This window comes from Sturnira hondurensis, unplaced genomic scaffold, assembly GCF_014824575.4.
Source record: "Sturnira hondurensis isolate 20B ecotype Veracruz unplaced genomic scaffold, ASM1482457v3 Scaffold0008948, whole genome shotgun sequence".
NCBI classification, from domain to species: Eukaryota; Metazoa; Chordata; class Mammalia; order Chiroptera; family Phyllostomidae; genus Sturnira; species Sturnira hondurensis.
Window position 1 is genome coordinate 4,132,203 of NW_028081579.1, and position 576,716 is coordinate 4,708,918.

Sequence of the window (576,716 nt, forward strand, 5' to 3'; positions counted from 1 at the left end):
AGGAGAGCCTGAAAAAAAAAGAGAATGGGCACCTTGACATTTTAACTGCTTTGTTTTTAATAAAAATTTTCTTCTTTGAAGTGAATAGAAAGCAGGTATGGGCAACAAGCCAGCACATGCTTATTCACCACCTAACAGCAGCCCGTGTCCAAACATGTTGCAGTGCAGCCTCTAAAATGTCCTCGTTAGATTTCTCCACCAGGCTGTACACCCTGCTTCTACCAATTAAAGCATGTTTAGTGGCCAAAACAGCAACACATACATGGGCACAGGGAAAGTGTGCATCCCAACCTTGGTGCCAGGTCCCGGCCCTCAGAATTTAGGAATAAAATTTGCCTCCAGAGCCATCGCTAGGTAAACGTACGTACAGGGATGGGACGACTTATCAGAATTGCTGTTTCTCCCTCAACAGCACACTGACTGCGGGGAGCTTGCAATAAAATTGACAGCAATTCTCTCTTTTATTTTATAGAGAATCTGTTGCCTGTAATCACTGTGGACGAAAATTTGTTATAATTTCACTTCTTAATCAATTGGACTTCCAAAGAGCAGAGAGAGCACTAAACCAAAGAGACACTTCTAGGTCCTTAGCCTGTCTACAACAGTTAATGCCGTGGCTCTCGCCCTGCTCCTTGAAAATCTATTTGGGATTTCCAGTGGCTTTTTTACTGGTTCTGGTTTTTCTCTTCCCCTTCCCAGGCTCCCACTGTGGCCCTTGAACCATTCCTCTCAAATTCCTCCACGGTTTCCCCCTGCCCTTTTCTTGCCCTATACTCTTCTCTCCAGGAGGAGGCAGCATCTTTTAGTGAAATCAAATGCACTTGGGTGCAAATTGCACTTGGGTGCATCCTCCACTTGTGGGGCTGTGGGCTTCCGTCTTCCCTCAAAACTTCCCTCACTGGGTCCATGTGAGAATGAAATGAGACCAGATCCCTATGCACTGGGCAGAAAGCCTCACTCATCAAGAGGTACGCAATGAGTTTATGTCCTTCTTTCTCTTCTTCCCCAGGCAAATGTTCCCACTTCTGAAGCTATAAAATACTCTGTGGAAAATTCTTCAGTACATGAGTGGTCCTCGTATGTAGATGATGGCTAAATCTATGTGCTCTGCTCCTATCTCCATCAGCCTGCTGACGTTAGCGCCCCCAAACCTAAACTCATCCGAAGCTAACCATTATCAAGTCACCTACCCCACTGTGGAGAGTTGCACTGAATCTCCCTAAAAAGTCCTGTGTTGAAGTCCTAACCCACAGTACCTCAGACAGTGATGCTATTTAGAAATAGGGTCATCGCATATACAATTAAGTAAAATGAGATTATACTGGAGTAGAGTGGGCCCCTAATCCAACCTGACTGGTGTTTTATGAAAAGGGGAAACTTGGACACAGACATGCACATGGGACAATGTCACATGAAGAGTGGAGTTATGCCACCACAAGCCAATGAACTTCCAAAAGCCAGGCGACAGGCCTCTTCTAGGCCTAGGGCTGCAGAAGGAAACAACTGTGTGACACCTTGATCGTGGACTTCTAGCCTCCAGAATTCTGAGATATGAGTATCTGTTGGTTAAGCTGCCCAGGTTACAATGTTATATCAATCCTGGAAAACTGCTACACCCAGCCCGAGCCTCCCCCTGCCTGCCCCAACACAGCCCTGCTCCTGACTTCCCCAGTTTAGTGATGAACCACAAGGTCATTTTCTCAGCCTCCTGTGTTGGGTCACATCTGACTCATCCTTTTCCTTTGACCATCACATCCATCTGGTACCACATCCTTTCGACTCTATTCTCTACTGACTTACACAGGCAGAGCCTGCCCCATCCTCTTTCATCCGGCAACAACATCATTGGTTTTCTGACCTCACTGTACTGTTGAATGAATCTTCTGCTCTGCCACCAGACCCACTTTTCAAAATCCCCAATCGCTGACCTTTAATGATCCTTAGAATTTGACATCAATCTACCTTTGGTTCCGTCTTACAATGTTCTTTTTCTAACCTAACCTCCCACCTGCTGGCCACTCATAAAACATCACCTCACATCTCCACACACTCTGGGCATCTCCGCCTTCCACCACACCTCCATGCCTATGTGCCTTTGCTGGTGTTTAAAAAAATGTTTTAATGTTTATTGATTTTAGAGAGAGGGGAAGGGAAAGAGAGAAACATGAATATGAGAGAGATACATCAAATGGTTGCCTGCAACCAGGGATTAAATCTGCAAACTAGGTATGTGCCCTGACTGGGAATCGAACCCCCCAACTTTTATTGTATGGCACAATCCTCCAACTAACTAAGCCACCCATCAGGGCTTTGCTGGCACTTTTCATCTGCTTAGAATGTCCTGCATCTTTCTCCTTGAAAAGTCAAATATTACCTAATTTATCAAGGACAGGAACAAGGTAAAAAGAGAAGGCTGAATATGAGTATGAACCAATCAGCAAGCAACAGTATGAAGGAAAAGATGGTTGAAAGGTTTTCATTTTGATTACAAGTGTCAGTAATTGTCTTTTAAACACCTAAATCTCTATGTCAAAGAGATTGTCTTTGTAGTAATGCTCTATAAATCAGCCAATTATGATATATATAGTATGTCTTAGTATGTACTTGGATGACTCCATCATCTTTGAATCACTGAGTATAAGATATCTCTGCTCGTCTGAAAGCAAAACTAGGTGGAAAAATTCCATCATGGCTAGAATTTAACAAGTGCCTGGAGTGAAATGTGCCTCCAAGTAGCGTGGCAACACCCCATTTGCCTAATTACATCACAGCCAAAGTTATACTCTCATCTAACAAAATGTCATTAACATAAAAAATATAAAATCCCTCCTGAAAATTTTCCATGTTTCATACCACAGGAGATAATCCATTTTTAGGATTCACCCTCAAGTTTACAATTTCCCCCAAACATTGCCGATTATAAGGTTTTTAGCACGTTCTTCTTTAGGAACATCTTTACAAAGTTGTATTTCCAAGGCCTCTCACTCCTACCATCAACCCCTCATCCCTCTCTCGAACTTTGAACCAATACAAAAGTTGTTAAGCCTGGACCAGAGATTTTCAACCAGTATACTGCAAGAATTTTTGAAAAATGCAATACTGACTATTTAGTCAGGGGCATTGGCCTCCTTTCCCTTAGATTGTAAAGTAAAAAAATGACAACAGCCAACACAACAATAGACACCTGGCGTGAATGAATCAAAATTATACCTATTTTGGGGGGGTCAGATGGGCAAAAACTATAGTACATGTTTTGGGGTGCCAAAGAATTTTAGTAATTAGTTTATGTGTGCCATGAGATTAAAAAAATTTTTGAAAATCACTGATTTAGACTATTCCACCAGCCTAAGTCCCCAAAAATGCTGTGGAACCCAGCTGGACTTCTTCCTAACACTTTGGCCAACTCCATGGCATGGATTCATGTTATCTCTGGGGAACTTGAGGAAAGAAAGAAAATAATAATAATATATATATATATACACACATATATTTTTATATATGTAAGATATATCTTACAAATATAAAGAAAAAAGATTTGTAACTCATGTTCCACAAGCAGCTTGACTGGAGTATTGGAGGTTCAACCCTAAACCCTCCAAATTGAAAAGCAGCCACACCCCCACTACCGAAGAGGAAACCGCTGATACTGTCTTACTCCTCGCTAACCCCCTTCCCCGACATGCCCTGTGTGTGGCCTGCGCCCCAGCCACTTCTGTGCCCTTCTGATTCCCTTTCGTGATTCAATACCAGTAATTCCCTTTTGCCACTCTGGCAAGAGGAGGGATGAGGACTTAAGAAAAACTATTTTCAAAAGTGATTTTTCCAAGTGGCACAAAGTGGCAAAAGTTGACTATAATAATTATGGTAATGAACATAATAAAGAGCATTATTGCACCGTTGACCTTTGAGGCTCTAGGAGAAACTTTCTGCTTACAAACAGGAACTTAACGAACAGTGATTTTTTAAAACCACGTGTCCCTCTTCCACTGTCATCCCTGGACCCCATGCCAACTGTTCATTTTCCTCTTATTTGTTAAAATTCAACTCGGAGTAGTGTTATAAGCTCAAATTTGTTACAAAACAAAGCAAACATTCTCTTATTTGCAAAATTAAAAGCACTTCATGGGAAAAGGGTTCACCAGTTTCACACCCCACCCCCGCCCCGCCCCGCCCCTCATAATGCCGAGAGGGCTTACGGGGCTGTGCGTGCTCTTCCTTCTCGCCTTACACTTCTGCTCACACAGTCATGAAGTTAGGAGGAAAGCTTTCTCATTAAATAAATTTTACTAGTTTCATTTTTAACTCAGTTCAGATGTTTTTACTTTTTTATAAACTATGCTTCCACTGGTTATTTTTCTAATTAGCCTTTTAACTTTTTTTCTGAGTTTTGAATACAGCTTCTCTCACAATGTAAACAGCCACTGTTGGCCAAATCGTACATTCCTGAACATTTGCATGCAGGCCTCCACAGAGCCACCAAGAGAAGCAGACCTCAAGTGTGTGTGCACCTCAAAATGAGGTCGTCTGGAGCACTTTCTACCTTCATCTAACACACACACACACACACACACACACACACACACTTTCGCAGCCCTTACTGGCATGTTTAGATGTCTCAAAGCTTTTCAAAAAATTTGGCTGAGACTTCAAATGGTACTAGATTTCACACCCAACACTTAATTGCTAGTGTTCAAGACAGAAATCCAAATATAAAAATTTTTAGTTGCTAGGATATGAGCACATGCTTATATCAGGCCTCTGATTACCTCAATAGGTGTCTGTTAATGCATTAAGCCATTTTCACTTTTCTCCATTTCTCTTCCTACCTGCTGATGGCTGAAAATTAAATACAAGTACTTTATTTAAAAAGACAACTATGCTATCATGCTTGAAGCACTCAGAGATAGTTTATTCCTTTTCAATCTTTCATTCAAATTTACTTTCTCCAATATAGTGTGACGTGGTTCTCTATCTCTCTCTGCCCCAGACACCTAAATTGCAAGAATACATTTTAAGAGGGCATTTGACAGGACTGAACTTTGCTTTCATACCACACCCTACATCAAATTCCTACTAGATAAGTGTATGACTTGTTCCACATTTTGTTATGTCTTCAGTTTTAAATGCGATAATTTCCTCATTTAAAACCCCAAGTAGCCTGTGAAAGATGTAGAAACATTCAGTGTCTGATTATTCATTGCAACGCATAAGACTGTATGCTCAAACCTTACTAAAATTTTACCTTCCTATAAAAAATGTTTTCTTTCTATGAAAATAAATAAAATGGACCCATCTGACTGTAATGTGATAATGTTATGTTCAAAAAGGAGACAAATGGAAAAGGATAAAAAGAATCTAAACCAAGAGTTAAAAATAAGCTCATCGAAAAAATAATGTGGTATATGTTATTACCTCCATTTTACATGAGCACACAAAAACTCAAAGCTAAGATCAGCTAAATAGTTTTCAGGGCCCTGTGAAGATTAAAATGCAGAGCCCCTTACTTAAAAATTATTCATAATTTCAAAGCAGTGGCAGCAGGGCCTTAAACCAAGGGCAAGACCCTTGGCAGCTGCATGGGTCACGCACACATGAAGACGGTCCTCCTCAGAGCCGTTAAATAACTTGCATAAGATGAAGCATTCACGAGGAGCTGGAATTAGAACCCTGGCAGGTTGACTTCAGAATTTAGCATTCTCACTCTTAGACACAACAATAAACACCATTTATTGAGTGTCTTCTCTAATCCGTACAATAGTCTGGGTAGCCATTATTATCCCCATGTGCAGATGAGAAAACTGAGACTTAGAAAGGTCAAGTAACTTAAACCCTGAAGTGAACCATTGCTATTCTTATTTTTAGTTTTTGGCTATTGAGCATCCATTACTCCTTCCTAATAGCACATCAATACCCTTGGGAAGAGTTACCTTTCACAGAACATAAGCACCCTGAGAGCAAGCATGGTTTCTTGTGCTAGAACATATCCCCAGTGCCTAGAACAGCGGGAGAAAACAGGTCCTGAATGTTTGCCAGCCAAGACGAACGCACTGTGTTCCCCGAGCCTTACACGCTCAGATCCCTCAGATCCTTCCTCCCACCACCAGCACGCGCCCTGAGGTAGCGCTGTCCCGGAGCTTTGGCTGTTCAGTAGGGTGCCAAAAACACAGACGAATTAGAGCCTGACGACTTCAGTGGCCCTGGCCTGACCCGAAGTACAGCAGACCATGCTTTGCGCAGATTCTGTCTTGATCCTAAGCCTCACTCTAGCCCTCTCATCATGTGTGTGAGCTATTACTCACTATACGTATGTCTCGGTCAGGGGTCTGCAAGGCCACCCTCAATTTGGAAGATTTGCCAGAACTCACAGAATTCAAAAAGTCTGCTACACTCATGTTTGTGGTTTATTACTGCAAAAGGATGCAGATTAAAAATACAGGGTGGAGCCCGGAAGAAACAGGAGCAAGCTTCCCAGTAGTCCTTTCCCAGTGGAGTTGCAAGGGCAGTGCCTCATTGTCTCACAGCGACGTGTGAGAACACAGGTGGAGCGCTGCCAACCAGAGAAGCTCACCAGGGGGAGTCCGGATGTCCAGGGTTGTTATGGGGGTCAGTCTCATAGGCATACAGCACCTGTGTGGTGGATCTTAGCCCTCAGAGGTCAAATAACACAGTGTGCCCCTGGGGCCACAGGTGAACAAAAGTGGTGCTCACTATAAGTCACATTGTTGGCATTAACTACCTGGCCAAACTGATACAGCATGGCCCACGCCCCAGAAATACAAAAACCCTCTTCTCGGGCAGAGTCTATCCCGAGGACTCAGAGGCTCTCTCCCAGGAGCAGGTCAAGAGCAGTCCTTCTGAAAACAGGCCTTTCTTTGGAGGGGCTCAGCAGCGTGGGCTAACTTTTTACTGCACAATATCTGATAAATCTCTTTCCTTAAATTAAGTAGACTTGATTTCTGTTGCTTGCACTCAATAAACATACGCAATCCCACAGCTAGTAACCGTGGAACCAGCATGTAAGTTTAGGTCTGCCTAATTCCAAAATCTATGCCACTGAAAATGGTTGCTACAGGGCATCCTTTGGGATAGAAGTTTATTAACTAGAGCCCCAATGGTCTATTAAAGTCAAGGCACCACTCAGCAGTCTCACATCTTGGAATTCACCCCAAGGAAATCGTGAGTGAATGCACAAAGATGGATTTACAAACACATTCATTACAGCATTATTTTTATGGTACAAAACCAGAAACAACCGACACATCCAATTAATAGGCGATTGATTAAATCAAACGTCAGCAAGGTTTTTCTGCAAAGGGCCACACAGTAACTGCTTCCAGCTTCTCAGGCTATCCAGTCTCTGTGGCCCCTACTCCGCTCAGCCACAGCAGGGCTAGGGCAGCCACAGCAGATCGTAAACAAGTGTCTGGCTGTGTCCCAGTGAAGCATGGCCGACGCGAGAAGGGGCAAGACTGAGCCTGCAGGCCATAGTTTGCTAGCCCCTGTGTTAATCATAACACTACTATACACGTCAATATTATTCAGTCATTTTTAAGTAAGTAAATTTATATGTACAGATATGAAAGATACCTATGACGCACAACTTTGGGGCAAAAGATTTGTGAATACACAGGAAAAATGTTGAAGTGATATACGTAGGCTGTCTATAGTTGTCTCTGGAAGGCTGGAATTATGTGGGACTTCCACTTGCTAGATCATGTAATTCTGTATTGTTCGAAAGTTTTTTGCTATAAACATGTACGCTATGTATAACCAGCTAGAAAAAAATCCATTTCAGAATAAAAGCTTGAGAATCCAGCTGGAACACCTACTCAGTCTCATACGAAATTATTCAGCCTCTATTAAAAAACCTTGAATACAGGATGACTTCTGTGTTTAGTGGTTCAGGGCATTTCTCCCAGCATAAGCATGAAGATGTCCTGGCTCCTAGAGTTTCTTCCAAGAGATGCTCTAGAGAACACTTCCAACCATCTGGTTGAACTGATAGAGCACGGCCCAAGGCCTCAGGGATGTAAATAGACTCTTAAGGCCAGTGTTCTTTTTCTCTTCCCATCACAATAAATATCCCACCAACAGTCTTTTCTCAAAAGGAATAGATTTTTAACCACCCCCAAAATGCATGAGCCCTGACAGGGAAGGTGTTGTTGTGTGAGTTGGAGGGATGGTTTTTATTTACAGCTCTGTCATACTCCAAATGCCTGGAATTCCAGTTAAGTTTCTAAAGTATTACCCAAACGCCTGAAATCAGCCTGTTCAAATTAACAAACCAGCAACAACACCAAGGCACTCAGGGTCCTTAGAAGCTAAAAATATAATACTTTCTTGACTGAATTTGTATGTTGCATAACTGTAATTCACACACCACAATACACAAAATATCCAATGCTAACCGAGGTGCATAATCTTACCAGTTTCTCATTCACCATCTTTTTTTAATAACTGCTAACTTCACTGGTTGTTTACAGAAAAGAACAAAAGACAAGAACCTGAGGCTTTTGCACAGACTGTGTTCATGTCTGAGGCTCACCAGTAGGTGTCTTTCTCGAGGAAACACCAGCCCCTGTTCTCTAGAGGCTGGGTTTTCTTTCTCAACCAGTGTCGTGTAATTTCAGACTAATAACCCATGATCTAGAATTACTTGCAGTAGCAATTCTATCTGGAGGTAGTATTTAAGTATTTTTAAAAGGCTGTTGCTTAGCTCAGTGGATTGAGCACAGGCCTGCGAACCAGAGGATCGCGGTTCGATTCCCAGTCAGGGCACATGCCTGGGTTGCAGGCCAGTTCCTTGCAGGCCAACTCCCAGCAGGGGACGCATGAAAGGCAACCATACATTGATGTTTCTCTCCCTCTCTCCTTCCCCTCCAAATATAAATAAATAAATAAAATCTTTAAAAAAATAAAAATAAAGGACCGTTGCTAACTTTTTCATGTGTAAAAAAGATGACAACATAGTACCCTCATTTTTGTTTTTAATTCTCACCCCAGGATATGTTAACTGATTTTAGAGAGAGAGAAAGGGGGAGAAAAAGAGAGAGAGAAAAACGTCACTGTGAGAGAGAAACATTGATCCATTGCCTCCCATATGTGCCCCAACCAGGGATTGAACCTACAACCTACTGATATACAGGATGACGCTGCAACCAACTGAGCAACTAGTCCAGGGCCCCATGGGAGTTTTTTATTTGTTTTTTTTTTTTAGATTTTATTTATTTATTTTTAGAGAGAGAGGAAGGGAGGGAGAAAGAGAGGGAAAGAAACATTGGTGTGCAAGAGAAACATGGATTGGTGGCTTCTCACACGCTCCCAACCAGGGACCTGGTCTGCAATGAAGCCTGTGCCCCAAACGGGGAATTGAACTGACAACCTTCTGGTTTGCAGGATGATGCCCAACCCACTGAGCCACGCCAGTCAGAGCAGGGCCTCATGTTTTTAACATAAGAAAACTAATTTGTAGGCAGGTTGCTCAGAGCCAATCAAAGGAAGCCGCCCTTCCTGTTAATTGGATAATTAATGACATTTTTAAAACTAGCACTGATCCAAGTACCTTTTATGCTCAGTGGCAGATTGATTATCAGCGAAGCAGTTCTCCGCTATCTTTATTCTGTGTTTGGATGAGAAGGAAGGCCTTGGGAGAGGGACAAAAGGATTAGCTTTGTTTACTCCCCACTCCACCCTTTCACATCCAGCCTCCTTTGTGAGTCGGCTGTGATTTGAGTCTTAGAAGAGATGAATCTTGATAAATATCTTTAATAGAATTAAAAACCTATTCTGAGCATCAAAACCAGAATTTTGATCAAGTCCTTACATCCGTGGTGTCTTAGGGGAAATAACTCTTTGCCTACTTGCCTGTAAATACTTATCTACCAAGCTTCCTTGCTGTCCCCTTGTCCTCCCACCCCCGCCTCCATCACTCATATGTCTATGACTAAAAAACGAAACCATTGGGCTGGTTATCACTACAGTATCATTTATGTGTGTTCTTCAAGCAGCCTGCAACACAGCCAGAAGATAATGGACACCTCATTTATTCAAGCTCTGAATGATCATATTTAATTCCCTGTGACAGCTGTCTTCCCCACATTAGCATTGCAAATGAGTCCGGTTTTGTAATGGCCTGCTATTGAACATGATTCAATTATGTGTGGTCTGTATGGAGGCAGGATATGGTCCTAGTATCTATAGCAATATTTCTGCAAGCTGCTGCTCTTTACACGGCTCACATTTAAGCTGGCTGTTTACCACAATGCTTTCCTTGAACTGTACTGAACTAACTATACTTTCGAATAAAATAAAGAGGGATGAATGTAATTTGAAAAATCGGTTACTGGGCATATAGATATCAATCACATGCCTCCTCCCCTTTATATTTGTAATCAACCTGGAAGCACTTTGAAAAAATTGCCAATTGTCCCATTTTAAAACCCAGATAATAAAATCATTATGGCCAATTAAATGATTAGGCAATGCTAGACACATGGGGTTCAATGCCCGGTTTTGCATGTCAGGAAAACACTATTAGGCATAAGGCAATACGCCTGAATTTAGAGTCATTTTCATGTAATGGAGGTGAGAAACTCATGCACAGAAGTAAGGCAGCTTCTTCACAGACTGAAGGGAGATTCCAAGGTGCTAATCTTAGTGTGGGGTAAAATGTATGCCCCTCTCTTCAAAAATATACAGCCTACAGCTTACTAACTGGCTCCTGCCTCCGGAAGATCCTCTGCAGATGTAGCCCCGACCAGGGTTTCCATGAGGCTCTCCAGTTTGGGCAGCTGTGGAGCCGGCACGTCGTGGGAAGACAGAAAAGGGGAGCTGGGTAGGAGAGAGGAGCTACCCACCCAGATTTCCCAAGACATCATCTCAGATCCTATGTCACAGTGAGCTTGGGGCCACTGGGCTGACTGCCTGCCTCATGTGACTCATGGTCCCCCAAGGGACCAAAATCTCTCTGGGCAGCTTTTTATATCTGATGTTAGAAGGAACCCAGGTGGTGCAACATACTTAGATGGGACTCCTGGCTTTCCTCATGGCCAAGAGGGGTAGTAACCTGCCAGCTGGAGTGAAGTCAGTCTGCAGGGAGGGTGAGTTCTGATCTGGTGCCCAGGTCACGTGGGAGCTTAGAAGGCAGAGCTGCTGGGGAAGCCTGACATTTGGAAAGTTACATTCACTTCAGGAAGGGGTTAATAAACATACTTGACTCCACCTAAGAAATGCCCTTCAACACAGCTTTTCCCAATAAAAATGTTGGCATTCTGTCTGGTTCCCAGGTCTGTCTCTTATTTGGCTGAGAGCTTGGGAAAGAGGGGCTGGTTACCCGCTGAGCCCAACCCCTGACCCTTGGCAGGGAAACCCCCTGCTGTTTGACATTAACTCAACATGCAGCAGGCTTTCTCAGACCTTAATGTGCATGCATATCCCCCGGAGCTCTTGTAAAGTTGCAGATTCTGATCTATCAGGGCTGGGATGGGGCCTCGGATCTCACATTTCTAACAAGCACCCAGGTAATGCCAGTGCTGCCGGTTCATGGTCCATACTTGCAGAAGCAAGAATTTCTAATGCGGTCTCCAGGCAGAAACCCAGGTCTCATGACAGCCCCAGGTACCATAAGAAAGGGAAGCAGCGTACCCTACATCCTCTGCTTTCTCCTGTTAAAGCAGGGGTCTTCATATTTTAGTGTGAGTTGGAATTGTCTGAAAACTTAAAAACTCAAATTATTGGCACTCACTCCCAGGAATTTTTGCCTCATAGGTGTGCGGTGGAGCTCAGGGATCTGCATTTCTAAGGAGCATTTGGTCATGTGATATGCATCTGAACAAGCTATTCTCACGCAGGGGGTCCTGGAATCACACTGTGATACGGCTAAGGAGTCACAGGAGGACTCTTCTCCAGAGCGTCTCAGTGCCACCTTGCTTTTGTTTTTGCATGGCCTCCGACATGTTGCAAAGCACTTTCATATCAATTATCAGATTTGATCTAATAGGTCTGCCCCTAGTCTACAAATGAAGAAAAAGACACAGCATATTTGAAACATGTCAAAGGCCACATGGCTACTTAGTAGGGTTGGCCAGCTAAACACAGGGTCTTGCCCATGTGTCCCATGAGCCCCCTTGGTCTTTAGCAAACCAGGACTGATAATGGACATGCTGTTAATTAGTCACAGCACTAAAAGGGAAGAAACCTGGGTTCTGTTTAATTCAGTGTGGTAAACCTTCTAAACATTACATGCAATAGTTAAGTAATAGACACTGGCTGCCTGATTTGGGCCCAATTGAGATATATTGGAAGGGCTTTGGGTGATTCCCAAAGTCCCAGGGAGGACTAGAAGAGCAAGATCAGAAAATGAGCAGAAACAAGGAAGACCAGGCACCAGGACCAGTGCTACACACACTTGAACCCAGAACTCACCAGTGACCCAGTATCAAGCAGTCAGTGCCCCAGCTGTCTTTGTTGCCTCTGTGAAGTAGTTGTTGCTGTCACTATTCATGTTGACATACAGGAATCCCGCTTTTCCTGCTTCTCTATTATTCTCTCCCAATCAAAGTGCAGGGTACATTCACCTGATTGGCCATGTCCCAGTCACAGTCTGTATCATACCTGCATGGAAAGCTGATCCACCATTTTCAGAAACTCAGAAAATCTCTATAACCTTGGAAAGGGTTTAAGACACAGGAGGCCAGAAAGCAAAAACAAAAACGGTATGCCAGTGCCCTTTTACCCTTGTATTGGAAAGTCAACCTACTAAAGAAAAGAGGACTACAATGCTCAAGTAGTACCTTTATAAGTACACCCTAGACTTCCGGCCAAGATGGAGGCATAGGTAGACACACTGTGCCTCCGCGCACAACCAAAGGAAGGACAACAACAATTTCAAAACAAAAACAACCAGAACTGACAGAAAATCGAACTATATGGAAGTCTGACAACCAAGGAGTTAAAGAGGACACATTCATCCAGCTGGTAGGAGGGGTGGAGTCGGGCAGCCAGGGCAGAGAGATCTCACAGCAAAGCAGTGGCTGGCGGACCCAGTGAGGTGGCAGATAGTGGAGCGGGGGCAGGTGCACAAGGCAGCTGGTGGGCTGGGTGGTCCCCCATGCATGTGCAGATAAACCAGGTGAAACTGGGGAATGAGACAGACCACCCAACCCAGGGTCCCAGCACAGGGAAATAAAGCCTCAAACCACTGATTGAAATTACCTGTGGGGGTTGAGGTGCCGGGAGAAACTCCCAGCCTCACAGGAGAGTTCACTGGAGAGACCCACAGGGTCCTAGAAAATACACAAACCCACCCACCTGGGGAATCAGCACCAGAAGGGCCCAATTTGCTTGTGGAAAGTGAGGGAAGTGACTGAAATCTGGCAGAGAGCAGAGCAAGCGCCATTTTTCCCTCTTGGACCCATGCTCCGCATACTGTGTCACAATGCAGTGACATGGGTTGCCCTGCTGAAGTGAACACCTAAGGCTTCATCCCTCACTATGTAACGGGCACATTAAGACAAATAAATGGCCCAAATGAAAGAACAGATCAAAGCTCTAGAACAAATACAACTAAGCGACAATGAGATAGCCAACCTATCAGATGCACAGTTCAAAACACTGGTAATCAGGATGCTCACAGAATTGATTGAATATGGTTGCAAATTAGATTTAAAAATGAAGGTTACACTAAATGAAATAAAGAAAAATGTACAGGGGATCAATAGTGATGGGAAGGAAACTGGGACTAAAATCAATGGTGTGGACCAGAAGGAGTAAAGAAATATCTGTTAAGAAAAGAATGAAGAAACAAGAATTCAAAAAAATGAAGAGAGCTTTAGGAACCTCCAGGACATCTTTAAACATTCCGACACCTGAATCATAGGGGTACCAGGAAGAGAAGAAGAAGAGCAGCAAGTGGAAAAGTTATTTGACCAAATAGTAAAGGAGAACTTCCCCAGTCTGGCAAAGAAAATAGACTTCCAGGAAGTCCAGGAAGCTCTGAGAGTACCAAAGAAGTTGGACCCAAGAAGGAACACACCAAGGCACATCATAATTACATTACCCAGGATTAAAATGAAGGAGAGAATCCTGGAAGCAGTAAGAGATAAGGGGACAGTCACCTACAAAGGAGTTCCCATCAGACTGTCAGTGGATTTCTCAAAAGAGGCCTTGCAGGCAAGAAGGAGCTGGAAAGAAGTATTCCAAGTCATGAAAGGCTAGTACCTACATCTAAGATTGCTCTCTCCAGCAAAGCTTTCATTTAGAATGGAAGGGCAGATAAAGTGCTTCCCAGATAAGGTCAAGTTCAAGGAGTTCATCATCACCAAGCCCTTATTATATGAAATATTAAAGGGACTTATCTAAGAAAAAAAGATAAAAAACATGTACAGTAAAATGACAACAAACTCACGATTATTAACCACACCTAAAACAAAAACAAAAACAAACTAAGCAAACAGCTAGAACAGGAACAGAACCAAAGAAATGGGCATCACATGGAGGGTTGGCAACAGAGAAGTGGGAGAGGGAGAGGAGGAAAAGGTGCAGAGAATAAATAACATAAATGGTAGGTAGAAAATAGACAGGGGGAGGGTAAGAATAGTATGGGAAATGTAGAAGCCAAATAACTTATATGTACAACCCATGGAATGTGGGTGGGAGAGGGTGTGCAGGGTGGAGGGGAGTGAAGGGGGGGAAATGGGACAATTGTAATGGCATAATCAATAAAATATATTTTTTTAAAAACACACCCTAAAAATAAAATGTCCATATTGCCCTATAGCTATAGAACCTAGAAAGTGAGAGATATTAATAACATTTACCAACAGTAAAGTCATTTTTAGAGTAACATAAATACACATAGAATATAATCAATTGTATGCAGAAGTGTATACCTGAACTCCTCCTAGAAAAATCACCCATTTTAAGTCTTTGAATTAGACACTGCTAAAAGAGCTCTCAGAATAGTTTGCCCAAACTGTTATTTATATTCTCCAAAGGTATTAGACTAACATGTAGCCATAAAGGGGCTTTTCCTTTCCTACCTGCCAGGGAAGCTCATTAGGAGGACAATGATGCTGGTATCTTAATTAAAAAAAAAAACAGATATCATTTTAACACACGAACAATTACAGAGATGAAAGCATCATAAAGCAAAAAGTCGATGAGGATATGAGCTGCTTCTCTTTAACCACAGAGCACAGGCAAACGAGTAAACGGTGCACAGCCCCTGAAATTTTACAAGCCTGTGGTCCGTAGTTTACTGTATGCTATATTCACTAACGGTGGAACTTATCCTAAATCACCAAGTCTGTCATAATAGATGTAACAGCTTTTCTGCAGATTATGAGACTGACGCTCTGCCTACTGCGCTAAGAGGACCGACTTGTAACAGCTTTTTCTGATGCCTCATGGGCTTGAAGGATTCTTTGAAAAAGGCCTCCATATTCTATCCTGATTCCTCACTATTCCCTTTATTGATTTTCTGCAGCTGCTTTTCTTAAGCATCTGAAGTAAATTATTCTCGTTGTTTGCTCCAGACATCTGCTGGTAAATCTACTCTAACTTGTGCAATTTCCTAAAGCTGTGCTACAATCCTTAGGAGAATCTTTGACTTCCTTTTTCTCTCCCTTTTGTGGTTGTGCTCTCAGGATTCTAACTGCACACTGTTTTGTTGGCTCCAGTGACAACCCTGGTCTCACGGGAGCCAATCCACCCTGTACTCTCATCTCAGAGTTTCCCACATCCCAGAATGACATCACCCAGTTCTGATGTGGTACACAAACTAGTCTCCCCTTCCTTGCAAGGAAAGGGTGAGCTGCTCCAGAACCAATCCAAAGTCTTCCTGCCGTGTCCTTTCCCACAGGTGTGATACCCACGTCTCGGTGATAGGCACACTCTCCAGTCTGGCTAATGTTCCTGTGCCTCTGTCCCATTGCTTCTCCCTGTCCCACTGCATTAAGCTGTTAAACAATTTAGAGACTAAAGATGAACAGCATCATTTCTTTACTTGAGTGTCACTTATAAAAAGCACCCTGCTTTGTCCCTTACACTGGTGAACAGAAAACACAATGGCATAATGGGAATTTGTTGAGTAAATACGGAGAAATCATCAGAGATAGTTCTAGAAGTCTGTGTCATACGTGTAACTACTCCCCTGGTCAATTCAAAGGCAGTTGATTTTATGCCACCCCACTCCACTCTAGCTTACACTCCCCCCGCAGCTTGCTGTAGCAAACCTGGGCATCTTTACCTCATCCCTCTTTCCTCTCACTCTTTTACCCTCTGTTGGGAGACCTGAACTCAATAAATGGCATGCTCTCTGGCTTGCAATTCTCTGTGACTACGTCTCGTCTGCCCTGGAAGTGCCCATGCCTAGAGTCTTTTCCAGACTCATCTCCAGCCTTTGCACTTCTGTTACTTCATCTCCCTCCTCCAGGTTCTCTGCTCTCCCTCTCACATCCCTCTCCCCACGCTGAGAGGTGAGCAGTGGGGCTGAACCTCTTCTTCCCACACAATAACACACAGAAGCTATCTTAGCAACCAGGCCTGACATTAGCACATAGTCTCACTTCAGAACCTTCCACTGAGGCCAAAGGAGCCCCTGACAGGAGCCACTATACCATGCCTGTGAGTCTCTGGAGACCCCAAACCACTTCAGACTACTCCAAACCAATCTTCCCGGCACTTCGCAGGATGCTGGTTCCACTTCAGCAAAGTACCCTGCTGAAAGACGTAACTAGTATAGTTAATGAGAGTGCTGGACACACTGGCACTGAGGAAATTAGCCAGAATTTAATTCTGCCCATTAAATTGCTTTGAGGTAGATGGCTCACCACAAGCTTCCCTTGGGACACACTTTAAATCATGGGGGTGTTTTCAAAAATCAGACAGTATCGGCTCCTAGGCTGTAATAAGATGTCTTTGCCATAATAATCTGTTATTACATATGTGAATCTGTTTAGCGCTTGGCATCTCTTCTGTAACAGTTTAACATACCCTAAAACATGCTCATTTGTAATGGGTGTAAGATGAGCCAGAGACACGCAGTGGCAATGTGCTGGGTGTTCTTTTCTTCCTCGGGCGTCCAACACTCTTGTTTCCTGAACACCACATCATTCCAATACCTGCTAACGCAGCAAATGTAATTTGTTTGACTTCAAACAAGTACACGTTCTACAGGTTAACCAATTGTTCTTTGCATTCATTGCTTGGACATTCCCTTTACTTTTAATCATTTTTCCTGATTAAGTGAATTTTATTCAAACCTTTCATATATAGTGCTGAGAGTATAACAATCGGGAATAAGTTAAATGTACAACATTACGTATTTTTTTTTTACTTGAAGAAAGGAAGTAGTTTAATTATTTCAGGCTTCCGATTCTGCATCATTATCGGCCCCCCGGAAATCAACACGATGCCCCTCAGCACTTCATCAGGAGGCCTCAGTCCCGAGTCTCCCCCTGGGGAGCATCATGTCCTTTACTGCCAAGAACCCTCTCTCCCTGTCCACTCACACATGGGAAGCATCTCCATCCAGAAAAACAGTAAATGCAAGAAGAAAAAAAATGAAATGAAATCTCAGCACACCTTTCCATTTTTTATACATCGACATACATGCAAATGCACCTCTGCGTATTTGTATGTGCATCTATTACTCTTTTGTTTCATAAGTTTGGGAATTATGCCACACATATTCTAATTTGTTTTTCCATATCCATTTAACCATATCTATGGATGCTTTTTCCATGAATGCTTACTTTTTGATATGTTTGCTTACAACTAGAAAATAAATTTAAATGTTCACAAACAAAACAAATGTACTACTTAGGCAGAAATACACAGAAAACCTAAAGCAATAAATTATTCTATGAACTAAGCTTTCATTTGCTTCTTATTTCAGTTTAATAAATGATTAGATCATCAAGTTCACATTTTCTGTTAAAAAGAAACAACATTCACAACAAGGTAATTTTCCCAGAGGATCCAGTTATTCAGTTCTTGGAGTTAAGATAAACACCAAGAACTTAAATAAATTATTTAATGTATTCATGTCAAAAAAACATTATGTGACCAGACACCCAGTAATTCATGTATTATATTATTATGTTTCTATAAGTCTTTCCTTGTATGAAACTTGTGAAAGTGTTAACTTAATGCTTCTAAAATCATCCCTGCCTATATACAACTAAATATAAAAATTATTCAAAATGGTTACATGTAGCAAGCACAAAGCAAAACCTTTTTACCCTGTGGATTTGGAGTCAGAAGTTACAGAGAAATTAAGAATTATGTGTCCTCGTTCAGTTTTTCTTTTCAACTGGGTGAACAATTCATTACTGGAAGAGAAACTCCCAAATCCATTCAAACATGGGTGAAAAAATCCATTGTCTCTATTTAAAAAAACGCTTTTCTTTAAACAGCTGCCAGAGAGAAGCCACCAGCTGCCCTGATGGTTTGGCCAGCAAAGCCGACTAACGTGGAAATGATTATAAAATGGCAACATCCAGGGGCAGTGGCATCCCCAACCAGACTGCAGAGTAGGTGGCAAGCAACTTGAGTCCCCCGAGGCAAGTCCCCATTTGTCCAGGCCATCTGCACATAATACATAGGATATCTGGCAGCCAACTTTGGTTGTGGCATCCTTCAAACAAATATTCCACATGGCATTCTGAACAGAGGCTGGGATGAGAGGCCCAAGCGGCTGTTGTATTACATGCACTCTTAGTCTCTCCAAGCAACCAGGTGAGCATGCGGTCTCGAGCTCCAGGTCCCGGGTGCAGCTCCTGCCAGTGGACAAGAAAATAATACTGAGATTTTATTGCTTCAAATGTTACATGGTAGTTCAGATATTGAAGCCATCGTCCAGACTTTACTGTGAGGAAATTGTCTACCAAGTTGTATCTAACACAGAAGATTCCTCTCCAGAACCATGACTTCCTACCAGACCAGAGGGACTCCCGAATTTGACCACCTTGTGCCCAGAAACAAAGCAGAATACTCACAGCAGGAGAGACTTTCGGAGTGGACACAGACCTCCGCCACCCGGATCACCATCTCTCCACTCATGATTCACACAAGATCTCCTCAACCAGCACAGGAAACTGCCCCACCCCGCTCAGCACAAGGCCTGAGCTCACTGGGGCCTGGTCACACACACATCACAAACTGACCACATCCACGCACACTTGTCCATCCTTCCCTCCTATCTCAGAGAAGCAAACACCCCTCTGCTCACAAGCCATGCTTTTATTCCGCCTCTTGCCTCCTTCAAGATCTCATCGATCATTTTCTTTACCCTCAGTTACTTATATTTCAGTGACTCCTAACCCACATCCCACAGATACATTTGGGCTCCTAACTCCCACACCACAGTTTCTAGCAACCAGCTGGTTTCCTTTCCTTTACTGCCAAGTTTCTTGAAAGAGGACCCTATATTAGCCCCCGATCCTTAACCCTGCTCACACCTCCCTTTATCAAAATCTATTTACTCCATTATCCCAGTGTAATTCTATTTCCTGTGAAGGCCCTGATGATTTGCTTTCTAAATCTATATTTTCTTGTCCTTAAAACCAGGATGACAGTACCACATTCCTTAGGGTGCATTCCAAAGGCTAAGCCATTGCAACAAAGGGACCTCGAATTATGGTGGCTTATTTCTTTTTCATATAACAGCTGTTTTATATGGAATAGAGGACTGGTTATTCCTGGAATGAGAGGACTGCTTATCAGGAAAGCCACACCCACTGTGGTCACTTAGAGAAGCAGGATTTTTTCATTGCTGGTTCATCGGGTTTTAATGTGTGTGTCACTCAGCAGGAATTCTTGCTAACAGTGAAAATTCAGGTTTAGGCGTCTGGACTAGGACCTGAGTTTCTGCATTTCTAACAAGCCCCCTGATGACGCCAGGCTGCCAGGCTGTGAACCACACTCTGATGGAAAGACTATGGGGCATTGTCCATGCCTGTTTAATGAAATATGGGTCCCCGTCACCTGTCTTCCAGATCACAGAAAGGAAAGAGGACATGGAAAAAAGCACACGCCAAGTTTCTTAAGAAACAGACTCAAAAGTGGCCCTCATCTGCTCACACTCCACTGGCAAGCAGTAGTCCTAGGGCCATAGCTGGACACAAACAGGAGTGGGGACCTAGGCATTTGTTTTATTAATTACAGTTTTTTCTAAGGGGACTGAGAACAGAAAGTAGATACATTTGAGTACGGTGTCCTCTACAAAACCAAGACAATTGTTGGAACGTAGGTTGCCATTCTGCCTACACTGGACTTAAAGGGCAGAGGATGGTGAGATCTCATTTCAATGGGAGCTACAAGCAGTTGGTTGAGAAGTAGAACCATGAAGGTGCTGGCATGAATCACTGTAGTATGAACCTAGGAGGGCAAGTACGCCTCTAACAGAAGTACAGAGTGACAGTCTAGGGCACTCAAGATTCAGATATAGCTATAAGAGTACCTAGCCTTTGCCAAGTCTATTTTGACTCTGATGGAGGTCCATATATTCCTGTGTAATTCGGGGCATTGTTCAAGGTGAAGGACCCCTGTAAGACTTGGTCCCATGTTACCTGAGCTGAGGGCAACCATATTATGACACATATGCAAGTTTTTTATTGTTTTTAATCCTCACCCAAGGATATGTTTTTCATTGGTTTTATAGAGAGAGGAAGGGAAAGGGGAGAAAGAGAGAGAGAAACATCAATGTGAGAGCAAAACATCAGTTGGGTGGCTCCTGTATGCACCCCAACAGGGGATCAAAACCACAACCTATGTGCTCTGATCAGGGATCATACCCACAACCTTTTGGTATATCAGATGACACTCCAACCAACTGAGCCACCCAGCCAGGGCATATGTATGTAACTTTTATCTGTACTGTGGCAGAGACTCTGGAACAAGACCTTCTGAGTTTAAATTCCAGTTTTGCTACCTTCTGTATAACCTGGGACAAATTACTCTCTCTGTGTTTGTTTCTTCATTTTTAAGGTAGCACTTAAATGTAAGTGGATAAATATAAGAGGATAAATATAGCACTTACCTCATGGAGTATTTTTTTAAAGATTTTATTTATTTGTCTTTAGAGGGGAAGGGAAGGAGAGACGGAGAGAAATATCAATGTATGTATGGTTGCCTCTCGTGAGTCCCCTGCTGGGAACTGGCCCACAACCCAGGCATGTGCCCTGACTGGGAATCGAACCACGATCATGTGGTTCCCAGGCCCATGCTCAGTTCACTGAGCTATGTCAGCCAGGCCTCATGGAGTATTTTGAAGATTAAATGAGGTGATGTATTTAAAGAGTTTTACAGTGCCTGATACATAGTAAGTCTTTAAATGTTATGGTAAATATATGCATGTGTATATATTTGAAGAGAGAGAGAGAAAATTTATATATATATACACACACAAATAAATCTTCACAACATTTTATTTCCTGAAAATGCTAACCTCATGGGACCCAATCCAAAGTTCATTCTGGTTTCTTTATTCTTCTCCTAAGCCCCACTTCTTCAGTGAATCATTCTTGTTGACAAATTCACCCAGACCAAAAGAACAAGGAGGCTCAGGTACTATGGATGATCCTGGCAACTTGACACACTCGTACGATGGATGTAGAAGAAATCCACGTCAAAGTAGAGTTGGGCGTAGGGCACAAGGGCAACTTCTCGTGAACTGTTCTTATACCCAACCCCAAAAGAGTAGAGAGAAGTGGTCTGATCATCCCTGAAAATGTTAAGGGCTCAGAACCATGCCTAAGAGTTCATGATGTGTTTAAATCATGTTACTCTCCCTCTGCCCTGTACTTGCCCTCACTGAAAATATTTTATAAAATTGGGTTAAAATATCAAGGGCAATTTTGAAGTAACAAAGGAAAGAATTATTGAATGATTCAAATAAACATATAAGGTAGAGCTTGATAGGACCTAGTGCTACTCTCTTTAGTGGCTAAACAGAGTAACAAGAAAATGTAACAGGCCCCTGCTGTGGAGGCAATGGAGAAAATAGGGCTAATTGTTGTTGGGAGTATCCTAGGTCTTTCTTTGGCTTCTGTTAAAACCTTTTCTTTATTCCTCTGCAGCTACTTTCTTAAACCAATACCATCCTCACGAGTGTGCTGCCACCCCATCCTGTTGCCTATGCCAATCAAATCAACTGGACGTGCCCCGCAGAAAGCTCTGTGTAGCAGTTACAGCAAATACCCAACCCCCCGTGGAACTTTCTCCATTAGGAATGGAGGTTCTGAAACAGGGTTTGATGGGATCATTCCATCCAATCACTTCATTTTACAGATTATTTCCTTCACCTAGACAACAGATATTTCTAAGTTTCTATGTACCAGGCACTGGAGAGGTGAGAAACAAAGCCTAGAGCATCTAAAGTCACACAGTCTGAAAGCCTGGGCCAGGGCACCAAGTCTTCTGACCCTCCACCAAAGCATGGCCCATCGCACTCTGCTTCTCCTAGGGTGCCCCTTACTCTGAGAAAACAAGTGAATATCTGCCATAGCATTTATCTCCAGGCAGGCAAATTCCTCTTGAAAAGAACACCGCAAGCAAGTTGACAAAGAAGGTCCCCTTTCCTCAGGGCCCCACAGGCAGGCATCCACCAGGCTGACAGAAGCAAAGTCATACTTCTCGAGCACTGTCTATGATCCAGGGCCTATTCTTTACCTACATTTCCCCATTTAATTCTCACAACTACCCTCTCAGACAGGTTTTCTGGTTACAGATAATAAACCAAACTTAGAGAGGATGGAAGGAGGGGAAGAAGGGTGGAAGGAAGGAAGGAAGGAAGGAAGGAAGGAAGGAAGGGCACTTCCTTCCCAGTGAGTGCCCAAGCCATGTCCAGGATCATGGCTTCTCTTTTAAAAATCGGTTTAAATTTCACCTCCCAGCCTCTTCCTTGATCCTACAGAGGCCAAGTGACTTCTGAGTGAGCCCTCTTATCACTCTAGTAGAGAGGTTCTGCAGCAAAACTCCTAGTTGGCAGGGTGAAAATACATATATCCAAAAACTGGAATTGATACAAGCCAGATTAGCAAAGATTAAGGTGCTAATAATTGAATATGGGCCAGGAATTCTTTGAAGATAAAAACAGATTGGAGAATTTCCAAAGATTCTTCAGATACCAGAGAGAGTTATCCAAACCACCCTCCTCTATCTTGCACATTACTGCCTCAGGTGTCAGGAAGTTGTGCGCTGGCTATGATAATGGTCTACCATCCCTGCATCCCACTCGCTAATTAGTCACTATGCCTCTTCCTCACACACTGGCCATAGCCTCCATGAAGGCTAGGGCTGCATTTGCCCCATGCATTCCGTCTTCTGCCGCCATGCTTGGCATATGGTTCGCACTCACAAACATTTGCTGAATTCATGAACTACTTCACACAATGATTCACATGTAGCTGTGTTAAAAAAAACTTAACCTCAAAATGCAGAGACTTCTAGCCCTAATTTCCATTTCTTAAATGCTGAGATTTCCTAATTAAGTCATGAAAAATACAAACCCAACTCACATAGTGAGTAAGTGATACAGGATTCTTCCCTCTATTTCTATTTTAGATGGTTTTCATGGGACCTATATTTTTTAGAACGTTATGAATGTGTTTGGTGCATAAAGATTTTTTTCTTAGTTTAGTGAAATAGAGAAGGCTTCTATCTCTCCATCTCCAGGCAAAGCATCCTATGACCATCGGTTTTAAATTCTAAATTATACATTCATATATGAACATGACCCTTAAAGGCATACGACAATAAAATACAATAAAAATTTCCCAAATTACATATCTCAAAAGGACTAAATAAAATCAAAATATAATTACTAACATTGATACACTTCACAAATTTCCGTTGTAATATTTTGCAATAACCTGTTTTCAAATTTAATTATTTTCTTATCAGAAAACATTAAGTCATTTCTAAACAAGTAAATCCTGTGCTTAAACTGTTTTGTATGCTAGGCCACTGACCGTGTGTGGGAGGACTTACTCCGGCCCTGGCTCACCTCCAGTCCATACCCCACCAAGACTGACTATATCTAGTTCTACAAAAGTTCCACGATCACTCTCTCTCTCCTCTGAGCTTTCGTGTGTGCTGGCCTCTGCCCCTGGCCTTCCTCTACCTCTTTACTCTCTTTGCCTGGGTAATTCTTACTTACCTTTCAGATCTTCACTGAGGTATCACCTCTTCCAGAAAGCCTTTTCTGAGCACCACTACCTCCTTCAACATGAACTTGGGAGCCTCCTCTGTGCCTCTCCTAATACCTAGATAATCCCTCTGTGCTGTCACAGTCTCAACAAAGTAATTGCTTGTTACCTATACGTATTCCTAGATAGTAGCTATTCAGTAGGCAATATTGAATGAATGCATGCCAAAACTGTGGATGCCTGCTAAAAGACATGAGGTAGATGACAGAGTGGTTCTTTCCCTCTAAGAGTTTGTATCTTTTATTCTTGATCATAAGACTGAATAAGAAAATATCTGACATCATGGCCTCTCCCAGAAACAACTGGTTTCTAGGAAACTAAGGCCAAATCATTGCCTCCCTTTGAAGCCCCTTAACAGTCCCTTACACAACTATATATAATAAAGATAGGAAGGTTCTAGAAGGATTTGCTTTATCCTCGCACTAACTGTGGTACTCTATTGCTTTTAAAAGCTTATTTTTTAAAAGTTTATTTTTCAAAAGTTTCCACTGGAGCGCTGGCTGGTGTGGCTCAGTAGATTGAATGCCAGCCTATGAACCAAATGGTCTCTGGTTCAATTCCTAGTCAGGGCACATGCCTGGGTTATGGGCCATGTCCCCAGTGGGGATGTACAAAAGGCAACCACACAGTGATGTTTGTCTTCCTTGCTTTCTCTCTCCCTTTCACTCTCTCTAAAAAGAAATAAAATGTATTTTTTTTTAATTTCCATTTTCCATTGTTATGTGAGAATTATGGATGTTTAATCATATACAGACCTGTCACGTGACTAAACAAAACTATAGAAAGGTTATATTTAAATTTCACATTGTCTTAAATGTTTACTTTTGGTGGGGCTATTTTAATACCTGCACATGACAATCAATAAATGTTTAATAATGACATTAAGGATCCCAATGATAGTAGTGATAGAAATAAATAACATGAAGGATGGCACGCCACCAAGGCTCCAGGTTGTCCTCTGAAGGCTCTGAATATGTTTTATGCAAGGCTCGTTTTATAGCTGGACAGCATCATGAAAGAAAACCAATTCTGAAAGATGTCGTTGACATTTGTGACCCCGTGGAAATTATTTCAATCTGTGGGCAATTTGTTTTCAGTCTTTGTGTACAGCATGGAAAATTCAGCCGGCTCTCCATCACACGCCACCCATCTTGGCAACCACTCTCTTTTCTGAGCTCATCAAGATACAAGATAATCTAAACAAAATCACTACACTGACATTTTCTTCAAATACCATAATAATTGCTAAATTGGACTCACCCGCAACAAAAGGAAATTTTATTTTCTGGTGATCATATACATCTTCTTATACATGGAAAAAACCACACTATCATTCTCCACCAGGCTGCCTCTGCCAACAACTGTGACCGATTGGGACTCACAGAAAGCCCCCGCCTCATATGAGCATGACAAGAGTCAAATTAGGTGGGCTGGGAGCATAACGAGGAATTCCGGAGAAGGAATCATCTCAAACCCAGCATTCTGGCAGAGCCTTCTTCATGCCAGTGTGCATGCTGCCTCGTTAAAGGATGTGTAAAGGTCAGAGGTTAATCAACCTCAATTTGGCATGCATGTCGAGTAGTGTTTAGTCATCATTTCATATTTCCAAATGAGAAGAGGCAAGAAACACTTCACACAGTGGGGCATTTTCAAATGATGACTTTTAACTCTTTAAAGACAGAATTTCTCATTTAACTTTGGGTTGCTTGTTTTTACCCTTAAAAGACATCAATACATAAATATTTCTTTTGATACTTTTATTGAGGTATAATTGACATTAAATGAACTGCACATATGAAAGTGTCCAATGTGCTAAGTTTTAGCATAGGTATACACAAGTAACCATCACCCATGAACATAGCCATCATTTCAAACATTTCCTCCTGCACCGTTATAATAAACTTTCCTTCCTACTCCTGCCACACCTTGGTCTCAGGCAACCACTGATCTGCTTGTTATCACTACAAATCAGTTTGCATATCCTGCATTGGTGGTATAGTGGTGAGCACAGCTGCCTTCCAGTTTGCATACCCTAGAACTTAACATGAATGGACTGAATGGACCCATATAGTATGTACTCTTTTTTAGCCTGGCTTCTTTAACACATAATTATTTTCAGGTTTATCCATGTTGTTCACATGACAATTGTTAATTTCTGTTTATTGCTAAATAGTATTGCATTGGTTTTAATATACAACAGTTCATCCATTCACATGTTGATATACCTTTAAATTGTCCATTCTTAAGGTTATTATGAATAAAGCTGTTGTGAACATTAGTGTACAAGTCTTTGTATAGATATATGCTTTTATTTTTTCTTGAGTAAATACCTAGGAGTGGAATACTTACATCTTAGGGTAGGCGTTTAACTGTTTTCCAAAGTGTTTGCATCGCTTTACCTTCCCACCAGCACTGTATGAGAGTTCCGAGTGCTCCGTATCCTCCCCAGCACTTGGTATGGTCCATCCCTTTCATGTTAGCCATTCTAATTCGTGTGTAGGAGTGTTCCACTGTGGCTTTTATTTATCAGATATGTGGTTTGCAAATATCTTCCCCCAGTCCTTTCATTCTATTCACAGTGTCTTTTGAAGAGTTCTTAATTTTGATGAGGACTAACTTATCAACTTTTATTTTTGTATCTAAGCCATTTATCTAGCCCAAGTTCACAAAGGCTTTCACCTGTTTGCTCCTATACATTTTGTAGGTTATATTTTATACTTAAGGGGATGATCCATTTTGAGTTCACATTTGTATATGGTATGAAGCATGGATGGAAATTTAGTTTTGTGTAGGCAAGTACCCAGTTGTTCAAGCACCATTTGTTGAAAAGGATATCCTTTTTCCACTGCATTACCTTTGTATCTTTGTTTTTAAAAAAGTCAACTGATAATTCTACTCATTTTTCCCATAAAACAAACTAATTAAAAAAACTAACATAAAAAACTGATTTTTATGTAGATTTACTGATTTTTTTACTAAGTACCTACATATAGTAAGTACATATAGTATAGTACTTATAGTAAAAACTAAGTACCTACATATAGTAAAGAAAGCCAACAAGAAGCAAGTCAGTTCTACAGAACTGCCCAGGAACTGGAGATACTTCTAAAACAGAATATAGGGTTAAGCCAAAATAGGAGAAATGAATCTCTCATGAGACTTTCTCCATATGGGTCTCTCTGCATAAACTAATTTGGGCTTTTTTATAGCAGGATTTTTGAGTTACAAGAGCAAAAGTCCTTAAACAGAAAAAGCCAAAAAGAAGAGCCAGTATCTTTTTTTTATGATCTAGACTCTAAAGTAATATAGCATTACTTCTACCATACCCTATACTTTGGATTAGTTACAAGTTCTTACCAGATTAAAGCAGGGTAGGAAGACAACATAAATCCTCCTCTCAACAAGTAGAACATCATTGTACTTGAGATGATGAGATGAGACATACTGATTGGTGAAGCCCCATCTTTGAAAAATAAGTCTGCCACAACTATTACTGCTTTTGCTTTATTTTATAGCTAAGGAAACAGAGACCTAGAGAAGTCTGCATAGTCCAAATCGTACAATCAATGGCAGAACAAGCTTAGAAACTGGGTATCTGAACTCCTAGTCCATCTTCTTTCCTACTAACTCACGTTGTCTCTAATTCTTATAAAATTCACACTGGTGACATTATAAAGTTAAGGGATTGAGAGCATTTAATATAGGTAGAGTCTGACCTGACTCCAGGATAAGGTTTTCTTGATGCAGAAAGTTCAGGCCATAAAGAAATTTCTATTAGACACTACAGCAATGAAAGTTATGGAAGTCTTAATAATTCCCAGACCAAAAAGCTAATGAAGTCAATAGAGGAAACTTCAACTTAGTCTTCCTTATTGCTGAGTGTTAATAACATTATAAAATCTAGGAATATGTTTTTTGTAGATTCATTCTTTTCTCAGAAAAAGGGAGTAGTACAAATAATTATAGTACAATTTAAATCTTTAACCATAGGAATCGGTTATAATTCCTCAACATGCTAAATTCCAACAGTACTACTCATTTTTATATGTTTTACTCTTCTAATATATACATTAATATTAGTGGATCATTTAGAGGTTAGTTATTATAATGAATTAAAGTACCATCTTAAAACAGATATAAATCATCAGCAACATAAAAGAATAATTTTTAAAAGGAGACTAGGAATTATGCTAGAGTAGTCTGTATAGGACCAAGCCTAAAGCCAGGAATAACTCAAAAATCTCAACAAGCTACCAAAACAAACCCCCAGAAAACTCCTTTTCTAAGGTACTATGGAGCAACCAAGGCTACAAGAGCTTAAAGACTATCCTTGAGAGAAGGAAATGCATTGGAGGGACCATGACACCATCTATTGCCTTTTCCTTCAAGGCATTTGCCAGTTCCTAAAGCACTCAGGAACAAAAGGTCAAGTAGAAAACAGTGGCTGAGACACAGAAAGATAAATATTGGAATTTAGGATAGCCAGGGTAGAAATAGAAAGGTGAAAACTGGAATTTACAACAGCCAGGAATTAGGAGAACCAGGATGCAGGAGAAAAGGGAATCACAAAGAAGTGAGTTGGATATTCTTGGTCATTTTTCCCCTTGAGCTATTTGACAATTCCTAAATCATAAAAGGTGAGAAGCAGGGAAACCAAGCAGAAAGCAATAGCCAAGAGGCTAAATCTAAGCCAAGCTGTTGACTGTCTTTTGGTGTTAGAGAGATAAGAACTGAAGTTCAAGGTCTACTAAAGAATAATCAGAACTATAATCTGATGAACACCCCAGGCTTTCAGTTCAGAAGTCCTCTCCCCAAAGGCTGTAACTTTGCAGTAAAACAAAAGAGAAACAGATTAGCTGTCACTAAGACTTCATGCAGTCTTGACTCATCTTCCTCCCTGATTGGATTAAGATGACTTTACCATGAAAAAAAAAAAAAACTAACTTCTACCTGGAATAGGATACATCCTTCAGAACCTTTACAATTTTTCTTATACAGAGTGTATATTAAATTATTTTTTTTAATTTAAACATGTCAGGATATAAAAATAAATGACCAAAACCCAAGAAGAAGAAAAAACAGAAAATAAACAATAGACCAAAAGGTGACCCAGATATTGGAGCTATCAGACATACACTTTAAAATAATTTGGTTAATATTTAAAATAAGCTATGTGACAAGATGGAGATTCTTATTAAGCAAATATAATCTTTAAAATATAATATCTGAAAATAAAAACTCAATAAACAGAATTAAAGGGATATTAGATACAAAAGAAGAAGAAATTAGGACACTGAAAGATGAATCAATAGAAAATATCAAGACTAGAACACAAAAAACTATTTTAAAAATTAAAAAAAAAAGCACAAGATGTTTTATAGAACATAGTAAAATATTTATAGAACATGGCTAGTATCTGCACAACTGAAGTCTCAGAGAAAAGGTGAAAAACAACATCACTCTAGAAGCTAGATGAGAATTTTTACAAATGGACAAAAGATCTCAGTCCATGCATTAAAGAAACTCTCTCAACACAAGCAGGATAAATATGAAAACAACACTTAAATGCATCATGAAAAATTGTTTAAAGCTAAAGTCAAAGAGAATATCTTAACAGCAGCCAGAGAAGGAAAACAACATTACCTTTAAAGAAGAAACAATAAGACAATTAACTGACCTGTCAACAGAAAAAAAAAAGAGAGAATAAAATAATATGATTAAAGTGCAGGCAGAAAATAATTTCCAATTTTGTATTACATACCCAGAAAAATATTCTTCAAATATGAAAGAAAAATAAAAATATGTTCAGGCCAATAAAAACCCTGGTAACTTATTGCCAAAATAACCACACTAAAATAAATACTCAAGTAAGTCCTTCAGGCAAAAGATACCAGTACAATGATACCAGACGTAAGCACAGAAATACAGGACAGAACAAAGAGCAAGGAAAGGTTAATATGTGGTGAAATTCAAATGCTTATTGTTTTTATAAAATAGTAATACTGGTGTAGGTGTAAAGTATAAGTAGAACTAAAATAAAGGATAACAATATCACAAAAATCAAAAGGGTTCAATAAGATGAAGGATTCCATAGACTTTGTATTTTGGGAAAGTGGTAAAAGCCCCAACTTATAGTAGATCTATTTAGTCAAGGATACATGTCACAATCTCAAGGGTAACATTAAAAGAGTAGCAAAAGAGGGCAAAAGTAATGAGAACATAGATGGGAGAAGTAAAATAATATAAAAATATTCATTTTTAAAAGCCAAAAAAAGGAGAAAAATGTAACAGAACATGGAACAAAGACACAATAAAAGATAAAACAATGTCTATATAACCTAAATATATCAGTAATTACACAAAATACATGAGTATACAATAAGGATTGAATGTTTGTGTCCCTTCAAAATTCATATTTTGGAATCCTAATGTCCTAGGAGACAGTGTTGGGGGAGGGAGTTTGGCTCACTGAGAAGTGCTTAGATCATGAGGGTGGAGCTCTCATGACTGGAACTAGTGCCTAATGAGAGAGGCTCCACAGAGAACTCTAGCCCTCCCAACCATGTGAGGACACAGTGAGGAGGTGCTGGCTATGAACCAAGATGAGAGCCCTCCCTTGAAGGCGACCATGCTGTTGCCTTGAGCTTGGACTTTCAGATTCCAAAACTGAGAAAAATACATTTCTGCTGTGTGTAAACTACCTAGTCTGTGTCATTTTTTTACAGAAACCAAAGCGGTCTAAGATATGCATTTATTCAGTCCAGCCCTCAAGGAAGTTTCAGATATTACAAATTTTTGCAATTACAACAACACAACAATAAAAGTTCGTACACATACATGTGTGAGAGTTTCTCTAGGGTGTTATGTAAAAGCAAGTCACTAAAGGCCATATATCTTCCATTCGATCAACCCTCACCAAATTGCTCCCATCATCTGACAGCCCCTCTTTCGCCACATTCTTGCTAATGTTTGGTCCCACCAAACTGGTAAAAAGTTGCCAATCTGATGAGCACGAAGTAGTGTTACTGTTTTAATTTGTATTTACCTTATCACTGGTGAAGTTCAATTTCTTTTATATACTATTAGCATTTCTTTTTCTATGGTTTGTTTTTTTATATCATTTGCCCTTTTCTTATGAAGTTTTTATTTTTCTTATTGACTTGCCCCTTCATTTATTCCATATATTGGTTATCAGCTTAGGTTAGTGGGTACATAATGATGCTCTTCATCCAGACAAGAAATAGAGAGATTTAGGCATGCTTTTCAGTAACACTCAATGAATTCAGTGTCAAATACTGTATTGCAAGTATCTACTCAAAATGGCTAATTTTTAACTTTATGATGCCTTTTGCATAGAAATTTCAATGTGGTTAATATATACATTTTCTTATTTGACTATACTCTTAATGTAAGAAATTCTTTCTAAACCCAGGAGTTAAAGATATCCTCAAATTTTAAAGTTTTTGTTTTCTCTTTATGTCTTTAATTCTTTTCAGAAATTTAACTTTGTGTGTCGTATGAAGTAAATACTCAATATTCTTTCCTTATAGATAGCCAACTGTCCCAGTATGATTTATAAAAAGATCTATGCTTTCCTTATTTATTATGCTGCTACCCCTGTTACATACCAATATTGTTAAAGAACAGACCAGGGGGTGGGAGGGGGGTGGCGATGTGAATGATATACTGTTACCGAATGGACCCACCCTTGTGCTCCCGGGGTCCTCCCTACCCACCCTGGTACTAGGTTTCCCCTTGCCTGCCACCAAGGAAAGACATCTCTCAATGCCAGAGATTGGTGAAAAGGAAAGGGATTATTTATTTAAGAAGTTATACAAACTTAGAGTAATGACTTAACATCTTCATTAAAAATACTAAAGTCCTTTAGAATATCCACAAACTCACAGTCCTTCCTTCTCCCCTTTGCCTAGTCTGGGGTACCGTGTCTCATGAAAAGAGGTATAAGTCCATAGTTCAGGCAGCCCCTGAGTTCCTGCACCATCAGCTGTGTCGCCACTGCAGTCTACAGTTAATACAAACCAATGTGGATCCTTCTCATGGCCCACCAGCAAGAATCCTTTCATCCTTTTTCTTCCAGGCAAAGTCTCTCCTGCTTCCTAAGCTACAGGCAAGAAGGGAGCACCCTAAAGCTGCACAGTCCCAACTTTCATCAAAGCCAAGTGGTCCCAAAAAGCCCCAGCATGGATGCCATGCCTGGGTTTAAATCCCAGAGCCAATCTTCCTCTGCAGCACCATTTCTGACTCTTCCCACAATCTGCTACATCTGACAGCATTCCCGTGTTCTTCCAGCTTCACTGGGCTGCCATAGTAAGTTCAGGCAGGCATGGCCTCATGGCATGAAGCCAATCATCTCCAAGCTTTTATGCAGGTGCTGTACGCAGATGGAGTTGCCTTCCAGTTACCTCATGGATTGAAGTCACTTCCATGCCCAGCCCCCTTAAAGCATGGCCACAGCTATTTACATATCTATGAAACCAGTTAAAGGTTATAGATATGTTAAATGACCATTCTAGAGATTATCTGCAACTTGCTATTCAAAACAACTCTCAATAGCCCTGATTCATGCATCCCATCACCCAGCTCAGACTTGTGGGGGTGAGGACATCTTATATATATATTTTTTTCTAATATTTCCTGGATACCCTGAGTTCTGGACCCCATTACAAATCCCCATTTGGCACCCCCACCCCACTCTTGGCTGAACCTTGTTACAATATTCCACATGCATGTGTGATCTAATTGTCTATCCTTGTGCCAATATCACACTGTTTTAATCATTTCACATTAAATCTTGTTATCCAATAGGGTTACCCTCCCTCAATTTATTCTCTGAATTATTTTATCTCTTCTTGACACTTTATTATTCCAGGTGAATTTTAGTTTCAACTTGTCAAGTTTAAAGATTAAAAAAAAACTTGGTATTTTTATTAGAATAAATTGATTATAGGGATTCATTGGAAGAGAATGGAGAAATTACATCACTACTGAGTCTTCATTCATAAGCTTGTTACATGTCTTCATTTATTTAATTCTATTTCCCATTAGTAAATTTTTATAATTAACTCCTATAAAGCCTTACACGTCTTCTGTCAAATATATTCTCAGTATCTTGAAGTTTTCATTGCTATTACAAATAACATTGTTTCTTACAGTTTCTATTTTTATGTATATTAAACTTGTATACAATACAAGTTTATGATGAAATCTCTTGTGAGTCCTAATAATTTATCTGAGAATCCTCTTTTATATTTAAGAGAGTACTTAACAAAGAGCAAAGGAATTTCCAAATCAAATACCTGAATGCATTATTTTCTGAGTCAAGGAACTGAATACAAAGCTTTTAAGTGGAAAACAGAAAAATCTATCTTTTCTCCATAGCTTTTTAATAAATAAAGACTATATCATGATTTTTCCCCGACTATGAGGCCTGGTCTAAATAACGGCACTTATTTTCAACAGTGGTCTTGGAGGAGGGGTCGCTCTTTGTGCTACTATAGTGAGAAAAAAAAAGAGTCTGAAGACAGAGGCAGGATCCAGGTCATAAATAACTTGTGGGCCAGGCTGAGGAGTTGTATTTTATCCTGAAAGCAATTCATTTAAATCAGATTTGCATTTTGGATTTCTATTTTAAAAAGAGTTTAAGCTCACAGACTAAGCATCTGTTCCAGAGGCAGGGACACCAGTTGAGAATGCATTGCAGGAACTCCCTAGATTACAAGCTTCATGAGAGCAGGGCCTGTTGGTTTTGCTCACCACCAGACCTCTAGGAACTTAGAACAGTGCTTGGCATATGACACATGCTCAATAAATACTTGTTGAATTAATTAATGGATTAATCCTAGGAGAAAGAATTAGAGTGAAACCTAAAACAGGTTGTGGAGGTGAGGAGAAGACAAAAATCATAAATATTTAACAGGGGGGCAATTGTATATGGGTAGTGAGGGAAAGGGAAGAATTTAGAATGACTCCTCCTTTACTGGCTTGGGTGACTGGATAAATAGAGATATCTGAAAACCAAAGAGGAAATAAAGAAATACAAGCATGTTTTTAGGGATATATAATGAGTTCAGTTTCAGACATACAGACTTTGAAGTCCCTCCAAAAGTTGGATTTCTGGAATTTTAGCTGTTCAAAAAGAACACAGCACTGAGAGACTGCCAACATTATAGAGTCAGTCAGTGAGTAGCACTGGAAAAGTTTGGAGTTCAGGTCTTTCTCTCCCCTGTGAGATGTTGCATCCGTCTGAAGGTTCCCTATGGTCTCAGTAAAAAACTTAGAAGGACTTCAGCAGATCTGAAGTTGCCTCTGAAATAAGATTTGGTCCCACCATCAGGAACTTAAGTGACCCATCTCCATTTGCAAATGAGGTGACCTTTCATTCAGGAAAGAACATAAGAAGAACACATCTCCTTTCATAAAATAGATGGTCACCTCTACCATCTGTTCATCTGCAATCCAAAGCATATCACTGACCTTTAACAGTATATGCACATTTCTGGCAGAAAAGGTCACCTGGAATTGTCAAAGGCCCTTAATAGGCTCATAGCCTGAGATTTGTTCTCTGGCCACTCCTCTGAGAATTCTGCAGCCTATTCTAGTATAAATGTAGAGCACCACATTAGTCCCTTCACTGACTACCATTTCAGTGTTCCCCTCAGACTTTAAAAAGGCCTAATATAACAAAGAGACACATGAATAAAGACCTACTACATTTCTGGAGATGTCCTCTATATTGTTCAAAGTCCCTTAAGCATATTGTTATGATATGTTGCTCTGTTTTTTATTTCTATTAGTATTTCTATTGTAAATGTAATATATGCTTATTGTAAAAAAAATTTTCAAGCAATATAAAAGTTCCCACTTTCCTTTCTTCCTGCCCATAAAATTCTAATGCCCAGAAGTAGTCAACAAGTCAAGATTTTTTTCCATTGCAGTACCCAGAGTCCCAGTGAATGGATCTGGGTGTGAACTTCCTGTCTCTAATTCTATGAGCATGCTAGAGTTATTCTCTGAAGTTTTCTCAGTGGGTGGAGAACAGGGCTTCAGGTGACTTGTGATCATATACGTGCATCCGTATCACCTGATGGGGAAAGGAATATTTTTTCTCTCTTAGAAAAATCCCAGGGACAAGCTCTAACTGGCTTACTTTATGCCAAAGAAGTACTATGGTTTGCAGTGCCCAGAAAGTCATGGCAGAAATAGAGGAGAAGCAGTTCCCTTCAGGGAGAGGGACGTTGTCATTAATAGAAGGGGAAAGTGTGTGCTAAGCAGCAAAGTGTTCACGACTTTATATTGCCATCAATAGTTACCTGTGTATCTTCCAGATATTTTCTCTGTATTTACAAGCATACAAAACTATTCTTTTTATGTTTAACACAAATAAGAACATAACTATGACAAGTTTCTTTTGGGAGTTTACCAAGGAAAAAATGTTCTTTTACTAAGACTTATACACTTTCTTTTAATCAGATAATGAGAAATTTCTAGTCAACTATTTTTTTTTCGTAACTGTCAGGAAGCTAAGACCTAGTTTAATGTTCAGTTACCATAACTATATTAAATCTCATGGCTAGACTATTTACTTTCTTCTTCTGTCTACCTCTTTACATTTCTGATTCCTAGGTTATCTAGCTTTATTATACCAATGTCTTCATGTTAACAACTTAAAACTCTTCATGAAAGAAGACAAGATTTTTACAAGTTCTTGTAATACCTAGTATTTTTATACTTTACTATTTTCCTTTATGAAAGTAATGAGTGCTTACTCTACAAAATTCACAAAATAAGTGGAAAAGTAAGGAGAAAAATTGTCCATATTCCCATCTTTGGGAATTCCCAAAATTCCCATATTCCCACCAACCATTATCAACATTTTAGTGTGTTGCTTAGTTTCAGGAGTAGGAGAAACAACTGAGTCATACAATGAGCTCAGCTGGATAGATTCTTTACTAAAATCCCCAAAGCCTTTGAATTACAGGGAGATCCAAGGAGAAGAGAACCCTTAACGAGAAAAGAGGAGGTCTCTGAAATTTGACAGTGGTTATCTAGAATTTATTCTTTCCCAAATGTCATCTACCCACACCTAAATTAAGGTAGAGCTAAAACACAAAATGCTACCTTTTTGTTAAGGTTCCACGATTGTATTTACTCATAAATTCAGTGGGAAAATTATTGCATCTAAAACATAAAGTCCTTAGGGACGGCTGGGGTGGGAAAAGTGGTGGTGGGGAAATGGAGACAACTACTTGAGCAACAATAAAAATAAACAAACAAACAAATAAATAAATAAATAAAGTCTTATTTTCTATGTATCATAGCCAAGTAGTATTTTTGAAACACATAATAATTTGTAACTTTTAGATCCCCAATTATGTAAAGTTACCAAGATGATTAGCAAAAGAAAAGTCCTAGAAAAGAAAAAGGAAATTCCTAGAAAATTTTTGAAAATTATGTGTATACCCATCCCCTACAAACAGAGGCTAGATTTCAACTCTGAAAGAAAATTTAAGAATCAATCATATCAAATGTTTTAAGCCCTGTACTAGTCAGCTTGGGCTGCCATAACGAAATGCCATAGACTGAATGACTTAAACAACAGAAAGTCATTTGTAGAACTTGGCCAGGAGTCCGAGATCAGGGTCCTCACGAGGTTTGTTTTTGGTGAGACCTCTCTTCTTTCCTCGCTTGTAGTTGGGTGCCTTCCTGCTGCGTGATCACATGGATTTTCCTCGGTGTATGGGCACACAAAGAAAGGAAAAGCTCTGGTCTGTCTTTTCTTCGTGTAAGGACACTAATCCAATAGGATCAGGGTTATACCATTGAAACAGGGTGCAGAGCTAGAGGTCCCCAAAACAGAGATGTTCCCCCATAGCCCATGGTTGGGGGAAGGGGAGAAGTGGATATGGCTTAAGATACTGTTCATAACAAAGGCAAGGTGATAGCCCTGTCTTTCCTGAAGGGAAGCTGTGCTGCCAGCCAGGGATGAGGTCTATGTAATTTTTCAGGACATATGGTACCAAGTATGAAGTCACATAAAAAGCTCTGGGTCAGCATTTAAAAATTAGGGTGGCCAGCCATGAGTGGGCAGCCATGAAAGAGGGAGCTATGCAGTTTGAAAGGATTTAGAAGCCCCTACCCCCAACCCACCACCCATCCTCCATAACGTCTAGTGTGAAAGGAGGTGCCACACAGTTTAGTTTAAAAGCTGGAGGAAGAAAAAGGAGACCCATTGGGAAACCTGCCTGGAGAACACTGGCGTAGCTGATGGAGCTGGGAATTTCAGGGACCTGTCTGACCAAGCACAGATCTGTGAGAGATGCCTGGGACACTGAACTGTGACCGGGAATGCTGAGCTTCAGACTTGTGCTTTTCTGAAAGACAGTACTTCTGACTGGTGCATTCTGAAACTGGCCTGGTTTGGCAAAGGGGGCAGGACTATGTGTTTTTGGGTGTTTTGAAAGGAGTGGGACTTAACAGTAGAAATCTGCCATTATTCTGAATCTGTATAACATTTAAATAAATTCCTGTCTTTTTTCACCAAACTCTTGCACTGGGAGTCAAGCTTCTTGGTGAGAGGAAATAGGACCCCACAGCTCTTCCAGAAAAGCACAGGCCGAGGTTCTGTAACACTGTTATGACCTCATCTACTTTAATTACTTCCATAAAAGCCCAATCTCTAAATACAACCATATTCTGGATTGGAGTTTCAACATATGAAGTTGGGGGGAAGGGGAACACAATTTGTCTGTGGTGATCCCTTTGCTCTGATAGTCACATCTCTAGCAATAGTAATTTCATTTAGCTCTTAATATATTAAAAGTAAGCACTACAAAGGGATGAGTTCTTTACCTCTTCTCTGAATAACAGTTCAGCAATAACTTCACACAAAACAAATGCTTCTTAAAAACTAAACATGATATAAAGATAAATGTGGAAAGATAAACATATATAGAGGTGTATGTATGTGTAGAGAGAGAGAGAAGGGGAGAGATTCAAAGTTCATTCATTTCTGTTTCATCTGAAACCTTTAGCTATCACCTTAAGATCTGGGTCCTAAAATACCCAGTATCACAAAATATGGCTAAGTGGTCAGGTAAATAGCCAGCCACAGTGAAGCCAGTAGGAACTAGAACTCAATGACCAAAGTGCTGTACATGAAATAACTGAATTCAGAATGGCGATGCACACTGAAATTAAAGTACTTTGTTTTGTCCTATCTTTTCTGTAAAGTTATGTTTAAATATGAAACCATAAGACTATTTGGGGTCAGAATTTAAAATATTAAATATTATTTTAAATATTAAGTATTATTTTTCAGTATGTCTGAGGTAACATATTTGTCTTTGAGTTATTTCATCTGAAGTAAAAAAAAAATACACAAATCAAATATTTTGGTCTTTCCCTGGTCTTCTTGCCATGGGCTGACTCTATTTGGGAAGCATGTATTTTCCCCCATGACATCTGGAGTATAATATAGAGAGTCATTCTTTTGTGAACTGGGCCTTTTCCCAAGATTTTTATTTTGCATTTAACAAAATAATGGCAAATTTCAGGTATTAGAAGGACAGAAACAACCCCTTCTATTCTGTTGTCCTTAGAACACCATCTTTTATTCACAGCTTCTCTTGTGGTGCTGGGAGGCAGATTCTGTCGCTATAGCAACGCCCTGCATATCCTTGGGGATAGCTTACAGTTTTACTCTCTTTTTTTTTGAACAACAAAGAGCCATTGATACTACATGTTGCCAAAGGTTACAAAAGTTGAATTCTAAAATGAAAATATTTCTTCTATAGAAGTGGCACACCATATGCGTCCCACAAATTCAAAGAGATATGTAAGGATATGACCTTTGTTCGAACACTCATAAATCTAGCATAATACTGTTTGGCTTCAATGGATTATTCACAACAGAAGTAGTTGAAGTGTATGCCTTGTTTTTCTAAGACCACTGTGGGAAAGAGAGGTTTTATTCCCAGTATCTGTAAATATGCAGGAAAAGGAAACAAACAAACAACAACAAAAATTCACCTACATTCTGTGTTACTTCATAAGTCCCTCCCCACCCCACTCCACCAAAATGAACTGCTGTATCAAAATCCAATTACTATTTGACAGTAAATTGATCCTCAAAAGAGTGGTTGTGACTGAATCCTAGTTCCTCAGAATAGACATGAAATATATGAGAGTCTCAAGAGCTCTGAAATCTGTATTTCTAGGTTCATTTTAACTGGATTCTCTTCATCTGCTGGAAAATATATTCCTTAGCTGGCTGTTTTGTAAAACCAGTAAAAAATTCTTTTCAAATATTCTTTTTAAGATGTTATCTCATCTCCACACAAATCTGAAGGGATATACTGAGAACCACAAGAGAGAAGTTAAAGGCTTCACAGAATCAACTCCTGAAATGACCATGAGAGCTGATAGAGGGTAAGGAAATGTGAATCTGGAGTTTCTCAATAACAGGAGCGAGAGCTACAAGCTAAAAATGTAGATAAAATATAAGGACTGATCCGAATCTCCTCTACTCACTACAGCCTCTGCAAATTCACTTGGGCTAGGAGATCCTCTTAGCAGCCTGAGTTAACCCCATAATTTAAGGTCTTTCATTCATTTGTTCACCAGTATTTACTAGGTACACATTATGCTCCAAGCCACTTTTCAAATGCTTACTAATCGCATGATTGTACTCTTGAAGAGTCAGTCTCTAATTCAATAAAATCTTTACTGGTACAGCTTCTATAGCTATATTATGGAGAACTATATTAAAAATAACAGATTTGCAAGGTAATCACAGCGAATAATTACAACCACAGAAAGGGTGCTTTTTAATTACATCTCTCACTAAAAGAAGCCTGGTTTCCTTGAACAAATAACTAATTCCAGAAATGATTGAGATAAGGGAAACCCAAGGTAGCCTGGGACATTGAAACTGAGGGTCTTTATGACTTTGATTAAAATTTTGCTTTAAACCCTAGCTCTAGAAATTCATTCTTTCCCCCCCTTCCCCTCTGTCTGTCTCTCATACACACACACACACACACACACACACACACACACAATCAGCAACCATGAGGCAGCAGAAGACAGTATCCTGAACCTGAATTGATTAATGGTCACAGGTATGGACCTCCATCAAGCTAAAGGTAATATCTTAACCTAAGTTACGTTTCAGCTCCTGAGCCTTAAGTTGAAATGAACCCCTGGCTACTTTCTCAGGAAACCAGACAGACACAGCAACAGACCTCAAAACTGTCTTAAAGACCTAAAGAAATTATTCATTTCCCTTACCTCACCTCTGACCAATAAGCTCCCGGCATGATGCTCAGCCCCTAACTCATGGTGTCTTATGATTTTGCCCCCTCACTTGTAACCTACACACCATCAGGAGTTTGAGCTTTTGAACATTAGCTTCCGATTTTCCTGAGTGGTGGCATTCATCATAAAATAGCCAATCTTTCTTCACTGTAATTCTCCATGTTTAGTGTTTGGCTCTTTATGTTTCATGACAACATCTTGCTGTTCAGGAAAGCAAGGAAATACTTAAATACTATTAGAGTCATGTCAAAAGAATACTGAAGCTGATTTGAATGAGCTCCCACTGGCCACATCCTGGATAATTTGAGCATCAAAATAATGACAGAAATAGGTTATAATGTATTAAACAAGAAATAAATGCATGAATCCACACTAAAGCTCAAAAGAAGGAAGAGAGGGAAGAAGAAGAAGGATGAGGAGAGAAAGGGAAAATAAAAAAAGGAAAGCTCTACTTTACAAAAGAATACCAACTGTTACAAATTACACTGTCCCACCCAGGGACTACCAGTCAAGATGGCAGCATAGGTGAACACAGCTCACCTCCTCACACACTCACACCAAAATTACAACTAAAATATAGAATGACCATCAATCAGAACCATTAGAAATCAAGTTGAATAGAAGTCTGACAACAACTGAATTAAAGAAACCACACCTGTCCAGACTAGGAGGAGGAGTGGAGATGTGGAATGGGCTGGTTCCACATATACATGTGGTACATAAAAACTTGGGAGGAATATGTTGGGAGCAAGGAGTCCCAGTCCCACACCAGGCCCCCCAGCTCAGAGTCCCAGTGACAGGAAGATAAGTCCTCATAAGTTCTGGCTACAAAACCAGCAGGGATTGAGTTGGTGGAAGAAACTTCTGGAGTCCCAAGCAGTTCCTCGTGAAGAACCCACACACAGACTCACCTACCCCGACCAACTCCTCCTGAGCTCCAGCAGCAAGGCAGCAGCTGGAAGGCACCAGTGGCATCATGGGAGGCACTGAAGTGTCTGGTATCAATGTAAGAGCTGGGGGACAGAATTTTCCCAGACAGAAAGGCAGGCAGAGCCACAGAGCTGCAGATGGGTGCCATATCTAAGACTCCATCCACCTGGCTAACACTCTTTGCCCCATGTTGGAGATCTCTTGAGGCTCCATCCCATCCAGCTTACAGCTGTTAACAGTAGCTTATACATACAAATGACTGGTCTTGGCTAAAATTTCACAACTTCTTAAATCCTTTCAAATAAACAACAGCTGTCCTCACTGAGCCCCCAGCCTCTGTACCTCTTGCCAAGTGGCCCCAGGCTCGGCAATAGCAGCAGCCAACCTAGATTCATAGCTTGGCTTTCCCTGGGGATTTCTAAGCCAAGCACAAACAGCAACCATCTCAGATTGCTCTATAGCTCAGGCAGGGTGGGCCCAGGCAAAACACAAGTGGGGGCTGACCTTGGTCTGCACCACCTGGGAAACCCCAGGGCCTGCATACCCAGTTGACAGCTACAGACCACACAAGAGCACCTCCACCCTGCCCTTGCACAGTTGATCCTCAACAGAGGGCAGAGGTTTGTGGTCAATGGTCATAGCCAGTCCTTGCTGCTGACTGGCCTGGGTAAATCCCTCCCATTGACCTGCCAACAGCAACCAAGGCTCAACTACAAGAGGGGGGTGTACTCAGCCCACACAAAAGGCACACCTTGAATACCCAGTTTGGGCGATAGGGGAAGTTGTGCCACTGGACCCTACAGGACACCTACTACAGTAGGCCACACTACCAAGACAGGGAGTCAAAGCAGCTCTACCTAATACATAGAAACAAACACAGGGAGGCTGCCAAAATGAAGATACAAAGAAACATGGTCCAACTGAAAGAACAGATTAAAACTCCAAGAAGGCCCTGGCTGGCGTGGCTCAGTGGATTGAGCGCGGGCCTGTGAACCAGACGATCACGGTTCGGTTCCCGGTCCAGGCACATGCCTGGGTTGCAGGCTGGTTCCTTGCAGGCTAACTACCAGCAGGGGATGCACAAAAGGCAACCATACATTGATGTTTCTCTCCCTCTTTCCTTCCCCTCTAAAGATAAATAAATAAATAAAATCTTTAAAAAAAAAAAAAACTCCAAGAAGAAAACTAAACTAAAGGGAGATAAGCAATCTATCACATGCAGAGTTCAAAACACTGGTTATAAGGATGGTCAAGGAACTTAGTGAGAACCTCAACAGCATAAAAAAGATCCAGACAGAAATGAAGGATACATTAATTGAAATAAAAACAACTTACCGGGAGAACAACAGTAGAGTGAATAAAGCCAAGAATCAAATTAATGATTTGGAACAGAAAGAAGCAAAAAAATAACCAATCAGAACCACAAGGAGAAAAAAGAATTAAAAAATAAAAACGAGGGTAGTATAAATAGCCTCTGGGACAACTTTAAGATGTCCAAAATTTGCATCATAGGGGTATCCAAAGGCAAAGAGAAAGAGTAAAAACTTGAAAATCTGTTTAAAAAATAATGACAGAAACTTTCGCTAACTTGGTGAAGGAAATAGACATGCAAGTCCAGGAAGCACAGAAAGTCCCAAACAAGGTGGATGCAAAGAGGCCCACTGTAAGACACATCATAATCAAAATGCCAAAGGTAAAGATAAAGAGACAATTTTAAAAGCAGCAAGAGAAAAGCAGATAACTAGTTACCTACAGGGACGTTTCCTTAAGACTCTAAGCTGATTTCTTAAAAGAAACTTTGTAGGCTAGAAGGAATTGGCAAGAAATCTTCAAAATCATGAAACTTTTCTGTGATTTGGAAGTTTTTAAGATATACAGTTTTAAAAATAAAAAACATAAATATATTAAAATGTGAAACATTTTATGACGTGCCACTATTCTAAGTGTTACTGACCAAGCACCTACCAGGACCAAATGGTGTAACATAATGGTTAGAGAGCATGGATGTCAGTTCCCAACAGACCTATGTTCAAAGCCTGTTTCTCAGACCTTAGACAAATAATAATATACCCAAGCTTTAGTTTTCTGCAGTGAAATGAGAATAATATCTAATTGATAAGCAGTGGAGGAGATTAAATGAGGTATATAAGCTGTCTGGCACACAGGAGAAAGCTATCATTATTGTGTGGCAGTATATAGGTAGGAATTGGAAGCTATTTAGTCATCACTACACATCACACATTCTCTGGTGAATACTCACCACTAAACTATGATATCACTTACTGACAATGAGTGACCTCATTTTATATTAATAGTGACCATTTTTGTGCTGTGTTTTCAATCAAATTAAAAGTCCCTTAAAGACAAAAATCCTGCCTTAACCATAATTTCTACATTTCACAAAGAAACTTGTAAAATGTAGTACATGATAATATTTCTTTTTTAAAAAATGGATTTTATTGATTATGCTATTGAAACAGGGTGCAGCCCATAGAGGGGCCCCAAATAGGGATTTGGAATGGGGTCAAGAACTCAAGGTGTCCGGGCAATATTAGAAAGATATATAGGATGTCCTGACTCCTTCCCCCTGACAGGTGTGAGTTGGGGGAAGGGACACATGGAGCAGAAACATGCAGAGCCATTTTGTACAGCAACAGCTTTGCAGCTAACCTCTGGCATGGTCATTTAACCTATCTATAACCTTTAACTGGTTGCATAGATATGTTAAATAGCTGTGGCCATTCCTTGAGCCAGGGGGATGGAAGTGACTTCAACCCTAGCAGTAACTGGGGGGCAGGTCCCCTGGTTATAGCGCCTGTGTGAGAGCTTGGAATAGATTGGCTCCATGACATAGGGACACATCTGCCCAGACTCACTATGGCAGCCCAGTAAACTTGGAATAATACAGGAATGCTGGCAGGTGTCACTGATTGTGGGAGGAGTTAGAAATGGGGGCACAGAAGGCTGGAGCGGGGATTTAAACCCAGACTCAGCAGTCACGTGAGGAGAGAACTATGCCATTTTGCCAGAGTGAGGACCCCCACAGCTTTGGTAGAAGAGGACCACTAGGCTTTGGGGCGCTCCTTTTGGCCATGTGGCCTAAGAAGCAGGAGAGACTTTGCCTGGAAGAAGTGTGCAAGGACTTTTGTTGGTGGGACATGAGAAGGTGCCACGTGACTTTGTAGTAACTGAAGATCCTAGCAGCAACACAGCTAATGGTGCCAGGAGCCTGGATCACAGACCTCTACTTTTCCTGAGATACAGTACCCCAGTTTAGGGCAGAGGGAGAAGGAAGGACTGTGTGCATCTGTGGGTATCCTAAAGGACTTTGATATTTTAATGAAGACATTAGGTAACTACTTTAAGTCTGCATAGCTTTCAATAAACATTGAAACATTTCCTTTTCTTTTCCCAAATCTCTGGAATTGAAAGACGTCTTTCCTCTAGTGGTGGACAAGTGAACCTAGTGGGGGTCCTTTTGGTAATAGTATATCATACCCTCCTTGGCCCTGTTCTGTAACACTATTACAGTTGTCCCATTTTCCCTGCTTCGCTCTCCTCCACCCTGCACACCCCCTCCCACCCACATTCCCTCCCTTTAGTTCGTGTCCATGTGTCATAAGTTCTTTAGCTTCTACATTTCCCACACTACTCTTGCCTTCCCCCTATTTATTTTCTACCTACTGTCTATGCTACTTATTCTCTGTATCCTTTTCCCTTCTCTCCTCCTCCCAGTTCCCTGTTGCTGACCCTCCATGTGATCTCTGTTTCTGTGGTTCTGTTCCTGTTCTAGTTGTTTGCTTAGTGTGCTTTTGTTTTTGTTTTTAGGGGTGGTTGTTAATAATTGTCAGTTTGCTGTCATTTTACTGTACATGTTTTTATCTTATTTTTCCTAGATAAGTCCCTTTAGCATTTTATATAATAAGGGCTTGGTGATGATGAACTCCTTTAATTTGACCTTATCTGAGAAGCACTTTATCTGCCCTTCTATTCTAAATGAAAGCTTTGCTAGATAGAGCAATCTTGGATGTAGATTCCTGACTTTTATGACTTAGAATACTTCTTTCCAGCCCTTTCTTGCCTGTAAGGTCTCTTTGGACAAATCAGCTGACAGTCTGATGGGAACACCTGTGTAGGTGACTGTTTCCTTATCTCTTGCTGCTTCTAGGATTGTCTCCTTCATTTTAATCTTCGGTAATGCAATTATGATGTGCCTTGGTGTGTTCCTTCTTGGGTCCAACTTCTTTGGGACTCTCTGAGCTTCCTGGACTTCCTGGAAGTCTATTTCCTTTGCCAGACTGAGGAAGTTCTCCTTTGTTATTTCTTCAAATAACTTTTCCACTTGTTGCTCTTCCTCTTCCTTTTGTGGTACTCCTATAATTAAGATGTTGGAACATTTAAAGATGTCCTAGAGGATCCTAAGCCTGTCCTCATTTTGTTGAATTCTTGTTTCTTCCTTCTTTTCTGTTTAGATGTTTCTTTCTTCCTTCTGGTCCACTCCATTGATTCGAGTCCCAGTTTCCTTCCCATCACTGTTGATTCCCTGTACATTTTCCTTTATTTCACTTAGTGTAGCCTTCATTTTTTCACCTAATTTGCAACCAAATTCAACCAATTCTGTGAGCATCTTGATCACCAGTGCTTTGAACTGTGCATTTGATAGATTGGCTACCTCTTCGTCACTGAGTTGTATTTTTTCTGGAGCTTTGATCTGTTCTTTCATTTGGGCCATTTTTTTTTTGCCTTGACAGAGCTGTTACATAGTGAGAGGCGGAGCCTTAGGTGTTCACCAGGGCAAGTCAACCCAGTCACTGTGTTCTGATGCTATATGTGGGGCAGGGGTCCAGGGAAGAACAATGGCACTTGCTCCTCTCTCTGCTGGATTTCAGTCACTTCCCCTGCTTCCCACAAGCAAACTGGGCCCTTCTGGTGCTTGTTCCTGAATGTGTGGGCTTGTATATGTTCTAGGACCCTGTGGGTCTCTCCACCAAACTCTCCTGTGAGGCTGGGAGTTTCTCCCAGCACTTCAACACCCACAGGTGTTTTCAATCAGTGTTTTGAGGCCTTATTTCCCAGCACTGGGACCCTGGGTTGGGTGGTCTGTCTTGCTCCCCAGTTTTGCCTGGTTTATCTGTGCATGAATGTGGGACCATCTGGTTCTGCAAGCCACATTGCACACTAAGCCCCTCCACAACCCGCCAGCTCACTGGTTCTGCCCGCTGCCACCTTGCACACCCAAGTCCTCCAGCCACTGCTTTTTCTGCCACGGTCCCTCTCTGCCTGGCCACCTGATTCTGCCCCCCCTACTGGTCTGGATGAATATGTCTACTTTAACTCTTTGGTTGTTGGACTTCCATACAGTTCAATTTTCTGTCAGTACTGGTTGGTTTTTTTTGTTTGTTTGTTTCTAAATTTTTGTCCTTATTTTGGTTGTGTGAGGAGGCACAGTGTATCTACCTATGCCTCCATCTTGGCCGGAAGTCGATATTATTTCACCTGTATGCTATGCTACATCAGTGTTCCTCAACACCAGCATCACATTGGAGCACCTGGGGAGTTTTTTTTTTAATTCCTCACCCAAGGATACGTTTTATTGATATTAGAGGGGGGGGGGGCGAGAGAAAGAGAAACATTGATGTGAAAGAGAAACATCGGTTGCTTGCCTCCTGTAGGTGCCCCAACTGCGGATCAAACCAGAAAACCTAGGTATTTGTCCTGACCAGTAATCAAACCCACAAAATTCTGGTGTACACGATGACACTCCAACCAACTAAGCAACCCAGCCTAGGGCACAAGAGAAAATAAAGACCCCCCAAAATGTTTAAATTTAAGCATTTCTATATTAGGTTTGGTGAGTGTAGAAAGTCATAGAAAATTGATGGGACAAAGGGTATGAGCTAAGTATAGTAAATTGGGGGAAAATTAGCAAAGCTTGTTTGTTCAGATTCTTCTCTGTGTCCCTTTGTCATTAGAGATAAGGATTCTCCGTTCCTCCAGGTATGATGAGGGCACTTCTCACGAGGGTTTTATGATGTACTTCAGGAAAAAAATCAAAAAGTCCTTTCTGTACCGGCCATTTCTCAAATTCCTTCAGTTTAAAATATCCAATATGCCAAGGTGCCATATTTTTCTGTAGCATATCCTGAATCCCATTAGTTGTTAACACAAATTGTGACAGATTTGGGCTTCATGTTATCAAAACATATCATTGCATCTAATGCATCTTTTTCTTCAGTTGGTGAAAACTGTAAAGATACCTTTTCCTAAACCAGAATTTTGGGTAAGGTTTCACAGCAGAATAAGTATCCAAACAGCAGAGACATAAATGTAATACTGCATTACATTTGATAATGCGGCATCATTATTTGCTAATTTGGACTTTCACAATTTAGAAAATATTTTTATTTGTGTCCCAAAGAAACCAAATCAGAAAGTAGACTACCTGAATGATACAGGAAATGGAGACAAGTGGGAATAGAAATCAGCATAAGACTATGAGATTTAAGAGCATTTTAGCTAGCTGCCAATGTTAAAGAATGAGTTCCTGATAAAAATGCGTTCAGACCTTGGTCAAAATGCCGAACAAGAGAAAGGGCACTCAGTGTGTAGTATAATATAACTAATGAGGCTCCTGTTTCTTCATAGGACCCAGGCCTATACTGCTAACGGCAAAGGGCACCAGATGTTAGACCTCAGTTCAGTGATACTGTATATTAAATTCAGCTGGGAAAAATTCAGAGCCAAGGAGCTCCAATACAAGCAAAAGTTTATGTAGACAGTCACAGCAGTGGAAAAAACAAGTTACAAAGGCGAAAGAAGGACCCCTGGAGCTTAGGAGAAAGAAATGTGAAGGAAATGCACCTGGTGAGAGGAGAGCGGGAAATGCAGGTTGTGCTTGAGAGAAAGAGAGAGAGAGAGAGACGTCTCTTCAGGGTCATGGTCCCCACTGATAGGTCAGCCCAGAGTAGGTTATCATTAGTCATCACAACAGGTCTTGATGTCAGTCATGGTGTCACCCTGCTTTTCATGGTCTCCCTGCTTTTCTGGGCCTGGAGCTGACACACAACTGAGGCCTGGATGTTATCTCTTGCTTGACCAACACGTTGTCTCTATGATCAAAAGATTCAAGGCTTTGTTCCTAAGATTATTTAATGCAAGTCAGAACCTCATTGTCCTGAGGGTTTAATGCTTAAGGGAGTGGCCATGCAAGGGCTTGTGGCCTTTGGGTAAGAAAACATGGAAGAACAATGCACTAAAAAGTTGGAAACTAGAGGAGAAAAAGCAATGTTGATTGAAGCAGGCTTGATTGAAGCAAAAGGAGGGAAAACTCAGCGATTACCTACCGTAGGGAAGGAAAGATCTTTTTCCCTACGTTCTCACACTCTGACCATGGTGGCATGTGAAATAAACTGACAAAAGGCAAAATAACAGGAGAAGAGGCACGCAAACTTTATTGGTGTTAATATTTTACATGCATGGAGCCATCACAGAAAAGTGAAAAAATGAAAGAAGCAGTTAGGTTGGGGGAGGATATGTATCATTGTGACAAAGAGTTATAAATTGTGAAGATGTGAAAAGACAAAGAAAAGGGGGTTGAGACTCCCCCAAATGGTAAACTGTAGGAAGGTGACTGGGTAGTAAGGTTTGTTACGCAGACTAAACTCAGCACTGTCTTTGTCTTCTGATACAGGAGAAGGGGAACACCTTTACAAAAGGAAATGTATGACACCTTTACAGGGGGAAACATGTCCTGCTTTTAAGCAGAAAGGGGGAGAGCAAAGAATTTTCTCTGTCTTTTTCAACTTCCTTCAGCTCACAATAATCTTTATGCCAAAGTGTCATATTATGGGGGTGGCATATTCTGGGCCCCTTCACTAGGAAAACAACTGAGGGCTCAAGTTGGAAGTTTCCAGAGGCAAGTTCTGAATAACACAGAGAAATTAAACTGCTTTACCTACGCATTTTGAAGTAACTTAAGGGAGAAATATTAGAGGTGGACTAGACAGGATACTCCAAAAGGAAGTTAAAGATTTCTTATTATACTGGTGGGAAAAAAGAGAACTGATTTTAGAAACACTTAAAAAGACAAAGCTAGACTGTTTCAAAGGTTTGTTTTCCAGGGGTCAAGTTTTTATGTTGTTCTTATCATTTATCTGAGCATTAAAAAGTTGGGGAAACATTTAATGGACGTGGTACCAGACCTTGAATGCCAGGTTCTTGAGTCTTGATGTCGTAGAAATGAGCACTGAACCCAGTGCAAGATCAAGCAGATAGAGCTTATTGAAAATAGCCTGTGCACAAGGAGGTCGACCAGAAAAGAGAAGCCGAGCTCCCTGAGAGGTCCTTGTGATGGCTTACAGAGGGGCCTAAGGGTGGGTGTGTAATAGGGTGCAGCCAGGGAGACCCCAAATACAGATTCGTAATGGGGTCCAGAACTCAGGGTGTCCAGGAAATATTAAAACATATATATATGATGTCCTCTTTGCCACAAGTCTGAACTAGGGGAAGGGACACATGGAGCAGGGCCATTGAGAGCTGTTTTATACAGCAACAATTTTGCAGCTAACCTCAGGGCACGGTCATTTAACGTATCTATAACTTTTAACTGGTCTCATGATTAGGTTAAATAGCTGTGGCCATGCTTTAAGCCGGGGAGATGGGAGTGATTTCCACCCATGGTGGAACTGGGAGGCAGTTCCCCCTGGTTACAGCACCCGCATGAGAGCTTGGAGTAAGAAGGAACCACATGGCTTTGGGGCTCCCTCTGCCATTCAGCTTAGGGAGCTGGGAAACAAGATGTAGCAATAATGCAGAACTCTCTCTTAGCAGTTTGGAGGAATGCGGGGGAGATGCTGCGGGAAGGATAGGGGTAAAAGGACTCTTGCTGATGGACCATGGGAAGGTGCCACGCCGGTTTGGATTAACTGGAGATCTCGGCGGTGACACAGCTAATGGTTCTGGAAACGGAGGGAGGCCTGCCAGCAGTGCACAGAATACTGGGGAGAACCAGGGGCTACCTGAGTGATGGACTTCGATTTCTTTTCCTGAGAAACAGTACCCCCAGACTGGGCCAAGGGGGGAAGGAAGAACTGTGCGGGTTTGTGGGTGTTTTAAGGGACTTTGGGATCTTAATGAAGACATGAAGTCATTACTCTAAATCTCTAAAACCTTTGAATAAATAATTCCTTCCTATTTCACTAATCTCTGACATTCAGAGACGGCATTCCCCGGCAGCATGCAAAGCAAACCTAGTACAGGGGGACCCTGGGAGAAGGGGGGTCCATTCAGTAATAGTGTATCATTCCCCACCTCCACAGGTCTGTTCTGTAACAGGTGTGGGTCATGGAGATAAGGACCAAGTCAGTCATCCCGTGACTGTCGTCTGACAGCAACTGATCCTGGGGTGATCACACATTGTTTTTCTATGGCCAGTGGACCACTCAAAGGGTCCATAAAATAATGCTTGCACAAATATTCTAGCTGCCATTTAATTGACAAGACAACGGTTTTATAGAGCATGATGTTTAAAGAGGATGCTATCACCATACAATCTTTCCCTTAAGGAGGCAGTGAGGTTAATTTCAACTACAGAATTGTATTGAAAGCAAAGGTCACAGTCACATCTAAGGTCTAAGATGGAGTCCCTTCAATCAGAGGCTTCAGGATGGAGCCTCTAGATGTTACACTCTGAAGTATCATAACAAAGATATCTATGTAGTTGTGTACATCACTTTACATTTAGTAAATTCAGCATGAGGTGAAAACATCTCCTAAATTTAAGGATGCTAGCTAGCCCTTAGCAAAGTGAAGCTTATTTCTACTCCAATGAAATTTTCCCACAATAAGAGATAATGTTACTTTTAAGTCTCGGTATCAGTTGGGTCTTTGCCTGGCCTCCATCACACTATGGACACAACAGGCTACATGGACCCTCAAGTCCTCCCCCTCATGAGATTCTGCTTCGGCGTAAATGAATACAACTCTTGTTAAGATGTGACTCTTCCTTTTTCTTCAGTCACTCTTTTTTAAGTTGAATACATTCCTCATAAAATAGGTGCATTATTTATGATAGGATAAAAAATATACTTTTTTCTCTGCTCCTTTTAGAGGAGAACAGGACTTCAGAATGTATTGCTATCTCAAGAAATAAAATTTTTAATTCTTTTAATAAATAAATTTGGTTCGGGGTGAATCGTTCATATAGTTACCAAAGTGCCACTGTGAAGAATTGCAGAACACTTTTCAATTTCATGTGCATCTGAGTACATCAAATGTCTCTAGACATTTGCACATATTTCAGTGTAAGAGACCAGTGTCTCTCCCTCAATAACTTACATAGCAAGAAGCAACTCTACAGACTTATAGAAATTAAGCATGCTGTTATTGACCATATTGATAGATATATTCAAAATGACTGTGGTTTTCTTCCTTTATCTTTTTGCAAAATTTTGAAGACCTGCATTTTTTATCCTATATCTTAGAGTAAAAAGGTTTTGAAATTACACTAACGTATTGAAGTTATAATCCTAAACATGTAACACTTCCGGTTCCCAAAGCACATTTTTTTGGCCCTTTAAGAGCTTGAAAATAGCCCGCAGCACCAGTGGTTTGGGGAATATTGCCCACGATCACCTTTCACTTTTAAGCATGCTTTTTCCAGCTCAATTTTGTGACCCTTTCTTTTCACTCTAGTTATTTGGGGCCTTTTCTAAGTACTACCAAATAAGAAATGATCACAAAGACAAGTGGAAGGAAAAAACATTTTTAAAATAACTTCACATACCACCTGCAATTCTGGTAAATGCCTCACTCTCAGAGTGTGCAGGCATTTTTAAGATTTCTGTCAAATCAGTTGCACTGCCCCCGCATAGGGATCCAGGTTCCCTTTTCAGCTCAGTAATCAAATAGATTGACTGGTCGATGTCTGCCTTTGTCCACTTTGACCTACATGTTCCTGTGAGGGACATCTTTGTCTCACTTTTCTTTGGTCACTGAGTTCATGTACCTCAATAGGCTAAGTCTCTCAGTCCATTAACAAGAATTCTCAGCTCAGCCCTAGGCCACCCAGAAACCCCGATGCATGTTCTCACTGAATGGCTTCACTGGTGGCCCATTCAAATGTGCTAATGTCAGAAAAATAGGCTGAATGGGGCACCAATGTACACCATTGCCGAGGCAAAGTGACTGGGTTTCCAACAAAGCCTCCCCGGGGCGGTGTTAAGCGGAGTTATCGGTGGTGCAGAGGCTGAGCCAGGACCAGTGCTCCAATCATGCCATCAACAGGTGGCACAGATGCAAGCACTTCCATACGAAATCACACTGCAAAGTTCACTGACAATGCCTTCCTCTCTCCAGCTTCCAACCTCCAGATAGATGTGCAGAGATGCCTCCTTCTCTTTCTGGTTCTGGCTCAGGCTCAAAGAAGACATTTTGGGTAGGAGAGGAAATGGGTATCGTTTGTTTTTCATTGTTCTGAGGTTCACCTCTCCAGTAGAGAAACTTTCTCAAAGCCCTTTCATTTTACTGTAGATGTACAGAGCAGATAAAGCATTGTTTAATAGCCCCAAAGCATTAAAAGGGCATTTAGCTCAGCAAGGGAATATTTTGACTGTGCAAAGCAGATGTCGCATTATGCCTCTGTGAGCTAATTCTCTTAAGAGAACATCTTGAACTGCAGCTAAATTATGCAGATACGATGACCAACCGACTCTGTAGCCTCCTCCATCCCCCAATAGAAATCAAGGCAAATGAAAGGGAAAGGAAAATAATCAAGCAGCTCCCAATTTTTCCTTCTAAATAGATGTGCCTTAGAAGAAACATAAGAGAAACCAACAAGACATAATTTTTATAATTACTTCTAAAATTTACTTTAAGGCTCCTGGGTTTCTGAATTATTCACAAATATACAGTATTCCGATGCATTAACTTGGAATAATACTCCAAAATTATAGTTCCACTATCTGTCACTCAAACTGAACATCATGATGAGCCAGTACTGCTGCCTCCCTGATTCCTAATTCTTAAGTCCTGGCCCACCCTGCAGAGCTAGGTCACGTTCAAGACAACCTCAGCCTTCCAGGGGCACCCAGCCTCTGCTTGGTCACTCACTGCAAGTGGACACAGCCAACACATACAAAAACCACTTCAGTCAGTTCCTCAGCTCCCCCAAACCATTTCCACTCCCCAATCAAAAGTAACACACACAAAAATGGGTAGCATATCCCACTCCCTCAGCTATTTTTAAAGATAGTAATTTTGTTGGGGGACAAAGTACAAAGCACCAGGTCCATACATACACCCAAAATGGAACTAAACCCATATGGGAATAATTTTAAAATATTCCAGGTGCTAAACTGGGGGAGCTCCAAACTACAGAACAAGCCCCAAGAAGTTGTTTTGATCTAGTTTGGAGAGGGGTAGGTTTTGTGGAGGAAATCCTCTGGGGCCCATATTGTGTATCTGGTCCCAACACAGGGGCCTTCCCGGGACTTTGCATCTGGTTGCCAAGCAACAGCAGCAAGAGAGCTGTCCTAGATGAGCCTTCTTTTAGAACTTCTTCTCCAAAGTGACTCCCACACAATCCTGTTACACATACGAAGGGTTTACAGTGATAATATTTAAGGACAGTCATTTTGGGACCTCAAAGGGAAGGCAACAAGTCTCCCAGAACCTCCAACTAGCCTAAAAACTGTCTTTTCTTTTTCCTTTGCAGCCACATAAAAGGTTTCCCCCATTGTCCCTCATCTTCCAACTCTAGTTAAATTTGTCCTACGTTTTTCTCAGGCCAGATAAATTACAAAGAAAATAAAGAAGAGCCCTGGCTGGTGTGGCTCAGTAGATCGAGCACCAGCCTGCAAACCAGAGGGTCACCGGTTCTATTCCCATTCAGGGCACATGCCTGGGTTGCAGGCCAGGTCCCCAGTAAGGGGCATGTGAGAAGCAAACACACATTGATGTTTCTCTCTCCTTCTTTCTCTCTCTTTTCCCCTCTCTCTAAAATCAGATAAATTTTTTTTAAAAATTTTAAAGTAAAGAAGATTTTGCAAATTATTGTAATTTTAATGTAATGTGGAACATATTTCTTTTCTCTAATCATCTTATACTTTCTATCCAAGTTTAATAAATATTAACATTCGCTTATTGTGTCAAGTTTTTTAATCCAAGATAAAACATCCCAGATAAGGTGGAAGCGCATCTTGTTCATTTCCCGGACCCATTTCTTCTCTTTCCCTGAAGGCAGGTACTCTGATGAATTTAGTGGTAAACCTTCCAGTTTAAGTTTTAATACTTTCACTAAAAAATTGTTCTGAGTTTTTAAACTTTTGTAAGTGATGTATCACACGTATGTAACTTGCTCTTTTTACTTAATATTGGTTTTGAGGTCGAATCATGTTGAAGCCGTGCCCAGGACTGCTCTAAGTACTGAGAATATGACAGAATGGAACAAACTCCTTTACTCATGGAGTTTTTATTTTGGTTCCTTAATTTGTATCATGGACATGGATTATTTAAATTCTCAGAAAAAGAGTTATTTTTTTAAAAAGTAAAATTAGTCCTCAGTCTTCTATTCCTCAGAAGTAGAATTTTGCCCTCAATTCCCTAAGAAAAAATATTTGCATAACATGGTAGTAAGAGAGATAACTGGCTAGGTTTAATTTAAAAAAAACAAAATTCCAATTTGTCAATCAAAAAAAATTCCTGCTTTCTTTTTCCATAATTTCCCTCCTTCTTAAGCCTATTTCATCCAAAACTGCCCAGGGGTGGCCAACTTTTCAGTGTCTCTGGGCCACACCAGAAGAAGAAGAGTTGTCTTGGGCCACACTAATGAACACCAATGCAAACACTAATGAAAACTGATGGGCAAAGAAAAGGTTTTCATTAAATTTATGATTTTGTGTTGGGCCACAGTTGTACCTATCCTGGGCCGCGTGCAGCCAGCCCATGGTCCGAGGGTGAACACCCCTGACTGAAACTTTTTTTAAAATCTATGGCTTTTTGTTGGGACTGATGCCTATAGAGCCCACATTCCTGTAACTGGGTTAGCATTTGAGGGTATTTAGATATTGGTCCAGGAGACTGAAACCATGTGATGCCATAGTTACTCATTTTGGTTCCCATGGTGTATTGCCAGATAGAGAAGGTTATAGTCCTTTTTAAAAAATGACAAACATAACTGAAAATTGGATTGGGTTTGTACCTGGCCACCTGGCTTACATTATTTCTCTCACCTTTATTCCCTCTAAGCAGATCAGCTTAAGTCAGAATCTTCAAAAAAAAAAAAAGAAGTCAGAACCATAAACATCATTTTTAATAAGAGGCCTCTGGATTTTACTTTCTTCACTGCCTCTAAAGAGGCCCCACAGAATGCCCAGCCAATCCCCAGCTGTCCCTCTGTTTACACTTCATTACCCCCCTCCCTGTTGCCCCCTTCTCTGCCCCCCCTCCTCCAGCCCCTGAAACTTTGCTTTTGGAGGCATTCTTGACTTCAGAGAAGTTAGACCATGTCACGGATGTCTCTTCTGTCTCCAAGGCAGGCTAATGGAGATAATGGGCCCGTGGGAGAGAGGAAGCCAAAGAAAGAGAGGGATTCCTTGGAATGCTTAAGGGATTACTGACAAAGCTCACCAGACAAATGAAAAAATGGAAAGCAGCTGAGGTCAGTCTACTAGATCCTTTATGCTGGGGTGGGGGTGGGGGGTGGGGGGTCTTGTTGTTGTTACTGTTTGAGAAGGGGGAAGTAATGTTTTAAATTAGCTTTAGGTCACTTATCAAAAACTTTAAATAAATTTTTCAGATAATTGAGACTATACCCAGAAAAAATTGTTAGCATTTTACTGGATGTAGTCTTAATTAACAGCCTTAATTATCTGAAACATTTAAAGTCTTCAATGAGTAGTCTTAATTAATAAAATGGAACAATAAATGAACATTAGTTAAGTGAGGAAAATTCAGTATCCGTCATTTCCTCAGTTAGAAAATCAAGCATTTAAATGCTGCTGTGGGAAAGAATTTAGCAGGAATCCTTTTTTTTAAGGCATGCATCATTTAATTTTTAATATTATTATTGTTGTTATTATTATTGATATTGGTATTATTAATTCTTGCCCAAGGATATTTTTTATTGATTTTAGGGAGACAGGAAGGGGGAGAGAGAGAAAGAAACATCAGTGTGAAAGAGAAGCATTGATCATTTGCCTCCCGCATACACCCTGACTAGGGATTGAACCTACAACCTAGGTATGTGCCTTGAGTGGAAAGCAAACCAGCAAACTTTTGGTATATGGGATGACACTCCAACCACCTGAGCAACCTGGTCAGGACAGTAATCCTTTTTTATTACCAAACTATATTTTTCTCTGGAGAAAGACAAAGGACAAAGTTATTCTTCCAATCTCCCTAACTCCAGTAAAGGACTCTTTACAAGCATCATTCCATGTTGCTTTCAGGCCCTTAAATTCTGGCCTTTTCTGTGCATGTGTTAGACACCAAATGAAGGTATTTTAGCATGGAAATATACCATCAACCCTCCTCAAAGCAAAATCTGTCTCCATTAACATTTAGGCTGAAAGACAAATTGTTCTTGTTGGATCCCCACTTCCAAAATTCACTCAAATCTACCACCTCCTTTCCAAAGAAATGACTCAACTGAGAGTTTTCTACATAGAAACATCCCAAATAGGAATTATTCATCACACTGAGTGTAATTCTTCCTCTATGGCTACAATGGTAGTAAGATGTTGGTGATACTGGTTAAGGCTGCATTATCATCTCTCACATAAAAAGCCTAGTTCATAAAACAGAGGAATCAGACACTCATCCAAAAGTAAAAAAATAACATTGACCATGTTTGAGGCATTCATTACAGCAATATATATAACAAACATTTGCCTATGTATTTTGTTTTTGTTATTACAAACAAGTGTTCTTTATATGGAAAAAATGCATTATATTTGTTACCTTTCTTCTTTGTGACCCTAGTACAAAATTAGTCTTGGCATGATGTTGACTCTACTCCTAAGAGGCAAATCCCTGGAAGAATAATCTTACTTCAAGAATCCTACACTCAGCGGCTAGATCAAGAGAATTAGCATGGAAAGATGCAAAGAATATATTTCAGTTTAACAGAGCTAATTCCAGATACACACGCTGGAGGGTCTAGCACACGGAGCAGACTCAGTCTACAGAAGATCTGCTGCTTCATGGGACAACTCCTGTCCCTCCTGCCTGTTAGGCTTCTGAACAAGCATCAGCCTCATTTTCTATTCCTACAAATGGCATTACACTGTAGAATCACATTTTTGTGAGACAGACACAGAACGTGACTTTTAAAAGTAAGTGTCAGATGAAGCAATTTATTGTGCACAGATTTTAATCGTCTTTTTCAAAAAAGAAAATTCAATTTTGCCAAGATCCCTAGCTAACCTACTACCTACTGACATGCTGCACATCTTTCTGTCTACATCTCCAGGGCTTGCCATCAGCGGCAGACGCCATCTGCCTTTGAAGTTCTAGTGTTTTTGTACTTCAAAGAGGTACCAAGACAAGGGAGGAAGAGATTGGGTCTATTCCCCAACTCACAAAATGTTAGACATACTTTATGAGCCTACAGGGCTTTCTGTTTCATCCTCAAAATCTTCCTCACCCAAGGATTAAAACTAGCCAGGACACAGTAGATGGTATTCATTATATAGTCTATTAATTAAAGACTTTGTACATAAAGTAATTAGCAATTAAGTCTATGCCAACTGGTTAGTCCACACTTCCCTTACTAATGTAGCAAAGTAAATAGCAGGGCCCTCAACAAAATTATTTCAAATCTACTCTCACCTCCTGTTCTTGTAACATTCTCAAAAGACTGCTTATCCTCATGAAACTCCCCCCTGTTCCCTTGATTTCCATTGGCAAGGGTCGTGGGTTCCTGGGTTAAATGTATGTAATAAATCGACATTTTCAAAATAAGATTTATATATTTAAAAGATCAATAGCTGTGAGTTCACTGCTTAGTATAAATTTGCTATAAAAATGCCCAATAAAGTTTTCAATCTTTTAATAGCTCAGAAACTAAACAGTGACTGGCACACAAACCTAAAAGAAAGCCAGCGATGGGTGCAGAGAGCCCATCAGACATTAAGTAAATACTTTGCTTCTGTTTTCTAGTCCCTTTTTTGTTTGGTTACCATGGCAACCTGTTTTTGTGGGGGTCACTTGAAATGTATAAGAATTTGCTGCAATTAGATGCTTATATCCTATTGGTCAGTATGATAGAGAGTAGTAAAACTAAAAAGAAATAAAAGAGAAGGAAGGGCATTGGTGAATTTGGACAAAGCCAACATGCACTGTGGGACCCGAAGAAAAATTCTGTAAGCCTAATTATCTTTCACAGCTATTTTCAAAGCTGCTCTTAATAAAAATGCCCATATCCTCTAGCCTGTGATTTCTCACCTTGTTGACCTTCCAAACGATTTTTTAGCTGTAACACATGTATTGTACTTGATTTGACTTGTTATTCTCTAGTTGTTTTACAGATATGTCTTATCCCTTTAAGAGATTGCAGGAGTCCTTCAAAGGAGGGACCACATCTTCTAATTTTGAGGCCATGGGGTAAAATGCAGAAAACCACAGAAGCGGAATTAGACGTGAAGGATTGTGATCTAGTTCTGAACCAAATCAGTTGTACAGCATTTAGCCAAATCCCTTCAACTTCACTGAGCCGCAGTTTCCATTTTATGAGATTCATGCCCTTAAAGGATATTATAGTAGATTATTTATACTGTCCATGGCATTATTTATACCTACACTACATTCTTACTACTTATTTCCCAAATTAAGGCTAATTGATTTAATACATTAAAATCAGCTTAGGCAGCCATAAATATACAGAAAATTAGCATAACTGCCTCTGCTATAGACTCCCAGATTACAAATTTTAAATCCATGGTTGGGCAGGGTGAAGGTGGCCTACTGCTGGGATAAAGATAAGAAGCAAATTAGACAGTAGTTACACTCACAAAGAAAAATAACAGCATCAGTACTTGCTCCAAGACTTGCTTAGCCTGACTCCTGAAAAGCAAAGCAGCCTTACTATTGTGTCTCACCCAGACCCAGAGACTATGGATTACAGAGAAATTGTTTACTTTAAATAGCCTCACCCCTTTTTCTGAAACAATATATATTGAAGATTAGACTAGTCGGACTTCTAATTTCAGCTTTATTGTTTACAATACACAGATTACCTAAATTCTGCTCCACTCACCTTGATCACTCCAGATGCTGAAGCCCAAGTCCAGCCAGCTCAAGCAGTTCAAGGAGGTTATCCATTAAGGCTTTATTTCAACACCTCCAGTGGCAAGAGAATCACCATGGCCCAAAAGCCATTCATCCTGTATTCAAGCAGCACTAATCGTTAGATAATTCTTTCTTATATTAAAACCAAAACCTTCTTCCCAGTTACTCTATACATTGCGCCCAGGCTAGAACTGCTTTCATGACATCATTTGGAATTCGTTTTCTCTGAGTACACGTCAATTTTCCAACTCTTTCTTCAAGGGGGACCCACAGCTAAACACAATCCCCTATGCTGGCTGACCAATAGAGTATACAGTAAGACTATCATCTCCATCATTAATTCAACAAGCATGATTATGTGCCCATTTGGGGCTATATGCTAGATACAAAGATAAATTAGGAATGTCTTTGATTTGGGGGTACTAGGACCTACAGGAGGAGCCAAGAATATCAGCAAATACATTCAACAAACAGGCTGAGGGCTAAGGTTGAGAACACGTATTTTTCAGTGTTCCCTGGGAAGGGAAAAGGGCCAGGAGAAGTTTCACAGAGTAGGTGTTACTGGGTAGTCCATAAAAAGAGCATTCTGGGAAGAAGCAACAGCATAATAAAATCTCTGACACATTACTCAACATGATAAATTCAGGGAGTTCCAATACATTTTCTCTAACTGAAATGCACCATATGAGGGTGACAAGACAAGAGCTTAGGTTGGAGAAGCAGGCAAGAGCTCCCAGTGGAGGACGCATGTGCCGGGCTAAAGCATCTGAACTTTGCCCTGTAGTCTAGCGGTCTCCAAACTGGAATGCACATACCACAGGCGGCACACAAGATGATCGACCCACTGAGGTGAAATATGAGAACTTCTATTTTATTTGATTTTTACCCCAAGAATTATGAAAATATTAAGCTTTACTAATATTTCATTTGAACTGACACTGGCACCCTCAATAGGTTTGCATGTCAAACTGTCAAATGTCATACACAGCAAGCAAAGCACCCTGAATTAAAAATGGGAATTCCACAATGTGGAGGGCTGGACAGTTGACCCTCCTCTTTGTCATTCATTTTATTTTTATTTAACAAGTTGCATTTTATGGTGCCTAGTTAATGAGACAGATTGCTATTATCTACTCATAAGTAAATTAATTCTTATAAAATAAACAATTATCTTTGAGGAAAGATCTCTTCAAAGACACTTTAAACTAGAGATAACACTAATAGGGTGAGCACAGTGAGAGCTAAGACAAAGGCTGAGCTGAGCATTCTACTCCTTTCATACTCCCTCTTTGTCAGGCAAAAATAGTGACAATACATTCTAGTCTGTTAAAAAATATATATCAATACACATCAATGATATATATTTAATGAATGATTATATATCAATTACATCTATTATATGATTATATATATTTCAATGATCTATAATATGATTAAGATATGGGTTTACTTACATCTAGAATATGAAAACCTGACAAAATTTTACTGAACTTATTAAAGGTTAATAAAGCCTTCTTTTGAGGGATTTTCCTTAAAAATAGTAAATTTTGTTTAAAATGCTTGTCCTTTCTGTCTTAGGACACATGGTCAAAAGCACTGGAAAGGCCAGTATGGTGACTTCAGCAGATAATGCAGTGACTGGGTTTCCGTACCTTCCTCACGTACTGTCCTGCACCTCAGCACCGCAGCTTGCTGCCAAACTTGTATCCCTACACCTGAAGTTTCTAGATCCCCAAATAGGTATGTCAGAAGTACTTGGTGACTGATGTCTAGCTAATGACAGTCTAGAAAAGGAGGTAATTTACTGTGCCTGGAGGAGAACAACTCGGAAAAATTCTTCACTGGCTCTGGGGCCACCAGGGGAAGTGAGTCCCAGGTGCCCACAGCAGGAACCTGCTTGATAACACCCCCTGTGTTGGATCAGTCCTTCCTTCCTTTCCTCACTTCTGCCATGCCTTATTTTGCCAAACAGCTGGATAAAATTGTTACTTGTTTCTAATGCGTTTTTGTTCTTGACATTTTTTAGACTGTGTCAATAATGAAATACATGAAAATCAACTTTTTAATTGTCTTTCATAGCTTTTACTTAGTAGCAACAATCCCCGATAGATTTTATATCTTGTTGAAAGCAGTCACATCCATGGACTGCATATAGTCCTCAAAAGACACCCTGGCCTTTTGTAATTAGCCATAGTGTGTCTCAGTTGGTTGGAACATCGTCCTGTAACCAAAAGGTTTCTGGTTTTATTCCCCGTCAGGGCACATACCTAGGTTACAGATTCCATCCCTGTTCCAGGCACCTATGAAAAAATGCTTCTCTCTTGTGTCAATGTTTTTCTCTCTCCCTTCCTCTCTCTCTAAAAACAATGAAAAAAATGTTCTTAAGTGAGGATAATTTTTTAAGTGATAGTGTTTTAAAAAACTGATCAGCTTCTTCAGCATATCTGTTTCAGATTTACCATCTTTACCCACTGTATTTGAAGTTCTTTAATTCTATACACCCCCTGGAACTAGTAGGGAAGAGCACCAGACCAAGCTGCCTGCTTGAAAGCTTCTGACACACCCCGCTAACTTTACCACAGCCCTCTTGTCATCCCAAAGTTTTACATCTAATAAGACAGGAGACTTGGCAACAAGTGCAGGTTCTTAGCTTTCTTTTACTCACACTGTGCAAAGCTTTCTTCTCTTTGCCTCTTGGCTGCTTTGTACACTTCCTTCCGGCCACATCCATAGAGATAGGTGTCGTAATACTCTTTACTATCTGTAGCTCACTTCCTGTGGTGCCTTCCACGTTGGCAGGGCCATACTAGCCCCAAGCTTTCTACACTCCAGGCAGGTTGGCCTTTCCCTTGTAACACTTAATGTGATTATACCAGCAGAGGGCATGATACAAGTTGGTAGGTGGTAGGCTGGAGACTGCTTCAAATATTGCCACATCTGCCTTCAATGTCATATACCCCTTGATGAAGCTTTTGTTTTCTAGGTAGCTGCTGAGCACCTGGAAGCCACTGGGGTTTTTTCAGGTCTCCACAACCCAGGTTATCGCCTGATCCCAGCAACTGAATAGCAGCGGAAGAAAAGAGGAACACAGGTGGGGGGCCTAAGTGCTATGAGAAAAAGGCCATAAAAGGCTCCAAAATTCCTTATATAGAGGCAGAGTTTCCCTCCTTCGTACCTGGCTGAAGGCTAAAGGTCAAGTATGTTAATCTTCTCATTCACAATTTAAAAATTGAGGACTTAATAAAGTGGCCCCAAAATTATCTGCAGGCCATTCTTTTTATTTGGAAATCGAAAAAACAACTTTCGTGAACCAATAAAGTAAAATGAAATGGAGAATATATATTCTCATTAATTTTGATATTTTTCAAAATCATAAAGTTAAAAAACTACTGCATATAAATACAAACTTGACTGAAAAGGGGGGAAAAGAAGAGGTCATTGCCTACATCATTATAATCAACTTTGGGTGCAAAAATGGTGAGCTCAGGTGCACATTTCATGAATGGTATTAAATTTTATAAAAACAAAGACTTTAAAATGTACCCTACATCCTTATGGTATTCTTTTTTTAAATATTTTATTTATTTATCTTTAGAGGGGAAGGAAAGGAGAGAAAGAGAAAAATATCAATGTATGGTTGCCTCTTATGAGTCCCCTGCCGGGAACTGGTCTGCAACCCAGGCATGTGCCCTGACTGGAATTCGAACCGCGATCATCTGGTTCACAGGCCCGTGCTCAATCCACTGAGCTACGCCAGCCAGGGCCTCTGACTGAGGTAAAAAATCATACAAATCCGAGGTATTACACAGAAATTTGTTATGACAAAAAACTTTAAAAGAACTTTTATATTTAAAAATGAGTTACATATTTTTCTTTTACAAGGACAAATGCCCAAAATTTGCTTACCATTTTTATGAGAATAAATTGTCGTTAGCATACTATGTGTTTTTAAAAATTTTATGGTATTTTTTTCATTACCATTTAGTCCCCTTATACTCGCACCCTCCACCTTTACCACACTGTTGTCCATGTCCATGACTCCATTTTAGTTTTGCTCAGTTCTTCTATCCCCGACCTTTCCCATTTTGCTGTCATCCTGCTCTCTGAGTTCATCTCTGTTTGGCTTATTTGTTCAGTTTGTTTATTAGATTCCACATATGAATGAAATGATATGGTATTTGTCTTTCTCTGACTGGCTTATTTCACTTAGCCTCATACTTTCCAGGTCCATCCACACTTTTGCAAAGAGTAAAACTTTCTTCTATGTTATGGCCAAGTAGTATTCTATGGTGTAAATGTCCCATAGTTGTTTTATCCACTCATCTACTGATTGATACTTGGACTGCTTGCATATCTTGGTGATTGTAAATAACACTGCAATGAACGTAGGGGTGTGTACGTTCTTTTCAATTAGTGTTTTGGGTTCCTTCAGATATATTCCCAGAAGTGGGATCACTAGGTCAAAAGGCAGATCCATTTTTAATTCTTTGAGGTAACTCCATACTGCTTTCCACAGTGGCTGCACCAATGTACATTCCCATCAATAGTGCAGAAGAGTTCCCCTTTCTCCACACCCTGGCCAACACTTGCTGTGTGTTGGTTTATTGATGATGGCCATTCTGACAGGTTTGAGATGATATCTCACTGTGGTTTTAACTTGCATTTCTCTGATGATCAGTGCATTGAGCAACTTTTCATATGTCTATTGTCCATCTTTACATCCTCTTTGGAGAAGTGTCTGTTCAGGTCCTTTGCCCACTTTGTAATTGGGTTGTAATTGGGTTATTTGCAGTTTTTTGATTTGTTTTGGTGTTGAGTTTGTAAGTACTTTGTAAATTTTGTATATTAACCCTTTATCAGATGTATCAACAAATATGTTCTCCCATTCTGTTGGTTTTCTTTTTATTTTATGGTGATTCCCTTTGCTGTGCAAAACCTTTTTGGTTTGATGTAGTCCCATTTGTTTATTTTTTCTTTTGTGTCCCTCATGTGGGGAGATATGTCCAATAAAATTTTGCTACAAGCAATGTCTGAGATTTTGCTGCCTATGCTTTCTTCTAAGATTTTTATGGTATTGGGTCTAACATTTAAATCTTTAACCAATTTTGAATTTATTCTTCTGTGCAGTGTAAGAAAGTGATCTAGTTTCATTTTTCTGCACATATCTGTTCAGTTTTCCCAGCATTTACTGAATAAACTATCTTTAGCCTATTGTATGTCCTTGCTTTCTCTGTCAAATGTTAATTGACTATAAAGGTGTGGGGTTATTTCTGGCCTCTTGATTCTGTTCCATTGATTTTTATGACTGTTTTTATTCCAATATCACACCATTTTGATGGCTTTATAGTATAGTTTGATATTAGGTAGCATGATTCCTCCAACTTTGTTATTCTTCTTTCTTAGGATCTCTGTTGCTATGTGGGGACTTTTGTGGTTCCATATAAATTTTTGAAATATTTATTCTAGTTCTGTGTAATATGTTATTAGAATCTTGAGAGAAATTGCATTGAGTCTATAGATTGCTTTGGGTAGTATGGACATTTTAATGATGTTATGTCTTCCTATCCATGAACATGGTATGTGCTTCCACTTATTTGTATCTTCTTCAATTACCTTCTTCAATATCTTATAATTTCTAAGTACAGGTCTTTTACATCCTTGGTTAGGCTTATTCCTAAGTATTTTATTCTTCTTGAAGCAATATGAATGAAGTTGTTTTCTTAATTTCCCTTTCTGTTAGTTTGTAATTGTCATATAAAATGCAACTGATTTCCAGACATTAATGTTGTATCCTTTACTCTGCTGAAATCATTTATAATTCATAGTAGTTTCTTGGTGGAATCTTGGGGGTTCTCGTTGTACAGTATCATGATGTCTGCAAATAAAGACAATTTTACTCTTTCCTTTCTAATTTAGATGTTTTAATTCTTCTTCTTGTCTTATTGCTGTGGCTAGGATTTCCAGTACTATGTTGAATAAGAGAGGTGAAAGCAGACATCCCATCTTGTTCCCAATTTTAAGGGGAATGCTTGTAATTTCTGCCCTTTGAGTATGATGCTGGCAGTGTGTTTGTCATATATGGCCTCTATTATGTTTCGGTATGTTTCCTCTGTTCCCACTTTGCTGAGCATCTTTATCATACATGGGTGCTGGATTTTATCAAATGCTTTTTTTGCATCTATTTATATGATCATATGGTTTTTATCCTTCATTTTTTTATCTAGTGAGTTACATTTATTGATTTGGGAGTCTGGTACCAAGTTTTCATTCCCAGAGTAAATCCCACTTGATTATGGTGTATGATCTTTTTGATGCATTGCTCTATTTGGTTTGCTAATTAGTGTTTTGTTGAGGATTTTAGCATCAGTGTTCATCAGGAATATTGCCCTATATTTTTATTTATTTGTAGTGTCTTTATCTGCTTTTGGTATTAGGCAAATGCTGGCCTCATAGAATGAGTTTGAGAACCTTTCCTCCTCTTGAATTTTATGAAATAGTTTGAGAAGGAGAGGTGTTATTCTTCTTGGAACGTTTAGTAAAATTCCAAGAAGACAAAAGTGATCTGGTCTACCACTTTTGTTTGTTTGGACTTTTTAAATTACTGCTTCAATTTACTACGTGTAATCTGTCTATTTAGATTCTCTGGTTCTTTTTTATTTAGCTTTGGAATATCATACATTTTTAGGAATTTATTTCATCCAGGTTGTCCTGTTTGTTGTCATATAGTTGTTCATAATATTTTCTTACATCCTTTGTATTACTTTGGTGTCAGTTGTCTTTTCTCCTCTTTCATTTCTGATTTTATTTATATGGGTCTTCTTTCCTTTTTTCTTGATAAGTTTAGTTAAAGGTTTGTCAATCTTGTTTATCTTTTCAAAGAACCAGCTCTTGGATTTATTAATATTTTCAATCATTTTTTTAGATTACATTTCATTTATTTCTGCTCCGATCTTTATTATTTCCTTGCTTGTATTCAGTTTGGACTTTGTTGTTGTTGTTGTTTCAATTTCCTTTGACTCTAAAGTTAGATTGTTTATTTGCACTTTTTCTTGTTTTTTGTTTTTTGTTGCTGGTTTGTTGTTTTTGTTTGTTTGTTTTGAGATAGGTCTGTAATGCTATGAATTTCCCTCTTAGGACTGCTTTCCCAGTATCCCACAGATTTTGGATTGTTGTGTCCTCATTTTCATTTGTTTCAAGATACTTTTGATTTCTTCCTTCATCTCATTGTTGACTCATTCATTGCTTAGAAACATATTATTTAACTTCCATGTTTTTTAATGTTTTTCTGTGTTCTTCTTGTGATTGATTTCTAGTTTCAGACCATTGTGGTCAAAGAAGATGCTTCATATGATTTCAATCTTCTTAAATTTATTGAGGCTTGTTTTGTGTCTTAATATGTAACCTATCCTGGAAAATGTTCTATGTGCACTTGAAAAGTATGTATATTCTGCTTCTCTTGGTAAGATGCTCTGAAGATATCAATTAAATCCATTTGCTCTAGTGTGTCATTTTAGGCTGTTGCCTCTTTGTTAGTTTTCTGTCTGAAAGATCTATCCATTAAAGCCAACAGGTTGTGAAAATCTCTAACTATGATTGTGTCTCTGCCAATCTCTCCTTTTATGTCCATCAAGATTTGCTTCACATATTTAGGAACTCCTATGTTGGGTGCATAAATGTTTACTAGGGTTATATCCTCTTGTTGGATTACTTCCATTATCATTATGTAGTGTCCTACTTTGTCTCTTACAATAGCCTTGGTTTTAAAGTCTGTTTTGTTGGATATAAGTATTGCTACCACAGCATTTTTCTTTCCATTTGCATGAAACACCTTTTCCATACCTTTACTTATAGTTTGTGTGTATCTTTCAATATGAGGTGGATCTCTTAGAGGCAACATATGTATGTGTCTTGTTTATTTATCCATTCAGCTACCCTATGTCTTTTAGTTGGAGCATTTAAGGCATTTACATGTAAGGTGATGATTGATAGATACATATTTAGCACCATTTTATTGTTAGACACTTCTCCCTATTTTTCTCTATATCTTCTACTCTTTCTTGAAGCAAGCCCTTTAACATTTGTTGAAGTACTGGTTTAGTGTAACAAACTCCTTTAGCTTTTTCTTATCTGGAAAACACCTTTCTCTCCTTCAATTTTAAATGATAGCCTTGCTGGGTGAAGTAGCCATTTTGTAGGTCCTTGCTTTTCATCACCTTGAATATTTCACACCACTCCCTTCTGGCCCAAAATGTTTTGGCTGGGAAATCAGACGACAGTCTAATTATTCCTCCCTTATATGTAACTACCTGCTCTTGCAACTTTTAGGATTCTCTCCTTGTCTCTAAGTCTTGTCATTTTAATTATGTTGTGTCTTGATATAGACCTCTTTGGGTCCAACTGTTACCCAGAAGATTAAAAAAAAATTGATTTAACACCAAAGTCCCAGCAAATTTTTTATGGATACTGACAAACAGATATAAAATTTTTATGGAAAGGCAAAAGAGACAGAGACTAGCCTACACATTATTGAAAGAGAGAACAATGTAGGGAACTGATGATTCCCAACTTTATGACACACTATAAAGCTACAGTAATGAAGACAGTGTGTATTGGCAAGAATACACAACTAGGTCAATGAACAGAATAGAGAACCCAGAATGAGATCCCCATAAATATAGTCAACAGACCTTTGACAAAGGAGCAAAGGCAACAGTGAAGTAAAGATAGTCTTTTCAACAAGTGGGGCCAGAACTGGACATCTACATGCAAAAACATTAACCTAGTCACACACCTTTCACAAAAATTAGTTCAAAACAGATTATAGACCTAAATGTAAAACACAAAGCTATGAAATTCCTAGTAAAAAGATATAAAATTTTTTAACATATAAGGTCAAGTACATTCTCCATGAAAAAATTCTTCTCAGCAAAAAACAATATCAAGAGAATTAGAAGACAAGCCACAGACTGGAGAAAATCACTATAAAAGACATCATGTGTTAAAGGAATGTTATCCAAAATATACAAGAAATTTTATTTTTTAAATATATTTTATTGATTATGCTGTAACAGTTGTCCCATTTTTCCCTGCTTTATTCCTCTCTGCTCTGAACCCCCCACCCCCTCCCTCCTTAGTTAATGGACATGGGTCATACATATAAGTTCTTTGGCTTCTCCATTTCCCCTACTATTCTTGACCTCCCCTTGTCTATTTTGTACCTACCATTTATGCTCCTTATTCCCTGTACCTTTTCCCCTACTCTCCCCCCTCCCCCTCCCCTCTGATAATACTCCATGTGATCTCCATCTCTGTGATTCTGTTCCTGAACAACTTGTTTCTTAAATTTTTGTTTTTAGGTCCAGTTGTTGATATTTATCACTTTGTTGTTATTTTACTGTTCGTATTTTTTATCATCTTCTTTTTCTTAGGTAATCCCTTTAACATTTCATGTAATAAGGGCTTGGTGATAATGAACTCCTTTAACTTGACCTTATCTAGGAAGTACTTTATCCATTCTAAATGATAGCTTTGCTGGATAGAGTAATCTTGGATGTTGATTCTTGCCTTTCATGACTTTGAATACTTCTTTCCAGCCCCTTCTTGCTTGCAAGGTTTCTTTTGAGAAATCAGCTGACAGCCTAATGGGAACTCCTTTGTAGGTAACTGTCTCCATTTTTCTTGCTGTTTTTAAGATTCTCTTCTTATCTTTAATCTTCGGTAACGTAATTATGCTGTGCTTTGTTGTGTGCTCCCTTGGGTCCAACTTCTTTGGGACTCTCTGAGCTTCCTAGACTTCCTAAAAGTCTATTTTCTTTGCCAGATTAGGGAAGTTCTCCTTCATTATGTTTTCCAATAAGTTTTCAATTTCTTGCTCCTCCTGATCTCCTTCTGACACCCCTATGATTCCAATGTTGGAATGTTTTAAGTTGTCCCAGAGGTTCCATAGCCTCTCCTTATTTTTTTGAATTCTTATTTCTTCATTCTGTTCTGGTTGAATGTTTGTTTCTTCCTTCTGCTCCAAATCATTGATTTGTGTCCTGGTTTCTTTCCCTTCACTGTTGGTTCCCTGTATATTTCTCTTCATTTCACTCTTCATAACCTTCACTTTTTCTTCTATTTTGTGACCATACTCAACCATTTCTGCAAGCACCCTGATTACCAGTGTTTTGAACTATGCATCTGATAGGTTGGCTATCTCTTCCTTGCTTAGTGCTATTTTTTGAGCTTTGATCTTTTCTTTCCTTAGGGCCATATTTCTTTGTCTTCACAAACCTGTTATGTTGTAAGAGGTGGAGACTTAGGTACTCACCAGGGTGGGGCAACCCTCTTTGCTGCACTGTGGCACTGTATGCTAAGGAGGGGTCCAAGAGCAAACAATGTTAGTTGCTCAACCCTGTGCCAGCTTACAGTCACTTCCCTGCTACCCACAAGCAAATTGGGTCCTTCCTTTGCTGATTCCAAGTTGGGTGTGTTTGTGCATGTTCTAGGACACTGTGGGTCTCTCCAGTGAACTCTCCTGTGAGGCCGGGGGTTTCTTTCACTGCCACAATCCCCACAGGCTTTTACCACCAGAGGTTTTGAGGCCTTATTTCCCTGGGTTGGAACCCTGGGTTGCGCAGTCTGCGTCGCTCCCCAGGTGTTCTTCCCAGTTAACCACACACAAACGTGGGACCACCTGCTTTGCCCACCCCAGTCCTCCAGTCCACCTTGCCATAAATTCTCTCTGCCCAAGCTGTCTGTCTCCACCTCTCCTACCAGTCTGGGTGAATGTTTCTTCTTTAACGCTTTGGTTATTGAACTTTCATATAGTTCAATTTTCTGGCTTATTAGTTTAGGTTATTTTTTTTTTGTTTTTAAATTTGTCATTGTACTTCTTCTGGTTGTATGAGGAGGCAAAGTGTATATCTACCTACACCTCCATCTTGGCCAGTCCAAAATATACAAAGAATTTTAAAGACTTAACAACAAGAAAACAACTTGATTTAAAAACAGGCAAAAGATCTGAATACACACCTCACCAGAGAAGACAGGTACACGGCAAATAAGCATTCGAAAAGGTGCTCCATGCGATGTACCTGAAGAGCCGCACTTGGGTGACTCAGAAGGCTGTACCACTCTGCCTCACAAGACGCCTACTACATAAGACTATCTACCAAGATTAAGAGATGTAGAAGCAGGACTTAATATATAGAAACAAACACAGGGAAGTATCCAAAATGACAAGACAAAGAAATATGCCCCCCAACCCCCACCAAAAAAAGAACAAAATGGACAGGAAAAAAGAAAAACAGAAGTCCAGAAAAAGATAAACTGAACAAAATGGATACAATCTACGAGGTACAAAGTTCAAAACATCTATAAAGATACTCAATAAACTTAGGAGAAGAATAGATCACTTCAGGGAGAACTTCATTGAAAAGATAAAAAACAAAAAAATGAAGATAACCATAAAAACAGATGAGTCAGAAATGAAGAATACAGCCCTGACTGCTATGGCTCAGTGGGTTGGGCATCATCCTGCAAACTGAAAGGTCATCAGTTCAATTCCCAGACAAGGCACATGCCTGGGTTGTGGGCCAAGTCCCCAGTTGGGTGTGTGCAAGAGGCAACCAATCGATATTTCTCTCACACACTGTGTGATGCTTCTCACCCTCTCTCCATCTCTCCCTTCCCCTCTCTCTAAAAATAAATAAATATAATTTTTTAAAATGAAAAATACACTAGAAGGAATCAACAGTAGATTAAATAAAAGACAGGATGGAGTCATGGGAAATCTTTATAGCTTCCCCTCAGTTTTGTTGTAAACCTAAAACTTCTCTTAAAATTGTGTTTAATAAACAAGAAACTTAATCTCTCTGTTCAGAATAAAGGTGAAAGCTTAACAACGAGTGAGAAAGCAACTGCTTTTCAAAAGAAGCATGTATGGACAGAGCATGTGTGAAAGGGTAGTCCTCACATCTACACCCTTAAAAACAGAAATATGAAATTTTCTAACTTGTTCTAAGATTTTGTATATAAAGTTTCAGAGGAGTGTTTTTTGTTAAAAAATGTTGAAATGTAACACTTTTGAATCAGTTCACAAGAACAATTAATTGAATTATAGAAGATGGAAATTCTTTTCCAAATTTCAGAAAAAAAAAGATTTGAGGCTTTCCAGTCAAGAGGTTGATATAGGCAGACATGGCTCACCTCTTCACACAACCACATCAAAAATACAACTAAAATATAGAACAACCATAACTCAGAACCATCAGAAATTGAGTTGAATGAAAGTCTGACAACTATGGAATTAAAGAAACTACATCTATCCAGACTAGTAGGAGGGGTGCAGACGTGAAAAGGGAGGGTCCTACAACCACATCTGGTGGATAAAAATTGGGGAGGGATATCTCAGGAGTGAGAAGTTCCAGCCCCACACTAGACCCCTAGCTCAGGGTTCCAGTGCTAGGAAGATAAGTCCCCATATCTTCTGGCTCCAAAAACCAGAGGGGATTGAGTAGATGGAAGAAATGCCTGGAGCCCCAAGCAGTTTCTCTTAAAGAACACACACACAGACTTACCTACTCAGACTCATTCCCTCTGAGCTCCAGCAGTGGGGTAGCAGCTTGAAAAGCACCAGTGGCATACAGGGAGGAACTGAAGTGTCTGGCATCAAGGTGAGCAGAGGCCATTGTCCCTTTTATAAACCCTCCCAACAAAGAGCCACTAAGCTGGTGTCATATCTGGGACTCCGTCAACCTGGCTAACACTGTTTGACCCATCTTGGAGATCTCCAGACACTCCGACTCACCCAACTTACAGACCCACCCAAGCTGCTTTTCCATATGAATGACTGGTCTTGGCTCATGCTTCACAACTTCCTAAATCCTATCAAACAAGCAACAGCTAAGCTCCAGGCCCAGCACTAGCAATAGCCAGCTTAGATTCACAGCTTGGCTTTGCCTGGGAATCTCCAGCCCAGCACAAGTAGCAGTCATCTCAGATTGCTTTATAGCCCAAATGGGATACCACAGACAAAACACAGGTGAGGGCTGATGTTAGCCTGCAACACCCAGGAAACCCCAGATCCAGCACCTGGTGGACAACTACAGACCACATCAGAGCACCACCAGTCCCTGCCCCTGCACAGCTGACCCTTCCTGGAGGGAGAAAGTGGGTAGTCAGTGGCCACAGTGAATCCTTGCAGTTGACTGGCCCAGGTAAATCCTGCCAACAGCAACCAAGCTTCAACTATAAAAGGAAGGTGTACTCAGCCCAATGAAGGGCACACCTCAAGTACCCAGGTTGTGTGATAAGGGAGGCCATGCCAGTGGACCCTACAGGACACCTACTACATTAGGCCACATACCAAGATGGAGTCAAAGCAGCCTTACCTAATACATAGAGACAAACATAGAGAGACTGCTAAAACAAGGGGACCAAAAAAACCCCAAAAAACCATGGCCCAAATGAAGGAACAGATCAAAACTTCAGAAAAAGACCTAAACAAAAGGGAGATAAGCAATGCAGGGAGATTCTACACAGGCAGAATTCAAACACTGGTTATAAGAAAGCTCAAGGAATTTAGTGAGGACCTTAGCAGCATAAAAAAGATCCAGACAGAAATGAAGGATACACTAATAGAAATAAAGTACAATTGCAGGGAAATAACAGTAGAGTGGATAAAGACAAGAATCTAATAAATGACTTGGAGCCTAAGGAAGCAAAAAACAACCAATCAGAACAACAAGAAGAAAAAAATGAGGATAGTGTAAGCAGCCTCTGGGACAACTTCAAAAGGTCCAGAACATTTGCATCATAGGGTGCCAATAAGAGAAGAGAAAGAGCGAGAAATCGGAAATCTGTTTGAAAAAATAATGAAAGTAAACTTCCCTGATTTGGTGAAGGAAATAGACATGCAAGTTCAGGAAGCACAGAGTTCCAAACAAGATAGATGCAATGAGTTCCACCCCAAAACATATCATAATTAAAATGCCAAAGGTCAAGATAAAGAGACAATCTTAAAAGCAGCAAGAGAAAAGCAGATAGTTAACTACATGGAGTTCCCATAAGACTGTCAGCTGATTTCTCAAAAGAAACTTTGCAGGCTAGAAGGGAATAGTAAGAAATATTCAGAGCCATGGGAAGCAAGGACCTACATCCAAGATTACTCTATCCAGCAAAGCTATCATTTAGAATCAAAGGGCAGATAAAGAGCTTCCCAGACAAGAAAAAGCTAAAGGAATTCATCATCACTGAACTGTCATTACATGAAATATTAAAGGGACTTTTTTAAGAAAAAGAGAAGATCAAAACTACGAACAATAATATGGCAAAAATACATATTTATCAGCAATAGTATTTAAAAATGAACTAAGCAAATAAGAACAGAGACAGAATCATAGATACAGAGAGAGTTTTGATGGTTGCCAGATGGGAGGGGGATGGGGAAGAATGGGTGAAGGGGTGAAGGGGTAGTCACAGAATAAACATGGAGATGTAAAGTACAGTGTAGGAAATGAAGTAATAAAAAACCATATGCATGACCCATGGACATGAACAGTAGCCAGGGGATTGCATGAGGTAGTGGGAAGTGCTGGGTGGAGGAGGGCAAAGGGGGAAAAATAGACACAACTGTTATAGCATAGTCAATAAAATAAAGTTTACAAAAACAGAAAAAAAATTGAATAACTAATACATGAGACTGAAAAATAAAAATTGTTCTAGTTATAGACAATGATGAACTTCTTCTATTTGCTTATGAGGATCCTATTTTTAGACACTGTAGCACTCAAAACCAAGAATCAAAGTAAACTGAACTTTGAATCACATATTAAAAAAATGTTAAGTCAATATTTTAAAAATAATAAAGCATATTTAAACAATTGCAAAAATAGGTTTGTTATTCGTATTCTCTGAATGAATAATACTTTGAATGAATTTTTATTATAGTTCATCCTTTTGAAATTTGTTTTGTGTATGTTTCATCACGTACAAAATAAATATTTATTTGTAGATATATTTTTATATACTTATAGAGATAGGCATGCCCCAAATATTCCTATGGATAGGGCACACAGTGGGAAGACTGAAAGAAAACCTATTGAAGTGTTTAGAGCCAGGAAATAACATAATCGGATTTGTGTTTTCAAATGCATGCTCTAGAAATAACGTAGATGCCACTCAAGGTTGAAGAAAGACAAGTTAGGAAACTAACTATTTAACAGTGAAGTAGTGATATTTAGTCCTAAATCAACACAATAGCAATGGATAGAGAGATGAGAAGTGACAAACATGATTGGAACTCAGAAAAACAATGTTGTATGAGGGTCAGAGAAAGACCCAAAATAAAAATGACTTGGCTCTCTAGCCTGGAGCAGAACTTCATCGCTAATGGTGTCCTCACCAAGTCAGGCCCTTCCAGATGGTAAATACCAGGAGGCCAGCAGATTTAGGAGAAAATAAACTAATACACTTGCTGAATCTGAGATGTTTGTGAGAGATAAGTATTGATGTTGGAATGCTGGGCTTACAAATACAGACTTGAGAAGGGTCATTTAATATAATTATAGTTTATTAATGCAGCCTAAAAATACTTTTCTTTATTTTGCAGGAAGGGGGTTAGTTACATCATCTTTTTAATTTATACTGAATTTAAAATGAACTAAACTCTTAAATCTTGTTCACATGTGATATTGCTAAGGCATTTCTCTTTATACTGTGTGTTTGCCATTTGGTTTTTAGACCTAGGAACGACTTTTCCCTTTTGTTTATCCCACTTTATCTTGCTCAAGTCAGCCCATCAACCAGTTTATCCAGCTCTCCTTGGGTGGTCATCACTCTCAAATACATCGGTCCTATCTCCCACCTTGATCTCATCATTTCCTAGCTTCAGTTAATTAAAAATTTTGTGCTATTTCTTTTTGTCCCTCCTGACTCTCAGATACCCATTACTGAATTGATAACAGGGTTCATGGCATCCTATTATCATCAGTATCTGCATGGCCACTATGTTATTTTATTTTTACTTTTGTAATTGTAGTTCTCCCTTAGACTACATTTCCAACTTCTTTTCTTCTTGTGGTTTCCCCCACCATATTGGAACTGCACTGAAAATTCTTTAAAACAGAATTGAGAGTTTTACAATGTTAACTTTCTCGCCTATGTAAATAGCTTACCTCTCCATTTATTCAGACTCATTCATTTACTTAATGAATATTTCTTCCTTGTTTACAATGTTTCAAGCTCTAAAAGCTTTGACAGTATTAGACAAGTTTCTTTAGGTCTTTTAAAAGAATTTTAATATTTTTCTATAAGTATCTTCTATTTTTGTTTGGTGGCTTTCTATATACTTCAAGTTTTGTTGCTATGATAAAAGGTATAATATTTTCCATTATATTTTCACTTGGTTAATGCAAATATAGAAGAATTCTGTTGTTTTATTTGTTCATTTGTTTGCCATTGTAACCTGTATTCTTTCATTTGTTGTAATAATCTGTTGCTTGTTTTAAGTATTCTGTCTCTTCTCTTCCAGTCCTTACATTTTTTGTATGTCTTTCTTGCCTTACTGCATTGGCCCGAGACAATTACTTCTGCAAGAATTTCTGAACTACCCCCTCAATAATTTACTCTACAATGATAATGACTACCAATCTACAGTTTTCAAACTAGCTTTTCTTCTTCTTCTCTTTCTGTTCCTCTTCCTTCTTTTTCTTCTTCTTCTTTGGAGAAAATAAGGTCTATTTTGTCTTCCAGAATCTCCCATTCTTCCCAATATCATCTTTTAAATTCTCAGTCAAAACACCATCAGGATTTTCTCAATTAGACTGTGAGCACATTTCTCGTGGCCATTCCCTTTGCTAAATGTCATGTTTCAAGTTGTCTTATAGAGAGATTCAGGTTAAGTCCTTCATGATATTGAGCAACAGTGATCAATGAAATTTTATGTGAAACTCAAGATTTTAGCTAATACCAGTTTTAAATGTAGGTGAACTATATTTATTTAGTTTCTAGTACAGATGTATTTCTATCACACTATCATCTTCAGAGTTGGCCCCTCAAATAATGAAGAGTGGGAAAGAATGGAGTGTGTCACAAAGGCTACGGAGGTAATAGCGGGTGTTAATGAGACCCCAAATAATATAAAAAATAAAGAACTCTGAAATTCAAGTTTATTTAGTATGTATGATTACTTAGGAATAAAATCAGGACTTGGTGCCTGACTTGTACCTGCTGTTTAAGGAAGAGATAACTTGACATTAATGCATAATCATTTTGTTACTTGTCAGAAGCACTAAATTCTTATTCAATTGAAAACATTTTCAGAACAAACCAATCAGTCATTTCATGGACATTTACACACTTATTTATGAATCAATTATTGTTAATTACTTCTTTTTTTAGTGGTTTCTTTTTTTTAATTTATTTCATTATTGTTCAAGTACAGTTTTCTGTCTTATACTCCCAACCCAGCTCCTCCCAAGAGTTCCCCATGTTAATTATTTCTATGTGCATCTTTTCATTATGCTAATTCTGTGTATCATTACACTCTTTGTTTTGCTTGACTGTAGTTTAGAGTCTAGTTAGATAGTTATATTGACACTAAAAAATTATTTGGCACATGTTTGGAGTGGACTATAACTGAGAATCAAATTTAAGTGACTCCTTGCAAAGCTAGGAAAATTCTTGCAACACTAGCCACGTAAAAATATATTTACTCAGGCCCTGGCTGGCGTAGCTCAGTGGATTGAGCGTGGGCTTGCGAACCAGAGGATCGCGGTTCGATTCCCAGTCAGGGCACATGCCTGGGTTGCAGGCCGGTTCCCTGCAAGCCAACTCCCAGCAGGGGACGCACGAAAGGCAACCATACATTGATGTTTCTTTCCCTCTCTCCTTCCCCTCTAAAGATAAATGAATAAATAAAAAATCTAAAAAAAAAATATATATATATATTTACTCAGCTAATTACATGTTAATATTTATTTTTTGGATAAAAAGTTACTAAAATATGTACTTATATCAATTTAATACTTACATATTTTACAATTATCTATATTTCTAAAAATGCACATTTATATAAATATAGATGTGTGTACACTTATCTGTATATATAAAATGTACATTTATAAATATATATTTTATATCTCTATACACTTGAACAGAGTTCAAGGTAACAATTACAGAAAAGCTGCCAAATTAATAGGGATCAGTGAACTAGCAAGTTTATTTCTCTCTCTATTTTTTACCAAAGAGAAGATTGAGAGGAAAAGTGACAAAAAAATGGAAAAGGGGAGAGACAAATCATTCACGACATTTAACATGTATTCCTTAAGATCACACTTTGTTATTTCAACTTATCATATTTTATTCTCTTCTCCTTCCCAAGTGTTATTCACTTAATGTCCTCAACTGCCACTTTCATACTCTCTCAAAAATAATAATAATTACATCAAGAACATAGCAATTGATACTGTCATTTACTGTTTTCATCCTGAGAGGTATAAACTATTAGTCAGTTTAAGTTATTTTTCTCTGGATGAGATTTAATTAATGAAAATGGGCAAAGGATCTGAACAGACACTTCTCCAAAGGCGACATACAGATGGACAAAAGGTACGTGAAAAGATGTTCAACATCACTAATCATCAGAGAAATGCAAATTAAAACCACAATGAGATATCATCTCACACCTGTCAGAATGGCCGTCATCAATAAATCAACAGGGGTTGGTGACAATGGGGTAGAGAAAGGGGAACCTCAGTTCACTGTTGGTAGGAATGCACGTTGGTGCCAGCCACTGTGGAAAGCAATATGGAGATACCTCAAAAAATTAAAAATGGATCTGCCTTTTGACCCAGTGATCTGCCTTTCAGATATATTCCCACTTCTGGGATATATTCCCAGAAGTGGGAATGTATCTGAAAGAACCCAAATCACTAGTTCAAAAGAACATGAGCACCCCTATTTTCATTGCAACGTTATTTACAATCACCAAGATACAGAAGCAGCCTGTATGCAGTGTGCACCAATAGGTGAGTAGAGAAAAAAAAGCTATGGGACATTTATACCACAGAATAGTATTTGACCATAAAATAGAAGTTTTACCCTTTGCAAAAAAAAGTATGGAGGGACCTGGAAGGGCTAAGTGAAATAAGCCAGTCAGAGAAAGACAAATACCATATGATTTCACTCATATGTGGAATCTAATGAACAAACTGGACTAATAAGCAAAACAGAGACAGACTCCTAGTTAGAGAGCAGGATGACAGCTAAGGGGAAGACAGGAGATTAGAGGATGGAAGGGTTGAGCAAAAAGGGAAAAGGACTCATGGACATGGACAACAGCGTGGTGATTGCTGGGTGGAGGCGGGTATAAGGGGACTAAATGGCGATGGGAAAAATACAATAAAAAAGAGAAGAATGGACATTTAAAAAGGAAGAGAGCAATAGACATATAGTGATAAGGGCAGTGCTGGTTAAAAGTATTAAAAGCAGAAATATTTACAATTTATTCTTCTTCAGCTTTTTCTAGAGCAGCAAATCCAAACAGTGCTATGCCTTCTGTTGCTTTCTTTCACTTTACAGATGCTGAAAACTTTCATTTCAAGTTTCTATCTCCTAGAAGTGGGGCGAAAAAAAAAGCTGGTTATTATTTCTAAACCCATTGAAATTGCATTTTGTGGCATCAAAATGGATTTTTTTAAAGCAGGATGTTGGATTGACAGTATAGCAGCTGCACTGCAACAAACGAAAGCAAAAATTAATAAGAGACCTTAGTAAAAGAAAGACTATTGGTTTTGCACACCCCGAGCAAATTGGCTGGATTTAGAAGAGCACACTTTGATCTTTTCCAGACTAATTACTGCTCTGTGGTTTGACTGTTTTGTGCATTATTTGCCCTTCATACAAAACCGAAACTACTATGGTACACAGCTGTAATACAAATGAAAATTTGACATTCAGTAAACAAAGCATAGCAAGGGTCATTCTTTCAGCACAATAAATGCATAATACAATTTTAGAATGCCTTTTGTATACAAAAAAAAATGACACAATCCAAGGCAGTTTTGAACTCAGAGTACACAGTCAAGGCTGTTCATAAAGGACGGAGAAATTGCTCCCAGCTCTGATCTATAAATATAGATTGAAAACAGTTTATTTCAACATTGTGGAAATGCTGAGGAATTTACATATTTACAGAAATAAATGTGTCCATTTTTAGAAGATGGTTTTTCATTTGTCTTTAAGGTTAATTGGGAGCAGATTTCTTAAGCAGCTGTTTACAGTAGCCATAATGGTGTTTATTCACCAATATGATTTGGATTTGCTTCTTGGAAAGAATTCAGATTTTTCATTTGTGGACTTGATATTCAAGTATTTAATGCTATATTTACTTTTCAGAAAATACAATGAATTCAATAATAATATTTTCAACAAATACCAGTTACATCATTTAAGTTTTTATTACTTACAGATCACCATAATTATTAAAGCATAAATCTCTTCCTGTATAAAAAAATATGTATATATATTTAGGTTATAAATAAGTTTTCCTTCTAAAGGGCATCCTTTAAATAGTTTGTATTCAAACATGGTTTTGACAATCTCTCAAGCAAACTGTACAACAAGTGATCATCATAAGAATAAAAAATGGACCACATATATTAAAAAGCTTTTATGTGATAATACTTGAACCAGTTTGTATGTAAACCAATTTAACCATTAGAGCTATACAAACTTTACCTGGTTTTTGAAAACACACATTTATGCAACTTCAAATATACCTGCATTTAAAAGTCAAAGGATTTATAATAACTTCACTATTTAATGTGGAAATATTTCAAATAGAGAGTAAATATTTGATTAAATAAGTGATCTATCAAAAGCATTTCTAGCTAGTTTGGGCAGAAAACATTATTATGCTTTATTTCTATCTCAAACTTTTGGGGGGGAAAGTGGCTTAGAGGACATAATGATATAGTTCATTTAATTAACCATTCTCTAAAAGAAAATACATATATATATTTATACAGGATTGATTGGTTGATTAACTGATTGATAGCCAACTATCACCACCAAGAAATACACCATGGATGTTAAAAATTGGAAATATTGAACTCTTTTATTCAACCATTTAAGAATACTGCACATTAGATGTTGAGCAAGTTTACTCTCAGTCATTATTTTTTAATAACTATATGAATTATATAAATTTTGTGACCTTCAGTGCCTCTTCATTTTGCTTTCAAAACAGCTGGATATATTATCCGTCTACACACAAAGCTGTTTTCTAAATGCCTGTTTCTGTCTGGCTCACTTAGCTTTACCTCACAGAACTGCTCTCCAGGGGATTGATGGTGATGGCATGGATGACGGGAAGAAGAATAGTTACCTATTCACAGAGAGAGACTTGAGAGTTCAGCACAATAGATTTTCACAATATGTTTAGGAGTGGCCCAGTGCCACGTAGGAAGGTGGATAAATACTTAGAGATAGAACCATAGACATCAGCCAAGTGGATTGAAGAATAACAGAGAATCTATAATGCTTTCTACTTCAGCAGCAACCTCTGCAAATTAATCAGCCTGCAAAACACCAAGAATGGAGAAAGAAGATATTGATTCCTGGTGAAGCCACCTATATTTTATTTTCCCATTAAAAATAATCGCAGAATGCTGTTTGAAAAATGTAAAGACCTTTTCCCCATGAAATATAAAACAGACAAGTTCCTTTTTGTTAATACTTCTAAGATTATCTTTGAATGACTGCATACATCACTTTTGTTTTAATTTTATGGAGAAAATTACTAAATAAACCCTGAAAGCATTATTTACCATGCATTCTTTTCCTCAAGGGTGTTAAAAGTCTTGGAATTACAGACAACCCCATTTAGTGTGCTTTCTTTCCTATGACCATTAGTCATTTACTATTCCTTACCCTTTACTTTTGTCTTTGGTCGTGGCTACACATCTGAAAACTATCTCCAAAGGAAAAAGAAATTTAAAAAATACCTTTACTTTTCCCTTTGCAAATTCCTTGTTAAACATCCAAACTCACCCTTTCCAACTTACCTTATTCAGAAATTAAAAAGAAATACCTTCATTGAGGTAGAAATTTTTACAACAAAAATTATAATTCTGAAAAGAGAAATTAGATTTTATTCAGCAGTAGAAGCTGTTTTCCATCATGTTTTCTTAATTATCTCATAAAATAATAATGAATTATTTCAGGTGCTATACAATTGATTAGTTGTAGCCTTGTGTTTGAAAGACTTTTTGAATCCCCCTAAACAATTAATGTTTCAGGTTTGTGCTTTGGGGGTTATTATAGTCATAAGTTCTGTTTTAAATTAAACACCTAATGAAAAAGAAGCCATTCATATATAGCTATGCACATAAATCAGAATGGAATAGTCGGGGCTCCATATATGTCCCCCTTTCCCACGAGTCTCTTGGAACATTTTTTTACCCCCAGGAAAAACCCGAAATTTGTCAAGTGACTCAACTGCAAAGCAGAAATCATTGCTGAATATGCGAATTGGCCACCACTACTGCCAGCATATTTCAGTGTGAAAGAATGGTAGCAATTGCTGTCTTCCTCTAGAAATACCCCCTAAAACAGAGTGTTCTCCTAGATCATTCTGAGGCTATTACCAATGTTACTCTGGTTCCTTCACACAAGAACCTAACTTTATCCAGTTCAAAAGAGAAAAGATTCTTAACCTTTGCATAAAATCTGAGTGCTTTCAGGAAATCTCATTTTTAAAAAGTTTCCCTGGTTGGTGTGGCTCAGTGGATTGAGTGTCAGCGTGTGAGCTGAAAGGTCGCTGGTTTGATTCCCATTCAGGCCACGTGCCTGGATTGCAAACCAGGTCCTCAGTTGGGGGCATATGAGAAGCAACCAATTGATGTATCTCTCACACACTGATGTGTCTCTCCTCTCTTTCCCCTCTCTCGGGTGATAAATAAATCAAATCATTTTTTTAAAAAGCACTCAGTACATAAGGGGGTTTCTAACTGCTCCGAAAATGATTTTTCATCTTATGGTTGGAGGTTACAAGGTACTTTTAAAAATGGATTTAACAGAGGCTTCCAGCCAAGATGAAAGGATAGGTAGACACACTGTGCCTCCTCACACAACCAAAAGAAGGACAACAACAAATTAAAAAAAAAACAGAACCGATAGAAAATTGAACTGTATGGAAGTCTGACAACCAAGGAGTTAAAGAGAAATATTCATCCAGACCAGGAGGAGCAGGGGAGACGAGCAGCAGGGCAGAGAGGACTCGCAGCAAGGCTGCGGCTAGCGGACCCAGTGAGGCAGAGGATTGTAGACTGGGCAGTCCCACATCCACATGCAGATAAACCAGAAGGAACAACTGGGGAGCGAGTCAGACCACACAGAGTTTCAGTACAGGTAAATAAAGCCTCAAACCTCTGATTGAAAACACCAGTGGGGGTTGTGGCAGCAGCAGGAGAAACTCCCAGCCTCACAGGAGAGCTCATTAGAGAGACCCACAAAGTCCTGGAATGTACACAAAACCACCCACCTGGGAATCAGCACCAGAGGGCCCAATTTGCTTGTGGGTAGCAGGGGAAGTAACTGAAATTCGGCATAGAGCAGAGTAAGTGGCATTGTTCCCTCTCAGACCCCTCCCCTACAGACAGCATCACAACACAGTAACATGGGTTGCCTCGCCCTGGTAAACACATAAGGCTCCGCCCCTTACTACACAACACGTGTGCCAAGACCAAAAAATGTCCCGAATGAAAGAACAGATCAAAGCTACAGAAGAAATACAACTAAGCAACGAAGAGATAGCCAACCTCTCAGAAGCAGAGTTCAAAACACTGTAATCAGGATTCTCACTGAATTGGTTGAGTATGCTTGCAAATTAGATGAAAAAATGAAGGCTATGCTAAGTGAAATAAAGGAAAATGCACAGGGAACTAATAGTGATGGGAAGGAAACTGGGACTCAAATCAATTGTGTGGACCAGAAGGAAGAAAGAAACATCCAATCAGAAAAGAATGAAGAAACAAGAATTCAAAAAAATGAGGAGAGGCTTAGAAACCTCCAGGACATCTTTAAACACTTTAACATCCAAATCATAGGGGTGCCAGAAGGAGAACAGGAGGAGCAAGAAACTGAAAACTTATTTGAACAAGTAATGGAGGAGAACTTCCCCAATCTGGTGAAGGAAATAGACTTCCAGGAAGTCCAGGAAGCTCAGAGAGTCTCAAGGAAGTTGGACCCAAGGAGAAACACACCAAGGAACTTCATAATTACATTACCCAAGATTAAAGATAATCTTGAAAGAAGCGAGAGAAAGGGACACAGTTACCTACAGAGGAGTTCCCATCAGACTATCAGCTGATTTCTCAAAAGAAATCTTGCAGGCAAGAAGGGGCTGGAAAGAAGTATTCCAAGTCATGAAAGGCAAGGACCTACATACAAGATGACTCTATTCAGCAAAGCTTTCATTTAGGATGGAAGGGCAGATAAAGTGCTCCCCAGATAAGGTCAAGTTAAAGACATTCATTATCACCAAGCCCTTATTATATGAAATGTTACAGGGACTTATCTAAAAAAAAGAAGATAAAACAAACCCTAACCAAAAACAACAGCAACAAAAAAACCCCTAACCCTAAAACAAAAACAAAAACAAACTAAGCAAACATCTAGAACAGGAACAGCATCACTGAAATGGAGATCACACGGAGAGTTATCATTCAGGGAGTGGGAGGAAGACAGAGGGGGATAAGGTGCAGAGAATAAATAGCATAGACAGTAGGTAGAAAATAGATGGGGCGGGGTGGTTCAGAATAGTATAGGAAATGGAAAAGCCAATGAACTTATATGTATGACCCATGTACATGAACTAAAGGGGAGGCATGTGGGTGGGAGGGGGTGTGCAGAAAGAAGGGGAATAAGGGAGGGAATGGGACAACTGTAATGGCATAATCAATAAAATATATTAAAAGAAAAAAGGAAAAAATAAAAATGGATTTAACACTTGCTAATCACTAAGAAAATTAAAGGCATAAATGACCAAGACAGGATATCAGGGCCACTATCAAAGGTTTCACACCGGTATCATTCCAATACTTGCTTTTCATTTCTGTGCATTCAAATGCTTACAAACAAAATTCAAAATTTTCAAGATTCATCAAGGGCAGGAGCAGAAGATAACTCCTTCCAAGCATTTCCTCATCAAGCTAGGCTTGGTTATAGAGCTGATTACCTTCCTGCCTTAGGGACGTTATTTCACATTTTTCTTTGCCATTTATAAAGTGAGGATCACAATTAGCTTTGTGGGAGAAAGCCTGACAAACATGAATAAACAAAATTGTCTTTAAATAGTTTGAAGCCATGTAAAATTAAAGCAATAATAATAATAATAATAGTACTAGTACCTTTAATACACTATGATCTTACATCAAAGCAAAGGGAATGTAATCTGCAGCTTTTTAATCTGAACAAATCAAGTAGCAATTGTGCTTATTAAATACTTGCATGTGGTTCTGTGATAAAAATTGTACTGTTTGTTATCCAGGAGCTAATTATCTCAAATGAGAGACTGGAGGTAAAAAAAGTGCTTTGTAAAGTGCAAAGTGCAAAGTGCTGCACTTGCAGTAACGATAGTAATAGGTACTAAGTGATAACCCTGTACAAGGCAGTATGTTCTACAAGGGCTTATCTAACCCTCGCAGAAACCTCGGGAAATAGATGCTACTACCACCATTTACAGGGTTAGATGCTAACCCTGAGACAGAGGCACTGAGATACTCGCTTGTTCCACACAGCAAGGAGGAGACACCAGGAAGAAGAGAAAGTCTGTCTGACTTCCGAGGGATTGTCATGGCAATGATGTTGACCTTTTTCCCATATTAGAATTTAGTGGTTTTTGTCATGACTGACAATTTATACTTCTGAAAATGCACACGTTGTTATGAATTAGAAAGTTGAAACATGGCATGTTTTGTTCAAGAAGTTTTTTTTTTCTAAATTGCTCTTCTTGTGCAGCACAACACCTCAGGTATAAACTGAACTAACAAGGGAAATGGGGGCGGACTCTTCGATGACAGCTAGTGAGGCAGGGGCAGGTTAGGGGAGGAGGGACTGAACAAAAAGAAAAAGGACCCATGGGTATGGACAACAGGGTGGTGATTGCTGGAGGGAGGGGGTATAAGGGGACTAAATGGTAATGGAAAAAATACAATAAAGACAAAATCAAAAGAAAAGAGAGAGAGAAAGGGAGTGGGGAGAGAAATGTAAATTGTGGTGAATAAGTATTTAGAACTCATTTTTTTCTTGTAAAATATTTTAAAAGTTAAAAGTACCCTTAAATGGTTGTGCCATGTTTTCATCTGTTTAACTTTCACAAGGAATTAAAATACTTTATTTCACCATCTATTATGACTTTTGTGTTACAGTTTTTCTCAAGAAGAAATTGCTTAAGTTATTATTTTGTTATTTGCATGAGTGCAATAAGTGGTACATATACAATTACTAATCATTACTTCATAACAGATTTTTAAACATTTGGTACTGACCTTTATGGCATCAGAGAATATCAGTGACAGTGGCATTATGATCAAATGCCATTATACATGTAAATAGCCCTGGCTGGCGTAGCTCAGTGGATTGAGCGCGGGCCTGCGAACCAGACGATCGCGGTTCGATTCCCAGTCAGGGCACATGCCTGGGTTGCAGACCAGTTCCTTGCAGGCTAACTACCAGCAGGGGATGCACAAAAGGCAACCATACATTGCATTGATGTTTCCCTCTCTCCTTCCCCTCTAAAAAATAAATAAATAAATAAAATCTTTTTAAAAAATGCCATTATACATGTAAATAAATACAAAATCACCTGTTGTACCTATGATTTTTTAATATTTCAGATATTTTTAATTTCTTCAAATTCACTGTTTATCGGGAGTGACTAAAATAAAAATATAATTGAGTCCCATCATCATAATAGAAATTGCTTTAAGAGAAAACTGATCGGCCCTGGTTGGCATGGCTCAGTGGTTGAGTACCAGCCTGCAAATCATAGGATGGCCGGTTTGAGAGTATGTCAACTGTTTCCCAAGCTGGTGACCACATACTCCACAGGTGATCATGGCATCTGTGTGTTTGCCTCTTTGTCCTTATTCCTCTCTCTGCAACTTCTAGCAACTAGGTCTCTCCTGGTGCTGCTCAAACCCTGCTTGGCCAGGGAGGGAGGGAGCAGTTGACCCAGCTCTCTCCCAAGGACTCTGTGGCAGGCCCACCGCTTCCAAAAAATCTGTGGTAGACCCAGCACCAGCGTCGGGTGCCAGGCACCAAGCCTGGGGCTACAGCTGCCCAGGTCCCCGCACTGGTCCCTGGGACCTTATTGTCCTGCAGCCATCTCCTTACCTTTTGGTTTTTCAGTGTCTGCTACAATTTTTGGTCTCTTATTTTCATATATTCTGGGGTACTGTTGGCTGTTTGCTCTGTTCCTCCATAGATCAGCCAGGTTTTTCTCCCGTGTGTAGGGGGAAGTAGAATCTGTTCCCTCCTACTCCATCGCCATCTTCCAAATCCTGTATGAACTTCATCGTACGAGACAAGAACAAAAGCACTGCCTGTACCTCTGAGAACACTGGCCCATGCACCCTCGTAAAAAGCGTTGCTTCCCGCATCATGAGCAATCTTCCTCCAGCTGTCAAGCAGGCCTGTGACATGATATCCGTTCCTTTGCACCCTGACTGCATCACCATGCCACAGTGAATAATGTCAAATGGATAGGAAGTCAACCCAGCCACCACCTTGACTGACTGTGCAATCATCCAGCTGATGAAGATGGGCACATTCTTGGGATCTGGAAGCATTCTCTGTGCAGTGTCATAGATACCAAAGTAGTCACACGATGAAACCCTCCAGAGACACATGAAAGCCTTGGCGCAGGCCCTTGTCCCCATCAGATTTGTAGATTATAACCAGGCAGTCATGGGGGGCTTTGAATTCCCTTTCAGCTCCAGCTTTGCCTACATCAGCTACTAGACTGGTACAAGCAAACTCAAGAGGATACACAGAACACCATGGGGAGGCCCCAGCAGTACCACCTAATGCCAGATTCCCAGCACAGTGGCAGCAAAACTGGGTTCCTTTGTCCACACGACCCAGGAAGATCTGCTTGTACTTATCTTTGAAGTCAAAGTTGAGATCCTGGGTGGGGAAGGATCTGATACATTGGCCAGGTTACTACCCAGAAGGTCAGGACTCCCTGCTCCTTGGGGATAAGAAACAGGCAGTCTGCATGGCCCTTGATCTCATATCCACAGTGACTTGCTTATTGGCATCGGTGAAGGACAAAGATTAAATTATTGTTTTTAATTCAAATGGTTAAGTATATATGTTATTATTTCATGTTACTTACAAGTAGAGTACAAAATTTAAGGCACGTGATAAATATTATTATTACATCATTTCTATGTAAAAAGAAAATATTATTAGCCTCCTAGTTTTATTTTTAATAAAACATTTAACATTAATAAATTAATTTCTTAATAACCAACATCAATTTATTTAAAATATTAATTTATATGATAAATATTGGGTTATAAATTTTGTTGTTAATAATATGTTGCTATTGGTAAGATTAAATAAATATTAATGATAAATATTGATTCATTAAATATGTAATGAATATTTTAGTTTTTACTTCTATAATAAAATCTTTAATGTGCAGTCTAATGTGTAACTGTTCTTTATTCAACAGCTAAAAATAATGAAAAGCATAACTTTCTTATATATACTATCTATGGTAACAAAAACACACATTAGGAATATGATTCTACCTGGAGGAACTTGAAAATAAGGGTTTGGGGTATGTATACATTTATTAGCAAACATTTAGTAAGTGCCTTCCATGTTCTAGGCACTGGGCCCAGTGTGCATGACAATGTGATAAAAGAGGACACAGTACTTGCCCTCCAAATGATCCTTTAGATCTTTTAGACTATGAAGTCTAAAAGAAGACCTATATATATATTCAATCACATAAATTTTAATGGAGTTTTCACAGTCTGTGGGAGACTGGTGACTGCCTAAGGTTTAGGATCCTGGAAGCCAACTCCAGGCAGGGTCCTGCTCCAAGGGGATGGGCCATGTCCCTGCCTTGGCCCAGGGTCCAGAGCCCAGCCCTGGGCCAGTGAAGGGCTGGAGTATGGGACCCTCCCTGCACTTACTGGTACCTCTGGCTGGACCACCTGATCTTTGCATCAAAGTACCAAAAGTGCCAGGCTCCTATTCCCAGCATGTTGAAGGCCTGGAGTCCAGTGCTGAGGATGGAACATCTCCATCACTGACCACTAGGCTCCTGGTGAGAAGTACTGTGGGATGAGTGTCTATCTTCATGGTTGTGTTACAGATGGGGAAACTGAGACCTGGTACTGGGTTTGTAAGGGGCAACCCAGCCAGATGGCCAAGAATGAGGTTGAGACTAGGACTAGGCCCAAGACTCTGCCTGGGCCCTTGGAGTAAGGGGTCAGCTGGAACTCTGTCCTACCCTGTCTTGTATCTGGTCCTGGGGCAGGACAGCGACTCAGCCTGGGGGCATTAGGGGGCCCAGTAACCTTTACTTCAGGTAGGAGAGGTATATGTCCTGGCCAAATGTCAGGCCGGCGATGTGGGTGACTCGGCCTAGGGGTGCAGGGTTACAAACAGGAAGTTCCTCAGCTGAGAGGAGGGCCACAGGCACTAGTCCGCCTTGTAGAATTCCCAGAACGTGTCCCGCAGCTCCTGGCAGTTCTTGCCCAGGATCTGGCCCTCTAGCAGCCAGTAACCAAAAGTACCAGGCTCCTATTCCCAGCCTGGAAGAGGATCTCAGCTGGCTGATCCACCAGTCACCCACATCGCCGGCCTGACTTTCCTGAGGATGTTTGGGAGGCCACTGAGGCCAGATGCGAAGAGCAGGTGGACCAGCCAGAGGTACCAGTAGTGCAGGGAGGGTCTCATGCTGCAGCACGCCACAAACATGCTCACTGAGGGCCACGGGTGCCAGTTCTAGCCCAATCGGGTTCAGATCCCCTAGGACTGGCGTGCGCCATCCAGAGCCGGGAAGACAACACCGCAGCGCAGGGGATGGCTGCCACCCACAGGCCAAACAGATGGTGTCAGCTGCGGGACATAGCGCCTGTGGGGACCTCGATAAAGAAGAAAAATATTTAAGAGATAATTGCAATAAAACCAGAAGGTGGGACAGTGGCCCTAGTGTCTTAACTGTCTCCTTCCCCTGGTGTAGTCCTGCACTCGAGGTCCAAGGGGCTCCCGTGTGTGCAGACCCGCACTGTTCTGCTCCTCCCTTGAGTCCTGGACTCTTGAGTTTCCATGTCTGGGTGGGACAAGGGTGTAAATATTTATAATTTTCTATAGCTAGTGTAGGACATGAAGAAGAGCAAATGCAGTTTTTTTATGGTGACACAGATGTACAGTTTATTTTGATAGCAGAAATCACAGTCTCAGGATTGTCGAGCGGGGCACATTCCACTAAAGTGATTTTATAGCAAGAGAGAGAGAGAGGGGGAGATGCTATAAAGTAATAATGATACTAGCTAATCCTCTTTGAGTCCTTACAGTGTGCCAGCATCTTACATATTTACTCAAGTAATCCTCACAGCAATCTATGAGATAGACACTAAAGAGATAAAAGGTACTTTTAAGATCTGTTGGAACACAAAGAAGGAAACACTCCACTATCTACAGAGGTCAGACATTTGAGCTGCCAAGTCCTATAGTACATATACCTCGATAAGAGGCAGCGATGTATCTGACAATATTAATGTAAGTTATGCCACAGGAAGCCCAACCCCCCAAATTTTGATGGGTTATAACAACAAAGATTATAGTTGCTCACAAAACTTGTCAAGTGACTTGGGGACTTCTCATGTCTCCTTACTCCGGGACCTAGACTGACAGAGACTCCACCACCTGGAGCATCTCCAGTTGCCATAGCAAGAAAAGGAGATGTGGCAAATCACACCCTGTTTCTTCAAGTCTCTTCTTATAAGACCCATGTTCTGCTCTCTTTTTATTTGCCTAAATAGGTCATATGTTCACACCCAGCTCTAATAGGGAAGGGAAGTGCCATCCTACAATATACCCAGAGGCAAGAAAACAGGAATACTGAGGAATAACTCCAGCGCCTACCAAGGCATAGAGGGAGTAGGTAAACCAAAGCCAGCAAGGGAGTCTCTCACCTGGGAAAGGCCTAGACACCCTTTTAAGGGCGTCCGGTGGATTAAGTCAGGCTCATTCAGGATAATCTTGATTACCAATCCATCTTCAAAGGGAGGGGACTACACAGGGTGTGACCGGGGGGAATTACTGTAGCCACTCTACAATCTGAGCTGGACACAAGCAAAAGGAAGGATGTTTCAAGAGTCCAGGTGAAAAGTTTTAAGGCCCCAGACTAAAATTCAAAAATGTTTAGGAGATGCAAACATCCCTTAGAGATAATTTAAAGGTATTAAACTTTAGATAATGGTCACTTTTTTTATATGTAGAACTGAACTCTGGTGATACTCAAAGTAAATATTTTTTGAGGTTTTCACCTTAAAAAAAAGAGCCACAAATATTTCAAATACCTAGATTATTCCAGCCAAGAACAAAAATAAAACTAAATATATGGATATCCAATTACCAAGCATTGAGTGCTACGCCATAACTCACACACAAAAACTAGTAATCTTTATAGTAACACCAATAGAGTTTGTGTATAATTTTAGGCCTTGAAAAATAAGGTACAGAATATATGTCATATTTTTCATAGTTTACTATCAAAACAATTGTTTAAAACATATAAGCCAGGTGGTGAAAGACAAATACCATATGATCTCACCTTTAACAGGAACCTAAACAACAAAACAAGCAAACAAGCAAAATATCAAAAGACACTGAAATAGAGAACAGATGGACAGTGACCAGAGGGGAGAGGGGAGGGGATCTCAGGGGAAAAGGAGAAAGGTTTGCAGGAACAAGTATAAAGGACACATGGACAAAAACTAAGGGGGGTGGAAATGGAAGGGAGATGGGGAGCACTGGGGAGGGTGGGCTGGGATGGGAGTAAAAGACAGAAAACTGTACTTGAACAACAATTAAAATAAATAATTTTTTTAAAAACATATTTACACATAGGCAACTTTTAAAGGTTAAAATAACGTAATGAGTATTGTGCAAGATCTTTACTTATATACATGTAATTTGAAAACCAAACAAATGTAAGAATGTCAGTGAGCCTAGGACAGTGAAGTCAGGGTAGAATGATATTTAGTAGCTATCTTAGAAAGTGGCCAGCCACCTGCCCCAATTGGCTCTAAGTAGAAATGTCAGCCACGTGTGCTCCTTTTGAGCCATAAATATATGTAATGGACTAAAAAGAAAGAAAAAGAAAGATAATGTCCATTAACATCTATGCATCCCTGTTTTACCTTTAGAGGCATCCTTAATGCCTGCATTTCTTAAATGCAACAAAAATGACCTTAGATTCCCTGTCAGCTACCATAGTTAAGCTGAAATTGGAGGCAACTGGCATTTGAGGGAGACCCGTTGAGAATATGCACAAAACACAGCGTAGCCCTGACCAGTGCGGCTGCCTTGGTTGGGCTTGGTTCCAAGACAAAAGATCACTTGTTGGATTCCTAGTTGGGGCACATGCCTGGGTTGCAGGCTTGGTCCCCCGCTGGGGAGCGTAAGAGAGGCGACTGATGGATGTTTCTCACGTCAGTGTTTCTCTTCCTCTCTTTCTCCCTCCCCTCTCCTCTCTTTAAAAAGACATGAAAAGCTTTTTAAAAAAATTAAAAAACACATTGCTAAAGAGGTTGATTTTATACCTTTAGCACTAAAATGCACTGGTTAAGAAAGCTGTGGAACTATCTTTAAGTGAAAACTTAATGTCTGGACTAATATTAACTTGAGAGTAGAAACAAAGGAGGAAAAAAAAAACCTCACAAATTTTCAGTGACCCTTAAGACAATTTCATGAAGAATCTTTGCTACCCAGAATATCTAGGCTGCAGAACACTTACTGTACAGAAGTATGTTTTGCATTCTGAGCTTCAAAAAGTGTCATGTTATTTCTATCAAAGAAAAAAAATAAGTTAATTATTTCACAGGCAGGAAATCCGCAGTTTCTTCCTAAAAGCCCCCTTTGTGTGTGTATGAAAATTTCATGGCATTGCCAGGAACCCAACCAGCCAGATGCCACCTCAATGTGCTTGCTTTTTAGCATTCTGTGGCACGCACACTGCCTGCTGAGGATGTGAAAGGAGACAAGTCAGAAGATAATGAGCCAATTTCAGGTGTCTTCACATTCTGTCAAAGTGAACATTGGAAACTGTTTATCACTATCATTTATAACATAGAAAGAAAAAAGATTTGAAATTCGTTGTTGCTCTGGAATGCTTAGCTAACACTCCATGGATAATAACCAAAGGGTAATTGCATGGTAACACTGCAGAGTCATTTTTTTTCCTCGATTCAGTCAGCCTGGCCCTGGGGACTATGCTCTGGCCCTGCTCCCTTTGAGCCCTCCACGGCTGCCTGCCTGGCCCTCCACTGAGTTGTTAGCCAGGATGGAGGCTGTTAGGAACTTGTACCAGAAGACGGTGAAGCATACAGTTCCTGACATCTGGCTGATGGAGTAGCTACCCTGGGCACCATGACCCGTGGACTGTTCCAACAACCCAGAGGCACTAAGGATGATTTGAGTGGCCTGGCTCTTTCTCTTCACCAAGCTCATTGAGCTGATGGATGCAATGATCTTTAGTCTCTGGGGAAAAAATGAACAGGCAACCTTCCTATATGTCTTCCCCCATTCAGTGCTTCCTTGGAGCTGGTGGTGGTGAGTAAAAATTGCCCCAGGAGGAAAGGGATCTTTCCCTGCCATGGTAAACACCTCTGTGCATACCATCATGTATCTGTACTATGGATTGTCTGCCCTTGGCCCTGTGGCTCAGCTCTGCCTCTGGTGGGAAAAGCACGTCACAGCCATCCAGCTGATCCAGTTTGTCCTGGTCTGGCTGCCCATTTCCCAGTACTACTTCATGCCCGGCTGTAACTACCAGTGCCCAGTCATTATGCACCTCATCTGGATGTATAGCACCATCTTCTTTGGGCTCTTCTCCAATCTCTGGTATCATTCTTACACCAAAGGCAAATGACTGCCCTGTGCAGTTCAGCAAAACAGAGCTCCAGGTACTGCCAAAGTCAAGGCCAACTGAGAAACACACTCTAGCAAGGTGCCCACCTAAGTGCCTCAGGGCTGCACCTTGGGCAGCATCCATCATTGTCCTCCCTCCCTAGACCTGTGATCAGGGCTTATGTGGTCAGGACTGAGCAGGGACAAGCCTTTCCCTCCCCACAGTGGGTACACAGGGGCACAGCTCTGTTCCTCACCTACTTCTCCCAGCCAGGCCCAGGCAGTGGCCTCATTGCCCTCTACCACTCCAGAGCTGGGGGCTGAAAGAGCTGGACGCTCATGTTCCCCTCCCTGCCTTAACCTGGGGAGAGGAAGGCTGAGGGTTGGCCCCCACCAGGGTCTTGTGGCCTTTTCCTCACAATGAAAAGGTCAGCAACAATCCTTCACCATGGACCCAATCCTCCTCCTTTTCAACCCCACACATCAAAGAGGGTGGGAGGCCTGGAATACAGCCTGTGGGGGCTGCTCACTCACTTATGTCTTCATTAAAAGTGACAGGAAATTTTTTTTTAAATGGTTTCATGAACTTTTGTGCCTCTCAAACTAACATTTTACATAAAAATCAGCTCCAACACATAGTTTAAGGATTTTTCATCACAACCACAACTTACTACTAGTTAAATAATGAAGAATGAATATAACATCTTTTCTAAGATTTTATTTATTTATATTTAGACAGAGGGGAAGAGAGGGAGAGACACCAATGTGTGGTTGCTTTACTCGCACCCCCTACTGGGGACCTGGCCCACAGCCCAGGGGTGTACGCTGACTGAGAATCGAACCAGTGACCCTTTGGTTCACAGACTGGTGTTCAATCCATTGAGTCACACCAGCCAGGGCAAATATATCATCTTTAAAACAAAACCTTTTTCAGGCACAATGGGCATACCATACAATAAAATACTTGTGTGAAGTATTCGACTGGGCAAGTTTTAACTTTCACGGAGCTGCACGATCACCACCACAGCCTTTCCTCATTTCCACTGTGTTCTCTCCTCCCATCCCTCCCCAGCTCGACCTCCTTCACCCCCAGGCAAGCACAGATCTACACCGTGTCACTTTAAATCAGTTTGCGTTTTCTGGAACTGTACAAAAGGGGTGCTACTGTGTCTTGCTTCTATCACTCTCCATAATTATTTGGAGATTCGTTTGTGCAGTTTTATGTATTAATATCATTCTTTCTGATTTCTGAGTAGTATTCCGTTGCATAAATGTTAACACAATTTCTTTGTCCATTTGATGGATATCTGGGTACTTTCTGGTTTTTGACTATTATAAATAACGCTGCTAAGAACATAGGCTTTTGTTTCTCTTGGGTAAACACTAGGAGCAAAATAACTTGGTCCTATGGTAAGAGTATGTAAACATTTTCAGAAACTGCCACACTGTTTTCCAAAGTGGTTGTACCTGTTTAGATTTCGATTTTTCATATTAGTTCTGGTTTCTCCACATCCTCACCAATTCTTGATACAGTGGGTCTTTTTCATTTTAACCATTCTAAGTGTGTAGTGGGACTCTGTGATTTTAACCCTAAATGAAGGCTTATTTGCATCTATTTCCTAAATGAATAATGTTGAGCACTTTTTATGTCTTTATTTGTTGTTTGTATATTTTTGGTGATATCTCTGTTCAAATCTTTTGCATGTTTTTCAATTGAATTGTGTATCCTTCATTAGATGTATGCCTTGCAAACATTTTCTTCCAATCTGTGGATTGTCTTTTCATTCTCTTATAATGTCTTTTGAAGAAGGAAAGTTTTTCATTTTAATCAACTCCAATTTACTGAGTTTTTCTTTGGTAAATTGTGCTTTTGTTGTCCTATGTAAGAAATCTTTACTGCACTCCCAGTCATAAAGATTTTCTTGTGTATTTTCTTCTATCAATTTTATAATCCTAGATTTCACAGTAGCTCAATAAGCCACCTTTAATTAATTTTTATATTTGCTACAAATAATTGATCAAAGTTCATTTTTGCATTTATTGATGGATAGCCAATTATTCCAGAACTACTTATAAAAAAACATTTTTCCCTCCCCTAAAAGGTATGGGTCTATTTCTGGGCTCTCAACTCTGTTACATCGCTCTGTGTATCTAGTACATCGATCTTATCACCCCAAGGCCACATCTTGATTATCGCAGCTTTATAATGAACATTGAACAAATGTTGTATTAGCCTATGAACTTTGTTTGTTTGTTTTTGAAAATTATTTTGGATATTTTACATTCTCTTCATTTCCAGATGAACTTTTAAGATCAACTTGCTAATTTATATAAAAAGATGTGCTGAGATTTTTACTGCAATAGCAAAGAATCTGTAGATCAGTTTAGTTAATTTGACATATTAACAATATTGAATCTAACTACCCATAACATGGTATATCCCTCCAATTATTTAGGTCTTTTATTTCTCTTAGTAATACTTGACAGTTTCTAGTATATAAGAATTGCTCGTCTTTTGTCATATTTATCCCTAAGCACTTCACATTTTTGAAACTATATAAATAGAATTATTTATTCCCAAATCTAATTGTTCATCACTAGTTTATAGAAATACAATGGATTATAAAATATAGTATATAATATAATATAATACATATGACATAATATAACTACAATTGTCTTATACTCACTTTTTAACTCAAAAGTGCTATTTTTTAATTTTTCTTTTTAAATATATCTTATTTATTATGCTATTACAGTTGTCTCATTTTCTCCACCTTTATTCGCCTACACACCCCCTCCCACCCACATTCACCCCCCCATACTTAGTTCATGTCCATAGGTCCTACATATAAGTTCTTTGGCTTCTACATTTCCTATACTATTCTTAACTCCCTCCTCCCCATCTATTTTGCACCTACCATTTATGCTACTTAGTTCCTGTACCTTTTCCCCTATTCCCCCACCTCCCTGCTGCTAACCCTCCATGTGATCTCCATTTTTCTGATTCTGTTCCTGTTCTAGTTGTTTGCTCAGTTTGTGGGGGTGGGAGGGTTAGGTTCAGTTTTTAACAGTTGTGAGTTTGTTGTCATTTTACTATTCCTATTTTTTATCTTCTTCTTTTTCTTAGATAAGTTCCTTTAACATTTCACATAATAATGGCTTGGTGATGATGAACTCCTTCAACTTGACCTTATCTGGAAAGCACTTTATCTGCCCTTCCATTTTAAATGATAGCTTTGCTGGATAGAGCAATCTTGGCTGTAGGTCTTTGGATTTCATGACTTGGAATACTTCTTTCCAGCCCCTTCTTGCCTGCAAGATTTCTTTTGAGAAATCAGCTGACAGTCTTATGGGAACTCCATTGTAGGTAACTGTCTCCATTTTTCTTGCTGCTTTTAAGATTCTCTCCTTATCTTTAATCTTGGATAATGTAATTATGCTATGCCTTGGTTTGCGCTTCCTTGGATTCAACTTCTTTGGGACTCTCTGAGCTTCCTGGACTTCCTGAAAGTCTATATTCTTCACCAGATTGGAGAAATTCTCCTTCATTACATTTTCAAGTAAGTTCTCAATTTCTTGATCTTCCTGTTCTTCTAGCATCCCTATGGTTCCAATGTTGGAATGTTTCAAGTTTTCCCAGAGGTTCCATAGCCTCTCCTTATTTTTTTGAATTCTTATTCCTTCATTCTGTTCTGGTTGAATGTTTATTTCTCCCTCCTGGTCTAAACCCTTGATTTGAGTCCCGGTTTCCTTCCTTTCACTGTTGGTTCCCTGTATATTTCTCTTTATTTCACTTTTCATAGCCTTCACTTTTTCCTCTATTTTGTGACCATACTCAACCATTTCTGTGAGAATTCTGATTACCAGTTTTTTGAACTCTGCATCTGATAGGTTGGCTATCTGTTCATCACTTAGTTGTTTTTTTCTGGAGCTTTGATCTGTTTTTTTCATTTGGACCTTTTTTTTTTTTGGTCTCATTGTACCTGTTGTATAGCATGGAATGGAGCCTTAGCTATTCACCGGGCAGACACTGTATGGGGATAGGGGTCCAAGAGGGAACAATTCTGCTTGCTCAGCTCTCTGCTGGCTTTCATTCACTTCCTCCACTTCCCACAAACAAATTGGGGCCTTCTGGTGCAGATTTCCAGGTGGGTGGGTTTGTGTACATTCTGGGACCCTGTGAGTCTCTCCAACAGACTCTCCTGTAAGGCTGAGTGTATCTCCTGCCGCCATTGAGGGAGAAAAAATCCCCACTGGTGCTTTCACTTGAAGGGTTTGAGGCTTTTTTCCCATGCTGGAAACCTGGGTTGTGCAGTCTGACTCACTCTCAAGTTGTTCCTCCCAGTTTATCCACTTTCGAATGTGGGGCTGCCTGCTCTGGCAGCCACTGCCTCGCCCGCCCAGTTCCTCCAGGTGCCACCTTGCCATGAGTCCTCTCCACCCCTGCTGCCCATCTCTGCCCTCCTACTGGTTTGGATGAATGTTTCTTCTTTAAGTCCTTGGTTTTCAGATTTCCATACAGTTTTATTTTTCTGGCAGTTCTGGTTCTCTTTTGTTTTCAAATTTGTTGTTGTCTTTCTTTTGGTTGTGCAAGGAGGCAGTGTGTCTACCTATGCCTCCATCCTGGCCAGAAGTCCCCAAAACTCTTAATATCTATATTCTGCATCCTTGGTAAAAATCACATTTAGCATCATTTTTGTAAAATTCATCAGACTTTCTGCATGAATAATCATGTCATCTACTAAAAATGTTTTCATTCTTTCCTTCCAATTTGAGTGCTTTTTATTTATTTCTCTCGCCTGATTGCACCAGCTCATACCTTCAATAAAATACAGAATAAAAATAATGAGAACAGACACAGTTGCTTTGTTCCTGATCTGAGAGGCTGTGCATTGAGTCTTTTCCCATTATGATGTTAGCTCTGTTTTTTACAGATGTTCTTTATCAAGTTGCGGGAGTTCTTTCTATTTCTAGCTTGCTGAGGGTTTTTTTATCAGGAATGGATATTCGATTTTGTAGAATGTTGTTTATGTATCTAATGACATGAACATACAGATTTTCTTTTTTATTTTGTTAATAAGTTGATTTTTGATTGGCCTTCAAATGTTAAACCAATCTTATACCTCTGAGTTAAACTCCATTGGTCACAATGTATGCTTTTTATATATTGTTGAATTTGATTTGCTAAAATTTTGTTTTAGTCTGCTGTATTCTTCTCTTATTAGTATTACAGTTATCTGGTGTCATAGTCTAAATTGAGAAGTATTCCTTCCTCTTCAATTTTTTGGAAGTGTTCATGTAGTGTTGGTATCGAAGCCATCTGAGCCTCAAATTTTCTTTATGAGAAGGTTATTAACTGCACTGAACACACATTCAATTTCTTTGATAGATATAGGACTATTCAAGTAATCTATTCCTCCTGAGTGAACTGTAGTAGTTGGCATTTTTCAAGAAACTTTTCCATTTCATCTAAGTTGTTATGTATTGGCATAAATATATTGTTCATATTAGTCCTTTACTATCTTGGCAATAGCTGTAAGACCTATTGTGGTTTCCTCTCTCTTTCCTGTTATTGGTAATTTATGCCTGGTCTCTTTTTTTCTTCATAACTCTGGCTATATTTATAACTTTAATTAATCTCTTCAAGGAACCAGATTTTGGGTTCATTAATTTTTCTCTACTTTTTTTGTTCTTTATTTCATTGATTTCTACTTCTTTATTATTTTTTCTTTGTTAAAAAACTTTATTTATTTGTTTTTAGACAGAGGAGAGGAAGAGAGGGAGAAAAACATCAGTGTGTGATTGCCTCTCATGCATCCCCTACTGGGGACCTTTCCTGCAACCCAGGCATGTGCCCCCACAGGGAACTAAACTGGTGACCCTTTGGTTTGCAGGCTGGCCACACCAGTCAGGGCTTTATTATTGTTTCTCTTTTGTTTACATTGGGAACTACCTGCTCTTATTTCTCTAGTTTACACACATGCAAAGCTAAGACAATTTATTTGAGACTTTTATTCCTTTCTAAAACTACAGGCACTTAAGTGCTATAAATGTCCCCCTAAGTACTGCTTTAGCTCAATATTCTATAAGATTTTATGTTTTTTATTTTACTTTGGTTCAAAACCCTTATTAATTTTTCCCTTGATTTCTTTTTTTATCCTATGGGTTATTTAGAATTTAGAAATGTGGTTTTTAATTCCCAAATATTTGGGAATTTCCTAGAGACCTTTTGATTATTGATTTCTGACTTAATCCCATAGTAACCAGAGAAAATACATTTTTATGATGTGAATACCTTTAAATTTCTTGAGACATGTTCTATGCTCCAATACAAGGTCTATCTTGGTAGATGGTCTGTGTAAAAAGAATGAATATCCTGCTGTGGTTGAATGGAGTGTTCTAAAAATGTCAGTTAGTTCAAGTTTGTTAATAGTATTGTTCAAGTCTTTTATGTCTTTGTTTATTTTTTGTCTAAGTCTTCTATAAATTATTGAGAGAAAGGCTTTAAAATCTCTGATTGTAATTGTTGATTTGTCTACTCCTTGATGTTCTATCCATCTGCATTTCTTGTATTTTGTATTTCTGTTATGTGCATAAATGTTTTTGGATTATTATGTCTTCTTGATGAACTGACTCTTTTATCAGTACAAAATGAACATTCTTTGTTGCTGCTAACAGTCATTGTTCTAAAATCTGCTTTGTTTGCTATTAATAATCCAGCTTTTATGTGATCAGTATTAGCAAGAAAATACCTTTCCCATTTTTTATCACCTATTTGTGTCTTTATTTTGAAAGGGTTTTTTTTTGTAAACAGTATACATTGAATTCTACTTCTTTTTATCCAATCTGATAATCTGTACCTTATAATTAGGGTGTTCAGGCCATTTACACAATGCCATCATTAGTATGATTGGGTTGAAATTTATCATATTACTGTCTTTTCCACTTTTTCTTCCTTCTTTTAAATTGAATGAAATAAATGTATTTTTTCTGAGTATAGAATTATGAATTTTTTCCCTTCACTACTTCATAAAGGTTGCTCTACTATTTCCTCACCTGTATTGTTCCAGATGAACATTCACTATCATTCTTATCTTTATTCTTTGGTATGTAATGTGTATGTGGTAGGCAGAAAAATTACCCATACCTGATTAATATGAGACTTGTGACTTTTGAGCTAATGAGATTTAGATAAAACCTTTTATTTGGTGTTATGCTATAATTGGGAATTTTGAGATGAGGTGAATACATTTTACATGTGGGGCATGTATAGGCATATTAAGGATCCAGAAGGTAGACTATGTTAGGTAGAATACTGTCCCCCAAAGATGTTCACATCCTAATTCCTGAACCCATGAATATGTTGTTAGATGGCAAAGGGTAATTAAGGTTGCTAATCAAATGACCTTAAAATAAAGAGGTTATACTTGATTGTCTGAGTTAATCTCACACAACCATAAATGTTTTTCAAAGTGGAAGAGTCAGAAAAAGGTGTAACTGTGGAAGCAAGATCAGGGAGCTCCTATATGCTAGTTTTAGAGATGGAGGAAGGAGTCATGTGAGTGACCTTTAGAAGCTAGAACAGATCAGGAAACAAAATTTTTTCCTAGAACTTCCTGAGGAATGCAGGTGTTCTGACATCTTGATTTTATCCTACTAAAACCCATATCAGACTTCAGACCTATACAACTGTAAGATAATAAATTTGTGTTGTTTTAAGCTTCTAAATTTGAGGTAATTTGTTACATAGCTATAGAAAACTAACGCACTGGCCAAGATAGAGGCGTAGGTAGATATACTTTTGCCTCCTCACACAACCGAAAAAAAAAACCAACAAATTTAAAAGCAAAATATAACCAGAACTGCAGAAAATCGAACTGTATAGTAGTCCAACAAACAAGGAGTTAAAGAAGAAACACTCATCCAGACCAATAAAAGGGGCAGAGATGGGCAGCCTGGGTGCAGAGGATTCAAGGCAAAGCAGTGGCTAGCAGACCAGGAAGTCCCCACAATTGTGTGCAGATAAACCAGGAGGAACAACTGGGAAGTGAGGCAAATGATGCAACCCAGGGTTCCAGCACGGAAAAATAAAGCCTCAAAACTTCTGACTGAAAAAAACCTGTGGAGGCTGAAACAGCAGGAGAAAGTCCCAGCCTCACAGAAGTGTTTGTTGGAGAGACCCATAGGGTCCAGGAATGTACACAAAACTACCCATCCAAGAATCAGCACCAGAAGGGCCCAATTTGCTTGTGTGTAGTGGGTAAATGACTGAAAGCCAGCCAAGAGCTGAGCAAGTGGCATGGTTCCCTCTGGGACCCCTCTCCCACATACAGTAGCACAACATAGCATCTGAGTTGCCATGTCCTGGCTAATACCTAAGGCTCCTTCCTTTACCACGTAACAGGTATGCCAAGACAAAAAATATATATATGGCTCTAATGAAAGAGCAGATCAAAGCTCCAGAAAAAAAACAACTAAGTGATGGAAAGATAGCCCACCTCTCAGAAGCAAAGTTCAAAACACTGGTAATCAGGTTTCTCACAGAAATGGTTGAGTATGGTCACAAAACAGAGGAAAAAGTGAAGGCTATGAAAAGTGAAATAAAGAGAAATGTACAAGGAACCAACAGTGAAGGGAAGGAAGCTGGGGCTCAAATGAATGGTTTGGACCAGGAAGAAGAAATAAACATTCAACCAGAACAGAATGAAGGAACAAGAATTTTAAAAAACGAGGAGAGGCTTAGGAATCTCCAGGACAAGTTGAAACGTTCCAACATTGGAACCATAGGGGTGCCAGAAGGAAAACAGGAGGAACAAGAAATTGAAAACTTATTGAAAAACATAATAAAGGAGAATTTCCCTAATCTGGCAAAGGAAATAGACTTTTAAGAAGTCCAGGTAGCTCAGAGAGTCCCAAAAAAGTGGGATCCAAGGAAGCACACACCAAAGCACAGCATAATTACATTACCCAATATTAAAGGTAAGGAGAGAATCTTAAAAGCAGCAAGAGAAATGGAGACAGTTACCTACAATGGAGTTCCCATAAGACTGTCAGCTGATTTCTCAAAAGAAATCTTGCAGGCAAGAAGGGGCTGAAAAGAAGTATTCCAAGTCATGAACGGGAAGAATCTACATCCAAGATTACTCTATCCAGCAAAGCTATCATTTGGAATGGGAGGGCAGATAAAGTGCTTTCCTGCAGAACACCATTCCATGTGGTGCGGACCCAGCCCCCAGTGGCAACCATTTACTGTAAAGTAACTTCCTAAAATCCATGCTAAACCTTCCAAGCACTATTGTAACTGGTTCAACCACTTTTACCTTTTTATTTGCAAATATCCCTCTTCTGTGATGTGAATAGCAGCATTGGCTCCTTTGTTTTCTGTAAAAGGTAACCACCTAAAGCAACCTGTAAATAGTAAATGAGGACCATCATGCAATGTGCTGAGAAACCCAATAAAGGCTGGTCATGGCAAGGGCCGCGGTTTTTTCTCCCCTTGAGAGAAAAGCCATGCTGTCCCTTTTCCTCCACCAGACTCCACAGTCCATGTGAATGTCTCATTTCATCCATAAAGATGCAGACACTGCGGGCCAGTGTCCGCATCACTTTCCAGACAAAGTCAAGTTAAAGGAGTTCATCATCACCAAGCCCTTATTATGTGAAATGTTAAAGGGACTGATCTAAAAAAAAAAAGAAGATAAAAAAAATCAGTGGTAAAATAACAACAAACTCACAACTATCAACAACCAAATCTAATAAAACAAAAATGAACTAAGCAAACAACCAGAACAGAAACATATTCATAGAAATAAAGATCACATGGAGGGTTATCAGTGGGGAAGAGGAGTGACGAGAATGGGGGAAAAGGTACAGGGAATAAGAAGCACAAATGGTAAGTACAAAATTGACAGGGGAAGTAAAAATAGTATGGAAAATGGAAAAGCCAAAGATCTTACATGTATGACCCATGGATATGAACTAAGAACTTATATGTATGATCTATGGATATGATGGTGGGAATGGGGATACAGGACAGAGAGGAAAAAAAAGTGGGATAACTGTAATAGCACAACCAATAAAATATATTACAAAATAAAATAAATAGATACAAATAAAAGTACAGTAGGAAACTAATACAATGTCTTCTGTCTTCTCTGGCTGCCTTTAAGATTTTCTTTTTATCACTGATAGATAAAATCTCTATATGTTATATACATAGTCCCATTGTTTCCCCAGAAAAAAACACTAATAGAAAATGCAATTTTAAAAATATTTTTGTGCCCTTAGAGAAAAAAGTCATAGCTAAGAAAAAGGACAAGAGAAAGTTTAACAATGCATAGTTAGGTTATTTATACAAAACACTTTCTACTGAAGATACAGCTTTTTCAAAAAATGCTCACTTCTTAGTTAACATTAGGCAACATCAACAATATTAAAGCTGCTCCAAATACCATATGACTTCACTCATATGGGGAACCTAATGAACAAACTGAACTAAAATGGAAAATGGAGACAGATTCATAGATGGAAAGTAGGGTAACAGCTGGGTTGAGGGGGTGAGGGGGTGAAGGGATTGAGCACAAAGGAAAAAGGACTCATGCGCATGGACAACAGTGTGGTGATTTCTGGGGAGTGACAGGTATAAGGGGATTAAATGGTAATGGAAAAATATACAATAAAGATAAATCAGGCAGATCTAAGATGACAGAGGAGTAAGTGGAAGCTACACTAACCTCCTTCAAGGACCAAACTGGAATTATAACTAAATTGTAGAGAAATCATCCTGAATAACTAACTGAACACTAGTTGGAGGGAAGCCTTACAACCAAGGAAGAAACCACTTCACCATAACAAGACTGGTAGGAAGTGTGGAGGAGGCATGAGAGGGATGACTAGGCTTCCAGAGGTGGCAACTGAAGTTTCAGAGGGATATTTCAGCAGCCAGGGGGTGCCCCTGAGAAATGTGGTGTCTAAACCCCAAGTTGGGCTACCCAGACTACAGCACTAGAGCCAGAAAGAAACCTAGATAATGTCCAGCTGTGAAAAGCAGCAGAGTTTCTGTGTGTCAGGGAGAGATGGCCAAAGATTCAGAGAGCCTCTTAGAGCCAATGCACACAATTTCATTTGAGGCCACTTACCCTGGGCTTCAGTAAAGGGAGGGCAGACTGGACTAGAGATGCTTGAGAAGAATCTGGGGCTGGTGGCTTTGTGGAGAGAACTGAAGGAACAGCTACCAGCATCCCTATGCTGAATCATCCCCCATACTGCAGGAGCCATCTTTCTCAGGCAGAGCACCCCTCCCCAAGTGGTATCAGCTTGAGGGTAAGCAATAGCCCTGTCACAGGAATTATTCTGCCCCACCCTGTGGTGTTATAGCTTGAATATATTAACAGCTGATCAGTTTAACAATTGATTAGTTTAACATCTAAGGCAGAAAATACAAAGAAGCAGCCAAAATGGGAAGACAAAGAAACAGACCTCAAATGAAAGAACAAGAGAATTCTCCAGAAGAGTTAAATAAAATGGAGGCAAACAATTTATCAAATGGAGATTTTAGAGTAATGATTATAAGGAGACTCAACAGCATGAAAAAGACATAGAAACCATAAAATAGGACCAGTCAGAAACGAGGAATGCAATATCTGAGAAAATAATGCCCTGCAAGGAATAAACAGTAGGTTAGATGAAGCAGAAGATTAAATCAGTGATTTGGAAGACAAGGTAGAAAAAACATCAAGGCAGATCAGCAAAAAGAAAAAAGAATTTTGAAAAATGAGGAGAGCTTAAGAAACATTTTGGACAACATGAAACATAATAACATCTGCACTATAGGAATACCAGGAGAAGAGAGTGATCAAGGGATCAAAAACATATTTGAAGAAATAAAGCAAAAAATTCCCTAATCTAATAAAGGAAAAAATCACACAAGCCCATGAAACTCAGAGAGTCCCAGGCAAGTTGCACCCAAAGAGGCCTACATTGAGATACATCATAATTAAAATGACAAGGCTTAAACACAGAGAATTCTATAAGCCAAAAGAAAAGCAGATAATTACCTACAAGAAAGCACAGACTGGACTGGTCTCTGATTACTCAACAAAAACATTTCAAGCAAGAAGGGAGAGGCATGAAATATACAAGGTGATGAAAGTCAAGGACCTACAATGAAGAGTATTTTACCCAGCAAGCCATCTTTTAAAATTGAAAGAAAAATAAGGAGCTTCCCAGACAAGAAAAAGCTAAAGGAGTTTGTAAACACCAAACCAGTACTGCAGTGAATGTTAAAGGGCTTGATTTAAGAAGAAGAATAAGAAAATAAGAGGGAAAGAAAAAGCATTAAAAAAAGAGTATAACAGTAAAATGAAACTAAATAGGTATCTATCAATAATTACCTTAAATGTAAATGGCTTAAATGTTCCAACCAAAAGACAGAGGGTAGCTGAATGAATAAGAAAACAAGACATATATATCTGCTGCCTCCAAGAGACCCATTGCAGATCAAAAGATACAAACAGACTAAAAGCGAAGGATTGGAAAAATGTTTCATGCAAATGGAAAAAAAAAAGAAGCTGGAGTAATGGTACTTATATCCAACAAAATAGACTTTAAAACCAAGGCTATAATAAGACACAAAGAAGGGCAATGCATAATGATAAAGGGAACAATTCAACAAGAGGATATAATCCTAGTAAACATTTATGCACCCAACACAGGAGCACCTAAAAGTTTAAAGCAAATCCTGATGGACCTAAAAAGAGAGATCAACAGAAATACACTCATAATTGGTGATTTTAACACCCGTTGACTTCAATGGATAGACTTTCCAGGTAGAAAATCAACAAGGAAACAGCGGCCTTAAAGAACACATGGGAGCAAACAGATTTAATTGATATCTTCAGAGCATTTCAACCCAAAGCAGCAGTATATACATACTTTTCAAGTGCACATAGAACATTTTCTAAGATGGACCACATGTTGGGACACAAAACAACTCTCAACAAATTTAAGATGATTGAAATTATATGAAGCATCTTCTCTGATCACAATGCTGTGACACTAGAAATCCATCACAGGAAGAACACTGAAAAATAAACACACAAAGCCATGGAAGCTAAGTAACATGTTCTTAAACAATGAATGGGTCAACAAGGTCAGGGAAGAAATTTAAAGATATCTTCAAATCAATGAAAATGAGAACACAATTCAAAATCTGTGGGACATATGGAAAGCAATCCTGAAAGGGAAATTCATAGCATTACAGGCCTATCTCAAAAAAAAAAAAAAGAAGAAGAAGCTCAAATAAACAATCTAACTTAACACTTAAAGAAACTTGAAAAAGAACAACAACAAAAGCTCAAACTGAGTACAAGGAAGGAAATAATAAAGATCAGATCAAAAATAAATGAAATAGAGTCTAAGAAAATGATACAAAACATTATTGAATCCAAGAGCTGGTTCTTTTAAAAAATAAACAAGATTGAAAAACCGTTAACCACACTCATCAAGAGAGAGAGAAAGAACTCAAATAAGTGAAATCAGAAATGAATGAGGAAAAATAACAACTGGCACCAAAGAAATGCAAAGGGTTGTAAGAAAATATTACAAACAACTATACACCAACAAATTGGGCAACCTACACGAACTGAATAAATTCCTAGAAACATACAATCTTCCAAAAATAAACAATGAAGAATCAAGAATCTGAATAGACAGATTACACCTAGTGAAATAGGAGCAGTATCAAAGAACAGAAAACAAATGCCCTGGATCAGATGGCTTCATAGGTAAATTTTACCAAATATTTGAGAAGAATATACACTTCTCCTTTTCAAACTTCTCATAAAATTCAAGATATATATGCTACCCCCCAGATACCCATAGCAGATCAAAAGATACAAACAGACTAAAATCGAGGGAGGGTTCCCAAACTCATTTATGAGGCCAGCATTTGCCTAATACCAAAAGAAGATGAAAATGCTACCAAGAAAGAAAATTATAGGCCAACACCCTTGATGAACATTGATGCTAAAATCTCCAACAAAATATTAGCAAACCAAATAGAGCAATGCATCAAAAAGATTATACACCATGATCAAATGTGATTTATTCCAGGAATGCAAGGTTGGTACAACAATTTTGAATCAATAAATGTGGTACACCACAGAAACAAAATGAAGTATAAAAACCACATGATCACATCAATAGATGCAGAAAAAGCATTTGATCAAATCCAGTACCCATTTATGATAAAAACTCTCAGCAAAGTGGGAATAGAGGAAACGTACCTAAACATAATAAAGGCCACATATGACAAACCAACTGCCAGCATCATACTCAAAGGGCAAAAACTACAGGTGTTTCCTTTACTTGAGAACAAGACAGAGATGTCTGCTTTCACCTCTCTTATTCAACATAGTACTGGAAGTCCTAGCCACAGCAATCAGACAAGAAGAAATAAAAGACATCCAAATCAGAAAGGAAGAAGTAAGACTGTCTTTATTTGCAGACAACATGATTCTGTACAAAGAGAACCACAAAACTTCCACCAAAAAACTGCTAGAACTAATAAAAGAATTCAGCAAAGTAGCAGGATACAGCATTAATATAACAACATTAAATGCAACTGGAAATCAGTTGCATTTTTATATACCAGTTAGAAACTAACAGAAAGAGAACTTAAGAAAACAATCCCCTTCACAGTTGCTTCAAAAAGAATAAAATACCTAGGAATAAACCTAACCAAGGATGTAAAAGGCCTGTACATAAAAAATTATAAGACACTAAAGAAAGAAATTGAAGAGGATACAAATAAGTGCAAGCACATATAGTGTTTGTAGATAGGAAGTATTAACATCATTAAAATGTCCATACTACCCAAAGCAACCTATAGATTCAACACAATTCTTACCAAGATTCCAATGACTTACTTCACAAAACTAGAACAAATATTTCAAAAATGTATATGGAACCACAAGAGTCCACACATAGCAAAAATCCTGAGAAAGAAGAACAAAGTTGGAAAAATCACACTATCTAATATCAAACTATACTACAAGGCTGTAGTAATCAAAACAGTCTAGCACTTATATAAAAACAGACATACGAATCAATGGAACAGAATAGAGAGCCCAGAAATAACCCCACACCTTTACAGTCAATTAACATTTGACAGAGGAAGCAAACATGGATAATGGGTGAAAGATAGTTTTTTCAATTAATGGTGTTGAGAAAATTAGATAGATACATATATAAAAATGAAACAAACCACCTTCTTAACACCATACACAAGAATAAATTCAAAATGGATCAAAGACTTAAATGTTAGACCTGAAACCATAAAAATCCCAGAAGAAAACATAGGCAACAAAATCTCAGATATTGCTTTTACAAATTTTTTATCATATGTATCTCCCAGTCAGGGAAACAAAAGAAAAAAATAAATAAATGGGAATATATCAAGTAAAACAGGTTTTGTGCAGCCAAGGAAAACATCAACAAAATAAAAAGACAACCCACAGAATAGGAGGACACATTTGCCAAAACATCCAACAAGGGGTAAGTACACAAAATTTACAGAGTACTTATAAAACTCAACACCAAACAAACAAATGACCCAATTAAAAATGGGCAAAGGTCCTAAATTGACACTTTTCCAAAGAGGACATACAGATGGACATATGAACATATGCCCAACGTCACTAATCATCAGAAAAAATGCACATTAAAACCACAAGATACCATCTCACACCTGTCAGAATGGCTATCATCAATAAATCAACAAACAACTAGTGCTGGCAAGGATGTGGAGAAAGGAGAACCTTTCATACTGTTGGTGGGAGTGCAGACTAGTGCAGACACTGTGCAAAGCAGTATGGAGACACCTCAAAAAATTAAAAATAAATCTGCCTTTTGACCCAGTGATCCCACTTCTGTGAATGTATCCACAGGGGCCCAAAACACTAATTCAAAAGAACATAAGCACCCCTATGTTCATTGCAGCATTATTTACCTTTGCTAACATAGGGAAGCACCCCAAGTATCCATGAATGGATGAGTGAATAAAACAACTGTGGGACACTTACACAGTGGAATTCTTCTTGGCCATAAAAAGAAAATTTTACCCTTTGCAAAAGTATGGATGAACCTGGAGAACATTATGCTAAGTGAAATAAGCCAGCCACAGAAAGGCTATGATTTCACTCATATGTGGAACCTAATGAACGAACTGAACTGATAAGCAAAACAGAGACAGACTCATAGATGGAGAGCAGATGACCATTAGTGGAGTGGGGAGTTAGGGGGTGGGAGAATTGAGCAAAAAGGAAAAAGGACTCATGGATGTGGACAACAGTGTGGTGATTGCTGGGGAGAAGGGGTATAAGGGGAGTAAATGGTAATGGAAAAAATACAATGAAAAAAATTTTTAAAGATTAAATGAAAAACTCCTGCTCCATAGGGGAGCAATGTTCATAAATCAATAACATAAATATTTCTTTATGTACCACTGAAGGACAAAAAATAGGCTATTTTATATTAATCTGGCCTAAGGGCAATAAAAATTCCCAAATAAAGTTATTTCCCAACCTTATCCCAAAATGATTTTTAAGTATATTTTATTGATTATGCCATAACAGTTGTTCCATTTTTTCTCCCCTTTACTTTCCCCCACCCTGAATCCCCTCTCCCACCAGCATTCCCCACCCCTGCTTAGTTCATGTCCATGGGTCATACACATAAACTCTTTGGCTTCTACATTTCCTATATTATTCTTAACCTCCCCCTGTCTATTTTGTACCTACTATTTATTTATGCTTCTTATTCCCCCTATCTCCCCACTGAACGAACTGAACTGATAAGCAAAACAGAGACAGACTCATAGATGGAGAGCAGATGACCATTAGTGGAGTGGGGAGTTAGGGGGTGGGAGAATTGAGCAAAAAGGAAAAAGGACTCATGGATGTGGACAACAGTGTGGTGATTGCTGGGGAGAAGGGGTATAAGGGGAGTAAATGGTAATGGAAAAAATACAATGAAAAAAATTTTTAAAGATTAAATAAAAAACTCCTGCTCCATAGGGGAGCAATGTTCATAAATCAATAACATAAATATTTCTTTATGTACCACTGAAGGACAAAAAATATGCTATTTTATATTAATCTGGCCTAAGGGCAATAAAAATTCCCAAATAAAGTTACTTCCCAACCTTATCCCAAAATGATTTTTAAGTATATTTTATTGATTATGCCATAACAGTTGTTCCATTTTTTCTCCCCTTTACTTTCCCCCACCCTGAATCCCCTCTCCCACCAGCATTCCCCACCCCTGCTTAGTTCATGTCCATGGGTCATACATATAAACTCTTTGGCTTCTACATTTCCTATATTATTCTTAACCTCCTCCTGTCTATTTTGTACCTACTATTTATTTATGCTTCTTATTCCCCCTATCTCCCCACTCCTCCTCCCTGCCAATAACCCTCCATGTGATCTGCTTCTATGATTCTGTTCCTGTTCTAGTCTGTTTTTGTTTTTGTTTTTTAGGTTCAGTTGTTCATAGTTGTAAGTTTGTTGTCATTTTACTGTTCATAATTTTGATCATCTTTTTGTAGATTAAGGCTTGGTTATGATGAACTCCTTTAACATTTCATATAATAAGGGCTTGGTGATGATGAACTCCTTCAATTTGGCCTTACTGGGAAGCACTTTATGTGCCCTCCCATTCCAAACAATAGCTTTGCTGGACAGAGTAATCTTGGGTGTAGATTCCCTCTTTGCCTTTGATGACTTAAAATACTTCTTTCCAGCCCCTTCTTGCCTGCAAGGTTTCTTTTGAGAAATCAGCTGACAGTATTATGGGTACTCCTTTGTAAGTAACTGTCTCCATTTCTCTTGCTGCTTTTAAGGTTCTCTCCTTATCTTTAATCTTGGATAATGTAATTATGCTGTGCCTTGGTTTCTGCTTCCTTGGATTCAACTTCTTTGGGACTCTCTGAGCTTCCTGGACTTCCTGGAAGTCTATCTCCTTAGCTAGATTGGAGAAGTTCTCCTTCATTATGTTTTCAAGTAAGTTCTCAATTTCTTGATCTTCCTCTTCTTCTTCTTCACCCCCATGATTCCAATGTTGGAACATTTCATGTTGTCCCAGAGGTTCCTAAGCCTCTCCTCATTTTTTTGAATTCTTGTTCCTTCATTCTGTCCTGGTTGAATGTTTATTTCTTCCTCCTGGTACAAACCATTCATTTGAGTCCTGGCTTCCTTCCTTTCACTGTTTGGTTCCCTGTGCATTTCTCTTTATTTCATTTCTCACAGCCTTCACTTTTTCCTCTATTTTATGACCATACTCAACCATTTCTGTGAGAAACCTGATTACCAGTGTTTTGAACTTTGCTTCTGATAGGTTTGCTATCTTTTCATTGCTTAGTTCTATTTTTGGAGTTTTGATCTGTTATTTCAATTGGGTCATATTTCTTTGTCTCAGCACACCTGTCACATTGTAAGTGGCGGAACCTTAGGTATTAGCCAGGGGGTGGCAACTCAAGCCACTGTGTTCTGGCACTGTATGTGGGAGAGGGGCCCTGAGGGAACAATGCCACTTGTTCAACTCTCTTCCAGCTTTCAGCCACTTCCCTTCTACCCACAAGCAAATTGGGCCCTTCTGGTGATATTTCTGGGTGGGTGGTTTTGTGTACCTACAGGTACACAAAAACACAGGTTCTAGGACCCTGTGAGTCTCTCCAGTGAACTCTCCTGTGGGGCCGACAGTGTCTCCCACCACCACAACTCCCACAGGTTTTTACAGGCAGAGGTTTTGAGGCTTTGTTTCCCATGCTGGAACTCTGGATTGCTCTGTCTGCCTTGCTTCCCAGTTGTTCCTCCCACTTTATCCACACACAAATGTGGGACCACTCAGGTCCACCAGCAGCCACCTGACCTACCCGGTCCACTTCCTTGCTGTGTGTCCTCTCCACCCGGCTGCTCCTCTCCACCCCTCCTACCAGTCTGAATGAATGTGTCTTCTTTAACTCCTTGGTTGTCAGACTTCCACACAGTTCAACTTTTTGGAAGTTCTGTTCTTTTGTTGTTGTTTTCTTAAAATTTGTTGTCCTATTTTGGTTGTGCAAGGAGACAAAGTGTATCTATCTATGCCTCCATCTTAGCCAGAAGTCCTTCATTTCCAAATGTTAACATTGGTTGGAATTAGGCAAAATTGTTTTCTAACTAAAGGAAACTTGAGGATATTTTTATATTGATAAGGGTTAAAGGTTAAGAGAAGGTATTCAGTTATATAGGTACCAAAGAACTGAATTTTGGCAAAGCAAGTTCATCATTTTCAGACAATTTAAGGTAAATTATTAACTTAAAAAACCTTTAAAAATTATACAAGCCACATGTGATCATTTTCAAAGAGACAAGTATATGAACCCCTAATCCATTAACTGGGATAATCTCTATTAACATGTCAGCGTACATCTGTTGAGATGGACATCTGTTTGTCCCTCTAGATCCACTCACTATCCTGTCCATCCTGCTCTATCCCTTTAGAGACTGATCTAACTGGACTACATCAAAGAACTCCTTTTTAGTCTTGATTTCTGGTTAAGCTCAGTGAGTGAAAAGCACTGTTAAGACAGTAGGGGAAGGGAGGGGAAAGAGAGGTCAAGATATTCATTTCCCAGCAGCCACAATGTACAGTTGCTGTGGGAAGGCTGCATCCCTTCAGAGAGAGTCACAAAGCCCATGCAAAGGCCTTCCCACACAGCAGCCCCTTCCTTTGGCTCTTTCATGAGCCTCAGCTTGTGGTAAGCCCATCCTGTCCTCCACACTCTTATCGGCTGTAGATTCTGTACTATTCCCTTCTGTTTCTCTATATCCTGCACCTTATACACCTTATAAACAATTCCTCTATGTGACACTGCTCAAATTACCCCAGTTGAGTGTGCCATCCATATCCTGCTGCTGCCTTGACTAACATCTGTCTAGATTTTAAAGTTTTTTTTCAATTACAGTTTTCATTTAATATTATTTTGTACTAGTTTCAGGTGTACTAGATTTTTTAGTATAATTATATATATAATACCTTATACTAAATAAATATACACACACATACATGCATTCATGTTTTTACAAAATACCTGCATAACATGCCAGCTATTGTATAGCTATATCAAGATCTGTATGAATTACTATTATTCAAAATTTACATTATTTCCATTTTCTATTCTAAATAATGATGCAATAAATATGTACGTACATATATCTTTGCACTCTTGTTTATGTTATTGTCAGGAGACACATTCTTAACAGCAGTATTTCTGTGACAAAGGCTATGTGCATATTTAAGGCTTTTGATGTTGTCAAATAGCCTTTCACACAGCCCGTAATGGTATGCACCTCCCCATGCAGCCTACTAGAATGCCCATATGCCCATTATCCCACCCACTCACTAACACTTCACCAAAACAGTTTTTGCAGAAAGAAAATTAACCTCTTCAGTTCTATGTATTCATACCAGTTAGTATTGTGCAGTGAAACTATACCCAAAACTACCAAGTTGCTGCCTGGATAACAATTCAACCCTCCTTTCTTACTTCTAATTTCAGAAATCATAAAAGAGAATTTTGTGACATCTCCCTATTCCACATGCCTCCCCCAGTAAGTACATTCTATTTTTAACCCTTAAAATAGAATGTGGAAAAACTTTTCCAGTGATTCTTTGGGAATGGAAAAGCCATACATATAAGTCCTAAGCAAAATAAGCCAGGACAGATTTAATAAAATTCTTAGTTTCTTTTATAGAGTATAAAGGAAAATTATCACACATTAAGATTTAAGTCAATTCCACACAGGCCAATGGAACAAAATAGAGCCCAGAAATAACCATATGCATATTTGGTCAATTCATTTATGGCAAAGGAGCCCAGAATACACAATGGGGAAAGGATAGTTTCTTTAACAAATGACGTTGGGAAAACTAGACAGCCACATGCAAAAGAATGAAACTGGAACCCTATCTTATACCATACACAAAAATCAACTCAAAATGTATTAAAGGCTTGAACATAACACTTGAAACCATAAAATTCCTGAAAGAAAATATAAGCTGTAAGCTCCTTAACATCAGTTTTGACAATGATTTTTTGGATTTGACTCCAAAAGCAAAGGCAACAAAAGCAAAAATAAAAAAAGTGGAACATCAAACTAAAAAGCTTCTACACAGCAGAGGAAACCATCAATAAATGTAAAGGCAACAAAATGAAAAGGTAACCTGAGTGGGAGAAAATATTTGTAAATCATATATCTGATAAGGTGTTAATACCAAAAATATATAAAGGACTCATACAATCCAATAGCCAAAAAAAGGAAAGAAATCTGACTTAAAAATTGGTAGAGGATCTGAATAAATATTTTTCCAAGGAAAGCCAACAGGTAGATGAAAAAGTGCTCACCATCACTAATCATTGGGGAAATGCAAGTCAAAACCACAATGAGATATCACCTCACACCTGTTAGTTAGAATGGCTGTTTTAAAAAAGACAAATAACAGGTGTTGACGAGGATGTGAAGAAGAGAGCATCTTTGTGCACTGTTGGTGAAAATGTAAACTGGTACAGCCTCTATGGAAAATAGTATGGAGGTTCCTTTTGGTTCGAAGGCCTGTGCTCAATCCACTGAGCTACACCAGCCAGGGTTAGAGGTTCCTCAAAAACATAAAACTACCATATGATCCAGCAATTCCACTTCTGAGCATGTATCCCAAAGATACAAAATCACTACCTCAAAAAGATATTTGGATTCCCATGTTCATTGTAGCACTATTTGTAATAGCCAAGACAGGGAAACAACCAAAGTGTCCAGAGATGGATAAAGAAAATGTGGTACATATACACAATGGGATATTATTCAGCCATAAAAAGAAGGAAATCTTGCCATTTTCAACTACATGCAAGGACTTTGATGACATTATGCTATGTGAAATACATCAGACAGAGAAAGGCAAATACTGTATGGCTTCACTTACATGTGGAATCTTAAAAATAAAAAATAGATAGACACAGAGAACAGATTGGCAATTGCCAGAGGTGAGGGGCTTGGGGTAGGTAAAATAAGTAAAGGTCATCAAAGATACAAACTCCAATTATAAAATAAATAAGTCATGGAGATGTAATGTCCATCTGGTAATAACTATGGTTAATAATACTGTATTGTATATGTATTTAAAAGTTGCTAAGAAAGTAGATCTTAAAGTCCTCATCATAAGGAAAAAAATAATTTGTAAATATATGTGGTGCTAGATGTCAACTAGACTTACTTTCACATTAAATACATATATCATATCATTATGTTGTGCACTGAAGCTGATATAATGTTATATATTAATTATATCAAAGTCAAGTGTGTTTGAGGATATGGACTACTATCTAATGCAAGAAACAGAGAAGACATGAACAATGCTAACAGTGGCCTAAAAACAGTGGAAATTAAAAATAATTCTCAGAGCCTTGGCCGGGTGGCTCAGCTTGTTGGAGTGTCATCTCGTTCACCAAAGTGTGGTGGGTTCAATTCCCAGTCAGGGCACGTACATAGATTGTGGGCTCAATCCTGGTTGGGGTGTGTACGGGAGGCAGGCAACCAACCCATGTTTCTCTGTCTCATCTCTCTCCCTCTCTAAAATCAATAAATATATCCTTGGGTGAGAATTAAAAACATACAAATAAAGAAAAATACACTCAACTTTAAATAATAATAATTGGCGGGCCTGTGAACCAGATGATCGCGGTTCAATTCCCAGCCAGGGCACATGCCTGGGTTGCAGGCCGGTTCCCTGCAGGCCCATTCCCAGCAGGGGACACACGAAAGGTAACCATACATTGATGTTTCTCTCCCTCTCTCCTTCCCCTCTGAAGATAAATAAATAAATAAAATCTTTAATAATAATAATAATAATAATTGTAAAAACAGGTTCTCTGAAAAGGAAAAATGGAAACTAACAAAACTCTAGCCAATCAAGAAAAAAAAGAGCAAATATATACAAAAAGAAACAAAATGGAGGGTAACCATAGTTATTTTTTTTCCTTTTTGAAATGCTATGACTCTAAGCTAAAATTTTAAAAATATGTATGAAATACAGAATTTTCTAAGAAAATTAAAATGATAAGTATTACTTAATCAGATCAATATTCATGGAATAAGTGGAAAATGTTGTCCCCCCCAAAAAGGCAGAAGAGACTACATATTAAGAGCATAGCCTTAAATGCCATTGTCCTTCCAACCCTGGCTAAGACCACCTCTGAATCTCCTCCAACTCTCCTCTGAGCTTGGCTGGAGAAAAATCACAATCAACCTCAAATGGGTCGTGAACACTGCAAAGGAACTACAGAATTGTGTGTTTCTAGTTGTATTACTTTCCTATTCTCTACATCTCTATAACATAGATAAAATCTTCCCTCTTCCTCTCAAACTTCTGCAATCTGCCACGCATACTTGCCCCCTCCCAGGCCAACCAAATCACTCAGGGGGCAGTCTGGGGAAATCAGACTTCTATTTCCATGCAGAAACAAGAGCCACCAGAACTTCCTCAAATTCATGCCACTAGAACAAGAATGCAAACCTTAATTATAATGCATCTTCTTTCCCCCCTCTTATATCAGAGAAATAAGTGGCCAACTCATATGACTTCACAGGTACCTCACTCTGTCCTGTATCTTCAAACTGCCTCTCTCTACTGGCCCCTCTCCGTTACTCCTCCAACATCCTCCCTCCTATGAGCTCCCTCCCTTTCTGCTCCTTTCCATTTCCTCATCTCCCTTTTATTTCACAACCCACCACATTCCAGCGATTCGTTTCAACAACACTCCCCTTGTCAAACTCATCACTGACCTCCATGTTCACTCCAATCAACACTTCCTAGTTCTTTGCCTGCGCGTCCCCTCGACAGTATCTGATATTGTTGACCGTATTCCTCCCATCTGCTGCCTAATTAACAGGTGGTTTTTTTTTTCTACTTAGCTCATCTCTATGGGTTGAATTTTCACTTTGTAATATAATTTATAACGATGTATTGGTTCATGTATCTAATCAACAGGACAAGCTAAAAAGCTCAGATCCTGCCAATGTAAGTCTCTTTCTTGCCACTCCGGTTTCTATAGTTTCTTCACCCAGAGGCCACATGCTGCAAGCACTGTGTGAGCCTGGAGCTACGGAGGGCAGCCCTTCCCACCGTAAAGAAAACTCTGCTTGCCAAAGAGTGAAGACTGCACAGAAGGAGCAGGAGATAGGCAGGTTCCTGAGGACGTTGTGTGAATATAAATATCTCATTGACTCCGGAGCATACTCAGACTTCAAATCTTCAAAATCTCTGGACTTTTCTAGTAATGAGAAAGAATAAATTCCCTTTTTTTTTTGTAAAGCTAGCTTGAACTGAGTTTCTGTAATTTGTAACTGAAGTGGTCCTGCCTAATGTGAGGGAATAGGCTGCAGAAATTTTTAGCACATAAAATTGACAGGGTTTCACTATGGATTAGTCATGGAAAATCAAATTGTCCAAGTGTATATGTGTCCCTGGGGAGGGTTGGCGAGGGTCCTAGACCCACATCTGGAAAGAAGGAGTTTACATTTCACAAAATTGCCAGATGTGATTGTGTGAGGAAAGGTGAAGATCAGAAATAAGTTAAGGGTCCTAGAGCTGGTAATTTGAAAGGATGCTCAAAAACAAGCCCAAATCTAGAAACCTGACATTAGGGAGCCCACAGACTCCTAACCTTTAAGTCTTAGGCTGGGGCAGAGATCAATGAAGCTAAGGCAACCTGAGCTGTCAGCTGCCAAGGAAAAGTCAAGGATCTAGAAATAAAGAGATCAAAGTTATACTGGATAGGTATAAAATAGGTCTTGACAATCTAGGCAAGTAAAGATCTGCATAAAAATAGAAAAAAGGGAAAAATAAGTTAGATGGAACAAAGCAAATTATTAGCAGCCTTAAAATTACCTTAGAAAAAGAAGGACCATGAGTTCTTTGAATTATTCTGCAGGTACTACAAAAGAGAGACAGAAGCTCTGGCCCAAGGGACTGTATAAAAAGTAGTTGTCACTATGTTAGACAACTGTGATATAAACAATCTCATTAAGGCAGGACAAGGGAAGGAAAACTAGAGATGAGACATATAAAATAAGTAGAAAGCATAGAAAAATCAAAGAAACTTACAACTAAAGATCATGCATATTCCAAAAAATAAATCTAAATCAGGGAGAAGACACTGAAGTTCAAAAGACTATGGGCAAAAGCCCCCAGTCCAGTTTAATACTGACGTTTTCTTTTAAAGAATACAAAGAGAAAGTCAAGTTAAAAGAGTGCCATTGAAAGTCTGAGAAGTTATGTTTAGCCTAGATGTCTTTTCAAAATAAAAGCAGGCAATTCTGATGTTACAATAATTCATTGCACAGTTGGGGTGATGTTTCCCCACACCCTGCACGAAGCGTGAGTATTGGTTTCATTTTGTCTTTGTGCTAATTCAAACGTCTTCTCTATCATACACACTCAGGATGGAACTAAAGGCTTTATCTGAAACTAAGAAAAGCTGTCAGAAAACAATGGGAAAATAGAATGAAAAATAGAAAGGGGGGGAGGAAGTCGCTCTGTCGGTACTGAAGACAGTACCCCCAGACCACGGTCGGAGTTCTGGGTCCCCACAAACCAACCATTCACAAGGGGAGGCACAACTCATGGCCAAGGGATGTAGGAACTATCTGCTATTCATTGGGTATTTACTTAAACAAGAGAGGCCATATTAAACTTTTCAATAGAAAAATCACATTATAAGACCTCGTGGGTAAAACTGAGTGGTGAAAGAGCCTCTTTGCTGAGTGTGAGGTTCCTAAAAGTGCCCTGGGAGCCAGTGCAAGGCTGCTCATGACGCCCCCAGACCCTCTCATCTTCTTCACCCAACCCATCCAAATAACTACAAAGACAATCAGAAGTAACATGGACTGTCCAACAAGCTAGTTTATTTTATCTGTTTAAACTGAATTGTGTTTATCTTTGTTTGTTTTAAATGACCGGTAAGAGTTGAATAAATGGATAAAGATCAATGTGTTCTCCACAACTAAAATATTCAACCCACAGGGACAAAAAAGTATCAAGTTAACATTGTAAAAAAATTGTTTTTCACTAAGAGTTAAGAGGCAGCCCTGGGGACTTCCACTTCCAGAAAGATGGAGTAGATGAAGTTTTCCCTAACCCTCCCACTAACTACAACTGAAAATCTGAAAATCTGACAGGATGTCCAAACTGACATAAGAAGACTGTGTAAGGTGGGAAAAGACACATTGTGCTCCAGGCAGCCCTGCCATGTAGGTTCCAATGCAGCAAACCCTGTGGTGCCACAGGCATCCACGGGAGATAAGGAGGATCTGCGGTCTCTGGCAGGTCCCAGGTGGGAAAGCCGGCCCGCAGACGTCAATGTGCTGGAAAAACAGCAGACAACGACGCATCACCGGAATTATATATCCACTTTTTTGTGTCACCATCTCTCTGGAATTCTCCAACTGAAATTGATATTTATATAAAGTTAGAAGTCCAGTTTCCCTGGTTCCCATTACGGGTCACTATTTTTCCAAAACCACGACTGAGAAGTCCTCAGCGCTCTACAGCCCTCCCCGTCACCAATCAAGCATCACTAGATGCACAAGTCGGAAGATGGGCTGCTGAGTTCTCTACTCTGTCCACTGAGCTCACTGATACCTGTGTCAGCACCTCATTTTTTAATTTCAGTTTTCAATTACAGTTCATATTTAATATTATTTTGTATCAGTTTCAGGTGTATGGCATAGTGATTAGACAATCACGTACTTTATTTACAAAGTGTTTCTCCATATTTCAAGTACCCATCTGGCATGATATGTGACACTGTATTACAATATTACTGACTACATTCCCTACGCTGTACTCTACACCGTGACTATTCTGTAACTACCAATTTGTGTTTCTTAATTCATTCACCTTTTTACCCACCTCCCAAACCCTTCCCCTCTGGCAATCATCAGTCTGTTCTTTATATTTATGCATCTGTTTTTATTTTGTTTATTCATTTATTTTGCTCTTTAGATTTCACATGTAAGTGAAATATGAATACCACATTTTGCCATGTATAATGTGTAGTTTTTGCCCAAATTTTTGAGGGAAAAATAAGGATGCACATTATACATGGGTAGTACTAATTCCATAACTACATAAATGTTTTTAATTCTGTTATTTATGCTTATGTGTTAAAAATGGAACTCTAGAAAGCAATAATGATATCTGTATGCAAAATGATACCCTGGATATGATCATTGGTTTTATATGTAAATAAAAATTGAATTAAAACAGAAATTTTTTTCCTGAAAGTTTGGGCCAAAAATGTGGTGTGCATTACACACAGCAAAACATGGTACTTCACTATAATAATTACTAAATCTTTATTAAAATTCTAGTATCTGATAGGGGGATATGTCCTTGCCTTATTTATCATTGGAAGTAAGTATTTTGGCTATTTTTGGCCTTTAGTGCTTCCATATACATTTCCTAATCGAGTTTGTCAGAATTCTTGAAAAACCCTGTTAGAATTTATTTTCTATATTTAAGTATTGAAAAAATTATATATACCTCTTTCACACATTATGAGGGTAAATATTATTTCAAGATGTTTTGGAGGTGTATGTGTGCAGTATATGCACACACACATATGTATTAAGACACATGTCCCTGTCAAAAAGTATGAAACCCACTATCCACCATCATTCAGAGGCTCCCATGGCACCCGTTTTCCCCTGGGCTTTCTTTGTTCCATTTGGTGTTTACTTCCTTATTGACTAAACTAGTCTGTTTTTAAACTGCATGCTCATTTTATTTTTTAAATTTTTTTTTTATTTTCAACTACAGGTGACACACAATATTATACCAGTTTCAGGTGTACAACATAAAAGTCCAGGAAGTCTCCTGCCTCCCTCAGATTTGGTCAAACAGAACCGTCTCTTACACACCTGTTTCTGTTGTCAGCGGGAAACTGTTAGCTTTTTTACACTACACTTTTTACATTGTTTTATTTTATTCCTTGTAAAATGAGACAGAAAATAATAGGGAATAAAGAAATGTTAGAAAAATGCCTTTACTCTTAGGAAAACATTTTGGAGACAACCGAGTCTAGACTCTTGGCCACCAATGTCCTGGAATTCTAATAGAATCCTAATAGCTAAACCTCAAAGCGCCCTCTTCTGGCAGCCAGTATTCACCACCACTAGTCCACACAAAACACTGCAGTCCTCCTCATAGATACATACTGCATTCAGTTTAAGTTGATGCTCACACATGGGGAGTTATATTTACTATTATGTTTCCCAACTGAAAAAAAATTTAATTCAAGTATAAGTTAAAACAGCTCTAAGTCATACAGAATCTACAGTTACAAGACTTTTTTACAAGTTTTCAACTATTATAAACAAATCTAAACACTATTTGAAAATGAAATGGATTAATCGTTTATAATTATTGAGAATATTTTTATATTAAAAACAAGTTTTGGGAAAATATTTTATTATAAACAGGTATTAATTAATATTTCTGGAGTAAATATGTCATGTGTCTATGCTTTTATCTTTATATTATTCCCTGGTTAAAAACAAACTCCTGACTATCTTCTTTCAGGGTTTATGTAAAATTTCTAACTGCCTAAGAAAGATGACCATAAAGAAGAGTAAAAAATTCTATGGAATTATGAAAACTAAATTTGCATTTACTCTGGTTAATAGTTTATAACTATAATACGACCTTAAAAATGGCCCTGGCTGGTATAGCTCAGTGGGTTGAGCTCAGGCCTGCGAACCACTCGATCGAGGTTTGATTCCCAGTCAGGGCACATGCCTAGGTTGCAGGCCAGTTCCCAGCAGGGGACTCATGAGAGGCAACTATACATTGATATTTCTCTCCTTCTCTCCTTCCCTTCCCCTCTAAGGATAAATAAATAAAATCTTTTAAAAAATGGAGTTTCTAAATGGAATTAAAGAAAATTTTGTGGAGGGTGAAAGGGTTAGGCCAGTTTCCCACCCCACTAGACTACTAATGACTAATGACCCAGTCAGGCAAGTTTTCAACCCGCTGGAATGCTCCTGACTCAGTTATCCCAACTCACTTGGTAGCCCGCGGCCTAATGGAAACTCTCTCCCACCGCGCCAGGCACCTGGCGCCCAGCCACAATAGCCCATGGTCAGACTGACCCTCGCCAGCCACAATAGCCCATGGTCAGACTGACCCTCCGGCACTTGGCAACAGCTGCCCTTTACCTAACACATGGCGCAGGCTCACATCCTAGAACCCTGAGGCGCCCGCCTGGAAGAACAAGGGACTAACCCCTCCCTTATACCCTGGCAAAGCCCACCCCTGCCTTCCCCCGGTGCTGAATGAAGTTACTGAAGTCAACCCCAGCTCAGCCCACCTCTCAGGGCAGCACCAAGTAAAGGCACTTGGATCAAATCACCCGGTTTCTCCCACCTCTATTTCTCGCACATTTCTAACAGAGGGATAAAATAACATCTTGAAAATGTATGTCATCCATATTAATAATTTCTAAATTGATAACTATTCCCCTGTCAGCATGGTCATAAAAAGATATTTAAAATATCAGCATTCTTATGGGCCAGAGATTCCACTTCTGGGAAAATATCCAAAGAAACTTGAAACACACAGAACGGTATATGCACCCCTATGTTCATTGCAGCATTATTTACAATGGCCAAGATTTGAAAGCAGCCCAAGCGCCCATCAGTACATGAGTGGATAAAAAAACTGTGGTTCATTTAAACAATGGAATATCTCTTGACTATAAAAAAGAAAGAAGTCTTACCTTTTGCGACAGCATGGATGGACCTAGAGAACATTACACTAAGTGAAATAAGCCAGTCAGAGAAGACAAGTACCTTATGAGATCACTCATATGCAGAATCTAAAGAACAAAATTAACTCACAAATAAAATAGAAACAGACTTATAGAGAACAGGCTGACAGCTAGGGAAGGGGAATTCCAGGGCTGGATGAAAAAGGTAAAGAAAGGGATTAAGAAAAAAAAAAACCCCACACACAGACAACTGTATGTGGTTATTAGAGGGAAAAGGGGTGTACGAGGTTAAGAGAGAGTGTAAAGGGGATAAATGGTGATGGAAGGAAACTTGACATGGGGTAGGGAACACAATACAATATACAGATGATGAGTTATGGAGTTGAACACCTGAAACCTATATATTCTTACTAACCAATGTCACCTAAACAAACTCAATAAAAAAGAAAAGATGAATAAAATATCAGCATCATTTATTTTGCTCAATAAAAGTAACTAGATGTGTTTACATACTAATGTGTATAGTACCTGTTTATTGTAACTTTTTTTAGAAGGAGTATAGGAATTCTATGTTTCCTAATTTACAAAACTCTAATAATCTTATGCCCAATTTTTGCTGTAAGTCAGTATACCAGTAACAGTATTTATCTCCTAATAGAACTATGACTAATCAAGATGGAGGCATAGGTAAATATGGCTTGCCTCCTTGCACAACCATAGCAAAAATTACAACTAAATTACAAAACTACTATCACCCAGAATCGTCAGAAAATTGATCTGTATGGAAGTCCAACATCCAAGGAATTAAAGAAGTCACATTCATTCAGATGGGTAGCAGGAGTGGAGATGTGGAATGACCAGTCCCACACCCACATGTGGTGGATAAAAACTGGGAGGGATATCTCAGGAAAGAGGGAGTCCCAGCCCCACACCAGACCACCCAGCCCAGGGTTCAGTGCCAGGAAGGTAAATCTCCATAACTTCTGGGTATAAAAACAAGTGGGCGTTGGGACAGAAGAAGAAACTGTAGGATTCTCGGGTGTCTCCTTTAAAGGGGTCTATAACAGAATTAGGACTTAGGCAGACTCACTCTCTCTGGGCTCCAGCACCAGGGCAGCAGCTTGAGGGGCACCAGTGGAACACAGGGAGAAACTAAAGCATCTGGCATCAAGGGGAGTGCTGGGGGAGTCCAGGCAGTGGCCATTGTCCCTTTTACGAGCCCTCCCCCATACAGAGCCACAGGGACAGTACCACATCTGAGACTCCATCCACTGGTTCACGTCAGTTGCTGCACCCAGCAGCAACTGGGCTGGTTACCGATTACCTAAGGCTCTATCCAACCAACCTACAGGTGCGCTTTCTATATTACACCATGATACTAAGACAGAGAGTCAAAGCAGCTCTAGCTAATACAGAAACAAACACAGGGAGGCTATCAAAATTAGGAGATAAAGAAATATGGCCCAAATAAAAGAACAGAGCAAAACTCCAGAAAAAGAATTTTAAAAAATGGAGATGAGAATTCTATCAGACACAGAGTTCAAAACACTGGTTATTAGGAGTCTCAAGAAACTCATTGGGTACTTCAACTACACAAAAAAGACCAGGCAGAAATGAAGGTTACACTGAGTGAAATAAAGACAAATTCATAGGGAATCAACAGTGAAATGGATGAAGCCCAGAATAAATCAATGATTTGGAACACAAGGAAGAAAGAAAACTTCAATCAGAACAGAAAGAAGGAAAAAGAACCCCCCAAAATGCAAGGATAGGCTAAGAAGCCTCTGGAACAATTTCAAGCACAGCAACATTCAAATCATAAGGGTGCTGGAAAGAGAAGATAAATAGCAAGAAATTGAAAACTTATTTGAAAAAACAGTTAAAGAAAACTTCCCTAATTTGGTGAAGGAAATAGACATACAAGTCCAGGAAACACAGAGAGTCCCAAACAAGATGGACCCAAAGAGGACCACACCAAGATACATCATAATTAAAATGCCAAAGGTTAAAAACTAGCCCTGGCTGGTGTGGCTTAGTAGGCTGAGTGCTGGCCTGTGAACCAAAGGTCACCAGTTTGATTGCCAGTCAGGGCACATGCCTAGGTCTTGGGCCAGGTCCTCAGTTAGGGGCATGTGAGAAGCAAATGATCAATACATCTTTCAAACATTGATGTTTCTCTCGCTCTCTTTCTCCATCCCTTGCCCTCTCTCTAAAAAAATAATAAACAAACAAACAAACAATAAATAAATAAATAAATAAAACACAATCTTAAAAGCAGCAAGAGAAAAGCAAATAGTTGCCTGCAAAGGACTTGCCATAAGACTATCAGCTGATTTCTCATAAGAAACTTTGACCCTGGCTGGTGTGGCTCAGTGGATTGAGTGCCCACCTGTAAACCACAGGGTCACTGGTTTGATTCCCAGTCAGGGCACAAGCCTGGGTTGCAGGCCAGGTCCCTAGTAGGGGGTGCATAAGAGGCAACCACACATTTTTCTTTTCCTCTCTTTCTCCCTCCTTTTCCCTCTCTAAAAAATAAATAAATGCAATATTTTTTAAAAAATAAACAAAGAAAGTTTGCAGGCTAGAAGAAACTGGTAAGAAGCATTCCAAGTCATGAAAAGCCAGGGCCTACATCCAAGATTACTCTATCCAGCAAAGCTATCATTTAGAATGGAAGGGCAGATAAAGTGCTTCCCAGATAAGGTAAAGCTAAGGGAGTTCATCATCACCAAGCTGTGGGAGCCCACCAGGCCGCAGGGGACCATGGACAGAGCCCCCACTGTGAAAACGGTGGCGGGACTTGGTTTCTGGTCCCTGGAGCCGGCGGGTATCTTGACATCTTCCGGACCTTCTCCTTCTCAGCCTTGAAGGAAAGAACAAGGTCTTGGCATGTGCGTCATGTTCCAGGAAAGTGATAATCTTGAGGACACTGCTATCTGTGGGCTAATGTTCTCAGGATGTGAGAACATCTTGCCCTCTTGATAGCCTTCGGGAATGTACAAACTTTTGTAAAACAGCATTGTTCTCAGGCCACTGTAGTTCTGCATATAAGCCAGCAGTTCCTTGAATAAACTCGCCATTTGCCAGCCAGGAGCACTTGGACCTCTCCATTATTTTAATTAAGTTAAGTCCATCGCCTCACCTCGCGAACACCTTGCTGCCGCGGGCGGCGGCACCAAGCCATTATTATATAAAATGATAAAGGGACTTACTTGAGAAAAAGAAGATCTAAACTATGAACATTAAAATGGCAATAAATTCACAACTAGCAACAACTGAATCTAAAAAACAAAGGGAACAAGCAGAACAAAAACAGAATCATAGATATGGAGATCATTTGGATGGTTACCAGTTGGAAGAGGGAAAGAGGAGAATGGGGGAAAAGGGAAAGGGATTAGGAAGTGCACATCGGTAGGCACAGGATAGACAGGGAGATGTTAAGAACAGTATGGGAACTGGAGTAGCCAAAGATCTTATACTCATCACCATGGACATGAACTAAAGGGGATAGAGAGCTTGCCCAAGGAAATGCAGGGTGTGTGTGGTGGGGGACAAAAGGGGAAAAACTGGGACAACTGTAATAGCATAACCAATAAAATATATTTTAAAAAAGGAAGGAACTATGAAATAATGTACTTCTAGATCATTATGTAAAAGATCAATAGACTAATTCACTTTCCAATATGACTTAATATTTATTCATTTGGTGTTTTGTAACTTTTTTGTATTACAATTATCAGTTAGGCTATTCTTTAATAATAATAAGCTGGGGATTCTTTTAATTATAAGTAGATTGTTGGGTAAAATACAACTATGCAAGAGTGTTTTTAAAATGTTCATAAAATAAAATCTTGAGAAAAAAATTGGGGAAGCATGGGACAAAAGCCCACAACAGGGTTATTAAGTTAATAGACAAATATAAACCATCTATTTAAAATTTCAGAGCACTTTGATCTGTATTAAAAGTTCCTTTTTGTTTAATGACACACTTTGTTTCTACAGTAAGTCTTAAGCATATAATCTGTTGCAATTTTCCTAAGCCTTTTATTGTCCGTGGTGAATTACTTTCAGTCAGTAAACCGTAATAACATAATCCTTGTTTAGAATTTTATCTTCTTCCTGAGCATCCCTTAATTAGTACCCAATAAAATTAAATGAACTGCAATTTCACTATAGGATTTTGAATAATTAGAAGGAAAAATACAAATTCTAAACTAAACACCTAAGTCTTGTAGGAACTTACTGCCACCTTCAGGTTCTAATTAAAACACATTGGTACTACGGCTTTTCCACTTCCGGGAGACAGCCCCTGGTTAATGCAGCCAAATATCAATGCCACTTTCTGGCTTTGGAAACAAAGTGCTATCTAACTTGGATTGCAGTACACACGTCCTTCGTGAAATGCTTTCACTGTGTTTTCCTTTTATGATTCTTCTGGAACATGTGATTGAAAACCAAAAACCACCGTGTGTTTTATCAGTCATTATAATTATACACCAGGATCTCCCTGAAAGCTGTCCAGAATATACTTAAGTATCTTCGGTCTAAATCTAATGGAAAACTCAAGTAAAACTGTTTTAAATGCCCCATGTGTCGATGCCCTCCAGCGAAAGGCCACCAGGAGCACACTTGTAGTTGACCTAGTTGGGTTCTTGCTCGTCGCAGTGAGAGAACACACACCCTGGCAAACAACTGGGGGTGCTGGAAAGGACTTGCAGGATTTGCGCCTGTCGTGGGTGTTTGGTTGTGCCCAAGGAAGTGGGGCTTTGCTCTGGACAGACTACTGTCGGGAAGTGGGGGCGATTCTGTCAGTCATTTGAATAAAATCTTACTGATAAGGCAGAAGTGAAGCCCAAGCTCTAACTCATGAAAAAGCAACCGTCATTCCTATCAGCCAGAAAAGGGGGAGGTTCAGTATTTTGTGCTTTGTAGACTGACCTTGTTTTACCTATACTGAGACACGACTACGAGGGGGAGGAGTCTTGCTCTCGCCTCACTTCCTCAGTCCCAGAGCAGCCTGGCTTGATGCGGGCGTTCCACGAGACTGTCTACATTCCGCAGAACACCAGGCACTGGCAGTACGTGCCAAGCAGTTCCTAGTTGTCGGGGACTGCTCTTCTCTGTCTCTCATGCTCATCTACAATTCTCCCAACACCTTTATTCCTTGAATGTGTGATAAAGTTATAAGTTTATGACTTTTAATATGGAAATCAACAGACTGTGAAATCCTATGCTCCTGCTAGATGTTGCCAGAGTCAGAAACCTAGATTTAAGAATTAGAAAAGGAGTAGTTGACACCTGTGTGCTGTCGTGGACCAATGTCGCTCCAATAAATTCAATTAAATAGTTGGAAAGGAGTGAATTTATCAGAAGACCCATGTCCCATGTGGAAGACTGCCGCGCAGGTGGACTGTGAGTTAGGTGCAAACAGGAATTTGAAGGCCAAGAAACTACCTACCCCTTCTCATCTCTTCAGCTCTCTGCATCATCTTTCTCCACAGGGCAGGAAACTTAATTGCCTACAACTCCCCAACTTTGTTGTCCGCCGAGTTTCAACACCACAGGGAGACTGACCCTCTTTCCATAGTCCTCGTGTGAGAGACCCCAGAGAAGGGCTCTAACTGGGGCCGCCTGAGTCACAGCCCACCTGGTCTAAACCAGTGTGACCAAGGCTGGCGCAGCACGAGAGAAATGGATGCTCCCAAGAAGACCACGTGGTTGGGAAAGAAATGTTTCCTGGAGAAAGTAGAGCTGGAGAGCTGAGTGGACAAAAGAATTGAAGTAGGGTAGGGAGAAAAAACAATCAGTTCGGGGTTTTAGAAATACGGCATTTATGAGAGAGGGCAAAGATAAGAAGCAAGAAGACTAGTTAGGTCATTACAATCATCCCAGTAAAATATATTAGAGGCTTGCACTAGGGCAGCATCAGTGGGAGTGGATAAAAAGGATGATTTCAGGAAGTGTTTCAGAATTAAAATGTATAGGACTCAGTAATTAAATACATGTAAGGAGTCAAAATTTATAAAAGCCCCTATGTAAGATTGATCATGTAACAGGCAATGTTCTAAGCACATGACACACATTAACTCATTAAATCCTCACCACAACCATATGAAGTATTAAGTATTACTCTTTCCATTTTCAGATGGGGGTAGTGATGCACACGAAGGTTAAGAAACTGCCCAAGGACATACAGCTGGTAAGCGGCAGAGCTTGAGCCCACTTAGTCTTGCTCCAAAGTCCAGGAGGTCCATGAGTATAACCACCTGCCACAGCCTCTCCGAGATCTACATTTGGATGCATGGTACCACCAAGTACAGGCAGGGCTGGGAGAGAGATGTAGAGAGAAGATGACATTTGGTTCTATATGTGTTAATTTTTAAAAGTGTGAGGAACACATGGGTGGAAATGCCCAGCCAACAACCTGAAACCCGTAACTGGGGTGAGGGTACAGACTGCAATCTGCAGTTGTCAGGACACAGGTGGCAGTGGAAATCAATGGAGTGAAACTTCTTGAAGGACTTGGGTGAGGACCTAGTGTGCAACTTGAAGCAAAACAAGGAAAGAGAAAGTGAAAGAATGTCCCTGAAAATGATCAGAATCAGCATTTCTGATGATATGGAAAAACAGGCATCCTCATATGTTTGTGGGAGTACAAATTGGTACGACTTATTTGCAGGGAAATTCGGCAATATCTAATAAAACGGAAACTTCTACCATTTGACCAAGCAATTCTACTTGAAATTTATGCTACAAAAAAAGAGAGAGAAAATTATGCTACAAATAGGTCTTTCCAATGGTCAAAGATGTACATACAAGAGTGCTGACTTCAGCCTCGTTTGATTACGAAGAAAAGAGGAGGGAAGAAAGGGGAGAGGAAGGGAACTTAAGTGCCCATCTATGTGGTGCTGGTGGTATTCCGTACCATAGAATTCCATGTGGCTTTCCATAAAAATGAATACTATGCAGTCATCAAAATGAATGAGGTAAATCTGGGGACTGACAGGGAAAGATCACAAGGTACGTTTTTGAAAGAAAAAAAAGAAATACAGAATGCATATAATATTCCTTTAGTGTAAATAATAGCTCCTGCTATGCCCTACTCTATTTACCTAGCAGAAAAACAACTGAAAGGGGGCACAGAATCTTACAGAATCTTTTAAAACTCGAAATGGAGGCAGAAAACAAGAAAGTTCAGAGAACCAGGAGAGGACACAGGAGGCACTTTGCAGGTAATGGCCAGAGCAGGAGCCTTGCTCACCTGGTCTCCTTCTGTCCTGGCAGCCGTGCAGAGAGTGGGCTTGGCCATGACTGGCAGGGAGGAGAAAGGAGAAGAGAGCGCCAGAGAGCAGAATGGTGGCAAGTGGACACAGCCCTTGGGCTCCACATTCTATAAGCCTGAGACCCCTACAGAAATTCGGGGCATGAGGAAAGGCCCAAATCAAACCCGCCCCTGTGGAGTGGATAGTATTATTATATATACATATTGTATAAGTATATTGATAAAATGTTAATACCATGGACTATAAGATTCAAATCGAAAACTGATGTAGTCAATAACTTATATAGTGTCTCAAGTCTTTTATTTAAAAATAATAAGTATTCCTTAATATGAAATATTACCCATCAATGCACTTAAATATACTGAAATCATAAATTTATCAAAGAGGTGAAAGTACTATCTTTGCCAGTAACACTATGCCACTTTCAAATTCATTAAATAATATAATATTTCTTTCAACATTCTCCTAATAGTACATGTAGTTTAGCCTCTGCTTAAAGACATGATTTTCTAAGCAGTTTAACAGAAACCATAATCTTTACTTGCAGAGATGAAATGCTACCATGTATTCTGCTTCCGTACTAGAATTTTGGAACTTCCCTTTTAAAGAGAATGCAACAGTGTCCTGACAAGTTCACCCCCCTCAAACCCATATTAGATACTGAAAAAAAGAAACTTTAAAGACTGTTACTACAGGGGCTTTCAGTCAAGATGGCATCATAGGTAAGCATGGCTTGCCTCCTCACATGACCGCATCAAAATTATAACCAAAATACAGAACAGCCATCACTCAGAACCATCATAAATTGAGTTCAAAGTCTGACAACTATTTAATTAAAGAATCTACATCCATCCAGACTGGTAGGACGGGTGAAGATGTGGATGGCTGCTCCCACACCCATGGGTGGTGGATAAAAATTTAGGAGAGATTTCTAAGAAGTGAGAAGTCCCAGCCCCACATCAGGCCCCCAAGCCCAGGGTTCCAGTACCAGGAAAATAAGTCCCCATAACTTCTGGCTGCAAAAACCAGCAGGGACTGAGTTGGTGGAAGAAAATACTGGAGTCCCAAACAGTTCCGCTTAAAGAACCCTGACACAGACTTCCTCAAACTCACTGCCTCTGAGCTCCAGCACCAGGGTAGCAGCTTGAAAGGCACCAGTGGCATACAGAGAGGAACTGAACTGTCTGACATTGAGGCAGGAGCTGGGGGACAGCTTTCTCCCGAATAGAAAGATTGGCAGAGGCCATTGTACCTTTTCTAAACCCTCCCCTCATAGAGCCACAGAGGCAGCAGGTGAGTGCCATATCTGAGGTTCCATCAAACTGGCTAACTCTGTTTGACCCACCTTGGAGATCCCCAGAGACTTTGTCCCACCTAGCCTACAGACCCACCCAAGCTGCTTTTCCATGTGAATGTCTGATCTTGGTTCATACTTCACAACTTCCAAAACCCTCTCAAACAAGCAACGGTGAGAGCCCAACCCCCGTACCTCTTGCTAAGTGGCCCCAGGCCTGGCACAAGCAGCAGCCATCTCAGATTGCTTTATAGCTCATGCAAGGTTGCCCTGGGCAGAACACAGGTGATGGCTGACCTTGGTCTGCACCACCCAGGAAACACCCAGAGCCTGTACACCCAGTGGACAGCTACAGACCACGCTGGAGCACCATCACCCTGCCCCTGCCTAGCTAATCCTCCATGGAGGGCAGAGGTTAGTGGTCAGCGGCCACAGCCAGTTCTTGAAACTAACTTGGGTAAATCCCTCCCACTGACCTACCATCAGCAATCAAGTCTCAACTACAAGAAGAGGGTATATTCAGCCCACATGGTGGACACTCCTTGAGTACCCAGCTTGAGTAATAGGGGAGGCTGTTCCACTAGACCCTATAGGACACCCACCACATTAGGCCACACTACCAAGACACAGAGTCATAGCAGCTCTACCTAATACACAGAAACAAACACAGGGAGGCTGCCAAAAGAGGAGACAAAAAAACATGGCCCAAATGAAAGAGCAGATCAAAACTCCAGAAAAACAACTAAACAAAAGGAGATAAGCAATCTATCAGGTACAGAGTTCAAAACACTGTTTATAAGGACATTCAAGGAACTTAGTGAGGACCTCAAGGGCATAAAAAACATCCAGTCATAAATGAAGCCCTCACTAATTGAAATAAAGAACAATTTACAGAGAAACAACAGTAGACTGAGTAAAGCCAAGAATCAAATCAATGATTTGGAACAGAAGAAAGCAAAAAGCAACCAACCAGAACAAGAAGAAAAAAGAATAAAAAACAAAACAAGAATAATGTAAACACCTACTGGGACAACTTCAAGTGCTCCAACACTTGTATCATAGGATTGTCAGTAGAAGAAAAGGCAAGAAATTTGAAATCTATTTGAAAAAATAATAATGAAAAACTTCCCTAATTTAGTGAAGGAAATAGACATGCATATCCAGGAAGCAGAGTCCCAAACAAGAGGGATTCAAAGAGGTCCACCCCAAGACACATCATAATTAAAACTCCAAGGGTTAAAGATAAAGAAACAATCTTAAAAGCAGCAAGAGAAAAGCAGTTAGTTACCTACAGGGCAGTACCCATAAGACTGTCAGCTGATTTCTCAAAAGAAACTTTGTAGGCTGGAAGGGATTGGCAAGGAATATTCAAAGTCATAAAAAGCAGGGACCTACAACCAAGATTGCTCTATCCAGCCAAGGCATCATTTAGAATCAAAGGGCAGATAAAGAGCTTCAGACAAGAAAAAACTAAAGGAATTCATCATCACCAAACCACCATCACATGAAATGTTAAAGGGACTTATTTAAGAAATAGAAGATCAAAACTATGAACAATAAAATGGCAAAAAATATCTATCTATACATATAAATATATAGATATAGGTAGATATAAAATATCTATAATATCTACTACCAACAATTGAATCTAAAAAACAAACTAGGCAAACAAGAACAAAGACAGAATCATGGATACAGAGAGTGTTTTGGTGGTTGCCAGATGAAATGGGGATGTGAGGGAATGTGCAGAGAGGCGAGGGGATTAAGAAGTACAAATAGCCCTGGCTGGTATGGCTCAGTGGATTGAGAGTGGGATGTGAACCAAAGGGCCACAGGTTCAATTCCCAGTCAGGGCACAGGCCTGGGTTGTGGACCAGGTCCCCAGTGGGGAACATGTGAGAGGAAACCACACATTGATGTTTCTCTCCCTCTTTCTCCCTCCTTTCTCCTCTCTCTAAAAATAAATAAAACCTTAAAAAATACATTAAAAAAAGAAGTACAAATATGTAGTTACAGAATAGCCATGGGGTTTAGCCACAGGGTTGTAAAGTACAGTATAGGACATGGAATAGACAAAGAACTTATACACATGATGAATAGACATAACAAAGGTATTGGGATTGCCTTAGTGAATGGGGGGTGCCAGGTGAAGGGATGCAAAGGGGAAAAATTGGGACGGCTATAATAGCATAACCAATAAAATACAATTTTAAAAAAGACTGCTACCATATAACTTCTTCCCCTGACCCTCTTTTAATAACAAAATGCATCTTTGAAAGAGAAACATTTAGATTCAAGCATAGGAGACAAGAAATTTTAGATTCATAGTTATCTTTAGATAGAAAAAAATAGATACCACACATTTTTCAGAAAGATGAACAACTTGAGATACAAATTCAGCTTTAGAACACTCAACATGCAAGTCCTGCCACAGGATTCTGCCTCTCAGACCTTGAGAAAAACACCACAATCAGAAAGTCCTAATGATACATTTATAAAGAGTAAACATATCAGAATTCTTACATTTGTTTTCTCTGTTTTAAACATGAAAAATAATAAGTGACTTTTCATACATTACAGTTTCTGGCACATGGCAAACACTTGAATTGTTATATATTATTATCACTGGCTGCCCACGAGTAGGGACCACATTGTTCCAATAAACTGGCCAGAATGGCAAAACGAATGGTTTAGAAAGAACTTGGAGAGGGCTGTGGGCAGGGCCCGCCCAGCACAACTAACAGAGGAGATATTTCCAACAGCAGGATCACCATTGGTGATAATTAAGATGATATAGCAATGCGTCCAGCACAATACCAGGAAGGGGGTACCCTCACCAGAGGACTGGTTTCTTCCTGATTTCTCTAAAATAAAAGAGACTTCTGATGACAAGTTTGCTTTCACATAGATTTTCCCAGAAGGAAAGACTGTACCAGCTAGTTGACTTGAGGCATTTGTTTTCCTTCTGTTCCACTTCCCCATGTAAATTATTAATTTGATACTAGGCTGCCAGTCAGCCCATGGGTCAGTCAGTCTAGCTTCCCCAGAGTTGTCAGCTTGGGGCATGTATGAGTACGCCAGGGATGCCATAACAGAATACCACAGACTGGGCGGCTTAACCAACAGAAGTTTATTTTCTCGCAGTTTGGGGGGTTAGAAGTCCCGAATCCACGTGTCAGCAGGTTTGTTTCTTCTGAGGCCTCTCTTCTTGGCTTGCAGATACATGCCTTTCTGCTATATCCTCACAGGGTCTTCCCTCTGGGGTCCAAATTCCCTCTTCTTTATAAGGACATGAGTCGGACTGCTCTTGAAAAAGTCGGTGTTCATTCTGTCTATCACTACCAGAACCAATAAGTAGAGACAAGGATTGAATCTTCATGGGTGCTTTATTTAGATGCTGGTGATCCGAGAAGACAGCAGGTTATGCACCCTCAAAAACCGTCTTAACATCTCATTTCAATCTGACCTTTTTTGGTTAATTGGATGAAGTTGCAGTCCAGCAGGGACCTTCCTAGTACGTCTTTACCTGTTGATCAGCAACCCTTTATCTGCATCACAGACCCCTCCCCAGAACACAGCGACTCAGATACCATCTCCGTGGCTTGCAGACCGCCTGGGGCACAAAGGTTGAACTACAGACCTCCGGGGGTTGCGTGGTCATACATTCCGGTTTCTGCAACAGCAGCTACCCACACGTACTAATCACTTAAGCCTATCAACAAAGGCTAAAAGGTTTAATTCTTAAATTGCCCTTTCAAGACTGGATTAGGCCCCAATCTAATAGTCTCATTTTAATTTAATAACCTCTGGAAAGGTACCATCTCCAAATACAGTCACATTCTAAGGTTCTGAGGGTGATGGTTTCAACTAAGAAGCCATCTGATGGAGACACAATTCAGTGCATAACAGGACATACAGATAAAGTTCAAGATTCTGGGTCTGTGAAATAAAGGGCAACACTCTGGACCACAGTGACCAAAGCAGGAAACTGCCTCAGTTAATCTCACCTGACATACGATCCACAACCCTTGTAATTCACCCACAAAGGCAATATAAGGAATGTGCTCCGACTGGTGTGGCTGTGGGTTGAGCGTCATCCCACAATCCAAAAGGTTGCTGGCTGGATTCCTGGTCAGGGCACATGCCTGGGTTGTGGGCCAAGTCCCCCATTTGGGGGGGGGGTGGGCAAGAGGCAACCAACTAATGCTTCTCTCCCTTTTTCTCCCTTTCCGTCTCTCTAAAATTACATATATATGGAATGTGCATTTTCTCTAACCTCATTCTGAACTTTCATGTTTTAAAAAATATTTTAGATTCCCTTATCTTTAGCAATTAAAATAGTTTACATTCCAATTTGGCAAGAGGCTACATGACTCCTAACTGCTGTATTTATTCAGTCTACACATATTTTCCTTAAAACTTTTAGGTCAAAACCAAAATCTTAGAAAGAACAGTCAACATCCCTGTTATTCTACTGAAATAACTATCAATGAGGTGTATGTACATGATTCTATCGGTGGTATTTGAATTCAGAGTAACAGCATGTATCTCAGAACAACTTTTACATAAGGAAGGCTGCAATGAAAAGTACTTAGTGCCCAGCCCACCCACCGCCCCCCCCAAAAAACAACAGGGAGAAAAGGGACAGAATGAGTAGTGTACCAATAATGTTTACTAATAATTAGTAATACTAATTATTTTTACTAATATAACTAATATTGCAGATATCCCCATTTTCCCCCTTTGTCCCCCCTCCCAGCCCCTGCTGCCCCTTCCCTCTGACCATCACCACACTGTTGTCCATGTCCATGAGTTGTATACGTATCTTCTTTGGCTAATCCCTTCACCTTCTTTCATACAACCCCCACCTCACCCCTCCGCTCCAATAGTTATCAGTCTGTTCCATGTAAAATTGAATTTGTTTTGATTGGATCTTTTTTAAAAAATGGAAANTTTACTAATATAACTAATATTGCAGATATCCCCATTTTCCCCCTTTGTCCCCCCTCCCAGCCCCTGCTGCCCCTTCCCTCTGACCATCACCACACTGTTGTCCATGTCCATGAGTTGTATACATATCTTCTTTGGCTAATCCCTTCACCTTCTTTCATACAACCCCCACCTCACCCCTCCGCTCCAATAGTTACCAGTCTGTTCCATGTAAAATTGAATTTGTTTTGATTGGATCTTTTTTAAAAAATGGAAAGTAACAGGAAAAAGTGGACTGAACATGAAATATTGGCAGCTGTGACAGGAAAGGCCCTTAAATTGATCCTAAGACAGAGGCTGATCATAAACATAATAGCAGCAGAAACAGCTGCTACATCACACTTCACAGGTTTTAACAATACCCCTAAACTAAACCTTTCAACTAGAAGTCTAATGACGTACTGCCAATAACAAAATATGTTATAGTACTTTAGTAGATGAGCATATGTTTACTTGAAATACTTATATATAAATATTGAAGTTTTGAAAGCAAATGTGCCGAATCATAGTTTTTAAAATAAAAACTTTCTTTGTAGGAAGTTTGTGGAAGTTACAGAAGGTTTGTGAGAGTTGTAGGAGACTGTAAGGAAAAATCTTGAGAGGAAGTATTTGGTTAAGCTAGATAATGAATTTGATTAAATCAATGAATTTAAATATCAAAAATAAGTTAACACAGCCCTGGCTGGTGTAGCTCAATGGATTGAGCTCGGGCCTGTGAACCACACAATCGCAGTTCGATTCCCAGTCAGGGCACATGCCTGGGTTGCAGGCCAGTTCCCAGCAGGGGACTCACCAGAGGCAACCATACACTGATATTTCTCTCCTTCTCTCTCCTTCCCTTCCCCTCTAAAGATAAATAAATAAATAAATCTTAAAAAAATCTTCTTTAAAAAAAAAATAAGTTAACACAGAGTTGGAAATTGTTTCTTTTTTTACTATTAGAAGGACAAGATTTTCTTGTGTTTCTATAACCATGTCACTTTATGTTTTCACGAGAGACAGCCATTGCCCTACTCTGATGCATTTGCAAATGTTACATCTTTAGAAAAACCCATGGAAAGAACTGACTAAATTAGATTTCTAGAAATAAATTTTCAGATCATACCTTTAAACTAGACAAATATATATAGAACTGTAAGGAATAACTGAACTGACCCTTCATCCTATGCTCCACATCCTGGTACTGGAGGTCTCATATTGACTAGCATGAAACAATTCCATATCAAGAGGATGATGTTTTGGGGATTCCAGCCCATCCCTGCTTTAGAAGAATCAGTTAACAGCCTCTCTGTTACAGTCTCAAATCCCATTCCCTGTCTCCCTTAGATCAGGCAGGGAGATACTTCCATAACCTACACAGGCAGGGACCACCACCCTTATCAGCAGGAAGCAGTTACGGAAGACAGTCATCCTCCCTCATCACCCCTAAAATATTTCAGAAATGGGCCCTGGCCAGGTGTATCAGTTGGTTAGAGCATCATCCTGATACACCAAGGCTGCAGGTTTGGTCCCTGGTCAGGATACATACAAGTATCAGCCAATGAATACATAAATAAATACAACAACAAATTTCTTCCCCTTCAATGTCTCAAAAGAAAATCAATAAAGAGGAAAAAAAAGATTTCAGTGATGGAGGCCTGAGGGGGGGATGAGACAGGGTAGTAAGCCAGGATGAGTAAACTAGGGAAACTGAGACAATAGTTAAACAGCCAAGCAGTTTACAGCCATCTAGTAAATCCTTTCTTTCCTAAGACACTTACACAGTGTACACTTCTCCTCCCCAACCAGAGGGTATGTGGATTAAATCACCCTACTCAAGGAGATAGATTACAGAAATCCAATCAGTGCCATTTATGCCAACCACAGGCAAGGATGGATGAAGTCAGGGGAATACATATCATTTTGGTGAGTCACCATAAAGCTGATGAATATTCTATTGAGATCTTCCCTGAAGATCTTCCCTAAAATTCCTGACTTTAGAAAAGAGGTAAGACCTTTCAAGACAAAGACCCAGAGAGGGCTCTCCCTGGAGCACGCCCATGCCTGCCTTCCCTCTCAGGTGTGCATCATTACTTCCCTCCCCTAAACACTAAGGGTCCCCACGAGAATTGCAACCAGGGGAGCAGTGGGCAGTGGCAGCTCATCCCAGGCTAACCCCTGAACTTGTTGCCAAGGCCCCCTTTTCTCTTACTTTTCAGTGAGCTAACAGCAGCCCCGCCAGGGCTCACTGCTTCCCTAAAATGTTTCTAGGGAGCCAAAGCAGAGCACCGCCCACACTCGTTCCCACTGATGCTTCTGCCCTAAGCCCTTCCTTTGTTTCACTGTCCCTGACTTTAATATTTGTTCTCCAAATATTAAATATGCACTCTCCAAATAAACACATAAATAATAAGTGAATGAATAAATGAATAAAATAAACAAATTTCTATTAGAACTCAGAACATTTTAATTAAAATACAATATATATGCATATTTTAAAATGAAGTATAAATTAACTGTCTAATTAGCTAATTATACCCTACCAGAGGTTGAATTAAGGAAGCAAAAACATTTGTTCAACATTCCACATCTATTCATGTAAACCTTAGAAGTAGATAGACGAATTATAAATAATAAAAGAATGCATGCCCAAGTAATTCAAGAGACTACAAATGACACTCAAACACATCTTTTTATTATATACTAAATTTAAAAATACAAATCTTATTAAAAATGCTTATGAAACACTGTATACATAAGTACTGTCAAATACTATCAGATTATGACATATGTACATTGGCTAAGGTTTATTAGAAACAGAACGGAACATAGTACATAACTTTGCTGATAATGAATTTCAAAAGTCAAATATTTTAACATTTGGCAACAGTGAAGTAGTGATCTGCACAGGAAGATGTTTGAAGATGTAAAATAGTGAAAAAAACAGAGTAATACAGATTTCCTGGCCTGTGGGTTAATAAGTAAATCTCTTCCTCATCCTCTTAAGTCTTGTCATAACAGAAATTAAAGTGCACAAGACCGCAGGGAGTACACGATTTGCCTGGACCCTAACATAGACCACAGCCAGCTGTGCTGCCACGTTGAGGGCTTCGATTCTTTATACTGTTCCTGAGGCTCTAGGAGCTAATTTTGAATGTGGCCAAGGGAAGAGGCCAATACTTTCCAAATTGCACCAAGTGCCCTTAAAGTGTAGAATTTAGTAGAAGTGTAGATAACATTTCTAATTTGAGAGTAAATTTAAGGAAATTATCCTTGTCTATTTTGCCCTAATAATAAAATTGGGATATGAACCTACTTTTACCTCTGGAAAATGCTTTGTAAAAATCTGTTTCAAAGATCAGAATACCAGCAAGCACCACAATACTGTCAGTCACTGCCCACCACTTATGCTGCAGCATAAACAGCTGCCCTCTGAAGGCTCACGGGAAATACACATGGAAGTGTGGTATTACTTGACACTAATTTTACTAAATAACATTAAGCATACATAATTTATAAAAACAGGTCACCGCCACACAATGAAGGAAGAGGAGAAAGGAAGCTGCTAGTCTACAAAAGTGCTCTGTTTAACTGTCAAACCCAAAAGCTTAATTTTGGGTAAAACAAGATTGTAAAGTAAGGCTATCAGTTCTAAACAAGCTGATAACGCCATATATACATACTCACATATATATGATTAAATTTCGATTCTGATTAAACACTAATGTACTAGTACAAACCATTTATATAAAATGTATCATGAGGCTTATTTACAAATACATAATGAATGACAACGATATGGAAAATTTTCAAAAATTGCAGATAAAAGTAGCCATTTAGCAACACAGTTCACTAAACACAGATTTGCATAAAAACCAAGTTAGTAAGAAACCCTTCCATATACACCTATTGGTCATTTCACCTAAAAGACAAATAAATGTAATGATCACAATTAAACTTTTTTACTGTCTCTTTTAATAACATATCAACATAAGGTCCACTTTGAGTACTACCTACAAATACAGTCTCTCATGATTCAGTGAGAGTATTAGTCATCGAATATAATTTTTACTCCCATGGCACATCACACGTGGTAACACTAATAAGGTAGATTCAGGTAACACTTAAATCATGATTACGAATGTTTAATTGAGTATTTTCCTTTCTGTAGCTGTGAAATGTAAAGCTTAGATTTGCTTCCATCAGGCCTCTTAAACCAAACTTCATCATGGTTAATTGTTGTAATTATGGCACTAAAAAGAATTAAAAAAAAAAGAATGAATCAATGAATTACAGTATTCCTCCTCTATTCATTTCACAGCACTAGCTATAAAACCGAAATAGTAGATTCAGGGACGCAATTGCCTCTTCCCAGAACACTGACAATCAGCTGGTGACGTTGTCGAAAATATCACATGCAGTACACCTAATAGATCATTTTCTTTCTTTTTAGTAGAGTTGAGGAAATTTACTACTAGAACTATTAAATACACAGTGTTCCTACTCCACCCCCACTCTACCATTCCCTCACTGAAACACCCAAATGGAACTAAAGCCTCCCTGGACCATGCCTCCAACCCACAGCAGTCTGAGCTGAAACAACCTGTCAACACCAACCCCTCCCCCAGTGCTGGGCCTCTGTGGCACTTGCACAGATTTTTCAGACACTGCTAATCTCTATATAGAAATCTTTTTAAAAATAGACTTTGGTTAAGTCATCTCCTATGCTTTCTTTTTAAATCTCTTTTTAAACAACACTTATGCTAAGCAGCAGTCAAATGTTTCCAAGGCAGTATCATAAAGCCAAGAATCCAGGGGTATCATAAATAACACAGTAATTAGCCCAGTGAGCTTCTATGAGAAAAGTTACCATACACAATGCTTCTGGTCTCCTAAAACTTTAAAGATGAAATTACAATCTGATTAAAGCCACTGTATTTGGAAAATAAATATTCTATACTAAATGCAGTTTACTTGCCACTGAAACCTAGACTTTCTTAATGTAAATGGTTACCACTCTGAGAATTATATCTTTAATATACCTTACTAATTACTGAAGTAATTAAAGCGGCAATTAGCATTAATATTTTTCAAAGGTCACAACCAGATAAAACTTAGAAGGCTATATAAATAATTATATAAACTTCATTTAAGCCTAGACGGATCAAGCCTTTTAACAAACGATTTTCAGTTTACAAGTTATCTCTTCATTACTGGTACTCTTAAAAGTTTTCATGAGTTTTACATTCCTTTCCAAATCTAATTGATCGATATTCTTATCTAAAATATTGTCACACACCAAAAAATAAACTGAAGGACCGATAAGCCCTTCATAACAGAAGCACGCTATCAAATTCACAATACTCCACAGGACAAGTGAATTTGAAGACATAATATTAGGATCACAACAAGATATCTACTATAAAAATTAATGAATAGGACCTCTTACCTGGCTAAATAATTCTAAGACTCCCACTTGTTCTAATGCTTGTGTTTATGAACTTAATAGGTAACTCTGGTATATAAATATTAACACTGGACACACATGCTAACCAAATCATGTGTCAAGAGAGAAAAAAGGACCCACAGTTGACTAATGATACAGCACGAGTACACAATGGAGGTGCAAATATTTACTGACAACAATGTTGTAAACACTGACGTGATAAAGGCCTTTTACCTTGTCGGACATTCATCTTTTTTGTCAATACATATTGTTTGTCCACGTATATACCATTCGCCATCATAATACAATCTTCCCTCTTCAGATCTAGCACTGTGCATGTGTTTTTCCAGTTTCACGGGTGCTAAAGGGATCAGTTCAAAAACTGTTATATTAATAAGACATTGTCAGAACAAAAGTGAAGAACACAAAGAATTAACACCAATCCGTGCATGTATGTGAAAAAACACTGAAAATGTTTCTTATGTAACAAACCTAAATTTAATTCAAATAAGAAAATTTAATTTCTTACATTTTTTATATAATTCACTAAGTTTTACATATAAGTACTAAATAATGCTAAATAACATATACCAAATCATCCATTAACTAGACAAGTGCCAGAAGGGGAAGAGAGGCTTTATCAATCACTAAGGCCAGTTTTAAGTAGGGGAAGCTCTTTAGTACGTAGATGACTTAACCCTGTTCCACTCGGCTAGACAAAGAAGATTTCTGAACTCAGACTAAGGGACTTACGTTCCGTTTTCACTCTGTGTGGACCCAGTGTAGCCATTGCCTTAGTGAAAAGAAAGAGAAAAGAAAGACATCACCGTCTGAGTTCATAGACAAAGTATATTTTGGTTGTTAATATCTACGACCATAAAGAATATATGAGGGGGACCCCAAAAAACCCCCAAACAACAGAATGACCTTATGGAGGGCAGGCCCCTCGTGGTACAGGCTTCCCCACCTGGTGAGTGTTCTAGGAACCCATCTGTGTCAGTGCGCCAGCCAGCCTTGTTGTGAGGGGCTGTGAGCAGCTTCAGTGAATTTTTTTTAGACTCCTCCAACACATCTGCCCATTTCGTGATGGGTGATTTATGAGCACAGTTGTCCACGCTGCATTGAGTGGTCAGTAGTTTTGTCCCCCTTCCCTATTCACCAGATCTCACCCTGAGTGACTTTATTTTGTTTCCCCAGGTGAAGAAAAACCTTCAAAGGGAAAAGTTCTGCCGATGTAGAAGAGGTGAAACAAAAAATGGCAGAAACACTAAAAAGCATCAAAATCGACAAGCTCAAAAATTGTTTTGAGCAGTGGAAAAAAATATCTGAATAGGAGCATTGCACCAAATGGATAGTACTTTGAAGGTAAATGAAATTTAAACATGTGAGAATAAATACACAATTTTTTATAATTAAATTTTGGGGGCTTGTTAGGTCCACCCTCCATATGTCTATATAAAGAATAACGCCCTGGCTGGTGTAGCTCAGCGGACTGAGTGCCAGACTGCAAAGCAAAGGGTCGCTAGATCGATTCCCAGTCAGGACACATGCCTGGGCTGCAGGCCAGGTCCCTGGTGGGGGGGTACATGGAAGAGGCAACCACACATTGATGTTTCTCTCCCCCCTTTCTCCTTCCCTTCCCCTTTCTCTAAAAGTAAATAAATAAAATCTTTAAAAAAAAGAATAATGATTTCTCTGGGATGTATTATTAATACAAGAAATAATATCTAATTCTCAACCTAAAAGTCTCTAAAAGTGAACAAATTGTTAAGGAAAACAAGTCTCCACTTTCAAACAAGCACAGAAAATCCTATAATTCTTAAATCTTTGATGACAAAATGCAAGACATAACAAAGGCTCAAATTTTCATTTTAATTCATTCAACAAATATATATTGAGTGGCTTCTGTGAGCCAGGACCAAGGTAAGAACGAGGCACAGGATTTTTTTAAATTTATTGATTTTAGAGAGAGAGCGAGGGAGAGAGAGGGGGAAACACTGATTTGCCGTACCCCTTATTTATGCATTCATTGGCTGATCCTTGTACGTGCCCTGACCGGAAATCAAACCCACAACCTTGGTGTAACAGGGCGATGCTCTAACCAACTGAGTTACCTAGCCAGGGCCTTTAATATTATTTGGGAGAAACCTAAATAAATGCTTTTCTGTACTTCTGCATAAATTATTAATTATAACAAGAAAAAAAACTGTTGACATGTCTCTTTTCATATATCCCTTCCATTCACTGTTATCAGTATTAGCATTAATTGCCGTGGAGAGATTGTTGCAAAGTAAAACAGTAAAAAAGACAGTGGAAAACAATTTTAGGCCCAGCCAGTGTGGTATAGTTGTTTGGACATCGCCCCGAGCTGAGAGGCTGCCTGATCAACTCCTGGTCAGGGCACGTTCAGGCAATGTGTCCAATATTTCTCTCTCACATCAGTGTTTCTCTCCCTTTTTTCTTCCTTCCTTCCCCTCTCTCTAAAATAAAAAATAAAAAATTTTAAAAACTAATCAAGTGAAGTCTATTTATAATAAATACATTTTAATATACTAGTGAAAAACCATAGAAACTTAAGAAGTAAACCATAAAAATATACTTGCATTCCATTACTCTTTAATCATACCTTCCTAATTGTTGTCCAGTCTTCAAGAATATCAAGATCTTGTAGCATATAAACTATATATGGACGTTGAAAAGTCAAGGTCATTTAGCTGTAGGAATTTCACACTTTGAATTATACTTCCAAACTGTGGTTTTCCAAAGAATGTAACAAAAGTTTCTGGACATAATCCCTTGGCATGCTGATTTCTGACTTCAAATTACTCTTCAAAAATCTCAATACCTAAGATGTTATTAACCATACTCTCTTAATTCTACAAGGTATGGGAAAAGTAGGTTTAAAGAGGTGAGTACATGAAACATAGTTCATTCTTGTATTGTTTACTGTTATTATTATTATGTATTATTTATTAATCATTGCATTATGTTCCATACAAACACCGATACGAACAACTAATTCTGCTCCATCCTGTGAATCACCGGCAGACAGAAGACCAACCTCATCACTTTTGAGACAGGAGAAGGCAGGGGCAAGGGGAGGCCACCACAGGAAATGCGGAGACTGAACACACATTAATTTAGACACCCCACTCTGAGAAACATTAAAAATATTAAAAAGCACGTAAGAAATAAGCAATCATGCTCTACACTAAACAGCTCTTTCACGTCAAAGCCCGGGTGAACTATGAAGCCATATTAATTTTTGAAGTCTAGATTGTAACTAAATTTCTCCTCCTCCTCTGCCCCTCTTAATTTAAATTATATTCTTCTGCCTTTATTCAGTTTTATAAATCACCCTTTGCTTATTACAAGATCTTGCAAATAAAGGCAATGTATACTAATAACAGTTACAAAGGCATGTACAGTGCAAAAATGTATATAAGGCAACAACAACAAGAATTCAAATAACTTAAAAAAGATATCTGAGACAACAACTGGCTTCTTTTTGTCGGGACTGAAAGGATCCTTCCTCTTTTTTCTTGACTGAAGCTCATCATTCCACAGCTCTGGCAAGTAAATAAAATTTAAGTATTAGCTGATTTCTAGAGATCGACAGAGGAAAAAAAAGACAATAATTTCAAGGTAGCAAAATTTCACTGGCAACTATGTATATGTATATAGACATATGACTATATATAATTTCATGAGCACCTATATATTTATAAGTTTTTCTCTGCTTTTATTAAAGTTAAAATGAATGTGGCACATAATAAGAGTTATAACTAATAATTGGTGAATGTATACCAGGCATTTTGTTAAATACACAATACGTGAATGGTCTCAACTAATCCTCAGAGATACCTCTGAGGTAGGCACGCTCATTGCTTCCGTTTTACAGAGGAGACCAACTTAGAAAAGCTAAAGTGACTGTCACTCACAGTCACCCAACTAGCAGGTAACGGAACGGTGGCATCGGCTGACTCCACTATGTCTACTCTATGCCAGAGAAACAGAATTTATAAAAATAAAGTAATACATATGCAATAACTGTAGGATAACCCAGTAAATAGTCCACTCAATGGAGAAAGCCTTTCCACAATACCCCTAAAAAGCCAATTTCAGCCCTGGCTAGTGTGGCTCAGTGGGCTGAGTGCCAGCCTGCGAACCAAAGAGTCACCAGTTTGATTCCCAGTCAGAGGACATGCCTGGGTTACAGGCCAGGTCCAGTAGGGGGCACTCCAGAGGCAACCACACATTGATGTTTCTCTCCCTCTCTCTTCCCTTCCCCTCTCTCTAAAAATAAATAAACTGTAAAAAAAAAAAAAAAAAAAAAACCCAATTTCACATTGGACTGATCTAATCAACAAGTTTTTCCCTGAGATACAAATCTGCTCTCTGTGACTTCTATTCATTTTTCCTAGTTTGTGTGGTACCAAAGAGAAGAGGATTTTATTCCTTCTTCCACGTGACAATCTTTCAAGACCTAAAGGGAAGAAGATATACTATAGCTGTCTTCCATGTCTATTCTTATTGTCTCCCAATACTATTCTCATATTATAATACTATTCTTACTATTCCTATAGTATCTTATTCTGTTTTTTTAAAGATTTTATTTATTTATCTTTAGAGGGGAAAAGAAGGAGAGAAGGAGAGAAATACCAATGTATGGTTGCCTCTGGTGAGTCCCCTGCTGGGAACTGGCCTGCAACCTAGGCATGTGCCCTGACTGGGAATCGAACCGTGTGGTTGGCAGGCCCACACTCAATCCACTGAGCTACACCAGCCAGGTCCTACAGTATCTTATTCCTAATTGAATAGTTCCTGTCAGACTTTTATTCCGTCCCTTTTCATGTGATCCATTTTCCACATCTTTCTGAAGGGTAAGTTCAAATCAAATCAATAATGCAATCCTGTCAAACTCTTTATAAGTCTTCCCCTCCCCTCTCTCACTAGAACATTCATTTACATAACATTTATATTAGGAAACCAAGATATTATGAGACACTACGTAAGCCAAAGGTTCAGCGTCACTTAAATTAAATATCACAGTCAGCTCATTCCCATCACCTGAGGTAATATCAATGCTGTGTCGGTCCTCTTCCAGCCTTCTTATCTTCTCCTCTAGCTCACTCTGGACTGTATCATATAACAAAAGCTTTTCACTCTAAAAAAATAGATTACACGTAAGTAGAAAGAAAAACTGGCCTACCTTAACCAAGAGTACTAAATAACTCAATCTTAGAGTTCTTCAACTAATGGTGCTTCCGTTTGCTTTTTTACTTCAACTTCAAAATTGTAAAGATGCAAAGTCAAAATATAAAAGAAACAAAACAAAAAAATACAGAAGCTAAATACAGATTTAAGAACATACAGTTAAATTGTTTAAGAACATCTACATTTGTATATGATAGCCCTGGCTGGTGTGGCTCAATGGATTGAGTGCTGACCTGGAACAGAAACTAAGTTGGACTTTCGGTCAGGACACCTGCCTGGGTTGCAGGCCAGGTCCCCAGCTGGGAGTGTGCAAGAGGCAACTGATGGATGTTTCTCTCATACATCACACATCAATGCTTCTCTTGCACATTGATGTTTCTCCCCTTCTCTTTCTCCCTCCCTTCCCCTCTCTCTGTAACAAATAAAACCTTTAAAAAATAAATTTGTATATGATAAATAAACAGGTTATTTACTTTATAAGAAACTCAAAAGCTCCATGGTCCCTTTTAAATATAAGCAAGTTCCACCTGTCACCAAAATAGAGAACCTGTCCAATACAGTGTAACAGTATGAAATGGATCATACTTTCTCATTGAACAGTGCCTGGGACCTTATTCCTCACTAACATGTCAGCATCACATTAAAATGAACTAATACATCACAAAGAGAAAGATTCAAGTACAAATTTTATAATAATTCAATTATAGTCAAAATTGTAAAATTACAGACCAACTATATCCAAATCTTGCAACAAAACTACAGAAAAACTGAGTGACTTGCTAAGAGAGACAGGCTGTTAAATGGCAAATCAGACTAGAACCCAGTTCTCCTCCATTGTTGTTGTATACAGCACTGTGTCCCGTATTTAAAAAGCCATAAAATGAACATAAGTATGTTTTAGATTCATTATATATAAAAAACTTATGACAGATTCCTAAGCAACCCACCACATGCTGATTGCTAGTGAGGATATTAGGCTACTGGCACATAACTAGGTATGATTGTCTTGTAGAAGCTACTGGAATGCAGTGAGAGATGACTCTTGTGGACGGCACAGGCCACACCCATGCAGGCAACATTCCCCGTGTCAACCATAAAGTCCTCTCTTCCAGGTTTGCAATTTAGAATCTGCACAAGCTTGAAGATTCTCCTGAGTGGAAGGGAAAGGATGGCTTTTGTGAATTTGGGGCAAGCCAGAAGCCAGAGAGAAAGCAAAGCTAAAGACGACTAAAACTAGACTTCATGTGAAAAATGATCTCATGGCAGACTACTCGCTGTGTTGACTTCCTTTTACTTGTTGCCCTGCCTTTGGTTAAAGTCTTATGAAGTATTTCAGCCTTATCTACACTGTGCTACAAGAATTGGGAGATAGCGTATGTCAGAGAAAACTGGAGAGCAGGCCCCCACCACCGTGGAGGTAGTGTGGCAGCTATAAATAGATCCAGATTCTCCGGCCAAAGATAACTCTGAATATAGAACTGGAGCAGTAGGCCTTTTGCTTAACACTATAAGAGTTTAGCTGGGTGTTCTCTCCTTTCCATTGATAAATTTGCCCTCAGCCATGCAGAAATTCTAAAATAAATCTACTAATCATTTTTTTTAATTAAAAGAAGTCACAATGGGACTGAAATGTTTAAAGCTTTGGAGACATCTCTAAAGATATTACAGGTATGTCTTAAAGCATACACAGAGAAGCGCCTTGATTCTAGTCTCATTCTCATTTCCTTATTCTTCTCTCCCTTATCCTTAACCCTGTAAGAGCCTCAAAGGGCTTCCTTGAGGAAGGAAAAAAGTTATACAGAGCAGCTACAGGACACCTGGAAATCCAAACCCAACTGCCTGGATGCCTATGGAGGCTTTTGTGTCCAACCGGTAATTCAGTCTTTAAAAGCACTACTCATAATTACATATTTGGCTTTAAGATCCTGCATTCCCTCCAATCCTTATACCAAGACTCAGTGAACGTGCTCACTGAGCCTTCCCAAGGCTGACACGTCTGCTCTTTATCATCAGGGAAGCTTCAAGGAGCCTGGGAAAGTGGGTCCAAAGCCCTGTGTTTGTACTGATCTCACCCCGGCCTGCGCTCAAAACCAGCTCCCCTTGGGCAGTTTCCTCACTCAGGCACCTCACAGGTCTCAGGACTCCCCAGTCCTGGGAGATTTTTGAAGGACTAGCATTATCAGAGATTGAAACATAAGGTCATTTTTTTAAGTACACTGTGCTGGAATAAAAAAAGATAAGCAGAATAGAATTTAAAAGCTCAGAAACAGACCCTGGCTAAGGGAAATTTTTGTATATAACAAAGGTGATTTTTCAAATCATCTGAAAATCTGATAATAAAGACAGGAGAAATATGAGTTTAACTACGTACATAAAAAGCTCAGTATTCTTTGCCTCAAATTATACATGAAAATAAAAGCGCTAGAGAGTTAAATTTACAAAATGAAATCTAAAAGAGCTAAATGAAAGATGATGATTCCTTATTTGATGTTGGGATAAAGGAAGTCTTTCAAATCATAAAAATTAGAAGCCATAAAGGAAAAGACTAATAGATTTAATAGCCTAAAAATTAAAATAAAATTTAAAAACAAAGGCAAGTAAAAGGCAATAAAAAATTAACATGATAAATGCTCAAACATCACAAGGTGGCATTAAACAAGCATGGAACACTCGGTAAGAAAATCCAAACGCCGCCCACCCCACTGCCAAGACAGGCCAGGATGAGAGAGAGAGACAGGGAAGACAAGTGCAAACTGAAATATGCATTATGTAATATTATTTTTCACTTAGCAAGGTTTTGTTTTTTTAATTATTTACAATTTATTCTATTTATTCCATCACCATTTATCCCCCCTATACCATCTTCCATGTCCACCTACCCCTTTCCCCATGCTAATTTTTTTATTGATTGATTTTTGAGAGGGGGGGAGGAAGAGAAAGTAAAAAATATCAATTTATTGTCCCACTTAATTTATGTATCCTTTGATCTAGTAATTACACTTTGAGATTCCATCCTAANTTAATTATTTACAATTTATTCTATTTATTCCATCACCATTTATCCCCCCTATACCATCTTCCATGTCCACCTACCCCTTTCCCCATGCTAATTTTTTTATTGATTGATTTTTGAGAGGGGGGGAGGAAGAGAAAGTAAAAAATATCAATTTATTGTCCCACTTAATTTATGCAATTCATTGGGTGATTCTCGTACGTGCCCTGACAGGGGATCAAACCTGCAACCTGGTGTATCTGGATGACGCTCCAACCAACTGGGCTCCTCAACTAGGGTAAAGTTTTTTGGGTTTGGGTTTTTTTTTTCAATTATAATCCACAATACTGACTGATTCAACACTCTGATTCAACACTGATTCAACACTCTGAATTTGGATAGCAATTTAGGAACACATATTAAGGTTCTTAATGATTATATCCTTTGATCTAGTAATTACACTTTGAGATTCCATCCTAAGAAAATAGCTCTGGCTGAGGTGGCTCAGTGTACTGAGCACCAGCCTGCAAAGCGAAGGGTTGCCGGTTCCATTCCCAATCAGGACACAGGCCTGGGCTGCAGTCTGGTCCCAGGACAGGGTGTATATGGGAGGCAACCAACTAATGGATCAATGTTTCTCTGTCATATCAGTGTTCCTCTCCCTCTCTTTCTTCCTCCCTTTCTCTTCGTCTCCCCAAGGATAAATAAATAAAAATATTTTTTAAAAGAAAGAGAGAAAGGAAGAAAGGGAGAAAGAGAAAGAGAGTATGGTGGGGGGAGGAATGGAGGGAGGAAGGAACAGAGGGAGAGAGAAAGAGAAAAGGGAGGGAGGGAGGGAGAAAGAAAAAGAAAGAATGAATCTCAGCCAAAGTTGTATGTAATAAAGGATGCTCACAATGGCAATACTTGCAACACATAAAATTAGGCACAAAGTAAAGTTCAATAACAAAGTACAGGCTACATAAATTATTAGACACCCATATCATTGCTCTGCAGATACTAAAAATTCAGATTTTGAAAACTAGGGAGAGACTTCTAGGATAAGATTACAAATAAACCCAATCACAAACTCTCTCTTCCCTCAAACCTAATAAACTACAAAAACATACGTACAAAATAAATCAACAAATACCTACAGTTATCAAACAAAAGAGGGGGGCACAGTCTCATGCCATAACTTCTGAATATGGCAACTAAACTAAGACAGAACCCCGAGATCTGTACTACATACACTGTACACAAGAACGCTCTTTGCAAAAAAAAAAAAAAGAATGTGAGTGAGGGGGCAATGTTCTGAAAAGATTGAGTACTACTTCCAAATCTAAAAAGAAATGAAGGACAACCTGGATAGGCAGTCCAGGGCAAATTACATATAAAACCTGGAAAGAAGAAGGCCCTCCTTTTCACGTTAGGCTCACAAATCAAAGTTGAATATATTCTTAAAGAACAAACAGTTGTAGAACTCAGCAGCTGACCAGCTCTAACGGATGGAGCGGGGCGGGGTGGGAGGACAGGGGGCGCAGGGGCAGGACTGCTCCCAGGAGGAAGGACACAGGGGGAAAACGGTGCTCACTCGTTATGTGATGCATTCAACCACTTGGAAAACTTTCGCAGATCTACTGGAGTATCTGGAAAGAGTTGATAATTACAGAGAAAACTAACAGATAATAAATTAAACAATTATTATTTCCAAGGTTAAAAAATAGTTGAAGAAAAAGAGAAGTTTAAGCATAGTATAAGTCTTGGCTCGGTGAGCAATATTTAGTGACAACAAAAACAAAACTTGTGACACATCACTGTTAGAAGAATGGGAAGGAAACTATTATAGAATTCTCGGTTTCCCAAATAGGAAACCAACAGATAATGTCTAAAGCTGGTATTATTTAGAAATTTAAGGTCAAATTCCAGAAGCAGTAGCTAAAAGAGCTAGGTGATTACCACGGGGATGCAAACTTTAGACGTGGGAAGGGAACTGCTTCTCATTATAAGCCTGTGCTATATATAACTCAGAAGCATGAAATAAGGAACTAAGGAAAAAAGCTGTGAGGTTTGGCAGACATAAAAACCGCAAAATTAGACTCTGAAGAACTTCGAATAATTAGGTATTGAATAAAATACATGAAGTATTGCCCTGGCTGGTGTGGATTTGTGGACTGAACACCAGCCTGCAAAACAAAATGTTGCTAGTTCAATTTCCCTTGGGCACATCCCTGCGCTGTAGGCCAGGTGTCTGGTTGAGGGCATGGAGAGGCAACCAATGAATGTTTCTCTCCCTCCCTCTCCCTCTCTAAAAGGAAATAAAATCTTCAACAAATTTTTTAATTAAACATGAAGTACTGAGTGATACGGCAGGTAGATATATGGACTTACATTTGACTAATTAGTGCTCCAGGAGGAGGCAGGGAAAATGGGCATGGCAACACCAGAAAAGGTAACAGCAAATTAATGGACAGGAATTAATGGACAACAAACTCTCAGATTCAGAAAGGACAACAAATTCAAGTCAGGGGAGAAAAAAAATCTGTATAGAAACATAAAGTAGAGAAATTGGAGAACAACAGAGAGAAGAGCTTAAAAGTAGCCAGTGAGGGGAAGAAAATGATTACAGACTTCTAAAGGCAGACTGTGGAAAGTGAGATCCTAAAAATGTTAAGAAAAAATAACTATCATCCTAGAGTAGTACATCCCCCTTAAGTATCCCAGGATTACTGCAAATAAAGCTATTACTTTTGTATAATAAAAACTGAGTTTAGTACTAATCAACTTTCAGTAAAGGAACGTCTAGGATGTTCTTCTAAAGCAAAAAATACGAACCTGAAAGGAAGGGTTGCAGCTCAAAAACAGTGAACTAGTAAAATACAGATAAACCTAAAAGAATTAAATCTATAAAATGAAAATAATGTCTTATTTGAAAGGTGAAAAAAGCAAGGTGGAACTAAAATACTGCACAACTATAATTTATCATTTGGGAAGGACTAACTGGAGTTAGAGAGTTCTGAGGGCCTACATATTTCAGGAGGAGCACAGAGTTATTGATTAATATTTTAATTCTAATATAGGTATGTATGCTGAAATTTAAAGTAATCATTAAAATATAGAAATAGAAGGACATGAGGGTAATTATTAAAAGAATAAAAATAGAGAATATAACTTTATGATGTCTTTGTTAAAACTCAGTAAGTCACACACACCAAAATGAAAAAAAAAGGTCAGGAAAGAATAAAAAAGAATAAAGCAGAACAAATAGAAAACACAAAATAAATTGGCACTAAATATCAAAATAATGGACTATAAATATACATGGACTAAATTTACCAGTTAAAAGACAGAGATTATTAAAATTGATCTATTATAGCCCTGGTCAGGTAGCTCAGTTGGTTAGAGCATTTTCCTAAGACATCAAGGTTGTGGGTTCAAACCCCAGTCAGGGCACATAGAAGAATCAACCAATGAATGCATAAATAAGTAGAACAACAAATCAATGTTTCTCTCAATCTACCTCTCTCTAAAATCAATAAATAAAATAAATGTATTATCAATGAAGTCATATGCTATTTATAAGTAATATACCTAAAATATAAGGCCAAAGAAAAGTTGGTGAAAAAAAAGAATGAAAAAACCTTCCATCAGGAAAATCCCAGGCCAAATACACCAGCGTGGCTGTTTTCATTATGAGACAAAATAGTCTTTAAAGAAAAATCATTGTTACAAAGGAAGGAGAGCATTAAAAAAGAATAAAATATTATATTGACTAAACAATATAAAAATTCTAAAAATGTATGAGTCTGATGATATGTTATCTATACATATACACACATATCTGTATAACATATAAATGAAAAACTGAGAGAAATACAAGGAGATATAGGAAGTTAACAATACCATTAATAATAGCATCAAAAAGAACAAAATATTTAGGAATTAACTAAGGAAAGAACCATACAGTGACAACTACAAAATTTTGATGAAATTAAAGAAAATAAATGAAAAGGTATCCAATGTTCATGGATTGGGAGACTTAAAATTGTTACAATGTCTTTACTACCTAAAACGATTCAAAATTCAATGTAATCTCTATCAAAATCCCAGTGGCATTTTTTAAAACAGAAATTTAAAAAATCCTAAAATTCATATGGAATCTCAAAGGACCCTGAATAGCTAAAACAATCTTAAGAAAAAGGAACAAAATGAAGGCCTCACATGTTCTAACTTCAAAATATATTACAAAGTTACAGCAATTAAAATAGTATGGTACTGGCGTTAAGACAGACATACAGACCAATAGAACAGACAGCCTAGAAATAAACCCATGCATATATGGTCAACTGATCTTCAATAGGGTACCAAAAATACATAATGGGGAAGGGACAGTCTATTCAACAAATGGTTTTGGGAAAACCTGGCAGAAATATGCAAAAGAATAAAATTTTACTCTTAAATCACACCATACAGAAAAATCAACTCAAAATGGATTAAAGATTTAAATGTAAGACCTGAAACTGTAAAACCACTAGAAGAAATCGCAGGGGAGAATCTTCATGACATTGGTCTTGGCAATGATTTTTTTGGATATGACACCAAAAGCACAGGCAACAAAAGTAAAAATAGGCAAGTGGGATTATGTCAAACTAAAAGGCTTCTGCGTAGCAAAGGAATAATCAGAGTGAAAAGGCAACCTACAGAACATTTGCAAATCGTGTATCTGATAAAAGTTACTATCCGAAATATGTAAGGAACTCAATGAAAAAATGGGCAAAGAACTTGAAAAACATTTCTCCAAAGAAGATATACAAAGGGCCAATAGGTACATGAAAAGACGCTCAATGTCACTAATCATCGGAAAATGTAAATTAAAATCACAATGAGATATCACTTCACACCTGTTAGGATGGCCATCATTAGAAAACAGGCAGGTGCTGGTGAGGATATTGAGAAACTGGTACACTTGGTAGGAATATAAAATAGTACAGTCACTATGAAAACAGTATGGAGGTTCCTCAATAAATTAAAAATAGAACTACCACATGATCCAGCAATCCCACTTCTGAGTATATACCACAAGAATTGATAGCAAGATCTTGAACAAGTATCTGCACTCTCGCGTTCATTACAGCAACATTCATAATAGCCAAGATGTGGTAAACAACCTAAATGTACACTGAAGGATGAGTGGATAAAGAAAACATGATGTATACACACAATGAAATATTATTCAATCTTTAAAAAAGGGAAAATCCTGTCATGCTACAACATGGACGAACCTTGAGGACATTCTGCTACGTGAAATAAGCCGGTTACATAAGAACAAATATTGCGTGATATTCACTTGAGGCATATAAAAGTCAAACATACAGAAGCAAAGAGCAGAATGGTAGTTGCTAGGGGCTACAGGGAAGAAGAAATGGGGAGTTGCTATTCAATGGGTATGAAAGTTCTGGAGATCTGTGGTACGACGGCATGCCTATAGTTAACTGTATTGCACCTCTAAAATGTGTTAAGAGGGCAGATCTCATGGTACGTGTTCTTACCACAATTTAAAAAAAAAGAAAGAAAGAACAGAAGAAAAAAGATCAAAGAAATTCCATGGGAGGCAAGTTTCAGCCGGGAGCATGGAATCCTGAGCATTCAGTCTCACACTGTACGACCTTTTTTGATCAAAGGAATTCGAGACTATGGACGTGCACTGCGGAGCATCTCGTCATCAGTGCCTCTGCCTCCAGATCTCGCATGATAAATGTCTTTACTGTTTTGATAAGAATAGTATGTGGATTTTCTGAGGAAATTAAGAAAAAAATACCAGTAACAAGTCTACCATCACAGAAATTAATACACCTCCCTTAGTAACTGAAAGATGAAGTAGACAAATATATATATATATATATAAGTAAACAATGAGTCCATAATTACATAAGTAAATAAATTAAAAATATTATGTAGAATGAGATATCTGCACAGCTCCAAAGGACTTTTCCCCCATACATTTATTAATCACAATGAGAAAAAAGTTTATGTAGAGAAACCTGGAAGACACCACTTAAATCAAGTGATCAAAAGTGTACATTACCCATAATGGTACATATCAAAAGTGTGCACTGCCTGACAGAATTCAAAGAGAAAAACATGGTGTCACTGCTGTGATATTGCTACCAAAGATGCAAACCCTGGCTCTAATCAGAAAGAAATAGCAGAGCAATTTATTTATTTTTTTGACCTATTCATTTTTTTTATTTGTCTAATCTGATTTGGAGTTGTTTTTTTTAATGTTTGAATACAGTTATCTCCATTTTCCCACCACTGCTTTCCCCTGCCCCACCCACTACCACCTCATACCCTCAACCTACCCCCTTGGGCTTTGTCCATGGGTCCTTTACACAAGTTCCTCAACAAGACTTTCCCTTCTTTCCCCCATTATTCCCCTCCCATCTCCCCTCTTGGTTACTGTCAGTTTGTTCTTAATTTCACTGTCTCTGCTTGTACTTTGCTCGCTTGTTTGTTTTGTTGATTAGGTTCCACTTATAGGTGAGATCATATGGTATTTGTCTTTCAGCACCTGGCTTATTTCACTTGGCATAATGTTCTCCAATTCCATTCATGAAATAGCAAAGCAACTTAAAATTGAGTTGTGTTCTACAAAGTAACTAGCCTAAAATTTTCGAAAATGGAAAGATTACAAAAGTCAAGGGAAGACTGAGTTATTGCTCCACAGTGAAGGAGACTAAAAAAGGCATAACAGCTAAAAAGCAATGACAAAGACAGTATTTGATTCTCAACTAAATGTCTCTGGTATGAAGGGTGCTACTGGGACTACTGCAACTTACATGGAGCCTGAGGACTGGATGATAGCATCGTGTCAGTGTACGTTTCCTGGTTTTGACGACTGTAGTGTGGTTATGTAAGAGAATGTCCCCTCATCCATCTGCAGTATGTGTTACAGCATTCAGGGGTGGTGAGTCATCATGTTATGAACTCACTCTTGTAGTCACCAAAAAAAGTTCTTTTGTACTTTCTTTAAATTTTTCTATGACACTGTTAAATATATACATACATAATATATATGATTGTATATATTATTTATATTGTCTTTATTTTATATTTTATACATTATACATTATTTAATAATGGTATATTTATATATTACTTTATATATTGTTATTTTACATATGCACATTGTATATTATGTATTTCATTTTTATGTGTAATTTGTTATTTATAGAATAAAACACATATTATATATATATAGTATATATTTATATATATAATGACAAGGTGTACTAAACACTCATAAAATTGATGACTGCATTCTTAAATATATACTTTTATAGGAGAGAAAAACACAGACTATTCCTAAGTCACAAATCTTGAAATAAAATTAAAGGCAGTGTGAGAATTAAAAATTAAATCCCACTTGTAAACATAGAAATAAAATTTCTAAATAAAACAGCAAACGAATCTGTAATGCACAAGAAAAAAAATAATTCCAAGAATCCAAAGATGGTTTAGCATTAGAAAATCCATTAATAGCCTTGGCTAGTGTGGCGCAGTGGATTGAGCACCAGCCTGCAAACCAAAAGACACATGCCTGGGTTGAGGGTGAGAGGCAACCAATCAATGTTTCTCTCCTATCTCTCCTACATCAATAATTCTTTCCCTCTTTCTCCCTCCCTTTCCCCACCTCTAGAAAATAAATCAGACCTTTAAAATATGTAGGCCACCACGTTAATATATTAAGAGCAAAACACCATGACTAACATAATAGATCAAACAGCACATTTAATAAAATCTAACAATTATTCACAGTAAGAATCCTTAGAAAACAAGAAATATGAGTGAATTTCCTTAACTTGATAAAAAGAGTATTTACCAAAACGTAACAGTAAGTATACGTATTGAAAAACTACTGGAAGCATTCCCTTAAAATCAAGAACACACGATGATCTGCTGTCACTAGTTCCATTCCACGCTGCACTGGGGGTCCTATCAGTGTCCGTAAGACAACAAAAACAAGCAACAGGAAGGTCAGATCAGAAGAAATAAACTATGTCATTACTCATAAATGACACAGTCTACATGGAAAAAAATCTAAGTATCTGTAATGCAATTATTAGGATTAAAAAGAGAGGTAAATAAGGTTGGATATATTATCAATACACAAAATTACAGCAGCAGAAAATAATAAGCAATTTTTAAGAAGATCTTACTAAACAACAAAACTTTTTTAAACTATAACAATTGTGAGCCCTGGCTGGTGTGGTTCAGTAGACTGAACACTGGCCTGCTAACCAAAGGGTCACCAGTTCAATTCCCAGTCAGGGCACATGCCTGGGTTGCAGGTCCCCAGAGCTTGAGAGGCAACCACACAAGTGATGTTTCTCTCCCTCACTTTCTCCCTCTCTTCCCTTCTCTCTAAAGATAAATAAATAAAAGATGTTTTAAAAGTGCTTAAAATAAATTTTTAAAAAATTGTGAGAAGAAAAAGAACAAGGTTAAAATTACCAGGTTAGTGAGTTACTGAGACTTACTAGATGGAAAGCTGTAAAAAGATATTGTGATACTGGTGAGAAAATAAACAAACAGATCAACGGAACAAATGAAAAAAGCTAGAAACCAACCATCACATGTGTGGACATTTGATTTTTTTTTAAAAAAAGAGAACGTGCTGATTAATGAGGAAACAATGGGGTATATAAGAGTGTTGACATTATCTATCCATGTGCAAAAAAATTAAATTAGATCCATATATTATATCACTCACAAAAAGTAATTAAAGGTAGTGTATTGATGTAAATGTTAAAAAGCAAATTTTTGACTTTCAAAGGAAGACACATTTTTTTAACCTCAAAGCGGGGGAGACAAAGTACATATCATAAAGGCAAGATGGTAACTTCAACTACATTACAATGTAAAAGACTTTTGTTCAGCAAGTCTTCAAAAGAGTGAAAAGACATCCCATTGTCTGGATAAAAATATTTGCAAAACATATAACCAGCAAGACACTGCTGTACAGAATACAGGAGGAACCTCTACAGTCAATGAGGCAATGACCAGCAACCCAAAATAAAGGAACAGGAACACGCAAAATACGTGAACAGGCACTTCTTAGGAAAGAAAACTCAAGCAGCCAGTAAACATCAAAAACACGCTTATTTTACATTTTAATTTTTTATTTATTGATTTTTAGAGAGAGGGGGGAAGGGGGAAAAGGAGAAGGGAAGAGAGAGAGAAAGAAACATCGATTTGCTGTTCCACTCATTTATGCATTCATTGGTTGCTTCTTGTATGTGCCCTGACTGGCAACCGAATTCTCAACCCCAGCATTGGGATGATGCTGTAACCAACAGAGCAACCCAGGCAGGGCAGCACTGCTTTTTAAATGTTACTCAAAATAAATAGAACGTATGGACATATATATCTATTTTTGTGATAGAGAATTATGCCCAAAGACGTGAAAATAGTTAGAGAATTAGAAATTGATAACATAGTCCAACATTATAACTGTACTACTGGATATGCATATTTGACTCTTAACTGGCATATTACACTAATTATACTAATACTTTTAGTGATGCCAGATGAAATAATCATTACAAAGTCTTTTTCAGGTAACAGCTGTAAACCTTCTAAAATTATCTTAGTTCTTTTCTATGGTGTGTCTCTTTGTGTCTTATTTCCAATACAGCTTCCAGTACAACGGTATTTAAAAAAACAAACAAAAAAATTCACACAAGTCATAAGCTAAAGTATTTAATTTTGTTTTAACTCATTTTACTTTTTTAATTTCTGCACTCAGAAAAGGCTTGAAGAAATGAAATTAGCTTAAAAGTTAAGCAAAATAATAGTACCTCACAATGCTGGCGAGAAGCTTGAATTTCACATTCATATTTGTTCTTTACAGATTCTAAGCAGAGCTCTCTATAGATTCCTGCAACCAAACACAATTATTCTGATTATGTCAGCAACGACTAGCTTCATTATCACTTCCCTACAGGAATTGTCCTAACTGGATTTCGTAAGATGAATCAAGAAGAAATGGACCAGTGATTCTAACTTTATCTTTAAACTCTAAAAACAAAAAGGTTCAGTTAAGCATGTATCATAGAAGATTAGAGAACTAAGAGTTTAAGAGCGCAAAAGAAACTATACTGCAAATTTTAGTTCTTATCCCATTCTTCTAAAAAATACTCCTAAATGTTTGCTAGAGAAGGAGCAAAATGAAAATAAAACTCTTTTCCTATGAAAAACAATTTCTGAGGACTCATAATGGAAACAGAGTCCATAAACTCTGATTTCATTAATCATATATAAAACAACTCAATTCCATAGCCATCAAAAACCACAATCTTTAAACTATTATTTATTTTTAGAGTTCAGGTTGGAAGGTGGCAATGAGGTAGGTGGGAGCTGAACCCACTTGCTCATCCACCCCACTGGGACACCCAGCCGATCTTCTGAAGGACAGGGTGAACAGCAGAGTCCAAAGCTTCCAAGAGGATTAAATGTATAAACTGATAGAACAAAATCTGTGTGGTTTGCGTGCTCCTGACCAGGCTTTACCTGTAGGATGGATGCTCAGGAGAGTTTAACTTAGAGGTGCTAAGGCGACATGGCCATGCAAATATGCCATCACAAACATGGCACAGTGCTCTAGATGTGCACACTCAACTCTATGCCACAGCTGCCCCTAGAATGTCTTTCTTGCACAGTAAAGGCAAGAGACAGATATCTGGGAACTATGCCATTAGTAACACATTCATACACACTATTCTTCAGACATTCAAAAGGGAAGGCCACAGAGTAGAAAACTGAATAACTGACTCAAGTAATATTTCCTAAACATCCAGTAAGTCTCACTTAGTTCTTTCAGAATGTCAAAGAAAATTACAGACATGTTTAGTTTTAAGGGTGCACTAAACCAATATGCAAAGACAGCAAGCAAGATGATTATCACATCATCTACCTTAATATTTAATATTAAGCACTTAAGAATAAAATTTGGATTAAGGTGAGTTTAGTAACAAGGAGAAACTATTATCAACAATGCCTGTGGTACAATAAGTACATAGATCAATTTGTGTCCAACAAAGAAAATAATCAGCATCTTTATTAATCGAAACTGTTTTCAGTTTGACTATAAAAAAACGATCTTTCAATGGATATATCCCTTGTAGTGAGTGACAGGACGCAATTCTGAGGCTGGATTCCAGTGACAGACAAAAGAGCACATTTTAATCATACAAATAGAGGATAGTATATTTTCATTTATGCATAGCCACAAATGAGTAAACAATCTTATCAAAATTAAAAATTATCATTAAATTATTTGGTTGATGGCTAATGCCCTGTCCTCTGTATCTTAATCAAATGCTTTTTAATTTTATAAATAAAAAAATCCTTATCCCCCTGACAGGCAAAAACTACTAAGAGTATTTAAATTGAACCTTAATTTATCTAATAGGAAATCAAACTGTGACAGTAACAGCATCTCTTAATGAAACTATCATGGCTCCTAATTGTTTCACATGTGGAAGTATTTTTTTAAATATATTTTATTGATTATGCCATTACAGTTGTCCTATCCCCCCCTTCATTCCCCTCCACCCTGCACACTCCTCCCTCATCATTCCCCTCCTTTAGTTTATGTCCATGTGTCACAAGTTCTTTAGATTCTGTATTTCCCATACTATTCTTGCCCTCCCCCCTGTTTATTTTCTACCCACCACCTATGCTACTTATGCTCTGTACCTTCTCCCCCCTCTCCTCCTCCCACTCCGTGGAAGTATTTTCTCAACAGCACTGTGAGCAACGTTGGGGCTTTTTGTCTCTTCGATCCCCCACAGCAGCAGGGAAAAGCAAGAGGTATTGGATAAAGAACTGTGGGCTGACTGACAGTGAAATACTCTGGTCAGTGTAAACATATTTTTAATGCCAATTAACAACAAATGTTCACTTGACAAACACCTTTTAAATCTATGAAAAGTTCATATTCTACTATATGAAAAAGATGTTTCACTTTCCTACCTGCTACCTTTGTACGAATTTGCATATTTTCTTGTAAAGTTGCCAGTGGTTCCAAATATTCTGGTGCTTTTCCAGCTATGACTTCTTGTAGTTTTGCATCCACCTGACTTAATCGTTCTTTATAAAGTCTTAACAAAGCAAAAATTAAGATATTAATTTTAAAAGCTCAACAAAGGGTAATAATTTACCATTTTTAATCATTATCTCTTCCTCACAATCATATTCTAATAACCTACCAAAATGTATTTTTTACCTGTTCTTAAGTTAAAAACTCAATACATTATTTGACTTTATGTACTTAGTCACAAAATCAGTATTTTTCTACTGTTTTTTAGGCATATCACTCCTTAACGGTTAATTCACAATACAATAAAATACAACTGAAATAACTACTTTTTGGCATCCTAAATTTCTGGGTTTAACTGCATAACAATAAACCGATTATAAGAGAAAAGTCTGTTAGCATTGAGTTTAAAAGAAATAAAGAAATCATTTTGAACTCAAAGATATTACTAGTTGTCAAAAGAAATAATTCCCTGGCTTCTCTCCACCTTTCCTGAAAAGGAGTCAATAGTACAATATTTAGCCTACTTGATTTAAAGAAAACAATAAAGAGGAAGTAGAATGACGAAGGTAAAACCAACAATACTATAAGAAGTAGAAAAACTACACAACTTGTGACCTGGCATAACCCAGTTCATCCGGATCACAACTGTAGACACTGTAACAAAATGAACTGTCCCATGGATGGGGAACGAAAACGGGACAGGGATTCCTGTCGCTGTATTGGAGTCCCCATACAATATTCTAACTTGCCAACTAGTATACCAACACCTTTAGCTTATCAAAGATGGAGTATGTGAGACAGCTCAAGATTTATTTTTGGCAATAATTGTGCAGGACAGAACTCTTTAACAGGAAAACATTTACATTGTCGTTCTTTATGAAAGATGCTTTTAATCCTCATTTTGCAGCATTTCAAAGATACCCTAAAAATTTCAAAGCAGCTTAACAATTTAAGATCATTTTGTAAATTCTTTTTTTGCCATTTATTATTTTTTTCATAGGTGAGGAATATGTCATAATGTCACAAGGACAACGTGCAGTAACTTCCAAAAGAAACCACTGATTAAGCTTGTAGGTGTTAGTACAACTAGCAGTAGGCTTTTGAAAATATGGTACTTGGCTTTCATATAAAACTGCTTTTTCCTTTTGAAAATATAAAGCAATACAATTAAGATAATCAGTATTTTCTATAGTTGATCATTATAATTAGCATAGAGGTTTATATAATGATTCTGAAGGCATAAAGTGAGTTTGTGTGTTATAAAAGGGAAAAAATAATCTGAGTTAACTGCCAAAATAATACATTATCTTGTCTGGGTTTAATTTCTCTGTAAGTGCTGTGTGCGAACCGAATGCGCCACTGGAGCTCCCTGGAATAAATTTTTCTAAACTCAAAATACAATGATAAACAAATGTGTAAAGTCAGAAAAGTGTAACACAGTACTTCTACTTTTTAAAATTATAAATACAGCAGGTCCTCAAATTAACAGTTTCATTCAATGTCATTTTGTTGTATCATTGATGAGGTACCATAGAAACTTAACTCTTGTTTATATCAATTAGCCCATGATAAAACTGGTTTTGTTATATGTCATTTTGCTTAAAGTCAAAGAACTTATTGATGACACTGAGTAAGGACTTACTGTACAATTTTAAGCAAAATGATAAAATGTGATACAAAGGATGAATATACCTACAAACACCAAACTTACATAAAACACTGGTAAGTCATCCTAAATAGGTGAACAGAATCTTGAATGAAGATGGTATGTGAATTAACAATCTTCAACTAACTACTCGTAAAAGAATAGATTTCTCAAAACCTGTGTAATTTCTACGGTATTGAAATTCAAATATAAACTCATCAAAGTCAAGAATCATGAGTCCCTCAGCAACAGTACTAGTCAGAGTAGATACTTAATGTTTGTTGGACACTGAACATCGAAATGAATGGCAACTTGGGTGGTATGAGTTCCTCTATTCTTTTAAGGAGGTGGAAGAACTCGCTTTCCACCTCTGAACAAACTGCAAATGGTGAATTTTTCGCCTTATGAAAGGAGTGCTATTGTGCCCTGTGGTGACAGAACAGGAGAAGCAGGATAATTGCATTACATTATTACTATTATTATTATCATATCAGTTTATTTTCCACCTCTTCTAAAGAGGATTTGAGGCAGCTTGCAGAAATACACAGCATAAAAATAACAAACAAGGCAACTAGGACAAAACAAAAAAAATAAGATAAATATAAACCAGGTGCAAAGATTAATTTTTTCCTGTAACATATTTCTGGATACCAATTCCTTGAGAAAGAATCCTATTAAATAATGGTAATGGGTCTACTTTTAATACTTTCAGAGCTGAACAAAACTGGCAAGAGTAGCTGGCTGGTGGTCATGGTGAGTCACGAGAAAGCAAAAATCAAGGCCACTGCCAGCCCCAAGATGAAAAAGATCAGGCTTAATGCCTGAGTAGCTGCAAAATTTTCCTATGTAATGTATTATACTAGAGCTTTACAGTAACTTTCATTTCTTGGATAACCATTAAATAAACTTTAAAAGCTTAATAAGGATATCTTAATTAAGTGTCTGAGAATTACTTATTTGTGAATTACTTAATGCTAAATAGAAAAATACAAATTTGCTTCCTCTTTTCCACAATGATCTGGATGAACTCTTCATGTTTCCCAAATAATGGATTCTTTGGGGATCTAAACTCATTTTAATTTAAAATTAATAATGTAAACGTTTAAAATAAGAAAATGATACTATGTTTTTTAAAGCCAAAATTTTAAACTTTGAATGGATTTGAACTGTTTATATTAACATGTTACACCAGCATGGGCATTCTCGCTACATTCATCTCTACTACCGATGAAAGTCAACAGCAGAAATGGCATAAACAACAGGTTTCATAAAGCACACAAATCTGTCCCATTTTAGTCTGGCAACTGCAGATAGGAAATGAGTTTTCATCTCTCCTTTGGGCTTCTCTAGGTAAGTGGTCGGGGGAAAAAAAGTAGCAAAATTATGAAGAAATTACACACTGAAGAGACTTCACTCATGGAAGATATCTATACTCTCAAAAGGTTCTCTCATTTATAATTCCTAACACAGAGCTATGCCCCAGGGCCATGCCAGCAAATTCCAAAGATAAGCACATGACTGATCTCACTGTTAACCATGGGATGTCTTCATCTATTCTTTTACTCCCATTTTTCCCTCTCCCCAAATTACTGTCGGTCTGTGAGGAGGAGGAAAATAAGAAAACCTTTAATATTTTTAAAAATATATGTATCAGCATCTATTTTGTTCTCTCGAATCCCTGGAGCCTATTCTCGTCTTACCAACTTTACGAAAGAGCTCTGGCATCATAAAGGGGGAAAGGGAGTGTGGAGGGAAGTATCTAATAAGCAGCCACTGCATGCCAAGCAAGTAGCTAAGAATTTAATACACTGCTCTTTCAATAATAAAGAAGCTATTATTGTACTGCTTTAATCTGTTGAGAAAGCCTAGATATGGAGCCTGTGTTCTTTCTACTCCCCCACATGTCCTCCAAAGTTATGTGTCTTAGTGGAAAGACTATCATATCACTAGAAGGCAGAAAGCCTGGCTTAATTTATCACTGTCTGATGAACTATGGCCAAATCAGCCTCTCTGAGCATCAACTTTCTCACGGGTAAAAGCAGCGAAGACTATCCCCCAACTTTACAGAGCTGCTGCAAGAAGCAAACTAAATAACACAAGTAAAAACATATAGCCAATGTTAAGATTCAAACAAAAAACACTCAGCCATCTTTGGGAAGTATTCTCCCTTATTCTCAGATTTTTAAATGCTACTACCCTTACCCAACTATTTAGCAAAGGAAAAAATGAAGCAGACTAGACCAAAGTGTGCAACAACCCAGTGAAAACATTTTAATGAACATCCACATGGAAATCTTATTATATTCCCCCACAAACTGCCTCAAAACCTTCGGTGGAGTTAATAAGGTCTGAAACAGGTGAACAAGAGTGGAAGCCTCTTTCAGATCAATCAGTCACACAACATACAAAGAAGAAAACAGTTCGGAGTGAATATTTCTTAGTATACACGTGACATGGTTGAGATTCCGTGACAAGGATCTCCTAAAGTCACTACTTACTGATCCTTGAGATCCGTAAACTGTTTTTCAAGATTGGACATTTCATCTAAACATTCCATTCTTCTTCTTTCACAGTCTTCATCATCCATTTCTGTTAATAAAAAGAGAAATATAAAAAATAAAATTAGTTTTATGCTCCAAATATCTACTATTTAATTCAAATGTTAATTCAAATAGGAAAAACAAAAGGAAAAAAACTGTAATATGAAGTTAAATGTGCCATACCTATATTATAACTTAAGAGAAAATAATATTTATCCAAAATAATTTTCGAGACTTCCGCCAAGATGGAGGCATAGGTGGAAACACTGTGCCTTCTCCCACAACCAAGTTTGAATACAAGAAAGGTTTAATAAACAAAGACGCAGCCAAAGAATAGAAAATTGAACTATACCGAAGTCCAACAACAATGAACCGTTCCACCGGACCGGTAAGAGGGGCAGAGCCAGCAGCGGAGCAGGGTCGGAGCACGGTCTGGCTGGAAAGATCCCCCAACCCAGGCACTGTAGCAGCCAGGGAAGACTGACCCAGTGAGGGAGCGGGACAGACTGACCTTGATCACACATTCACGCGCAGATAAACCAACAGAGGAATGACCAGTGAGACGAACTGCGCAGGCCCCAGTGGGCGAACCCAGTGAGCGCGCAAGGTGGCGGGCTGACCGCAGTCGCACATTCCCGTGCAGTGGGACGGACTCGCAGCCCGGGCAGCGGGAGGAGGCAGACGGAAGCGCCATTGCTTTCCTTTGACCCCGCCCCCAAATACAGCGTCACAAACCAGCGACTGAGTTGCCCTGCCCAGGTGAACACCCAGAGCTCCGCTCCTCATACGTAACAGGCACAAACAGTCCAAAATATGGCTCAAGAAGAACTCAAAGCCCCAGAGCTGATAACTCTAAGCAACCAAGAAATAGCGAGCCTCTCAGATGCACAATTCAAAACAGTGGTGATCAGGATACTCACAGAACTGGTTGATTATAGTCACAAATTAGAGGAACATATGAAGGCTAAACTAATTGAAATGAAGGGAGATGCACAGGAAACCAATAGTGATGAAAAGGAAATGGAGACTCAAATCAATGGAGTGGACCAGAAGGAAGAAAAAAATGACAAAACAGAAAAGAATGAAGAAACAAGAATTCAAAAAAAAATTAGGAGAGGCTTAGGAACTTCCAGGACATCTTTAAATGTTCCAACATCTGAATTATAGGGGTACCAGAAGGGGGAAAGAAACAGCCACGAGTGGAAAACTTATTTGAACAAATAATAAAGGAGAACTTCCCCAGTCTGGCAAAGGAAATAGACTTCCTGGAAATCCAGGAAGCTCAGAGAGTGCCAAAGAAGTTGGACCCAAGAAGGAACACACCATGGCACATCATAATTACATTAGCCAAGATGAAAATGAAGGAGAGAATCCTAGAAGCAGCAAGAGATAAGCGGACAGTCACCTACAAAGGAGTTCCCATCAGACTGTCAGCAGATTTCTCAAAAGAGACCTTACAGGCAAGAAGGGGCTAGAAAGAAGTATTCCAAGTCATGAAATCCAAAGACCTACAGCCAAGATTGCTTTATCCAGCAAAGCTTTCATTTAGAATGGAAGGACAGATAAAGTGCTTCTCAGATAAGATCAAATTCAAGGAGTTCATCATCACCAAGCCCTTATTATATGAAATGCTAAAGGGACTTATATAAGAAAAAGAAGATGAAAAATATGAACAGTGAAAGGACAGGAAACTCACAATTATTAACAAGCACACCTAAAACAAAAGCAAACCAAGAGGACAGCTAGATCAGGATCGGAACAATAGAAATGAAGAACACGGGGAGGATTAGCAACCGGGGAGTGGGAGGAGGAGAGCAGGGGAGAAGGTACAGAAAATAGCATAGACAGTAGGTAGAAAATAGATAGGGGGGAGGGCAAGAATAGTAGGGGAAATATAGAATCTAAAGAACTTGAGACACGTGGTCATAAACTAAAGGGGGGGGAATGGTGGGGGAGGGGATGTGCAGGGTGGAGGGGAATGAAGCGGGGGAATAGAACTGTAATGGTATAATCAATAATATATATTTAAAAGTTTTTAAAAAATAAAAACAAAAAAGAGAAATAAATAAAATCTTGAAAAAAACACAAAATAATTTTCAGTATAGGTTCTAACCTAAAATACAGATAAGAGTTAAAACTCTCTACAGCAGTCTCTACATCTTCTTTTTTTATTCGTTTTAAAATTACTTTAAAGAGGACATTAAGCTCTGACTATAAAGCAATTAACCCACTTTTGGTTAGTTTTCCACCAACTCAACCAGAACTTAAGCACCAGAATGATTATGTTCCTTAAAGGTTAATATTGCTCAAAAACACTTTTGGAATCTTTCAGAACTGCTCACGTGGCTGATCTCACTGTTAACCAGAGGATATCCCCATCTCCTATTCTTTTATTCCCATTGTTCCCCCTCCACAAATTACTGTCAGTCAGTGAGGAGGAGGAAAATGAGAAAAACAAGCAAACTTTTTAAAGAAAGCAACTGTTAATTACCAGGTCTGTCCTATATTCCGTATCTTCTATTCCTACATCACATATATGCAACACATCAAAATAACTAAAGTGTAAAGTTAATCTAGATCATTTTTTAACATTCAGTGTTTTTTACATTAGTTTCAGGTGTCCAACATAGTGTTTAGACAATCATATCCTTTACACAATGTTCTCCCAATATTTCGAGTACCTACCCAGCACCATATATGGTTATTACAATATTATTGCCTATATTCCCTATGCTGTATTTTACATCCCCATGACTATTTTTTAACTGCCAATATTTACTTCTTAATTCCTTCACCTTTTTTACTCAGTCCTCCAACACCCCCGCTCTGGCAACCATCAGTCTGTAGAGAATTATCTGCATCTTGACATTCATCAGATAAAGATCAAACTATGAGAAAGAGTTAAATTACATTCCATTATTTTCATATAGCAAGGAAGTATATAATTCTCTTTTTAACTTTTCTAAAACATTTAAATTATGTCTGGCTTTTAATAGCATATTGTGCAGCTATTTAAAACTTGATCCCTCAATATGACTCACTCCCCAGTGTTTCTGGATAGAATTTTTTCTGTGCCTTCAGACCTGCTGAGTACCAAGGTTTAAGAACAAAACTATGGAAGTTGAACATATAAGACTAATGACAGAAAAGAGATGCTTTTACATGTAGTAAAACTGCACATTTTATTTTTACAACTTCTTTGCACTTAAAAGTTTGACTTACAGTTCAAATTATTATTACATTCTTGATGAATTAAGTTTTCTATTATTTTCTGGGATAGAATAAAACCCAGCAAAAAGTCACAACAGTTAAAATAAAAATTAGAGAGGAAGAATTTTAACCAATAGACGTCACTTTGAGAGATCCTAACTCCCATCAGAAAATACAAAGAACGCTTGAAAATAAAATATTTTACAGACCTAGGAAATGTATTCACATACAGACTAGATGTTCTTTCTCTGTATTCCTCACTTTTGAAATTTCACCTACTTTCATGGCTTGCCAGATGATGTCCAAATTACGCTTCCCATCTCAGGCAGGTTCCATGCCACATTTTCACCTGTCTGTTGGGCACACTTAACAAATTATACCACCAGTGCCTCAAAAGCAGCATGTCTGAAATGCTCTTATTTTCTATTTTTATCCCAAATCTTTCACTCTTTTGTTCATCCTATCAGTTTCTTTGCATTCATCAATCCTATTTTGTACTTTGAAAGAAAAGTCTTTTACATCTAGACTTTTTTCATTTTCTAGCTCAAATTCTTCTCCCAACCAAACTGGTTTTCTCGCTCTTTTGAATAAGCCTTGGCCTTTTGAATAAGCCTCTGGCCTCTGCACTCTTTCTTACAATCTCCCCCTATAGAAACACCTGACCATTACCACCCCAATCCAAATTCTACCCATTTTTCAAGATAATTAAGGCGATCCCACCTTCTTCAACTAGCCTTTACTGACCAGCTTATTTTGAAAAGATGTCCTGTGTCTCTGAATTCCTACAGCATTGTTTATAAGCATCATTTGGCAATTAATCAAGTGGTGACTTATGACAGCTTTTTAACTGAGATCATATCCTAACTATCTATTTACACTTCACACTGAGTTGTGCCCAATGCTGCACAAGGAAATACTCATAAATATTTATTTGTGGATGGGTAATACATTGATTGAAATTACATACTTCCATAGAGATTTTCTTTGAAAGGGAAACCTAAAAGGAATGTCAGAGTGATAACACACTGTCATCGACTTTTCATCAATCCTTGCTTTACATGGCCAAAATCAGCCCCCCAAAAAGAATATGCCGAGAAGGAAAAGAATCCAGGTAATCACAAATTCCACTTCTTTTTATTTTTAATAACGATCCCTAAAAAGTTTGCAAAATTGATTTGTAGTGTTAATCTGCCTCCTCCATAATCCCACGGCCCCCACTAAAAATGAAAACAAAACATCACTTGAAATAGCCTGAAATTAGAAAAGAATGCAGGGGAAAAAAGACGTGGAGAATCTCAAAGCTGCCAAAAATCAGCCAATCTATTCGCAAAAGAAGATTCCCAGATGACCCTTGATGTTGGGCCCTTCTCAGTCTTAAAAACTTCAGAGAGATGCTGTAAACAGGACAGCTCCTAAGTCAGCTCCGCTGCAAAAGCACTGATTGATGTGCACTGACAAGTTGACATGGGCGCTGAGGTTAATAAATTCTAAGCCTGCCAAGGTCTGGTACAAATCTAAGCTCAGCCCCGACAATCCACCTTATGTTGACAAGAGTTGCAAAGTGTAAAATAAGGAAAGAGGTCTTTGGTTTGGGAAGAGAAGCTTCCAGAGTCTCCCAGACGAGCTGCGGGACATTCCCCACTTCCGTGGATAGCCTGGGGTACTATCCCGAGGTTGCAAGGGCGGGTCCGACGGCCAGCAGCACTGCCCTGCGTCCCGGGCTAGGCAAGCCTAGGCACGCATCCAGCCCCACCCGGCCAGGCCAACAGGGACCCGCCTGGAGCCAGACTGAGCCCCGCTACGGTCCCGGTGTGGCCGAGGGCCCGCAGCCAGTCTCCGCCCCTTTCCCCTCTCCCCACCCTGCTCTCCAAGCTGGACGCAGCTGCCCGGCGTGCGGAGAGCGGCCTGTCGCTAGCCTGGCACGAGGACTCGGTTCCAGTCCCGCAGGGTTGCACACCTGAGCTATCCCCATCCTCGGAGACCGACGAGCTCTCCGTGTCCTCGTCCTCAGAGCTGCTCCCCTCATTTTCGGCGTAGTCCACCTCCATCTCATCATGATGGTTCGTCTCCTTCTTATCCCCACGGGAATGCACTGGCATTTTCCAGCCGCGCCGTCGCTTCCCACTCCCGGCGCCCAGCCCGGCCACTGCCGCTAAAATGTAGGGCGCACCTAACGCGCCGACCCTCCCAGCGGCCGAGCCCTTTCTGCACCCCTCAGCTCCTCCCCGGCTCCAGCCGGAGCCTCACAACCTAACACAGAGGTTCTGCGCTGGGAGCTCTGCCATTGGTAGAGGCGGTACCCGAGCCGGGGGGCGGGGCTTGCCCTGCTCAGGTACGGTTGGTTGCCTGTAATTACGGCGCGGCCTTACGATGTCTTTCGGGAGTTGTAGTCCTTACAGCTCAGACTTGCTTGGGCTGCTGGCTGGCAAGCTTCAATAGCCTTGATCACTTCTTCCGTCTGGACTTCAAGTCCCACAAGGCACGAAAGCTGACTGACTCGATCGCAGTTTATGAACTAAATAGAAACAGATTGTGCGAATTTAGTCTGTGTTTATTCTTTTCCCGCCAAGTAATTGTCCGTGCTCTCTAGCTATCTGTTACTGTCAGATGTGAAAAGGTGTTTTCCTCATCTTTGAGCCTAGGAGAACTGGAGAACGTCTCTACTACCTAAGCACCTTTATTACCATTAATAAACTATGTTGAGTTAGTAACTGCAGGCTATAACTTGCACTCTATGTTGCACACAAAAACAAAACAAAACAATTGTACACTGCTCTTGAAGCTTCTGCAATCAAAAATATAGAAGGAATTTTTTAAAGATTTTATTTATTTATTTATTTATGTTTAGAGAGATGGGAAGGGAGAAAAACATCAATGTGTGGTTGCTTCTCTTGTACATCCTACTGGATACCTGGCCCACAATCCAGGCATGTGCCCTGACTGGGAATCCAACCAGCAACACTTCAGTTTGCAGGCCATCACTCAATCCACTGAGATGCACCAGCCAGAGCAGAAGGAAGTTTTATCTTGGCATTTCAAATAATATTTTTTTCACTTATACCAAATATGGCTGAAAGATGTCACTAGTCTTTATTTAACTTCAGTTTTCTATGAAAAATACTTATTTGACTTAATGAAATGATATATTTCCTCAATGAGAGGGATGACGCACAAGGTAGATTCAATAAAAATCACAATCATAATAACCAAAATCAGTGGACCACATTTACTGTGTATCAGGTGTCCTGGTAAGCTCTTTACATGGGTTATACTGAATTTTATTCTCAACTTAATAGCTCTGGGGTAGGTGTTATTATTATCTCCATTTTACAAACGAGGAAATGATTTGCAGACAAGTCTAAAACTGTACTTTATCCATTATAAAGGCAGAGGCTCTTCTTAAAGTGCCATTTTGCCATTGAAAGACATTTGATAGAATATTGTGGATTTTATAGCATTTTATTTTCAAACACGAGGTCCAAAGACATTTTATGGAAGATGGTAAGGACATGCAGATATAACTGCATTGAAGTTAGATTTAGAATTTAGTGACAGAAAACATTTCAAGGGCTATCCATCTCCTGCAGGATAAAATCCAAAGTAAGGGGCTTTTATTATCTACTGTCAGCCTACTTCTCTTCTTACTATATTCTTCAAAACTGAACCTCTCAGTTGCTAAATACCCAAACTATTTCCCATTTCAATCTCTCTGTACATCCTATTCTCTCTGTATCCCTCTTCCACTCCTTTTGTTTTTTAAAGCCACTTTCTTGACAACACATACCAGCAGCAGCGCCTCCACCATTCAGTACACACTCAGGTTCTTTCAGGCTACTCTATACTTTGTACTTGTTTCTATCACGTTGTATGGTGTGTCGTTCAGTGGATGCAATTTCAAAGGCATGTGGTAGTCAGGCAGGTAAAGTTAAAAGATGGAAACTGGAAGGGTATGCGTATATGCACATACATTATGTGAGTATTGTGGACTAAATGGGGCAGGGGCTTGGCGCTCCACCCCATTGTTACTACATAAGAATTCTGGCCTAGATGTTAGACATTACAATTTTCAAGAGGAAATGGAAATTTATATCTCTATGTGAAATATCCAAAATTGTAAACATTAGCTCAACTGTGGTTTTAGTTTGGTTTGGTTTCTTGAACTCCAGACCATAGAAAAACAACTGTGTGTAAAATCCCAACCTCTTTGAATCGCTGTTATATCAGCAGGTAGCAGAGTGTGTGCTAAATAGTAACAAGAGCTTCGATTTTTGGTGACTCTTTTTTTTTGGTTGCACAACACTGACTATACTAAAAACCACTGAACTGTACATTTTTAAAAAGTTTTTATTTCTCTTTAGAGACAGGGGCAGGGAGGGAGAGAGGGAGAGAGACATTGATGTGTGAGAGATATATCAATCAGCTACATCCTGCACAACCTGGACCACAACCCAGGTACATGCCCTGACCAGGAATCAAACAAACTCATGACTTTTGGGTTTGCAGGCCAGCACTCAGTCCATTGAGCTATACCAGCCAGGGCTCTGGTCACTCTTTATGTGCCAAGCACTGTTATGGGCTGTAAGTGCACGAATTCATTTAATCCTTATAACTACTCTTTGAGGTAGATATGATTATGCCTTCCACTTTGCAAATGAGGAGACTGAGGCACAGAGCACTTAGATTACTTGGTCAAGGTGACATGGCTAATAAGTAAGAGATTCAGGCTTGAATTTGGGTAGTTTGATATCAGAATCTGCACTCAAACACAGCAGACAGTGCACATTTTGTAGGTGCTTCCCATGCGTCAGCTGTTCAAAGAAAAACAGAACAAAGTTGAATATAAACCATAGATTCTCACCCTGGTTCTGCTAATAACCAGACAAATACAGGTGGTAAACCACATAATCTCTGGTTAGTTGTAAAATGAGAAGGTTTCATTCCATTATCTTTAACTTCTCTTCCAGCTCTAAAATTCCTGTGATCCTTATATCTGTGTTTCAGACAGACAGATAACAGGAGATTATGCAGTTGGAGCTGAATGACAATGTTTTGTTTAAAAGGAGAGTTTCTCTCCTCTCTCACCAAACGTGTTTTAGAAAAGATGCGTAAGGAATGTAGCCAGAACCATAAGGGAATATATATATAAGGCTGGAAAAGAATATTGTCAATTTAGAAAATACAAATTAAAAACATGAAAACAGAAAGAAGTTTCTGAGGCAGTTAAAGAGGTAGTATAGTGCCTTACATTTACGTAGCCCTTCATATTTTACACAGAGCTTACCCCATCATTATACATTTTAATTCTCACTTTTATTATTTATCAGGAGCCCTCTAGAACTCATGACCAGTCATCAGCAAAATCCACTGTATCTTTACCTTCTCCCCGAACAGTCCCTTAACTTTCTTGTTCTCAAGGAAATATGGCTGTCTCCTAGGACCCTTCTTCCTTTGCCGCCCTCCTCCCACTTGTCTTGTCTTGAAGTAGGTATGCTGCTGGTCCTGCTTGTTCCTTTCGGACAATCTTCCCTTGTTCCTCCCTGAAAACGTTCAGTTTGTCCTCAGGATATATCACACGGTATCTATACTGTCATCAACATACCCCAAGGTCAGCCCCCCCTTATTGTTTTGAATATTTTAGCCCTTGGTTCATTCATTCCAATGCTCTGCCTATCATAATGCCTTTTATTTATTTATTTTTAGAGAGAGGAAAAGAAAGAGAGAGAGGGAGAAACATCAATGTGTGAGAGAAACATTGATCAGCTGCTGCCTCTGGCACATGCCTCAACCAGGAATCGAACCTGCAAGATACGTTCCCTGACCAGGAACTGAAACAGCGACCCCTTGCTTTGCAGGACAACACCCAACCAACAAAGCCACACCAGTCAGGGTCTGACTTTGGTGTTTTTGATTGCCATTCATGGATACATACTATGTTGTATGTTTGCATCCATAAATAATATGTAGGGTTGCTTAAACATAATGGTTTAACGGGCTCATACATACATAACATGCTACAACTTCCTTGTTCCTTAACAATGTTTCTGAGATTTATCCATTGTGATATGGGTAGCTCTACTCCAGTTATTTTAACCTGCTCTAAGGTACTCCTTTGAGTCATATATATTCCATTTAGTGAATATTAAAAATTTACCCATTTACCTGTCAATGGACATTTAGATTGCTTCAGTTTTTTTCATTATAAAAGTAGTTGCCTCAATGAGTATTATGTATGTATCTTTGGGGGCATATGTCTGAAGATTTTAGGTAAGAGGTCTCCAAAGTGGAACTTTTGTAATGCAGGGAGTTTATCCTGGGGGCAAGAAAAAAGATATTAAAATTTCCATTTATATAATTTTCAATTTCATATTTGTTTGGGAAAGTAGATATAGGGAAGCAGCTAGAAATCCATTTATTACTCTCATTCATGCTCACTAAGTTCTTCGTGCCCCATTGTTTTTTAACCAGCAGATCTTGCTTCTGAAGGGAAGCAAACTTAAATCCAATCACTACCACAAGGTGGAGCTGAGACATCATCTGTAAAATCAACAAATCTTGTTTCTGTCTCAGACCCATGCTGGTAGCTGGAAAAATAAGTCAGAAGACCAGAGACAGCAACTAATAACTAGTACTCAAAATCAGAGTGAATATTTTTTAAAGATTTCATTTATTTATTTTCAGAGAGAGGGGAAGGGAGAGAGAAACATTAGTTGGCTGCCTCTCACAGGCCCCCAACCAAGGACCTAGCCCACAACCCAGGTATGTGCCCTGACTAGGAATCGAACCAGCAAACTTTAAGTTCACAGGCCAGCCAGGGCCAGAGTGAATGTTTTAATTATTCAAACTAAAGGGACTTTAGGGACCTACATGACAACTAGATGAGACCGTTTTTTGTTTTTTCTTCTCCATATTGGTGCTATTTTAGTATATGTGCTGCCAAAACATATGCAAGAAAGCACATAATTTTTTTTCTTTAAAGATTTTATTTATTTCTAGAGACAGGGGGAGGGAGGGAGAGAAACATCAGTGTGAGGTTGCCTCTTATGGACCCCCTACTGGGGACTTGGTCCACAACCCAGGCATGTTACCCTGGCTGGGAACTGAACTGTTGACCCTTTGGTTCACAGGTCAGCACTCAAGCCACTGAGCCACACCAGCCAGGCCAGCACATGATGTTTTGTTTTGTTGTTGTTTTTTAATTGAATAATTTGAAAGAGAGAAATATTGATTTCTTGTATGTGCCCTGACTGGGGATTGAACCCGCAACCTTGGCGAATCAGGAACATGATCTAACCAACTGGGGTCAGCCACCCAGCCAGGGTAAGGCCAATTTATAATTATACCAATTATATGACATGATTTTAATTATTTAAGAATGAAACAACCTAAAGCTGCTTGAAGTAGTCTATACACTGGTACAGGACCCATTCTTGTATTGTGTACATAAATTAGTTATGGGATTAGTTCATCTATAAATTTAATAACATTTGTTAGGATATTCATGTTATTATTATTCCACTATCTCATGGTTCAAATTATCATGTGCTTTTCTGTAGTCTATATCTCACTGTTTTTTAAGTAGAGAAATTTCCTTTTCTCTAATATTTTTCTCAAGGGTAAATATTTTATATGCATTTTTATTTTCAATCTGTATAGCTTTTCTTCACATATTTTTTCTGTACAGTTAGTTTTGCTTTAGATATCTTTTAGATATCTTAGTTTTAGATATCTTTTGTGTTGGCCTCCCCAGTATCCATCCCTTTTGTGAGGTAATAACCTCCTGACTTTTCTTTGGAGAAACCCCTCTCCACTCAGCGTATTTGGTTCAGGTGACTAATGAGAATTTATATTCTCCTGGTTCAGTAATAGACATGTGGACCAATCTGGGCCATGATGGGCATTGCCAGAACTTTTACTGGAGGTATCAGGAAGTTCTCATCTTTCAAAATTAAAAGTTTTATTAAGCCTGTGAGCCTAGGTGTGGTAGGGCCATTTCTCCTTCCACATGTGAGTAGGGAGAAGAGGAACCAACATGGACGACATTACTTAAGCTCCTGGATCCATAGGTGTTCAATGTTATCCTTAGACTTTCAGTTACGTGAAGCAATAAATTTCTCTTGTTATTGGAGCTGTTTTAATTGGTTGCTCATTACTTTCAGCTGAAATAGTTCTGACTAAAAACAGCTTTTTTTCTTGAAAATGTGTGTTTTTTAATGGAAGCAATGAATAATCTAAAATCTCCACATCATAATTTCTTATCTATTCTTGTCAAAAATCCCCCCATATTCATTTATACATTAACCATTTGTTGAATGTGTATTATATGTCAGGTACTGTGGCTAATTTCAAGAAATTCAGTGGTGAATAAAACAAACACAGCTTATGCTTACATAGAACTTACAGAAAAGTGGAGAGATAAATATCAAACACTTAACTAAACAAATTGGCAGGCTGGTGTTATGAGAGTGTAACACAGAGACCTGCTTAAGATGAGGAGTGAGTGTCTGGCAAGGCCTCTCTAAAGAAGTAATATTTCAGCTAAGACTGAGGGTTGGTTAGAAGTTATCCAGCTTAGAAGGGAAGGAAAATTTTATAAACGGAGAGAATAGCATTTGTAAAGGTCCTAATATAGGAGAAATCTCAGTGTGTTCATGTTTGAGGAATTAAGAGACCACTATAGATCGTCTTTAGTGGTCAAGGGTGAAAGGGGTACAGGATGAGGTTGGTGAGATAGGCAAAGATGACATCTCATGGGGCCTAGCATTATAGACTATGGTAAGGAAATTTTATTTCATTTTTTATCCTAAATGCAGTGGGCTGCCTTTGCAAAGTTTCTAGGAAGGAATGATGGGATTCAGTTAGTGAAAAGATTATATTAATTTAAGATCAGATCTTTTAAAAAGATTACTGGTTGCTTAGTGGAAAATGGATTGGATAAAAGCAAGGGAAAGAAATACCATATTTTGTCATGTATAATGTGCACTTTTCTGCTTAAATTTTTTATGGAAAAATAAGGATGTGCATTATACATGGGTAGTACTAGTTCCACATCTATGTAAGTGTTTTTAATTCTTTTATTTATGCTTGTGCATTAAAAGTGTAATTCTAGAAAGCAATAAAAATATCTGTATGAAAAATAATACCCTGGAATATGATAATCAATTTTAATGAACTTACAACAAAAGCAGTTTGGGGCAACGATTCAAGAAAACGAAGAGCAGCATATTGTTATCCACAGAGTAAGAGAGATGATGCCAATTATCTGCTTGATAAGATAGGTGATGTTGGCTTTATTATCATAAGGTGAACAGTGCAACATTTCTCTTTGTACACTTTACGTGGGGGAAATCATTGGAAAATCCCTTGGTAAATGTTGAAACAGTTTCCATACACTGTAAGCTTTAAACTCTAAGTTATTAAATATGCTAAAAAGCATGGCAAAGGAGCTGCGGAGAGAAACTCGACCTCCTCCCACAGTGAGTACCAGCAGGTTGTGGAGGCAACAAGAAGAAAAGCTTCTTCAGATGCCGAGACAGAAGAAGGTAATGTGGGGGAAACCTCCCAAGTGGCCAGAGGTGGAGCAAGAGGTGAACACCTGGACTCTGGAGCAGCATCACACTGGGAGCTCCGCTTCAGCCGAGATGATACAAGAAGAAGGTAAGAGGACTTCATGAGAAAAACAAACATTGATGGTTTCTCAGGGACACCTAAATGGAGCTACAACTTTATGAAGAGAGAAGGTTTGAGCATGAGAACACAAACGAAACCTGCACCCCAACTTCCAGCAGCCTATAAGAATCAAGTTTTGGAATTTCATTCATAGGTCATCAGTCTTTAAAAGACTTACAACTTTGAGTTGTCCCAAATCACCATGTGGATGAGGTCCCACTCACATTTGATGTGCCCCCCAACAGAACTGTGGACGTCACAGGAGCAAAGACTGTGGCTATTAGAACTAGTGGTCATAAGAAAACACATTTCACTGTTGTTCACCTGGTGCAGGTGGGACATGCTACCACCCATGATCAGCTTTACAAGAAAAACATTTCCAAAAAAAGATTCCAAGTGGAGTTATTGTTATTGTCTACATGCATGGAAAAGGCCTGATGAACGAAGAAGGCATAAAAATCTGGTTTAACAAAGTCTAGTCATGATGACGTGGAGGATTACTTAATAAACCAGCTTTGCTTGTTTTCTGATCACTTCGAAGCCCATGTTACACAAAGTGCAAAAGCAAAGTTCAGTGGACTTGAAAACCCAACTTGCTGTGATACCGGGTGGGCTAACCAGCAAACTGCGAACTCGTAATGTGTCAGTAACAAGCCCTTGAAGGCCCTAATGAAGAAAGAGTGGACATTGTAGATACAGTCAGCTGGTAATGATTTAACACCTACAGGCAGATCAAGAAAGCATCCATCACCCAGGTTTGTGGTTGGATCCTAAGATCCTGGAACAGTGTCAAGAAGGAAGTGGTTGTGAAATCATTGAAAAAATGTGGCATCAGCAATGCTATAAATGGAACTAAAGATGATGAAATTTACCAGGGTGAGGGATGACTCTTCAGAAGACACCGGTAATGTAGAAATTGAAGACAATACTTCTGATATTGACAGTGATGAAGAGTTCTTGGCCTTCTATAATGCATAAGTATCGTAAATTTGTTACCAGTACATAAAATTTCTTGTACCTTGTGTCTGTTTTTGTGTTTTGTAATTATTTGTTAGATAAAATTTCTTGTACCATAACATGTTCAAAAATAAATGCTAAAAATTATAAAGGAATTTTATAATACAAAAAACAAGTACCTCAATATAAATAAATAAATAATTGAATTAAAAATTAAAATAAAAGCTATTTTTCCAGAAAGTTTGGGCCAGAAATGTGGGTGCACATAATACACAGCAAAATATGGTGTTGAGGTAAAATAATGGTAGCTTGGACAGGGGTGTAGGCTCTGTGGTGAAAAGAAATGGACAGTCTTTTTCCTCCTACAACCACATCAAAATTATAACTAAAGTACTGGTGGTTATCATTGAGAATGGCCAGAAATCTGGCTGAACAGAAGTCCTACAACTAAGGATATAAAGAAGAAGCCATATGGAGACCGATAGGAGGGGCAGAGACACAGAAGGGGCTGGACCCACAGCCACCTGTGGTGGATAAAAATTGGGAGGGACATCTTGACTGCAGAGATTCCCTTACGTTGGAAAGAGTCCCTGCCCCACACAAAGGCCCTTAGCCTAGGTTCCAGTGCCAGGAAGAGAAGTCCCCATAAATTCTGGCTGTGCAGACCAGCAAGGATTGTGGCTGAATGACACAGAGGGCTGCTGGACTCACAGGCATTTCTCTTAAGGGGCCCACAAATGCACTTGGACTCAGTCTGAGTGGCAGCCCTAGGACAGCAGCTCAGAAGGTGCATCAGGGACACACCAAGGGGAACGGTATTATCTGGCTTCAAAGCGAGGGCTGAAGGCCCAGCTTTTTCTCAGACGGAAGTGCTGAGAGAGACCATTGCTTTTTTTTTTTTTTTTTTGCTGAGGCCACCCCAACAGCGCTGGCAGGCAGGTGCCATCTCTGAGTCACCTGGTAAACACTGTTTGCCAGGTGCTGGTGATTCCCTGAGACTCCATCCCATCCAACCTGCAGGCCAACCCACGCCACATTCAGTGTTTCCCATAGAAATAGCCTGTCTTCAATCATGCTATGTACTTTTCTAAAATCTCTCAAAGGTTCACAAACCCCAAACAAGCAACATCTGGCTTTGGTGTGACTCATACCTCTTGCAGGCCCAGCACTAGTGGCAGCCAGCTTCAGTTTGCAGCTTGGCCAATCCTGGGCATCTCCAAGCCCAGCACAAGTAGCAGCAATCTGCAAATCACTCATCATAGGCACAGGGCAGAGCGGAGGCAGCAGCTGATCTTGGCCTGCACATCGCTGGAGGCCCCACAGCCAATGTACCCAGTAGCCAAGGGCAGACCACATTGGAGTACCACTCAACCACCTCCACCAGAGACACATTCAATGGGCACCAGACCCCTGCTGAGGTGAGTCTACTTTGTGTTGTTAGCCCCTGCACAGCATCTCCTCCACTATGGTCACAGTTAGTCCTCACAGACAATCAGCCCTGTGAGATGTGGTCTGTCTCTCTCGTTGATGTGCCAACAATAATCAAGGCTCAACTACAGTAGGAGGGTGCATACAGCCCACATAGTGGGCACACCTGGAATGCCAGTTTTGGCGATGGAGGAGGCTGTGCCACAGGGCCCTACAGTACACCTACTGCATAAGGTCACTCTACCAAGACTGGGAGACAAAGCAGCTCTACTTAACACATACAAACACAGGGAGATAGCTGCAATGAGGAGACAAAGAAATATGTGCCAAATGAAAAAACAGAACAAAGCTTCAGAAAAAGAACTAATCAAAATGAAGACAAGCAAGCAATTTGCCAGGTGCAGAATTCAAAACACTTGTTATAAAGATGTTCAATTATCTCAGTGAGAACTTCAACAAAGAGATGGGAAACATCTCTTTGGAGTTAGAAAACATAAAACAGAACCAGTCAGAAATAAAGAATACAGTAACTGAAATTAAGAATACATGATCAGGAATTAACAGTAGAATGGATGAAACAAAGGATCAAATCAGCAATTAGGAAGATAAGAAAGAAGAAAACACCTGATCCAACAAATGAAATGAAAAGAGAATCCAAAAAACATAAGGGTAGTATAAGGATCTTCTGGGAAAACTAGAAGTATACCAACATTTGCATCATGGGGGTGCCAAAGGAGAAAAGAGACAGCAAGGAACTGAAAAACTATTAGAAAGAATAATGATGGAAGAATTCTCTAATTTGGTGAAGGAAACAGACATACTAATCCAGGAAGCACAAAAAGTCCCAAACAAGATGAACCCAAGGAGGCTCACTCTAAGACACACCATAATTAAAATGCCAAAGGTTAAAGACAAGGAGAGAATTGTAAAAGCAGAAAAAGAAAAGCAGTTAGTTACCTACCAGGGGGGGGGGTTCCCATAAGACTGTCATCTGATTTCTCAACAGAAACTTTGTAGGCCAGAAAAGATTGGCATGAAATATTCAAAGTCATGAAAAACCAGGACCTACAAGGATCTGTCAACAATTACTTTAAATGCAAATGGATAAATGCCCCAATCAAGAGACATACATATGGTTGCTGAATAGATTATAAACAAGGCCCTTACATATCTCATATGCTGTATACAAGAGACTTACTTCAGATGAAAAGATATACACAGACTGAAAGCAAAGGGATGGAAAAAGATTATTTCATTAAAATGAAAGCAAACGAAAACAGAGCTACTGTAGCAATATTTATACCAAACAAAACAAACTTTAAAACGAAGGGTATGTATGTCCTGGCCAATGTGTCTCAGTTGGTTAGAGCATCATACCATAAACCCAAAGTTCATGGGGTTCAGTCCTCAGCCAGGGCACATGTATAGGTTGTGGGATTCATGCAAGAGACAATCAATTGATATTTCTCTCCCTCTCTCTCTCCCTCCCTTCCCTTCTCTCTAAAATCAATAAGCATGTCCTTTGGTGAGGATTTAAAAAAAAAGTCTATAACAAGAGACAGAGAAGTATCCAGCAGTTTTATCTCTGGGTATTTATCTGAAGAAATCAAAAACACTAAGTCAAACAGATTGCCCTGGCTGGTGTAGCTCAGTGGATTGAGCGCTGGCCTGCAAAACACACAATCGCAGTTTGATTCCCAGTCAGGGCACATGCCTGGATTGCAGGCCAGTTCCCAGCAGGGGACTCATGAGAGGCAACCAGAAGTTGATATTTCTCTCCTTCTCTTCTTCCCTTTCTCTCTAAAGATAAATAAATAAAATCCTTTTTAAAAAAGACTTACACACCATATATCATTGCAATGTTATTTACAATAGCCAAGATATGGAAACAGCCTAAGTGTCCATCAGTAGACCAATGGATAAAGAAGAACTGGTACATATATACAATGGACTATGACTCAACTATAGAAAAGAATGAAATCTTGGATCTGCAACAACATGAACAGGAACAGAGGGTATTGTGCTAAGTGAAATAATCAGAGAAAAAGACAAATGTCAGATGATTTCACTTATCTGTGGAATCTATAAAACAAAATAAATGAACAAGCAAAAACAGAAATAGACTCATAGATTCAGAGAACATTTAGATTGTTGCCAGATGGTAGGGGGCTAGAGATAGGTGAAAAAGGCAAAGAGACTAAGATAAAAATTGATGTTACAGAATAGCCATGGTGATGTAAGGTATAGCATCGGAAATATAGTCTATAGCATTGTCATGGTTATGTATGGTGTCAGATGGGTACTAGATTTAACAGGATGATCATTTTGGAAGTTATAGAGACATCTAATTACTATGTTGTACACCTGAAACCAAAATAATATTGTACATCCACTGTAATTGAAAAACTACAATTTATTTTTTTTAATATTTTATTTATTTATCTTTAGAGGAGAAGGGAAGGAGAGAGGAAGGAAACATCAATGTATGGTTGCCTCTTATGTGTCCCCTGCTGGGAACTGGCCCCTGCCAGAAACTGGCCTGCAACCCAAGCATGTGCCCTGACTGGGAATCGAACCGCGATAGTCTGGTTCAAAATCCCACGCTCAATCCACTGAGCTACACCAGCCAGGGCCACTACAATTTATTTTTAAAAAATAAATGAACAAATTTGAGATATCTAGGAGGCACAATCAGGAAGCCTTAATAATGGATTAAATTAGGGGCATGAGGGAGAGGATATAGTACATGGTTTACTTATCTCCCTTCACTCTGAATTTTATTCAGATTCTTATGCTAATAAATAAACAATGGCATCAGCTTTTGCTTCAATAAATTTCCTTAAATACAGTATTTCACCTAAGAGATTTGTAGGCTAAGAGGAGGCAGTCTGGCTTCCTCACCCAGGTGTCTGGGTAACTAAGGGAAGCAGCATCCCCAGACCCTTGGAGGGGCCTGGTAACCAGTGTTCTCATGGCCTGGAGACTGGGTCCATACACTGTTCCCATAACATGGAGTGGGCTCGGCATGCACAGGATTATATTATGTTATGTAATGTTCTGGCCTTTTCCCAGCTTTGCTGCCCTCTAGGACTTAGAGGGTAAACAAGAAGGGGCTTCCCACTAGTTAGACACACAGCTTGCAGTGTGTGTGGCTCACCCACCCATGAATAAAGGTATGTTAAACATCCCCACGGCTCTGTGAATTTTCTTTTGGCTCCCAGAAGTGACAGTGGATCTGTCCGGCTTTGACGGACTGCAACACAAGGTTCTATACTCATTGTATGGGATTTTCAGTTCTTTCTGTCCTTAACCAATCTAATATTTCTTCCAATGCTTTTTGATTTGGGTGTTAATGTTACCTGTTTTCTCTGTAATTTGAATGATAATTTATAAGATTGTACCAAACTATTACATGTATTGCCATTTGAAAAATTGTAACAGAAACTATTACATATATTACAGTAAAAAAGCAAGGATAACTAAAATGGTTGGCACACTAACATGAAGGCAGTGGTACCAAATTGCACTAATGTCCATTGTGTTCCTCACTGCCAGTTTCGTTTATGAATGTCCTCAATGAATCACTAAAAATTACTTTTTAATGAAATCCCAAGCACTGAGTATACATCTCTTTAATATTTTCTGTGGCAAAATAGGAAGTAGCATAAAACATACAGAAGTAGAATAGTGATCTTAAGGAAAAAACACTTGTGAAATTGAGTTGTGAGCTAATCTAGCAACTTGATTCAAGGAATGGCATTTTTGCTTGAAACAACTGACAAAGGACATTCAGACCAAGAAATCTGGCAAATATTTTCACAAAAAATCAAATGGACAAAGGGAGCCTGTCACTTTTAGCAAAACAATTGACAACATTTGTTACCAAGGATAAAATTCAAACGTCCAAGTTAAAATTAGGAATTTGGAAAACTTTTATCCAGCACAATGAGCAGGACAACTTTCTAATACTTAAAGGATTTTCTAGTGTATGTGATTTGAAAAATATTTACGTTGTTTAACAAAATGTATTAACACTTGTAATATCTGTATAACTTACTGAACAATTATTTTCCAAATGGCAAATTGATAATGTTACAAAATGGTGCTTGGGTAAAAGAGCCAAGTAAAGTGCAAGATTTTGATGTGAAGAATACAAAAAGTTTACTGATATAGTTTCATATTCCACATTGCAACTAATCTTCAAGAAACTACCATTTACTTTAGTTTCAGTGTAGTGTCCATAATTAGAAGAAAAAGCTATTAACATATTCCCCTTTTCCAATTACATATCTTTATGAGTCCAGACTTTTTTCATATGCTTTAACTATGTGAAAAAATAAAAATATTGCATCATAAGATTTTAGCTTTCTATTACATCAAACACTGAAGAGATTAAAAAAACAAAAAGCTGACAATTTCCTCATTAAATATTTTTTGTTTTTAAAAAAAAATAGGTATTTTGCCCTGACTGGTGTGGCTCAGCTGGTTGGGCACTGTACTGCAAAGCGAAAGGGCACCAGTTCAACTCTCAGGTTGATTCCTAGTCAGGGCACGTGCTTTGGTTCCCTCCCGTCAAAGCGTGTACGACAAGCAACTGATCTATGTTTCTCTCTCATGTTGATGCTTCTCTTTCTCCCTCCCTTCTTCTCTCTCTAAAAATAAGTAAATGAAATCTTTTGAAGAATAGATATTTTAGCCCTGGCTGATATGACTCAGTGGATTGAGTGCTGGCCTACAAACCAAAGGGTTTCTGGTTCAATACCCAGTCAGGGCACATGCCTGGGTTGTGGACCAGGTCCCCTGTTGGGGTGCATGAGAGGCAACCACACATTGATGCCTCTCTCCCTCTTTCTCCCTCCCTTGCCCTGTCTCTATAAATAAATAAATAAATAAATAAATAAATAAATAAAATATTTTTCTTAAATGGATATTTTAGCTTTTTTATTTATTTAATTCTCATCCGATGACATGCCTATTGATTTTAGAGAGAAAGGGAGGGAGAGAGAAAGAAAGGGAAAGAAACACTGCTCTGCTCCCTGGTATACATGTCCTAGGTGGATGAACCCACCACCTAGGCTTGTGCCCTGACCCGGAATCTAACCTGCGCCTTTTCGGTTTATGGGATGACACTCCCAACAACTGATGCCCATTGGCCAGGGCTCATTGTCATTTTTAAATATATTAAATAATTTTGAAATATCTCAGGGTTTTTTTTAAGAGACTTTGTTTTCTAGAAGTTTTAAATTTACAGAAAAAAACTGAGCTAATAGTACAGAGTTCCCATATGCCCTGTACCTAGTTTTCATTACTTATAAATAGTATGGCAGATTTGTTACAATTACTGGTACATTATCATTAACTAAAGTACATAGTTTATCAAATTTCCTTAGTTTTTACCTAATGTACTTTATATGTTTCAGAATGACCTATTACACTTAGTTACCAATTTATTTTAGGTTCTTCCTTATTGTGATAGTCTCTCCGATGTTCCTTGATTTTGGTGAGTTGGGTAGTTTTGAGGCGTACTGGTCTAATTAGGATTTGCCTAACATGTTTCTCATGATTAGATTGAGGTTATAGGTTTTGGGTAGAAAGACCACAGAAGTAAACTGTCACTTTCATCCCATTACAACAAGGGCACACGCTATCAACTTGGCTTATCACTACCGATGTTGACCTTTATCACCCAGCTAAGAGAGTGTTTATTTCTCCCCTGTAAAGTTACTCCCCAGTCCCTTCCATAGTGTACTCTTCGGAAGAAATTCATTATATGCAGACAATGCCTAAGAAGTAGAGAATTATTTCCATTTCTATGGGTACCTACATAAATTTTTTGGAACTCTTTTTGCCCAGGAGATTGGTCTTTTCTCCCCCATTTATTTATTTATACAGTCATTTACCTATATAAATATAGACTCATGAATATTTATGTCACATTTTGAGTTATAATCTAATAAGTATTTATTTTGTTGTTCATATTGGTTCAGCTGTAACCACTAGGTGCTCTTTCATTTGCCATGGGTCCCAGCATCTTCCTTCCATTTACTTAATTATTTCATTCCAGTATACATGTACAGCAGTATCAGTTGTTAATCCATCCCTCCATGGGAAACAACTATAGCAACAAGAGTACAATGTTTCTGTACATATCCTTTGTCCTTTAGTTTTACAGATTCCACTCATTTCCAAATGATTACCTTCCCCTCCCACCCAACCTTCTTCAGTGAAGCTGTTTCAAACATTGTAATACAGTTAGATTATTTTGTCATAGCCTATATTCCAATCTGGGTTCCTCTGACATCTTAAGTGATTTATTTTATTTGCTTATATTAAGGTTCACTCTGTGTGCTATAAAGTTCTATGAGTACTTAAAAATGCAGTCAAATATCCACAGTTACAGTATTATATAGAGTATTTTTAGCATCCTAAAAATCCTCTGTGCTTGACCTTCCCAATCTTCTCTTCCTCCCGCCAAGCCCCTGTCAAACACTGATTTCTTTTTCAGGATGTCATATAATTAAAATCATATAGTATGTAGCTTTTCTCAGACCGGCTTCTGTCATTTAGTGACATGCATTTAAGATTTGTCCCTCTGTTTTCATGGCTTGATTTCTTTTTATTGCTGAATAATATTCTATTGTATGGATGTGCCACAGTTTGTTTATTCATTTACTTATTGAAAGATTTCTTGAGTCTTCCAGTTTTGGGACTTATGAATAAATAATTATACACATTTGTGTGCAGATTTTATGTGAGGGCATATTTTCAAACCATTTGGGTAAATATCATGAAGAACAATTGTTGAATCATATGGTAAGACTATACTTAATTTTATAAGAAATTGCCAAACTGTCTTCCAAAGTGGGCTGTACCATTTTATACTTTCATCAACAATGCCCTGGGTGGGGAGTTCAGATGGTTGTCCGCGTGCCATCCTGATGTGTCAAGGTTGTGGGTTCAGCAGGGCACATGCAGGAGATGACCAACGGATGCACAGACGACTGGAGCAGCGGGTTGTTGTTTCTCTCTCTCTCCCCCCTTCCCTTCCTCTCTCTCTCTAAAATCAATAAAATTAAAAAGAATTTTCTTTAAAAAAAAAGAGTTCCTGTGCTCTGTATTCCCACCAGCATTTGGTGCTGCCAGTGTTTTGAATTTTAATCATTCTAATGTACGTGCTATAGTAGCTCATTGTTATTTCAATTTGTGATTACATAATGACAAATGATACTGAGAATCTTTTCATTTATTTTTATTTTTATTACTTTTACTTTTTAATATTTTATTTTATATTTCTATTTTATATTTCTATTTTATATTGTCTTTATTATGTTGAGGATATTTTCATATGCTTATTTGTCATCTGTATATTTTGTTTGGTGAGGTATCTGTTCACTCTTCTGCCCTTTTTAAAAAACTGAGTCACCTGTTTTCCTATTGTTAAGTTTTAAGAGTTCTTTGTATATTTAAAACAAATCCTTTTTCAGATATGTGTTTTGCAAAGATTTTTTCCCAGTCAGTGGCTTGTATTGTAATTCCCTTAGCAGTATCTTTCACAGAGTGGAAATTGTAATTTTAATTAAATCCAAATTAGCAATTTTTTCTTTGGGCTCAAGGAGTTTATAATTCACTGGGAGAGAATAATGTAATTGCAAAAACAAGTATTTTTTTATCTTTCATTTTTTAAAGACTTCATTTACTTATTTTCAGAGAGAGAGGGAAAGAGAAAGAGAGGGAGAGAAACATTGCTGTACAAGGGAAACATCAGTTGGTTGCCTCTCACACACCCCCAACTGGAGACCTGGCCCACAACCCAGGCATGTGTCCTGACAGGGAATTGAACCAGAGACCTTTTGGTTCACAGACTGGGGCTCAATCCACTAAGCCACACCAGCCAGGTCAACAACTGTTTTTAAATAAAATAATATTTTGTTATAAACTAATGGTATAGGAAAGGAAAATATACAATTACAAAAATATAGTTTCCAGCAATTTCATGATCTTAAATTTTTTCTGAAGACCACATTTGTCCATCACATTATAAAATAATGTGACAGACCAGATGAATAAGAACTGGTAGGTACTATGAGCACTTTTAAAACACTGTATGATGAAAATAAGAGGAAAAATATGCAGGTTCAGGGGCCTGTCACTTATGTAAAGTTTTTAGGACTATGAACATTGTGAGTGGATTCAAGTGAAACAAAACTAGACCATACAAATATTATTTTTTACTGACTCGTCCATACTGTCTTGATTACTATAGTTGTAGACAAAGTTTTTAAATCAGGAAGTTTTGTTCTTTTTCAGTGTTGTGTTGGCTATCCTGGGTCTTTTGCCTTTCCATATACACTTTAGAATCAGTGTGTTGATATTTGCAAAACACCAATTTTGACTCGTATTGTTTTGAGTCTATAAAAGTCAATTTGGGAAGAACTGAAATCTTGAAAAAATGAAATGCTCCATTCCATTAACACAAATCTTCCACCATTTATTTATATCTTTGATATTTTTCATTAGAATTTTGTAGTTTCCTCAACTTTAATTGTTAATAATGTAATAGATTACCAAAAGTTCTTTGGGGTCCTCAATAATTTTAATCCTGAAACCAAACAAAGGCTTTGAGATATAACTGCTGTCTATTTCTTCGTCATTAAAAGGACTTAGTTTTCTAAACATTAACTCAGATCCTGCCATTTGTATTTTGTTAAGATTCACTTGATAAGCATTCTGCTCCTATTCTTACCACTGCAACACAGCTGGAATTGCAAACTTACCATTCACAAGTAATGAAGCTAAAACAGATATAGTCTTTAAAATAATAAAAGTAAGTGTATAAGATTTTATAATAAAATGGAAAACTAAGACATAATGGCTTCACCAGTGATTTCACCCAAAGAATATGGTATGAAAAAGGCAAAGAAGAAACAAACAAAACCAACCACACAAAACTTTACACTGGAGAAATCTGACAAACAATACTTCAGTCAGGTGATCAAGTTCAACATCAATGGCACTTCTGTGACCTTCCTCTTCCAAACCTGCAACTTTAGCCTGATCATGAGAAAAACATCAGACAAATTTCAACAAAGGAGCATCCTTCAATAAACCTGACCGGTACTCTCAAGCTCATCAAAATAAGGAAAATAAGAAAAATTATCATAGCCAAAAGGAGGCTAAGGAGAAATGATAACTGAATGTAATAATATCTCTTGGTTAGGATCATGGAAGAGAAACAAAATAAAAAATGAGGAAATCTGAGTAAACTATGAAGCTAGTTAGTAATAACATACTATTATTGGTTCATTAATTATAATAAATATACCATACTAACATAAGATGTTAATATTATGGGAAAGTGTATAAGAATTGGGCATATGGGAACTCTCCACATTATTGGCTCAATTTTCCTGTAAATTTAAAATTGCTTAAAAAAATAAGTCTATTTAGGAGACTTCATACCAAGATAGAGGCATAGGTAGACACACTGTGCCTCCTCGCACACCCAAAAGAAAAGCAGCAATTTAAAAACAAAAAAACAACCAGAATTGACAGAAAATTGAACTGTGTGGAAGTCTGACAACCAAGAAGTTTAAGGAGAAACATTCATCCAGACTGGTATAAGGGGCAGAGATAGGCAGCCAGGCAAAGAGGACTTGTGGCAAGGCTGTGGCTGGTGAACCCAGTGAGGCAGTAGATTGTGGAGCGGGGCATGCAAGGCTGCAGCTGGCCAGCAAGGTAGCAGTGGGTAGACCAGCGAGGCAGCGATTGCAAACTGGGCAGTTCCACATTCCCAAGCAGATAAACTGGGAGAAACAACTGGGGAGCAGGTCAGACTTCAAAACCCAGGGTCACAGCTTGAGGAAATAAAGCCTCAAACCACTGATTGAAAGCACCTGTGGGGGTTGAGGCAGTGGGAGAAACTCCCAGCTTCACAGGAAAGTTTGTTGGAAAGATCCACAGGGTCCTAGAATGTTCACAAACCCAGCCATATGGGAATCAGCACCAGAAGGGCCCGATTTGTTTGTGGAAAGCAGGGGAAGTGACTGAAATCTGGCAGTCAGCAGAACAAGTGCCATTGATCCCTCTCACACCACTCCCCCACATTCAGCGTCACCACACAGCCTCGTGGATTACCCTGCCCCGGTGAACACCTGAGGCTCCGCCCCTCATAGGTAACAGGCATGTCAAGGCAAGAAAAATGGCCCAAATGAAAGAACAGATCAAAGCTACAGAAAAAAATACAACTAAGTGACCAAGAGGTAGCCAATCTATCAGATGCACAGTTCAAAACACTGGTAATCAGGATGCTCACAGAATTGGTTGAATTTGACCACAAATTAGATGAAAAAATGAAGGCTACGCTAAGTGAAGTAAAGGAAAATGTATAGGGAACCAACAGTGATGGGAAGGAAACTGGGACTCAAATCAATGGAGTGGACCCGAAGAAAGAAAGAAACATCCAACCAGAAAAGAATGAAGAAACAAGAATTCAAAAAAATGAGGAGAGGCTTAAGAACATCTAGGACTTCTTTAAACATTCCAACATCTAAATTATAGGGGTGCCAGAAGGAGAAGAGGAAGGGCAACAAGTGGAAAACTTATTTCAACAAATAATAAAGGAGAACTTCCCCAACCTGACAAAGGAAATAGATTTCCAGGAAGTCCAGGAGGCTCAGAGAGTCCCAAAGAAGTTGGACCCAAGGAAGAACACACCAAGGCACATAAGAATTACATTAACCAATATTAAAATGAAGGAGAGAATCCTAGAAGCAGCAAGAGATAAGGAGGCAGTTGCCTACAAAGCAGTTCCCATCAGACTATCAGCTGATTTCTCAAAAGAGACCTTACAGGCAAGAAGGGGCTGGAAAGAAGGATTCCAAGTCATGAAAGGCTAGGACCTACATCCAAGATTACTCTACCCAGCAAAGCTATCATTTACAATGGAAGGACAGATAAAGTGCTTCTCAGATAATGTCAAGTTAAAGTTCATCATCACCAAGCCTTTATTATATGAAATGTTAAAAGGACTAATCTACAAAAAGATGATCAAAACTATAAACAGTAAAATGACAACAAACTCACAACTATCAACAACTGAACCTAAAAAACAAAAACAAAAGCAAACTAAGCAAACAACTAGAACAGGAACAGAACCTCAGAAAAGGAGATCACATGGAGGGTTATCAATAGAGGAGGGGGAGAGGGGGGAAAAGGTACAGAAAATAAGTAGCATAGATGGTAGGTAGAAAATAGAAAGGAAGAGGGTAAGAATAGTATGGGAAATGTAGAAGCCAAAGAACATATATGCATGACACATGGACATGAACTAAAGGGGGGGAATGTGGGTGGGAGGGGGTATGCAGGGCAGGAGGTGGCTGAAGTGGGAAAATGGGACAACTGTAATAGCATAATCAATAAAATATATTTAAAAAGAAAGCAATAAAAGTATCAAATATTAAAAAAAGGAAAAAGTAAAAGAGAAAAGTTTATTGTTTTTAAAAAGTCTATTAAGTGAAAAGATCCGTGGTTTTCAGGGATTAGGGGGAAGGTTGACTAGGTGAATCATGGAGGATTTTTAGGGCAGTGAAAATACTCTGTATGATACCATAATAATGGGCATACATACATTTGTCCAAATCTATAAAATGTATACCACCAGAAATGAACTCTGTAAACCATAGTCCTTGGTGACAATTATACGTTAATATAGGTTCATCAGGTATAACAATGTACCCCTCTCTCGTGGGAGATGTTGATACTTGAGGAAGCTGTGCATGTGTAGAGGCAGGGAATATATAAAAAATCTCTGTACCTTCCTCTCAATTTCACTGTGAACCTATACCTGATCTACAAAAATGAAATCTATAAAAACAATGTATTGATAGGGGACTGAAGACTTGGAAAATTTTAGCTTAAGGTAAAAAGCTATAAGTCTGGCAAGTAATATGTATGATAAAGCTTTTGTTTCAGAAACTACAGATAAGGCCTGTCCTGGATCCTGGGAAAACAGCCGACCTCCTGGGGCACAGCTAGAGATTACCACCTGGGGACAAGTTAGAGGCATCTGGACCTTTGTGTTCCAGGGAGAGACAGATGACCACTGCCCCTGGGAACAGCTTACTGCCCAAGATGGGAACATTGCAGCGTCTATCACCTAAGCCTTCCTGAATCTCAAAGTCCTCACAGCACTTTGTTTATTCCCTGGTATAAAAAATATGGCCTAGAAAGAGAAGGCAAGATGGTCTGTTAGGGTGTGAACCCAACATCTTCTCAGATCACCAGCCATTTGAATAAAGTACCCCTAAAGATTCATTTGCTGTCATTGCTTCTTGGGTTTGGTAGTGACAGGCAGCACGAACACCGGTGTCTTTTCTGGTTACACTAGGAGCTTTAAAAAAATCTCTTAAATTTGAATAAACCTGACTTTATAAAAAATAGTAATATAACAACTTCACATCTGGGATATTGATGATGACCTATTTTTCCTGGAATGTTCATGATTTAAACATAAGTTTGAGTTTGAGTTTCGGAGTTTTCACAAGCAATATTTTAAAGATAATTTTCTGGGCTTTTTTCACTATAATTATGTCTCTAGTGGAGAGAGCTTATACTTTCAGAGAATTTTAGTATTTAAGCCATTGGGAAGAGGAAATCAGGAAGTGAGTTTGGCATGTTATATATAAATTATATTTATGCCAATTTGGTTTGCAATGGTACTACCTTTTTTGCTCAGTTATGCCAGCCACATAATTAATATTAATGGCATGTTACATTTTTATATATTCCAAAATTACTTCATTCATTCATCAAAGATTTACTGATGCCCATGCAAGATCAAGGGAGGCACATTGACATTCCTTCTTCCATCCAACAAATATTTATTGAGGGCATTTTGTAAAGGGAAATTTTCAAGGAGACTAGAATACAGTTTTAAACAAAAACTATATGGTCTCTATCTGCAGGGAGTTTAGAGTCTAGTGAGAAAGTAAATCTTTAAACAATTAAATGAATTCCTCTATTAAAAGTCTATGAAGGAAAGGAAAGGAACGTTATGTGTCAGCCATTATAGAATTAACTTTCAATAGCATTTCTCACCTAATTATAACAAGTACTGATGTAGTTTACATGTGAGAAAAACAAGGATCAAGGAGATTAAACTATATGCCAGGGACCCCAAGGCAAGTAAGTCCTGAAATGGAATGTTTAATTCAGATTTAATTCTAAAGATCATGATTGAAAACACAATATTAATTCCTAAACTTCACAAAACTATGAGGGGCAGACCCCATCCTGATTTTATTAATGAAAGAACTGACACTGTAAGGAATTAGAACCCAAATCCAAAACAAGCCCTGTAACTTTGATGATTCAAACATACAAGCCATGCATGTAGTAACTGCATAAATTTTTGTTTACAAAATAATAATAAGATTGTCAATGAAACAAACTACAATTAAGCATTGTTTTTAAATGTAATTTTGGCAAAAATATTACACCTCTCTTGCTTGCTAAATTTTTAAAATTTTCTATGCTGATCAAATATTTCATTGTATTTTGGAAAGGGCTAGTGCTCTGGGTAAGAGCTGAGGAGGAACACAGTTCTGCAAACAAGCAGGCTCAATCTCTGTTTTTAAAAATATTTTATTTATTTATTTTTAGACAGAGGGGAAGGGAGGGAGAAAGAGAGGGAGAGAAACATCACTGTGCGGTTGCCTCTAGAGCACCCCCCACTGGGGACCTCAACCATAACCCAGGCATGAGCCCTGACTGGGAATCGAACTGGCAACATTTTGTTTGAAGTCTGGCACTCAGTCCACTGAGCCACACCAGCCAAGGCCAAGCAGGTTCACTCTCAATGAAATGACTTCATGGAGAAAAGTTTCTAGGAACAATTATAATTTATATTATGCAGAATTTCACTGATATTTTTCAGCTATTGCAGATTCTTTGGATGACTCCATCAATGTAATAGGATATCGAATTTTTCTTTGCAGAGGAAAGACTGACAACTCATCAATGTTTACATGGGGTGCAAATAGGGGAAAAAGGATAAAAAATACAAGCAATAAAAAGGAAACCAAGATTAATTCTGTAGAAAAGATATATAGTTCTGCTTAAAAGTCTTTTTGTTGTCAAGTAGTTTGCAGCAAAAAACCCAAACAAACCATGGGATATAATATAGCAAAAAGAAAAAAATATATAAAAAACACATAACTAGTATACGGAAATAATTCTTAGTAATAGTTAGGACACTATAAATTGCCCCCAACTTTATCCTCCAAGTATATCTTTCTGTTTGAATCTCAGGTGATCACAGCTTATGCTCACTTTATTAAATATGGAAATGTTTAATAAAGACTAATATTCTTTTTCTTTTCCTTTTCTCCTACCTTTGTATCCTTATTCTTATCTCACCATATACAATGCTCTGATATTTTAAGACCAGGAAAAGCAGTTTAACCCGCACTGTTTAAATAAATAAACATAAAAGATTAAAAAAAATTCTACCTCGAACCTTAAGGAAAGCATAGAACACATTTCCCAATGAATCAAAGCCTGGAAATAAAGAATTGGCTTTGCTTACATTTTGGCCTGCTCCTTTTAAGCATTGTTCTGTCTTTGTCCTCCTTCCACCACTCTCTCTGATGTTTTGGTGTCTCCTCCAAGTAGGCTACTGTTCCTGAACGGACAGCAAAAACAGAAACTTTGTTGTATTTGCATAAGTTCAGTAAGCATTTGTTGAGTGCCTAGTGTTCACTCATTCTTTCTGTGAAAATGCCTACCACATGCCAGGTATCATTGGGGAAAGCAGAGAGAGGAGCAGAGAGGAAGACAGAAAGAGAGAGGGAAGGAGGGAAAGAGAAAAACAACTCTTGGAGCCTTGGATTGTGGAACATAGAAAAATAAAAACCAAAAGCTTATCTTGAGGAGAGATTACAGTCCGATATAAGGGAGACAAAACATAGAATGACTGACTACAACAGAGTGTGGTGAAAGTCATGATAGAACAAAAGAAAGCACTACTGGAGGACTTTAGAAGAGGGCTGCAATATTGTTTACAAGCAATGTTTTAAAGATTTTATTTATTTATCTTTAGAGGGGAAGGAAGGAGAGAGGGAGAGAAACATCAATGTATGGTTGCCTCTCGTGCATCCCCTGCTGGGAACTGGCCTGCAACCCAGGCATGTGCCCTAACTGGGAATCGAACTGAGATCCTTTGGTTCACAGGCCCGTGCTCAATCCACTGAGCTGCACCAGCCAGGGCTGTTTACAAGCAATTTTTAAAAATATATTCTATTATTTATTTTTAGAGAGAGGGGAAGGGAAGGAGAAAAAGAGGGAGAGAAACATGGATGTTTCTTGTCCGTGCCTGGATAGGAGCCAAACATATAACCTAGGCGTGCACCCACACTGGGAATGACACCAGAGACCTTCTGCTTTGGGGGAGGACACCCAACCAATGGAGCCACACAGGTCAGGACTACACGCAATTAAAACAAACTTGTAATCTCTGTTCAGCCCAGGAGAATATCATTAAAATGTGTAAGTCAGGATTTTTCCTATTGCGAGGGACTGAAACCAGCTTGGGCAAAATAAGAACTTTACTGGCCTGTCAAATGGAAAATATCATGGTACTTAAGCAAGCTGGATTCAAATGCCCAATGTTATCAAGACTCACTCTATCCCTGTCTAAGTATCCCCTCTGTTCTTGGAGTGTTAGCTTTATCCCCAGCAATTATTTTCACATGTTGGTTCCTAGAAGTTCCAGGTCTTCAACTTGGAAAAAAGTTTCTCTTTTTCAATAGTTGTAGAAGTTAGTTTTATTGAACTAACCTGCTTATGTGTATATCACAAACACACTTGTTCTGCCCAGGGTGCTAGAACACTGAAGTCTAACTGGAATAGTGGGGGGTAAGATCCAATAAGACCAAGAGGGGGGTGACTTTCCAGAGGAAAATCTGGGTATGATTACCTTTTATTTTTCTATCTCCACTTCAAATATGTGTTCTTTAGGAGTAAGAGACTAGGTCTGCTTTACCTGTGACATCTTAACAGACTTAGAGATGCAGGTCATAATCACTATGAAGTGGAAGCAAGATATAAAATCAGAACATGCTTGTAGCTTCCCTGAAGTTATCCCCTCAATATGGGTTTCATCTTTGATCTGAAGTGCTAAGTATATCCTGACTGTTAATACATATTCTTAAACAAATAGGAGGTCTGTCAAGAAAAAGTCCAGCCATTGTTAATATAACAAGAATAGTTTGCAGGGCATTGATGTAACCTGGCAGCCAAGGAGAGGGGACTGGAATGCACATGTGGGAATAATGACAACTGCACTGTAGTGGTCAGTGTGGTTGGTAGATGCTATTGAGTGAGCATGTGCACTGTGTGGCCACTGCATTCAAAATGACTGAGTGAGCAGAGTAACAAATCTGCATCAAATTTTGTGTTAAGCTTGAACATTCCTCCATGAAGGCTATTCACATGATTCAGAAGGCTGCAGCTATGGGCAACTGGTGATTGGCAGCTTCATCACCCACAACTCACCTGCTCATGCATCATGCCTCCTGCAGAGTTTTATGGTGAAACATCAAATCGCCCAGGTGACTCCTACAACCCAGATCTGGTGCCCTGTGACATCTGGCTTTTACCACCACTAAAATCACCTTAGAAAGGAGAGATTTCAGACTGTTGATGAGATTCAGGAAAATATGATGGGGCAGTTGACAGCATTGGAAGAACTGTGTGAGGTCCCAAGCTTCTCCTTTGAAGGGGACTTAGGCATCACTGTCCTATGTAATGTTTCTTATATCTTGTATCTTCTTCAATAAAGTCTCTATTTTTCATAGTACATGGCTGGATACTTTCTGGATAGACCTCATGTATATCCATACATGGTTATACATGTAACACCTAACCATTCTCCTTCTCCCTCATAAGAAATTACTTGATTTATGCATGCCATTTCTTAACACTTCAACTTCATTAAAGTACTGAGAGAAGATAAGACTATTGGGTGTTTTTATTTTTGCTTTTTAACTCAAAATTTCCTTAAAAAGGAGTGGATGCCCTGGCTGGTGTGGCTCAATGGATTGAGTACCAGCCTACAAACCGAAAGGTCGCTGGTTTGATTCCCAGTCAGGGCACATACCTGGGTTGCGGCCAGGTCCCCAGTTGGGGGCATGTGAGAGGCAACCAATGTTGCTCTCACACACTGAAGTTTCTCTCCCTCTCTCCCCCGCTTCCCCTCTCTAAAAGCAAATAAATAAAATCTTAAAAATAAAAAAATAACCCTGGCTGGTGTGGCTCAGTGGATTGAGTGCTGGTCTGCAAACTTGAAGGTCACAAGTTTAATTCTTGGTCAGGGCACATGCCTGGGTTGCAGGTGAGGTCCTCAGTTGGGGGTGTATGAGAGACACCTGATGGGTCTCCCACATGTTTCTCTCCCTCTCTTTCCCCTTCCCTTCCCCTCTCTCTAAAAATAAATGAATAAAGATCACCACTCATATTCACATCAGTAAGATGGCTAACTTAAAAACAATCTTTACTAATTTGACTGATAAAACATTATTGTTAAATATAAATTACGTGTATTGAGCAAAAGTAGCCAGACTCCTCCCCCCAACGAGTATACTGCATGCTTACATTCATACAAAACTCTAGAAAATGAAAACTCTTAAGTGACAGAAAGTTCAGTGGTTGCTTGGGGACCAGGGGTGAGGGAATGTAAGGGATAAGACAGGGGCAAATTTGGGGCAGAGGGGTGATAGTAATGTTCACTATTTTGATTGTGATGATGTTTTTATGGTTGTGTGCAAATGTCTAACTTACCAAATTGTACACTTTGAAAATGTGCAGTTTATTGCATATCAAGTACACCTTAATAAAGCTGTTTAAAATTTATTTTAGCTCTGTCTGGTATGGCTTAGTGGATTGAACAGTGGTCGGGAACAGAAAGGTCACCATCACTAGTTCAATTGCTGGCAGGGGCACATACCTTAGTTGTGGGCCATGTGTGAGATGGCTTAGTTGGGGGCGTGTGAGATGCGATCAATCACGTATCTCTCACACATACATGTTTCTCTCCCTCTCTTTCTCCTTTCCTTCCCTTCTCTCTAAAAATAAGTAAAATCTTTTAAAATTGTTTTTAAAAGTATTGTTTCAAAAAAGAGAGAAAAAGGGAAAAAGAAAAAATATTGTTTTAATCTGATTCCTGAAGTTACTAATGAGTGTGAATATTTTTCACACACTTTAGTTATGAGTATATACTTGTTATTTTTTCCATGTTCTTTACTAACTTTTCTACCTGTGCCTTAATTTTCTCCTGGATTTGTGAACTCTTTACCTATCAAGAAATTCACCCTTAAAGTACTCCACATTTCTTTTCTCTGTAATTTTTCTGTTACAACATGCTTTCAAGAGAACTCATTTATTTGTGCAAGCCAATTTTAATCCAGAGGCTGCACTATAACACTACAAATCTTCAAACTGCAGTAAGTTGTTAATCATCACTTTGCAAAACAAAAATCATTTAAACGAAATTCAAATTATGTCTTCAGAACTGGCATTTAAAATACGTTGCACACATGCTTTGATGTTTTGGAGCTATCTTCATAAGTTATTATGATAGAGTAAATAGCAGAGATGAAAGATATTTAAAAATCTTAAAACATTTATTTATTAGGGAAATGACTATTTGTTTGTTGTCCCACTTATTGATGCATTCATTGGTTGATTATTGTATATACCCTGATCCGGGTCAGAACCTGCAACCCTGGCAATATTGAAATGTGCTCTAAACAACTCAGTATCCAGCCAGGGCGATGAAGGAGTGTTATAAACAAAAAGTATAAGATACCACTCTGGGAGTTTGGCTAGGAATCACTTAGCCAAAATAACGCACGCAGTAATTAATTACCTTCTCTGATTTTCCTGGGCTCTTCCTTTGGCTGTTTACTCAAGAAACCAAAGGGGGATGGATAATGCCACGCATGATCTCACGCTGGCATGACGTCAAGAAAACTTGACGTCAGACGTCAGAAGGCGGTTGCCATGGGGACCATTCTCCACTGACGGCAGAGTCGTGAAATCCCATCACTATCACTACACTCCTTCGCCTTTTGGCTTATGCCGGGTCTAAGCTGCTAAAGAGGCTTTAACCTTAAGGGGGCCTCAGGGAGAAAGTAGTGTTGCTGCCGCCGAGAGCCCCACCCCCGCGGCACACAGTCCGGAGCCCAGGCCAGTGGCGGCGAGCGGCGGCCGCAGGAAGCGGGCGGTGGCGGTGGCGGCGGGCGATCTACCCGGGTCTCCCTTGCTCCATGCAGGGCTGGGAGAAGGGATCCGCCATATTGGAGCCGCCTCTGAAGGTGCCTTGCAGCCGCGGCGCGAGCCGTGTGGAGGTGGCGGCCCCGGCGAGGATCTGGGAGGAGTCGGCTGCTCCGGGGCCCGCAAGGCTTGGGAGTGAATGAGCGGCTCTCACTAGCCTCCTCCCTACCCACTCCCTCCACTTTCGGCCGCCGGACAGGGCCGGGAGGGGGCTGGTGACGGCGGCAGCGGCAGGATGTTCTCCAAGAAGCCGCACGGGGACGTGAAGAAATCTACCCAAAAGGTGCTGGACACTAAGAAGGACGCGCTGACCCGCCTCAAGCACCTGCGCATCGTCATCGGTGAGGAGCGAGGGGTGGCGGCGCCCAGAGGCCTGAGCTGCCGGGTCTTCCCTCCGCTGGGGTCCCGTGGGGACTCTTCCCCGCGTCCTGGCGCGGTGCGGAGGTAGAGGTTGAGGCGTCGCCTCTGCAGGGACGCGGGAGGGCGGTAAATTTGGGGAAGAGGAAACTTGGCAGCACTAACACGGGGTTACCTAATTTTGAGATAATCGTCCGAAGTCATTTTTTTTTAAACTAGTGTTTCTCTAAAAACATCTTTTAGACTTGCGGGAGACTTGGTGCCTGTGGATAATGGAGTTTATAGGTTGTCTGATGGATGACTGCCGTCATCCCCACCCAAGTGAAAAGGAAAAAGTTCTTTCTCGAACAATACAGACCTTAATTTTTCAAGTTTCTGGGCCAGTAAGTGCTAGGAGGAAGCAGTTACACCTCTTTGGGAAGTGGGTGGTTCCCAAAAACTTGTGGGAAAGAGCCCCGCCCTTTGTTAATGCACCTTGTTCGTCACTACTGTCATTTAGAACTATTATTAATGATAGCTATCAAGTCGTTTACAGCTTCCTTTGCGTCTAGAAAATTGCATAGAATTCTACTTTTATTTAATTAACAACTTTCTTACCGTTTGTTTCCCTATTCTTCTGTTTTGCTAGCAAACCAAAGAGCACTCTAAGTTTTGGATATGGAGTTAGAATCTTTTGGATACTGGGTCATTTCGTAGGCTGATAAAGGCTGTAATAATACTTATGGGATATCTGGTCCAGTACTTGCATCTTTTTAGGTGAAAAGGAAAGTTAGTTCGCTTGTGTTAATACAGAGTTAATGGCAAAACGGATTTTTGAATCTAACTGTCTGAATCCTATTTTAGAGTTTGTCTCAAGCTCTCTTTCTAATGAATTGTTTTGAAAATTGTTTATTCAGTGATATAATTCCCTTATTTGAGCACCTGTTTCTCTGCTGTATTGTTTACTCATACCACCAGGCTATCACCAGTAACACCTAACATTTGTATGGTGCTTTACAGAATGACTTCACATAAATTATAATTAATAATCACAGTAACCCTACAGGTAGATATTATCCTTCATTATTTACTGAGAAAGCTGAAGTCTGGGAATGTCATCCTGGTACTAGGAGGCAGAGCCAAAACTGGAGCCCAGACTTCGAATCTCCAGTTTGTTTTTTACTCTTCCTACATTTATGACAGGAAATTGTTATCACAAATATGTTGTATTTATTCCTGTGGAGTAGTAAGAAAGCAATTAAATCCAGTTTAGTGATATGAAAAAAGTCCAGTTTTCAAGAAAATGTAAATCTAAATATAGTTAAGATTGTGAGCTTTTTATTTCTGTTCTTCATTGCACTTGAGAGGTAACTCATTGAAAAAAAAGATTTGGCCAAGAGAGTGATACAGAGAAGGAATGTGTGAATGTAGATGTATCACAGATAATGGAAGTTTGAGATTGAGGGCTTAATGGAATTTGACACCTACTTGGGATAAACTGTAGGTTGAGTAATGGCAGAGCTATAAAGTTGCGTTCCAGTGGATGTTGACATTTCCTAAATTAAGCAATAGCTCTTTAATTATAGAGCGCAGTAATGGTTCATGTATACTTTTTTGGCGGAGAAGTTTCTTCCATATGGGAGACATGGTCTAAATTAAGAGGTTACACATGCCACATATTTTGTATGGCCTAGTTTCCTTGGTTTGAAAACAAAACAATAGCTTTTTTAAAAAAAAAAGACCTTGGCTGTTGTGGCTCAATGGATTGAGCCCCGGCCTGGGAACCAAAGGGACTGGTTGGATTCCCAGTCAGGGCACATGCCTGGGTTGCAGGCCTTGTTCCCTGGTGTGGAGCGTGAAAGAGGCAACTACACATTGATGTTTCTCTCCCTCTCTTCTCCTTGTCTAAAAATGAATAAATAAAATCTTTAAAAAATAAAATAAAAAACATACTGCTTTTCAGTAATTTATGGGCTTTTAAAAAATAGAGCATATACTATATGTAAGCATCTAGAATATCCTTAAGAACATTTCTCTCTCTCTCTCTCTCCATAAACATATCCTCGGGCGAGGATCGGAAAAAGTAAAAAAAAAAATTTTAAAGCATTGTTTAGTTTCTAAAGTTTTGTTTTTCTCTTACTACCCCATCTCTCCACCTTTTGCAACTAACAGCTTTAAGATAATGACATTAAGTTTGTATGTGTAAAGTGGCTAATACAATGCCTGGCATATGGTGGATATTGACTACATTAATTTTACTCATCTGTAGCAAGGTAAAAATTCAGTGTTTTTTTAAGTATAGTTTATTGATTATGCTGTTACAGTTGTCCCAGCTTTTTCCCCCTTTGCCCCCATCCGCTTTGTACCCCACTTCCCTCCAGCAATCCTCACCCCTTAGTTCATATCCATGGGTGCCTCTCCCTTTCCTACACTATTCTTAACCTCCCCCAGTTTATTTTGTTCCTGCCAGTAGTGCTTCTTAGTCCCTGCATCATTTCCCATTTTCTCTCCTTTCCCTCTCCCAGCTGGTAACTATCCAAATGATCCCCATATCTATGATTCTGTTTCTGTTCTGGTGGTTTGTTTAGTTTGTTTTTGTTTTTAGATTTTAGATTCAGTTGTTGGTAGTTGGGAGTTTGTTACCATTTTAACGTTCATAGTTTTTATCTTTTTTTTTAAAGTAAGTCCCTTTAACATTTCATGTAACAAGGGCGCTTGGTGATGATGAATTCCTTGAGCTTTACCTTTTCTGGGAAGGACTTTTCCTGCCCTTCCATTCTAAGTTGTAGCTTTGCTGGATAGAGCAATCTTGGATGTAGGTCCTTGCCCTTCATGATTTCGAATACTTCTTGCCAGTCCCTTCTTGCCTGCAAAGTTTTTTTTAGAAATCAGCTGAGACTCTTATGGGAACTCCTTTGTAGGTAACTCTGCTTTTCTCTTCCTTATAAGATTCTCTGTCCTTAATCCTTGGCATTTTAATTATGCTCTGTCTTGGTGTGGTCCTCTTGGCTGGGACTCTCTGTACCTCCTGGACTTGCATGTCTATTTCCTTCACCAAATTAAGGACATTTTCTTTCATCATTTTTTCTAATAAGTTTTCAATTTCTTGCTCTTTCTCTTCATCTCTGGCACCCCTATGGTGTGACTGTTGGACTTGAAGTGGCAGAGGCTGCTTATACTACCCTCATTTTTAAAAATTTTATTTTAAGATTTTATTTATTTTTACAGAGAGAGGAAGAGGGGGAGAGAAGTATCTGTGTGTAAGACAAACATCAATAGATTGCCCCTAGGCCTGCAACTCAAGCATGTGCCCTGTCCAGGAACTGAACCAGACTCTTTGCTTTGTTGGATGATGCTCAACCAACTGAGCCAGGCTGGTCAGGGCTACCTTCATTTTTTTTGGATTCTTTTTTCTTCTTGATGTTCTGATTGGTTGTTTTTTTGCTTTCTTATGTTCCAAATCATCGATTTGATTCTCAGTTTCATTCACTCTACTGTTGTTCTTCATTTCAGTTAGTGAAAACTTCTTTTCTGACAGGATCTTTTTTTTTTTTGATGCTGAGGTCCTCACTAAGTTCCTTGAGCATCCTCATAACCAGTGTTTTGAACTCTGCCTCTGAAAGTTCACTTACCGCTATTTCACTTAGCTCTTTTTCTGGAGTGATGATCCGTTCTTTCATTTGGGCCATGTTTCTTTGCCTCCTTGTTTTGTCAGCCTCCCTCTGCTTGTTTCTGTATATTAGCTAGAGCTACTTTGACTCCATGTCTTGGTAGTGTGGCCTAATGTAGTAGGTGTCCTGTAGGGTCTAGTGTGACAGCCTCCTCTATCACCCAAGTGGGGTACTGGAGGTGCACCCTTCATGTGGCCCTGAGTACACCCTTCTCTTGTAGTTGAGACTTGGTTACTGTTGGCAGATGGGAGGGATTTATAAAGGCGAGTCAGCTGCAAGGACTGGCTGTGACCACTGACCACCAACCTCTACCCTCAGTGAGGATCAGCTATGCAGTGACAGAGTGATGGTGCTCCAGCGTGGTCTGTAGCTTTTAATTGGATACGTTGGCCCTGGGGCTTCCCAGGCAGTATGGGCCAAGGTCAGCCCCCACCTGTGTTTTGTCCACAGCCACCCTTCTTGAGCTACTAGCAATCTGAGGAGGCTGCTACTTGGGCTGGTCTTGGAGATTCCCAGGCAAAGCCAAGCTGAGAACCTAAGCTGGCTGCTGTTAGTGCCTGTCCCGGGGCTCACTGAACCCAGCTGTTGCTTGTTTGATAGGATTTAGGAAGTTGTACAGCCTGAGCCAAGACGAGCCATCCTGTGGAAAAGCAGCTTGGGTGGGTCTGTAGGTTGGGTGGGGCAGAGTCTCTGGGGATTTCCAAGGTGGGTCAAACAGTGCTAGCCAGGTTGATGGAGTTTCAGATATGGAACCAGCCTGCCAGCTCTAGCTTTGTGAGTGAAAGGCTCAGAAAAGGGACAGTGGCCTCTGCTCACCCTAATGCCAGATACTTCATTTTCTCCCTGGATACCATTGGTGCCCTTCAAGCTGTCACCCAGCACTGAAGCTAAGAGGGAGTGAGTCTGAGTAGATGAGTCTATGTGTGGGTTCTTTAAGAGGAACTACTTGGGGCTCTAGCATTTTCTTTCAGTGCCACAATCCCTGCTGGTTTTTGGAGCCAAAAGTTGTGGGGACTTGTCCTCCTGACGCTGGAACTCTGGACTCGGAATCCTGGTGTGGGGCTTGGAGTCCATGCTCCCAAGATTTCCCTGTCAACTTTTAATTTACCACACATGGTTGAGAGACCAGTTCGTTCAGAATCTGGCCCCTTCTACTGGTATGAATGGATGTGGTTTCTTTAACTCTGTAGTTGTCAGACTTCCATTCAACTGTTTTCTGATGGTTCTGAGTGATGGTGGTTTTATATTTTAGCCATAATTTTGATGTGGTTGTGTGAAGAGGCAAGCTGTGTCTGCCTGTGCCACCATCTTAACCAAAAGTCTCAACATTTCAGTGTTCTTGATTTAAAAAGAAAAAGAGGAGTTCTTACTTAGCTAATAAATATTTTGATTATTATTTGATCATTCTAATTGCTTTATTAAGATATAATTGACATACAATACATTGCATATATTTAAAGCATATAATTGAATGTTTTGTGTATATACACGTACATGCTTATATGTGCTACAGTATACACACATACTGTATATATATGTGTATACACACATACATACACACTTTGTGAAGCCATTGTAACAATCAAGATAACAAGTACATCTATAACATCATAAAATGCCCTTTGCACCTTTGGAATTCCTTACTTCTACTCCTACTTGCACCAACCCTCCTCTTACCTGGACAGTCACTGATCTGCTGTCACTCTGGAACGGTTTGCATATTGTAGAGTTTTATGTATACAGCATTACCATATTTTGCTGTGTATGATGCTCTCCCATGTATATTGTGCACCCATGTGTTTGTGCTCATTGTAGACCACATTATTATACCCATGATATGTAATCATTATACATGGCAAATACAGTGTACACTATTTTTTGTTTGTTTTCTTTTATTCAGCCTTATTTTGCAATTTCTCAAATTTCAAAAATAGTATTGTTTTGTTCAAGTATTATGGAATATGTCACTACTACTTTTTAAAATATATTTTGTTGATTATGTTATTACAGTTGTCCCATTTCCCCCTTCACTCCCCTCCACCCTGCACCCCCCTCCCACCCACATTCCCTCTCTTTAGTTCATGTCCATGTGTCATATTTATAAGTTCTTTAGCTTCTACATTTCCCATACTTCTTACCCTCCCCCTGTCTATTTTCTACCTACCATCTATGCTACTTGTACCTGTTCCCCCTCTCCCCCTCCCACTCCCCTGTTACTAACCCTCCATGTGATCTCCATCTCTGTGTTTCTGCTCCTGTTCTGGTTGTTTGCTTAGTTTGTTTTTGTTTTTGTTTTTGTTTTTGTTTTAGGTGCAGTTGTTAATAATTGTAAGTTTGCTGTCATTTTACTGTACATGTTTTTTATCTTCTTTTTCTCAGATAAATCCCTTTAACATTTCATATATATTATAAGGGCTTATTGATGATGAACTCCTTTAACTTGACCTTATCTGGGGAGCACTTTATCTCCCTTTCCATTCTAAATGAAAGCTTTGCTGGATAGAGCAATCTTGGACGTAGGTCCTTGCCTTTTATGACTTGGAATACTTCTTCCCAGCCCCGTCTTGCCTGTAAGGTCTCTTTTGAGAAATCAGCTGACAGCCTTATGGGAACTAAACTTTGTAGGTAACTGTCTCCTTTTCTCTTGCTGCTTTTAAGATTCCTTATCTTTCATGTTGAGTAATGTAACTGTGATGTGTCTTGGTGTGTTCCTCCTTGGGTTCAATTTCTTTGTGCCTCTGAGCCTCCTGAGCCTCCTGGACTTCCTGGAAGTCTGTTTCCTTTGCCAGATTGGGAACGTTCTCGTTTATTATTTGTTAAAATAACTTCTACTTGTTGCCCTTCCTCTTCTCCTTCTGGTACCCCTATAATTTGGATGTTGGAACGTTTAGAGGTGTCCTGGAGGTTCCTCAACCTCTCCTCATTTTGTTGAATTCTTGTTTCTTCATTCTTTTCTGGTTGGATATCTCATTCTTCCTTCTGGTCCACTCCATTGATTTGAGTCCCTGTTTTCTTCCCATCACGATTGGTTGCCTGTACATTTTTCTTTATTTCACTTAGCGTAGCCTTCATTTTTTTAATCTAATTTGCGATGAAATTCAACCAATTCTGTGAGCATCCCAATTACCAGTGTTTTGAACTGTGCATCTTGGCTACCTCTTCCTCACTTAGTAGTGTTTTTTCTGGAGCTTTGATTTTTTCTTTCATTCGGGCCATGTTTTTTGTCTTGATGGGCCTGTTACCTATGAGGGGCAGAGCCTCAGGTGTTCACCAGGGTGGGGTAACCCACATGGCTGTGTTGTGACGCTGTGTGGGGGGGAGGGTTCCGAGAGGAACAAAGGCACTTTCTCTGCTCTCTGCCGTATTTTAGTCACTTACCCTGCTTCCTACAAGAAAATTGGGCCCTTCTGGTGCTAATTCCCATGTGGCTGGGTTTGTGAACATTGTAGGGCCCTGTGGGTCTCCCCAGTGAACTCTTTTGTGAGGCTGGGAGCTTTTCCTGGTCCCTCAATTCCCACAGGTGTTTTCAATCAGTGTTTTGAGGCTTTATTTCCCCGGGCTGGAACCCTGGGTTGTGCGATTTTGTCTGGCTCCCTAGTTTTGCCTGGCTTATCTGTGTGCCACTGTGGGACCACTGGTTCTCCACCCACCTTGTGCGCTGTGCCCCTGCACAATCCGCTGTCTTGCTGGGTCTGCCCGCTACCACCTTGCTCACCTGGGGTCCACCAGCCACCACTTTACCCCTCTGCGTCGGGCCACCTGAATCCACCCCTCCTACCAGTCTGGATGAATATGTCTACTTTAACACCTTGGGTGTCAGACTTCCATACAGTTCAATTTTCTGTTGGTACTGATTTTTTTTGTTTCTTACTTGTTGTTGTCCTTCTTTTGGTTGTGCGAGGAGGCACAGTGTGTCTACCTATCCCTCCATTTTGGCCGGAAGTCTCCATTGATTACTACATTGTTTTTATTGCTGAATAGTAAGCATTCCATTGTATGGATATGCCACAATTTAGTTATCCATTCACCTGTTGATGGACATGTGGGTTTTTAGTTTTGAGCTATTACAGATAAAGCTTCTGTGAGGTGTACTTGTATAAACACATGCTTTCTTTGCTCTTAGATAAATACCTAGGAGTGGAATGGCTAGATCATATGTAGTTGCATGTTTAACTTTTTAAAGAAACTGCCATTTTTTTTACCATTGTACATTCTTACCAGCAGTGTAAGGAGAGTACCAGTTTATTCACAGATGCACTGACACCACTTCGTATTGCCAGTCTTCTTAATTTCAACCACTGTAAGAAGTATGTACAGGTTATGATTAGTATTTCCTTAATATCTAATAACATCGAGCTGCTTCTCGTGTCCTTATTTACCATTGTATAATTCTTTGATGAAGTGTCTGCTCAAATCTTTTATCTAATTTTCTTTCTTTTTTTAACCTTTTTTAAAATTTGATTTTAGAAGGAGAGAGAGACATAGATTTGTTGTTACACTTAACATCTTCCTTCATTGGTTGTTTTCTGTATATGCCAACAACCATGGCATATCTGGACAGGACTCTAACCAACTGAGCTATCTGGCCAGAGCCTAGATTTTCTTATATGATTTCTTCCAGCAGATTTACATTTTTAGGATCTATATTAAGGTCTATGATGTATCTTCAGTTTACTTTATAAACATGGTATGAGATATGGATTAAAGTTTATTTTTTGCACATGGATAGCCAATCATTACAGCACCGTTTGTCAAAAAAGACTACTGAATTGCCTTTGTATTTTTTCCAAAAACTCAGTTGTCATATATATGGGTCTATTTTTGTATGCTTCATTTTTTTCCTGTACTCTATTTGTCTGTGTTGGTGCTAATATCACAATGTCTTTTTTTAAAATTAATTAATTTATTTTTAGAGAGAGGGAAGAGAAACATTGATATGAGAGACATTAACCGGTTGCCTCTCAAGTGCCCCCAAATAGGGACCTGGCCTGAAACCCAGGCATGTGCCCTGACTGGGAATTGAACCAGTGATCTTTTGGTTCACAAGCTAGCATTCAACCTATTGAGCCACACCAGCCAGGGCCCACAGTGTTTTTTTATTTACTACAGGTGGCTCTATATTTTGATAGTAAATCTTGAAATCAGGTAGTATTGTTCCTTCAACTGTGTTCTGCCTTTTCAGTGTTTTGTGGGGGGGGTTGGGGGTTATACTAGTTCTTTACATTTCAATGTAAGTTTTAAGATTAGCTTGTCAATTTTTTTCTTTTTTATTATTTTTTTTAAGATTTTTTTTATTTATCTTCAGAGGGGAAGGGGAGGAGAGAAGGAGAGAAATATCAATGTATGGTTGCCTCTTGTGAGTCCCCTGCTGGGAACTGGCCTGCAACCCAGGCATGTGCCCTGACTGGGAATCTAACCCATCGTGTGGTTCGCAGGCCCAGCTTGTCAATTTCTAAAATAAATAAGATAAATTTTCCTGCTGGTATTTTGATAGAGATTATGGTGAATCTTTTGGTCAATTAGGGAAAAGCTGAAAACAGTGTTGCAGTCTGACTCATGAACAAGGTATGGTTTGTCCATTTATATAGGGCTTCTTTAATTTCTCTTGCAGTGTTTTGTAGTTTTTAATGTATAGGTCTTACACATCTTTTTTTACTCATTCCTACATATTTTCTACTTTTAATGCTCCTATCAATGACATCTTTTTTTTTATTTTTTTAAAAGATTTTATTTATTTATCTTTAGAGGGGAAGGGAAGGAGAGAAGGAGAAAAGTATCAATGTATGGTTGCCTCTCGTGAGTCCCCTGCCGGGAACTGGCCTGCAACCCAGGCATGTGCCCTGACTGGGAATCGAACCTCGATCATGTGGTTCGCAGGCCCGCGCTCAATCCACTGAGCTACACCAGCCAGGGCTATCAATGACATCTTTATATCCATTTCTGATTGTTGCTGGTGTAAGAAAATAAAATTAATTTTTTATATTAGCTTTGTATCTTAAAAACTTGCTATATTCATTAGTTCTGTTAGTTTTTTGTAGATTCCACTGGATTTTTTACATAGACACTGTTTTCTGTGAATAGACAGTTTTGCTTTTCCCTTTCCAATTTTCCTTTCCTTTATTTTTGCTGCCTTTTCAAACTCACTAGAACCTGTACTACAGTGTAGAATAGATGTGAGAGTGGACATTCTTGTCTTGTTTTTGATCTTGGTTAAACAGTCAGTTTTTACCATATAATATGATAACTAGGTTTTTATAGATAACTTTTATTATGTTGAAAACTTAATTCTATTAGGTTGTTGAGTTTCATCAGGAATGGATTTTTCAAATCCGTTTTCTGCTTCCGAAAGGATTTTTCAAATCCTTTTCTGCTTCTGTTGAGATGAACAGATTCTTCTTTTTTCATTTGTTAATGTGATGAATTATAGTGATTGATTTTCAAATGTTGAATCAACTCTGCAGTCCTGGGATTGAAACTCAGTGGTTATGCTGTATTGTCAGATTTGACATCCTAAAACTTTGTTTATGATTTATGTATTTATTTATGTCCATGAGGGATATTGGTCTGTACTTTTCTTGTAATTTGTTTGGTTTTGATAACAGGTAATGTTAGTTTCATAGTATTATAAATGTTCTTTTTAAAATCTCTGGAAGTGTTCACTTAGAATTGGTATTATTTTTCCTTAAATGTTTGTTAGAATTTAGCAGTGTAAAGCCTTATGAGTCTGGAGTTTTTCTGAGGGAAGGTTTCAAAACTACTAAAATAGACAGAGGGGCTATTCAGGTTATTTCTTCCTTCTTGCATGAGTATTGGTAGTTTGTATTTAAAGGAATTTTCTCATTGCATGCACGTTGTCAAATTTATCTGTATAAAGTTGTTCATAATGCTCACCTTTTTGCATCAGTAGAATCTCTGGTGATGTCACCCCTCTTATTTCTGGTGTTGATAATAAGTTTTTCTTTTCCTGATCAGACTAGAGGCCTTTCACATTTTATTGATCTTCTAAAAGAATTAGTTTGTAGCTTACCGATTTTCTTTTCTTTTTCTGTTTTTGTTATTGCTTTCTACTTTGATACTTAATCTCCTTTTTTCTGCTTTGTTTTAGTTCTTCAAAATTACCTTTTATGTAATCTCATGGGGTTTTGAACAAACAACAGACCTCTTCTTTAGTTTTAGCTTAATATGCTCTTTTTCTGGTTTCATAAAATGTAAACTGAGTTTATTAATTTAAAATCATTCTTCTTTCTGTAATAGGCACATATTTGATGATACAAAATTTCCCCTATTATAAATTCCACAAACAGTATTTTGTGTTTTTATTTTTAATTAGATCTAGTATGTATTCTAACTTTTCTTTTGATTTCTTCTTTATTCCATGGGTTATTTACAATGGTGTTCTTTAGTTTCAAATATCTTTGTCACTGATTTTTTATTTAATTTCGTTATAGTCATATAACATGTGTTTATGACTTGAATTATTTAAATTTATTGAAGTTTCATAGTCCAGAATGTCTTAACTTGATAAATAAGTATTCTGTATGTACTTGAAAAAATATGTATATTCTGTTGTTTGGTTGAGTGTTCTAAAAATATCAATTAGGACAAGTTTCTTGAGAGAGTTGTTCAAGTCTATATTGAAGATCCTTGCTGAATTTCTGTCTGTCTACTTGTTTTTATCAGTTACTTACTGGAGGTGGAGTGGTAGTGCTGAAGCTTCTGGCTATAATTGTGGATTTGTCTATTTATTTTTGCATTTCTATCAAATTTTGCTTCATGTATTTTGAAGCTCTGTAATTAGGTTCCTAAGCATTTGGGATTATTATTTTGTCTTGATAAATTGATTCCTTTATTATTATGAAATGGTCTCTTTATCCTTCATAATAGTCTTTGCTCTGGAATCTACTTTGATAGTAATGTAGCTACTTTCACTTTAATTGACTGTTGTTAGTAGTACATATATTTTCCTGTCTCTTAAATCTGTTAAGTGGATTTTTTGTTGATAGCGTATGTTTGAGTTTTACTTTTTTATCTTATCTAATAATTGCAACCTTTTACTTGAGATGTTTGGGTGACATCTTCGGAATTTATCTTATGAGTGGAATTTTATATCTTTTGACCACCTTCCCTCATTTCCCTACCGCCACCCCCTTCCTCTAGCAGCCACCGCTGTGCTCTCTGCCTCCATGAGTTTGGGGTTTTTTAGGTTTTGTATATTATATCGTCAAACAGTGTTTAACTTTCTCTGACTTATTTCACTTCACATAAAGCCCTCAGAATTCATCTGTATTGTAGCAAATGACAGGATTTTCTTCTTTTTTATGGCCAAATAATGTTCTATTGTGTGTGTATGTATATGTGTAAACACACATACCCCGTATCTTCTTGATGCATTCATTTGTCGAGGAACACTTTGGCTGTTTGTATGTTTTGCGTATTGTAAATGCTGCAGTGAACATGGGGGTACAGATATCTCTTCAAGGTGGTGATTTTATTTCTTTCAGATATATACCCAGAAATGAAATTGTTGGGTCATATGGTAGGTCTGTTTTTTATTTTTACAGGTGTTTTCCATGGTGTTTCTAGCAATCTACATCTTCACCAATAGTGCACGAGGGTTTTCTTTTCTCCACATCCTTGCCAACAGTTATGTCTTGTCTTCTTAACAATAGCCATCCTAACAAGTGTGAGGTGATATCTCAGTGTGTACTTAATTTACTTTTCCCTGATGATTAGTGAGGTGGAGCACCTTTTTATATACCTGTTGGCTATCTGTATGTCTTGAGAAAAAAGTCTATTCAGATCCTCTACTCAATTTTTTTAATCTCACCTAAAGGCGTACTTACTGATTTTAGAGAAAGGAAAGGGGGGGTGGGGAAGAGAGAGAAACATCGATGTGAGAAAGAAATATCCATCAGTTGTCTCTCATCCATGCCCGCACCAGAGATCGAACCTGCAGCCTAGCCATGTACCCTGACCAGGAGTCAAACTCGCAACCTTTTGGTTTACGGCATGACAATCCAGCCAACTGAACTACACCAGCCAGGACTCCTCTGCCCATTTTTTAGTTGGATTATTTGTTATTTTGCTGTAAAGTTGTATGAGCTCTTTATATGTTTTGGATATTAACCCCACATTAGATATGTGATTTTCAAATATTTTCTCACATTCAGTAGGTTGTCTTTTAATTTGGTGTTGGTTTTTTAAAGATTTTTTAAATTCACTTTTAGAGAGAGAGTTAGGGGAAAGAGTGGGAGGGAAACACCAATATGTGAGCAGTATATGGATGGGTTGGTCACCTCTCACTCGCCCTCAACTGGAGACCTGGCTGGCAACCTAGGCATGTGCCCTGACTGGAAACCAAACGGGTAACCTGTCAGTTTGCAAGCTGGTGCTTAATCCACTGAGCCACACTAGCCAGGGCTGCCCACTTATTTTTCAAATACCTTTTTGAAATTTATTAGCTTATTAGTATATATTAGATAAGTATATTTGAGAATAATATTCATATATTGGACAGTCTCATAGCAGGAAAAGTACTGACATTTTAATTTGTTTGGAATCTTTTTTCTCTGTTTATCTTGGATAGTTTCTATTGCTGTGTCTTAAGGTTCACTAGTCTTTTGCTATATGCAATCTGTTTATCTAGCTCATTTTTCATCTCAGACATCATAGTTTTTAATCTAGTTAATTTTGTGTTATATATTATATATGGAAATTATTTTGTCTATATGCCTTATACACCTTAATATTTGAACATAGAGAATACAATTAAAATAACATAGTAGTTCTCTGCTCATTCTAACATCTGTCAAATTTGGATCAATCAGCTGATTTTTCTCTCATCCTGGGTGGTTTTCTTGCTTCTTTGTACATTGAATAATCTTTGGATGTCTGATTGTGAATTTTACCTTCTTAGCTACTAGGTATTTTGGTATTCTTATAAAGTCTTGAGCTTTTTTTCTGGGATGCTGTTAAATTGCCTGGAAACAGTTTGGTCATTTTAGGTCTCGTTTTTACAATTTGTTGAATGGGTCCATCTAGGGCTAATTATTACTTGCCTGGGTATTAATACCTTCCTATGTATTCTACCCAAATGCCCTGTTAATTATGAGGGGTGTTTTTTATAGCCCACTCAGCTCTTGGGAACAGGTACTCTGTCTTGCTCTTATGTAAACCTCTGGTACTATTCTGTCAAGTTCTTTCACATAGTTCCTTCTGCTGTTTGAGAAGTTTCCTTACAATGTGTTATGATCATACTGGAAGGGGATTTTCACAAGTTTCCTCAGTTGTCACTATATGCACCTGTCTCCTCTTTGATGCTCTGTTCTGTGAACTAATTTACCTTGGTCTTCTTGGACTGTCAGGTCATTTTCTCAACATGGATTCTCCTGGCTCTGTCTGGATTCACTTTTCTCTCACCATGGCCAAGAAATTCTTCAGTAAGCAGAAGTCAAAGGTGCATCTGTTTGTTTGCTGTCTGTCAGGAATGACTTTACCTAATTTCCATATCTGCTTGAAACAAGCCGCCCAAATCCTGAAACATAAATAAGTTTCCAAGACACTGGACATCAGATGCTGATGATAATAGCTTGTCATAAGTGAGTGAGACTGAAAGTTGGCTTCATAGAAAGCAACTTGGCTTCCATTTTTAAATTTTTTGTATTTAGAGAAAAATCAATTGATTACTGAAGTATATTTGATATATCTCCAATATATCGAATATATTATATTTGTTATATCTGAATATATTAGTTTTGCACAAAGAAAATTATATTAAAATAAATCAGAAAAGTAAAAAACTCATGTTCAGTCGATATAAATGGTAATGTATAAGGAAAGAAATATATGTTCATTAACTAAACAATCTAAATGGTATAAATTAACTTGAACAGATATGGCTGAAAATGCATGAGTCATTGTCAACTGTAAATTACCTATAAAATAATGTATTTGAATATGTTTTTAAGGTTTGATATGCAAAATTAACTTTATGTATATATGACATTAGTATATACTCTTGAATTTATATTCTTTAATTTGAATCTCATTTGAAAAATTATTTGACCTCATTGAAATACTTTACCTTTGTTATTTTTGAAAAGGTTATCTGCATAAACAATGTTACTGATTAATTTGCTTAGCTGTTTCAAATACTGCATGCCGTCTTTTCATCAACATTTCTTTTATTAAGGATTTTATTGCATCTAAACGGTTTTACATGGCTTATAGGACTGAATAAAATGTGAAATAGAACAGTTAGTGATATAGAACCGAATGCCTACAATTTAAAGAAAAGAAACATTATCAGATTCCAGAGATGAGCAGTCAGGCATTGAATTTGGTTCTTAGATTTCCTAGCAGCTAAAGTGAAAAGAGAAGCATGTTGGGTTACAAGTTTTCTGTGTCTTAGTAAAGAAAGCAAGTGTTCTGTTGTTGTTAAAATATTTTTTCTTGATTCTAAATTCCATCACTATTTGTGTGGATATGTGTTCGTATGTTATCTTATGTGTCTTTTTTTAGAAGCATTGTTGTAGTAGAAAGAGACCTTGGAGAAAATAGAAAAATAGGTGATAAGTATGTTTGTTAGATCTGTTCTTTTCTAAAATGAAATGTGTACACAATCTACATGGGTTTTTTTCTATTTCTGTAAATGGTATTGCCATCCTCTAGGTCATTTATACATGAAACTTTCATCTTTGACAATGTGATAGAAAAAGATAAGTGAATGTGAGGGTATCCCACAGACACCTCAAACTCTTGAGTATCCCAACTTAAATTTATCTTTGCCTATAACATTGTCTTCTTTAGCTTCTTGTTCCCTCTGTGTACTTTCCATTTCAGTAACAATGAAACAGAAATCACTTTCTGAGTTGCCTGTACCTTTGCTAATATTATTACTGTACTATACTACCTTCCCATCTCTCTTACACCTGACAGCTTCTACTCTTCCTTCCCTATCAGGTAAATATAGGAGCTTCTGCACTGTATGTATTTACTTCTAGTAATCTGTTTATTTTATTATAATGTAATTATTTATTTGCATTCCTACATTTTCATACCTTGCTAAGGCAGAGGTGTATCATTTTATGTTCATATGGCTACATATGCACAGTGCCTGGCATATGATTGATACTCAGTAAATATTATGCAGTGCATCAATTACTGTAACATGTTAGGTATGAAGAGAGCAAAGTTGCTCTTTTGTGAGCAACTTCCTATCAGTTGACAATGGTAGAAAAAAACACTTAAAGTCAGCATTCTCATCAGAAGGAAACATTGTGTTGCCTTTAGTACCTGTGCAAAAAAAAATTGTTTCAGAATCTGCACTATGTAAAATACAATAATGAAAAACAAAAACCAGTACATTAACTGAAAAATGTTTATGGCATTATGGCAGAGTTTATTATAACTTCCCCCATTATCGAAAGCAACCTTTATGACCCTTATATAACATGTAATTATTAGAAAACTATGTCTGATGAGCCTAACAACATTTTAACTTTAAAGTGTACACCCTTCACTCTGTTTAACAGAGTAAACTTACCTATAGACAGACATAGAGGAGAATGTGATGTGAAGACACAACAAAACAACAGGTTGGTGGCTCTTAATTTGTCATAGCAACCAGTGGGGACTAATACAAATCTCTTGGTGATTTGGCCTTTTGCTCCTCCATAAGACTTTGAGAATCATTTGGTTAAATTCAATGGTGTTATTGTTTGGGGTTTTTTGTTTGTTTAAATTGGATTGCTTTGAATCTGTATATGTAATTTGGAAGAGATTGACATCTCTAGATTATCTACTTTTTCTATCCTGAGGAGTCTTTAGTTATTTATTTAGGTTTTCCTTAATGTTTATAAATTAAAATTTAATTTTTTCCTCTAAGAAAGACTTCTGTATCTTTTTAAATAAATAGTAAAAGAGTAAGCACATTTTGTTTTATTTTTATTAAATATGTTTTTAATGTTTCCCCAAGGATGTTTTAAATTGATTTTTTAGAGAGAGAAAGAAACATCCATGTGAGAGAGAAATATCAATCAGTTGCCTCCCTGTACACACCCTGGAAATCAAACCCACATTCTAGGCATATTTCCTGGCTGGGAATTGAACCTGCAACCTTTTGGTGGGATAATGATCCAACCAACTGAATCACCTGGCCAGGGTGGCATATTTTTTTTATGGTCAAGAAAGTTACATTTTAAAAGAAGATTACATTTAAAAGGATGACTTCTGCTTCCTATAGAAGGATCTCAGGTGACTACTTCATTAAATGGTGATTGAGATACAGGTCAAGAAGAAAGAATGGTCATTTGGATAAAAGCATATGAACCACTACTTTATATCTTATAACAGACTAAAATCTCAGTAACTCTAATTCTTCAATAGAAAGTGGAAGAACAAAATAAGCACAATTATTTTAAATATTGGAATAGGGAAGGGCAATCCTAGAACTTACCCCAAATTTAGAAATTGTCATGGCAATGATAAATTTTTTTAATGTAAAATATTTTAAATTTCTAACAGTTCAAGTCATCATTAACAGTGTTAAAAGACAAATAGCAAACTAAGAAACATTTGCAATGTATTTACAAGAGTTAATTTTCTTAGTTTGTAAATTGTTAACATTTATAAAATGTTAACATTTGGAATGTTAAATGTTAAAATTTGGAAAAGGTTATAAATTGTGGTGTCAAGACATGAGACAGACTGACAGACTCACACGTTGCTGGCAGAATGTAAACTAGAGGGCAATTGACTGTTAAGTATCATAATTTAAAATGTACATATGCATACCTTTTGAAACCACCATTTCCATTTCTTAGTATTCTGAGGATGTAAGTGGATAAGTGTGTAAGATCTGTGCACTGTTATTTAGAATAGTCAATAATTTGAACCAATTTAAGTACTCATTTTGGGGATTACTTTTGAATTTTAAGTATATTCTTACAGTTGAGTATTATGATTCTCAGGAATTATTAGCATTCTAATAATTACTAAATAAATAGGTTGATTTTTTTCACATGAACACAAAAGTATGTTTCAGATATATTTTCATTTTTTGACTATCTTTTACTGTTAATCCCCTTCTATCTCCCCCCCTTCTTTAAGAAGTTTTTAAGGAGTGAGCATTCTTATAGAAGCAGCTGTCAAATGTTGTTAATAATAGCTAATATTTTGACCACTTTTATGTGGTTGGCTCTGAAACAAGCATTTTATATGTGTTACCTTACTTAATCCCTGCAGTAGCCCAGTGTGGTAAATAGTAATTAATCCCCAAGGAAACTTAAGTATTAAATAGCTAGTAAGTAGGAAGATATAGTGGAGAAAGTCAGAGTATCTGGATTCTGATCTCAGCTACATTATTTATTTAACACTTTTATAGATAATTTACCTGTCTATAAAATTAAAGTAATAGTACCTCATATTGTTGGAAGATTATATGAAAAAATGCATTTGAAACAGAATTTATGGAAGAATTTAAAACATTATTTCAATTTTATTTAATCAGAAGCTTAAAGGTGATAAAATTGAACCAGAGCTATTATGACCTATTGAAAGTCAAGTAAAAATTTATTCTTAAGAAATAAAGTGAATACAAACCACTGATAATTTTCATGGTAGTCTAGATTTTGTAGTTTATTCTCCGTCTGGTATTTTTTAAAGATTTTATTTATTTATTTTTAGAGAGAGGGGAAGGGAGAGAGAAAAAGAGAGAGAGAGAAACATCAATGTGTGTTTGCCTCTCATGCACCCCCCACCAGGTACTTGGCAAGCAACCTAGGCATGTGACCTGACTAGAAATCAAATCAGTGACCCTTTGGTTTGCAGGCTGGAGCTCAGTCCCCTGAGCCACACCAGCCAGTGCCATTCTCAGTCTTTTTTAAAAATATATTGATTTAATATATTGATTATGCTATTACAGTTGTTCCATTTCCCCCCCTTCACTCCTCTCCACCCTACACGCCCCCTCCCACCCACATTCCCCTGCTTTAGTTCATGTCCATATGTCATACATATAAGTTCTTTGGCTTCTACTTTTCCCATACTGTTCTTACCCTCCCCTGTCTATTTTCTACCTACTGTCTATGCTCCTTATTCTCTTGTACCTTCCCCCCTCTCCCTCCGCCGCTCCCCCATTGATAACCCTCCATGTGATCTCCTTTTCTGAGGTTCTGTTCCTGTTCTATTTGTTTGCTTAGTTTGTTTTTGGTTTTTTTTTTTAGGTATGGTTGTTAATAATTGTGAGTTTGCTGTCATTTTACTGTACATATTTTTTAATCTTCTTTTTCTCAGATAAATCCCTTTAACATTTCATATGTATTATAAGGGCTTGTTGATGATGAACTCCTTTAACTTGACCTTATCTGGGGAGCACTTTATCTGTCCTTCCATTCTAAGTGAAAGCTTTGCTGGATAGAGCAAGCTTGGGTATAGGTCCTCGCCTTTCATGACTTGGAATACTTCTTCCCAGCCCCGTCTTGCCTGTAAGGTCTCTTTTGAGAAATTACCTGACAGTCTTATGGGAACTAAACTTTGTAAGTAACTGCCTGCTTATCTCTTGCTGCTTATAGGATTCTCTCTCATTTTAATCTTGGGTGATGTAATCATGATATGCCTTGGTGTGTTCCTCCTTGGGTCCAGTTTCTTTGGGACTCCCAGAGCTTCCTGGACTTCCTGGAAGTCTATTTCCTTTGCCAGATTGGGGAAGTTCTCCTTTATTATTTGTTCAAATAACTTTTCCACTTGTTGCTCTTCATCCTCTCCTTCTGGTACCCCTATAATTTGGGTGTTGGAATGTTTAAAGATGTCCTGGGTGTTCCTAAGCCTCACAGTTTTTTGAATTCTTGTTTCTTCATTCTTTTCTGATTGGATGTTTGTTTCTTCCTTCTGGTCCACACCATTGATTTGAGTCCTAGTTTCCTTTCCATCACTATTAGTTCCCTGTAGATTTTCCTTTATGTCACTTAGCCTAGCCTTCATTTTTTCAGCTAACTTGCAACCAAAGTCAACCGATTTTTGTGAGCATCCTGATCACCAGTGTTTTCAACTGTGCATCTGATAGGTTGCCTATCTCTTTGTCACTTAGTTAGAATTTTGATCTGTTCTCTTTTTTGGGCCATTTTTTTTGTCTTGACGCAGCTGTTATGTTAGTGAGGGGCAGAGCCTTAGATATTCCCCCCAGGTGGGGCAACCCATGTTGGTGCTTTGTGACGCTGTTGTGGGGGAGGGGTGTGAGAATAGTGGTACTTGCTCCCCTCTCTGCTGGATTTCAGTCACTTCCCCTGCTTCCACAAGCAAATTAGGTTCTTCTGGTGCTGATTCTTGTGTGGGTGGGTTTGTGTACGTTCTAGCACCTTGTGAGTCTCTTCAAGGAACTTTAAGGTGAGGCTGGGAGTTCCCACTCCCCCTTTGTTTCACCTGGTTTATGTGCGAGAGAATGTGGGACTGCCCAGTCCGTTGCTGCCTTGCTCGGCAGCTGCAGCCTTGTGCAGGCTCCACAATCTGCCACCTCACTGGGTCTGCCAGCCACAGCCTTGCTGTGAGTCCTCTCTTCGAGGCTGCCTATCTCCACCCTTCATACTAGTCTGGATGAATATGACTACTTTAACTTCTTGGTTGTCAGATTTCCATACAGTTCGATTTTCTGTGATTTCTGGTGGGTTTTTGTTTTTAAATTGTTGTTGTCCTTCTTTTGGTTGTGCGAGGGGGCACAGGGTGTCTATCTATGCCTCTATCTTGGCTAGAAATCTGTTCTCAGTCTTTTAACTATTTAAAAATAAGGGTAGCCTTGATTGCTGTGACTCAGTTGGTTGGGCGTCATCCTGCAAAAGCAAAGGTTACCAGTTCCATTGGAGAGGCAACTGATGGATGTCTTTGTCCATTACAAGCACCCTTGGAGGCCATGCCGAATGGGTCTTTAAGAAGGAGTCTTTCCCATAAGTCAGCTGGATGATGGCTCAGCAAGCTGCCTTTAGAGCAACCCAGCACCAAGGAATAAGCAAGAGTCACACATGTAACCTTGTTTCTACCCTGGAGCAGCACTGAGCTCCTTGACCCTAGTTAAGCAGTAGTTACATTTATTCAGTAACTTTGAAGGCAACTGCGAGGCTGATGTGGCCTCCAGGTGAAAATGAGTTTGACACCCCTGATCTAGGAGGAATATAACACAGCAGTCAATGAGGGTAACAAACTGTAGTCCCAGAGTCTCAGCCAGTGGGTCCAGTAGACAGCAAGGTGGGCAAGGGAGCTGTCAGTGTCTTGCAACGCAAAATCTTGTGGAGTTGGGTCTGCAGGAGGACCAACGAAGTCTTCTGTCCAGGAGGGCAGAGTCTCCAGCAGCAGTGCAGTTAGGAGATCAGCATAGAGTGGAGCAGCATCTCTTGGTGTGTGGAGCTTAGCTGTCTTGGCAGTGGTCTGAGGTCCCCTCTTTTTATGTCCTTGAGGGCAGTGTACCTACCCCCTTCTGAGTCCTTTGATAAGTACCTTGAGACCCTTGATAAGTCGTCAAGAAATTCCTGGTGAGCTCATTCTAGGATATTCCACCTCTATAGACATGTCTGTTTGGGTCACTTGTGCAAATAACTTGAACACTCCCCTTGCCAGGCATGACTTTAGTAGTTTCCTTCTTGAACCAGACTCGATTGCACATACTCTAAGTGTGGCTGACCTGGCAGCCATATTGTTTGACTGGATTGATGTCATTTTATACAGTCCTGCTCTCCACATAGTCACACGTCGATGATTCTCCCTCTCTTTCTCCCTTCCCCCTCTCCAAAAATTTTTTAAAATCTTAAAAAAATAAGGATAAATCAGAGAAAAATTATCTAAAAGTAATACATTTTGGGAAAACAAAGAATTGAATGAATAATAGGAAATAAAATTCATTGTTGGTATTTTATTTCTAGTGAACACAAGGAAGTCCTTACATTGTGTCACTTAGCAACATTACTCTTTCCCTCCCCACCTAAAACTAAATTAAAATAGCTAGTGAAAAGAGTTCCTGGACCCAATTTATATGTGTGCATATATGTGCACATACTTCCCTACACCAACAAGCAGTTTTTGGACACTAGCAGGGTGTCTGAAATTTTAGCTAAATTTTGACACTATCAACCCAGAGATAGAAAAAGATTCCACAGATAGAGAGCTCAGTTCTACAACAGTGCTCTCCACTTCAAATGCCCATTGCAAGCCCAGGTTGTTACTTATGCTTCTGACTGACCTGCTACAAATAAGAGGTTCCAACAACCCTCTCCTTGGGTTTTACTAATTTGTCAGAATGGCTGACAGAACGCAGGACACGTGTTTACTCACTAGATTGGCAATTTATTACAAAGGATATTAAAGGATACTAATCAACAGTGAATGAAGGAGCTTCCATTGTAGATCTTGGGGCCTGCCCAGCATGGTGGCACAAAGTGTTCAGGTTCCCTAATGTGGAACCTGAAAAAAAGAGGACAGAAGAGCTGTCCTTTTGGTTTTAATAGAGGCTTCATCAGTCATGATTGACTAAATTATGGGTCATTGTTAATTAAACTCAGTCACCAGCCTTTTCTCCTCCCCAGAGTTTGGGGGTAGAACTGAAAGTTTCAAACCTCAATCATGTGGTTGACAGCATTGGCAACCAGCCCACAATCTTAGGCGGTTTTTCAAAATTCACCTGATTAACATAACAAAAGATCTTTATCACTCTCAGCACTTAGGACATTTCAGTGGTTTTAGGAGCTCTGTGCCAGAAATGGGGGTAAAGACCAAATATATTTATAGTTCTTGTTGACCAAGCATAAGTAAATTAGGAGTTGTCACTAGAATTAATTGACAGAGTTTTTATTCAAGGGTCGAGTCTTTTTTCTAAATTATATTTGATTGATTATGCTATTACACTTGTCCCATTTTTCCCCTTTACACCCTTCCACCCAGCATCCCTTACTCCCTCAGACAGTCCCCACCATGGTTCATGCCCATGGGTCATGCATATAAGTTCATCGGCTACTCCATTTCCTGTACTGTACCTTATATCCCCATGGCTATTCTGTAACTACCTATTTGTATTTCTTAATCCCCTCACCTCTCCACCCATTCCTCCACATCCCGATCCCATCTGTCAACCATCAAAATGCTGTCTGTATCTATGATTCTGTCCCCGTTCTTCTTGTTTGCTTAGTTCTTTAAATTCAGTTGTTGATAGATATGTATTTCTTTTGCCATTTTGTTGATAGTTTTGACCTTTTTCTTTTTCTTCAGTAAAGTCTCTTTAACATTTCATATAATAATGGTTTGGTGATGATGGACTCCTTTAGTTTTTTCTTATTTGGGAAGTTCTTTTTTTTTAAAGATTTCATATACTTCTATTTAGGGAAGGAAAGAGGGAGGGAAAGTTGCCTCTCACACACCCCCTACTGGGGACCTGACCCAGGACCCAGGCATGTGCCCTGACTGAGAATCCAACAGGTGACCCTTTGGTTCACAGGCTGGCACTCAGTCCACTGAACCACACTAGCCAGGGCTTGGAAGCTCTTTATCTGCCCTTCAATTAATTCTAAGTGATATCTTTACTGGGTAGAGCAATCTTGGCTATAGGCCCCTGCTTTTTGTGACTTCGAATATTTCTTGCCAATCCCTTTTAGCCTGCAAAGTTAACCGTTTTGTGGGAACTCCCCTGTAAGTAACTGACCTCTTTCCTCTTGCTGCTTTTAAGATTCTTAATGCTTAACCTTTGTCATTTTAATTAGAATATGTCTCTAAGTGGGCCTCTTTGTGTCCATCTTGTTTGGGACAATCTGTGCTTCCTAAACTTGCATGTCTATTTTCTCCACCAAATTAGAGAAGTTTTCTTTCATTATTTTTTCAAATAGATTTCCAATTTCTTGCTCTTTTTCTTTTCTTTCTGGCAAATGTTGGACCACTTGAAGTTGTCCCAGAGGCTGCTTATACTATCCTCTTTTTTAAATTCTTTTTTCTTGTTCTGCTTGGTTGTTTTTGCTTCCTTGTGTTCCAAATCATTGATTTGATTCTTGGCTTCATCTGCTCTACTGTTGCTTCTCTGAAAATTGTTCTTTATTTCAATAGTGAAAACGTCTTTTCTGACTGGATCTTTTTTATTTATTTTATTTTTTATTTTTTAAAAGATTTTATTTATTTATCTTTAGAGAGGAAGGGAAGGAGAGAAGGAGAGAAGTATCAATGTACAGTTGCCTCTCGTGAGTCCCCTGCTGGGAACTGGCCTGCAACCCAGGCATGTGCCCTGACTGGGAATTGAACCACGATCCTCTGGTTCGCAGGCCTGCACTCAATCCACTGAGCTACACCAGCCAGGGCTGGATCTTTTTTTTATGATGCTGAGGTCCTCACTAAGTTCCTTGAACATCCGTATAAGCAGTGTTTTGAACTCTGCATCTGATAATTCACTCATCTCTATTTCATTTAGCTCTTTGCCTGGAGTTTTGATCTGTTCTTTCATTTGAGCCATGTTTCTTTGTCTCCTCGTTTTGGCAGGCTCCCTGTGTTTGTTTCTGTGTATTAGGTAAAGATGTGTTGACTCCGTGTCTTGGTAGTGTGGTCTAATGTAGTATGTGTCCTGTAGGGTCCAGTGGCACAACCTCCTCTGTCTTTCAAGCTGGGTATTTGAGGTGTGCCCTTTATGTGGCCTCAGTACACCCTTCTCTTGTAGTTGAGCCTTGCTTGCTGTCGGCAGATCAGTGGGAGGGATTTATTCAAGTCAGTCAGCTGCAAGAATTGGCTGTGATCACTTACCACCAATCTGCGTCCTGCATGGAGGATTAACTGCAGGGGCAGGGTGGCGGTACTCTGACATGGTCTGTAGCTTTCCACTGGGTGCTCTGGCCCTGGAATTTCCAGGGGGGTCAAAGTCAGCCCTCACCTGTGCTTTGCCTTGGGCCACCCTGGCTGACATATAAAGAAGGCTGCTACTTGTGGTGGGCTTGGAGATTCCCAGGTAAAGCCAAGCTGAGAATCCAGAACCTGGCTGCTGCTAATGCCAGGCCTGGGGCTCACTGAGGCCAGCTGTTGTTTATATCATGGGACTTAGGAAGTTGTGTAGCAAAAGCCAAGACCAGCCATTCATGTGGAAAAGCAGCTTAGGTGGGTCTATAAGTTGGCTGGGGCAGAGTCCCTGGTGATCTCCAGGACTGGTCAAAGAGTGTTAGCCAGGTTGATGGAGTCTCAGATGTGGCACCAGCCTGCCAGCTCTGTGGAGGGAGATTTTAGAAAAGGGACAGTGGCCTCGGCTCACCCTGATGCCAGATACTTCAGTTCTTCCCTGTATGCCACTGGTGCCTTTCAGACTGCTTCCCTGGTGCTCAGAGGAAATGAGTCTGAGTACATGAGTCCCTGTGCGGGTTCTCTAAGAGGAACTGCTTGAGGCTCCAGCAGTTTCTTCCACGGAATCAATCCTTGCTGGTTTTTGCAGCCAGATGTTGTGGGAACTTATCTTCCTGGCACTGGAACCCTGGGCTAGGGGCCCTGGTGTGGGGCTGGGAATCCTCAGTCCTAAGATATTGCTCCTGAATTTTTAAAAAATGTTTTATGTATTTTTAGAGAGAGGGGAAGGGAGGGAGAAAGAGAGGGAGAGAAACATCGATGAGTAAGAGATACATCAGCTGATTGCCTCTCACACACCCCCAACATATATATTATGTGTTCTTTGAGAATTTTGTGACTATTGAACCTGGTCCTCAACCCAGGCATGTGCCCTGACCGGGAGTTGAACTGGCAACCTTCTGGTTCGCAGGCCAGTGTGCTCAGTCCATTGAGGCACACCTGCCAGGGCTCCCTCCCAAATTTTACCTACCATACCACCAGGCAGGTGATGAACCAGCCTGTTCTACATCTGTGCCCCTCCTGCCAGTCAGGATGGTTGTGGTTTCTTTAATTTCGTAGTTGTCAGACTTCCATTCAGCTCAATTTCTTACAGTTCTGAGTGATGGTTGTTCTATATTTTCATTGTAATTTTGATGTGGTTGTGCAAAGAGGCAAGTCATGTCTCTATTCCAGGGTCTTCACATTTGCAAATCATTAAACACTACCCAGGTGTTTTGAAGGAATGAGAAAAGCTGAGAGTTCTCATAATAAAAAGTATTGTCAACGTATGAAACGTCCAAATCGAAAATAGTTTTTATGAGTTTATATGAGCCAAATTGACAGCAATTGCCAGGAAGCAAATTCTCAATGGATCGAGAAAATGCTCCCCAAAAGGGCAGTTTTGCATCTTGCATAATACAGTGTTTCATCAGAGGGGTCCTGGCCCTGAGCAGGTCTGCCTAGGGATGGCTGGTAATGTGTGGGTAATTGACTTAGTGTAGAAAAGATTTCTATGATTTTTAGATTTTTAGAGGACTTTTATTAAAGCTGGGGAAAGTGAAACAAGGAAAGGCCTAGGCTAGAAGAAGCCACAGGAGAGGGACTAGGTGGGGAAATTACCCTAGGGTAGACTGCTTTGGCTTACCAAGAAGTCAGAGAAAAGGGGGTCTTGGGAATAGTTTCAAGGGGTTAGCCTGGGACACATTTCCACTGCCCATTGCTCCCTGGATGCCAGCCTCCTGGGTCCCTTAAGAGTTTTAAGAGATGCATGCCTATTGGGCACAGGTAGCAAACACAAGGCCCCCAGGCCAAATCCTGCCCTCCACCTTGTTTTATCTGGCCTGGCACTTTATTTCTACCTGGGGGCAGCGCCAAGCTCTAGCTTAACTGTTAAGGAGTAGTTATATTTATATGGTCCCAAAATTACATTCAGCCCTTTGAAGGCAACCTCAAGACTAATGTGGCCCTTGGTGAAAATGAGTTTGACACCCTGCTGTAGGGGAAGAAGAGGGAGAGGGAAAGCTTCTGGCATACTACCCAGAGGGAGAAAGCATGCTGGGACCTTCCTTTGAGGGTTTTTAAAGGCTGGGTGTTTAGGGGAACTATTGGGGAGGATCTCAATAGTATGTTCATCAGCTGTATGCTGATGTACCAAACTGAGATTTATTCCCTTAACTTTGTCTGTCCTTGAGTGTGGTTGGCAAATGGCACTAACTGGAAGCTGTTTACCTTCTGGTTGGGGAGAAGTGTAAATTGTTTACCCTTAAGTGTCCTTGGGTACACAGGATAGGATTTTGCAATTTACTAGATGGCTATAAACTGCTTCTTTAACTGTTTATCTCAGTTTCCCTATTCCACTCATCCTGGCTTGTCTCAAAAGAAGATATGAGGGGGTTACATGAAATCCATTGGTGATAGATTAGGGAGGCGAGAGAAAGCAAAGTGGGGAAATCTCTGGGATCAGATAGAAAGTAAAAAAAAATAGACACACATTTCTGTTACACTGATGAATAAAAAATAGTTAACAGTTAACAATTACACTCTAATGATAAAAATGAAGGGTTCTGTGGTCTTCTGCTGTGGTGGGAGAGTGTGTGTGTTGAGAGGTCTGTAAAGGGAAGTTACTCTAACATTTCAAAGGTACATTAATAGAGATGCAAAAAGACAGTAGATCAGCTCAGTTAAGTCAAAGACTGATCATCAAGGAAGAAACTGGCCTAGGACATGCCTACTGGCCATGATTCTCATTTAGTTCTCATTCACACCATACTCTGGTAACTTTGGGACTCTGAGTTTGTAAGGTCCACCTTGCAGTCCTGCCCTGAGCTTGTCAGGTTTAGTATGTGACCCCTTTCTCGTCCACAATAAATTCTTGAGAAGAATCAGTCCTGCATTCTTAGTCTCTGAATTGGTTCAAGATGATAATGTTCCAGATGTCCAGTGACTGGGTAATTGATGTCAGATGGTCGAGACAGGTAAACAGTCTTTCCTAATTCTTTACTTGAACATTCTTTTCTAAATTCTTCTGAGGGCTACCTGTAGGATTTGTGTGTGTGTGTGCGCGCACACACACACACACACACAAATTTAAGTCCTCAGGCTAAAGTAAAATAAAGTCTATTACTCATGTTGAAACTTGGATCCAATGAATTTTGTTAGCTTGGCTACAGTGACTATTTTGTGTCTTCACTCTTTACTCACTCAGTCTCACAGCTACTAAACTGTAAGTTTGTGTTACCCCAAATTTGTTACCATTATCTAAATTCTTTTAAATTAGCAACTTCAAGGTTTCCAGTCAGTTTTCCTTTTCCATCTATTATCCTTGAAGCCTTCTAGAGGCAAGTTGGGTATTACAATACTATAAGTCACTTGTTATAAACATGCCATTTCATGTAAAATGTCTTGAAGAGAAATAATTTGTACTTCCATTTCTTTCTATAAAAATCTGAAAATGGTGGATCTGAGCAATTATTTTAATAACTATATAGAGTGCTTTGCTAGGTTTTGGGCAACTGCAAAGGAGTAAAGGAGTTGATGGAATAATAAAAGAATCATGTTAAATATATAACATGTTATTACTATAAAACAGAGAGGGATTGGATTGAATCAGTGATTTTGAAGAAAGTATTATGGGGCAATAACTTTTGAGCTGTACCTTGAAAGATGCTGAGCATTTGAATAGAAGTAAAAGAAGAGCAGTTTGGGTGAATGTTGTGGAAAGCCCCCAAAAGTCTGAATTCTGGATAGATTTTGAAGAACTGACATGCAGCCTTATTCAAATTCGTAATAGCTTTAATAGGGGAAACTTATATACAAGTGTTGTGCAGCTGCTTGCTTCCTGGGGTGGCCAGGTGGGAAAAATCCACCCCCTCCCAGGACCAATGCATTTCTGAGTTAACAGGTAATAGCAGCCAGTTACCTATATTTTATACATTCATCATCCTTCTTCCTAGGAGGTATGACATTTATCTTTGTGCAGCATTTTGGCTACTAGTCAAGCCTGAAGCTACAGAGATAAACAATCACAGAAGTTTAAACAGAGTCCAGCATTTCCCAGATGCCTTTACTGCTGGAGCCATATTGCATCTCTGACTTCTACAGTGAGGATAATGGTGAGAGCATAGATATGAATGCAGGAAACTGGAAGTCAGTGGTCTAACAAGCTTACCCTAGAAATGATGATTTAACAGCAAGGTGAATAGAAATGAATGAGTGGGAGACACTTGGAAGATGATTTATGAGATTTGATAACCAGGTTTTAATGAGGATTTAGGAAGTAGAGATTATGCAACTCATACTGCTCTTTGAAATCCTCGTTTTATTGGTGAATTCATAGTCGGAACAGATTTCTCACTGCTAGCACTAATTAGTATCAAGGCTACTCAGCCTGTACACTGTAACTCTGCATCATTCCTTCCCAGTCAGTGCTACTGCTATTCAAAGTGTAGTCTGAAGACTGGTACTGGCTTATCAGCTGTTTTACTACACATCTGTAATAGTTGAATGCAGAAATGAAAAGTGTTGAGCTCATGCCAATTTGATGATGCTGTGACATCCAAGCATTGATTAGTAGACTTGTCTTATTTAGGGATGCCATCCAGGGGTGTCTAGCCTGTGGCCCCAGATGGCTATGAATGTAGCCCAACACAAAATCATAAATTAAGACATTATGAGATTTTTTGTGATTATGTGTCACAATGTATTTAATGTGTGGATCAAGACAACTCTTTTTCCAGTATGGCCCAGAGACACTAAAGGGTTGGACACCCTTGGTAGACCATTCTCTGTGCTCTTCACTTTCTTTTCTAGTAATTCATTTATTGTAAAGCATTAGTACATAGTGAATTGGAATTAAAAACAAAAAACTAGCCCTTGGACGATAGTTTGAGAAGCGTGGTCTCTACAGTGTGTTCAGAATTGAATACATTCTATCTTATTCTGCCTTTATCCTCTGTTGTTTTAAAGTATATTCTCCCCCCAATGTAATAGTATATACTCTGTTATTCTTCAAATATGCATATGCTTAATTATTTTCATTGTACAAATGAATGCCTTTGAGTGTATGGAAATGAAATGAGACATTAGTTTTTATTTTGGAGGTGTGGAATTAGATCCAGAATATCAGGAGTGCTGTATTTTGATTGCTCTCCTATTGTCTGACTACTCAATTAAAAAAAATAGAAGACAGTGTTTTATGTAATGATATACTAAGAGCTAGCTAGTCTTGATTCTATAAAAGTGAGGGTAATGCATTTGGTTGCAGTAAACTTCAGTAATTGGTGATATAACAGTTTACAATTTCTAGACTTAGAAAAAAATTTATTTTTTTTCATTCTGATTTCCATTAACTTTCTTTTCAGACTAGCTCTCAGGTTCAGTTAAGAGTCTGGCAGACCTCATAAATTGGGATGTCATGAGTTGAATATTAGACTACATAAAAGGATAGATCAGCAAAATAAGAAAAAGAACAGAAACCTGCCCTCATTACCAGTCAGTCACTCTGTATTTCCCGATACTCCTTGCCCTGGCAACCATTAACCTACTTTTTATCTCTATTGATTTGACTGCTCTATGCGTTTCATTGTAAATGAAATAATAAAATATGTGGTCTTTTGTTTCTGGCTATTTTTACTTACTATTAGTTTTATTTAATGTAATGTTTTCAAAGTTCATCCACATTTTAATATACAGCAGTACTTCATTACTCTTTATGGCTGAATAATATTCAGTTTTATGGATATATCACATTTTGTTTATCCATTCATAAATTGATGGACATCTGGATTATTTCCACTTATTGACTATGATGAATAATAATGTTATAAGTATTTGTATGGCCCAATTTTCAATTCTTGGGTATATATGTTCTAGGAGGTGAATTGCTGGGTCATATGATAATTCTATATTTAATTTTTGGAAAACTGCCAAACTGTTTCTAAAACAGCTACATCAATTATATTCCACCAGCAACGTATGAAGATCCAAATTTCCCTACATGCTTGCCAGCACTTGTTCTTATTCATGTTTCTGAGTACAGCTGTTGCTGGTGAAGTGGGTTTCTTGAAATGTAAAAAGAAAGCATTCCAGGAGACCCATGTATGGGAGATTATGGCATGGTAAGATTTATTTGTGGTGCCAGGTGCAGAATCAAGGTGTGCCCCTGGGTTCTCAAAGTCTCATCACCTTTCATTTAATCATGGAAGAAGTCCAGTCAGTCTTCTCTTCGTCAAGTCAGAAACAGGCCAAGGTCCAAAAGTTCTGTGCCATCAGCAGTCTCAATCCCCATCTAGGTAGCTTAGAACTGTTCCTGGCTGTGCCAGAAGCCTACGGTTGGAGTCCATGTGTCTGTCAGCTGTGGGGCTGCTAGGGCCAGATGGTTTCTACTTCCTAGATCTTTGAAGTTACATGTCCCTATCCAGTCCAGTCTTTTCCCCAGGCTAGACTAATAGGCCTCTGTGGTTGCCGTCTTTCCTCCTATTGCCCATGTGCTTACCTTCCCCTGTAGTCTGGGCTAGTGGACTAGGGAGATTGCAAAGTCAGTTTTTCCTCTTTGTACAGGTAGGGAGGGGTATTAATCCCCTTGGCCTGGCAATATGTGACACCCCCTTGGGGTTTGTGAAGCTGTAGCTTCTTGGTTGAGCAGGTTTATGCTCCCTAATTGATTATGCATAATGTCTGGTTTCCTTTGTTACCTTTATTAATCTTTAGCTACCTATGCTAACGTAGCCATTGTAGTGGATAGGAAATCACATCTCATTGTGGCTTTGATTTGCACTTCCATTATGACTCATGATGATGAGCATCTTTTCATGTGCTTATTAGTCATTTGTGTATCTTTTTTTTCACATGTCTATTCAAATCCCTTGCCTTTTGCTTAAGATTTTATTTATTTATTTTTAGAGAGAGGGGACGGGGGGTGGGGGAGAGGGAGAGAAACATTGACGTGCAAGAGGTACATCAGTCAGGTGCTTCTTGCGTGCGCCTAAGTGGGGCCCCAGCCCACAACCCACCTTGCCTATTTTTAATTGGGTTATGTTTCTTTTTATAGTTGAGTTCTAAGAGTTCTTTCTAGATTCTGAATACTAGTGCCATGTCAGGCATATAGTTTTCAAATATATTTTTCATTCTGTAGATTTTTTTAAAAAGATTTTACTTATTTATTTTTAGAGAGAGTAGAGGGGAGGGAGAAACAGAGGGAGAGAAACATCAGTGTGTGGTTGCTTCTCGAGTGCCCCCTGCCAGATAACTGGCCCACAACCGAGGCGTGTGCCCTGACTGGGAATCAAACTGCCTTTGGTTTGAAGGCCGGCACTCAATCCACTGAGCCACACCAGCCAGTACCTGTAGGTTTGTTTCAGTGTCATTTGAAGCAAAAAAGTTTTGAGTTTTGGTGAAGTCCAGTTTATTTTGTTGTTGTTGTTGTTGCTTTTGCTTTGGTGTCATATCTAAGCAACAATTGACTACTCCAAGGTCATGTTTTCTTATAAGAGTTTTTTAAATTTTGCTTTTACATGTAGTGTTTTGGTCTATTTTGAGTTAAATTTTTCTATATGGTATGAGGTAGTTATACTGTTTCAATCTTTTGAATATCCAGTTGTCCCAGCACCATTTGTTGAAAAAACTATTTTCCCCCATTGTGTTGTCTTAATATCCTTGTTAAAAATCATTCGACCATCAGTGTAAGATTTTATTTCTGGACTCCAAATTTTATTCAGTTCATTTGTGTGTCTGTCCTTACTCCAGCACCACTCTGTCTTATAATTAGCTTTGTAGTAGGTTTAGAAATTGGAAAGCATCAGTTCTCCAGCTTTATTCTTTTTAAAAAATTGAGGTGTAATTGAAAAATAACCTAGTATTAGTTTCAGGTGTACAACATAATGATTCAATATTTTATAATTGCAAAATGATCACTATGGTAAATCTAGCTGATATGTCATCATATCCGTAATTGCAAAATTTATTTCATGTGGTGAGAACTTTTAAGAATTAACAGTAGGCCCTGGGTGGTGTGGCTCAGTGGACAGAGTGCTGGCCTGCATACCAAAGAGTTGCTCGTTTGATTCCCAGTCAGGGCACATGCCTGGGAGGAAGGCTGGAGGGGGAATGGTTGTACTGGGTGAAGGGGAATAAAAGGGAGGGGAAAAATGAGGCAACTGTAATAACGTAATCAATAAAATATACTTTAAAAAAAGGAGCTATAGACTAGTCCTAGAAAAAAGGATAAGAGAACTCTTGAAATATAGTTATTTCCATAAGAGAGAAATATAGAGAATCTAGGAGAATAGAGAAGAGATAGAAGGCATCTATCTTTTCCTTTGGGACAGTAGAGCAAATGGGAAACAGTCTTGGAAAATTCCATAGATGAGACATCACTAAGGACTTACTATGAATATCATAGGAAAGATAATACATAACAGAGAGTTTAAAGTACTATCTATATATTACCATTTAACTTTATTCTTAAATCTTCCATTNTATAGAGAATCTAGGAGAATAGAGAAGAGATAGAAGGCATCTATCTTTTCCTTTGGGACAGTAGAGCAAATGGGAAACAGTCTTGGAAAATTCCATAGATGAGACATCACTAAGGACTTACTATGAATATCATAGGAAAGATAATACATAACAGAGAGTTTAAAGTACTATCTATATATTGTTACCATTTAACTTTATTCTTAAATCTTCCATTGAATGTTAGAGCACTCCAAGAAATTCATTGATATTTACCTTAACTCAAGTTTATTAACAAATAATAGTTTATTGTCTCTCACTCCCAGGTAAAAGAATTTTGATTTTTTTAGTCGGCTTTTTCTAATTTATTTTTAAAAGATTTTATTTATTTTGTTTTAGAGAGAGAGGAAGGGAGGAAGAAAGAGAGGGAGAGAAACATCAATATGTGGTTGCCTTTTGTGCGCCCCCAGCTGGGGACCTGGCCTGCAACCCAGGCATATGCATGCCCTGCCTGGGAATCAAACTGAAGACCCTTCGGTTCATAGGTCTGCACTCAATCCACTGAACCACACCAGCCAGGCTTCCAATTTATTTTTTATTATAAAAAAATTACGTGCTTTATTCATAAACAAACTTGAATAGTTGGAAGTACATAAAGTAAAAGGGTGTTGTATGGTGGTTTTTTTTGGTTTGTTTGCTTTTTTATTTTTGATGAGTGAAACCAAAAAGATCTAAAACTGCAGCTCTTTGATGAACCATTTGTTCTTACCAGTCTTGTACCTCTCTTTGAACTTGTTCTTGGCCTCCCACTGGGCCTTGAGTCTCAGAGCAGGGCTTCTGAAAATCTCCTAGTTGACAACAGTTTTGTCCAAGGGGATATCCCTACAGTACCTTGTGGGCATGGAGTGATTATAGTTAGAAACTTTCACAAAAGACTTGATCTTTGACCTCTTGGCAATTTTCTTTCTGGCCAATGGCAGCTGTCACTTTGCAGGGATAGTGGTCACTTCCAGGCACCAAAGCATGGATATAGGGATGGTCTGAAGTGCTATCTTCAGTGTCCGTGAAGATGAGCACTTTGCTTCCGAAGTAGCATCTGGCCAGGACCAGCACCACCTTCTCAGGTTTCATAAACTTGACCATTTTGACAGCAGCCACTGAGGCCTACAGCAGAAAGGCTAAAAAAAGAAAGTTTGCTGTTTCCTTTTTTCTTTAACCTTACTTCCCCAGAAAAATAAGCCAAACAACAAAATGCATGAATACATACTATACACCTACAGATGTCTTGCTTTAAGTAATAAATTCAGTCTTCTTACTTTGCATTGAGAACGTTTCATAGCGTTATCTCAAGGATACTTTTGCAGTTTTATTTTTATTAAAATGCTCTAAGCTCTAACCAGATGAATCCTTTTGCTGGATCCTATTATGATTCACATAATCATAATGTTCTTCATTCTGTTTTTTTATGTGTAGAATGCCCTTCCTGTTCAGCCCCATGAATTCATGTCCAAAGTCCTTCCTCTCTTTGAAGGTCTTTTCAAGTAATATGTCCTCAGGCATTTCTTCTTTCTCCACTTTCATACCTTTTTGAGCTTTGAAAATAATTTTGTGTTTCTAAATTGCCATTATACTTTGTCACTTCATTTTCAGAACTTAACATTGTCTACTTTGGGTACAATTATATAGGTGTGGGAAAAGTTGGTTTACAGTTAAAATACAAATAATATAATAATTAGTAAATAATAATACAAGAAGAAACTGTCCCACATATAACTGGAAACCTACTTTGCCCAGCCCTGTATATTTAGTTTTGCATGCCCTGGATTATACTGACAGTTCTATTAGAGCAGTATTATCTGTATTTAAGCTTTGTAATACTTTAAGTACTTATTTATAAAGCCTGTACCTATTTACTGAATACATGTATTTTAGACATGATATATTATTAGTCAGTGGAAATAAGTAATTTTAAACTGTCTTAGGAAGAAACTAGAGGCATATCTGTGAATTGAAAATTGAGCTTCTTTTGTTGGTTTGGTTAATGATCTTGAATGTCTTTCTAAGGCTTTTTTTTTTTTTAGGAAACAAAGGTTATGATCCGTTGATCAGTTCTTAAAATTAAAGCTAAAATCTTTAAAAACTAAAGCTGTGAGAACAAGAATGTGGATAAATAAATACATACCTCAAATATTTTAATAGCATAGAATTTTATGAGCAGTTAAATGACTTTTTTGAAGGAAACTTGTCACTATCATATTTGCTCAACATAATTTAACATATATGTAAATAGTAATCACCATAACCTTTCATTTATTTTTCAGAGAATGCAGAGTCTATCGATCTTAAACAATTTTTTGACCAACATTTTTCACATATATATTATGTGTTCTTTGAGAATTTTGTGACTATTGAAGCTAGTCTTAAACAGAAAGGTAAGATGTTAAAAATCAATTCTGGTTTATGTTGATGTTTCAAATAATTGTCATATATGTCCATTTAAAAATAGAGTCTTGGACTGTGGAATTTTAGTATTGCTTCCTTTTTTTAGTCAATTAGCTTTTTTAAAAAAATTAACCTTGATTGTATTTTTCCCCATTACCATTGATTTCCCTCATATTCCCTACCCTGCAGCAATCCCCACACTGTTGTCCATGTCCATGAGTCCGTTTTCAGTCACATAGCTTTTAATAGCCTGCTCACAACTGTGGTTTAATAGTACTATTCTTATTACTTTGAGTAGGCTTAGGAGATTTGCCTTGTTCCTGGTCAGGTTTACTTGTTTCCTCTCCTTTGCTCTCCCCTAGGAGCATGTGTCAGTTTTCAGCAGTCATTTTCAGACAGAGTTCATTTAAAACTTTTCTGTAATATATTATGATTTGTTTTTAGACATAAATCTATATAAATTTAATTGTTGAAAAAGAGTAGAGAGAGATACTCTAATATTGTATTCACATTGAACAGAATGCTTTAAATATTTTATTAAAAATCCCTGAGAAAAAACTTTAGTGGTAGAAGTATTTTAGGCTAAGTGGTTGTTAACAATGAAGATAAAAAGGTTATGTTTAAAATATTTTTTTGTAAAAATTTTTTAGGTCACAAGTCTCAAAGGGAGGAATTGGATGCTATACTTTTTATTTTTGAGGTAAGTACCTGCTAGTCTAACTTTATTTTTTCCAAAAATAGTTCTTAGAACATACAAAATAATATATTGAACTATAAAATATATAAGAAAGTACTGTGAATCTGCTATGCTTTTCAAAAACTAAATCACTGAATCATGTTTTTTTTTCTTTTTAACCTGAAAATATACCTGATTTAATTCTTAATTATTTTTTGAGGTATGCATACTACTTTCACATATAAACACAATTATGTTTTTATACATTTGACACCAGAAAATTGCTACTGTATTTAATATGTTTACAAACAATTAAAAATTTAATTTGAGGGAGGTTTATACAAATGGAAAACTTTGTTTTTTAAATTCCAAAACACTTGAGGATAATGACATGGCATAATAGAGGAACTGTTATATACCTAAGGAATTTATAGTTGCTGCTTTAACTGCTTTTCATTGCAAACATGTATAAAATAGTGTTAAATAGTTTATAGATTGTTGTTCTGAGTTGCGTAGGATGGTTGTGGGATAAGTCTTTATTGCTAAATAAACAAGGAAACAGCAACATTTGGTACTTCGCTAAAATTTGTCTTTTATTTCTACCACAATAATAAAAACTAGGGTAAGCCCCCATCTGCTCCCTGTCCCCTAAGTACCTGCTTTTAAAATGACTCCTTGCTCTTTGTCCTGTCTTTGAAATCAAACAGTGATAGCGATTTTCTGCTGTTTATCAAGAATTTAGAGATGTGAAGAAAGCCAGGATTAGACCTTGTGACTTGAAAGCCATAGTAAGGAATTTGGAAGTCACTTCCTAAAGATTTAGCTGTTCTTTGTGCTGTGAATCAAAGAAAACTTTCTGTTTTGTATTTTGATGCAGTTTAGAAGAATTCGAGCAGTCTGATCGATACCTCTCTTAACTGTTGATTTAGCTATGATTTAGTCACAGCCAAAAAAAGACAGCTTGGGCCCTGGCTGCTGTGGCTCAGTGGATTGAGCACCAACCTGTGAATCAAAGAAAAAAGACAGCTTGGTTTTTGTTTTGTTTTTTTAGAGTTTCAGATAGAAGTAACTGGTGTTGGTATCTGTTCTGCACTTATTGTCATTAGTCATTAACCCTGAGGAATTTGCTTATATTTACCTCCCAAAGTGCTTCCATGAATTGTTTGTAAGGCAAATATTAAAACACAGATGTTTCAAGAAAGATTAAAAGTAGCCGCAGAGTAAGCGAGATAATAATTGCTGGAAGGTCTTCCTTCAGACATTCATGCTTGCTGAATTCAGGAGACTGAAATGATTGATAAGTTAATCGGGGTGTTCTTTCTATTAATATTTTTTTCTCTGTATATAGTATATACTCATTAGTTATTCTTTTAACAGTAATGTTTGTCTTTAATGAATCACTAAATTTTACTAGGAAAAAAGATGTTAGATACAGGGTTTTCGTCTTTCGTAAAAAATATTTGGTGATGTTTTCTACCTATAACAGGAACAATAAGTATGTACCTTTGGAGACAAATGGTGATTTTTTTTTAAATGAAGAAATTATAAACAAAGTGATTTATTCTTTCTGGAATAAAAAGCTTCATTATGTAATAATATGGCATAAGATTTATATTCTGTTTGCAGTTAAGAGCACACACAATTAAATTCATTTTTTAAAAGATTTTATTCATTTATCTTTAGAGGAGAAAGGAAGGAAAGAAGGAGAGAAATATCAGTGTATGGTTGCCTCTCGTGTGTCCCCCTCTGGGAACTGGCCTGCAACCCAGGCATGTGCCCTGACTGGGAATTGAACCGCGATCCTTTGGTTCACAGGTCTGTGCTCAGTCCACTGAGCTACACCAGCCAGGGCCTAAATTCATTTTTTATTAACCACATAAAAACATATAAATATGTTTATTTACATTTTTAGGGGGTTAAATCTAAATGATAATTTCATGTCATAATTTAGGAATGCTTTCCTGAGTAGTCACAAACTTGTTTTTTCAACTTTCTGTAATTTTATTTTTCTACACCAAAATAAATATAATTATACTTGTTGGCTAGCTATGGAAGAAGTATTAAGAGGGCAAAGGTAAATAAGTTTATCTCATATGGGACCAGCATTTATCTGTGAAGAACTTTGTAATTTCTTCATCGTCTCTTGTTTGGGATGGACTAAAGAAGATCATATCAAACAAAGGGAAGATAGAGAGGCATAAAGCATGCATACTGTCCTTTGAGCCTAATAGTATATGAAAGTACAAATTTTAGAAATTGGCATATTGAGGTTGGAATTTCTGTTCTTCTGCTTCCTTTTATGTTTTTGAAAGATTTTTCTAGTTTTTAAAAGAATTTTCATGTGTTTATTTTTATAGAGAGGAAAGGGGAAAGAGAGAGAAAGAGAAACATCAGTATGTTCTGCTTATTGATGCATTCATTGGTTGATTCTTGTATGTGCCCTGACCAGAGATGGAACCCACAACCTTGGTGTGTTGGGAAGACATTCTAACTCCCTGAGCTGCTCAGCCAGGGCTATTATTCTGCTTTCTAACCTAAACACAGTACTTTAACCCACTTTCTCATTTGTCAAATAAAGTTATTAAATTCTTTTAGGAAAGTTGTGAGAATTAATAAGATACCATTATATAAAGTGCCTAGTTTTAAATAATAGTAGTAGTAAGAGCTGCAGTAACACCACACACACACACAAATGCACAGTAAGCAGAGTACTGAGGGCTTAGTTTAGCAGCATAGTGCGTACAGCAGCTGTGAGTCCAGAATACTCCACACATAGGCAGTATGTAAAAGAGATTATTAAAGGCAAAATTCTGAAAGTATTATATGTAAAAATATATATTTCCAGTTAATGGAAACATATATATATATATATATATATATATACTTATGTGTGTGTGTGCACACACACACATATATTAACTTTATAGGTCTCCTGAATTTTAAAATTTTGTTCTCAAACCTATAGTCATTATAACATATGCATTTCTTTGGGTTCACATGAATTAACTCAGTACAAATATTTCATGAGATTTTGGTGAAATCAAAATATTTCCTCATGATTCATCAAAACAGGAGAAAGAGCTACATGAAGAGAGAAAATGTCACAAATCTTAAAGAATTTAAATCTGAAAGAATTAAACACTTACTGGTGATATCCATAATGTAGAAATTCTAAGAATAGTAAATAAGCATTTTGAAATATATTTTCCACATCACTGTAAAATATAAATTTTATTAATTTACTGTTTCAAGTCTTTGTTAGTGTAGCTTGTTGTTTTGGGTGGTTTTCAAAAGTTACATATGCCAGTACAGAAATAGTGCCAATACTCAGATTGGCTGAAAGACTAATTTGTATTTGTATTGTAATACTGTCTTTTACATAAGAAACTTTTAAAGTCTCAGTGTAAGCTCTTTAATTTTTCACATTTCACAGAATGGGGATTCATTCCTTGCTTTTCCTTCTTTTTTTTTAAATTGTTGTTTTATTTATATTGATTTTTAGAAAATTTTACAACTTCTTCCAGAAAGGATTCATCAGCGATGGCAGTTTCATAGTATTGGTAAGTAATTTAAATGTGTATTTAACATTTGAAATAAATGTTAAATACTGGGAATATAAAATAAAAACATAGAAAAAGGATTTCCCATCACAATGGCATATTGAATTTCTTTGTTCTATCAGTTCTTACTCTACATACATTAGCAATGATGGTAGTATGATAAAACGAAAAACATAAAAGCAAAAAATTAATAGCTTCAAAATTAATATCTTTGTGAATCAAGAATGGAAAAGTAATGCAAAGTGCCAAATACAGCAGAAGCAATGGGCTCCAGGTTCAAAAGCAAGCAGTGTAGTTTGTCCTACAAAAAAAGAGGGCAGAATTGGAGTGAAGCTTACTGTTTGAAGAATCAAAATAGAGCTTCCCAGCTTATAAAACAAAGGTGATGAGAAAAAATGGGAGAGAAAAACCTGCTGTGGGTTATTGTCAGAGACCATACAGGCAAGAGTTCACAGACTTTCTGTTACCAGGTACTAAACCAAGATCCTTTCTGACTTTGAGTCTGGTTCTATAACAATTACAGCATCATCCCAGTGCTCTGAAGGTGTAATAATAAGACATTTCTCTTCATCTTATAGAGGAATCTGCAGGCAAGCAATTGCTGGCTTTAGTTCACTGTCTCGATGACAGGACTGACTGACTACTAGTGATTCTCATCACCCTCCTCTTCTGGGGAATACATGGACAGCCACGAGATCTGTTGAAGTAGAATGCTTAGTTTATAACCTTTACGTTAATTTATAGAAATTGTATTTGTTTCTCTTAAAAACAAGTCATACAGCCAACATCATACTCAATGGACAAAAACTAAAAGCTTTTCCACTAAGATCGGGAACAAGACAAGGTTGTCCACTTTCACCACTTCTATTCAATATAGTATTAGAAGTTCTAGCTGCAGCGATCAGACAAGAAAAGGAAATAAAAGGCATCCAAATCGGAAAGGAGGAAACAAAACTGGCATTGTTTGCAGATGACATGATAGTGTACATGGAAAACCCTATAGCCTCTACCAAAAAACTGCTGGAACTAATAAATGAATTTGGCAAAACAGCGGGATACAAAGTCAATATCCAGAAATCAAAGGCATTTTTGTATACCAACAATGAAGCAGCAGAAGCAGAAATCAGGAAAAAAATCCCATTCGATATAGCAAAAAGAAAAATAAAATATCTGGGAATAAACCTAACCAAGGAGGTAAAAGACCTGTATGCAGAAAACTACACAACACTGAAGAAAGAAATCAAGGAAGACACAAATAAATGGAAACATATACCGTGTTCATGGATTGGAAGAATTAACATCATCAAAATGTCCATACTACCCAAAGCAATTTACAGATTCAATGCAATACCTATTAAAGTACCAATGGCATATTTCACAGACATAGAACAAACACTTCAAAAATTTATATGGAACCAGAAAAGACCCCGAATAGCAGCTGCAATTTTGAGAAAGAAGAACAAAGTAGGAGGGATCACAATACCTGATATCAAACTGTATTACAAGGCCACTGTAATCAAAACAGCCTGGTACTGGCATAAAAACAGGCACATAGACCAATGGAATAGAACAGAGAGCCCAGAAATAAACCCAAACCTCTACAGTCAATTAATATTCGACAAAGGGGGCAGTAACATAAAATGGAGTAAAGATAGCCTCTTCAACAAATGGTGTTGGGAAAACTGGACAGCCACATGCAAAAAAATGAAACTCGAGCACCAACTTACACCATACACCAAAATAAATTCAAGGTGGATAAAAGACTTAAATATAAGCCGGGAAACCATTAAAGTCCTAGAGGAGAGCATTGGCAGGAAAATCTCAGACATTCCACGCAGCAATATTTTTACTGATACGTCCCCTAGAGCAAGGGATATAAAGGAAAGAATACACAAATGGGATCTCATCAAAATTAAAAGCTTCTGCATGGCTAAGGAAAACAGTATCAAGATACAAAGAGAAGCAACTGTTTGGGAAAACATATTTGCCAATGATACCTCAGACAAAGGTTTAATCTCCAAAATATACAAAGAACTCACTCGACTCCACTCAAAGAAGACAAGCAACCCGATTAAAAAATGGGCAGAGGACTTGAACAGACATTTCTCCAAGGAGGACATACAGAGGATCCAGAGACACATGAAAAGATGCTCGATATCGCTAGCTATCAGAGAGATGCAAATTAAAACCACAATGAGATACCACTTAACACCAGTCAGAATGGCTATCATAAACAAAGAAACAAACAACAAGTGCTGGAGAGGTTGTGGGGAAAAGGGGACCCTAGTCCACTGTTGGTGGGATTGCAGACTGGTACAACCACTATGGAAAGCAGTATGGAATTTTCTAAGAAAACTAAAAATGGACGTGCCTTTTGACCCAGCAATTCCACTGCTAGGAGTATATCCTAAGAACCCTGAAACACCAATCCAAAAGAACCTATGCATCCCAATGTTCATAGCAGCACAATTTACAATAGCCAAGAGTTGGAAGCAAGCTAAATGCCCATCGGTAGATGACTGGATCAAAAAACTTTGGTACATTTACACAATGGAATTCTATGCTGCAGAAAGGAAGAAGGAGCTCCTACCCTTTGCAACATAACATCATGGATGGAGCTGGAAAGCATTATGCTGAGCCAAATAAGCCAGGCAGTGAAAGACAAATACCATATGATATCACCTTTAACAGGAATGTAAACAACAAAACAAACAAGCAAGCAAAATGTAACCAAAGACACTGAAATACAGAACGTGCTGACAGGGTCCAGGGGGTAGAGGGGAGAGAAGCACAGAGTAAAAGGGGATGGACTCACATGAATAAGTATGAAGGACACATGGACAATAACTAAGATGGGGGGCGGAGATGGGAGGGGGGTGGGAAGGACTGGGGGGGTGCAGGGCTGGGAATACAAGAAAGAAAACTGTACTTGAACAAAAGTTAAATAAATAAAAAAAAAAAAACAAGTCATACTGTAACCAGAGGGGAGAGGGGAGGGAATATCAGAGGAAAAGGGGAAAGGTTTACAGGAACAAGTATAAAGGACGTGTGGACAGTAAGAAGGTGGGGGTGGAAATGGGAGGGAGGTGGGGAGGGCTGGAGGGGTGGGCTGGGATGGGGGTAAAAGGCAGAAAGAAAACTGTACTCGAACAACAATTAAAAAACAAAAATCATACATGTATTTAGGTCCTACATTTCATAACCAGTTACAGCAAATGGAATCTCTGAGACTTTGAAACTGTAAGTCATACCAATTAGGAGTTCCAGAAGAAAAAAAAAGGAACCTTACAACTTACCAGGTGCGCAAGACAAAGAAATGTGGCCCAAATGAAAGAACACAGCAAAACCTCCAAACTAAGTGATGATGGAGAATTTAAGCCCCTAGTAATCAAAATGCCCACAGCACTGATTGAGCTTGGTCAAAAAGTGAAAAAACAAATGAAAGATACTCAGAATGAAATAAAGCAAAATATTCAAGGAACCAACAGTGACAAGAAGGAAACCAGAATTCAAAGCAATAATTTGGAACAAAAGGAAGAAATAAACATCCAACTGGATCGGAACAAACAAACAAGAATCCAAAAAAGTGAAGAGAGGCTGAGGATTCTCCCGGACAATGTGAAACGTCCCAGTATCTGAATTATAGGGGTGTCAGAGGGAGAAGAACAACAGCACAATATTGAGAACTTATTTGAAAAAATAATGAAAGAAAATTTCTTCAATCTGGCAAAGGAAACAGACTTTCAGGAAGCCCAGAGAGTCCCAAAGTTGGACCCAAAGAGGAGCACACCAAGGCACATCATCATTAAGTCACCCAAGATTAAAGACACTGAGAAAATCCTAAAAGCAGTGAGACAAAAGGAGATAGTTACCTACAAAGGAGTTCCCATAAGGCTGTCAGCTGATTTCTCAATCCTTACAGGCAAGAAGGGGCTGAAAAATATTTTAAGTCATGAAAGGCAAGGACCTCCATCCAAGATTACTCTGTCCAGCAAAGCTTTCATTTAGAATGGCAGGGCAGATAAAGTGCTTCCCAGATAAGGTCAAGTTAAAGGAGTTCATCACCACCAAGCCCTTATTATATGAAACATTAAAGGGACTTATCCAAGAAAAAGATGAAAAATATGAACAATAAAATAACAAACTCACCACTATTAACAAATGAACCTAAAAGAAAAACAACAAAAACAAAAACTAAGCAAACAACCAGAACAGGAGCAGAATTGGAGACATGGACATCACATAGAGGGAGTTCAGTGGGGAGAGGGAAGGGAGGAATGGGGGGGAAAGATAACAGGGAAGAAGAAGCATAATTAGTAGGCATAAAATAGATGAGGAAAGATAAAAAATGGTACAGGAAACAGAGGACTCAAAGAACTTGCATTTACAACCCATGGACGTGAACTAAGGAGGGAGGGGAACACGGGAGGGTTGAGGGGGCAAAGTGGAGGGGGGATAAAGGGGGAAATATTGGGAAAACTAATAGCATAATCAATAAAAAATATTTTAAAAAAGAAATAGAACTCTGGACACACAGAGGGGGTATTGATACGGTGGCTAAAAATTCAAAATAGTAAAGCCTTTTAGAAAAAACTTCTTAGGTCAATTTGAGTCTAAAAATGAAGCACCCATAATAAATTAAGAATTCATACAACTCAATAATAAAAGTCCATTTTTAAAAATAGGAAAAATGTTTGAATAGGCATTTTACCAAAGGCATGAATTGCTGATAAGGTGCTCAACAGAAATGAAGCCCAGTGTTGTATTTCATAATCATAAAAGTGCCCTTAAAGGTTGTCTGAAGCACCCTTTTGAGATATCTGAACTTCGGAAGTTTACTGTGCCTTCTGATGAATGTAGACTTACATCTCCATAGACTGTTAGGCTATCTAGTTGTCATGATTGATAGTTCCAGTAGATATCTAATGTGAGAATATACATAAGTGATTATTTTTCTTTGTTACTAAGAAGAATAAAAAAAGTTCGTGTTTCTTTTTTGTCCTCTGTATAAAGGAAAATGAATCTGACTTGATTTTCATTCAGTTGAAAATACTAATATCTCTTTTGGTTTCTTCCACCCATATGCTTATAAGAGTGATTTTTGTTTTCAGCTTTTCAAATAGTTGATGCCAGCCTAGATTTTTTTCTTTGTGATTGTTAAATTAATTTTTAAAAGTTTTTGAAGTATTTTGTGGCTCAGAATATAGTCTCAACTGGAGTATGTTTTATTGTGCTTGAGAATGTGTATTCTGTAGTCGTTTAAAATATTACATTAATGTATGGCAATGATATGATTATTTTTGTAAAGATTTTATTTATTTTTAGAGAGAGGGGAAGGTAGGGAGAAACAGAGGGAGAGAAACATCGATAGGTTGCCTTTTGGAGACCCCCCCAACCAGGGAAAGAACCCACAGCCCTGGCCTGTGCCCCTACTGAGAATTGGACTGGCGACCCTTTGGTTCACAGCCTACGCTTCATCCACTAAGCTACACCAGCCAGGGCTGGTTTATCTTTATAACTTTAAGGTAGGGTGGTATTTCATTAGACACAGTAACTAAGTGTAAAAAGAAAAACATGTTAAATTGACTATTGAAATTTAAAACTTCTGTACATTAGAAGATACCACCCATCCCATTCTAAAAACATAGTTGAGTTACTTGGAAGAATGTATTTCCAATTCATGGAACTGATATAGAATTAATAGTCAGTACGTATAAGGAACTCCCATGTTAAACAAAATAACCCAACTGAAAAATAAAAGATATGACAGGCCATCTGCAGGAACTTGAGTGGCCAAATAAAAAGATGCTACGTGTCCCTAGGAGGCATCAGATGAAAACATTAAGATATTTAACACTTAACACTCATTGACCAGTTTTTTGTGTTGCCAGTAATGTGTTACTATAGTAGTCTCATATGCTGCTAGCAGTACTGCTAATCTCCTTAACTACTTTGGAGGGAATTTTTCAATATTAAGTAAAGTTGTGATTAATTTTGTTTCCATTTATATATCCTGGGGAAACTCATGCATACAGGGAATCATGAACAAGAACATTTACTATAGTCTTTGGAATAGCAAAATTTTGAAAACAAACCAAATATCCTGACATTAAGAAGATGAATGGTATATTCATACAATGGAATAGAGTGATAGAGCAGTTAAAATGAAATAATTAGAGCTACATACATCAATATAAGTATCAGAAGCTAATGTTAGATGTAAAAGGAAAAAGCAATGTATAGAATGACATGTTTTGTATGACACCATACATACAAGATTTTGTTTTGTTTTTCCTATTTCTTAAACCTCAAACTTAACTCAGGTTTGATTAATTTTCCACTTATGTTCTTTTTTTGTGTGTTCTTCTTCTATTCCAGGTTCTAGTACATGATACCACACGGCCGTTAGCATATATAAATTTTTAGGAGAGCTCATGACTGGACTTTACATAGTATTGCCTTAAGAAATTGAGTTTGCCCAAACATAAGGAAGGGAATTGCAGATAAATCAACAGTTCATTGAAACATTAAACCTTATTTTTCTATGACAAATCAGACTTAAACCAAATAAAGTCACAGGCTTGATCATTTGTATATAAACTCTACTAGAAAGAATAAAAATAGAGGATTAAAACAAATAGTTATGAAATAAATTTTTGTTACTGGTATAAATTTTTAAACATATAAAACAATTCTGTATATTTTATGGATTTATAAATAAGAGGTAATATAAAATATTTTTAGAGGTAATTAATACCAAATCTGGATACTGGTTTCCTTTGGAAAATGATTCAAGATGGGTTCACAGGAGGCTTCAGTGGTGCTTGTACTGTTAGGTAAAGTATTATAGATAACGCGAATAAATGAAATTTTTGAAATTGTAAGAAACAGGACTGTGTTTAGATTCGTCTTAGACAAATGGTGGGCCTCTGGATGTTTGTTAATGTTATTTCAATATTTTATTGTAGACTTGAAACATAATTTTTTAAAATAATGGTTTTGTATATTTTGATGGTTTTGAATATTTTGAAAACTTAATATAATGGAAATATTTGTTAGAAAATATTAGAGTTATACATGCTTATATGCTTCATTAAATGGAAATTTTCTATAGTGGTTTTTAATTTGTATTAGTGATGGGGAAATATTTAATTATATTCTCAGTCTAAATAAAAATAATATGCAAATTGTTATATTGAATACAATTTTTGGGATTTAGAGTTTGTTTCAATAGACTACATCATATTTAATTGCAGTAAACTATGTGTCGAGTAGGTGGCTTTTTATATACTCTTCTGGTCCCCAGATTATGGCCAGAGGGATAGCACAGTCACCAACAGTAATTCGGAGGTTGCCAAGGACTTGTTTTAAAGTGTTTTTAAGTCTGACTGAGAACGCTGACATTTAGAAAAATATAAGATGTGAATATTTAATGTTTTCTCTCTAGGATTGATTTTAAAGAAACTACTTCACACAGGAAACTCCTTGAAGGTATATTATGATATTTCTTTTCTATGACTTTTTAAAAAACAGATAAAGCATACAGTCTTTTTTCTAAGATGTTATTTGTTTTTAGAGAGGGGGGAATGGAGGGAGAAAGAGAGGAAGAAATACAGATGTGGGAGAGAAGTATCAATTCATTGCTTCTCACACACCCCCAGCCTGGAACCCAGCCACCAACCCAGCCATGTGACCTGACCTGCAATCATACCAGTGACCTTTTGGTTTACGGGATGATGCCCAACCTACTGAGTCACACCACTCAGGGCACATACAGTCATTTTTTCCATCAACTTTTTCCTAAAGAATTTTGAATTGTTTTTAGTCCACTTAATTGAACTGAATTCATTTAAAATATAGCAACATACCCCATATGTATGAAAATAAATACAAGGTTGACCAGGTTATTGGAAACTTGTAGTTTTGCCCCTGCATTAACTTGTTCACAAGAAATACTTCACTCTGTGGTCTCCAAAAGACAAAAGGTAGTTACAAATTGTTATTCATTTTATCACAGCTAGTATAAAGGAAGGTAGGAGATCTGTATAAATTTTTTTCTTTGTCATTATCTTATTGTACTATGGTAGAACAAGCTACCCAGTCCAAAGCATCTTGCTGCACGTTAGATAAAATATTGTAGGTGCTTTTGGCATCAAGGTTTGGGTGTAACAGTAAAAAGGAATAAGCCTTCTTCCTACAACATCTTTAGCCTATTTTCTGAGCAAACCATGTGGTAGAAGCAGTTAAATAGCTTCGATAGTGGCCGGTATCAGAGCTGAAGTAGGATGAGTTCCAAAGTTCACTGAGGTTAGGTTAGCGAAAAACCTTGTTTTGCTTATCTGAGGTTGAATTTTAAAAAAGTCTTTTTCCAGTTTTCTTCCTGGGAGAGAATTTATTCATTCATTGAAATATGTATTGTCTTCTGTGTTTGGGGCATTGTTGTGGGTGCTTAGAAAACAGTCAATAAATAGGCCAAAATTCCTGCTTTGCAGCTTAGCAGAAATGATAACTAAATGAGATAATTGCAGACAGTGAAAAGCTTTTTAAGGACAAGAGCATCGAGTTAGCACACTGGGCTCCCCATACTCATTCCTCCTTTTACTAAATGTATTACAGCACGGAAGAGTCATTGTCCTCTCTCTTCTTGCTTCTTGGGTTAGACTGGTGGTCTATTATATAAAGGAGGGAAGTAAATAAGGAAATGATTTTCCCATTTTTTTCCAATCGGAAATTGTAAAATAAAAATTACCTGATGGCTTTAAGTAGTTACAAGCCAAATTCAGTTTTTATTTATTCAAAATTTGTGAATTTAGATATAAAGGTAATGAGGGTTTAATAAATGTTGTGGGTGTAATATCCTACTCCTTTTCCTTTCTCCTTCTCCCCCCTTCTTTCCTCTCCATTCTCTCTTGCAAAGTGTCATTCTTTAATCATCTTCTAGAGAATTTTGGCCTTCAAAAGAAGAAAGTATTTGCATAAGTAAAAGTACTGTTATTCATTTTATTTTATTTTAGATCAGGAGGGAAGGTGTTCGCCTTTTCTTACTCTGGCTGCAAGCTCTTCAGAATAACTGCAGCAGAGAGCAGCTTTGGATGTTCTCCTGCTTAATCCCTGGGTTTGCAGCACCACAGTCTGAACATGGACCTCGAACTCTAGATAATCTCATCAATCCTCCACTTAACCTTCAAGAAAGTAAGATTCATGACATCGTATATATTAGTTTTTTAAATTTCCTGTGCAGTTCGTTAATATATTTTTAAATATTTTAAAATTTCTTGTGTAGTTTGTTAATATACTTTAAACAAATGTCTATTGCTGGATAAGCTGAGGCCATATTTTAAAACATAGGTTTCATTCAGCAGGTATGATGAATTCAACAGATCAGGAAATGATTGCCATTAAAAAAATAAGTGTTAATCAGATATCCCAACACCAGAGAGGCTGGCCACAGTGGGAAGCTCCAGGGTCAGTCAGGTGGGATGGGGGATGTGGGGTGAGGGTCATGGGCAAGAGCCCTTATTGTGATTTCTGCAGGGAGGTATGTTCGGGTCAGGGTGAGCAGAGCTAGAATTGGCTAGTTTGGAAAGTTTCAGCAGGCTCTGGGGCATGAGGGTTGTCCCTGGTTGTCTGGTACTAGGCCCTACATTGATTTGGTCGGGCAAATAGTAGCCCTGAGTATGAGTCCAGTAGAGGAGGCAGTAGAAGTGTGGACTCTGGGTTGGCTGGTTTGTATATGAAAGGCACACTCTCAGGCCTGTTGTTACTATCTCTAGGAATTAGATAGTTCTGGAAAGGGCATTCTGTCTAGGGCCCTCAAGGCCCTTGATGTCAAAGCATCAGAAATACATAGTTAATATAGGCTGTTTATATTTATCTCTGATTTCTAAATCTCATGCATCATCTTGTATCCTTGGGTTAATTTGAAGTGCAAAGAAGATTGTAAAAAACAATTTCTGTCCGTTCCTGTAAGTTTAATTACTTGGCTGATACTTACTGAGAAATAAGTTTAGAGACCTGCCTATGCCAAACCAGGAACTGATTGTGCCGCTTAAGAAATATTTAAGAGAATTCACCTATTTGTGGGTTGATTTTTCTTGAATTTGCATTTGTTTTAATGAATGTTTTTTAATATCTGAGAGGTAAAATATATAAAAGCTTCTTATTATATAAGTGTACTTTTGTAATCAAGGAACTAAGATGTTAACTTTTCTTTTTGAGAGGGAAATAGTATTTCATTCTTGGAATAAAGGGACTAGCTTAAAGTAAGCGTGGTTGTTACCCAGTGTAATCAGATTTTTATAGATGAATAAACACATTCTTACTTAAATGTTTCTCATATATTACAGAATTTATGTAATAGACACTCTTAATGTGAATTTTAAAATACCACGAGAAGTTCTTTCCCAAGTGAGATTTTATTTACTCTTAATTCCTACATAGCTGTCTGTGCAATCCTGTGTCACATTCCCTCAATTAAGGGTTCATGAAACAGTCTACTATTAAAGTTTATGATTGTTGTGATGGACTGTCAGGATGAGCTCAGACTTATTTCAAGTTTCAATCATTAGAATACTTTCAAGCAGTATAGCATTTATTACATATATGTAATATTGCATACATATTTGCAGTTAAATTTCATTTGGGTCATATTGCATTGTTAAATTTGTTTGGTAATTGTACTAAACTTTTTTTTTGTCTTTGGGTAGCTCAAGTCACTATAGAGGAAATCACTCCTCTTGTCCCCCCACAATCAGGAGATAAAGGACAAGAAGATCTCACAAGCTATTTTCTTGAAGCACTTTTAAAATATATAGTAATTCAGGTACATGTTATCTTCTTTGATACCACCTCCTTTACTATGTTCTGTGAGTAATTCCCCCTCTTTTACCATTATTCTTTCATGGTAGGTGTTTGCTTGTCCTAAAGGAAGAGTGGCAAATTTTTACTTTCAAAAATACGTTGGTATGTCCTTTCTTAAGTAAAAATTATTGGAGACGTTATGAACCTATTAGAAAGGAAGCTGGGAGGAGAAATTTTAAAAGTAGACTCACATATACCTCCTTATATGAGTCATTTGTGTTTAGTACTTTCTAATTCTTTCATTTATAATTAGCAGCTGTGGTACTGTAGGTGAAAATCTAGTAACTTTGATTTAGGGATCAATCTGCCAAGAGGCAGCAGCTAGAGAGGTGGCTGAAGATGGGGTGGAGATGGGAGAGAAGCGTAATTTACACTTTATTTTTAAAAATTTCTAAAGATTTCATTTATTTATGTTTAGAGAGAAGAGGAGGGAGGGAGAAAGAGAAGGAGGGAAACATCAATATATGGTTGCCTCTTGCATGCCCCTCACTGGGGACCTGGCCTACAACACAGGCATGTGCCCTGACCGGGAATTGAACTAGGGACCCCTTAGTTTGCAGGCCGGTGCTCAGTCCAATGAGCCACAGCAGCCAGGGCAACACTTTAAACCTGTTTGTTTGTTTGTACTTTTTAAATTTCCAAGTGCATGTGTTTTGTAAAGTAATGTATTCATCTCTAAGATGTTAAGTGAGTTTGTCCTGATTAATGAAATCATTCTTAGCACATAACACATTTCTTGTAACTTTTCCAAACACAGAAATTCTTTATCATTGATAAAGAATCATTGATCTGATTTTTGTCTCTATAACTTGCATTTTTCATATTTTTGTATAAATGGAATTATATGGTACATGGATTTTTTGTTTGTTTTTGGTCTCTTTTTTCAGCATGATTATTTTGAAAATCATTTGTATTGCTTATTACATATTAATAGTTTGGTCCTTTTTATTGCCGAGTACCTTCTCATTTTAGTGATATACCGCAATTTGTTATCCAGTTATCTGTTGATGGTAATGTGAGTTGTTTCTTGTTTTTGGCTATTACAAATAAAACTGCTGTGAATATTGGTAAACAAGTCTTTGTGTGGACATAAACTTTTCCTGGCATAAATACCCGGTAGTGGAATGGCTGAATTGAAGGGTAGGTGGGTATTGACTTTTTAAGATACTATCGCACTGCTTTCCAAATGGTTTTACTCTTTTACATTTTACCAGCAACGTATGAGACTGAAAGTTGATTCACATTCTCACCAGCAGTTGGTAAGATTAGCCTTTAATTTTAGCCATTCTGAAGTGAGTATATAATGGTATCTCATTGGGACCCACTTTTTGCCTTTACCATCCTCCTACTTAGATAACTTCCTCACCCTACTGGAATTCTCACACCCCATATTTTACTGCTTTGTTTCCTCCTGCTATCACCCCCACACCCCCACCTTATGGACACTGCCGCCCTCACCTCTCTCAGACTCTGAGTCCACTCTAGGCCACTACTGCCTATACCCCCATTACGGATGCCCTACTTGCTGTGGCTAGGCTCTGATTACCTGCACTAGACTGCCGCTGCTTTCACTTCCCCTGCCCCCTCACATATTTTGTGCAACATTTAGCCCGAATTATTTTAGAAGACGCAAAGGGAAAAGTACATTAGTATCTTTATTATTAGTAGAAGTGAGTTTTGAATCAACTTTGACAGTTTTCCATAGCACATTTTAACTTATAAGATTTTTGGAATATAACCTATATAATGTATTTGTGTGTCATTCAACCAGTTTTTAAGATTTTTAAAATATATATATACATACTTACATATAGCTATATATCTTCACAGTGTAACAGTTTGGTGTATTTGCTCAAGTAACCTTTTATAAACTTATTTATTATAGCTAATAATTGTTTCTTCTGGAATGATTCTAATTACATTGTGTATTTTAGGTAAAAAGTTTAGAATGGAAGAACAAAGAAAACCAAGAAAGGGGATTTTCATTTTTGTTTTCACATTTTAAGAAATACTACTTGCCTTATATTTTTCCAAACATGTGCAAGGAGAACAGTTTATATCATCCTGTACTTGGTAGGTAATCTTTGGAAATTTTCTTAAAAAATCAAACGTAGAATAAAACATACCTCAGTGTAAAGATGATACTTGTTATCTGCAGAAAACTGATAACATTTCATATTTTTATTGATTGGAGATGTTGATTATACTGAATTTTTATTAATTGGAAATTTTCATTGAGAGTGAAGAGACTCTTTTAAAAGCTTACTCTCTGGATCTCACCTATTGGATGAGACAGGTCTCGCTGTATTATAAATACCCTTTTTAAGGTTCCCCCAGGAGTTCAATTTAGTATGTCTTATTCAAATTCTGTGTGAATAATTACATTGTTATATATATATATATTTTTAAGATTTTATTTATTTATCTTAGAGGGGAAGGGAAGGAGAGAGAAATATCAATGTATGATTGCCTCTCGTGCGTCCCCTGCCAGAAACCGGGAACTGGCCTGCAACCCAGGCATGTGCCCTTGACTGGGAATCGAACCACGATCGTGTGGTTCGCAGGCCTGCGCTCAACCACTGAGCTACACCAGCCAGGGCACATTGTTGTATATTTGGTCATCTCTTATCCAGTAGTTAGTGGCAATGCCAAGAAGTTTGTTGGAATCTTGAGCATAGAGCCTCACAGACAAGTTCTGGGTTAGAAGCAGACCTCTGCTATATACAGAAGGCATTGGTAGTCTATATGTGCAAATGTCCTTATTTGCCAAAAAATGTTTCTGTTTTAAGCTCTGCCAAATTTAGGCAACTAACAGGCATAGGCAGAACCATTAGGGCTAGTAGAAATGACTTAGATTAGTCAAAGTAGCAAGCCTTTACCACTGGGAACATATTTGCTTTAAAAATCAAGGAAAAAGTCTTATGTTTTGTATAACTTCAAAATATGTGTCTCAATCTTAAGCTAATTGAAGTGAGCTCTCATTAATTTTACATACAATTTTTAATTTTTAANTGCAAATGTCCTTATTTGCCAAAAAATGTTTCTGTTTTAAGCTCTGCCAAATTTAGGCAACTAACAGGCATAGGCAGAACCATTAGGGCTAGTAGAAATGACTTAGATTAGTCAAAGTAGCAAGCCTTTACCACTGGGAACATATTTGCTTTAAAAATCAAGGAAGAAGTCTTATGTTTTGTATAACTTCAAAATATGTGTCTCAATCTTAAGCTAATTGAAGTGAGCGCTCATTAATTTTACATACAATTTTTAATTTTTAATTTCAGAAGGTTCTCTTTACTCAGACAGGATTCATTGAGCCTGTTAATGATATTTTTTCCAAAAGACCTGTTTCTATATATTTTACTCTCTAGATTCTATGCTAATATTTAGCACAGTATTTTAAAATGTCATTTTGTACTAAATCTACTTGTAAAACCAGGGTATTGTTGCAGTTTTTAAAAACTGTTTAAAATGTAGATTTTTCTAAGTACAGTTTCTTTCTTACTTACTTTTCCTTTTATTTTGCATAGATATCCCACAGATGAGACCAAAGCCACATTATGTTATGATAAAGAAGGATGCTGAAACCAATGAAGCAATATATTGTACAAAGGAGCCTTTCATTAAGGCTCGTGTTATTGTCATTCGTTGGCTAGTTTCTTTCTGGCTTGAACCAAAGCCACATACAGGACCTCATATTCCTGGGATGGAAGGTGAAGTCTTGCCAAAGAATATTCAGGTAATGTACATGTAACTTGCTAAAGTTAGAAATGGTTTAAGAGATTTGTCAACTGATTTGCCTTAGGTTAGAGTACACTTAAATCAAATAATAGTAATATTTACTTTGTATAAATATATGTTATGAATCCAGATTTTATCAATAATTATAGAACTCTTAGCCAGGATAGATAGTAAACCAAGGCAGGGAAGAAGAGGGTGACATGTCCCACCAACTAACTCAGCAGTCCTGAGCCTGTTCCAGTAAAATTGCCAAGTGTTTTGAAAGTTAGAAGAAAAACATGATGGCACAGGAGGAGGGGAGCCTGAAATTCTCTATGTATAGTTTCCACTATGTGGGAAAGAAAGCCTTTGAAACTGTATTCATCTCAAGGTCTGGAAAGGGGAGGAGAAGGTTCCCTCTAGGGAACCATCTTTTGGGAGGGGGAACCTAGAAGTTGGTTATAAGCATAAAACCCCTAAAATGCCAATAGTCTGTGCACTCAGACTAGCTGGATGCCCACTTGTAGCTTTGTTCTCAAGTGTACTTCATAAAAAAACTTGGTATCTCATTTCCTCTATACGTGTTGTCTCCTATTCTTTTCTTGTGAGGAGACAAAAGCTGAGCAATGGAAGCCCCCTAACTCAGGTCTCCTTGATAACAGGACCAGCAGTTTTCTTAACCAAAAAATAAAACTTGGAAGGTATAGAAAATAATTTCAGTCATACCTCATTCTCAGTTTTTATAGTTTGTTAATTTTATAGTATTAAAAATGTCCTGTGTCGTATGAATAAAAATAGTCTGGATTTTACAAGTAAATTTTTGCAATTGGAAACAGTTTTCAATCAAATGATTGTAGGACCTTCATAGTTCTTTTTAGATTTTTAGGCAGTAATAATTTGCTGATTTAAAGTCTTGTCACCAACTCGTTCCCTTTTTTCCAACAAGGACACAGAGTCCAGAAATGTATAAAATTATACAGCTATACAGTGGAGGGATTAATATTTTAAAAATCTATTTTTAGGTAAATCTTCCTTTTTACTTTAAATTTTTCCCTCAATATGCATTTTTTCCCTGAGCTTGTACATATTGTAGTATTTTTTTACTATTTTATTTTCCTTTTCTCGGATTTTGTCATCTAATTTCAAAAATCTTGCACTGTATGTGTATTTTTTATGACCTATTAAATCTTTAAAAAAATTTTTTTAAAGATTTTATTTTTAGAGAGGGGAAGGGCGGGAGAAAGAGGTAGAGAAATACCAATGTGTGGTTGCCTCTCAAGCGCCCCCTACTGGGCACCTGGCTTGCAACCCAGGCATGGGCCCTGACTAGGAATGGAACTGGCCACTCACTGGTTCACAGACCAGCACTCAATCCTCTGAGCCACACCAGCCAGGCAACTTATTAAATCTTTAAAAATTATGTAAAGTTATAATGTGTGTTAATTAGTTCATTAGCATTTAGAAAATCTGACTTACAGTCTCCATGGCGTCCTATTTATATGTAGCTATGTCGTACATTCTCCTTAAAACTTTGTTCCAAGTTCTCTACAAAGAATTATTAAATGTAGAAACTGGCATCTCAGAACTTAATGGATTAAAATCATAGAGATTTTTTATTGGGAAGGCATATTTGAGATCATTTAACTAAACCTTCTTATTTTATATAGACAACAAAACTGAGATAAAAAATTGAGTAACTTACCAGAAAGTAATTTACCATACTTACTGATAGTGCTTCTCTCATACCATGGTAGTAATTTCTTTATCATCACCTTAAGTCTTTTGCTTTTTCATCTTTAGTCATGGTAAAATTCTATTAAGTTATTAGAGTATGGAGATTTCTAAAAATTGTTTTGGCTTCATTTCTAATTTTGTCATAAATATTCTTCCATTTCTTTGATGTTGTTTTTTAAAGAAGTTTTTACTTGTGTAACTTTTGTCTAAGGTAAAATAGAGATGATTTTAAACTTTTAAGTCTTTATTGAACAAACTGTTCAATATTAAGTTGTTTGTTTATTATTGAAGTTCTGAGTTAATTCCACCTGCATTATTATTTTTTTACCCAGCTTTAATTAGTAACCTCTTTATACTGTAAACATACTGAAAAGCAAATCTAATTAGAGATGGGTAGATGACTAATGAGTATCACTGTATCACTTAGATGTTAAGTTATTTGCATTGCTGATTAATTATTTAGAGTGAATTCTTTGGATTCTGCCAGTATTTGTTATTAGAAGACAAAATACCTAGATAACAATTACGATATTCTCCCCATTTTGTTTTTATTTTAGAGAGCAGCAGCTAGTTTGGTATCCAGAGAAGAAAACAAAAATGATAATGCGGATAAAACAGACAGAACTGCAGAACCAGAACAGCCTCACTCCAATACAAGCACTCTGACAGAGCGGGAACCTAGCTCGTCTAGTCTCTGTAGTATTGATGAGGAGCATCTCACAGACATTGAAATAGTTCGCAGAGTGTTTTCTTCCAAAAGGAGTAATGTGAACTTTGTCACAGAGATATTTCGTCAGGTAAAATACCTCTCAGTATTTTTAATTTGTAATACAGATTTTTGTCTTTAATATTGAATATGAAGGGGTGAGTAAAAATAGGTTTACTAGTTTATGTCTTTTTTCATACAAACAACTGTAGACCTACTTTTACCCACCCCTGTGCTGACTTCTAGCTATTTCAAATTTATTCTTCTTGAAAATGTTTTTTACAGTTCATGTTTAGTTTTAAAATTTTACTATGTCTAATCCTTTGGTATTTTCTATTTATATTTTTTAGTTTATGGTGGTTTTAGTTTAGTAACTACCTCTTATCGGAATAATTTTCTTAGCTATTCTCTTTGTGGTTTGAAACTTTTCTATCATTTGATTAATTATAATATAATTACTTCATCCTTCAGTCTTCAATCAGTTAAAGTGGTTTTTCAATATAAGAAGTGATGTTTTAATTGCCTTTATCCTCCCTTCAGAGGCTTAGTTTTGTCCTCAAATACATTCTGAGGTTAAAGTTGCTTAAGGTAGATATTTGGGGAATAAAATGAAGGAGGAGAGAGAAATTAAAAGAATGAAAGCCATTTCACATAATGATAGCTAGAAATTCCTAAATGCACATTCTCAATTACATAGAAATTTTGTGGAAAATAAACTATGAAAACTGATCATTTGCTTTTACTAGCAAAAGCATTTAACTTTTGTAGGTAAACATCATTGAGTTTTGTAGCTGAAGGGGATTATTCAGATCTCACAGCAAATAAGTGGTATGTCCTGGACTAAAATTTCAAGATCCTGGTTCACATGTCAGCGCTCTTTATTCTATGCCATACTGCTCTCACATGCCCAGGGAGCTCCTGGCAAAGCAAATCTAAACACTGATTAATATGTAAATCAAAGCCTGAGACAGCATTAACCTAAGAAACAAACTGGTAACACTTTGTCCAGTTTGGGCATTGTTTTGAGTTGCCAAGTTCAGGGTTTGTGTTGACTGGATATATGACAACTAGGAAAGGGAAGATACTTGACAAATGATGTTGGAATATTTGTTTGTGGGAAAGTTTAAAGTTTATGGAACTGTTCTTGAGTCAGTTTGAATTAGTTTATTTTTCCAGGAATTTGTTTATTGCATTTGTTTTTAGACTTGGCAAATTGAAATTGCTTTACAAAAAGAGAACCCAACATGCTACTTTCTATGGAGAACTCACAGCTCAGTTTTATACAGAACAAAACAAAAAGAAACGTTTGATCATAGGTTTGGAATCTGTACCCAAACTACAAATCGATAAGAATAGTAGTCTGCAAATACAATTGATTTGCTGCTGCATTGTCTGCTGTTTGTCTCATGTTAACAGTTATAAACAGCAGTGCAACTAGTATTTGGAACAGTCCTTACAGTGTTACAGTGTCAGGCACAGCCTTTCACTTCACACCACTGTTTCTCTTTGAGTTCCAGAGCTTCCTTTTCTTCATTCATTTTTGATATTGAAGGTCTTGCTAATCTCTTAAGGAGTTTTCCTCTTGATCACACTGGCAACTGTCTTGCACATCAAGCAAACCTTTGATGTTTAAATAGTTGGCAGCCAGAATAATTTCAAAAAGTGTCCCTTGGTCAACTTTTATAAATTCTTGGTCCTATACAGGGATATCATCTGTTCACTTTTCTTTGTTCTTACCATCCTTAGGAGAAGGAGGGTCATCCTTGTGGTGGGTGCACCAAGGATGACCTTTTTAAAATATTGCTACATTTACATTTTTAGAGGAACTGGGTTATCATCACCTGATTCATCATCCATTCTCAAATCTTCAGACATGGTCTAGAGAGGCTCAGATTGTTTGGCAATTTCAACATCAACTTCAAACTTCTCCATCGCAACTCTGCAACTTAACTGAAGGCATGGTGATTTGTCTCAAGGAGACATTAAGCCAGAGGCTGACGAGAGTGGGGCAAGGTCAGCAGACCCTAGAGAAAGGCAGAGAACAAGGCTGCTACCCAGCCATTATCTCTTAAATGTTTTTTTTTCCCCACATCAGCTAGGGCTATATTTCCTTTCTTATCCTGAATGTTTTTATTTTATTTTTTATTTTATTTTATTACTTTATTTTATTTAATTCTTGTTCAGGTACAGTTTTCTGTCTTATGGAAAACAGTATGGAATTTTCTAAGAAAACTAAAAATGAACGTGCCTTTTGACCCAGCAATTCCACTATTAGGAGTATATCCTAAGAACCCTGAAACACCAATCCAAAAGAACCTATGCACCCCGATGTCCGTAGCAGCACAATTTACGATAGCCAAGAGTTGGAAGCAACCTAGATGCCCATCGGTAAATGACTGGATCAAAAAGCTATGGTACATTTACACAATGGAACTCTATGATGCAGAAAGGAAGAAGGAGCTCCTACCTTTTGCAACATCATGGATGGAACTGGAGAGCATTATGCTGAGCGAAATAAACCAGGCAGTGAAAGACAAATACCATATGATATCACCGTTAACAGGAATCTAAACAACAAAACAAACAAGCAAGCAAAATATGACCAATGACACTCAAATACGGAACTGACTGACAGGGTCCAGAGAGGAGAGGGGAGAGTATCATAGGGGAAAAGGGGAGGGACTCACATGAATAAGTATGAAGGACACATGGACAATAACTAAGGTGGGAGGCGGAAATGGGAGGGGGGTGGGGAGCACTGGAGGGGACAGGGCTGGGAATATAAGACAGAAAACTACTTGAACAAGAATTAAATGTTTTATTTAATATCTAACAATATTTATTATTTACTTAAATATCTCTTAAAATAATTGCCTTTGTCTCACTATTTTTCTCGCCTTTTCTAGGACTTGACAAGATATATGTGAGATCTCCCTTGTTTTTTAAACCAAGCTCTGGCCAGTTTTATTAAAGAAAAATTTGCATCATTTACTTTTCACCAGTCTATTCTGGCATGCTTCGAATGATATCAGAATCATCTGGATCAGTCATAGCTAGTACGCTTATCTGTAGTGATGGCCACCAGTCTTGGCCAAAATGGTGTAGAACTTTATTTTAGATTTCCTCAAGGCTGGACAGTTGTTGGCAAGGATGACTGGTTTCATTTTGCCCTGTCTGGTCATCTTCACAGTCTGTGTGTGCCCCAGCACGTACTTTCCACTTTTCATAACAAGGTGGAACCTAGAGTTGAATGACTCTAGTGACTTTTTGTCTTCTTTGTGGCCACCAACTTCCTGCCTTAGGTGCAAGATGGCCCACAGCCAAGAGCTGCTGCCAAGATGGCCGGGGAGCAAGAAAGGAAAGCTAGTCTCATTTTCTACATGCCTATTAAGCTCTCATTCATATTCTCCAACTCTTTTTCTCTCTCTGCTGCATTCTGGATAATTCCTTTTTAATTACAACTGTGTCTGGAAGTTGGCCATCCTGCTTGGTCAATTTTATTGCCTCTATTCTATACTTAATGTATTACCACTAAACATAGTTATGGATCTAATTCTGCTGTATTTGGTTTCTATTTGCTCTTTCTCATGGTGCTGTATTCTCTTGAATTTCTTCCCATATTTTGTGAATTTTAGAAGTTCAGAAATTTGATTCTGAGCTTTTACTTCTTCATGACTTTATTTCTTGATTTGGTTCATTAAAAGTTGATTCCTTCAGAGAGTAGTTGCATTTGCTTCTTCTAGATGCCAAGGGGCACTACCAATCTCACATTAAACTGAATTCTTGATATGAGGTTCAAGCCAGCTAGATAATACAAACACAGTAGTAGGCTAGCTTTTGGTTATAGTGTCTCTTGGGAGAATTCTCTTGTTATGCACTCTGATCGAGCTATGGGTGGGTTTATTTCTTTTTTTAAATATTTTATTTATTTACTTTTAGAGAGAGGGGAAGGGAAGGAGAGAGGGAGAGAAACATTAGTCTGTGGTTGCCTCTCACATGGCCACCACTGGGGACCTGGCCTGCAACCCAGGCATGTGTCCTGACTGGGAATCGAACCACTGATCCTTTGGTTCACAGCCCATGCTCAGTCAACTGAGCTACACCAGCCAGAGCGGGTGGGTTTATTTCTAATTCAGTCTCACACTGATGATAGCTAGTCCTCCGGAATCCCAACTTTATTTACAAGTTTCCTGTTGTTCTCCCTACTTTGCCCCAGTAACTCCATGGAAACCAAGGTAATTGGTTCTACTCAAAGTGAAAGTCAGCTTTATTGCTCCCCCTGGAAACTTTCTGAGTCTGGAGTCCATGTATGTTTTTATTTTTGAATATTTCTTTGTAATTTTTGGCTCATAATGTGTTTAGAAAGATTAAGGTTTCTTTTAAAGAAATCTGTCATTTTTGTCTTTTCAGTCAGAAGGTTGGTCAGGTTACCTAGTCCACCATACTCTTGGAAACAGAATTCCCCTCATTGGCGTTTTAATCATTCTCTTATATTTTAATTTCTAAAAGTTTCATTTAATATCTGCCTATTCACTTTTTGTAGAGGCTGATATTTTATATTTTCATTTTCTAAATTAACACATATCAAAATGTTTATTTTATATTCCTCATTCCAGTAATTCCAGTAACTTAAGTCTTTGCAATTTGGCCTGGTATTGTTTTTGTTTATTCACCCTTGTTAGTTTGTTTTGGGCTTATATTTCTTTGAAATTTTGTGAAAATTACAATGGAACCTAGGTTGTAGGATTTGTACTTCTCTCAGGTATTCAGGGGTCCTGTCAGCCTATGTTTACTGTAAGTTGTAATTCTCAGCTTATGATTTTTCTCACTTTGCAGCAATCAAAGTTATGTGATGGTCAGCCTGGGAATGTGAATTTTCAGAGAAGACTGTTGTGTCCTTGTATTCACCTACTCTAAGTTAATAGACAGGTTTTCTCCTTGACTCTTTTGTGGAGTTGAGTTATTGTTTCTCTTCCCCTCCTAGCTTGCCTTTGCATTGAGGCGGAAGCCTTCTTTGGGTCAGCTTTATGTGTAGGACTTATTTCTCTCTCTCCTTGTCCGGGTGGCTGTTTAACCTAAAACTCTCTAGGCTGTCTGTTCAAGGCAGCAGCCAGAAGTTTTATTGCTCACTTGTCTATTTGGATTAATACTGCCATTTTGTTCTAGGTTCAGGTTATCCTTAGAAACTTGAGTTGTTTATTTAAAGGTATATTATATTTAAAAATAATTTTTTATTTATGAACTTATTGGGGTGACATTTGTTAATAAAATTATATGGGTTTCATGTGTACAATTTTATAGTACATCATTTGTATGTTGTATTGTGTGTTCCTGACCCCTCCCAAGTCACGTCTCCTTCCATCACCATTTTTTCCTTTTATCGTCTTCTACCTCCCCCACTCTATTTCTCTCTGTTAATCACTGTACTGCTGTCCGTGTCTATGTAAAGGTATATTTTGTATGTGACAAATTTTGTGCTTGGAGATTTCAGGATTTTTTTTTTAAATCATACTGCTGGGAACTAAGTCCTCTGAGATGTTATTTTTGTTCTAGCAATTATTTTATTTTTTTAAATGTATTTAATGATTTTGAGAGAGTGAGAGGGACATCAGTTTGTTTTTCCACTAATTTATGCATTCATTCATTCATTCATTGCTTGATTCTTGTATGATGTGCCCTGACTGGGGATCGAACCCACAACCTTGGTGCATTGGGGTGATACTCTAACCAACTGAGTTACCTGGCCAAGGCCTGACAATGATGTTTTTAAAGGGATTTTTTAATGTAAAAGTTTAAGATGGTAACTCCATTGAATGGTTAATTTTTGAAAGGGAATTAGTTGTTCAGAGTAGATTGTAGTAGGACAGCTATTTTTACTTAACTAATACTGATGATAAATTTGCAAGATTGGTTAGAAAATTAAAAACGGAACTGCTTTTTTACCTGGCAATTCCATTGCTAGGATTATATCCTAAGAACCCTGAAACACCAATCCAAAAGAACCTTTGTACCCCAATATTCATAGCAGCACAATTTACAATAGCCAAGTGCTGGAAGCAGCCTAAGTGCCCATTAGTAAATGAATGGATCAAAAAACTTACACAATGGAATTCTACGCAGCAGAAAGAAAGAAGGAGTTCATACCCTTTGCCAATAGCATGGATGGAACTGGAGAGCATTATGCTAAGTGAGATAAGCCAGGTGGTGAAATACAAATACCATGTGATCTCACCACTAATAGGTACCTAATCAACAAAATGAACAAGCAAGCAAAGTATAACCAAAGACATGGAAATTGAGAAGAGGCTGACAGTGACCAGAGGGAGAGGGGAGGGGATAATGGGGGGACAAGGGTGAAAGGTTTACAGGAACAATTATAAAGGACATATGGACAATAACAAGGCGGGTGGTTAGAAACAGGGGAGGGAGGTGGGGAGGGTTGGTCGGAGGGAAGGCAGAAAACTGTACTTGAAAAGCAATTCTAAAAATGTTAACAAATAAATACAAACCTTAAAAATTTTGCAAGATTGGGAATCTGAAATAGTTTCTTTCCTTATTTCAAAGGCTCATATGTTTACAGTATCATACATTATTGTAATTATCAGGTATGTAGACATATAATGATTTTGCCTTTAACAATCCCAGCTAAAGCATAAGTATTTCTGTAGCTAAACGAGTTTGGTAAAAATGTCTTTACTTTTTTTTTCTTTTGTTTTTATTACCATCCCCTATCATCTCCCCCTTGGCACCCATTAGCTTGTTCCCTCTATCTGTGGGTCAGTTTCTGTTTTGTTTATTCATTTATTTTGTTTTTTTAGATTCCACATATAGGTGAGACCATATGGTGCTTGTCTTTTTTCTGTCTGACTTAGTACACTTAGCATAATACCTGTATTGTCACAAATGGCAAGGTTTCATTCTTCTTTTTCCTGAATGATATTCCAGAGTGTGTATGTGTGTGTATCTTCTCTACTGCTTCATCTATTGATAGATATCTAGGTTGCTTCCAAATCTTGGCTATTGCTAGTAATGCTGCAGTGAACATAGGGGTGCATATATCTTTTTGAATTCGTGTTTCTGTTTTCTTCAGATAAATATCAATAGTGGAATTGTTGAATCATGCGGTAGCTCTATTTCTAAATTTTTGAGGAATCTCCATACTGTTTTCCATAGTGGCTGCACTGATTTATAATTTCAACAACAGTGTATGAGGGTTTCCTTTTCACTGCATACTTTCCAGCATTTGTTTATTGATTTATTGATGGTAGCCATTCTGACAGGTGTGAGGTGGTATCTTGTTGTGGTATTTTAATTTGCATTTTCTTGATGATTAGTGATGTGGGGCACCTTTCCATGTCTCTTGGCCATCTACACGTCCTCTTGGAAGAAATGTCTTCAGATTCTGTGCTCAGTTTTTAATTTGATTGTGTTTTTTTTTTGGTATCAAGTTGTATGAGCTCTCTATATCATTTGGATATTAACTCTTTAACAAATGTATCATTTGTAGATATCATCTCCCATTCAGCATGTTGTTTTTTCACTTTGTTGACCATTTTAGTTTCATGTAGCCCCATTTTTTTCTTTTTTTAGAGTACAGTAGCAATATTTTTAAAATTTATTTTACTTATTGTTCAAGTACAGCTTTCTGTCTTTTACTTCCATCCCAGCCCCATTTTTTTTCTTTTGTTGCCTCTGCCTGAGGATACATGTCCAAAAAAAATATTGCTAAGAGCAGTGTCAGAAATTTTACTGCCTATTTTTTCTTCCAGGGTTTTGGGTCTAACATTTCTCAAATGAGAATTAAAAGTCTTTAATTCATTTTGATTTCATTTTGGTGTGTGGTACAAGAAAAAGGTCCAATTTCAATTTTTTTGCCAACATGATTTGTTTAAAGAGACTATCTTTATTGTATATTCTTGCCTCTTTTATTGATTGATCTATATATCTGTATTTATGCCAGTATTATTTTGTTTTTGGTTATTATAGCTTTGTAGTGTAGTTTGATATCACAGAGTGTGATATCTCCAACTTTGTTCTGTCTCAAGATTTCTTTGGCTATTTGGAGCCTTTTGTGGCCTTATATAATATTTAGGATTAATTTTAATTCTTAGAAGAATACCAATGGTATTTTAATTGGGATTACATTGAATCTATAAGTTACTTTAAGTGATAAAGACATTTTATCAATATTAATCCTTCCAGTCCATGAGCAAGGTATATCTCTCCAACTTATTTGTTCAGTTTCTTTCTTAAGTGTATTATAGTTTTTAGAGTATAGGTCTTTTACCTCTTTGGTTAAATTTTTTCTACGTATTTTATACTTTTTTATGGAATGTGAATAGAATTATTTTATTAATTTCTTTTTCTGGTTATTTGTTATTGGTATAAAGAAAAAACAGATTTCTGTATATTGATTCCGTATCTTAAATCTTTACTGAGGTCATTTATTAGTTCTACCAGTTTTCTGGTGGAGTCTTTAGGGTTTTTTGTATATATCATCAAGTCATCTGCAAATAATGAGAGTTTTACTTCTTCCTTTCCAGTTTCAATAGGTTTCACTTCTTTGTCTTTTCTGATGGCTGTGGCTAGAACTTCCAGTACTATGTTGAATAAAGGTGGTGATGGTGGGCATCCTTGTCTTATTCCTAATCTTAGAGGAAAGGCTTTCAGTTTTTCACCATTGAGTATGATACAGATGCAGATTTGTTATATATGGCCTGTATTATGTTTAGATATGTTCCTTCTGTACCCACTTTGTTGAGAGTTTTTATTTATAAAAAGCTGTTGAATTTTGAGATGCTTTTTTCTGCATGTATTGAGATGACTATACTTCTTTATCCTTCATTTTGTTGATGTGATGTATTGCATTAATTGATTTACAGATGTTGAACCATCTTTGCATTCCTGAGATAAATACCATTTGATTAATAGTGTATAATTCTTTTAATGTATTGGTAAATCTGGATTGCCAGTATTCTGTTGAGATTTTTTGCATGTATGTTCTTCAAGGATATTGACCTGTAATTTTTTTGTAGTGTTTTTGTTTAGTTTTGATATTGCTGGCTTCATAAAATACTTTGGAAGCTTTTTTTCCTCTTTAGTATTTTGAAATAGTTTAAAATGCAAGGTTTAATTTTTCTTTGAGTTTTCGATAGAATTTACCTGTAAAGCCATCTAGTCCTGCACGTTTATTTGTTGAAAGTTTTTGGATTACTGCTTTAATTCTGTTGGCTAGTAATTGGTTTGTTTAGATTTTCTACTTCCTGGTTTAGCCTTGGAAGGCTATGTACTTCTAGAAGTGTATCTATTTCTTTTAGATTGTTGACTATGTGGCATATATTTGTTCATAATATTCTTGGTATTTCTGTGGTGTCAGTTGTAACTTCTCTTTCAGCTATGATTATATTTGGGCTTTTTTCTTGATGAGTTTGGCTAAACGATTGTTCATTTTATTCATGTTTCAAAGAACCAGCTCTCAGTTTTATTGATCTTTTCTATTTTTTTAAACATTTTTATTTTGTTTGTTTCTACTCTGATCTTAACTATTTTCTTCTGTTTACTTTGAATTTTGTTGTTTTTCTAGTTCCTTTAGGTATAGAGTTATATTGTGTATTTGGGATTTTTCTTATTTCTTGAGGTAGGCCTATGCAGCTATGAACTTCCGTCTTAGAACTATTTTTGCTGCATCTCATAAATTTTGAAAGGTCTTGCTTTTTAAATTTTCATTTGTTTTCAAGGTAATTTTGTATTTCTTGTTTGATTTCCTTTTTGATCCATTGGTTGTTTAGTAACATATTTATGTTTATGTAGCACATCTTTGGGGGTTTTTTTTGTTTCTTGTTTTAGTTTTCTTTCTGTAGTTGATTTCTAGTTTTAGTGCCTTTGTGGTCTGAAAAGATCCTTAATATGATTTCAATCTTCTTGAATTTATTGAGGTTTTTTTGTGGCTTAATATGGGATCCATCTTGAAGTATGTTCCATGTACACATGAAAAAATCTGTTTCCTGCAATTTTTGGATGAGATTTTCTATGTATGTTTATTAAGTTGATCTTGTCTGATGTGATATTTAAGACCATTATTAGATTTTGGTTTAAAGACTCTATTAATGTGAGAGAGGTATTCAAGTTTTCTGCAATTATTGTACTATTTATGTCCATTAATAATTATTTAGGTGCTCCTATGTTGGGTGCATAGATATTTACTATTGTTAATTCTTTTTTTGGATCGATCCCTTTATTATTATGTAATGTCCTTTTTTGTCCTTTTTTATAATTTTTGTTTTAAAGCCTATTATGTTTGATGTAAGTGTTCTCCAGTTTTTATTTCTATTTGCATGGAATATCTTTTTTCATTTCTTTATTTTTTTTGTCTATATATATCTTTAATTTGAACCAAGTCTTGAGATAGTTTGTTATATAAGCTGATGCTCATTTAGGGGCAATGTAATGATTGTGAGGTGTATTTTAGATGTTTGTTTAAAACAAAGATACAACTATAAAGTATAAATGCCAAACTCATCTGAAATGATAAAGTTATTTTCTATATTGAGTAGAATAGGAATAATGCAGTCCAGAAATTAACCCCCTATTTTATAAGGAAACCAAGTATGCTTTAATTTAATTTTTCCCCCACAGCCACGTTAAGGTAGTGGATTACACAGTGTTAAGTCCTGAGGATGATTTCAGGTTCATGAGCTCAAAACTATTTTTATTAAAATACTAAGATTTATATATCTTTTTCATTCTCATGTGCAGTGTTGTATCTAATTGACTACAGAAGCAAACATATGAAAATCCAAGTGACTTGCAAAAAATGTAAAAGTAATGCTATTTTTTTTCGAACAATGTGTTATTTGTGTTAATGTTTAGTATGTTAGGGGTTCTGAAACCAAAATGTGAACCACTGCTTGAAGAAGACAGAAAATTTCCGTATCTGCTAAATGCTCGCTGTATTTGATTAACTCTTAAAGAATGTGTCCATCATGATCTGGGTTGGGTAATAATGGGAGCATATTAAAAGAACATCAGAGCCTTGGCCAGGTAGCTCAATTGGCTTTAGCAACAACCCCATGTACCAGAGTTGCAGGATTTATCCCTAGTCAGGGATCAAGCAGGAATCAACTAGTGAATGTGTAGGCGAGTAGAGCAGTAGATCTGTGTTCTCTCTCTCTCTCTCTCTCTCTCAAATCAATTTAAAAAAAAAAAACATCAGAGACCAACATGTTTTGTTAGTTGCTCATTTACTGAAGAAGAGGACTATTAGTAAATTAAATGCCATTGTTAGAAAACTTTACTAGGTTATTTTAAGCTACTGCCATTAAATATTTGATTTTTTCTATTTCCATAAAACTGGAGATGACCTTAATTAAGTAGGTCTCTAGAGAGAAAATTTGCCGGACCTATAGATTCAGATTGTTGCACCTGTGGTGACTGGTTCCCTTATTATCAATTAACAATTGATATCTGATTATAAGTGATGCTTCTACATAGAGAAATATGGTGCCACTATGTGGGTTTGAATGTTCTGGTTTCTGTGATGATTATTTCTTATTGTAAATTTATAAATTGGCATTCTGATTTTATACATGAGTTTTATGGATCGTATCAGTCTTTCCTCGTGATTTGTCTTTAGTGTATTGGCAAATCAGATTTGGGGGCCTATAAGGACAAAGGTTATATACACTTTGGTCTTTTGTAAATTCATGAAGCCACTTGGGATATAGTATGACAATTTTTACAATAACAAATAACTCTAGAGATTACTGTTATTTTTAAATTTACTAATAATTTAAGTATGTTTAAAATTAATCTTAATTTTTTTAGAGCAGTTTTAGGTTCACAGCAAAATTGAGCAGAAAATACAGCATTCCAATGGTGAGTTAAAAAAAAGTTTTTCAATATAGGAGAGTAGAACTTCTCTGATTATTTGAGGTTTTTTTCTATTTATCTTTTTTTAAATTTATTTAATTATTGTTCAAGTACAGTTTTCTTATACTTCCATCCCAGCTCACCCCCCCCCCCAGTGCTCCCCACCTTCCTCCCATTTCCACCCCCCTTAGTTTTTGTCCATGTGTTCTTTATACTTGTTCCTGTGAATCCTTCCATTTTCCCTTGGAATTCTCTCCCCTCTCCCCTCTGGTCGCTGTCAGCCTGTTCTCTATTTCAGTGTCTTTGGTCGTATTTTGCTTGCTTGTTTGTTTTGTTGTTTAGGTTCCTGTTAATTGAGTTTTTAAAAAATACTTACATTGACCCTTTCTAAGGAAGGCTGAACTGTTGGTGCAATTGTAAATAGTCTAAGAGTAGGCAGTGATGATCAGACTCACTGCATTGGCCATTAAGTGCTGAAATATGAGTGAGAATTTGGGAATGGGTGTGTCAGGTGGAGGTGAGTAACAAGTCATGTAGTTTCCTAGGGAATCAATAATAGCTGATAAATAAGTGATTACTGATAAATAAATACTGTGTTGATATTCCACAGTAACTTTTCATCAACTTGAAAAGCTGATTTTGGAGGACTGCTTTTATTTAGATAAAACCATATTATTTGAATCCCATGATTATTATTAAACACACCTACTGATAATTCTGGAGTAGAAAGTAAAAGTGGCAGCTTTTAGGTAAAGATTTTGTGATTTTTAAGAATTTTTTTCTTTCTATTTTTTCCTATTCAAAGGTTTTGTGATTTATTTTAAAGTTGAAATTAATAGGTAGTTGTTAAAAATTATTTGTAAATGAAAAGTACACTGAAAAAATTACATAAACACAAATCTGCATAAGGAAAGAACTTTGGGTGGTGAGATTAAAAGTATTTTTGTATGTCTGAACTGCATAAAAAGTATTTTTGTTGTGAAAATGTAGTATTTTGTAATGAGGGCATACTTACTTTTTAAAAAGTTAAGTAAACCTGGAAAGTACCTCAAGTAATGAGTAACTGTAAAATATTTAATTTGTTTTTTAATTAAAAGTGTTTTGCCTTATTAATTGTTATAGAGTGACATTATATTTAAAAAGAAAAAAGAAAGCTGTAACTTTCTTATGTACTTAGAAAAGCTTCATTGTCTTGTTACATGTAATTTTTATTACTTCTTGGAGTGAAATTTAACTTTTCTTTTTTCTTTTTTAAAGATTATATTTATTTATTTTTAGAGAGAGGGGAAGGGAGGGAGAGAGGAAGAGAACATCAGTGTGTGGTTGTCTCTCTCATGCCCCCTACTGGGGACCTGACCTGCAATGCAGGTGTGTGCCCTGAGTGGGAATCAACCCATGACCCTTTAGTATGAAGGCTGGTGCTCAATCCACTGAGCCACACCAGCTAGGGCTAACTTATTTTTCGATCAAAATCTTATTATTGACATTTGTTTTAAGAGCAATAAAAATCATTGTAAGTTAATCACATGTGATTTATATGAGAAGTTATATTTACATTGAGCCCACAGTTATTTATTTATTTATGTTTATATTTTTCCATTGCCATTTGCTCCCCCTATACCCTTTTCCACCTCCACTGACTCACATCCCCCCTGAAATCTCCACACTGTCATCCATGTCCATGAGTCCTTCTTCCTTTTTACTGGATCCATCCACCACTTTAACCCCCCAACCTCCAACCAAAGGCTGTGTCAGCCTGCTCTCTATCTATGAGTATGTCTGTATTTTGCTTGTTAGTTCAGTTTGTTCATTATATTCAGCATATGAGTGAAATTATATGGCATTTGTCTTTCTCTCACTGGCATATTTCACTTAGCATAATGTTCTCTCGGTCCATCCATACTGTCGCAAAGGGCAAAACTTCCTTCTTTTTTACAGCTCAGTAGTATTCCTTTGTGTAAATGTCCCATAATTGTCTTATCCTCTCATCTGCTGATAAGACACTTGGGCTGCTTCCAAATCTTGGTGATTGTAAATAATGTTGTAATGAATATAGGGGTGTTTATGTTCTTGAAAATTAGTGTTTTCAGTTTCTTTGGATAAATTCCCAGAAGTGGAATCACTGTGTCAAAAGGCAATTCCATTTTAAATTTTTTGAGGTATCTCCATACTTCTTTCCACAATGGCTGCACCACTCTGCATTCACACCAACAACCCAAAAGAGTTCTCCTTTCTCCACATTCTCACCAATGCTTGTTTTTTAAAAAAACTGTATTTATTCATTCATTCATTCATTCATTCATTCATTCATTTGTTTTAGATGGGGAAGGGAGAGAAAGAGAGGGAGTAGAACATCAATGTGTGGTTGCCTCTAGCACACCCCATACTGAGGATATGGCCTGCAACCCAGGCATGTGCCCTGACTGGGAATCAAACTGGTGATGCTTTGGTTCGCAGGCCTGCGCTCAATCCATCACCAATGCTTGTTATTTGTTGAATTATTGATGATAGCCATTCTGACAGGTGTCGTACGGTATCTCATTGTGGTTTAAATATGCATTCCTCTGATGATTAGTGACATTGGGCATCTTTTCATATATCCATTGACCAATCGTATGTTCTCTTTGGAGAAGTGTCTAATCAGGTTCACTGCCCATGTTTTAATTGGGGTTTCTTTGGTGTTGAGTTTTGCAAGTTCCTTATAAATTTTTATATTAACCCCTCTTCAGATGTATTGTCGAATATGTCCTCCCATTTTGGTGGGTTTTTGATGTGTGCACTGGCCTGCAGTGCCCATGGTGTTATGGATGGAAAATCAAGACAAATTCACACAGACTACCAAGTTCTGTGGAGGAAAAGGGACAGCATGGCTACTCCCTCAAGAGGGTAAAGCCTCAGAACGGCCTGGTCACCCTCTCAAGGGGAGAGTGCGCTGACCCTTGCCTAGATAGGCTTTCATTGTTTTTTTTGCACAGGAGTTCAGGTACAACTTATTAATCATTGTCAGGCAGTAAATAGTAGTAGTATACAAAGCACTATTAGGGCTTCTTCTGAGTCAGGGTCTATTAGCTAAAAGGCTACAAGACTTTGGGAAAGTCTCGGGCCTTTTAGCATTCTTCTTCACATTCTTCTCAGGCCTGATTACCCAGGGAATCTGCCATTCCCAGCACAGGGCTGCATCACTGTCAGTCATTGTTTTCAGGCTTAAGTCAGGCAGAGGAGGCAGATAGCCAAGGAATTCTCGAAGACAGACTGAGGACTCAGGCTTTGTCACCAGGGGGCAAGGGTCCATCACCCCCTTTCTGCTGCAGTCCCTGAGTCCTTCTTTGAGGGCCTCCCAAGTGATCATGTCTGGCTTAGGTTCCCCCTCCTCTGCGGGGTCTTATCTGTCATTGACTAACCGACCAAGCCTTGAGGGCCAGAGATGGATGAAGCAGAAGCAGCATTTCTGCCAGGAAGATAAGCTTTATTTCCTTAGTGTTTTATGGTCTGAAGGTCCCTCACTCAGCCTTAGCCATGGGGGGTTTACAGCTCCTGAAACCAGGCAGGGTGGTTCCCAACAGGTTTCTTTTTATTTTGTAGATAGTTTCCTTTGCTAGCAAAACCTTTTTAGTTTGATACAGTCCAGTTTTTTTTTATTTTTTAATTTTGTGTCCCTTAGCTGAGGAGATACATCAGGAAAAAATTATTGCTATGAGCAATGTTTGAGATTTTACTGCCAAGATTTTTTTCTAGGTTTTCTGTTGTTTCAAGTCTAGCATTTAAGTCTTCAGTCCATGTTGAATTAATTCTGTGTGTGGCTTAATAAGGTGGTCTGATTTTCCCAACACCATTTATTGAATAAGCTATCTATAATCCACTGTATGCACTTGCTTCCTCTGACAAATGTTAATTGATTATAAAGGTGTGGATTTATTTCTGGACTCTCTATTTTGTTCTGTTGATTGATGTGTCTGTTTTTATGCCAGTACCATGCTGTTTTGATTACTCTGGCCTTATAATATAGTTTGATATTATGTACTGGGATTCCTCCAACTTCATTCTTCTTTCTTATATCACTGTTGCTGTTCAGGGCCTTTGGTGGCTCCATATAAAGAAAATTTGCTCTAGTTCTGTGAAATACGTTATTGGTATTAATAGGAGTTCTGCTGACTCTATAGATTGCTTTGGGTACTATTGACATTTTAATGTTAATTCTTCTATTCCATGATCATGGCATATGCTTCTACTTACTTGTACTTTCTTCAGTTTCTTTCTTCAGTGTCCTATAATTTTCAAGTGCAGGTCTTTTACATCCTTGGTTAGGTTTAATCTAAGTATCTTAGTCTTTTTGAAGCAACTGTGAACAGGATTGTTTTCTTAATTCTCTGTTATTTCATTATTGGCACATAAATATGCAACTAATTTCTGGATATTAATTTTGTTTCCTGCTACTTTACTGAATTCCTTTATCAGTTTCTTGATGAAATCTTTAGGGTTCTCTGTGTACCATATCATGTCATCTGCAAATAAAGACAGTTTTACTTCTTCCTTTCCAATTTAGCTGTCTTTTATTTCTTCCTGTCTGATTGCTGTGGCTGGGACTTCCTGTACTAGGTTGAATAAGAGGTGAAGCAGATATCCCTGTCTTCTTCCCAATCTTAAGGGGAACAATTGTAATTTTTGCCCATTGAGTATGGTGCTAGCAGTGGATTTGTCATATATAGTCTTTATTATGTTTAGGTATGTTTCCTCTAGTCCCATATTACTGAGAGTTTTCATCATAAATGGGTGCTGAATTTTATCAAATCCTTTTTCTGCATGTATTGATATGATCATGTGGTTTTAAGCCTTCATTTTGTGTTCATAGTGTATCACATTTATTGATTTGTGGATCTTGTACCAACCTTGCATCCTGGAACAAATCCCAAGTGATAGTGGCGTATGATGTTTTTAATGTATTATCATATTTGGTTTGCTAATTAATATTTTGTTGAAGATTTTAGCATTTGTGTTCATCAGGGTTACTGGCCTGTAACTTTCATTTTTGTAATGTCTTCATCTGGTTTTGAAATTAGGATAATGCTGGCCCTGTAAAATGAGCTTGGAAGTCTTCACTACTCTTATATTTTTTGGAATAGTTTGATAAGGAGGGGTGTTAGTTTCGCTCAGAATGTTTGGTAAAATTTACCTTTGAAGCTATCGTGTGATGGTCTTTTGTTCTTTAGGAGTTTTTTTCCCCCTTTGGTGAGCTTTTTTGTTTTTTATTTTTATTTTTAAAATTATATTTTATTGAGCATACTATTACAGTTATCCTGATATATCTCCCTTTGTCTCCCTCCCTGCAGCACCCCCCACTCCTTCAGCTAGCTCCCCAACCATGGTTCATGTCCATGGGTCATGCATATACGTTCTTTGGCTACTCCATTGCCTATACTGTACTTTACATCCCCATTATTACTCTGTAACTACCTGTTTGGACTTTTTTTAAAAAGATTTTATTTATTTATTTTTAGACAGACAGGGAGAGAGGGAGAGAAACATCAATGTGTGGTTGCCTCCTGCACACCCCTCACTGGGGAACCTGGCCCACAACCCAGACATGTGCCCCAACCGGGAATCAAACCCACGACTTTTTGCTTTGCAGGCCTGTGCTCAATCCACTGACCTATACCAGCTGGGGCCCTGTTTGTACTTTTTAATCCTCTCACCTCTTCACCCATTCTCGCACACCCCTTTCCCATCTGGCCACTATCAAAAAGCTCTCTGCATTCATGATTCTCTCCCTGTTCTTCTTGTTTGCTTAGTTGTTTTTTTTTTTTAGATTAAATTGTTGATATGTATTTTTGCCATTTTATTGTTCATAGTTTTGATCTTCTTTTTCTTAAATAAGTCCCTTATTTTATATAATAGTGGTTTGATGGTGATGAACTTTAATTTTTTCTTTTCTAGGAAGCTCTTTAACAACCCTTTGATTCTAAATGATATCTTTGCTGGGTAGAGCAGTCTTGACTGTAGGTCCCTGCTTTTCATGAATTTATGTTGAGAGTTTTTTGATCACTGCTTCAATTTCACTAGGTTTAATCTGCCTATTCAAATCTCTGATTCATCTGATTTAGTTTTAAAAGATTGTATGTTTCTAGGAATTTATTCATTTCTTCCAGGTTGTCCAATTTGTTGGCATATAGTTGTTCATAATGTTTTCTTATAATCCTTTGTATTTCTTTGGTCTTAGTTGTTATTTCTCCTTTTGCATTTTGATTTTTTTTTTTAACTTGGGTCCTCTCTCTTCTTGGTGAGTCTGGTTAAAGGTTTGTTGATCTTGTTTATCTTTTCAAAGAATGAGCTCTTGAATTCATTGATCTTTTGTGTCTTTTTCTTAGACTGTTTCTTTCATTGCTTCTCTGATCTTTATTATTTTCTTTATTCTACTCACTTTCGGCTTTGGTTGTTCTTCAAGTTCCTTTAAATGTAAAGTTAGATTGTTCATTTGAGCTTTTCCTTGTATCTTGAGATAGGCTTGTAATGCTCTGAACTTCCCTCTTAGGACTGCTTTCCCAGTGTCCCATTGATTTGGGATTGTTGTGTCTTCATTTTCATTTGTTTCAAGTGCTTTTTGATTTCTTCCTTGATCTCATTGTTGCCCCATTCATTGTTTAAGAACATGTTATTTAGCTTCCATGTCTTTGCATATTTTTCTGTGTTCTTGTGCATGATTTCTAGTTTTGTAGCAGTGTAGTCAGAGAAGATGCTTGATATGATTTGAGTCTTCTTAAATGTATCGAGACTTGTTTTGTGTCCTAATACGTGGTTTATCCTAGAAAACGTTCCATGTGCACTTGAAATGTGTGTATATTCTGCTGCTTTGGGGTGAAATGCCCTGAAGATATCAATTAAATTCATATGATCTAGTGTGTCATTTAGGGCTGCTGTCTCCTTGTTGATTTTCTGTTTGGAAGATCTATCCATTGAAGTCAATGGTGTGTTAAAATCCCCTACTATGACTGTATTTCTGTCAGTCTCTCCCTTTATGTCCATTAAGATTTGCTTCACATATTTAGGTGCTCCTATGTTGGATGTGTAAATTTTTAGTAGGGTTATATCCTTTTGTTGGAGTATTCCCTTTATGATTACGTAGTGTGCTTCTTTTCTCTTGTTGTAGCCTTGGCTTTAAAGTCTGTTTTTGTCTGACAGAAATATTGTTACCCCAGCTTGTATTCTTTTTTTATTTACGTGAAATAATCATTTTCCATCCCTTTACTTTTGGTCTGTGTCTGTCTTTCATTCTGAGGTGGTCTCTTGGAGGCAGCGTATATATGGGTCTTGTTTTCTTATCCTTTCGGCTACCTTGTCTTTTGATTGCAGTATTTAAGCCATTTACATTTTAAGTGGTTATTGATACATATTTAGTGCTGGTTTATTTTTCAACTATTTTCTTTCATTTTTCTCCTTCCTTTTTTCTTCCTTCTTCTTTCTTCTACTTCTTCTTTTTCTCCGCCCCCTCCTCCTCTTCACCCCCTTCCTCTTCCTTTTGCTCTTCCTCCTAAAGCAAGCTCTTTACCTTTTGTTGCAATACTGGTTTGGTGTTAGCAAAGTCCTTTTGCTTCCTTTTGTCTAGGAGGCTCTTTATCTCTTCTTCAGTTTTAGATGATAGCCTTGCTGTGTAAAGTAGCCTTGGTGTAGGTTCTTGCTTTTCATTACCTCAAATATTTCACACCACCTTCTGACCTGAAATGGTTTGTTGAGAAATTAGGTGTCAGTCCAATGGGAGCTCCTGTGTAGGAAACTACTATTCCTGCGGCTTTTTAGATTGTCACTTTGTCTTTAAGTTTCACCATTTTAATTATGATGTTTCTTGATGTGGTGACATGGACACCAACCATGTCATTATGAATGAAATGAGACTTTCCCATGGACTACCGAGTTTGGTGGAAGAAAAGGGACAGCATGGCTTTCCTTTCAAGGGGAGCCAAAGCCTTGGCCCTTCCCATGACTGGCCTTTATTGGGTTTCTCGGCACATTATGTGATGGTCCTCATTTACTATGCACAGGTTGCTTTAGGTGGTTACCTTTTACAGAAAACAAAGGTGCCAGTGCTGCTAATCATATCACAGGAGAGGGATATTTGCAAATGAAAAGGCTAAAGTGGTTGAACCAGTTACATTCCTCCTTGGAAGGTTTAGCATGGATTTTAGGAAGTTACTTTGCAGTAAATGTATGCCACTGGGGGCTGGGCCCATGCCACACAAAATGGTCTCCTACAATGTGGGCCTTTTAGTGCCATCTTGTTTGGGGATGGAAACAGCCCTTTTGCGCCTTTGCACTTTCTAGAAGTCTCAGTGTGGTGATGTGTGTTCAGTTCATCATTCAGGATGATTTTTCTATAATTTAGTTGTAATTCCAGTTTGGTCCTAAAGGAAGTTAATGTGGCTTCCTCTCACTCTGCCGCCATATTGGTTCCCCCCAAAGTTTTCATAAAACAAGTAATATTTTCATTTTGAGATAAATAACATGAATGAAAGAAATCTTTGCACTTGAAATCAGTCTCTACCAAAGCATTTCTGTCTTAGTGTATTTATAAATTATTTGGAGACAAAAGGCTTTTTTGACAATGAATTGGTTCACTTTAATTCTTTAAAACTTATTTATATCATGTTTTATAACAAAATAGAAATGCTTGTATTAGTAGTGTTTGGCAAAGTAAAAGGTAGCTAAAAAGTACTGCTTTCTGTACTTTTTTTCACTAGGCATTTTTACTGCCAATTTGTGAAGCAGCAGCTATGAGAAAAGTGGTAAAAGTATATCAAGAATGGATTCAGCAAGACGAAAAACCTTTGTTCATGCAAGAACCTGAAGAAATTGTGATTTCTTCTTCAGACTTACCTTGCATTGACAATGTCACAGACCATGATATTTCAATGGAAGAAGGAGAAAAGAGAGAAGAGGTAAAATGATATGGCTTATATATTTTATTATATGTTTAAAAGATTAGATTTCCACAGAGGTGTAACTTTAATACATATATACTTAGTAAATGGGAAGGTAAAGATGCCATTAGTATATTTGTAATTTTGATGATATAACAGTTACCTCAGTACCATGTCCCAAAGCTCTTTGATGTCACAACTTTAAACATAATTAATATTGAGGTTATATAATAATACTTTATGTCATTTTCTAGATCAAAATTAGATGCTATTGTAAAAGGTGTAATGTTTGTAACTGTGGTTGTAAATCAAAATGGGTGTTGTAATACATACCATATTTTTCGAATGATAAGATGCACCCTTCCCTCCCCCGCCTAAATTTGGGAGGAATAATGGTTGTTAATGCTGCTGTTGAGTTCTGTTTACATTTACATTGGTGGAATATTATGTTATTTATGTTATTAAATATTTTACCACATTTTTTGCTTCAAAATTTTTTTTTCTATTTTCCTCTAAAACCTAGGTGCGTCTTATGGTCCAAAAAATACAGTATCTCTTAGACTGATTACCAAACTATGGTTTCTTCTTGCCTGGCTTATTCTAGGATTGGGTACTTAGCACAAACCAGAATATTCAGAATTATTTCTTGAAAATTTTTGTATTGATGCCAATTTCAGCATTAAAAAACACTGATGTATTAAGTCATTTGATCTGTGATAAGAATAACTGGAGATAACTCAATGGGGAAAATAGAGTAGAAGTAGAAAAGGAATAAAATAAATTCCTTTTATTTCTTTAGCCTGAATAATTCTTGTCCTTTGGTTGTTTAACTATTGTCATAGGTCAAGTTCTCACCAAAAATGAGAGTCTGGTATTGACATGTAACTTTTTAAATCCAGATAGGAGCAATTTGATAATGTTTATTCACCTTAGTGGTTCATTTAATATTACCAGTAGAATTTATCAGGATATTAATCTAGAATGAGCAGGCCACATTCTACAGGGATTCAGTGAATCAGTACTTACATATATGTATATGTCTGGATACAGGAAAATTTGTGTATGAGACATGTGTAATAAATGTATACATATATTTATTTGTAGAGCTCCCTCCCCTGTGTCTAGGAAGGGGGGAAATGTAACTAAGAAATATAATTGAAGTAAATAAAATTAACGATGTAAATTATAATATAATATTTGCAGTTCTATTTGTTATACACCAACAAAAATATCCAATTTTGGCATCAAGTTAGGAGATAAACTATCAGTCTAAGTAATTTGTTTTCCTCCAATTTTGAATCATGAATGTATACCTTAGGACTGAGCCTCTTGTGTGTCATTTACTATCCTTACATAAAAATAATAGGTAATATAAGCTATCTACATACATAATTGAAAAACAAGCAGTTGAAAGAGGGAGACAGGCAGGCAGGAAAGAACGAAGCAGGGTGAGATAGGTGTGTTGTATAGGTGTGTTCATTCTGCTGTTTACTCAGATACTGTAGCCAGTGTTGCCATTAGAGATGTGATTTTTTAAAATGCCAGAAACTCTTGCTAATGGCATGAGCCAAAAGCAAAAGTTAGAAGCATTCACTGATATTTTTGATAATTCAGTATATTTAAAAAATCATTTAAAATTAGACATTAGGCCCTGGCTGGTGTAGCTCAGTGGATGAGCTCAGGCCTGCAAACCAAAGCATCACCAGTTTGATTCCCAGTCAGGGCACATGCCTGGGTTGCAGGCCATATCCCCAGTATGGGGTGTGCTAGGAGCAACCACACATTGATGTTTCACTCCCTCTTGCTCCCTCCCTTTCCCATTTCTCTAAAATAAATAAATTAAATTAAATAAATAAATAAAATAAAATTAGACATTAATTTTAAAATGGAGTTAACTTATAGATTCAGATAATTTTATAATTTTTTAATGTGTGTGAGACATTCGTAAGACATACTGGATACAGGAGCGTTTGTGTTATGTGCAGGCTCTCATGCATCTTGTATGTTTAGCATTCCATTAAAAATGTCAGTAGTATTATCAATTCTTATGGCAACAAAACACTCAACAAATGTCAGGGTGTCCTGTAAAACATGATAATGCCCGTACAGTGATCCCTCACCTATCCCGGAGTTACGTTCCAGAGACCCCCAAGATAGGTGAAAATCTGGGAAGTAGCAGTGTTATATTTACTTTATTATTTATGTATATTTTAAGGCTTTATAAACCCTTCCCACACTCCTATAAACCTTTCCCACTCTTTTATAAATACTTCATATGCTTTTAAACACTTTCTACACTCTTAAACCTACATAATTTTAACATAAAATTCTATATGGGTACTCACCAGTGAAGTATACATCATCCCTCGCTGTATCGCAGTTCACTTATTGCAGCTTTACTGTATTGCAGGTTTTTCAAAGCCCACGATACAGTGAAGCCGCAATAAGTGAACTGCACTATATCGAGGGATGAGTGTATTTAGAACCGTGTTGGAGATACAAGCATGGAAAGACATCATTTCTACCTTCACATAACTTAATGGTTTAGCAAGAACACAAATATGCAAAATAATTAATATAAAACAATATTATTGCTGTAACTAGAGTGTGGAAAAGGGAAATATCTGACTGCTTAGGGAAGACTTCATGGAGGAGGTAGTATAATGTGAAGAATAGGTAACAAATGGGAAAGGAACCACATGGTGTGAATAGAATCTACAAGATGTGAGAAACATTGAAAATATTTTCATCTGGCTGTAGTTAAGAACAGGTGGGAAGGAATGATAGATAGGGTATATGAGCTAGGCAAGAACTAGACTCTATTCAGTGATTTGTATGTCAATGTAATGGACTTTAATTATATTCTAGACACTGGAAAACCTTTGAAGGACTATAAGTAGAAGAATGGCATGGATAGTTACATATTTTAGGAGGAGTATACTAAATCTAGAATGATTGGAGGCAGGGAGACTAGTTAGGAAGTTTTAGCAAAGTTCAGAAGGGAAATGACAAGTATCTGATATATGTGTAGATAGGACATGGCAGTTGCAATGAGGATATAAGGTAGAAGACCGATACATAAGCTTCTTTGGTGGTAAAACCAATATGCCTTCATGATTAAATTAGCTGAGAGCAATGAGGAGGTGTCCCAAGTTTCTTTCTTTGGTAAACAGGGCACACTTGAATAGGAATTTAAAGTGTTTGTGGTAGCCGACTTGGCTAGAAAGGTTGGGGGGAAGTGAGGGGGAAGGGAGGCATGGATAATAAACAGATTTTTAAACATCTTGAGTTTGAGGTGCCTGTGGATCACTCTGGGAGAATTATCCAGAAGATTACCTTACTCTAGGAGTATGGAGCTTAAGACAAAGGTATATACTAGACCATGGTATATGGTTTTGGCTTCTTGGAGCTGACTGAGTTCAGTGCTGTTTCTGGTAATGGCAGAGTGTGTACTTTGTATTAGACTAAACCTCCTGTATAAGCTGTAGACAAACTTTTTAAAGAAGAGCAATGTGAAGATACTGGTGAGTGACCAAAAGCTGAAAGAAACCAGAGAGGAACTTTAAAAACAGGAACAACATTGTTGAATGAATTTTGCGCGGCTTTTCACCTGAGGGAAACCCCTAGTCTGCAAGACTTTCAGCACCTAAAACTCAAGCAGAAAGCTGCTGTTGTAGTGGTTTCAAGTATCAGTATTCTATCTTAGGATAACAGTTTTTTACTGATCTTAAGTAGGATAAATAGAAGCTATTTTCTATCTTATTTATGATATGTAGAATCTGGTATTTACAAGACATCTGTTTTGAGAAGATGCTTAGCAGTGGGATCCATTAATTTCCAGTTTACTTCAACTTACTGACTTGTCGTAGCATTCTTAATTAATCATATTAAAAACTTGGTATTTTGCTTCAGGAAAATGGGACCAATATTGCTGATCACGTTCTAAATTCCACTTGGGCAAAAAATGGCGCCTACCAAGATGCTCTTCATAATGCCTCTGAAGAAGCCACAGAACAAAGTATACGAGCTGGTACCCAAGCAGTTTTGCAGGTGGATCACTCTTTGATTTTTTTTTTAAATAAAATTATCATGGCTTTCTTATGTATGTGATTTTTTGCATGTGAGAGAACTTCTGTGGGATGTAAACCTAGAAGTAGAATTAGTGGGTTGGAGGATTTGTACATTAGCTTTACTGTTACTGCCAAATTGTTTTCCGACATGGTTATAATCATGGACATTCCCTTCAGTAGCATTTGTGAGTTCTCGTTTCCTTATCATCTTCACCGTAACTTGTATAGTCAGATTTTAAGTTTTGCTGCTCTTATATATGTGAATGGTTACCTCATTTTTTAAGTTTGTGTTTTCCTGTTTTACCTTTTCTTCATCAACCTGAAATTAAGCATCTTTTTTAATCTATGAATTGTATATGCATATGTTATTTTAAAACTATGTTAGGTGGTTTTTTTCTTATTCATCATAGGAGTTCATTATAATCTTTTTTTAAATCAGACTATTCTTGTCAAGACCACATGTGACTTCCACATTGTTAAATCAAATGGACATTTTACAATCCTAATTTTATTAGACTAGTCAGGAGCATTTTACATGATAGACCATTGCCCTCCCTATTGAAAGCCTTCTTCATTTGGCTTTTAAAAAACGTACCTTTCTATTTTCCTCTCAACTCACTGGCTACTTCTAAGATTTTTTTTTTACTGTTTTTTCTCATATCTCCCAGACCTTTTCCTGTTGAAGTGTCCAGGACTCAGTTTTTGAATCAGTTCATTTATTTTTGTCCAGTCCTGTAGCTTCAAATGTTATTTATAGGCTGCAACTTACGTATGTTACCTTTAGTCTGAGATCTCTCATCTGAATTCTTGAGTCGCGAACTCTATTCAGAGGCCAAGTAGGCATCATCACTTGGATAGCTAATAGACATCGCAAACTAGGCATGTCTTAGAACTTGGCTTCTGATCTTGACAAGTGTGCTTTTCCTCATTTCATTTAATGACAGCTCTGTTTTCTAGTTGCTTGGGCCATCTTATTTTCTATCTTTCATTTATATCTAACATCTAATTTGACAACAAATCCTGTCTTCAGAATGTATGCAGAATTTCACTACCTTCCAGTACTCACACTACCTCTTGTGTCTAAGCATTTATAATCTTTCATATGGATTATTATAGTAAACTTTTAATTTTTTTTTGCTTCTGCTCTTGCCAACCCATTACCCTGGTAATATTCTCAAAATAGTAGCCAAAGCGACCCTGTAAAATACAGGTCAGATCATGTCATTTTTCTTCTTAAAACCTTCTGATAAGTTTATCATTAAGCATAAAAACAGCAGTTTTGCTAATGGTCTATAAGGCTTTATTTACATCATTGCTTCTCAGGGTGTAATCCATAGACTGACTAGTTAGTTGTGGCCCACAACATAATTACAGAATTGAGAGTAAGTTTTAGAAACTCAGTTAACTGAATACCTGTTGATTGTGATGAAAGTTGGGGCTTGTGAGTCTTGTATTTACTTTTGCCGATTAGTTCACTTTTAATCATACTTTGATTTAATCATAGTATTACTCTGCAAAAGAATGGATAAAGAATTTTGTTCTTTTACCACTGGTAGTGTGAGAATCTCTGCTCTACCTGCTCTGTCTCTGTTTCTTAAAATATTTCCTACTGCTTTTTCCCCCTTTACTTTATTTTTTCAAATTATATTTTATTATGCTATTACAGTTCTCTCAGTTTTTCTCCATTTGCCCCCTCCACTAAGCACCCCCACTCCCTCAGGCAATACCCACAGAATGGTCATGTCCATGGGTCAGGAATATAAGTGACCGGGGGCTAGTCTTTGGCTACTCCATTTGCTGTACTGTACTTTACATCCCAATGGCAGTTCTCTAACTACCTATTTGTACTTCTTAATCCCCTCACCTCTTCACCCATTCCCGCCACACCTCAGCCATCTGGCAATACTCTCTATCCATGAATCTGTTTCTGTTCCTTTTGTTTGTTTAGTTTGTTTTTTAGATCAGTTGTTGATAAAGTATTTACTTCCATTTCATTGTTCATAGTTTTGATCTTCTTTTTCTTAAGTAAGTCCCTTTAACATTTCATGTGATAAGGGCTTGATAATGATGAACTCCTCTAGCTTTGTTCTTGAGTAGGAAGCTCTCTATCTGCCATTAGATTATAAATCATATCTTGGCTGTAGGTCCCTGTTTTTCATGACTTTATATATTTCTTGTTTTAATTTATTTTTAATATATTTTATTGAATATGCTATTACAGTTGTCCCATTTTCCTCCTTTCATTTCCCTCCACCTTGTACATACTCTCCCACCCATATTCCCCCCTTTAGTTCATGTCCGTATGTCATAAGTTCTTTAGCTTCTACATTTTCCTTACTATTCTTGCCCACCCTCTGTCTATTTTCTACCTATCCTCTATGCTACTTATTCTCTGTACCTTTTCCCGCCTCTCTCCTTCTCCCACTCCCCTGTTGCTAACCCTCCATGTGATCTCCATTTCTGTGGTTTTGTTCCTGTTCTAGTTGTTTGCTTAGTTTGCTTTTGCTTTTGTTTTTGTTTTAGGTATAGTTAATGATTGTGAGTTTGCTGTCATTTTACTGTACATATTTTTTAATCTGCTTTTTCTCAGATAAATCCCTTTAACATTTCATATACATAATAAGGGCTTGTTGATGATGAACTCCTTTAACTTGACCTTATCTGGGGAGCACTTTATCTGCCCTTCCATTCTAAATGAAAGCTTTGCTGGAGAGAGCAATCTTGGATGTAGGTCTTTGGATTTCATGACTTGGAATACTTCCTTCCAGCCCCTTCTTGCCTGCAAGGTCTCCTTTGAGAAATCAGCTAACAGTCTGATGGGAACTCCTTTGTAGGTAACTGTTTCCTTTTCTCTTGCTGCTTCTAGGATTCTCTCCTTTATTTTAATCTTGGCTAATGTAATTATGAAGTGCCATAGTGTGTTCCTTCTTGGGTCCAACTTCTTTGGGATTCTCTGAGCTTCCTGGACTTCCTGGAAGTCTATTTTCTTGGCCAGATTGGGGAAGTTCTCCTTTATTATTTGTTCAAATAAGTTTTCCACTTGTTGCTGTTTCTCTTCCCCTTCTGGTACCCCTATAATTTGGATGTTGGAATGGTTAAAGTTGTCCTGGAGGTTCCTAAGCCTCTCCTCATTTTTTTTGAATTCTTATTTCTCCATTCTTTTCTTTTTGGTTGTTTCTTCCTTCTGGTCCACTCCATTGATTTGAGTCCCAGATTTTTTTTCTATCAGTATTGGTTCCCTGTAAATTTTCCTTTATTTCATTTAACGTAGACTTCATTTTTTTTCATCTAATTTGCAACCAAATTCAACCAATTCTGTGAGCATCCTGATCACCAGTGTTTTGAACTGTGCATCTGATAGGTTGGCTATCTCTTCATCACTTAATTGTATTTGTTCTGGAGCTTTGATCTTTTCTTTCATTTGGGCCATTTTTTTTGTCTTGATGCACCTGTTATGTATGAGGGGTGGAACCCTGGGCGTTCACCAGGGCGGGGCAGCCCACATGGCTGTGTTGTGACACTATATGTGGGGCGGGGTCGAGAGGGAACAGTGATGCTTGCTTTGCTCTCTGTCAGGTTTCAGTCCCTTCTGTCGCTTCCCCCAAGCAAACTGGGCCCTTTGGTGCTGATTCCCATGTGGGTTGGCTTATGTATGTTCTAGGACCCTGTAGGTCTCTCCAACGAACTCTCCTGTGAGGCTGGGAATCTCTCCCCCTGCCTTAACCCCCACAGAGTTTTTTAATTGGTGTTTGGGAGCTTTATTTCCCCAAGCTGGGTTGGGTGGTCTGTCTTGCTCCCCAGTTTCACCTGGTTTATCTGTGCATGAATGTGGAACCGCCAGTCAGCCAGTCTACTTGCCCACCGTGCCCCTCCGCAGTCCACTGCCTCACTGGGTCTGCCCATTTCCACCCCTGCCCAGGTCCATAAGCCACCACTTTCTTTGCTGTGACCCTTCTCCACCCGGCTGCCTGATCCCGCCCTTCCTACTGGTCTGGATGAATGTGTCTATTCTAACTCCTTGGTTATCAGACTTCCATATAGTTCAATTTTCTGTCAGTTCTGGTTGCTTTTTTGTTTCTAAATTTTTGTTGTCCTTATTTTGGTTGTGCGGCACAGTGTGTCTACCTATGCCTCCATCTTCTCTGGAATGACTTTATATATTTCTTACCAATCACTTCTAGCTTGCAAAGTTTCCTGTGAGAATTCAGCTCACAGTCTTATGGGAACTCCTTTGTAGGTGAATAACTGCTTTTATCTTGCTACTTTTAAGATTCTCTCTTTATTTTTAACCTTTGGCATTTTAATTATGATGTGTCTTGGAGTGAGGCTCTTTATATCCATCTTTTTAGGGTTCTATGTGCTTCCTGAACTTACATGTCTATTTCCTTCACCAAGTTAGGGAAGTTTTCTTTCAATAATTTTTTTCAAATAGATATCCAGTTTCTTGCTTTTCTCTTCTTGTGGCATCACTATGATGCGAATGCTAGACCTCTTGATGTTGTCCCAGAGGCTGCTTATCCTATCCTCATTTTATGTGGATTCTTTTTTTCTTCTTGTTATTAGTGATTGTTTTTTGCTTCCTTTTGTTTCAAATGATTGATTTGGTTCTCGGCTGTCCACTGTGCTGTTGTTTCTCTATAAATTCTTCTTTATTTCAATTAGTGTATCCTTTGTTTCTGGCTGGATCTTTTTTAAAATATATTTTAGTTATTTATTTTTAGACAGAGGGAAGAGGAAGGAGAAAGAGAGGGAGAGAAACATCATTATGTGCTCACTTCTCACACGCCCCCTGCAGGGGACCTAGCCTGAAACCCAGGCATGTGCTCTGACTGGGTATCGAACTAGCGGTACTTTAGTTCACAGTCCAGCACTCAATCCACTGATCCACAGCAGCCAGGACTGGCTGGATCTTTTTTATGCTGTTAAGATCCTCACTAAGTTCCTTGAACATCCTTTTAACTAGTGTTTTGGACACTGCATCTGATAAATCACTTTTTTCCATTTTGTTTAGTTCCTTTTTTCTGGATTTTTTATCTGTTCTTTTATTTGGACCATGTTACTTTTCTCCTCATTTTGGCAGCTTTCCTCTGTTTATTTCTGTGTATTTGGTAGAACTACTATAACTCCATGTCTTGGTGATGTTACCTAATATAGTAACTGTCCTGTACCATTGGTGGCACAGCCTTCCCTATTACTGAAGCTAGGGACTCAAGGTGTACCCATTGTATGGGATGAGTACACTTTTCTCTTGTAGTTGAGCCTTGATTGCTATTGGCAGGTTGATGGGGGAGGGATTACCAAGGCCAGTCAGCTGCAAGGACTGGCTACGACCACTTACCACCAACCTCTGCCCTCCTTGGAGGATCAGGTGTGCAGGAGGAGCATGGGTGGTGGTGCTCCAGGATGGCCCAGATGAAAGAACAGATCGAAACTCCTGAAAAAGAACTGAGCAAAATGGAGATAGTCAGTCTACCAGATGCAGAGTTCAAAATACTGGTGATAAGGATGGTGAGAGTATTCACTGAGTGTAGCAAACACAAAAAGGAAGATATGAAGATTACACTAAGTGAAATAAAGAAAAATACACAGGGGATAAACAGTCAAGGGAAGGAAGTCAGAGTGCAAATCAATGATTTGGAACATAAGGAAGAAATAAACATCCAATTGGAACACAATGAAGAAACAAGAATTCAAAAAAGTGAGGAGAGGCTGAGGAACCTCTGGGACAACTTTAAGCACTCCAACATCTGAATCATCGGGGTGCCAGAAGGAGAAGAGGAAGAAGGTGAAATTGAAAATGTATTTGAAGAAAGAATGAAAGAAAACTTACCTAATTTGGTGAAGGAAATAGACATGCACATCCAGGAAGCACAGAGAGCCCCAAACAAGTTGGACCCAGAGAAGACCACACCAAGACACATCATAATTAAAATGCCAAAGGTTAAACATAAAGAGAGAATTTTAAAAGCAGCAAGAGAAAAGCAGAGGGTTACCTACATGGAGTTCCCATAAGATTGTCGACTGATTTCTTAAAAAAAAAAAAAAGCTATTCAGGTAAGACCTATTCAAAGCAAGGAATGGAAAGCAAGCAAATCTTGACCAGGATCACTGTATCCAGCAAAACTGTCATTCAGAACTGAAGGTATATTAAGTGCTTCCCAGACAAGGTAAAGCTAAAGAGTTAATCATCACCAAGCCTTTATTATATGAAATGTTAAAGGAACTTATCTAAGAAAAAGAAGAAGATCAAAACTATGAACAGAAAATGACAACAAACTTACAACTGTCAACAACTGAATCTAAAAAAGAAAAACAGACTAAACAACTATAACTGGAACAGAATATAGATATGAAGATCATGTGAAGGGTTATCAGCTGGGAAGGAGAAGAGGAAGGATGGGGGAAAAGATACAGGGAATAAGAAGCATAATTGGTAGGTACAAAATAAACGGAGGTTAAGAATAGTATAGGAAATGGAAAAGCAAAGAACTTACATGTACGAATCGTGGATATGAACAAAGGTCAGGGTGGTTGCTGGAGGAGAGAGTGGTATGGGGTGGGAGGGTAAAGGGGAAAATAAATTGGGACAACTGTAATAGCAAAACTAGTAAAGTATTTTTGAAAAAGACTAGCCATTTATATGTAAAATCAGTTAACAATTTGGGTGGACCAGTAAGTTGGGTGGGATGGAGTCTCAGGGGTTGTCCAGGTTGGAGTAAGCAGTGTTAACTAGGGTGATTGAGTGTCAGATAGGGCACCCACCTGCTGTGGCTCTGTGGATGGAGGGCTCAGAAATGGGATTGTAACAGACAGTCTCTTTGTGCAGTCTGTTATTACCTAAACAGATCTATAGATGGAGCCAAAAAATGTAGAAAGAGAAAATCTTTGAACACCTCACAGAGAAAATTCTTGATTTAGGAAGCATTTGTATTCTAAATTATTTGTATTTTTTATTGTTCATTTCATTTTATGAGAGCAATACGGTTATTATAATTAAAGCTTTTGGTTTAAAAAATGTTTTGTTTTCTTTTTTAGTGCAGCCATGCCTAATAGTAATTTAGTATTTGTCTAGGTAAATAAAGCAATACACAGATTTAATGAGTTTAAATCTCAGGTATCAAGCTGCTTGTAGAAGTAGTTATATATATACTCAACTTACAGTCTTATACTTTTAAGTTCATTACAGATCACCCAGTGGTCAGCATCTTAGGGTTTTTTCTTTGATTAAGAAATTTCATGTTGAAATTCTGTAGTGAATGGCTAATGATTTCTTTTGTCGTAGGTGTTTATTATAAACTCATCAAATATATTTCTTCTGGAACCTGTAAATGAAATAAAAAGTCTTCTGGATGAGCACACAGATATGTGTAAACGCATTCTTAATATTTATCGGTTCATGGTTGTACAAGTATCAATGGACAAAAAGACTTGGTAAAAAACTTTATTCTTTGTGTTTTTTATATTGTGTGTGAGTGTGGTAATTTTTAGAGGAATAGTGTCTGTGAACAGGGCTTGTTATATTGCAGAGGCTTCTATTGAATAAATGAATAAATACAACATTTTATATAGTAATCATGTTGACAGTAGTTTCCTTCACTTTATGTCAACATCTTTAATCAAACTTCTAGAAAACCACTTGGCTTATCTTTATAAAGTGGACTTACAATGGCCTCCTACATCCCTACAATGAACACATGCATGCATGTGTGAATGAATGAATAAGTAAATTATTGAATGTATGAATGCCTGATTCCTCAACCTCACATTTAAGGCTAAGGCCATGTACAGGCAGGTGCTTGCTTTAATTTCTAGCCCTTTCTCAAGCCTAAACCACCCTGAAGGGTGAGATTCTGCCTCCCTGCTTTATTGTATTGTTTTTTCCTGAGCAAAAAACAATCCTGAACTTCCTATACAGTGTCTAATTCCTGCCACCTTCCATAACTATCCTTAGATTTCATCTTCCTTTTTCTACATATCCTTGTATTTTTCCTAATTCTTTAATTCTGCAATAGCAGTATATCTGTTTTAGTTGTCAAAATTGTCTTAATCCCTAAATTACTTGCATAGAATTTGTGTTTGGGTATGTATGAAAAAAATGGCTCTATTTTGAGAGGCCTTAAAAGGTATATACTATACTGATTATTTGTTTCTATGTTTTCTATATTTCTTACCATAGTACCATATGTAGTACTGGTATTCTATAGAGATGTGTTTAATTGTATGGAAAAAAATGGGTTTTGGGGGGGAAATGAGAAGGAGCTGTTCTTTAGTTTTTATAAAAATGACACATGTTCATTATTAAATTCAAACAACCAAAAGTTTTAAAAAGAAAATGAAAAGTTGCCCAAAAGCTCACTCACTAAACCACACATACAATCCCATAGTATTATGCCATGTGTGTGCACCATAACTTTCTTAACCCGTTAGCTATTGGTGGATATGTAGTTATTTCATTTTGTTGTTGGGGGAGGGTAGGGCAATGAATGTCCGTATATGTATGATTTTTCTCCTTTGACTCATTCTTAAAGAGTAGGAGTACTTAGTCAAAGAGCATGCTTAATTTTGCTATTTATGGAAAAAATGGCATTGTTTTGAAAAAGTTCTTTATTAACAGTATTAATATAGTTACACCTAGAAGTAATTATTGTTATTAACTTATTTGGAACATTTTTGTGCAAGGTATTTTTTCAAGCACTTTACATGTATTTTTAAAATTGTGGTAGCACCCTATGAGATTGATATCTTCTCTATTTTATGGTGCTTCTTAGGCACACACAGAGTAAGTAGCTTATCTTTTGTTCACACAGCTGAAATTTAAACTGATCCTTCTGACTTCAGAGCTTCACTTATTAGCCAGTAACTATACCACATTGACTCATTCTTTTGTCAGTCTGTCCTTTTTTACTTTTTAATATGCTTTTAATCATTGCTGTTGAGACAGGTTAAAGTGAGTCTTACTATGTGGAACACAAGTTTAGAATTTTTTTCTTGTTATAAATTCCCTTGAAATCATAGCATAATGAGAGATCACCGATATATTTTTATTGAATTTATAAGATTCTATGAATTAAAATCATTATAGTATTACAAAGTAAAAGGTTATCTGATACGTGAGTTAAGGTTTGACCGCAAATCAGATAAGATTTAATTGGAAATCTATACTTTATTGTGTGTGTAGTTGATTTCAAATAGTTTTTCATTTCATACAGCTAAGATGAAAGCCTGGGATTATAAATGTGGCACCTTTGCTTTTCATTTTATTAATGACTGCGTGTATTTGTTTGTTAATAAATTCAGGATGTTTTTCATTGAGTGATATTTGTCTATTTGATTTTGCCCTCATTTCCCAGAAACCCCATGGCATCTAGATATGGAATTGATTTCTGCCTCTGTCATATTTCTCACATGGACTGTTACACATATTAAGATGCCTGGAATGAGCCAGCAAATAATCTCCCAAGGAGGAGGGGGCTTTGATAGGGACTCCAGGCTGTTAACCTAACTATACACAAAACTGTAATCCCCTTGTCAGTCTCTTTCACATATGGTTGAATTACTGGTGCAAATATGGTAGCTTTATGGCCTTAGTAATAAGCATCTAGAAGAAAGAGGCAAGGTAAGGATAATATTAGGATTGTCCTGGCTTGCAGTTACACAAAGAACATAAGGGGTTAAAAAATGGCCAAACTAAAAAGGATAGAAAGAGGCAATACTCACCAGGCTCATTGTGTTCTAGTAATCTCAGTGGAGAAAAATACAATGAAAATTACATTTTAAAAATATGTAGTTTTTTAAAATTGAATTTATTGGGGTGACATTGGTTAATAAAATCATGTAGTTTTATTAACCAATTGAACATGATTTCATTCTAGATATGTGGTTTTTCTCTACAGTGTAAAGATGGACCAAGGTAGTACTATGTTGTACAGTTGGGAGGGGTTCCTCAAACAGCTCCCTAAGGTCACTACTTGATGTGGGAGGATGAGAACAGTCCCTACATTTTCACCCCAGTTTTTCAGCTTTTGCTTAAATTTTTATTGATGAGAAGGTATTATGACTAGAAATGCTTCTAAAGTGATACAGATTTATGAAGTGAAATTTTTTCAAAGAATTGTGAAAAATTGAAAACTATTTGATATTTGAGTTATTGAAAGATAATACAATTTTTAATAACAAATTTTAACTTGAAAGTTAATCATTAACCAAACGCAAATTTTACAAGAAGGAAACATTAATTAATTTTTTTACTTTAAGGGAACAGATGCTGCTTGTGTTGCTGAGAGTCACGGAGTCTGTACTGAAGATGCCATCACAAGCTTTTCTGCAGTTCCAGGGGAAAAAAAACATGACCTTGGCAGGTCGACTTGCAGGACCGCTTTTCCAGGCAATAAAAATAAATAAATACCTAGTTAGCTAGTTAGATGAGTAGATATGTATTTCTTCAAAATTCACTGGGCCCTGTGTTTGTTACCTGAGGAAAAAAAGCTTTAAATCAGAGATCATTTTATATTAAACAATGTTTTGTAGAGCTAACTTAAAAGTTGCTTTTAAAAATAGACTATTTGTCGTATAAACAAAGGTACAACCTACTATAAAACTGGAGGAAATGTCAGGCCTGAGAAAAAAGTGTTAAAATAGGCTGATGATATTTTGNTGCAGGACCGCTTTTCCAGGCAATAAAAATAAATAAATACCTAGTTAGCTAGCTAGATGAGTAGATACGTATTTCTTCAAAATTCACTGGGCCCTGTGTTTGTTACCTGAGGAAAAAAAGCTTTAAATCAGAGATCATTTTATATTAAATGATGTTTTGTAGAGCTAAATTAAAAGTTGCTTTTTAAAATAGACTATTTGTCGTATAAACAAAGGTACAACCTACTATAAAACTGGAGGAAATGTCAGGCCTGAGAAAAAAGTGTTAAAATAGGCTGATGATATTTTGTGTTGCATGCTTGTAGGATTGCAAACAGCTACAGGAGGGCTTCATGAAAAATGGCCTGATAGCTTGATCAGTTTCCAAATCTCTGGTATTGTGAGAAAGCCAAAACATTCTTTTATGTTGTTCCATAGTAATGAAAAATAGTAAACGATCCAAATTTTTACTTCTCATAAGACTTTATTCGCTTCACTTACTTACTTGAAATATCAGTGATAGTTTGATTATATAGGAATTTATATACTATGTTTGCCAACCTGAGAATAAGACACTGACTTTAAAAATGTTTTGTAGATTCTTTGGAAAATAGAAAGCATAAATATTTAAGATGACACATTAAATAAAGATACATGGATAAAATACTTCGTAGTGTCAAAGATAGGAGCTAGCTCTCTAATTCTTGACCATAAGTTTAACCATTCAAATAGCTAGCTTACCTAAAATCCTTTGATGCTAGTGAGTAATCCTTTGATACCAGCTATATTTATTATCTAAACTTGGCTTCTTTCTTCCTTTTCCTTTCTCTTTTTTAAATTTCACACTTTAAACTAACACAAAGGTGGAAGCTATAGGAAGACAAATTTTACCTTGCTATGTGGGATGACTTTTTTGTTGCCTGAACATTTAAAGATAGAGTGGAGGATCACTAGTTATTAATGTTCTGTACTGTAAACTCTGCTCATTTCACCTTTACATTTAACTTGTAAATTTATGTGAAGTCCTTAATAAAATTTGTAGAGTTCAGCTTTTGAAAAACTATTTTGTGATTTATTTCTTCAGTAGGCAGGTAAACCTTCAGCATCAGGGGTATTGGCTCATCCATAATATGTATCCTTTTATGAATAAGTTTTTGTTCAATGATTGGATTTATTATAGAACACCATTAATTCCTCTGGTGTTTTTACAATGAAATTTAATTTTATCCTTCAGTTTATATATAATTTTTCAAAAACATTTCACTGAGTTAAGTACAGAACATAGTCATATTCTGTATATAGTTAGTGATTGACTATATTGTTAGTGCTTTCTATCTTTAATTTGAGAATGTAGGGGATTTTTTTAGTTCAGTAACCATTTACTCAATAATTTCAGTGGTTGATAGTGTGGGAAATTTTCTATCTTTATAAAAAGCATTTATTTAACATTGATACAAAAGAACATAAAGGATAGCTACAATGTTAAATGGATTTCTTTTCAGTTTTGGCATCTTGTCTTAATTGCTAGAATGTTGGTATTTGGCAGTAGTTGAACTGAAATACATAGTAGATAGGAATGATTGCATGAATTACTATGTACCAAGAAAAGGTCATGATGCTACTCTGTTTTTAGGTAATTTTTTAATGATCGAGTATCTGATTCTGAACATATTTCATTGTTATTTCTGAATTTTTGCCTTTACAGACTCTTATAGTTGCCTGGATCAAAGCAAATCTAAATGTGTACATTTCCAGAGAACTTTGGGATGACTTACTCTCAGTCTTGTCATCATTGACCTATTGGGAAGAGTTAGCCACTGAGTGGTCACTGACTATGGAGACACTAACTAAAGTTTTAGCTAGAAATTTATATAGTTTGGATCTCAGTGATTTACCGTTGGATAAGCTGAGTGAACAGAAGCAAAAAAAGCACAAAGGGAAAGGTAAGAGTTGTTCACAGAGATGCTTCATATAAATTTGTTTTAGTAAAATGGTCTGAGATCAAGCCAGGGGGGGGAGGGCTGAGGTTAAAAGTCATGTTTTCTCTTCATTGTTCTCTCCTTCATTTACCCTTGAAGGTTAAACATTTCCAACAAGAAACATGCAGGTACCTTGTAATTTTTTTAAGAACCATAAAATCAATAGTAATTTTGATGTGAAATGAAGTGTCCTGTATATATCTAAATAAAGTCAAATCAATAATTCAGAATCTTAAATATTTTATTTTTAATAATCAACCAAAATGAAAATTTATAAAACACTCTCCCTTTAATCATACATAAGTTTTTTGCTGGAACTTAGCGATTTTATATTACTCTGTTTAAAAATAATTTTTTGAAAAAATTTTGAAAACATTTTCTTAGTTTTAACTAAAAGCAAACATTCTCTAGATGTGGACTATGTATCTTTCTAATGTTAAAGTGGATAGAGGGACAGAACAATGATTATATCATTAATACAAACATTTATGATGCTTGGTTAGTACTTTTTACTTTTTTAAAAATTTTAATTGTTGTTCAAGTACAGTTTTCTGCCTTTTGCCCCCATCCTGGCCCACCTCCCATTCCTCCCCACCTCCTTCCCATTTCCACCTGCCCCCTCTTGTTATTGTCCATGTGTCCTTTATACTTGTTCCTGCAAACCCTTTCCCTTTTCCCCTGAAATTCCCTCCCCTCTCACCTCTGATCACTGTTAGCATGTTCTCAATTTCAGTATCTTTGGTTATATTTTGCTTGTTTGTTTGTTTTGCTGATTAGATTCATGTTAAAGGAGTTAGTTGCTAACTAGAGATTATATCTGAGTCACATTTCACACTTAACAATCATTTGACCAACCCATTTTTTCCCCTAATTATTTTTTTCCCAAGTAGCTATTGGCAGGTAGAGACTTAGTTTCACCACAGGATGGCTTTTGGTTAGCTCATTTCCTATTTTTTTGCTTGAAAATGTTTCATTTCTATTACAAATCAAATGGAGAGCTGAGGATTTATAATAGTTTATTGTTGATGGTGTATTTTAAAAACTCTGCATCTGTTTTGGAATAAAATTTTTACATAAATGAAGTTTAACAAAATGTCATATAGTACACAAGCATTTTATGTTGTTGCTTTATAATACATTATGAATAAATCTTAAGATTTGAGGTAGTTCACACACATAATTCAAAGCAATTATTACTTGGGTGGTAGTATACTAAGATTGTAAATATACATTTCTAGGAGTTGGACATGAATTTCAGAAAGTTTCAGTTGACAAGTCATTTTCTAGAGGATGGAGTCGTGATCAACCTGGCCAAGCTCCAATGAGACAGCGAAGTGCAACAACCACTGGTTCCCCAGGAACTGAAAAGGCGAGGAGTATAGTACGGCAAAAAACTGTTGGTACGTACTCTTAAAAAAAATCGTGAGACTTGTACAGGACAGTCTGTTTATAGTTCTTAGTAATGATGTATGTAAATACAGCTTTTTTGTCCGTTGATTTTTGTTGCTAAATGAAACACTTCTATAGCAAAACCTTTTTTTCAATACTGCTCAGAGTCCAATGACATGCTGTGTTATTCCTTTATGGTATTAAGATTTATCTTACATTATTGCTTTTATGTAGTTTATGTTATTGTAGATATCAATAATTCTAAAATGTTGTTTTACAGAATTGACGTAGAACTGATTCACTTTCCAGAACACATGCATTAACTGGTATATACGTTTCTACTAAGTGAATATACTTACAGACATGGAAAATTTTCATGCTACAATTACATATTTAGATTGGTTTCACAGACTTTCAGCAAGGAATACATGCTTTTTACTTGCAGACAGTTGAGGCGAAGGTGGAGTCTGTTGCTAGGTCCTTGCTGCTTTTAACAGACATAGACAAAATTTCCATAATCTTGGGAATAGCAACAAAGGAACAGGGATGGGAAGAATTTCTGGATGTAGGATCACTCAGCATACTGTGGGCTTAGCTACCATTTTATTCCTTTTCCTCTCAGAGGTTTTAATTTGGTCTGAATTATAATAGAAAGAGTGCTATAATGAAAAGCAAAAGGGCTTTGTCCTAATCTCTTTTTTCACTCTCCTTCATTACTAAATGGTTAGATAACCGTGGGCAATTTACTGACCTTTCTACACTTTACTTCCTTCATCTGCGTAGTGCCTGAAACAAAATTGCTTGAAGTTACTTCATGCTTTACAATCTATGATTCTATGGAAGGAGAATATTCTGTAGAATGTATCTATATTTAATGGTAATCAGTGAAAAACACTATTAATTTAAAAGTAGTTTAAACCCATTGTTATAAGGACATGTCATCCATAAAATAATGGGTTCTGAATTATTAAGAATTACATTCTAATGGAAGAAACAAAATTAGTAAGAGAATAGAGAAATTAAAGATTTAAAAGACTTACAAATTATGGCTAGTTTTAAATCTTTCAAGATAATTCTATTTCTACAACTATCTACTTCCTATAAAATAAGCATAGAATTGTAATGATTATATATGTCAAGCAGAAAAAGAAATAATAGAAGGTAAAAAGAATATTGATGGATTACAGTAAATACATTTAGAATTTTTGGTATAAAAAACTTTTTGAAATTCTTAGATGATTACATCTGAAATGGCTTTCTTCATTTTATATTACTGTCACATTTAGAGAAAATATTTGTGTGTTGGTTAGGAAGGAATTGTTCTTTTTTCTTTTTATTTTTTAGAGAGAGGGGGAGGGAGATAGTAAGAGAGGGGGAGAAACATTGATGTGAGAGAGAAACATTGATCGGTTGCCTCTCTTCTGCGCCCCAACATGGGACCAAACCTTCAACCCAGGCATGCACCCTGACCAGAATCGAACCTGCGACCTTGCACTTTGTGGGACGACACCCAACCAACAGAGCCATACCGGTCAGGGCTGGAATTGTTCAAGTTTAAAATTTTACTTTGTTTTACTTAATTAAAACTCTTTAAAGCTCCATATATATTTTCTGTAGAAGTAATTCATGCTTAGTGTGGGAAATAAAGTTTAAACATAAAGGCTCTTCCACTGTCTAATAAGTAGTCATTGTTCATATGTTGCTATATTTGTAATTTTTTAAAAATATATGCTATATAAATGTGTAAAATATTCATCTTTAAATCATAGCTGACTCTGATACCTATCTTAAAACAATTTTGTCTGGCTTGTCCATTGAATAAACCTATCAAATAAAAAGTTAAAGCATTAAAATTTTTATTCAAAAAAGTACCTACCTTCTAAAGGTAGAAAACACTAGAAGAAGCCGCAAATTAAATTAGGATATTCTTTGAACATGTATTTTCTTAAATTAAAAAAAAATTAATCTATTGTGTTCTTAATGTACTTAAATACTCATGCTCTGTTCCAGTGTATACATTCTAGTGAGTCTTCCCTCAGCACTACTCCCCACTCTCCCCCTTCACCTCCTTAGAGACAACCACTATTCTCAGTTGCTTGAGCGTGCTTCTAAAGATGCTGTATACATGCAGCTGCATATAGAGCCTAATATGCAATGTTGTGAGCCATGGCTTTTTAGATGTTCAAACAAAAAAAAATTTTTTAAGTACTCACTGTGGATGCACTGTTCTAAGCATTGAGGCTATAGGTAGGAACAAGGCCAATTAATTCCATTGAAGTTGACAGTTCTAGTGTTCAGGGGAGACATATAATAAATAGATAAACCAGTATGTCTCAAGAAGTAGTATTGTGAAGAAAAGTGAGTAGGGAAAGGGACAAGGGAGTATAGGATGGGGAAATGGGACCGCGTTAGATAGGGAAGTCAGTGAAGGAAGATTATTGCATAGTATCAGAAACTGTTTTGAACTTCTTACATCAGATTTCATTACATGGAAGTATCATAATTTAACCTGTATTCTGAAGATGGACATTTAGTTAATTTCTAATTTTGTGCTATTAAAAATAGTACAGAGTACAGAATATGTTTACTTCTATATGTTGTACAGATATACTTTGCAGTTATTCAGATATATCTGTATGTTTAATGTAGAGGATTTAAAATTAAATTGCCCTTAAAATAGTAAAATACCACTACATGCCTTTTAGAATGACTAAAATCCAAAACACTGACAACACCAAATGCTGATAAGGTTGTAGAACAACAGAAACTCTCAATGATAGTGGAAATGCAAAATGGTACAGCCACTTTGGAAGACAGTTTGGTAGTTTTTTTAAAAAATTAAACATATTCTTTATCCACACAATCACCTGCACACAAATATTTGTAGCAACTGTATTCATAATTGCCAAAACTTGGAAGCACTAAGATGTTCTTCATAGGTGAGTAGATTAACAAACGGGTACATTTAGACATGGAATGTTATTCAGCAATATGAAGAAATGAGCTATTGCATCATGAAAAAATATGTGGGAACCCTAGATGCATATCGCTAAGTGAAAGAAGCCAACCTGAAATGGCTACATATGATTTCAACTTTATGACATTCTGGAAGAGGGAAAACTGAGAAGACTGTTAAAAAAAATCACTGGTTATCAGGGATGAGGGGGTATGGTAGAAGGGTGGGGAGTAGGGCAAAGCGGAAGGATGATAGGTGGGGAGCATAGAGGGTTTTTAGAGCAGTGAAACTATTGTGTACGATACGGTAGTGGTGTGTATATGTTATACATTTGTCAAAAACCCATGAGATGTACAACACATCCCATATACAAAAGAGTGATCCCTAATATAAACTATGGACTTTTGTTAATAGCACTGTATCAGTATTGGCTCAGCAGTTGTAACAAATGTACCATACTGGTTAATTTAAGATTTTAATATTTGGGGAAAGTGGTGTTGAGGGGTGTGGAAATAAGGGTATATCTTAGAATCCTTTGTACTTGCCACTCAGTTTTTCTGTAAACCTAACACTGCTTTAAAAAAAATTAAAGTGTATTAGTTTATAAAATATTATGATACATTTATTAGGAACAGAAAGTACTGGTAATTTAGACATTTGAAGTAATCACAGATTTGCCTTTGAAATTTTTATTTTTTAAAAGTATGTCATTCTCTATTTCTCAATTTTATGACCCTGAATTGGGAGAAATAAATCACATAGATAATATTTCTGACTTTAATTTATATTTCTTTTTCATGCAGTAGTTCTTTTTATAACAAAACTAATTTCTCTCGTTAAAACTATCATTTTTTTCCCATGACTGAATTACCTGATAGAATGATAAAATATTTAATATGTAACTTACAAAGTCTAATTTAACTTTAAACAGCTTTGTTTGTACAAGTAGTCTAATGTAAGCATTGACTGTCCTTATAATTCATGATAGGATAATCTGGTTAAATAAACAGAATAGTGATTTCATTATATTCAAAGAATTATTGGTTGCTTTCTGGAGTTTTCAGATTGGAATTTGGCTAAAAGAATTTATCTTTCAATTAAAGGCAGCTTGTCGTCATTTAAAAATTACTGAACATTGCATAATCCTTTACCTCTTATATTACTCAGGATTACCTTAGTAAGAAATTTTCTGTTATTAATATTGAGTTAAACTATAATTTAAAAAATTTAGACAGCATATTAAGGTTAGACAGCATTTAAGGTTTTGCTGTGCCAACAAGTATTAAAGGAGATACAGTAAGTAAATTTAGGACTTATAGAATATATTCAGGAGAAGCAATGTAACATGTCTGCAATTATGATTTAGAATCTGGTATTCAACATTTGGAACAAATATATCACTGCTTCTGTTTTCAGTTTTTCCTCTTAGTTTGTTTATTGTAATATTGGACCTAAATCTGAGGACTTATAGGTGTATTTCTGCCAGTGGACACACATGTATGCATGTTCTTAATTTTAGTTAATTGTAAATTAAGGAGAAATATGTGCAACATTTTGGAAGTGGGAAAAGGCCAGAGTTGCCTTCCTCCTATTTATTTTGTATGTTTGTGTGCTTTTAATGAACCATCATATATGCTGTCCATGAATTTCTTGTGCTACATGGGGACTATGGAGTGAAGGTCACGGTTTTGATACAGTATGGGGCCCAAATGAATTCATGTGGAATGCATCTATTTTTCTTTTTTATATTTTGTTTGTTTGTTTTGTTTATTTATATAATTTTTTGAGAGGGATGAAGGGAAGATAAGAATCCTTCAAAAATTGGCATGGTTTGGAATTTTGTTTTGCTTTTTGATGTTATATTTTCAATACTGCCCTTTCATCTGTATAAATAATACTACAGAATTAAGATCACTGAAGTGTGTGATTTGGGAATGTATGTAGCAATAGAAATGTTAGTGGCTTAACAGAGATTCTTTGACTTAGGCTTTAGGTTACTAGATCTCAAAAAATTTCAATAGTTAATTCATTCTAATTTTCTATAGTGGGAGTTGCACAGGTATGGTGCACTTGACAGATTTCCAGGTGTTCATAAAGACCTGTGATAACAAAGGCAGGGGTCAGTTTTTAAAGAATTCGCTCCAGATCATAACACTAACTTATACCACTACAATTATGGAAGAAACTGCAAGGTAAATACTCAGTCTCTTCAAGTTGGTGGTAGAAAAGAAGGAACAGATGGAATTATGTTCAAGGAATTACCTAACCCAAGGGAAAATAATCAAAGAAAACTTGTACCTAATTCATTGTGGATTTGAAAATGGGATTCAATTTTGTTTTAAAAGAAATATTTCTAAAAATCACATCTGATTGTAACTATAGTTGCTTATGTGTCTTCCCTGTACTGGCTTTACTGAGTGATTATCTCAAAATAAAGAGAACTTTTTAAAACTGGATTATAAAATTGTTGGTCACTTTCACAAAAACAAGCTAACAGGAAAATATGAGTAGGGCCAGATTCTAACATTTGTATGTGTGTTCAATTTTCAAACACACTTGTTTTTTATACATTACATAATAAGCCATACACTGAAGACAGATTGTTGCTATTGTCTTAATATATTCCAGCCTTTCATGTTTTGCTCCACATAAATTTATCTAAAAACTGCTGTTAAGGAATTTTTTATTTTTCCAACATAAATAAAGATTTTTAAAAATCTGTAATTATTCTTTTCCATTTATGAACTTTGACATACCTTTAGTTTTTGGCTAATATTTTTATGGTTTTCTCCTCTATATGTTCACAACTGAAACTTTTGTTTTTGAAATGATTATGCTGGGCTGCTCAAATACAGATAGTCCTTCAGTAAAGATTTATTAAGCTTTTACATGCTGAGCGCTAGGGATATAAAGATAAGAAGATAATAGTTTTTGCATTTGAAAAGCTGGGAGGCTTGTATAGAAAAATAGATTGTAAGCTTTGTAAAAGCAGGAATTACTTGTTTTGTTCACTACTGTACTGGTACTAGTAATTTAATTATGTGGGAGAGTGAGGAAAGACACAGATGAGATGACATTTTGAGTATGAAGGGGAAAAGAAGACCAAGTATATTATGAACTCACAAAGCCATGCTGTTGCAAAGGAGCATGAAATTTTAAGGGAACAGCATAAAATTGTGGGTGGCAGTGGGATGGGAGGACAGTTGGAGATGAACTTTCAGTGGTTATTGCAGCAAAGTTGCAGAGGTCTTGTGTGGCAGGCCAAGAAATGTGGGCATCAGGGAGAAAGTGTTTCTTTTTTTTAAATTTAATTTTATTAATTGATTTTAGGGAGAGAGAGACATCAATTTGTTGTTGCACTTACGTATTTATGTATTCATTGGTTGCTTCTTGTGTGTGCCCTAACTGGAGAGCAAATCCACAACCTTGGCCTATCAGGGCGACCTCTAATCAACTGAGCCACCTGACCAGGGTCCAGATGTTTCTTGTAATAAGTAAAACCCAAGATTTTAAATTGATGTTAACCTTTAAATATTTTTTACCAATGTTTCTATTACCCTATATATCAGCAATATTGTTTTTTTAAGTCCCCTACTCATACACAACGAAACACATAACTATTTAAGAATTCTAAGCTAATAAGTAAAAAATGTTTGGGAAGTATAAACTTGATTATTAACCAGTCGTAAGTGTATTAACATTTGTCTTTAATTTTGGAATTGTTGACTCTTCTTTTAAGATATTACCAAACTCCAAATGCAGTTTTTAAAAAGTAATCCAGCCCTGGATTGTGTGGCTCAGTAGACTGAGTGCTGGCCTGTGAACCAAAGGATCACTGGCTCAATTCCCGGTCAGGGCACGTGCCTGGGTTGCAGGCTGGGTCCCTGGTGGGGGTGGCGCGAGAGGCAACCACAGGTTGATGTTTCTTTCCCTCTCTTTCTCCCTTCCTTCTCCTCTCTAAAAATAAATAAAATATTTAAAGAACAGTAATTCAGTCTTTACGTTTAAAAACTTACTCTTCTCAATTTTTATATAATATGCTTAAGATTTTTAATAAGCACCAACTTGTTTAATTTTCTCAGTAAATCAGCTCTTCATGCTGATTTCAAATTCTATTTTCTATAAGTGTTTCTATTTAAATTTTAAAAATTATAGTTACTTCATATACATAGGAAATACTGATTTGATTAAGTGTTCTTCTCCCACCAGGAACAAATACTAATCATAAGATTCAATTCTTTAGATTATGAATTATATAAGGTTTTCTTAAAAAGATGTGAGAGTAAGCTTGACAGTTTATTAAGGAAGAGTATAAGAGTAGGAATTATTTTTCTTGGAATTCAGCTTCATTAAGAAGAATGGTTCAGAATTGCCTTGGGTGGCTCAGAGAAATGCCCAAATATGGTACCAAAATTTTCTTTGAACTAATAATATTGAGGTTTTTTCACTCTTTCTACTCAGTGAACTTTCAAGCATTTGTTTTGAGAACATAGGGCTTATTAAAGTGTATGCTGTTTTTTAATGCTGTACCATGTAACTGCTAATAAGAGAAAGTATTTTCCTGCTTTACATCAAAATATTTACATTTGAAATATCATATATATTGTGATTTCTTTTTTTACAGCTTGCCAGTATTTGCCGTGCTGAAATGTTTTAATTTAAAATTTCCTTCCTTTGTATCTTTTAGTTTTCTCTGTTGCTGCTTTTTCTGTGACACAAGCCTTTCATTATAGTCACTCTTCTTTTTCCCTTCCCCACTTCTTTCTTTTCCTTTTTTTAAAGCCATGAGAAGCCGATCCATTGGTGAATGTGCTCTGCCATCGGCCTATATACGCAGTGCTAAAAGTGCTCCTGTTCTGATCCATACTTCCAAACCCTTCTTGCCTGATATTGTTCTCACTCCCCTTTCTGATGAGCTTTCAGGTAGTGCCACCTCTGCTAATTTCTGCACCACCTTTTTCACTTTTTAATCCTCTGCTTTCAAATTTTGCTTAATCAAATAAACTCTTCAAAGTTAATTTCTTTGGGGGAGGTGTGGGAAATTGGGAAAGTGGTTGAGAAATCAACATTTGAGTTATTTGAACTCTAATGCTATCTTTACAGTTCATTCTGGAAGTGCTAAGTTTAGTGCTGTGCCAATGTCCAGTATTTGGGGTTATAAATGGCCAGTTTCTGTTTCTGTTTGATTTTTTTCTTCTCAGATGGTTAAAAGATGTACTAGTGTATATTTATGTTATTATAGATGTTTCACAAAAGATAACTTGGAAGATAAGAGTCAGAGCCTTGATTTTTAATTTCCCATTGTTTTCACTAATAAACAGTATGGTAAATCTTGAATAATGCTTTCTCCATCACTTATAGTAATGTAACTAAGCAAGGGGTGTGTAATAATCAAGAAAGTATGTAATATAAAAGTTGTTTTAGTATAAATCATTATATTTATATTAGGTTATAATAGTATGTAAAATTCTAAGCACTCATCTTTTTTATCCTCACCCGAGGACATTTTTTTTTTCATACGCACCTGTATGGGAATCAAATCCACAGCCTTTCGATTTACGGAACGATGCTCCAACCAATTGAGTCACACTGGTCAGGGCAAGAACTCGCTTTTTTAAAAAATTATTGTTCCATCCCCATAACTCTCCCCTGCCCTGCTCACTGCCCTGCCCACTGCCCAGACTCACTCATTTTTAAACCGAATAAAGAAAGCATTCAGTGAAGCTTCAATTTCTATGGAGCCTCAAAACCTGCTCAGCCTTTCAGTTTTGCCTGAGGTTGTTGATCCCGGGTACTGGCATGGTCTACTTAATAATGTTTAATTAACATTAATAAAATGTATAGATCCTGGGTTTAGTTTAATGAGAATTATGCACAGCTTTATTAACCATCACTACAAACAAAATATAGAAAGCTTTCATTATCCCCAAAACTCTTAGTGACACTTTCAGTCAGAACTGCCACACACACAAAACACTTTAATTTTTATCACAATAATTTTAAAAAATTATGTGAATACAATCTTAAGTATCTTATCTTTTAGACAGAAGCAGACTTGCCTTGAATGTAGTTACTATGCAAATGAACCAGCTCAAAAAAAGTTAATTTTACATTCTTGGGTACTTTCCTCTCTTAGTACATTGCTATATACGGTAAGGTTACTGATTTTTATGTGTGTGTGTTTTTTAAGCATCCCATCTACCTTTCAGTTCCTAATGGACTATATGGGCTTATGTGAGGGAAGGTGCATTTTTATTAATATGTTATTTCAGGTGAAGTCCCTTCCACCATCCCCAGTCCCATTAAGATCAAAGATTTCTCTCAAACCAAGAGTTTAATACATGCAGACAAACAGACACTCTTGTGTTTGATGTTCTTTGAAAGTACTGTAAAAGAAAAAAAACTTAGTATGAGTGGGGATCCCCAAAATGGAATTATCTTCTGGATGGTGAGCCCCTAGTAGCACAGGCTTCCCCTGCTAGGTGAGTGTTCTAGGAACCCATCTGTGTCAGTTACCAGCTGGTGTTCAGCTTCAGTGAATTTTTTTTGAAGACCTTTTCAGTGCATTTGCCCATTTCATGATGGGTGATACTATAAGCACACCTGCCCACACCATGCTGAGTGTTCAACAGTTTTGGACCAAAAACGACATTACTCCCATACCCCACCCTCCTGATACCACCTGATACCTGATACCATATTTACCTGATACCACCCTGAGTGACTTTTTTTGTTGTTGTTTTCCTGCATGAAAAAAGTCCTCAAAGGGAAATGTCTTGCCATTGTGGAAGAGGTGAAACAGAAAAAAACAGCAGAAGCACTAAAAGACATCAAATTGAAGAGGTCAAAAACTGCTTTGAGCAGTGGAAAAAATATCTCTATAGGTGTATTGCTTCAAATGGAGAGTATTTTGAAGGTGACTGATGTTTAAACCTGTAAGAATGAAAACACAATTTTTTATAAATTCTGGGTTTTTCGGGTCCCCTTTTGTATTAGCTTTTTGACTAGAAAATAGTTATCATGTGATGTAATATATTTGTGTTTTCTAGTTCAGAATACCTTGATTGGGAGGGTTACTTTAGCATATTCTTTCTGATATTTATGAGAGGTGTTCAATACTGTTTTTGAACCCAAAATATAATTAATTAGAAATAATGAATTATTAGTGAATCTATGATGAAATTGGTATTTGTGCAGTTTTATTAATGACAGTGATAAAATAGAAAATTTGACCTCAGATCTAAACCTCGGTATTCAATAAGTAAGATGGTGAATGAATATATTTTACATCAGTAAAATTAGGCTATCTGGATAATTTAAGCTATTAGTGCAAAAAGTAGTAAGGCTGGAAAATATATAAATGGGATAACATGAATTTTAATATGAAAAAAAGTTTTTTGTTACATGTGATGCTTAACTATAAAGAGAGAATTAGGTTTCTTCGTCTCTTCAGTGCTCCATGGAGGCACTGTATCTTCCTGTATGACTAGTACCGGTTTGGTTGCTTTTATCAGATTACAATTTAGTTACCTAAATTGGCGAACAAAACAGTGTTTCTGTTCCTATAATACATTAGATATAGCTAAAAGAAATTCCCAACTTGTTTTAAATGCCTCTAAGATACCTTCTTTTGCTTCAAGCTTTTTATTAATATATTTACACCATTTAATGCAAACCATTTTTAACATGTTTAAAATTAAAGCGAGGTTTGACCATTAATTCTTAAATGTTTGTTTGGATTAAATATTCTACTGTCTTAAAACTGTCAGGAAGATTTCTTTTTCTCAGAGTCTTACTGGCTTTACAAAATTTATTGTCTGCAACGTGGGTAATACTTTGCCAAATGTGCACAGCAAGTGCTAAAATGTTATTAAAATGCTCAAATACAGGTGAGGTCATTCCCTTTAAAATGCTCTAAAGTAATTTTTTGACCAGGATAAGTTCCTGTTTCAGAATTCTTACATTACTGTCAATGCATAATTCAGAAAGACCACCTTTTTATGATTTGATGGGGGAGGTATTTTTATGAAGAATGAAAGGAATTTTCTAAACAGCAGCTTTATTTTATTTCCCCAATTTGGGGTAAAATGCCTTCTGTGGTAAGATTTAAAGATTTAAATAATAGATACCAGTCACAAATCAAAACAGACTTTATATCTGATTATCAAAATAATGTTAATTTTAGAAAATATTGATTATATGGAAAAGTATAGGAAAAAACAAACCAATGTTTGTTCTCCAATCCAGTGTTTTTTATCAATAACTTGAAAAACAGTTATTTCCAGTTTTCTCTGCATGTGTTTATATAAAGTATAAAAGCATGTTAAAACTTTATTTTGAGTAAAGATTATTTTTCTCTTAGTGCTTAAAAAAGGCAAGGAACAAAAAGTAGCAGCAAAACTCTCCTTTACTGAGAACTGACTCAGATGAATTTAGCATTTTTGAAGCTGATGTGTAAATTGAGAACACTTTCTAGCAGATGTTAGTTAGTTAAAGATCCATATTGTACATCACCATATTAAAGTCCGCCAAAAGTCCTGTTAAAAAATGTTTAATTCAATATTTCTCAGTCTTATTTAATCATACAGAACTTTTCCAGGTACACATGTTGACATCCTACTACAACAGGGGAGTCACATTCATTTTCCCCAGGGGGCCGCAGTAGCCTCCCAGTTGCCTTCAAAGGGCCAAATGTAGTTTCAACCCTTAATAGTTAAGGAGTAGTTACATGTATACAGTCCTAAAATTACATTCAGCCCTTTGAAGGCAACCATGAGGCTGATGTAGCCCCAGGGGAAAATGAGTTTGACACCCCTATATTACACTGAGGTTTCAGAAGGAACTAACTTGGAAGGCATTAAACTAACCATAATTTTAAATATTAGTTTTATGAAATTGGACAGGATTATTCTAACATAAGCTTACATGGAAGAAATCTGAATTACTGGATTTTTTAATTGTCCGTATGGTTCTTGGAGGCAAATTAGAGCCTTGAGTGTGCTTCTTCGGGTGTTAGGTGCATTGAATGGGAGAGTGTTGGGGAAGGAAAGAGGAAGAGGACAATGGAGTTGTATGAACAGACTCTAAATTTTTGATCCTTACCCAAGGACATTTTTTAATTGTGGGAAAGGGAGAAAAACATATATTGGTTGCTGCCTTGTACCCAGGATGGAACCCGCAACCTGAGGTATGTGCCCTGACCTAGAAGTGAACCCACAAATTTTTAGGCTATGGAATAACACTCCAACCAACAAAGCCAAACTGGATCAAGGAACAAGATATTTTTAAACAGCGCTAAATTTAAAGATAACCACAGTCTTAGATCCTTCCAAGGTTTGAGTCAATTATACTTTAGAATAGTTTAATGTGCAGAGACAGTAAGAAAGGTAAACTATGAAAAGGAAAAATTTTCTTTCACAGTTTATCTTCTCTTATATAATTGAACCCATAATAGAACCAGGCTTAATTGAACCCATAATAAAATATTTCCTGAGTTCATCTAAGATCAGGAGTTGAGATGTTTGTAATGACTTCACCAAAGAAACAATGAAACTACTCCTAAACAATCACTCTAGCTTTGGGTTAAAAGTAGGTTTTTCCAGAGCAATATTTACCTGATACTCATGGATTCTTATGGGGGAACAAGGAAACTACTTTTAATTTCTTCCTTTTAAGCATACTAAGATTTTAAAAATGGACCACTAATTTTCAAAATGCCATTTTTGTCCAGCACTTTTTTCTTTTCCTCCAAGTATTCCGTGTTAGATTTCCATTCTATTTACATTATTTAGAATATGTTGCTATGTGTTACAGCTTTATATAGACTAAACTAGTTAAACAGTTAAATATTCTCGAAGAGTTGTTTTTTTTTTATCCTTACCTGAGGACATTTTTTCATTGCTTTTTAGCAAGAGAGGAAGGGAGGAATGAATGTGGAAAGAAACACAATAATGCCAGAGAGAAGCATCGATTGGTTGCCTGCCATGCATGCAGACTGGGTATCATAATTGCACAGACTGGGGATTGAACCCACAACTTAGGTATTTGTCCTGACTGGGGATCGAACATGCAACCTTTCGGTTACTGGACGATTCTCCAACCTACTGAGCCACACCAGCCAGGACCTTGAAGAGTTTAAGCTCTGTGGACTACTTCAAGGGCATTGGCACTGTGTCAGTGATATTAATTCTAAACCTCAAACTCATCTGTTGTCGAAATATTTTTTTCCAGGCTCCTTGCCTGAGGTTTTGATACTCTATGTTGGGGGATGCATGAGGATCAGACATTATTTTTTAAAGCTCTACTTGAACAATAATTAAATTTAAAACTTTTTTAAAAAAAAAAAGCTCTATAAGTTTACTGGTGTCTGGGCAAAGCACACTCTCCCTGTTCTTTCTCTGATAGTGCTGTAGATTCAACATCTACACATTGGATAGCCCAGCCTAACAATCTTTAATTTTCCTGATAGATTAGAGAGAAGCCAGAAATCTCAATAATTGTTCTTATGCGGTTCAGCTTTTATTATAAAAAATAATACTTTAATGAAAGAAGGGATGCACAAGAACAAAGGCATGTTGAAAATTTGACTGTTTATACTTCTGCAACTCTTTCTTGTTTTCTAATTGAGTCCTATGGGTTTCTCACCCTGAACTTGTTTGCCCACCTACTTTCAATTAGTTTTCAAAACTGCTACTTTGTCATATTAGCTGCTGGTAACACTCTACTCTGAGCCATATCACACAGACTGCTAGTGTTGATAATGCTTTATCATTTGAAGTGAGCTCTGCAGAGCAAAATATTTTGATCTTTTTACTTCTATTTTCTGAGTGCTAGCTGAAAGAAGATGGTGTCTCTCACACCATATCATGTTCCTAAATTCTGCCTGATCAGGAAGAGAATTTTCTGTCTCTAATCCACAAGTAGGCCCTTCTTTATACAATCAGAAAACTTCTTTTTTATCATCAATATGTGATAGTAATCTTTTATAGCTCTTCTGCTGATAATATGCTGCTTTAAGCATAATTCTAAGTTAAAACTTTTTTGATGAAAAAATATGTTAATTTTTTAAGAAGTACATCTCAAGAAAAATCTGAAGCTAATGTAAATATGGCATAATATAATATATTCATAAATAAACTATAATTTCCTCATCTTAAAAGATGATGAGTGGTCACTTGCCTATTTCCAGAATTCAAGAGTCAGCAGAAAAGTATTAGAAGGATAAAAGAGTAAAAGATAATTTAGTGGTTTAAATTTTAGTGGTCTAATGTTAAAATTAATTATGCTAAAGTTTGTTGCTTTTTAGTCTTTTCATCTCATTTCAGTGATGTAGTTACTGCTTTGAATTACCTACAAATTGATCATCTAGTCTTAAAAAGATGTAGAGTTTTTACTGGCCTCTGTTAATAGTAAAAATGGAAATATGCTCTGTAGTTCTTACAGAGAACTACAGTGTACCTTGAAGGTACATTGCCATTGTTGCTGAAACAGGTAAAAATTACATAAAGGACATTGTTATTTCCTTTAGGCAATTCCAAGGAAAAAAATCTTGAGCTTCAGAGTGATTTCAATTTCAATATACTAATATAAGTGATTTTATGAATCCAGGAGCTGTAAAAATATGTAATATTACTGAAATCTATTCTGATTAACTAATAATAGAATTTCACTTTGGTAAAGGGATTTTGACACTTGATTCTGTACCTTATTTTAGAAATAATTAAAATTTTCTAGTGTTATGTTAGTATTACAACTAAAAGGTTTGTCCCCTGACAAACTAGCGACTCCTAATTTTTAGTACAAAAGATATTTTTCTTCTACAACTGTTTATTGAACTCCTACTATATGACAAAGGCTATTTTAAGCAATCGGGATATTATAGTGTTAATACAAATCAAATTCTAGTGGGCCCTGGCTGGTGTGGCTCTGGATTGAGCGTCAGCCTGTGATCAAATTCTAGTGGAAAGAATTTTTTATGTATTAGAAGCTAATATTACACTTAAATTTACAGTTTATCTTTTGAAATAGCAAAGAAAAGTTTTCTTTGAAACAGAATATTTAGGAAAAAACTACTTTTTAATTCAGGAAACTTTAATGCTAAACATTCAGGAAATTGAGAGGCAAAACTGACATTTCTATACTTTGTAGGCTCTATAGGAAGCATTTTCTCAAAGTACAAAATTATTTTTTAGTTTGTTAAAAAACTTTTTTCTTGCTTTGCTCATTCAGTGGTTACTAACGCTTTAGGTAAAACTAATTTAGTTTATAGCCTGTTATTTTTCAAGGTAAAATATAAGCAGCATAGTAACTTATCATGAAGTCCATTATTGTTTTAACCTGCTGCGACCATTATTTTCAGCAATCCAATACAAACTTCACCAGTTGTTTTCTTCTGAGTAATTTACAAATTTTGCATTTGACCAAGGTTTTGTTTTGTTTAGTTTAGTTTTGGTTTTTAATCCTCACCCCAGGACATGCTCAGTCATTTTAGAGAGAGGAGAAGGGAGGGGGGGAGAGAGAGGTAGAGAAACATCCATGTGAGATAGAAACATTGGTTGCCTCTTGCATGCACCCCAACCAGTGTCAGAACTCAAAGCCTAGGCATGTGCTCTGACCAGAAATCGAACCTGCAACCTCTTGATTTACAGGGCAATGTTCCAGCCATTCAGGTCACATCAGCCAGGACTTGACAAAGTTTTGATTTCTAAGATTTTTATCTTCATGGTGCTCTCTCACTATGCTGCTTTAATAACAATTTTTGCCAATCTAAAAAATAATGAATTATTTCATAAACATATACCATTATTTGAGAGATTAAGAACATAGACTAATTTTTGCTTTTAAATCCCAGCTCTTCACTTTCTGAGTAACCTCTGGCAAGTCACTTAGTTTCTTCATCTATAAAATGGGGATAATAACACCTACTTCACAGGGTTTTTAGGTGGATTAAATGAGTTAATATATGTAAGATTCTTAGAACACTATGTAGCATGTAGAAAAGACTATATATGGTTTAGCTATTATTTGTTTTTTTCTTACCAAAGTTCTTTAAATTTAAGGCGTATTAGAGTCATTTATACACGTGTTGACATTGGCTTTCTGTCAACAACCATTTTCTTCTTTGATTTTATGCAGCTAGTGTTTTCAGATGCTCATATAAGAACTATATTTAAAGCTTAAAACTTTCAAAAAGTTTTTTGTTTAAACTTAAATTTTTTAACACTACATTATTTATAGGAAAATACTGATTTTTTTAAAAAATCTTAAACTGGCATAAAAGTTTTAGGTATTCATATGTGCTAGCAAAAGTTGAAGGAAAAACTTAAGCTAAAATAATGGTTGAATTTTCTAATATGAAAGGTGAAGACTAAGTTTGCAAAGAAATTTTTAAAAACAGAACTTCACAGTAATCTTTAGTGGCTTTAGAATGGAAACATTATGAAATACCAATAAAGAAAGCTAAAAATTAAAAGTATACTTTTTCTAAAGTTTATTTGCTAGTCTCATAACATTAGATTTTAATAAGGCTTACAGTCATGATTTTGAATTTGGAGTTGATAAAATAAAAATTTAACTACAAAATTCTTAAGAGTTTTTTTAGAAAAGTTATATAGTATTTGTCATAAACTTTGCTGGGTCCTATTAGAACATTTTGTGTATGTTAAATATAATTCGTGTCTTCTATGCAGAGGTTCTTATGATCAATTCTGGGAGATAAAACAAACAAATACTTAGTTATGAACATACACAAATACACATTAGTTATCTGCAATAATAAATAATGAGTGTAAATGCATAAGTATGGAGATTCTGAGGAGATGTTTTTACTTCTCATGTAGAAGATTTTTAAATGGAGGGCATGAAGAAGAAAGCCAGCATCATTTAAAGTATTATGTTCTCAACTTAATGATAAACCAAATTCAGCTGGTATTATGTATTTACCTATGTAGGGAGTCTAAATGTATATGTATATCTTCAGGAATATGGTGGAGTCTTAGCATAATACAAATTTCTCTTGATCTGGATTTGGAATAAAGCCCATTTTTTTTGGACTTCATGCAAAAGGATAATGTGAATGAAAGACCAGAAAGACCAGCCTCCTTTCATCCGTAGGATGAATCCTGAGAGTATTATGAAATGCTGCCCCCACTTTGGGGGCAGTATGAATTACAGTATCCAGTACCCGCTTTGGATACTGATCTGAGTCCAGAGTGAGAAAACTCAAGTACTAGATCTAGCACCATCAGTAAATTACTTTTGTGATCAGTAAATTACTTTTGTGATCAGTAAATTACAAGATCTGTCTTACTCTGTATCTAAATCGTCTCACTTTGATTGTTCACTTATAGTTCTGTTACTCATAACCTTTGTGTTACAAGCCTAATGAGTAGTGACATTTGACTTTTTGACTGTGTCCTTACTTTATTTTATTTTTCTGGCTTCTGAAAAAAATTTTTTTAGTTATTTCTAGTTAATGTAAAGGCCATGATGGATTCAAAGACATTGCATTTTGCTTTAAAATTTCTAATTTATATATATATCTGTTAAATAGTATTTCATTTTATATATTTTTATTTCATATATATTTTTTAATATTTACCATATACATAGCACTTTGGGCGGTAAAAGCAATGTAATGACATAGAACACTAAGCCTGCTTCTCAAACTGTGATTGTAAATTTAAAAAAGTAGCTTCACCTCATTGGGCCTCATTATTTTCAGTAAGAGAGTTAAAGTAGAAAATCAGTAATGTTCACTTTTATTCTGAAATCTGATTCTTAAAAAGAGTTATAAGAAGATATAGGAATAGTTTTCATGGAAAGGGCCACTGATAGGAAGGGAAGGTGTCTTCTTAGTAAATTAAATGGTGTTTTAACAATATATTAATTTTACTTGATAGCGCTGAATTGATGTTACTACTATAATAAAATTAAATACAAACCTCATAGAACATACAGTTTCCTGACGAAGAGAACTTTACTTTAGAAGGAGGGTGGAGATTTTCATTTGTAATACGTGATCAATCAGATAGGCAAGATTTGAAAGAATATTGGTGCTTCTTGCCTGATAAGGAAGGAAATGGGAGTTTATGAGACCCTGTAAGATTTCACAGTGGTATATTTAGATCAACTTTCTATGTTAAGGTCTAGTTTTTTCTGCTTGTAACTTAAATAAGTAGGAAAAATTGAACAGCAATTTGGATTGCTTTATTTATTGGCACAGCTCTATATTTAACTGCACTTCCAAATGTTTCATCATCTCACTGTCTCTTTCTCTGCATGTTAACATTTTAAAGTATATTGTGGTAGTTTGCTAATTCATTGACACTACATGCTGTATTGGCTTGTGCCCATCATTATTTAAAAACAGATTTGTATTTTTAATAGATTTTATTTCATTGAGCTTACAAAAACATCTCAGAATTTTTTAGTTTTAAGCATATGATTAGGCTGTGGTTGAAAGTATACTTATTTTTCATATTCATATTGTTCTACTCTACGTAATTTTTCTTTTTTTACAGATATTGATGATACTCAAATACTTCCCCGCCCAACTAGAGTCAGACATTTTTCGCAAAGTGAAGACACTGGGAATGAAGTTTTTGGTGCTTTGAATGAGGAGCAGCCCTTGCCTCGAAGTAGCAGCACTTCTGACATCTTGGAACCATTCACTGTTGAACGAGCCAAAGGTGCAGTTCCTGTCATTGACAGTTCATCCCGTCATGCGCCAAGCTTGCAGAGTTCCACAGAGGCTTCGTCAATAACTAGATCCACTGAAAGCTACATCACTGATACTCATAGTAGAGAGTCTTCTCTGGAAGTTGGTGATAGCATATATGACCATCTTTGTCACTTAATAGATCCAGTAGAACTTGCAGATTCAGCTTTTGAACAAATCCAGTACATTGACCTTGAAGGAGATGACGATCTTCTTTCCTCCCTGAAAGAATATTTTAAGGAAAACCAGGAAAATCACAGTAAAAATGAGTTAGGTAAAGAAGCAGCTTCTCAGGAAGTGATTATTGCAGTAAATAGGGATGAAAGATCATCCTTAGATAAACTGGAATACTTAGACCAGGAAAATAAACTAGAAAGTATCTCCTCTTTTGTTGGGACTCCTGAAAACATACAGTTTCAAAAAGAACAAAACTCATCTGTCTTCATGAGTAATAGTGCATCTAACCAATTAGATAGTTTTATGAGAACAAAAACTTCTGAAAAATGCAAGGTACCAAACAGTGATAAACAGTCATTGGAACCTAGTTCAGGTAGCTCTTGTGATAAAGAAAAGAGGAAATATCTTTATAGACAAGCAGCCACAGAATTAGATGCCTGTGTAGATATTACACTAGTTGAAAAGGTTAAGGGTGTGCAAATTAATGAAAAAAAACCTCTCCCACATGTTATTCATACCAAGAAAACCACACTGAAGGCACCTGTTAACCGTAGAATGCCTCATGCTACAAACACTAGCAAGCTTTCTCCAACCAAAAGGAGCTTGTCCGAAACAGTAACTCATAGAGCCAAAATCATGAAAATCGCTACCAAAAAACGAAATAGTGTTCATGTTACTTTTAGACCGTCTACTGAATCAGTTCAGTTTTATAATCCTCTGGAAAACAAAGAGGCTCCATGGAAGATGAGACTGCGGAAGCTCAGTGGCTTTAGTAGTAGTAGCAATAGCAGCACCAGCAACCCCCAAACCAGCTCAAATACTGTTACAGAGCTGGTGAAGCCTGGTGTGTACAGACCTCTAGATGCATTGACTACATCAGTAAGTAGTAAAACAGTTAAGGAATCTACAGAGATTCCCACCGTCTTACAAAAGGAAGAAATCGCAAGTAATCATTTGGGTAGTCGTAGTACGCTTAGATCATCAAGTCATGAGGCAGGGTTACCGCAGGGCTCCCTGGGTGGCGTTTATAAAACTGTTGTACATGCTCTTTCAAAGCCGAAGGCAAATGTTTCCCCACAGAGGCAGAACAGAATGCCACCAGAGGCGCCACTGAGGGATCTGTACAGTCATGTAATGGGCTATTTTGGAAGGAAAGCTGCAGGTGAGCACTAACAATGTGCAGAGCGCAAAAGGAGAAAGACAGCACCAGTTTGGCTTAATGCGACTGAAGCAAGCTATAAGCAATCAAGCTTTGGGATGGTCACTGCTTTCTCTCTGTTTGGTTATGCATGCGCCTTTTCCCAGCTGTATTTTTCCCAGCATAAAATGTTTATTTGAATTACTAATTTCCCTTATAAGGCATTTAGTTAAACCTCTTTGCTGCTGAACAGATAAGAAAGAGGAAGATATAGGAAAATTTTAATGACTTTTCAAAGGCAGTCTAAATCAAATATTTTCCTGAGTGTGCACTACAAGAGCCTTGAAATTGTTTTCTGAGGAGTTGGAATACCGCCCCTGCCCCATAGTTTATATTTAAAAGGGCACAAGCTATATCATTGGATCCATTTATTTCACTGCTGATTTATTTTTATCTTTTTTCTTGGTAGGCTGTTACTTTGACATTATGTAACATAATGGGAATCAAAATCCTACAATCAGCACCAACATTTTTAGTCAACTGTAATGAAGAGGCAATTATTTCTTAAATCTCGAAGTGGATTTAGTTACATTTCATTTAAGCAATTTCCAAACAAGCTATAGGCTTTGTAGTTTTGATTCAATTGTACAGAATGCAAGTTATGTCCTTGAAACGCTTACCATTACTTTCTCGTTTCTGAGATTTTAGATGTGCATAAAGGTTTCATGATAGCCAATCCTGATTTAAATATGAAACCTCTATGGACAGATTACAAAAAGCAACATTATGATAACTGTTTTATCTTGATTCAAATTTAAAATAACTTTACAGTTATAGAAAATTAATTTTCAGCAGTAAGGTAGGTTTTGATTTTATTTGTTTAACATGGTTTTGTTAGCATGATTAACAGACCGCTGTATAATGAATGCATCTTGCATTGAGCCATTAATGCCACTTGAGGGCACTATTTGACAGCTTAGCAAAGCCTGGCCAGTCATATAAAGATAATGGTATTTCACAATGAGCTCCTCCTGATCTATGTATTTTCTTAACCTGAAATGCTTTGTAGTTAATTAGGATTTTAAACAGTGCTGATTTTCTTTTCATTTCAGAGAAATCAACTTTTTAAGAGCATAATAGTGAAATAAATATCTTTAAATTCATTTCCCAAGTTGAATACTTTCTGTTAATGTAAATTATAATGTAGTCATTAAAAAAATCAAGATAACTGTTTTGGGTATTTCTTTTTACAGAAAATTGTGAAAATCTCTTTTGTCAAAGCAATAAAATTAGATTTTATAGTGAATAGAAACATGTCAAAATCACAGAATTTTTATTTATAAATATCTAAACTTAAATGCATTTATGTCCAAATGAGATTTGCATAGATTCAAGGGATGTATTTTTTGCAAATATTCTTTTGGGAAAAGTAGAATTATAAATTAAGACTAACTAGAAGCATAGAGATGGAAAGAAATATAAATATACCAGTTTCTTTATAGGCAATATTAACCTAACTCCAACTAGTGCTTATCTATAAGCTTTCTTGCTGTTTAAGGTTATACTGAAGATTGACTAACATCTGCTTAGTTAAATGAAGTAAATATCAATTTACTAATTCTTAAAATTAAATCTAAAAGGAAAGAAATTATAAATGCATGTTTGGCAAATAATTGATGTGGCACAGGTAATTTGTTTTGGGTTGTTCTTGTTTATTTCAAATTTAGAAAATGCAGTTAAGGCTTTCCTCACTATACATAGTTATTTATTTATTTTTAGTCAATAAAGAGGACATGAGCCCAAAACTGCCTCCTCTTAATAGTGATACTGGCAGCAGCAATACTAACGTTCCTGATCTGATGGATGAGTTTATAGCAGAACGACTTCGAAGTGGTAATGCCTCAGTAAGTGTTATTTTTTTATTTGGTTTCAGAGAGGAGGCTAGAGTAACTAAAAGATAAATACCTGTGTACATCTATATATCATATAGATGTGGAAGTTTTTATTCAAAGTAGCCTTTTCCCCAAATTTAACTCTTTTTATTAAAATTTTAAATTTTAATGTTTTTATTCAAAGACATAAAACAAGCAAACTTATCATTTTGATCAGAGTAAAAGATTAGAATACCTGTTTGCTCACCTACTTAGATATAAACCACTACCTTCCTAGTCCTCCCTGTATGTTTCAGATTGCGCGTAGGTTACCCTGATGTCTGCCAACAGCCCTTAGCGGGAGAAATAACAATGGAGGTCTTCTTGCCAAACTCCTGTAATTTTGATAGTATAAATTTCTTAATCATTGTAGAGAACTTTGAAATATATTTTAAAGTTATTTTTGTATTGAATATTTGAATTATGACCAAATGAAAATAGAGATTCCTATTTTCTTAATTGCTTAATAATGCTTAATTGTTAAGGAAAGATTAATATATGTGGAATTACTTTTTAGAATGGTCATACTTCATTTGGGTTTCCACTTGCTTTTAGTGAAAGTCTGTAGGCCCAAGCCCTTTTTTAAATTATTCCTTTTCTTCTTAAGTGAGGAAAAATTACAGAATCATTATAGAATGACTTCTTTGTCATCATTCTTTCATCACTGTCTCTTCTAACTACTTCTTCTTTTTCCATTTGAATACTTTGCTCTTTATACTATCAAAACTTATAATCACTTTATGGATCCTTTGAGGTTTAAGAGTCTCAGGCCCAGCACCATCTGGTATTGGGTCTTTGCTATAGGCTGAACAACAGTAGTTTAGGCTCCATACAGTTAATGTGGCTTGTTCAGTTAGTTTATTTTCCCCCTCCTACTTCAGGCTCTAAATCTCAACATTTCTTGTGATAATTGTCTTGGAAATTAAAGATTTCAGATGTTTAATGAAAATTTTTAAACTTTTTTTAAATGGTAAATGTTTCTTGAACTTTTAGACTATGACAAGAAGAGGAAGTAGTCCAGGCAGCCTCGAAATTCCCAAAGACCTCCCTGATATTCTGAACAAGCAGAACCAAATGCGTCCTGTCGATGATCCAGGTGTACCCTCAGAATGGACTTCTCCTGCCAGTGCAGGGAGCAGTGATCTTATCAGCTCAGACAGTCATTCGGACTCTTTCAGTGCTTTCCAATATGATGGCCGAAAATTTGACAGCAAGTATCTTTTTGTATATAAGCATTATGGGTCTATTTGTTGTTGTTTTTTGTTCTAGAATGACTTATGGATCACGTGACTGTCACATCTCTAATGTTACTTAGGCAAGGGGTTACCACATATTTTGATTTCATTTTTAAAAATCTTTTAAAAGATTTTATTTATTTATCTTTAGAGAGGAAGGGAAGGAGAGAGGGAGAGAAATATCAGTGTATGGTTGCCTCTCATGAGTCCCCTGCTGGGAACTGGCCTGCAACCCAGGCCATGGGCCCTGACTGGGAATTGAGCCGCAATCCTCTGGTTCGCAGGCCTGCGCTCAATCCAATGAGCTACGCCAGCCAGGGCTGATTTCATTTTTTAATTTTTTAGGTGGAATTCCAAAGAAGTTTTAGGGATTCACTTCAGGTTGAGGCCACTTTATTTTGCCAAATGAAAGACATTTAGAAAAACAAAGTACACTGTCCTTTTATAAAATTAATCATATTTTAAGACCAAAAACATAGAAAGGAAAAAAATTAGAATGGACTTGATATTAGAATAAAAGACAGACAGACATGCTTATGAGTTGGCACTATTTCATGCACTCATACTTGGGAACCACTGTCTAGTCACGGTCAGCGCTTCAGTCTCTTCAGCAGTTATGTTCAATATGACAGTACCCAGAGCATTTCTTGAGTAATTGCTTCATGTTAAAATGACATCAGTGGTGTTTTTTGGTACTGTATCACTACCATACAGCTTTTCTGCTATAATTCTGTATTACACTTGGTAGTCAGTGAAGGGTAACAAAATTTTTAAAAAGTTAAATCCTTGGGAGCCAAGTTCGTGAGGAGCTAGGAGACACATTGGAGAATTACATGTTTGCTGCCCTTAATGATTATATATTGCTCTGACCTCAGACTAGGAATATGATTCAAAGGAAAAATTATTATCATCCACATATGTACCATTTTTATTATATATACCTGTACTACAGATTGTAAAATACTTGCGCCCCAACTGCTGTGGCTCAGTGGATTGAGTGCCAGTCTGAGAACCAAAGGATTGACAGTTTGATTCCTGGTCAGGGCACATGCCTGGGTTGTGGGCCAGGTTCCCAGTTGGGGACATGAGAGAGGCAATCAGTCCATGTACTTCTTACACATCAATGTTCCTCTCTCTTTCTTCCCCTTTTCCTCTCTCTAAAAATAAATAAATAAATAAAAATCTTTAAAAAAATAGATAAATCGGACTATATCAAATGATTTTTAAACTTAAAAAATACAGATAAAAAATAAAGATAAATAAAAACTTGAAAAGCAGTAAGTATATTATGAGCTATCAGAAAGCATGGATAAGAATAGTGATGAGTGATGATATATGTCTGTCTGTCTTTTATCATTAAGTTGTTAATAATTAGTTATGAGAAACCTTTAAAAATTTGTTTCTAACTGTAAACTTCCAAGTGTTCTTATTTACAGTTGTGTGAGTGATATACGAACAGAATAAATTTAAGGGAATATTAATGTTGAACCATTTTGCTGAACTACGTGTGTCTTTTTTGTAAATATTTTTGTTTTGTGATTGTGACTTCTGTACTAGCATTTCTTCTTCCTGTAGATTTTGGCTTTGGAGCTGATCCTGGAATTGTCTCCTCTGCTGATGTGGATTTAGGTTCTGGTCATCATCAGAGTGCTGAAGAGCAAGAAGTAGCCAGTCTAACCACGCTTCACATCGATTCTGAAACAAGCAGTCTTAATCAACACGCCTTCTCTGCTGAAGTTGCAACGGTTACTGGTAAAGTTACTCAAGGGAATGTACTCCTTAAATGCATTTTTGTAAAAGCCACCAAAGATTCAGTTTAGAATTTGATTTGATAGATTTTAAGTATTACTTACTAGTGTTTAAGTTTGTTTTTTTTTTTTTTTGCTCTTTATACAATAATGGAGAAAAATACTAATGTAAGAGTTTCTTGACCTAGAGTCTATCTACATGGGTAAGCTTCAGGAGACTCTATGAACTCCTAATATTGTATGCAAAATTTTGTGTATGTTTACACAAGAGCATTTCCTGCAGCAGTTTTTAAATAGATAATCACAGAAAAGTTAAGAACTACTATATTCTACCTTTTTCATTGTCTTTCGGAATTAACTTAGATTTTTATAGATTTCTTTGTCAAAGTATTATAGAAAATGTAAAGTGCACTTCCTGTTAGAAGACCAATTTTTTTAAAATGTAGTATTCTGTGTGGTTTTTAAAAAAATTTTATTAATTTATCTTTAGAGGGGGGAGGGAAGGAGAGAGAGAGAAAAATATCAATGTATGGTTGCCTTTCGTGTGTCCCCTGCTGGGAACTGGCCTGCAACCCAGGCATGTGCCTTGACTGGGAATCGAACCACGATCCTTTGGTTCACAGGGCCGCGCTCAATCCACTGAGCTACAACAGCCAGGGCTATGTGTTTATAGACTAAATTATTTCTTTCAGCAACTTTCTTTGTGTGGTCAGACCCAACGATAACATGACAAGTCAGGGCCAAGAAATTCAGTTGTGAAGTGCAGTACCACATCATCGCAGAGTTAGTGCTGTTGATCATCAGGAGTCTGAGCAGCTACTGATCCACAGTTCAGGAGTTCCACTGTATGAACCAGATTCACTCTGGTTTCCACTGCAGTTTGTGCCCTTTGATAGGAGATTATCCTTTCCAGTTTAAGTATCAGTAGGGTGGCTTTTGCATCCTGAGGTTGGCTGGAACTTGCAAGATTGGAGCAGCGATTTCTGCATGCCTGAATTAGGCACATTTCCTCAGCCAAATTAAGCAGATAAATTTTTTTTTCTAAGGTAAAACATTAAGATACTGTGAAACCTGGATATCTGGGGCCATGGGAAGCCTTTTTTTCTCTTTTCTCTTAATTCTCACCCAAAGACATGCTTATTGATTTTAGAGAGAGGGGAAGGAAAAGAGAGAAACATCGATTGGTTGCCTCTCATACCCACCCCGACTGGGGACCAAACCAGCAAGCTAGGCGTGTACCCTGGACTAGATTTACAGGACACAGCTCCAGCTGAACCACACTGGCCAGGGCTCAAGCAGGCGAAATTTGGCCAGTGGGAATACTGGATAGGCAGGAACCCATCCTTTGTTTTCATACTCTGCCTCTTCCACATCTCTTTTATTAGAGGGAAGGTAAGAACATTAGCCTACTGGATTGCAGAATTTGGGCTGAGTAGAAGACAGGAGCTAATGGGTTATATTGGTGATTTTCAAATGGCGTGCCGTGAGATTTTTAAGCATGAAGTGCCTGACCATTTGGGCACGGGCAATGACCTTTTTGCCCTTAGATTGCCCCCCCCCAAAAAGACAGCCACACAACAATAGCCATATGGTGTAAATGAATCAAATTTATACCTATTTTTTGTCAGATCAGCAAAAAATACATTTTGGGGTGTGCCGCAGGATTTTAATAATTAATTCATGTGTGCCATGAGATGAAAAAGGTTGAAAATCACTGTACTGGAAGGGTAGTAGAGCAGTAAGAAAGTTGCAGAAAGACAGGAAAACACACTAAAAAGTTTGGGCTTATGCTGAGTCCACTAAGGAGCCATAGAAGGATTTTAAATGAGGGAGTGACATGATTAGATTAGATTGTTAGATCTTTTTTTCTGTCTTATGGAGAATGGATTGGGAAGAAGCAATAGGGGTGAGAGGGAGACTAAAGACTCAGGGACCACCAGGGACCATTGTAATTAGGCTGGCAATGATGGTGGCTTGTAGAGTTCATGGCCCCAAGATTGAAGTAAATGAAATAGAATAGCAGTGGGTACCAGAGTTTCTGTAGCTGTACCGGGAATGGGAGTAGAGATTCTTGCTTTCACTGATGGTTCCCATTAACTGGTATGTCTGATTCTAATTCCTACTAGTTTTATGGTAGACATGACATGAGATCCCTACATACGAAGTCTTATATGATATAATGATTTTACCTCTTTGGCTAATATATAACCTTTTTTAGCTTTTGATTTTTTAATTTCTGTTCTGTTGGGGCTTTAAACATTATGCCTTTGATAGAGGGTATTGACTATCCTCTTTATACTAATTTTGTGAAATTTATATCTATAGGTTCTGAAAGTGCTTCTCCAGTTCACTCAGCTTTGGGATCCAGGTCACAAACACCTTCTCCTTCCACACTGAATATAGATCAGATGGAACAGAAAGATCTACAGCTTGATGAGAAGCTTCACCACTCTGTTCTTCAGACTCCAGATGACCTAGGCAATATTTGGAAATTAGATATTTGCCATTTCTCCTTTCAGGGCATTAGTGTCAAGAGATCTTAAAATAAGGCATCTTAAATTTGATTATGTATTATATATATATTTATTATTAGTATTTTGTTATTGGACTTTTCTAAGTCTTTTGGAAATAGTTACTATAGTTTTTTTCCTTGCTCTTAAAGAAAGATACTTATACTCTGATTTTTGGTATTTGTTATTTTACCATAGTTGATTATAGTTCTAGCATTAGTGATTACATTAATTTTGTGTTATACAGGGTCTGGCAGAAGGAATGCCTGCTTTGAATGTGGTTGGTAGGGTAATAATATGGGTATGGTAATTTATAGTTTTAATTTGAACATTTTATCTAAAATGTCATATGGTGTGCTTGAGTGTGATATTATTATGTTAAAGAATTACATGCTTAGGATTTTGTAATAAAAGAGGGCGTTGCTTGTGCCAGACCCTATATTACCATCGATACACTGCTATTCATTTCCAAAAGCAGGGCATACATAATTTAGCATCATTGTTCTTAATGTTGTGTTTGGAGATCCTGCTGGTTCACAGGAGAAAGTAGTAGAATTATCATTTGCTAATCACGCTTCCAGTGAAACAATTGATTAAATCTGTTGTTTTTATTTTGATTCTACAAGTGTATCAACTAAATTTAATTATAAAGTGGGCCACACAAATGAAGTATTTTATTTTATTTTCAATTACACTTTTTTGATTATGCTATTATAGTTGTCCCAGTTTTCCCCCCCTTTGCACCCCTCTACCCAGTACCTCCTATTCCCTAAGGCAATCTCCACATCTTTGTTCATGTCCATGGTCATGCATGTAAGTTCTTTGGCTACTCCATTTTCTATGCTGTACTTTATATCCCCATGACTTCTGTAACTTCCTGTTTGTTCTTCTTAATCCCCTCACCTCTTCACCCATCCCCCCCAGATCCCCTCTCTATCTGACAACTGTCAAAATGCTCTTCATATCCATAATTCTGTTTCTGATCGTATTTATTACTTAGTTTGTTTTTTAGATTCAGTTGTTGATAGATAGCGATTTATTACCATTTTATTGTTGCTAGTTTTCATCTTTAATAAGTCCCTTTAACATTTTATATGATAATGATTTGGTGATGATGAACTTCTTAAGTTTTTTCTTGTTTAGGAAGCTCTTTAGTTTTATTTTTAAGTAAATGTTAAAAAGTGACTAGGAAACCTTAAAAACTACAAATTGAAAAGCAAATTATTTTTGCTAAGCCCTACATGATGTAATAAGCATCACGATAAAAAGTCATTTTGCAAATTACTTTCGTCAAGAATACAGTCAATGAGATATTTACAATAAATAACACAAAATGTGAGTTTCATTGGTAATGCAGTGGATTTGCTCTTTCACCAAAGGAAAAAATTTAAAGCCATATGACCATTTTTTTAAAGGTACCCATTAATGTGCTATTACATTGGAATTACATAGCCTTAGTTATCTGGTCATGGGTTTCTGACTTTTTCTTTCCTCCTTTGGCTTGCAATTTTTTGTTTGTTTTCTGTTTTCTTCCTGACATTTGGAGGGGGAAAATCGAACTTCTAGAAAAGCTGCAAGGCTAGTAAAATGAATACCCATAAATCCCTTAGGTAAATTCACCAGTTAACATTTTGCCTCTTTATCCTTTAGTATCTGCATACACGGGCACCCCCATTAAAAAAATCTGCCATACCTTTTTTAAATTTGGGGGGTTTGGTAAGTCATTTAAGAGTGAATTATAAATAGCAGACTCTTCACAGCTAAACACTTCAACAAGAATGTCCTAAGATTAAGTATACATTTATTACCTGCCTGACTGCAATATAATGTCCACGTTCAAGGTATTTAATATTGATACATCACTGTAATTTTAGTTCATAATCAAATTCCCAATAATATCATTTAGAGCTACCTCACACCACCACCAGCCCAATCTGGGATTTAAAGAATCACACATTATTGCTTGCTTTTTAATCATTTAAAATTTTGTCAGCTTTACTTGGAGAAGGATAAATTAGAGACAAAGCAGTTGATTTATCACTGTGTTATGAAGGGTCTGTAGAGAGAGGAGATCTTAACAGTGATGGTTAAAACTGCAGGCTTTCTTTTGTTTTATTTTAGTGGGTTTAGACCAGAAGCCTATTTTTTTATTACTGTGAAAGACTTCAGTGGCTTTTTAATAATACATTCAATTATTATACACTTTACAAGCAAAGAATCATTAAGAGTAAAGGATGTACAGATAATAACAAACATAAATTATCAGTACATTGAGAATTTATCTAACAGAAAAACTTTTGCTGATTCTCTGATGATTTTGCCTTCTCCACTATATACATTGAATAGAATAATAGATTTTTACATATTATAGAATTGCACACCTGAACCCTATATAATTTTATTAACCAATGTCACCCTAATGTATTCGACAAAATTTTTAAAAATTAATAATAGTAGATTTTTTTAAGCTGGAGAAGACCTATGGTAATATCCAGCTAAACCATCTGTTTTACAGAATAAAAAGGCGTAGCATTGGGAAGTTTTTTAGTAACTTGTACATCACATAATCAGTGAGAGAGACGACACTAGGATCCAATGTTACCTGCATTTCTTACACATCATTTTGCTAATATTAATAACCAAAACCATAATTATGAACATTTTAGATTATTTTAAGTTTTTATTTAAATGTGTATTTTTCCTTGTCATTTGATAGCTCTCTTAGTGTTAGTTGTGAAAATTAGCTCTCTTTCACTAGTTGCAAAATTGTGAAATACATTTTTTTGCAAATTTTGACTACAAAGAAACAGATACATAAAGACTTCTGTAAGATTCTACCTTCAACTTGAGATTTTGTATTAATTTGATGATGTAACCTGAAGTAGTTATTAGATAGAGTATGTAGTTGTAAGTACAGTCTTTATATGAAACATAAACTTCTCATTCTGGTATTTTATCATTTTATCCTTAAGCAAATCTAGATAGAAACACTATCGAGTAAGTAATTATTGCCATAGTATGGAATTATGAACTGATAATGTTTTCACCTTATCAGGAAAAAATAACAGTAATGCATATTGTCATTTCTTTTATTCACTTTTGTAGATATTTAAGATTGCTAATTCAACTCTATTGTGCTTTTGTGATTAATTCTCCAGAAAAATTACTGACACTTGTGTATTTTTTTTTAATAGAAATCAGTGAATTTCCATCTGAATGCTGTAGTGTGATGGCAGGGGGCACTCTCACAGGATGGCATGCTGATGTTGCTACTGTAATGTGGCGAAGAATGCTCGGCATTTTGGGAGATGTCAATGCCATTATGGATCCTGAAATACATGCCCAAGTGTTTGATTACCTCTGTGAACTTTGGCAGAATTTAGCTAAGGTGCGAAAGAAAAGATATTAGGGGAGAAGGAAAGTAAAATAAGGTATTAAGAAGTAGAAGCCTTAAATAACATAGTCACAACACCCCCCCCCTCCCTTACTATAAATTGGTGCTACCATGATAAACTCACTTAACTGTGATTAAATATGTAGTTAGTGGTAGATACGGGGCTTAATCTTGAGTTTAAAGTAAAACAGATTGGAAGAGAACACTTTTAATAGGTGTGTTGCATTTTATTTGAAAATTACAGATAAGAGATAACCTTGGCATTTCAACTGATAACCTGACCTCCCCTTCTCCACCAATACTGATTCCTCCACTAAGAATTCTTACACCTTGGCTTTTCAAGGTAAGCTTAATATATAAAATATTAAGGTAAACAGTTCATTTAGCATACAAGTACATGGCCAATCTTAAACATTTGACAGACATTAGAGCTCTTGTATAGTCTTTCTTCTAGAAGGCACTTAGTTTTTAGTCATTTGGGGTTAATACAGTGCAGGGAATAGGTGTAGTGAAATTATTATACAGGATACATCATTTTTATAGAAAATCATGTATTTCATTATATTTAATGAAATACTAACTCTGCATCTAACTGTGTCACAATATGTATGTACTTTTAAAGATGTGATTCTTTCAAATGTCATTTGATAATGTTTGCATTTTCCTAAGTGAAACTGGTTATTCATACCTACACTGTATCATTTTTTTTACATTTTTTAAAAGATTTTATTTCTTTTTAGACAGAGGGGAAGGGAAGGAGGAAGAGAGGCAGAGAAACATCAGCGTGTGGTTGCACTCATGCAGCCCCTACTGAGAACCTTGCTTGCAACCCGTAAATGTGCCCTGACTGGGAATTAAACTGGTGACCCTTTGGTTCACAGGCTGGCACTCAATCCTCTGAGCCACACCAACCAGGGCGTACACTATCATTTTACTGGTAATAGTTTAGGTAGTTCAGTAAAGAAATTGGGACAGCATAGAAATAAATGAAAATAAATGTATTGCTTGATATATTCAAATGTTTAAGTATTTAACAAATAGTATTTGGTTTTGAGTATTAAAACTATTATCTTCTCTAATTGTAGGCAACCATGTTGACTGATAAATATAAGCAAGGTAAATTACATGCTTATAAGCTTATTTGCAATACAATGAAAAGAAGACAAGATGTCTCTCCAAATAGAGATTTTCTGACACATTTCTATAATATAATGCATTGTGGATTACTTCACATTGATCAGGTAAACATATACATGTCCTACAAGTTGCTTTATATGTTTACCTTTGATTCTCCATTCTGTTTAACTATTGATATTTTAGGTTTAGAATTAAATTTTTTTCCTGAGGTAGTGATTTATTTACACCTTCCATTTTATAACCTCATTTTCAAAAACAATGTAGGTGAAAAAAGAAGCTATTGTAGTTAAGGGACTGACTTGATTATTAAATGCACCGGTCCTCTAATGTTATATCAACTAGTTCACTTTTTGAAGAGATTAAAGCATCATTTGTTTACATTGACATCATTTTAGGCATTTTGTGGTTGTTACTTGATAACTGGCACTTTGAGGTTTATGGATTTGCTCATCTAGTCAGGCAGCGGTTAGCAGTGTTTTTCCACTCCAAGAGTCAACACATCACATTTTCTTACTACCATAAATTGTATGAGCATAACGACAATTATAATGACTTGGCATTTGTATCAATCACAGTCATTACAGTATACAGTCGTAATCATGACTCTAGAACACTACTTCAGGGGTCTTGATCCTGGCCATAAAATAAAAATTGTGGGAGGTTTCAAGTCAACATAATGTAAACAGTTTTGTCAAATGTGATTAAATTTCACTTTCAGTTCATTTTTAAAGAGAATTAAATTTATATTAAAAGATAATTATATCACTTTCTGAAAAATGAAAAACTTTTTACATTAATTAGAAATAAGTACAGTGTTCTACCTTATAAATGTCTCAGATAAATTGGCACTCTTAATTACTAGAAAAAGAGAGCTTTTGTTTAAGATAAATCCGATTGAGTAATACATTCTAACAGACTGCATTCTCATGGTAAATTTCAAAAGCAAGTAGATGAATAACCAGGTTAAGAATAGTCCCTCAAAAATGTCTACACCTAGATTTCTGATGCTAGCTATCCATCATCAAAGGAATTTACTTTATCTGAAAAAGAGGATCTCTTCAAGTGCCGTGTAATAGGTCATGTAACTTCCGAGATCAGATTTGTCAGGTGGGAGCGATGAACAGCAGGAGCAGCCGCTCTGCAGTTTGGCTTTAGCTGAAGTAAAGAGCCTCCTCACTTCTCTTGTGGAAAAAAAGTACTGTATTGGCGTCAGTTAAACAAATGTGTTTTACGTTTGCTCTGACAATACAATACTAAACATGGATTATTTGGAGAAATTAAAATTCGTGTTTGTAATTAGTCAGCCAATGTTTAGTAATTACCTGTTTTACTGTTTCATGTGATATCTGTTTTTAAGGATATTGATTAGCTGATACTCAAGATTACATTTGTGATATTTTTTTCCCCACTTCTTTCCTTATTCCTAAGGATATTGTCAATACAATCATCAAGCACTGTTCACCTCAATTTTTTTCACTTGGTTTGCCTGGTGCCACAATGCTTATTATGGATTTTATTGTAGCAGCTGGCAGAGTGGCTTCTTCAGCTTTTCTCAATGTAAGTTTTTATTTCCTGTTCTTCATAATATAACAGTCTCAATTAACCAGGACGCAACTAACAAAGCAACAAAGGCAAAGCTATTCTTAACAAAAAATATAGCAATCTGATGTTCGGGAGGTTTCACAGTTTGATTGGAATTGATTGCTGCTCCCACATTAAGAAAAAATAAATGAGAAATTTTGAAGTATAAGAAAGTACTGAAATTAATTGATGAATTGATCCAGGAGCTATAAAAATGAACTAAATTTGCTTACCAAAACAGAAGTTTTAGTTGAGGAAATCTAAGGAAACAGAAGGAGAGAAGAAAGGAAAGAAAGGGAAATGAGCTGTAAGGGAAAAAAAAGAAACAGAGGTGGGGTAACCCAGAAATATGCTCTAGGAATACACTCTAAACCCAAACAGTGTGTGAGGATTGTTCATGCAGCTGTGGAGCTTTTCTTTAAATTTTATTTTATTTGCTGTTCAAGTACAGTTTTCTGCCTTTTTTCCCTGTGGAGCTTTGAGATGGTGCCAGGTAACAGTATAGTTGGAACATGTTCATTTCAAGAGGCAGAGGTGAACTAAGGAGAAAAGCAATGACTGTATTTATAGTGCTGAAGAGATTAGATTTCATCCTAAGGAAAGAGTGAATGGATAACGATTGGGAGATTTTAACAAAGGAGTAGCATGATCAAATTTACATTTTAGAAAGATCACTCTGTATCAAAGTATAAATAAGAAACAAAATTAACTGAAAGCCTACTAGAAAATTCTAAGAGTGCTGGGGAGAGAAAAGTCAGTAATACTTGACTAGCACTTTATAACTTGCAAAAGTTATAAACTGCAAAAGACCAAGAGTGAATGAGGAGGAGTTCTGGGGCGTAGTGGGCTATTAGACATCCATGAAGAGATGTCAGGAGGGCCATTATATGTATTACTCAGGGGGTCAAGTGAGGTATTAGCACTGAAAATGTAAAGCTAGGAAGCATTACTTTACAGATTGTATTGAAAGCCATGAAACTATATACAATCACCTAGAGGAAATCAAATAAAAGAAGAACTTGTATGTAGAGCTAGTTATTAATCCCATTTCTCCAGTTCCCTGAGAACAGTGATCGATCATGTCTTACCCATCTTGCATCTCCAGGGCTTAGCCCAGCATCACACTTGTAGGTATTTATTATTTGAATGTGTTAGTATTTATTCAGCACAGTATATGTTAAACATGGTGCTAAGCCCTTTTACTGTTATTAAAGTTTTGTGTCCCCTTGGGTACATAGTGTTCCATGAGTGGAATACAGAAGGATATAGAATAAATGAGGTAAAACTGGGTTCAAGCAACGTATAGACTGCTGCTGGGAAGATATGAAAGTATATTAACAATAGAATATGGATAACAAATACATACCAATAGGACGAGCTTAGTTAGCATAGTGGTTAAAAGCATGGAGTCTGGACTTAGTCTGCCTAGGTTCAGATCCCAACTCTGCCACTTATTAGCTGTGAGGCCTTGTGCAAGTTACTACATAATTCAATTCCTCTGTCTCAGTTTCTTCAACTATAAAATGGAGATAACCTTCCTCATGGAGTTATTTTATAAGGATTAAAGTAATTAATATTTGTAACATTGTTGGGACATTATATGACACATCGTACAATATGAGAATCTGTTAAATAAAATAAAATTAGATAGTAATTCAGACAAAAGAGAGATCTCATTTGGTTTGGGATATTGGGGACTTTTCATGCAAAGATATTTGAATATGTCCTTGAAAAATTAGTAGTATTTTTATATGTGAGGGTGGAGATGAGGGATGGTATTCCAGGCCGATGGAAAGAGGCATGAGTAGGTTATGTTCAAGGAACAACAAATAATTGTTTAGAAGCTAGTTAACTAGAGAGTAGAAGACAAAAAAAAAAAGCAGAAAGATATTTTAGATCTCAGCTACCCAAAACGTGGTCTGCACATCAGCAATATTTGTCGTGATCTGGGCACTTGTTAGAGATGCAGGATCTCAGATGCCATCCCAGATGTACTGAAATAGAATACACATTTTAACTATAGCCCAAATGGCTAGTGGGCATTAAAGATTAAGAAGCACTACTTTAGACTGCTGTATCCTGGGAGGTTTTGAATGTTGTGATTCAGATTATAATTTTTATATTAAATGAACAGTTAAACTTTTAAAGTAGAGAGAGAGGTGGTTGAATCTGTGCTTTGAGCATATTAAATAACTGTATTAATCTAGTAGTACATTAAATGGAAGACAAACTAAAGATGGTAAATAAGTAACAAGGCAATATATTATCATAGTATCAGTGTACACAGATTACCAATCTCTTGGATATAGGCAAACCGTTTCTACAGTTTAGCAGAGACCAATCCATAAACCATTGCCATTTTTTATCAGTTTACTATGAAAACTATTACTGTTCAATGGGCCAGTTCTTCCAGATGACTAGTTAGCATATTTCCTGCATCCTTTCTCAAGGTTCCACAAGAGAATTAAGCCCTCATGTCCCTAGGCATCTATTTTATGTGACTACACTTCCCTCCTGCACATCTATAGATTACTTACGTAACATCCTTGGGAAATTTTAGAAAATAGTTATCCTAGTTCATATGAGGCATACCTGTTGAGGAAGACGTCATAGGAAACTAAATTCATCAGGTTGTTTGCAGGAATCAAATCTGATACCCACATTTCCACTATAAGGATAAGGACAGTCTTCTTCTGGATGATGTTTCAGGTACACAGTATACATCTTGCTCCTTGGATTTCCTGTTTAGATCCCATACATATCATCCTTTTGTTAGTACCACCGTCCCATCCCCTGCCAGGCATATTATAAAATAATTAATTAGTTTTTGCTTTTCTGAATTACAATCACATTGCAGGTCTGCCCCCATTATAGCTATATACCTGAACATTTCTGGTTACCTTATCCACCTTTCAAGAAAAACCCTTATGTAATCTCTTTCATTAAATAATGATTTTTTTGATCAGTTTCATTTTTATAGGGTAACTTACTTTGAATTAGAATGGTGACCACCGCTTACCCTGCCCATTTCTGCTGCTGCCTTGTATCTATAAATCTAGAATTTTTGAAATACAGAAATGAGTCATTTGTTGGAAAGTTATAAAGTACAATAATTATAAAGTACAATAATTATAAAGTACAATAATTTCATACAGTAAGGGCTTGGAGATGATGAACTCCTTTAGCTTGACCATTGCCTCCATTATAGCACTTATTAACATAAGGAAATCCTGGTGAACATAGGTTCTTGATTTATGTGAATAGAAGTATTATGTTTCTAATGGATTGTTTTAGCATTTTTGTTAGGTATTATTAAGTATACAAATCAATTTGTAGTTATTTTAGTAAATATAACACTATAATAGTGGGTTGATGTCGGTATTTGGTAGGCACGTTAAGAAGTCAGAAGAAAAAGAAATATTCAGTGCTATAACTTTAGGAATTGCTTAATACAGCTAAGGAAAAAATCCATCTGCGGTCTGGGCATAAATTCTAAGTTTGCTTTTAGTAAGTAGTACAGGCAATGCTTTTCCTAATGTGCATAATATAAAAACCATTTGGAATAATTTCTTGAAAATATAATTAACATTTTCATCCTTAGTTATTTTACTACTTCTTAGATAGTCACAAATATAATCTAATGAATTGAATCATATGCTCATTTGAACAATGTTACTATTTATTAACCAATGTCACCCCAATAAATTTAATTTAAAAATTTTAAAGAACAATGTGTTAAAATGTATGAATTGCCTTTAAAACAAAAGCAATTTTACTTTATTTTAAATAATTTTATTTAATTTTATTTTTCCTTTGAGGAAAAATAAAATATACTTTTCCTTTTAGGCAAAAGTATATACTTTTCCTCAAAATTAGGGTAATTTTATGTTGTTAGCTAAACTGTCTTTTTATATTTACATATTTTTAGTTTCATTAACTGTGGCTAATTTCTGCTTGTTAGTTGCTCTTAAGAAAAGTTTTGCTATTTGTTGCATTTATTGAGAATAAATAAAAATAAATCGTTTATGGAAAATGTAGGTGAAACCTGAATCTTTTTGTGTTTTCCGTTCTTTTTGAATTTTGTCTTATTCTCTGTGTAATATGGTTGGGTGATAAAGTAATTTGGGGAGTAATTTAATAACATAAACACATCTTAAATCTGGATGTATAGGCACCAAGAGTGGAAGCACAAGTTCTTCTGGGATCTTTGGTTTGCTTTCCTAACTTATATTGTGAATTGCCTGCTCTCCATCCCAATATTCCTGATATTGCTGTGTCTCAGTTTACAGATGTTAAGGTAAGAAACCAATTCTGATTTTTAAATACTAATTTTTAGTATTTAGATGACAGTATAATCATAATGTATATTCAATAAAGTCTCTATTCTTTCCTTTCTTAGAAATCCACACAATTTTTAAGTAATATTAACCGGCCATACTCCTCTGACACAAAGGCTGAATGTCCATTAGGAGCATAGCCTTTTTGTGTGTTTTTAACTGCTTTGAAACACTTTCTTATTATTGAACCAACTCACATACCAGTCTCTTAGGATTTATTCATTTATTCATTGGCTATTTATTGAAACATTCTATGTATCAAATACTATGCTGCTAATGCAAGACTTCTAAAAGGTTGGAATGGCACTAAACCTGCATATCACCTCTTACCCTTTCCCAGTTTCCCAATGTGCAGAATCAAACAAAATAATCTGTTCTACTGTAGGAATTGGGGTTTGGGCTCCCATTGCACCAAAGGTGTTAACAGACTTGAACAGAATATGGTGCAAAATTAAACGGTGACTGTATAATTGCTGGTGGAACTTACCACAGATATTAAACCTTAAAAATAAAGATAATGGTATTTGATTAGAAGCAGATAGGATCCTAATTGCTTATAAGCCTTTTTTAAAGTTTAAAGTAAAAAATCAGTGAAAAGTTGTTTTGGGCTGCTATAACAAAATATTACAGATTGGGTAGCTAAAAAAAGACAAAAATTTATTTCTCACATTTCTGGAGGCTGAGAAGTTTGAGGCTGAGGGTTTCGCATAATCGCGTTCAGGTGAGGGTCGTCTTCCTGATTCATCCAGGGCCTTCTCCTTGTGTCCTCACAAAGTGACAGGAGCCACCGTGCTCTGTTGTGGGTCTCTTTTGTAAGAGCATTAATCTGAATTCATAAAGGTTCCGCCCTCATGACCTATGCACCTCTGGGACTAGGATTTCAATATGTGAATTTGCCGGAGATCAGGGGATGACATTTGGATCATACCATTGTTTTATTTTTCTAACTCATTTTATGAGTGATATTTAAGAGTATGCATGTGAGAACAAAGACTTTTATTTCACTACAGTATTCCTATCACCTGGCATAGTAGCCAATTGATATTTGTTGAATTAATGAGTGAACTCTTACTCATTGCTTCTATATCCCCTTTGTTTTAGGAACTTATAATCAAAACTGTATTAAGCTCAGCAAGAGATGAGCCCTCCGGCCCTGCACGGTAGGTCAGATATTCTTAAGACTTGTCGTAACTATTAGGAATCTTAGAAGTTGATTGAATTATTTATCCATCCCCATTGTTTCAGATACACAAAAGCAATTATGAATTATAAATTTAAATTATTTAGATGATTAAATACTTTTTTCATTATTTAAATATGACTTGCTAAAAGAATACTAGTCATGTTTTCAGTATCTTTACCCTCTGTATTGGAAACAACTTCTTTTTTCTTTCTTTAGAGTTTTTTAAAAATATATTTTATTGATTATGCTGTTACAGTGGTCCCATATTCCTCCCTTTATTCCCCTCTACCCTGCACCTCACCCGTCCACATTCCCCCCCTATCAGTCCATGTCCCTGGGTCATACGTGTAAGTTCTTTGGCTTCTCTATTTCCTATGCTATTCTTAACCTCCCCCTGTCTGTTTTGTACCAACCATTTATGCTNTATCCCCTTTATTTTAGGAACTTATAATCAAAACTGTATTAAGCTCAGCAAGAGATGAGCCCTCCGGCCCTGCACGGTAGGTCAGATATTCTTAAGACTTGTTGTAACTATTAGGAATCTTATTTTAGAAGTTGATTGAATTATTTATCCATCCCCATTGTTTCAGATACACAAAAGCAATTATGAATTATAAATTTAAATTATTTAGATGATTAAATACTTTTTTCATTATTTAAATATGACTCGCTAAAAAAATACTAGTCATATTTTCAGTATCTTTACCCTCTGTATTGGAAATAACTTCTTTTTTCTTTCTTTAGAGTTTTTTAAATATATATTTTATTGATTATGCTATTACAGTGGTCCCATATTCCTCCCTTTATTCCCCTCTACCCTGCACCTCACCCGTCCACATTCCCCCCCAATCAGTCCATGTCCCTGGGTCATACGTGTAAGTTCTTTGGCTTCTCTATTTCCTATACTATTCTTAACCTCCCCCTGTCTGTTTTGTACCAACCATTTATGCTTCTTATTCCCTGTACCTTTTCCCCCAATCTTCCCTTTCCCCCTCCCCACTAATAACCTTCCATGTGATCTCCATTTCTGTGATTCTGTTCCTGTTCTAGTTGTTTGCTTAGTTTGTTTTTGTTTTTAGGTTCAGTTGTTGATAGTTGTGAGTTTGTTGTCATTTTACTGTTCATAGTTTTGATCTTCTTTTACTTAGATTAAGTCCCTTTAACATTTCATACAATAAGGGCTTGGTGATGATGAACTCCTTTAGCTTGACCTTATCTGGGAAGCACTTTATCTGCCTTTCCATTCTGAGTGAAAGCTTTGCTGGATAGAGTAATTGTGGATGTAGGTCCTTGCCTTTCGTGACTTGGAATACTTCTTTTCAGCCCCTTCTTGCTATAAGGTTCCTTTTGAGAAATCAGCTGACAATCTGATGGGAACTCCTTTGTAGGCAACTGTCTCCTTTTCTCTTGCTGCTTCTAGGATTCTCTCCTTATCTTCAACCTTGGGTAATGTAATTCTGATGCACCTTGGTGAGTTCCTCCTTGGGTCTAACTTCTTTGGGACTCTCTGGGACTCCTGGAAGTCTGTTTCCTTTGCCAGATTGGGGAAGTCCTCCTCCTTATTTTTTCAAATAAGTTTTCAATTTCTTGCTCTTCCTCTTCTCCTTCTGGCACCCCTTAAGATCTGGATGTTGGAATGTTTAAAGTTGTTCTGGAGGTTCCTAAGCCTCTCCTCATTTTTTTTGAATTCTTGTTTCTTCATTCTGTTCTGATTGAATGTTTATTTCTTCCTACTGCTCCAAATTGTTGATTTGAATTCCAGTTTCCTTCTCTTCACTGTTGTTTCCTTGTATATTTTTCTTTATTTCACTTTGCATAGCCTTCATTTTTTCTTCTATTTTCTGTCCATACTCACCATTTCTGTGAGCATCCTGATTACCACTGTTTTAAACTGCATCTCATAGGTTGGCTCGGTCATCATTGCTTAGTTCTGTTTTTGAAGCTTTGATCTGTTCTTTTCATTAGGCCATATTTTTTGTCTTATCACAGCTGATACATTGCAAGGGGGGGTAGTCTTAGATATTTGCCAGGGCAGGGCAACCTTGGTATGGCGCTGTATGTGGGGTAGATGTCCAAAGGGAAAAATGCTGATTGCTCAGCTCTTGGCTGAGAAAGGCTTTCAGTCACTTCCCCAGCTACCCACAAGCAAATTGGGTTCTTCCGGTGCTGATTCCCATGTGGGTGGGTTTGTGTACATTCTAGGACCCTGTCGGTTTCTCCAGTGAACTCTCCTTGAGGATGAGAATTTCTCTTGCTATTGCAACTACCACAGGTTTTTACCACCAGAGATTCTGAGGCTTTTTTTCCCCCTGTTCTGCAACCCTGGGTTGCGCAGTATGTTTCACTCCCCAGTTGTTTCTCCTTTTTTATCTGCATGGAAAGGTGGGCCCTCCTTGTCTGCCTCAGCCTCACCTGCCCTGTCCTCCAGCCATCACCTTGCTGTGTGTCCTCTCCCTACCCCAGCTGCCCATCTCCGCCCCTCCTACTGGTCTAGGTGAATGTTTCTTCTTTAACTCCTTGGTTGTCAGACTTCCATACAGTTTGATTTTCTGGATGTTCTGTTTATTTTTTGTTTTTAAATTTGTTGTCCTTTTGGTTGTTCAAGGAGGCAAAGTGTTTCTACCTACGCCTCTATCTTGGCCAGAAGTCCAAATACCCTTCTTTAGAGTTTTTTTGAAAGATTTTTGTACATTTATTTTTAGAGATAGGGAAAGGGAGGGAAAATACAAGGGTAGAAACATCAATCCATTGCCTCATGAATGCCCCCCATCTGGGGACCTGGCCTATAACCCAGGCATGTGCCTTGACTGGGAATTGAACCAGAGACCTTGCAGTCACAGGCCGCTGCTGAATCCAATGAGCTACACCAGCCAGGGTGAAAATGACTTCTTTTCATTTAGTACATTTTTCTTTCCATTCAAATTATATTTGTCACTGTTTCTTATGCAATACCTTTAAATGTAGTTGTAGTTACCCAGTGAATGTTTGTAAAAATGAATTAAAATAAAACATTATTATTGTAAAAAGTAATATATTTAAGAATGTAGTATATGTTGATATTAATAGACATTTGATCAGGATGTTTTAAAAATATATAAATAAGTTTTTAGAATGTTTTCTTTTTCAAATGTCTTATTAAGAAGCGAAAACTTGGCATTTTCTGTCTTACTAAACTTTTCCAAAAAACGGTTGAGATTTATTTAAATCAGCTGGTTGTCAATAACATGTCATGTTTTTTTCTCGTCCCTAAAATATCATCCATTTATATATTTCTTCAATCTCATTATAATAGTATGACATTAGCTTCAACATTAGTCTGTGTTACTACTCCTCTGGCCTTCGTCTCGGCAAAGCTTCCTCATTTCCAATACATTTTTGACCCAGGGTTCATAAAAGTACAGATTGTTGCTCTGACCATTTGGATTTTAACTCTAATTGAAACCTCTTTTTTTCCCAGCAAGTAAAAATAATATAAAATGAGCAGTTTGCTTAAATGAGACGTAGCTCCAATTTTTTAATTCATTTCCATATGTTTCTCACTTAATTGCAAAGTTAACTAAAAATGAATCTTGATTAAATTTTTCATATTAATTCTATTTTAATATTAGACATCTCCAGAAAATGACATCATCTATCATTATACTATATTTTCATTTTTGGTAGCTCTACCCTCAAATTGGATAATTTTCAATATTTTCTAGTATTTTCTGTGACAATATGACAACCTTTTAAATTTCTACAACTTTTCTATAATATTGTTTTGTTTATTCCTCATCACAGTGCTAAGAAATTAATGGAACCATCATTATTCTTCCAATTTTGCTAGCAAGAAATGGATGGCTTAGAAAGCTAACATTTATTAAGCCCCTTCTAGGTGCCAGACACTGTTCTAAATACTTTATTACCTCATTTAATCTTTGCAGCAACTCTGGGAGATAGGTACAATTTGTATCCTCCTTATTATAGGAACCCAGAGTATTTAAATAATTGGCCCTATCGCCCAGAAATGACAGAGCCATGATTAAAACCTTGGCAGTTTGCCTTCAGAGCTTTATTAGATCCATAAATAATAATGACTGAACCAGATTTGAACCTGGAGCTCCAGGTTCTAGATTTTCTGCCTTTTTCTTTTTAACTGTGTTGCCTCTCTGGTAAAGAATATCGAAGCATAAGATATAGCTGCCCAGAAGTAGATTTCGGAACCATTACCACAACAGCTTGTACTAAGAGTGTAGGAAAGAAAAAGGACTCATGCATATGGACAACAGGGTGGTGATTGCTGGAGGCAGTGGGGTATGCAGAGACTATATGGTAATGGGAAAAAAACAATAAAAATTAAATTTTTTGAAAACTATAGGAAAATTGCATAGATTCAACATAACCATTTTATAAGCATGTTTCCTGTACTTTTCATGTCTGTGTTGTCTTAGAAGCTTGTACTCCCAAAATTCACCTGGAGCAGAGTTGAGCCATACTGGGAATAATCTAGATTATTTGGAGATCTTTTTAGAAATGTAGGAAACTGTACATACATATGTGTGTGCACACACACACATGCACACATATTTTATCCCTTTGTTTAAAAAAATACTGTTAAGCAGTTGTGTTCCCAGTCTGTACCTTTAGTCTGCTGCATCAGTGGAGAGCTTTGCTTCACTTCAGAGTTTAATGTTATTTTAGGAGTATAGCTCTATGTACTGCTAATTCTGAAACTTGGCTATTTATATCTGTAAATATTACCCAAGATTTATGGGTAGACAATAGTCGGGAAGAAATAAAGCAGTAGAATTGCTTAGAAGACTTTCTGGTGGAGTTTTTTGTTTGGTTGGGTTTGTTTATTTGTTTTTATTTAGAGCTACTTTTATTACTTTGGGGTGAACACTGCAGTAATAAAAACTACTGGCAATGTAATAAAGCATATACATTTTGTCATCCTAACTGGTTTTTAAGAGTTTGTAGAGAGCTATGTTGAGTGTAAATGGTAATGAAAATAATATTTGTCTTATCCTAGCTGCTTCTAGTTTTTAAGTTCACCTTGCTGCTATCAGTTAATCAAATTACACTCTTTCCTTTTTGAACCCAGGTTACATATTAGTGAAGCTTTATGGAAATACCAGTTTATTAATATGAGTTTGTTAGAAAAATCCTGTGTATCATCTCTGCCTATGATCTTGGTATTAAACTCTAATTGAAAATTAGAGTTTTGGTGATGTGCTTTCCTTCCACTTTCTCTTCCTAAGAAGATCTAATGTACAGAGTAACATTAATTTACAGAGTACAGATCAATTTAGTTCAACAGTGCATGTTCATTATGTGTTGTTGGCTGGTTGTGGTTGTGGGGATAGTTTCATTTAATTTAAAGGCTCATACACTTTTTTTTTGTATCTTTGGTTGCATTTGTTACAGATGTGTAGCACTTTGCAGTTTAGGTATTTGGATTTGTGAAGAACTAGTCCACGAGTCTCATCATCCTCAAATTAAAGAAGCTCTGAATGTAATTTGTGTTTCCTTAAAGGTAAGAGAAAAACAACTACTTAGTAGCATATATTAAGATAGTATAGTATCCTGATTATTTTTCTCCAGGTATTAATTATATCTTATGCCCTTTTAGATGTAAAACATTTAGTAAATGTATTCATTAATTTATTATTACATTATTTCCTTGATCCTAACTTTTTCTTTAAGAGTGGTCCTACTCTTGGATTTAGGTAATCTACGTAATGACCCATTTTATCTCATCTTTTTTTATATTTGGCTTTGTCCCCAGAATACATCCAGATGACTCTTAAAAAGGAAGCTAGTCATTTAACAACATATATAACGTTGTTTATTTTTCCTTTATCAGTATTTTTGTAACCTACTATTTGATAATTAGCAGATCTAAATTCTTAAGCTGCTTAACTTTTTGGCTTTATCATTCAAGTCAAATACCCTCTTTGTGAACAGAATAAGATTTGTTCAGAAATAACTTAATTATTTGGAGAATCTGAATGAATAAATGGATTTTTTGTTTGTTTCTGAAAAAATATATACTATTGTTTCTGTCTTAAGACTTACAATATACTATCTGTATAGGACTCTGATTACAGAGTACAAATATTACTGATTTGACAGATATTTCTGAGTGTGTACTGTCATGAGGCACTTTGTTAGGCAGAATAAGGATTACCAGAATGCAAAGAATTGTAAATACTAGATTCAGGAAATTAATGATATGATGACTGAAAAGATTAAAATAAGAGTGACAACATTAAAAAAGCTGAGAGAACCAAATGAGTGGTGTGTGTAAACTACAGCTAGAGTTCAGCGGAAGGAGAGATCCCTTGGACTTAGGTTCCAGAGAAGACTTTGGAAAGAGGAGACATTTGGTCAGGGCTTGAAGAGTGGGTAGGGTTTGGTCTTTGAGAGATAAGCATGGAAAGTTTGACTTTATGCTACTGGGGAGTTATGTAAGAACACAGAGAATGTCAGCATAGGAGGAGTTCTTTAGAAGATTAGTTTGGAAGTATTGTGTATGGTGGATCGGACTGGGGACAAGTTAATAACAAGAGTAGAGGCTGCTGCAGCAATGCAGGTAAGAGAAAATGGAATAAAACTTGAATAAGGACAGTCAAACATTACAAATGAAACATAAAGTTAATAGTGTCTTTAGAATGTGTTGTGCTTTTTCATTTTGATTTTGTAGCTGTATATCTCCCTAATATTTTAATGAACATTATAAATGTAGTATGACTAAAGAAAACATGTATGAAATGTAAATTTTTCAGCAGCTAATGCATTGGTGCGTGATAGTTCAAGAAGAAATTTTTATGTTTTTTTTCTTTTGTTATTATTACAGTTTACTAATAAAACAGTAGCCCATGTAGCTTGTAACATGCTTCACATGCTGGTTCATTATATACCTAGACTTCAGATTTACCAGCCTGATTCTCCCTTGAAAATTATTCAAGTAAGTAATTTCTTATTTTTTTATAATGACCTTATTGAAGATTTTTAGATTCGGGTACCTTGAATTATAAAATTACGTAGTAGTCTTCTTCAAGTTTTGCATAGGTAGATAATGGCAGCCCAGGGTGCATTTTTGAGTAGCAAAGTTCATGACAGTACCTGTTTTTTATGTTAGAAGATTGTGTTCTTGTTTTTAAATGCTATCTGCAAATTTTTTAATTGTCATTGTCTTTATCAATGTGTATTTGGCTTCATTCTGTCTCTTAGACTAAAAAAACATACTACCCATCCAGTTACCATATCAGGACATTATTTTGATTCATTACTTTTCTTATCTCTTCAGCCAATTATTATGAAGTTTTTACATTTTAAGTCCTGTCTTCTACACTTAATTTTTTATTAAATTTGTTGGGATACAGGTTTCAAGTGTACGACTCAATAAACTATGGTCTGCACGCTGCATCATTCACCCATCAGCCCAAGCAAAGTCTCTTTCCATCTTCCTGTTGGTGTGTTTAATCCCTTCACCTTGTTTCATCCAGACTGCCAAACCTTGCCCCTCCTGACAGCTGTCAGTCTGCTCCACGTACCCATGCCTGTGTTTCTGTTTTGTTTGTCAGTTCATTTTGTTCATTAGATTCTGCATATATGTGAGATCATATGTTATTTGGCTTTCTCTGAGTAGGTTATTTCTCTGATTTAGCATAATAATCTCCAGGTCACATACTGTCATAGCAGATAAGATTGCCTTTTTTTTTACAGCCAAGTAGTATTCCATTGTGTAAATGTACCACAGCTTATCAAAAAAATCCATACCTGAGGATATGTTATTGATTGATTGATTGAGAGAGAGAGGGAGTGTGCATGCGCATGAAACATCGATGTGAGAGAGAAACATCAATAAGTTGCCTCCCATATGCCCTCTTATGGATCTAACCTGCAATCTTTTGATGTATGGGATGATGCTCCAATCAACTGAGCCACCCATCCAGGGCAACCACTGCTTTTGTATCCACTCATTTACTGATGGACACTTGGGCTGATTCCAGGTTTTGGCTATTGTAAATAATACGGCTGTGAGCATGGTGCATATGTTCTTTCAAATTAGTGTTCTGAGTTTCTAAGGATATATTCCAATAGGTGGGATCACTGGGTCAAAAGGCAATTCCATTTTTAATTTTTTGAGAAAACTCCATACTGTTTTTCACAGTGGCTGCACCAGTCTGCATTCCCACCAACAGCGCACAAGAGTTCCCCTTTCTCCACATACTCACCAGCACTTGTTGTTTCTTGATTTATTGATGATAGCCAGCTGACTGGTGTGAGGTGACATCTCATTGTGGTTTTAATTTGCATCTTTCTGATGATTAGTGACATTGAACATTTTTTTCATATGTATATTGGTCATCTCTATGGCCTCTTTGGAGAAGTGTCTATTCAAGTCATTTGCCTATTTCTTAACTGGGTTATCTTCCTGGTGTTGAATTCTGTAAGTTCTTCATATATTTTGGAAATTAACCTGTGCTTTTGGTGTCTTACCCAGGAAATCAATGGCAAGACCAATATCAAGAATCATTTCCCTATGTTTTCTTCTAGGAATATTATGGTTTCAGTCCTTACACTTAAATCTTTGACTTATTTAGAGTAATTTTTGTGAGTGGTGTAAGATAGGAGTGCACTTTTATTCTTCTGTATGTGGCTGTCTAGTTTTCACAGCACCATTTATTAAAGAGACTATGCTTTCACCATGTGTGTTCTTGGTGCCCTTGTCAAAGATGAGTTGACCAGGTAAGCATGGGTTTATGTGTAGGCTCTCTATTCTGATCCACTCAGTTTGATGCCTATACATTGCCTATACGTCATATTTTTATTACTCTAGCTTTATAATGTAACTTCAAATCAGGAAGTGTGATGCTTCCAACTTTGTTCTTCTGTCTCAAGATAGTATTGGCTCTTTGTGGCATTTTTAGTTCACACAAATTTTAAAATAGTTTTTTCTGTTTCTGAGGAAAATGCCATTGAAATTTGTTTGGGTTTTATTGAATTTGTAGATCTCTGTGGGTAGTATGAACAATTAAACAACATTAACTCTTCTAATCTATAACATGTAATAATACCTTTCCTGTTACAGTAGCCCTCCTTTATCCATAGTTTTGCTCTCTGCAGTTTTAATTATGGTCAACTGCAGTACAAAAATAATAAATGGAAATTTTCAGAAATAAACAATTTATAGTAAGTTTTAAATTGAATGATGTTCTGGGTAGTATTGCAAAACGTCACACTGTCCTTCTCCATCCCATCTGGGATGCGAATCGTCCCTTTGCCCAGCTTATCCACACTGTGCATACTACCTGCCCACTGATAGCCACCTCAGCTATCGGATCGTCTGTCATGGTGTCCCAGTGGTTGTGTTCAGTAAACCTTATTTTACTTAATAAAGGCCTCAAAGTGTGAGAGTAGTAAGATGCTGGCAATTCAGATATACCGGAGGGAAGCTGTAAAGTGCTTTCTTTAAATGAAAAGGTGAAAGTTGCTAACATTGCTAATATCCACAGTAATAATGAATTTTCTATCCATGAAATTGTGAAGAAGGAAAAAGAATATGTGCTAGTTTGCTGAGAGACCACAATCACATAACCGTTATTACAGTATATTGTTACAGTATATTGTTCTATTTTATTATTTTTAATTGAATTTATTTTTCTCTCTCTTTTTTCTTCTTTGCTCAATCCCTCTACCTCCTTAACCCAGCACCCAACCACCCCCAACACCTAACAGCTGTCAGCCTGCTCTCTATCTATGAGCCTGCCTCTGTTTTGCTGGTTAGTTTATTTTGCTCACTGGATTCCACATATGAGTGAAATCATATGGCATTTGTCTTTCTTTGACTGACGTAGCGTAAGCTCTGCAGCTATCCGTCCATGCTGTCACAAAGGTTAAGATTTCCTTCCTTTTTATGGCCTAGCAGTATTCCATTGTCTGTGTGTAGCACAGCTGTTTTATTCACTCATCTACTGGTGGGTGACTGTTGTTAATCTCTTACTATGCCTAATTTATAAATTAAACTTTATCAGAGGTATGTATATATAGGAAAAAACAGTACATATAGGTTTTGGTACACTCTGAGGTTTTAAGTATCCACTGGAGATCTTGAAATATAACCCCTGTAGATAAGGGGGTACTGTATTTGTGTCCTCTTACATTTCATTCCTTGGTGTTTTATAGTTTTCGATATAAGGTCTTTCACCTCCTTGATTAAATTTATTCCTAAGTATTGATTTCAGTGCTATTGTAATATGGTGATATCTTTCATAATTTCTCTTTCTGATAGTTTGTTACTTGTATATAGAAATGCAACTGATTTTCATGTACTGATTTTATATCCTGCAACTTTGCTGAATTCATTTGTAGTTGTAACAGGTTTTTGCTGCAGTGTTTAGGGTTTCCTATATATAAGATCATGTCATCAGTAAACAGAAATCATTTTATTTCTTCCTTTCAGATTTTGGTGCAATTTATTTATTTATTTGCCCAGTTGCTACTGTAGGACTTTTAGTACTTTGTTGAATAGAAATGGCAATTGTGGACATCATTGTCTTATTTCTGACCTTAAAGGAAAGGCTTTTTAACTTTTCACCGTTGAATATGATATTAACTGTGGGCTTATCATTTATGACCTTTATGTTGAGGTACATGCCTTCTATACTTCATATGATGAGCAGGGTAGATCTTGAGTGACAGAATTGCAGATGATTTTTAGAAATCTTTGTGCTTATCTATATATGTATATATGTTTATATTAGTTTTTTATTAGAACATATATTATCTGTGTGTTTACACTTGATTCATGAGTTGAGTTTGTGCAAAATGCATTTATAGTTGACAGCACATAATGTTGGTTCTATGATCTCACTTGTAAGAGGAACCGAATGAACAAAATAAACTAATGAGCAAAATAGAACCAGAGACAGAATCGGGGAACAGACTGATAGCTGTAGGACAGAAGGATGGAGACGGGGACTGTTTGAGAGATGAAGGAATTTATATGAAGGACCCACAGACATGGACAGCAGGGTGGGGTCTGACTGGGCGGGGGGGGGTGGGCTGGGCAGAACGGGGCGAAGGGGGAATAATCGGAACAACTGTAAAACATAAGAATAAAATAAATAAAAAGGTGTTAATAAAACAACTTGGGGGAAAATACGTTGGTTCTATATTTGAGGATTGTAAATGATTGATAAGAGGTACGTGAAAAGTTTACATAGTAGAAATTACTTGAAATAACATTGTTAATGTTTCAGGATAAACTTGCAGCAATATATTCTATATCATTTTAGCATTAACATTTAAGTTTTAGAGTGTACCATTAGTTTATAAGCATATTTTGTGCTTTTTCTCCCCTCTTTTTACTTTTTTATGTCCTGTTTATTTGTTTGTTTGGTTTGTTTTTGGACTGTAGATCCTGATAGCCACGATTACTCACCTTTTGCCAAGTACAGAAGCTTCATCTTACGAAATGGACAAGAGGGTAATTTAAATTTTGTTTGCTATCTAACGTGGTTATGTAGTAAAATATTTATATTTTAATGACTATTAATTCATCTTGTATTTAAAATTGACTGTAATGTGACAAATTTGTTATTTAAGTGTAACAAATTATACTTCCATCCCGATTTTGAGTTAATCATGGTCATCTGATAAAGTCTTTGAATCTCAGGGTTATGAGGTACATTGGAGGACATTCTATCCGTGTATAATTATTTTGAAATCAAAATCTGGGAGCTAGGTGTGTACAATGTCATTGAGTTGTCATTATTTTAGGCTCTCTCAGCAAGTAGAGCTAGACAGCAGATTATATGTATATACACATAAACTATATTGACCATATTATATTTTATGTGTATATAACTAATATATATACATAACACATAGTTAATATGTATTTTATGTGTATATATAAAATATATTTTTATGTACCTTATATGTTTTAAAACACCATGAGTTTATCCTGACACAGTCAATCTTATTTCAATACCACAAAATTCAAACTGTTACTACCCCATTTCATGTTTGTAACTCCCTGCTCCAGCAGAGAAAAACTGTTCTCTTTACCCACAATATATTTATTTGTGTAGTTCTAGAAAAATTAAAGCAGTTTTAGAATTAACCTACACCTTTGTAAAATTTACCCTGAATGTAGTGTATAATTCAAAAGCTGTGTTTAAAAGTTCTTTGGGTCACTTCCCCCTCCCTTTTCCTCACCTCAGTGTGGTTATATAATTCACTGGAAATATGGTTCAGGTCATTTTTTTCTTCTGTTTTTATTTTAGGATTTCATCCCTCATCCATGTTGTATTTATTTTTTTAGTTTGTGGTATATTCATCCTTTATTTTTTCATAAATGAGCAGATACATCTGTATTTCTTTTTTCTTCTTGTTATACAATATTCTTTTCACGTTACAGTATATCCTGGGAATTCATGATCAATTCATAAAGATCTTCCATGTTTTGTTTTGTTTTTTACAGCTGTGTAGAGTTAGTACTTTATTGTATGAATGTAACATAGTTTATCCAACTCACTCTCCTGATGTAAACATGTAGATTGTTTTCAGAATGTTGCAGCTGCAGACAATTTTGCAGTGATGAGCTTTGTGCCTCTATATCTATTTTTACATTATTGGATTGGGTCTTCGGGTTATATTACTAGAAATGGAATTTGTGGGTCAAAAGGTAACCAGATATGTAATTTAGTTAAATATTGTCATTTCTACAAGCAAACTGAGTGTCTGTTTCTTCAGAGCCTAAATTCAGTATGTGTCATTTTTTAAAAGTTGTTGCCAATTTGATAGGGAAATAGCGATATCCAGTGTAATTGTTATTTACCTTTCTTTTTTTATTTACTCATAAATTGTTTTTTGATTTTATTTTAATCATTCATGTACAGTTTTCTGTCTTATTAATTAGGTTAATTATCAGAATATCTTCTGATACTTAATGTAGATTAATCTTTTATATATTTTACTTTTGTGAATTGCTTATTCATACCATTTTACATTTTCTGACAGGTTTTTCCCTGGAATTTTTACATATTAGGGATATTAGCCCTTAACTATGATGTATTATATGTTGCAAATATTTTCTCTTCTTTTTCCACCTATCTTCTGATTTTGTTTATGGTGGGTTTTTTGTTGTTGTTTCATGTGTGACATTATGGAAAATATTTTTTATGCAGTCAGTGTATTAATCTTTCTTTCATTGTGCCTCGATTTTGAGTCATAGGTAGGAAACCTTTCACTGAACGCTGGATAAAGAAAAATTCACCCGTTTTTTTCTTCTATTATTTATATAGTTTCAATATTTGCATCTTTATCTTTTGTTCACTTGGCGTTTATCTGTTTAGTTCTGATATAGGGACCTGATTTTTGTTGTTTTTCCCAATGAATCACCAGATTTCTTGGTTTTATGTAATAAAAAGTTCATCTTTGCCCTTTAGTGAATATGACTTAGTAATTAGTTTCATAACTACTTGCATCTGTTTTTTGAGTTTCTATACCAGCAGTTTTCAAACTCTTTTGGTGACAAGACCCTTCAGTACTATAAAACATTATCGAGGACCTCTGTGAACTCTTGTTCATGTGGATTATGCTTTGTCCACTTGAGCTGTCTTATACTGAAAGTGGTATGTTAGGAGTCTCCCATTGTTAGTGTTTTTATATTTTCTTGCACTTGTTGCAGCTTTTGCATTATAAAGGTAGTCACTATGTTATTTGATACATAGATATTCATAAATCTTTTATTATCATTTTGAATTAATGCCTTTTGGTTTCAGTTCTAATTTGTCTGGTATGCCTTTGCCTTTCTGAACTGTATTTCTTGAATACAACATATACTTGGGTCTTACTATGTGAGCCAAACTAAAATTCTTTTTCTTTCATTAGGCAAGTTAAACCCATTCTGATGATACTTACATGTTTGGTCTCACATCTGTGACTTTATTATTATTATTATGCATAATATATTTTCTGTGCTTTTTTTTCTACATGATGTATTTCCCTTGTTATTTTTTTTTCTTTAAGTAAGCTCCCTTTGGTATTCAGAAAATCGTATACTTTCTTCTTGTGGTTACCTTTATATGTATACCTATTTTAATGACTCTATTTTCTTGCTTTGTTACCGTCTGGTTTATGAGTATTTAATGGTATTCTTTATCTCCTGTCTGTATGTTAATAAATGAGCTTAATGTACTTCTCTTTCTCTTCACCTTCATTTTAGTTACTTTATTTCTTCACATAACACACAGAATATGTCATATAACATGATTTTCCATACTCATTTCAGTATCTCATTATCAGGTATGCACCATTATTCTTTTTGCTGAAGTTCCTCAGTCAGCTTCTTGGTTGGATGAAGTTCATCTTTATTGAAGATGAACTTCATCTTTATGAAGTTCAAGATGGACTCACCAATACGGAAATCCCCAAACTCTTGCATATTTAAAACTTTTTCTGTGACACCAATACTTGAAAAACAGCTTGGTTAGATGGGGGTCCTCAGTTCACACTTATTTCCGTGAGGTCTTGTTTTTGTTGTAATGTTGTCTTGCTCTGTGTGTTGTTTTTGAGAAGTCTGATGCCAGTTTTATTCTCTAGCCTTTGTAAATTATTTTATCTTTTTTCTTGGAGGCCTTACAGATTGTGTGTGTGTGTGTGTTTTGAAGTCTTTTGACGTTTTAACAGGGTGTATGTTAAGAGTTTATTATTGGAGGTCACTTTACCCTGACATCTTGGTGGGCCTTTTCAGTATGGAGATTTCAGGGACTTCTTATATGTGGACTGGACGTTCTTTTTCTTTCTTCCATTTCGTTCATTTTTCTTTCTGACACTTTTTACTTTTTTCCTTGTCTCATTTTTATTCTCTCAATTGTTTTCCACTGTTCTTCAGTGCCTCTTACAGAGTTTTGTTTTTGAATTTTCAGATTCATTCTTCCTTAGGCATTTTATAATTCAGCCTTCATTTCTAATATGATTTTATTTTTTTCTTTTACTTCTTTTCCTGACTCGAGTCAATTCTTTCCTTCTTGGTTTGTTTCTTTTTAGTTTCTAAATTTCTGATTAAAGATGGGATTTTCTTTTCCTCCCATATCTTAATGCCTATTTAAAAATATTTCGATTAGAAACTTGTGTTACAGTTTTCTTTTGCCTTGTAACTGGATTATTGGGAGAAGGGTTCATCAGCCGAACTGCTTAGATTCTCATGTTTTCTTTTCGTAGTAGTTTTATACAGATGAGTACTCCCGCATATCTGTAGACAAGTTTGGTTGCTTCAGGTGGTTTACAAGATTTCTACTTCAAGAGCTCTCTTTCCTGTTAACTTTTTCAGCAGTCTCACACTTGTGTATATGTCATGTGCTTGTTGAGTCGGCTCTGACTCCTTGAACCCTATTAATAAGTGATGTCTGCCATGCCCTGTCCTCGTTAGCCCTGCTCAGCTCCTGTAGACTCATTCCTCTGACTTCTTTAATAAAGTCAGTCAATGTCATATTTGTCCTTGCTCTTTTCCTCCTACCTCCTCAAGATGTGCCCAATGTAGAACAGCTCCAGTTTGTCATTTTTGTCTCCAGTGATGTTTCAGGAAAATTTGATGTCAGACCCACTGGTTTATCTTTCTGGCAGTCCCAGGTATCTGTACAGCTCTCCTCCAACACCATATTTCAAATGAACCCGTTTTTTCCCCTATCTGCCTTCATTCTCCAGCTCTCACATCTGTACGAAGTAACAGGTGTAGGGAGATATAAAATGATCTTAGCTGTGGTCTCTGGTGACACACTTTTGCTCTTAGTGATCTCTAATTCTTCCATTGCTGCTCTTCCAAGTCTCAGATTTTTTTTTATTTTTTTGGCTGCAGTCTTTATTTGAATTGATGACTGAACCAAGGTAAGCAGAATCTTTAATGTTTTCATTATTTTAAAAGTTGTGTATTTCATTTATGGCTGTGATTTTTGTTATCTTAATATTAAAATGCTGTGTTACTTTAGTGCTTTCTTCTTCTACTTTAATCAGAAGTCGTTTCAAATCTTTGCTATTTTCTGCCAGTAAGATGGTGTTATCTGCATATCTTAAGTTATTGATTTTTTGTTACCAATTTTCACTTTTTCCTCTGAGCCTACCCCAGTTTTTTAATATAATATGTTCTGTATACAGATTAAACAGATAAAATGCATCTTCGTTGGACACCTTTGCCTATAGGAAGCCATTCTGTCTCTCCATGGTTTCCTGTACACACACAGGTTATGCATAGGAATAGTCAAATGCTGAGGCATGCCTGTTTTTCTCAGAGCAACCCATAGCTTGATGAACAGAATCAAAGGCTTACTGTAGTCTGTAAAACATAGACTAACCTTAGTACACTCCTTAGCATCTCCTTTCTCTATGTTTGGGATATATAGTGAGTATTTCCAGTCTGCAGGCCACTGTTTTGTTTTCTGTATTTGTTGACATATTCTTGATAGTCTCTGTGCTTTGGAATAATTCTATCAGTGTCCCATCTACCCTGGGTGATTTATTTCTCCCTAATACCTTCAGGGCAGTTTTTACTTTACTTTTAGAATTACAGATGCTTCCTCAGAGGAATCTTCTTCAAAGGTGTCTGTTATCCCTTTTCTGTAAAGATTTTCATTATACTATTTCCACCTTCTTTTTATTTTCTCCTGGTTGGCTAATATTCTTTTGTTGGTTATTCATCACTCCTAGTCTGGCTTTGAATTTTGCTTTTATTTCTTGATTCTTCTAGTAGAGATCTCTTCTTTTCCCCCTTTTTGTTGTTGTTGTCATCTTTTGTCTCCTACACTGACTGTTGTAATAGTTCTCCTTTTCTCTGCGTGACAGTCAATGAAAAATTTGACCCAGGACTCTAACCCTGCTCTTGTCACCTTTTACTTTTGCATCTCATCTACTTCTAACATTTTTTAGTGTTTCTTCTGTCATCCATCACCATTTTTATTTCCTTTTTAATTCTGACATTGTCTTTCCACGTTCTCCTCTAATAATATTTCTATTTACTGTCCACAGTTCTTGTGGTTCTCAGGTTGAACAGTGCAATTCTATTTCCTATGTTAAATGCATCAGGAATTGTAATTGGCACTATAGTTCTTGTAGTGCTCTTCCTCAGCTTTCCTCTGACACTTGATATTAACAGGTCATGGTCAGTACCAGAGTTCTCTCACTTAAAGTGGACTTTTTCTTTCTGGCTCCTTTTTAGGTTTGTACCTCGTTTCCTTTTCTCTTGCAGTTTTTCCTAAACTACCGCTGCTCCTCATGAAAGCTTGCAATGGGCAAATGGGAAAAAACTTACTGGGGATTTGTTGTATATTTTCTACTTACACATAATTTGAAGTTTGGATGTTGTGTTTTCTAGTCAAACGGAGGATGTGGGTTTTGTGATGTCTTACTGGTTCTTTTTGTTCTTTATTGTTCTTTTGAAGGATATGTTGGGAGGCTTAGACCAGCATTACTCCTTGAATTGGAGAATTAGTCTTTCAATCTAAGCATCAACAGATCTCTTACTGCTACTTGATTGACATTTTTATGGCACTAATTGTGATTTTTTTTTTCCTAACTGAATAAAATGGACCACATAGGTACTATTATTTTACTCCACATTTTGGATAAAAGTGTTTTGGTTATTAACACATCCGTTAATTTAAAAGTATCCAGTGGAAAGATTTATTTTAAAAAATTAGTAACAGTTTTAGAAAGAGGTTAAGATACTCTAGTCTTTTTGGCAGGATACTCAGTGGGGTGTTGTTAAATTAGAAGAGTAGAGCTAATTGATCTCTGTTGCTTTTTAAGCTCAGAGTGTTTTTTTTTTCTTAAAAAAAAATAACATTCCTATTTCTATTAAGTTTTCATTATGAGAAACCCACGACAGTGTTCATGTAAAACACCCTAAAAGTTGGGTCTTATAAATATGAATGTTGGAATTTAGGATTCATAGTTCCTGAAATAAATTTGGAAAACAAAAAATAAGTTGTTGAATTTCTGATAAATATTTAGCTCTTTATGAGCTTAGAATAATAATGATCTTTTTTGTTGTTGTTTCAGTTGGTCGTGTCTTTACTTCTGTGCCTTCTGGACTGGATCATGGCCTTACCTCTGAAGACGCTGCTCCAGCCAGTCCAGGCTGCTGGAACAGAAAATGGTAAAGTGGAAAAGTCTGTCCTCAGTTGCATTTACAAGGTAAGCTTCTTTTCCTGTATTACTTATTTGGTAACCAAGGTTTTATTATACCTAAAGAAATAACATTTCTTAGTATTTTCATTTAGAGCTAGGTATTTTATAAGAGGATAGATTTATCTTACAGTACCTAAAGATAATTAAAAAGTGGTTCCTGTAATACACTGTCATTTTATTGCCACATTTTAAAGGAGTCAAATCTTTGTTGAATATATGAATATTAGTTAAGTTTTACTAATTCTTGATAAGAGATACTAAATTTGACCTTATTTGAAGACCTACATTTTAAACTACTTAAAATTTTTGTCAAGCTCTTGTATTACCAGTGAACTTTTTTCTGCTTTTGCTTTTATTTATTTATTTTTACTAAAAAGGGAAACTTTTATATGCTTTTCCCCTGTATTTTCAGGTATTGCATGGGTGTGTTTATGGAGCTCAGTGTTTTAGCAATCCAAGGTACTTTCCAATAAGCCTCTCAGATTTGGCGTCTGTAGACTATGATCCTTTCATGCATTTGGAAAGTCTGAAAGAGCCTGAACCTCTGCACTCTCCTGATTCAGAACGGTCTTCTAAACTCCAGCCAGTAACAGAAGGTAAGATGAGTTTTTGTCAGGACAGCATTGTTTGGGTTCTCTCAAGGCGTGTTTTGAGGGCTTGGGTAGAAATAATGGACAAGGATATATTTTACTTTGTAGTTGTTTACTTCATGATATATGTTACTGCACATTTCATTTTCAGTTTAATTACTTAACATACACAGTTGCTAAGATTATATGTGATGTTTCCTTTATACTTCTAGCTAGGTTATTCTGATAAATTCTTTTTGATATTTTACCTTCCATATCATAGGATTATATAATTGAGATTTAGCTTTGGAGCCTGACAGACATGGCATTGAGTTTTGACTCTCATTTAATAGCTGAGTGACTCTGCCTGTGTCCTTATTTGTAAAATGGGGATAGTAATATCTGTTTCTTCATAGACTCATTTTGAGTACTAAATAAGATAATATGTATAAGACCCTTTACACAGTTCTTGGTCTATAGTGAACTCAATAACATTTTTTAAAGCCATATTGCTTCTACAGTCAGTTTGTTGTCTGATATAAGGGAAAGATGTAAACAAATAACTTGTGAGTATAAAAATAAAGGTACATTCAAGATACAGAGGCCACTCAGAGTAACCAGCTTATTGAAGTATTGTGAGGAGGTGGTATACATGATAAAATTTGTATTAAGAGCACTTTAACAATAGTATTTTATAGGAATTGGTGAATTATGGCTCACACCTGTCACTTATTTCTCTATTAATAAAGTTTTTTTTAATTTTTATATTTAATTTTTATAGAGAGAGGAAGGTAAGAGAGAGAGAAACATTGATTTGTTTTTCCACTTATTTATGCATTCTGTGGTTGATTCTTGTGTGTGCCCTGATGGGGGGTTCCACCTGCAACCTTGGTGTGTCGGGATGATCTAACCATCTGAACTACCCAGCCAGGGCTTTGTAAATAAAATTTTATTAGGACATCTCCATGCTGTTCATTTATGTATCATTATGGCTGCTTTTGTGCAAAAAAAGTAGTGTTGAGTAGTTGCAACAGATTTTGTGGGCTATAAAGCCAAAATATTTACTGTCTGGCTCCTTACAAAGATGCTTGCTGACTTCTAGTACGTTGGATTAAAGTTAGGGTGTTTAACCCAAGAGCAGAGAGACTAATCATGAGGCTTCTGCAATAGTCCAAGCAAGAGTTGTTAAAGGCTTAAATTAATTAAATTTTCCCCAAAGTAGACCAAGAGTTAGAGAAAGTTCAGAGGTTTGGGAGAGGAAATGAGGAGGGCTGTCCTAGAAATGTTTTAGTTTGGGGTGCCTATTGGATATTTACATGAAGATATCTTAGTAAACAGGTTTTGTTGTATATGCATATCTAATTCTTAACAAAGAGGTCTCTGTTATGAATATGTATTACGTGTGTACGCACGTGTGTGTGTGTTTTGAGGAGAAAAAGTTGGAAAGGAAGGGCAAACAGAAGAGAGTAATTTTTAAGAAACGAAGAGAGGAGAAAGATTCTTAAAAGATTGGCTAACAGGCCCCAGCTGGTGGATTGAGCGCTGACCTGCAAGCCAAAGGATAAGCAGTTCAATTCCCAGTCAAAGGCACATGCCTGGGTTGCAGGCCAGGTCTCGTGTAGGGGGTGCTCGAGAGGCAACCACACATTGATGTTTCTCTCCCTATCTCCCTCTCTTTCACTTTCTCTAAAAATAAATTAAATAAAATCTTTTTTAAAAAATTGGCTTACAATATTAAATGATAGAGAGGTCAAATAAAAACACTGACAAGTACCATATTTTGCTGTGTACAATGTGCACCCATGTTTTTGTGCGCATTTATACATGGGATTATTATACCTACGGTATGTAATCATTATACCCATGTATAATGCACAACCTTATTTCTTCCTCAAAAACTTGGGCAAAAAAAAAAAAGTGTGCACTGTACACTGCAAAATAAATAGGAGGCAGAAGCTGATGGCTGTGGGCTGAGGGTCAAAAGAGTTAAGGAAGAAGAGGCATCTGTTGAAACTACTCTTTAAAGAAGCTTGATTATTAAAAAAGAACAGAAAACAGTAGGAAAGCTAAAGGATTGTTTGGGATTAAGGGGTTTTTAAGGATGAAGAGAGTTTAAATTAATCATAAGCTGGGAAGGAAGGTGGGAAGGGGATCATCATTAGTACAGCAAGTTCCTGAGAGGCGAGCTGGAGAGTATAGGTACTAATATTAGCCCTTCTTCTGAGACCAGAAAGAAGAAGGTAAATTTAAGGGGGACTAAGAGAAGTTACTGAGGGCCCAAAAGAAAATGAAAACTGCAAAGTTTTGTTTGCACCAATCAATCCTCAGTAAGGTAGCTATGGCAAAAATACGAACTATGGCTTTCAGAATATCAGTATGTGGTTTAACCATTGAATCTAGGCTTGACTGACCTGGTGCTAGGCATTGTCTAATAAGGAAGAAAAACAGAGTGATCCAGTGAGTCAGATAGTAGATGTGGTTGATAACTTAGAACAGTGATTCTCAGCCTTGGCTGCCCATTGGAATACTGATGTTCTGGTCCCTTCAATAGAGATTTTGATGTGTTGATCTGGGATTGCTGGGATTTTTAAAAGCTTTGCAGGTGATTAATATGAAGCCAAGGTTGAAGATCAGTATGGTAGGGCAGTGGAGTGAAACCCCTGCAAATAAATTGCATGAGGAAGCCCAATTTGTAAAACTTTTTAGACAGTAGAGCTGAAGCAGCATAGAGGCTGGTATCCTACCGACTTCTCTTCTGTCCATCCCCAAGAGCTCTACAAAAGAAGATTGGGAAATCACTGGACTAGGAGGTTGTGGTCAAAGTATAAGCTGTTAAGGAAGAGTTTGAATTTTAAAGGCAAAATAGTTATAAATGATTAAAACATCTAGGATATGATCACAATAATGGATTGATGACGGAGTGCAAGTGGAGATACGAGGTTACACATCAAGGAAGTAGGGTTAGGGTTTGGGGTTGACCACAAGTTGCTACTAGTTTATCTAGAACACGGATATACAAGTGAAATATCTCAGATGCTGGATGGTACATTATAGCAAAATAATTTAGACAATAATTGGTATCACAATTTATTATTTCTTTAGATTTGGAATAGTAAAATAGTGTTTGTATAAAAACAAAGATACATGAAAACATTAATTGCTTTCTTCTTTTAAAAACTTTTTATTTCTCAATTTAAACTGACATTCAGTATTATTTTTTGTTGCTTTCAGATGTACAGCATAGTAGTTAGATGATCATAATATACAAAGTGACCCCCCCAATATTTCAAGTACCTGCCTGGCACCATACTTAGTTATTACAATATTATTGACTATATTCCTTTATATCCCTGTGGCTCTAACTGCCAATTTGGACTTCTTAATCCCTTCACCCTTTTCACCCAGCTCCCCAACCTCCCTCTACTCTGGCAATCCTAAGTTTCTTTTCTGTATCTATGAGTCTTTTTATATTTTATTTGTTTATTTTGTTCTTTGGATTCCACATATAAGGGATATCATGATATTTGTGTTTGTCTAACTTATTCACTTCACATAATACTTTCTAGTTTCATCCATGATGTCAGAAATGGTAAGATGTCATTCTCCATTCTTTTTTATGGCCCAGTAATATTCCTGTGTGTGTGTGTGTGTGTGTGTACACAGCACAGCCTTTTTTTATCTACTCATCTATAGATGGGTACACTTTTTACATTTTCAGAAGGTGTAAAATGATAAAAGTTTGATTTTGAGCAGTATAGTGTATTTCTTAAACAGTGAAATAAGTTGTTTACTTATGTTAAGGGGAATTTTAAGGTATTTCATACCAAATTTACTGTGCTATTAACAGTCACTTTAAAGGACACAAAGGTAAAGATTTAAATAGATGAGCTTTACACCCATATCGAATACTCTGTGGACTACTATTCTATAAATGTATTCAGTTATTCCCTTTGGACTTTCTTAATTAAAGGTATTAAGGACCAAATAAATGCAGAACCTTTTAGGAACAGCTGTGAACTAACAGCAGGTGATTCTGTGGTCTGTAGTGACTACACGCTGTGGGGGTTTTTTAATGTAGTGAAAATGACTAATCATTGTGCCCTTGTCTAAGGCATGCTTCATCATCTTCAAGTACTTTTTTGGCCAAAGATTTCTAAACATAGAGTGTCCCTAATAAGCTCAGTATTGGGTTGAACAAGTCTGATTTGAGAACTATTGGCAAGAGTAGCTGTAATTATTAAATTTACTGAAGAATAAAGCAAGGTAGTGAAGTTGGCTTTTTGTCAAATGGCAGTAGTCTTATTAGCAAAAAGTCATCATTCGCAGGGTCAGAGTGAAAGGAGGCTCCAAAGAATTCATTCTGTCCTAATTATAGTTTCTCCTATATATATTATGCAAAGCTAATATTTAAAGCATTTGCCAAAATTAACTTCCTCTGCATGTTCTATTACAGTGCTGTGAATTACAGCAGCTTTTTATGTCTTGTTGCTTTTGTATGGCATAATAATCTATAATTATGGGTTTGCTGCAAATGCTGTAGGGTTTGTTTAATCTGACGATCTGAAAAGACAACCCTGAATAGGCTTTTTTAAAATGAATGCTAGTTACACAAAGCCTTAGACACTTCGATATCTTCATTTTGCATATTCTCACAAGGCTAGTTATTTTAGAATTTCATTATTAATTTTTAAATTAGAGTATTTTACTTTTTTATGTCTAAGTAGATATGTAGAAAGGAGATAAATATGTCCTACAGTTTATAACTAAAAAATAAATCTAAATAAATCTAACCTCCCAATTAAAAGTTGAGAGATTTTTATCGTGTTATATTTTTATATATCCTAAATTTAGAGACAAAACTTAGGGGAAAAGGCTTTTACCTATAGCTAAAAATCTGAATTTATTTTTTAAGTGTTCTCATTGTTAATAATTATGACAGCTTTGTGAACAAGTTCATTTAAATTGCGTTCCCACTATTTCTTCCTTTGGGAAGAGCATCTGTAAGAGGACTGGGGTCTTGACTTAGGGGTTTATGTTGTACAAAGGAACTGGCTCATTCCTACAGTTCGTTATAAGCAAGTTCGAAAAAGGTACTCATAAAATCTGTGTTACTTATAATGCTCTCAAAAATTGAATGATTTATATTGTTTCTGTTATAGCTAACTTTGTATATGAGTTTTCAATTTATCTTGACAAAAAGTCTATGTCATTTCTAGAGAAAAATTGGTTTTAAGGAGTTTTGTGTGATTTTTTTTTTCATGATCACAAAGCTAACCAGAGACAGTCAGGAATTCTTCTCTTTTCTATGATCTATTTCTATTAAATTACACTCTTTTGCTTCTTCAGAAATGTTCTGCAAAAACGATTCACTACTTAAATAAAAGGAGTCGCCTTTTAAAGCATATCACTCAAAAGGAAGAAAAGGGAAAAGAAAATAATAGAAAAGTATTTTTCTGCATCAAAACATTTTTAATCTTCGTAATATTTTATTACCATTTAAGACAAGTTATAATCTTATTTAAATGAGTATTTTCAATGTATTATGGCCATTTATTTAGTAATTCATGCCAAGTAATATATTTTTAACATTACTGTGTATAGAAAAATATTTTATTTTATTGATTATGCTTGTCCCATTTTCTTCTCCCGTGTATTTACCTCCGCCCTTCATCCCCCTTCCACCAATGTTTCCCCCACCCTTAATTCATGTCCATGGGTCATACATATAAGTTCTTTGGCTTCTCCATTTCCTATACTATTCTTAGCCTTTCTCTGTCTATATTGTACATACAAATTACTTTTCTTATTCCCTGTACCTTTTCCCCATTCTCCCCTTCCCCCTTCCTGCCGATAACCCGCCATGGGATCTCCATTTATGAGATTCTGTTCCTGTTCTAGTTGTTTGCTTAGTTTGTTTTTGCTTTTCTTCCTTTTAGGTTCGGTTGTTGATAGTTGTGAGCCTGTTGTCATTGTACTGTTCATAGTTTAAATCTTCTTTTTCTTAGATAAATCCCTTTAACATTTCATGTAATAAGAGCATGATGATGATGAACTCCTTTAATTTTACCTTACCTGGGAAGCATTTTATCTGCCTTTCCATTCTAAATGAAAGCTTTGCTGGATAGAGCAATCTTGGATGTAGGTCCTTGCCTTTAATGACTTGGAATACTTCTTTCCAGCCCCTTCTTGCCTGTAAGATTCCTTTTGAGAAATCAGGTGACAGTCTTATGGGCACTCCTCTATAGGTAATTCTCTCCTTATCTCTTGTTGCTTTTAAGATTCTCTCCTTATCTTTAACCTTGAGTAATGTAATTATGATGTGCCTTGGTGTGTGCTTACTTGGGTCCAACTATTTTGGGACTCTCTGGGCTTCTTGGACTTCCTGGAAGTCTATTTCCTTCGCCAGATTGGGGGACTCCTCCTCCTTATTTTTTCAAATAAGTTTTCAATTTCTTGCTCTTTCTCTTCTCCTTCTGGCACCCCTTAAGATCTGGATGTTGGAATGTTTAAACTCATCCCGGAGGTTCCTAAGCCTCTCTTCATTTTTTTGAATTCTTGTTTCTTCATTCTGTTCCAGCTGAATGTTTATTTCTTCCTTCTCCTCCAAACCATTGGTTTTTTTTATCAGGAACCAAACCACTGGTTTTTAAGGAACCAAACCACTGGTCTCCTTCTCTACATTGTTTCCCTATATATTTTTCTTTATTTCCCTTTGCATAGCCATCACTTTTTCCTCCATTTTGTGACTATACTAAACCATTTCTGTAAGCATCCTATTTACCAGTGTTTTGAACTGTGCATCTGAGAAGTTGGCTGTCTCTTCATCACTTAGTTCTATTTTTGTAGCTTTGATCTGTTCTTTCATTTGGGCCACGTCTCTGTCTCAGGACACCTGTTATATTGTAAAGGGTGGAACCGCATGTATTCGCCAGGACAGGGCAACGCACTTGGCTGCACTGCGGCTCCATATGTGGGGAAGAGGTCTGAGAGAGAACAGTGCCAGTTGCTCAGCTCTCAGCAGGCTTTCAGTCACTTCCTCTGCTACCCAGAAGCAAATTGGGCTCTTCCGGTGCTGTTTTCCAAGTGGGTGGGTTTATATATGTTTGGGGACTCTCTGGGTCTCTCCAGTGAGCTCTCCTATAAGGTTGGGAATCTCTCCACCGCCACAACCGCCCAAAGAATTTTACAGCCAGAGGTCTTGAGGCTTTATATCCCTGCACTGGAACCCTGGGTTGTGTGGTCTGTGCCTCTCCCCGGTTTATCCACATCCAAATGGGGTCCACCAACCTCCGTCTTCCCTGCCCAGTCCTCCAACCGCTGCCTTGCCACCTGTCCTCTCTGCCCAGCTGCCCATCTCTGTCCCTCCCACCAGTCTGGATGAGTGTTTCTTCTTTTAACTCCTTCGTTTTCAGACCTCTATACCGTTCAATTTTCTGGCAGTTGTGGTTGCATCTGTTTTTAAATTTGTTGTTGTCTTTTGGTTGTGAAGGAAGACAAAGTGCATCTACTTATACTTCCGTCTTGGCTGGAAGTCCAGAAAAAAAATTTTTTTAATTCATTGTTTGCATGTGTCATAGTAATTTGCCAAAAGAAAAGTGCAGTGGAATAACAGGAGAAAATAAGGAAATCAGAGTTGTGGTAAAGATGGAAATAACACTGGGCTCGGAAGTAGAAGACTGGTACTGATGGAACAAGCAAATGCCTTAACTTCTGTGAACCTATTTGTCTTCATGTGCAAAATGTTAAGTGCTGACTAGATTATCTGTTAAGGCCCCTTTACAGTAATAACTTTTATTGTATTCTAAGTTATGATTAGAGACGAAAAAGCAGGCTCACCCTCTCTTTCTCATCAGCTAGTGACATATCTTTTTACTTTGCTTATAGTCTTGAAAATGTAGGACTAAATTAAGGTTAATCATTTAGTGTCGTTATCTAGTGTTGAATAACTGACTTTCAGAACTAGCCATAAATATAATGGCTAGAACAGTTTGATATAAATGAGTTTTTAAGTAAACTGCAAAATGTTCATATGTACATATATTGAATATGTAGACATAAAACTTGATTGCTAATGGGAAAAGATTGAAATTTTGATACTCAGGGACATTTCAAAATCAACCAAAGCCTAAAGAAACTTGTTCTCTTGTGGAATTGGAATAATGGTGATGTTACTAGTATTGGTGGCATAGCAGCTGCTTTGTTGCTAACTCGCTGCCTGTATCCAGTGGAGTTGGTTCTGAACCATGATGGCTGTAGCTCTGAAAATGTAACACCGTTCTTCTCTCTGTCTCTTTTTACATATACAACAGCAGTGCACAAGCTGGCTTCCTTTATAAACTTTTAAAATTGGATTTCTTGACGTACAACTTACATAAAGTAAAATTTATCCTTTTTTGATGTAGGAATTTTACTTTATATTGATTATGTTGGTGTTTAACACAGTTCTATACAGTTACCAAAATTCATCACAGAGTACAATTAAAATTAAGGAATTTATTGAATATAGATAATACTTTGGTCATCCTATATTTATTTCTGTCAGCTAGGCCACATTATTCCCAAATGATTAACTTACAAAATATAAATAATACTCAGGTCACTCTGTACCTGTGGTAGAACAATACAGAGCCACAATCATTCTGTAAGCATGGCTATAACCAAGACCAGAGCATCATAAATACACACGCATGTGTGCGCACACACTGCTAAAATCCTCGTTCTACGTGAATGATTACTACTACTTTACCAGGGGCAACTCTTCTTCCGTCTCCTAGATCAAAAGTACCAAGATAAACCTCACTGAATTGTCCCCGCTTCTTGACACCACTTACTCCAGAACTGTTTTTCACATCCGCCGTCCTTAGAAGGACACTGGCACTCTTGGGCTAGTGGGCTTTGCCCAGTTACTGTCTCCACTCGTCCTTCCTCCTTCCTCCTTCCACTCTCTTTCCATGCTCTCTTCCTCCTCCCATCCCCTCCGCTTTTCTCCTGTAGGTCCTGATGTTAGGCACCTTGCTTGTCAGGCCTCGTATTGCTGGTTTTTGAGTTTTTTCTTTTTACTGTTTCCTGTATTTTCTAGGTTATTCATATGGATATGCTCATCTGTTTGCTTTCCCTCATATGTGTAAGAAGGGGGGGGGTGCTGCTTACATGCAACTAACTGCTCAAATTAGAACACAACACCCCTGAAGTACCTTAGGGAAAAATACATATGCAGGCTCATAAAATTTTTTTCTTTAAAATAAAGCTTACTTTGTCATATAGTGGCTACACTGACTCACTGTTTAAATTGATCCTGACTCCTGAAGTTTAGCAAAAGATCGTACTTTTCTCTGAAACTTTTACATCATCGATAAAAGCCATAATTAAGTGACATTTAAGACATGCTGCAAACTGTTTCTGAATCTGCTCATGAGATAAACTTATCAGTTGGATTTCATTGGCTTTCTAATCGTTGTGCTTAGTGATTTCTAATGCTTTTGATCATCCTTTTAAGGTATGATGTAGATTTAAAGGCTTAAGTTTAAATTAAGAATACAGAACCAAAGATTTCAAAAAGGGCTTCCTTATAAAATTGACAGGAAAACTCGTGAAAGAATAGTCTTCTTTTTTGCTATCATCCCTGTACAGTCTGAATTGGAAATATTAATAATTACTGAAATATTTTAATGTGATTTTGATAATCTGATAAAGTGACTGTTTGTTGTCTAATGTTTCATTGTTTTATGACATTCTAAGAAGCAACAGTATTCCCACTCACTTATTTTTTTTATTTCTAGTGAAAACTCAGATGCAACAAGGATTAATTTCTATAGCTGCCCGTACTGTTATCACTCATCTGGTAAATCACTTGGGCCATTACCCCATGAGTGGTGGTCCCGCTATGTTAACAAGTCAGGTGTGTGAAAATCATGACAATCATTACAGCGAAAGTGCCGAACTGTCTCCTGAACTCTTTGAGAGTCCAAATATCCAGTTCTTTGTGTTGAACAACACAACCTTAGTGTCCTGTATCCAGATCAGATCGGAAGAGAGTATGCCTGGAGGAGGTTTATCTGCTGGTCTTGCGTCAGCCAATTCAAATGTCAGAATCATAGTACGTGATCTCTCCGGAAAATATTCATGGGATTCTGCTATCCTGTATGGACCGCCTCCTGTAAGTGGGTTGTCAGAACCTACTTCTCTCATACTTCCATTGTCTCACCAAGAGAAGCCAGAAGAGCCTCCTTCATCTAATGAATGCTTAGAAGATATAGTAGTAAAAGATGGGGTTTCCTGCCAGTTTAAAAGAAGATTTAGAGAAACTGTACCAACCTGGGATACAATCAGAGATGAAGAAGATGTTCTTGATGAGCTTTTGCAGTATTTAGGTGTAACTAGTCCTGAATGCTTACAGAGAACTGGAATCTCACTTAATATTCCTGCTCCACAACCTGTGTGCATTTCTGAAAAGCAGGAAAATGATGTTATCAATGCTATCCTTAAGCAACATACAGAGGAAAAAGAATTTGTTGAGAAACACTTTAATGACTTAAACATGAAAGCTATGGAACAAGATGAACCAGCACCTCAAAAGCCTCAGTCAGCGTTTTATTATTGCAGATTGCTTCTTAGTATATTGGGAATGAATTCCTGGGACAAAAGGTAAGAACAAAGTATAAAAAAAATTTTCACATTAGTTTTTTTTATCTTCTAATCAAGCATTTGTCTCTGTTCTCTTCGTCACTAAATTTTATCTACCAATTAGTTCTTTGACTAGTGGGCAGATTGTTTTTTGACACCACCACATTATATCAGGATTCGAGGAATAAGAACATAATCTAAGTCCAATAAATTAAACATTAACATTCCCATAAGACTAGTAAAACTATCTGAATGAGAAAATACAGCTCATATAATTGAAAAATTTTTATTTTTCCAAACTTCATGTAAGCTGATAGGAAGAACTTTATCTTACTCACAACACTTCTGACACCAAATGTGTGGGTTTTTCACACCAGGCAGTTCCAGCACTACCTGCAGTCAGCACAGGTAGTTAAGTGCTCAGACCTACAAGACCGCTCCTCACTCTGGGCCACTCATACTTCTGACTAACCAGCCATAAGTCAGGGGTTCCCACAACCCCCTCCTTGGGTTTGATCATTCACTCTATTGGCTCATATAACATTTACTTATATTTACCTGTTTATTATAAAGGACAGTTAAAGGATATGGATAAATAGCCAGATGAAGAGGTATATAGCGTGAAGTCTGGAAGGGTCTTGAGTGTAGGAGCTTCTGTCCCTGTGGAGTTGGACAGAAGTTGCTACACTTACACTGAATGTGTTCACTTACTAGAAGCTCTCTGAACGTCATAGTTTGAGATTGTTGTGGAGGCTTCATTCATTTAGGCGTAATTAATATTAACTCAGCCTCCAGCCCTCCCCCCTTGCCCAGAGGTAGAGCTGAAAGTTTCACCCTTCTAATAATGGTTGCTCTTTCTGGTGACAAAGCTTCATCCTTAAGTTATCCTTAAGCCCACCAAAAATCACCTCACTGAAACAAAAGATGCTCCAAGTAATCAGGAAATCCTAAAGGACCTAGGCACTGTGGTATTGTTATCACCTCCATCCCTTAGGAATTGACAAGAGTTTTAGGAGCTCTGTGTCAGGGACTACAGGCAGAGCCCAAATATATTTCTTACTGTGTCACATAAGCATCACAATTTTTTAAGACAAATATCAATATGATCAGAGGAATTCACTCAAGATTTACCATGAAATCCAGAAAAGAATCTGGGTATCATTTTTTAAAAATGTTGTCTTCATATGCATGTTGCAAAACCTCATAGATAGCTTGGAATGAGCCCTGGCTGGTGTAGCTCAGTGGATTGAACATGGGCCTGTGAAACAAAGGGCCACCGGTTGGATTCCCAGTCAGGGCACATGCCTGGGTTGCAGGCCAAGTCCCCAGTAGGGGACACATGAGAGGCAAGCACACGTTGGTGTTTATCTCCCACTCTTTCTCCTTCCCTTCCCTTCTCTCTGAAAATAAATAAATAAAATATTTTTTTTAAAAAACTTGGAATGAACACACAAAGCATTCAAGTAAGTTAGGTAGGAGTTAAATGAAAAGACATTATGCTTAAATTGGAAGACCCAGGTTAGAGTCATTTAACCTTTGAGGAAATAACTTTGACCTCACATAATGGTGAGGATTAAATTAGATAATGTACATAAATAACTAAAATTGTATGCTAGCATAAAGCATTATTAACATACATTTATTTTTTGAATTTTGGTAAAACTGAAAGCTATAGGGAAATAGAAAAGCATTATTTAATGTATTGTTTCTGTTCAATTCATAGTAGGAGGGAAGCTCAGATACCATATCACGGGTGTCAGACTCATTTTCACTGGTGGCCACATCAACCTCAAGGTTGCCTTCAGAGGGCTGAATGTAATTTTAGGACTCTATAAATGTAACCACTTCCTAACAGTTAAGCCAGAACTTGGCACTGCCCGAGGAAAAACAAGGTGCCAGGCCAGACCTCTGGCCTTGTGTTTGCCACCTGTGCATTAGATACATAAATCTTAAAGTAATTCAGATGCATATAAAGCATTGAAATGGAGTTCTCCTTGCTTGCTTAGTGTTTAACTTGATTTAAACCCTTCTATTTATTAGAAGGAAATATCCTCTGCCTTGAGAGAAAGCAACATTATATCAGGAACACAGTTTGGATATACCTAGTGGTGTATCCAAATACAGGTAATTGCCACTCCTATATATGCATTCTACTCTCTTTTGCTGTATATTGTCTAGAGAAAAAAATGAGAGACTGTATGGTCAGTAAGCATTGGTTTCATGGTTATAATTTGCACATCCAATAGTCCCCCCTTATTTGCAGGAGAAAAATTCAGAAACCCCCAGTGGATGCCAGAAACAGGATAGTACTACATATATTTGGAATATTTTTTCATATACATACATACCTCTGATAAAGTTTAATTTATAAATTAAGTACAGTAATAAATAATAATAAAGTAGTACAGTTGTAACAGTATGCTGTGAACAAAGTTATATCAATGTGTTTTCTCTCTGTCTGATAAAGGAGATGGCTACTAAGTGACTAGCGGGTGGGCAGCATAAACAGTGTGGATATGCTGGACAAAGTGATGATTCATGTCCCAGGCAGGATGGAGCAGGACAGAGTGAGATCAGTCTGAAATCTCAAGACCGTGCCCTAAATTTCTGAATTGTTTATTTCTAGAATTTTCCATTTAATGTTTTTGGGACTCAGTTGACCATGGGTAACTGGAACTACGGGTAAGGGTGGGAACTGCTGTGTTTTGTACCTATAGAACATAGTTGGTAAATATACACATACATTGCTTCATAGTGTAGAAAATACAGTGTAGAACAAGGAAGAAAGCAAACTCCATCCAGATTATACATGCTTACTTGGTAATGATTTAGATTTTGAGAATATTTTATTTCTCATGAGGAAAACCTTTCTCACTTTATGAAACTATTGAGAAGGAATCTGTAAGTATTTTTATTCATTTTTTTCTGGAAATGAGTTTGGGAGGCTCATAGCATCTGCAAAGAAAAATGAAGCGGTCAATAGATAATGATCCACTGGCAGAAATTTCCGAGGGTCTGGATAGAAATAACGACATACATTCTTTGCACTTTTTTAAGGTCTGTTCTCCTTTGTTTCAGAAGTATAAGGCAAGAAAAGTGTTCAGAGTTGCCTGAGTAGAGTGGAAAGTATTTCTGTAACTGTCATTCACTGCCAAGGTGATGAAAGTATTTATAAATGTTTCTGTTTAGGAGGAGCTTTCATCTCCTGAAGAAAAATGAAAAACTACTTAGAGAACTTAGGAACTTGGATTCAAGACAGTGGTAAGTTGTTGGAAAACCTCAAATTTTAACTAGCAACTCTCAGCTATTTCTGTATCTGTGTGAATAATACTGTATTGTTGAGTTACGACTTACTGGGCAGAATCTGTATTTTATTTATTTATGCCTTAAAACTAATGAACTTTTAAAGAAAAATGTAGGCCTGCATTAAAATGTTTGGTATCTTTGAATTGTTTATACCTTTCTTATGCACTTCAGAATCATTTTCTGAATTACAGAAATCAGTCTGAGCCTATAATTTCTTTTGTGGTTTGGTTTGGTTTGGTTTGGTTTCCCCACACTTAGAGATTCCAAATATACTTTTTGTGATTAGTCTAAGAGGACCCAAGTGAAATGAATGGTGAATACAAGCTAGTACCTACAAAATACTAATAGAGCAAAGAAAGTGGATATAGTTTTTGTATTGCTATAAATCTGATTTCTTTTTAAGCCCTTGAATATACCCACTTAAATGTGGATTTTGATGCATAAAACCCTGTTATATCATTGTTTTGGTGATCTCTAGTGTTTTGATATGCCTTTTGACAAGATTTCCTGGGAAACCAGTACTAGAAACTACAGAATATTACTTAACTTGAATTCCCATAAGGCTAATTTTTGTACATATGCCTACTTTCCTTTCCAGTCTCAAAAAAAGGAATTTTTGGATAGGGGCTTTTTGGCAACACTTGGAATGTCACCATTATTAAGAATGTGTTTATTTCTGAGATCTGAAATTTACAACCTCCTTAACAGCCACATTTCTCACTCTCTTATGTGTTAACTCACCTGGTGTTTTATACTTTCATATTTTCAGTGTTTTACTTTTCCCATTCCCACAGTAAATCTGCCCACCTACCTCTGATTTCACCTGCCTTCCTATCCAGGAAACTCACACACTGTCAACCATTTTTAAAATGCCATATCAAGCACCCAAAAAACTATTCTACATTTAAGTTTACACACACACACACACACACGGCAGTAATCAGTTCTCTAATCAGAATCATTTTGTAAAGATTTTATGTATGTATGTATGTATGTATATATGTATGTATGGACGGACGGACGGACGTATAGAGGGAAGGGAGGGAGAAAACATCGATGTGAAAGAAAAACATCAATTGGTTGCTTCTTATATGCGTTCCACCCAAGGACAAACCCACAAGCCAGGCATGTGCCTGACCAGGAATCCAGTCTAATCATGGACCTTTTGTTTCACAGGACAATGCCCCGCTAACCTGAGTCACACAGGTCAGGGCTCTAATCAGAACCATTTTTAACATCTTTCTCTACTCCTAGGCAGTAGTACCTTATACATAAAATTATCAACCCAGTGGGATATAAAGTGTGAGGCTGTATATTCCTGCTCCTTTACTTCAACAGTCTTCTCAACTGTTTGGCAAATTTCTTATCCATGTTTACTTCTTTCTTAGTTTCTCACGGTAATTATTATATACCACTTCTTTGTTCTGAAACCCTTCATTACAGTCAAAGGATCATCTCCATTCTCACCTCACTAAGAACTCAATTGAAATGTTTGATCTCCTGTATGAAAGACAATCTGCTAGAACAGTAGTTCTTATCCTTCGTTCTTCCTCCACATGTTCACATTTTAACACACATGGGCCTGATTCATTAAATCCAGTGATTTCTGACAATTGGGAAGTCTGCTTGATATAAGCTACCCATCGTGCCATCACTATTTTATAAGAATGCAAAGTGAATATGGTTACTCAGCCTTTCACACAACAACTCTGCCTTCAGTCTATGTCTCTTAAAATTTCTGTTGAGCCATCTTCTCTTGTTAACCCACTTTCCGAAAAGCCATTCTTCCTCTAAACTTCTGTGTCCCACCGTCTCTGCATACTTGAGGATCTTCAAAAAGTTGCTATTTTTATATTTGAATTTCTACTCACTCCTCTTATTGTATGCATTTTGTAATCTGCAAATGAACAAAACAGAACATTCCTCCAACTATGCTTTCAAACTATGGTTTATCTCTTCCATGCCTTTTACCATTTATGGAATAATATAATCTTGACCCATTTCTGGTAATTCCTAACTGGTCGTTTTTATTTTTAACTTTCCTTAGAATGATCTTTTAAAAATAATGTCTCATTTCTTGGGCCATGTAATAATATAAAACAAAAATAAACCACATATTTATAAAACTTGTTAACAGTTGCTTATGGATCTTCACTATTTTTTAATATATTTTACCCATTATGCTATTACAGTTGTCCCATTTCCCCCCCTTCACTCCTCTTCGCACTGCACACCACTTCCTACCCACATTCCCCCCCTTTAGTTCATGTCCATGTGTCACACATATAAGTTCTTTGGCTTCTACTTTTCCCATACTGTTCTTACCCTCCCCTGTCTATTTTCTACCTACCGTCTATGCTCCTTATTCTCTTGTATCTTCCCCCCCTCTCCCTCCGCCGCTCCCCCATTGATAACCCTCCATGTGATCTCCTTTTCTGAGGTTCTGTTCCTGTTCTAGTTGTTTGCTTAGTTTGTTTTTGTTTTTGTTTTAGGTATGGTTGTTAATAATTATGAGTTTGCTGTCATTTTACTGTACATATTTTTTAATCTGCTTTTTCTCAGATAAATCCCTTTAACATTTCATATAATAAGGGCTTGGTGATGATGAACTCCTTTAACTTGACCTTATCTGAGAAGCACTTTATCTGCCCTTCCATTCTAAATGAAAACTTTGCTAGATAGAGCAATCTTGGACGTAGATTCCTGCCTTTCATGACTTGGAATACTTCTTTCCAGCCCCTTCTTGCCTGTAAGGTCTCTTGAGAAATCAGCTAACAGTCTGATGGGAACTCCTTTGTCGGTAACTGTCTCCTTATCTCTTGCTGCTTCTAGAATTCTCTCCTTCATTTTAATCTTGGCTAATGTAATTATGATGTGCCTTGTTGTGTTCCTCTTTGGGTCCAACTTCTTTGGGACTCTCTGAGCCTCCTGGACTTCCTGGAAGTCTGTTTCCTTTGCCAGATTGGGGAAGTTCTCCTTTATTATTTGTTCAGATAACTTTTCCACTTGTTGCTCTCCCTCTTCTCCTTCTGGTACCCCTATAATTCAGATGTTGGAACGTTTCGAGATGTGCTGGAGGTTCCTAAGCCTCTCCTCATTTTTTTGAATTTTTGTTTCTTCATTTTTTTGTGATTGTGTTTCTCTCTTCCTTGTGGTCCACACCATTGATTTGAGTCCTAGTTTCCTTCCCGTCACTGTTGGTTCCCTGTATATTTTCCTTTATTTCACTTAGTGTAGCCTTTATTTTTTTCATCTAATTTGCGACCAAAATCAACCAGTTCTGTGAGCATCCTGATTACCAGTGCTTTGAACTGTGCATCTGATAGGTTAGCTTTCTCTTCATCGCTTAGTTGTATTTTTTCTGGAGCTTTGATCTGTTCTTTTCTTTGGGCCTTTTTTTTTTTGTCTTGACATACCTGTTATGTAGTGAGGGGCGGAGCCTTAGTTGTTCATCAGAGCCGGGTAACCCCGTAGCCGTGTTATGACACTGTACGTGGGGAAGGGATCTGAGAGGGAACAATGGTGCTTGCTCCACTCTGTCAGATTTTAGTCACTTTCCCTGCTTCCCACAAGCAAATTGGGCCCTTCTAGTGCAGATTCTCAGGTGGGTGTGTTTGTGTACATTCTAGGATCCTGTGGGTCTCTCCAGTGAACTTTCCAGTGAGGCTGGGAGTTTCCTCCCACTGCTGTTTCAACCCCCACAGGTGTTTTCAATCAGTGGTTTGAGGCTTTATTTCCCCAGTCTGGGGCTCAGGGTTGCACAGTCTGTCCCACTCTCCAGTTAATTCTCCCAGTTTATCTTGACATAAATGTGGGATTTTTCCCCCCCACCCCAGTCCACAGTCTGCCACCTCACTGGGTCTGCCAGACACCACCTTGCCACAAGTCCTCTCTGCTTGTCTGCCTATCTCCACCCCTTCTACCAGTCTGGATGAATGTGTCTTCTTTAACTCCTTGGTTGTCAGACTTCCATGCAGTTCTATATTCTGTCAGTTCTGGTTGTTTTTTGTTTTTAAATTGTTGTCCTTCTTTTGGTTGTGAGAGGAGGCACAGTGTATCTACCTACACCTCCATTTTGGCCAGAAGTCTGTCTTTTTTGATAGACATGTTTATGATTGTTTTACAAAACTGTAACCCTAGTAATATATAGTCATCCTTTTAAAAAATATGTGTTATATTGTGAACATTTCCTCAGTTACTTTTGATAGTCTTCAAAAATATTTATTTATGATGTCACTTAAATTTTTAAGAATTTCTTGCCCTAGGATAGATTTCTAGAACTAGAATTACTAGACCAAAGCATAAAGACCTTATTTCAGGCCATTTATGTTGCAAAATTGTTTTCCATTAAATACTAATTTCTAATGTTACCAACATTGTGTAAGAATATCTGTATAACTCTAACATGGCCATATAAGTAAAATCACATAGTATTTGTCTTGTCTGACTTATTTCACATAGCATAATACTCTTCAGGGCCATCTGTGTATGTTATTGCAAATGTTAAGGTTTTTTTATAGCCGAGTAATATTTTGTTGCATATATTTACCACATCTTCTTTATCCACTGGTCTATTGATGGTCACTTGGGTTGCATTTATATCTTGACTGTTACAAATCTTATGGCAATGAACATAGGGTTGCATATGTTTCTTTGAATTAGTGTTTTGGGTTTCTTCAGATGAATACCCTGAATTGGAATCACTGGGTCATAAGTTCCACTTTTTATTCTTTGAGGAACCTCCATACTGGTTTTCATAGTGGCTACACCAAGGTGCAGCCCCATCCACAGCCCAGGGGAGTTCCCTTTTCTTCATATCCTCTCCACCGTTTGTTGTTTGTTGATTTACTGATGATTGTATATATTGTACTGACCTTGCATCCAAGGACTAAATCCCACTTGGTCATGGTGTATGATCTTTTTAATACAGTTTTGAACTTGATTTGCTAATATTTTTGAGGATTTTTTGGATATATGTTTATCAGGAATAATAACCTATAATTTTCTTTCTTTATAGTGCGCTTTTATCTTGTTTTAGAGTCAGGATAATGCTGGCTTCATAAAATGAGCTTGGGAGTCATTCCTCCTCTTGAATTTTTTGGAATAGTTTGAGGAGAAGTGTTAGTTCTTCCTTGGATGTGCAGTAAATTTCTCTCGTGGAGCCATCTGGTCCAGAAATTTTGTTTGTTGGAAGTTACTTGATCACTGCTTCGATTACTTCAGATATTCTACTTCTAACGCAGCTCCTAGACTTATACTATATATAGGTCAGAGCTCAACCCAGTAAAGATAGCATCTGTGGACAGTGTGGAAGAAGGACTCAGTACAGGAATACTGGTGGTTGTGCCTCCAGCCTTCTCCCCAAAGCGGCACAACCAGATCTTGTATTACTTCACTTCACTCTGAGTTACCATCCCTGTGCCAGAGGCCAGGGTTAAATGTCTCCAATCAAGATTGTATATGCTGGCTCTTTAAGAAGGTGCCTGGGTTTCTAGCACTGTCTTGCATCACCCTGGTGGACAGATTCCCTGCTGATTTTCACAGCCAGAGGTTATGGGGGCTTCCCTTCTTCGCTCTGGAACCTTGGGCTAGGGAGCTTAGCATGGGATTGATTCCCCTCGCACCTTAATGGGGACCTTTTAGCTGAAATCTCTCTCCAGATTCTGAACTGCCACAAGTAGGTACAGGGCCAGCCCTTTTTGAATATACTGCCCTTCTACAAATCTGGATAGGCTGCTTCTGTATATCCTTAGTTATAAGACTTCTGTTCAGATAATCTTTAGCTGGTTATTCAGTTTGAATGTTGTATAATTTACTTGAAATTTCGGTTTTGTTCTGGGAGGTGGTGATTGTAGCTTCTCTCTACTCCTCTGCTCCCTTGGATCCCTGTTAGGATTTGTTTAGGTGTGCATGTGATTATTTTCTGCAAATAATCTCTTTTCTAAAAATTATGCATATTTTGCCTATATCTTTAAATTGCATTGACCAGAAATTACACTATATTGTTACATAGTTACAGTAAGAGCGGATATCCTTGGTTGCTAGTTTGGAATAGGGACTTTTATCATGCTAGGAAATAGCCTGTTTTCTAGAAGTTTTATAACAAAAGGTTATTAAATGTTATTAGAAGCTTTTTTAGCATCAGTTGACATTTTTATATAATTTTGATTTAAGTAATTGATATGTATACTTTGTGTTTCAATATCACTAGATTACTAATATTAAATAATTCTTACATTCTTGGGATTAACTCTACTAGGTCTTTTGACTTCCTATTGTGTTAATTTACTATAATTTTATTTTGAAAAAGGGTCTAGCTGTTAGCATATTCTGTAGTTAATTTTTGTCTATTATTATTACATTCTTAGAATTAATGTGATAGCCCATTTTATAGAGTAAATGTTATTGTTCTTAGTAAATTTGGAAGAATAAGTAAAATTTTCAATTTATTTAATTTGTTTTATCATTATTAGTCTTTTCAGATTTTATTTTAGATCTTATGTCAATTTCAGTGTTTGGTTTTTTTACAGAAGTCCATTTCATTGAGACTTTCAAAATAAATAGTAAAGATTCATACATTCATAATTTTTGTTACATTTCTTTTCTTATTTTAGGTTTTAGGGGGTATAAATTTTTTCTGAGTGTAGTTCCTGTCCATTCTTTTAGTCTCAGCTTAGACATCATTTTTTTATGAAAATCTTTTTACTAAAGTATCCTTACTTTTTTACTTTCTTCCACAGGCTATGCTTGGCTCTTTCATGTGCTCTCACAGACCCTTGTCGTGTCAATAGCATTTTTCTTCTTATTATTACTACTACTACTACTACTTATGTATTCCTATTGCTTCTTTCCAAAACAGTTGTAATAATTCTCTAAGTAGTCTGTGAGTTGTTATATCCTGACTCTTCCCAATAATAATTTACCATTACTACTAGATAGTCATTTCTTTGAGAGTAGGAGTCATATCTCTTTTGCTGTCTTGCTCACCATGTGTTCTTGACCTCTGCCTCTCTATTGGAAATATCCTTCTGAAGTTAGTGTCCCTGCCATCAACTCTGAAGTATTCTCAGTCCACATCAGCCTCTTTGATTTATCTAATTAATTTAATTAACTTAATCGGCACTTTTTAGTCACAGCAGTTTTAGATTTACAAAATCATTTATTGCAAAGTACGCAGAGTTCTAGCATACCCTTTCCCTCTACACAGTTACCTTTTAATTCATATCTTGTATCAGGTGTGGTACATTTGTTAAAGTTGGTGAGCCATTATTAACATACTGCTATTAACTGAAATTCATAGCTTCCAGTTCACTCTTTGTCCTATATATATTGTGTGAATTTTGAAAAATGTATAATGACATGTATTCACCATTGTACTATAATACGGGGTAGTTTCACTGCCCTAAAGAAACCCTGAATATTATAATCCCTTGAAAATTTGACAGTTGTCTACTCTTTTTTAAAAAATGTTTTTCTTCCTGGCTTTTGGAACACTAAAAGTATCTCATTCAACTCCTAATTCTCTAATTATTTCCTGTTTGTCTTCACTGGCTCATCTTCTGCCTTCTACCCCAAACATAGTTATCCTTCTCATTGCAATATCTCTCATATCTTCTCACTCCCATTCCTTTCTGTCCATGTATTCCTCTCTCTTGATTCTCAGTCATGATTTTGTAGCTGCTACTGTAAATGTTTACTTACCTGCTTGCTGCATTTCCAGGTCACTGTTTCTTTGCCAGATCAGATCCTTCTGCTTATTTTCCCAATTGTGTTCAGAGATGCCATTTCAGTCTATCCGACTTCACCATTTTCTTTCCCTTAGCCTTAGATTTTCGTAATCATTATGTCAGTTCTTTCTTATCTCCCACCTCTGTCTTCTACTGACCCTTTGTTCATGTCTTACTACTTCTTTACACAAGTTATAACAACTCTCTAAGCAGTCTGTAGGCTCTCATCCCCAGGCTCTTCCCCATCTAGGTAGTCCTCAGCACCAGAACAGTTTTTGTAAAGGATAATTTTCATTTTTATTCCTTAGTGACATCACAGTGCCTGACCAGACTCTTCGGTCTAGAACAGCAATTTTCAACCTTTTTCATCTCATGGAGCACATAAACTAATTACTAAAATTCTGCACACTCCCAAAAATACATTTTTTGCCAATCTGACAAAAAATAGATATAATTTGGACTCATTCACACCAGACATCTATGTTGTGTTGGCTGCTGTCATTTTTTTAATGGACTGTCAAAGGGAAAAGAGGTCAGTGTCCCTGATTAAGTAGTCCTATATTGCATGGTTTGAAAATAGTTACAGCACATCATGTGAAAATTGTTGATCTAGAACTCAGGCCATACCAATCAACCTTGCCGGTTCATGGTTTCTCTACATTATCTTACAATTTTCTACTTGTTTGCTTCTGCTAAACTGCTTTCATTTTTATGTATACCTTCAATATATGGAGGGCTTCCCCTTTGAGAGAGCATAATTTTTTTGATACTCTATATCAAATGAAACCATGAAATTTTTTGTTTTGTTTTTTTAAATATATTTGATTGATTATACCATTACAGTTGTTCTATTCCCCCCTTCATTCCCCTCCACCCTGCACACCCCCCCCACAACTCCCCCCCTTTAGTTTATGACCCACGTGTCTCAAGTTCTTTAGATTCTATATTTCCCCTACTATTCTTGCCCTCCCCCTATCTGTTTTCTACCTACTGTCTATGCTATTTTCTGTACCTTCTCCCCCCTTCTCCTCCTCCCACTCCCCTGTTGCTAACCCTCCATGTGTTCTTCATTTCTATGGTTCCGCTCCTGATCTAGCTGTCCTCTTGGTTTGCTTTTGTTTTAGGTGTGGTTGTTAATAACTGTGAGTTTGCTGTCCTTTCACTGTTCATATTTTTCGTCTTCTTGTTCTTATATAAGTCCCTTTTAACATTTCATATAATAAGGGCTTGGTGATGATGAACTCCTTGAATTTGACCTTATCTGAGAAGCACTTTATCTGCCCTTCCATTCTAAATGAAAGCTTTGCTGGAGAGAGCAGTCTTGGATGTAGGTCCTTGCCTTTCATGACTTGGAATACTTCCTTCCAGCCCCTTCTTGCCTGCAAGGTCTCCTTTGAGAAATCAGCTAACAGTCTGATGGGAACTCCTTTGTAGGTGACTGTCCCCTTATCCCTTGCTGCTTCTAGGATTCTGTCCTTCATTTTAAACTTGGGTAATGTAATTATGATGTGCCTTGGTGTGTTCCTCCTTGGGTCCAACTTCTTTGGGACTTTCTGAGCTTCCTGGATTTCCTGGAAATCTATTTCCTTTGCCAGACTAGGGAAGTTCACCTTTATTATTTGTTCAGATAAGTTTTCCACTTGTTGCTGTTTCTTTTCCTCTTCTGGTACCCCTATAATTCGGATATTGGAACGTTTAAAGATGTCCTCCAGGTTCTTAAGCCTCTCCTCATTTTTTTGAATTCTTGTTTCTTCATTCTTTTATGGTTGAATGTTTCGTTCTTCCTTCTGGTCCACTCCCTTGATTTGAGGCCTGGTTTCCTTTCCATCACTATTGGTTTCCTGTGCATTTCCCTTCATTTCAATTAGTTTAGCCTTCATATGTTCCTCTAATTTGTGACTATAATCAACCAGTTCTGTGAGCATCCTGATCACCAGTGTTTTGAACTGTGCGTCTGAGAGGTTCGCTATTTCTTTTTCACTTAGAGTTATCGGCTCTAGGGCTTTGAGTTCTTCTTGAGCTATATTTTGGGCTGTTCATGCCTGTTACGTATGAGGAGTGGAGCCCTAGGTGTTCACCAGGGCGGGGCAACTAAGTCGCTGGGTTGTGACACTGTATATGGGGGCGGGGTCAAAGTAAAGCAATGGCAGTCCCCTCTGCCACCTCCTGCCACTGGGGCCATGCATTCGTCCCACTGGTCGTGAATGTGCAACCACGGTCAGCCCGCCGATTTGCATACTCACTGGGTTCGCCCATTGGGCCTGCGCAGTCCGTCTCCCTGCTCACTGCTCTGCTGGTTTATCTGCGCACGAATGTGTGACCCTGGTCAGCCTGCCCCGAACCCTCACTGGGTCCATGCTGCCACCCACTGCTACTCAGGCTGCCTGTGTGCCTGGGTCAGGGGATCTTTCCAGCCCAACCCTCCTCTGCTGCTGTTTCCGCCCCTCTTACCAATCCCAGTTGAACAGTTTGTTGTTGTTGGACTTCCATATGGTGCAATTTTCTGTTCTTTGGCTGCGTCTTTGTTTACCAAACCTTTGTTGTATTCAAACTTGGTTGTGGGAGAAGGCACAGTGTTTCCACCTATGCCTCCATCTTGGCGGAAGTCCTGTTTTGTTTTTAATTAAAGAAAGTAACAGTTGTCTTTCTTTCCCCGGTACAGTGGGCTCAAATAAAAATCCATTCTAATCATGTAATATTAAGGCAACTTTTGAGCTAAGCCAAGAAACATGGAAGTAAACCTAACTCCTTATCTGGAGGACTAGCAAGGATATAAATGAAAAGTTACTTTGTTTATACTTTTATCCACCTAGATCATTTATGGATCCTTTATTTATTTATTTTTTTTACTAAATGAACTGATTCCTGTTCCTCATGATTTAACAACTATTTTTACATTTCAAATCTCAAAATGATTTTTATTAGTATTTCTATTGCAGCATACCTAATATACAGGAATTCAGAAGTGCTTATATGTGGGGGCAACTTTGCCAGCAAGTCCCCCCCGTCCGCCACTGATGAAAGTTAACACTACCAAGACATGATCTCCTTGGGGAGGAGAGGTGGCCAATCTCAGAGGAGAAAGGCCAAGAGCCCCTTCCTCAATGGCTTTTATTAGGTTGTAATACACAGGAATACAGGTAAAGCTCATCAATCAATGTCAGGTGGCAAGGATCAAACAGTAGATAACATTTCAAAGAAATCTGAGTCAGTGTCTGCCGGGTAAGGGGGTTGCAGAAACTTTGGGAGACATATTTATTTCCTGCTTGGACCCTTATCATATGAATGAAAGCATTCTTAGCAAAGCAGGTTTCACAGGACTTTTAGGAATTCTTTCTTATGCCCAATCACCCCAGATCCCGCTCTAGCTGGCAAGAGGCTGCCTTGAGCCCCCCATCACAGGTTTTTCAGGCTTAAGTGTATTAGAGCCAGGAAGTGTTTCTCCCAGAAAACATGGGGACTCAGGCTATGTCAGCTGCGGGGTGAGGGTCCATCACTCCCTCTTTGTTGCAGCCCCCTGAATCCTTCCATGATGGCCTCCCAAGTGATCGTGTCTGGCTTAGGTTGCCCCGCTCTGAGGGGCCTTACCTGTCATCGACTATCTGACCATGCATTGGGGGCAGGGGAATGAAGCAGAAGCAGCATTTACTACCAGAGACAAGCTTTGTCTCCTTAGTGGCATTCCACAGGTCACTCACTCAGTCTTAGCTGTGGGGGGCAGGTACAACTCCTGAAACCAAGCAGAGCGGTTCCCAACACTTACAACTTAACAGATTTCACTTTGAATTTTTTTATAGTATGCTCATAACATTTTGCCAGTACTGCGCATGTTTTTATAGAATATTTGTGGTTGTAAATTCACTAATTTTATTTTTTTCTAGTAACTTATTCTCTTTCACTTTTGTGGTGCATATTAATCTAATGATAGTACACCAGACATTTAAGCAGTAGTAGTTAGTAGAAAAATAAGAAGGAATGGTGAAAGATTAAGATTTGACATAAAAGGCAGCCGAATTGTAAGAAGGACACATAATATGAAGGTAATATTATGCTTCTATATAATGCCTTTCTCTTTTGCTTCTGTATTTTAAAGATTTATGTTCTATATTTTTTCCATTATAGCACATTAGTTTCTCTCAGCTTTTGGATTTATATAGGATTAGGTGAATATTTCTATCCAGCTGTTCACAGTTTCATAAATTATGACTTATGAGTTCTTCCTGACAACCCTTTTCGTAGGAAAGTGAGAACACGGAGAAGTTGTCTTTCTGCCAGGATCAGACTTTACGCATAGATCATGCATCCAACTTAAACTTTTAACTGCTTTATTGAAATGTAATTCACTACCATGCAATTTCCTCATTATAGTGTACGTGTTTTTAGAATATTCAGATTTTTGCATGTAACACAACAATCTAGTTAGAGAACAGTCTAACTTTACAATGTTTTAGCCCCTTCAGAAAGAAACTGCATATCCATTATTAGCAATCCTCATTATACCAAACATCACCTCCAATCACCCTGCTCTAGACAACACTAATCTACTTTCTGTATCTATATTTTCTTGTTCTGTGTATTTTATATAAAAGAGTATGTGGTCTTTTTTACAGGCTTAGCATAGTGTTCTCAAAGTTTATTATATTGCATTGTCTCTATTTCATTTTTTTGTTGCTGAATAATTATATAACCATACTACACATATTGTTTATTCATTCATCAGTTGGTAGACATTAGAATTGGTTTTACTGTTTGGCTATTATGAATAATGTTGCTATGAGTATTCATGGGCAGTTGTCATAATTTTATAGTTTTATAAACTTGTTTTAGACCTAGTATTTAGAACTATGATTCATTTTGATTTAATTTTTGTTCATGGTGTGAGGAAAGAATCCAACCTATGCCTCCGTCTTGACCAAAAGTCCAGAAGTTCATTTTCTTGAAATAATTTAAGTGGTCCCCTACTTGAAGTATATTTAGGCCAGCTTTCCAGTCTTTTGCTGTTACAGTCAAAGCTACAGTGAACAGCACTGGACACATGTGATGTTGTACTTGTGAAAGTAGATCTGCAGGATAAATACTCCCAAGTGGAACTGTAAGTCCAGGGCATGCACACCTTCAGATTTGAAGCCTACTACCCAAACTGTCCTTCACACATGGCGCCAGTAGTGTGTGAGATACCTGCTTCCCTCACACCCTCTCAGATATATTCTCCAACTCTGTAATCTTTGCTAACCTGTTAGGTGAAAACAGTATCTTAGTGTAGATGTTTTGTTCGGTTTTGTTTCAGTGACAAGTTATTTTGCAGTCACATATCTGATTAAAGGAGAAAGTCTCAGTTTAATGTCCCTTTGATGTAAACACCTCTGTAACACTTGCTGATCTCTGTTTTTTAAAACAATCTTTATCTGGAGAGAATGGAAAATTCACCTTAGGTTTTAAGAAATAATAAAAAGAGATTCCATGTACCCTTTCCCCAGATTTCCCCAATGAAAAACTGCATTACAGCCAGGATACTGACATTGATAAGGTTAATAGAGGGAAAATCTTCATCACCATAAGGATCCCCCCGTTGCCCTGTTACATGAGCCACACCCCGTTCTCTCCTACCACACCTCCTCCTTAAACCCTGCCAATCCCTAATCTGCTCTTCACTACCAGAACTGCCATTTCAAGAATACTGTACAAATGAAATTATATATTATATAACTCTTCCAAGCCTTTGGAGATTATCCTGTCAATGATTTCAAATTTGATCCCACTGTAGTTGAAAAACACACTATATGATTTCAATGCTTTTAAATTTGAAGTTTGTTTTATGGTTCAATATGTTCTCTGATGTTGTCAGGCAGAGTGCTGTATAAATGTCAATTAAATTTCCTTAGTGATGGTGTTGAGTTCTATATACTTGCTGATTTCTGTCTAGTTCTCTCATCTGTTGAAAGAGGGGTGAAGTCTCCATCTATAATTGTGGATTTGGTTGTTTCTCCCATCAGTTTCTGTCAGCTTTGCTTCACATACTTTGCAGTTCTGCTGGTTGCTGCACACTTAGGATTGTTATGTCTTCTTGATGGTGTGACCCTTTTTTGCTACATAATGTCCTGCATGTCTCTGGTTTCTTTGCTCTGAAGTCTACCTTATGTAATATTCATGTAGCCATTCTGGCTTTCCTCTGGTTAATGTTTGCATGATGTAACCTTTTCCACAATGAGCCACATTTACCTATACCATCATCTTGACCTGATGTCCTGGGAACAATCTTAATGTTCATCAGGAGAATGATGTGGTAGATATCTATGTAGTTGAATACTGGAGTTGATTATCTAGTCCCCTGTTTGCAGAGATGGGCAGTAAAGATAAGGGGGTTCTGTAACCTGTAGTACATGTGCTCTGCTGCTTCAGAGGGCAGAATTGGGGCCACATGGGAGCCCCAAGGACCAGATGGGAGTTCCCCTTTATTGTACACAGCAAAGCCACTCACCCTCAGTTTGCCCCATTACCCTGGAGTGTGGGTAGGGGGTGGGGAGGAGGCTCCATGCTCTCTTCTCGAATGGGAATACTGAGGCCCAGAATCCTGGGGTATGTAGACCAAGGAGAAAAAAGAATCCAAATGACCTTCCAAGAGAATGCCCAAAGTCACTCACAGTCCTTCAAGGGTCTCACAGCCTGCCCCATTTCAGCATCAGCCATCCAAAACCAGTCGCCTTTGCTCTTTTCTACTTTTATTTCTAAACCACAATTTCTTTAACTCTGGAATTCAGCCACATTCTATACCAGGCAACTCTTCAGATTCTTCGTGCACTCAAACCTATGTGTCTTTCCTGATATACTTTTTCTTCTTCACTTACTAACTCTTACTTACCTTCACCCAAGTCAATGTTACCTTCTCCTTTAAGTTTCTCTCTGTTTCTCCAATCAGAAGTAATCCTGCCTTTCTTCTGTTCCAGTGGCAACTTTTGAACTTTTGTATTTTTACTTTTAATTACTTTTATAAGATTTAAATCATTGTTATAAGATTTATGAACATATTAATACAAATAAGATTTATAAGATTAATAAATCTTATAAGATTTAAGATTTATAAGACTAAGATTTAAATCATTTTTATCTTTTTATTGCCATATACTTTGTACGTAGAACATAAGTATTGGATGAATGAATGGATAAGTTAATGATTAAATGAATGGCATAATCTTTTGTTTTACAGCCGAGAAACACACAAGATTGCAGTATTTTATGTTGCTGAAGGACAAGAAGATAAACATTCCATTCTCACCAATACAGGGGGAAGTCAAGCATATGAAGATTTTGTAGCTGGTCTTGGTTGGGAGGTACTATTGTTAAATTATACCAAATATCATTTTATTTCTGTTTGGAAGCACTGGTGTTCCTTTTTTCTTTCTAACTTATTTTAGGAGCATTATATTAGGAGACTCAACAACTATACAGTGGGTTTGTTATTAATTCTGCATCTCATCTACAAAGACAGCAGCAGTTGGTATTTTGAATGGAAAGTTGTTGTCTATTTAATAATACAGTATATTGTCAGAGAGTATGAAATGCACAGGTTTAGAAATCTGGATTTTCTTCACAGTTGTGACCACTATACTGGTAGTCTTCAAACTAAGATGTGAATATTCTTAGGACTATTCCAAGGTGCCTCAGGGGGCACGTCAGCATGCTTAGTTGAGATTAGTTTCCAGATAGATTCTCAACTTTACTAAAATTAATGCCTCAGAATCCTTTTGCAATCTCTTTCCTCTTTTTTTCTGTCCTTTATTTTTGTTTAAAAAAAAAGGGCTTGCCTCTTGCTCACCCAAGTTTTACATTGCCCCACAAGGTTTGGCACCAAAAAACAATAGTTCATTCAAGAGGGCATGTTCCTGAGTGAGAGTGTCTCTGAAAGCACAGGAATAAATATGGTAAGATACTGCACTTTAGGCCTTCCTGGCAGCCAACTTATATCAAGGTTCCTGTGTCACATCTATCTTAGAATTATAACTCAGAAGTGAGGTATTTATTGCAGAGATTTGTGTTAAAATGTTCATTGTAATTGAAAGATAAATTATCAAGACATTTTCTAACAGAAAGTGAATTTGATGGGGCTGATTGATATGTCGTAAATAGCAGGCATTTTATACATATTAGCAAAATTTATGGCTCTAAGATTTTGATGAAAAAGCACATATGTAACATATAGTATACTAGAAATTATATCTTTTGCAACAGTTTAAACTTATGTTGAAAATTTTCATTATAGTTGCCTATTTAACACATAATTTTTCAAAATTCTTGTAGAGAATACATGAGCAGAGTTGTCGAAGGCCACTGCACTGCACTGTAAGCTACTAGAGGGCAGGCACTGTCACCTCATTGTGTTTTCTTATTAAATCCCAATTCCTTGCATATAGTGTCTAATAAATACACCGTTAGCAATCAGTGTATATTTTTATAGCTGAGTATTTCCTAAACCTGCTATTTCTTCCTAAGTGAGTTACTTGAGCTATAGAGACTTATTTGCTTATTTGTCATAGGTAATGTACCTTTTTACTCAACAGATGCAATATGAAGTTCAGCTGAGATTATGTATGTGAAATTAATTTAGAAAGTAAAAAGGAATATTATGAATAGATTTTATTTTAGAAAAGCAAACAGAAAAATATAGGTAATAAATATTAGTAAAAGCAAGAGACATGGGAAAAAGAACAAATTAGGAGTACTGACATGTCCTGATTTCAAAATTTAGTACAAACCAACGCTAATGAAACAGTGTGGTACTTGCATCAAAATTGGCATATTTATCAATGGAATAGAACTTAGATTCCAGAAATAAATATACACATGTATAGTCAACTGATTTTCTTTTTTTAAATATATTTTCTTGGTTATGCTATTACATTTGTTTCATATTTTCCCCTTTGCCCCCCTCCACCCAGTACCCACACGCCTGCAGCAGTCCCACCCCTTAGTTCATATGTATGGGTCGTACATGTAAGTTCTTTGGTTTCTCCATTTCCTATGCTATTTTAACATCCCCCTGTCTGTTTTGCTACCTACCATTTATGTTTATTATTCCCTGTACCTTGTTCCCTAATCTCCCTCCTCGTCCTCCCCTTCCCTCCACTTTCTCTTCTTCCCATTTCCAACCCTCCATGTGATCTCCATTTCTGTGATACTGTTTTAGTTGGTAGCTTAATTTGGTTTTGGTTTTTTAGATTCAGTTGTTGATAGTTGTGAATTTGTTGTCATTTTACTATTCATAGTTTTTATCATCTTCTTTTTCTTAAGTAAGTCCCTTTAACATTTCATACATAAGAGCTTGGTGATGATGAACTCTTCTAGCTTTATCATGTCTAGGAAGCACTTTATCTGCCCTTCCATTCTAAATGACAGCTCTGCTGGATAGAGTAATCTTGGATGTAGGTTCTTGTTTTTCTTCACTTTGAATACTACTTACCACTCCCTTCTTGCCTGCAAGTTTTCTTTTGAGAAATCAGCCGATGGTCTTATGGGAACACCTTTTTAGGTAACTCTCCTCTTTTCTGTTGCTGCATATAAGATTCTCTCTTTATCTTTAATCTTTGGCATTTTAATTACGATGTGTCTTAGTGTGGCCCTCTTTAGGTCCACCTTGTTTGGGACTCTCTAAGTTTCCTGGACTTATATATTTTCTTCACCAAATTGTGTAAGTTTTCTTTCACAATGTTTTTCAAATAAGTTTTCAGTTTTTTGGTCTTTTTCTTCTTCTTCTGGCACACCTATGATTTGGATGTCGACTTAAATCCCAACTTCCTTCTCTTCACTGTTGGTTCCCTGTATATTTTTCTTTGTTTCACTTCAGATATGGCCTTCACTTCTTCCTTTATTTTGTGGCCTTACTCAGTCATTTCTGTGAGCATCCTGATCACCAGTGTTTTGAATTCTGCATCTAATAGGTTTACTATCATGTCACTTAGTTCTCTTTCTGGAATATGGGACTGGTCTTTCATTTGGTCTATGTTTCTTTGTCTACTCAATTTGGCAGCTTCCCTGTGTTTCTGTGTATTAGGTAGCGCTCCTTTGACTCCCCATGTTGACATAGTTGTAAGGGGCAGAGAGCCTTTAGTATTCACCAAAGCAGTGCAACCCACTTCACTGCTTTGTGGCACTCTATGTAAGGGAGGGGTCAGAGAGGGAACAATGCTGCTTTCTCAGCTCTCACCCCATTTCCAGTCACTTATCCCTCTTCCTGTAAGAGACTGGTGCCCTTCTAGCTGCTGCCCTGTTGTTGATGCCCATAGTGTGTGGGTTTGTGTGTGTTCTAGGACCCTATGGGCCCTTTATACAGACTCTCCTAAGAGACCAGCAGTTTTTTCCAGTGCCCCAACCTCCACTGATTTTTACAGCCAGAGGGTTGTGAAGCTTTATTTTTGTGGTGTGCGGTATAGGCCAGGGCTGGGATGGCTTGCTCCCCAGTTGTTCCCTTCTGGTTTTTTGTCCATGGCAACTGAATATGGGACTGCCCTTCCCACTAGCCACCACCACTGCTGCCTCCCTGTCTTGCCAAGCCACACCACCTCCTGTCTGCCCCAGCTCCCTGTCTCCTACCCTCTTACCCCTCTGATAGCATGTTTCTTCTTTAAATCCTTGGTTGTCAAACTTTCACACTGTTCAATTTTCTGGCTGTTCTGGTTATTTTTTGTTTTTAGACTGGTTGTTATCCTTCTTTTGGTTGTGCAGGAGGTGAAGCGTGTCTACCTATGCCTCCATCTTTGCCAGTCTCCCAGCTATATACGCAACTGATTTTCCATAATGATGTCAAAACCATCTAGTGGAGGAACAATACTCTTCACAAATGGAGCTGGAACAACTGCAGAGCCACATGCAAAAGAATGAAGTTGGGCTCTTACCTCACACTATCTCCAAAAAATAAACTCAAAATGGATCAAAGACATAAATTAAAAGCGAAAGCTATAAAAATCTTAGAAGACAAACAGTGGAAAATCTTCATGACCTTAAATTTGGCAAGAGAATTTTTTTAGCTTTTTTGAGGTATAATTTACAAATAACAGGAATTTATAGATATACTAAAAATATGAGCAACAAAGGGAAAAAAACAATAAATTGGACTTCATTAAAATTTAAACTTTTGGACTTTAGAAGACATTAGCAACAAAGTGAAAGGCCACCCACAGAATTGGAGAAAATAATTGCAAATCACTGACATCTAAAATATGTAAAGAACTTATATAAATCAATAGTTAGAAGACAACTCAATTTTAAAAATGACAGAAGGACCCAAAACAAACATTTCTCCAAAGAAGAGAATATGTACAAGCAACCAATACATACATGAAAAGATGCCCATTGTTATTATGTATGAGAGCGATGCAACTGAAAACCACAGTGCGACACCACTCAGTAGAGTGGGAAGAATGAAGAAATCAGTTTACAGTAGTAACAACTGTAGGCTAGGATTTGGAGCAATCTTAACCCTCATATATTGCCAGTAAGAACATGAAATAGTGAAGTGGCAGTAAAAAACAATCGGAGAGTTCATCAAACTGCAAAACATTGAATTACCTTATAATAAGAACTTCCACTATTAGGTATATACCCAAGAGAAGTAAAAGTGTGTCCACACAAAAAACTTACTCATGTGTAATAGCCAAAATATGAAAACATCCCAAATTTCTTTCAGCATATGGGTGGATAAACAAAGTATGGTATACCCATACTTTGAAGTGTTAGAACAGTGTTATTTAGCCATTAAAAGGAATGAGGTACTGACATATGCTACAGTGTGGATGTACTTAGAAAACATCAAGCTAACTGAAAGAAACCAGTCACAAAACCATTTACATAAAATATCCGCAATAGGTGTACATGTGTGTAAATATGTATAAAGTAAACTATCGGTTGCTTAAGGCTAGTTGTGGGGGATAAGGAATGATTAGAGTGTGACAGCTAAAGGTTACAGGGCTTCTTTTTGAAGTGATGAAAATGTTCTAAAAGTGATTGTGGTGATGACTGTACTTATTTGTGGATATACTAAAATCCATTCAGCTGTATAGTGGGAACTTTCACTTCTGGGAAGATCAAGTACACAGACTCTCCCTGTTCGTCACACTAAGTACCACAAAAACCTTGGACCTCACATAGAAAACAAGCATAAGAAGACTGAAAGGTAGAGAGAAGGCAGACCAACTAGGGACTTCAGAACCAAGAAATGACAAGATTATGGGTTTCAGGTTTTGTTTTTGTTTTGTTTCATTTTTTATCTTATATAGCCCAGACATGGAGCCAAAAAAAGCCTAGAAACATCAATGAGCACAGGAGGAAAAAACAGCCAGTAAAACACTCTTTCAGGCCAAAGGACCAGGAAAGGAACGGCAAGGAAAGCAGAGATTATTTAGACAGTAACTGCTCTACTCCAGCCAAACACTACAGAAAATACTGTGACCACCCATCCCCACCCCTGACAACTAAAGCCAGTCAGGGAGCCTAGACTTCTACCCTCACGAGACTATAATGAGGCATCCCCAAGTCTGCACCAGAGCAGTATCAGGTAATGTCAGAGAAGAGCAAGACAAGTCAAGACTTTCATCTTTGGTAGCTGGTAACAAGTCCTGTCCATTACCCACAAAACAGTACCAATGGAGACTACAGAAGGAACCTAGAATTCCATCTCCACCCAATAATAATTAGGTGCCCCTTCTTCTCTCCACTGATGTAGGTCAGAGAGGACAGAGTGGAGAATAAGACCTCTCACTGTCACCTACCAGTAACGAAAGCACCCCCACTGCAATGTTAGTAGATACCACATAGGAAGCCAGAACTCCTACCTCCATTTAGCAGTGATGAGGATCACCTCTGCCCAAGTGTCAACATAAGGCTAAGTGAGGAACCTATACTTCTGCCTCCACCTGTCAGTACTGAGGCAGCACTGCCCCTGCTTCTCTGACACAGCTGTCACAAAACAACCAGCTAAAGCAGAAGGTTTAAACAGGATGTGTTATAGTCTCATAACATAATATGAAATGTTCAGCTTCAATCAGAAATTCTACGAAGAACCAGAAAGATCTCAAACTGAGTGAAAAGACAATAGATGCAAATACTGAGATGACAAAGATTTCAAATTGACATACTAGAAATGTTTCAACAATTAGGACCACAGTTGAAATGAATGAGAAATAGGAGATACAAAGAAGAACTACATGGAAATTTGAGAACTGGAAATATATAGTACAAAGCTCAGGAGATGGACCTAGCAACAGTTAGGTGCAGATAGGTGTACAAAGGAAGAATCGGTAAACTGGAAGATAGAGTAGTAAAGACTCATCTGAACACCAGAAAGAGAACAGACTTGAAGAAAAGGAAACCTGTGAAACTGCAACAAAAGACCTAGCATTCCTGTTTTCTGATTTCTGAGTCCTGGGAGGAGAGGAGAAAGAGGTTTGGTCTGAAAAACCACTTGAAGAAATAATGTCAAAAACTTCTCAAATTTGGCAACAAGAATAAAGTTAATAAAGCTAAAGATCAAAGAAGCTGGTTGAAACACAAATAGGATAAATCAAAAGAAATCCATCTTAAAATACATCATAATTAAACTTACAAAATCTACAGACAAAAATAAAAGCATACAAATAAAAATGGTACCTTATCTATAAGTGGAAAACAATTAAAATAATAGTGAAATTCTCATCAGAAACTATGGGGACTAGAAGTGACATAAGTATTTTTCAAGAGCTAGGGAAAAATACCTGTGAACCCGGTATTCTCTACCTAGTGAAGGAATGAATCAAAACATTCTCAGATGGATAACTTACAGAATTTGTAAGTTATCCAGCAGACCTACCCTAGAAGAATCACTAAAAGGGGTTCTGTTAACAGAAAGGAAATGGTAAAATGAACTTTAGAACATCAGAATGAAAGAGCATGGCAAGAAAAATATAGAAAAAAGAAGCATGGCTTCTTTTGAGGTTCCTTAATTATGTTTGATGGTTGTTTGTACAAAAATTATTTTATTACTTGATGTGTTTCTAAACCTATTGCCATTAAAATATTCATGGTAATTATATTACAGTATGGGAAAGTATAGGACCATAAAGTGTGGTAGTCTTCCTGTGTTTCATTCAGACTGGTAAATGACAACATCAGTAGTCTATGATGTCATGTACATCTAATGCCAAGAGCAACCACTAACAGACATATCCCAAAAGATATGCTCAAAAAATCATCAATAAAAATGGAATTCTAGGAAACTTTTAAGTAATTCATAGGAGGCAGGAAAAATAAAACAGAAAAAACCCTGAAAATAAACAGAAAGCAGAAAATTCAAAGACAGGCTTAAGCCCTAACGTATCAGTCATTGCCAAATATGTCTAAATATACTGAAAAAATGGCAGACTGGATTAAAAACATGACCCACATATGCTATATAAAAGAAACTCACTTCAAATATAACAATAATAGGCAGAGAGAAAGCAGAAGGATGGAAAAAGTTGTATCATGCAAACATTAATCAAAGGAAAGCCAGAATGGCTACAGGAATATTACATAAGGTAGACTTCAGAGCAAAGAAACCAGAGACAGGCAGGACATTATTTAGCAAAAAAGGGTCACTCCAGCAAGAAGACATAACAATCCTAAGTGTGCAGCAACCAGCAGAACTGCAAAATATGTGAAGGGAAGCTGATAGATACTGATGGGAGAAACAACCAAATCCATAATTATAGATGGAGACTTCACCCCTCTTTCAACAGCTGAGAGAACTGGACAGAAATCAGCAAGTATCTAGAAGAACTCAACACCATCACCAAGAATATTTAATTGACATTTATACAGCACTCTGCCTGACAACATCAGAGCACATATTCAAGTACCCAAGATAGACCATAAATTTTCCATTCTCTCCAGATAAAGATTGTTTTAAAAAACAGAGATCAGCAAGTGTTCCAGAGGTGTTTACATCAAAGGGACATTAAACTGAGACTTTCTCCTTTAATCAGATATGTGACTGCAAAATAACTTTGTCACTGAAACAAAACTGAACAAAACGTCTACACTAAGATACTGTTTTCACCTAACAGATTAGCAAAGATTACAGAGTTGGAGAATATATCTGAGAGGGTGTGAGGGAAGCAGGTATCTCACACACTACTGGCGCCATGTGTGAAGGACAGTTTGGGTAGTAGGCTTCAAATCTGAAGGTGTGCATGCCCTGGACTTACAGTTCCACTTGGGAGTATTTATCCTGCAGATCTACTTTCACAAGTACAACATCACATGTGTCCAGTGCTGTTCACTGTAGCTTTGACTGTAACAGCAAAAGACTGGAAAGCTGGCCTAAATATACTTCAAGTAGGGGACCACTTAAATTATTTCAAGAAAATGAACTTCTGGACTTTTGGTCAAGATGGAGGCATAGGTTAACCCAGCTCACCTTCTTACTCAACCACATCAAAATTAATATCTAAAATATAGAACCATCATTCAGAACCATCAGAAATTAAGCTGAATGGAAGTCCTACAAGTACAAAATTAAAGAAGAAACTACAACGTGACTGATAGTAGGGGCAGAAACACAGAACAGACTGGCCCCACCCACATGTGGAGGATAAAAATCAGAAGGGACATCTCTGGAGCCCCATACTAGGCCCCCCAGCCTAGGGCTCCAGTCCCAGGAAAAGAACTTGCCATTACTTCTGGCTGTAAAAATCAGCAGGGATAGAGGCTGTGGAAGACAGAAACTGCTGTACTCCCTGATATTTTATCTTAAAGGTCCTTTACACAGACTTACTCAGACTTACTACCTCAGAGTTCCAGCAAGGGGGCAGCAGATTCAACAGCATCAGAGACATACATGGAGGAAGTAAATTGTCTGGCCTCAGGGCAAGAGCTGGGGGGCAGCTTTCTCCCAGACAGAAGTGCTATCAGAAGCCCATATTCCTTTTCTGAGCCTCCACCCCATAGAGCCACAGAGCCACAGAGCCAGCAGTCGGGCGCCACATCTGAGACTCCATCAGCCTAGCTTGCACTCTTTGCCCCACCCTGGTGATTCCCTGAGGCTTGCCCCTCCCAACTTTCACTCCACTCAAACTTTTTCCAGTGGCTTTTCCATATGAATGGCTCATTTTGGCCCATGCTTCAGATTTTCTTAAATTATCTCAAACAAGAAGCATCTGGATGCAGTGAACTCAGTACCTGTTGCTAAGTTGCCTCATGCCTGGGCTTGGTTCACAGCTTGGCTTCTCCTGGGTACCTGCAAGCCCAACACAAATAGTAACCACCCACAGATCACTTTGTAGCTTATTCGCTGTGACCCTGGGCAGAACACAGGTGGTGGCTGACCTTGCACATGCCTACAGCAATCAAGGCTCAATTACAACAGGAGGGTATACACAACCCACATAGTGGGTGCACCTCGAGTTAGTCAGCTTGGACCTTGCAGGACATCTGGACCCTGTGCCGCTGAACCTTACAGGGCATCTACTACATTAGGCCACTCTACCAAGCCCATGAGACATAGCAGTTCTACCTAACACATAGAAACAAACTCAGAGAAGCTGCCAAAATGAGAACACAAAGAAACATGGCCCAAATGAAAGAACAGAACAAAATTCCAAAAAAAGACTAAATGAAATGGCAACAAGCAAGCTACTAGATGCAGAGTTCAAAACACTGGTTGTAAGGATGCTCAGTGTACTTAGTGAGAACTTCAGCATCATAAAAGAGGGCATGGAAACCATAAGAAAGAACCAGTCAGAACTGAAGGATACACTAACTAAAATACAGAACAATTTATAGGGAATCAGCAATAGAGTGGATGAAGCCAAGAATCAAATTAGTGATTTGGAGTATAAGGAACTAAAAAACACCCAAATAGAACAGCAAGAAGAAAGAATCCAAAAAAAATGAAGATAGTGTAAGGAGCCTCTGGGACAACTTCAGGCGTACCACATTCACATTATGGGGGTGCTAGATGAAGAAGAGAGAGCAAGGAATTGGAAATGTATTTGAAAAAATAATGACAGAAACCTTCTCTAACTTGGTAAAAGGAATAGACGTACAAGTATGGGAAGCACAGGGGGTCCCAAACAAGATGACCCCAAAGAGGCCCAAACCAGGACACATCATAAATAAAATGCCAAAGATTAAAGACAAAGAGAGAATCTTAAAAGCAGCAAGAGAAAAGCAGTTTGTTACCTATCAAGGAACCCTCATAAGACTGTTAGCTCATTTCTCAAAAGAAATCTTGCAGGCTGGAAGGGATTGGCAAGAAATATTCAAAGTCAAGAAAAGCAAGGACCTACAACCAAGGTTACTCTACCCAGCAAAGCTGCCATTTTAAATGGAAAGGCAGATAAAGAGCTTCCCAGACAATAAAAAACTTAAAGAGTACATCACCACTAAACCAGCATTATATGAAATGTTAAAGGGTCTTTTAGAAGAAGAAGAAAATCAAAATTATTAACAGTAAAATGGAACAAGCACATATCTGTCAACAGTTGAATTTATAAAATACGATAAACAGAACAGAAACAATCATAAATACAGAGACCATTTTGATGGTTGTCAGAAAGGAGGTTGGTTGGAGGTATAAGTGAAATAGGTGAGGTGATTGAAGAATAGAAATTGGCAGTTACAGAATAGTCATGGGGGTGGATGTAAAGCCTAGGAAATGGAGTAGCCAAAGAACACATGTGCCTGACCCATGGACGTGGACAATGGTGCGGGCATTGCCTGGGTGAGAAGGGTTGGGGGGCTCATTGGTGCAGGGCACATGGGGCAAAAGTGGGACAAACTTAGTAGCATAATAAACAAAACAATTTAAAAATGATAACGAACTTCTGTAAAGCCATGAAAACAAAAATGAAGCTCTTTACTTACTAATAAAAAGTACATTTGAAAATATTATGTGCAAGAAAGCAAGTTGCAGAGTATTGTATATGCCTGCTGTGTGTGTAAATACACATACATATAAAAAATTTAACTGTGTGTTCAGAGAACATTTTTGGAAGGATACTTAAGAAATCAATATTTGGCAAAGCTGAGTAGCCAAAGACAGGAGATATGGAAGGAAAATTTTTGGTATATCTGTTGAATTGTTAATTATATGAATGTATTACTGAGTCAAAAAATGAATTTAAAAATATTGTGATTGAATCAATCTTGTAGTAAATGCTTAAAAAGTAATTTATTATTTGTGTATTCACTTATTAGTAAGTGGTGGTGATGGTCAAAAGACATGGCCACATGGTATAGAGACTTGTTTTTATAATTCTCTACTTTACCAAATATTCAGATTTTATTATTAAAAACATGCCTAACTGGTTTCTTTGAATAGAGATACACAAGCAATATTTTCATTTTTTTATTATTTCTTTAATTTTCTACAAAGAAACTTAAGTCGTTTGCTTCTGTGTATCACAGATGTCCAGGGAATATCATTCAATGCAACAACCTTGATACTAGCATGTATTGTATTTATAATCAGAAAAAAAAAAGATTTTTAAAAGTCTTGGCACAGATTGAATTGTAGTTCAGAACATTTGAAGTATACTTAATTTTTGCCTTTTGATATTTTTCTTCTGGGCTATGATAGGTTCTAGTGATTAGGAAGGCAGTTTTGATGAGTAAATATGACACACCTAATTAACCAATTTATTAAAGTGTCATTACTGTTTTAACTTCTCCCAAAATCATTTCCAGTCTTGATTTTTGCTACTTGATTCTTACTCTCTGTCCTTGGTGTCCCCCACAGCCTTTACAATTTACTATTAACACCCACTAGCCTAACTAAAAATGCAGAGTGCACAGCAGTTTGTTGCTTTTCCAGTTAACTCCTATTAATTACGGGTCCTCAAATACTTAAGAAAAAATACAAGAGTAAATAGAGCAGGTCTAATAATTCTTGTTCAAGCATTGGTTTATAACATGCAAAAGACTTTTGTTCCCCATGTTTTCAAAGACTGGAAAATTTGAGCATTCTTCAGTAGTGAGTTTTTGAATTTTGTTTAGTTGATTAACATTGTGTCTCTTTCATTGCTTCTAGGTAAATCTTACAAACCATTGTGGTTTCATGGGAGGACTACAAAAAAACAAAAGCACTGGATTGACCACACCATATTTTGCTACCTCTACAGTGGAAGTAATATTTCATGTATCAACAAGAATGCCTTCTGATTCTGATGACTCTTTGACCAAAAAAGTAAGAGTTGAGAGAAAAATGCTCAGTTAAAATCCTGGTGTTTAAGAAAATTAATACATAAAATATGTATGTAATCTAATTGACCAAATGCTAATTCTGAGCACTGTACTATTCACCTGACACCATCTTCAGAAACAGTATTATTACAGAGCAGACTCTGTTTTCCTTAATGATATGATGAAGGTTAAAGTCTTAACAAAAGATTTGCCGTCAGGAAAGTGGAAATATGAAAAATTTCTGTATACAAAGTGGTGAAATTATATCTCAAGTCCCTTTGCTTGTGGATAGATACATTTATAGTGATTGGGGGGGAAAGTAAATTATTACAAAGCACTTAAAATATAGCATGCTTTATCATAAATTTTAACTAAAAATAATATAGTAGGTAAATAAGCCATAATTAATTGAAATAAATATTACTCCCTTAGAATTTATGAGAGAGAGAGTAGAGCGGTTTTGCTGGCCCCCATGTTTTGAAACCCATGCCATCATTTTGCTGTAGCGGCACCATCATTCACACGTCATTGTGATGACCACAGAGATTCCTCAGAGTACAGGTGTATGTACTTTGTTTTGTTAGGAAGAAATACTTCTAAAAGTAAAATGTTGTCCAACATTTCTTTTCTTTGCCTTCTCCACTTCCTCCTCCTTTTTTTTCCTTCTCCATTTACAAGGATATTAAAAACTAATGCTGGATGTAACCAACTTACTATCCATAGGTCATCTTACTGAATAGTCTGTTGCCATTTATCAAAGCTCTGCACACTTCATTAATGAGCTATGAAAATAGTGTTCACACTTTTGAAAAGGAACTGCAGAACTCCTCTCAAATATTTTATAAGATTGGTTTAATATCCTTGATGCCTTTTGTTTACACTTTAAAATATTGTTGGAAAATGCCTATTCAGTGAGTAATGGCTAGTAAAGTTAATGTAAGAATGCTAATTAGATTGCAATGAGTAATAAAGGTGAGGTAATTGATAAAGGTAGGAAAGCATGTTCAATAATAGGTTTGCTATAGAATTTCTTGGCACATAGTTTTGAGAAGTACAAAATGAGCCATGAAAACTGACAAGAAGATGGTGAGAAGTTGGATTAGAATAAAACTTCATTAAAATTTAATTTAAGCACTTTGTTCCATCAACTCATTTTAAATCTCTGTAAATAAGCCATACCCAAATTAGAGACAATTATGAGTATAATACAAAAAGATAAATAGTTTTAATCATTAAGAACTTGGCAGTGACCTATATTTATCATTATCACCATTATCATGGCTCCATGAATACAACTTTTAAACCCCAGATCAGACTAAAATTAATAGTTTCTAAGATTGCAAATAATAAGAGCAGAACAAAGTATATCATTTTTTTTAGTTAAAATGCTTTTTTAAAAAATTATATCAGGATATTTTTACTTCACTATATTAAACCTGATAATTATATGGTACATAAACTTTTCTTGTGACCTTTGTAAGAAATGTCATATAAGGAGGATTTCTTATCTCATTCAAAACATTTACAAGAGTTTATCTTTAATTATTTAAGAAGAATCTGAAATGGATGTTTAACAGTCAATTATCATAACAAAATTAATTTGGAAATAATAACACCATTTAAGAATTGTTAAGTGGTGCTGGCTGGTGTAGCTGAGTGGATTGAGTGTGGGCCTGCAAACCAAAGGATCGCAGTTCAATTCCCAGTCAGGGCACATGCCTAGGTTTCAGGCCAGTTCCCAGCAGGGGACGCACAAGAGGCAACCATACGTTGATGTTTCTCTCCCTCTCTCCTTCCCTTCCCCTCTAAAGATAAATAAATAAAATCTTTTTTAAAAAAGAGAGAATTGTTAAATGGTTGAGTTCTAGGTGAAATTATACCTTTAAATGGTGAAAATTTTAAGCACTGGAATTTTGAGGGATTAAATCTTAAACATTAATAGTTTTCATATATAAGTATAGAAAGATTTTTATTATGATAAATTATATGTACAACATAAAATTTACAATTTAAACAGTTCTATGGCATAAAGTCCATTTACTTTTATATACCCATCACTAGTATCCTTTTCCAGAACTTTTTCATTTAGTTCAAAATATTTTTTATTTTCTTTGAGAATCTTTGACCATGTATTATTTCAAAGTATGTTGCTTAATTTTTATATATTTTGAAATTTAAATGTCACTGCTTTCACATGTATAGTACCTACCATATAAAAATGAATCCTTTGAAAATTGTAAATAAATGTAATAAAGCAATATTATTTTGGAAGGTATGCTTTTCTTGAATAGAAATTTGAATCAGTTTAAGTAAATATACTCTCTCAAGTTTGAGACTTAATTGAAGCAACATTTCACTAATTCAGTATAACTATTCAGTATAACTAGGTTTCAGTATAACTGAATTCAGTATAACTATTCTAAACCTTTTCATAGAAATAAAAAAAATTATTTCTTTGTATACTGAGTTTCCTTTACCCTATTCTTTATTACTCTTGTCTTTAATCCGCTCTTCAGAGTGGTAGTATGTAAAATTTTTCTAAGTAACAAGCTTATATTTTAGCTCTATTATAGTATCAATTTGTTTTTAATAAAAGGTTAAATGTTTAAACTTAATCATAGAGACCAGTTGTCTTATACCAGTTCCCCTTAATAAAAAATCACTTTCTGTATTGGCATTTTTTCTCCTGAATTTAATAAATTCCACATTAGAGGTAATAAGTTGAGGCCTAGAACATGTGTCCTATTACAAATGAACAATTGGCTATCATTAGGTTGTCCCCCTTTCCTTTGTACATATATCTTTAGTGTGTTAATCCATTCAGTAGACACATTAATGAGCACTGGTTGAAGTGTAATATTGGAGGATGTAAGGCTCGTTGACCTCAGCATGGAGTTTAATACCTCTAATTAAATTAGATAGTCGACAGTTGGTATAAAGAAATAGCCATGCCTCTGGCAAACTAGAATTATTTATGACCCTGGTTCTTTGTTTTAAACTTGAAAGGAGAAAATCATTTATATCTATTTTATAGAAACTAATTTTAGTTCTCACTGTTTATTTAAAATATGTGATGATTTTGTAAATTGTCTTAAGCATTTTATGTGCCCAGAATAAGAGGTAAATATCCTTGAACTTTTAAGTGTAGCGTTTTATTTCTTGTGATGAGAAGCTTTTTCAAGGCTCAAGACAGTAGGAGCAGGATTTTTACAACATAGACTATATGTTTTGAACAAATTAACTAAACATTTAGTTGAACCAAAGTGTAGTCTCTTAGAAATATTATGCCACCACATCAAAAATCCAGATATAACCCCAGTTGAAGCCATCTGTTCTATAAATCATCTCCACTTGAGGAAGATTGATGGAAAATGGTTAAAAATAATTTCCACTTAACTGAGTTTATTCACCCCTAAAAAATCAAAAGTGCTACAAGTATTGGTATAAAGTGTTCACAGGAGCTTGTCTCATTTCCTCTGTCTCCTTGTGCTAGCCACTTGCTGATTGTCTGCTTCGTAGGCAGGTGAATCATCCTTTTAGGACTTTGATGAAGATCAGGTTGAGATCACTGTAACGTACTTAGTTGCACTCTCTAGTCTATCTGTCATTTCCTGGATCCCCACCCGAAAGAGGAGAAAGAAGCCTTTCATTGAAGGCAGTTTCTTCTGAAATACTGTTAGTGTGATGGACAGCAGTTTATTCTCTGTGTTGAAATTTGGTAACAGTAGTTTCACAAATAAATGAGCTTTGTAGACCTATTTGGTCTAATTTTCAATCTATATTAGGAATAAAATTGCAATATACTTTACTTTTCTAAGAACTATGCTAAATATAGTTTGAAAAATGAATTCTAAAACAAATTTAAGGAATAACAAGATTTTCTTTATTTTAGTAGGTATAGTAATAATTAATAAATGTTACAGAATTATACTCATGGTTTCAGTCCCAAAATATAGCAGCCTTACATAACTAATTCTATCTTAATGTTATAGACTCTGCCCTTAACCCCAATTTCTATCATTAATATTCCTGATGACAAGAATAATGGATAGGGAAACCAACCAGAAAATATAAATGGTTCAGAGTTAATTTTTCTCACCACTGTGAATGGTATAATTTGGATGGTATAGAAGGCTTCTCATTGCATTTAAATTTCTCTATTTAAATTTCTCACTAAGGTCTTCGGTATCTTATATGACTTGTCTGCCTGCCTGCCTGTCCCTCTGATTTCATCTTCTGTTACTTTCTTTTTCCTTTAACATAATCTGGCCTTATCTGTCGTTCTAATCTGCCAGCATGTCAAGTTTATTCCTATCTCAGGAGCTTCGTACTTACCGTTCTTTCCCTTTTGACATGCTCTTTCTCCATGTCGTAAGGGCTTTCTCATTCTCATTGTTCTATTCTCAGGCTTACAGGACAGTTCTTCAGAGAGACCTTTGCAGGTCTCTGCAGACCTTTACTGCACCCAGTAACCCTATCACATAACAAATTTTCTTTTACTTATAGCACTTACCACTTTTAAAGTGGCATATTTAAATAAATGCAAAAATTGCAGATAACTCTGTTTTTATGCTATACACTATGTAATGACAGAAAAAACTGCCAAATACTTTGGTATATCTTTTTAATAGCAGTATTTATTGAGTATCCACTCTGCCATGATATCATGTACTAGATACTCTACCTATTGCTTCAAGAAGGTTTTCTGAGTTATTAAAAAATTAATGTTTTACACAAGAAGTGAATATATGAAAAACGTGTGTGACTATGTATGATAGTATGTAGAATGTGTATGAAATTTTTTCATATGATTGAGGAGTATATGATATTGTATGTTTTGCTACATATTAGTGGAAGATGGGGAAAGCACGAGGATTTGGATCAGTATTACTCAGCTTCAATTTCTGCATATGTACCCACTATCTCCTAAAGCAACTGCCTAACCAAATTAGCTTATTTGCATTTTTTGAGTGCCATTACAGCCTAGTTTTCTTCATTGTTTGCCTTCAGAAAAGTGCATTTAGAGCATTATCTATACTGGTAATTATTTATTTATTGCCTAGTTATTTTACTTGGTCTCCTCCACTGGACTTGAAGCTTTGGGAGAGCAGAGACTGTTTTTCCTCACCATTGAATCTACAGTCGCTAGCACAGTGCATTTATTCAGCTCTCAATATTTTCTAATGTATGAAAGAAGGTGCATAGGAAGAACAGAGTAGAGGATGAGAGAAGAAGGCCTTTTAGTAACTCAGTGAACGAGTCTAGGTGTGTAAGATGACAGAAATCTGACCTAGACAACAGTAGAAGAAATAAGGAGGAAAGTACAAAAAAGGAGTATAATACTTCTTTAAAATATTTTTTAAAGATTTTATTTTATTTTTTAGAGAGGGGAAGGGAGACAGAAAGAGAGAGACAGTAACATCAATGTGTGGTTGCCTCTCGCACACCCCCTACTGGGGACCTTGCCCACAAGCCTGGCATGTGCCCTAGACTGGGAATTGAACTGGCGAATCTTTGAACAAAGGCCAGCACTCAACCACGGAGCCACACCAGCCAGGGGTAAACATATCTTATTGATTGTGCTGTTAGAGTTGGTCCAGTTTTCCCCCTTTGACCCCACCCCTACCCAGCACCCCTGACTCCCCTCAGGCAATCCCCCCACCTTTGTTCCTGTCCATGGGATATGTGTATAAGTTCTTTAGCTACTCTGTGTTTTATACTGTACTTTACATCCCCATGGCTGTTCTGTGACTACCCATTTATATGTCTTAATCCACTCCTCTTCACCCATTCCCTCAAAACCACCCCCTATCTGGTAACCATCCAACCACTCTCCATATCCATAATTCTCTCTGTTCTTCTCATTTGCTTAGTTTGTGTTTTAGATTCAATTGTTGATAGGTATATGTGGTAATTGCCATTTTATTATTCATAGTTTGGAGCTGCTTCTTTTTCTTAAATAAGTCCCTTTAACATTTCATATAATAATGATTTGGTGATGAACTCCTTTCATTTTTCTTGTCTGGGAAGCTCTTTATCCATCCTTCAAATCTAAATGATACTTTTACAGGGTAAAGCAATCTTGGCTGTAGGTTCCTGCTTTTCATGACTTTGAATATTTCCTGCCAAGCCCCTCTAGCCTACAAAGTTTCTTTTGGGAAATCGCCTGACAGCCTTATGGGAACTCCCCTGTAGGTAACAAACTTCTTTTCTCTTGCTGCTTTTAACATTCTGTCTTTGTCTTTAACTTTGGCATTTTAATTATTATGTGTATTCATGTGGACTTGTTTGCACCCATCTTGTTTGGGACTCCATGCTTCCTGGATTTGCATGTCTATATCCTTCACCAAATCAGGGAAGTTTTCTTGCATTACTTTTTCAAATAGATTTCCAATTTCTTGCTCCTTTTCTTCTGCTTCTGGCAACCATATGATACAAATGTTGGACCTGCTAAAATTGTCTCAGAGAGTCTTTGCACTCTCCTTTTTTTTTATTCTTTTTTCATCTTGTTGTTCTGATTAGTTGTTTTTTGTTTGCTTATGTTTCCTATTGTTTTGATTCTTGGCTTTATCCACTGTACTCTTGATTCCTTGTAAATTGTTCATTTCTGTGTGTATATCCTTCATTTCTGCTTGGCTCTTCTTTATGCTGTCGAGGTCCTCTCTGAGTTCCTTGAGCATCCTTATAACCAGTATTTTGAACTCTGCATCTGATAGATCGCTTATCTACATTTCATTTAGCTCTTTTTTGAAGTTTTGATCTGTTCTTTCATTTGGGCCATGTTTCTTTGTCTCCTCATTTTGGCAGCCTCCCTGTGTTTGTTTCTATGTATTAGGTAGAGCGTCTGTGACTCCCTGTCTTGGTAGTGTTGCCTTATATAGTAGGTGGCCTGTAGGGTCCAGTGGCACAATCTCCCCTATCACCTAAGCTGGGTACTCTGGGTGTGCCCTGTGTGTGGGCTGAGTACACCCTCTTCTTGTAGTTGAGTCTTCATTGCTGTTGGCAGGTCTCTGGAAGGGATTTACCCAGGCCAGTCAGCTGTAAGGACTAGCTGTGACTACTTACCATCAACCTCTGTCCTCTGAGATCAGCTGTGCCAGGGCAGTGTGGTGGTGCTCTGACGTGGTCATAGCTGTCCACTGGGAGTGTGCAGGCTCTCAGGTTTCCCAGGCAGTGCAGGTCAGGGTCAGCCACCCCGTGTTCCACTTGGGCCACCCAGTGCAAGCTACAAAGTGATCTGCAGCTGACTGCTATTTGTGCTGGACTGGGAAGTTCCAGGGCAGAGCCAAACTTTGATCTAAAGAGGGCTGGCCTGTAAGTTGGGTAGGGCAGAGCCTCAGGTCAGAGCCACCAGGGCAGAGCAAACAGTGTAAGCTAGGTTGATGGAGTCTCAGATATGGCCCTTTGCTGGCCAACTCTGTGGCTCTTTCTGGGGAGGGCTCAGAAAACACACAATGGCCTTTGCCCACCTTTCTCTCTGGGAGAGAACTCTCCCCCAGCTCTTGTTCTGGTTCCAGATACTTCATTCCTCCCCATATGCCACTGTTATCTTTCAGGCCACCACCCCAGTGTTGTCGGAGCTCAGAGGGAGTAGGTCTGCTTAAGTTCCACATGGGCCCTTTAAGAAGAACTGCCAAGGAGTCCAGTAGTTTTTTCACTGACTCCAATTCCACGAGTTTCTTCAGCCAGAAGTTAATGGGGGCTCATCTTCCTGGTACTGGTACCCTGGACAGGTGGATTCATTATGGGGCTGGGACCCCTCATTTCTAAAATATCCCCCAAATTTTCATCCCCCATACATGGGTGTTGAATCCACCCATTCCGTGTCTCTGTATTTCCTCATCTGCTTCCCTTCTGATTGATGTATTTTCTTTAGTTCTGTAGTTGTCAGATTTCCATTCAACTCAATTTCGATTTCTGAGGGTTCTGAGTGATTGTTGGTCTGTAGTTTAGTTTTAATATTGATGCGATTGTGCAAGGAGGTGAGCCGTGCCTGCCTATACCTCCATCTTGACTGAAACTCTGATAATACTTTTTTTTAATGAAGAGCTTGTTAAGAGCTAGAGTAAGGAAAACAGAAATTGAAGACTTTCAGGTTTTGACCCTGAGTAATTCTAATTGATTGTTAGGTGCTTTTAAGTGAAATTGGAAAGTCATAGAGTAGTAAGCCGATTTTATAAAAGAGAGGGTATAGTTACTTTACATGAATTTTATTCTTCAGCTCCAGATGAGTGATATTTTGTGGTACTGAGGAAATCCAGAATTAACTCTGGATTCTGTTTATAACCATGGAAAATGAGAAAACTGCCATAAGATAGGCAAACATCTGATTTCCATAGAAATTTGAACAGGCCACCAACTACAAAAATTACTGATGGTCGTGAGCTCCATCTCAATGCCTGACAAAATAGGATTATTAAACAGATGTTTTGTGAGCACTTAGGTAATGAAATAGTGATCACTAGGAGCCAGGATGAGTTCACCATAACAGATTGCATCAAGGTAACTGAATTTGTTTTAATAGGATTACTAGATCAGGGAAAGCCATAGACGGTATAAAGCATTTAACTAAGTCGTTTGTTGTGGGCAAATTGAAGAAATGTGGTATTAATAATAGTTCAGTTAGTATATTCATAACTGGTTGTATAATCATATCTAGAGACATAAATTATTTAATAAAAGGCAATATAGGGAACTGGTTAAAGTGTGGTTTCTAGAACTAGCCTGCCTAGGTTTCAGTGATGGCTCTGCTACTTACTTAGTTATGTGACCTTAGGCAAGTTTGCTTTATCTTTTTAAGTTTCAATTCCTCGCCTGTAAAAATAGAGGTAATGACAATTTTATTTCCCTTGCAGCACTGTCGTAGAAATTAAATAAATTATCAAAAAGCACTTGGAATAGTAAGCATTTAATAAATGTGGATATTTTTTAACCAGGAGGAACATCTGTAATGGCCCTTATTCATATCTGTCCCCTTTGAAATTGTTATCCCAAATGTAAATTAAGATACAAGAATTTGAATTTAAGGATAACTCAAATATGGGAAAGAAAGAAAGAAGTAACACATTGATTAGCAGAATCAGGCCAACAAAAGACCCTCATAAGCTTAAAGATAATCTGAACTTTGTAAGAAAAAGACTTAAGGGTTTGAATTGACTAAAACTTCTATTTTTTTAATTCAATGCTTTATTTATATTTTTATAAATAGTTATATTTTTTTCTGTTTTATTTTTTAATTACTTTATTGTTGTTCAAGTACAGTTGTCTGCATTTACTCCCACCACTCCCCGCCAGCCATTCCCACCTCCCTCCCCTGGTTCCGCCCCCACTTGGTTTTGTCCATGTGTCCTTTATAGTTGTTCATGAAAACCCTTCCCCCCCTTTCCTCCACTTATCCCCTTCCACCTCCCCTCTGGTTACTGTCAGATTGTTCTTAATTTCAATGTCTCTGGTTATATTTTGCATGCTTGTTTGTTTTGTTGATTAGGTTGCACTTAAAGGTGAGATCATGTGGTATTTGTCTTTCATCACCTCGCTTATTTCGCTTAGCATAATGTTTTCCAATTCCATCCATGCTGTTGTAAAGGGTAGGAGCTCCTTCTTTCTCTTTACTGCATAAAATTCCACTGTGTAAATGTACCATAGATTTTTGGTCCATTCATTTACTGATGGGCACCTAGGTTGCTTCCAACACTTGGCTATTATAAATTGTGCTGCTATGAACATTGGGGTGCATAGTTTCTTTTGGATTGGTGTTTCGGGTTTCTTAGGATATAATCCTAGCAGTGGAATTGCTGGGTCAAAAGGCAGACCCATTTTTAGTTTTCTGAGAAAATTCCAGACCATTTTCTATAGTGGTTGTAACAGTCTATAATCCTACCAACAGCGCACTAGGGTTCCCCTTTCTCCACAACCTCTCCAACACTTGTTGTTTGTTGCTTTGTTTATAATGGCCATTCTGACTGGTGTTAAGTGGTATCTCATTGTGGTTTTAATTTGAATCTCTCTGATAGCTAGTGATGCTGAGTATGCTTTTGTATGTCTCTGGGCATTTTGTATGTCCTCCTTAGAGAAATGTCTATTCAAGTCTTTGCCCATTTTTCATTTGGGTTGTTTGTCTTGCTAGAGTGGAGTTGTGTGAGGCTGTTTATATGTTTTGGAGATCAAACCCTTGTCTGAGGTGTCATTGGCAAATATGTTTTTTCCATATGGTTGGTTCTTTTTTCATTTTAACACTGTTTTCTTTAGCCATGCAGAAGCTTTTTATTTTTATGAGATCCCATTTGTTTATTCTTTCCTTTATGTTCCTTGCTCTAGGGGACATACCAGTAAAAATACTGCTGCATGAAGTATCTGAGATTTTCCTGCCTATGTTCTGCTCTAGCACTTTAATGGTGTCACGACATATATTTAAATCTTTTATCCAAGGAAGAATTTAAGCCTTGGTTATGAGATAAAACTGCAGTTGCTCTTTTCTTTCATTTCTCTAGATAAGTGAGCACTAGAAATTATTGATAGCTTTGGCAAGAGTTCAAGGGTTAATGTAGCAGATAAATAAAAGGAATTTTCTGTAAATTGAGATCTGCATTATTTCAGTTGTCTTGTCTTTCCTAACCTAACTCATTTAATTTTAAAATGTAAATACTTAAATTCTTCCTGGATAAAAGATTTAAAAGAATTTATTTTTGTGTCTGGTGTAAGTTGGTGCTTGTTTCATTTTTTTTCTCTTTTATTATTGACAGTATTATAGATGTGTCCCTTTCCTTCCTCTTTGCCCACCTCCACTTAGTCCCCACTTCCCCTTCCCTCTGTCCATCACCACACTGTCATCTGTGTCTGCAAGTTATGCGTATATGTTCTTTGGCTAATTGCTTTGCCTTCTTTCATCCACTCCCCCTGTCCACTCTCCCCTCTGATAGCTATCAAGCTGTTCCATGTATTCATGCCTCTGTTTCTATTTTGTTCATCAGTTTATTTTGCTCATTAGATTCCACTTACAAGGGAGATCACATGGTATTTGTCTTTCTCTGACTGGCTTATTTCACTTAGCATAATACTCTCCTGGTCCATCCATGCCATCACAAAAGGTAAGATTTTCTTCTTACCTTTTGTACGGCCCAAGTGAAAGAATAGATCAAAGCTCCAGAAAAAAATACAACTAAGCCATGAAGAGATAGCCAACCTATCAGATGCACAGTTCAAAACACTGGGAATCAGCATGCTCACAGAAATTGTTGAGTATGGTTGCAAAATAGAGGAAAAAGTGAAGGCTATGAAAAGTGAAATAAAGGAAAATGTACGGGGAACCAACAATGATGGGAAGGAAACCAGGGCTCAAATTGCTGGTCTGGAACAGAAGGAAGAAAGAAGCATTCAATCAGAACAGAATGAAGAGACAAGAATTCAAAAAAATGAGGAGAGCCTGAGGAACCTCCAGGACAACTTGAAACGTTCCAACATCCAAATCATAGGGGTACCAGGAGGAGAGGAAGAGCAGAAAATTGAAAATTCATTTGAAAAAATAATGAAGGAAAACTTCCCCAATCTGGCAAAGGATATAGACTTCCAGGAAGTCCAGGAGGCTCAGAGTCTCCCAAAGAAATTGAACCCACGGAAGCACACACCAAGGCGCATCAGAATTGCATTACCCAAGATGAAAGATAAGGGAAGAAAGGCAGCAAGAGGAAAGGAAACAGTTACCTACAAAGGAGTTCCCATGAGAGTATCAGCTCATTTCTCAAGAGAAACCTTACAGGCAAGAAGGGGCTGGAAAGAAGTATTTGAAGTCATGAAAAGCAAAGACCTGCATTCAAGATTACTATCCAGCAAAGCTTTCATTTAGAATGGAAGGGCAGATAAGTGCTTCCCAGATAAGATCAAGTTAAAGGAGTTCATCATCACCAACCTCTTATTATATGAAATGTTAAAGGGACTTAACTAAGAAAAAGAAGATCAAAACTGTTTGCAGTAAAATGACAAGAAACTCACAACTATTAACAACTGAACCTAAAAAAAAAAAAACACACAAAAAACTAAGCAAACAACTAGAACAGGAACAGAACCACAGAAATGGAGATCATATGGAGGGTTATCAGCAGGAAGGGGGGAGAATGGGGAAGAGGATACCAGGAATAAGAGGCATAAATGGTAGGTACAAAATAGACAGGGGGAGGGTAAGGATAGTATAGGAAATGTAGAAGCTAAAGAACTTAATGTACAACATGTCGACATGAACTAAAGAGGGGGAATGTGGGTGGGACAGGGAGTGCATAGCAGAGGGGAATAATGGCAGGGAATGGGACAAGTGTAATAGCATAATCAATAATATATATATATTATTTTTTAAAATACTTAAAACAGACACATCTTTAGGTAACTGTTTCCTAGGTCCAAGGTGATGGGTTTATGGGTACTCAGTCAATTGGTAGTAAATAATATAAAATAAAAGGTTGTTATGCATGAAAAAATAAAATAAAAATGAATGGACTTATTTATGAATTTTTTGAGCTACCAAATCTTAGAAATATTCAAGCAGAGGCAGAATTACTTGTCAGGAATATCACTGTGGGAGTTTCTGGTTTGTGTGGGAAATGAGAACTTCAGTGTCTGTTCTTGTGCTAGATGATCTATATATAGTGGTTTGAGGACTTTGATTTTATATATGTTGAATTTCATTTAACTGCTTTGTCTTCATAAATTGGTAATGATAATCTGTGGTCAGTGTTATATACTTCAGCAGCAGTTGAAGGGAATTTGGAAGAGTAGCTGGTTTCCAGTGATTTGGACAGACCTACCCCATATATAGAAGACTTGTACTCTATTTCAGAAGTGATTGACATCTAGGCACAAACACATGTGGTTAGCAACCCCTTTGAGTATTTTCAGAGCATAGAAAATCCTGCTGAGTATGTAGGACACAGAATTAGAAGTCCATAAGAGAAGGAATATATAAAATAAATACAAAATTAAGCTTTTATGACAACTCTGTCAAACACACCTGAAATTTATATTAACTATTAACCACTTAAAGTTGATTTTTCATTATGGTCAAAAAATTTTAAGGTCAGCAATGATTAGCAGTTTTTCAATGTGTGTTTAATTATTATAAAGATATAAAAACATGCCTCATCATGACAGCATAGAATAATTACTTTTTTAGCATTTGAGTGTAAATCATAAGGGATATTCTGGAAGCTTTTCCCTCAAAGTGCTTGAACATATTTAGAATAAATTTGTTCTATGCATAGTTCTGGGCCACAAATATCTTCATTATGTTTCATAAAAATGTATTGTTCTTTTCCATTAAACTTCTGTAACAGACTTTTAATACTCTGTGGTAGATATTTGAAGAGAAGCCTTGGTTATGAGATAAAACTGCAGTTGCTCTTTTCTTTCATTTCTCTAGATAAGTGAGCACTAGAAATTATAGATAGCTTTGGCAAGAGTTCAAGGGTTAATGTAGCAGATAAATAAAAGGAATTTTCTGTAAATTGAGATCTGCATTATTTCAGTTGTCTTGTCTTTCCTAACCTAACTCATTTAATTTTAAAAAGTAAATACTTAAATTCTTCCTGACAGTGTGCTCAGCTTTTACTATCGTTTATTACTTCAATTATACTTGATATCACTTAGAACAATCTGCCATTTGGAAATCTCAGTATAGCCTGGAGCTTAGTATTAGATCTGGCTGCTATTGTAACATGTACAGCATATGACATTAATGTATCAAAATTAGATTGGATCATCCCTCCTGGTTAAATTTATTTCACATTTCTTTTGTATTCAGTTAACATAAACCTATTAGGGAAGCTGACACATGGGGAAGGTTGTATAGGAAGGATATTTTTAAAGTATTTTGATTAAAAAATGAAATTATAGAGCCATGGCTTTTCTGAGTTGTGTAATCTTTTTTGGTTTTTAAAGATGTCACAAAGCCTAAGTACTCCATTTATATCATTCGAGTGTGTGTGGTGTAAATAATAAGAGTTAAAACTTAAAACAATATTTTGTTACTTGAGACGTACTATGAAGTATTAAGAGCAGTAAGCGCATTTGTGGTTTATCAAAATAAAAAAATTCTTAATTCACTTAAACCTAAAAAAGTCTTTATACTATATTTCTAAAATATAGGTTTAGTTTGTCACTATCTTTAAAGTAATAATAGTTGCCTCCTCCATCTTATAGTCATCAAAGTATCTGAGAAAGTATTTCTTGCTTAGTAATATAAATTTTAAAGTTCAGGAATTTACTTTGAATTCTCAAAAACTTAATGACATTCATAGTGATATTCTGGATAAATCGGTATTAGAAACTTTAGAGCACTGATTCTTGGCTTTTTTTTTTTTTGTTATTACTTTGATAGACTCTCTACTCAGAAAGATATACAACATTTTACAAATAACTTTCAAATATTCACAGAGCCCTCGAACTTAGGTTAGGAACTCCGTAGTTAAAGGGACAGGAGAAAGCCTTTCATTAATTGGACTTAACTCCTTTCTTTAAATTACACATTTAATGTTTTTTCTACCCTTTGGTGTGTAAGCCCAAAAAGTGCATCTTTCAGAACTAGAAATTGCCTGTATATTAGCTCATACTAAAAATAAAAATATTAATGGCACTTATCCTAGTTTTTTCTTTTAGACTTTCCCATCTACACTGTCCACGTATCTAAAAGTAAAAGAAAAGTTTGTGAGATATGCCCCAAAGTGGACTCAAAGTGGAATTGGATTCTTCAGTAGCAGAATTAATAAATGTGCTAAGATAACCAAATTTTGTATTAAAGTACATGTTTTTACAGTAATCTCTATGAATAACACACAAGACTAATGAGTATTAGGTTCATTTTTCTAATAGCTTACAGAAATTCAACTTTGTGATGCTTTTTTTTGTGACTTTAGTCACCATGATGGCATCTCTCTGCCAAAAACATCTTTCTTTGTAAGCACCACATATGTTTAAATAACATCCTGTGAGTCTAAGAAATCTCAAGATGTGTGTTTGGATGAATTTCATAGGCAAAGAAAACCTGGAAATAAATCTGTCAAACCAAATGCAGTCAACTTTCTCATACTCAATAGATGATTACCCAGCTTATGAATTGCCTGTTTCTTTTACTTCTCTTCCTTTTGGCTTCTTTAGGCCAGTTCACTGCTCATTAGCACTTCCAGAGAGTGATCAGAAAAACAAGAGGAATCTTAAATCAGTCACTTTTTAAAAGCACTCTTAAACCATCTTTTAAAAGGTTTGGTAGTGATTTGGTGGTTGGGCTGTATGTGAATCTTTTTTATCTAAGTTCTATGTTTCCCATTTACTATAGACCATTAAAAGCTATCTGATCTTCTGTAGTGTCTCCTGATGTCTTTGAATGTTTGTGTTTCATTCTTGTAAAAAAACGATCCAATGAAATCTTTTAAATGTTTTTTTTACCTTTTAATACTTTTATAGTGTGCAAACAATGGTTGTATAAATGTACAACAGTGATTGTATAAATGGTTCTAAAGCACTATGAACTGTGTTCTTGGTTTTCCAGTTGAGACATTTAGGAAATGATGAAGTACACATTGTTTGGTCAGAGCATACTCGAGACTACAGGAGAGGAATTATTCCTACGGAATTTGGTGATGTCCTTATCGTAATATATCCAATGAGAAATCACATGTTCAGTATCCAGATAATGAAAAAACCAGAGGTAAGAACTTCTTATATTACATTTTAATAATATATTTTGAGTTCTGTATGGGTTTGTGTCCTTCTTTCAGAAAGACTAGGCATTAATTTGTGAAATGGTGGGAAATGGGACAGACTCCAGTAGCTCTGTGAATTGTCTTAGTCTAGTTCAGAAGGAGCTAGAACAGGAATAGTAGCAAGAAACTGTATTCAAATGGAAGAAGGCTTGATAACAACACTAGAGTGGCAGTTCTTTTATGCTAGGCTCACAGAAGTGCTTGTGTTTTATTAAAAGGGTGATTAATATTTACTAAAAGACAGTAAGAATATTTCCTTTAGAATAGGAACATGATTCCTGTATTTTAATTGATATGTCATGTTAAGATTACATGAATATTTAGTTGTGTCACTTAATAAATGAGAGTTCTAAAAACATCTTTTTTATAAAGCCAAGTAGTTCTACTTAGGTGTTTGTTACTGTAGTGTTGAAACACACTTGCAGAATTATTTCCTTTCAAAATAATAAATGTTTGGTAATATTTTGGTGTCTTTCTTTTTTTAATTGAATACTTTCAGTTTATAGAAAACTTAATTTTTTACAGTTGATCGTGAATCTTAAGAATCTCTTGAGTCAGATTAAACTTTCTATGTGTAAATTTAAATTTATGGCCAGGTTTTGTTTTTAGGGTTCACCTAAACCAGAGGTCAGCACACTATGGCTCACTTTCTATTTTTGTACAACCCACAAGCTAAGAATGGTTTTTACATTTTAATGGGGTTTTTTTAATTGAAGAATAATATACAGCAGAGACAATACGTGACCACAGAGCTAAAATATTTATATTATTCACAGCTCATGTCTTTGCCTTTAGCTGCCATTCGTACCAACCATAGTCAAATAGAATGACTTTGAAATTGTCAGTCACCTGATAAAAATGGCAAATTATGTGATAGAAATGTTTCAGGTTGTGTAATAAAGCTGATATTACACAAAAATAATGAAGAATAACTTGCTGCCTATAAGAATGTGTATCTTTCCTGTGTTTACTCAGTGGAGGAAGAAGAATTTACTTTCAGGGTTGGATTTTTTTGCATGATTGAGGCTACAAAAATTTGAAAGTTGGTAGGGAATATAAATTATTTAGTCTGTCAGATGAAATACACAGTTCTTTTAAATGAAACCCTGCAGTCTGTTGACAGCTTTTTTTATTGTTCTAGTGTGAATTACCTCTAGTGAAAAAGAATTGAATTTGAATAGTACTTCTACTGGAAAAAAAAAAAAACTAAGGGTGAAGCAAAAGCACTTCTGTATGCAAACAGTGTTTGCTTTTCCCTACAGCCTTTCACCAATTTTAGTATAAAATTATGTTCTAATTTTTTAATCAGGTTCCCTTCTTTGGCCCACTTTTTGATGGTGCTATTGTGAATGGAAAGGTCCTACCCATTATGGTTCGAGCAACAGCTATCAATGCAAGCCGTGCTCTGAAATCACTGATTCCACTATATCAAAACTTGTATCCTTTTTAACAGTATTGTTTCTATTCTAATATATGTCTTCTTTGCAAAGTAAATATTTCTTGCAAAAATGTTGTTAAGACCTTTGAATTTCTTTTTATTTATATATAGGTGATGGAGTGAGCATTTATGATAGTTGAATGGTGTAATTTCTTTATACACTGTTAATTAAGTACTTAATTACCTTTTGGTTAATTAATTAGAGCCCCACTGTGTGCTAGGCACTCCACTACTCCAGATACAGAGATAACCAAAACAGTCATCGGAAGGTACTCAAGGTACTCAATCTAGGTAAATAAATAAACTATTTTCCGTATATGTGATATATATGCTGAAGTAGTTATGCAGAGTATTCTGGAAGTATATAACAAGAGGCCTCTCCTTTAGCTGGAAGGGGCTGTGCTATCTGGAAACACTTCTGAGAAGTCTGAGGATTGAACCAATCATGAAGGATGATTGAGTTTATTGGGTGGATGAAATTAAGAGCATTCCAGAAGCAGAAGGAAAAACATAGAGATGTGAAAGTTTGAGAGAACACAGAGTGTTTAAGAACATGGCTACTGGAGCCAGACTGCCTGTGCTCAAATGCTGGCTGCCACTTGTAGCCTTGGGCAAATTATTCATCCTCTCTCAGCCTCAGTTTTTTTAGTATATAAAATGAGAGTGAAAATGATATCTAGCTCATGGTGTTATGAGAACTGAGTGAATCAAATGTATAAAGCTCTTAGAACAGTGCCTAGGACACAATATACATACTGTTTTAAGGTTTACACTGTTTTCTGATATTTCTTTCTAAAATAGGTGTTTTCCTTTACTTTTTCTATATGATTAAAAACATTTTAATTCTTTTTATATAATAAATTATGGATTTAAGCTTTACAGGAAAGGCTTTTTAAAATACATGTATGTTCTATTCCACATGAAATGGATTTATCATATGTGTACCACATACATCTTTTTTTGATAAAAATTAGCTTATGCTGTCTGATTTCTATGTAATTTCTCATGTGTTCTGACACTGTGAAATGGAATTGTAGGGAGACTATCACATGATACATTGATTAAGCTGAATGACATTTATATAGCATTTTTTTATTTATGGCAGTTATATCTTCACTTTAAGTTGAAAACTCAGATTTGAAGTGGTCATTGTCATGAAATATAAGTATTCAGTTGATTAAATCCCGACTCTCTCTAAGGAGGAAACCAATCTTACAAGGAATAATCAGATTATTACCTATTAACTAATTTTATCCACATTGTCAGCTCCATTGAAGTTGTCTTCTTTCTGACCTTTGCCTCTTTACAGTTCACCTGATCCTGATGGTCGTCCTGAGGTTAGTGTCCTCTACAATTTTATTGAAGACACAGTTGAAAGTATGCCTTAAATCTTTTGGGAAAGTGGTAGAGAGAGATTAGATTATAATACACAACTCTATTTGCCTCTTGTGTTATGCAGCAGGAACTTGAATTATTGAGCAAATACAAACAATTTCTGGCCCAAGATACAAATAACATTCAAGATGCACGCTTTACCAAGTAGTTTTTAAAAATGCAAAAAAAAAAATTTAAATATATTTTATTGATTATGCCATTACAGTTGTCCTATTCCCCCCCTTTAGTTTATGTCCACATGTCTCAAGTTCTGTAGATTCTGTATTTCCCATGCTATTCTTGCCCTCCCCCCTATTTATTTTCTACCTAGCGTCTATGCTACTTATTCTCTGTACCTTCTGCCCCTTCTCCTCCTCCCACTCCCCTGCTGCTAACCCTCCATGTGATCTCCATGTCTATGGTTCCGCTCCTGATCTAGCTGTCCTCTTAGTTTGCTTTCGTTTTAGGTGTGGTTGTTAATAACTGAGTTTGCTGTCCTTTCATTGTTCATATTTTTATCTTCTTTTTCTTAGATAAGTCCCTTTAACATTTCATATAGTAAGGGCTTGGTGATGATGAACTCCTTGAATTTGATCTTATCTGAGATGCACTTTATCTGCCCTTACATTCTAAATGAAAACTTTGTTGGATAGAGCAATCTTGGCTGTAGGTCTTTGGATTTCATGACTTGGAATACTTCTTTCCAGCTCCTTCTTGCCTGTAAGGTCTCTTTTGAGAAATCCGCTGACAGTCTGATGGGAACTCCTTTGTAGGTGACTGTCCCCTTATCTCTTGCTGCTTCTAGGAGTCTCTCCTTCATTTTCATCTTGGCTAATGGAATTATGATGTGCCTTGGTGTGTTCATTCTTGAGTCCCAATTCTTTGGGACTGTCTGATCTTCCTGGATTTCCTGGAAATATATTTCCTTTGCCAGATTGGGGAAATTCTCCTTTATTATTTGTTCAAATAAGTTTTCCACTTGTCGCTCTTCTTCTTCCCCTTCTGGTACCCCTATAATTCGGATGTTGGAACGTTTAAAAATGTCCTAAAGGTTCCTAAGCCTCTCCTCATTTTTTCTGAATTCTTGTTTCTTCATACTTTTCTCTTTGGTCATTTTTCCCTTCCTTCTGGTCCACTCCCTTGATTTGAGTCCCAGTTTCCTTTCCATCACTATTGTTTTCCTGTGCATTTCCCTTCATTTCAATTAGTTTAGCCTTCATTTGTTCCTCTAATTTGTGACTAAAGTGAACCAGTTTTTTGAACATCCTGATCACCAGTATTTTGAACTGTGCATCTGATAGGCTGGCTATTTCTTGGTCGCTTAGAGTTATTGGCTCTGGGGCTTTGAGTTCTTCTTGAGCCATAATATTTTGGTCTGTTCGTTCCTGTTACCACCTAGGGCTCCACCCGAATGAGGGGCGGAGCCCTAGGTGTTCACCAGAGCGGGGCAACTCAGTTGCTGCGTTGTGACGCTGTATGTGGGGACAGGGTCAAAGAGGGGCAATGGTGGTTCCCTCTGCTCCTTCCCACTGCTGGGGTCTGCACCGTCAGTCTCACTGCTCGCTCCTGCGCCTGGTTTATCTGCACACAAATGTGTGACTGGGGTGAGCCTGCCACCTTGGGCCCTCACTAGGTCTGCTCCTCTCAACTCCATGCCTGGGATCTGCCAACTGCCGCCCACGCACCTGGGTTGGTCTGGCCGAGTTTTCCTGTGCAACCCTGATCCAACCCAGCTCAGCCAGTCACTGGCTCCACCCCTTTTACCAGTCCAGCTGAATAGTTTGTTGTTGTCGGACTTACGTATAGTTCAATTTTCTGTGTTTTGGTTGCATTTTTGTTACTGACACTTTGTTGTCTTTAAACTTGGTTGTGCGAGGAGGCACAGTGTTTCCACCTACACTTCCATCTTGGCTGGAAGTCTAAAAATGCAAAATTAAAAGTGTTGGGAATATGTCTTAATTTCCATTTCCTGTACCTAAGTTCACACTGTTGAGAGCTATTTCATATTTGCATGTTACACTAGAGGTATAATAATGAGATTTGCTATTAGAAAACACTGATTTTAACTGACACGCTGCCTTATGATCTTGACCAAGTCACAGAAACTCTAAACCTCACTTTATTCATCTATAAAAGAGATGCTAATGCCCATCTCAGAATTGTGAAGGTTAAATGAGATAATGAATTTGGATGTGCTTAGATGAAGTAAGTAACTTTTTTTGTGCAGTGATTAATTCTGTTATGTGTAAAGATTACAGTCAATATAAAACAGTGCTACCAACACCAAGGAATTGCCTAATTGGATTTTTATGTTTGCTTGGTTGGGAGGTTAATTGATTGAATTGGATTTTCAAGCCTGCTCCATGAAGTTCGTAATAGTTAAATCTTGCTGAGACATTAAATAGGTATCACATTGGAGAAAACTCTAAAATGAGAGATAATTTCAAATGAAAACAGTAAACATGAACACTTTGTTTGCACAGCAAATATGAGCAGTTTCTATCAGCAAAATCACTTTTGAAACACTCAGAGTAAAAACATTAAATAAGACAGATCAAACAAAGTTTTCTTGACTTAGGAGCTTGAATTTAGAGGCTGTATGAGAATTATTTCCTACACTATTAAAGTGTACAATAAAGACACAAAGTGACCTTTGCTAATCTGAAGAACATACAGTCTCTTTTGACCGAGATTTTCTAAGTTCTGTTATAACTCTAAATGTTGGGGAAAGCTGACATCACAGAGATGGATTACTTGATTTTTAAGTGAAAGTTTTTATGACAAATTACAACTAGATTTTTTTATTTTAAGATACTGAAATTTGAACTTAACAGAAATTACAACAAAAATTGAGATAGAAGTAGGCTTTGAAAACCACCAGAATTACTACTTTAATCCTGTTAAGAGAAGTGAAGGGCTAAAATAATATGTAATAAACTCAATTATAGTTGATAATTGTACTGCTGTGTCAGTTATTCTATCCCCAATAAAAGTACACACTAAGATTCCACAGCATAAATTGTGCTATTTATGATCATTAAATATAGTTTAAATTTTATCCTTGGAACATCTTCTGTATCTATGAATCTAATGTTGTTCTCTAAATGAGGACAATATTGATTGTCATATGCTGCCCAAATCGATCGTGCTAGCAGCCAGAATTACAGTAATCTGTCAGTATCGATGACTGTCTTTCAAGCTTTGAAACCTCTCCCTCACTTCACTTGTCATTTCTTGCATTACTTGTACTTGAAAAGCGTTTCCTTGCAATCTCTGACTTTCTCAGTTAGGTACTTTTTTTGTCTGGAGCTCAATTTGTTGGTTTGAGCATGCAATTACAATTGAAGTAGAACACTGGAGAGACAGAGTGGGCACATTCTGGGTAACCATTGGACCTGTCAGGTATTTCAAGTTGATCTTAGCTATTATTACTTACTTACTTACTTACTTACTTAGAGAGAGAGGGGGGGGTGGGGGCGGGTGGATATTTGGAGGGAGTTGTTTGTTTGTTTTTATTTTGTGGCTTTTTTGTAATGGAAATAATAATTCCAAAGCATTAATTTCTGGATCTTAACTATCATGATCTATTTCTTAGATGAAAATTTTAAGCAAATTATTTTGACCCTAGCGATACTATTGTACATATATGAAATATGGTACTGTCATATATGTGCTGTTTCTTTTCCTTTTTTAAATTTATTTTTAATCATTTTTTATTGTTACTCTATTTCAATTGTCCCAGTTTTTCCCCCTTTGTCCTCCTCCACCCAACCCAGACTTCACTCCCACAGTTAATCCCCACACTGTTGTCCATGTCCGTGGGTCATTCATACATGTTATTTGCCTAGTCCCTTCCCCTTTCCACCATTATTCCCCTCCCACCTCCCCTCTGCTCACTTCTAGTCTGTTCCATGTTTCCACGCCTGTGGTTCTATTTTGTTCATTAGTTTATTGTTCATTAGATTCCTCTTATAGGTGAGATCATATATTTGCCCTTCACTGACTGGTTTATTTCATGTAGCATAATATTCTCCAGTTCTATCCATGCTGTTGCAAAAGATAGGAAATTCTTTCTTTCTGCTGTATAGTATTCAGTTGTATAAATGCACCGCAGGTTTTTTGATCCATTCATTTGCTGATGGGCACTTAGGCTATTTCCAGCACTTAATAGTGCCGCTATAAACATTGGGGTGCATAAGTTCTTTTGAATTGGTACTCAGGATTCTTAGGGTATATTCCCAATAACAGAATTGCTGGGTAAAAAGGCAGTTCCATTTTTAGTTTTTTGAGGAAATTCCATGCTGTTTTCCACAGTGGCTATACCAGTCTGCATTCCCACTAACAGTGCACTACGGTTCCCTTTTCTCCGAAACAAGTGCTCCTCTTTAGCACTTGTTTGTTGATTTATTAATGATGGCTATTCTCACAGGTGTGTGATATCTCATTGTGGTTTTAATTTGCATCTCTCTTATGGCTAGTGATGTTTAGCATCTTTTCATGTGTCTCTGGTCTATCTGTATGTCCTGCTTGGAGGAGAGTCCATTCAGATACTTTGCCTATTTTTTAATAGGATTGTTTGTCTTCCTTGTGTCAAGACATATGAGTTCTTTATACAGGGTCCAGCACAAATAATGCCCTTTTTTATTACAGGATCTTTTATTACAAAATCATAGACATGTAATTCTGTAGCATAACAATATCATACTCAAGCACACCATACAACATTTTAGGTGAAATGTTCACATTATAACTGTAATTACTACACCCATATTATTACCCTACCAACTACAATCAAGTAGGCATTACATCTGCTGGACCCTGTATATTTTGGAGATCAAACCCTTGCCTGATGTATCATTGGCAAATATGGTCTCCCATATAGTCAGTTCCCTTTTCATTTTGATGATGATTTCTTTAGCCATGCAGAGTAATCTATAGATTCGAGGGAATTTCTATTTGGGGTGTGTGTGTGTGTGTGTGTGTGTGTGTGTGTGGCAGTGTGGCAGTGTGGCAATATACCAGTGGCATATTTCGCAGATCTAGAATAAACACATCAAAAATTTATATGGAACAAAAACAGACCTCAAATAGTTTCAGCACTCTTTTCTTTTTAATATATTTTATTGATTATGCCATTACGGTTGTCCCATCCACCCCTTCATTTCCCTCCACACTGTACACCCCCTCCCCACCATTCCCCCCCTTTAGCTCATGTTCATGTGTCACAAGTTCTTTAGCTTTTACATTTCCCATACTATTCTTGCCCTCCCTCCTGCCTATTTTCTATATACTGTCTGTGCTACTTATTCTCTATACCTTCTCCCTGCTTCTCCTCCTCCCACTCCCCTGTTGCTAACCCTCTATGTGGTCTTCATTTCTATGGTTCCACTCCTGATCTAGCTGTCCCCTTAGTTTGTTTTTGTTTGGTGTGGTTGTTAATAACTGTGAGTTTGCTGTCCTTTCACTGTTCATATTTTTCATCTTCTTTTTCTTAGATAAATCCCTTTAACATTTCATATAATAAGGGCTTGGTGATGATGAAATCCTTGAATTTGACTTTATCTGAGAAGCACTTTATCTGCCCTTCCATTTTAAATGAAAGCTTTGCTGAATACAGCAGTCTTGGGTGTAGGTCTTTGGATTTCATGACTTGGAGTACTTCTTTCCAGCCCTTTCTTTGCCTGTAAGGTCTCTTGAGAAATCAGCTGACAGCCTTATGGGAACTCCTTTGTAGGTAACTGTCTCCATTTCTCTTGCTGCTTTTAAGATTCTCTCCTTCATTTTAATCTTGGCTAATGTAATTACAATGTGCCTTGGTGTGTTCCTCCTTGGGCCCACCTTCTTTGGGACTCTCTGAGCTTCCTGGATTTCCAGAAAGTCTATTTCCTTTGCCAGATTGGGGAAGTTCTCCTTTATTATTTGTTCAAATAAGTTTTCCTCTTGGCACTCTTCTTCTTCCCCTTCTGGTACCCCTATAATTCAGATGTTAGAACATTTAAAGATGTCCTGGAGGTTCCTAAGCCTCCTCATTTTTTTGAATTCTTATTTCTTCATTCTTTTCTTTTTGGTTGTTTCTTTCTTCCTTCTGATCTCCTCCATTAATCTGAGTCCCAGTTTTCTTTCCATCACTATTGGTTCCCTGTGCATTTTCCTTCATTTCACTTAGTGTAGCCTTCATTTGCGACTAAAATCATCTAATTTGCGACTAAAATCAACCAGTTCTGTGAGCATCCTGATCACCAGTATTTTGAACTGTGCATTTGATACATTAGCTATCTCTTGGTCACTTAGAAGTATTGGCTCTGGGTCTTTGAGCTGTTTTTCTGCTTGAGCCATAATGTTTTGGTCTGTTCTCGCCTGTTATGTATGAGGGGCAGGGCCTTAGGTATTCACCAGGGCCGGGCAACTCAGTCACTGGGCTGTGATGCTCACTCTGTGTGGGGACAGGGTCAGAGAGGGAGTAATGGCACTTATTCCTCTCTCTCTCCTATTTCAGATTTCTCAGATTTCCCCCCTGCCACTTCCCACAAGCAAATTGGGCCCCTCTGGTGCTGGTTCCTGGGTGAGTGGACTTGTGTGCATTCTAGAACCCTGTGGGTCTCTCCAACAAACTCTCCTGTGAGGCTGGGATCCTCTCCTGGCACCTCAACCCCTGCAAGTGTTTTCAATCAGTGCTTTTAGGCTTTATTTCCCAGCGCTGGCGCCCTGGGTTGTGCAGTCTGTCTCGCTGTCTGTTTTTTTGACCTGGTTTATCTGCACATGAATGTGTGACTGCGGTCAGCCAGCCTCCTTGCGCCCTCACTGGGTCGGCCCGTTGCCACTCCACACCTGGGATCTGCCAACTGTTCCCTGTGCACCTGGGTCGGTCTGGCAGCCACCGCTTTTTCCTGCCCCGACCCTTTTCTGCTGGCCACCGACTCTACCCCTCTTACCAGTCTGGATGAATGGTTCGTTGTTGTTGGACTTTGGTACAGTTCAATTTTCTGTCTGTTTTGGTTGTGTTTTTGCTTCTAAATCTTTGTTGTCCTTAAATTTGGTTGTGTGGGGAGGTACAGTGTTTCCACCTACACCTCCATCTTGGCCAGAAGTCCATTCTCAAGCAGTCTTAAGAAAGAAGAACCAAGTAGGAGAGATCACAATACCCAATATCAAACTATACTACAAGGCCACTATAATCAAAACAGTGTGGTACTAGCATAAGAAAAGACACATAGATCAGTGGAATAGTATAGAGAGCCCAGAAATAAACCCTAGTCTCTGTAGTCAATTAATATTCAACAAAGGGGACATGAGCATACAGTGAAGCAAAGATAGCCTCTTCAATAAATGGTGTTGGGAGAACTGAACTGGCATGTGTAACAAAATGAAACAAGACCACCAATATACACCATACACCAGAATAAATTCAAAATAGATAAAAGACTTAAATATAAATAATGATACCATAAAATTCCTAGAGAAAAATATAGGCAGGAAAATTTCAGATACGTCATGTGGCAATATTTTTGCCAGTGTATCTCCTAGGACAAAGGAAAGAAAAGAAAAAACAAATAAATGGGACTACATCAAACTAAAAAGCTTATTTTCCTTTTTTAATGTGAGATTTATTAAACATAGAAATTTTTAGAAGTTACAGCATATAATCATGTACAGGGTTCTTGGAAAAACAGAATCAATATGATACGTGCTTACATACATAAAGATTGATTTTAGGATATTGGCTCATATGGTTGTGGGGACTAGCAAGTCTGAACTCTGCAGGAGTCCCTGAGCACAGTTGAACGTTGTAGTCTGAGTCAGAAGGCATCTGGAGGTAAAATTCTTTCTTCCTTGGGAACCTTGGTCTTTTCTCGTAAGGCGTTCAGCTAATTAGCTGAGGCCCACCCACATCGTGGAGAGTGTTCTGCTTTACTCAGAGTCTGCTGATTTAAAAGGTAATCACATCTAAAGCGTACCTTCACAGCAACATCTACTGGTATTTGACCAAAACCTGGATACTATTGCCTAGCCAAGGTGACATAAAATTAACCATCTAACATGTCTATTTTCCTTAGGATTTTTAAAAAACTTTTTACTGTACAATCTAATTTGAGAAAAGTACATAAATCCCAAATGTACTCTATGTGAATAATTCCAGTTTAATCACCACCAGGTCAAGAAATAGAACTTCAGTCCTTTTCTTCTACCAGAAATATTTATTGATCACTAACATGGTAGTGGTAAAGATTCAGAGACAAGTCAGGTGGTAATGTTGTCTTTAATAAGCTTATCATTTACTGGGGAGAGAATAATATGCTCATTACTATAACACAAGACGCAACATGCATAGGAGGGTTACAGGTGAAATGCTGTGGGGGTTCCAAGGAAGCATCACTTTGTAGTAACAAAATCAGGGAAGAATTTATAGAAAACCGAGGCCTCAAAGGCCAAGATTTGAGTAGATGGAATGTAGCATGTCTGTTATAATTCTCATGCAATAATTTATATTTTAGGGTTTTGTATATGTGTGTGTGTATGTACATACTACATATGGGATATTTTGAAATATATAATATGAGGGGGGGCATTCTAAAATTAAATGGCATCTTAAAAAAAAACACTTTCGTCTTGGGTTTAATATTCTTTCCTACCAAACCAATATTATTTGATTTCTTCTAATCTGTTTAGATTTGACTTTTTCTTAAATGCCAGAATTGGGTTTCTGTTTAACTTTATCAGACAAATTACCAGAAGTCAATGGTCATTCTTCAATTAGTCACAGTTTGTTATCCCTGCAGTATTACTACTTAAATGTAAAGAAACTGTTGCAAAAGTATGAGAGCCAAAATGAAATGAAATGTAATTGATTGGCTCCGCTAATGTAGTTTGCCATTCATTATGATAGACCATTATAAAACCTCTTAGGAAGGCTCATCAATACTGCTGCCATTTCACGTTAGAAGAAAGTGTGTTTATTGAGAAACTACATAGTTTTATGTATCTGTTGTCTTTTGTAAATCATTTACTTGGAAGATATTATTGATAAGTGTGCTGAATTTGCATATCAATTATATTTTTAATTTCAGTGGCTGATTGTTGGGAAACAAGCATGGGCTTCACAGTCAGGAGCCACTTATTGCGTCACAGTCTTTATGTCTATCTTTATCTGTTAAAAACAGCACCAAACTCAGGATCGATGTAAAGATTAAATGGGATTACCTACCTGAAGCACTAAGCAGCCTATTTGTCCTATAGCAGGAGATTAGGAAATGGGAACTACCTGGTCATTGATGATGTTACCATTATTATTATTCATTTACATCAACACTGGAAATATTCTTCTAAAACACAAGACTTTGACGTGATGACAGTGACAGATGGGGAGAGCACAGTTTTATGTCCTCCCCTTGAAAAAAGCAGCTCACAGCTGTGGCCCTGACAGTTCACACTCCTTGAATGGCAAGGAAGGTGGATACCCACAGGCGAGCAGCGAGAGGTAGCTATGGGAGGAGTCCAGACTGACGAGATCCTCAATTTTATTTCTTGAACTTTTGTACCATCTACATCATTAGCAGCTTTCAGTATCTTTCAAGTGCCATTTGTTCTACATACTTTCTAAATGAAAGTCTTAAACTTTATGGACAGATTGGTTGTTAAATACTCTTAACATCTATGATTATGGTCATTTATGCTTCAAAAGAAGAAAAGATAATTTTTTGTTATTTTTTTTTAAGATTTTATTTATTTATCTTTAGAGGTGAAGGGAAGGAGAGGGGGAGAGAAATATCAATGTATGGTTGCTTCTCGTGTGTCCCCTGCTGGGAACTGGCCTGCAACCCAGGCATGTGCCCTGACTGGGAATCGAACCTCGATCCTTTGGTTCTCAGGCCCGCGCTCAATCCACTGAGCTCCACCAGCCAGGATGAGAAGATAATTTTTTAAATAAAATATCTCACCAACTAAGTACGTGATCCAGGTTTTGTGGCCTCAGAAATGTGTGCAGCACTTGTGCCTTTGATATTAATCTTTGTTTTAGGACCTAAGAACAAACATTCCTATTTACCTAACAGTCTGCTCTATAATTGGAATGTTTAGGCCTCCTGTGTTAAAGACATGGGCATTGCTGTTGAAGAATTTCTTTTTTTTTCTTTTTTTTTTTTTTTGAAGAATTTCTTGCTAAAAAGTTCTGAATAAACATCCCCTTGGCCTCGATTTTGCTTTAAAACCTTATACTCTGTGTGTGCACACAGAGCGTTATTTAAACAGGAGCCTGCATATGTGCAACACTTCTATTGTGACTCTAATATGTTCTTCACCAATTCTAACTTATTCAGCTATTCTTTTTGAGGAATGGCATTATATGCCTATCGATGATGCTACTGGTATTTCAGAGGATTCCTTACAGTCATTGTGGGAATATTTTATTGCATACCTTCAAAGATGTGAGTTTGGGTCAATCTGCCGATGTCCTCTGGAAAATTATAAAACAATAAATATAAATTTCTCTCATATGTAATAAATTTTGATAATAAAGAAGGACATTTATTCTGTGGAATTGAAACCAGTATATATGAAAACAGCATTCTCTTAATGTTCTCTAGAGATGATATTTTTGAAAGTTTTACTAATATGGACTAATAGTAATTACTTTTCTTCATATTTAACTATGGGAACTCACAAAAAGGACTTTAGTACATGATCAACTTTTATTTCTATTATCATTGTATTAATTCTAGAGATATTTTAAGTTTTTATTCTCTACCGGGAACTCAGTGCATTTATGACAAATTATATTTTTATTTTTTTAAGCATATTTTACTGATTATGCTATTACAGTTGTCCCATTTTTTTTCTCCACTTCATTCTCCTCCCTGCAGCCCCATCACACCAGCATTCCCCCACCTTAGTTCATGCCCATGGGTCATGCATATAAGTTTTTTGGCTTCTCCATTTCCTATACTATTTTTTTAAATATTTTATTTATTTATTTTTAGAGAGGGGGGAAGAGAAGGAGAAAGAGTGGGAGAGAAATATCAATGTGTGGTTGCTTCTTATGTGTCCCCTACTGGGGACCTGGCCTGCAACCCAGGCATGTGCCCTGACTAGGAATGGAACCAGCAACCTTTTGCTTCATAGGCCCGTGCTCAAGCCACTGAGCTATACCAGCCAGGGCCCCTATACTATTCTTAACCTTCCCCTACTTTGTTGTAGACCCCAAGTGCTTTTCAGAGGGCGTAGGGTGTGTTGTATTTTAGGAAAAGGGTATTTTTTTTCTTCTTTTCCAAGGTTGCTCTCTCTGCAACCGCACTTTCTTTAGTAAGCAGAAGCTTTGCTCTCTCTGGCAGTTGCCGCACCCCTCAGGCACAGGTCGAGCATTTAAGAGCCACAAGGGTGCTCCCCTCTTGAGGGAGTGGCCGAGGCACCATAGGCACTCTCCCCTTGAGAGAGTAGTCGTGTCTCTTCCCTTTTTCCACACAGGATTGTTGTCGCCTGTGCATTGATTCTCGTCGTCACAACAGGCAGACTCTGCGAGCGGAGGTCTACAACACTACTTTGTACCTACCATTTCTGCTTCTTATTCCCTGTACCTTTTCCCCCATTCTCCTTCCTCCCTCCCTCCCGCTTCCTGCCAATAAGCCTTCATGTGATCTCCATTTCTGTGATTTTGTTCCTTTTCTACTTTTTTTCTTTGTTTTTATTTTTCTTCTTTTCAGGTTCAGTTGTTGATAGTTGTAAGTTTGTTGTCATTTTACTGTCCATAGCTTTCATCATCATCTTTTTCTTAGATAAGTTTAAACATTTTATATAATAAGGGCTTGATGATGATAAACTCCTTTAACTTGACCTTATCTGGGAAGCACTTTATCTGCCCTTCCATTCTAAATGAAAGCTTTGCTGGATAGAGCAATTTTGGATGTAGGCCCTTGCCTTTCATGACTTGGAATACTTCTTTCCAGCTTCATCTTGTCTGCAAGGTTCCTTTTGAGAAATGAGCTGATACTCTCATGGGAACTCCTTTGTAGGTAACTGTCTCCTTTCCTCTTACTGCTTTTAAGGTTCTCTCCTTATCTTTCATCTTGGGTAATGTAATTATGATGTGCCTTAGTGTGTGCTTCCTGGGGTCCAACTTCTTTGGGACTCTCTGAGCTTCCTGGATGACTATTTCCTTTGCCAGATTGGGTGTTTTCCTTCATTATTTTTCAAATAACTTTTCAATTTCTTGATCTTCCTCATCTTCTGACACCCCTATGATTTGGATGTTGGGACATTTAAAGTTGTCCCAGAGGTTGCTGAGCTCTTCTCACTTTTTTAAATTCTTGTTTCTTTATTCTGTTCTGGATGAATGTTTATTTCTTCCTTCTTCAAGTCATTGATTTGAGTCCTGGTTTCCTTTCCTTCATTGTTGGTTCCCTATATATTTTTCTTTACTCCACTTTTCATAACCTTCACTTTTTCCTCTATTTTGTGACCGTACTCAACCATATCTCAGAGCATCCTGATTACCAGTGTTTCGAACTCTTCATCTGATAGGTTGGTATCTCTTCATCACTTAGTTCTATTTGGGGAGTTTGATCTGTTCTTTCATTTGGGTGATATTTCTTTGTCCTGGTGTACCTGTTATGTTGTAGCGGGTGGAGTCTTAGGTATTTGCCACGCAGGGCAACCCTCTTTGCTGTGTTGTGGCTCTGTATGTTGGGGAGGGGTCCAAGAGGGAACAATGCCGCTTGCTCAGTCACTTTTCCCACCACCCACAAGCAAATTGGGCCCTTCTTGTGCTGATTCCCAGGTGGGTGGGTTTGTGTATGTTCTACGATCCTGTGGGTCTCTCCAGTGAACTCTCCTAAGAGGCTGGGAGTTTCTCCCACTGCCAAAACCCCCACAGGTTTTTACAGCCAGAGGACTTGATTTCCCTGCCCTGGAACCCTGGGCTGCAAGGTCTGTCTCACTTCCCAGTTGTTCTTCCTGCTTTATCCACACGCAAATATAGGCCCACCAAGTCCACCAGCCACAGACTTGCCCGTGCAGGTCCACTAGCTGCCACTTTGCCATCTATTTTCTCTGCCCCTTCTATTGGTCTCAATGAACATTTCTTCTTCAACTCCTTGTTGTTGCACTTCTATACAGTTCGATTTTCTGGCCGTTCTGATTATTTTTGTTTCTAAATTTGTTCCCATTTTTTTCCTATCAATAATTATTTTATTTTTTAAATTTTTTGTTGTTCATGTACAGTTGTCTACATTTCCCTCCCATCACTTTCCCCCACCCATCCTCACCTCCTGCCCTTGATCCTACCTCCCTTTGGCTTTGTCCATGTGCCCTTTATACATGTTCCTTGATGATCCTTCCTGATTTTCTCCCCATTATAGCCTCCCCCCCCCCACTCTGGTTAGAGTCAGTTTGCTCTTTATTTCAATGTCTCTGGTTATATTTTGCTTGTTTGTTTGGTTTGTTGATTAGGTTCCTGTTAAAGGTGAGATCATATGGTATTTGTCTTTCACCACCTGGCTTATTTTCCTTAGCATAATGCTTTCCAGTTCCATCCATGTTGCTGCAGAGTAGGAGCTCCTTTCTCTCTGCTGTGTAGTATTCCATTGTGTAAATGTACCATAGCTTTTTGATCCATTCATTTACTGATAGACACTTAGGTTGCTTCTAGCACTTGGCTGTTATAATAAATTGTGCTGCTATGAACACTGGGGTGCTGCTATTCTTTTGGAGTGGTGTTTTGGGGTTCTTGGTATAATCTCAGCAGTGGAATTGCTGGATCAAAAGGCAGATCCATTTTTAGTTTTCTGAGAAAATTCCAGACCGTTTTCCATAGTGGTTGTACCAGTCTGTAATTCTACCAACAGCAAACTAGGGTTTCCTTTTCTCCACAACCTCTCCAACACTTGTTATTTGTTGCTTTGTTTTTGATGGCCATTCTGACTGGTGTGAAGTGGTATCATTGTGGTTTTAATTTGAATCTCTCTGATGGCGAGTGATTCTGAGTTTCCTTTCATATGTCTCTAGGTACTTTGTCCTTGGAGAAATGTCTATTCAAGTCCTTTGCCCATTTTTTAGTTGAATTGTTTGTTTTCCTGGAGTGGAGTCATGTGAGTTCTTTGTATATTTTGGAGCTCAAACCCTTGTCCAAGGTATCATTGGCAAATGTATCTTCCCATACAGTTGGTTCCCTTTTCATTTTACTACTGTTTTCTTTAGCTGTGCAGAAGCTTTTTATTTTGATGTAGTCCCATTTGTTTATTCTTTCCTTTATGTCCTTTCTTCTAGGGGACATATCAGTGAAAATATGTCTGAGTAGAAATTGCTGAGTAGAAATTTTTCAGAAAATATGTCTGAAAAATTGCTGAGTAGAATATCTGAGATTTTCCCTTCTATAGTCTCCTCTAGGACTTTTATGGTGTCATGATTTATATTTAAGTCTTTTATCCATCTTGAGTTTATTTTTGTGTATGGTGTAAAGTTGGTGGTCGAATTTCATTTTTTTGCATGTAACTGCACAGATCTCCCAATATCATTTGTTGAAGAGGCTATTTTTACTCCATTAGATGCTTCGGCAGATTCAACATCTCCCTTTGTTGAATATTAATTGACCATAGAGACTTGGGTTTATTTCTAGGCTCTTTATGCTGTTCCATTGGTTTGTGTGTCTGTTCTTACCCCAGTACCAGACTGTTTTGATTATGGTGGTCTTGTAATATAGTTTGATGTCAGATACTGTAATCTCTCCTCCTTTGTTCTTCTTGCTCAAAATTTTGTGGTTATTCAGGCTCATTTATGGTTCCATATAAATTTTTGAAATGTTTCTTCTATATCTGTGAAACATGTCATTGGTATTTTAACAGAGATTGCATTGAATCTATAAATTGCTTTGGGTAGTATAGACATTTGATGTTGTTAATTCTTCCCATCCATGAATATAGTACATGCTACCATTTTTTTGTGTCTTCCTTAATTTTTTTCTTCAGTGTTACATAGTTTTCTAAGTACAGGTTTTTTACCTCCTTTGGTAGGTTTATTCCTAGATACTTTATTTTCTTGTTGCTACATCAAATAGGGTTTTTTTTCCTGATTTCTGTTTCTGTTATTTCATTGTTGGTATACACAAATGCCTTCGATTTCTGAATATTGACTTTGTATCTTGCTGTTTTGCCGAATTCAGTTATTAGGTCTAGCAATTTTTTGGTGAAGTCTGTAAGATTTTCTATGTATACTATCGTGTCATCTGGAAACAATGACAGTTTTGCTTTCTCCTTTCCAATTTGGATGCCTTTTATTTCTCTTTCTTGTCTGATCACTGTGGCTAGGACTTCCAATACTATGTTTAATAGAAGTGGTGAAAATGGAGATCCTTGTCTTATTCCTGATCTTAGTGGGAAAGCTTTTAGTTTTCGTCTATTGAGTGTGATCTTGGCTGTCAGTTTCTCATATATGGCCTTTATTATGTTGAGGTATGCTCCCTCTACTTCCACTCTGCTGAGTGTTTTTATCATAAATGGGTGCTGTACCTTATCAGGTGTTTTTTCTGCATCTACTGATATGATCATGTGATTTTTGTCTTTGCTTTTGTTTATATGATGTATTATATTTATTGATTTGGGAATATTCTACCATTCTTGCATCTCTGGGATGAATCCCACCTGATTATGGTATATGATCTTTTTAATGTATTGCTGGATGCAGTTTGCTAATATTTTGTTGAGGATTTTAACATCTGTCTTATCAGTGATATTGGCCTGTTTTCTTCTTTGCTGTGTCCTTATCCTGTTTTGGGGTTAGGATGATGCTGGATTCATAAAAAGAGTTTGGGGAGTCTCCCCTCTTTTTGGATTTTTTAAAATAATCTGTGAAGGATAGGGGTTAGCTCTTCCTTAAGTGTGTTCTAAAATTTTCCTGTGAAAGCATCCAGCCCAGGGTTTTTGTGTGCTGTGAGTTTTTTGATTACTGTGTTGATTTCACCAGAAGTTATTGGTCTGTTCAGGATTTCTGCTGCTTCTTCATTCAGTTTTGGAAGATTATATTTTTTAGAAATTTGTCTATTTCATCTAAGTTTTCAGATTTCTTGGCATATAGTTGTTTGTTGTAATTTCTTAACAATCCTTTGTATTTCTGTGAAGTTGTAATCACTCCTCTTTCATTTCTGATTTTATTTGGGTTCTCTTTTTTTCTAGTTGAGTCTGCATAAAGGCTTGTGAATTTTGTTTATCTTTTCAAAGAACCAGCTTCCTGATTTATTGATCCTTTGAATTGTTCTTTTAGTCTCTATGTCATTTAATTCTGCTCTGATCTGGGTTATTTCCTTCCTTATAATCACTCTGTACTTTGCTTGTTGTTATTCCTCCAGTTGTTGTAGATGTAGGGTTAGGTTGTTTACTTGAAATGTTTCTACCCTGTTTTAGGTAGGCCTGTATTGCTATGAACTTCCCACTCAGAACTGCCTTTGCTGTGTCCCATAAGTTTTGGACTGTTGTGAGTTCATTTTCATTTGTTTCCAGAAACTTTTTTATTTGATTTCTTCTTTGTTCTCATTATCAGCCCATTCATTGTTTAATAGCATGCTATTCAGTCTCCAGGAATTTGAGTGTTGTTTTTTTTTAGTTTTTTCCTTGACATTGGTGTCTAGTTTCAAGCCCTTGGGCACAAGAAAATGCTTGATAACAATTATAATTTTCTTCAATTTGTTGAGGCTTGTTTTGTGTCCTGTCATGTGGTCTATCTTTGAAAACATACCATGTACTTTGGAAAAGAATGTATATTTTGCTTTTGGGGGATGAAAGGTTCTGTGTGTGTGTATGTGTGTGTGTGTGCGTGTGTGTGTACACACATCAGTTAAGTCCATTTGATCTAGGACATTGTTCAATGCCGCAATATCCTTGTTGGTATTTTGTTTGAAAGATCTGTCCATTTTTCACAATGGGGTGTTAAAATCCCTCATGTAAGTGTGTTGCTGTCTATATCTTTCTTGAAGTCCTCCAAGATTTTTCTTATATATTTGGGTGCTCCTATGTTGGGTTCATATATGTTTATGATGTTTATGTCTTCTTGATGGAGTCTTCTTTTCAGTATTGTGAACTGTTCTTCTGGGTCTCTTTTCGTTTTGAAGTATATTTTGTCTGACATAAGTATTTCTACCCGGCTTTTTTTCCTGACCATTTGCTTGGAATATTCTTTCCCACTTCTTGACTTTCATTTTATGTAGGTATTTTGTTCTGAGGTGGGTCTTTTGTAGGCAGCGTATGTGTGGGTAATGTTTTCATATCCGTTCAGCTACCCTGTGTGTTTTGATTGGAACATTTAATCCATTACATTTAAAATAATTATTTATAGGTACTTATTACGATTTTACTTCCTTCATAGCTGTGATCCTCTTTCTCTCTCATTCTTTTTCTTCCTTTCTTAAAGCAGAACCTTTAGCATCTCTTGCAGAGCTGGTTTGGAGGATGTGTATTCTTTGAGGCTTCTTTTATCTGGGAGGCTCCTTATTTCACCTTCCATTTTAATTGAGAGCCTTGCTGGGTAGAGTAGTCTTGGTTGCAGGCCTTTGGTTTTCATTACTTGTAGTATTTCTTGCCATTCCCTCCTGGCGCATAGTGTTTCCATTGAGCAGTCAGCTGCTAGTGTTACTGGGGCTCCCTTTTATGCTACTCCTGTTTCTCCCTTGCTGCCTTTAAAATCTCTCTTTGTCTTTGAATTTTGCCATTTTAATTATGATGTGTTTTGAAGTGGGCTTCTTTGGGTTCCTCTTGATTGTGACAGTCTGTGCTTCCTGGAATTGTGTGACTTTTTCTCTTATCAAATTAGGGAAGTTTTCTATCATTACTTTTTCAAACAGATTTTCTATCCCTTGCTTGTCTTCTTCTGCTTCTAGTATCCATGTTATACGATTATTATGTATCATGTTGTCCTGCAGTTCCCTTACCACCTCTTCATTCTTATTGAGGTTCTTTTCCTTTTCTTGCTCTTTCTGGGAGTTTTTTCCTACCTTGTCCTGCAGGTCGCTGATTCAGTACTCTGCTTCATCTAGCCTGCTTTTGATTCCTTCTACTATGTTCTTCAATTCAGAAATTTATTCTTCATTTCTTTTTGGCTCCTGTTGTTTCTGTGTCTGTTTTCATGCTGATATAGTTTGCAGTAAGTTCCTCGTAGCTTCCCTGTAGTTTTCGGTAATTCTCACTGAGGTCATTGAGCTTCCTCATAACCACTGTTTTGAAGTCAGTTTTCTGATAGTTGACTTGCCCTATTTCATTTAGCACTTTTTCTAAGTATTCCTCCTTTCCTTTCGATTGGGGGTTGTTTCTTTATCTTCCCATTATTTGTAAGACTCTTCTTGTTTGCTTCTGCTTCTTAAATTGGTCTGTTTTGACTCCCTTTTTTTTTTGGTGTGAACTTCTCTGGCAGGGAACCTGTATGAATCAGTGGTGCAGTCTCCTTGATCTCCTGAACTTGATGCTCTTGGGATGCCCTGTATGCCGTTTATGTTGGTTCTCTGGATGTAATTGGTTTTTTATTATTGTTGGGTCTTTCCTATTTGGGTCCCTCCTTCCAGCTGGTTGACTGAGGGTCTCACTCCACCCACCATGTCTTAATGTTGTTGTGCAGATGCTGCCAGAACAGAACCACAAAGCCTAGGAAACAAATGCACATCTGCAAAAATAACTCCCACCGACAATCCCACTATCAACAGCAAATGAACCAGTGTTAATACGGGTGTAAAGAAATTATGACAATAAAAAAAAGGGTTGAAATAAACTGTAGTATAAAATCTAGTGACTTAATGTGCACAAACTTGAAAGACAAGAAATGAATAGTTAAAAAGCTATGCAGGAAAGAAAATATCTCAAATCATGGAGAAGACCACAGTGGATTTTGTCTCGGTGGTCTCTCGTATTCACCACTGTTTTTTCTTTCTGAATCTGCCTATGGTAATGTCAGATGTTCACCCCATCTGACCCTAGGCAGCCTGCTTTGAGACTTCCAGGTCTATGTCTGGTTCTATCTACTGTCTATGGTTATCTCCTTCAGTTGTTAATCTGGTCACTCTGCAGTCAGTAGTCAAATTTAAGGCCCATAAGGTGGGGCAGAATCTCTTCGGGGATGGGGCTGTTGTTTCCCCTCAGGCTTCTGCTGATTGGAGGGTAGTGGTCTGCCTGAGCACGATGGCTGCTGCTGTGTGGGTGTGACTCAGCAACAGGATCCCAGCATCTACTCTCTTAACTATTTCCCCAAAGCTTCCATCCCCAGTCACTCCTCAGGTGTCTCTAGCCCACTCTGCCCCCACCTTTGCCAGAGCTCAGGATAAGTGGCTGCAACTGAATATTTGTGCATTGGCCCTTTAAGCAGCTCTTTCAGACCTCGGCCATCCCTTTCTGGCCCAGAGCAACCCTGCCGCTTTTGTGCTGGCTGTTATCTGTGTACTTTGGGGGCTCTGGTTCTCTGGGCTGGGGATTCCAGTTTAGGATTTAGAGTCCACACTTCTCAGGGAGATCCAGCTGGTTGCTTAATTATCCTTCCAGTGCTTCTGTCTATGAGTGCCTAGCCAGCCATCTTGAGTCTGGCCATCTTCACTCCTTACCAGTCAGGTTGTGCTGAAGCTGATTCTTCTGTCTTTCCGAGGTGAGGTCTCTCCCACTATTGTTCACTTGTTTATTTCAGGTGATTTCTCCACAACTTAGCTGTAATTCCAGATTGGTCCTGGGAGGAGATTAGTGTGGCTTCCATTCACTCCTCCGACATCTTTTCTCCCCCATTTTTCCTCCCCATCCTGTTGTCCTTCTTTTGGTTGTGTGAGGAGGCAAAGTGTATCTACCTATGCTTCCGTCTTCACTGGGAGTCCTCCTGTCAAATTTAAGTACTTTTTAAAAGATTACATTTCTTCACCTCCTCCCCCCCCAAAAAAAGTCACTAAGCAATTTTCATTCTTTCACTTATTCATTGATATCTATTGACTGCTATATGGGAGCCACTGTGAGAGAAGAGCTAGAGATACAGTCACGGGCACTGCTTTCAAGGAGCTTGCAGTCTGGTGCAGGAGGAGGGCGAGCCCTGTGAATGAGGAGTGAACAAATGAATCAGTGATTGAACTACACAGTGAGGAGTCGAGTGGTAATGATATTACAAAGTAGAATGGTAAAGTTGGTTAACTCTTTTAAATTATATTTTATTGATTATGCTATTACAGTTGTCCTATTTTTTCCCCTTTGCCACTCCTCCATGCAGTACCCCCACTCCCTCAGGCAATCTTCCCACCATTTTTCATGTCCATGGGTCATGTGTGTATGTTCTTTGGCTACTTCATTTCCTATACTATACTGTACATACCATGGCTATATATGTAACTACCTATTTGTACTTCTTAATTTGCTTGCTTCTTCACCCATTCCCCCACACCCGCTCTCATCTGGCAACCAACAAAATGCCCTCTGTATCCATGACTCTGTCTCTGTTCTTCCTGTTGACTTAGTTTTTTACTTTCAGTTGTTGATAGATTTGTATTTTTTGCCATTGTATTGTTCATAGTTTTTATCTTATTTTAAATGTTAAATAAGTCCCTGTAGCATTTCGTATAATAATGGTTTGGTAATGATGAACTTCTTTCGTTTTCTTGTCTGGGAAGCTCTGTATCTGTCCGTCTACTCTAAGTGATACCTTTGCTGTGTAGACCAGTTTTCACTGTCAGTCCCTAGTTTTCATGACTTAGAATATTTCTTGCCACTCCCTTTAGCCTGCAAAGTTTCTTTTGAGAAATCAGCTGACTACCTGTAGAAACTCCCCTGTAAAGAACTAACTTCTTTTTTCTTGCCGCTTTTAAGATTCGCTCTTTATCTTTAATGTTTGGCATTTTAATATGATGTGTTTTGGTATGGATTTGTTTGCGTGCATCTTGTTTGGGACTCTGTGCTTCCTGGAGTTGCATGTCAGTTTCCTTCAGCAAATTAAGTAAGTTTTCTTTCATATTTTTTAAAACAGATTTTCAGTTTCTTGCTCTCTCTTTACTTCTGGCACCCACATAAGGCAAATGTTGAACCTCCTAAAGTTGTCCCAAGGCCGCTTATGCTTTCCTCATTTTTTTGGATTCCTTTTTCTTTTTTTTTTTTGATTGATTGTTTTTTGCTTCCTATGTTCTATGATATTGATTTGATTCTCAGCTTAATCCACTCTACTGTTGTTTGCCTGTAAAATTATTCTTTATTTCAATTAGTGCGCCCGTCGTTTCTGACTGGATCTTTTTTATGCTTTTGACTGAGGTTCTCACTAAGTTCCTTGAGCATCCTTATAACCAGTGTTTTGAACTCTGCATCTTATAGATTTCTTTTCTCCATTTCTCCATTTCATTTAGTTCTTTCTCTGGAGTTTTGATCTATTCCTTTATCTGGGCCATGTTTCTTTGTCTCCTTGTTTTGGCAGCCTCCCTCTGTCTGTTTCTATGTGTTACGTAGAGCTACTTTGACTCAGTGTCTGGAAAATGTGGCCTCATGTAGTAGGTGTTCTGAAGGGTCCAGTGGCACAGCCTCCCCTATCACCCAAGCTGTATGCTCAAGGTGCACCCTTCATGTGGGCTGAGTATACCCTCCTTGTGTAGCTGAGCTTTGGTTGCTGTTGGCAAGTAAATGGGGGGATTTACCCAGGCCACTCAGCTGCAAATATTGGCTGTGACCACTTATCACCAACCTCCACCATCCATGGAGGATCAGTTGTGCAGTGGCAGGATGGTGCTCTGATGTGTTCTATAGCTGTCCACTGGGTGTGCAGGCCCTGGGGTTTCCCTCATGATGCAGCCCAAGGTCAATCCCCACCTGTGTTTTGTTGGAGGCCACGCTTCCTGAGCTATAAAGCAATCTGACATGGCTCCACTTGTGCTGGGCTTAGAGATTCCCAGGTGAAACCAAGCTGTGAATCTAGGCTGGCTGCTGCTAGTGCCTGGCCTGGGGCTCAGTGAAGCCAGCTGTTGTTGTTTGATAGGATTTCAGAAGTTGCGAAGCAAGAGCCAAGACCAGCCATTCATATGGAAAAGCAGCTTGGGTGTGGCAGAGTCTCTGGAGATCTCCAAGGCAGTGCAAACAGTGTTAGCCTGTTTGATGAAGTCTCAGATGTGGCACCAACTTGCCAGCTCAGTGTGGGAAGGCTTTAGAAAACGGACAATGGCCTCTGCTCGCCCTGATGCCAGACACTTCAGTTCCTCCTTGTATGCCACTGGTGCCTTTCAAGCTGCTCCCCTGATGCTGGAGCTTAGAAGGAGTGAGTCTGAGCGAGTCTGTGTGTGGGTTCTTTAAGAAGTTTCTTCCACTGAGTCGATTCCCACTGGTTTTTGCAGCCAGAAGTTGTGGAGACTTATATTACTGGCTTTGGAATCAGGGGCAGTTGGGCCTGTGTCGGGCTGGGACTCCTTACTCCCAAGATATCCCTCTTGAATTTTTATCTACCACAAATGTGAGGGACCAGCCCATTCCATGTCTGTGCCTCTCCTACCAGTTTGCATGGGTGTGATTTCTTTAATTCCAGAGTTGTCAGACTTCTATTCATCTCTATTTCTGATGGTTCTGAGTGATAGCTGTTCTAAATTTTAGTTGTAATTTTGATGTGGTGGCATGCAGAGGCAAGTTGTAGCTGCATATCCTCCATCTTGACCAGAAGTCTGTTAATTTTTTAAAAGATTTTATTCATTTTTTAGAGGAGAAGGGAGAGAGAAAGAAAGGGAGAGAAATATCAGTGTGTGGTTGCCTCTTACACACACCCAACTGGGGACCTGGTCTGCAACCCTGGCATATGCACTGACTGGTAATCGAACCAGTGGCCCTTCAGTTTTGCAGGCTGGCACTCAATACACTGACCTACACCAGCCAGGGCTGGTGATTAATTTTTTATTAAAGTATGAGAAGATAGTAGGGAGGAGAAATTAGGAATGGCTTTACTGAGGAAGGTGGTTCTGCTAATTACCTCAAGTTTATATGGACTTTAGCAGGCAGGCAAAGTAAGGCAAGAGCTTTTCAAGGGTAGGAGATGGGCATGGAGGGTTAGATGTGTGGTGTGGTCAAGAAATACAGGGGTTCCATGCTGCTGAGTGAAATACAACAAAGGGAAGGATAGTAGCAGACAAAGTCAAGAAGTAGGTGAAAACCAAATGATGTAGTCAAGCAGAAAAAAATATAAACTTGTTTTTTTTATGTTCCTGCCATTAATATAGCATCCAGTATCTATCAGACAGTTCTGTCTGCTTTTATATAATTCTGACCTGTTCAGTAGCAGAACACAGTTTGAATATATTATTTTCATTTTCTAGTAAATTCTTATCAAAATAAGTATATTAGATTAGTGTTTAAATAGAGTCTCTATTTTTATAATAAGTACTTATACAGGAATTACCAGACTCTTAACAGTAATAGCTAGTATTATTTTCTTAATGAAACTAAGGTCTGTAAATGTTTGATAATCTTTACACATATCTGCAATTTTAAAAAGACAATTTAAGGTTTTTCATAATTCTTAAGTTTCATGGTAGACTATTCATTCCTGAATAACAATCCTTTACACTTTTTCCTGTACAGTACTTTTATACATAGTTGTGCTTTTACACACTACTTCTGTATATATTGTACTTTTACACACTATTATACCTGTACACATTACTGATAAATTAAGTATTGTTATCCTAGTGTGATAATACATTCATTTCACAGCAAAAATATCAAAGGAAAGCAAAGTAGTTCCAACTTTTCTCTTTTGTCAAATCCAGTGTGACAATATTGTTCATACATGCCAATATAGTGTAGTACACTGTCTAGTAGAAGGAAGACAGAGAACTCTTACCAGATGGCGGACAAACTGTTCCCTAAAAACAACAAAATTTGAAGTTGCTGAACTTCTCTCTTTATCAACTTCTCACCTATGCTAGAACGGTGATTTTTTTCTCCTTAAACCCTTATGTTTTGGTATTAGTGATAGGGTGCCCTGGTATGCTCACATTTTTATTCACCACAACTACCACACAATATGCAAGTTTTATTTCAGTCTTTGTTTAAATATAAAAGCAGCAGTAGATTCAGATGCTGCTTGGGAGTTTCAGAGCAAAGAATGAAGAATGTGAAGCTGAAATTAGTCTTTAACCTTGTTTGACATAGGAATTGCAATGCTTTTACTCCATTCTTTTTCTTTAATAAACATAAGGACTTTTGTTACTGAATTTTTAATAACTCAGTAATGGAATTAAAATTAAACCGTGGGTCACAAAACTCCTCATTTTCTTCTAACTGCTTTTCCTCCCAAACACTAGAATACAGCCTATTTAAATCTTAACTTTTGCTTGCCAAACCACTGTTACCACCCATCTGTTCATGCCAATTGTAAAGGAGGTTTGGTTTTTAGTGAAGCTCTGCATTTCACATAAGGTATGTGAAGTGAAATTTCACAAGGGACATCACAGATCCTGATTCTTAGTGATAAACCTTTGGGGCCATCAGGGTTGGCATATGGTCCAGTATGATATGAAGGCTTGGGTTCCCTGGCTTCACTTCTTTGGCGTGAAGCTGATAAAACCTGGCTGTTGAGTATTATTTCACTGGACACCAATCATGGGCAGCAGGAACTGCCCATTTAACTCTCTGTGGGAAGGAAGCCCAGAGAGCGTTCACAATGGTACCATTGTCGAGTTGCAAACTGCTCTGAACAGCTTGACAGCACTAGGGAGGAGGGGAAGGGGTTGCTTTACTAATTGCTGTTCAGAAAAGGGAAGGAGCAAAAATAGCTGTTGCAGAACTGTTTCTACATTTACTTACTCTCTTGATAGGAGTATTGACTTTTATTTAGCACATACCTACTATCACAAATAAATACATTTAAACAGCCATCAGTAATTCCTCATTAACGTGTCATTATCTATTTTCCGCCTGCCAGATTATAGCAGAGCAAAAGTCAGTTTTGCTGTATGATACTGTGTTTGAGTGAAAAAAGATGTATTTTTTTCATCTTTGTATAAATTCAAAATTAATTTCGAAAAGTGGGTTAAAACCAGCACAGTTCATATATCAGGTAATATTAAAGACAAATTTGGCTTAATTTTTTTTACACTGTGCTTTTTAGAATTCCCAGATACCACCTGAATATATATCAGCTTTCATAGAAATGTGAATTAATGTTTCTAACAATTGCAAGTGCTAAAATAATTCACTAAAGGTAAACTAGTCATCAAATCTTAAGGTTAGATACTGGTTTTATCATTTAAATAAGTAACGTAGCTTTTTTCAGTCATCATGATTAATCTCTGTTTAGTTCTATTTTGGATAGCTTTAAAAATGTGAGGGTTTTTTCCTTTCTATGAAGCATCGTATGCCATGATATTTGTATAAACACTACTCTTGCCCTTTCCACTTTTTTTCTAGTTAGTTTAATTAAGTAGTCGGTGGTTGTGATGCAAAGAAACAATGACCCACCACATTTTTAAAAAATCAAGGTTTATTTTAGCCCCCAAGATCCTCACAGTATATTTCCATAGGTGATTCTTTTTTTAAATCTTAGCCTGACTAAATTATATTGCAATGTTATATTTTATAAAACAGGTCCTTCCAAGGGATGATTTTTTAATAAAGTAATAGAAGAGGAAAATATTTTAAGAAAACTTTTTTAATCTATAAATTTTTAAAAATTATATTCTCTTGTTATGTTGAGGGAAAATGAGATGCACATTTTGTAAATCGGTACCAGTCTATAAAATTTACTAGTATTCAATTTCCTCGTGTCCTCTTAAATGATTTTAGTAAATGGGCACCAGGGCAATATTTCAAAAACAGTAATTCATTGAATGCCCATTCCTCCTTTTACTGCAGAATAGATTATATTTAAGTAAAGATTAATGGGTAGATTTTGATGTTAAAGTCCAGTCTCTAACCCTATCATTCCCTGGAGGCATATAGTGCATTAGTTTAAGCCAATGTGCTGTTTATCATAGATTCTATGGCACAGTCTTAAATGACAGTTCGCTGTACTTTGTAACTACTTACCATGATAATAAATCACTTTTTTTTTACTCCTGATAATTTTAGCATTTAAACAAAATCTTAATTAAATTAGTGCACATTTAGGTAGAGATAACACTTAAGTAATTGTACACTGTAAAATTTCACTTATTTAGTGACTTTTTTCCTTTTTGTAATCTTCTAACAGATCTCAAATTTAGTATTTATTTAGTTCAAACATATACATTCATTTTCTCAACTTTAACATACTGAAATTTTGTTCCCTAAAGGGAACAACTCAATGGTGATTGTTTCTAGTCTCCCCTCCATGTTTTTCAAATTCGTGCTCTAATACCAGTGATTCTGAAGCAGTTCTCTGTTGACTATGAAAGGGTCATTAATACTTAATGCTAATATTTTCAAGTAGATCTCATCAAAAATGAATATCCATAATGTTCATTTCCTTACATTTGAAATCCAGTAACTTGTTTTTCTGTTAGATGTTTTGTTTCATACAGATATCATGAAAATCAGTACACATGTTTAATAATTATGTTAGTGCTTTTAGAAACCAGTGGCTATTGGATTATTTAATCAGGAAGTATTTTTAGAACCTTTTGGTAGGCTTAAAATTTTAATCCTATTTATTTGAGATTAATATAATATTTTTAAATGCATTTACTTCAACTTTGGTAGAATTGGGCTTTTGTCAACTTTTTACTTAATGTTTTCATTTAGTAATTGACTGATTTATGAGCAATTATATATGGTTCAAATTTTATTCAACTCCAGCTTTCAATAATGGGACTATCCTCACACTGTCTTAGCACCTGTTATGGATTTTGAGTCATCTGGCAGCCCATGGGACTGAGATAAAGAAGTACCAGGTGTCCTGCCTGTCTCCTAATTGAGACGCAGTGAAAACAATATAGACTTGGCAGTATGGTTAAAAAGGGTGGATTAAATCCCAGCTTTGTCTGTTCTGACAAATCACAGCTTTTCCTTCATGATGTAGGTAGTATCAACTACTAAAGAATTTCATTAATAAAATAAGGCATCATAAAGATTATACACAATAATTTTGCATAACCTGTTGCAGACTTTCTGTTAACATGGTACAAATATCCACTATACCAAGATTCATGCTATTTGTTTACGGGAATTTTATTTTTATTGCATGTGAACTAGACATCATGTTTCTTGAAGAAATTAGCTACTAGAGGAAAGAAATGTGAGTATTAATTTACCAAGGATAGCAGTACATTTACTTTGATCTTCCAAATGAGTAATGAACATTAGTCCATGGGATACTTAATTGCTCTGTATAATTCAGCAAAATTTTCCACTTTAAAATAGCAGCCATGAAATCCTTGAGATGTATTTGAAAAGTATTTCTGCCCATGTTCTATATCTCAATAAAATTCTTGGATTTTTTTCAATTATTTTTAAGACCCTGTGTAATGATACTGCTTCAGAATGTTTGACAATATTTCAAGGCCTTTTATAACTAAAAAGCTAAATGTATTATAGTTTTTCTTTTTTTTATTTAAATTGTTGTTCAAATACAGTTTTCTGTCTTTTACTTCCATCCCAACTCACCCCCCAGAGTGCTCCCCACCTCCCTCCCATTTCCACCCCCTTTAGTTTTTGTCCATGTGTCCTTTATACTTGTTCCTGTAAACCCTTCTTCCCCTTTCCCCCTGGAATTCTCTGCTCTGGTCACTGTCAGCCTGCTCTCTATTTCAGTGTCTTTCATTATATTTTGCTTGCTTGTTTTAGTTTGTTTCTTTTCTCATTTTTATTTTAGAGCCCACCAAGGATTTTTACTATATCATATGTGATATTTTAGTATATAAATAAACATTTTCCAAAATCTACACATCTTAGAATTTAAACTAATATTCATTGTGTTCGCCATTTTTGAGCTAACTAAAATACCTCAAATCTTTTTTTTTTTCTTCATCCAAAACCCAGGTTATTAAGATGGGTGTAGAAAGAGCACTGGACTATTTTTTTAAATACTTTATTCATTTATTTTTAGAGCAAGGGGAAGGGAAGGAGAAAGAGAGGGAGAGAAACATCAATGTGTGGTTGCCTCTCATGTGGCCCCCCACTGGGGAACTGGCGTGCAACCCAGGCATGTGCCCTGATTGGGAATCGAACCAGTGACCCTTTGGTTCACAGGTCGTGCTCAATCCACTGAGCTACACCAGCCAGGGCAGCACTGGACTATTAAGTGATCATGATTCTAGCCTCAACTGTACCCATCAGCAGCTCTGTTTCTCCAAGCAAATCTCTAGTTGTATTTTTCATCCAGGCAAGGCTTGCTGCTAAACAAACATTTTGCTGATTTTGCTAAGTTTCCTGAAAGTAATGTTGAGAGATAATTATTGTGTCCTTCTTCTAGTTCAAACTGTCCTAAAATATTCTCAATAATTGATGCCTGGAGATAAATCTTCTTAAGATGGTCTTTTGAAAAACCTGATTATTTAAATTTCTAAGTATTATTTTTCAAGGATATGATTACCTCTATTCTTATGGTGTCCAGAAGAGTTTTGGAAATCTGTCTAAAATAGTTTTGAAATTACCCTCCATTTGATTTTTTCTATAGACATTTTCACAAAAATTTTTCCCTTTTCTCTACAGATGACCACTCAAATGAATGGAATTAGCTTAACTAAATTTTGTTACCTCATACCATTGTTGAATTTAGGGAAAGTATTTAGATATTTTTAAAATTAAAGAAAAATTGTCATAGCCAGTGGGGCAGAATGTTTATGTCAGCCCTAACTCTAGCAAGCTGTAGTTACTTTCAACATTTATAGAATGTGTTTCTTTAGGCACTGATTATGTTTTTTGACAAGTTTTCAGTTTTCTTTTCTCTTAATGTTAGACTTTACCTGTGTGCTTTATTCACTTTTTTAGTATACATTGTGCTTTATTCACTTTTCTTCTTGCAAAGGAGCTTAGCAAGATCAAAGATAGGAGGTGAAACCAAACTCTTTCTCACAAGATTTAAACTCTGTACCCAATCCTAGGAAAGTCCCAACTGCATTTGCCCCAAAGGAGTTTGCCTCTGGGGAGCCACATTAGCATTAGGGAACAGGGGCTGCCTGCGGGCCATTCTGTAGTTCATCGTTCTGAGTAATACTGGGCCCTGTGTTAAGTGATAGAGATGTATAGAGAGAGAATACATGGCCTGTGCTCCCATGACATTAGTCTCCCCAGTAGTTTATTAGAACAAGCATGAGGAAAGAGGCACATGTGGTGTTTAACAACTGCTTCTGGAGAGCATGGGAGGCTCCAATTTGTGGCTTTTGTCAAGTTCTGTGAGGTGAAAATTCCCACCTTAGCCAACTTCAACCTACCAGCCACCTACAGACTTGGTGAATATTAGTAGTGCTCTCCAAATTCTTTTTACCTCAGTAGGCGAAACTCTCCCTCTTCTACAACTACTGTTCATGGAATCTTCATACAGAATCAGGGGATGAAATTCCTAAGTGCTAAAACTGCAAAGAAGCCCAGAAATGTGAGTGTAGGCAGTGCTTACTAAAACAAATTATGAATTTCGGAATGAGGCTTATATTTCTGAGGCTGTGGTATTAAGCACATATCTAAACACCTCAGACTTTGCCTTTACTTAAAAAGGAGCTGATAGTTTTTTTCTTTTTTAGGAAAGAAAACATTAAACCTGAACTTAGGAGGAAATTAGTTAAGTAATATGTCTTTGAAGTCTTTTTACAATTACATATTTCATAGCTCCTTTTTGTAAAAAGTTATACTTTCATTCTTCATGTGTACCTAGATACATGCATATATACACACATGTGTATATACAGATTTCTTTGAGGCTAGTAATTTATTTTTTCTTTATATTTTTATTTAAATTACAGTTGACATACAATATACACATTAGATTGAAGTATACAACATAGTGATTAAACATTTACATACATTACAAAGTGATTAACCCCAATATCTAATACCTAACACCATACATAGTTACTACAATATTATTTGCAGTATTCCTGTGCTGTTCTTTACATTCCTGTGACTGTTATAATAACTAAAAGTTTGTACATCTTAATCCCTTCCCCTTTCTCTCCCAACCGCCACCCATTTGGCAACCATCAGTTTCTTCTCTGTAAGTTTGTTTTTAAGATGCCACATATAAGTGAAATCGTATGGTATTTGCCTTTCTCTCTGTGATGTATCTCACTTAGCATAATACCCTCTAGGTCCATTCATGTTGTTGCACATGGCAAGATTTCTTTGTCTTAAGTATATTTTATTGAAAGTATATATATTATAGTTGTCCCAATTTTTTCTCCCCTTTATCCTCCTCTACCTTTTACTCTCCCACCTTCCACAGTCCTCCCCCTGCCCCTTGGTTCATGTCCATGTTTGGTACATACAAGTTATGGGGCCTCTCCATTTCCTACAATGTTCTTAGCCTCCCCCAGTCTATTTTGTACCTACTAAATATACTTCTTACTCACTGTATCTATTTCCCCTGTTCTCCCCTCTCCTACTGATAACCCTCCATGTGATCTCCATTTCTGTGATTCTGTTCCTGTTCTATTGTTTAATTAGTTTGTTTTTATATTTTAGTTTTAGTTGCTGATAGTTGTGAGTTTGTTGTCATTTTACTGTTTATAGCTTTCATCATCTGCTTTTTCTTAGATAAGTCCCTTTAACATTTCATATAGTAAGGGCTTGGTGATAATGAACACCTTTAACTTGACCTTATCTGGGAAGCACTTTATCTGCCCTCCCATTCCAAATGATAGCTTTGCTGGATAGAGTAATCTTGAATGTAGTAGGTCCTTGCCTTTCATGGGTTCAAATACTTCTTTCCAGCCCCTTCTTGCCTGCAAGGTCTCTTTTGAGAAATCAGCTGGTAGTCTAATGGGAACTCCTTTGTGGGTAAATCTCTCCTTTTCTGTTGCTTCTTTTAAGATTCTAGCCTTCTCTTTCATCTTGGGTAATGTAATTATGATGTGCCTTGGTGTGTTCCTCCTTGAGTCCAACTTTGGGACTCTGTGAGCTTCCTGGACTTCCTGGAAGTCTATTTCCTTTGCCAAATTGGGGATGTTCCCCTTCATTATTTGTTCAAATAAGTTTTCCATTTCTTGCTCTTCTTCTGGCAGTGCTATGATTCAGATGTTGAAGCACTTAAAGTTGTCCCAGAGGTTCCTAAGTCGCTAATCATTTTTTGAATTCTTGTTTCTTTATTCTGTTCCAGTTGGATGTTTATTTCTTTCTTTTGTTCCAAATTGTTGGTTTGAGTCCCAGTTGCCTTCCCTTCACTATTGGTCCCCTTTATTTTACTTTGTATAGCCTTCATTTCTTCCTTCATTTTGCAACCAAGCTCAATTCTGTGAGCATCCCAATTACCAGTTTTTTGAACTCTGCATCTGATAGATTGTCTGTCTCCTTGTTGCTTAGTGTTTTTTACTGGAGTTTTGATTTGTTCTTTCATTTGGGCCATATTTCTTTGTGTCAGCAAGCCTGTTACATCATATGGGTCAGAGCCTTAGGTGTTTGTCACGACGGGGCAACCCAGTTTGCTGCATTGTCTAGCTATGTGTGGGTGAGGGGTTAGAGAGGGGACCATGTCACTTGCTCATTTGCTCAGCTCTCACACCTCACTTTCTGCCTCTTCCTTCACTTCCCACAAGCAAATTGGGCCCTCCTGGTGTGATTCTCTGGGTGAGTGGGCTTGTGTATGTTCTGGGACCCCATGGGTCTCTCCAACAGACTGTCCTATGAGGCTGGGAGTTTCACCCACCACTGAAACCCCCACATGTTTTTACAGCCAGAGGTTTGAAACTTTAAAGTTCTGGTTGTTTTTTGTTTTTAAATTAGTTGTTATCCTTCTTTTGGTTGTGGGAGGAAGTGAAACGTTTCTACCTATGCCTCCATGTTGGCTGGAATCCAGATTTCATTCTTATTTCTGGCTGAGTCATATTCCATTATATTTATGTAATACATTTTATCAAGTCATTATCAATGAACATTTGGGTTGCTTCTATGTCTTAGTTATTTAAGTAATGCTGCAATGAACACAGGTGCAAGGATTTTTTTGAGTATTTTGGATTTCTTCAGATAATTACCTAGAAGTCTAATTACTGTGTCATATTGTAGTTCTATTTTCAATGTTTTAAAGAACCTCCATAATGTTTTCACTAGTGGCTGCACCTTTTTCCAATTCTACCAATGGTGTGTGAGGGTTCTCTTTTCTTCAGCAACTTGTTGGATGGTTGGCATTCTGACAGGTGTGAAGGTGATATCTTATTGTGGTTTTGGTATGCATTTCCCTTATAATTAGAAGTGTTTTGTTTCCCTTGACCAAGGAGACATATCCCAAAACATGTATCTAAGAGTGATGTCAAAAAGTTTACTGCCTGTTTTCTTGAAGTTTTATGCTTTCAGGTCTTCCATCTGTCTTTAATCCATTTTGAGTTAATTTGTGTATATGGTATAAAAAAGTTGTACACTTTCTTTTTTGCATGTATCTGTCAATTTTCCCATCACCATTTATTTAAGAGACTGTCTTTATCCCATTGTAAATTCTTGTCCTCTTTGTCATAGATTAACTGACCATATAGGCATAGATTTATTTCTTGGCTTTCTATTCTATTTCATTGGTCTATGTGTCTGTTTTCATGCCAGTACCTTGCTGTTTCTGAGTAGTACCTTATAAATAGTTTGATATAGGGTAGCTTGGTACCTCCAACAGTGTTGTTTCACAAAATTGCTTTGGCTATCTGGGGTCTTCTATGGCTCTATTGAATGTATAAATTTTAGGATTGTTTATTCTAGTTCTGTGAAAAGGGCCACTGGTAGTTCAGTAGAGATTGTACCAAATCTGTAGATTGCTTTGGGTAATATGGACATTTTAACACTGTTAATTCTTTCTATCCATGACCACGGTATATCCTGCCATTTATTTGTATCTTTAGTTTCTGTCATCAGTGTCTTACAATTTTCTAAGTACGGGTCTTTTACCTCCTTGGACAAATATATTCCTAGGTATGTTATTTTATTCGATGCAATTGTAAATGGGATTGTTTCACACTTCATTATTGATGTATAAAATGCATCTAATTTCTGGAGATTTATTTAGTATCCTGCTACTTTACTGAATTTACCTATCAGTTCCAGTAGTTTTTTGGTAGAATATTTAGGTTCTCTATTACAGTATCATGTCATCTGTAAATGACGTTTTACTTCTTCCTTTCAAATTTGGATGCTTTTCATTTTGTTTTCTTTTCTGATTGCTGTGGCCTGGACTTCCAATACTATACTGAATAAAAGTAGTGAAAGTGGGTGTCCTTGTCTTGTTCCTGATCTTAAGAAAAACGCTTGTAGCTTTTCCCTTTGAATATGATGTTAGCTGTGAATTTGTTATATTTGGCCTTTGTTATATTCAGGTATGTTCCCTGTATTCTCACTTTGCTTAGGGTTTTTTCATAAATGGATGCTGGATTTCGTCAAATGCTTTTTCTGCCTTTATTGATATGATCATATGATTTTTATTTATTTTGTTTATGTGATGTATCACATTAATTGATTTCCAGATTTTGAACCAACCTTGCATCCCAGGAATAAATTCTACTTCTCAGTGGTGTATTATATTTTTAATGTATTGTTGAATTCATTTTTTTATTATTTTGTTGAGGGTTTTTGCATCTATGTTTATCAGAAATACTGGCCTATAATTTTTTTTGTAGTAATTGTCTAGTTTTGGAATCAGCATAAAGCAGGCCCCATAATATGAGTTTGGGAGCCTTCCTTTTTCTTGAATTTTTTGCAATAATTTCAGAAGGGTTGGTGTTAATTCTTTTTTGACTATTTGCTAACATTTATTTGTGAAGCCATCAGTCCAATCCAGGGCTTTTGTTTGTTGGGAGCTTTTAGATTACTGATTTGATTTCTTTTGTAGTACTCAATTTGCTCAGATTTTTTGTTTCTTCTTGATTCAGTCTTGGAAGATTTCATGTTTCTAGGAATTTATCTATTTTTTCCACATTGTCCAATTTGTTGGCATATAATTATTTGTAGTATTTTTGTATAATCCTTTGTAGTTCTGTGGTGTCAGTTGTCACTTCTCTTTTATTTCAGATTTTATTTTGGCCCTCTCTTATTTCTTTGATGAGTCTGGTCAAAGGTTTATCTATTTTGTTTATATTTTTAAATGAAGCTACTCTTGGTTTTATTGATCTTTTTAATTTGTTTAGACTCTATTTCCCCTCAGATCTTTGCTACTTCCTTCCTTCTACTCAATTTGGGTTTGTTCTTCTTTTTCTATCAGGCTTAAGTTAGTCAGTTATTTGACATTTTTCTTGTTTCTTGAGTTAGGCTCGATTGCTGTAAATTTCCCTGTTAGAAATGCTTTGGCCATGCCCTATAGATTTTCAGTCATTCAATTTTCATTATCATTTGTCTCAGGGATCATTGATCTGTTCCTTGATTTCATCGTTATTGTTTAGTAGCATGTTATTTAACCTCCATATGTTTGTGTGCTTTTGTTTGCCACTTCTAATTGGTTTCACTTTCATTCCATTGTGGTCCAAAAGGATGCTTGATATGATTTCAATCTTAGAATTATTGAGACTTGTTTTGTGGCCTAACCCAGTATGTCCTGGAAAATGTTTCTCGTGTGCCTGGAAAGAATGTATGCATTCTTCTTGTGGTGAGATGTTCTAAAATTATCCATCAAGTCTATCTGGTCTGTCATTTAAGGTCACTGTTTCCTTGTTGATTTTCTGTATGATATATCTGTTGATGTCAGTTGGGTGTTAAAGTCACTTGCTGTGACTGTATTACTGTCTATCTTTCCTTTTATGTCTGTCAGTATTTCTTTTATACAGTTAGGTTAGTTTTTTATGAGAGATTCGTCCTCATGTATATTGATCCCTTTATCATTATTAAATGCCCTTCATCTCTGTTATAGCCCTTGTTTTAAAGTCTGTTTGCATTCCCTCTGATATAAGTATTGCTACCTCATGAAATTTATTTTATTTTTTTTGGAGAAAGAGGGGAAGGGAGGGAGAAAGAGAGGGAGGGAAACATCAATGTGTGGTTGCCTCTCACGTGGCCCTCGCGGGGGACCTGGCCCACAACCCAGACATGTGCCCTGACTGGGAATTGAACCAGCGACCCTTTAGTTCACAGCCCACACTCAATCCACTGAGCTACACCAGCCAGGTCCATGAAATATCTTTTTCCATCCCTTTACTTTCAGTCTGTGTGTGTTTCCATTTGAAGTGGGTCTCTTTTAGGCAGCATATGAACAGGTCTTGGTTTTTTATTCATTCAGCCACCTTATGTCTTTGGATTTAAGATTTAGTCCATTTACATTTAAAGTAATTATTGATAGGTATGTAATTGTTTTCATTGTATTATTTTCTGATTGTATTTTAAATTCTCTGGGTTTTTTTTCATTCCTTTTATCTCTTCTCTTATATGTTGATGCTTTTCTATAGTGTCATGTTTGGATTTCTTTTTCATTGTCTCTTGTATGTATCTTACAGATTTTTGGTTTGTGGTTACCATGTGCTTCATATACACCAACCTATGTGTATAGCAGTCTATTTTAAGTTGATGATTGCTTAAGTTTGAACACTTTCTGAACTCATTAGCATTTTTACTCACCCTGTTCACATTTATGTTTTTGTCATTATTTTTACTTTTATTGTGTGTTTGTGTATCCTTTAATTTACTGTTGTAATCCTACTTTTGCTGTTTAACCTTTGTACTAGCTTTAGAGTTGTTTGATCCACTGCTTTTTCTGTGTTGGCCTTTGTTAGAGAGGAGTTTTTCCCTTTATTTTCTTATGTATATATTTGATCTTTTTTTTTCTGTTGTACTTAAAGAAATCCCATTAACTTTTGTTATAATACTCATTTAGTGGTGAACTCCTCACTTTTTGGTTTTTGGGGTTTTTGTTTTTTTTTTTTTGGTCTAGGGAAACTCTCATTTCTTCAATTGTAATGATAGCTTCGCTGGGTAGAGTAATTTTGGTTGTAAGTCCTTGCATTTCATCACTTTGAATATTTCTTGCCACACCCTTCTGGCCTGCATAGCTTCTGTTGAAAAATCAGCTTATAGTCCTGGCTGGTGTGCCTCAGTGGATTGCAAACCAAAGGGTCACGGGTTTGATACCTAGTCAGGGCACATGCCTGGGTTGTGGACCACGCCTCTGTAGAGGGCAGTGTGTTAGTGGCGACCACACATTGATGTTTCTTTCCCTATCTTTTGCTCTCCCTTCCCCTCTATCTAAAAATAAATAAAATGTTGTTTAAAGAAAAATCAGCTTATAGTCTTACAGGAGCTTCCTTGTATGGAACTGCTTTTTTTCTTGATTCTTGATGTTTTAAGGTTCTCTCTTTGTTTTTATTGTTGGCATTTTAATTATGACGTGTCTTGGCATCTTGGGTTCATCTTGTTTGGGACCTCTGTGCTTCCTGGAGTTATATGTCTATTTCCTTCACCATTAGGAAGGTTTCACTCATTATATCTTCATATAGGTTCTCAACCCCTTGTTCTCTCACTCCTCCTTCTGCTACTTCCATGATGCAAATGATTTTATGCTTGATGTTGTCCCAGAGGTCATTCAAACTATTCTCTTTTCTGCTCTAATTGTCAATGTTTTCCTCTATCAAGTTCATGGAGCATCCTGTTAACCAGTGTTTTGAATTCTGTATCTGAGAGAGTGTTTGTCTCTGTTTTGTTGTTCTTTTTCTGGAGATTTTTCCTGTTCTTTCATTTGGAACATGTTCCTTTGCATCCTCATTTTATCTAACTACCTGTGTTTGTTTCTGTGTATTAGGTAGATCTACTGCATCTCCCTGTCTTGGCAGAGTTGTGTACTGTGAGGCCCAGAAGTGCAATTTTCTTGTTCACCTGAGCCAGGAGCTCCAATGAGTGTCCCTTGTGGGGGCCATGTGTGCCTTCTTGTTGTGCCTTGATTGCTTTTCGGCAAATCCGTGAGTGAGATTGACCTTCAGTCTGACAAGCTGTGAAGGCTGGCAGTGACTACAGTGGACAAGCTGTTGTGTGAAAGCTGACCTCATGGAACAGGAGTTGCTTTAATGGTGCTCTCTGGTCCCATTGAGCCTGCCCTTCGGGTATGTTGTTTGTGGAATTTGTTGGGTGGTCCTCTGTTGTGGTCTGAAGCCGTCCATCAGGTGTGTTGGTTCTGGACGCTCTTGGGTAGGGCTCCGGGTCAGGCCAAGTTCAGCTGCTGTTTGTGCTCAGCTCGGGGCCATGGAGCGAGAACTACTAAAGTGATCTTCACTTGGTTAACCACTTGTGCTGGGCTTGGAGGGACTAGGGAGAGTCTGCCACTAGTGCCAGGCTTGGGATCCTTTGGTGGGCACCACAATGTGAGCTGAGGCCAGCTACCTCTTATGCTAGAACCCACTTAGTTCATGCTATGTTCCAGACAACACTGTCTAAAGCTTCTGCCAGGCTTCAGACTACCTGCTAGAAGTAACAATGCAAGTTGAGACCAGTCACCACTTGTACCATGCTTAGGGCTACTTAGCAAGAGGTGCAGGGCAAGTTGAGGCCTCTGATACTTGTTTGGGTTTTGTGGAATAACCTCTGGAAGCAGCTCTGGCAACTGGGGAGTAGGAGTAAGTGGGATCTCAGGTAATCACCAGGGTGTGGCAGGTTAAACCCTCAACAAAGGAGCAATGGTGCTTGATAGCATTTTGACCCTGGAGGGAACTCCCTGACCCCTACCCCTCCGGCCCTCAGACTAAAGGCCAGAGCGAGTGTGGCACCTTAAGGGAACACCTGGGATTCCTGAAGCCCTTTTACTCAGCTGCAGTCCTCAAAGCCAGATGTTATAGGGACTCCTCTTTTCAGCCCTAGGCTAGTGAGCCAGGTGTGGGCTAGGACCTCTCACTGTTCAGGTGGGACCTCTGCATCCAAGATGTCCATCCTGATTTTTAATTGCATGGGACCTGCCCTTTCTGTGTCTCCACCCCTCCTTCAAGTGTCATTGCAGCTGCTGCTTTCTATTTGGGGGGTATTGGACTTCTATTCAGCTAGTCTCAGGTGGTTCTCAGTGATGGTTGTTCTGTAATTTAGTTGTAACTTTGATGTGGTCCTGGAAGGAGGTGAGCACAGAGTTTATCTACTCCGCCATCTTAACTGGAAGTACTCACAAATTACATTTGAGCTAAATGTTTGCACAGCCTACTGGACACGCCATGGAAATAGTTTTGCCTTTCTGACAGTATAAACAGTTCAAGATTACATTGTATTATTAAGAAATTTATTGTGGAGCATGAAGGGTTATTGCTTCTTTAAAACCAAATCCACTTTTTATCTGTTTTCTATACATTAGTAAAATAAAAAAAAACAAGGTGCTATTTAACCTTCTACAGTATCTTTTTCATATTGTCTTTTTTCTCATGGAAATCACTTTCCTCTCATCCAAATTAAGTCAAAATCTCCTCTGTTCATACTATAAACAAGAAACATTACCAAAGAGTTCTTGCACGTCCATACAGATGTTTCTTAAACTAACACTGAAAACTGCCCTCATGGAGACAGTACCTACTGTTTACAAAGGCTTAACCCAAAAGACAAAATAAACTATTCTCACACAGATGTAGGAGGACTTGGGGTTGCCCTGTATTTATGTCCTTTATCTTCAACATCCCTGAAACATAAATAGAAACAAGTGGTGGTATTCCCATTTAACACACAGATAAATTGTGGCACAGAGAATTCATGCACATTTTTCCAGGACTGGGATGAAATTGAACCCCACTTTCTTGACAGCTGGTCTTGACCTAGTGACAGAGGGCCACAAGTAATTTCATCCATAAGTTTAAAATCAATGGTCGTTATTTAAAATGAATCGTAATATTAATATTGTGAAGTACAGATTAGGTTTAAACTATTTATACTATAGAAAATGTTTGGTTCCCTTTATTATTTTTAGAATAGTAATATTCCTTCCCCCCTTTTCTGCTTTTGCGAAAAATAGAAGGAAGGAGGATTAGTGGATAATTATATTGCTGTGATTGCAGCACCTGTGTGTTATTTCTTTTGATTGGCTAGTTTTGTATTAAAGATTCCTACCAGCTAGAAGTCTCCCTCATTGAATAGCTTTTTATTAGCTAGTTTTGACTTGGGTGGTTTTAAATTTACAATAAAAACCTTTTTAATTCAACTTAGACTTATACTTTAAATTTTTCTCTGAATTGGTTAGTTTACCATTACCTTCTTATCATCTCACCCATTTCATTTTTAAAAATTTCAGCGTCAATGGCAACACTCACTCACAGTAGGGATATAGCTTGAGCTATCCTGTTGTTGATAGCCCTCAAGTCCTTGTATGCCACTTAATTTATAGGTACTAATAATATCTTTTTCCCTAGAGAGCTACCTTTAGAGGAATAAGTGTGTAACTTTGTCTAACCTATTATAGGAGATATAGGAATTAACCGCCCTAGATTATGTTATCACTGCAGCTGCTAACAGGACTGGTTGGGACTTTATCTCAGTCACAGAAAGCACCTTGTTTGTGGACTTAGTACTATGGTGCAAGTACTCAAAGGTCATTAAATCTCCTTAATGCTATATGTTTTCCAAAGTAAAAAGAGGAAAAGATGTAACTACTATAGGTTGGGTTGATTTGTTTTGATCTTGTTGTGTATTTGGCCACATCAAACTCTGAAAATTACAAAGAATTTTTAGAAGGTGAGTTACTGTAGACTATAATTATTTATCAAAATAGCAGTGTTTTCCAAAGATAGCCCCCCAAAAAGAAAACTTTAGACATTATCTTTCCTTATTTGTTGTAAGTGCTGTAACTAAATTCATTTAAATTCAACCTTAATGATTGTTTCACTCTTTAAAAATTATTTTTAAAAGCATTTTTACTAATGAAGATATTTTGTAATTTTATTAAATATATCATGTGTTTTCATATAAAATGACTACATTGTACCTGGATAATTTTAATTTGTATATGTATAGCTTCTTATTAGGCTTTCTTCAGAATTTTAGAAACTTCCTTCTTTTGTATAAGGAAGTAGAATTACACTCCAAAATGTATTTTATCTAGATAGTCATTTCTTGCTTTAATAAATTTTACTACATTTGGAAATATCCTCCCTCCTTTAGAAATATTAACATTTGCTTTCTTTCTGCTTAATTTTTGTGTAAACTCTAAATATAATAAGATAAAGTAAAATATTTCATTTATAGGCTTTCTGAAAGTAGAGCATTTTAAAAGCAGGTAGGTGTCTCCACCCTACTTTTCATGAAGCATTTTGCCCATTCAAGCAGACTTTTAAAAACAGCTTGTTTTGATAGCAGACTGTTCTCCTGTGGGCCTTCAGCCTTTGCTTCCTGGCAGCACCTTTGGTGCGAAAAGAGAGTGATCAATTGGGAGACTATCAGTGCCAGCATGCATAGAGTGATAAGTTAACACACCACTGGGAATTTCTAGGGCCCACCAAGATACTTCACTTCTAATGTGCTAACAAGCTCATTTTTCTACCTCTTGCCTCTTCAGTTATTTTTTTTCTCAGAAGAGCTTAGAAGTTGAGTGCATCAGGCATAATGAAAAGCTCTGTAGGAGGGAGAAGCAATAACCCCATTTTTCCCTTTTCAGCCAAATAGAAAATTAGTTTCTGGTAATACACAAAGGCCAGTATTTTTTGTACAAGGGGCACTGCTGTGAATCAAAGGACTCTATTAACTGCAGAAAATTCGGCAGCTGTGAATCTCCCCCAATGAAAAAAGTACTTTCCAACAAGTTGTGAGATATGTGGTATTATTTAGATTGAACCATCAGTTTCATCCTCTTCCATTTATAACCATATACCTGCTTTTAAAAGTGGGCTATATTTCTTTCCAGTGGTAACACTCAAAAATGCCTATATGATTCTTCCACAAAATATTTACTTACTGCTGATCATTTAAATATAGCATCTTGTCCCATTGCTGCCCATTTCAGAAGTAAAATTCTTTTGAAGTTCAACTTCAGTGTACAGAATTGAAAATAATGGATGGAATTGGAATTCATATTATTGCAATGCATAAAATAAACCATAATGCAAGAGAGAGTACTCAAGCCATTTAGATGGCAAAAGATATCACAATTTAAGTCAAGTACCTATTGAATATAGTCTTACGCTCTTTTATAAATGTAACTGGCCATTGAATTAGCATTTTAAATTATCTTCCCCATCTTTTTTTCTTGGTCTTGGTTGTAGACTTGGGCTACAATTTCTAGAATTGTAGAACTATAATAATCGAATCGCAATTCTTTTTTAAAAAAGAAAAAATAATTTTGAGGAGAAAATACTTAAATGAGTTTTGGAAAACCAAGCCTGTAGACAAATTTTGATTATTGTTTGTGCTTATATAAATGTCTTATGTACAGTCTATCAATATAGCATATTGAGTACAGCAGGAAAACTTTTTAAAGTTGTAGAAGAAAGGTTAACTGATTTCTCAGTTCAGGAACTAGACTACATGAAGTCAGCATGTGAGTTTTTCCTGATAATTGTATGTTGCTGCCTGCTGCTCTACATTTTGACAGCCATTTCCATAGTTGCTTTCGTGAACAACAGAAATATTCTCTCTCTTTCTCGCCCTCTCTGTGCTAACAGCACAATCAGGCCTGCTGAAACAGGAAGCCTGGAGTGGGTTGTTCAAAAGCAACAACACTTCAAGGCACTGGTTGCTTGTCAATAATATCAGAGAAGAAAATGCGGTGAAAAGGAAGTACAGTATTTTTCTGTCAGTGTCAGTGCCCTGTAGATGCTTTGTTAGACAGTGTTTAGGAGTCCTGTGGTCTCTCTGCAAATATTCCTGCTTGTTTCACTGTTATAATTGACTAGGTATTTTTTCCTGACATACAGATTCAACTATGTATTTATCTTAACCGCATGGAGTTATTCAAGGATTACAGCAACAGCAGTCTTCATTCAAAATGAGAACAATTGGGGAAATGCAGAGATTTTAGAAAACGAGGAAGATATGCAGGAATTTTTCACAATAAATCTTTACAAATGAGAAATACAGAATTTCAGACATAGTATTTTAAGCAGTATGATATTTACTTGTGGCTTTTCAGAGTAAATCTGCAGATCTGAAGCTGATTAAAAAGATAAGATGAGCCTAAGATGACCTGATAGCAGCTGAATTCTTTCTCAAGTAAACTTAACTTACTTTCTTGCAACAGTGTAGTATTATAATTATTTTCTAATAAATGTCTCTCTGTTAAGCTGCCATTTATACTGGTATCCTAAAGTGTAAACTTATGTTTAAAACCATATTTTTAACTCCTTAAGAAGCCATGATTGTAATATATGCAAGAATAGTTAGTAGTTACTATATTTATCAAGAACTAATAGCTTGGCAATCTCAGTAGTCCTTTTTGATGAGATCTATTCTTTTCCAATGTAAGCTGCATTTAACTTCGTCCTTAACTGAAGGAAATCAGCTATGAGGAGAGGGCACGATACCTGCAAACAATTGTCCAGCACCATTTAGAACCAACGACGTTTGAAGATTTTGCAGCACAGGTTTTTTCTCCAGCTCCCTACCATCATTTACCATCTGATGCCGGTAAGATTAAAAGCAAGTATTAGTTACTTGTCATCATTTGAACTTGAAATGCAATACCCTTTTGTTCTAAAAACTCTTCAAATAATGGAAAACTTGCTTGAATAAAATTCCAGTTTCAACATTGAAATATAAATTTTTCATCATTATCTAATAGTTGAATCTGGCTTACGAGTGTGATTTATACTTTCTTTTACCTAAATGGAATTTCTCTGAAAGTCAGCAGTCTTCACAGGAGTGCACGCACCACATGTTACTGGAGCTGACGGGCAGTGGGCGCTGTGGAACCTTACCGAAGGGAGTGTCTGCACGGGAGACACACGTCGGGCGTGCACGCGATCACCTTCAGAGAATCGAACTTTATGGCCAAGAATATTGCCTTATCTCTAATTTTTCAAATAAAGTTAAATGGTCTAGATTTATAAGTACTTAAAACTGAATTATTTTATAATATTTAAAGATTATAAGAGGGTACTGCATTTGTACTATTAACTAATTTTGAAGAAATCAGTAAGAAAATAAATGACTCATGGCCTTCCTATTCTGTAATACTTTGCACTCCTTATGATTGTTTCATTTATTTTATTTTCCCTCTTTAGATCATTAAATATCAGTTCTGTTTATCTGAAGGTAAGACAAAGTGTCAACCAAAACATTCTTTGTTCTTCCCTTATTTCTTTCTTAAAAATTAGCAAGCACTAAGCTTGTAACTCAAACAATAAACAAACTTAACACTGCCCTGGTTCATACTAAACATTTCAGAAGTCGTCACTAAGTTTTTTCCAGAATTATATTTACTAACCCAAGTCTGCATGAAACACTAACACTGGTTCTGGGATAAAAAGAACTAATGATAAAACCCTTGGTTGAGATTAGTTACACCTTGTTGTATTAACCTTTGTTTCTCAGCATGAGAAAGTAGTGCTACTGAACTGAAATGGTATGTCTTTGTATTTTATAATGTGTTGCATCGTTATTAGCCATCTCAACTCATCAATAGTTATCCTGTTGTGTGCCTTGTACTAGGCATCTGAAATACAAAGATGACTGTTTTGCCCTGGCCAGTGAAGCTCAGTTGGTTGGAGCATCGTCCTGTAACCAAATGGTTGAGGGTTTGATTCCCGGTCAGGGCACACACCTAGGCTGCAGATTCAGTCAATCCCCAGTCGGGGTGTGTAAGATCCTCTCTCTGGGCATGTACAGGAGGCAGCCAGTCAGTGCTTCTTTGTCACATCGATGTTTCTCACATCAGTGTTTCTCTCTCTCTCTAAAAGCAATGAGAAAATGTCCTAAGATGGGGATTTTTAAAAAAATAAGTGACTATTTCAGTGGTGTTCAAAGGAAGCAGGAAAAGAGAATTTAATATACGCAAAAGTTTGCTATAGTAAGCCTTCAAATTCTCTCTATATTATATTTATATTAAATAAGTTTACGAAGCATAATACTCCTCTCTTGTCTAATTAATTGGAAAAAAATAGTGTAATTCTCAATTGAGGTTTAATTATTGAAGTTAGAGCTTCCATTTCTGTCACCATGTAATCAGCCATTATAAAATAATTTTATCTAAAACGTAGAGCTCTTTTGATTGATATAAAAGAGTTAACAGTGAGAAAATTATATTTAGGTTGCATCTAAGATTCACTTCAATGGATTGATACTATCTAAAATTACTCAGTTTAACATAAAAACATGATAAAAGACAGTAAAAGTACATTAATGAGTAATAAGCTAATAAGAGTATCTGATAATGTCATTTTGAATAAGAGTATCTGATAGAGACTATATTATTAAAATAGATATGAATGATACTTTTGTGTATCATATAGTCAAGTTATAAATTTTGCAACTGAAAACTATTGATAACAGGACCACATTCAGACTAACTTTTCCCCTTAAATATATAAAATGTATAAGTTTTAACACTGTGGGTTGTTTAAAAAGAGAAATATGAAGGACTGTAGCTGGTAATGTTCTGTTCATATTTTGCATATTACCCTACATATTTTGCCATAGGTAATATGGGAAGTAAGTAGTGTTCTCGCTTTCTGAGGCATTAAGTAAAGGATGACACACCAACTAAGTCAAGGCTCTGTTGGCTTTATTTTTTAATGTGTGTTTTTTTTAAGATTTTAAGATTTTATGTATTTATTTTTAGAGAGATGGGAGGAGAGGGAGAGAAACATCAGTGTGTGGTTACCCCCCACATGCCCCTCCACCAGGGACCCTGCCCACAACACAGACATGTGCCCTGACTGGGAATCGAACCAGTGATTCTTTGGTTCACAGGCCGGCACTCAATCCACTGAGCCACACCAGCCAGGGGCTAATGTATTTCATTATTTATTTTACAACTTGTTTAACATAAAACTTAACAGTTATCTAAATAGTAATGAAAATGTGAATTTTAACATAAAACTAATATCATGCTACAAATTATTTTCAGTTAATTTGGGGAGAGAAAAAGAGGGAGAGAAACATCAATCAGTTGCCTCTTATACACCACTGACTGGGGTCCAACCCACAACCCAGCCATGTGCCCTGACTGAGAGTGGAACTGGCGACCCTTCATTTTGCTAGATGACATCCAACCAGCTGAGCCACACCAGTCAGGGCAATGTTCAGTTAATTTTTCAAAGTTGTCCTTGCCTTTAGGAACTATTGAAACAGACATTTTTAAGAGAGTGTTTTTACCTGTGAATAACATGGTCCAGTATTGCCAAATACATTTTTATAGACTTTTATAATTATTAAAGATAGAAATTTTTAGCAAAGCAATTTTCAGTTCAAAACAATATAAAAATAGAGTAATTATTTCTACAGTAACAAAAACATTGTTATCTGAAGGACAATTGTGTTTTTTCTTTCATTCATCTCATTTTGATTTTCCTGTCCTTAACCGTACATACGTATGGAGTTCCCTTTAAAGTTATAAGTCAAAGCAGGACAGAGAAGGCATGAAATAAACCACATAATAGCAACGTGGACCTGACTCATGGTTTACAAAAATCACATAATACTGCTAAGTGTGGGGGTTCATTTTTACTTTTTAACATATGATAACATTTGCCACATTAAGGAAATGCACATATAATTACAAGTGAAATCGATTTAAGTTTTAAAGTAATGCCAATATAATCTTTCTAAATAATCTTATAAATCTATTCAGTGGTATAGTGTGGAAAAATATTTTTTTAAGTTGACTTAACTTGATTTAAGATTATCTAAAAACCTACTTTCTGGCTAATAGTGATGTACCAGCTGTGATGACATTGAAATCCAAAGAGGACTTATTTTTTAGATAATTTTTAGTGTTATTTAAATAGACATGAAAAACATTTTTGGTGTATTATAGTTGATCCATAAATTTCATAACTGTGTTTTCTCAAAATGGACTCTGTCTGTGGCAGTAGACGGATAGATACTTAAGGGAAATTATTTTTATCCCTAAGGTCATTGAGGGGAGATAGGGAAGATCAACAAAGTGTGACACACAGTAACGACGTTAAAACATTATTAGATTGTTCTTGTCCCTTATTTTTAAAAAAAGTTACAGGAAAATATCCCTTTATCTTTGTCAGGCATGTGTGTGTGGAAAATATCAAAAGTTTTACAGTGACTTTCTTTATATTCATGAATACCTCTCCTCTAAATCTAAACTTGAAAATGAAATCACTCCTCTTCTTGGCCAAATTACATTGGTAGTGCAAAATCTAGATTTTTTTTCCTCACAGCACATTGTCTTTTCAAACCACCTTTTTAAAAAAAATAATAAATTACAGATTGCCAACAAGAAACAGGACTTTTTTGCTGAAAATGCACAGTAAATACCATTTTTCTCAATCTCAACATTAAAAATAACACCCATTCTTTCCAATGTTGTCTTTAATATTATCAGCCATAAAAATTTTAATGTTTATAGTATATCTAGAATTACCTCTAATATTATCTTACTTTGATTATGCTAGTAATTAACTCCTTTTGGATATGCTAGTAATTAACTCCTTTTGGATTTATTGTTTTTCTGCAAAGTAGAATTTTTAGTACTTTAAAACTTGAAGGATCAAATACTATTTGACTCTTAACATGTGTATATATACACACACACACATACACCTATACCTACACAGAACTGTGTAATTAGCTTTAGAAAACATATAGGTTCCTATTTAAATATTATAAAAATAAGTAATAAAATTCTAATATCTCTATGCTATCCAAAAAGGGGTCAATTTAGGGAAGAGTGATTATGGAGACTTAGACTAGCATCTGATCTTCCTTCACTCTAATCGATTTTACTGTTATTCACAAAATCTTTATTGCCACATGTCGGTGGGGCAGCATTCTGACAGTCAGATCCATCTCTTTGAATCTTTGGATAGAATGAATCATTAAAACTTAACTTAGCCATTGCTGTTGGTAACCTATTTAGCTCAGTGTTCTTCAAACGTTATTTTAAACTTTTCTTTCCAGCCTCTGAGTGATCTGAAAGAATGTATTTTAGGTCCAAAATAATAATTGAGCAATTGCTGAGTGCCAGGCACTGTGTCACACCTGCAGTCTCTCATTTAATTTTCATGGCAATTCTGTGAGATTTAAATAAATAGGTTCACCAGAGCCTGCCTTTAGAGTCCATGATCTCAACTACTATTTTTTTGAACTTTTAAAAAAGATTTTATTTCTATTAGAGGGGAAGGGAGGGAGAAAGATGAGGAGAGAAACATCAGTGTGTGGTTGCATCTCGTGAGCCCCCTACTGGGGACCTGGCCTGCAGCCCAGGTATGTGCCCTGACTGGGAATTGAACTAGCGACCCTTTGACTCACAGGCCTGTGCTCAATCCACTGAGCCACAGCAGCCAGGGCCTCAACTAATATAATTACCCGTTTTGTCCAAATATTTCCAGCCTGTTCTTGCTGTTGAAAGAGAGAAGAGATAGAGAAATTGCTCAATAATGTGTCATATTTACAAATTAGAAATTGTTAAAGATTTTTATTTTGAACACTCTACATTTCCACTCATTGAAAAATCTTATTTCTTTGATCATCTTTTTTTTTAAATAGTTTTAAGTTTACCATGGAGAAGTATGGGCTCTGGAATCAGACTGATCTGAATTAAACCCTAGCACTATTTATTATTATCTGCATGATCTCAAATAAATCAATATGTCTTGAACCAAGTTTTCCCATTTGTAAGGAGATAGAATATGACAAACAGGTGTTCTAAGTCTGCAATAATGGCAGTTCTTGAATATCTTAAAATGAAACCACTTTTTGCCTATATTTCTGTATTATTTTATTGTGAATTGTGTTATTTCCTTTATGACACTGTGGTGCATCCATGCTAATCTTAATCATTTACCAACTCCTTTAACAATATTAAAGTAGTAAGATTATTTGGGTAATCTGCATCCTTTAATATAAGGCTATATTCTGTTAGGAATATCAGCATAAGAGTAAATAAATTCTTTAATTTCCCCCAAACTGAATTTACCAGTGTGTGCTGTTCTCCACATTTCAATAGCTATATTTTGTAAGTGGTCATTTTCTTCAACAATATTTCTAACTTCTATCCCTTCTTTCTAATCCTCATTTTTTCTGATTCAGTCTATTAATTTTCACTCTTACCTGTTCAATAGCTTTATTATAGGGCTACACTTACTGTGTACCTGCTCTGTGCCAGAATCTTTGCAGCTGTAGTCATTCATCCCTCACAACTTTGCAGAATAATTAGTATGGTCTCCATTTTACACATAAGACTGTCTCAAGTCAGTTTGCCCAAAATCCAACAGCTAGTAACCTGACAAACTAGACATTGAACCTAGGTCCATCTAACCTGTGCACATGCTTTCTGACACTTCACATTGCCTCTTAGTTCACTATTAATTGGAATTATTTTCAAAGTTACAGTATTTTTAAAGACTATATTTACCCTATAACTACCGTGGTTTCAGACTGGTCATACCTGTCAGCAAGCAGCACAAACAAAGCCATATTATGTAACAATTCATTGAGTTCCCTTTCATAATCTGTATAAATCCCCAGTCATATTTATATTATTTGTAATAATAATTCATTGTAATATATGAATCAATTTATTATACCATCAAGATGTGGACACAGTCTGTGTGAGTAATGAACCAGCAGGAATCCATTGATACTGTTTAAACTTTATACTTGAGGATATATTAATAAATAACATTCTTTATGACTGAGTTTATATAAATTAAGTACTTAGGCAGAATAGGATATGAAATGAAGTCTAGGTATCACTGTATTGTTTACATATAAAATCGAGATCTCTCTAAATTCAATTATTTACAGAGTTCGGGTATGCTGAATATATACTGTAAACATTTGCTAATACATAAGGAGGTACTCATAGCTATATGCCACACACACTAAAAAGCCTGCTTTGACTCAGTTTACTAAAGGGGACTTCACTCTGATATATGGGAATTCCTGTTTTTTGAGGAAAATATTCTTTGAATTTGGCATACTCTAAAGCAGTGTTCTCCTAAAACTTTTCTGTGAGGATGAAAATGTTCTGTATCATCACTGTCCAGTATGGTTTTCACTAAACCACATGTGGCTGCTGAACACTTGAAATGTGGCTTAGTGCACTAAGAACCCAATTATTTTGTTTAATTTTAATTTAATTAGTGTGGCAGCTGTGGCCAGCATGTTGGGTAGTATAGCTCTAGAGATTTTATGACTGTGTGGTAAGGATAACAAGCCGCCAGTACAGTGAACACTTTGAAAGGTAGATGTTTGTCGTCTCTCTCATAGACTTCTTTTCTTTTCTTTTCCCCTGTTTGAACTCGTAGTTGGTAAGTATAACATTTGAATTTACAAAGCAATGTCCATTGTGAAACATCATCACCCTAACATGTTGCATGACCAGTTGTATTTCATATTAAAACCTGACCACTCTCTTCCCTGCTCCTCAGTTAACACCTGTGAAATTCTGCACTGTGTCTCTCATACCTGTTATCTTCTCTTTTGTTTTCTCACCTCTGCTCGCTACTCCATTTCTTCATTTACAACAAAGAAAGAAATGCAGTGATAGTTCTCTTCCTCCCAAAACCTCCGCTAGAAAACATTGGCCATCTCAAGGTAAATAGCCATGGGAAGGCCTGTCATGATTGGCCGGGAAAAATACGCATTACCAGAAAAGCATGAGCTACTGCTCTCCACCTTCCTCCTGCCATCCGTCTGCAGTGCTTTCCTAAAAGGGCCAAGGACTCCCCTAGGTTTTCCAGTGTGGGTCTAATGTCAGCCAGTCAGATGTTCAGGAACAGTAAAGGTGAATAGAAATACATTTCCTCCTCCTTATATTTTGAAGGCCAGTCATTTCACTTAGAAAAGAAAGAAGGTTGGAGAAGTTACTTTGAAAAGGTTAATAGACCTGGATTTTTTTAGTAATAAGATATTTTTATTTGACAATGTATGTTTGCTTATAAGTATAATTAGAACATTTGGCCTTAAAAACATTTTGAAGTACTCACCAACACACATTCTTAATAATCAAAGGGATACTTCTCAAAAGGACCTGTATCCTCTGTTGAATAGTCTTGTGTTTGCTTACAGATATCAATAACTTCAACTTAGACACAGATGTTTTATTCTGTGGAAGTGCTAGTGTAATTGTTTCCGAGCTTGTAGTGCCAGCGAGGTGCTACATTGGCTAAAGAATGTGCCAGAGTCCTCCCTACAGAGCAGGGAGGTGTGTGGATTCAAGCCTGCCACCTGGACGGCGTGTGTGTGTCTGTCTGTGACACACACAAAGAAAATTTTCTGGGTAATTAACCCAGATAATCTTGAATAAAGTGCCTTAAAATATACAGAATTTTTTTTAATTTTGCTATTCTGTTATGTTTGCTGATTTTTTTTTTGAAGGGCTTTTGATTTTTTTTTGAAGGGCTTTTATTTTTCATGTAAATTCTTATTCATTTATTCATTCAGAAAAACATTTGAAAGCCTACAATGTGCAAAGTGCTGTAGTTAGTGTATATTAAAGAATCATAATTCATGGAAATAAAGTACAGAGATCAAGAGCTGCTTTGTAAATGACACAGAATTTTCTAATTTTAACTTAGGTTCAATTTTTTATCTTCTAGTTCTACTAGTTATCTATTTGATGGGGCTGGATAATGTAATTGCAAAGTTTAAGTTAAGGAAAAGAAAAGCATTGCTTATCTTTTCTAAATTGAGACATCTTGAGGGGTCCGTTTGTCTTTTTGACTGGCTTTCACATGCAGATTCTCTTTTGTCTTCCTCCTGGAATTTGTCTTGGTCCTTCTTAAAAGAGTATTTTAAGACCATTAGCATGTTTAATGCTCTCATAGTGCTGAACTCCTTTTGGAACTGATTGGTACCGGTACTCTCAAGTTTGAGCGATGAAGGCCCTTTTCTTGGTTATGCCCTATACCCCAGAGATAGGAATTGGTCCTTCTTACCTGCTTCAAGCCCTTCCCTGCATGCTAATCGTGCTTTAGATCCCTGTCCTTTCGGGCCTGAGCTGAAGATTTTGCTTCCTGTTGCTTTTTCTGGAGAGCTTTTTGGTTAGTTTTGGCTTTGGAGATAACAATTGGCGCTTTCTTGCTAATATGATGACATGAGCCACCAGGTCATTGTGTTTTAAATGAAATATGAGTAGATTGTTGTAGCAAGTTGTGGGCTTGCTTTTGTCTTTCAAAAGACCTCATTAAAGGTTGGGATCCATTGCTACAGATCAGTAGCAAAAGTTTGTGTTTTATCGAATGAAAGACTAGATGACCTAATGCTCTTGCTTTTTCCCACAGGCTCCTACCCAGAGATTCTACCCAGTGAAACTCCCACAGCAACGCAGGTAGACGGGGCTGACCTGGCCTCTCCAATGTCTCCTCGAACTAGCAAAAGCCGTATGTCCATGAAGCTGCGTCGTTCCTCTGGCTCAGCCAATAAATCCTAAGGAGACAAGCAGCCCAGCAGTGATCAGCATTAGCCACCTTAGCATGCATATAGTGTTAACCCTTTCCGGCCCTCCTGTTTGCCATAACACGCATGTTCCTTCCTGAACACTTACTGTTAAAAAAAAAAAAAAACACTGGATTTAAATAATTTGTAACTTAGTATCTTAGATTTGAATTGTTTACTCAGTTAGGTTTTTCCCCACACACACTCCAACTGCCATACTTGGGGGAGTTTTATTCAACACCCCTTTACCTTTCTAGATAATTATGTTTAAGTAGTCTTACTTTCAATTTCATGATTAACTTTGAACCAAAATATAATCGAACAGATAGCCTCATTATTTTATCATGCTTCACTGCAACTTCATGGGCTTAATATGTAATTTTTTACAATGTAAATCTTTAAACATTTGTGCAGTTACACCAAAAGTTGCAGATCTGCTAACACACAGGAGTTGTATGGATTATTTGTTATGAAAACAAAACACTTAAAATAAATGGTCTTTGGCTTCTCAAATTCTAACTGAAATAATTTTAGCATTAACTTCTTCCCAAAGCAATGCCTTGTTTCTTAGCTGTGCAGGTGATTCCAAATCTAATAACCAGAAAAATCACTGCTGAACTTTGATTTATGTTTAGCTTTAATATTTTTCTAATGTTTTGCTTGTTAAATGGTATCACTGTTAAATGCCATTTGTTTTGAGATTGTGCCCCTTTATTATTGGCTGGCAGATCCTTGTGTGTCTGTGTTCTTCATAAGCACCAAAAAGGGAGACTTGGGAAGAAGAAAGAAAAGAAGGAAAAAGCTTTTCTAAATATAAATGTGTTAATTAAATTTTGTGTATTTTTTTAAAAAGGAACATGGCCCAGGAGTCTAAATTAAATCTAACATATTTAATACCGGACTTGCAGGTCCAGGTCGGTGTGCATCCCACCCTTCAGAAGTCCTTCCTACAGTAGATGAGCCACTCATGTTTTGCTCATACTTTGTTTTGAACAGGCATCTCCTAAGGAAATGTAGCATGACATCGGTACTAACTGCATGTGTAAATACATCATACTAGCAAACTCTAAAATATAAATTATATATCATTCATGTAGTATCTACAGATTTGTAAGTGAAAAAATATATATGGTATAATATTTAGTAATACAATAAAATTATTATCACCTATGTCCATGAGCATTCTTTTTATGTTTGTCTTTTATAATTTTCAGATTTAATAATCAGGGTTATGTGATTAATGGGGAGATGTAAGCATAAATCAAGGTTATCGTTGTCATGAAAAATGGATTTGAATTCTCAGGATGCACCCCTAACTTATTTCTCAGGGATCCTACCACGATCACTAAGAATGCAGGAAATCTTACACCTTCATAAGGGCTGGCTGGAAGCTCCATCCAGTGCGCTTGGTTAAAGCGTCAGTTTATCTCAACCTCACCTTGTACTGCTTTGATTTCTTAAATTTACTTTATACTATACATTCAGGAACAAAATTTTTAACAGTTTCTAAAACCTGTGCACTTAAGTTTTTGTCTTATAAATAAAAACAAATTCCTATGAGATGATATAGAAAATAAACTTAAATTCCTAAGAAAGAAGATAAACAAATGGCCCCGGGAACAAGATAAAACAATGCAGACAGTTTCCCACAACCGAGGTGAGGGTTGCAAAGAGAAAAAGTAGCTGATTACATGTTCTGTAGTGGTTTGGTTTGGTTTGGTTTTTAGTGAACAGCTAATGGATTGATGATAGGTAACAACAGAGTGAAAATACCAACTTGAAATAGTGGCATTAATTAGCAGTTAACATGATTTTTTCCATCTTCAGTTGACACTATTCATTAGCTCTTTCAAAAGAGTATTTTAAATATATTTTTCTTTAAAATATTTTATTGTTTATGCTATTACAGTTGTCCCTCTTTTTCCCCCTTTCCACCCAGCCCCCACCCCACTCCCACCGCCAGTCCCCATACTTTTCTGTTGACATTTTGAGGTGGTAAAGTATCTTTAGGTTTAAAGAATAGTGTGTATTCTGTACCTTTTGAAGTTCTATTTGTGCACCCATACTTAAAGGAAATTTTTCCATTGCATTTCCTCACTATTACATTCATTTACAAAGTAAAATTTCTCCTGTCTGTATTCTGTCTCAAGTGGGTCACTGAGATCCTAAAGTAGGATTCTGGCTTTGGGGAGACAAGATGTGGCCTTGAGAAATAGGCTGTGTTTTATGGGATTCTTAAGACAAACAACACAACAAAGCACCAGCTATGTACATTTATTTGGTGGTAAGCATCTTACAGATATGAGCTGTCAAGCAGTACTCAGCCAGTGTCCCCAACTCTGGCTATAAGGGCATGGGTTCAGAATGTACACCCAGTATGGTTTACCAAAAAATCTAAAACCGGTTACTGAAAAGAAAATACTGGACATTGAATGAATTGCCATTCTGTTTCATAGTGGAATATAGGTATTAACATCTTCCTTAAGCTGAATGTAGTTTAATATATAATACGCTGTATGAGATTTACAGTGGGATCATTCAACAATTTGAATGAAACCCTACTAAAACAGTTAAACTCAAGAAAATGAGTTCTATATTTCCAAAAAGCTTTTTAAGGTTTAAAGTAGCTCTTGCCGAATACTACACACAAAATAGCTAAAGGTGAGGATCTTGAGGGTATCTCAGCTCCTTCCTGTGAAATAACTACCCTCCCCACCTCCAAACACTAACTTAAAAACGGACTACTACTACGAAAAAGAAAGCTTACAGGGAAATCCTCACAACTCCGAAATGCGCAAACGTCCTATATTTGCTGCCGGCAGACACAGGTCTTGAATCTACACCTCCCCTCCCACCAGACCCTGTAAGTTTGGCACCAGTCACAACTTTTAATTCACAGAAAATACAATGCAAGATATCTGACCCTATTGCGACAGAAATTACATAGGTGTCTGCAATAACAACAGGAAAGGGGAAAAAAGACTACCATTGTTGGTAGCTGGAATCCTTTATAGACATCGAGACATGCACCTATTCACTGCGACTTTCCATAGGAATTACAAGTCATAGGATTCATTAGGATCTTCAGAGTTTGGAGAGCAAGGAAGGAATCCTATTTTCGTGGGGAAAGTAAGGATTTAAAGCTGACAGTTCTTGACCTGGAGTGTTAATACTATCCATATACATACCTGCTCTAGAAAGGGATTTTACATTTTGCTGTCCGCTCCTGTGTCGGAATATTGACTACTGGGGCTTTTTAGGAGAGAAGATATAGGAAAGGGAGTAAACTTGCAAGTTGAACAAAGCCCCACAGAAATCCCCGTGATCTGTTTCCTCCAGGGCCAACCTCGCAATCTAGCGTGTCTCGGCCCTCAACAGCCTGGCCGCAGTGGCATCTGCAGCAGCAGTACCTGCCGGCTTTCTGAGGGGTGGCACTTGTTAATGTGTCGGGTCAGCCCCGGGGAGCTAAAAAAAGTGGACGGGCAGTGCTTGCAGGAGAAAATTTGCTGAGCACTCCCGTCGGGTGCCCCTCCCGGGCTCGGAGCTTCTGGGGGTGGCCCGGCCAAAGCCGGCAGGAGCAGTTCGTCCCGGACAGCATGCCACAGCCTGTGCTTGTCCCTGATGTCTGCAGAAGGGAAGTGCGCCCCGCACAGTGGGCAAGCGAAGGCCAGTGGGGCGCCGCGTTCGGAGCCAAAGCCTGGGGCAAGCGCACGGGCCGAGGCCGCGTCGTGAGTGCCCAGATGCTTGCGCAGATAGGCTTGGCGACGGAACTTTTTGTGGCAATAGGGGCACAAGAAGATCTCAGGTTCCCCGACACTGCTGGCAGTGCTCGGCCCAGGCACCCGGCTCCCTAACACCCCCTCCGAGTAGGGAACCCGAGGGAGCGGTGCCTCGAGGTGAGACAACACCTGGAGGCTCGGGGCCTGGGCGCTGTCTGGGCGCTGCTCTGCCCCGGAGCTGTCCCTGGGCTGCAGGTGCTGATTTTCTGTCTGTTCTGCCCGGCTGTTCTCCTTCCCCTTCGCCAGAAAAGCAACAGGCCCGGGATCCGGAGAGGACGAAGGAGGAAGCTTCCCGTCAATCGAGGAGACCGTGGCCGCGTTTGCCACTGTAGGACGGGGCTTGTGCCAGCGGCGATGGGAGGCGAGGTTCGCTGGGCAGCTAAAGACCTTGTCGCACTCCGGGCAGCGGTACTCAACGCGGACAATGCGGGAGCAGCGATGCTGAGCCAGCGCGAAGGGGTCCGCGTACTGCTCCTTGCACAGCTGGCAGATGAACTCCCCCAGTGGCGTGCGGCCACCCGCCGGGCCCCGGGACAGGGTTCCGGGCTCCTCCTCCTTGATCTTCAGGCCCAGAACCGGAGATGTGGTCACTTCATCCGCGAAGCTCAACTTCCTCACAGCCTTTGGCTTCTTGACTCCCGCAGCCGCAAGTCCAGACACGCAGCCCGGAGGCGCCTTGGCGCGGCGTTCGCCGGCCGCGGGCCGCTTCAGGCTGTGCAGGGCGGCGGAGAGGGGCGCCGGGTCCGGATGAAGCGCGGGCTCTGGGAACGGTGCCTGGAGAGGCAGCTGGAACTGCTCCCTTGAGGTTGGTAGGGCTGCTGGTGCCACTGAACAAGAAAAAGCAGCCACGGCGGCGCCCCCGGGGAAAGACTCCGCCGAGACTGGCGAGCTGAGGCAGCGCTCCAGAAACGCCCGGCGCAGCTCCGTGCCCACCGGCTTCGCAGGGCTGGAGCTGGGCTTGGGACCCTCCCTGCCATCCACCCTCCACTCTGCACCTTCCCGCCCGAGCGGTCCCGGGCTCACCCCCGCGGCCCGACACGGCGACCCCAACAGTTCCCGGGCTGCCACTTCCTCCAGCCCCTTTCCGGGCTCCTCCGGGCTAGGGGGTGCCGGCCGCTCTGTATCCGGCTTCGGGGCACGGGAAGCCTCCTTGGGGAAGGGCGGCGCCCCCTGGGGCTCCGGCTTGGGGAAGACCCGCTGCGCTAGGCGCACGCGGTAAGCGCCGCCTGTCCGTTTAGTTCGCTTCACCAGGAAGCCCCTTGGCATGGCGGAGTCGAGGGCGCTCGGGGGGCACGGAGTAACGGGGGTGCCACAGGGGCTGAAAAAGGGCAAGCACCGCAGCCACCCAAGCTTCGTGGCGGTCATGCACCCGCAGCCTTTATAGCTGAGACGCAGGCCAGGCGACCGCTGGGCCGTCTGGGGGCTGGGCCGCCCAATCAGGAGTGGGAGCGGGCGCCCTGGGCGGGGTTTTCGACCGGTGGGCTCACAGGGGTCCGCCCGGCGGGCAGCGAGCACGGCTCTGCCCGCCTCCCGGCCTCCGCACCGCCCAGCCCCAGCAGGTGGCTCAGGGGCTGCTGACGGCACCTCCCCCTGCCACCCAACCGGTAACGCAAGAAGGTAAGGTCCGAAGTGTGCGGAGGCTCGACACCCCTCACCTCAGCCTCCACCGGGGACCTAGGAGGAACCCTGCTGGGGGCCACCCACCGGCGCCCTCCTTGCGGGCTGTGGCGCTGCTGCCCGGGTGTGTAGGGTCCAGATGGGAGAGCGCCCCCACCCCCGAGAGCAGAGCTGAGAGGTACGGGCGGCGGCTTCCGGGAGGCGACCGGGTGGGTATCAGCCTGGGAATGGGTGTACGTCCTCTGCCGGAATTGAGCTGATGAGAAGCTGCGACCGAGCGGCAGGGCTGCTAAATCCACCACCCTTTCCCCACACTTGACGGCAGCAGCAGGTCTGCCATCCAGTATCGATCGAGGCTGCGCGCGTCTGTGATACTATGAGAATTCATCTGGGAAGAAGGGCTCTCAGTGCGGGAGAGCCTGCGTGCTGGCAAGCCTCTGGAGCTCAGGACGCCAGCAGGTTGCCGGGCCCCAGCCCTCAGGGCTTATAAATGCCCCCTCCCAGATGGGAGCAGGAGTGGGGAGAGGAAAGTAGAATCTAATTTTCCACTGTCCTCAGATAAAGTGGCTTATCCGCTCACACCTTCCACTTGTACTACCCAGAGACATGACTTAGTGCCTAACTGGCCTGTTTAGAGCATGGAGTAGACTCGACTGAGAAATACGGTGGAATCAGGATTATGCCTGCTTCCCTTATATAAGTGATACTTTGCGAAATGTGTGCTGTAGACCAGACGCCGAAAATTCTCATCCAGCACTCCTTAACGTGCCCCACATTGCTTTAAGCACTAGAAGACACTTGACAGTTTGTAATACTAGCTGACAACGAGATAATTACAAAATATATGACACGTATAATAAAGTTCCCAAATCCATAATATACATAATAATAGATATAAATACAATGTGGGAATAAGAAGGGGAAAGAACTGTGTGTTCAGGTCTCCTGACAAAATCGAATCGGAGAAACAGACTGAGCCACGTGTTTTCAAAGGTGACTATAGCCAAACAGATCTAGTCCTCAATAATACACACCATCCTCCTTCTAGTGAACAGTGTTTTTACAGGGAGAACATTATTTTTAAGCAGATTTGGAAGTAATTATGTATTTGTTAATCATTGACTATACTTTAGGCACTCTACTTAATCCCCAATTTTTTCATACATGAGCTCAAAAAACAAGGATATATTATTAATCTCCTTTTTTTGATGAAGGGATGGAGCTATAGAGAAATTCAAGAACTGCTAAAAAGTCACCAAGAGCCCAGATTCAAATCAAATTCCGGCCAATTCCAAATTTCACTTTTTCACTACACCATGGGGCTTCAAACTATTTTTTTTTCTGATCAGATCCCACAATAAGAAATATATTTTACAGTACACATATAACAAACAAAAAATTCACAAAATAATACACTTAACTAGGGGCCCTGTATTCTTGTTTTTCTATTCAGTTCTTTTTTTTTTTAATGTTGATCGTAGCACACAAATTGCTTTCGTACTTACTAACAGAGTAGGACCCACAGTTTGAAAAATACCATCATTATGGTATTTTCTATTAAGTAGCATGAAATCATATAAAATTAACTAACCAACCTGACACTTTGTAATCAAAATGAATATTCTGAATCTCTATTTAAACCAGCCTTTGCACTTCTAGATCTATACACAACAGGACTGAACACAGGGACTGAAACATACTTACACACGCATGTCCATTGTAGCCTTATTCACAATGGCCCAAAGACTTGGGGGGGGGGGACGCACTGTCCAACACAGATAAATATGTAAACAAAATGTGGTATATGCAAATGACAGAATAGTGCTCAGCCCTAAAAAAGAGGATGAAATGCTGATACTTAGAGCATGGATGAATCTACAAAAATTATACTAAGTAAAATGAGTCAGACACCAAAGGACAAGTATTATAAGGTTTCACTTACATGAAATATCTAAAAGAGGCAAATTCATTAAGATAGAAAGTAGATTGTTTATTGGCTATCAGGGGCTGTGGGAATAGGAACTCAGCTTAATGGTTATAGAATTTCTTTTGGGATGATCAAGTTTTGTTAATCAATAGTAGTGATTGACGGACAATACTGTGAACACAACTGATGCCCCTGAATTATACACTTAAAAATGTTAAAGTGTAACATTTTATTATATTTATTATTATAAAATGTAACATTTTTGTTATATTTTTACCACAATAAAAAGTTTCACACATGCGCACACAAAAGAATAGAAGGGAAAGTCACGGCATGTGAGATTAGAAAAAGAATATAAAGGATCAGGTCATGTACTTTGGACTTTATTACATATAGAACAGGCCAGGAGAGCCACTTAAGGTTTTAAAGCCAGGGAGTGACATTTGGTTTTGAAATCGCATGAAGGAAACTACCTTTAGCTGTGCTTTCTGCCAGAGAGAGAAAGGGAAATGCAGATACATGAGCCTCTTCTTCTCAGTCCTTCTCCTTTTAAACAACTGAGAATGTGTGTCTGTTTCTAGGGGGAAATGATGAAAACTTTAAAAGTCAAAAGAGCAGTCATGATGTGGAATCCTTAATAAAGTGATTGGCATAGAACTGATATGCAAAATTTTTTACTGGCCGGTGCCAGTGTGTCCAGCCATCTATCCAGCCATCCTGTCTCTCATCTGTACATCTGTCCAATCATTCATCAAATAATTGCTCTGTATTCTTTCTGTGATAGGTCAGAAACACAGTTTTGGAACTATCCTCTGTCATTTTCAGGAAAACGAATTTGGGTAGGAGAGGGCCTGGCCCGCTTGCAGCTGTTTTTTACTCCCAACCACCTTATATAGAAATCCCACCCCCCACCAAATCTCTGGTTGATCCAAAGGACGACATCACTCAGGTTGCCAAAGCGTTTGCTTTGGCCCCGCCCTCCCACCAGCTCTGCACCAATCCTGTGTGAAGGACCCAGGGTGGAGTCCCCCTCCTCTAAGGGCACCTGTCACCTCATTCCCACTGCGTTCCCTTCTGCCTCTCCTCTCCTCATCACCCCAACCCCCCAATATCCAGAGAACATCCAACCTCCACTAAAGAAGAGTTTCCTGAGTTTCACTGCACAGGTGTGCCTGCTGTTCTCCATGCTCTAGAACACTGGTACCGGCCACCACACAGGCTAGTCCTTAGGAGCCATTGAGTGAGGTCCATGGAACAGGGCAAACAGTGACTACTATGACAATACACAGCTGTTTCATTATTTGAAGGGGAAAAAAAGAATTGTTGTCAAATATTTTCTAACAAATCCAGTAGTAGTTACAACTGGTGTTTCTGTACCTTCCCCCCACATGTAATTTGATAATCTTTCTGGAAATCAGTGGAACAATGTATATCAGGAGCTTTTAAAAACAAGTGTACTTATTAATTCACCTGTTCCTTTTGGTAAATTACCCAAAAGAAGGAAAAAGCATAAGGCAGTTTATCACAGTGTTATTTGTGATTGTAAAAAATCAGAAATTACCTTGGGTGAATTATGGCACAGCTGTGCTATAGATGTTTACATGCATTAAAGCACAATGACACGGACAAACATGCCTGCCACAATGTTAAGGAAAACAGCAGGGCAGGAGTGGCGGCGGAGAGGCCAAGTGGGGTGCAGGGGACAGCAGCTGAGAGCCAGACTCAAAACGCTCGGAAAGTAGAGCTGACAAAGGCGGATTGAGTGTGAGGTGTTTGGCTTGAGCGGAGAGTTTCTGAGTTTGGGTTTAGGCAGGTAACTGAACGGAGGTGCCATTTTCAGATGGCATGTACAACAGAGAGCTTAATTATGAAAAACAAAATGAGTAAAACACTGGAAGGAAATACACCAAAACGTTGTTGGAGTTACCTCTAGTTAGTAGAATTTTAGGTTTCTCAAAACCATTTTTTTTATAAAACTGTTGCAATAAGCATACATCACTCAAATCATCAGAAAAAATAATGTAGAAGTTTTCTTAACGCCTTTCTGGTGTCAGACGTGCAGCCCCCTTCCCTAGGACGCCACGGAGAACCAGCAGGGCCACATGGAATGGGGACTCCACGGGTGAGCAGCATTCTCCAGGGCCACCTTTTTGAGCTCTGACCCTAGAAAAGAGGTGATGAACTTCTATCACGCCACAGGCCTCCAGGTTGAAGAAACTTTGGGAGAAGAGACTAAGGGTTAAAAGGTAGAAAAAAGGACTAAAAAGTAGGGGCAAGAAAGAATTTAGATGAATGCCCTCCACTTAGATATAAACCTAGAAGATCCTTAAGATGTGAACTCTTCCTTCTCTGCTTTCACACTCAGAACTCACCACCGATGGGGCAATCCCTGGCAAGATGGTGAAATCCTTGCTTCCTTTATCTGTATCCTTTATCTTGCCAATGACAACCGTTCCCCCCTTTTAAACTCTCAGGACCTTCATCTGCTCGGTTATATTCTGATAACAATTCATAAACAGTGAATTACCTGTCGAGCTTTTTGCATTGTAAGCTTCCTGTCTCCAACAGTGGAATAAATCACTCGGATCGAAATTCAGGAATTTTGAGACACTAGCAATCAGGAAATCTTTCAAAAAAAAGACTTCTTGCCGCACTATCATCATGAGCACGGGAGAAGCTCCGATGACTGCCCTACGTTGGGTCACTTGGACACTGAAGCATTGCTCAGAAGAACCTTCATTCTCCCTGTCTCTCTGCTCCCTCCCCTCAACGTACCCCTGTGAAAGATTAACCCCAGTGGCAGCTACCAGAGGCCTGTTCTCCCATGAGAACTTAGAAATTTAATGGTCTCTCACAATTCTAAAACTACTCGATTTCCTCTCTTAAACCTAATCTTCATGTCTGAAAATGGCACCTCCATTCAGTTAGCTGCCTAAACCCAAACCCAGAAACTCTTGGCTCAAGCCAAACACCTCATACTCAATCCATTAGTAGTCCGACTCGGTCAGCTCTACTTTTCTGAGTCTGACTCTCAGCTATTGTCACCCCGCACCCCACTTGGCCTCTCCTGCCGAGTATGCTGCATTCAACAGCCAGGGGGAGCCCATTAGAATGGAATTTGATGATTTTACTCTTTTTGCTAAAAATCTTTGAATGGCTTCCCACCATATTTAGAATAAAATCCAAATCCATGGCTATTCTGAACCCATGACTCCCCTGACTCTCGTCCTTGTTCAGTCTGTTCCATATACTTTGGTCTCCTTATTTTCCTCCAATATGACAAGCACACTCCACGTCAAGGCTGTTTATTCTGCCAGAATGTTCTTCCTTTAGATATGCTCACAACTGGCTCCTTCCCTTCATTTGGATCTTCTCTCACAGAGCAGTGCCCCAGAAAGCTCTTCCCTGACCACTCGCCCTAGAAGAGCAGCCCGAACTCCCCATCGCCCTTCACCTCCCTCTGCCCCTTTCCTCGGCTTCTCTTCTCCTCGGAGCACTTCTCATCACTGTCACTGTGGGCTTATCTGTTTACTTCTTAATTGCCTGTCATCCTTCGAGAGCTGTAAGGCTCATGAGGACAGATTGTTTGTTTTGTTCACTGCCGTATATCCAGTATCTAGAACAATGCCTGGCATATAAGTAAATGAATTGATGGCTACAATAATGCGCCAATGGATAAAAAAAAAAACCATCACCGCTTTTTATTGCTGCAACCTACAGACTGAGAGCCCACTCTGCCTGAGCACAGAGGAGGGAAGACAAAGTCACAGGAGCTCCAGATTCTAGGCATTTAGGAATCTTGGTGCAGAACAATGAGAGGAACAGAAAGGTCTCCCGTGCATCATGTACCCTTGGAAGGCCTTTTCTTCCCTGCCTCAGCCAATTGACCCATTGCTTAGGTCATTCCCATTTTCTTCCTCTGAAGCTATTCTCTGCAGGGAAAATAAACCCCAGGTCAGACCCAGCAGTTCTATGTTAAGCTATTCAATACCCATGAAACTAGGAGAATAGGAGCAGAGAGACATGTGTCAGCTACTTAGATGGAAAGACAAGACTTGCAAGATGAGGCTCCATGTGTGGAAAACAGGGAATTTGGGGCATAGGGCATGGAGGGTAGGACCCAGGTTACTTACTGAGAAGTTTAATCTAGGAGCTTTAAAGGGAGATAGCACCATGTCGTGGTCAGAGGCACAACATGTAAAGTGAGGCCGTCTAGAGTTCAATCCCAACTCCACTACTAGCTGTTCAATCTTAAACTTGCTCAGCCTTCTGCAGCCAGTTCCCTCATCACAAAATGGAAATGGTAGTAATTCCCTCAAAGAGTGCTTTGCTCATTAAATATTATGTACAGAAAGTGCCTAGCATAATGCAGGCACATGGTGAGCCCTCAGTGAATGGAAGTTGTGGTTGTTATTATTATTATTTAAGTATCTGGGGTGAAAGAAAACTATTGACATAGTGGCGACTATAAACTTAACAGAAATAAAAGAATAGTTCATTTGACTGGCTTATATTTTACGCAATTATGATGCAAGAAGAGAGTGTTGATTATGTGTAACATTTAATACGTTCAAAATTAATTTCATTTCATAGGGTTAAAAAACAACGTTCACAAAACATAAAAGCAGAAGACAATGCAGTTTGACCGGATTAAGTCTGTGATTCGGAGTCAGGCCTCAGTGGGGATCCTGGCTCTGCCACCTATTTGCTGGGCAGCGTGCGCGGCTGTTCAACCCCCCGCCCCAGCTGTCCATCAGTCGGGCACAGCAGCACAGTGTTGTCCCCTGCGGTAGGGGATGTGGTAGGAAGTGGAGGAGCTGGGCCAGAAAGGTGAGTTGGGGCTAGTATACAAAGAGTACTAATTACACAGTCACACTAAAATTCAGCATGGGTATTGGGGAAAACACTGATTCTTCTGAAGTATTTAAATGATACAATCACACACCTGCTTTGAAAAGATAACTGTAAGGGCTGTGTTGGACTAAAGCTCTGGGTTGTGGTGAAGATGTAGAAAGAAGGGTAGAGGCTTGGGATGAGAGGAGGTGGGGAGTTCAGCCAGAATATTAAAGTAGATGATAGAAGAAGATGTGGCCCTAATTACTTAAATATTAAGTGGATTTAAGTAGTTTACTGATGAACTATACTATTATGTTATCTCTAACAGCGTTTTTTTCCTTTGGTAAGGAGTGAAATAGATAACTGCCACATTCTAAACACTTGAAAGTAGAGAAAACTTACAACTTGACTTTCACTTGGTCATAAAAGACTGCCTATTGAAACTGGGACTCACTTCAGAAACTTAAAGCAATTGGGAAAGAGTGAACTTGAGCTAGAGGGAAAGGATTTTTCCAATGGCATAAGATACCATAATGAGAGGCATTTATTTTCTATCACGCCAGGCGCACGACAGTTCTTTACCCTCAACACTCGCGCGTTTCCGAATCACTAGCAGCATCTCTGTCTCCAAAGATGGCCTTCCCTCATGCAGCTATTTAGCCACTCGCTTGGCTCAATATGCAATGCTCCTGTAACTGGAGACACTTCAACCTTTGTTGATACTGCACAAAGACATCTTCATCCTAATTTTATAGACATTTTTCTGTAAGAATACATACGTCCTCACTTCCAGCCTCAAAGGATTAAGTATTTCCTGAAGCTGGTTGATTGCTCGTAAAAACAGAGGATTGGAATTCTAGCACCACCCTTTACTGAAGAAGTGATCTTAGAAAATTTACTTAATCTCGCTGAGTTTCGGTTGTTTATCTCTAACTTAGGCATAACAATACTTATATCACAGAATACGAATTGAATTGAATAAGCTAAACTAATATCCTCTCCAGCACTTGGTGTTGCTTGTAAACATATAAGGGTAGAGACTAAGTAACCAGCTTTCTACTACACAGAATAATGTGTACATGTGTTTAAGTTAACATTCTGGAATCATAATAAAGGCAGTCTGTCTGACTATAATAAAGGGAAAAAAGTCTTATCACTATCTGTATCTATATATTTACATTTAATAAATAAATTCCATTAACATACTTGAAACGAATGTGTATTTTGCAGTTTTATACATACCAAGTATTATATATGTCCCCTCCCTCATATATATGACAGTTATTTCACTTTGTAGTCTCTCAATTTTTGTTCTATATATTTTGAGACTTTGTCATAAGTGCATTATGAATTAAAAGCAATATCTATTTAGTTAAGTGAACATTTCATTAATATAAAGTATCCCTCTTTATTTGTAGTAATGCTTTTTAAAAAGATTTTATTTATTTTTTAGAGAGGAGAAGGGAAAGAAAGAGGGAGAAAAACATCAATGTGTGGTTGTCTCTTGAGCAACCCCAACTGGGCACCTGGCCCACAACCCAGGCATGTGCCCTGACTGGGAATCAAACTGGTGACCCCTTGGTTAACAGGCCAGCAGTCAACCCACTGAGCCACACCAGCCAAAGCTGTAGTAATGTTTTTTTATTTAAAATCTGTTTTGTCTGATGTTTTCCCCTAGACACATCAGCTATCTTTTGATTGCTATTTGTAAGGTATGTATTTCCCCTTCTATTTTCAACCTTTATGTTTTAAATGTGTCTCCTGTTAATAGTAGTTGGATTTTTCAACCATTATACAATCTTTAACCTTTAACTGGAGCACTTAATCCTTTTACAGTTACATAATTCTATTATTTTGAATTAAATCTACCATCTTCAAAAGTGTTTCCCATTTGTCTAATCTGTTACATTTTTTAAATTTTTATTTATTTTTATTTTTAAAGAGAAGGGAAAGGAGGGAGAAAGAGAAGGAAAAAAACATTATTGAGAGAGAGAAACATCAATCAGTTGCCTCCCAGATGCCCCCCAACCAGCGATCAAACCAATAACTCAGGCATGTGCCCTGACCAGGAATCAAACTTGCAACCTTTTGCTTTGTGGAATGATACTCAATAAAATGAGCCACACTGGTCAGGGTTAATGTGTAAAATTTCTTTCTTATCTTTTAGACTGATTTCCAATTATTATGTATCAAATTCTCTCTTTTTCCACTTTAAAATTATGCCTTTTGTTTATATTCTTTTATAAATTTTAAAATTATATCAGTTTGTTGTGCAAAGGTCACCAGTTCGATTCCCAGTCAGGGCACATGCCTGGGTTGTGGGTTCAGTCAGTCCCTGGTTAGGGTGCCTCCAAGAGGCAACAGATTGATGTTTCTCTCCCTCTTTCTCCCTCCCTCCCCCTCTGTCTAAAAAAATAAATAAGATCTTTAAATAAAAGTATAGCACACATTTATAATTTATCAAAGTTTTTAATATAATGTGTAAAAAGAGAACATTTTAACTGCATTTACTCTTTCCTCACATATGCTATTATTGTTGTATTTTTAAAACAATAAAACATATTATTGTGTAAAAGCACAGTTAATATTAACTACATTTACCCACGTTTCCAGTTTTTTATTTGTTTAAATTATTTTACTGTTGTTCAAGTACAGTTGTCTGCATTTACCACCCACCACTCCCTCCCTAACTGCAGCCATCCTTGCCTCCCTCCCCTGATTTTAATCTCCTTGGTTTTGTCCATGTGTCCTCTATAGTTGATCCTGAAAACTCTTCTCCCCTTTCTGCTCATTATCCCCTCCCACTCCCCTCTGGTTACTGTCAGATTGTTCTTAATTTCATTGTCTCCGGTTATATTTTGCTTGCTTGTTCTGTTGATTAGGTCCCACTTAAAGGTGAGATCATATGGTATCTGTCTTTCACTGCCTGGCTCATTTCACTTAGCATAATGCTCTCCAGTTCCATCCATGCTGTCACAAAGAGTAGGAGCTCCTTTCTGCTGCATAGTATTCCACTATGTAAATGTACCATAATTTTTTGATCCATTTATTTACTGATGGGCACTTAGGTTGCTTCCAGTATTTTCCACTTCCTTGGCTCTTAATTCTTTCTTGTATCCCAGGCTTCTCATTTGGGATCATTTTCCTCCTGCCTGAAATATATAATGCTTCTTTGAAATTTCCTTCACTATAGATTTGCTAGGGACAAAATATCTTAGCTCCAGTGTATCTGAAATATCTTTATTATATCTACTTGTAGAATTTTAGGTTGGTCATTATTTTCTTTCAGCATAGTGAAAATAACAGTCTACTCTCTCCTATTTCCCATTTTTACTAGGGAAAAGTCAGCCGTCAGTATATTGGTATATTATTGCTCATTTAAAAGTAATCTATGTTATCTGGCTGCTTTTAATAAGTATTTATTCTTTGTCTTCGGTTTTAAGAAGTTTTACTTCAATGTATGTAAGTACAGTTTTCATTTATCATGCTTTCAAGTTAATCTAGTATCTTGAAGCCTTTTGTCAGTTTGGAAATTCCTCAGGGGTTAACTCTTCAAATAATTGCTCACCTCATTCTCTCCTTCCTCTAGAACTCTGGCTAAAATTATGTTGGACATTCTATGTCTTCTGTGACTTCTACCTTCTCACATATGTTTTCACCTTTTTTTACCCTCTCCATGCTGCATTCAGGATCATTTCTCTTGAAGTATCTTCAGGTTCATTGTATCTTAAGGTATGTTTAATCTACACTTAAAAATTTGTTGGTTTTGCCCTGGCTGGTATGGCTTAGTTGGTTGGAGCATCATCCCATAAACCAAAAGTTTACAGGTTCAATTCCCAGTTGGGGTGTGTACAAGAGGCAATCAATAGATGTTTCTCATGTTTATGTTCCTCTCCCTCTTTTTCTCCCTCCACACCCATCTCTAAAGGCAATCAATAGATGTTTCTCATGTTTATGTTCCTCTCCCTCTTTTTCTCCCTCCACACCCATCTCTAAAATTAATAAGCATGTCCCCCAGTGAGAATTTTAAAAAAGTCTTGTTGGGTTTTAAGTTTTTATTTATAAATTTAACTTGTAAAACTTATTTTTAAAACTATTTTATTCATTTACTTTTAGAGAGAGAGGAGAGGGGAGGGAGATAGAGAGAGAGAAAAATCAATGTGTGAGAGATACATTGATCAGTCGCCTCTCACACACCCCCAAATGGGGACCTGGCCCACAACCCAGACATCTACCCTGACTGGGAATAGAACTGGCAACCTTTCAGTTCGCAGGCCAGCAGTCAGTCCACTGAGCCATACCAGCCAGGGCAGCTAATTTTTATTTACAAAATAAAAATACATATATAAAAATTTTGTAAATTCTACTTAAAATAAAATTAAAATATTTAAAATTACAATAAAATTCTATTTGTATTTTTTTAGATTTTATTTATTTTTTTTAGAGAGGGGAAGGGAGGAACAGAGGTAGAGAAACACCAATGTGTGGTTGCTTCTCACACACCCCCTACTGGGGACCTGACCCTCAACCGGGGCCTGTGCCCTGACTGGGAATCAAATTGATTAGCAGGCCAACACTCAGCCACTGAGCCACACCAGCCACAGCTGTTTCTTTTTTAAATTCAGACTAGCTATATTACTTTTTGTAGTTTCCCATTCTCTACAGATATCATCAAGGTGGTCTTTTATATCTTCAAATATAGTCATCATGACTATTTTATAGTCTTGTTTTTAAGTCCATGCCTTAAAATTCCAGTAAAGGTTTTATGGGTCTGTTTTTGTTGTTTGTTTCTATGCTAATTTTGCTTAGTCTAGTCTCCTCATGTACCTGATTATCTTAAAAAATATGCTATATATTATATTGCAAAAACTATTTATGGAAACTATTTAAGCCTAAACAATGGCATCTTACTGAAGAGTAGACTTATATTTGTTTCTGCCAAGTACTTGGAGACATGCCCCATCCAGAATTATTTTAACCCAAGTTCAAGGCTTGGGATTCACTGGCCTGGGGAATTTAAATAAAAGCAGTAAATACTCAAGGGCTTGGGAGTCCCAGCATCTTAGGGAAGAGGGTCTCCTATTAGACTTCCCATCATATGCAGGCCCTGGATCTAGCTTCCTGTCTCCTTTGCACTACAAGTCTAGCAAGATAAAGATTCTGCTTTTTATCAATCAGCAAATTCCCTCAAGGCAGAGCAGCTTCCACATTTAGATTTCCATTTCTCCTTCACCATGAGTCAGGTGTTTCATACTATCTTTTCATATCCTTTTTTGCTTTAAGAATATATTTTAAATCCAGATATTTTAGTTATTTTCACTGAGAGAACTGATCCATCTAAGTCAGCCTAACATTACCAGAACCATGAAGTTAACCTAACATTTTAAATGTTTTTGATAAATACTGAGAAAGTGTCCTTTAGAAATGTTATACCTGTTCATATTTCTATAAGCAGGCTTAAGAATGCCACTTTCCCTTTTCCCTTAACTACGATCTGTCACTTACAAGAAAAAATATTGCCCTATTAAAATACCAATGGCATTCTTCTCAGAACAAATAATCCTAAAATGTATGTGGAATCACAAAAGACCCCAAATAGCCAAAGCAATCTTGAGAAGGAAGAACAGAATTGGAGGTATCACATTTCCTGATTTCAAACTGTACTACAACAGAGTATGATACTGGCACAAAAGTAGATGTGTAGATCAACAGAACAGAATAGAGAGCCCAGAAACAAATTCTCACTTATATGGTCAATTAATCCATGACAAAGAAGGCAATAATATACAATAGAGAAATGGCAATCTCTTTAATAAGTGGTATTAGGAAAACTGGACAGATACATGCAAAAAATGGAATTAGACTACTCTCTTATACCATATATAAAAATAAACTCAAAAGGGATTAAAGACTTGGAATACTATGTGGCCATAAAAAAGAATGAACTCTTACTTTTTGTGACAGCATGGATGGACCTGAAGATTATTACGCTAAGTGAAATAAACCAGTCAGAGAAAGACAAATACCACATGATCTTATGTATATGTGGACTCTAATGAACAAAATAGAAACAGAAGCATAGAAACATGGAACAGACCGAGAGCCATCACAGGTGAAGGAAGAGGGGGGGACTAGATGAAAGAAGGTAAAGAGATTAGCCAAAAAACATATACACAGGACCCATGCACACATAATAGTGTAGCGATGGCCAGAGGGAAGGAGGAAGGGGGTTTGGTGGAGGTTGTCAAAAGAGGGGTGTGGGACATATGTAACAGTGTCAATAATAAAAACACAGTTGAAAAAAAGACATGGGAAAGTGTTTATCAAAAGTGTTGATAAATGCAGAATAAAAAATGATATATACTCATACAGTTGACAGTCATCTGACACATGACAATAGGATATACATGGCAATAAACATATTTCAAATATAAGAAAACAGCCCTGGCTGATGTGGCTCAGTGGACTGAGCACCAGCCAGCAAACCAAAGGGTCACTGGTTTGATTCCCAGTCAGGGCACATGACTGGGTTTCAGGCCATATCCCCAGTAGGGGTGCATGAGAAGCAACCACACATTGATGTTTCTGTCCCTCTCTTTCTCCCTTCCCCTCTGTCTAAAAATAAATAAAATCTTTTAAACACACACACACACACAACACTTAAATGTAAGAACTGACACCATAAAACTGCTAGAAGAAAACAGATAGTAAATTCTTTGATATTGATCTTAGCAGCATCTTTTTGAATATATCACCTTGGGAATGGGAAACAAAAGCAAAAATAAGCAAATGGAATGCATCAAACTGAAAAGCACAGTGAAGGAAACCATCAGCAAAACGAAGACAGTTTATGATTAAAAAAAGATATTTGTTATCTTTACAGATATATCCCTTTACAGCTATATCATTTGTTATAAATGGGTTAATAACAAAGGGGTCAATATCCAAAATATGTAAAGAGCTCCTACAATATCAAAAAATAAACAATTTGACTGTAAAATGGGCAGAAGACATGAATGGATACTTCAAAGAAGATATACAGATGGCCAACAGACATGAAAAGATGCTCAACATGACTAATTATCAGGGAAATGCAAATGAAAATCTCAAAGAAATTCTACCTCACACACATCAGGATGGCTACTATCAAAAAGTCAACAAATAAATGTTGGCAAGGATGTCCAAAAATGGGAACCCCCAGGTGCTGTTGGTAAAATTGTAAATTGATGTAGACACTATGTAAAACATTATGGAGATTCTTCAAAAATTAAAAATGAAACTACCATACAATTCAGCAATTTCACTTCCGGATATTTATTCAAATAAAATGAAAACACAAATTCAAAAAGATATGTGCTCCTCTATGTTCATTGCAGCATTACTACCTCAATAGTAATAGCCAAGGAATGGAAACGATCTAAATGTTCATCAGTGCATTGTAAGGTATATGAATGTCAAAGCATTATGTTGTACACCTGGAATAGAGTATTGTATGCTAACTATTCTTTAATTAAAATATTTTTAAGAAAAAAATTGCCACTAAGTAAAAATTATTGTTTTGTTAAATTTGTTCTTATTACTAATAAAGTTTAACATCTTGTAATCTGTTTATTTTCTACCTGTTTGTTGTTATGTTTCTTTGATCCTTTGGCTATTATAAATCTCGTACCCACCAGAAAAGCTGTCTCAGTTTTTCATATTTAAAGTATTAAAATATTTCCATATCAATTAGCAACTAGCCACTACCTTTCCAAATGTCCTCCCAGTCACTCCCCCCTCTCCCAAACACCAGCCTCCTCCCCATTGTCCATCAACCAAAGAGTTAATGTCCAACATAAAGAGGTCTTTACGGCCCTACTCAAGTTCTATGACCATTATCAGTTGTGACTGATTCATAGCCACATCATGGATATTGTTAAATATTTTAGTGTAACCCATGTGAATATATATTGAAAGCATTTTCCCATTTTACAATATGACTTTAAAATACACTGTATCCCTTTTTCTTTCCATATCCTTATTTATAATTAGTTGTTTCTCTCAAAGTTATTGCCATTACTACTGCTACTTTCTTCTACATTATCTCCCAGCTCTTAAAAATCTACAAAGGAATGTGTTCCCAAATGTACATAATGTTTTCATTGAATTTTACTGTGTTTTGAAAGGCTATCAAACTTATGATTATCTATTTTAATGCTTTTGACAGAACACCACAAATTTAAAATTTTGTAAATATAACTAGAGGCCAAAATAAACTAGTGGTTCATTTTAGACAAGTAGTAAAGTATTTTGAACTGATATTTTAAGTATATTTTATTGATTATGCTATTATAGTTGTCCCATTTTGAACTGATTTTTATTTATGATGTGTTACCTACTGAAGAATAAAATAATTATTGTGGACTAAATAATTTTTATACTTGCTTATAATATTGACCTATAAAGATACTAGCTCTTTTATGGTCTTCTGCCAAGTATATCAATTAGATATTATGATCCATTTTTTATGATTACTGTGTTTTAAATCTGATAACCACACCATTGCATTGTTATCCAGGCAACATCTTTCCAGCATTTCAATTATCTAAATCTCATGCAGACCCACATCAAAAGCTTTTATAGACATTTAGATATATTGTTTTTCCGTGGAGTTTCCTCTATCCACAAACTTGTTGAGTAATTTTATAAGACCAAATAAATCAGATTTGCCTGGCATAATCTGTCTTCATAAACAAATGCTGTCCGCTGCCCATCACATTGTTATCTAAATGATTTCAGATCAATTTGGTTCACTCTAACTTGGGCAATTGCATTCTGCCAGCCCCAAACTCCCTCTGTTTTTCAATTGGAGACATTATTCTTCCTTTCACTTAACAAAGTGTTCTGTAAAGCAAGCAGGCAAGTTTCTGAACCAATAAAGCCTATTTTCTCGAAGATCTGTGTCTGACAAGCTAACTGAAACTATGTATTATGTCCATGTCATAGCTTCAACTACTGGCATTATCACCTAAATCACTGTACTAGATGCCATAAGTAATATTTTATGTTACATCATTTATAATTGTAGGCAAAACAAAGAATGTCTTCCTCTTGTGTGTACTTATAGCACATACTAACACTAGATTCTCTGCTACATGATTAGATTTAGTTGAGGTAAAGCTTTATATCAGAAATTAATAATATGACACTGGATGTGAAAGAATCTCATTGGAAAACTTATTGCATATTATATAGTAAAGCAAAATATCACTGTTTTACCCATGAAAAACAGTTCTGTATTTCAAGGTAAATGAACAAACTATTTGCTACTTACCATGTCATTACATAAAATGTATAAATTTCTTAATGCTATTCCTCTTACATTTATATAATGCCCTTTGAAATCATCTGTGGCTTATCTCTATAATGACACTTACCCAAAATTAAAGTTGACCTTTAACCAGGGGGTTGGGGTACCCACCCCCACTCAGTCAAAAATTTAAAAATCCATAAGTAACTGTTGATTCTATAGTCAGCCCTTGGCATTTGTAAGTTCATCCAACCTTGGTTCAAAAACACTATTTTTAGCCCTGGCTGGTGTGGCTCCATGGATTGAGCACTGGACTGCAAACCAAAGGGTTACCAGTTCAATTCCCAGTCAGGGCACATGCCTGGGTGTTGGGCCAAGTCTCCAGTTAGGGGCATGCAAGAGACAACCACATAGTGATGTTTCTCTCCTCTTTCTCCCTCACCCTCTCTAAAAATAAATAACATTTTTTTTAAAGAACAGTATTTTCAATCCACAAAGGGGAGTATAAAAATACTGTTTTCCACCTGCAGTTCATTAAGTCCACAAATGCGAACCTGCAGATAGAAAGCACTACCTGTATTTATGTTTTTAAATCCTCATAAGTGGACCTGCACAGTTCAAATCCTTGTTGTTCGAGGGTCAACTGTGTGTGTTAATTTGGAGGTAACTGAAAGAGACACCAGGCTAGCTAACACATTTAAGGGCCTTGTAAAGCCTGTTTCCAGGAGGAGAAATGAGCATGCTTCCATTTCCCTTTGGTGTCCCATTGTCTTCATTCCAACCAGGTTCGACTTGAGGTTCAATGTGCAGCTGTTTGCTTAAAACAAAGGAGCCCAGATTCCAAAATTCAGTCATAACTCCCAAGGAATAATTCACTCATTGAAATAATATATGTGTAATTTTTTGCTTTTAGCAATTTTGATCAGCACGTGTGCTACCAAGTTCAAATAGCCCATAAAACAAGCCATTTGGAAGAAGATACTAAAGGCAATATAGATAGAATATTTAGTCACTAAAAGTATATGCTTTACTAATAGAGTATAGCTAAAGGTTTGCTATCCAATAATAAGATAATCAAAACCCATGAGAAACATGAATAAAAACTGAGTATCTAGGACACGAAATTATTGTATTCTCTAATCTTCATTGTTCTTATTGGTAAATTGGTTTTCTTTTTAACTTAAGGACATCATAAGTCATGAGATCAATTGTAGTAACATCTTTTTTAGTTCCTTTTTAAAAGGATATTTTATTGATTATGCTATTACAGTTTTCCCAATTTTTCCCCCTTTGTCCCCCTCTGCCCAGTTCCCCCTTTGCCTCCTACTACCCCCCTCTTAGTTCATGTCCATAGGTTGTGCATGTAACTTCTTTGGCTTCTCCATTTCCTATACTATTCTTAACATCCCCCTGTCTATTCTATACCTTCCAATTATGCCTCTAAATCTCTATACCTTTTCCCCCGTGGCCCCCCTTTTGATAACCCTCCAAATGATCTCCATATCTGTAACTCTATACTTGTTCTAGTTGTTTGCTTAGTTTTTTATGTTTTTTAGACTCAGTTGTTGATAGCTGTGAGTTTCTTAGCATTTGAATGTTCATAGTTCTGATGATGATCTTTTTCCTAAATAAGTCCCTTTAATATTTCATATAACAGGGGCTTGGTGATGGGGAACTCCTTTTACTTGACCTTATCTGGGAAGCACTTTATCTGCCCTTCTATTCTAAATGATAGCTTTGCTGGTAAAGTAATCTTGGATTTAGGTCCTAGCTTTTCATGACTTTGAATATTTCCTGCCAGCCCCTTCTTGCCTGCAAGGTTTCCTCTGAGAAATCAGCTGATAGTCTGATGGGAACTCATTTGTAGATAACTGTTTCCTTTTCTCTTGCTGTTCTCTTTATCTTTAATCTTTGGCATTTTAATTATACTGTGTCTTGGTTTGTTCCTCTTTGGATCCAACTTCTTTGGAATTCTCTCAGTTTCCTGGAATTGTAGGTCAAATTCCTTTGCCAGATTGGGGAAGTTCTCCATTATTTTTTCAAATTAGGTTTCCATTTCTTGCTCTTCCTCTTCTACTCCTGGCACCCCTATGATTCAGGTGTTGGAATGTTTAAAGTTGTCCCAGAGGTTCCCAAGCCTCTCCTCATCTTTTTTGAATTCCTGTTTCTTCATTCTGTTCCAGATGAATGTCTATTTCTTCCTTATGTTCTGAATCATTGATTTGGACCCAAGCTTCCTTATCTTCACTCTTGGTTTCCTGTGGATTTTTCTTTATTTTTCTTAGTAGAGCCACCATTCCCTCCCTTATACTTTTGCCATATTCAGTGAGATCTTTGAGCATGCTGACCACCAGTGTTCAAACTCTGCCTCTGATAGGTTGGCTATCTCCATATTGCTTAGTTCTTTTTCCAGGGTTCTGTTCTGTTCCTTCATTTAGGCCATATCTTTGTCCCTGATTTTCACAGCCTCCCTGTGTCTGTGTACTAGGTCGATTATGTTCGGGACACCCGTTAAGTCATATGGGCAGAGCCTTGGATATTTGCCAGGGCAGGGCAACCATGACTCCATATGTGTCAGTGAGGGGTCAAAGAGGGGACAGTGCCACTGCTGACTGACTTCTGAGTGTTTGCCTGGCCCTCACCCTGTTTCCAGTCATGTCACCCACTTCCCGTGTACTACTGATGCCCCTTCAGCTGCTGTCCTGGTTGTGGTTTCTAGGGTGGGTGGTTTTGCATAAGCTCCAGGCTCTCCTGAGACACTGGCAGTTTCTTCCACTACCCCAGCCCCCACTGGGCTTACAGTGGTAAGTTATGAGGCTTTCTGTTCCTGGCACTGGAGCCCTGTGCTGCACAGTCTGGGCTGGGAATGGGCTCACTCGCTCACAAGTTATCTCCCTGATTTTTATCCACTGCACATGAATGTGGGGCTGCCCATTCCACCAGCCAACAGTGCCTTGCCACTTCTCTGCCCCAGGCTCACCATTGCCACACAGAGTCCTCTCCATCCTAAGTCCCTGTCTCCACCATCCTACCTGTCTGGATGAAATGTAACTTATTTAAATACAAGACTTCTGGCCAAGAGGTAGATACACTTTGCCTCCTCGCACAACCAAAAGAAGGACAACAACAAATTTAAAAATAAAAATAATCAGAACAGCCAAAAAAATCAAACTGTATGGAAGTCTGACAACTAAGGAGTTAAAGAAGAAACATTCATCCAGACCAGTAGGAGGGGTGGAGATGGGCAGCTGGGGTAGAGAGCACAGACAGCAAGGCAACAACTGGAGGACTGGGTGGGCAAGGCAGTAGCTGGTGGACCAGGCAGTTCCACATTTGCATGCAGATAATCAGGAGGAACAACTGGGGAGTGAGACAGACCATGCAACCCAGGGTTCAAGTGCAGGGAAATAAAGCCTCAAAACATCTGGCTACAAAATTCTGTGGGGGTTGTGGAAGTGGGAGAAACTCCCAGACTCACAGGAGAGTTTGTTGGAGAGACCCACAGGGTCCTAGAATGTACACAAACCCACCCACCCAGAAATCAGCACCAGAAGGGCCCAATTTGCTTGTGGGTAACAGAAGTAACTAAAAGCCAGCAGAGAGCTGAGCAAGCAGCACTGTTCCCTCTCAGACCCCTCCCCCACACACAGTATCACAATGCAGCCAGGTGGGTTGCCCAGTCCTTAGGTGGCAAATAACTAAGGCTCTGCCCCTTATAATGTAACAGCTATGCTGAACGACAACAAAAATATGACCCAAATGAAAGAACAGATCAAAGCTCCAGAAAAAATACAACTAAGTGATGAAGGGATGCCCAACCCATCAGATGCACAGTTCAAAACACTGGTACTCAGGATACTCACAGAAATGGTTGAGTATGGTTGCAAAATAGAGGAAGAAGTGAAGGCTATGCAAAGTAAAGTAAAGGAAAATGTACAGGGAACCAACAGTGAAGGACTGGGCTCACTGGAGTCAAATCAATGTTTGGAGCAGAAGGAAGAAATAAACATTCATCCAGAACAGAATGAATAAATAAGAATTAAAAAATGTAAGGAGAGGCTGAGGAACTTCTGGGACAACTTCAAATGTTCCAACATCCAAATCATAGGGTTATCAGAAGGAGAAGAGGAAGACCAAGAAATTGAAGTTATTTGAAAAATAATGAAGGAAAACTTCTTCAGTCTGGCAAAGGAAATAGATGTCCAGAAAACTCAGAGAGTCCCAAAGAAGTTGGACCCAAGAAAGCACACACCAAGGCACAGCATAATTACATTACCCAAGATTAAAGATAAGGACAGAATCTTAAAAGCAGCAAGAGAAAAGGAGACAGTTACGTACAAAGGAGTTCCCATAGGACTATCAGCTGATTTCTCAAAAGAAACCTTGCAGGCACGCAACCTTGCAGGAAAGAAGTATTTGAAGTCATGGAAGGCAAGGACCTACATCCAAGATTACTCTCTCCAGCAAATCTGTCATTTAGAATGGAAGGGCAGATAAAGTGCTTCCCAGATAAGGTAAAATTAAAGGAGTTCATCATCACCAAGCCCTTATTATATGAAATGTTAAAGAGACTTATCTAAGAAAAAGAAGATGATCAAAAATATGAACAGTAAAAGTGACAACAAACTTACAAATGTCAACAACTGAACCCCCCCCCCAAAAAAAACTAAGCAAACAACTAGAACAGGAACAGAATCACAGAAATGGAAATCACATGGAGTTTTATCAGCAGGAAGGTAGAGGCAGAAGAATGGAGGAAAATGTACAAGGAATAAGAAGCATAAATGGTTGGTGCAAAATAGACAGGGGGCCCTGGCTGGTGTGGCTCAGTGGATTGACTGCTGGCCTGCAAACTAAAAGGTCATGGGTTCCAATTCCAGTCAGGGCATATATCTGGGTTGCAGGCCAGGTCCCCAGTAGTGAACTCTAGAGAAGCAACCAGGCATTGACTCTAGAGAAGCAACCAGGCATTGATGTTTCTCTCTCTTTCTCCCTCCCTTCCCCTCTGTCTAAAAATAAATAAATAAAATCTTTAAAAAATAGGCAGGGGGAGGTAAGAGTAGCTTAGAAAATGTAGGAGCCACATAATTTATATATGACCCATGGATATGAACTATGGAGTGGAGGCAGAATGCAGGTGGGAGGGTGGGTGCAGAGCAGAGAGGAATAAAGGGGGGAAATTGGAGCATTATAATAGCATAATCAATAATATATTTATGTCAATCAATCAATCAACCCTTGGTTGTTGGACTTCCCAAGGTTCTGGGTTTCTCTCTGGGTGATTTTCTGGCAGTTCTGGGTGCTTTTCATCTTTAAGTTAGTTGTGTTCCTTCTTATGGTTGTGCAATGAGGAGAGGAGTGTCTACCTACTTCTCCATCTCGACCAGACTGGTCCTTCTTGGTTTCTGTTTTTTATTACATAAATATCAACCATGCTTGTTTAGTGACAAATACTGTGTGTGTGGAAAATGATTACTAAAAAGACAGTATTATTGTGAGAGAACAGGATAGGCCATCTCAAGGTTGGCTACATTTCTTTTACATCCTTTCTATTTCCTTAGGGGTCTTAGAGATCATCGGAATATTGGCCTGGCTGCTATTGTCTAACAGACTTCCCTGTCATTAATAAAACCTCTTCCTGCCTTAATACATTGTAACTACAATGTTTATTTGTAAGCAATGCTATGGTTTCCAATGGAATAGATTTTCCCAAAGGCTTATTTGTTGTTAATATTTGCCAGGGATAAAAGGTTGTTAAAAGGTGGTAGTAAGGTAAATAACTTCAGCGTTCTCATCCAAGATTCCCCATCTGAACTACCTACATAAAATTACTTGACTATTTTCTCAATTCACCCAAGACAGTACATAAGCAATGCCATTCTAGATGCACAGGAGAAAAAGTTCATTTGTTACGTACAGTGACNTAATAAAACCTCTTCCTGCCTTAATACATTGTAACTACAATGTTTATTTGTAAGCAATGCTATGGTTTCCAATGGAATAGATTTTCCCAAAGGCTTATTTGTTGTTAATATTTGCCAGGGATAAAAGGTTGTTAAAAGGTGGTAGTAAGGTAAATAACTTCAGCGTTCTCATCCAAGATTCCCCATCTGAACTACCTACATAAAATTACTTGACTTTTTTCTCAATTCACCCAAGACAGTACATAAGCAATGCCATTCTAGATGCACAGGAGAAAAGTTCATTTGTTACGTACAGTGACTGCCCTAGACCATTAGGGTTTAATTATCCCCTAAACCAGTTGAGAAAGGCTTATAGCTATACTTAAATATAATTCCTTAAAGACCCTACTGGTGTGGCTCACTTGGTTGGGCATCACCCTGCAAAGTGAAAGGTCACCAGTTCGATCCCCAGTCAGAGCCATGCCTGGGTTGTGGGTTTGGTACCCAGTTGGGGTGCATGTAAGAGTCAACCAATTGATGTTTCTCTCTCACATCAATATTACTCTCCTTCTCTTTCTCCCTCCCTTTACCCACTGTAAAAATCTTAAAATATATATAGATAGATATTTCCTTAAATAGTACACCGTAACTTTAAAATACAGTTGAAACTCAAATGTAAACAGATTTAATAATTTCAGTCTATTACAAATAAAGAGATTGATTTACCCCTCAGAGATTGATTCGCTCCTTGTGAAACTAATTTAAATACTTCAAAATACTTTAAATACTTTGAAACTAGTTTAAAAATAAAAGCATTGTTTTTGTGTTTTTTTAAACAATTTAAATTTTATTTTTATTTTAGAGAGAGAAGAAGGGAAGGAGAGAAACATCAATGCATGGTTGCCTCTTGTGAGCCCCCAAGTGGTGACTTGGCCTGCAACCTAGGCATGTGCCCTGACTGGGAATCGAACCAGTGAAACCTTGGTTCGCAGCCCATGCTCAATCCACTGAGCTACACCAGACAGGGCAAAAGCATCATTTTTTGATCCATTCATTTACTGATGGGCACCTACGTTGCTTCCAGCACTTGGCTATTATAAATTGTGCTGCTATGAACATTGAGATGCATAGGTTCTTTTGGATTAGTGTTTAGGGTTCTTAGGATATAATCCTAGCAATGGAATTGCTGGGTCAAAAGGCAGATCCATTTTTAGTTTTCTGAGAAAATTCCATACTGTTTTCCATAGTGGTTGTACCAGTCTGCAATCCCACCATCAGTGCACTAGGGTTCTCTTTCTCCACATCCTCTCCAAGACTTGTTGTTTGTTGCTTTGTTTATGATGGCCATTCGGACAAGTGTTAGGTGGTACCTCATTGTGGTTTTAATTTGCATCTCTCAATGGAATTCTATGCAGCAGAAAGAAAGAAGGAGCTTCTACCTTTTGTGACAACACACATGCAAGTGAAAAGCATTATGCTAAGCGAAATAAGCCAGACGGTGAAAGACAAATGCCATACAATCTCACCTTTAACAGGAACCTAAATAACGAAACAAACAAGCAAGCAAAATAAAAACAAAGACACTGAAATAGAGAACAGGGGGACAGTGACCAGAGGGGAGAGGGGAGGGAATTTCAGGGGGAAGGGGAAGTGTTTACAGGAAGGAATATAAAGGACACATGAACAAAAACTAAGGGGGATGGAAATGGGAGGGAGGTGGAGAGGGCTGGGGAGGGGGTTGGCTGGGATGGGAGTAAAAGACAGAAAACTATATGTGAACAACAGCTAAATAAAAAAAGAGAAAGATACATTAACATTTCAAAAAAACAAAAATAAAAATACAAGCATCATTGTTACATTAAATCTTTTAAACAAGAATGATGGTGCTCCTGGCTGGTGTAGCTCAGTGGATTGAGCTCGGGCCTGCGAACCAGAGAATCGCGTTTCGATTCCCGGCCAGGGCACATGCCTGGGTTGCAGGCTGGTTCCCTGCAGGCCAACTACCAGCAGGGGACGCACAAAAGGCAACCACACATTGATGTTTGTCTCCTTCCCCTCTAAAGATAAATAAATAAATTAATTTTTAAAAAAAAGAATAATGGTACTAGTTAATTACAACAAGAGCCATATAGTATATTCATTAGCACTAACTGCTTGAAAAGTCCTAACTTGGTGTCAAGATTATAGCTTATATTCCTAATTTGGTCAGAAACTCGTTGATAGACAACCTAACTTCTTAAATGTTTGACTTCAAACACTCCATTGAAAAATGTAAAAGCCAGTAACTATGAAGACTGAATTTCCCACTGGGAATGTTGAGATTTAAAGCCTTTTTTAAAAAAAATTACTTATTGGTTTATGAGAAAGAGAGAAAGAAACATTGATTTGTTGTTCCACTTATTTATGCATTTATTGGTTGCTTCTTGTATGTGCCCTGACCAGGGATTGAACCTGTAGCCTTGGTGTATCTGGACAACACTCTAATCAAATGAACTACCTGGCTAGGGCAAGATTTTACATAAGGAAAATCAGTATGTATTTATGTTTTACATATTTTAATAAATAAGAAACCAGAACTGCAATATTTATATTTATTGAGCTACTCCATTTGTCTTCCCTGGGCAGAATGCTTAAAGTCCCAAAATGAAGGAATAGAGAAAAGCAGTATACAAAAAGGCAGGGAGAAGAAGGAATAGAAATATGTGAAAAATAACACTGTGAATCCAAAATATATTAAATATCCATTGGCATATTTTAAGAGTATACATAATGCCCATAAATATTTATATTTTAACTGAGAAAGTTTGTACAGATATGTGTGTGTATATATAAATCTGAACATGTTTCAGAGAATTATGTGTGAAACTCTCATCATGACCATTCACCGAACAACTCTACTGAGTAGAGGATTTTCTGAAACTGAAATTGCTATTTGCACGATGTGGTGCATTGAAGCAATTCAAGGCTTTCATTCTACTTCACTGGAAATGAAGATTCACTATATTAACGTTCTCTAGACACTCATGTGGTGTGGAATTATGCCTCTCAATTACAAATTCTTCCAGCCTTCTCTCTTTGCTTCTCTATTTTCAAGTCTCATTTCAAATACTCAAAAAAAATATTTGGCCTCACTAGGCATAAAAGCAGCAAACTTCTGTTCCTTCTTTTCCCCACCTTTACATGGAGTTAATAACACTTGCCTCACTCATAAAGAGATTGTGAGGCATAATATTTTGTAAAGCACTTTTAAAATCTTACACATGAGTGCTAATGGAAATAAAAACTGTATTGTCATCTATTCTCCCAAATCCTCTCAAACTGGCAATTTTCCCTCCCTCTCTTCTTTCCTTCCTTCTTTCCTTCCTTCCCTTTCTCTTTTGTTTGTCTGGATTTTAAGAAGAAATACTGTTTTGTTATTGAATGTTGAAGCTTAGCTTTATTTCCTTCAACTTCTTTCTACCCCTATTTCTTTGTGACCTCCTCTGGTTTCATTATCTTGGACTCATAGATTGCTTCCAAGAACCCACACAGAACTCAAATTATGTGTTTTCTAACAAAAGCATCGTATGTGGTCTATTACAACCAAGTGATAAATTCATAACAAGCTTCATAATGGCATACCGGATGGACACTATTGCTACTACACGACCTTATATTCTTGATCTGTATTTACTGGCCCTATATTTGTACTAATTAAATAAAGTCTTTCTCATTACAGTATGAACAATCTTGAGGGCAGTAATTGAGTCTGTCTACAAAGTACCTAGCACAATTTTCTACTCACAGTAACTATTTAAGAAATAATTGAACATAATTTAAACTAATGCTTCCTAAGCTACCTGCACTGTAGAATTCTTTAGAGCCAATAAGACTGAGCCTAGAGATGCTGCTACCCATTATTTCCAAACTCAGCAATCCAGATGTTGAGAACTTCTTGACAAAGCTCTAGAAATTAACTTGGATTGGGGGCAGAGTTGTCTGTTTGTTGTATCTGCAGGTCAAATGTTGTCTGTACTCTTGTCTTTGGAGCTGCTAGTAGAAGACTTCATTGTAAGATTTAAACATAGGAGCCCCTTTACTGTCTACTACACAACCATTTCTTCAGAAAGGTACACATAGAATGAATCAAAATACACGGCGAGAGAATACGGTAACAAGCAAATAGAGGAGTACATAAAGTACACAATGAAAGGATGCTGTTGAGTAAATTAGTTAGCTAGAGAGGCCTTGAAGTTGGACAGACCCAAGTTTCTGTCCTGGCTGTGCAGCTTGCTAGCTGTTACATTGAACCACCTCTCTGAAGCTCTGTTTTCTCATCCTTAAAATAATGCTTTCTTTGGAGAATTGTGAAAATAGTTTTGCTGCAAATAATACTAACACATGCCTAAAGCTCAATAAATGGCATTATCATTATAATGAAACACACCATGGAAAATTATAGAAATGAATAACTGAAGAGGCACCTTAACCTAAGCAACAATTAATATTGAACTACTGAAAAAATAGCCCTAGGAAAAGCCTAGTAGACTGAACAGCAGGAAGTTTTTATCAGTGACTAGGCAGGAAATCACAACTTTCTCTCTGTCCTAGTTCACTCTTAGTTGGGTTCAGAGAAAGAAATGTTGGTAGAAGAATTCCAAATCAAGGATATAAAACCAGTGAGTCTGAATAAAATGATTTTTTATTTTCTTATAGGGTTATTTCTAAAAAGGACGAACTCTAGATATAAGTCCTTTGATTATCCAGATAGTTTTAATAAAACAGGAGAAAGAAGGAGGGCAATGGGTTGAATATTTGAACTAATTATAAAATTCCTGTGTCTTATTCTTGTAGGTCCTTTGTAGGAATTAGGACTAAGTACTGGACTCTACAATGGAATAATATTTTCCTCCAGAATTATGAGAAAAGGAGCATTTCCCAGACGCAGATAAAAGGATGCAATGATTCTGCCTCTTTCGCCCCACGGTATTCCTCCAATTTATTTCCTTAAAAAAATTGGGGGAATACAAAAATTTTAGATAGTTTGCCAGGCATCTCAGAAACACATGATCACAATGTCTTGAAAACACTGTCACAAATCACAGTAGGAGTAGATCACGTAGCTGCTTTTTTCTTCTAAACCGCCTGAAGAACAAAGTCACAGAAGACATTTTAGAAAAAAATTAGACAGATAGATAATCGGACAGATGGGTAGGAATGGACTGACAGATAGAAACTACTATTAGTGAAGTCTCATCATAGGAAGGCTTCCCAGGATGAAGAATATCAAACTTAATGTATCAAGAGAGATTAAAAACATATTTGAAGTGACAGTTCCTGAGCAATCAGTCCAATAAATACGTGAAGACATGCCGTGCGAAGAAACAGTCTTTTAGTTTGTCTGCGTCTGCCTGAGCTAATACAAATACTTACTACATTTCTGAACAGAAGCATTGACAATTTAGAGTTCTAAGATTCCATAACCCACTATAATAAGAGATTTGACAAATGGGGCAGCAATGTACATAGTTCACAAGAGCAATGCTATTTTTAAATGTAGGTTAAGTGGCTGACAATGTGGGCATTTTGAAGTAACTGTGACATGAGCTAAATGATTTTGGGAAGTCTTAAGTCAGTAGCACTGAGCGAGGCTTTGCTACTAGTTACATTCTTAGTATGCTGCTAACATTCAAGAGGTCAGAGGTAGACAAGAATTATTTGCTTGGCAGACACTAACTAATGGTTACATTCCAGGCCAGCTCGTTTCCCTCCTTTTTGTGAATGTGTGTAATGAGAGGAAATTGAGGGGGAAATCTAGCCTGTTGTATAAATAATCAACTCATTTAGCCTGAAAATATACAATTTGATATTTGAAAAGTACTAGGAGATACATTCAATTTTTTGTCTCTGCAAAAAAGCAGAGTAGTATTCATAGATTTTTCTGCAATGCTTAAATCTAGAATAATAAAACTTCAATTTTCTAAATTATATTTCTTAACAAGCAAATTAAGCAATTCATTGTAAACTTCCCCATTATTTTAGCTCTTCTCTGATTGTCTACAAAATTTACAAATCTGCACTTTCCTGCAGCTGACTGACTGTAATTTGGATTGTGTTCTCTTGTTGGTTAAGACTATCACTGTGGTTTTTTCTTGTGTGTTTTGGTGGATAGAATAGTATAAACTTGTGGTTGCCATGACCCATGTCTTGTGCATGTTGATATCTATGGCATCCAAAACAGTTCAGTACTTACTGCATATTCATTAGCTTGAATTGAATAAAATATTTAAAAAGGACCTGAAAGGTCCTATGTCCATTTCTCTGTTTTCATAATCACACATCAATCTGGACAGATAAAATCAGTACTTTGATTTAACTCCAGGAAAAAGAGGTTTCCACCACCTCTAAAGGTAGTCTTGTCTAATATCAAAAGTACTTACTGGAAGGAAATTCTTTATATGTGTGTAAATATAGACAGACAGATAGGTAGGTAGGTAGGTCAGTCAGCAGGTGAGAGTGCATGGATGGGTAGATAGATAAAAAGGAAAAACTTTTATCTTTGTTTACCCAAAAAGCTGCAAATGGCATTTGCTACATTAATATTATATAGGGAATGCGTCTTATGAAATTTCTTTCTGCAGAATATCAGAAAAAATCAATGAGATAGTGAAGAAAAGATAAAAATATTTATCAATCTAGAGGCAAGAACAACTATCAAGAACAGCATTTTAATTCTTAGCATGAGATCTTAAAGCCCAACATACAATGTTAATTCTTCTTTTGCTCTGGTTGATGAGGTTCAGTGGATCGAGTGCCAGCTTGCAAACGGAAAGGTCACCAGTTCAATTCCCGGTCAGGGCACATGCCTGGGTTGCAGACCAGGTCCCCAGTTGGGGGTGTGTGAGAGGCAACCTCTCAATATACCTATTGCACATCAATCTCTCTCTCTCTCTCTTTCTCTAAAAATCTTTAATAAATAATTTGTTTTAAAGAGGTAATTCTTTTAGTACAATGTTTATAGTGCAGCAATGCCTTTTCGCTCAAGAACTGGGTACATCCTAGTAAATCTTAAATGTTCTTACAAAAAAAAAAGGTAACTGTGGGAGGTGATGGGTGTATTAATTGACTTTATTGCAGGAATCATTTCACAGTTCATATGTATATCAGATAATCACATTGTACACCTTAAATTTACAAAATGTTATATGTCAACTATACCTGCAAAAAACAAGAAAAAAGAGCTGTGTACATCAGAGAAAATGAAATTGGGGCTCAGGGAGACTGCAAGTCCCTCAAACCTGAAGATGCCCAGTGACTATAAATTACTAAACTTCTAGCAACCTGTCTCTTTTCCTGACATTTGATTAAAGCTTTATCACATATTAATTATTGTCTTAAGCAAAGGCCCCGAATTTCACTGAGTTCACCAACACTAGCTGCCTACAAATATGTTTTGCTATAAATTACCGCCACTGTTTCTGTTGCTATTCAGCATAATCAAACATTTGTAAGCATGCTGTCTTTTCAATCTGTTCAGCTGATGCACTTTACCTGATCTTTCATTAAAGTAATCAAAACACTTGCTGTGTCGCATCTAATGAATGTTGCATGTATGATTAAGTGCTTTCATTCATATTGCAAGTTTGATTTAATGTAATCTGCCTTTCAGACAGCCATTAGCCTAGCTCCTACGTGAATTCGATTAATTGCCTGAATTCTTCCAGATGTCCATTAAGCATTACAGGAATTTCTATGTAGAAACAGCAGGGACTGTCTAGCACAGAACCAAACAATGAAATGTTATATTGTTGCCATGACTTACAAAAAGCTGGTCTCATTTTCATTAATAAAACATCTGTACTCCTGCACAGCTATGCATTGAGATGCATTTATTTTATATGTTTATTTCTCTTATGACTGTAAATAGATAGTTAAATAGAAGCACATTTACTGTATTAGGTAGGCCCAGGGTTTAGCAGATGCTGCTTGACAAAACAGCTCATTTTTAAAGTTTTCAGAAGGTCCTCAACAGAAAAAAATTTACAGACACCTGTTTGAAACAGAATTAAAGAATATCTAGGATTACAGCAAGAGAAATACAAGTATTAAATGACATTCAGGACAGACAATGAGATTCAAGACTATTTTCAAAATGGTCTGGTGGGCGCACATATTCCCAAACCGCTGGGTCTCTTTAAGAGAAAGCAGCAAAGGTAGACTGATATTCGGGGTATCCCACACTGGGGGAGCCGGTACGTTATTCTCAATGGCTTGTTGTGTTGTTAGTGTTGAATGGTTAGTTCTTAGGAAGCTGGGAAAGGTGCAGCCTTGTGCAGCTCGGTGTGTCTTACCACTTACTAAATATGTCTTCCCCATCATTTGAGAGACTCACCACGACTAATAACTGGAACAAAACGCTCAAATGAAGGCTCAACTGAAGCCAATAGTAGAGCAGGGCAGTTACATATTCTCTAACACAAAATATTGATCACAAAATTCAGAGAGTACCACAAAAAAAGACTTTTTGTGTCTCATTTATAAGGATCTACAAATTGATTTTACCACTTGAAGCTGATAATTGTTCTTATGCCCACAACTGATAAAACAACTATTTTCTAACTATGTATCATTCCTGCTATAAAGACATACATATGTCTTTACAGCATAAAGACATACAGCTGCTATAAAGACCTACAGCATACAAACCTTAAAATGCATTTTATCCTTTCTTTGCACAATTAAATGAAATATGCAAAGTTGGAGAGGAGAAAATGTAATTGTCTCATAATAAACTATGAATGTAAATCACTAATTGTAATATAAATTTTCCAACATAATTGAACTTTAAAATGTTACATTTTTTCAAATGCTTTTAAAAAAAAAGATTTTCATGCCCTGACTGGCGTAGCCAGTGGATTGAGTGCAGGCTGTGAAACAAAGAGTCGTGGTTAGATTCCCAGTCAGGGCACATGCCTGGGTTGTGGGCCAGGTCCCCAGTAAGGAACACAGGAGAGGCAACCACACATTGATGTTTCTCTCCCTCTCTTTCTCCTTCCCTGCCCCTCTCTCTAAAAATAAATAAATAAAATATTTTTTAAAAAACTGTTTAGACTTCCAGCCAAGATGGAGGTGTAGATAGACACGCTGTGCCTCCTCGCACAACCAAAACAAGGACAACAAAAATTTAGAAACAAAATAACAACCAGAACTAATAGAAAATTGAACTGTATGGAAGTCCGACAACAACGAACAATTCAGCCAGACCAATAAGAGGGTCAGAGTCAGTGGCAGAGTTGGGTTGGGCTGGAAAGATCATTTGGTTTGGTCCGACCAACCCAGGAGCAGAAGCAGAGGAAGTTGGACTGGTGGAGGAAGAGGACAGCTAGATCGGGAGTGGAAACATAAAAATGGAGATCACATGGAGGGTTAGCAACAGGGGAGTGGGAGGAGGAGAAGGGGGGAGAAGGTACAGAGAGTAATTAGCATAGACAGTAGGTAGGAAATAGACAGGGGAGAGTGCAGGAATACTATGGGAAATACAGAATCTAAAGTACTTGTGACACATGGACATGAACAAAAGGGGGGAATGGTGGGGGAGGGGTGTGCAGGGCGGAGGGCAGTGAAGGGGGAGAATGGGACAACTGTAATGGCATAATCAATAAAATATATTTTTTTAAAAAAAGAAAGAACAGATCAAAGTTCCAGAAATAATACAACTAAGCGACCAAGAGATAGCCAACCTATCAGATGCACATTTCAAAACACTGGTGATTAGGATGCTCACAGAACTGGTTGATTTTAATCACAAATTAGATGAACAAATGAAGGCTACACTAAGTGAAATGAAGCAAAATGCACAGAAAACCACTGCTGATAGGAAGGAAAACTGGGACTCAAATCAAGGGAGTGGACCAGAAGGAAGAAAGAAACATTCAACCAGAACAGAATGAAGAAACAAAAATTCAGAAAAATGAGGAGAGGCTTAGGAACCTCTAGGACACCTTTAAACGTTCCAACATCCCAATTATAGGGGTACCAGAAGGGGAAGAGGAACAGCAACAAGTGGAAAACTTATTTGACCATATAATGAAGGAGAACTTCCTCAATCTGGCATAGGAAATACACTTCCAGGAAATCCAGGAAGCTCAGAGAGTCCCAAAGAAGTTGGGCCCAAGGAGGAACTCACCAAGGCACATCATAATTATATTAGCTAAGATTAAAATGAAGGGGAGAATCCTAGAAGCAGCAAGAGATAAGGGGACAGTCACCAACAAAGGAGCTCCCATCAGACTGTCAGCGGATTTCTCAAAAGAGACCTTATAGGCAAGAAGGGGTTAGAAAGAAGAATTCCAAGTCATGAAAGACAAGGACCTACATCCAAGATTGCTCTATCCAGCAAAGCTTTCATTTAGAATGGAAGGACAGATAAAGTTCTTCTCAGATAAGGTCAAGTTATCATCACCAAGCCCTTATTTTATGAAATGTTAAAGGAACTTATCTAAGAAAAAAGATAATAAAAAATATGAACAGTAAAAAGGCAACAAACTCAGTTATTAATAACCACACCTAAAACAAAAGGAAACTAAGCAAACAACTAGAACAGTAACAGAACCACAGAAATGGAGATCACATTGAGGGTTAGCTACAGTGGAGTGGGAGGAGGAGAGAGGGGGAAAGGGTACAGAAAATAAGTAGCATAGACGGTAGGTAGAAAACAGACAGTGGGAGGGCAAGAATAGTATGGGAAATACAGAAGCTAAAGAACTTAAGACACATGGACATGAACTAAAGGGTGGGAATGTGGGTGGGATAGGGTGTGCAGGGTGGAGGGGAATGAAGAGGGGGAAATGGGACAACTGTAATAGCATAATCAATGAAATACATTTTTTTAAAGTGTTTTTAAAAAGATTTTCATTTACTTATTTTTAGAGAGAGGGAAGGGACAAGCAAAAGAGAAACATCAAAGTGAGAGAGAAACATCGATCGGTATGCACCCCCACCTGAGACCGAACCCTCAACCCAAGCCTGTGCCCTGACCAGGAATCTCATCAGCAGCCTTTCTCGCCTCAGTTGGTTGTGCTCCAACCAACTGAGTCACACCATTCGGGGATAAAATTTTAAATTTTACCTGAAATACCTTCTCTATCAGTAGTTCCTACATCACTGAGACTTTAAGTGACCCTTTATTATCTTTAATAATAATAAGCAAGGGAAATTATATTAGCTAGAAGAGGGCATCTCTTAGGATCAGTCAGTCGTGCATGCCCCAATCATGAGACAACCAGGATTTCAAAGATGAGGTCTGATTAGCCAATATCTGCTCTGATCAGAGTTCGTTAGCAAGTTTTTAGAGGACAGAAAATTTTATAAAGGGAAATAGTTGATAGTCTTCTTATTGGTCTTGGTGCTAAAATTCAGTTTTAGAAATACAAAGTTTTAAAAATATTTGAGTCTATTTTCAGTCATTCAGCAAAAATTTATTGAACACCTACTATGGAAATGCAACGGCATATAAGCCACAGTCCCTGCACTCACAAGGGAAAGAAAACATGTAAGTATATTACATGACAAGTACCATCATAAAGTTGTTCAGAGTTCTATAAACACGTAAAAGTGGAAACGTTCCACCCTGGGCAGGTGGTTAAGTTGGTTGGAGCATCGTCGCATACACCAAAATGTTGCAGGTTTGATCCCCAGTCAGGGTGCCTACAGGAGGCAATTGATCAATGTTTCCCTCTCGTATCTATCTATCTATCTACCTCAAATTAATGGGCATATCCTCAGGTGAGGATTAAAAATGTTTTTTTATTAAGTAGAGGTGTTCCCCTCAACTCCCTCAAGCCTCACAGGGGAGTTAACATTTGAGCTTCACCTTATAAGATGATTAAGAAAGAGTAAGGCATCCAGAATGAAGGGACAAAGTGGGGAGCAATAGGGCATCACAGGCACCAAGAATAGTGTGTGCTGTCAGGGGAGCACCGGCTCCCCACACCGTCTTTCTCTTCATGTTGAGAGATATCCATGAGGGATAAAAGAAAAGACCACATGAATTATGGAAATGTTAGTGAAAACATAGTGGAAGTGTATATTTGAAACTCAGGAAAAAATGCCAGGCTGGAAACACAGAATTGGAACAAGTCACAGAATATAGGTAATATGCTGTCTGATTCACAAGCCCACATGTGGCTGTTTTACTTTAATTTAGATTAAATGTGTGAAGGGGTCAAAAGCTACAAATTTCCAGTTATAAATTAAATAAGTCATGGAGATATGACTCAGCATGGTGACTATAGTTACTTGTAATAATTCTAGCCCTGACCAGCATGACCCAGTTGAGTGTTGTCCCATAGAGCTGAAGGTCGCTGGTTAGATTCCCAGTCGGGGCACAGGCCTGGGTTGTGGTTCGGTCCCCACTTGGGGGTGTGCTAGAGGCAGCCAATTAATGTTTCTCTCACACATTGAGGTTTCTCTCCCTCTCTTCCTCCTGCTCTTCCCTCTCTCTAAAAATAAATAAATAATTTTTTAAAAAAGAGATATCCATTAGAGTGACATTCCTGGACTCCATCCTTCCCCTCCTTCACTCATTCCTCCCCATGGGGAAAGGAATGATTTACTTTGACTACTGAGTTAGGAACCAGAAACTTGGTATTCTTTGCTTAGCCACCTTCTACCTCCTTCCTCTTTCGGATCAGCCTGGTCTGCTTTTGGCCTTACATAAGCTCAGAAATAATTGGTTGTTCCTGAGAGAAAAGGCCAGAGTTATCCAATTCTTCCTGGGACAGGGTGGGAAAGTGTTTAATTTTGGAATTCATATTTCAGAAGCCCCTTATTTTCCACATTTAAGCCACCTTCTAATCTAGCCATCATTAGCAATAAAAGTGATTTTTTTGCTTTCAAACTGCTTCCTTTTTTTTTCCAGTTGATTTGGAACTCAGGCAAGGAATTGGGATGCTATTTATTGTCCCCCACAAAAAAAAAATCAGCCTTTAAGACATGTAAATACATTGTGTACAGCAAAGGAAAATGTCAACAAAACAAAAAGACAACATACTGAATGGTAGAAGATATTCAAAATGATCTATCTGCTAAGGGGTTAATATCCAAAATATATAAGGAACCCATACAGCTTACCACCAATAAAAACAAACAATCCAATTAGAAAATAGAGGACCTGAATAGACATGTCTCCCAAGAGAACATACAGATGGCCAACAGACACATGAAAAGGTGTTCCACATCACTAATCATCAGGGAAATGGAAATTAAAACCAAAACAAGCTTTGGCCAGTTGGCTCAGTTGATAGGAGCACTGTCCCATTCACCAGACGATCGTAGGTTCCATCCTCAGCCAGGGCACCTACCTACATTGCAGTCAATCCCTGATCAAGACACATACGGGAGGCAACCAAGTGATGTTTCTCTCTCACATCAGTGCTTCTCTCTGTCTCCCTTCCTCTCTCTCTCAAGTTAATAAACATATCCTCAGGTGACAATTAAAAAAAACCACAATGAGGTATCACCTCATACCTGTCAGAATAGCTATCACCAAACAAATCAACAAATAACATGAGCTAGAGAGGATGTAGAGAAAAGGGAACCCTAGTACACTGTTGGTAGGATTGTAAATTGGTGCAGCCAGTATGGAAAACAGTATGCAGATTCCTCAAAAATTAAAAGTAGGGCTGCCATACAATCCAGCAGTTATACTCTGGGTATTTACCCAAAAAAAAACAAAACAAAAACACTAATTCAAAAGGATATATGCACCTCTGTACTCATTAAAACATTACTAGTAATAGCCAAGATATGGAAGTAATATAGCTGTCCATCAATAGACAAATGCATAAAGAAGATGAAATACATAAACACACACAATAGAATACTATTTAGCAGTAAAAAATAAAATCTTGCCCCGGCTGGTGTGGTCCAGTGGATTGAGCACCAGCCTGCAAACCAAAGGGTCACCAGATCGATTCCCAGTCAGGGAACATGCCTAGGTTGTAGGCCAGGTCCCCAGTAAGGGGCGTGGGAGAGGCAACTACACATTGATGTTTCTCTCCCTTTCTCCCTCCCTCCCACCCTCTCTAAAGAATAAATAATTTTAAAAAATGAAGTCTTGTCACTTGCAAAAACATGAATGGGCCTAGAGGGTATTATGCTTAGTGAAAAAGACAGAGAAAGACAAGTACCATATCATCTCACCTACATGTGTGATCTAAAAAAAACAACAAAATAAATGAATAANCCAGTCAGGGAACATGCCTAGGTTGTAGGCCAGGTCCCCAGTAAGGGGCGTGGGAGAGGCAACTACACATTGATGTTTCTCTCCCTTTCTCCCTCCCTCCCACCCTCTCTAAAGAATAAATAATTTTAAAAAATGAAGTCTTGTCACTTGCAAAAACATGAATGGGCCTAGAGGGTATTATGCTAAGTGAAAAAGACAGAGAAAGACAAGTACCATATCATCTCACCTACATGTGCAATCTAAAAACAACAACAAAATAAATGAATAAACAAAACAGAAACAGACTCATAGATACAGAGAATAAGCTGATGGCTGCCCAAGGGGAAATTGTGGTGGAATAGAAATGAAAAAATAAATAAGTTAAATTAAAATTCATGTCAGATAACCCAGAAGTCCATCAACAGATGGATGGCCTATAACAAAGGATTTACACAAGATGCCACATCAAGACTGGGAGAAAGGATGGAGACACGAAAAAGGCTAGCCCTGATCCTATGTGCAGGTGGCAGCTGAGGTTCCAGAGAGTATCTCACCTGGGGATGGAATTCTGCCTGAAAAGTGTGGAGTCTAAACCTGGAGCTGGGCTCCCCAGCTCAGAACACCAGAGTTGGGAAGAGGTGCCCACATAACATCTGGCTGTGAAAAGTAGTGGGGTTTCTGCCCACCAGAGAGAGTTAGGAGTCTGCTAGTGATATGGGTACCCTCTTAAAGAGCCAACACACAACATTTTGTTCACAGCCTCAGGTAGGCTGTGGTGGAGAGAGGGTGGAGCAGACTAGAGTTATGTGAAGAAAGTCTGGGGTTTGTGGCTCTGGAAAAGAAATGGAAGGAATGACCACAAGGATCTCCGTTCTGAGTCATTCTCCAATACCATAGACACCATCTTTCTTGGATGGAACACTGCCCTTCAGGTGGCATCAACCTAAAAGAAAGCAATGTCCACCCTCTGGACTCACTCTGGCCTCCCCCTGTGAAGTTTATGCCCTGCTGAAGAGTGTAGCCAGAGGTTCTTTCAGTGACTGAGTTTAAGAGGCAGCCAGCAGGCGAAGGCAGGCAAAGGTGGACACTGGTGTGTCTTGGGACATTTGCTGACCTGCCCCTGGGCCCAATGCTGATAAAAGCTGGCCTTGGTGGGCATCTTGGTCCTTCCTACATGCATCCAGGCCAGCAAAGGCAGTCATAAACTGTGGATCAGTCATAGTTCCAAACAGGATGCCCAGGACCAGTCACAGACAGCATCTTACATTGGCCCGCACCAGAGTCCCTGGCAAGAAGCAGAACCAACACACTCAGTGGCCAGCTTTAGACAACCACAGAGCAGAACACCAATCAGCTTTACAGTGGCATATCCAAAAGGAGATCTTGGCAGGCACCAAGCCACGCTAATTCCACTTCCTCTGATCAGTACCAGCATAGTGGGTCACACACTGTGGTCGGGGTTGAGCCTCATAGTCAGCCGGCCTGAAGTTCAGTCCCATACATGAATAGGTCCAATAGCAATCAAGACCCAATAACAACAGGAGGGCTCACATAACCCACACCACGAACATCCCTAGAGCACCCAGCTCAGGTGAACAAGGAGACTGCACCATTTCTACATAAGTGTCACACGACAACTTATGACGTGTGACACTTATAAGACTGAGTCATAGCAAATCTATCTAACACATAGAAAACAAACACAAAGAGGACAGCCTAAATGGGGATACAAAAAAAAAAAGCCTGAAATGAAATAACAGGAAAAATTCCAGAAAAAAAAAAAGAGCTAAATAAAATGGAGGCAAGTAATTTTACAGCTATAGAGTCCAAAGTAGTGGTTATATGGAGGTTCAACAGCATGAAAAAGGACATAGAAACCTTTAAAAAAGTACCAGAAATGGAACTCTTCATTCTTCAGAAATGAAGAATACAAATATCTGAAATGAATAATACACTGGAAGGAATAAACAATAGGTTAGTATAAGCAGAGGATCTAATCAGTGATTTGGAAGACAAGATAGAACAACAACAATTAGAGCAGCAAAAAAATAAAAAATAAGTTTTAAACACTAGGATAGTTTAAGGGTACTTGGAAACAACATAAAGCATAATGACATCTGCATCAAAAGGTACCAGAAGGAGATGAGAGAGAAAAAGGGATCAAACACCTGGTTGAAAAAATAATGACCCAAAACATCCCTAACCTGGTGAAGGAAAAAAACACATAAAAGTCCAGAAGCACAGGGTTCCAAACAAGATGGAAGCAAACAAGCCCACACCAAGATACATCAAAATTAAAATGTCAGATATGATTTTATTAATGTGTGGAATCTAATGAACAAACTGAACTAACAAACAAAATAGACACAGACTCATAGATACAGAGTAGACTGAGAGTTCTGGGAAGATGGGGATTAGTGGGTAGAGAGATCAAGCAAAATAAGAAAAGGATGCATGGACATGGACAACAGTGTGGTGACTGCAGGTCAGAGGTATGTAAGGGGGAATCAGTGGTAATGAAAAATATAATAAATAAAATTTTTTAAAATGTCAAAAGTTAAAGGCAAAGAGAATCTTAAAAGCTACAAAAGAAAGGCAGTTAATTACCTACGAGGGAACTTCAATAAGACTCTCATCTGAATTCTCAACAGAGACATTTCAGGCCAGAAGGATGGGCACAAAATATTCAAAGAGATGAGAAACAAAGACCTACAACCAAGACTACTTTACCCAAATGTGCATCATTTTATATTAAAGGAAAAATAAACAACTTCCCAGACAAGAAAAAGCTGAAGGAACTCATTACCATCAAACAAGTATTACAAGAACTGTTTAAAAGTCTTCTTAAGAAAAAGAATAAGAAGACAGAAAGCTGTACTTAAACAAGAATTAAATAAAAAAATTATTTAAAAAAAGAATAAGAAGGAGGAAGAGGAGAAAGGGTAGGAGGACAAGGAAGGACATAGATATAAAGAACAACATAGCAATGAAAACATACCTGTCAACAATCATTTTAAGTGGTTTAAGTGCTCTAATCAAAAGACATAGGGTAGCAGAAGGATAAGAAAACAAGCCCCACATACGCTGTGTACAAGAGACCCACCTCAGAATACACAGAACAGATACACAGAACTATAAGAAATGGAAAAGATATTTTATGCAAATGGATATTTAAAAAGCCGGGGTAGCAACATTTATATCAAACAAAATAGACTTCAAAACAAAGGCCATAGCGAGACAAAGAAAGACATCATATAATGCTAAAATGATCAGTCCAACAAGAGAATGTAACCCTTGTAAACAATTGTGCACCCAATATAGGAGCACCTAAATATATAAAGCAAATCTTCATGGACATAAAGGGAGAGATTGACAGTAATACAGTCATGGTTGGCAATTTTAACACCTCACTGAAAGCAGTGAATAATTCTTCCAGAAATCAAAACAACAAGGAAACAGCAGCCCTAAACTACACACTAGATCAGATGGATTTAATCAATATCTTCAAAACATTTCACCTCAAAGCAGATTACACATTCAAGTGCACATGGAACATTTTCTAGGATAGATCACATGATAGAACACAAAACAAGTCAATAAACTCAAAATTGAAATCATATCAAGCATCTTCTTGGACCATACTGGTATAAAACTAGAAATCAATCGCAAGAAAAAAAATGAAAAACACAAAGACATAGAGGCTAAATAATGTACTACTAAATAATAAATCAGTTAACAATGAGATCAAGGAAGAAATCAAAAGATACCTTGAAACAAATGAAAATGAGAACACAACCACTCAAAATCTATGGGAAAGAGCAAAAGCAGTCCTAAGAGGGAAATGCATAGCACTGGAGGCATACCTACAGAAAAAAGAAAAATCTTAAATAAACAATCCAACTTTACACTTAAAGAAACTAGAAAATGAACAGACAAAGCCCAAAAAGAGTATAAGAAAGAAAATATAAAAAAACAGGACAGAGCCCTGTCAGGGTAGCTCAGTTGGTTAGAGCATTGTCCAGATACACCAAGGTTGTGGGCTTGATCCCTGGTCAGGGAACATACAAGAATTAACCAATGAACGCTTAAATAGGTGGAACAACAAGCTAATGTTTCTGTTTCTCTCTCTCTCCCCACCCGCTCTCTAAAATCAATAAATAAAATTTTTTAAAATAAAGATTAAAGCATAAACAAAATAGTCTAAAAAATACAAAAGATCAATGAAACCAAAAGTTTGCTCTTTAAAAATATAGACAAAATTGACAAATGTTTATCCAGACTCCTGAAGAAAAAAATAGAAAGAACTCAAAATCAGAATTGAACGAGAATAAGTGACAAATGACTCCACAGGAATTCAAAAGAATTGTAAGAAAATATTACAATTATGTGCCAATAAATTGCACAATCTGGACAAAATGGGTAAATTCCTAGAAACAAAGTATTCCAAAACATAATAAAAACAAAAAAATATGAACAGATTACAAATGAAATGAGGCAGTAATCAAAAAACACCCAACAAACAAAAGTCCTGGATTAGATGGTTTCAAATGCAAATTTTACCAAACATACAAAGAAGAACTAATACCTCTTCTTCTCAAACTCTTCCAAAAAACTCAAGAGGAAGGAAGATTCCCAAGCTCATTTTATGAAGCCAGCATTATCTTAATTACAAAACCAGATATAAACCCTAAAAGAAAGAAAATTATAGGCCAATGTCCCTGATGAACATAGATGCTAAAATCCTCAACAAAATGTTAACAAACCAAATCCAGCAATACATTAAAAAGATCATACACCATTATCAACTGGGATTTATTCTGGGGATGTAAAGTTGGTACTATATCCACAAATCAATAAATGTGATACACCACATAAACAAAGGATAAATTTAATTGATCAGATCAATAGGTGCAGAAAAAGCATTTAATAAGATCCAGCATCCATTTATGATAAAAACTCTCACCAATGTGGTAATAGACAGAACATGCCTCAACATAGTAAGGCCATATATGACAAACCTACAGCCAACATCATACTCAATAGGAAAAAACTACAAGTGTTTCCCTTAAGATCAGGAACAAGACAGGGATGTCAGGTTTTGCCATTCTTATAAATTCCTAGTCAGAACAATCAGACAAGAATTAATAAAAGCATCTCAATTAGAAAGGAAGAAGTCACTATTTGTAGAATACATAGAAAGAACCCTAAAGATTCCACCAAAAAACTACTAGAACTAATGGATGAATTCAGTAAAAATAGAAGGATACAAAACAAATATCCAGAAATTGATTGCATTTTTATGCACCAATAATAAACTATCAGAAAGGGAAACTAAAATTATACGATTTACAATTTCATCAAAAATAAAATAAAGTAGCTAGCAATAAACTTAACCAAGGATGTAAGAGACCTGTACTTGGAAAATTATAAGATACTAAAGAAAGAAACTAAAGAAAATACAATAAATGAAGGCACATACCATGTTCATGGATAGGAAAATTACCATTAAAATGTCCACACTACCCAGAGCAATCTATAAATTTAACACAATTCCTAGTAAGATTCTGATGGTGTATATTTCACAGAATTACAACAAATATTCTAGAATTTAGGTAGAATCACAAACTTCCATGAATAGTAACAACACTCTGGAGAAAGAACAAAGTTGGAAGTATCACAATAACTGATATCAATCTATATTATAAGGTCACTGTAATCAAAACAGCCTGGTATTAGCATTAGAACAGGCACCTAGATCAATGAAACAGAACTAAAAGTCCAGAAACAAACCCATGCCTTTATGGTCAATGAATATTTGAAAAAGGGAGCAAGAACACACAATGGCATAAAGACAATTTATTCAATAAATGGTGTTGGGAGAATTGAACAGATACGTGCAAAAAAAACTAAACTAGACAACCTTCTTGCACCATATACAATAGTAAACCTAAAATGATTAAAAACTGAAATGTAAGACTCAAAACCACAAAAATCCTACAAGAAAACATAATATCTCAGACATTTCTCACAGCAAGATTTTTTCTGACATATCTCTTCAAGCCAGGGAAACAAAAGAAAAAATAATCAAATGCAACTATATCAAACTAAAAAATTTTTGCACAGCAAAGAAAAAACATCAATTAAATCAAAAGACACCCCAATGAATGGCAGTACATATCCACCAATGATATATCTGATATGAGGTTAATAACCAAAATTTATAAAGAACTTACACAACTCAACATCAAAAAATAAACCAAACAATCCAATTAAATACTGGGAAAAGGACCTACATAGACACTTCTCCAAAGAGGACACAGAGATGGCCAATAGGCATATGAACAGGTGCTCAACATCACTAATCAAAGAAATGCAAATTAAACCCACAATGAGATAATACCTCACACATGTCAGAATGGCATCAACAAACAACAAACAACAAACAACAAATGTTGGCAAGGATGTGGAGAAAGGTGAACCCTATTGCTCTGTTGGTGGGAATGCAGATTGGTGCAGTCATTGTGAAAAGCAGTCGTTACCTCAAATATTAAAAATGTAACTGCCTTATGAGCCAGCAATTCTACTTCTGGGAATATATGTGAATAAAACCAAAACACTAATTTGAAAAAATATACTATGCGCCCCTATGTTCATAGGAGTATTATTTACAATAGCCAAGATTTGGAATTAGTCTGATTGCCCATCAGTAGATGAATGGGTAATAAAGCTGTGGTATATCTACACAGTGGAATACTACTTGGCCATAAAAAAGAAAATCTTACCTTTTGCAACAGCATGGATAGACCTAGAGAGCATAAGCTTAAGTAAGACAAGACAGTGAGAGAAAGATAAGTATCATATGACTTCATTTACATGTGAAATCTAATGAACAAAACAAAATGGGAACTGACTCATAGATACAGAGAACAAACAGGCTAACAGATGTGAGAAGGGAGGGGTGTTGGGGTACTGGGTGAAAAAGGTGAAGGCATGAATAAGAAAAACTTCTAGACACAGATAATAGTATGGCGATTACAAGAGAGAAAGTGTTGGGTGGGAGGCAGGGAGAAGAGGGTAAAGGGGTTAAGCGGTAAAAGGAGGAGATTTGACTGGAGTGGTGAACATATAGTATAATATGCAAATGACACATTATAGAATTGTACACCTGAAACCTAAATAATTTTATTAATCAATGTCACCCCCAATAAGTTCAATTAACTCTTTTTTATAAAAGAAATGGAGCTGAATACATACTGTTTCTTTTGGTGTTTATGACAGACAGCTAAATCTAACAACTGTTCCTTGGTGTGTATCTGTAAGTGACTGTCACCAATTCTCCTCACCCTCTCTTCCCAACAAATGTGAGGAGGAGTTTCTTTAGCTTCTGAGCTTAAGAAATATTAATAAAAATTGTGAATCTCCAGCTAATTAAAAATGAAATGCAGCCAGCTAAGCTCCAGCCATTTTTAATTTACAATATTGCTTTGCTTCAGAAGCAAATGTGGACAAGTCACAACTTCTTTTGATGCCCGAGGGATTGAAAAAATTAAATCAGCAGGACTGGATATTGATGTTTTCTAGCAAATGTTTTGAAATCTGTGCCTTTCATCCATCTTGCAGGAAAACAGGATTGCTCTGTGAGCCTTCAAAGATATTTATTCCTTCAATAAATCCTTATTTGTATGTTGAAAACTTTCAATGGTTAGGTTTCTGTAGCGGTCTCCACATCAGGGGTAAATGTGGCCGCAGGCAGACTCTCAATGTTGGTCCAAGCGTCATCACTCTTGGTCAGAAATCGGGACTCACAAACACTACAGCAGATTAAACCCACCTTCTGCCCAGCCTCTTTTCATAAGAGTTCTTTGTTATATTGTTTGCAAGGCAAATTTCATGACAGGCTGTTAGCTTTCCTGGTGATCAGCACTTAATGAGATAAAGCACAGACATAAGCAGTGACTGTCCCAGTTCTGTGCTGGGAGCTCTGCCCCTCTAACCAATGTGAAAGAAGACGGAAAGAAACGTGAGATTCTAAAAATATAGTATTTGCCACATAATAAACCGATCAGAGCTCCATCCAATAAAAATACAAGTTGAGTAGAATAAGTTAAACTGTAAATACACAGAGATGATACCATGTACACATGCATAAAAGGTGGGGTTGAAGGCATAGGGAAATTGACCCTGTTGGAAGATTCTATGTAGAATATTTATCTTTTCCAATAATTTTCACCATAAGGATTATACAAAGATAGTAAAAATGAGAACATAGCAACAAAACGGGCAGATGACCCTCTTGAGAAGAGCAATATTTAAGGGGCTTCTTCTTTTAAAGGAAGCATTTGCAGCATTGGGTTGAAGTGTTGCTCTGAGGCATTCTCTTGGAAAGTACTGCTTAGGGAAGTAACTAGTAATGTGTGTTGGCTGCAAACAAAGTCTAAAATTTTCTTTTTTTGTTTAAGCCGTTAGAGAGAAAAGAACAATAAACATTCTAGCTTTTCTGGGAGAAAGAGAAGCTGAATCACTAAATAAATAGGTCCCCACCTTTCCCTGGAAACTGAACTAAGGAGCAGGGTCTAGATAGCTTCCAACAGTAAAAAGGAAGATGGCCAGTGTCAGGAAGATTTGGAGGAACAGAGTGAGGGGCTGAGACTCAGTAGGACCCGGTGTCTCTTTTCCATGAAGTATCTTCACCATTCTTGAATTAATGATTTACATTAGACTATTTCCCATAAGTTAAAAGTCCTAAGCAGAATAAACTCACATAAATAAACAATACTACTGGCCATTGAACGCTATATTTAGAGATACATTTTATTGGTTTTTTTCTATAAACTATAATACTGAAAAATTAAACACTTTAAAGATTCTATTTTTCAGAATAACTGCCTAATTACATACGCATAGATATAACTAGATATATATGCATATATGGAATAAGTACACAAACTAATTAGAAAAACGAATCCAGGTGTGTATATTACTGTTGTCAAGATTAATCATTTATTGCCCTGGCTGGTGTAGCTCAGTGGATTGAGCACGGGCCTGTGAATCAAAGGATCACGGTTCAATTCCCAGTCAGGGCACATGCCTGGGTTGCAGGCCAGTTCCCATCGGGGGATGCACTAGAGGCAACCATATATTGATATTTCTCTCCCTCTCTCCTTCCCTTCCCCTCTAAAGGTAAATAAAATCTTTTTAAAAATTAATCATTTATTAAAGTTTAACTTTTTAAATTGTTGTTCCAGTACAGTTGTCTCCATTTTCCCCCCACCACTCCAGCCATCCCTATGCCCCACCCTTGATCTTACCCTCTTTGGTTTTGTTCATGTGTCCTTTATACATGTTCCTGAAAACCCTTCCTCCTTCCCCCCCCCCACCATCCCCTTCTACCTCCCCTCTGGTTACAGTCTGTTATTTCTTAAGTTCAATGTTTCTGGTTATACTTTGCTTCCTTGGTTGGTTGGTTAGGTTCCACTTACAGGTGAGATCATATGGTATTTGTCTTTCACCGCCTGGATAACTTTAAAGAGCATGTTCCACATTTATTGAAGCAAAATACTTAAGAATAAAAATGTTATGGCCACTATGCTGTACATGTGAAATTAAGGAGGCAGGACAGTAAGCAGCTGGGAAAAATCCTTGGCAAGTGGAATGAGGTAACTAAGACAGACAGCAAAACAAACTGGCCCAGCAATTTACAGCCAGATACAGTAGGTCACCAGGGCAAAGAGTGTGGGTGCCTAGCAACAGGCAAAACTGCCCGACCTCATCCACAGGGTGGCCTTTTCTCCCCTTGCATATCTCTGGTCATGCAAGTTTAGACCCCCTGACCTTTCTTCCCTAGAACTAACATCTAGGACCATTTGTACTTCAGCTCCAGGCCCAGAAAAGCAGCAAAACCAGATGGGTCACGCCAGCAACAGCTGCACTGACTAACAAATGACCCCCTGCCCTGGCATGGACCAATCAGTGGAGACCATGACCCTGACAGGATACACCTGGAAAAGCTGATGAATATTACATTGAGATCCTTCCTTAAATTCCCAGCCTTTAAAAACCCTCAGTACAAAGGGCCCAGCTGCACTCCCTGTCCCAGGAGCACACTGGCGCCTTTCACTTCCCTGTCTTCCCATCCCCGCACAGGCACGCATCTCCCAGACTCCAAGGGGCCCCACAAGATTTGCAACCAGGGGAGCAATGGGCAACAGCAGCTTGTCACAGGCTAACCCTCTAAACCTGTCTCCAACAGCCCATTTTCTCCAAGCTAAAGAAGCCCCACATAAGCTCTCTCCTATTGACTCTTCTACCTTAAGCCCTTCCTGTCTCACTGTTCCCAGCTTTAATAAAGATATCCTCAATCACCTGGGCTTGTGTTGCGAAATCTTTCCTGCAGGGTTGTGAACTCACACACTACCCACTGGCCTTAAGCAACAACTCAGGGACAGGTGATTCCAGTAATCCAAGTACAAAATAATGTTGAATGTAAACTATAGTTAAAAAAAGAAAATTTAAAAAAAGAATTTTCACAAGTAAATTTCTATTTTCTTGTTCAAGAATCATCTACACATATTTTACTATAAAGACATTCATAGTGCTTTACTAAATGTTAAAATATATATACACCTTATTTTTCAGACTATAAAATGCACCCCCCCAAATTTGAGAGGAAAATGGGGGTGCATCTTATAGTCTGAATGTAGCTTACCTGGCTCACTGGGGGTGGGGGGTGGAAGTGGAGTGGGGTTACAGGTTATTAAATATTTTACCACATTTTTTGCTTCAAATTTTTTTCCTATTTTCCTCCTCTAAAACCTAGGTGCATCTTACAGTCCAATGTGTCTTATAGTCCTAATAATAGTGTATATTATATCCTTCACAGTAGAACTCTAAAGAGAACCATATTTACATTTATTTACTTTGCCACTCACCTTCAAAGTTTCTAATTCTCTAAGTCTGAGGAGGATTCTGATCATCTCCATTTTTAAAAAGCTCCATGGGTGAATGTAATATGCAGCCAGGGTTGAGAATGACTGACTTAAAGGAGCTTAAGTGTACAAACTGTAGTCAACATTGGGAACAATATTTTCCATTGAGTATAAATAAACTGGAACAGTAAGTAGGTCTCAAACCACTCCAGAAACACTGAGTCACTACAAAAGTTAGAGGTACTTTACAAAAGCAAAAATCCTTGCCTATTAAATGCTAATGGTAATGATGTCAGCAAAATGGTAGAGTGGGCAATTCCAGGCTCTTACTCCTCAACAGAAACATTGAAAAACAAGCAGATATAGATCCAAGATGGTGGAGGAGTAAGTGAAAGGTACACTGACCTCCTCCCAGGACCAATCTGGAGTTACAACTCAACTGTAGAGAAATCATCTTGAATAACTCACTGAACACCAGCTGGAGAGAAGCCTTACAAACACAGACAGAGGGAATAAAACACTTCAGCACAACGTGACTGGTAGGGAGTGCAGAGATGCCAGAGGGCTGGCTGGGCTGTCACAGGAGGCAGTAGAAATGCTGGAGGGATGTTTCAGTGGCCAGGAGCATTCCCCCTGAGAACTGGGGGCTCTGAGCGCCAAGCTGGGCTCCCCAGCCTACAGGGCCAGAGCCCAAAGGAGCCCAAATAACACCCACCTTCGAAAAGCAGCAGGGGCTCTGTCGGCCAAGGAGAAATCGCTGGAGACGCAGAGAGCCTTCTAAAGGGCCAAGGCGCTAAATTTCATTTGCAGCCACTTACCCTGGGTGCTGGAAAAGGGATCACAGAATGGACTAAAGACACTTGAGGAGAGTCTGGGATTGGTGGCTCCGGTGAGAAAACTGAGGAGGGAACAGCCGCCAGGATCCATGGACCCAGTCATTCCCCATATGGCAGGAGGTATCTCTCTCAGGCAGAGCACTCCTCTCTGAATGTCAGCAGCCCAAGAAAAAGCAATAGCTCCACCCATAGAAATTACTCAGCCCCACCCTGTGGCACTTAAGCCAGGCTGCTGAGCACAGATTGATTATATTAACAACTGATCAGATTAACAGCTGTTTAGTTTAATGTTTGAGGAGGAAAAGACAAAGAAGCAGCCAAATGGGAAGACAAAGAAATAGACCCCAAATGAAAGAGCAAGAGAATTTTCCAGAACAAGAATTGCATGAAATGTAAGAAATTTATCAGATAGTTTAAAGTAATAATTGTAAGAATACTCAACAACATGATAAAAGAATAGACACCATAAATAAGGATCAGTCAGAAATAAAGAATACAATATCTGAGATAAATAATACACTGGATGGAATAAACAGTAGGTTAGATGAAGCAGAGGATCGAATCAGTGTTTTGGAAGACAAGGTAGAAAAAAATCAGGCAGAGCAACAAAAAGAAAAAAGAATTTTAAAAAATGAGGAGAGCATACGAAACATCTTGGACAACATGAACATAATGACATCTGCATCATAGGAAAATCAGAAGGAGAAGAGAATAAGCAAGGGATTGGAAACTTATTTGAAGAAATAATAACTGAAAACTTCCCTAATCTGGTGAAGGAAAAAGTCACACAGGTCCAGGAAGCTCAGAGACTCCCAAACAAGTTGGACCTAAAGAGGTCTACAGCAAGACAAATCATAATAAAAATGGCAAGGCTTAAAGACAAAGAGAGAATCCTAAAAGCCACAAGGGAAAAGCAGGTAATTACCTACAAGGGAGCACCAATTACACTGGCATCTGATTACCCATCAGAAACATTTCAGGCCAGAAAGGAGTGGCATGAAATATTCAAGGTGTTGAAAAGCAAGGGCCTACAAGCAAGGCTACTTCACCCAGCAAGGCTATCATTTAAAGTTGAAGGAGAAATAAGGAGCTTCCCAAACAAGAAAAAGCTAAAGGAGTCTGCTAACACCAAAGCAATACTGCAAGAAATGTTAAAGGGCTTGGAGGAAAAAGAAGGAGGAGGAGGAGGAAGAGGAAGAAGAAGACGAAGACAGATGAAAACAGTCGAACAATTAAGTGGCAATAAAATGATAATAAATATAAATATATCAATAATCACCTTAAATGTAAATGGCTTAAGTGCTCTACTGAAAAGACAGGTGGTAGCTGCATGGATAAGAAAACAAGATGCATATATACTTTGCCTCCAAGAGACCCATCTCAGATTAAAAGATACACACAGACTAAAAGTAAAGGGTTGATAAAAGATACCTCATGCAAATGGAAAAGAAAAATAGCTGTGGCAGCAGTGCTCTTTTTCTTCTTTAAGATTTTATTTATTTACCTTTAGAGGGGAAGGGAAGGAGAGAGGGAGAGAAACATCAACGTATGGTTGCTTGGGGCCTCTCGTGGGCCCCCGCCAGGAACTGGCCTGCAACCCAGGCATGTGCCCTGACTGGGAATCGAACTGTGATCGTGGGGTTTGCAGACCCGCGCTCAATCCACTGAGCTACACCAGCCAGGGCTGTGGCAGCAGTGCTCTTATCTGACAAAATAGACTTTAAAACCAAGGCTATACATAGTCAGAGACAAAGAAGGGCACTACATAATGATAAAGGGAACAATCCAACAAGAGGATATAACCCTAGTAAACATTTAGGCACCCAACATAATAGCACCTTTTTGTAAAGCAAATCTTGATGCACACAAAGGGAAAGATTTATAGAAATACAGTCATAGTTGGGGATTTAAACCCCATTGACTTCAATGGATAGATCTTCCAGGCAGAAAATCAACAGGGAGAATGTGGCCTTAAATGACACACTAGATCAAATGGATTTAATTGACATCTTTAGAGCTTTTCACCAAAGCAGCAGAATATACATACTTTCCAAGTGCACATGGAATGTTTTCTAGGATAAACCACACATTAGGTGAAAAAACAAGTCTCAATAAATTTAAAAAAACTAAAATCATATCAAGCATCTTCTCTGACCATAATGCCATGAAAGTAGAAATCAATCCCAAGAAGAAAACTAAAAAATACACAAAGGAATAGAAGTAAATAACATGTTGTTAACAATGAATGGGTCAACAATGAGATCAAGGAGGAAATCAAAAGGTACCTTTAAACAAATAAAAATGAGAACACAACAATCCAAAATCTGTGGGACACTGGGAAAGCAACCTAAAAGGGAAACTCATAGCATTACAAGCCTATCTCAAAAAACAAGACAGAGCTCAAATAAACAATATAATGTCATATGTAAAGGAAGCTGAAAAGGAATAACAAACAAAGCCCAATGTGAGTAGAAGGAAATTAATAATTAAGATAAGAGCAGAAATAAATGAAGTAGAGTCTAAAACAAACAATATGAAAGATCAATGAATCCAAGAGCTGGTTCTTTGAAAAGATAAACAAGGCAGACAAATCTTTAACCAGACTCATCAAGAAAAAAAAAAGAAGACCCAAATAAAATCAGAAATGAGGGAGAAGAAATAACAACTGACACCAAACAAATACAAAGGAATGTAGAAAAATATTATGAATAATAATATACCAACAAACTGTACAAAGTGGATAAATTCTCAGAAACATATAATCTTGCAAAAATAAATTAGGAAGAAACAGAGTATCTAAGTAGACAGAATTACACCTAATGAAATTGAAGCATAATCAAAAAATTCCCAACCAGACATCCTGGACCAGATGACTGCTCAGGTGAATTTTACCAAATATCCTGAGAAGAACTAACACTTCTCCCTCTCAAACTATTATTAAACTCAAGAGCAAGAAAGGCTTCCAAACTCATTTCACTAGGCTGATGTTACCTAATTCCAAAACTAGATAAAGACACTACAAAGAAAGACAATTAGAGGCCAATATCACTGATGAACATTGATGCTAAAATCTTCAACAAAATATTAGCAAACTGAATACAGCAATGCACCAGAAAGATCATATACCATAATCAAGTGGGATCTATTACAGGAATGAAAGGATGGTACAACATTCACAAATCAATAAATGTGATTTACCATATAAACAAAATGAAGGTAAAAAACTACACGATCATGTCAGTAGATGAAGTAAAAGCATTTGGAAAAATCCAGCACCCATTTGTCATAAAAACTCTCAGCAAAGTGAGAATAGAGGGAAAATAGCTAAACATAATAAAGGCCACATAGGACACATGCACTGCCAGCATTATACTCAGTGGGCAAAAACTACAAGTCTGCCCCTTAAGAGCAGGAACAAGACAAGGATATCCACTTTCACCTCTCTTATTCAGGATAGTACTGGAAGTTGTAGCCACATCCATCAGACAAGAAGAAAAAGTAAAAGGCATCCTAATTGAAAAGAAAGTAGTAAAACTGTCATTATTTCCAGATGACATGAGACTGTACATAGAGAACCCCAAAGATTCCACCAAGAAACTATTAAAACTGATAAGTGAACTCAGCAAAGTAGCAGGATACAAAATTAATATTCAGAAATCAGTTGCATTTTTATATGTCAATAATGAACTAACAAAAAGGGAAATTAAGAAAATAATCTCATTCACAATAGCTTCAAAAAGAATAAAATACCAAGGAATATACCTAACCAAGGATGTAAAAGACCTGTACATGGAAAATTATAAGACACTGAAGAAAGAAATTGAAGAAGATATGAATAACTGGAAGTGCATAACATATTCATGGATAGGATGAATTAACATCATTAAAATGTCCATGCTACACAAAGCAATCTATACATTGAATGCAATTTCTATATGGATTCCAATGACATGACATATCTCACAGAAATAGAATATTTCAAAAATTTATATGAAGCCACAAAAGGCCCTGCATAGCAATAGCAATGTTGAAACAGAAGAACAAAGTTGAATGAATCATGCTACCTAACATCAAACTATACTACAAGACCATAGTAATCAAAACAGAATGGTACTGGGATAAAAACAGGCACATAAATCAATGGAACAGAATAGGGAGCCCAGAAATAAACCCACACTTTTATAGTCAATTAGTATTTGTCAGAGGAAGCAAGCACTTACAATGGGCAAAAGATACTTTGTTCAATAAATGGTGTTGGGAACATTGGACAGATACATGCAGAAAAATGAAACTAGACCACACAATAAACTCAAAATAGATCAAAGACTTAAATGTTAGAACCCAAACCACAAAAATCTTAGAAGAAAACAGAGGCAGCAGAATCCCGAACAATGCTCAGAAATTTTTTTTACCAGGTATGCTCCCCAGGTAAAGGAAACAAAAGAAGAAAATAAACAAATGAAACTTAAACTAAAAACTTATTGCACAACAAAGGAAATCATCAACAAAATAAGACAACCCACAGAATGGGAGAATGTATTTGCTGATACATCTAATAAGGGGTTACTATCCAAATTTTATAAAATATTATAGAACTCAACACTAAAAAAGCAAACAACCCAATTAAAAAATGGGCAAAGGACCTGAACAGATACTTCTCCAAAGAGGACATATAGATGGCCAATTGACATATGAAAAGATGCTTAGCATCAACATCAAAATATGTTATTGAGGAAGCACATTAAATGGAATAGCTAAAAGTGAATGCTATGCAAAGTTAAATAAAGGAAAATGTACAGGGAACCAATAGTGAAAGGAAGGCAACCAGGTCTCAAATAAATGTTTGGACCAGAAGGAAGAAATAGACATTTAACCAGAACAGAATGAAGAAACAAGAATTCTAAAAAGTGAGGAGAAGCTTAGGAACCTCTGGGACAACTTTAAACATTCCAACATCTGAATCATAGGGGTGCCAGAAGGAGAAGAGGAAGAGCAAGAAATGGAAAACTAATTTGAAAAAATAATGGAGAACTTCCCCAATCTGGAAAAGGAAATAGACTTCCAGAAAGTCTAGGAAGCTCAGAGAGTCCCAAAGAAGTTGGACCCAAAGAGGAACACACCAAGGCACATCATTATTAAGTTATCCAAGATGAAAGATAAAATCTTAAAAGCAGCAAGAGAAAAGGAGACAGTTACCTACAAAGAAGTTCCCATAAGATTTTCAGCTGATTTCTCCAAAGAGACCTTACAGGTAAGAAGGGGCTAGAAAGAAGTATTCCAAATCATGAAAGGCAAGGATCTACATTCAAGATTTGCTGCTGCTCTATGCAGCAAAGCTATCATTTAGAATGGAAGGGCAGATAAAATGCTTCCCAGATAAGGTCAAGTTAAAGGAGTTCATCATCACCAAGCCCTTATTATATAAAATGTTAAAGGAACTAATCTAAGAAAAAGAAGATCAAAACTACAAACAGTAAAATGACAACAAACTCACAGCTATCAACAACCGAACCTAAACCTAAACAAAAACAAAAACAAACTAAGCAAACAACTAGAAGAGAAACAGAATCACAGAACGGGGATTATGGAGGGTTATCAGCAGGGGAGTGGGAGGGAGAGAGAGGAGGAAAAGGTAAGAGGAATAAGTAGCATAAATTGTAGGTACAAAACAGACAGGGGGAGGGTGAGAATAGTAGAGGAAATGTAGAAGCCAAAGAGCTTATATGTACAACTCATGGACATGAAGTAAGGGTGGGGGGAAATGGGGGTGGGAGGGGGTGTACAGGGTGGAAGGGAATAAAGGTGGGGAAGGGGATAACTGTAATAGCATAATCAATCAAATATATTATTTAAATTTCCAAAAATACATAAATAAATGATTTACTTATAACTTTAAATATTACCTATATCATAGGATAAAATATAAGATAATGTTAAAGGCCTGAACTCTGGAGTCTCACAACCCTGAAATTGATTTCCAGTACTGCTACTTAGAAGCCATTTGACCTTGGGCAAAAACTTGACCTCTCTTGGATTGTTATATGCAAAATAGGGATGATAATACATACTTCACTGTGTTCTTATAATGATTAAATGAGATAATATATAAAGCCACCAGTCTTGTGCTCAGTAAGTGATTTCTTTTCAAAGGGGGAAGATAAATAAATTAGTCTCACCACTCATTTTGCAACTCCCTCACTCTAATTATATGACACATCACATGACCAAGAGTATACACTGAAGAAATAGCTGGCTAGGATTATCGCTGCAATCTATCGCAGATAGGACCAAGTTAACCAACACCACGTCCAGAAAGCCTTGCCTGACAACCTATCTGGGGTTCCCCCAAATTTTAAATTAACCCTTAGTTCTGGCTTCAGTGAATGAGAGTGTTCCATGACTTTCAGAATTCATCAATTCTGCTCTCAAGTGTTTTAAAGTTAAAAGTAAGCAAGTTCCAAGTCCCAGAAATGGGACCAGCCATAGTGGGTCAATGCCCACGCTACCTCCAAGCAACCAGAGTTTTAAAAAAAAAGAATTTTAACTAGAGAACAATCTCTTGTTAGTATGTCAATGTAGCAGAACAATTTTGAGTCAATATGGATCACAGATACAACCTTAGATATGTATTATTCCTCTTGTTTAAATCCCTAATAAGTAACTTTTTATGGAGAGAGAAGCTTGCAACACTAAAGAGGTCACTTGGTGTGACATGCACAAGCATGGTGGGGTGTCAAACAGTCAGATTTCTCACGGCCAGGCTTTTCCTGGTGCTTTCTAAACTGCCTTGCTGAGAATTCCCTCAGTCTTCCCAACGAAATAAATGAGGATCGTAATGCATCGGGATCATGAGAATTAATAAAATGCTGTATTTCATTATTTGACTCCTGAGAGGCAAAACAGGCTAGAAATGCATATCATTAGTAACGCCGAGCTGAGAAAAGATGGAACAAACCACATAGTTCTCGTTAGAATGTGGGAATGACATTTTGCCTCAGATGGTTATATACCCATAAGAAGGTTAATTGTTCTGACGGTAGTTAGAACCACCACCAGGGAAAACAGAACTGAATGGTGGGCGTTTTGATAACTTTTGTGTGGGGCAGAGCGCTGCAGCCTCTTCTAAAGAAGCTGCCAGTCATTCTGAGAGTGGGGCAGCTGGGGTGCATGGCCTTATCTTTCAGGACACACCGACCATCAAGATAATCGGAGGGTCATTTCTGTTTACAGCTGAGTGCTTGTGAAGTTGACAAATAGGTTGTGTGTGCTGCTTGTGTGAATGAGGAGACAGGACAGTGCAGTCGTTAAGAGCAGAGCGACCCTTCCCGAGAGACTGATTATGATGCAAGGCCATTATCAGTCCAATGATTCCCACGCATACAATAAAATTCACCACTTTGTTAACACACTGAGATTTTATTAAATCCTAACACAGTAGTGAGGAAAGGAGATTTCCTTTTGTTTTCCTCTTGGACCTGCCACCTTTGCAACATACCTGTTTCTGCCCGATGTGGCACCGGGGCCATCGGAACACCTTGCAAACTCTCATCCAGTCCTCTTTGGAGATGGAAGCAGTTGCTATGTCCATGCAGAATAGGCAGATGACGGTGTGGGAAGAGCACTTGGACAGAATGGATTTTTACCTTCTTTGCTGCAGTCTAAAGTAATTATAGCTAAAATCTGTATAGCATTTTACAATTTTCAAAGCATTTTCTTAAACATTATTTCATCAGATCTTCAAAGTTTTCTCTTTTGTGTAACCTGTGCCAACTTACTTCCCTCATCTATAAAAAAGGAACAATACCATGTACTTTAGAAAATTTTTGAGGATAAAGACAAAGAGTGTGTATAAAGTGTACAGCACTATGCCTGGAATGAAGGACCAATGAATGCCAGCGCCCCCATCAGGTCACTCGGCTCATAAGGACCAGATCTGGGTCCACAGCCCAGGTCTTCTGACTGTCCCATTGTGCAAAGGGCGGCAAGAGGCACGGGAAAGTGCCCTTCTTCACCCCAGCCTGGTACCTGTGCTTGCTCTCACTGCATTGAACTAGTCACACCGTAATGGGCACTGACACAATATAAAGGAAGAGACTCATTTCAGTCCATCTTTCTGTTACTCAAACCCCTCACAGCTTTTCTTTCCATTTCCTTTTTTCTGGTTTTGTGTCTGAAACATTATATAAAATAAAAAGTAGTTCCACATTAAACTCTCAATGAGAGTTTAATAGAGAGATTCTCTTTAGAGCATTCACACAAACTAAGGGACTGTTAATAGCCAACTCCATGACGGACACTAGAACAAATCATAGTAAAACAAAAATCATGATTATTGACTGGATATTACTCTCAACGCCAGCTGTGTCACTATGTGCAAAGAGCAAAACCTTCATTTGTTGATATCTAAGAATAAAATCCATGAAACTGTCTATAATCTATACTTCTCAGGTTTGCCTCTCCATAATAGATCAAACGAGTAATTGGATTTCCGCCTGACTAGCAGGGAGAGAAAACTGTTTCATTTTGGATCAAAGTCTTCCTAGTGGATTGGATTACACTTTCTTTCTCTTCCCTATCACCACGCAGCAATTGTATCTGGGTTTTATTTGATTCAAAGTATCAAAATGTTACCCTATGATTTTTAGTAGAAATGTACCAGAGTTGAAATCTGATTCTAATTCTAGATTTAAGGCTTACCCTTCCCATTTCACCTTCTTCCAAAGTTCTCTGCTTGACATCATTTTAAATGTGATAATATCTATCCTCTCAGTTGTTAATGGCAGTTTTCCTTTTTTAATAAACATGATTAATAGCAACCACTCTTGTATTTTAGAGTTTAGAAAATGTTTTCACATACATCACCCCAGTCGATCCTTACAATTCTGTCTAAGTAAACAGTGCAGATATTATTTTTACAGAGAAGAAAGCTGAGATTCAGAGTGGCTAAGTAATGAGCCTAGACTGCCCAGCCAGACAGACCTAGAACTGACCCTGCCGTGTTACCTCAGGTCATTTTGAGGTAATAAAGGTCTGCGGCAGAGTACTCGGGGGGCGAGACGTCCTGTGTTACCTGCTTGAAAGTCAGTAACGCAGGAAAAAGTGCGTTGGCATGCACAAAAATGTTTATGTGTTACTTGGGTGACAAAAAGATGGCACTATTATCTTGCATGTGTATTTAGGCAACGTGTACATTAGTATTGTAGTATATGCTATGAACACCTTTGAGATTTTCTTGAGCGATGGCTGCCATTACATTTGTAATGAAAATAACTTTTTCTTCTGATTTTAAACATGATACATATTCTTTCCCCATTCTAACAGTACAAAAAAATAATGAAGTGTATTATACAGTGGGATCTTGGTTCTCAAACATAATTTGTTCCAGAAGGTTGTTTGAGAAGCAGTTTGTTCAACAGCCAAATCTCCTTTGTCTGTCCCCTGAGAGACCTGACCGAGCATGTAGGTATCAGCATGAAAGAGTCATAGGGTCGGGATCCGAGGTTTTGTTTGACAACCAAGATATCATTTCCATGAACAATTTGGTCAAGAACCAAATAGTTTAAGATGGGAGATGTTCAAGAACTGAGGTCCCAGCTCCTAGAGTAAACCTCTTCTCCTTTTAGAGTCTCTCAAAGTTCACACACACACACACACAGATGCACACACCTTGGAGGGAGGGGTAGGGGAGAGAAAAAAATTTCTATACCAGGTAGCATTATTTAAAAAGCTACCTGGGGACTTCCGCCAAGATGGAGGCATAGGTGGAAACACTGTGCCTTCTCCCACAACCAAGTTTGAATACAACAGAGGTTTGGAGAACAAAGACACAGCCAAAGAACAGAAAATTGAATTATACGGAAGTCCGACAACAACAGAACTGTTCAACCGGGATGGTAAGAGGGGCAGAGCCAGCAGGGGAGCAGGATTGGGCAGGAAAGATCACCAGACCTAGGCATGCAAGTAGCCCGGACCCAATGAGGGTGTGGGGCAGACTCACCTCGATCGCACATTCATACACAGTGAGACAGACCACGCAGGCCCCAGGGGGCGAACCCAGTGGTGGAGGGCTGATGGCGGTGGCGCACTCACGTGCAGTGGGACGAAACACGCGGGCCCTGGTGACGGTGGCAGCTGCAGCACCTGTGGGGGCCATGGCGGGAGACGGCAGATAGCACGCCATTGCTCCTCTTTGACCCTGCCCCCACATACAGCATCACAACCCAGTGACTGAGTTGCCCTGCTCTGGTGAACACCTAGGGCTCCGATCCTGCTACGTAACAGACAGGAACAGCCCAAACGATGGCGCAAGAAGAACTCAGAGTCCCAGAGCTGATAACTCTAAGCGACCAAGAGATTGCCAGCCTCTCAGAAGCACAATTCAAAACACTGTTTATCAGGATGCTCACAGAACTGGTTGATTATAGTCACAAATTAGAGGAACATATGAAGGCTAAACTAATTGAAATGAAGGGAGATGTCCAGGAAACCAATAGCAATGGAAAGGAAACTGGGACTCAAATCAATGGAATGGACCAGAAGGAAGAACGAAACATCCAACCAGAAAGGAATGAAGAAATGAGAATTCAAACAAATGAGGAGTGGCTTAGAAACCTCCAGGACATCTTTAAACGTTCCAACATCCAAATTATAGGGGGTACCAGAAGGGGGAAAGAAACAGCCACGGGTGGAAAATGTATTTGAACAAATAATAAGGAGAACTTCCCCAGTCTGGCAAAGGAAATAGACTTCCAGGAAATCCAGGAAGCTCAGAGAGTGCCAAAGAATTGGGACTCAAGAATGAACACACCAAGGCACATCATAATTACATTAGCCAAGATTAAAATGAAGGAGAGAATCCTAGAAGCATCAAGAGATAAGGGGACAGTCACCTACAAAGAACTTCCCATCAGACTGTCAGCAGATTTCTCAAAAGAGACCTTACAGGCGAGAAGGGGCTGGAAAGAAGTATTCCAAGTCATGAAATCCAAAGACCTACAGCCAAGATTGCTTTATCCGGCTAAGCTTTTATTTAGAATGGAAGGACAGATAAAGTGCTTCTCAGATAAGGTCAAGTTCAAGGAGCTCATCATCACCAAGCCCTTATTATATGAAATGTTAAAGGGACTTATCTAAGAAAAAGAAGATGAAAAATATGAACAGTGAAAGGACAGCAAACTCACAGTTATTAACAACCACAGCTAAAACAAAAGCAAACCAAGAGGACAGCTAGATCAGGAGTGGAACCATAGAAATGAAGATCACATGGAGGGTTAGCAACAGGGGAGTTGGAGGAGGAGAATGGGGGAGAAGGCACAGAAAATAGCATAGACAATAGGTAGAAAATAGATAGGGGGGAGGGCAAGAATAGTGGGGGAAATATAGAATCTAAAGAACTTGAAATATGTGGTTATAAACTAAGGGGGGTGAGAATGGTGGGGGAGGGAGTGTGCGGGTGGAGGGGAATGAAGGGGGGAGAATAGAACAACTGTAAAGGTATAATCAATAAAATATATTTTTAAAAAAAGCTACCTGGCATTTTTTATTCAACAACATCTTAAACATTTGTCCATGTCAATAACAAGAACTGCTTAACCAGTTTTAACTGCTGAGAGCATACAATGCGTAGATGTACCACTTTTTCCCAACTAACCCTTTGCTGATAAACTTTTATGTTATTTCCATTTTTATTTTGCTCTTATAAACCGCACTAAGATGAAAATGCAGGACACATTCCTGAAACTATTACGGGATCAGAGGGCATTCCAACCTAAAACCAGGGCATGCGCTGCCACAGCCCCTCCAGACGCGCCCGGTTTGTGTCTGCACTGCCAGTGAGTGAAGGCAAATGTCTCCACACTCCCAGTGATGCCGGGTTTGGCCACGTAATTGTTCTCTTCTCCAATCTGAATAATGAAAAATATCTCATTTCCATTTGCATAATTTTGATAACTAGTGATTGCCAACATACTTTATATGTTTTGGGCCGATTTAATTTCATTTGACTTTACATGCATGCTCTTTATCTTTTTTTAGGTATATTCATCTTCATTAACTTAAATATTTTATAATAGAAAAATCAACCCTTTTTTCTACATGTCACAGATGTCTCATCTTCATAGATGTCTGAATAGATGTCTATTCAGATAATTTGTTTTTAACCTTAAGATAGTTTTTACTTCCTACAATTTACTCTTCACTTTATGTGATCAAATTTGAGCCTATTCTTTTCTTTCATGCTTAGAAAGGCCTTCCCCACCTCCACAGTAAAAATAGTCATCCAACTTTTTTTCTGTGGGAGCCATATGACCTCTTTTTTGATACTGTGCTTCTTTAACAATCTGGAATTTATTATTTTTTATTAACAATGGAATCAAATTTAGTATCTTTTGCAGAGTTGCTAATTTTAAAAATGTTGCCAGCCCTACCTGGTGTGGCTCAGTGGGTTGAGTGCCAGCCTGCAAACCAAAGGGTCACTGGTTCAATTCCCAGTTGGGGCACATGCCTGGGTTGTGGACCAGGTCCCCAGAAGAGGGCATGTAAGAGGCAACTGATGGAGGTTTCTCTCACATACTGATGTTTCTCTCCTTATCTTTCTCCCTACTTTTCCCTTTCTCTAAAAAATAAAATCTTTTAAAAAATAAAATTTAAAAGTCGCCATAAATCCATTTATTACATATGCTGCCTTCATCACATACTAAATTCTCATTTATTCTGGTACCTACTTCTGGATTGTCTCTTATAAACCACTGGTCTGTCTATACCTACATCAACATCACACTACTGTAATTTCTACAATAGTTTTATAATACATTGACTATTTGGTAGCCAGGTTCCCTTATCATTATTTTTTTCCACACATATTTTGTTGGTTTATTTTTAGTAAGCAAGTATTATATCTGGTAGCACTCTAATAGCCAAAGAGTTTCATTTAATAAAATAACGGGACTTTCTTTATAAATTGGCCAGTTCCTATCCACCATAGGTTATTTTCATGGAACAAAAGTTTGGGGGAAATAGAGTTAAATTATTTTGTTGAATATTTCCACTGATAAATTCAGATAATTTCTTTTCTTTTTCATGGACTGAGTGAGATCTTACCATCCTGAGATTACCTGGCCTAAAACATTTCTTTATATATGAAAATAAAATTAACTTTTATTAGGTTATCAAATGTCTTCATTATCTTTTACAGAGTAAAATTATATTTAAAATTTTGAAATTTTATTTATTTCTTAAATACTTTAGATTTTTATTGTTGTTCAGGTACAGTTTTCTGCCTTTTCCTCCCACCCCTCCCCACCATCCCAGCCTTCCCCACCTCCCTCCCCTGTTTCCACCCCCCTTGTTATTGTCCACGTGTCCTTTATAGTTGTTCCCTTGTCATTTTTTTACGTAAGTTTCCATTACTAAGTTCATTCTGTCAACTCACATTGATTTCATTGAATTTCTGAATTGTTAGGGAGAATTAGTTTCCATAATACTGAACCTAGAAAACACATAATACGGAGAGGGTTTATATAATTTACATTCATCTATGCTTACACAATACTATATATAGTCATAGGTAGTTACATGGAAGAATCAAGAAGACATTCTAGTTTTTTAACACCAAGTCTCAGGGATTCTGCATCTGGTAAGATTGAATAGTCATACTTATCCCTATTCCTCCCTCTAACTGCAACAAAGTCCTGGACACTACATGTAAAGCCAACATAAGAGGTTCTGAAAGGTGAAGAGAAAGCATACTTTCACATAATGTCAGTTCTTGGATTTTCTTTTGTTTCCTATATCCCAGGCTTGGAGCTGAAGAAGCTGGCAACCTGGAAATACCAACAGTGCAAACAAACAAACAAAAAAAACAACAAGCTGGCAACCTGGAAATGCCAACAGTGCAAACAAACAAACAAAACAAACAAACAAAAAATACAACAAAAGCTTTCTCTCTAGCCAGAGTACCGGAATGCAGCTAGTTAGTAAGATAGAAAATCTTTAGACAATTTCTCCTCTGCTCCAGCCAATGACACAGAAAATACTGTGGCCCCACCTCCACTGATGCCAACAAAGGTCCCTCCACAAATCTAGACTCCACTCTCAGTAAGCTTTAAAGCATGTCCCTATGCCCTCCCCACAGTGATTTCAGGAGGCCTCACGGAGGATCAGGACTTCCACCACTGCCCAGCAGCATAGAGGCCACCTCACTACAGTGCCCACGGAAACTGTGCAATGGGCCCCAACTTCCACTCCAGCCAGAATAGCAAAGAGCACCCCCTCCAGGCGTTGGTGGGGAACCTGGACTTCTACTTTCTCCTGGTAGTAATAGGGCCCTGCCCTTTTCCCACCTTCCATTGATAGTATCAGAGTAAGCCAGTTTGAACAAGTGGTTTAAATAAGGTCCAAGGTCTCATAATATAGTACAAAAAAAGTCCAGATTTCAGTTTTAAAAAATCATTCATCATGCCAAGACCTCAAAATGAATGCAAAAAAAAGACAGTCAGTAATGCCAGTACTAATATAATAGAGATAATAGAATTATTCACAAGTATTTTAAAGCAACCATGACAAAAATTCTTTAATGAGCAATTATGAACATGTTTGAAACAAAAGATAAAATAGCCTCAGCAAAGAAAAAAAAAGATATAAGAAGAACCAAATAGAAATTTTAGTTTCATCTTTTTTTTACTGTTGTTCAAGTACAGTTGTCTCGATTTTCCCCCCACCCCTGCCTTCCCCACCTCCCACCCTCAAACCTACCCCACTTTGGTTTGGTCCATGTGTCCTTTATACATGTCCCTGAAAACCTACTCCCTTTCCCCCCTCATTATCCCCTCCCCTTTGGTTACTGTCCGTTTTTTCTTAATTTCAACGTCTCTGGTTATATTTTGCTTGCTTGTTAGTTTGACCATTTTTATTGAGTATAATGGACACAACAATACATTAGTTTTGGGCACACAACATAATGATTGGTATTTGTACATATTACGAAACAATCACCACAATAAGTCTAGTTAACATCCATCACCACACATACTTATGGTTTTTTTCTTGTGATAAGAACTTTTGAGGTCTACCAAATGGAAATTTTAGTACTGAAAAAAACAATCACTGAAACAAAAAGCTCAGTGGGTAGGCTCAACAAAAAATAGAGGAGACACAGGAAAGAAACAGGGACCTGGAATAGAACAGTGAGAATTACCCAAGAAGAGAAAGTAAACACACTACAAAAAAAGTTACAGGACTGAAGATATAGTCCTCTTCTATTTGTGAAAAAGAAAAAATATAAATATGAGTATATACACACACACATACATATTTGTAACTAAACTCATAAAAAGCAGTGTAAAAAGTTGTACATGTTACATCTAGGAAAAGAATTGAGAGTAGAAGTTGGTAAAGGGGAATTTTATCTCTTGCTCTGTATTCTTCTGCATTATTATCAGTTACACCATCATATTTATGTGACTTGCATAATATAAAATAGCCAAATGTAAAAGAAAGATTGCCTCTTTTGCTGTGGCTGGTGTGGCTCAGTGGACTGAGTACCAGAATGAGAAGCAAATGGTTGCCAGTTCAATCCACTCAGGGCACATGCCTGGGTTGCGGGGCCAGTTGGGGGCATGCGAGAGACAACCACACATTGATGTTTCTCTCCCTCTCTTTCTTTCTCCCTTCCCCTTTCTCTAAAAATAAATAAATAAAATATTTTTTAAAAAAACATTGCCTTCTTTATTTATTCCAAGGTCTTTTATGTCCCATAGTAGAGTTGTATAGTTTTCTCTCTACAAGTACTGAAAAACATTGTTAGATTTTCCCTGAATGTCTTTTTTTGTGATTCTTGCTCTTGTGAAGGAAATTTTTTCATTATATTTTCTCACTTGTTATTGTTGGAATACAAGAAAGCCATTAATTTTAATGAATACATTTTAAACTGTTCAGATGACTAAAACTTTTCTTGTCATTCCTACTAGTTTTTTCAGTTGATTTACTTGGTTGTTCCATATATAATCATACCTGTAAATAATTATATTTTCTCCTCCTTTTCAGTATTTTTTTGTATTTTGTTCTCTTGTTTAATTGTATCGCCTCCCACTTATAGAATGGTATGAACCAAGGGTAGCCTTTTCGTAATATTAATAGAAATCCCTTTAGTGCCTTACTGTGAACTGACCATTTATCCATTTATCAACTTTGTTTACTAACTGGTGGCCAAGCATAAGGCATTGTGCTAAAGTCTAGAGATTTGCTGACAAGCAAAATCAAACATGATCCCTGCTGTCAAAGAGCCTTTAGTCTGAGGGAAATTAGACATTATCAAGTAATCAAGCTCATCAATGCCTAATTACAAGTTGACACAACTGCTAGGAAGATAAGTAACTCAATTCTATGAGAACATGTAACAGAGCAATATAAAGGAAGAAGAGTTGTATTTATGTTGTGCAGTAACCAGAGAAGGATTCCATTAAAGTCATTTTAAGTCTACACCCTTTCTCCTAAGGGAATAGAAAGGAAAGGATCACAGATGATTTCCCTACTCAAAATCTTGTGACTTTCCAGTGGTGTAAATATCACTTGCTCTATGATTTTGAGTCAAGCTATAGTATTTCAAATTGACTCATAAAAGCTACTATTTATTCTGGCCAAGATGGAGGCATAGGTAGACACACTGTGCCTCCTTGCACAACCAAAATTAAGGAAAACAAAAATTTAGAAACAAACAAACAAAACCAACCAGAATGAACAGAAAACTGAACTGTATGGAAGTCCAACAACCATTCATCCAGACTGGAAAGAGGTGTGGAGTCAGCAGCCAGCGGAGAGGGGTCAAGGCAGGAAAAAGTGATGGCTGGCAGACCCCAGGTTTGCAGGCAGCAGCTGGCAGATCCATGGAAGAGGATGGTAATGAGCAGACCCAGTGAGGTGCACAAGGCTGCTGGCTGACCACGGTAACACATTCGTGCACAAATAAACCAGACGAAAACAGGCAGTGAGACAAACCTCACAACCCAGGAACTCAGTGCTGGAAAATAAAGCCTAAAAGCACTGATTGAAAATACTTGTGGAAGTTGAAGTGACAGGAGAGATGCCCAGCCTCACAGGAGATTTGTTGGAGAAACCCACAGGGTCCTAGAACATACACAAGCCCAACCACCCAGGAACCAGCACCAAAAGGGCCCAATTTGCTGTGGGAAACAACAAAAGGGACTGAAATCTGAGAGAGAGTGGAGCAAGTGCCATTGTTTCCTCCCTGACCCCACCTCCACATATAGCATCACAACCCAGCAACTGGGTTGCCCCACCCTGGTGATCGCCTAAGGCCCTGCCCCTCATATGTAACAGGTGTGACCAGAATGAAAAAAAATGGCCCAAATAAAAGAACAGATCAAACCCCACAGCCAGTACATCTAAGTGACCAAGAGATAGCCAAACTATCAGATGCACAGTTCACAATACTGGTGATCAGGATGCTCACAGAATTGGTTGACTTTGGTCACAAATTAGATGAAAAAATGAAGGTTACACTAAGTGAAATGAAGGAAAATGCACATGGAACCAACAGTAGTGGGAAGAAAACTGGGACTCAAATCAACAGAGTAGACCAGAAGGAAGAAAAGGCAACAAAAAAAAAAAGAATGAAGAAACAAGAATTCAAAAAAACCATGAGGGGAAGATTAGGAAATCACTGCATTTCACTTCTAGGAAAAGGATAAAAAGCATATCACTGCATTTTTATCCTCTAGGGTTAATCATTTGGGTTTATTTTGGGAATCTCTTTTCTCATAATTATTAAAATGGCCCTCTCTAAATTTTACCACATGTGACTATTTAAATATACTGTTAGGGTATGGTTTTATTAAGCATAATTTAATGTAATTCACCTTTCAAAATAACAGAATGTTAACAAACTCCTTAGATTAGTCTGAAATACTAAAGACAAAATTTAAGAGAGAAATAAAATTTATAATATCACCTCTTATTTATTATGAGCAATATTTAAGAAAAATTCATATATAAAGTGCTGTTTTCATTACTTTTAATTTTTTATAAATGCATATTTGAATGGCTTTGTATATTTATACTTTCATGTATGAATACATTACCCATATATCAGATCACTGCATTTTATTCTCTTTAATACACTGTTTTTACAACTATTGTCTTGTTTTTGAAAGACAAATGTATTTTGAAGTAGAAATCTATGTAGTTGAACTGTTTGACTTCTAATAACTTTTATGAAAGAATTAATAACTTTTTTAAAGCAAATATGCAAGAAAATAAAATAAATTATTTTTAAATAATTATTTTTGTGTGGAAATTATCAGACATACTGTGTTGTGTTTAAGTCATCAGTAAAGAAAGGAAGAAATTGGGGGCAATTTTCTACCCAGGAGTGAAGAAAATCTTCATACTTTCATTTAACGGGCTATTAAATGTCTCCACGTGTGCCAAAGTAATACTCGAGGTCCTGCAAGAAGAAAGGAGGGAGAGAGTGAACTAATATTCCTTGAGGGTCAACTTTGTTCGAGGCTCTAGGCTAGGTGCTTTACCTGCACTAGCTCATTTAACAATTTCAATAATCCCAGGAGCTAAGTTTTGGAATCTACATTTTACAGAGTAAAAAGCTGAAGTTCCGGGACTTCCGCCAAGATGGAGGCATAGGTGGAAACACTGTGCCTTCTCCCACAACCAAGTTTGGATACAACAAAAGTTGTGGAGAACTAAGACACACCCAGAGACCATAAAACCGAATTATACGGAAGTCCGACAGCTACAAACCGTTCAACGGGGACGGTAAGAGAGGCAGAGCCAGCAGCAGAGCAGGGTCGGGAAGGACAGACCTAGGAGCGCAGGCAGCCCGGACCTAGTCGGGGTGCGGGGCAGACNTATCGTTTGCCCAAATAGCATGGTCCATTTTTTTGTGGTCATTAGATTTGCAAAACTTGCCATGGTTGGTGTGGCTCAGTGGATTGAGTGCCAGCCTGAAAACCAAAATATCACCAGTTCAATTCCCAGTCAGGTCCATGCCTGGATGGTGGGCCAAGTTCCCAGTATGAGAGGCAAGTGATCAATGTCTGCCTTGCACACAGATATCTCTCTTCCTCTCTTTCTCCCTCCGTTCCACTATCTCTAAAAATAAAATAAAATAAAATCTTTTTTAAAAAATTACAAAGTTAAAAGACAGTATTTAACATCTTTGTCAAATAAAGCATATCACTGCATTTTTATCTTCTAGGGTTAATCATTTGGGTTTATTTTGGGAATCTCTTTTCTCATAATTATTAAAATGGCCCTCTCTAAATTTTACTGCATGTGACTATTCAAATATACTGTTAGGGTATGGTTTTATTAAGCATAATTTAATGTAATTCACCTTTCAAAATAACAGAATGTTAACAAACTCCTTAGTCTGAAATACTAAAGACAAAATTTAAGAGAGAAATAAAATTTATAATATCACCTCTTATTTATTATGAGCAATATTTAAGAAAAATTCATATATAAAGTGCTATTTTATTACTTTTAATTTTTTATAAATGCATATTTGAATGGCTTTGTATATTTATACTTTCATGTATGAATACATTACCCATATATCAGATCACTGCATTTTATTCTCTTTAATACACTGTTTTTACCACTATTGTCTTGTTTTTGAAAGACAAATGTATTTTGAAGTAGAAATCTATGTAGTTGAATTGTTTGACTTCAAATAAGTTTTATGAAAGAAGAATAACTTTTTAAAAGTAAATATGCAAGAAAATAAAATAAATTATTTTTTAAATAATTATTTTTGTGTGGAAATTATCAGACATACTGTGTTGTGTTTAAGTCATCAGTAAAGAAAGGAAGAAATTGGGGGCAACTTTCTACCCAGGAGTGAAGAAAATCTTCATACTTTTATTTAACGAGCTATTAAATGTCTCCACATGTGCCAAAGTAACACTCAAGGTCCTGCAAGAAGAAAGGAGGGAGAGAGTAAACTATTATTCGTTGAGGGTCAACTTTGTTCCAGGTTCTAGGCTAGGTGCTTTACCTGCACTAGCTCATTTAACAATTTCAATAATCCCAGGAGCTAAATTTTGTAATCTACATTTTACAGAGTAAAAAGCTGAAGCTCCTAATAATCAAGTCAATTGCCCAAGGATAGCTGGTTAGGAAGCGAGAGAGCTCACACGTAAAACCACCCTATCTGCCCGCACAGTCACACCTTCATTCTCAAGGGATGTCTTGGATTGGTTTGCTTTAAGTTAGGCAGGAAGGACAATGAAATAGGTAATAAGAGTGTGGGGGATGTGGGGTTTTTTTCTGAGATTTAAACAAATCTCACTTGACTGGGCAGGCAGACAATATCAATTATATCTCTAAGAAGATTGAGTACAACTACTATCATTTTAAAACATTTTTGTCACTCTACTTTCTCTAAAATGTTTTGGGAAAAGAAATGTAATTTGAAAGAAAGAAAGAAACATAGTTTTTTTTGGTATTATTATTGCTTCCTCTTTGGTTAAGTCACTAACAGTTTAAAACAAAAAGAAAGGTACTCACTTGGGCAGAGGTCTGTCCAGAAGGTATGCAGCCAAGCACTATGAAAAACAGAGACATTTATCAAAGAAGATACACGATACAAGAAATATTGTACATGGGACAGTGATGCCTCAGTCCCCTTCAAAGTAGGTACCTTAGGACCTCACACAGTTCTCCCAATTGACATCAGCTGCCCCATCATATTTTCCCAGATCTCATCAATGGTCTGAACTCTCCTCCCTTTCAAAAGTGATTTCAGTTTTGGGAAGCGCACCAAATCTGGGTTGTAGGGGACCTGAATCACTGGGTGATTTGATGTTTCACAAGAAGACTCTGCACAAGACTTGATGCATGAGCAGGCACATTGTCTTGATGAAGCTGCCAATCACCAATTGCCCACAACTATGGGTTTCTGAATCATCTGAATAGATTCAGTGAAAGAATGTTCAAGCTTAACACAAAATTTGGGGCAGCATCATTGCTCTACTTGCTCAGTCATTTTGAATTTGATGGCCACACAGTACACGTGCTCACTCAATGGCATCTGCTACCCTCACTGACAAGTCCAATGAAGTTGTCATGGTTCACACATGTGCATTCCAGTCCATTCTCTTTGGCTGCCAGGTTACATCGATGTTGTGCAAACTGTTCTCATTACATTAACAATGGCTAGACTTTTTCTGGACAGACCTTGTAGGCTAAAACATAAAAAGAAGGAAAAAATTTAGCAGACAATTTTTAAAACTTAAGTATAAAAGAAGAACTTTGTATGTCTATTTCTGAAAGAGTCCAGTGGAAGAAAATTTAGAAAACTTTATCAAGCTTCATAGCACTCTTTTTTGGCATAGCACTTGATAGGAAAAGGGAATCTTTTGGAACATACAAAGCAGAATTTAGAAACTAGACCACATCAGTGGACTATGTAAGAGATAAGCTGACAACTGACCTAGGCCTCAAGAAGTTGCCCTTATTACTTGACTGGCAAGATGCCCTGTGAGTCTTCTCAGTGTTCCTGCTACACCTATAATCTTCTATGGGAGGCAAACTCCACACATAACATTGGATAGTACATGTCCCAGCTGGTGTAGCTCAGTTGGTTGGGAGTCATCTCGCAAACTAAAAGGTTGCTGGTTTGATTCCCCATCAGGGCACATGGCTGGGTTAAGAGTTGGGTCCCCACGTGGGGTGCACACTTGAGACAACCAATCAATGCTTCTCTCTCACAGTGAATTTTCTCTCCCTCTTTTTCTTCTTCCCTTCCCCTTTTTTCTAAAATCAAAAAGAAAAAAAAGAAAATTGGATAGTACTTTAACATAACAATGTTAAAGTACTAAGGAAATGTAACAGCATATATCTTAAGCCCATAAAAATAATGACTTGATGGAAAAAAACAATATTATTGTTATTCTTTCTATTTATATTATTACTCTCGGAGGTGGTATTATGGGTTATTTCATTCTGCTTTTACACATTTTGCAAATTCTCTGTAATGAGTATGGAACATGTGTTACATTTATAATGAAATCATTTTTAAACATGTAAAAAGGACACAAAGGAAATTCCATTAGAAATATAGCATAAGGCCCTGGCTGGGATTCAGTGGATTGAGCTCCAGCCTGTGAACCAAAAGGTGGCCAGTTCGATTCCCAGTCAGGGTACATGCCTGGGTTGTGGGCCAGGTCCCCAGTAAGGGCACACAAGAGGCAATCACACATTGATGTTTCTCTCCCTCTCTTTATCCCTCCTTTCTCCTCTGTCTAAAGATAAATAAAATTATTTTTTTAAATTATTTTTAAAAAAAGAAATACAGGATAAGTATGGAAATAAAATTATCTACATGAAAAAGGCAGATCAGATGATTGCAGAAAGACAAAATAGCTGAGATGTCCAAATAATAGAAAATAGTGGACTACTGAAGATTCTTTAACAGAGAGTATCATAGTGATGCTATAGGAAAGATAGAATCTTCTGATAGTGATATGTGTGGGGGATTAGATTAAGAGTAACAAAAAGCAAAAGGATTAGCCACTGAGCTTAATGTAATAAAACAGACATAAGAAAGACTAAGGATGAAAGTGACAGCTTGAGAATTTTTGAAAAAGTATAGAAGAAAAGAAAAAAATAAAATGTAGGACAGAGAAAGAATAGCCAGAATTTGGTGCATGATTAAACATGGGATATTAAGAAAAAGGATGAGTCAAAAAACAATTAGAGGATGCCCTGACTGGCGTGGCTGGGTGGGCTGGGCGTCATCCTGCAAAACGAAAAGTTCGATTCTCAGCAGGGCATGTGCCTGGGTTGTGGGCCAGGCCTCTGGTTGCAGGCGTGCAAGGGACAGCCCATTGGTGTTTCCCTCCCTCTCTTTCTCCCTTCCTTCTCCTCTCTCTAAAAATAAATAAATTTAAAATTTTTTTAAATACAGAACCATAATCATAGGCAACCAGAATGGTGAGGCTAGGAGCACTCTCAGAATGTAAACAATAGAAAAAAACTCAGTTTTTGACAAACATTCTGGTGCTGGCATGATACACATGCAGAGATCTATATAGACAGCTAATTATTTACAGTTGTAGGGCCATGAGGCACAAAACATGATATTTGAAGATATGAAGATGCATAACGCTTCCTAGAAATTAGCTGCACTGTGAGGAAAATGTCTGCATCCTGGAGAACCACAGATACAGGTCAAGTACCATAAGAACTAAAGACAAATATAAGCATCCAAACAATAGTGAAAACTCACAGCAACTTTACCATAATAACCAAAACCAGGAACCATCTAAATGTCCTTCACCTGCTGAATGGCTAAACAAACTGCGGTACATTCATACCAGAATATTACTCAGCAATAAAAAGGAATGAACCAGTGATCTAGGCATCAGCCTGGATAAATCTCAGAGACTTCTGCTCAGTGACTAGAGCTTACACGACATTCTCAAATGATAAAGTCATGGAGATGGGGCACACATTCGTGGTTACCAGTGGTTTTAAAAAGAGAAGGAAGTATAAATAACCATAAAGGGGCAATGTGAGGGGTCTTTGCAACAATGGACTAGTTCTACATCTTGATTTCGGTCTTGATGACCAAATCTTACACATCTGATACCATTGCATAGAACTACACATACACACGCACACACCAACGACTGCATAGAAAGCTGGTGAAATTTCCATTTCCCAATACAAAGTGATGGAAGATTTCATTACATAGATGTTTCCATTGGAGGAAAACAGGGCCAAAGGCACACAGGGCCCCTCTCTACTATTTTTTGCAACTTCCTATAATTTTTAATTATTTAGAAATAAACTGAAAACAGTTGTGTCGAGAGAAAAAAAAGACTATTAGGCTTACCCAGGAATGGTAAGTGTCTTACCCCCAGCTTTACTGAGGTGTAATTGACACGTCTGATTTGAGACATTGAAAGCGCACAACATGGTGATTCAATATGTATACACATCGTGAGAGGGTTCCTGCCTTCAGGTTAATTAATGCATCCATAACCTCATGTTTAATTTACCTTTTTTGTGTGAGGACATTTAAAGTCAGCTCTCTTAGCAAATTTCAATTTGACCATATTGTTAGCAACTACAGTCACATGTTATACATTAGATCCCTAGGCCTTACCCATGTCACAGCTGTAAGTGCTCACCCGTTTACCTACCTCCCCGCCCGCCACCCTTGTGTTGCCCTGCCCTCTGCCCCTGGCAAATACCTTCCTGCTGTTTCTCTGAGTTCAGCTAATACCATGTGGTATTTGTCTTTATTTATCTCACTCAGCATAATGCCCTCCTATTCCATTCATGTTGTTGCAAATAACCAGGGCTCCTTCATTTTTAAGGCTGAATAATATTCCATTGTATATATATACACTGTATTTTCTTTATTTATTCATTGGTTGACAGACACTAGGTTGTTGCCATTCCTGGCTGCTGCGAACAATGCTGATATGAACATGGAAGCACAGATATCTCTTTGGGATAGTGATTTCATGGCCTTTGGATAAATACCTAAAGGTGGGATTGCTGGATAATATGGTAGGTCTGCTGCCGGTGGAAGTGGAGTTCTTGCAGTGTCATAAGATAAAGCATTTCCAGGGACCCACAAAAAAGGATGAGGTCTGGTGGTAAGATTTATTTGGGAGGTAAAATCAAAAGATTACCCCTCCAATGTCCCAACTCTGTCTGTCCCACTGTGGAAAATCAGGGCCAGAAATAGAGTCAATGTCCAGAGATTCTGTGCCATATTCAAGCTTAGTCCAGTCCAGCACCCAGCTAGTGGAGCCTGTGTTCCTGGCTGCAATTCACTGTTGTGCTGAGGTACTCAGGCTCCTGCACATCCATTGGCTGCATGGCTGCTAAGGTCGCATGGCTGTGGAGGGAGGAAGTGCAAATGCGGCCATGAGCAAGAGAAAGAGAGAGCTTCCTTGCTCTCTGGGATTATATCACCTTGGGTTTGGGATGGAGCAGGTGCTTTCTCAAAACAGCCCATCAACTTTCTAAGCCTTCACGGCTTTTGATAGCTCCACCCCTTATTTAGACCTTATCTAGACGGACAGGAGTCCACGGTCAAGCACCTCCCCCTGCACCCCACAACAATTGGTCCCAGAGGGGGAAGAGAGGAGTGTTAATCCCCTTGGCGGAGCAATGCTGTAACCCTCCGGGGGGAGTGACATTGCAGCTTCCTGGTGAAGCAAATAGGCCCATGCCCCTAGTTTGTAAGCTCAATGGCTACTTCCCTTTGCTCTCTTTCCTTCTAATAAGTAGTTAACTACCTATGTAACAGGGATACTTTAAATTTCTTGAGGAACTGCCATACTGTCTTCCACGGGGGCTGCACCAATTTACATCCTCACTCACAGTGCACAGCGGTTCCTTTTTCTCTGCATCCTCACCAACACTTAGCTCTTATCTTGTTGACAACAGCCATTCTAACAGGCGTGAGGTGATACCTCACTGTGGTTCTGATTTGCATTTCCCTGGTGGCAGTGATGTCCCGCACTTTTTATGTACTTGTTGGTCATTTGCGTGTGTTCTTTGAAAAAAATGTCTATTCAGGTCTATTGTCCATTTTTAAACTGGGTTACTTCTCTTTTTGCAAAGGAGTGTATGAATTCCTTGTTTTGGGGGGATAGTAACTATTTGTTGGATATGTGGTTTGTAAGCCAAGAGAAGTTAATTTTAGAATATGTCTTATATAGTGGTGAAAACAAAAGCCAAAAAGTAAAGGGGTTAAAGAAGGAAATGCAATATATACACAATGGAATATTATTCAGCCATAAAAAAGAATGAAAGCTTGCCATCTGTGGCATCATGCTAAGTGAAATAAGTCAGAGGAGGATAAATATCATACCACCTTACTTACATGCAGAATCTAAAAACAGTAACACCACTGCCACCAAAATGAGCTCACAGACACAAAGAGCAGGTCGGTGATCGCCAGAAGGGAGCTAAGGGATGACAAGAGTGGGGAGGGGAGTCCAAAGTACAAATTTCCAGGTACAAAATGAGAAATTCATGGGGATGTAATGTACTGAACGGTGACTACAGTTACTAATACCATACTTTGTATATTTAAAAGTTGTTCAGAGAGAACTTAAAAGTTCCCTTCACAAGAAAAAATCGCTAACTATGCAGGTGTCAGATGTTAACTGGACTTACCGTGGCTGCCAAGTCACAGGGCAAACATTGAGTCGTCACGCCGTTGTGGGGGGGCTGGGCGTAAGCGTCCCCAGAATGTGCCGCCCGGCAACCTGAGGACTGATTTTGAGCTGAAAACGAAGTCTACCAAAGTCAGAAAGAGGCTTTTTTGTTTCTTACCTCCCCCTTACCAGCCTAAAGAGATTCAGTAGGAAACCCTGCTTCAGGAAGGCACTTCAGCATATTTGCGTTATCACAGACCAATTCATGTGAGATAGGGCAAAAATCTGTTGTTCCCTAGATTCCCCTTTGTGCCTCGTTGTTGTTCGGCAAGGCCTTGCAAGAACTCGTTTGTCAGCTGTTTGCTCGTCTTCATCCACCTGTGAACTGCCCACCCTGCTCCTTAGTCCAAGTGGCCGTCTACCGTAATGTCTGATTTGCTGAGCCTGATTGCGAGAGGGATGTAAGTAGATGATTTCCTTCCTTGCTTTCTCGAACTCACTGTCTTCCAGAAGAATTTGTTTCTCAACCAGGAATGTTGCAAATGAAGAATCAACCTCCTACAAAGCCAGCATTGGAAGCCATCAAGGACTTATTACGGACAGATTGTTATCACTGAGCAGCGCCTTACAAGTAACATGACAAAAGACTACGTGTTTGCTTTCTGGTCCTCACTTCGTGTTCAGGGTTGGTGTTATCGTGCGGACGAAAGAAGGGGCCACCCACTAAATCTGACAAGCGCAGGGCAGGCCTGCATGGTGGGCCCCACAAACACGGAGACGGAGAGTAACCACGTGAGATGGCCTGAAATTAAACCTCTCTAGCTAAACGTGAGTCATGGCAGGTAGTCACGGCTGGTATCTTTCTTGACAAACTTGACCTTAACTGAGCCTGTCTATTGTCTCGCTGCATCTACACCACATACATTTGGAATGTTGGGTAATTTTCTTTTTCCAGATCCCTCGTACCCCTTGTTACTGTGTTCATTCTTGACTGTAAACTGTGCTGTACCCACCTGTGTAAAAGAGGTGTGTGTCTATATATTTTACTTTTTATCCAATCCAGAAATTTCCCCACTTTGCCTTCTCCCACCTCCCTGATATATCACCAATGAATCTCGAGTATCCCTCTTATGTCTTCCTCTTTGATTCTAATGTATAAAATAGTTGTAAAACTGCCATTTTATGGAGCATTTTCTCAGTCTGTTGATATTTTGCTTCCTGGCAATTGACGTCAGTTTGGATCAAATAAACTCATAAATATTCTTACAGGTATGGATGTTTCTTACGTCAACACTAGGCAAGCAGAAGAGTACATTATGGAATAACCAGTGATAGGAAGTCACCAGTGTGTCTGCAGCTCGGCATGTGGGACCGAGAAGTTCAGCTCATCGCCTGACCTGAAAATAATGCAGAATCCTGTTAGGTTTGGGAATGTAATACACAGTATGAATTTAACATACAGTATTAAATGTTTCTACTTATCGCAGAAGTCCGTATAGTGACAACTTATATCTGCAGATCTTATTGTCTAAGATCTGATTCATCTCTCTCCAACTCTTTTCCCATGTGCTTACTGAAAACAGGACATAGACACACACATACATCCCTATATATTATGTATAACAGATACATATAATCTCCAAGTCTCCTCTAAATCTCATTATGATGAATTGATTGTTTCTTTTAGCTCCCTTAATGGTTTCCTTCCAATCTCACAATGGAAAACTTTCCTTTGAATTTTGATAACAGCCTAAGATTTCATGAATAAATAATTTTATTACTAACTTAGGAAAAAATCTTGGAAAATCTTGTCCATCTTTTGTGGTTTCAAATAAACCAGGATTAGTGTTTGGGGGGAGGGGAATGGAATCTTAAAGCTTCAGAACTGGAAGGAACCTGGTCTCTCTGGTAATGATAATGGCAGAGAGCTGGGAACGATATGCTCCAAAAATGGAGGAAGCACCACCAGCCAAGTAATGTGGAAGCTGGAAAAGGGCAGGGAAACGGATTGTCCCTCAGAACCACTGGAAGGAGCCAGCCCTGCTGACATTCTGACTTCAGCCAAATGAAACTGAATCTGGGCTTCTGACCTCCAACACTGCAAGAAAATAAATTTGTGTTGTTTTAAGGCAAAAAAAAAAAAAAAGATTGTCTCTCCAACCTCCTTATCTTACAGATAAGGCAATTGAGGAACAAAGAAATTAAAGTAACACTTCAGGTTCGTTAAACAATAGCTGGGAAAACAAGAAGTCTTTCTAATGATATTAGCACGTTCCTAGAAGCTGGATTCTAGTCTTTGCCTTTTTGCCAAAAAAAAAAAAAAAAGGCCCCAGAACCACCGTTTCCACTACAGTAAACAATGGTGCAGTGAATGTTCTCCTACAGGTCTCTCTGTGCGCATGTGCACGAGTTTCCTCCGGGCATAGCTCTGGAAGTAGCACTGCTATAAATATTGACAAATTAAACCTGAGTTATTAAATATTGAAAAAAATTGCTAAAAAAGACTAAAGGGAATGTCTGATTTTTACTTCCACCAGAGTTTGAGTCCCCATTTGGCCTAGTCGAATATTTTAATTCTGGCCAATCTGATGGGTATAGATGGGTTCTTACTGTTTTGTGTCAAATTTCCCAGAATAGTTATATTGAGCGTCTGTCTATTCACATGTCCACTGCCCACATTCGACCTCCTTTTCTGTCAGATGTCTGTTTTTTACACCTTACCGATTTCTCCCAAACACTGATCAATAATAACTCTTCCTATAGCCTGCATATGCTAATCATTCGGTGCTTTTATATGTTGTAAATATCTTCTCCCAGGGTGATCTCGCTCCAGCAACCTGAAGAGTTCACAGAAGAACCTAAAATACAGGAAAATGTGCAGAAAGTTTTTAAAGGTAAAGTGAGAGAAAGCGGAGGAAAAAAGCAATTTCACATCTTGTTCTGGCTAAGGCATTTTGAGGAGGTTCCACTACAAATTTAATAGGACTAATCATCAAATCATTTTAATTCAAAACATCTGCTTAAATGATTTATTAATTTTTACAATCATAATGTTAAGGCATTCTGTGTTGGTGGTGATGGCAGTAATGATGGTTTTGGCTTTTCCTTTTCTATATTGGAAATTATAATATATAATTATAATTATATATATATATATAATTTCCAATATAGAAAAGGTGGTTTTTTTGGTCCATTTGGGCAATTGTTTTTTAACCAAAGGTGATTTTTTAAATTTTGTGTCCATTTTTTAGCAAGTCACTACAGTTGAAAAAGGCTAATAAATAAATATGTTAGTAAGTGTGGGCTTATGATCTCTTCAGATTGTTTCATCACTGTTTCTTTCTCTCTTCTGCCCTTGCCTTTTTTTCTATAAGGCACAACCATGTAAAAGAAACGTGTGGTCCACATTTCCTTTCCTCAGGCATAGGAATTACCCTGGGCTACCTCCATACGGGCAGTATTCTCCCAGACCTTCTCTATAGATGCCAATTAGAAGATTAGCGTCTTTTCTCTCTCCCTCTTTGCTATTAAATAGTCACACAAAAGCTGAGCTGACAAATTACTCTCTCCGTGGCGCACGACAAAGACAGACAATAGATCATCATCATTTACTCTACTCAAATCCTATTAATCACAGATTAATGAGAACACGTCTAGTGGGGAAGAAATTACCAGAATGCGGGCCTATTGGCTTGTTACTCATGTAACATCTGCTCTGGCTTTACCTTTAGTGTCGTGTCATCTTTTATCACATTGAAATAATGTTTGCTCCAGAAACATAATTAAGATAATGGAGCAGATTCAGAGCCCTTCTCTTAATAATTAAAGAACTGGGGTTATATTTCTTAGTCCAGTGGCTTTTAAAAACCTAATTTCCCTCGGTTCTTGATTATTTCCTTTTTCTTTTGCTCACAATGATCTATCAGATCTTGGGGGGTGGGGTTCCCTTGCTGTAAACTATGTGACTTAATACTCATACCCAAAACTAGGACAAAATCAGATTTTGAGTTCTTTTTTCTGTTGAGATGACACTCATGTAACAAAAAATTTCACCATTGTATTCATATTAAAGCATACAAGTCAGAGGAGTTTCTTTTTACAATTTGAAATATTCTAAATTCTAATGAAGACTTAGATGACTCTATAAAGCTTGTGACAAGCATCAAGTGTTGTACTTGCTTCCTGTAACCCTTATCTACAGTGTGCTGTTTTATTTTTATCAAATATTTTCATATTTTTAATGTATGGTTTCACCAATGTCTTAGCCTTTTATTCTTCAGCCAATTTTATGCTTTGCTGTAAAGCAGAAACGCTGAAATTCTGGTTCAAATATCTCATACTCTTGGAGATCCTCTATCATCCCCTGGTTTCCCAACAAGGGGTAAAACTGGGGGAACACATACTAAGTTGAAAAAAGAAGGCAATGTTACCTGTAATCAGCTGATAGAGAGGAAAAGAGAATCACAATTCGTGATTATAAACTTGAAGAATGGAATTGCTCATGTTATCAAAATCTCGAATGTGTGCTTGTAATTCTTGGAAGGAGAGGTGATTAGTGCTAAAGGCTGGGTAAGCTGTGATCTAAGGCTTTGTGATTAAGCTGTGATTCAGCACCACAGGGATGGAAACAGCTCCCCGGCCAAGGGGAGGAAAGCACCAGTTGAAGGAGGAAGGTGGGGGAGGATTGCAAAGAGCTTCTTAATTAAATTTTAATTATTGCTAATTAGAACTACCGTTTTTTATATCCCCAACATGGAAGACAAGAGCCGATCTTGCCTTTTTATTATTCTGCTAATTAGTTTCCCAAGGAGAGGTTTGAAAGGGCAGACTGCTTTGACAGTATCCAAGCTGCTAACTGAACCCTGGTCTGCAGGTGGATCCCAGCCTCAAGCTGGAGCTTTAATATTTCCAGGTAGTTATTTTCCAAATCTAAGATGTTATTCCAGACACCTCAGGAAATAAACTACCCCTATTCGCTATGTGAAGAAATCCATGGGTTCGTTTTCCTTATGTTTACCCTGTGCACCTCAAAAACTTTTGCTGACTTAGTAAAATGGCTATCCCTCTACATACTAGTAATGCGTTCATGTGAACCTCTGCCTTTGTGAATTGTTACATGTTAGAGATGATCTCTACCAGACTTAAAGGAATAACCAAATGTACGCAAAAAGCAACTGCTAGTTTCCCCCAGCAGTGAACTTAATGCTTTGCAAGAGGTGACAACAGCAACATCCAAGTCCCAACTTCTATTAATGCCATTGAAGATGAAATGCTCCAGGTAAATCACACTTGAGATTGCAAAGCAGAAACCCTAATTGCAAGCTTCAGGACATAATCCCAGAAGGTTCCCAAGTCTCTGCAAATTATGAATCCTATTTTATAAGTGCACACATTTCATAATTCTTCTCCCAAGGTTATAAAGTTAAGAGCTCTGAGTTGGTGGACCTCTCTGTCTTAATTACAATAAAACCCATCAAACAAAATTATCATACATTTCTAGAATCAACAGTGCTTGGCCAAGGACACTGCACATGCCTTGACAGCCTTCCTTTACAGCTGCAGTTACATTAACACGTGTTTGTCTCCTCACCTCTTACAGGCACGAGAGCTCTGCGCTATGTTAATTTACACCGAATTCCAATCCATTTCCTTGCCTTTATCTTCCTGGTGCAGTGATAGGATGTGTCAACACCTTTCACACTGGGAAGGAAAAAAAATGCTTAGACAAGATTTTGTTTTTACTCACTTTAATTAAAATCACAAAAACTAGAAAACAAAGAGTAAATAAATTAAGTCTGCCTTTCAGTGCCATTCACCATCTGGCCTGTCAATATCCAGTCTGATGTGAATTATTCTAAAAAGTCATCTGGGTCTTTCTGACTCTGATTAGTCAATTAGCCACATCCTACACTGATTTGAAATGTGTTTTTTCAGGTCAGTGAGTTACCCTCACAATCTTAGAGTAGTTGACATACCAATAAATAAAAACTTCTGAGATTTCCCATTAACACTCAAAGATTTGTGTCTGTTGCTTCTTTATTTAGCTTATTCAATACTTGAAAGCTCTCCAATACTCATATCAATATTCTCTTCAAAATCATAAACATTGCATAATTATGTTTTACTTTTCTTTCTTGTATATTTTTATGTTAGATGTGGAGCAGGTAATAACCTGTTCATTAACCTCATTATTAACCTCATTTTTACAGGAGAAAAAGGTGTACTAGACTATTATCCAATTCCAGTTATGCTCCTTGTGCAACTCACTTATTCTACAATCACCTATATTAATCAACAAGAATTGGTTTTTTAAGAGGTACTTGGGCCCTGACTGGTACCAAGTCAGGTACCAGGTCCAGCTTAATGGGTTCAGGGTCATCCCACAAACCAAAAGGTGGCCAGTTCGATTCCTAGTCAGGGCACATGCCTGGGTTGCCAGCCAGTCCCCTGTTGGGGGTGTGCAAGAGGCAACTGACTGATGTTTTTCTCAAGCATCAATGCTTCCCTCCTTCTCTTCCTCCCACCCTTCCCCTCTCTCTTAAAATAAATAAAATCTTTTAAAAAGAGAGAGAGAGAGAAATACTTGGACTATGCCAAAACTCTATTGGTGACCATTGGAAAAGCCTTTAGATTGGGTGCTTTTGAAGAGAATGGGGTGAAATAGGGAATGAAGGGGGAAATATCAAAATGAAACAGGGAAGGGACCTTGCACGGAATAATAAATGTGTCCTAACAACTGAGGCATCGGACTAATTGAACCTGTGCATCTGAACTACAGCCCACACACACATACACATACACACACACACAACTCTTACTGTACAAGAAGAAAACCTGTGACCCAGTTACAGTCAAGGATGTCTTGGCACATACAGTTCCACAGCCTGGAACTAAATTCATGACTTCTCAAGTCAGAATTTCCAGTGCTCCAATCAAAAGACATAGGGTGGCTGAATGGATCAGAAAATAAGACCCACACGTATTGAAACACACAGACTAAAAGTAATAGAAAAAAATGTTTCATGAAAATGGAAAGAAAAAAAGCTGGGGTAGTAATACTTACATCAGACAAGATAGGGTTTAAAACAAAGGGTGTAACAACAGCCCTGGCTGGTGTGGCTCAGTGGATTGAGTACCGGCCTGCAAATCAAAAGGTCGCTGGTTTGATTCCCAGTCAGGGCACATGCCTGGGTTGCAGACCAGGTCCCCAGTTGGGGGCGTGCAAGAGGCAACCAATCGATATATCTCTCCCACATCAATGTTTCTCTCCCTTCTCCTTTCTCTAAAAATAAATAAACAAAATCTTTTTTTAAAAAAAGATAAAGTCTCTAACAACAGACAAAGAAGGCCCCAATAATTCTACTTCTTGGTATTTATCCAAAGAAACCCAAAACACTAAAAATATGCATTTATATGTTCATTGCAGCATTATTTATAATAGCCAAGCTATAGATACCTGAGTGTCCATCAATAAAGGAGTGATGCATGTACACAAGGGAATATGACTCGGCCATTAAAAAGGATGAAATCTTGCCATTGGGACCAACATCGATGGACCTAGAGGGTATTGTGCTGGGTGAAATGAGTCAGACAGAGAAAGGCAAATACCAGATGGTTTCACTTATATGTGGAATCTGAAAAGCAACATAAATGAGCAAACAAAACAGAAACGAACTCATAGGGAACATTTTGATGGTTGCCTATGGAGGAGGAGGAGTGAAAAAGGTGAAGGGATTCAGAAGTACCTTTGGTAGTTACAAAATAGTTCCAGGGATGTAAGTACAGCACAGGAAATAGAATCGGTAGTGTTGTAATAACTATGTGTGGTTTCAGATGGGTACTAGATTTATGGGATGATTGCTTCACAAGAGAGATAAATGCCCAGTCATTATGTTGTACACCTGAAACTAATATACTATTGTATGTCAACTATAATTTAAAAAAATAATATAAATTTTTAATTTAGAATTCTCTAATCATTTATGTTAAATTTTAGATTGTGTGAGTTATAAAGTGTAAGTTATCAGACATAACAAATAGTGCATACCCAAGTTAAAGCCTCCTTAGTGGGTATAATAAAAGATTCCACTGCCCCTAGAGGTGCGGCAGACATGGCTACCATGTCACATTTGTGTCATTCAGCGGCAGAGAGCAGTGAGGCCTGTCTATGCCCAGTGTTCTGGCGTGAGCGCCTGGATGATTGATGGTCTAACACTTGGCATGGAAAAAATAAAATAATAAAAAAACCCAGGTAGCAAGAAATATCTCTTTATTTTTATAAAAATTTAATTTCTGACTCTAGCCCCACCCCCAGGCTCTTGAACTACTGGAAACTTTATAATTCGTTTTTTGTTTAAGTCTTTCCCTCTCACTTCTTCTGAGTTATGCCAACAGTCTGATCTACTGTGTTTTGAGAAGGGCAAATTGGGGTAGAACCAATTCGGGCAATCAGTTGCCTCTATACACAGATCTGTATGCCTTTGTCTTCCATGGTCTTGTGTAAAGGGCACCTTCAGTACCAGTCATTCTCTGCCGCTTCCTATTTGGGATTGGAATCTTCTTTAAAACTGACTAAATCCCTTACGTCTAGAGTTCTGGAGGAGCCCCTGTTTTTCCCCACTTCTCCAAGACATTCTTGGAGAAGAATGTCTACAAAGACATTTCCTACCTTTCCTTCTCTACAAACTTTCTAAATGGTCCCAAGAGCTTTAGATTTTGGAAACAAAAGTCAAAAAGTCTTGCATAGTACCCCCTACTTTCTGCCCTATAGAGAGACCCTAAGCAGACAATTTAATTTAGTAGAAGAAGTAAAAAGAAAATGTATGTATGCCATGGCTGATGTAGCTCAGTGGATTGAGCACGGGCCTGTGAACCAGAGTTGCCGGTTCAATTCCCAATCAAGGCACATGCCTGGGTTGTGGGCGTATAAGCAGCCATATGGACTATGAAAAGATAGGAGAATTCCTTTAAAACCTTCACATAGGGAGGAGACTTTCTAACTATAAGTGTAAGCCAGACATCATTAAAGAAAACATGGATAGTTTCATTAAAATATTATCAAATTCAGCATGGTAAAAAATAAAACAATCTCATATCAAGAGACAAATTACAAATTGGAGGAAAATGTTAATAATTCTTGCCACAGACAAAAGGCAAATATTTACCTAGATGAGGCTCCATAAACAAAATAAAAAAACAGACTATCAATTCAATTCAACTGTAAAATGAAGTAAAGATAGAAAAAAGTCACAGAAAAGGAAATAAAGGCATTTTTAAGCACAGGAAAACACACATAACTTCACTTATATTAAGAAAAATGCAAATTAAAATTACACTGAGATATAATTTCTCAGCTGTTAAAATGGCAAAAATCCAGAAGTTTGAGAATGCACACTGTTGGCAAAGCTATGGGGAGACAGGCCTTCTCATACACTGTGGTGGAAGTGTAAATTAATACAGCACCTATGGGGGGCAATTTGCAATATCCGTCCAAAGTACAAATGTGTATGTTCCTTAATTTAGCAAGTCCACTGCTGGGAATGTAGCCTATAGATATTTTTAATACATTATTCGCTAAGACATTGTAATAGCAAAAAATTTTAAAACAATCTAAGTATTTATTAATAGGACACTTGCTAACTAAATGATGGTACAGCTCTGGCCAGTGTGGCTCAGTTGGTTGCGTGTCGTCCTACAAACCAGAAGGTGGCCGGTTCAGTTCCCCATCAGGGCAAACGCCTGGGTTATGAGTTTGGTCACCAGCTGGGGCAACCAAGAGGCAAGAGGCAACCAATCGATGCGTCTCTCCCTCTCTTTTTCCCCCCTTTCTCCATCCCTTTCCCTCTCTCTAGATCAATTACAAAAATAATAAATAAATTATGGTAAATATATATTGAAATATTTTGCAGATATACAAAAACAATGAGAATGCTCTATGTAACCATGTGGAGGCAATTTCCAGAATACTTAAAGATATTTTTAAGTGTAGAATACTCCTATCTTTTGTGTAAACAAGAAAGGGGAATATATATTTATAACTACCTGCACATGTAAAAACTATAAAGATGCCAGGGAAACTAACCACAATGATTATGGTGGAGAGGCAGAATCCAGGCAGAAGGGGCCAGTGGGAGAGACACGCTCACATCGCTCTCACAGGACTCCTCACTGTGCACCTTTTAACCTGGAGCCATATATCAAATGTTCTCCAGGACCCTCTTTACTACTTAACTATGAGTTATAAGTTATAGTAAATTCTGATCATCTTTTGGATTCATTTATAGATTTTTAATGACTTTAAAATCTAAAATAATTGTTCATCTTTCTAATTTTTAAGGTTTCTAAACTTAAACAATGGTGGTGTTTTAATCCCATTAGAGTGAATACTATTATGCTGAATAGTTTTGACTTTTTAAAATATATATATAATACAGGTAATTTTACTATAATCAGATCTTCAAAAAATGTATTAGCATATAAGCTTTTTTGTATATATTGTACATATACAATTTATATATCCAAATTCCATTATAAGAAACTCCAAGAGACTTCTGATATTCTAAAATATATTTCTGTATCAGGAGTGTATAATTAAAGTTGCTGGAAATGTATTAGCCAAGAACTGAAACTTAAAATATTTGGTCAAAAATAAATTTTTGTTTTACCATTTTTTGTGCTACTAGATTGCACCCATATTATTGACGGCAGCACGATGTACTTTTCCCGGCCATGGGCTTGTGGGCTGTTCTCCCTTTTTCTTCTTTGTCCAAAAGGATGTACACGCCCAGTTCTGCTCATTGTCTCTGGAATTTTCACGCTTATGTGAATTCCCCAGGCACACATATTAAAATTTGATTTTCTCTTCTTAATCTGTCTCTGTCCACTTGAATACTAGCCCAGCTAGAAGAACTTAGAAAGTCAGAGAAAAAGCATTTTTTTTGTTAGCCCCATAAATGAAGCTGGACTGCTATCTTATACCAACACAAAATTAACTCAAAATGGATTAAAGACTTGAATGTAAGATCTGAAATCATAAAAATTAGAAGAAAATAGTCAGTAAACACCTTGACATCAGTCTTAGTAATGATTTTTTTGTTTTGATACCAAAAGCAAAGGCAAAAAAAGCAAAAATAGGATCAAATGTATGGGTACATAAGATGACTTGACGTCAGGTGGTGGGCACACAATACAATATGAAGGTCATGTACCCTAGAAATGTACACTTGAACCCTCTATAATCTCATTAACAAACTAACAATCTCATTAACAAACAAATTTAGGGTAATTAACATTACCCTAAATTTTTTAGGGTAACACTTGTACCCTAAAAAATTTAATAATAAAAAAAGGAAAAGTAAAAATAAGCAAGTGGGATTCCATCAAACTAAAAAGCTTCTACACAGCAAAGGGGGCCATCAACATAATGAAAAGGCAAACTACCTCATGAGAGAAAATATTCGCAGATCATACAACTGATAAAGGACTGATTTCTAAAATATATAAGGAACTCATTACCAAAACAACAAACGATCCAACTGAAAAATTGGCAGAGAATCAGAATAGATTCTTTTCCAAAGAAGGCATACAGATGGCCAACAGTTACATAAAAAGGGCCTCAACATCACTAATCACCAGGGAAGGGCAAGTCGAAACCACAGTGAGGTATCACCTCCTGCCTGTTAGAATGGCCGTTGTCAACAAGACAAGAGGTAAGTGTTGGTGAGGAGGTGGGGAAAAGGGAGCCCTCCCTTGGGCACTAGTGGTGAGAATGTAAACTGGTGCAGCCACTATGGGAAACAGGATAAAAGTACCTCAAGAAATTAAAAATAGAACTACCATGTGATCCAGCAATCCCACTCCTGGGTGCTTATCCAAAGGAAACAAAAACGCCGTGTGGAAAAGATCTGCACCCCCACGCTCACTGCAGCGTTGTTCCCAACAGCCACGACCCGGGAGCGACCTAAGTGTCCATCAGTGGATGAACAGGTAATGAAAATGTGACACTGTATATACATGTATATATAATATACATTTTATATATTTATATGTTCGTATGTATTTTTATATATACATAATGGAATATCTTTCGGCCATAAAAAGAAAATCTTGCTATTTGCAACAACAACAATGGACCCTAGAGGCATTATGGTAAGTGAAATAAGTCAGACAGAGAAAGACTAATACTGTATGATCTCACATGTGGAATCTAAAAAAGTAAACAAAGTAGAACAAACTCATAGATACAGAGAACAGATTGGTAGTTTCCACAGGTAGGGCAGGTGGGAGCGGGGGTGGGAGGTGGCGTGAAATAGGTGAAGGGAGTCAAAGGGTACAAACTTCCAGTTGTAAACAAGCCATGGGAGTGTAATGTACAGCATGATGACTTCAGTTAATAATATTATACCATGTGTCTGAAGTAGCTAAGAGAGGAAATCTTTTTTTAAATTTTATTTCTTTATTTTTAGACAGAGGGGAAGAGAGGAAGAAAGAGAGGGAGAGAAACATCAATGTGTGGTTGCCTCTCATGCACCCCTTGCTGGGGATCTGGCCTGCAACCCAGGCACATGCCCTGACTGGGAACTGAACTGGCAACCCTTTGGTTTGCAGGCTGGCGCTCAATCCACTGAGCCACACCAGCCAGGGCCTAAAAGAGAAAAATCTTAAAATTTCTCATCACAAGAAAAAAATTGTAACTATGTATGGTGACAAATATCAACTGAAATTACTGTAGTGACTATGTCACAATATATACAAATAACCAATATTATGTCCACCTAAAGCTAATATAATATTGTACATCAATTATACCCCAATTTAAAAAAGAAAAAAGTTGTATAAAACAAAGTTTATCTATAAGCCATCACAAACAAACACACTCGAAAGCCAAAGACAGTTTTCTTGAAGTCGGTATTTTCCTCTGAGAAGCACCTGGGAGGGCTTATCATTACTATGGGGTGTGGAAGGCTAAAAGGAAGAGAAGCACGCTGAATTTGAGCAAACACTGAATCAACGATATCATAATTTATATCTGAAAGAAAACAGACTATTGTTTACATATTGCAAACAAAGAAAGGAAAGCTTAAGAAAATCATTTTGCCTTGGGGTGACACAGAAGATAGTGTTTCCCAGCAAGGGCCTGCCCCCCCAAAAGAGTCACATCAGAATTTGGGGGGTGGGCTTCAAGTGAGATACTTCTAACAAAGACCAAATTATCAGAGGCAGGAGATCACTTATGAAAAAAAGAGGAAATTTCCATTTTAAAAAGAAATTATTATTGATTTGTATCTCTACCACGCTGGCCCCTCTTATGCAGATGGATTTCCTTTGGCTGTTTGTTTTGAGGATGAGGAATAATGATTAATTGGAAGGGTAGGTATTTATCCTTCTTTCCCCAGGGGTGAGTTGGAACCTGACCCCCCATCTTCCCAGGCTTCCTACTGCAATAATGAAATTCCATTACATTGAAAACGGTGTATTCCCCATGGGGTTAGTTGTAAACAGACTTGACCTGTACGGATACAGTAGTGACGAGAACAAAGGACCAGGAAATTAAAAGAAAGAAAAGGACAGCATTTAGATTTGCTTTGCTGGCTTTACTTTGCTTTATTTTAGTTATACAATGTCTGTTAAAAACTTTCTTCATTTCTGGTGAGAAAAAAGGGCAAAATAATAGAGGTAAATAGCCAAACAGCTCCAGAATTCAGTGGTACAATTATCAGGGTTTGCTCTTCCTTCCTCCACCTCCACCTCCACCCCACCCCCCTCCCACCACCACCATTGATCAATTCTCATTATTAGCTCTTAGAAAAGCAGACAATCCCTGGGACAAACCTGGCTTCAGATCAGAGAGTCAATATCCTACTGTAACAATCTGCCAAAAAATGCAATTCAGGCACATTTAAAGTGTGTCTCCCCAGGGGAAAGCAAGAAACAGAGGCCATGGAGAGGGGGCCGCACTATTAAGTCTGATTCAACCACAGCTGCCTCTGACATTTCTAAGCCACTCAGGGTTATCATCAGAAAACGCGAGCGAGCAAATGCAGGGTGACAGCGACCGCAGCACAAAGGCTGCCTGGTTCAGGAAGTTTCTCCAACTCCCTTGGCTGTGCGCCCCTCCCTCTGCCCCCCACCCCCTCACATGAGGAGCTGAGTTCCTGATGATACGGACTCCCAGAGAGCCAGTGCCAGGAGGGCGACGTGTGAGAGGAGGGGGTGCAGTGGCCTTACTGGAAAAGTAATATATGAGGCACAGGCTGAGTAACAAATGAAGACCGCCTCTCTTGAAGAACCTTTGGAGCTGCAAGACACAGGCAAAACATGAACTACTTCTGTGTGTGTGTGTATGCATATGCATGGGCAGGAAGTGGCCATTTTTGTTGTGAAAAAATGGTCAAGCATACACAATTTTATATCACTCAACCACAAATACGTACATTTGACAAATATAACACGAACAGAGTCAAAAACAGAACAGGATAGAAATGAGCTCGGAGAGGCCAACTGCTAAGAAGCCAGTGGTGAGTAAAGAATAAAAGGCTCATTTACATACTGATAAGTTGTTAAAAATCCACCTTTGATTGCATTGATTTAATTATATTAGTACTAAAGTTATATGTGAAAATTTTATTTTAAAGATGATTTTAAATTTTTATTTTAGAGACTAAGTGTTGATATAGTAATCGTGAAGTAAGATAAAACTGTGATAAAAGTCCAATTCTATTTTTTAAATGCATACAACAATGACTGTATAACATACTCAAAATGCTAACATCATTTCTGGATTCTTGGGTTAGATGGAGTATAAACTTCCCTATAGTTTTAAAATTTTAATTATCTACAGATTTTCCTTCTTTTTTGTCTCCCCCACAAAAAAAAACTGATTTATGCACCCTATTGAACATGCAATTATTCTATAAAAATTTCCTAAATATATGTATTAATTTCCTTATCTGTACTCTTATCACAAGATTATTATTCTCTTGAGAGCTGTCATCAGAATTTTTTTAATACAAACTTTCTTTGCAAAGTAAAGTAGAAGAGGGAGGCCCCAGGGTATTATGAGAAAGAGGTTAAAACTGCCTTGTATGAAATTGAGTGCAGAATTTATTGTTCTGGAGAGGAGCAGTAAGGAAAGGACGTGGACAATAGCTCAGCAGGGAGGGAAAAAGAACACATAAACACAAAGCTATTTGTATCATTGATAACTGCTAATCCCACAAGTACACCTGGGCACATACAAAAAATTGAGGCTGGAAGAAATAATAGTGGGTTATCTTTTCTGTGGATTATTTTCTCCTTCATAATTTACTATGTTTTTCATATTATCTGCAGTAAACATGTATTAATTTTAAAATCCAGAAAAAGTTATTCTAAAAACCAGAGCAGTTCAAACAGATGAAGAAAAAGGAAAGGGGCATTCCAAGCACATGGAATGCATTGAGCAAAGTTACGTGGGTGGAGTAGCTTTAAAATGGCATAACAGGGCAGGCGTAGTCTGGGTGTGATCACTGAGCCAGTCTGACTGCTACAAGAGTTCTCCTGAGAGACGTGGGAGAGAAACTCAAAAAGGTACATTAGGGCTTGCTGAAGGCCTCGAATGCCAGTGCGACCCTCTAGGACCTGGCTTACTGAGCCCGGAATAGAACAGGTGGAAGTTTAGGATACCGAGCTGCCTCGTACAAGTTTGCTTCTGAGAATAAATCCTAGCAGGATTGCCAGGCCAAGACAAAGTATCAGACTACTTAAAAACAGCACATAAATCATTGTGGATGAAGAACATGAGTCAGGGAATCTAGTCAGTCCAGATGCCAGGCTGCTAAAGCACAGGGAAGTTGGAGTGTTCACGCACGAAATCATCAGGAGGCACTCAGACCAGGCCGTCTTGAATAAAATAAGCTGTCTTGTCTCAAATAATCCTTGAGGCCACAGATACTTCTGAGGCAAGAATTCTTAACCCGAACACCAAAATCACCTATGAAGTGTTGTGTTTTTCTTTTAAATACAAACCCATTCGTTGTACTGTCCCCTGTGGGTAGCACAGGTACTCTCTAAGTCTGACTTTATCCCATCCCTCATTCGACACCAGCCAGGGTTTCTCTCCCTGGGGGTATACATGCGGAGAAGTGACTGTGCGAGCCCGTGGAGATTGAGTGCTTAGGGCTTACTGTCTCATGGCCCCCAAAGTTCAAATGGTCGATGCCAACGACATCTCATCAAGGATGTTCTTGGGTTCGTCCCACATTTCGTCAGTGTGACCACCCTTTTGATGGATGTATTCAAGGAGGGCAGCCCATCCAGGTCCTGGATGGATCAACCCTGCTACTCAGCAAACTGAAGAGACCTCACTGCTGCTGCGACGTTAATGAACCTCCTTTGGCGCTCAATGTCTGTTCCTGGGGGAGGCCAGCACTTCCAGACTCAGTCAGGGCTATTTTTTCACAAATGATCCCAAGGCCCTTGCTTTCCAAACCTCCCTGAAGATAAGGACCTCAGATTCCTGCGCCCAAACCTAGATTAACGATTACAATTTCCAGGAAGAGATCTGGTAATCTGCTCTAGACAAATGCCCTTATGGCCAGAACACACTTCTATCGACACATCTCTTGCCTAACCCCTAAGCCTAGCTCATTTGGGTGAAAGAGCCCAACAGCAGCTGCCTCAGCACTACCTGGGAGAGGCCTACCACCCATAACATCTCCACTGAAGGTGGGTTTACTACACAGGGAGTCAAAACAGACACAGTTGACTCTGGTTTTCTAGTGCGCATGTCTAATGCGGTCGCAAACCCTTTTCTGAAGGAAGTGGTCAGGCAGGCACTTGGGGCCTCACCCAGAAGTGGATTATATAAGAGAGTATCAGCGGCCCCGGTACCTGCAACCGCTCAGCTGCAGATTCGCGGAACGCAGTGCCACCTGGTTCTGCTGACGTTCATCCAGCAGCCTTCTCCAGCCGCTCGTCCCGGAACTGGGTCTGTGGGCCGTTAAGGCCTCCTCGAGCGGCCACTTTATTTTCACGTCCTAGCCTTTGAAGTCCAAACCGCAGTCTGCACCGGGGACATGGGGGTATGCTTGGTCCACTGGTTCTTCCAGAAACCCGACATGTTCCACAACATTCCACCCATTGCAAGGTCTATACAGGCGTGCCCAGGTGAAATAGACAGGAATGGGTAGAGTCGGAGAGTAATGCCTAGGAGGCCTGCGCCCTGCGTCACACATATTCCCAATCCTTTGGCAGGCTTCCCCTGAAACAACCTGGAAAAACCCAGGGTCGGCCCCAATTCACAGTGAAGACTAAAAGCGGAGAGCAGGAGTGGGACCCTGGAAGAAAAGGCCAAACATAAAAAAGCATATTACAGTTAGGACATGGCATCTGTTGCGTACCATCCTGTTATCACGGCTATCGCCCTTCTCAGCCTGCTTCGTGGTTGATTCTACTGGTAAACAGCACAACTGCTTCAGCACAAGGTGCTTTAACCACCTTCACTGCTTTGACCTCTTCCACCACCCCGGCCTTCCCGGTCACAACTTACCTTCTTTCTGGCTGGATACAACTAGACCAAACACAAAGAAATCAACTTCCGTTCTGTTTCAGAACCTTTCTCTTGGAAGTTGATTCCAGGTGGATAGGGCTTAGCATACCCAGAAGTTCCCATATCTAATAAGAGAACCTAAAGAAAATTTTGCAAGATTTTGAGCAAGAGAGTGGTACAGTGAGATCCGTGCTTTAAGAAAGTTAATGACAAGTGCTGGCGATGATGTGGAGAAAAGGGAACCCTAGTGCACTGTTGGTGGGAATGCAGACTGGTGCAGCCACTGTGGAAAACAGTATGGAGTTTTCCCAAAAGATTAAAAATGGAACGGTCTAACAACCTAGTGATTCATTTCTGGGGATTTATCCAAAGAAACCCAAAACACTAATTCAAAAGAATATAGGCACCCCATTGTTCATTGAGGCGTTTTTCACAATAGCCAAGCTATGAAAGCATCCCCAGCACCCATCAATACAGGAGTGGATAAAAAGGCTGTGGTACATACATTTGAGTACAATAGAATATTACTCAGCCATAAAAAAGAATGAAATCTTACCATTTGCAACAGCATAGATGGACCTAGAGGTTACTATGCTCAGTAAAAGAAGTCAGTCAGAGACAGACAAATGCCATATGATGTCACTTATATGTGGAATCTAAAGAACAAAATAAACAAAGAAAATGGAAACAAATGCATAGATACAGAGAGAGAACTGGAGGTTGCCAGAGGAGAGGTCAGTTGGAGGACAGGGTGCAGGAGGTAAAAGGCCTGAGAGGCACAAATTGGTGGTTACAAAATAGTCACAGGACATTAAGTACAGCATAGGGAATACAGTCAATAATACGTGGTAACTATGTATGGTGCAGTTGGAGTCCTGGAAACACCGAGTGGAAACACTATATCAAGTATATGATTGTCTAACCATTAAGCTGCACACCCGAAACCAATATATAATAAAAAAAGGAGGAGGAAGAGAAATTTAGTCTGGCCTGTACATGACAGATTTGAAGGTAATAGTTGCTGAATTCATGAGAGGGTTATTATAATAATCAAATAGGAGAGTCTAAAATCTAAACTTGCAAGGTGGTAATGTAAGGGAAGGTGCATCTATTAGAGACATAGAAAAAGAAAAACCAACAAATTCAGTGAGTACGTTTTGCAGGGAGAAAGAGAGAGCCTAAGAGAGAATGCTGGTGGGGCTAAGAGGGCTTAAAAACAGAGGTAGAATGTAAGAAAATCACGTTGAAGAAAGCTGGTATTCCTGAGGGAGTGAGCAATTTCAGGGATTATTTAGATAAAGCAAATCACTAACTATTTAGAAAATAGTTCATGCACCAAGCTCCATGCACCAATGGGGAAATAAAATTTGATTTCCTTTGTGTATGTGTGAATGTGCTTACTGTTTTCTAAATTCAGGAGCAGCTCAGCTAAGAAAAAGAATCTGAATAGACAGTTTATAGAGGAAGAAATACAAATAGCCAGTGAACATTTAAAAATATGTTTAATAGTGGAATTGCAGCTGAGAGGGATTAACTTCTAAAAATAGAATAAGGCAAAAATCAAGTACAGTTTAGCCAATTACCCTTGGAAACCTCTTAAATCTCCCCAAAATACAGTATACAAGATTTGGTAGACAGAATCCTACATGTATGCATAAATATATAATGGATTGTATTGGGGGTCCCCAAGACCCCCTCAGTTTTAGTAATTCACTAGGAGGACTCACAGACCTTGGAGAAGCTGTTGCACCTGAGGTTATGGTTTGTTACAGCAAAGAGTTTCCGAGAGCAGAGTCCAGGTGAACCCAAGGGAAAGCCTCCAGGCACTCCATCAGCAGTCACACAGACAGTGCTAAGCCCCTAGCAACAACGTGTGACAGCACATGTGAGGTGTTGCCAACAGGGAAACGCACCTTAGCCTTGGCGCCCAGGGTTTTCATTGGGAGCCAACTGCATAGACATGAAGGCCTTACTGACTGACCTCTGCAAGTCACTCTCCCGTTCCCCAGAAGTCCAGGACAGTGTGACCCAGAGGCACAGGTGAACCAAAACAGGTGTTGAGCGTAAGTCGCACTGTTTACATGAACTATCTGGTATGGCCTATGGTCACTATACAAAGGCACTCTTATAGGTCGGGATATTCCAAGGCCTCATAGGTTCTCTCCCAGGAGCTTGTCAAAGGCTAGTCCTAAAGACCTTTGGGACATGCAGGAGTTAGACACCTATGCTTGCTGATCAAACACTGTAGGCACATGCACATAGAAATAGGGACTATATACCAGGATATTGATGCAAAACATAGCTGTATAGCACTGTCTTTAAAGACTAGAATAATAATGTCTCTTGTAAGAATAACAGATATGAATAAAGGTCTACATTCAAGGATGATAATTAAAACAGCAAAAATTTGAAAACAATCTAAATGTACAAGACTAGCAAAATGGTCAAATAATCATGGTACATTCATATTTTGGACTACTATGTACCCATTAAAATCTAGACAGTGTTAAGTAAAAACAAAAGTTGAAATATATAATTAACCCTCATTATTCTTGGATTCTGTTTGTGTAAATTCATCTATTCTCTAAAATTATCTGTAACCCCCAAATCAGCTATTGCAATGCTTGTGTGATGAAAATTTTGAGTCCCTGAAGAATACTTTTCCTGCTGAGGTCAGCCTTCTTATTTCAGTTCCCTTACTTTCACCATCTATTTACTGCCATGTACTTCACATTTTTGTGCTTTTTCTTTTGGTGATTTCACTGTTTTAGATGGCCCCTGAGCGCACTGCTGGAGCGTTGTCTGGTGTCTCTGTGGGCAAGCAGGCTGTGGTGAGCCTCCCAGAGAAAACGTGTGCGTTCCATAAGGTTCGTTCAGGCATGAGTTTCAGTGCTGTTGGCCATGAGTTCGATGTTAATGCATTACCGTATTTTTCAGACTATAAGATGCACCCCCCCCCGAAATTTGGGAGGAATAATGGTTCTTAATGCTGCTGTTGAGTTTTGTTTACATTTACATTGGTGAAATATTACATTACTTATGTTATTAAATATTTTACCACGTTTTTTGCTTCAAAATTTTTTTTCCTATTTTCCTCCTCTAAAACCTATGTGCATCTTGTGGTCTGAAAAATACAGTAACAATACATATTAAATAAACTGGCTTCAAACTGAAACACAGGTAAAACAAGGTTATGCATTGATGGACTAATGAAAATGTTGTGACCAGATATAACTAAGCAAAACCAAGGCTTGTCCTTGATGCATGACACAACAGTTAGTGTTGAAGGAAACAGGTTTTTATTGACAGGGTTCCAACCTTAGGGGCACAGAAAGCACTCCTGCACCTGGGGTGGGCATTCACCTCCCCTGGCTGTGCCATGAGTCCTCCCTGAATGCTCCTGAAGTGTACCTTTTGCTGGGGGCAGCAGCACAGCCATCGACTTGCCATTGTTATGCAAAGTATTTTGAATGCTGTGTCATTCATCCTCCCTTCCCCCAATCAAGGACTGGGGTGGGGAATAGCTTTGCTATTTTGGAGGAGACCCACTCTGCACCCTATTACACAGAGGTTCGTAGGGACCTAACTCTGTTACTTCTCTTCGGATCGGTGGTTCAGTATTTACTAATGCATGACTTTATAGAATATAACTACTGCAAATAATGAGAACTGTGTGGGAGTGTGTATATATATACACACACACATATATGCATACAAGACATGGGAGGCTATGTATCAAAATATTAATAGTGGTTATCTTTAATAATACGAATGTGGTTTCTTTTATATTTTTCTTTATACTTCACTATATTTGCCATATTTTCTATCAGCAATGTGTGTAACATATATCATTGAGCAAGTTAGTTATGTAACATATATAAAACCCTGAAGATAGATTATGCTAATTAAAGACCTTAGTAACACTCAGGAAGCCATAAAGTGTGAGCACTAATGTTTTTTAAGGTGCCAGGGGCCTCGGTAGCCACGGGAAAGAACCACCCAGGTGAGCACCCGGGCTCTCCTTCTGGAATGGTGGGTGGGGGACAGTACAGAAAGGTGCCAATAATATTATGCTTGCTCACAAAAACAAAACAGAGCGAAGCTTCATTCTATTCACTGTCAGAGGCATGGAAGAGAAAGTCTAGTCGGCTTGCCTCTTTCAGTCTATTTCCATATGAAGCTTATTTATGAGCTGGGCGCTGAAAAGGACCGTGAACCCCTGGTCTGTTCCCACACGGTGCTTGGTGGTGGAGGTAGCAATGCTGCTGTGGGCCTGGCACAGCCACCCGTCCCGCCTCGCACCGTGGCCCAGTGGGTTTAAGTGAGTGTGCTGTCCAAAAACCAGTGCTCAGACCATGAAAACGGCGTGGCAGTGGTGTGACTGTGCCATGCGGGGGCCGTCCCCAGGGGTCTGCGTGTTGTCAGCACTTCACCCTCACATTACTCGCAGGCAGTAGCAGCCATGGCAGCATATTTCCATCCCAGGTTTGTTTCAACTCCCCTGAGAACTGCACAGAACAAAGTTCCCGTTTATGCCAACTCTCTCCCTGCAGAGGCTCCCACAAGGCTCCATTAATTTCTCCAGCTGGCCCCAGAGGTCACTGATGCTGTTTTGGGGCAAAGCACTACCAGATAGCACACAGACACCCAGAATGGCCACTTGAATTGAGATACAGAAAAGTGTTCCCACCACAGGGAGCTCAGGAAAACTGCATACGACCAGTCAACCTGGTCTTTAGTCAGGCACCCTCCCCCTGACAAAGAAATCATGGCTGCCGTGGGCTCCGAGGTGAGGTCCTGCCCCTGGGAGTCCAAAAAGCTGTTAGAACAGGTGGGCCCCCAAGAATTGGGTTTAACTCAAGGGGTACCCTTTGGTTGAGACAAGAATTTGACACATTTTGAAAGAAATATTAATGCAATGGAGTTTACTTATACAATGTACGAAAAACTCCAAAGAAATTCATTTTCCTCTGATACAATGCAGCTGGGTATTAGTAAGAAAGAACTACAAGAAAAACATAAGGTCAAATGCATCCAGCAGGGAGAACACAAAGCAATTAGCGGGAGAGGAAAAGAGGATGATGGCTCTAAAGGAAACGGAAACGGGGAGGGTGTTATCGTTCTCTGGATGATCACCGACCGACCAAGCCCTCTCCAGCAGGAAAAGGTTTCATTAACTAAATGGCCTAGAAGCATTTAACAGAGATGAATCAGAGAATGCGTTTCCTGGACAGGGAAAGGAAAAAGTTTATTTAAAAGAGAACCCAAAAGATTTTTCAAAATAAAAATTTCTTCTTAAGTACCTAAAAAAAATCAACAGGAAAAAGAAAAATACATCCCTAAAACTACGGGGCAAAGAGCATGAACAGGCAAGTCGCTAAAAAAAATTGCTAATGAACATTAAAAGCTGCTCAACTTCCCTTATAATTAATCAAATGAAAATTAAAGCAAATATGTAATTCTTTCTACCTATCAGATTGGCAAAGATGTGAAAATTGATGATATTCAGCGTTGGCAAGAGCATAAGAAAACATAAATGGGGAAATTTACTCTTGTTGGAACTGTTCATTAGTACAAGTCTTTTGGAGGAAAATGCAGCAATTTCGATCACATTTTTCACGTTCGTCACCTTTGACTCAACATTTCTACATCTAACCATTTGTCTCACAGAAGCACGCAGTGTTCGAAGGTGTTCGGTACAGCGCTCACTGTTTATAATATTCTTAAAATCCAGAATAACCCAACTGTCCATTAACTGAGGCTAGATTACTATGGTGTTTACAATGGAATACTATCAATCTATTAAAAGATAAGACATATCTTTACATAACAGAGCGCATTAGGTAATAAAGCAACTTGCAAACCAGTATGAATTAGTGTGACCTAACCTACACAGTGTAGCCTAGCAGACAGCCTAGCACAAATTTACCTTCGTTTAGAGTTTAAAACTTTGCCTCAATTAACCTGTGACCCTACTTAAACTATCTCTGGTTATATTTTGCTTGCTTGTTTGTATTATTAATTAGGTTCCACTCATAAGGTATTTGTCTTTCACCACCTGGCTTATTTTGACCTGACAATTCCACTGCTAGGACTATACCCTAAGAACCCTGAAACACCGAGTCAAAAGAACCTATGCACCCCAATGTTCAGAGCAACACAATTTACAATAGCCAAGTGCTGGAAGCAACCTAAGTGCCCATCAGTAAATGAATGGATCAAAAAACTACAGTACATTTACACAATGGAATTCTATGCAGCAGAAGGAAAGAAGGAGCTCTTACCCTTTGCAACAGCATGGATGGAACTGGAGAGCATTATGCTAAGTGATCATCAGAGATATTTCCAAATACATACTTTAGTGCTACCACCCAAATATGGCATATTAAATATCTTAAGCTGAAGTAATTTTATTTTTTAAGATTTTATTTATTTTTAGAGAGATGGGAAGAGACAGAGAAAGAGAGGGTAAGAAACTTTGATGTGCAAGAGATACACCAACCCCAACCAGGAACTTGGCCAACAACCCAGGCATGTGCCCTAACTGGGAATTGAACTAGTGACCTTTCAATTCACAGCCCAGCACTCAATCCACTGAGTCAGCCAGGGGAGGCTGAAGGAATTTTAAAAGTAGCAGAATTAGGAAGATCACTCTGACCTCTGAACCCTTCCCTTCTTCCCTGAAACGGGTCATAAAACTCCCACGTGAAAGGTGCCTGCCCTGTACTGGGAGGAAAGGAGACGTCACCAGAGATGGTATTTGCGGCCAACATGGCTGTATAAACAAATCTTGCTAAACTAACTTCAATTTTTCTAGTTACTTATTCACTATTTGCTACCCCTAGGCCCAAACCTCTTAGCCTTGTCAATTCTTCACAAACTTATTGTTTCTTTGTCTAAAAAATGCAAAAGCTTTCTGCTCTAGCCACTTCTTTGGGTCTTCAGCCTCTTGTGAAGGCTCCCACATACATGTAAAAATTCAGTAACATTTGTATGCTTTTCTCCTATTAATCCGTTTTTGTCCGTTTAATTTTTCAGACCCAACCAGGAACATAAGAGGGTGGGGGAAATTTTTCCTCCCCTGTAATGGGAACTGTGTTATTTCAAAGTCGTGAGATTGTAAAGGTGTTATTTTTCTGTTTTGCATTTCCATATTCAATAAAGAAAAAGAAGGAGAACATGCACAAACATTTGTTCACTACAGTTAGACCCTAAAACTAACCTTCACTGAGGCTGAAATGTAACTGTTAGGGTGGTCAGGGACACGGGCTGTGAAAGAATTCACGAAGAGAAGAAGGTGCAGAGAGCAAAGTTTTTATTTTCACTTTCCCAAGGGAGGTAAAGGGCCAGGTGCGGAGATGTGCATCAGCCAGGAGGGGTTAGGGCTTTGGGAGTTTAACGAGTAACGGGTGGTTGTAGGGCAGGATGTTCCAGTTGGGCTGCAACTTGTTTCAATGTTACCTTTGGGTGCAGGGTGCAGGGTCCAGTGGCCCGATATATCCTGTTTCATAAGTTCCCGCAGCCTCTGTGCCCTCAGGGTGCTTCCAGTAATTTTCTAGGCCTAAGGATATAGGCTCATAAAACAATTAGGGTCAGTCCTGCTGAAACAGGGTGCAGAGCAAAGGGTCCCCAAAATATAGGAGATATTCCCCACAGCCCTTGGTTGGGGAATGGGAGAGCAGATGATATGGCTTAAGACATTTTTTATAACAATGGCGAGTGGATAGCTGTGTCCTTCCTGAAGAGAAGTATACTGCCACCCACCTGGGTAAAAGCTGTACATGACTTTTAGAATGTATAATGTAAGATATGAGGTCACATAGGAAGCCCCTGGTCAGCATTTAAAATAGGCCTGGGTCTGCTATGAGGGAAGGGAGCCATGGTGCAGCAACCATGAGGTTTGAAAGGGTGTAGAAGGGCCCCCTGGTCCACCATGAGGTCTAGTGTGTAAGGATGTTTCACACAGTTTGGACTAAGGAGATGCCACGGTTTTGGATTAGGAGTTGGAAGAAGAAAGAGGAGACCCACTGGGAAACCTGCCTGGAGAACAGGTTGGCAGAGCTGATGGAGCTGGAAATCACAGGGATCGGCCTGACCAAGCAGGATCTGTGGGAGATGCCTGGGCTGCTGAACTGTGACCGGGGATGCTGAGCTGCAGACTTCTGCTTCTCTGAAAGACGGTAACTCTGACTGGCGTATTCTGAATCTGGCCTGGTTTGGCAAAGCAAGTCAGGACTATGTGTTTGGGTGTTTTAAAGGAGTAAGACTTAATGGCAGAATTCTGACACTATTCTTAGTCTTTATAAGTTTTTAAAAAGATTTTAGTTCTTTATTTTTAGACAGAGGGAAAGAGAGGGAGAGAGAGAAGGAGAGAAACATCAATGTGTGGTTGCCTCTCGCCCACCCTCTACTGGGGACCTGGCCCTCAACCCAGGCATGTGCCCTGACTGGGAATCGAACCTGCGACACTTTGGTTCACAGGCTGGTGCCCAATCCACTGAGTCACACCAGCCAGGGCCTAAATCTGTACAACTTTTAAGTAAACAGCCCCTTTCCTTCTTCACCAAACTTGCATTATGAGCAACACTTCTGGGCAGCCAGCAATCAAAGCCCACAGCTGTTCTAGAACAGTCTAAACAGAGTTCTGTAACAGTGCCTGATGGGGTCCAGCCGGCTCTGGGAAGGAGGGCCAGAGGAAGTGGCTGTTGACCTCTGAGAAAACACTCACTTGTCGAGGACAAATTTGGTTACTAAAGTCTAGGTACCCTGAATCACGCATCTGTTACCAACCAAACTGTCTGCTGGGGCCTGATCGTCAGAGGCGTGGGGGTCAGAGGACTAGGAGTCTGGTTCCAGACCAATCACAAATTTGCTATGCAAACAAAATCAGATCCTTCAGCCTGTCTAGGCCTCCATTTCCTCATCCCTAAAACAGGGGAGATGGTATTAAACAGAGCGGTAAAATCATATGAGTATGTAAGAAATCAAGAAGTCAAACAAATACTATGCACAGAAAATTTCATTTAGGCAATGCATATTATTTGACACAATCTTAAGAAAGTCTGTTAAGGCAACTAAGCACAAAGCTATGGCTGAATATACCTGTTTGTGAGGATGGCCAACAGACTCTATGCCGACGAGACATTTTAAAAGTTGGGAAGTGAGGCAGCTACCAAAGAGGTCCAGTAAGTGAAGCGAAATTCTACTCGAGAAAATGTTTGAGTCTTCTAAGATGACCAGTTTATTCAACAAATCTAATGTGTTTTCTAGTTCAAAAGATGCCTGATTTTGCAGACAATAGAAAGAACTGTATTCCTTGCTGCCCCCTTGTGAGTTTTAAGGAAACTGTTCCTTGTTTTATTAAATTTATTTTTTAAATTCAGCAAACATTCAGTAAGCGCTTTTCTTGTGCCAGCACTTTGCTCGTGATGAGAACACAAAACCAAATAAAACATGATGCCTACCCTTAAGGAACTCACACATTAATAAAGGCTATCAATGGACATAACATTTATAATACTGTCTGATAAAGACAAGGTCAAGGATTTATTGGACCACCTTAATCAGACAGTTTGTATTTTGGGAGGTGCAGTAGGGCACCCCAGGAAGTCTCCCCAAGGATGCAAAAGAGAGGTGAGTTATTTCCAAAAGATACCTAGGGGATGGAATTGATGAGACTTGCTGATGCAGTGGTATGGAGGAGGTACGGTACAAGGGCCAAGGCAGCAGTGCAGAATAACGGCTAAGAACATGTCTACACAGCCAAACCTGGAGCTAACACCACACGGACACGAAGAAGACTTTCATCAGTCTTTTCAGTTCTTTTAGCACAGTCTCTGTGTGTTATTTTCTATCAGAATCTCATCCATATTTCATTGAATTTATTGTTCTTCTAATTTCAGCTATTATCACTTAGCACTTTTAGGGACTTTATTGGGGGTATTGTTATCATCATTTTACGTTTGTTAGCTGTATATTGTGGGTGAACAAGAGGCCACGTACTAACCTGACAAGCTCAGGGGAGGCCTGTGTGGCAGCCTCACAAACGCAGAGACCAAAGTAACCACACAGGATGGTCTTGATCGTAGGACTTCCTAAGAGTGGGTCACAGTGAGTAGTCGAGTCCTGGGCCTGTGGCTCCCTTGACAATGGCAATCTTTAACTTAGAACTTGTCGATTGTCTTTGTGCATCTAAGGTAGCATGCCTTTGAAATGCAGAGTAATTTTCTTTTCCAGACCCCTCGAAGGCCCAACTGCCGGCCCCAGGGCAGGGGACCACACTGTTACGTGTTGCCCACTTACCATCTCTGTGCTGTAGACGCTATCTATCCTGCGCCCACCCGCGTGAAGGCAGCACGTGTGTCTGCTTCTCTTTTTATCTCAGGGGTTTCCCACTGTGTTTTCTCCCACCTCCCAGTGAACTTCATGTAACCCTCCTTAGGTCTCCTCTTTTGATTTTAATGTATAAAATAAGCTGCAAAACTGCCATTCTCTGAAGCATTCTCCCAATCTGTTCAGATTTTGCTTCCCAATTGCCATTATTTTGACTCAGATAAACTCTTACGAGAACTTTTCTTAAGCTGGATATTCTCTCGTCAACAAGACAAGAGACAGGTGATGCTCAAACAGAAGACCACCACCACTGGTGTCACAGGAGGGGGTTTCAATGAGCAAAAGCACAGGCGCTGTCGGGAAGCAAGGGAGGTGTCCTCTCACTTCTCCCTGTTGGAATCTCTAAGCCCACCTACGGGACCAGGCGCATTGTTGGTTGGTTAAAATAATAAATTTGAATGAGTAATTCAAAGTGATTGAATTTGAATGAATGAGTACTTTTAAAATCAGCCTGTGAAGAAAGGGTAAGATTTGGATTGCTGGAAAAGATGGAGAAGAATGAGCATTTGAGAAAGTGAGCCACATATATAAGCTAAGGCTATTTGTCAAAAAAAAATGATATAAAGTACATGGATTGATTATTAATTAGTGCTAATTAGGGGGCTACTTGAGGGGACAAGCGTCCACATATAGACAGACTCTGATGTGGGTCTTTTCCTTGAGCCCCAAAGGATGATTTGCTATACATCTATTCTTTGGAATACAAAGAGACCATATTCCAGCCTTAGGACCCAGTCTCCTGTACCGCTTCTTTCTAAAATGTTGGCCTGGGATACCCACAGCTTCAACCACTTCTTTTCAAGACCTAGATATAAGTCTTGTTCAATAAAAACAATTAGCAGAAGAGAGAACATTCAACAGTTGTAATTACCTAAATGTCCCCCCATTAACCATTTGAATGACTAAATTCTCTACATTGATTGTTTTAATGAATGATAAATAAAACCAAATAACCCCTAGGCTCATTTGATTTCTACAGTGACAAAACTGAGCATCTAGTCATTATGCTGCAAGGCCCTGAATTGAACCAGGCAGAGCAAAACAAATAAAGTACAGGGGAAACTGGGTGATGAGTAGAAGGGAGCTGGTGTGCAATGGGCCACCCTAGCAAACACATTTTGATAACCAGTAGATGGGAGAGCCCCGCAAAGTCACTCACTAGTCAGGAAAATTCTCCCAGGCTTTGCCATATATAATGGTACAAAAGACTAATAATTGACCCTGGATGGTGTGGCTCAGTGGATTCAGTGCCAGCCTGTGAACCAAAGGGTCGGTGGTTTGATTCCCAGTCTAAGGCACATGCCTGGGTTGCTGACCAGGTGCCCAGTAGGGGGCATGTGGGAGGCAACCACACATTGATGTTCCTTTCCCTCCCTTTCTCCCTCCCTTCCCCCTCTCTAAAAATAAATTAATAAAACCTTTTGTAAAGAAAAGAATAATTGCTTCCCACTACTTCCTGCCACCAGCCAACATGCAGCTTATATCTGCCCTCTGAAGCATTGCTTCCCTCACTGTTGAATCACTTACCCAATTCCATAAGGCCTGCTTTGTCTTGCAGTGTGAACACACCAACCATTAGAGGAATTATGCTCATGGCTTGAGTTTTACAAAAACAGACCATCCCCTCCCATTACCCCTTCTCCTGACACAAAAGAAGACTGAACTTTGCACTTTCTTCTAATGGATTTGAGGTACCATTAGGGCTCCCAACATCTCAGTTGGCGCCTTGTTGATCAATAAATCTTCCTTACTCCAAACTCTGACGCCTTTCAAAACATTGGGCACACAGACTTTGGACCAGTAACAATATGACTGAGGATTTTTACTTTTAAGATTTTATTTATTTATCTTTAGAGGAGAAGGGAAGGAGAAAGGGAGAGAAATATCAATGTATGGTTGCCTCTCATGAGTTCCCTGCTGCGAACTGGCCCACAACCCAGGCATGGGTTGAATTGAATTGAATTGAATTGAATTCCCAGTTCCCTGGCTGGGAATCGAACCTCGATCCTCTGGTTCTCAGGCCCATGCTCAATCCACGGAGCTACGCCAGCCAAGGCAGATTTTTACCTTTTTAAGGTAAGAATTTTGCACAGCACCATCAGAAATCCAGCTGAACATAAGTCCTATAACTAAGGATACACAGAAAAAAACACATCAAGACAGGTAGGAGGAGCAGAGATGTGGAAAGGGCTGGTCCCACACCAGTGCAGCCTGGCACTGGACTTACTTGGACTCAGTCACTCTGAGCTCCAGTACTGGGGCACAGGAGCAGCAGTTTGATAGGTGCCAGGGACCCACGGGGAGGAAATGGATTTTCTGGCTTTGGGGCAAGAGCTGGAGGGGCAGCTTTCTCACAGACAGAAGTGCTGGCAGAGGTCATGGTTCCTTTGCTGAGCCTTACCCCTGCAGGTGCAGATGCACACTATATCTGAGTCTCCATCAACCTAATACTGTTTGCTCAGCCCTGATGATTACCTGAGACACCATGCCACCCAAATTATGAGCCCACCAAAGCTGCTTCCAGCAGCTTTTCTTGACTCATGCTGCAGACTTTCCTAAGATCTTTCAAAGGTTCAAAAATCCCAAAAAGGTGACATCTGACCTTAGCACAGCCCATACTTCTTTCTCAGAAGCCTCAAACCTGGCACTAATGGCAGCTGGTGTTAGATTTGCAGTTTGGCCTCTCCCAGGCACCTCCAAGCCCAGTGCAAGTAGCAGCCACCTGCAGATTGCTTGGTAGCTCATTCCAAGTGGCCCCAAGAGAGGCACAAGATAGTGGCTGACCTTGGTTTGCACCTCCCAGGACAAATACACCTGGTGGGAAGCTTTAGGCCATGCTGGACAATCAGCGAACCACCTCCACAAGCAACACACTCAAGAGACAAATTAGGTGGGCACCAGAGCCCCACTGAAGTGAATTCTCCTCCATGGGATGGGCCCCTGCACAGCAAATCCTCCCCTGTAATGTGGCTAGTCCTCACAGCTGATCAACCTGAGAATAAACCCCTC

The 576,716-nt window shown here is 37.9% G+C and overlaps 3 protein-coding genes, 1 non-coding gene and 6 pseudogenes across 17 annotated transcripts; 3 read left to right on the plus strand and 7 right to left on the minus strand.

Annotated features, from left to right (window-relative positions):
- Window positions 1-61,871: 61,871 nt before the first annotated feature.
- Window positions 61,872-63,795, minus strand: LOC118993893 (elongation factor 1-beta-like; annotated as a pseudogene).
- A 14,704-nt stretch (window positions 63,796-78,499) lies between these two features.
- On the minus strand, window positions 78,500-88,073 carry LOC118993894 (ADP/ATP translocase 2-like; annotated as a pseudogene).
- A 793-nt stretch (window positions 88,074-88,866) lies between these two features.
- LOC118993895 (elongation of very long chain fatty acids protein 1-like) lies at window positions 88,867-94,100 on the plus strand (annotated as a pseudogene).
- Window positions 94,101-139,983: 45,883 nt separating this feature from the next.
- BRMS1L (BRMS1 like transcriptional repressor) lies at window positions 139,984-172,746 on the minus strand. 2 transcript variants are annotated; one of them, XM_037056440.1, is made up of 10 exons: window positions 172,400-172,746; window positions 167,191-167,281; window positions 162,981-163,108; window positions 160,805-160,884; window positions 147,827-147,923; window positions 146,242-146,325; window positions 145,383-145,447; window positions 143,510-143,549; window positions 142,991-143,138; window positions 139,984-141,563 (listed from the first exon to the last, which is right to left on the minus strand). In XM_037056440.1, exons 1-10 carry the CDS (start codon window positions 172,539-172,541, stop codon window positions 141,446-141,448), a joined length of 993 nt encoding a protein of 330 aa, XP_036912335.1. In that variant the 5' UTR covers window positions 172,542-172,746; the 3' UTR covers window positions 139,984-141,445. The 2 variants fall into 2 exon arrangements, with proteins under 2 accessions (XP_036912335.1, XP_036912336.1); XM_037056441.1 differs by having other exon boundaries at window positions 142,991-143,117; window positions 172,400-172,745.
- A 28,860-nt stretch (window positions 172,747-201,606) lies between these two features.
- Window positions 201,607-467,100, plus strand: RALGAPA1 (Ral GTPase activating protein catalytic subunit alpha 1). 13 transcript variants are annotated; one of them, XM_037056449.1, is made up of 43 exons: window positions 201,607-202,163; window positions 237,422-237,532; window positions 238,193-238,242; window positions 241,721-241,778; window positions 249,226-249,269; window positions 250,793-250,970; window positions 252,485-252,600; window positions 254,573-254,711; window positions 256,166-256,374; window positions 258,647-258,886; window positions 279,390-279,587; window positions 283,482-283,619; window positions 290,922-291,070; window positions 293,894-294,023; window positions 295,977-296,214; window positions 297,489-297,650; window positions 305,378-305,518; window positions 316,117-317,652; window positions 319,408-319,532; window positions 320,553-320,769; window positions 322,370-322,546; window positions 324,868-325,020; window positions 328,247-328,440; window positions 328,691-328,789; window positions 329,532-329,687; window positions 331,012-331,140; window positions 335,336-335,461; window positions 336,603-336,661; window positions 342,091-342,199; window positions 343,523-343,633; window positions 348,092-348,160; window positions 354,733-354,867; window positions 355,274-355,457; window positions 365,210-366,074; window positions 369,243-369,314; window positions 384,291-384,414; window positions 396,120-396,281; window positions 411,801-411,959; window positions 413,324-413,451; window positions 457,241-457,365; window positions 457,962-457,992; window positions 458,438-458,440; window positions 466,161-467,100. In XM_037056449.1, the coding sequence occupies exons 1-41, from the start codon at window positions 202,058-202,060 to the stop codon at window positions 457,967-457,969; spliced, it is 7,629 nt and encodes a 2,542-aa protein (XP_036912344.1). In that variant the 5' UTR covers window positions 201,607-202,057; the 3' UTR covers window positions 457,970-457,992; window positions 458,438-458,440; window positions 466,161-467,100. The 13 variants fall into 13 exon arrangements, with proteins under 13 accessions (XP_036912344.1, XP_036912343.1, XP_036912337.1 ...); XM_037056448.1 differs by lacking the exon at window positions 458,438-458,440; XM_037056442.1 differs by lacking the exon at window positions 457,962-457,992.
- Window positions 235,832-236,285, minus strand: LOC118993926 (60S ribosomal protein L27-like; annotated as a pseudogene).
- On the minus strand, window positions 260,265-260,755 carry LOC118993884 (S-phase kinase-associated protein 1-like; annotated as a pseudogene).
- LOC118993885 (60S ribosomal protein L30-like) lies at window positions 261,784-276,418 on the minus strand (annotated as a pseudogene).
- Window positions 467,101-469,639: 2,539 nt separating the features above from the next.
- INSM2 (INSM transcriptional repressor 2) lies at window positions 469,640-471,359 on the minus strand. Its single transcript, XM_037056395.1, has one exon. It carries the CDS (start codon window positions 471,357-471,359, stop codon window positions 469,686-469,688), a length of 1,674 nt encoding a protein of 557 aa, XP_036912290.1. The 3' UTR covers window positions 469,640-469,685.
- An 82,516-nt stretch (window positions 471,360-553,875) lies between these two features.
- On the plus strand, window positions 553,876-554,004 carry LOC118993954 (small nucleolar RNA SNORA17). Its single transcript, XR_005067974.1, has one exon. It is a non-coding gene; the product is annotated as a small nucleolar RNA SNORA17 (small nucleolar RNA).
- Window positions 554,005-576,716: the final 22,712 nt, after the last annotated feature.

Coding starts and splice junctions, on each gene's coding strand:
- BRMS1L (XM_037056440.1), bottom strand. CDS start 172,541: ATGCCAGTGCATTCCCGTGGGGATAAGAAGGAGACGAACCATCATGAT. Junction 160,885..162,980: donor AATTCGTACAAAGGTAGCAG/GTAGGAAAGTGA, acceptor GTTTGGTTGCAG/GAATCTATAGAGAGCTCTGC. Junction 143,139..143,509: donor ACACAGAGTGAAAACGGAAC/GTAAGTCCCTTA, acceptor TTAATATAACAG/TTTTTGAACTGATCCCTTTA.
- RALGAPA1 (XM_037056442.1), top strand. CDS start 202,058: ATGTTCTCCAAGAAGCCGCACGGGGACGTGAAGAAATCTACCCAAAAG. Junction 254,712..256,165: donor TTTATATCATCCTGTACTTG/GTAGGTAATCTT, acceptor TATTTTGCATAG/ATATCCCACAGATGAGACCA. Junction 336,662..342,090: donor GAGCCCTCCGGCCCTGCACG/GTAGGTCAGATA, acceptor CATTTGTTACAG/ATGTGTAGCACTTTGCAGTT.
- INSM2 (XM_037056395.1), bottom strand. CDS start 471,359: ATGCCAAGGGGCTTCCTGGTGAAGCGAACTAAACGGACAGGCGGCGCT.